This window comes from Zootoca vivipara, chromosome 2, assembly GCF_963506605.1.
Source record: "Zootoca vivipara chromosome 2, rZooViv1.1, whole genome shotgun sequence".
NCBI classification, from domain to species: Eukaryota; Metazoa; Chordata; class Lepidosauria; order Squamata; family Lacertidae; genus Zootoca; species Zootoca vivipara.
The window spans coordinates 48,881,642-49,458,357 of record NC_083277.1 but is presented as its reverse complement, the minus strand read 5'-3'; the positions used below and the strand labels follow the sequence as shown (position 1 = coordinate 49,458,357).

General features: G+C 41.5%; 2 protein-coding genes and 1 non-coding gene across 17 annotated transcripts; all 3 read left to right on the top strand.

The window, feature by feature from the left end:
* Window positions 1-21,854: 21,854 nt before the first annotated feature.
* On the top strand, window positions 21,855-125,333 carry IARS1 (isoleucyl-tRNA synthetase 1). Of its 2 annotated transcripts, none has more exons than XM_060271486.1 (35): window positions 21,855-21,874; window positions 37,674-37,751; window positions 41,890-42,015; window positions 42,397-42,553; window positions 43,735-43,854; window positions 44,349-44,431; window positions 50,404-50,521; window positions 54,047-54,194; window positions 58,068-58,155; window positions 59,764-59,824; window positions 61,285-61,380; window positions 64,141-64,263; window positions 65,243-65,334; window positions 68,665-68,763; window positions 76,640-76,766; window positions 78,440-78,513; window positions 79,609-79,803; window positions 83,648-83,734; window positions 84,913-84,996; window positions 90,872-91,019; window positions 95,240-95,360; window positions 95,852-95,943; window positions 96,540-96,617; window positions 97,355-97,476; window positions 101,827-101,929; window positions 102,114-102,197; window positions 104,691-104,865; window positions 105,554-105,666; window positions 106,586-106,681; window positions 107,973-108,149; window positions 110,966-111,077; window positions 112,680-112,805; window positions 117,102-117,242; window positions 118,082-118,234; window positions 124,632-125,333. In XM_060271486.1, exons 3-35 carry the CDS (start codon window positions 41,897-41,899, stop codon window positions 124,712-124,714), a joined length of 3,795 nt encoding a protein of 1,264 aa, XP_060127469.1. In that variant the 5' UTR covers window positions 21,855-21,874; window positions 37,674-37,751; window positions 41,890-41,896; the 3' UTR covers window positions 124,715-125,333. The 2 variants fall into 2 exon arrangements, with proteins under 2 accessions (XP_060127469.1, XP_034962097.1); XM_035106206.2 differs by lacking the exon at window positions 21,855-21,874 and adding an exon at window positions 34,065-34,160.
* On the top strand, window positions 38,729-38,862 carry LOC118081652 (small nucleolar RNA SNORA84). The gene has a single exon (XR_004692119.1). It is a non-coding gene; the product is annotated as a small nucleolar RNA SNORA84 (small nucleolar RNA).
* Window positions 125,334-155,431: 30,098 nt separating the features above from the next.
* Window positions 155,432-532,632, top strand: ATP2B2 (ATPase plasma membrane Ca2+ transporting 2). Of its 14 annotated transcripts, none has more exons than XM_060271474.1 (25): window positions 155,432-155,558; window positions 255,052-255,104; window positions 303,082-303,173; window positions 385,826-386,288; window positions 438,989-439,186; window positions 443,615-443,872; window positions 444,623-444,748; window positions 453,036-453,158; window positions 455,840-455,872; window positions 458,014-458,109; window positions 465,895-465,936; window positions 471,099-471,263; window positions 471,838-472,052; window positions 474,533-474,775; window positions 482,095-482,336; window positions 483,214-483,448; window positions 490,504-490,683; window positions 491,145-491,232; window positions 495,851-495,957; window positions 496,554-496,745; window positions 502,517-502,730; window positions 506,186-506,397; window positions 509,922-510,029; window positions 512,488-512,670; window positions 529,067-532,632. In XM_060271474.1, exons 4-25 carry the CDS (start codon window positions 386,090-386,092, stop codon window positions 529,376-529,378), a joined length of 3,771 nt encoding a protein of 1,256 aa, XP_060127457.1. In that variant the 5' UTR covers window positions 155,432-155,558; window positions 255,052-255,104; window positions 303,082-303,173; window positions 385,826-386,089; the 3' UTR covers window positions 529,379-532,632. The 14 variants fall into 14 exon arrangements, 13 of the variants coding, with proteins under 13 accessions (XP_060127457.1, XP_060127459.1, XP_060127458.1 ...); XM_060271483.1 differs by lacking the exons at window positions 155,432-155,558; window positions 255,052-255,104; window positions 303,082-303,173 and adding exons at window positions 371,306-371,449; window positions 520,615-520,786; window positions 525,171-525,226 and having other exon boundaries at window positions 529,067-529,202; XR_009557107.1 differs by lacking the exons at window positions 155,432-155,558; window positions 255,052-255,104; window positions 303,082-303,173 and adding exons at window positions 371,306-371,449; window positions 520,615-525,226 and having other exon boundaries at window positions 529,067-529,202.
* Window positions 532,633-576,716: the final 44,084 nt, after the last annotated feature.

The following is a 576,716-nucleotide window of genomic DNA, read 5'->3' as shown; positions in this document are numbered from 1 at the left end:
AAGGCTTCCCCTTGCAATAATAAAGTCTCTGTGGAGTGGAATTGTTCCCTGTAGCCTTGTTTGTAGAAAGCGGCAGTCAAGGAAGCTTCCTTCTCCAGGGCACATCTTGAAAGAGCTGATGCAGCAATGCAGTCTGAATATTTGTGGGTTTATCGATGGCTCAGAAGTATTGGGGCTAACATACTTAGGGAAACTGGTGATGATGAGCTACCCACCTCCTTGCTGCCTTTATAAAACTATGGGGGAAGGTGAATATTATCACTAAAGAAATGCCTGTTGCATATCAGTATTTATGACAACCTCCAGCCCAGTGGACTCTTCCCAAGACTCACTGCCCCCACTTTGTGCCTCTACAAATGCTTTTGCTGGACTGGAATGTGACTTTGAACTTTGACCACCTGTCTTGGAGAGCCGTGTGTGTAGAAAGCTACTGTACAAAGGTAAGGGTTGGATGGATACACACCATACCTTTAATGCACATCAGATGCCCATTTAAAGCACATGACTTCCCGACGAATCCTCACAGTTTTCCCCTCTCAAAGTTACAATTCTCTGCATCCTTAACAAACTACAGTTCCCAGGATTCTTTGGGGGAGGTTGTGTGCTTTAAATGGGCACCTGCTGTACTTTAAATGTGTGGTGTGGATCTGCCCTTAGTTAGCATTGTCACACGTTGTTGCTCTCCCACTTCATACCCTCCAACATCCCTCTGATCAACATCCTGCTAGTTTTTGGGTCCCAAGCTCTCGTGGGATCCATCTGACTCGCCCCAGAATACCGGACCAAAAGATGGGACACTCTGGGATCCAGTCTGAAGCTGGGATGGCTTCTGTAATTCTGGGGTGTCCCACTCATGTCGGGACAGTTGAGGGGTTTGGATTTTGCCCTGCCCACTTTTGCCTCTGACTCCACCCAGTATTGGCATGTGCCTCCCAGAAGTTTGCTCATGAGAGAATGAGGCATTCAGGCTACAAAAACATTCCCCACGTAAGGGAATGTTCTCTACTGGCTATAGCAGGGGTCAGCAAACTTTTTCAGCAGGGGGCCGGTCCACTGTCCCTCGGACCTTGTGGGGGGCCGGACTATATTTTGAAAAAAAAATATGAACGAATTCCTATGCCCCACAAATAACCCAGATATGCATTTTAAATAAAAGGACACATTCTACTCATGTAAAACACCAGGCAGGCCCCACAAATAACCTAGATATGCATTTTAAATAAAAGGACACATTCTACTCATGTAAAAACATGCTGATTCCCGGACTGTCTGCGGGCCAGATTGAGAAGGCAATTGGGCCATATCCGGCCCCCGGCCTTAGTTTGGGGACCCCTGGGCTATAGAGTGCTGCCCTAGAGGGACCTTTGGGCCAGCAACCCAGGCATACTCTTCTAATGTCCTTCTTTTAGACATGCTGGTCTTCAGTAGATGAATGCACTCTAAGAGTGTGCCTTTTTCACCTAATTATTCCTTGTAAGAGACCAGCTGCTAAACAAAACAGCAGAGCCTGTTGTTTTTGCAGAGGCTTTGCATTTCAAGGTTAAAAGACCTCCTGCTTCACAGGTCTGTTTGCATTTGTTTAAGGAAAGTCACCTGGCCAAGGGGTTTAAAGTGGCAGCATGCTGCTTGAGAATAAAACATTCAAGAAGCAAAATGTTGGGCTGTTTCTTTGCATTACTCAAAGCCTTTAAATAAACCCACCCAGCCATTTCCTGAACACCTCTGCTTGTGTCAGGCCTCCACGATTCTGTTCACTGTTCACAGACATTTGAGGGTTGTTTCTTACATTGTTAAATTATTTGAAAGTTCATGTTTTATGTTTTCAGTTGCTATCACACAGTAAGGAGCTTGTGAGTATAGCTTGAACCTGCCCTGGTGTTTCTGTATAACAGCAAAACACTGTTTTATCCTATCCCTTTTAGGTATCCATTCTCTTGCATATTGTATGGGAATAAAGCAAGACCGGCATAGTTGCGTAGTTGGGGCACCCAAATATTCAAATATTCATGCTGAGTTGATCCTCTCAACATAATGAGATTAGTTCCTAAGGTCATAAAATGGCTGAAAAATATTTAGTTCTTCATTTTCCTCCCTCATGGCTTGGATTTATAGACTACTTAAAACGAGACTGCATTTAAAATTTTAATATTGTATTTTAATCTGTATTTTAATTAATTGCTTTTTATGTTTTATTGTAATTTTATTGGTGTTAGCTGCCCTGAGCCCGGTTTTGACTGGGGAGGGCGGGGTATAAATAAAAATTTATTATTATTATTTATTAATAAGTGGTCTGTTGCTAAACCACTAGAGAAAAGTACAACCATAGTTCTCAGCATTTGCATACAGTGGTACCTCTGGTTACGAACTTGATTTGTTCCGGAGGTCCGTTTGTAACCCGAAACCATTCTTAACATGAGGTGCACTTTTTGCTAATGGTGCCTCCCGCTGCTGCCGCACCACAAGGGCGCAACCTCCGCTCGCATCCTGGGGCAAAGTTTGCAACAAGGGGCATCTACTTCTGGGTTAGCGGAGCTCGTAACCCGAAGCACTCGTAAGGAGGGCGGTCCATAGCATGAGGTTCCACTGTATATGAAAAGCAAGCTTTTTCATATATATTTTTTATGTAGACAAATTTTTCTTCCAATAAATATGTTCAGGATCATGCTAAGGGGTGGACTGTTAACTAAATAAATGTCAATGTAGCCTTTGTCCAAAGTCAAAGGCTGTGTCTTCCAATGAGTACAGGGACTTCATGACCAAATCAGTACCTTTTTGGGGAATCAATCAAATTCAAACCAAATCAGTACCTCTTTGGGGAATCAATCAGTCTTAATGTAAATCTAAGTGTGTAGAGCATGAAGTAGAGATGAATTTCCAAACATACCAACTTAATTTTAAAAAGCAAAATCATTACCTCAGTGTAGAATTACACAATTATAAATCTCTCAATAATTATCCCAGAGAAAAACTACACACACTTTGTATTATTTTTGGGATTCTTCATTCATAGTCCCTGTGCTCATTTCCTTTTTCTGATATCAATTGATACAACTTTCTACCAGTTCTGGGCATAAAAACATTACCTACAATCAATAAATTCACCACCACAGCTTCCATGGGGAAAAGTTTTGAGTTTTTGTTTCTTAAAAAGTGAGGGGAGAGCACAATGAATAGCTGCCACAATGGCATCCCATGAGCCACTGTGAGAAACGGATGCTGAAATAAACGGTTGTCTAGTCTGATGCAGCAGCGCTTGTCTTGCATGCCTTGTGGAAACACCTAGTTCATAAACAGATTATATTTACAAATATGTTAGGATTATGTTGATACTAGAAGCTGGAGTTAGCTCACCTAGTGGTTTAACGTTTTGTAAAATTTAATCTGCGTCAACTCAAGCGCATTTACCTTTAAAGTCTTTAATGCCTCATGTCACTAAAAGCACAAGGCCTTTGTCCTTCCAGCTCATAGAAATCGTTGGATCCTGTGTGCACTTTGAAAATTTTGACGGGGGCACTTGTGTTGGAACTAATTTGATTCAGGCTGTCTGGAAATGGTGTTGTCAGGTGTTAGGGCAGAAGTCCAGGAGGAGCAGAAGGAGCCCCTCCTCGAAATGTAGCAGGGTTGGTTTGCCACATTTTAAAGTAAGCGAAGTAACGTACATTACTATTTTCAGAATACCTTCCCAGCTCAAAAACAGTAAGTTCAGAGTTTTACATTGCCTGACTGCACCCCTGCTGTCTAGGAAAGTAGATATAGATAACCTTGTTCCGCTATGAATATCTTCCATTTGTAGTTTGCTTCCTTTCATGAAAATTACCCTGTAAACTTACATTGATGCATGCAATAGCTTTGTTATTATATTTTACAAAACCATGGAGTTCCTGAGAGCAGGAATAGCCCCGAAAAAGCTTTTGTACCATTTATCTAACTTTCCATATTAAAAACATTGTGAAAATCCTTTTTCTAAAACGTTTAGAAAAATATATTGAATTTGCCATAGCTCACCATTGCTATCTATTGTCACATTTGCATAATGCACTTTACAACACACTTTAAAGGTTTTATTTGCAGCTGTATAGCTTAGTCCATAATAATGTGCACCCTCCTTGGGAGGCCTGGAGGGTGGCAATTCAAGAAACCTTTTAAGTCAAGATCTTTCCCAATCATCATCCATACTGGAATTGCTTAAAACAAGTCTTTACTGTTTTGTCTCTTGTTTGCCACCCTGGGAGGAAGGACAGAATATAAACATAATAAATAAATAAGATTTATTTATTGCATGTTGTGGTAGGTAGAAAATTCCCCCAGAATGCCATGTTTCTGGGCAATGAAACTGTGGTGATAAATGCAGCCTTAGGATCCATGGAGGAAAGGAAGACTACAGGGAGGCGACCCAAAGCAGCCTCCCCAGGTGCCTCTCAATGGGGAGCCAGGCATGGAAGCAGCAAGCCTCGTTTAATCGGTAAATAGGGTTTGTAAACACAGTAGCCCAGTCAACTTTGGGGCTTTCCTGTGTGTCTATTCCATAGCTGCCAAGTTTTCCCTTTTCTCACGAGGAAGCCTATTCAGCATAAGGGAATTTCCCTTAAAATAAGGGATAACTTGGCAGCTATGGTCTATTCTACAAATTGCCCATCTTACTCCCTTACTCTTCCAAATTCTCTTCAGTTTTGGCCATCGTGTAATTCCCTCCTCACAAAACAGATGTACCATTAATTTTTCTTGGTTTAAGTATACCAACGGCAGCTTGCCCAGTTATTCTATTCTATTCTATTCATTTCATTTCATTTCATTTCATTTCATTTCATTTCATTTCATTTCATTTCATTTCATTTCATTTCAAATAATATTCTCACTCTTTTGGAAGATGGTAGCAGCACACAGCAGGGTGGGGCGGGCAAATCTAAGGAGGTGGTATGTATAAAGGCACATATGCCTGTGCCAGCTTTTTCAGTTTGAATGTTGGCAGCTGAGAAAGCTCAGCCTGGGAGATGGGTTGCCACCTGGCAGATTCACTAATTGCCTTATCACTGTTGCAAAGTTCAGGGCAGCTGCCAGTTCTGGCACTCAGAAACCCAGGAAATTCCGCCAGCTGGTGCCCGTCTGTAGGCTACACAGGAATCTGCCTTCTACTTCTTCCAGTCGAAACTTCTCTCTCAGTGTATTGCCTACACCAGGCATCCCCAAACTTCGGCCCTCCAGATGTTTTGGCCTACAGCTCCCATGATCCCTAGCTAACAGGACCAGTAGTTAGGGATGATAGGAATAGTAGTACAAAACATCTGGAGGGCCGAAGTTTGGGGATGCCTGGTTTAAAACATCTTTGCCAGCCCTACCTAAAAAAGCATGTGAGGGATTGAACCTGGGGCATGCTAACACTGAGCTGAGGCTCTTCATTCACCTTTTCCACTTATAGCTACCTGTTCCCCCCTCCCCTCACCACAGAGCAAGTGCTGACATCATTAATACTGTATATGGATGCTGGCCAGGTGGAAAACAGGCTGCTTCTTGCAGCAGCCAAACAGTTGCCCTATACTACCGTGTTTCTCCTAAAATAAGACGGTCCTCAAAAATAAGCCATGCCAGGCTTTTAATTAGTAGAATAAATATAAGACATCCCCCGAAAATAAGCCGGGGGTGGGAGCCGCTTTGGGGAGCGCAGCGCAGCGCGAAGAGCCTGGTGAGAGGCAGCTGCGGCTGCAGGTGAAGCCCGGGATCTGCGTGGGCGACTGGGGGCGAACGCACTGAGCGCTGCGGCGGTGGCGAAGAGGCGCCCGATCAGCCCGCTTCTCAGCTGATCGGGCGCCTCTTCGCTACCGCCGCAGCGCTCAGTGCGTTCACCCCCAGTCGCCCACGCAGATCCCGGGCTTCACCTGCAGCCGCAGCTGCCTCTCACCGGGCTCTTCGTGCTGCCGCTTCGGGGAGCACAGTGCAGCGCGAAGAGCACTCTTCTGGTGCTCTTGTGCGTGCGTGCGCGCGAGGGAGAAGTCCCCTTTTCCTTACCCAGGTGCAGCAGCAGGAGGTTACCCCCGCGAGGTGGGCAGTCTGTGCTCTGCACACACACACACACCGTTTCGCCTCGCTCCGTCTCTCCCCCCTCCGCAAAGACACCAAAAAAAAAAAAAAGACATCCCCTGAAAATAAGCCGTGGTGTGTTTTTTGGGAGGAAAAATAAATATAAGACGTGTCTTATTTTAGGAGAAACACGGTAGTCTCTTCAGCATACCGCCTGCAGCAGATCTGAGGGTGTTTTCCTGGAACAGAGTCAGAGCACAGTTATGTGCATGGGCATAGCTCTTGGGGGGGCAGGGGGCAGCTCCCCCCATCAACTAAAGTTGGTCCTGGCTCCCTTAACAAAAGTTCTGCCCACCCCCACCCCCAAATCCTGGCTACTCCCATGGTTATGTGAATTACATGCGATGCAAAGAAAGTGGATAGGGAGAAGTTTTCTCTTTCTCTCATAATACTAGAAGTCAGGGACAACCAAGGAATATGAATGTTGGAAGATTCAGGATAGGCAACATGCAGCAGCACCTAGTTAAGCTACGCAATTCACTCTCACAAGATGCAGCTTAGACAAATTCTTGGAGAATAAGGCTATCAATGGCTACTAGTCATGACAACTGCATGTATACCAGTTTATGAAGAGCAACAGTGGGAGAGATATCCTGATGTTGTAACTGAAATAGCAGCCTAAGCATAGCAATTTTCCATTATATGCTGCAGGTCCTAAAATGCTTAACTCACAGACAGCATCAGAAACCAGAAGTAACACCAACCTATATCTGAGTCATAATAATGGAAGGAAATGGAGTATAGCCAGGGCTGGAGGCTGAAAATGAGTGTAATGAGTGTTATGGAATAAAGCAAGAGTAAAAGAAGAATCAAGTTCACTGCATTTTGTGGGGTAGGGTGCCTAATTGCCATTTAAACACATCTGCTACGGTAATGAGAAACTATTAAACTTAACAGCAACACTTAATGAAGATGAGACAATTAGACAAGTGCAAAATGCCCCTTACCTTTATGGCAAATACTAAAGCATCACATCTACATTAGTTTGTTGCTTCTGTGGCAAAAGCCATAATGGATTAAATAGAAGAACAATTAAATGATAAAAAGTCCAGCTGGGAATATTGGATGAGTTCCTTTTCTCTCCCTCCCCCACCCCTTTTTCTCCCCTTTAACCTATACATTCATTATAGTTAGCATGTCGCAGGTTGCTAGGTTATGTGAGCACAGCTTGCCTGGTAAAAAGGTTTTTCATAATGCCTGCATGATTATTTGAATGAGAAGCACTTTCCATGAACAATGAGATTTTGCTAGGCTGAGTAATTTCCTGCTGTCATAAAGTTCTATATGCACTAAGCGGGTATATATAGACTCGGGTATTGGTGAGCCTAAGATACATAGAACTCCTGGCGAATTAGGGAGATCTGTCCCAATGTACTCTTGATATGGGTTGAGCTCCTATCAATCCATTTCGTCATCTGAAAAACCTCAAGAGAATCATTTTATAAAATATGGTGAACTCCTCTAGACCTCAGTAGCATAGGTGCCAAGTTCCAGAATGAAAAATCCAGGATCAGCAGTGCCGCGGTACCGGAAGTCGCTTCTACGCACTTGTGTAGAAGCGACTTCTGCCGCTGCGGACATTTTGGAAATGGGCACAGCGGCATTGGAAGTCGCTCCTACGCATGTCCAGAAGTGCGTAGAAGCAACTTCTGGCACCGCTCTGCCCATTTCCAAAATGTCCACAGTGCCAGAAGTCGCTTCCATGCATGTCCAGAAGTGCGTAGGAGCGACTTCTGGCGCTGCAGACATTTTGGAAATGGGCACAGTGGCATTGGGAGTCACTTCTACACATGTCCGGAAGTGCATATAAGCGACTTCCGGTTCCGGCGCGGCACCAGAAGAACATGGCCACCAGCAGGAGCTCCGTAATCCAGGGCAATACGGGGTATTTTGCCATTCAGGACACCTGCAGGAAACGGTAAGAAAATACGGGGGTTTCTCGGGGAAAATGGGGTACTTGGCAGCTATGCTCAGTAGACATCAATAGAAGTTAACATGTATTTCTCAGGGAGGCAATTTGCCAGTCTGTTTACAGAGACACTAAATTTAAATGGTAGTTGTTACATTTCTTTTACAGTCATCTCTATTTATTGTCCTGTAACTTCAGACGCATTTCAAAAGCACGTCATGCAGGGAGAGATATGTGCCAAATTGTAAAAATGTATTGAGTACTCATGGAAATATAATGTCACAATTATGCTTACATCCCCCTACATTTAGGGCCAATAAATACCAGTGCATGTCCTTGCATTCTCTTTATTCCTCTTCTTTTTCAGATGGCCTTCAACATTGGGACTATGGGCGTTTGTGAGGGAGAATGTAACCTTAACACAGTAGCTATGTAAATTGGTGCCACTGAAGCTGAATGCAACATTGTATTTTTGGTCTGCCTCCTTGGGTTTCACTGAATACAATGCACCCTTAAAAACAAAAACACATAGCTGAACTTAAAGAAGTGCAATAAGGATTCTTTTGTTGCTTATTTTCAATAAAACATTTTATGTCTGTGAAGTAACAGTACTTACATGTAATAAGGAATTATTATTAATTGCAAGTATTAGGAAAGTTTTCTGGGGTTTATTGTGGTCTCCACTGTTTATCTCCTGCTAGATCTTGTGGACGTCCAACGAAGCTGAACATTGAAAGATTCAGGAGAGACAAAAGAAAGCACTTCTGCGCAAAGCACATAGCTAAACTATAGAATTTGCTACCCCAGCATGTGATTATGGCCACCAACCTGGATGGCATTAAAAGAGAATTAAGCAAATCCACAAAGGATATGTCTATCAATGGCTACTAAGATGGCCAAGATACCAGGAATGCAGGTGGCACTGTGGTTTAAACCACTGAGCCTCTTGGGCTTGCCGATCAGAAGGTCGCCAGTTCAAATCCCTGTGACAGAGTGAGCTCCCATTGCTCTGTTCCAGCTCCTGCCAACCTTGCAGTTTGAAAGTACACCAGTGCAAGTAGATAAATAGGTACCGCTGCGACGGAAAGGTAAACAGCGTTTCTGTGCAGTCTGGTTTCTGTCACAGTGTTTTGTTGTGCCAGAAGTGGTTTAGTCATGCTGGCCACATGACCCGGAAAGCTGTCTGTGGACAAATGGCAGCTCCCTTGGTCTGAAAGCAAGATGAGTGCCGCAACCCCATAGTCGCCTTTGACTGGACTTAACCATCCAGGGGTCCTTTACCTTAAGATGGCTATGTTCTACCAGCACTGAGTACTAGTTGTTATAAATCACAAAGTGGAAAAGCACTGTTGCACTCAAGTTCTGCTTGTGAACTTCCCACATTTATTTACCTGGCCATGGTAAGCACAGAATGCTGGACTAGATGGGCCATTGGCAGACTCTTGTGTTCCTATATTACTTTGAAATTTTTAATATGCTCTGATGTTGGACTCAGTGTGCCACAAATCTGGACGTTACATTGTTTTGAATGTCATTTAATTTTGTGTGGGGCGAAGGTTTATTTTCCCAAGCCATTTAAATTTAAAAGGGCTTTTAAAAGCAGGACAGATTTGGCGGACAATTCTTGAGTGTGGTTTTACATCAGGTGTAAAAATCTGTGTGGTCAAAAATAGTTTGGTTCACTGAGTTCTGCATACTGCAGTAACTCCTGCAAAGTCATGGATCTCTAAAAATAGATGATGAGTTAAACTGTTCAGGGGGTCTGTGCAAAGCTACCAGACTGCCCTAGATGATGAAAGAGTAATACTCTGTTTCAAGCTGTGACCAATGCAAGCCGCTACATTTGGACATACCAGCTGAGCTCTTATCTACCTCACCTTTGCCATTTCAAAGCAAAAGACAGATATAAGGCTTGAGTGCTACTGTTGAAGATGGAGGCTTATTGGCTTTAAAGCTACAGTTATGTCAGAGCAGAATCAGTTGATTAAAGGTTGATTTCAATCATTTTTCAACACATGCTACAGAACAAAAGGCTTTACTTATTTATGTATACTAGGAATGTCTTCTACAAATGATGGTAGGTCACAATCAAAAAAATATTAAAAACCAACATCATAACATACCAATATAACACAATTTGATAAAAGTGCTTAAATCTACAGCAAAAACTGTGCATAAAAAGGCCCGGGCAATTGAAGAAATTGTAACCTGGTGCCAAAGAATCACAGTACATGAAGCATTATATATGCTATATACCGGTACTTCATTAATCGTGGACACCACTGATCTGTACTAAGACTGCACTGCGAATAATGTGGTATACCCTCAAAGTTTCTGTTTGCCTTGGAAAGGAAACAAGTATTTTCCCTCCTGAGGCATATAGCAGCTTGGGGGGTGGGGTGGGGGAACCAGTTCTAGTTTAGAAAACAACACAGGGTGGAAGGGTTAAACCACACTCCCCAGGCTGCAATCCTGCTTTAGACCGGAGGTCCTGTTGCTGCTAAAACCAACAGAGCAAAGCAAAACAAAAACATGGCCATGCACATAGCACATCATCTAGTTTTGTGCCGAAATCCTACTGTTTTATGTAAGTAACCCTTGAGAGAATAATCCAGAACTGGGAAGACCCTACAGAGCAGGCCTTGTCTCTGTGTACCTAGCCTTGGGAGGTCAGGAACCCAAGGAAGGGCTTTTGAAGATGGTCTAAATCACAGGTTCCCAAACTGCGGTCCATGTGCTTCACTCAGTGGTTCCACTATGATATCTGTGGATTTGTGGTTGAAAATGGAAGACAGCACATCCAATGTGCTGAATAGTCATTTTTTATTTTTTATTCTATTTTATTGCTTCTTTTATTCCATATTTTTCATTTTATTGCCATTTGGCTTTTATTGTCAGGAGCCAGCGTCTATGGGGACATGGAAAAGTGAGGCTCACATGTCTAGCTCTGTCTCTACCCTGCTTTTAGCCCTTAGGCATTCAGGCAAATGTCTGACTAAAGCTTGTGCATGGTAGAGTGCAGGATGCCCACATCCCCACACACCAGCTAGGGAATCTGACTGCAGCAACCTTCTGCACCATCTGAAGCTTCTGAATGAATGTAAAGGGCAGCCCCCTTAATTTTACAAGTCAGGTTGCATTAGTCAAACCTGGAATTTATGGAAGTGTGGATCAGTGTAATGTAGTCCAGCATGTCTAAGAGAGGAAAACAGTGATGGGGCTTCATATTCACCCTGGGAACCTACCTTGTGCCTTCTTCTGAGTTAGTTCATTGGCCTATCCAGCTCAATATTGTCTAATCAACACTGATCAGCAATAGCTGACCAGGTTGCAGGCAGGAGTCTTTCTCAGCCCTACCTGGAGAGGCTGGGGAAGGATAGAGCAGTGTTTCTCAACCAGTGTGCCTCCAGATGTTTTGGGACTACAACTCCCATCATCCCTAGCTAGCAAGACCAGTGGTCAGGAATGATGGGAGTTGTAGTCCCAAAATATCTGGAGGCACACTGGTTGAGAAACACTGGGATAGAGAACCATAGCTGCCAAGTTACCCCTTTTTTTAAGGGAAATTCCCTTATGCTGAATAGGCTTCCTCGTGAGAAAAGGGAAAACTTGGCAGCTATGTAGAGAACCTGTGGCTCTCCGAATGTTGTTGGACTTCAACTCCCATCAGCCCAGCTACCAATGGTCAGGTATGATGGAAACTGTAGCTCAACAACATCTGGAAGACTAGGTTAGTCACCCCTGCCCTACAACACATGTTGCTGACTTAATGCAATATATATAGTAGCCAGATGGGTGGGCTATAAATATTTAAAAACTATTATTATTATTATTATTATTATTATTATTATTATTATATATTTTGTTTCCTTTTTCTGAAGGGTCAAGGAAATCAGAATGACTTTATCAACTGCTGTTGGAATATTGGGGTGTAAATCACCAATATTCTTACTACTGCCACTGGCTTCGGTAAAGAAGACAGCAAACAATCGTAGGTGCTAATCTACGTTTATTCAGAGAGTGTGTGTTCAGCCATCACTCTCCAGTTCAGAAGAAAGTGAAAGTAGAAAGAGAACAAAGAACATCACATGACAGGAGATCAGGTTACAGCTTGAGCTCCTGTGTGGGAAAGTTACAGCAATCACATAAAGTAAACATTCATCCACATGCAGCATCTGTGCCATGCAGAGGATTTATGCTAACATCTCCCCTGAATCCTGAAATGGAAAAAGATGCAAATGTGAGAGCATCATTAAGAGAAGTGAACAGACAGTTGTCATAAACAAAGTAGGACTTTCCTGCTGTGGAACTCTCTGAGACTGGATTGACCAGCTTTGGCTTCCAGGGGACCAGAGCAGTTGCTCTGTTGACAGAAACAGTGTTGCGTTTGACAACCTGTTGTTGTGGCTTAGCCTGTGTGACTGCTGCCTGTTTTGGAGTTCTACGCACAGCTAAATTTGCAATTGCTGTGTTGGCAAACTCCTGAGAATACCTCTTGGGTCCTCTTCTAATCCTCTCAGACCTGCGTGAGAGGTGCAATTCCTGTTTGCTGTGATTCTCCCCTTCAGGACTTTTGGGAGAACTCATACCAATGGTAAACAGTGGATCTAGTGCTTCAAGCACTTTCTCATCATCTGATGAAGGTCTGTTAAAAACAGCATGAGTTCCTTTGTGTATGACTGTCTCCCCTGTGTCAGAGCTACTCGGGGTAGAGCCTTCAGCAAAGGAATCATTATCACTACCACTTGTGTCAGTGTAGGAAGCATCAAAATCATTGGCACCTATGGGAAATTCATCAAGAACATATGTTTCTTGTGGCGTAGGAGTGTGTTCTACCTCTTGAGTAAGAATCACCTCATTGGAAGAAGACAACATAACTCTGTATTGACCTTCCTCAAAACCCAATAGAATGCCTTGGACTGGCTTGCCCTCAAGCGAAGCCACCCACATTTTGGTTCCAAAAACCTTAGTGTTGCTCACATCAGGCTTTTGTTGGAACAGAATCTCATAAGGAGAACGCTTCTGTCCTTTAGGAACCTGTCTGAGCCACTGGTAAAGGAAAAATGAGATGCTTTCAGCCCACAGTTGTTCAGACAATCCTGAACTCAGCAGTTGCGCCTGCATGCCTGCTTCTAACTCAGTGTTAACCTTAACACATAAGCTTTTGTCCCAAGCTGCCTGGGTTTTGGCAAACTTGTGGTGAATGCCTTTGTCATCAAAAAAAGCTTGAAACTCCTGTGAAGTAAAAAGAGGAATGTCATTGGTTAACAAACATTCAATTTTACAACCATGTTTCAGTTCAACCTTAGCATGAAATTCAGAGAATTTCACAAGAGCCTGCTGAGGCTTTTGCAGAGGATAAAACCATGTATACTTAGAGAAGTGGTCAGTTATCAGAAGATAAAATTTTGCCTTGCCAAGGGACTCTGGCATAGGACCAAATACACCAGCAGAAACTATCTGGAAACAACGTGTTAGGCCTTTCTTGGTTGGTTGCTTCTGTGTCTGCTTAGGCTCCTCTGGACCTGTTAAACAATCATCAACAACAGTAAAACATGCATCACTTTTATCATAAGATAATCTGAAAAGGTTATCTTTGTCTCTGTGTCCCGTCAAAAGAACTTCTCCATCTTTAGAAATCACACAGGTGCCCCTGTGAAAACACAGCTCAAACCCCTTCTCATCAATTTGAGAAACACTGAAAAGGTTTTGCTTCAGCTCTGGAACAAGATACACATTACTGATACTCAAATTTAGAGATTTCAGAAAAATAGTTCCTTTTCCAATGGATTTCAAGGAATTGCCATCTGCCTGTGACACGATGGAGTCCAGCTTCTCAAAAGTCTGGAACAGTCTCTTGTCGTTGACCAGATGGTGCGAAGATCCCGAATCTATGATCAGATAAGACCCGTCGTCGTCTTGGTCATCAAGCTGAGTGAGCATTACAAGCATTTTGCGTGCAGTAGGGCCCTTGCTGCTGCCGCTGCTGCTGCTGCTGCCGCTACCGCCGCTGCCTCGCCCCTTAGGCCCAGAAGCCTGTTGTTGACTTCCTGAGTCCTTCTGGGGTCGTCTGCATGTCTTGGCTGTGTGCCCAGGAATATTGCATAACTGGCATCTGACCACAGTTTTAAGGGCTTGTGCAGTCTCTGCAGATACCCCAGGTGAGGGTGAGTAGCGCTCCCCGTTGGCCTCCGCCTGTGCGCGGGTCCTGTCCTCCTCATTAAGCAATGAAGCATAAATTCCTGCTGCAGTCATTTGCTGAGGGTCTTGAGCCCCCAGCTGGGCTGCAATAGCATTATAGGACTTGGGAAGGCTATTTAGCACTGTAAAGCAATAAATGTCGTCATCCAAATTGACGTTTCTGTCAACTAGCTCCTGGCGTAGTTGACGCATCTGATGCAAATGGGCTCTCAGGTCTCCTCCCTCCTTCAGACGCAAATTAATTAATCTCTGAAAGAATAATGTTGTTGATCCGGCGCGCAACCTCAGGTGCTCGTCCCGAAGATGAGTCCAAACATCATAAGCATTATCTAAGTTCCGAATATGAACCAGCTGTGATGGGTCCAAATGCAGAACTATTGTTGCCCTTGCCTGTGCGTTGCGATTCAACCACCTTTGGCCTGGCAAAACGGGCGGTGCGTTCTGAATCAACTCAATAAGTCCTTGCCGGATAAGAACACATTCCATTTTAACACTCCACGTTGCATAATTTGAGTCATTTAACAAAGGACACAAACTCTTGGGTGTTTGATCTGAATCCCCGGCTTTAGCCATCTTGCTTCTGTAAGCGTGCTGCTAGCTTCTGACTTCAAAGTACAAAGAAGCTGCAAATTAGGCTTTTGGCAGGCATCTGCAATTAAGCTGCCGCTTTAGAGGTTTTATTGCCGCTATAAATCAGTCCCGGTTACTCACTGCTCCGGTGATAAGGAACGCAGACTATCCGTGCTTTTCCTCCCCTGGAACGCAGGAACCGGTGACTCCCAGGCAGGCGAAATTCCTCAGGATCAGCTGCTGCAGATTGAGGCCTCCTTGCCAGTTTACGCTTTTCAGAGGTCCGAAGATCGGAACCAGAGCTCTGCCAGAACTCTGCTACCACTGTTGGAATATTGGGGTGTAAATCACCAATATTCTTACTACTGCCACTGGCTTCGGTAAAGAAGACAGCAAACAATCGTAGGTGCTAATCTACGTTTATTCAGAGAGTGTGTGTTCAGCCATCACTCTCCAGTTCAGAAGAAAGTGAAAGTAGAAAGAGAACAAAGAACATCACATGACAGGAGATCAGGTTACAGCTTGAGCTCCTGTGTGGGAAAGTTACAGCAATCACATAAAGTAAACATTCATCCACATGCAGCATCTGTGCCATGCAGAGGATTTATGCTAACAACTGCAGCTCCTTTCTGATAAAGCAGCTTTCTGCATAATTCATCCTTATTTTTCTCATATTTTAAGTAAACCTCCTGTACCTAGATCAGTTGAGTAAACCCAACCCATAAAATAAAAAGGAAACAATGAACTGTAGCATAGGTAGGTTAAAATGTGTAACTTTTGGAGGCAAACTGTTACTAAGGTAAAATAAAAAAATTCCTTCAGTAGCACCTTCAACTCCCATCAGCCCAATTTTTTTATTTTACTTCGATCCAGACCAACACGGCTACCTACCTGTAACTGTTACTAAGGTATATACATCTTTTAGACTTTGTGGGGGGGGGGGAGGATTTTGGTAGACCACAATGTTAATACAAAAATAGCAGCATCAAATATAAAACATTGTTCCAAGCAATAGTTTACACAATTAGCTGAAAGAATAACAGTCATAATCTCATTAGATGAATACCAGCAGATTGACATCTGATTGTTTTGGAGTTTTTTAAAAAAACTTTTGCAGCAAGCCTGGGAAATATTAAGGTGACGGGTAATAGGCAGCAGCATTGCTGAGCTGATAGCAGATTGTGCTACAGATTAAAACCATAGACAGCTGCATTTCCGACACTTGCCAAGGCCAGCCTTACCATGAGGCAAATTTTAGGAGCAGTTTGTGGTAATCTTTGCAATAGATGGTACATTTGCTGCTGTGGATTATCCTGTTGCACAAGACTGTGATCCTGATAATGGACAGTAACAATGACTGTTCCCCCACCCACCCAGGGCAAGTGTGAAGAAAGATCTCATCTGGTTAAGCAATGTGTTGAATAGCTACTTTTTAACTCTTGCTACTGTTGTGAGGCAGGGAAGCGGGAGTAAAATCCTGTCAATTTGTGTCAAGAGATTCTGGTCATATATTTTTGTGCTTTTATATTGCATATTGTGTTTTCCTATTGTAAACCATCCTGTGATCTTCGGATGAAGGGTGGTATAGAAATTCAATTAATTATTATTATTAATTATAATATTATAATTATATTGTACTACTAATAATACTTGGAGAGCAGAGGATAACAGGCAGTGATAGCAAGGACCCAGGAGGCTTCAGATAATGATAGTGGGGGTGGCTTTCTCAGGGGCAGAAGAAGGGGGATTCACACTGGGTGTCATCACTGGGGGGGTGACATTTGGTGCACCGCCCGCCTGTGACTCCCAAGCCTACTCGGAACCGACAGGGAAGGGGTGGAACTGCGCCGCCTTACTGGCGGCCTTCCTCCCTCCCCCTTCATTTTAACAGCTTGGGGGAGGCTTGGGAATCGCGGGCGTGCAGCGTCCTGTTGCCCCCTGCTTCTGGGGGGGGGAGCCTCCCGTGAGTTGTCAAAAGGAAGAGGGAAGGGAGGAAGGCTTCTGGCAAAGCAGCACGGCTCCCTCCCCCCCGCCCACCCAGGAAGCAGCCTGTCATGGTTGGCTCGCTCTGCCCCCATGGACATCTCGTCCTGCCCCCAGGATGCTCGCTCTGCCCCCATGGCCCCACCCCCGGGGGGCACAGCATGTGCGCCGCTCTGGGTGCCGGAGCAACTAGCTCTGCCACTGGCCTCTGTACAGGGGTGTGGGTCTGGGGAGCTGCTCAGCAATGCCTATCCCAGGGGTCAGCAGCCTTTTTCAGCCATTGGCCGGTCCACCGTCCCTCAGACCATGTGGTGGGCCAGACTATATTTGGGGGGGGGGGAAATATGAACGAATTCCTATGCTCTACAAATAACCCAGAGGTGCATTTTAAATTAAAGGGCACATTCTACTCATGTAAAAACACGCTGACCATCTGCGGGCCGGATCGAGAAGGCCTTAGGTTGGCCTTAGGTTGCCATTGGCCTTAGGTTGCCTATGCCTGGCCTATCCTAATGGTCATCCCGGGACCACTCTCAACAGGAAGTCATCATGTCACCATGCAGTCATGGTAAAAGAGGCAGGAAACATTAAATAAAACCCCCCAAAGGGGAACCAAAACAGAAGTCCCTATTTGTATGTTAACCCAATGTAGTTTGTGCAACAGGGAAGGGGTATGCTTAGGATCATTGGATTTAGATAACTGTGTTGAAAATGCTACACATTGTTTATGAAATTTATATTCCGCCCTTCTTCCCAAAGGAGCCTAGGGCAGCAAACACGAAAGTGATCTGACAACACAATGCAATTAAAAACCAAACCAAACAAAAGCATATTTTAAAATTTTAAAGATACCTAAACACACATGCCTCAAAAGTTGAAAAACCTAATTTCCTAATCTAAAGTCATTTAAATTATTGATTTAGCTATTACCCAGATCCCAACGGCTGCTGTTCTTAGCTTTTAAGAAACAGTAGGGAGAGTGACAGGCATGAACAGGTATAGGTGAAGCTCCTGCCCACACAAGGCTTCCCACAGGGCTGGCCCAGCATGTTTTGCTGCTGAGAGAAAACGGAAGGTGCCGCCTCCTCCCCTGCCACCTCTGCCACTGCCCCCAATAAAAAGGCGGGGGGAAAGAGGCAGGCTAGGGGTGGGGAAGCAATGGCATGGAGAAAGAAGAGGAGGAGGCAGGCGGTGAGGAGGGGGGAGTCAGCACCAGCAGGTTGGTGGTATTGGTGTTGGGGTGGGGGTGGCAAGCAGCACACCACTTGCGGACCTAGATTGGCTGCTTCTCCCAATGGTCCCATGCCTGCCACGCTGAGGCAACTGCTTCACCTTGCCTCATGGGTGGGCTGGCCCTGCTTCCTGAGCACAAATCTGAAATTCAAAGTGTTGTAGCATATAGCATACTTTTCTTTTTCTGTGTGAGAACTCAGGAAATCACAATAGTGTACAGGGCTTGCCGCAGAAATGTAAGGCCACTTCTGTTTAGGAGGGAACGGGTAAGTCAGTGGCACTTTGATCTTTATTTAATCATCCAGTTTGCAATCTGGTGGGTGTCCAAACAACAACTTCACAGTTCATTAAAAAAACTACAAAAGGGGGGCACAGGGATCTTACACAGCGCTATTACATTTATTTTTTTAAAAAAAACCCAAAAGTAGACTTTCACTGATAGCTGTCTACTCCAGTGAAATGTAAAGCACTGTAGTGCTATTGCATCTTGCTGCCATTTATGGCCTACATTTTGAGTGTGTTTTATTAGAAAACTGCTACCTCACAATGCTGTAACCTATTATGATAGTAAAGGGATGTGGGTGGATGTTTAACTCCTGCACTTCCAGGAGAGGAACAAGCAGCAACTAGTGTCCCAATGGACTGAACTCTTCACTAGGTAATCCTTGGTGGCTGCCTGAGACAGCAACTGCACTTCCCACAGCAAAAACAGGAATTTCACAACTAAGCTGCTAATGCTCAGCTGTGTGCTATACGACTACTTCTTTTATAAATATGTGACACATCTACAAAGTTTGCTCAGTTTATTTTGTGCTCTCCCCTTCCTCCATTGTATGGAACTTCTGTGGAACTGCATGGAATTTGCCTGAATCAAACCACGCACATTGCAAAAGGGAGTTATGGAAAAGCAGGGGGAACTCTGGCCATCACCCACATACATAAGGCAAAGTACTTTGCATATCTCTTAGGTGCACACTTCTTAAATGTTGGGAAAGTGGCAGCTTGCCAATCAGAATTAGATATACGCTGCCCACACTGCAAGGTATGTATAAAAAGGCTCAAGTTACACTGATACATGGCAATATCTTACATGCTATTGTGCTCAGGTGGAATAGGTCATGTAAACTAAAGTTTCAGAATCAATGGCTCCACTGTTACTTTCCCTGCTGCTTGTCAAACATTCTTGCTTGCCATGCAGGAAACCACACCAATGCCAGGAGAGCTCAGGGAATGCTTATAGACTGTTGTGCGCGCGCGCGAGAGAGAAGTGTGCTAATCTTTAGCAACACTTAGGACATTTTAAGTTTCCACCTTCCTGTCCTAACTCCAAGCTCCCAGAACTAGAAAACACCTCCTCTTGCACATTTTGGCAGGTGATGACCACTATTGCTCTTTTTTTCACTTCCAACTCCAGTTTACCAACTCTAGTTGCCCTGGTGACCAAAAAGTTTTCCATCAAGAGACTGAAAAATAAATAAATCAAGTAACCATACATTTTATTGGAAAATTATTCCCACCCCCCCTGCAACAAACAAGTAGTATTTGAAAGCACACTAAAAAAATAACAAGAGGTTTCTTAAAACCTGACACCTCTTCTCTGTGCAAGCAAGCTGCTACAACTTGGAAGGGTGGGAACTGGCTTGTAGGAACTGGATGTCTGTGATCTATTTATTCCTCTCTGCAGCACGTCCAAGTGTTCCCTACCTAGTACATGCTTCCTTGCTGATTATATGAGCAAACTGCTACAGAAGTTGATCTAAGAGATCTTGTTTCTCCCTCTAGTGTTCAAAGCTGGATCTTGGAGTGCCAGGTAATTTCCGTCCCTCCATTTTATCAACAGTGTTCATGGTGGGGAAAAATGGCTGAATGAGAATATTTCAGTTTTGAATTGTATTGCTTCTTCTTCATATTCCATATTCATATCCCATATTCACGGTGGGATATGGTGTGCACTTTCGTAAAGGTGGCTGTTTTCCTTTATTCTCTGCAGGCTCTCAAATCCCTCCCACCACCTTTGTTCCTCACTCTTGCCTACTGCCTTGTTGAGTCAGACGTAATGCTGGCTTACTTGTATTCCTTTTCTCACACTGTGCCACCAACATGCAAACCACACTTTGGGTGTCTCCTGTTGTAATGTTTAGCTTCTAAGAGGCAGCCAGTCAAGCTGGTCTATATACCTCTTTGCCACTTAAAAAAAAATTTAATAGTGGAGTGGGCACTTGTGCTACTTCCCTCCCATTATGACAGCCCAGTGATTTCATGATGTCTCTTATTTAAAGATCTGCCCATTATTCAGCACAGAACAGCAGAAAAATGAGTTTACCTAATTTTGGAACTGCCTGTTTCACAGAATGAGCACTGTAAGGCTTGCAGATCCCTTTCCCTCCTTCTGCAACACTGGCTCGGTCTTCCCCTCTCCCATTGCATCTTCCCACCTCCCACAGAGAAAGAGGTGGAAAAAACAACAAGAAGTCACTCATTTCCTTTTATTATAAAAAGTGTACTTCATTTACAGTCATAGAATTTTGCATATCAATTGGCCTGGCCCCATTTGACAAAAACGCAAAGGGGTAGCAGGGAAGTGTTTTGTTTTGTTTTTAAATGCCCCAATACAGAGCGTCTTTCTCTTTTAACTCCCTTCTCTATCCATCCCCCAAATTAACTGGGAGTTGAAGGCATGTGGGATGTAGCTGCATTCTTCCTGATTATGCCATCATAAAAAAATAATAATACACAAATGTTAGAGAACACAATGTGTCTTACATAAATGCTGTTATCCCTTTTGACCACATAAATTTTGTTCTTTGCATCTGAGCAGCTTCTCTGAGCATATTCCATAAAAATGACAAATTCAGCCAGAGCGCTAAAACAAATCTGGGTTTAGCTACCATATTCTTCCCCCTCCCCACCCCCAGTCAAAATCTAAGTTTTCCCTCCTCAGGGCCAGACAGACATATTTTGGCACCTGAAGTGAACCACAAAATGGTGCCCCCCACTTCCAGGGGAGAAGTGAGGGAACAGTAGGGGAATAAAGATCTACATCAGGATCCGCTGCCCCTGTGGATACTGCTGCTTGAGGGAATCGCCTCACCTTGCCTGGGGGGGGGGCTGGCACTGCCTCTCCCAATGATAATCTTTAATAATAATGGTGCGTCCAGAGGGTCTGGTTAACACCATTGACCAGAGTTGTTGAGTTGTTGCAGTTTCCTTGGGCAGATAATAAAAATGAGGATCCAATAGGATCTATGACAGATCGGAGTGTCACCACGCGGGGGAGAGATGGCTATTTGCCCACCTACATCAGGGGCAAGTGTGAGACACAAATTCAACAAATCCTACTATCTTCACAGGTTGCCACCTTAGCAAGTGTTTATCCACACACCTTTGTGGTAAGTTGTGTCTTGACCATTGGCACATTTTTGGGGGGACAGTCAAGTAAGAGATTGGGTAGTTTTCAATACACTGAAGCATACATTCATACCACCACAACCCACCCCAGCTACCCAGGCTGTGTGGCTCCCGAGATCTACTCGGACGAACGGCGATGAAAAAGAGAACGTAACGAGATTACATTCAGCCCGGGCACACCCCTAACTAAGAAAAGAAAAGAAAAGCCCAGCCAGGTTACGAGAAGCTGCTACAAAACTCGTGAAAGTCCCTTTCCATGAAGATCTCGCTCTCGATGACATCGTCCTCGGAGGGGAAGTACTGCAAGCTCTCCTCTTGCAGCGCGCCCTCCAGGGATCCTCCGAAGAAGCGCAGCCCGGGCGCCTGCGGCGGGAGGCCGTCGTCGTCGGGGGGCGGCAGCAGCGCCGTCGCCGACGGGGTCCGGGCGGGCGAGGGCGACCCGTCGGCGCTCGGGCAGTCCATGAGCGCCCCGCGCGCGTTCTCCAGCACGCCCAGGTACGAGTCCATGTCGAGCGGGTCCATCTCGCAGTCCGAGCCGCCGCTCTCGGTGCCCACCGAGTCCGAGCGGAGGTGCATGAGCTGGTACTTCTCGCGCATCAGGAACTGGTTGGTGTTGCGCGGCGCCCGCATGCCCGGCGCCCGCTTGCCCATCATGTTGACCGGGCGCAGAGACAGCAGCACCCGCGGCCGCGTGGGCCGGTAGCAGCGGGGCCAAACCTTGGCTTGCTGCTGCTGGTTGTAATAGTGCTGGCGTCCGTGCGCCCTCGAGGAACTGGGGTTCCTGCCCCGCCTCCGGTGGTGCCAGCTGGCCCTCCCGCGGCCGAAGACCCTCCGCGGCTGCCCCCTCTCCTTCAGCGGCTGCACGCGGGAGAACGCCCCTTCCGGCACCTCTTCGCCTCTCCTGGCCTGGGGGGGATCCCAGCAGCGGACCCCCTTGCCACACAGCAGCTCTTGCCTTCTCAGCATAGCCAAGGACACTCCTCTCGCATACTCCCGGGGCACCTGCCAAGCAACACCCCCGAAAGCAGCAGCCTTCTCGGGTCGATTTCTCGGGTCGATTTCTCCAGACGCCCTTCAAATCTCCAGATTTCCCCACACTGGGCTCTCCTCGCCTAGGTTCTACCTTTTTACAATCTGCTCCGTTTTTTTCTTGACCAGAGCCTTTTTGCAGCGCATAGCCCGGCCGAGAGGCTGCAGGCTGAGGGGCAGCTTGACCACCTCGAAGGCTATCTGCTGCTGCTCAGAGAGGGTGATCTCGCCCCGGAGCTGCTAGGTGGGTCCGGGGGTGTTTTGCTCAAGTCCAAGACCCCCTTTCTCTACAGGAAGTGGATTTTGGTGCCTGAGACGGTGGGGAAAGGAGAGGGGGGGTGAGGAGGAGTGAAGCGCCACTGGGCTGTGCCTACAAGTTCCGCTCAGCTCAAAGCGCTCAAAAAATAAAGCACATACCGAACTCTCCCTACTCGTTTCAGCCTCTGTGTGTTTGAACGCTTTGCCTCGCCCACTTAAATATATAGTTTGGAACAATCCAATGGCGGCCACTGTAGGGGGGTGAGCAGTTTCCCACAATTATCTACACAAATATTCCCACAAATATTTCCAGTCTTGAATGGAGGGAAACAAATAAAACGCAAAAATTAGACAATCTGAGGGGAGGAGGCAAGATGCTGCTGTGAAGTTCCTTTCCCCATTTTTTTTTGTTGGTGTTTGTGTAAGGGTGTATATCTATATCTATGTTGGATTGGTCCAAATCGCAAGGCAAGTCATTTTCTCCTGAGCTCTTATGCACAAACCGTACTTACGCTTGCGTTTTCTTCCGAGAGCCGCGTCTTCGAGGTCTCTTCCGTAAAGTGCTTAGCTGTCGGTAGAAGCGCGAGCGAGTGGGGTAGGCGCGTAAAATGGCTCAAAGTGGGTCGCTGAACCCGGCAAACGCGAAAGGAGTGTGGCGGCCCGAGAAAGTTCACGTCCGCATTTCGGCAGCGGACAGATAGAGCCGTCAGAATGCACAGTCTGCGTTTCCACGCCTAGGTCGGAAGGCTGCGAAGCGCATTTTCAGTGACATTCAAGGCTCGCATAATATACATATACAGTACTCAATTGCTTCTTAACTCTATTTCCCTGCTCAGTTTAACTCATTCTTGCATCTTAGCCTCATATCAATGGACCTCTCCACCACCCACCCAACCCCCATGTCAGCTGGCAGACGGTTCCGCCATCCTGTTTCCTTGCCAGGGCAGAGAAAATGGTGGACTGTGGACATATTTGTTTGGACGTTTCCACTTGCACCCCGATTTGGAAGCAAACCCCTTTTAGTTCAGCGGAGCTCACACGAAAACATGTTTAGGGATTGAGGGGAGACCGATCTGCTCTCTTTCCAGAAACATGAAGCAGCCCCGGCGGGGAAGCAGCTTCCTTCCACAGGTGCATCCTGCAATAAGTGCTTCCCTCACCAATGAGACATTTTCTCATAAACTGTCAGGCTAAGACTGCAAACCTATGCGCACTCGCTAGAAGCGAGGGTAAACCTCACTGAACACAACAAATAATCTGCGTAAACAAGACGCTGAGATTGGACGGCACGGGGTACATTTTCGGGGGCAGTTCAGTTTAAGAAAAGTGAGCAGAGCGGCTCTTCTATAATCGCTAAGGTCAAGTTAATGTTACTTTTTAAGAATGCGTGTTGTTCTTATTCTTAAAATGACTGCTATATAGTACAGTACTGTGTAGTAAATTCCTTGCAATGGCGGCGGGTGGCAACGAGAAGCCGTGGAAGATGGTGTAGCTGTAGTAGGAGGAAGAGGGATGGGTCAAACGTTTCCCTATTTACAAGAGTGCAGCAGCGCCAGAGCGAATCCAAGCGGGCGCGCGCGCAGCCAGCTCTTCAGGCCTTGTTTATAATCGTCACGTGGAGCAGTTCTTGCACCCACCCACCCCGAGAAGATGAGTAAACAAACGGAACTGTCTCACTAGGAGACTTCAAAAATAGGAGTTCATGCTTTGTTGTGTTCCTTTACTTATTTTCTAGCAGTTCAGCTTGGGTTTTTCAAAGGGGACTTATTTTATTTTTTTGCAGTTATTGCAGTGGGATGAGAGGGTCTTGATGATGATTTTTTTTAGATTCACTACTTTTTGCTGTGCACCTTGTTTCTTAATGGTAAATGACCACTTTAAAATCTTGGGCTTTGCAATTATGGAAAGCAGGAGGACCATAATACAGTAGCTGCAGGGGATAATGTGAGGATCTGGCTCACTATCCTAATTATTCAGCCCCCCCCCATTTCTTCTCTTTTTTAAAAGGACAACTATCCCATTACAAATTGATATATGGCAAAATGTTAAGTTTATATGCTACCCACTGGCTCTCAGCCAAACTCTAGTTGTCTTAAATGTGCCTTAGGACCCTTCCAGCTCTATAGCTGCTGGGGTTTTTTCCAGACTTATCCCCGCACTTCCACATGTCATTATCATTCCATTGCTATTCTGGAACACTGCATTCACCAAACCACTTTTAATTCAATTGCAAAAAGATCCGGCATTTGTAAAATATCCAAAATAGTTCTGAAATGTTTGCATTGCGTGGAGGTTTTGTGCAATTGCCCACATTCTGCATGGCTGATTGGTGTGTGTAGTTTGAGCAGCTCTGTTTTGCCCCTTCCCCTCCATCAGACTTTTTGCACAAGAAGTTATATGTAGCTCAGACAAAGACAGTGAACTGGAGAAGTTATTGCTGTCTGATCTCCTAATCTCTGTCACGAAAAGAATGCTGGAATAGCAAGGATTAAACCCCACACCCCATCCAAAGGACTATCAGTACCTTGTGCACATGCTCATAACTCATTTACTGGTTGGAGGGGCAAATACATTTACTTATAATTATCACGATTTGTAAGAGGTGGAATTTGTAAGAGGTGGATCCCCCAAATCTGTGGGTGCCAGATTTTACTTTCTAGATTCTTGGGTGCTGGGGTTTAATCAGAGCTTTGACAATTAAGGGGAGCTGACAGGCTGAGCTTGTTTTTCTGCAAGATAGAGAGGCAGAGGGAGATGATGGCCTTGCCATTACCCCATCATAAAAGCCATATAGAAGACAAAAGACCCTACAAGGGCAACATGAGTGTGATGTCACACAGGGGGGGGAAGTCCTTTTATGCAGAGGTTTTATGGCAAGGTGTTCTGGGAACAAGGAGGAGGAATGTAGGCAAAACTCCATGTGGCACTGGCTAGAGGAGGCTGCACTGTGAGACTGTAGGCTATGATTGGCTGCTACTTTGGCCCCAAGCTTGCTGAAGCTGTGAGAGGAGCAATGAGGGACACTCTCTGAACATAATTCTGCACCCCCTCCATTGAAGGCTTCAAGTGTAAATATGTATGAATAAACCATATTTCTAAGACTCTGCAGAATCCGCTGTGCCTTGGTTTTCCAACAGAAACCCAACCATGGGTGAGCGCCTGGAACCCCCTAGCATCCAGCAGAGATTGGCCATGGTGTGCAGCTATGGGCTGGATTCCAGTAACTGGCCTGCACAATGACTTCCATTAGTGTAATGGGACTTTCGCCCTCTCTTCCCTCCATGCCTCTGCACTCCCACCCCCAATACATTGTCTCAGGGGTGTGCTTGGGAGAACCCTCAGAACATGCAGGGGAATGAGAGGGGAGAGAGTTGGTCAGGCAAGCAGAAATTATTGTGCTTTCGGAAACTTTGGCATGATGTCAAATTTCTCCCTACATTTCCACAGGAGGCTCGATGAATGGATTTTGCTTCACATTCCAGAGTCTTGCTAGTTCTCATATTGATGGCAATAAAAGCATTTGTGTGTGTGTGTGTATGTAATACACTGCTCAGTTGGCTGAGCAATGGCAGGGGTGTTTGTAATGATGTATGATATATGGATATGGTTAATGTGATAAAATCCTATTCTTTGGCATTGGCTGGATTAGATAACTTCCTGATCTTCTCTTTTTCTCTTCCATGTGAATATTTCAAATAAAGTCACAGGGATAACTTATATCACCACAGGGAGTCCAAAATACATCCACCAGCTAAATAATTCTGAGAGGCCTCCTGTTGTTGTTCTTTAATCATTTAGTCGTGTCCGACTCTTCGTGACCCCATGGACCAGAGCACATAGGCAAACTCCAGCCCTCCAGACGTTTGGGACTACAATTCCCACCATCCCTAGCTAATAGGACCAGTGGTCAGGGATGATGGGAATTGTAGTCCCAAATATCTGGAGGGCCTGAGTTTGCCTATGCCTGGTTAAGACAGTACCCTTGAAATATTTTTTCATGTGAGGAAGAAGTGTTTTGCCTGAGGCAAAACAGAAGGCAGTGTCAGGGATATAACTCAAGACACCTTGAGTCACCACACTGGTTCACATTGCCACCTCATCCTGTTTCTTTACCTGATGAAGATTTACAAATATGAACTACAATACAAAGCATGACTTACTACAAATCAGCCACCATTGACTAAAAAAAATAAAAAAAGAAAGAACAATTTTCAGAGGAAAGGATCATCTGCTGAGAAGAGCCTGTCATTTGTCTAATCCAGGTATCCGCAACCTGCAGCCCTCCAGATGTTTTGGCCTACAACTCCCATGATCCCGAGCTAACAGGACCAGTGGTCAGGGATGATGGAAATTGTAGTCTAAAACATCTGGAGGGCCGAAGGTTGGGGATGCCTGGTCTAATCTGTGGAGTGGCAGTAGAAAATGAGAATCAGAATTATGTGGTGGTTTAGCATTTATTCAGATCTCTAATGAAAAGTATGTTTATTCATTTAGAATAAAAATGAGTCTGATGTACCAATTGCAATTAAATTAACCAAATGCTGTTGCTTATGGTACCAAAACAACCAGAGCCACATACATGGAACCACCAGCAGCTAGTTGATTGTAACCACCTTGTTTGCAGAAGTGCACAACATCTTTGGAAGAAACCCTCAGGAGGAGATTGAAATGGATCGTGGCTATTGATGTGTACACCACTTCCAAAATCAGTGGTGGGAGTACACTGGATGTAGAGTACATGGGAGTGTGTACACAGCCTTGGTGCAATCTGAATGTGGGTTCTTGAATGGGAATCAAAACCAGTCTCACCTTTTAATTTTCAATATTAACAATGGAGCACATAAGCACCTTTCTCAACATTACCCTCCAACCTACAAACAGGGTATAACAGTGAATTATACTGCAAGGCTGTTTGTAGACTACTCTCTGCAATGTGTAGATAAAAGGATTTCTGCCTTTCAAGCCTTTTTCATGTCCTCTTTCCAACAGTCCACACATTCACTTAGCAGTCATATTTATAAATCAAGTGTGGAAAAGCCAAGTGATGCACATAGCTGTGTACACCTAGATTTAGCCTGGGAAAGGCACTCACCATACTCATATCCCTGCTTAATTGTTTTGTAACCTCTGAGACAGACACCTGGCATTCAGCATTCCAGGGCTAAGCTTTGATGTCAGACCTGTAACTGCCATCTAAGCTATGAATAAACCATGTGTGCATTTTGTCACATGGAAAGTAGTGGGATGAGAAAAGGTGATGTCATTGCTTACCTTGTGAACATATATTTGGATGGACTTTGTAACAGCTGCAGATCAAGAGGTTTGCACTGAAACCTCATAGCCATTCCCTAAGGTCAGGATAGCCAGTGTGGCACCTTCCAGATGTTGCTGGTCTACAACTCTTGTCATTCCTGACCAGATTACCCATGCTGGCTGGGGCTGATGGGTGTTGGAGTCCACCATGGATACCCCTGTCTTAAGAAGTGTCTATGTTAAAAATGCTGGGAAGCTTTTGGGTCTTCAGACACCCTCCCAACACTGGTGGAGGAAGAGGAGTGTGTGGGGAGCACACTGCCCCCAGCACCGCGATCCCGGTGCGGTCCCAACGTGGCTGTCTGCCTGCCTGCACTGGGCGCTATGCCCTCACAGGCAGCATGCATGCCCCCAGGACATGTGCCACAACCCCGGGACGCGCACCAGCCTCGCCCCTGCCTGCTCTCTGCCCCCCCCCCCGGTGCCAGAGCATGAAGCTCCACCACTGCCTCCCAACCCACTCATTTTATCCTAAATATGCCAAGGGTACAATACACTCTCATAAACCTCAAACCTGCTATTTCCCCCTGCTCACTCTTTTCTTTCTTTTTTGCCTGGACAAAGAAAATTAAATTAAAATACACATTTAAATAGTGTTCTTGGAGGAAAGGCTGGGCTTAATTTGGGGCAAGATTCTATAGGGAAAACTGCTTCTTAATCTTAGAGTGGAGCCTGCAAAAATGTGAATAAAAAGGTGCATCTGAGCATGTTCAGAGAACCATTCATTGAGTAACCATAACCTGTGCCTAGTCTAAATACTCATGGCTGGCTTACCACATTTTAAAGTGAGTGAAACAGTGCACATTACCAACTACCGAGTTGGGAGCAAGGGCAATACAGTCTTGAGTCTAAGCCTCCTTAACTGCCCCACTGTATATACTCTGTATTACGCAGTTGGTCTTCCAGGACTAATTACTTGACATATATTCAGACTTTGGTATCTCCCTTTCAACAAATTAACCACTGGGAGTGTATTTTTCCATTAGACTTTACAATAGACTGCAAAGTCATAAGGCTTAACATTAATATTGCTCACAGTACTTGAGGCTTTAATGGAGGATGCAGAATCATCAGGCTCAGCTGATTTGGAGAAATTATCCTAGAATACCTTAGGAATTTAGGGAAACACTGTATTCATAATTGTCTGCCTTAGGGCTGCCTCATGTCACAGAAAGGCCCATATGATTCAGCTTGACTGCCTGAAGCAATGCATGTGTACTAAGCACTCTCCACCTATGCAGCTGTGACTTCCTAGTGCTGATTCTTGCAGCAGCAGAACATATTTCACCCACCATACAGGTAAGATCATGTTGCATCCAGAAACAGCTATGCTCATCTGCTAAGATTCTCCATGTAACAGTGTACCCAAACAAATATAATTTGTTTTAAAACATTTAATCTGTGGTGTTTGGCAACTTTCTTTGCTGCTATTATGATAATCATATTGGCCCACATTGCCCTGTCCCTCCACTGGGAGTCCCTTGGGACTGCATGCCTTCAGGAGAGTGGTGGTTGCTGCTTGTAGTCTGAAACACAGAATAACTCTAACTTAAACATACCTGTTTGACGTTTATGGTTTGCACAGAATGTGAATCCTAGTTTGGTGTCATCTGCAGATTTGATGAGCATCTCCTCAAGTTCTTCATCCAAGACATTTATAAAAAATGTTGAACGACAACAGGCCCAGGACAGAGCCCTGCGTCACCTCACTTGTCAACTTTTTTTACAGGTTGATGAGGAACCATTAGTGAGCACTCTTTGGGTTCGATTAGTTAATCAGCTGCAAATCCACCTAACAGCAGTGCCTTTTCTCTGGGGGTACTCAAGGTTATGCAATACTGGCATCTTCCCCCCCCCCCCAAAAAAATGTCAAAAGCACTTACTGTAACAACTTCATGGTGAGTTCTGACACCTTTTGTTCTAAAAAAAAAGCACTGCCTAACATTGTCCAGCCCATATTTTGTGTCCTTGAACTCTGATGGTTCTTCTTGCTTGTCTGGAAAGAAGACAGAGGGGTGTGTGTGCATAGCTGCCAAGTTATCCCTTTTTTACGGGGATTTTCCCTTATGCTGAATAGGCTTCCTCGCGAGAAAAGCGAAAACTTGGCAGCTATGTGTGTGTGTCTGTAGAAACTAGCCTATTACCGGTATGTAAGGGCACATTTACATTAATACTGTTCCACACACTTCTGCCTCTTGCTCCAGCCACCATTAGCATGTGACTCTTGCGAATCAGCCTCATATAACCAAATGTGAATCAGCCTCATATAACCAAATGCTTAATTCTAATGAATGCATAAAGCGGTTAAGACCATAGAGTAAGCTGTCCAGCCAGGCTTATCTAGGTCACACACTCTCACCTTGGGAGGTAGCATTACCAAACTGTTTGTTCTCTCTCTTCCACAATGTGAACCCTAACAGTAAGGAGGTCTACAATGCATGCTCTGAGCTTAGATTGCGTGGCTTAAGCAAGCCATCTTTGTGTTTGATACAATTAATTTAGAAAAATTTACCACTTTGGAACTAAACTAGATTTTGCTGCCTTCTTTTCTTGCTGCTGTGTAGAATAGCACATGAATCTGACATTTGAAAAGTTTGTAAGTAAACAATTTCTAACCTAGCAAATGTGTGGTCTCTTTCTATGCTAAGGGAAGTGTGGAACCTTGCAAGCAACATAGAAGGTCTGTTCTAACAGTCTATATTTCCACACTTTGCTGCATGTTTTGTGATTTTAAATATCTGCTGGGGCTCTCTCACAAAAAAATGTACTAACTCAAAACCTTGATCTAAGCATCCAGGGGATTATTCTATTTTACCATATCTAGGTAAAGGTAAAGGTAAAGGAACCCCTGACCATTACCGGTAGATCCAGTCGTGACTGACTCTGGGGTTGCGGCGCTCATCTTGCTCTATTGGCCGATGGAGCCGGCATACAGCTTCCAGGTCATGTGGCCAGCATGACTAAGCCACTTATGGCGAACCAGAGCGGTGCACGGAAATACTGTTTACCTTCCTGCTGCAGCAGTACCTATTTATCTACTTGCACTTTGATGTGCTTTCGAACTGCTAGGTTGGCAGGAGCTGGGACCGAGCAACGGGAGCTCACCCCGTTGTGGAGATTCGAACCGCCAACCTTCTGATTGACAAGCCCTAGGCTCAGTGGTTTAACCCACAGTGCCACCCACGTCCCTTTTTTTTTAAACCGTATCTAGTATTTGTCATATTAACCAAATACAAAAATCCAACAGCTCCCAGAATAAAATGTGGCCCTTTGGTTGAAAAATCTTCCTCACCCCTGGCCTATACAAATCATCAGTGCTTTTCACTAACTTTGAAATATTTATGAAAACAGATTTTTATAACTGAATCCAGAACTTGAATAAATATGAATATATGAAAAGTCCTTCTCAAGCAGATGTCTATAGGACTCTGTAACAGTGCAGTTCTGTACTGTATTGAATGACTACCCAGTGAGGGAAAATATTGCCCTCTAGTGGTCTTTCACTCAAAGTTGATTGGCATAGCATAAGGTACCAGGGTGTGTTTGATAGCATAGAGTGAAGCTGTAAATGTATGCATGTTTTAACTCTGTTTTATAGCTGCACTGTAAAATGCTTTACAAATCTCTGTGAGTGGAAATCTAGATGAGGTTCAGGAAGGCTTGATGTTAAGGGTTTGACAGAGATTACCTACAACCGAAATGCTTCTTATAAACTCATAAAACGTTAATTAAATAACTATGTTCTAAGGTTAATAAAATTCTTCTCTTTTGTGCCAAGAAGTATCGTCATTATTTTTCCAGCAAGGTATCAGGACTCACAGAAGTGGTAACTCATTAGAGGACAAAATTTACCTCAGGAAAGGAGGCAAAAGTCCGTGTCTTAGAGTGACACTGAGGAGGCTTAGAAAGATAACCTGAAGTGTCAACAAGTTGCCAGCGTGGAAAGGGGCAAACTTTTACAGTAAAGGGAATCAGGCCGAGAGGGACCCTTTACTGGCGACAGGAGGTTATTTTAACAAATAGCCTAGAGTTTGATACCAGGCCACGTGAGCTGGAGGGAGAGTCTCTTTACTTATAAACTCCCAAGAATAAAGTGGTTTATTTGGGAGGCGGCGGGAAAAGAGTGTGTGTGGCTTCACCTCTGGATTCCTGTGTCACATTTAGTAATAGAGAGGAGGACATTCGTCACACATGCCATCTCCAGACTATTGCATTTTGGTTTCGGTGTACGATCAGCCTCTTCATTTCCTTCTTGTTAAATGGCAGAAGAAATATTTTCATAACAAACCACAGGATTTTGTTGGAATTAAGATAACTACATCCTAGGTATGGAGGAATACTGAACCAGAAACAGAAAGGAGGCAATGTTTTTATTCTGCCCAATTAGCTGTTAAAGAACTAGGTGAATATTTTCAAACCATGTGGGACTCTCACTTCCAGAGGCAAGACTGATGGAACCAGATACCTTGAGGAGGTATGGTATGTTTGCACCTTTTAAAATTACTGTACTTTACTACTGACATTAATGTGAGGGGTAAACAACTGCACTTCTTACTCTCCCCTGAAATTATAGTAGTAACAGAAGCCATTGTACTATAGAGGGCAAAATTCTGGACCTTGATCCAAGATGACTTGTGTTCCTCATTTGTGAAGTGCACTTCACAGAAGCCTAACCCACCTGTCAGGTTTACTTTAAAGGTAAAGTTAGATAAACCAATCTTCTAAGGAATACTGGATTATTTTCATTTAAAATTGAAGAATTTATGGAGGGTGAGGTATGTAGTAGATACTGTTGTGCCTTTCTGCTTTGATATAGGCTGAGAAAAATAGTGCCACTCTTAATATTCCTTTGCATTAATTATGTCAATGCTGCTTTTGAAAGTAGACACTTTACCCCAAGGAGCTGCCAATGTGTTGTGAGCTTCAACTGTCACAATCCCCAACAAGTGGCATAGTTGGCTGGGGCTGCCCTTATAGTTGGCAACATTGTGCAGGGCACCACAATGCCTATTCTTCATTTACCCCAACTATTTTCCCCTAGGAAGGCAGAAATAGCTACACAATACTTTACCTGCTTTACCTCAGCAATTGTTCCCCAGAAAAACTAATGTACATAGTTCCAAAGTGGTTCACTCCCTTTTAGGCAGTATAGGGAAAGCAGCAGCGAACTCTGAAAGATAATATAGAAATAAGTACAGTAAACACTTAACACTGATGAAGCCTGAGCCAGAAGGATTGTTTCTTGATTACTTACAGCAACAAAATGCTGCCCGTGAACACACCCTAGATTACAAACAGGCCATGCTGGATTTCAAATTACATAAAAGACAAAACAGCAAATGAAACACATGTTGATGGAAATTTAATATCTGTGATAAAAAGAAAAGAAAAACTAATGTTTGTACATCTCTGCTTTTTTTTTTTGCCTATAGACAGCATCTGTTCTTCCATATAAATGACAAACTTAGTTGGTCTCTAAGGTGCTACTGGAAGGAATTTTTTTGTTTTTTGTTTTGACTACGTCAGACCAACACGGCTACTTACCTGAAACTAGTTCCTTCATAGTTACAGGTAGGTAGCCGTGTTGGTCTGAGTCGAAGCAAAATAAAAAAAATTCCTTCAGTAGCACCTTAAAGACCAACTAAATTTTTATTTTGGTATGAGCTTTCCTGTGCATGCACACGAAGGTATGCACACGAAAGCTCATACCAAAATAAAACTTAGTTGGTCTTTAAGGTGCTACTGAAGGAATTTTTTTATTTTGCTAGTTCCTTCATAGACATTCAAGGTCCTTCTTTTAGGCGCTTCCCACCCGAGAGTGAGCGCGGCAGGGCTTCGATCCACTCGCTCTCCGTCCGCCCTTCGCAGGCAGCGCAAGAGAACTCGCAAGCCAAGTAGGACGTGCGCGCCCTTCTACACTTTCTTATCTCTATTCTTCAGCCACTACGCGCCTCCCTTCCCCTTCCCCCGAAACCTCGGTCAGGATTTATGGTTGCCCGGAAACCATCTGGCCCAATGGGAGGCCGCCTTATTTACAGCCTGTGCACGGAGCGCCCTGAGAGGCTGTTGCGAGTGGGCGTGCCGCGCCTTGCTCTTGCCCCTCCTCCCCTCTAAACTTCCTGTCATGCTTTCCCTCAGGTTGCATCATTTCTAGCCGGTTGGCTGCTGGGCCTACAGCCGGGTGAGTCCGTTGAGCTGGAAGGGCAGGCGTGTTCGGGGGGGGGGGGGGAGCGGGGTGCGAAATGGGGCAGGTAGGGAAGAAGGGGGTTCATTCCTCGCACTTCCCGCCCTACCTGCCGCTGTTAGTGAGCCTGGCTCAGTGGCTCCCCGTCTCTCCCGGGATTGACAGCTGTGGGTGTGATTCTGCCGAGGGCGGGGAGCGAGTGAGAGTTTCTAAAAAAGCCCCCGATATTTTCTGCCTCAGGATACTTTGAGGATGGATTGAGCCCAATCTTGGGGAGTCACTATTTAATCTCATGTTTTAAGGGAGCAGCAAAAGAGGCTGATTCCCCATGTTGAAAGTATTGTAGTACCTAATCGTCAGCAAATTTGCCGAATAAACGCTGATGTACTTTTAAAAAGCTTTCGTCTTCTTGTGTTCCACACGTGGCTTAATTTTGCTTGTTCCTTAAATAAATGTTATGTTTTTAAACATCTTGATATTAAGGTTCAAAATGGAGCTCTTGGGCTTAAGCTGATCCTTGGCCTAAGCATTCATTCATTCATTGTGTGTGTGTGGCTCCTCCCTTTACCTGGGTTTATGAAGTTTAAAATGAACTTAAGGATGACTAGAAATGCTTTGCTCTCATTTCCCGTCTCCCCATGGTAGCTTTCCCTCAAGGGTTGCTTTGCATAGTCTCCTAACAAGAAGATACAAGAAGACAGGAGGAAAGAGATGGGTTCATATGTATGTGTCTATGAGAGTGAAGTGTATGTGGTGTAACAATTCACATTTATGTAGTTCTTCAGAGTCTTCAAAGCCCATTGCATATATCTTAGTAATAATTATAGCAATGCTGTTAAGAGAGAGTAATATAAATTTGATAGTTCAGGTGGAAGGAGAATGGGGCAGAGAGAGTGGGTTTTCAGATGCTTTTTAATGATCTCATATCATCTGTATGTGTAGACTTAAACCTGCTCTTTTAGCAATTACTTCCAGTCAATGAAAGGCTTGTCACCTCTATTAATTGAACCTTAAAAGTATAGCTATCTAGTAAAAGTAAAAAATATACTATAAACATAATCAAATGGTACTAGCAGCATGAAATATACTATACTTGGAAGCCTTACATTTGTACCAAAGCAAAAAATATTTTCTTGAGTATAGACACAAGGCTGACTTTATAGTAAATGAGCAAAACTACAGAGATTTACTATCCGGATGAAACAGGGAGGCAACAGAATTAATAAGTAGTTCATGTTTTTGTTTTTGTTGCCATTTTGTGAGACAACGGAGTATGCCTCCAGAGGTGAAATCAAACCATTGGAGAATCGCAGCACCTGCTGTGACTGCAGAGACCAGTAACTTGTAACTGCGGCCTCATGTGTTATTTCACAAGCCTGGGCAGTTAGTATGGAGGTCCCAAGCTGCCCAGATGACAAGACCCCCCCCCAGCCTACTGATGTGGTCCAAAGGAAAGCAGAACAATACATTTGGTATCTGCTTGACTGCAGGAGTTGCCAGAAGGAGGGTGTACAAGACAGTACAGTATTCAATCATCTTAGGGACTCCACTCTGGATTTGTGTAGTGTTTACTCCTTAGCCTCCCCCCCCCCAGATATCCCACAAGGGAGCGGAGGTTTAGGATCAGCGTTTTCCTTCTCCTAGATGGGCTACCTTACCAGGTTGATGAGCCCCATCTGCCCCTCACTTCACTCTACAGCACGTGCAGAAATCACTTTCTTGACCGTTGGACCCATTATTTGCCTCATCCACTCAATCCACCAGAGCCTGTCTTTACATGTAGGGGAAGTTCATAACTCACTGAGGGTTTGAGACCCATCAGCTACCCTCACCTGGTTTAGCCAACCAGTCAACACTATTTCCTGGGATGTGGCTGCTGTCGCATGCTGACAGCTTCTGGGAGCCACAGATGAGAGCTGAGTGCAGGGTGGGACTAATGGTTGACAAACTACCCCAGAAAGAGCATGCACAATGTGTCTCTCACCAAAGGTACTTCCCTCCCCTAACACCCCATACACCCCAGTTGATGTCTACTACTTAGCTTAAGGCCTTGAAAAGTTGTCCACACAACTGCCTACTTCTGACTAATAATCTGTTTGTAACTTGTGTGATAATTGCATCATGAGGGCAGAGCTTCAGCCAGGGAGACAATATGTGCATCTTGTTGGATATCTGTCTTTGTCTCCTGCATATGCTTTCAGGTATTTATTCCCTGGCAGTGTGGTTGTAACTTAGTAGAAAATTTGTCAATATTGAATTACAGTTGCATCACATTAATAGCCTGTCAGTATTTGTGTTAATCACCAACTCATCCCCTCCCCTTTCCTCCTCGGAATCCACTGCCTTGTACAGAGCATTTGATAGAGGGGTGGAGCCAGTCTTTTATTTTATGCTGAGATGGGGATCATGCAGAATCTGTGTCAGGGCCTTGCTGTATCTGCCTGTTCTGAAGTCCAGCAGAAATTGAGCAACCCCTTTCCCCAAGTTCCCAAGGACTTGGAAGAGTAGTATGGTTGGTCTCTTGGTGAAAGTCTGCTATTCCTCTGAATTATTTGCTATATACAGAGAAATCTGAGAGGAGGGGTCTTTTTGCCTCATCTTGAAGTGAGCAGCATGGGCTTACAGATGATTGAGATTTCTGGAGTCATGTTAGTGTGGATGGAATCTTGGTATTTCTTCATAGACTCTTTAGCTTATTAAATTCCTTCTGTTTCCGCATCAGCATGAAAGTGGGTGGTGGTACCAATGCTGTATGATGGAATTACATCATGCTGCTTTTGAGCAGATAAAACAGCTGGGGTTCCTCACTGTGCCTTTGATTTGGCTTCTGCTGCACCCCGACTTGTGAGCATCTCCACCAGGCTCTATTCCCAATTGCAAAACACTTCAAACTTCATCTTCATTCATCTGTTGCTTATTTTACAGCTATGTTGGCAGTACAATGATCACATTTAATAATGCAATCTTGCTGGCAATTGAAATACTTCCACAAGATCTCTCATTAAAACAAATATGATTTTGTGGAAATATGAGACATCCAAGAAGCTTTGCATTGTTTGTGCTGTTTCACATTTCACATTTTAGTGGAAAACCTAACAAGTTGTGTTTTGTTACTTTTTGGAGATGGATAAATGCCAGGAGGTGTTCCTAAATGTGTGTGCTTGGGATAGCTGTGGCTGCAGTGGATATCCTGTGATGCAGTTCTGAGGCATAGTTTAGTATGCCACCCATTCGTGAACATGTATGAAACTTTTAAATGTTTGGGCAGGTGGATTTAAAGAACATAGTGTACAAATAGAATTTTTCAGTTTTCAGATGTTAGCTGTTTTTGATGCTCCTCTCCTGGGCTTTTGTAGTCTATCCATGTAGTATGTATCTGGTATTTCTGACTTTTCTTTCTCCCTGCAGAAGTGTCCATAGGAATAGTTCCAGCTTTTGACAGATTCATTTGGTGAATCCTGCCTACAACTTAGAAATTACACTCATTCATAGCTTCTTTGTTTCCTGTAGGTTTGAAGGCCACTGTCCTGTTGATAGGAAACCTCATACCACATCCTTTCCCACTGGATGTTCTTCTCTTTAAAAGTAGTGAGTAACATAGCATTTTTTTAAAAAAGTTGAATTGCTTTATTATATACACAGATTCATTACTGCAAAATTCTGAGATGTGTATGTATATGCAGAGAGACTAAAAGAAATTTGACCTGATGGAACCTTCCCACTGACAAAGAAGTTTATAAGGTTGTTAAAAAGGAGCAATTTGGAATGATCATGCTTTACTGCTAAAAGATTGCTTGAAGATTAAAAAGTCCTTTTACATCAGATGAAACACTTTGTGGCATCATTATCTGTCAAAGATGTGAAAGTGGTTTAAAGTGATGTGAATCTGTGCCTTGGCTTTAGTTCTTCATCCTCCCCCCCCCACCCCCGAACCCTGCCCTGCCCATCAAAGAGTGCATATCTTAAATAACAATAGAACAATTAGAATCTTTTCTATGCACACATATTTGGGAATCAATTTATTTTTATTTGGTTGATAAATCATTTGCTTCTTTCTTTTCAATCTGAAGGCTTTCAGAATAACTTACAATTCTGAAAAAAGAGACAATGCACACACTTTTGTAAATCAAGAAAATCTTTAATAAATATTATTTTTAAAAAATGAAAAACAAAAAATAACTTACAATTAAAACATAACATCAGTAATAACATTAAGATAGCTGGATCATTTAAAAAAAACAAAGCTCCAATGAAATTCTTCTAAACAGATCTAAAACAATTGCCACTGAAAGGCCCAGGCAAATAAAAGAATTATTTACCGGGCAATGAAATTACATTATGGTTGGTGTCAGGCAAGCCTACCTGGGGAGCATTCTGCAGCTGGGGTGCTACAATAACTACCAACCATCTTCACTCATGACATCTGAGGAACTCTGAGAAGGGCCACCGTGGAGGTTGTTAGAACATGCTCAGATTCATGCAGGAGCCAGTGGGACTGACTTTGGAGGAATTCTGCACAAGGCTATGCTTTAAAAAGTAGCATGCTGCGGTATGCTTAAATATGTGCCCTGTGGTTGCTGGACACTGTTATCTCCATACAGTGCTTCAGTTAGTAGAAGAGGGCAAAAAATAATACTCTGACTTAACGCATGGAGTCTGATACTTTAGCAGCCTCCATAGCCCTGTCATTGTTACATTGTGTAGGTATTGTAAGCAGAATTCTTTCTAGCTTTATGAATGTTGAATATATAAAATTGCCTACTGGCAGGGTGGATAAAAATCAATGATTTTTTTTAAAATCAGATTTTAAAAATTTAAAATTGGATTCTTTTAAAATTTAAATTGGATTTGTAAAATACAGTCATACCTTGGGTTACAGACACTTCAGGTTGTGCGTTTTCGGGTTGCGCACCGCACCCGCAAGTACCGGAACGGGTTACTTCCGGGTTTCAGCGCTCGCATGCGCACAGAACTGCTAAATCACGCTTTGCGCATGCGCAGAAGTGCCAAATTGTAACACGGTGTGCGCCGCGGGTTGCGAACCTGCCTCCCGCACGGATCACGTTCGCAACTCGAGTGTCCACTGTAAAATGCTTTTGGAGGGAAAATCTTTCTAAAGAGAGTTTTCTATTTAAGTTACATTATACTGATAGTTCAAAGGCTATTCATCAGGAAATAAGGATTTGTTTTAAGTTTTTCATGTGTGCTGAAACTCAGTCTAAGTTTTTTTTTTTAAAATGACCGTTTAACCACATCGGTTAACAAACATGGATACATATGCTATAATGTTATTGTTTTAGTTACATAAATTGTTTAAATTGTTATTAAGGAAATTGTTATTTTTCTCCTTCCAATAAAGTACAGCAGAAAAGTTGTCCAAATATAAACAGTTAACTTATTAAACCTCACAATAATTATCTGTCTATGTATTTCTAATAGTATAACCAAATCAGTAATTTTTGATATAACTGTAAAAACTACTCTGAAAATTTATTATTCCAAAAACGAAACCTTCATCTGGTTGTAAATATTAAGATTATACCAGCCAGAATGAGTTTTTCTGTAAAGAAATGATTTAAATCAAGTGATTTAAATCGATTTGATTTCAATCAAATCCGCCCTGCCTACTGGAATATCTAATTTATTTTAAAAGGACAAATTCTAACCTGATCCAGTAAGCAGTGTAGGGACAAACCAAACAACTGCAACAGAGGGGCAGTAGATGGGGGCATATAGAGAGCTGCATTTAAATCTGTGCCTTGACTGTTCACATCATGTGTGCGTCTGCAAGGTTAGGATGACCTCTACTTTTTATTCTCTCAAGCTTGATAAATTACTTTGCTCATTAGACTTTTGTCAGATGTTGTCACATCCTTCACACCTTATGAGGTTCTAGTTACAGGTACGTAGCCGTGTTGGTCTGATGTAGTCGAAACAAAATAAAAACATTCCTTCCAGTATCCTTCTTTTATAGCTGAACCTTTTTCATTCCTTGTGCTGGATCGCTTTACAGAAAGAATAATTCCCCTCTCTCTTCTGTTTCCCCCTGAAGTTTAGTCTATTTTCATTTTACATTGGCACCGCAGATTTGTCTATTTTTTCCTGAGACCATTCTATTGGTCTATTTAAGTCTATTTTTATGTCTGTTATATTGTTTCCCCTATATTTTCGAGTGCCAAGTGTATTTAAATGGGTTGAATTGCGTTTGGAAATTTTACCGCTCTAGCGCCGTTCCGGACTTTGGGGCTTCTTGTTGGGAGGCGTTTGCTTCCTTGCGTCTGGGTCTCTCTGCTCTCCTGCCGCTGAGCTGAAGAACGCCGAGAGTCCCGTCCAATGTCGCTGGAAATTTTCAGCATAGGGTCACCCCCTCATCCTTTCTTGGGGTTACGCAGCCTTCACTGTCCCCCAAAAGCATCACCAAACAATTGCTTCAGTGCAGAGCTTGCGCTGTCACAGAGGCGGTAAAACCGGAAGTCCAAAAAATTCCTTCCAGTATCACCTTCGAGACCAACTAAGTTTGTCATTGGTCTGAGCTTTTCTGTGCATATCATGGTATCTGAAGAAATGTGCATGCACACGAAAGCTCATACCAATGACAAACTTAGTTGGTCTCTAAGGTGCCACTGGAATGAATTTTTATATTTTGTTTTGACCTTATGAGGTTGTAATCTTAAGTTTCCTTACTAAGGAATAAGTGAGTACAGTGAACACTGATTGAGTGAACATTGAACACAGTTGGTGGAATTCAGTGTTGTGTTAATCGTTCTGTTAGTGCAAACGTTTCTGCTTGCCAAATGGAACAGTCTTTCATCTCCTTCCCCCATGTGCTGTTCTGCAGGTTATTCTGACCATTCTCTGTGGATCTGCGGGAAATTTAAGAGTTGCTGGGGGGAGCCCCATTGTTCTAGTGGGAGTCCTTGTGCTGCCTTCCAATAATGCACTGGGTTAATTGAATCTGGCCCAGTGGCTGCATTCATACATAGCATTAAACTGTGGTTTCATTCTATGTGCACAAGCAGGAAGAAGCCCATGTTTCTTCTCCCTGCTCCTTCTGGGAGGGACGAAGGAAGACTTCAGTAGAGTTTAGTTTCACTTTCCATGAAATTTGGCTAACTGTTATGTACAAATCAAACATTGTGGTTTATAAAGCTGGCTGGTTTAACCAGAGTTTGTTTGATCTCTGGCTCATACATCACAAGAAACCAGGTTTCTTCAGAGGAAACTCAACTGCAACTTTAGTCTAGGCCCTGTAGGAGAAGCAGATGTTTAAGCCCAAGCTTATGTTCATGTAGCATTATGTGCCCACTGAATCAGTGGGACTTATTTCTGCTTCAACACTCATAGTATTGTCCTGCAAATAGCTCTTGGAGTCTGACAAATTACAAGTACAGAAAACTACTTTCAAATGACCTTTTGAATTCTTATCAAGGTACACGGAACTCCCCGTTTGCACAGAGCTTGCTTTCTGGATCAATGTGTGTGTTAGTGGTCACACATAAGCCTATTCCACTCCCGCCCTGTTACGCCCCCTTCTGGGGCCAAAAGCAGCAGGTGCGTCAGCGGTCACACGTGCCTTGGTCATTCTTTAGATGTGCTGGAATGTAGCTTTCCAATCCTGACTTCTCAACGAAGTTGCTATATGAAATGATACATAGGCATTACTGTGTAACATGGTCTCTGGGGGAAAAACTGGTCTTAGCTTTGTGTATTACCTTGTTTCATGTAGGAAAATCATGGTTCAGCAAGTGGCAGAAAACATAAACTTTCCACAGGAGGAAGAGAAAATATTGCAGCTTTGGGGCAAGCTTAATTGCTTTCAAGAATGCCTAAAACAGTCAAAAAATAGACCAAGGTAAGGTATATTTTCTAAGTTTGGTCTTCAATGTTCTTGCAAATGGGCAACAGCTTTTGGGTTTGTTTTTTTTTAAAGTTTGAGATGTATCAAACTTTGGAGAAAGATATATGTGTGTGCAGGGCAATAGCTGACTGATCATTTGACTCATGTAAAGAGTAAAAATATGCATACTTGCATAAAACAGTAGGAGAATCCATGGCATTTTGAAAACTTCTATAAATGATCTAGTTCACTGCTCACTTGACTTATGAAGTGTTCTAACTTAAGAACTATGGAAGATAAAGCTGTTTTTTCTTTTTCCTGTGTAAGAGAGATTTTTGTTTCTTAATGTGTCTGATTTATTTTCTTAATCTGTGTTTTTAATTTTTTTAAATAAAGGTTTACATTTTATGATGGACCTCCATTTGCCACAGGACTTCCTCATTATGGACACATACTTGCAGGAACCATTAAAGACATAGTAACTAGATTTGCTCATCAGAGTGGATTTCATGTGGACAGAAGATTTGGTTGGGATTGCCATGGTTTGCCAGTGGTACGTTGAATGTTTTCTCTTGTGTCTTCCCTAGATATAATTGTTAGTACTTCATTCCTAACCTTTTGCTGTCCTGATGGAGAACTCCATATGAGGTCCCCCCCCCCAATTCACAAAGGCTCATTTTTTACTTTGATATTGCTTCAGTCATAGATAGAATTCAAAAGACATGATTTTGATCATTGTTTTATTTGTTAGAAATAATAAAAATTCTCATTTTCTTTTTTATGAGCTTATTTTTTGAATTCCTTCATGAATAGTCTTCCTAACTTCTTAAATATGTCCTGTTCATTGATCAGGATTTCAGAGTGTTATCCTGGGATCGTGTATACCCAGGGGCGTAGGAAGGGGGGGTGGAGGGGGTGTGCCACCCTGGGGGGGTGACAAGATGGCCCTGCCTCTCCCCAGCTGTAGAGCAGCCGAGGGCACATGCAGTCTGTATGGGCGCAGCTCACGTGGCGTCCATATGGGTTGCCGTGCGTGCACAGTCTGCATGGGATGCTGCTCGTGTGGCAGCGTGTCCGGTTGCTGTGCAAGCGGCAGCAGCCTGTACGGACTGCTCATGTGCGGCATTCTATACAGTCGCCGCACATGCGCAGTCTGTATGGGATGCCGCTTGCACCGTGTCCGTACAGGATGCCGCACATGCACACTCTGTACGGGATGCCGTTTGCGCGGCAGCCTGTATGGTCACCGTGCAAGCAGCAGCCAGTACGGAGTGTGCATGTGTGGCATTCTGTACGGAGTGTGCACGTGCAGGATGCCGCACATGCGCAGTCCGTACGGGCTGCACTGCCCCGGGTGCTGGAGAGAGTTCCTCCTCCATTGTGTATACCATGGAGTTAATTTAAAATATCAGGCTCATGTTTAGTAAATTTGAATACTGGTAAGTGACTTATACTTAATATGTAAAAAGTAAATTACAATGCCAGGGCACAGCTGAGACCTGGTTTTTATTGGAACTTGCAATTCAGCATCATGGTCTTTTGGGTTGTGAAATCAAATATTGCTGACTTTGAAGCTATTCCTGCTGTGTGGGACTTCTGCACTAAGAGGAATTTTGCCTTATTGTTTGGCACAAAGCTATAGGCCAGATACCACAGATCCTCTTGGTTGACAAGGGCTTCTGTAATTACCGTAATACCAATGTAACCTATTCTGAGCACCATAATGCATTTCAGGAGTATGAAATTGATAAAACACTGGGCATCAAAGGACCAGAAGATGTTGCAAAAATAGGAATTGCAGAATACAACAAGAGTTGCAGAGGAATTGTGATGAGGTACTCCCAAGATTGGAAAGTAAGTGCAATACATATATATATTTACCCTCTTTCTCAAGAGCAATGGTTCCACAACATCAAACATGTTGGTATGCAGGTCCCCTTTCTTCCTCTTCATTTTGTATGCATGTGCTTATTTACTGGGATTTGAAAAACTAGGTATGGCTAAGAATTGAACTGTAGCCCCTCCCTCAATATTATATCACAAATTACGTATGAAATTCTTTTTTGTTTCCAAAGTGGTCCATGCAGTGTGGTGGGATGCTGTTCACAAAACACATATGTGAAGCCCTATTGGACACGCAGAACCTAATTGCATGATTTAAATCCTAGCTGTTAAAAAGAGATCTGCCAATCTCTCTTGATGGATATTCTTGTTTAAAATCTCTTTCTTAAGCAAGGTGTATATCTTTTAGCAATCAAGGAAGTAAAGGGTTGTGGCCATGAACTATAACTGTGAATAATTATAGGGTTCACTAAGCTGTTACTGAGTCAAAATTAATGTATTTGCAGATCAGTGTTACAAGGCTTGGACGGTGGATTGACTTTGACAATGACTATAAAACTTTATATCCAGAGTTCATGGAGACTGTGTGGTAAGTTTGCTTTGGGTTTCTCACCATTCAGCATGGCAAGAGCCATGAGCTCTGCCTCCCTTTCCACAGACTACCTTTCCTGACAGGCATTTTTCCAGTTGATTCAATTATTTGAGACTCCTGGCACCATGGAACAGAGTTTATTGTAATTAATGGCGGTCTGTAATATTTTTTTTAATGGCTTGTTGTTTTTACTGTTATGGAGGTATTTTTCAGTACTTGTAAACTGACTTGGGCACTTCTTAAATAGAAAGGCAGAAAGTAAGTTTTTTTAAAAAACAAGTATGTGTAGGTTTCATGCTGTATAGTTACTGAAATCTTGATTTTTGTTGAGATTGTCCTAGGCACTAGGAAACCAATTATGCTACAGGTCAGGTGCTGTGATTTTGCTGATCCTATGAAAAGACAGTGCCCTGCTTTACTGCACCAGGTGAATGAAGCACTGTCATTTGATATTGTGTAGCCTTTTGGAGGTACTGAAAAATGTGTACATGAGATTCTGCTTATTAGAGGCTGAACAATAAAGCAGTGTAAAAACAGCCCTGGTGTAGCAAAACATCTTTATGTGGTCTCTGTCACTGCTGGATAATGAGAACAGTATGAAAGTGAAGTAGAAATCTGAACTTTTTATGTGTTTCATGCAGTGTGTGTTACATTCCTTTATGACTTGTACTAGGATACTGTTGCAATTGACCTTGATTTTTTTCCTCTGTGAGTCCAGCAGTGTGTAAGCATTATCTCTTTCCAAAGTCTCAATCTAGTTCAGAGTTTTGCTTCCAATTATGACCAGTAGGTTGATGCTGGGAAGCTTAGAAACAAGCAGAGCTTGAAGGTGGCAACCTTTACTGGTTTGTAGTCTGCAGCATCTGATCTTTGGAAGCACACTGCCTCTGAACTTGGAGGTTGCATTTTACTGTTACGGCTAATGGTTCTGAACTTGCGCTTTGGTGGAAGAACTTCCTCCTCTGCCCCTCCTCTGCATCTTCACCCTCCGTGCACCTCTGTTCTACACACTTTATTTTCATATTAAATATGTTCATCTATCCCTGTTCTCCACACACACCCCGCCTGTCATTAGGTGCTTGAGTACCATCTGGGAAGAAGGTGGGCTAGACATAAATATATAATAATAAAGCCACTTCTGCCCTGAAGAGGAAGTGGAGTTGCGAGCAGTCACGACCTAGCCACACACGCAGGGGCTGGGTGCTCAGCCCCTGATTGCGATAGGTGGGATTGCCGCCCGCGTTGCCTGCAGGCCAGCCAATCCTGCTGGCCTGGGGGCGTGTCCTGCACTTCTTAAGCAGGGGCGCGGGGCGGGAATCCCCCTTTTTGTCCCGCTCACCAGCTGCATCGGTTTTCCCCACCCACCTACCCACCCTTTAGGTCTTCTCTCTTGACCTTGTTATGGACCTCAGTTGGTTGCAATTGAGGGGCCTGGTAGGAATTTTTTCCAATTGGCAGATTGGCACCAGCCATTTGGTTTTTTGCCTACCTCGTAGCAATACGTCACAACTCTTGGTTTGGCGGTTAGGCATTGGAATATTAATGTTGAAGTCAGGAGGAGGGGAGGTACTGCCATCACCTGCCCACAAAAATGGAGGGGTATCCGGTTAAAGGATTCTGGGGGTGTGGCCCTGTCCGAAGCCTATGGAGGTTAGGGCCTAAGGCATGCCCCTATCGGTGACCCTAGGGGGAGTTCCTTGTCAATGTGCACCACTGGGCTCCTTGGCTGGTGGTAAACCCTTCCCGGACTCCCAACACATGGGTTGGGGTTGGATATAGCCGGTTAGGGTCCAATGCCTAAGCCAATACCGTTCAACATCCGTAACCAATAAAGTTGTGGCCTTTTCTGCCCATTAAACTTAATTGATGTCTCATGTGTCATTATTTCCATGGAGGGGGGGGGGACACATTGGCACACAATAGCATTTTCAGTTAGAAGGTCCCCTTTAACCTACCCCACACAGCTACTTTGCAATTTCATCTTGAAATGAAAGGTGGTGTAAATTCTTTTTAATAATAATAAATAATCTGATCCATATTTGCTCCCTACACCTGTCGGGGACTGGCAGGGCTCCAAAGAGTGTGTAGTGGAAGCAGGGGACCAGGGGACTGACCCCGAGAGGGGGGAACTAGCAGTTTATGGGGTTTGATGCCATTTGCAAGGCAGAAGCCAGGGCAGGGGGAGGAAGGAGAGTCAGGGCAGCTGAGATGGAGGAAGGCATGCAGGATGTGGCGGAAGAAGCAGGGGGCTGTTCAGCTGACATATGGGTCAGTAGACTCCCCACCTTCCCCCTCCCTACTGTCTCCTAGAACCAGGAGGGGCTTGAAGCAGGAAGTGCAGCAACGACTTCCATGCAGGGGAGTCTCAGTTTGCAGGTGTGCAACCTGGCAGGGGAGGGTATATAAGCTGGAGGATGGGAGGGGTCTAACTTTTGATGCAACAGCTCCCCAGAGCTCAGATCTGTGGGGAACAGTTGCTTAGTGGCTAGAGGCTTGTGTGTGTGTGCGCACACACACATACAGAGCACCATGGGAGTTGCTGCAAGTGCTTCTTTTATCAATAAAGACTTAACTATCAGACATGAGTCTTCCCTAGCTGGAGTGGGCCTGGACAATACTGCATGTCTTTATTTCCACATTGTCCTCTGGGGCTCATTCCAAGTTTAGCACTTACCTTGTCTGCACAGGAGTGAGAAGCAACCATACTCATGTGTGGGAGAAAAAAATAAAAGGGAACATCCAGGAACATCAGTGTAGGGGATAACTAACCTGCTCCCTGCCCTGGTTACCCAAGTTGTTATTTCAAGCCTTCCACTATCAATACACAGCATAGCCCAATCCTAGATTCTTTTTCTTTATCATGCTAAAAAAACTGTTACATAATGCAGATGCCAGCTGTTCAAAGGTGGAAATGCCAAAAATAGAACTATGTATGCCTGATGGCTAGGCTTGCCTAAAGTAGTCTTGCTTTGCAGTGATTTTGAACACTAAAATTACTAAGCAAACTATGTAAATGGTTTTTAGATGATATATTAAGATAGCAGTCTCATTGGTCTTGTAATGCTCTCTCTAATATCTTCTTGAAGTTTTGGTTGAATTGTATCTTATTGCAGTAGGCAGCCTTTCACGTTTTTACTTGCCCATTCAACATGGAAAACGCCAGTCTGTCTCCCAGCCTTGCAGCTGCTGCTGATTAGTCCTAAATTTGTGCAGTGATTCCCACTTTCCCCCCAGCTCCGAGTTTGGGAGGAAGGTTGGCTATGCAAGGCCAACCAGGCAAGCTTGCCGCATTAGGATTAGGGTCTGAAAAAATTCTTCTGTTGTAAAGAGAATTGTACTGTATCTAGATAGCTGAAATTAATGTAAAGTATTAATAATCTGCCTACACTGATGGAGAAGGGACAATAATGCAGGACTACTATAACTGGAGGTATATGTGCCTGACATTTCCAGCAAGTTTCCTCGCTATGCTAGGTGCCTTAGTTTGTTTTCAGAGTTAATATGATGAACTATGACTAATAAGTGGAAAAAATATCTTTGGCAGGCTTGCTATGAAGCAGATCTCTATGATAGACACTTTTGAACTTCTGAAGGCAATAAGGCTTTAAAACAGATTAGTTACAATATAAAAATACTTGATATTTTTGTAACCTTATATCTGAGCTGAAGAGCCTTGCCTTCCACAAATGTCCCTGATTGTTTTCTCATGTAAACCATGTCACCTAGTCCACATATCCAGTAGTCCTGTACACCAAATGTTGGCTTGGGTCTCTTCACTGGGTTGCAGCCTGATGGTTAGAGCTGTTAGACGGTGGAGTCGATTCTCCTTCACTGGAGGTTTTTAAGCAGAGGTTGGATGGCAATCTGTAATGGATGCTTTAGTTGAGATTCCTACCTTGGTTGAACTCGATCCTCAGGTTCCCTTCCAACTCTACAATTCTATAGGAATTAAGAAAATGCTAAAGAATACCTACCCCTGCCAATTGCAATTCTCTAGTATATATCTAATATGCATTTCAAAAAGATTATTGAGTCTCTATAACAGGGTTGCAATTACTGATGCCTATTTTAATTCTGTGGCATGAAAATGTTCACAAATATAACAAGTAAATGAAATACTGAACCAGTTTGTACATAATGCTAAACCAAACAGTGGCTTAGCCTGTGTGGGTTCATGGAGAGGAACAGGAACACTGCTCTTCTGCTCCTTTTGCTGTTGTGCTACTTGGGGTTGACCCATTGTTTGGCGTAGCATGTTGTCCACATCTGGGCTTGTGATTTGTCTTACTCCAAGCAAATCAAGTACTGTAAAAAGGTTTGTTTTTTTGGTTTATGGCTTATGGTTTGTCTCGAGGAGACAAACTGGGGGTCTGTGATTTGGATAGCATGCTAAATTGAACCATGGCTTAGCTTTGGGTAGCTTGGCAGCAGGAGGACTGGGCAAGGAGTGCTCGGCTGTAGCCTCGTCTCTGGGATCCTGCCTTCTTGCAAGTTAGCACCAAGGCATGATTCAATTTAATAGTACATGACATGTGAGCCATTGCTGGATCACTTGAAAGTTATTAATTACATTTCCTCTCTGAAAGATAGACATCTTGTAAATTCAGCTTTTTCTTGTACTTGCACAATCGAACTGTCTCATTCTAATGGCAACACAAACATTTGTGAGCTATAAAAATGAAAGATGGTGCGGGAAAAGAAAGAACGCTTTTCCTGCACTTGGAAAAAATTCCACAAGAGGGAATCGTTGACTTGAATTTGGCTTAGCAGTTCAGTCATCTGGTGCTGCAGCTCCTGAATTTTGTGTGTGCATGACATTTATATCTATTTCCTCAGAGTGGATTTCCCCCTCTAGTAATAGTTACTAGTTTCTTTTTAAAATGTAGCAACTTCATATTTTAAAAAAGTATATTACTGTGTGTACTCTCATAAGAATACAGTATCAAACCAAAAGCTCATCTAGGCCAGAATTCTGTTCTTATAATAGCCAACCAGATCTCTATGGGAAGTTCACAAGCAGCATGTGAGCACAAGACACTCTCCTGTTTGTGTTCCCCAGCATCTGGGATTCATAGGTATACTGCTTCTGATACTGAAAGCCATTGTGACTAGTATACATTGGTGACCTAAATCCCCTTTAAAGCCATCCATGTTAGTGGCCATCACCACATTTTGTGGCATTAAATTCCACAGTTTTTAGCTATGCACTGTGTTAGGCCCAGCCCACCCATGAAGTGGGGTGAAGCTGCCACCTGGCATCAGTGCCAATTTCCACCAAAATGTTAGGCAATTTCAGTGATTTCTTGCCAAAAATCAGTTCTGATACTGGTACAGTACTGCTTCCCTGCTAGTGTCCGAGGCAGCAGGGTGGGTGGTGTAGCAGGACGCCAAAGTATTAAAGTCAGTATACCAAATGAGATCATGACAAGTTACAGGTTAGCCAGGATGAATCGTGAATAGGCTCCAGGGTTAATTAAGCAACTGCATTTTATAATTTATCCTAGGGTGACATAGCATCCTATAAACTCCCCTCCTGCCTTGTTAAGGGGGGACTTCTGATTGTAAGATGAGAATCGTTTCTGTCATGATTTCTCTAGATGCTTGCAACATCTGTATTGTTCGACCTTAGAAATCTTTACAGATGCTATAGCAACTTAAGATCGATAGCTTGAGTATTCATTGCTTTTTAAAAATTGTATTCCAATGTGCGGTTGCTGCTCTATATTCTGTGCTTTAGGCCTGGAAAGTACAACCTGCATGATAAGATACCGAAGGGCAAAATGCGTTAAAAAAGAAAAGAAATTATTTACAGTAAACTCACCAGGGAGGAAAGTATTTCTGGACAGAAGTTCTGTGCCTTCTTCCTACATGTGGTCAATTGACTTCTCTTACTATTATAATCTTTTTTTAAAAAACCAACTTGTTCTGTTTGTTTGCTTAAATAGCTATTCATTCATTCATTCATTTAGGTGGGTTTTCAAACAGCTTTATGACAAAGGACTGGTATACCGAGGAGTTAAAGTCATGCCTTTTTCAACAGCATGCAACACACCCCTTTCAAACTTCGAGTCTCACCAGAATTATAAGGTATGTAGGCTTGTTATGTTATTGTATTTCTTTTTTTAACTGCCAACCTGATCTAAAGTTGAATAAATATTTTAGATTCCTGTGCGGTGCTACTGTTACCACTGGACCAAGTGGCATAAGTCCATCTGCCACCCTACATATGTCCAGGATGCCAGAGGCCAGAGGCCTCCTAATGATTGTTAGTAGCAGCAGGCTATAGTGTGCTAGAAAGCATTGCTACAAATACCCGAAGCGGTATCCTGTAGCTGCTCTGATGCCCCCCGTGGCTCTGCAGCCTACCAGGTAGCATCTGAGTGGCTCAGCTCATTGCCATTCTTTTTGCACTCTGAGGAAGTTACAGAGTTAAAGCAAAGCAGTGGCAGGTAGCTTTAGGCTTCCATAAACACCCTGGCCTGGCCAAGCTGGCTGCCATGCCAACTATGCCTGAAATTGTGGTGGTGGTAAGGCTGGGCAGCAAGTGCAGGTATGAGAGTGAAGGGATAGATAACAACAAGAAGCATAGCTGCCAAGTTTTCCCTTTTCTCACGAGGAAGCCTATTCAGAATAAGGGAATTTCCCTTAAAAAAAGGGAGAACTTGGCAGCTATGACAAGAAGGCAGGCAAGGGTGCATATGTATGCAAAGGTTGGGGCAGCTACAACACCAAGGTTGGTGAGAGCAGCACCAGGGTTGGGAAGAGCTGCACAAGACAGTTTGCTTGGTGCTCCCTTAAATGTGGCACTGCCTGTGCTGCTCTGTCTCATATTTTTGGGTGGGTAGGCAAGTATGGGCCTAGGATCTGTTTAGCCTACAGTAATGTGCTCTGTGTGGGTTAAGGGAGCGGGTGGTGCTGTGGTCTAAACAACTGAGCCTCTTAGGTGGTTCAAATCTGGGAGAGGGGGTGAGCTCCCGTTGCTCTGTCCTAGCCAAGCTAGCCGTTCAAAAGCACGCCAGTTCAAGTAGGTAGATAGGTACTGCTGCGGCGGGAAGGTAAATGGCATTTCCATGCACTCTGGCTTCCATCACGGTCCTCTGTGTACTAGTAGTGGTTTAGTCATGTTGGCCACACAACCCAGAAAGCTGTCTGTGGACAAACACCAGCTTCCTTGGCCTGAAAAGCAAGATGAACGCCACACTCCATAGTCACTTTTGACTGAACTTAACCTTCCAGGGGTCCTTTACCTTTTTACCTTGTATTTGGGCTAATTTTGGTGACCGCTTGTACAGAACATTATAGCATCTTGCTCCAGTTGCATACTGGGCTCTTGCGAATTGTCCATTTGATCTGTACAGTCTTCAATAGATTCTTGTAGTACGTTGAGCATGATGTGGATTTTGTGCTATATTTCTGTGGCCTGAGGATGTGGAAACACTTTCCTCCAGGTGTCACTGACACCTGAGTTGGTGGATGGTGACCTTAAAGAGAGACTCTTTGGTAGTGGTATCCCTTCTGGAACATTTCCCAGACTTGTTTGCTGTCAACTGTATCATTTTCCAGCAAAGTCTTGTTTATTCTCACCGTTCTTTAAAGTTTTTTTTTAGTTTTGAGTGCGATCTTTTTAATCTGCCAGTTTATTGTTTGCTATAATGTTGGATTTTCATAGTAAGCCACTCTAAGAACTATTTGTTGACAAGTAGTATAAAAAATATCAACTTGAGCTGCTGCTTCTAACCCATATATTTTTTAACCTGCTTAGGGATCTGATAACTTTTTATTTTGCCAGCTTTTAGGGAATTAATGTTATTGGCACCATGTTTGTATGTGTGTGGAGTTGGAATTTTGAAGCTGCTGCTGTTTATATTTTGAATAGTTGCTTTTTTTTCTAAACGGCTGATTATTTTTAAATGTTAGCACCTACCTCCAAAATGTGATGTTTTTAGGATTTTGTAATGCTGTAACAAATCCTGAACCTGAAGGATAGTGTAGACTAAACAAAGTAAATCTGCAAAATGGTATTAATTTCTCTTCCAAATGTGAGCTTCTGAGTAAACATAGGAATTGAGAGTTCTCTGTTATACTCTACTGAATAAAATGTGTTATACTATCACTGGTTTTCCTGCAAAGTGTTCTGGAGTGTTTCAGTTTTTTGGAGTGTACACTGTCAGCTAACTTTTAAGAGAACAAAAAATAACCTTAGTGGTTCTTTTCTTTAAAAAGTCCCCCCCCCATTCTGTATGTGAATTCAAGAATTACAAAAACAAGTTATTTAACAACAAAAAAGAGTGATGTTCTTAAGCTTCCTGGGGTCCTCTGAAATGCGTATTAAACTGAACACAAAGTGCACAAATGGCTCTTCCCTTGTTCTAACACAAAGCTTGTATTCCTGAGAAGTAAGCTTATTTTAGAAGGCAGTGGAGAAAGAAAAATAGATCACCAATATTCTGCAGCTGAATATTGCATCCTGCAAATATTCATCCTGCAAGATGCCAATAAATGTTCAGTGAAAATTGCTCAACTATATTTAGTATTTGTTGAAACTGTGAAGGTGGCTGGCAGCATACAACATTGCTCAGAGACTGAACAGAATTGCTAGCAGTTATATAATAACCACGGGAAAAGCATGCTTGTGTCTTGGCTGCTGAGTGAGCTTCATGTTCACTGAGTGAACTCCCTCTGGAGTAATCCTTAGTTCTAACATAAATAGCGGCAAACACTAATGGAATTACCAGAGTTTACTCAGGGTGTGAAGAAGGAACCAGGGAGAGCTGGCAGTGCAAAAATTAATATTTTGCAAGGTCTTCTGATGCTGTACCTTTGAAGATGGCTATCCAGACTGTCAAAAGTGCTAGAAGAAATGGGAGGCAGGGGTGGAAGCTTCTCTAGCTTAACAGTTTTTAATCTGGGACTCAAACAAATCATTGACCCTCACTTTATCCTAACTCTTACCTGAGTCATGTGAGCCTGAACACTGTATAACTTGGCAAACAACTGAACAACGGAAATGAAAATGCTATAACAAACCAAGAGGGCATGGGGGCAGAGGGAGGCAGATGGGGATAGAATGTGCTGTTTTATTGTAATCATGTGAATACCCTAATAGATTATAGGTAAAAATACAGTACAGTGATCTTGGATTCAAGTCAACCCTAAACTCAAGACATGTAGAATTTGAAGCAGCTCCATACAGTTAACAAAAATAGTTGTTTAATTTGAAGCTACAAATTAGCTCCATGCCTATCTGGAGTGTACCTCTGCTGTACAATAGCCATATTGTTTGTATCTAGCTATATTGCTTGTTTTGGTTAACCTACCAGTAGGTAATGATGTTTTGCTTCCGATCTCCATTTAAATAGCTAATTACATAAAAATCTGAATAGGTTGTGTTTTTTTAAACGGGGCTATTTATTAACAATCTAGTAGCCTATGGAAAAGATTGTTTTAAGAAAGATACTTGTTGCTATAGCCTTTGATAAATGAGTCATGCTCTGTAATAAGTATTAAGAATATTGTTAGCCATAAAAGTTTGCTTTCATTATTTGCTCCTTTGTGCATATAAAGCTAAACGTTTTCCACGTTGCTTCTAACTTTTCTAATCCTGTATTTGAGGATGTCCAAGATCCTTCAGTCATTGTTACCTTTCCATTGGAAGAAGATGAAGGCATCTCTCTAGTTGCTTGGACGACAACCCCTTGGACTCTGCCGAGCAACCTGGCCCTCTGTGTCAACCCAGACTTGCAATATGTGAAGGTGGAAGGCAAGTGCAAAATATGCTATGCCGTACAATTAGTGCATTCTTTGAGTGGTTTCATGTGTATGCTTACTTGCAAGTATGTCCCAGTTGGTTCAGTGGGGCTTGATCCCAGGTGAGCATGCATAGGATTGTAGTCATGGTTTTGCAAACGACAACTTTTGTAACCAATCCATACAACATGTCTCTCCATTCTGTCCACTTGCATGTACTGCTGTATTCTAGAACAGCATGTACCTTGAGTTGACTTGCCTGGCAGCAGCAAGAGTTGTTTCCTTTAGTCAAATACGCAAGTGGCTTACTGCAAAGCTGATGTAACTTTTCACTTTCGTTCTGTCATCTTCATCAAAACAAAAAACCTGAAAGTAACTTCATGCTGTTGTCATAATAAATCTCAGGAAGGCAGCATAATGGGGAGAGTACAATGGTTACATAAAGTACTTCACTCCAAACTCCTGTAGCTTTTGTTTAATTTGTTATGATTTATCTAATTGGTTTGCCCTCTGATTTACCTACCCATGATGATTCAAGCTGCCTTCTAATGCTAAAAGGATAATTGGAAAATTTCCTTGTAAGGGAATCTCTGGTGCGTCTTCTGCTGAGTTCTGTGCTGCAGGCTAGGCCAATCCTCTTCCAATAAAGAGATCATTTCCAGTCACAGCTAACCATGGGGAGCAACAAGAATTGTGCAGCTTCTTTTCAAGCATGGGTTTCTCTTGGCCCACAAAATAAGCAAAAAAATATATGCCTGAGATGAACTCTGCACAATCAACAGCCATTATCTAACTTGGTACATCAGTTTACCTTGGGACTGAACCCTGTAATCTGTTTTCAGTGCCCAGGTTGTTCCCTGGAAAGCATGGATTAAGAATATGTTAGATGCTCTTGAGGAGATACAGAGTGTATTCCCCTCACCAGGGATGGGGAACCTCTGGCCCCATGGGGCTAATTAGGCCTGATACTGGTTTCAGTTCGCCCCACCAGGCTGTTTTCCCCAAACTGTGCCCATTGCCCCATACCTGACTTTGCTGATGCCAGGTGGAAGTGTGCCTGCCAAGAATCTAGAGCCTAAAGTTGCATGTACGTATGCATATCATGCAGAGCTGTATTGATTCCATCGCAGAGTTGCAAATGAAACATCCAGAGCTATCTCCTCAGCTCAGATGAAACAGTTTCTGAAATTAGTATCTCCCACTCTTTGTTGCTCATCACTTACGTCCTCTGCAGATTTGGTCTCAGTAGTAAATTGGGCCTGGCCCAATCACTCCCTAGAAATGTTGACTTGATGGTTCTCGAGTTCTAAAGCAATATTCTGAACAAAGCCATAATGGCCGAAAGATTTTCTTCCTTCCAAATTAGCACACATCCATTCTTCATTACTGCTACACTGCTTTGCTCAAGGCTTTTTGAAAGCCGTTGCAAGATTTTCTCAGTCTTGCGGCTCATTCAGATGTCTTAATCAGTGATCCACAAAGATGGGAGGAGTTTTATCTGTATGAAATATGGGGCTCATACCTTCTCCCTACAACTCTAGCAATTGTTTCATTAAAAAAAAGTGTTTCACAAAGTTTGTTTAAACATATAGCAATACTAAAAATATTTGATACAAAAGGAAAAGAAATGTTAGAAAAATACACAAACCAGCCTTGTAAATAAGCCCATAAAAGTTGCTAGTGTACATATTTTCAGGAGGACCTAAGAGTGCCACCCTCCTACAGCAGCTAACTGTATTTCTATATTAGGTGTAGAGGATGGGTTTTTACTCCTCCTTACAGCCTGCTTGGTTTCTCTGCTGCACACAGAGGAGGGATGGAACACTGCTGTGGTCTTCTGCCAGCCTCCTCCTTGCCTGCCTGCAATCCCTTGTTGCTCTAGTTACCAGGTGAATGCTGAAATACAAGGCTGATACAAATCTATATAACAAATTGCAAGATAGCAGTTGAAGGCATATTTTTCCCCAACTACATAAGGTCGTTAGAATCTTCCACTTAATTTTTTACCATTAAAATAATTCTAATTTTATTATTTCACATATCTTACCTGTCCCTCACGGAGCTAAGGCATTCATGGTTCTTCAACATTTTATCTTTGCAAGAGCTGCACAAGGAAGGTTCGGCTAAGAGTTTGAAATAGCTAAATCCTCAACTTCAGTTTGTAAATCAACAAGAATTATGTAAACATATTCATATTTTTGCAACAATTAATACTTGTATTCAGAGAAAAAAGGTTGCCTCTTATAAATCTGTATTTTGCCTTCCACACAACTCCCAGTTGTTTTAGGATAACTTTCTTGGGCACTCATAGCCAAAGTGTCCATCACGAAAAGTGCTTGGTAGCTTTCCTTCTCTCTATTGCAAAGGTCATTCATACACTTAATGATATTAACTTCTTTGTCCAAAGAAATATAACCCCCTAGGTGCCCTAATTGTAATATTTATGCATACTTCTGCTTTGCAACACAGCATGCATCCTGTTTTGGGGGAACCAGTAATAGAAGTGTGTCATAGAGAGATCTGGGGAGGAATTTTGCCGCTTCAACCTTTTCCCAGAATCTCTGGGTCTTGCTGTTGCCCAAGCATCAGAATCTGAGAAATATATTCAGTTCAGGGCCGTCTTTACCCGGGGGTGAAAGCGGTGGGGGGCACCCTGGCGCCAAATTCTGGGGGGTGCCAGATGGCTGGCAGACTTGCAGTTTCCCTCCCAAGCCTCTGTGAGGAATGTTCTCCCACAGCGGCATGGGAGAGAATTGTGCGCCTGCCAACCAGATGGCTGGCAGTGCGCAGCTCCCCCCCCCGCACTATAGGACAACCTCGTCTAATACATAAAAAAATATGGTAATTTGGGGGCACTGGGTGGATCTTTGCACCCCTGCAGCGCAAATGGTATAGGCCAGTGTTTCTCAACCTTTTTTGGGCAAAGGCACACTTGTTTCATGAAAAAAATCACGAGGCACACCACCATTAGAAAATGTTAAAAAAATTAACTCTGTGCCTATATTGACTATATATAAAGTAATTCTCCCACGGCACACCAGGCAACATCTCGCGGCACACTAGTGTGCCGCGGAACAGTGGTTGAGAAACACTGGTATAGGCGGCCCTAATTCAGTTATCGTTAGTTTGCTGTATGTTGGTTTTTGGAAGCAGAATTCCCATCCTCACAGTTGAACCTTTTTAGATTTTGGAAACTGAATATGGCCTTTGTATCCACAGAGCATCTTCGTCCTGGAAAAGCTTGCTCCTCTTATTAATCTTGTATTGTGAAAGTAGGCAATGCTTGCTGTCTATGAGGCAATGGATACAGAGGATGCTGCAAGACCAACAACCAGCTTGGGTTGTTGTCATGTTCAAAACTTTAGGCATGCCCTTCACATCAGAGTTTGGTGGCAGAGCTGGAGCATTGAGAGAAGCTTGGGGCAAGAACAGGGGGGCTTCAGGCAGATCAGAACTCAGTTTGGTTTGAAGGGAAGGGTCACGTCTTATTGGCTTGTGCTGTGCCGACAAATGTGCTTTAATACTTTCAATCATTTGTCTCATTTAAATAATTGAAAACTCTTTGAGAGAGCTGTGCTGGTGCGCTATATAAACTGACTGACCAGCTCACCTCACTGAAGGTTCTGCTTTTGAATGAACCACCAAGAAATGGGCCCTGGGTAGGGAGAGCTGGACTGTTGGTTTCAGATTCTAGCTGTACTGAATCTGAAAGTACAGATTTGGATTTTGGAAGTGATTTTTTTTTAAGTGTGTAATAGCATATGTCTTTATTTGGTATTTTAATTAGCAGAAATGAGCCTGGCATCTTTGTACTAATATTGTTTTTCATATATCTTTCTGTAAGAGTTCAGCAATTGAATATTAACATCCGTGGATTTCCCCCCAGATAAAAATACAGGGAAGATTTTCATTTTGATGGAAGCTCGACTGGCATCCCTGTACAAATCTGAAAGTGAATATGCAATTCTTGACAGGCAAGTAGATAAATTAGTACATACATTCTAAATTCCACATTCTATAAATAATTGCCTTGCAAGGTAAGAGAATAGAATAATTGTTGTTTTTTCTTAGTCTGATGCCAAAATATATGAAATTGCTTGTATGTATGGCAGTCTCTCAAAAGAGCTGGTATCGGCCACTGAAGATTGTATTGGATTTGAAGTTTCATCTGTAGTAAGCGGTGACTTTATTTTTATGCAGCTTTTTATTGATAATGTTAGAGTGTGAACTTGGTTTTGAAAAGTAGGGTTGCCCAAGTCTCAATCTGACTCAAACAATAGCATTCTGGATCTCCTTTATGGTCTTATTGGCATAATTGTTTTAAAATCAAGGCTCTTAAAGTGCCATCCACAAAACCATTGAAGTCACTGGCAAAGCTCCCATTTGTTTTAAAGAACTAGGATTGCACAATTTTGTGTCTGCCCCAGTTCAGTTAAGGCCATCAAATATAAAAAACCACACATCAAATGACCAACGATGATAGAATTTTGTTAAGAATTGCAACTGTCACAAACTCTGAAGAATACTTTCCTAAGAGTGTTCTTTTGTCATTCACTGCATTTCCTTGCTGCAATTTTCTCAAGCATCTACAAAGTGAAGCTGATTTCATTTTCCAGATAGAAAAACAAAGTCTTACCTGAAATGAATAGAACAGCAGAGCTTTATCACAGAATCATAGAGTTGGAAGGGATCCTGAGGGTCATCTAGTCCAACCCCCTTCCAGCCAGTTTATAGGAGGTTGAGGAATGCTTTGTCGGAGTGTAAACCACCACCACCCACGCAAAACTATGTACATTTGCAGCTTCTAGTCCATGAAAGCTTATACCACAATAAATTTGTTGGTTGTTAAGGTACCACAAAGCTTAGTTGTATTTGCTGCAACACAGAGACGTGGCTGTCTCTCTTTTAAAAAGTGTAGATGGGCCAAGTATTCCTATTCATCAGGTCCATTGGCTGAAGAGGCTTAGCTTCCAGTGCCTTGCTGCTGATGGAGAAAGGTTTAGCTAGCAAGGTGGGCACTTCACTGTGGCCCCTGTGGAAAACGCAGTAGGCTTAGCACTTCTGCCAGTAGAGTTCCTGTGAGCAGTAGCTCTGAAAAGGGCATTTGAGGATTGGATCCAAGGCCCATTCCTTTGAGGAGGCCTGTGAAGTGGGACCTCAGTTCTCACCAGCACAGAGCAGTTCCCAGCCACTGAAGCCAATGGGAAATTTTGAAGAAGAGATGTAGGAGGAAACGTCCAACATCCCTGTCTTCTGCTGCGTTGCCACAAACTGGTAGGACTTAGGAAGTGGTAGTAGATCTGCCACTTTGCACCCTCTAGGTCCCCTAGGCTTGATCAGTTAGTGTCTTTCTTGAAGTTCCAATAAGTTTTTATATCATTGTAACTTGCTGAAGGAGATTCTGTTGCCTGTTGCTTTGGTATTTATGCAGCACTTCCATGCAGTTTTATTTTTATGTATATTTTAATGTCTTATTATGTTGCATATGGCTCTTATGGCAGAAAAGCTGTTTATAAATATTGTACATAAACAAAACTTCTTAACTACTGCTAATTTTTTTTTGGGGGGGAAATGTGTTTCAGGTTTCCTGGTGTTACCCTTAAAGGGAAGAAATATAAACCTCTTTTCAAGTATTTTATCAAGGTGAGCAGTATGTGTCATTATTATTATTATTATTATTATTATTATTATTATTATTAATCTCCTACCTTTTTCCTGGGACTCAAGCTTACACAAATTAAAAGAACACAGATAAAATAAAGAAAATAGAAACATAAAATATAATAGTTAAAAAGTAATTAAATTCTAATAAAATTAAAACAATATAAAAACAAATCCTTTCAAATTTGATGTTTGAACTCCATAATTTTCTCAAATTGTGTTAGTATTGTTCAGGATTATAAAAAGTAATGGAAAAATAAACCCTTTTGATCCATGAAGAATCAATTTATGCAGATACGTTTGGGGAGGGAATGTGGGATCTTATGACCCAGTCTCTTAATTAATGAGACTCAAATTTACTGTGTTTTGCAACAGAACAGTGTTGTACTGGGAGTATCAGTCTTTGCCCAGGACTTCCCCTGATGGGACTCATTAGTTGAATCCCATCCAATAACTCTCGGCTTCATTAAGATACGAAGGTTGTAATCCTATACACATTTGCTTGGAAACAAGTTCCATTCAACTCTGCATAATTTACTTTTGAGTAGATATGTATAGGCTTGCAGTGTAAAATACATTTAGTGTTGCTTTATGTGCTTTGCTTCCCTTTGTGGAACAATAGAGGGCTGCGTCCAATTAATAATTGGAGCAGATCTATTGAAATCTGTGAGCAGTGACTAACTTAAGTTTATTGATTTCAGTGGAGCTACTCAGTTCAGAACAATCCATAGTGCACCATGACCGTCACCTTGACAGCTTTAGGACCTTTTTAATCATCCTGAGTCCTTACCACATTTTCCTCATGAATATTCCCATGCCTTGTTTGAGATGAAGGATCAGGGAAATTGTGGGTGTATCATATGCAAGTGTATGCATGCCACCTTTGCATGCCGGTTCTGTGTGCTGTGTCATGTGTGCATGCAAAGACCCACATTCCACCCTGACTAGAAAATGGCTATTTTTGATCTGAGTTGCATAACTGTCAAGTTCTCCCTTTTTTAAAGGGAAATTCCCTGATGCTGAATAGGCTTCCTCGCGAGAAAAGGGAAAACTTGACAGCTATGCTGAGCTGTCCCTCAGTTCTGGAGGGTGTCTCATAGAATAATAGAGTTGGAAGGTACCCTGAGGATCATCTAGTCCAAACCCATGGAATGCAAGAATATGCAGCTGTCCCTTATGGGGATCGAACCTGCAACCTTGGCATTGTCAGCGCCACACTCTAATCAACTGAGCTATCCAGAAAGTTTTTGTTTGGTATTCATGCTGCTGATTTTTCTCTATGTCAGTTTATGTAACTCATGTTTGTAGCAGTAGTTTTAATGAACAAATTCATATGTAACCATTACTAGAATGCTTGAACAATGTTTCTGGCTTGTCATATTTTCCATGCCAATGTTTTGTACATTTTTTTTAAAAAAAACCTCTTATCTCTTTTGTGCTAGTGCAAAGAAAATGGTGCTTTTACTATAGTGACTGACAACTATGTGAAGGAAGAAGAAGGTACTGGGGTTGTACATCAAGCTCCTTACTTTGGCGCTGTAAGTTTAAAGTCACTTATGTGCTTTTATGTCAAACATAAAATCTTGTCTTAACTCTTTTAATTGAGAAATTCAGATTCTTTTTTGATCCAGTAACTTGTCAGGAGCGCGCTACACACATATTTTAATGACAACGAGTACATTCTTGCTACCTACCAATTTCCATTTGCTCCTGACACAATACAGAAACAGCATCATAATTTGTATTGGAATTCTTTTGTGCAGTACATCTTTTTTGAAAAGAAGATAGCCTAATAGTAAGCATGTGTCCACTATATTTCAAAAATTAACTCTCAAGGGGACTGCTACCTTAGTTCAGCCATGGATTTTCTTAGCATATTGTCTGAATCTGGGCTCATGATTTAGCTCTCTTCAAACTTTTATAGCACACACAGACACGCAGCTTACTCATAGTTACTCCAAACTACTTTGACCAAGGTTTGTTTTATGGTTTATAGATTGCATTTTGTTTGGGAGAGTTAAACCACAAGCCTGGGCTTGGACAGTGTGTTAATCCAAACCATGGCTTAACTCAGCACAGCAGCAGAACAATAGCTGGGGCAGAACAAAGTGGCTGCATGTTCTTCTCTGCAAATCTGGATGGTACTGATCCATGGTTTGACGTAGTGCAATGTGCAAACCATGAGGGAGCATTCTATAAGCATTAAAAGGGGAAGAGAACATGCAAACCTGAGACTCATTCAATGCTAATTCACAGAATGCTGAACCCACGGTTTGCTCTCAACAGATGTCAACAAAAAGACACGTGTTGAAGCTCTCTAGAGTATCTGAGAACTTGAGATATTATTATTATTATTATTATTATTATTTGCAATTTCTCCAAGAATGGCAAAATGGTCAGGCAGTTTGATGTGATCATGGGCCCAGTGTGTGGGAAGCTGCCTCCTACCAAGTGAAATCATCTAGCTCTGTATTTTCTACAGTGCCTTGTAGTGGCTTTCCAGGGTTTCTGATGGAAGTCTTTCTTCCAGGCCTACCTGGAAATGCCTAGGATTGAACCTGGTACGGTCAAACCTCAGTTCCTGAACGGCTCCATTTTGGAACGTTTCTGCCCCTGAGTGCAAAACACCTAGAAGTAAATGCTCCGGTTTTCGAATGTTTTTTGGAAGTCGAACTTTTTTCGGAAGCTGAAAATCTGACATGGCTTCCGCTTGAGTGCAGGAAGCTCCTGCAACTAATTGGAAGCAGCGTCTTGGTTGTTGAATTTTTCGGAAGCCGAATGGGCTTCTGGAATGGATTACGTTCGACAACCGAGGTTTGACTGTACCTTCTGTGAGCAATCACATGCTGTACCATTGATCTACAACCCTGCCCTAGTCACCATTACCCCACACACCCAGTCCAAAACTTGGGAAACTGCAAATTAAGGTGACTAAATCTTGCAAGTCTTGGGACTGGCTCATATCATGTAAAATCTCTTTGATTACTCATTATTTCATTTGCAACTATATCTGCATTTGATTGAAAAGTGTTTGTCTCCTGACGTAGTGTGCCGAAATGTGGTGCTTCTTTCTGTGGTGTTTGATCATTTACACATGTGGGTAACCGGTTGATGCTGCAACCATGAAGTGAAAAACATGCGTGAATGAACTCATCATCAATGTGACAAGATACTTTATAACGCAAGAAGCAAAGTATTTCACAGTGTGAAGAAACAACTTATCAGGTTCCTGTTGAAGTTGGGGTATCTAGGCCAGCGTTTCTCAACCGCTGTTCCGCGGCACAGTAGTGTGCCGCGAGACGGGGGCTGGTGTGCCGCGGCGTGCGGCGACGAGAAGGGCGATTTGCTGCCTTGTCATGTGCCTGGCGGCTGCCATTACATAATACTGACCCACAAGAAAGGAAGCCGGAAAGGGAGGGCGCGCTCCGACGTTCGCACTCGCTTCCAGTCTAGTCCCGCGAGTGGCGAGCGCAGCACAGCGCTCCTTGGCCGGCCAGGCTAGAGCGCGAGAAGGCGGAGAGCAGGCCCGTTCCTCCCTGCGCACCCCAACCGCCGCCAGAGTTGGAAGGGACCATGCAGTAAGCGAGGCGGGCAGGAGAGGCGGCCCGGGATCAGGCCGAGCGGGCGCGGAGCGGAGGCGGCGTTGGCCATGGCCCTCCGGCGGCGGTTGGGGTGCGCAGGGAGGAACGGGCCTTCGCTGCGCCCGAAAAGTGGTGCCTCTGAGGGGAGGGAGGGAGGGAGGTCTGGCGGGGGAAGAGAAACACCCGGGACGCGCCTCTTTCCTCTCAAGGGGAGGGGTCTCCTGTGAGCCCCGCGTGGCACCCTCGTTCCCTCTTGGGTCGCGGAGTCGGGGCTCCTGCAAAGCTCCCCTCGACCCGAGGGCTTTTCATTCTGCCTTTTAGCAGCGCTGTAAGTGGCCCTGAGGCCTTTGGGCCTAATGCCGGAGTCTCCTTCCCCCCATTTCCCCCCTAACGCCTGAGAATGTTTGTACTGTGTGGCAAGGGAAAAAAAATTAAAAAGAGCCACCCAGGCTTTAAGTCAACAAAGGGCATTGACAAATGGCCTATATATAAAGAGAATTACTTTATATATAGTCAATATAGGCACAGAGTTAAATTTTTTAACTTTTTTAATGGTGGTGTGCCTCGTGATTTTTTTCATGGAACAAGTGTGCCGTGGCCCAAAAAAGGTTGAGAAACACTGATCTAGGCAATCCAGCAGAATTTTGAAATTCAGAATGCTGCCTTAAAAATCAAAAGACACACATTTGAATATTTAACTTTGTTTTTCTCACATAGGATGACTACAGAGTCTGTATGGATTTTAATATCATTCGAAAAGATTCAGTACCAGTTTGTCCTGTTGATGCCTCGGGGTGTTTCACAGCAGAAGCGACAGACTTTGCTGGACAATATGTGAAGGTTGGTTGTGAAGGAAGGAAGCTAGAAAAAACTCAGTGTCAAACAGTATTCAGAGACTGAAGAGATGTGTGGGCTTTGTTTCCTACTGCTGCTTTTTGCCATAAATGTTGTCAGTGGTATTGTTTGTGAAAATGGTGAAAAATCCAGATGAATCATTTCCACTCCAGCACTTCTTCATTCAGACCTTTGCTCTCACTTCTGTCTAAACAAGCTATAATCAGAAGCCTGGGTCTGTTCTTGGCTTACCACTCATGCTCTGTCAGGGGGAAGAAACAATGAGCCCAGTTTCAAACATCATAGCAAGTCAGTTTCTAGCTTGTTTCCTGGCAGCACAGCAGGAGTGTGAGAGGAGCAAAGTCAGCACTGTATTAGCTGCTCTTTCACATTAAACCATAATTTTATCTTTAACTATGGTTTTAAAAAACGTAAAGGACCCCTGACAGTTAAGTCCAGTTGCGGCCGACTCTGTGGTTGCGACGCTCATCTTGCTTTACTGGCCGAGGAAACCTACGTTTGTCCACAGACAGTTTTTCTGGGTCATGTGGCCAGCATGACTAAGCCACTTTTGGCAAATCAGAGCAGCGTATGGAAACACCATTTACCTTTCTGACACAGCAGTACCTATTTATCTACTTGCACTTTGACGTGCTTTCAAACTGTTAGGTTGGCAGGAGCTGGGACCAAGCAACGGGAGCTCACCCCGTTGCTGGGATTTGAACCGCCGACCTTCCAACCAGCAAGCCCTAGGCTCAGTGGTTTAGACCACAATGCCACCCGCGTCCCAACTATGGTTTAATATTACATAAAAACCAGCTCAGCATCTCCGCTAAATGTTAGATACATTATTAATCTCATGCTACATTGGAACTGGCTGTTAGCTTGTAACTTCTCTCTTTTTCTTTCCTGAAGCAACCACCCACCTGGATAAATTCTTTGTATGGGTTATCATTATTCTAAAATAATATTTTGCTTTACTCAGGATGCAGATAAGAACATCATCAGATTCCTAAAAGAACAAGGAAGACTGGTCCATACCAGCTCTTATAAGCACAGCTATCCTTTTTGTTGGAGGTACGGAGAAGAATTAACATACTATTTAAAGGAAGCATTTTGACTGGTAACTTATTTGTGAAAATTATGCCCTGTTTAGATTGTCTTTTATTTGCTAGACACTAAGACTAATCTATGCAGTTAAATCAGTTGTATTCAAAGCTCTCTTCGTATCTGTAAGTAGATCTCACCTCTGGCACAGTGTGTGTATAATTTCTCACAACTATCAGTGAAAGACTAACTATATGTCAAATTGGGCAGAGGCCGCTTTTTAGAATGGAAGCTGCCTTTGCCTACTTTCCCCTGAGTCACCCATGCCCACTGCAGTCTCCCTCTTTTACAGACCAGACGTTTGGCGAGGGTTCCACTCAGTGGGGAGGACGGAGGCAGGTACATACCTGCCAAGTTGCTGTCAGAGAAATAAGGGACCGGGCGGAAATAGCAGACTGGAAGTAGCGCTGCCGCCATTTTGGAACTGAACGGAGCATGCTCAGAAGTGACTTTTGATGCTGCTTTGCCCAGTTCCAAAATGGCCACCGCGCCAGAAGTCACACTGCCGCCATTTTGGAACTGGGCAGAGCAGCATCAAAAGTCGCTTCTGAGCATGCTCCACCCAGTTCCAAAATGGCCGCCGCGCCAGACTAAACCGGGAAAAAAATAATCCGTTTTTTCAGCTAGGAACAGCTGGAAAAACGGGGATTTCCCGGGGAAAACGGGAGACTTGGCAGCTATGGGCAGGTATTTCATTTTCCTCTTGTGCTTTTTTAATTGCACTGTATTGGATGCAACCCATAGTTACACCATTTATTCACTAATAACTGCAGAAGGTTCTCGTTTCAGTTGCCTGGCCACAGTTGTTCATGCCCTTATAATCTTGTGGCTGGACTGTCGTAATGTGCTCTATGTAGGTGCACTCTTGAAGATGGTTCAGAATATGAGTGTCTACAGGGCCAGGGGAGAAACAGTTGCCTTCGCTGAGTGAGCAAAAAATCCTGTTTCCTAGCTTTCATTTTGTTAAAAAAAAATGTTCTATAGCACTTATAGAACCTTAAATATGAGAAACTAGCTTCCTCCCCTCAGTATTTTACCTTCTCTCGCCCCTGCAAGAAAAAGATTCTGCAAATGCCCATGGTTCAGAAAGTGCATGCAATGCAAAAGTCAGCTGCAAAAGTTACCGTAAATAGTGTGTGTGCCAGTTTGTTCTCCCATTGCAGCAATTCTGCGAGAGCTACACTGGCTGCTGTTATAACTGGACTTTCGTCAATATTTCCAATGTTGGTATAGGTTTCAGAAAAATAAAAGTTCTGGCTCAGAGGAATTTAGCAGTGGGTGTATAAATATAAGCTGTGTTATATAGTTCAAACCAATTAAATCTCATGTATCAATTTATTTTGCCCTTTGAAATTGCAAAAAGAGTATGAAAATTCTTCCTGTGAAGTTATATACCTTTTAAAGCTAGTTTGAATTCATATTCAAGTGTAATCTGTCTATATTCTCTAAGACCTTTAAAAAGAAGAATTAATCAATCTTGTTGAATCTCCCTTATTCCCAAAATTCTATAATTGGCTAAGCCTGGGAGACATTTTTCATAGCAAAAGACTAGCTTTGTGTGTGTGCAGTCCTTTAAACTTCTAAACTTTTAGGGAGAGCTGTAGAAAGTGAAATAATTGCCCCAAACTGGTTTGGCATAGTAGTATTGTATCAATCACTTTTGCTCAGTTTTAATTCTGTTTTCCAGAATTAAATTTCCTGAACAGAGTGATATTTGTTAATAGCAAAATGTTTTGAGAGATAATGACAGTTGGTACATTGGGATCTGGCCCATATGTAATGCTTGCTTCCTGCAAACTATGGTTTGAATATTGGAAACATGCCTCTGGAGTGTATGTATATGCTCTTCCTTTTCCCTTCCATATCTAGCACACATTTTTCCTTTGTCAGCCCTAGCTGCAGTTTAGTATTTGTTCTACACTGCTAAAAACAAGGCTCTCTCTTAATCAGGCTATGCAATTCTTCATGCCCTGGTTTCAAATCCTGGTTATTATGGAACTCTGCTTAGCATTTGCAGGGAGCCAGTATTATGCCTGTACAAAGCAAGGGATAAATGATGAAACTAAGCTTCTTTACATATATAGCTTTGGTACTTTTGTTCTGTTTAGGATTTCAATATGCTGACAAGAGAGATTGCCAGCCTTCTTGAAAATAATTATCTTTAGATTACATAGAATTACATGTTTGGATTGAAAGGAGGCAGATAATATTTTCGCTTTTGTTGTATGGGGTTTCAAAAGCAAGTTGTCTCTCCTCTTCATTCAGTTTAGTATGCACTATACATTGAATTTAAATTCTTTCTTTGTGTTGAGAAATGCACTTTAGCTTTTCAGCAGCTTATGTCTGGACAGATTAGCAAATAGCCCATGGCATCTTAAAGTATTGCAGAGTCTGAATGCAGGCACAGTCCCTGTGTTGTCTTTAATATAAGAAGTTAATAGTGAAAACTGAGTTTAGGAACAGGAAGCTGCTTTATACCGGGTCGGAGAATTTCTTCATCTAGCCCAGTATTGTTTACAGCAGGCCTAGGCAAACTTGGTCCTCCAGATGTTTTGAGAATACAAGTCCCATCATCCCTGACCACTGGTCCTGTTAGCTAGGGATGATGGGAGTTGTAGTCCCAAAACATCTGGAGGGCCAGGTTTGCCTAGGAGGCCTGGTTTACAGGGACTGGCAGCAGCTCTGCAGGGTTTCAGGCAGGGTTCCTTTCCAAGGAACCCTGCCTGAAACCCTTTGCCAAGGATCCCAAAAGATCCCTAGTTCAATAACTAGGGATCTTTTGCACACAAAGCATGTTCTCTGCCACTGAGCTATGGCCCTTCTTCTTAAATGTATTATTGTATTAAACCTTTTAAATTTTATGTTTGTATGGGACAAAGGAAATCTTTCAGAAGCTTTAAGGAAGTGCATTTAAAGGAAGATGAATCTATACTTTCTATACTTTTGCAAGGTGTCCTCTATGATTCTCCTTGATGCATGATTCAGTAACTGTATTCTTAAGTTCCTTGCCAGGTGGGTTTTAAATAAAAGACTTCCCACTTCTTATGGACTAAATTGGAATCATCATGTATTCATGTACTCAGATAGCTTTCCTTTTCCCCTGGGTGATATATTGGAGTTCTATATTAGTTGCCATTTCAGTGAGACTCTGGAGGCAAGGGGCACAGTCACTCTGTGTGTGGAAATCAATGGGAATTTTGCTACTGAATTTTAGAGGGGTAACTTGTGAAGCTAGTGCAACAAGTATTGCAGCATAGCTAAAGAGTGTGCCTAATTTTCTTTTCATATCATTTATTTTAGGTCAGATACTCCTCTAATATACAAAGCTGTGCCAAGCTGGTTTGTCCGTGTGGAGCACATGGTGGAGAAGTTGCTGGAAAATAATGCCCAGTGCTACTGGTAATCTCCTCAGTTACCCTTTTACTTCATAGTTTCATTATTGTCTTGCAGCTTTTTCTCCCCCACTTCTATTTTAATAAGGAACTCTGTCGCTGTGTAGCTGGCATCCCCTACTCGAATTTAAGCTGGAAAAAGGTTTCTTGAGCTTAAGCCAGGCTTAAAGAAAGATTGCTGCAGTCGATCCCACTGAATTTAACCACAGTTTGTTTTTACCTATGGCTTAAGGTGATGTGTGAACTGATCCAGTAGCCAAGTACACTTGGACGGGAAGATTACTTTTAATTTCTCTGAGGACCATACTAGAAACTGCTGTTGCATCGAGTCCATTAGTATTGTTGCATGAAGCTGTTGATGTTCACATAGCTACTATCCATGCAGAATTCCTGTATCTTCTCTAATATTTGGTTGCCTGTTTTTCTAATGAGGTGTAGACGTTTGCCAGTAAAGTCTTGAGCTTTTCTGACACTTGCTTTGATTGAACAAGGAGTCTGAATTCCAACTATTGTGTCAGTAGATGGAGATCTCTTGCTCCAAATGCTGCTTCTTTCTTTTGATGTCTCTACCTATCGGCCAAGGGCATGTGTGTGCTGCCAGGTGAACTTGGCCTTTGGTCTTAGTCTTACTGGGCTTCAATTACAAGTCAATCTTTGGCAGCCCTTTTGTGTTGGAATAGTCTTTTCCACCTCTTCTACAACTCATGATGCAATGGAAATAAAGACGTGTACCATTTATCAAGGGTGACAGAAAGTAATGTATACAATTGGGCATTTTAACAAATAGATATTCTTGTAGTCTACAACTTACATAATGGGGTAAACATCTGTGAGTGTCAGAGCTCTCCTTTAAGATTTGGGAGCCTGATAAATATAGCATTTCAGGGGCAAATTGCTTTTTTGCTGTTATTGTTTCTTGGGAAAAGCTAAAAGAAAGAGTCTAAAATGTATGTGTTGGTTTCTCTACAATACTGTTAACATGAATAATGTTTTGTAGTCATATTCTTTTCATGGAAGCTAAATTTAAGTAGGGCCTTTATGTAAGTTTCCATAAATGCTTCCAGTGTGACTTTCTGGCTTGATGTAAGCAAATGCTTGGTTCACATTTTTATAAAGGCTCCATAGCAAGCAAGTGCAATCTTTGGTACTCAGTGCTGAGAGCTACTAATGACCTTACGGGAAAATAGTTGTAAGCTTGAAGTATTTGTCTTCTATGTTAATTGTTGTCTGCTGCAAGCTTTTACTGTCTTGAAAATATACACTGAAAATATGCAAATGACAGTGCATTATTCTGTGAAAGAAAATTATGTCTCTGTTGAAAAGGTGGCAATTGAGCTTTTAATTAACTGGCTTCTAGGGTTTCATTCTTACGGCAACCAACATTTCAATTTCCTTCCCCAAAATGGTGCACTCCAGATGTTATTGGACTCAAACTCTCCTTAGGAAATGCTCAGAGTCCAACAACATTGGGGAAGGCTGGTTTATAGTGCAGCCTTTTCATTTATTTTGGCTGTCTTTTGATTTCTGCTTATTCCTTTTAATACACATTTAAAGTCACAGAATAGGTGGTACAATGCTGATAGCCATACAAGCAATAGATTTGTGAGACGTGTACAAAGATTTAAGTTGCCTGCAGCTGGTTTTTTCCAAAAGAGCTTAATTAAATCCATGCATGTCGGAATGAAAGAGGAACCTATTCACCAGAAAGTTGTTGGTGTTTGTGAGGTTGGACAGAATTTTTAGCTGGGTTCTTTTGTCATCTTTGAAGGTGTCTTAGATTTTTGTCTGCTAGCCCTCAAGAGAGGAATGTCCAACGTAGGACAGTTTGGAATTTAGCTGTCATTATTAGTATGGTTAACGCATCTGTCTAATTGTTCGGATATCTTCATTATTCAAGCAGGTTAGTGATGCTAAACTCTCATCTTGATTTTGAATATCATAATTTTTAATATGAGCCCAAATAGCTAACAAAAAGAGCTTGGTGCTCAACATCTTTCCCCAGCAATCCTTGGCATTGTTTGGACAGTTTTGTTGATAGATTATTCCACCTTGCACACAGTATAAACAATGTTTTCTGGTATTGAGAGAGGACTAGATTCTGGTTTGATATTAGGCCCATTTCTTGCTATCAGGTTTTCAAAGCCCGTTTTAGTAGCCTGCTGAGCTGCTCTCTTTTGATGTTGAAGCTATATGATAAATTTGCATGTGTAGGTATCAGAGTACGGTGCTATGTTATATGTAAATGCTTTGGTTCAGTATTGGTACTTACTGAAAGTGTGCAAAAATGTCTGCAGATCTGTTTGATTTAGTGGCATGAAAAGGTCCAGTGATATTCTCTATTTTTCCCCAATGGGGTTGTAGAGGGATTTACAGAATTTTTAAACTAGGGATGATAAAAGAGGGAATGCCTTTATAGCATCCTTTGGAATTGGTATGATGCTTGTACTGCCTTTAGAATCCTTGCTGACTGCTAGGACTAGATTTCTCATAGGAATACTTTCTACTCCTTATAGGCACTGCTTCTGATGAACTAGATTAAATGTGGTTTGACTAATTTTATAACCTAATTGAATTTCTAATTTGTTTTTAATGAGAGAACTTAATACTAATGTATTTTGGAACTGGCATATTTTAAGAACCTAGCAACAGTTTATCTTAATTTTGACAAATGATCCTGCTGTATCTTCCAAGGAATGAATAAACAAAAGGAAGTGGTTGTAACTCATAATAAAACAGCATCGTGGTGCACTGTAAAACCTTTCTGGAGAAACCCTATTTTAAATGTGTCAATTTACTATCTAAAATCTGGAAGGTTTTGGAAGTGGGAGACATGTGGCAAATCAGAATACAGGACCAAAGATATCTGGTCACTTCACCTGTTTGTTTGTATCATGTGAAATGTCTAATACATCTACTGCAGGGATAGGGAACTCCAGATGTTGTTAGACTATAGCTCCCATCATCACTGACTGGGAGCGGCTGCCAAGACCATATAACACTGGTCTTGAAAGACCTACATTGGCTCCCAGTACGTTTCCGAGCACAAGTGTTGGTGCTGACCTTTAAAGCTCTAAAAGGCCTCTGCCCAGTATACCCAAAGGAGCATCTCCACCCCCATCGTTCAGCCTGGACACTGAGGTCCAGCGCTGAGGGCCTTCTGGTGGTTTCCTCACTGCAAGAAGTGAGGTTACAGGGAAACCCAGCCAGATGGGCAGGGTATAAATTATAAATTATTATTATTATTATATAACCAGACAGAGGGCCTTCTTGGTAGTGGCGCCCGCCCTGTGGAATGCCCTCCCATCAGATGTCAAGGAAATAAACAACTACCTGATTTTTAGAAGACATCTGAAGGCAGCCCTGGTTAGGGAAGTTTTTAACGTTTGAAGTTTTGCTCTGTTTTGAATGTTCCGTTGAAAGCCCAGAGTGGCTGGGGAAACCCAGCCAGAAGAGTGGGGTAGAAATAATAAATTGTTGTTGCTGTTGTTGTTATTTATATTTATTCACCATGCTGATTGGGGCTTATGGCAGTTGCAGTCTAACAACACCTGAAGGATTACAGGTTCCCTATCCTGGAGCAACTGCCATGAGCTCGATTGGTAATTAACTAGAAAATAAATAATAAAAATGGCTGCGTTCAGAAGTGCTCTGATCATCCCAAACTTGATCGTTGGGAATGAGCCACATGTGTGTGTATTCCCTCCTTCTTCTATATTCCTGGATTAATAGAACACTCTCTGGTTAATTTGGCAAACCAGTTTGGAAACTCATCAAAACTCGTTTTCACTTCCGGTCTACCGCCATTGCTGACCGGCAGGAGAAACTCGAGCTCCGAGATTCTCTGGCGCTGTGAGGGAGGTGGGAGCCGTGAGAGTGCCACGGACCCCCGAAAGAGCTCCAGATCGAGTGTTCTGGAGATGTGGGGACTCAGCTGCACCTTTTTCTGTCTCCTCCGCCCCCCAGTAAGCCCTATTAAGGGAGCCGAGAGCGGGCGGAGTGGAGACATGGTGCCTTGAATCAATCTGCTACCCTCGCAACGTGAAGCTCCAAGCCGGCAGCCTGTGGAACGGTGGATTTTTCCAGATTTAAAGGATTTGAAAACATTGGACACCATGAGAAAAGGAAAAGGATTTTAAAATTTCTAATTGAAAAGATTTGGACATGGGAGGAAATTAAAAGAGGAAGTCGATTTCCCCCATTGAGCGAATTGAGATGCAATTAATTTGCCCGAAGCCGGGAACTTGACAGTAAGTTTTTAATCACCAAAAATCGGACTTTAAACTTTCCCCCTAAGGCAGGGTAAAGGAGAGAAAGGTTGAATTTTGCAAAATCCCTGTAAGGGTCCTTTAATTTGGTCTGGGGAAAGTCCCCCTGGAAGCTGGAGTCGGGTCCCTGGAAGGATCAGCGAGCCGCCATTATGACATCACAATAGGATGGAATTTGTTTACCTCTTTGAGGCTGAAAACTGTCAACATTGAAGAAAGCGTAAAATATAAGGTTGGGAATAAGAAGTTTGACATGCTTTTTAAATAAATTGATATATGAGTTTTAAGATATGAAGAATAATTAAAAATGAGAGTTTGTAACCAGATTGGGCATAATTTCTGTTTCTGAAGATTGGAAATACGAACTGAGCCATTTCCTGCTGTAATCTGTGCTTTTCCCACGAAATTGGATGCGACCAGGATGTCAGTAGACACAACATCATCTGACTTTATTGACTTTCAAAAGGAACTTTTGGAATTGCTTTTGGATTTTAGGGATGAACTGTGTCATAATGTTATACAGATTAGAAAAATAAGACAGAACGGTGCAGAAAGTGAGAAAGGACTAATCTCAACAAAGTATGAAGAGAAGCAAGATGAACAATCATCAGCCATGGAAAATGTAATTGAATTTAAAGATGATGAGGAAGCTGCATGGAACATTGTTCCCCCAGTGAGAGGGGTGGGAACAGGACTCATGCTTGATTCAAAGAGCCTTCAAGGAAGAACCAGCATGGAATAATGCCCTCCCAGTGAGAGAGGGAGGACAGGACCCATGCTGGGGCCAGAACTTAAGGGGTATCAAAATTGAGACATGGCTGGGAAGTGGAAATGTAGTTGGATGGTATTGTGCAACAGCTGGGAAATTGGGGAGGCAGCAGGGGACGAAGAAGTGAGAGGGGTGGTCAGGTGGTGAAAGAGCAGGAGTGGGGTAAAGGAGTAATGATGGATGCTATTTTCTGACTGACCAAGATGGCCCACCACTGGAATGACCTATGGAACTGGCTGATTCATCTGGGAGACCCTGAGTCCAGGGGAGGGGAGGGGGGCTGAATTAGATTTAAGTGTTTAAATGTTACTATGATAAAAGAAATAATATTTGAATGTACAGTATGGAAAAATTTTGGGGTATAAATTTGAGGCTAAGGGGAGAAATAGAGGATAGTTGGATGGGAAAATAAATTTAGATTTGGATTAAGATAAATTACAGGTGGAACATAGTTGCATAGCTGCCAAGTTTTCCCTTTTCTCGCGAGGAAGCCTATTCAGCATAAGGGAAAATCCCTTTAAAAAAGGGATAACTTGGCAGCTATGCATAGTTGATGCATTGAAGAATATAAATAGTTGTGAGATAATAAAAAAATGTGATAGAATGATTTAAAATAATAAATGAAAATTGCTTAATTTGGAGTTAAAAAATGGATCCAGTGCGAGGGGAATCGAGGAAGTCTACAATGTTAATTAAAATGTTTGATTTGATCTGTTTTTCTTATATTTTTATTCCTGTTTTTAATGTGTTTTTTCCTTGTTTTTGTGAATTTTTGTAATTTGGAAAATCAATAAATATTATTTGGGGGAAAAACAACAACTCGTCTTCAAGCTGGATGTTGTGGTAAACAAAAACAGCAGGAAGGTGGGAGTGCTTTGAGGCATGGTTGAAAAGTACCACTGTGGGCTGTTTTATAAGTTCAGAAATGTAGAAAATGTAACTTCAGAATTAAAACAGGAACTTTTATTTCATGACTCAAGAAATTGTATGTATGGGATAGATATGTTTGGGGGAGGAGGCCAGTGATACAAGTTTGTGTCGGGTCTAAAAGACTGCGCTTGGGCCTTGAGCTGTACCCCCTCTCCCCTTGATTTAGAATAACGCAACTGTTCTGGGAGGCTGGTTAATTCATGTGTAAGGGTGACTTTGTTTATTTCATAGAGTCAACTAAATTTTTCATTCATTTTTTATATAATATTTGTGATGGTTAAATAACAAATGACCTTGTTCAATGTAGGCCATTGTGCAAAAGAATAACTTGCTTGAAGGAAAATCCATCATGTCTTATTAAAGTTGAGCGTTTGTAAAAGTGCACACTCAGATTTGAGGCCTAATTTAACTCTGTTATTGTATTAGTAAAATGTCTTGTCATTTTGATGAGGGACAAAAGGAACCTTTATCATCTCAATGCCTACTCAAAAGTAAGATTGCTAAACATCAGACACAATAAATAAGAGCACCACATTTTCTTTCTGTGCAGCCTTCCCTTGGTGCCTTTGCTGCAACAGGAAAAGGGAGGGGCGGGAAAAGGAAAGTCTTACCTGTGACTCTCTCTGTAGTAGCAAAGCTGGCAGGCCCACTGCAGGTTGGGATTGCTGTTGATGCAACTGTCACAGCAAGTCAGAGAGGCAAGTCTAGAGAGTGCAGGGTCAGCTTACCTCTGTTCTGCCTCACTTCAGCTCTTAGTAATAATGAAAAATGTTCCCAGATGCTCAGTTTTTCAATTAAAGGAAAAAGATGTAAGTGTGTCCATAAGTTACATTGCCTGCATTGTTGCACTTTTGGATCTCTTGTTAGCATCTATTCACAGTTTAAGTAGCTTTTATCTGTTTTAAGCTGCAGGTGCCACCTGCCAGCATCTTGTAGTTGAAAGCTATTGTAAAGGTTGCAAAGTTCATTTTCCACATTAGTGAATTGTTCAAATGCTCTTCTTTCATCTTAATTCAGTTTTCCACTTGTGCTTAGACTGGGTTCCTTTAGGTCAGCACAAAGTGTATAACTGTAATAAATTGAGGCTCTAGCACTTTCAGAGGCACTTAGATTCTTTCAAAGCAAGGAAATTCATGTGATTGGAAAGCTAAATTGCTGAGTTCTAAAAAAAAATTCCCCAATAGTTGTGCTGGAAATTTGACTTATACTTCCTGCAAACAAAAAGTAACTTAAAACCTCATAGAAAAGTCACAGAATGAGACCTATTGCCCAAATATTAAGCAGCAAGCACAAAACATACTCGCTTGGGTTTATATACAGTGACAGTCAGCAGAAGTCTTTTATGTATGTTTAAGGTGTTCATTTTGGGGGATAATTTAGAGAACAAGTTATTTCTTGGCATCCTATTATTGTGAGATAGCATGTGGGAAATATGAAACAAGGATGAAAGAGGTGCAAATGCCCAAGGTTGTGGAAGCCTGGGTTGTAGGATGATATAACAGCAACATGGTGTAAAGAACCTGAATCTCATATCTCTTCGGAAAGTGCATAGCAATTTGGTGAACCAAAGGGGGCACATGAAACAATCCTTTCCAAAACACTAGATCAGCATCTAAAATTATTTTGAGTGTAGGTAATATCTTGGTTCACATGTTACAGAAAAGCATGGTTTACTGCTACATGAGTGAGTCACAGTGACCTTCAGTCTCTTCTAGCAAACTACAAAATTGGAAATTGGAGAAAAGTGTGTTGACTTCTGGTCATTGTTGTGACCCTTTATTCATGACTAAATGACCCAGAGAAGAAAAAAAAGTACATACTATCAAAGTTATAATATTCCAACATAGGGTGCCCACATATGCCTAACAAGTTCTCTTGATTTTGTTTATTGTAAGTAGAATTTTCTTTTTAAAACTTAGGGTTCCTGACTTTGTGAGAGAGAAGCGTTTTGGAAATTGGTTGAGAGAGGCACGTGATTGGGCAATTTCACGAAATCGATACTGGGGGACGCCAATCCCATTGTGGGTCAGTGACGATTTTGAAGAGGTGAGTAAAAATAATTTAAGTCAAGATTGCTACATTTTATTTTGTTTACATGGGGTCACGAAGAGTCGGACACGACTAAACGACTAAACGACGACGATTTTGTTTACTATGATTGTGCTTAGAGTGCAATTGTAGATCAGCTCAATTAGAGAAAAGGTGTGATCCTCAATGGCTTAAGGCTTAAGGCTTCCATTGCCATTTGGGGCAGATTACTAATTGACTGCTTAGGTTGCTTTCCCCTGGCACTGCTAAAATGGAAGCATTGCTGGATTTTACTAATATTCAGAATGGTGACATGTCTTAATGATGCTCAGTTAGCTAGGCACCACAAAACTTGCAAAAAGTATATTGTGAATGAACACAGTAGGTATAAGACACTTCTCTGGGGTACATCTGTTTCTGGAATACATGCGATCCTGCTGTCATGGTAATTCTGGGAGACAGTTTTACTTTCTAGATTGCTAGTGTGTCAAAAGCATTAAATGATTCTTCCATCAATTTCTATAGCTTGTTTTTTTAAAGCATTTTTCCATATTTAGAGTTGGCATACTTATTTAAAACTTGCTAGTTAAAACTTTTTCCATCTTTTTTCCATTTGCTATTGTCAAAAACAATCAATCTGCTGATGAAATCCAATGGACACCTTTTTAAAAGTTCTGACTAGGGAAGGAAAAGTTTTGTTTGATTTCAAAATGCCTCCCATTTATAAGAATTTGTTTAATTGGTATTGCAATCCAAAAAGTAGTCTTAACACAAAAGAACCTTGGTCCCCAGAAGTAATGTAGGAGATAATAGAAGGGATCTAATGACCTCAAAATAACATTACAAATAATAAATGCGTGTTACAACTGGCACTATGAACGTTGTGATACAAAAGGACTGTCTGCCATTTTGTACTTGGGCTGAATACAGTTATTACTGTTTTAATCTTCTGTTTTGGATAACAGCAAAAACTAAAATTAGGTCTCTTGTTGCATTACTAAAACCTTAAGTAAAATCACAATTTGGTTTGAGGCCTTGCTCAGATGCCTGAGTTGCATTCGACTCCACCTAGTATAAGGAGTTGGTTGGGAAAGTTAAAATCCAAAAGGTTAAAGGGCTATTTAGTGGAGTCATGGGCAGGCGGAGATATCTGCTTGTTGACAGTCGTGAAGTTAAGGAGAAAATGTGTTGGTTTGGGTAGTTTGTTTGCCTCCATTTCTTCTTACAGTGCATGCCATTGCTTGTGCTGTCACAAGGTTAGCACCTGTGATATTTACAAACACATGGAATATGAAGTGATTCAGCTTTGTAAAAAACAATTTACAAATATTTCAAGCAGCTGCTGGGCTTCATAACAATCAATTAGTATATGAGGTTTAGAAATATAGTATCAACTGACTTTCCAGTTGCATGCTTCAACTATTTTCATTGACAAATCCTATTTGATATACAGTGGTACCTCGGGTTAAGAACTTCATTCGTTCCGGAGGTCTGTTCTTAACCTGAAACCGTTCTTAACTTGAGGTACCACTTTAGCTAATGGGGCCTCCTGCTGCCGCTGCACCGCTAGCGGGCGATTTCTGTTCTCATCCTGAAGCAAAGTTCTTAACCCGAGGTACTACTTCTGGATTAGCAGAGTCTGTAACCCGAGGTGTTTGTAACCCAAGGTACCTCTGTATTGGACTTAACAGGTGGTCTGTATTGGGTCTGTAGCAGAACTGGAAGAGCTGTCAGGAGTGAAAGTGACTGATCTCCACCGAGAAAGGTAAGTGATTGTAAGAAAAGCAAGCCAGAGTCTGTTGTAGCTCAGAAATAGCTCTGCTCATTTGTAGATGTTGAATCCATTTCAGAAATACAGCCCTGATTTTAGAGTCTAGAAACTGGTTGCTTGTCCAAACCAGAAAAGACTATCAGGCAATTCTCTGGAGATGGTCCTGCTGCTGTGCAACATCTTAAGTTACAGAATATCTTTTTTTTATACTTTCCCACCTTCTCAGTTCCCCCAACTCCTGAATGAGAGCAAATCCAAGAGTTTAATTTTCAACCTGGTGGGGAGACACTACCAACTAGCTTATGTCACAGTTTAGAGCAGGGATGGATAAATTGTGAATCTTTAAGATGTTGATTACCGTAATAGCCAGCATACCTAATAGACAGGGATGGTGAGTTACAATACAACTTTATCTGGAGAACCACAGGTTTCCCACCACTGGCTTACTGAGTTCAGTCTGGTTCCCTTCGGTTCAGTCTGGTTCCCCGTGTGTACCCATACACATAAGTTCTTGGGTTTCTCCCAACCCTTCGGTAGCTGCAGCTTAAGCAGAGATTGGCACAGGCTGGAGAGGCATCATTTTGGCCATTTATCTCTACAACCCCCACAAGAAACTCCTGTATAGTAACAGTTTATTAATGGAACCCCATAATATGTTGCTTTAGCTAAAAAATTCAGACTCTGGACTGATGTGGATTGTATAAGGTTCTTCTGCAAAAGCATTTCTGACGTGGTTTGAAATGCAGTGTTTTATTGGGAAGCATAGGCTATTTCTAGTGTTAGCTAGCTGGTTATCTGTTGACGATCATTCTTTGGAAACTGACCTGGAGAGATATGTGGGACATTAGGGTAGCTTTCAAAAATTTGTATTCGTTAGCAATAATTTAAGTATGTTGTATTTGTGCTAAATTAGTGAAACCCTTTCAGTTCTGAATTATTTTGGAAATTTTATGCAAGCAACTTGAATATGTTAGATATAGAAGTTTGGAATTGGCATCTGTTTCTGTAATTGTGTTCCTTAAGACTAATTTCCAACTTGTAGAGTGGAAATTCAGTGTCTAAACTGTTGCTTGATTATTTTCCCTTTAGCGTTGATCATATAACCATCCCCTCGCGCTGCGGCAAAGGTGTATTACATCGTGTTTCAGAAGTGTTTGACTGCTGGTTTGAGAGTGGGAGCATGCCTTATGCCCAAGTCCATTACCCATTTGAGAACAAAAGAGAATTTGAAGATGCGTTTCCTGCTGACTTCATTGCTGAAGGCATTGACCAAACTAGAGGATGGTAATTCTTTGTTATTAGTCTGTACAGGGTTTTACAACTTCACAGCACTGGGAAATCTGGATAACTTTAAAACAGTACTTGAAATATAATTTGGCTCATGTTTGTATAGTGAGCACTAAACTAACAAAGTTTCATAGACAGAGATTTGTAAAGAAAGAAAGTTGTTGTTGTTATTGAATGATTTCTGTGAAATGTGTGTTGGGACCCACTAGCGGGTCGCAGCCTGATCCAAGGTGGGTTGCAAACAGGAGCACTACTGCCATGCAGATATATGGTAAAAGATTAAGAAAAGGGTCCCCATATACATGTTTGGCTTAAAAGTGACTCCTGGGTCTGAAAGGGTTGAAGATACCTGCACTAGCTGATTGAATAGGTAGGTGGCTACAGAAGACCCAGAGAATTACATGGCGGTCTAACTCACTGCAATTCATGAATACAGTACCAGACAGAAAAGCTCAGAGAAATTTGCATTTGATTTTTGTTGTTGTTTAGTCGTTTAGTCCTGTCCGACTCTTCGTGACCCCATGGACCATAGCACGCCAGGCACTCCTGTCTTGCACTGCCTCCCGCAGTTTGGTCAAACTCATGTTCGTAGCTTCGAGAACACTGTCCAACCATCTCGTCCTCTGTCGTCCCCTTCTCCTAGTGCCCTCAATCTTTCCCAACATCAGGGTCTTTTCCAAGGATTCTTCTCTTCTCATGAGGTGGCCAAAGTATTGGAGCCTCAGCTTCACGATCTGTCCTTCCAGGGAGCACTCAGGGCTGATTTCCTTAAGAATGGATAGGTTTGATCTTCTAGCAGTCCATGGGACTCTCAAGAGTCTCCTCCAGCACCATAATTCAAAAGCATCAATTCTTCGACGATCAGCCTTCTTTATGGTCCAGCTCTCACTTCCATACATCACTACTGGGAAAACCATAGCTTTAACTATACGGACCTTTGTCGGCAAGGTGATGTCTCTGCTTTTTAAGATGCTGTCTAGGTTTGTCATCGCTTTTCTCCCAAGAAGCAGGCGTCTTTTAATTTCGTGACTGCTGTCACCATCTGCAGTGATCAAGGAGCCCAAGAAAGTAAAATCTCTCACTGCCTCCATTTCTTCCCCTTCTATTTGCCAGGAGGTGATGGGACCAGTGGCCATGATCTTGGTTTTTTTGATGTTGAGCTTCAGACCATATTTTGCGCTCTCCTCTTTCACCCTCATTAAAAGGTTCTTTAATTCCTCCTCGCTTTCTGCCATCAAGGTTGTGTCATCTGCATATCTGAGGTTGTTGATATTTCTTCCGGCAATCTTAATTCCGTCTTGGGATTCATCCAGTCCAGCCTTTCGCATGATGAATTCTGCATATAAGTTAAATAAGCAGGGAGACAATATACAACCTTGTCGTACTCCTTTCCCAATTTTGAACCAATCAGTTGTTCCATATCCAGTTCTAACTGTAGCTTCTTGTCCCACATAGAGATTTCTCAGGAGACAGATGAGGTGATCAGGCACTCCCATTTCTTTAAGAACTTGCCATAGTTTGCTGTGGTCGATTTGATTTTTAGGTAGCCATAGTTTGCTGTGGTCGATTTGATTTTTAGGTAGCCTCAAATCAAGGCCACTTTCAGGGCCACGTCTGCTTAGTTTCAGCAGTAGAACTGCATCGTATGCTTTCATAACCTTACACCCTCATTTTAGCTGATAAAAACAGTAAGGAAAAGCTGGAGTCTTTCAGTTGTTGATTTCGCTCACTGATGGTAAAGAGCCACGTGTCATTTCTTTTACTTTTGGATTTCCTTTTTCCAAAGATTGTATTTGGTTAGCTAGTTTGTTCTTAATGTCTGGATCTGTGCCCCCAGGACACCCACAACCATTACTTGATTACCAGAGTAGCGGAACTCTGGCGGTGGTGGGCATTCCAAAAAGAAACAGAACACAGAGAAGTATTTAGCAGAGATTTACTTACAGCTTATAGTTCATTGCCAGATCCCCAGCAAGGTACAACCTGGCTCCTGTTAGGGCAAAAATCTAGTTTCAACATAAAAAGTACACCACACAAATATAAAATGTAAAAAATGAAAGCAAAGAGAAGAAGTCAGTAGAAGAAATGAGAGTGAGAAACTGTGCACTGACTAGCAGATATACCCTCTCCAGTGGCATTGGCACTAAGGTAAGACTCAGCCTGTGCGCATGAAGCTGTGCTGTGAGAAGAATAGAAAGTTACAGATGCGCTAGAATATTCTAGCATGTTCCAGCTTTTACTGGCAACTTCTGTACACAGAGAAAACTTCACTCCATGACATGGAGTTAACTTTCCAGTGATGTAGATAACTTCCTTTAGGAACTATTATACATGGGAAAACAAAATTTAAATTTCTAACGAGCCTTGTAATCCCAGTGCAATTCTGTTCCTTTACTGAGTACAGTGGAACCTCGGTTTATGGCTACCTTTGTTTACGAAAACCTCTGTTTACGAACGCCGTAGACCCAGAAGTGTTTACATCCGGGTTCCACGGCGTTGGATGCGCAGACATGATCTGCGCAGTGCGCGCGCGCAGAAGCGCTCTATCGGCACTTCGCGCATGCGCAGAAGCATGCCTTCGGCGAGCAAATGCCTCGGCAAGCGAACGCCTCGGCGGAACGGATTGCGTTTGCAAACCAAGGTATCACTGTATTATAATCAAGTACCAAGTGAAAGATGAAGGTTTGTGTATATATATTTGTGTATACAGTGGTACCTCGGTTTATGAACACAATTGGTTCCGGAAGTCTGTTCATAAACTGAAGCGTTCATAAACTGAAGCGAACTTTCCCATTGAAAGTAATGGAAAGTGGATTAATCCGTTCCAGACGGTCCGCGGAGTAACCGTTCATAAACTGGAGCGAACTTTTCTATTGAAAGTAATGGAAAGTGGATTAATCTGTTCCAGACGGGTCCGCGAAGTACTTAAACTGAAGCGTTCATAAACTGAAACATGGGTGTAATTGGTTCCGGAAGTCTGTTCATAAACTGAAGCGTTCATAAACTGAAGCGAACTTTCCCATTAAAAGTAATGGAAAGTGAATTAATCCGTTCCAGATGGGTCCGCGGTGTTCATAAACTGAAAATTCATACACCGAGGTGTTCATAAACCGAGGTTCCACTGTACAGTGGTGCCTCGACTTACGAATTTAATCCGTTCCAAAGGCATCTTCGTAAGTCGAAAAATTTACAAGTTGAAAAAAGCCATTGGAAACACGATTTCCCATAGGAATGCATTGAAAACGGAAAAATTTGTAAGTCGAAGCAACCCTATCTAAAAATCCCTATCTAAAACCGCCGCGGGTTTTCCCGGATGTCGAGATGAATTACTCCCATTCGTAATTCAAAAAATTTGGTTGTCGAGTCGTTCGTAAGTCGAGGTACCACTGTATATATTTGTCACAGGCTCACACACCTCTACCCTGAAGTGACTGTAGGATTGTGTTAAGCAACATTTACAAATGTGATGTATACAATGTTACAGAGTCACATTATGAAAGGAAGGTTCTGCATCATTATGTCACTCAGTTTTCTTGAACGCAGGAATATTCCTTATGACACTGTAGCTTTGGAAGGAGGACTGTTTTGTATGATAATGTGGTTTGTTACAAGATTAGAAGCTAGCCATAGGGGGGAAATAATATGTGAAGATTTTCCAGAAGATTTGCATAATAAAATGACACTTTTGGATAACTATCACCATGTATTTCTTATTAATGTCCCCGGGGTTTGAAATCTGCTAAAAGGAGTCAATTAAAATGTGAAGGCATACAAGGGCTTGAAAGTCTGCTATTTTAGCATTAACCTAGAATCAGCTGCTAACTATCAATTTGTTTTTCAGGTTTTACACGTTGCTCGTGTTGTCCACAGCTCTTTTTGGGAAGCCCCCTTTCAAGAATGTAATTGTAAATGGCCTAGTTCTTGCCAGGCAAGTAATATTGTTAATACAGAATCTTGCTTTTTCCTGAGGTTCTGCTTGAAATGGAGTTCTAAGCTGCAAATAAAGAAGAGTAGTAGGGTTTGGGGCACTGTGTACTCCTGGCAATCACTTACAAAAGAAAGAACCGGGAAGTCGTGAAACCGTGGGAGGGAATTTTAAGCGAAACCTCACCCCCGCACTACCAACGGACACACTGGACTGCCCTAGATTGAGCCTAGCGATGGGAATCTTTACTGATCCCCACAGAGCAGTGTTATGAAAATAGTTTTTTGCCACCCACTACACCCCCGCAACATGGGTACGTTATCAGTTTCCCAAGACGGCAGCAGGGATGTTCCGTTGGTGGAGGAGTTGCACCCCTGAATAACAAAGGGGCGCTCGCGGTGATGCAGATGCAGAGCGGCAATTGAGTGTGGTTCCTAGCAGATGCTGAAAGAGGAAGCTGGAGCCGGTAGATGGCAGGAAGGCGCTGGGAACGCTGTGGAAGGCGAAATTAAGTGATTTGAGCTTGAAGAGTGATTTGCGCTCGAAGAGTGATTTGAGCTTGAAGAGGTGGCGATCCGAAGTCCTCAGCTGAAGAAGAAAGGAGGTGTCTTGATCCGACAAATTTAGGAAGCAGAATCAGGGCACGGCGCTGCCGCGGCTGCTTAAATGTGGCTAAACCCCACCTCCAAGCCAGCCCTGTTGGCTGGCTGAAGGGCACAGCAGCTGGGATAACTGATGGAGGGGGCCAAATACGCCCCCCTGCTAATGCGGGAACCGGCTCCCATTCACAACCCCTCCCCTCTGGTAGGAGGAGAGGTCTAAGCTGCAAATATTTCCGTGTAATCCTTCATTGAATAGCCAACCTTAGCTGAATGACAATCCCTTCCAAAATGATACAAGTATATATATCATTGGGAGTGGGTAGAATAAAGTAAAAAGCTCATTATCACCCAAGACATAAACATGGCTAGAAAAAAACTATGGTCGTTTCTCCACTTGTTCCATTGTTCTTCACTTTGCAATAAGGCTGTCGTGAAAGTAAATATAATCTGCTCTTGAGGGGACTGGCACTTTCTATCATAAAAATGGTAGACTGATTTTCCAAGAGTATTTGTATTAATTTTGAGAACTTTACCAGCAATGCATCCTTTGTCATAGTTTCCATCTTTACTCTTTTCTAGTGATGGGCAAAAGATGAGCAAAAGGAAGAAGAATTACCCAGATCCAGCAAACATTGTAAATTCTTATGGGGCTGATGCTCTAAGGTAGGATCCTGCTATTGTCCCTGCCCCCGTTTCTATTAATGTTTGTGGGTCCTCTGCTTAGGTATATCCAGTCAAAATTTGGCTTTTGCTACTTGCTTTGGCTGTTGCAGCTACTGCTGTTCATGCAGCAGCAATGTGTGTGTGTGCTTCTTAGAACTTTGTACAACTTTTAGAAAGACCAAAAGAAGGTAGATACAATTGCAGAACAACTGTATACATCTTGAACAAAAATACTTTTATAATATGCAAAAAGGGGGATGGAGTGCTGTGAGGCATCTCAATGGAATGGTGAAGTTGTCCAGATTGTAAAAGCTTCCCAAAAGCATTTGGTTCACCACTGGTATAAACAGAGTGCTAGACTGAATGAAGAATAATTAATTGTCCAGTACTGCAAGCGAAGTACAAGGCAGGCTACGCATCACCACCAGCTCCTTTTAATTTCCACATTGAAATATCTGTGTGGATGTGTGCAAAATCACCTTAAAAATACTGAAAAACATTATAGCAAGGACGATTGGGTTGGTGGTGTGAGACACTGGATAGCCTGAAACCTCATTAGGCTGGTTCATACGAGCTCACCAGCATGTTGTGTCTCCGGGGCTCCTGATTATACACGTGTGAGTGTCGTCTTGTGCATAGTCCTAAAGCCTGGGGATTGACTTTGTGGCAAATTGATTACATAGCTTAGGTGTCTATGTGTGGGAATTTTCATTCGTAGGCTGTGTATACCATCTCTAGGCTTTCCAGGTCTACACAGCATTATATGGTTAATTTCTTCCAGGAGTTGGTAGGCTCTAAACCAAATATATAGCTGATTGTATTCTGGGAGCCTTGAAGAACTTGAGCACTTTTTGGTGTGTATATGGTTTGAATTATTAGCTGTATTTGTTCACCTTAAATAACATTGTCTTTCTAAAATATATATCTGGCAAGATAAAATATTGTATGTCAGACTTGAGTAAATTTTATTTTCTTTACCTAAATGAAAATCCCCAGCTCTCAAGAGCATTCATTGCTGTCCTCATTTTCCCAGCAAGATAAATCTGTTTTTGCTTGCTGCCTGCCTGATATGTGTACACTAAAGTCTTATTTATACATACTCCCACACACAATGCAAAGTAGTGCTTGCTAGGTTCATTTAAGGAGAGAGCTCCAGTTCAGATGTCTGAACTTATTTGAAGTGCTTGATGTCAAGCACTTGTGTTCTGTTTATAGAATAAACTACGTACTTCTGACTTTCTCGTGGGTTTTTTCTTTTTTACTGAGCTAATTTAGCTTCTGTGGAAGAAGTTTTCCCCTTCTCCCATATGCAAATTTTGATTAAGTACTGCAGAAATATCCTCTGCAGCTTACTGATAAATGTGGTATTTTTGAACAGCTGCACATTTAAACTGCTTAAGGAAGTGAAGAACTCTAAATGAGAGTAACAAGTACTGAGTGAGTTTATTAGTGGCCTTCTTTTGTCTTTTGGTTCCTTGGCTTAAACTTTGCCTACTAGGGATGAGGAATCTGTGGTTCTCCAGGTGACATTGGACTACAGTTCACATCACCCCATCCATTGGGTGGGCCACCTGAGACTGATTAGAGTGGGAGTTCAACAGCATCCGAGGGTAACAGATTCCCTAGTCGTGGTCCCCATCCCAGTTCTCACATTATTGCTTTGCATGAAAAGTTATCACTTGGTGGGGCAATAAGAATGTAAGAGTTTTGCTCTGTTTGTTAGTCGCTGCTTCTACCCATCCTGCCGGTGAAGCAGTGCCAGCTCCTCCAAGGACCTCCAGGGATCTCCTGCTATTTTTCTCCCATCTGTTGCAGAGCGCAGCACCATGGCAGTGTGTGGTTGCTGAGTGCATGCTTGGACATGCGCTTTGAAAAACAGAGAAAGAAAGTGCAAGTAGTGAGAAGGCTTGGCATCCATTTGATCCCTTCAAGATCAGCCAAAGTTGAAGCCTTGCAAGTTTGTTTTGTGGTGCTCCCTGAACATTGGGGGCTTCAGAATTAGTATTGTAGTCTAATAGTAGTCTAAATTATGTCAAATAGATTAACCAAATGGGCAAAAAGGCTCAATTTTTATCAAGAATGACTGTATTGGCCTGAATATAAGCTGCATGTTCCCCCCAAATTCCGACCATGAAAAGTTAACATGTGGCTTATATTCACGACCTTACGGTATGCAGCCAAAAGCACATGGCAAACAGCGCCAGGAGTGTGGCAAAGTGGAGCCCGCCCAGCGTGTAGTTCCCCGTCCTCTCCCCCAAGGCCAGGAAGGGAGAGAGCGAGGAAGGGGAAAGGCCGCCGGCAACGCAGTGCAGCTCCCCCCCAGTATGCACCCAGGAGCAGCGAGGAAGGGAGCGGCTTATATTTGGGTATTTTTTTAATCCCTCCCCCTCCAATTTTAAAGCTCCAGCTTATATTCGGGGGTGCAGCTTAAATTAGCATTTGAAGGACTGACAAACTTCAGATGAACCAGTTTCATCAGATGAAACAATATTTGAAGCCATCAAAACACTAAATTATACCTCTGTTCCAGATGGCTCTACAGCAACTTACTATAAAACCTTTCCTTCTATTTTAGTCAAACCAGTTTAAAAGACAAAGAAAAACTGAAAAGCAGCAGATTGTGCCAGATTCATAGTAGGATGTCAGTGTTGTGGCAATTCTTAGAGGAAGAAAGAATTCATCTAGTTATTTCATACTGATCCATATATCTTTTAAACATTAAGATGTTCAATAATATATTAGCATGAAGGCTAAATTATTTTGTAAATAAATATCTAGCTCTTGATCAAACAGGCTATATACGGAAGCGGAAAATGCAATATAACATATGCAGTGTCTTACATGTCATAGATTACACATTAAGCAGTAACTGTGATACTGTTATTGGATGTGGAGAAGGCCTTTGATAATCTTCAGTGGCCCTTTCTGTTTAAACATTGAAATACTTTAATTTTGAAGTAACTTTTAGAACATGGCTACAGATGATTCAAATCAAAAGCAAAAATTTATACCACTGGAATTGTCTCATTGGCTTTTAATTTAACTAAAGTAACTAGGCAGGGTTGCCCTTAATTGCCACTTTCATTTGATTCAGCAATTGAACTATTAACAATTAAAATAAGAGAAAGCAATTTTTTTAAACATGTATGGAAAAATCAAACTATAATGTTATGAAATAGTTCTAACTTTAACCAACCCAGCAAAATCATTGGTAGGATTAGAAAACATTTTAGAAGGGGATGGACCCCTAGCCAGCTATGAACTGAATAAAACAAAAGCAGAAGTATAAATGTCCAAAAAAGGAGAGTCTAAAAAGCAAAATTGATTTTAATTGGCAAGAAAGCCAATAAGATAATTGGATATAGAAATAGCAAATTGAGCAAATACAAATCTATATACTAATAATTATGAGGTATTGTATAAAGTATTTGTTACGATTTCATTATAATGGGTAATGGATTCATACTCAAATTGAGCAAGAATCACAGTATTTTTCGCTCCATAGGACGCACCTGACCATAGGATGCACCTAGTTTTTAGAGGAGGAAAACAAGGGAAAAAATATTTTCCTTTCTTGAATCTTCCTAGGCATAGCAGCCAACTCCTAGAGGCCTAGGTGCCTTTGCCCCCCCAATTAAATATTTGAGGAAGCTTCTTTTGCAAAGGGGGCAAGCTCCATTTTTTTAAAGGATCAGCTCAAAGTTGTGCAGCTTTTTTGCAAATGGGAAAAGCCCCGTTTTTTGCGGGGGGGGGGGGTCAGCTCAGAGTTGTGCATCTTTTTGCAAAGGGGGAAAGCTCCATTTTTTAGGATCAGCTCAAAGTTGCTGAGTTTCCCTGCAAAGGGAAAAAAAATTCTGTTTTTATGGGGTTCAACTCACAGTTCTGCAACTTCTCTAGGAAAGGGACCCATTTCTACAGTTTCCAGACAGATAATCTAATCAGCCAGTCACATGTGTCCCCCTGCAGACAACATTTGAGGCCTAGGCAAGGGGCCATGAGGGGCTGGGAAGAGAGCTAGCTCTCTTATCTCTCTCCCCTATCTCTTGCAGTCAGCTGCTGAGCGGGTTCCTTTCTCTTTCCCTCTTGTTAGCCTTTAGCTCTTTCTTTCTTTTTTTAAAAAAACCACGATCTGCCTTTAGCCCCTGGGCATTCGGCTCCAGGGACCATGCATTTGCTCCATAAGACGCACAGAACCTCCTCTTACTTTTTAGGAGGAAAAAAGTGCATCTTATGGAATGAAAAATACGGTAATGCATGTATCCATACAATATTGTGGGGAAATATCAAGTATAGGTTGGTAAAGAGCAACCATTTAATACTCAATATTTTAAGAGTTTGAGATTGTTATAAAAGGCTATTTAACTCAAGCCTTTCCCCATTCAAATCTGTGCTTTACAACTGAAGTATAGATACAGTTAATGGTTTTGAAATTCAGAAAACTGACCATCTCCATTGGATTTAATGATTGGTATACTCTGAGATCAAAACAAAATTGAATGGGAAAAATCTCTTCGTTTGATTATTTTCAAGTTTGATATTTTTGGAGGATTATCTCTATAGTTGGAAAAATGAATTATGCACCTTAGCGGATATATACTTTCAAAAATATATATCCGGTAGCTGAAGTGTGACATGGAATCAGAACATGAAAAAGAGTACAAGGGACATAGGTAAAAATATTCCAGTGGATGTCTGGGAAGAATTGTGAAACAGTCTCTTGAAGCCCATTCTCTTAGAATACAGCTGTGGGGGGGGGGAACATTATAAAAATGTGTAGATGGTAAACAAAATAAGCAGCTATATTTTTGAAATCTCAGGGCAGAAAATGACAACTTTCATTACATGTGATAGGAAAATTAAGAAACAGCCTTGGCTTTGTTCAGTGTGGTGCAAGAGCAAAAAGGAGTAAAGTGCCTGCAAACTCCTCTTCAAAGAACTGCACACAGGGCCGTCTTAAGCACCTCTGGCGCTCTGGCGCCGTGGTGCGACGGATCCCTCCGGCGCCCCCCACCCCGTTTCCCAACGCGACGGGCAGGTGGGCTGGCACAGCGGGGCTGCCGAGGGCGGGGCTGCGCGGAAGAGTGGCCGGCGGGCGGGCAGGTGCAGCTGTGATGCGCCCCCCTGGCGGGCCAGCGCCATGGCGCCCTGCAACACCCAGCCTGGCCGTAGGGCTGGCCCTGACTGCACACTTGTAGTCCTGGCAAGCCATAGTTTGGCTTACCATATCATTTAAACTACCGGTAGGCCACTAACTACAAACCCTGTATCCCTGTTTAGGTAGTTTTAACCATATTCTTCAGCTTTGGCTGCAATCTTATGCATGCTTTTCTGGGAATAAGCCTAGTGGGACTTCTATCCATCTATGCATACATAGGGTTGCATTGTTAAAATACCAAGGCTGTTGTACATTATGCAGGGAAAAAATGGTTTGTCCAAAAGCCATCTTGTCATATGGAAATGTGAAATGATGGGTGATGGTAATTTGAGCACAGTTCTTTAGAAATGCTTGCTTCCTCAAGATCTATTCAGCAGCTTAATAGAGTAAGAAGAAATGACATAGAAAATATCCAGCTAAATTGCAACAAATGGAAATGCCTTTTTATGTAATTGCAGAATTTGGGGGGTGGGGTGGGGGTTACACCTCTGCTAATACTGCCAATTAGAATAGCCATTTGAGCAGTGTGAGTTGTATCTTAGCAACTTTTACAGATTTCCTGGCACTGAACAAAGTATTAGGACTTCAACATTATTTTGGGTCCTGGGTGGAGGATTGTTGATATTTAGTTTGTGTGTATTAAAAAGGGATCTGGTGTGTTTTCTTAAAAGCCATGTCGAAATTTTCATTACTCTGCTCTGCTTGTGTGTGCTGCTGTAGGCTGTACCTTATCAATTCTCCTGTTGTGAGAGCCGAAAACTTGAGATTTAAAGAAGAAGGTGTGAGAGATGTGCTGAAGGATGTCTTCTTGCCCTGGTACAATGCATATCGCTTTCTCATTCAGAACGTTGTCATTCTGCAACTTAAGGTACAAAGCTTTGCACTGCCGAAGAAAGTTGTTTCTCTGGTCATTACTGTATTATGCTTATCAATATGGGATCTCTAGTCACACAGCTTGCTTCCAACATATGTATTTATTCTTCATGATATCTGTCCTGCTCATCTGATCAAATGGGCTCTCAAGATGCCTCAGGCAACATGTGTTGGTGCAGTCGGTTGTGGTTGTAGTTTATCACTCTTGCATTTTGTTGGAGCCAGAGATATAGTGCTTATAGTGTCAGACCATCACTGGGAAGAACCACATTCAAATCCCTACTCTGCCATGAATATAATGTGCTGACCTTGAGTCAGTCACTATAATTCTTAATGCCATAATCTAGTTTATTTTAAATGTAATGGGGAAAACTATTTTTTTGGGGGGGGGGAGCATCGGCCTTGCACACAGAAGCTTCCAGGTTTAATACTTGGCATCTCCAGGTAGAGCTGCGAATGTCACCTGTCTGAAAATTTGGAGAACCATTTCCAGTCAATGTAGATACACAATTCTGACCTAAATAGACTAATGCTCTGATTTGGTATAAGGAAGCTTCCTGGTTTTCTGTGAAACTGAATTGTCTCTCAGCCCAACCTAACTTACATGATTCTTTTGGAGGACAAATATGAGCAGAGGTTCAGGAAGAGTTGTTTATACCATCCTGAGCTGCTTAGAAGCGGTTAAAAGTTTAAAAATGATAAAAAGGAGGGAGGGGAAGGAAACTCAAAACTCAAGTAGCCCGAGTCAGTGTTAATTATGCAGTTTGAGATTATAGTCGCAGACAAAAAATTGTAGGCTGCAATTTATGCCCATTTACCCCAGCATTATTCTAAGAATCTGATTTAGAGCTCACTTGTGTTGAGGAGTTGTTCAGTTTATTGGTGCACCAAGGGCTTCTGAAATGCTAATTTACAAGAGTAATAGTAAGTAAAGTTAGAAAATTCTGATGCCAGAAATTTCTGATTTGATGGCACTGAATGTCTTACTCTTTTTATGAAGACCAGTTTAGATTCCTAAACTGCTAGTTTAATGGCAGCCATTACTATTCTAGGTTGGGGGACAGTGCTCTCAGGAAAGCACAATGGGAATGGAACGGAATATTTGATAAACATTTATTTCCTCTTTCAAATGTGAAATGTTTAGGTTAAGAATGTATATTCTTCATTTAACATGTTCCAAAGTCTATAGTCCTAATTGACTAGAAAGATTTAATTTTATCCAGTGGGATTTAATAAATCTGTAAGCCTCCTGTAATATGTATTCTACATAAAAAGTGGTAAAAAAGTAATACATTATTTAGGATTGTGTTTCATTCGTTGGATTCCAAGAATAGTAATACAGTCATACCTCTGGACACAACACGGATTACGAACACGCCGAACCCGGAAGTTATGGAACGGGTTACTTCCGGGTTTGGCGGTTCGCGCATGCGCAGAAGCATCAAATGACACCATGCGCAGAAGTGCTGAATCTCGACCCACGCATGTGCAGAAGCACTGACGCCGGTTGCATTCTGCTCTGGATGTGAATGGGGCTCTGGAACGGATCCCGTTCACATCAAGAGGTACCACTGTATATCTCTTCTGTGACTGCATTATAGGATACATAAGACTGAATGATCTCTAGTCATTGATATCAGCTTATTTGAAGCAGTTCATAACTTTTACAAAGTGCACCTGGCAACCTGAGGGAAGACTTCTGGCTTGTCAGCATTGCAAATTTCAAAACTCTTCTGGTCAGTCAGTACTTAAATCTTAATCTGTTCTCACAGCAACTGTTTCTAAATGGTTGCCTTTCAAATAATTTACTTGAAGAGAGAACACGGGTCCTTTGAAGAGTGGTTCTTTGGTAAGGAAAGTCTCAACAGATCTTAGTGAATACACTCTGTTTCCGATGGGAAATTGATAACTTGAAGAGCTTATAATTACTCACCTCTCATGATACATGAGCTTTTCAAACCACCATGGAGCCCTTGCTATTAGAAGCAATAAAGGTAATGGAAATTGGTTTACATTTTTAGCAGTCACCTCTAAGGAGAGCTTTGGAGCTGCATAATTAATCAGCTATTTCTGAGGGTCCCCAGACACTGTTCCTAATACTGTTCTTCAAACTGCCCCAATATTTTACCATATATTCCGGCGTATAAGACGACCCCCAACTTTCCCAGGTAAAATATAGAGTTTGGGATATACTCGCCGTATAAGAAATACGACCCGGCGTATAAGACGACCCCCAACTTTTGAGAAGATTTTCCCGGGTTAAAAAGTAGTCTTATATGCAGGAATATACTGTACATACTCTGAAGTTAGTTTTGGTGCCACTGTATGTTTCTTGTGGTCTTCAGTTCCTGGGAGATGTATTTGCTGTCATAGGCCCTGAGTGGGGAGGGCTGGTTGAGCCAACAGAGACAAGAGGAGTTGCAGATAGATGATCTAGGAAGGAATCTAGTGAGCTAGGAAGGACTTTGCTCAGGTCAGGAGAACCCAAGGTAGAGGATACTAGAGAGCGTTCTAGTGGTGGTGGGTTTCCCTCGCCGTGCACCTACTTGAGGCATTAGCTCCTTTTTCTGAGTTGTAGGAAGCTTGTTCTGGCTTGTCCACTTAGCCTATCATGCCACTAACTCTGCCTCTGAAGTTGTCAGAAACCACACATAGTGCTGCCTGTCCCAGGGAGGTTGCTGCCTCACCTGTCCCCCTCCATTGCCTAGACCATGGAGATGCCAGCACAAGCATGAACAGATGGGGCAGGTTCAGCCTTCGCAGAGAAGTGCCAGGTTGCTTGCCCACTCTAAGGACCAGAACCGTTTGCTGCGCTAAGTTGTCCCCACCCTGTTCGCTGTCCTTTCAGTGGGGTATTATTGCTGGATCTGTGTCTTTGCTTGCTTGTGTAGTTGTGGGTAGCTCCTGCTTTGCCTTTGAACCACATTACCTCATTTTGTCTGTGCATCACACTGATGAAAGGTTTTGGTGGAAACCACAACCTGAGTTAAGAGTTCTTCATCAAATGGGAGCCAGGACATTTGCATAACTAAGTTGTGCTGGCAATTGCACAAATAGGAAGCTCTCCCCTCCCTTAAGTTATAGCAATGTGGCTCAACATTGTCCGAGTGTCTGTGGGTGGCTGTATATAGTATTAAGGTGAATGGTGCCATAAAGAGGGGCTCTGACCACTCCCTCATTTCATGCAAGGAGCAAGCAGTAAATCCTGGCAAATGTCTCTACATTGCATTTAACCTTTTAAGCTTGCTTTGAAATTACTGCCCGCTAAACTATTTATAAAATGTTATTATGTACCATAGTACTAAAGTGAAGTGCTTTGTACCCTGCTAATGGGAGCAAAGTCCAAATGAGAGGTCCACAAATGAGAACCCAGAAAGCAGCTATTTTTTGACTGAAGCACTTTTCAAATTATCCTACCTTATTAAAGGAATTGAAACTATCGCTATGTGATACACTTGCCAATAAATTTGAACTGATGGTATTATCCTGAAAACTACTACCCTCTCTGTGCAGCATGATAAGGTGAACAGACTCTCAGAGTGGCATTCACGCCAGATGGCTTTTTCACAGAAAGAGAATAAATCTGCAAATAGCTGCTGTGTTTGCCTGCATGAGAACATGTCTAATGAATGAATAACATTTGCAACTGACTTCTTGAATGACCCATGAACTGGAGGAGTTCTCTTTTCACTCAACATTGTTGCACAGTCAGAGGCATACTGGTTCAGTACTGGTCTGTACTACTGTAGTACACCAACTGGAATTGGAAGAATTTGGGTGTGATCCTGCAGCTGACATAAGTGCAGCTCTTCTGGTGAAGAGGAAAACCTTATGACAGGATGGCATTTATATCACCACAGTCCCTGGTAGGCATGCGGAAAGCTCAGCAGGCATGCTCAGCCTACTCGTTATGTTCTGCCAGATGTGTGAGCCAAGCAGAGTGTTCTGGGATGGTGAGGCTGTGGACTTGTAAGATGCTCAGCCACCGCACTCCCTTGACATGCCCCTAAACAGATCCCAAAACTACATCACCCTCTGAGCTGGCTTAGTTAATATCTTCCTTTTGCAGTAAATAGAAGGGGAAGTGTGAGGAGAAAACAAGGGGAAAGAAATAGAAAAAATGTTATGGTTACCCCAACCACAGATTCTTTCCCACCTCCACAACATATTGCTCTGGCTCAAGTTAAATCTCTTTTTCCACCTCCATATTCATAGGAAGATGGAAAGGAATTCCTTTACAATGAGAACACAGTTAAAGAAAGCAACAATATCATGGATAAATGGATTCTTTCCTTTGCACAGTCACTCATTCAGTTCTTCAAAGCAGAAATGGCAGGTGCGTATACTTCCTCAAATTTCAGGATTCTAATTACATTCATATTGGTGCTGCAATATTATACAGTAGAAATATACTGATTTCTCTATCCATGGTTTTATTTACTTTTTGTGGGTTGTTTGATGTGGATTCATTGAAATTACTGGGCCCTAGTTAGTTATGCCTATTCATTTCAATTCATCTACTTAGAGTAGGACTAACTTTCGATACAACCCAATGTTTGTTTATAGATTTGAACATTTTTGCTCTCTTAATATGAGTTTGAAACGACCGTAGGGTTTGAAAAAGGGTTTCTTAACTATGGATAACATGAATAAGGGACTCATAGTCAAATCCATTCTTTCTTTATAGTGATACATTTTTAATGTTGTTAAGGTATTGTCACAGGCTCCAGCTGGTTCTTATATCTTCCAGATTTTGATTAGAATAAGAGACTGAAGCCAAAAGGTTAATGGGACATTACATCTTGCTATTTCCCCCCTCACTTTCAGCCTACAGACTGTACACAGTAGTTCCCCGTCTCGTTAAGTTTGTAGACATTCTTACCAACTGGTATGTCAGAATGAATCGCAGGAGGTTAAAGGTATGTGACTTCTGTTTCCAGGGTGTATACATGAGAGGTGGAAGTGATTTGCTCCTGAGTTAATTCAGGTTCCCTTTAAAGCTGAGTACCTTCTTCATTACTGGGACGTGGGTGGCGCTGTGGGTTAAACCACAGAGCCTAGGGCTTGCCGATCAGAAGGTCGGCGGTTCGAATCCCTGCGGCGGGGTGAGCTCCCGTTGTTTGGTCCCAGCTCCTGCCAACCTAGCAGTTCGAAAGCATGTCAAAGTGCAAGTAGTTAAATAGGTACCGCTCTGGCGGGAAGGTAAACAACATTTCCGTGCGCTGCTCTGGTTTGCCAGAAGCAGCTTAGTCATGCTGGCCACATGACCTGGAAGCTGTACGCCGGCTCCCTCGGCCAGTAAAGCAAGATGAGCGGCGTAACCCCAGAGTCGTCCACTTTACCAGGGGTCCCTTTACCTTTACCCTCTTGATTTGTGTGTTGAAGATGGGCGGGGTATAAATAATAAATTATTATTATTATTATTATTATTATTATTATTATTATTATTATTTAATACCATTTTGTGTAATTCTTGGTCTAATCTCTCTTATGTCAATGACTACTTCTTGAGTAGGGTGAAAATGGAACAGATGACTGCATTATGGCCTTAGAAACCTTATTCAGCGTTCTTCACTCTATGTGCAGACTTATGGTAAGAATTAACTACTGTACAGTCATTCATCTGGGATGCGGGTGGCGCTGTGGTCTATACCACTGAGCCTCTTGGGCTTGCTGATAGGAAGGTCGGCAGCTCAAATCTGGGTGAGCTCCCGTTGCCCTGTCCTAGCTCCTGCCAACCTAGCAGTTTGAAAGCACATTGGTGTGAGTAGATAAATAGGTACTGCTGTGGTGGGAAGGTAAACATCCTTTCCGTGTGCTCTGGCTTCCATCACAGTGTTTTGTTGCACCAGGAATGGTTTAGTCATGCTGGCCACATGACCCAGAAAGCTGTCTGTGGACCAACACCGGCTCCCTCGCCTGAAGCGAAATGAGGTCCGCACCCAGTGCTAGATTTACATATAAGCTAAACAAGCTATAGCTTAGGGCTACACTCTCTTGGAGCCCCCCCCCCAAAAAAAATTTAAATGAAAAAAACTGGATGTACATTTCGAAAATATTAGATAAACAACAAATAAAATAAAACCTACATACAGCAACTATGATGTAAGTAATGGGCTCCGCCTGCTAGCCTGCTCCCTAAAATATCACATATAAAGGGCCCCATTACCTTCAGTAGCTTTGGCCCTCATCAAGCTTAAATCTGGCCCTGACCGCACCCCATAGTCGCCTTTGACCAGACTTAGCCGTCCAAGGGTAATTATACCGGTAATTCATTTATAATTACTTCAAAATATAGAATAGCCAAGTAATGAAAAATTGTCATTCCAGGCACCTTATACTCCATTTATCACTGAACTGATGTACCAGAATTTGAAGACACTTATTGATCCTGCCTGCATTCAGGAGAAGAACACAGATAGCATTCACTACCTCATGGTTCCTCAAGTTCGGTGAGCAACTCAGTCAATTGTAGTGGATGCCCAAGTTTAAGGTTTTATAGGTCAAAGCCAGCACTTTGAATTGGACTCTGAAACTAATTGGCAGCCAGATCAGTCAGTCCAGGATCTGTATAGTAAACTCAAACTGTCTTGTCCCAGTGAGTAACTTGGCTAGCAAATTGTGCACTAGCTGTAGTTTCTGAACCATCTTCCGAGGCAGCCCTCTCTTTTATGCTTTACCATAAGGCAAAATATTAGAGTTCTTAAAATATGTTTTTCCAAATCCAGTTGTAAAACTGCTGTAGAATTTGCAACTTTATTAAATACCCATACCTGATGCTGAATTGTAGACTAAAGAGGGTGGTCATAGGAAACTAGTTCTGATAAATACTGGAAAGGAGTAGATGAAAACATTTTACAAGGTGTAAGCAACAGCTAGGGAAAAGGTTTTAGTGATCAATACAATTGAAGGAAGCTGATCTGTTTTACTTTGCTTTTGTTTGAGGAAGAAAATGTGTTTATATATTGATTTTTTAATGTTCTGACCATTTGCAGTTTGCAGTTTAGCAGAAGCCCCAACATTTGTTTTCTGGCTATGGTTGGCAAATAGGTTTGGATATGCTTTGAATATTGTTTTCACCTGGGGGAGCTGTTTTTGGTATCACATTCAATTGCATTGTCATTAATCAAGAGAGCTAAAATCATTTTCTCTTGTGATACAATCCAAACAGTTTAGAGGTATATGAGTTAAATCTCTTCTATCAAAGCTGTGGATTTTACAGGGTATAAATGTTCTTTTGTTTGCAGCACAGAAGGTACATTGTCATTACAGATGCCCTTGAACTAGTATTTTGAAAGGCACATTAGAAAGATGTTCAGTTATTTATAGGAATCTAACTTAATTTTTTTTAGTCCCAGGTCCCTTGTTCTGTCCAATTAATGATGCCAAAGATAAATGTGATTTGTGAATTTAAATTACATTAAAAAATACTGCAAATTGACTTGCTTTGTTGGAGAGTTTATTTGTTTTTAATAGCTAGTCTCTAGTGAAGCAGTTTTTCCACCTCCCAAAAGCTTTGTAGTAATTACTGAGTCTGTTAACAGGGGTTGGTATACCATTTCCCCCTGTTTCCGTACTGTATGATGGACTTGCACATGATGGAAAGCAGTCAAACTACACATGTGCCATGGTTGTCAGGCTAAAGCAGGTCCTGTTAGCTAGGGATCATGGGAGTTGTAGGCCAAAACATATGTAGGGCCGCAGTTTGGGGATGCCTGGGCTAAAGGTTTAAATTTTATTTTGCTCTCTGGGCAGCTTTAAGTAGTTAAGTTTATCATTTTTACTGTCTCCATTGTTGAAATGAGAATGTGTCCAGTTTCCTGAATTCTCTTACAAACTAGCTGTTCAGTATTTGCTTGATGTGTGTACTGAGGGAATTTCAGTGTGTTTCTATCCTGCCTTACTCCACATAGTTTCAAGGCTTTAAGGTTAAATAATTTAATATAAAAACTATTAAAATATATTTTTAGTATAAAACAATAAGATGATGGATCCAACATAATTAAGCATCAGCATCAGTTAAGGCAAAGTGTTTTGTTTTGTTTTTTGTTTTATTAAAGATTTTCTTGATTTACAAAGATATATGCAATGTCTCTTGTAACAGTTTAACAAATCAGTTTCATTTGTTGAGACATTGGGAAGAAAAGGGGGAAAGGTAGATGGGGGAGAGATGGGTGGGGTCAGGTGACAATGTTTCTATTTTACTTAATATATGTAGGGTTTGTTGTCAGCGTTGGTTGTCCAGGTTCTGTTGTTCGTTTGTGTTCCTTTGGTGGTGAGAGAGGTTGGGGTTGGCCTAGGGTGTGGTGGTTCATTTGTGGTGTGGCTGTGGTGGTCTTTGTTTCGTGTGTGAGTGGGGTGGGTGGGATTTTGGATCAGGTTAGCCATATTGATTTGTATGCTGTTGGTGGGTTTTTGTCATTGTCTTGTTGGGCTGTGTATGTGATAAAAGGGAGCCATACCAGGGTGAAGCCGTCTTCTTCTATTTGTCCCCGTGTCAGTTTCATCTTATTGGTTAATTTTTCTAGTAAGGCTGTTTCCCATACTATTTGGTACCATTGGTCCATGCTTATTCCTGACAGGTCTTTCCAGTGTCTGGTTATGGTGCTTCTGGTTGCTGAGAGTAAGTGGGTTATGAGTTATTTGTGGTGTAATTGGGCATTATTATAATTATGTGGCAATGCTTCTTGCTTGCCATGATGGAGAGATGTGTGTGGATGTAGAAACCTCCTTTTGTAAGGCTATAATGTACAGTCATACCTCGGTTTAAGTACGCTTCAGTTTGAGTACTTTCAGTTTAAGTACTCTGCGGACCCGTCTGGAATGGATTAATCCAGTTTCCATTACTTTCAATGGGAAAGTTCGCTTCAGGTTAAGTACGCTTCAGGTTAAGTACAGACTTCCAGAACCAATTGTGTACTTAAACCGAGTTACCACTGTATTGCCTACTGTACAAAGGAAAGTGTTGCATCCATTGCACTGTATCACTTTTTTTGCCTCTGGCCCAATCCAGCACTGGCAGGAAGGCACTAGAAGGCTGGCTTTGAGGTGAGACTGCAGACTGCAGAATGTTCCTAACTCCTATCTTACACTTTAAACTTTGGGGGGAAAAGATTATCAAGCAAATGAAGATGGCTTTGTCATCTCACTGTGAATTCTGAAATAAGCCCTATAGGTACCAGCTGTTTTACAGAACTTTGCTTGGTTAGAATCTCATAATTCTGTTTCCTCTCCGGCTGTGTGGAATATACATCCAAACTTTTCTTTTAAGGCTCATCCATAATTTGTTTCGTTTGTGTGTGTAAGTCACTGTTCCAGTCTGCTTCTCATCTTCATTTTTGGATAGTTTTATTTGCTAGACAGATCAATAATTTTCTAATTTAAGTTATAGTTAATGAATGGAATAAGAGGCATTGGACCATCTCATAAATATGATGGATCCCCCCCCCCTATTGTGTGGCTGAGTGACCAATAAAAGCATTGATTGCCAATGAAAGGCTATTCATATTTCAGTGGTCGGGCTTAACCTCCAGAATTTTTACTGGTTGCAATTCCTTTTAATATTTAGCAACTTAGTTACTAAAATATTACTTACTTACCCTCCATGTGACATAAAGTTCTTTGTAATAATTAAAAAATAATAATTGAAATGCAAAATAAAACATAAAACCATTAAAAAGCGGGGGAGGGGGTGCTACATAAATAACGCAAACCATAACTTGCCACACACTGAAAATCCAAACAGATTAAAAAGGAAAACATAGTCACAAGGCCCAGATTTTACCAATTTCAAAGGCAATCTACCCTGGACAAGCTATTCCATAACTGGAGTGCCCGTACTAAAAGGGCCCTCTTCCTGATGACTGCCCACCTTGCTTCATTTGATGGGGCCACTCTGAGCAGGACTGCCAAAGAGTATCAAGCTTTGGGTAGATATATATGGCAGGAGAGGTGGTACCTATCTGTCTAGAGATTTAAAAATTAAAACTCGCAAGGAATTGGGAGCCCAGTGCCACTGACAAAACCCTCTTGTAATATGGCCCAGTCCTGGCTAATCATCTTGCAGCCCTGTTCTGGACAAGCTGCTATTTCTGAATTGCTTTTAACAAGAGCATCAGAAGCAAACTGGCAATAAAGTGATAAAACAACTATTAAGCTATGTCTTAAAAGCTTGAGATAATGAAAAAAATATATTCACTTAGCACCTAAAAGCTAATAAAGTAGAAGCTGCTGGTACAGTAGGGCAGAACCTTCCGCCTGACACCGACATCATTGCTGCTTACCAGAATGGGGGCAGGGCAGCAATGTAGGTCCCCTGGCAGGATCACTGGATTGGCACAGCTGCTGTGTTAGCAGAGCTCTAACCTCAGTACTGCTCACACTTTCCTGGTAAGTGGCAGCGATTACATTTAAAGGGGGGCAGCTCTGTGGCATCACTCCACCCCACCAGCTACTCCTAGTTTGTCCTAATAATTTAATGGAATGGGTTAGGCAGAAAGAGAATGTGACTTACTCTAGTTTACACTATAAGTTTCACGGCTGAGCAGGAAGATTTGAACCCAGTCTCCATAGTCCCAAGTCCATCACTCTATCCACCACGATGCACTGACTCTCAAATTGGCATTTGTGTTCGGTGCAATCTTTAAGATGGTCAAAAATGCTGTTTCTGGCAATTCTGCCATACAAGAGGGACCCAGCAAAGGGCTTTTTCTTTTCAGCCAGGTTTTAAAGATAGGTTATTATTTTTAAAGGGGTTAGTTTCATATGCAAATCAAGTTTTAATCCCCCCCTTTTGAATCTAGAGAGGATCTGATTGACAAAAATATAGAAAGTGCCGTTTCCCGAATGCAATCTGTTGTTGAGCTTGGACGGGTAATCAGAGACAGGAAAACCATTCCAGTAAAGGTAAGATGTTTTTTAATTTCTCTTACATCAATATCCCACAAGCACTTATTGGTTGTGACAGAGAAATGCATAGGTAAATCAATGAATTCCAGAAAATGAACTGTAAGGATATCTGTTAAATAGTCATTTTTCAATAGATCTTGGGTACCTTTTTCCAGACTGATGATGTTAAATTTAATTTCAGTATCCACTGAAAGAGGTGGTGGTTATTCATCAGGATCCTCAGGCGCTGGAAGATATCAAGTCCTTGGAAAAGTATATACTTGAGGTAAGATAGAAGAGCAGAAGGCATTGCTGCTAGAACTTAAGTTCTTATTGGTTTTGTTTCAGGTTGATGCCACGTTTTTTGCCTTGCAAGTCAGTCAGCATAACAGCACACCATGATCCAGCCTCCACAGGAGAGTGGCAGATGTGGAAATTGCCCTTGCAACTTTGTTGAGAACGTTTTTGCTTAAAATTAGGTGCTGCTTTGCCACCCTGGGCTCCTTGGTGGTGGGAATATAAATTCAGTCAAAATTAAAACAGAGTGGGTTGTATCCAACCGAGCTGCTCTGTTAGGCAAGGACTTCCACCCACTAGCGGAGGAAGGCGTGTGTGGTGGGTGCAGCCCGCCCTGGGTGTCACCCTGAGGGGGGTGACATTGCCGCCCTGCCCCCCTGGCAGCTGACATTGCCGCCCTGCCCCGCCTTGCCCCTGCTGGCAGCTAGCCCCTCCCCTGGGTGCCTGAGCAGCTAGTTCCTTCTCTGCTTCCACCTGCACAAGAGGACTGCTTCCCCATCTATTCTGGGGTTTTTCTCAATCATCCGAAGCAGATTTGGAGCGAGGAGTGGGAAGAAGAGAGGGAGGGAGAAGAAGAAGAAGAAGACCCATTTGACAGGTGGAAGTCCTTGTGTGTTGGGATGAGTTTGTTGGATATCTCTTTCACACACATACACATAAGTTATGACTCAGCCTTTGGATTTCATTTGACCCAGGACTACTCTTGTGAACTGCTTGATCTTGGCTTGGCTTTGGACTCCCCTTGTTATTGCTTAATGCTGTCATGTTTTGGCCTTGAGCCTGCAGTGGACTCTTGTGTGTTGTCTTACTCTAGTCAAGCTCAGGCACAGAGACCTAACTTAGTTGGAATAGGAGACAGTATCAAGATATATGTGTAGGTAGGGGTTAAGCAAACACATGCTTTCTTGAGAAAAAAAGATGTCATTACTGCGTACTCTTGAAGACTGCAAGGACCAAACTAAGCAGAGGATAAATTGTGACATCTGTATATTATGTCTTTGACCACATAGTTGACTTTGACCACATATTTTTCAGAGATAAATACTTCATGATCATTGATCATTCACAAAATCATGAAAAAGGATTGTCTTGCAGCCTGGGCCCTCCTAAACAGTCTCATTCCACTAAGGCTAAGCTAACGTCAAAAGGGCAGTTTTGGATTTTGCTGCAAAATAAGTTTTTTTAAAAAGCTGTTGATATGGATGTGGTGGCTTTCCTTGAGTTTCCCGGTGAAATGGGATGAGGTAGAGAACCTAAGTAACACTCCTGCTCTGTGGCTGCTTATGGGTGTCTGTGGACCTGCTTCCACTTTCGTCCCTTTGGAGTGTGGCTGATGGAAATGCAAGAGGAGCCACTTGCTTTTTGTGTAAAACCTTGTTGCTGTCAGCTGACATTCTTTTTGATTCTAATACCAATTGCGAAAGCACAATTCATTAAAGTGGAAGGAAGATTAGTATGTGGACTTTGCTGTTGAAAAAAAGAAGAGAGAGAAAGAAATGAGATGGAAAGAAAGCGCATAAAATGTTTTGATTGTTTTGTACTAGTAAATTGCTTTCAGCTAAGTGTTGCTTCAGAGGGCTGATAGTGAACTCTTCCGCTCTGGAAATTGAGCCAATTTTATCCTTTATCTATTTTAGAGATTAAAGTGTGGCTTGCCAGACAAAGTGACTCCTTGTGTGGTTTCGTGTATCAGATTCTTTGAGCTCAATGCCTCATAAAAGACATGAAACTCTTTATAATATTGTATGTACATTTGTTTGGCCAGACAAAAGGTCTCCCAGGCTTCCTAAGAACAAGAGCAACACAGCAGAAGTATGCTAGAAAAGTTTTCAGGTGCAAAATAGGAAAGGTGGTTTATTTTCAGACCATCTGCTGTTTGGTTTGTACAATTGTATTTAACATCAACATTGCATTAGATGGAATTAAACAGTAGATAGTTCTTAGTTGCTGAAAAGTGTTCACTATTTAGGAAAATATTAGTTTGGGGTTAGTTCAAGGAGGAAAAGAGGCCTGGCTTAATAGCAAGACAAAAGAGCAAAGGACAAGGGCTGAATGGAATAGGAGCGATCTCAAAGGTATTATGGGTTGTGGAGTGAGGAAACCTTGAGTTTAGTAGGACTGGGGTCTTTAGAAAGTGTAAGGTGGAAACTCCAGGGTAGGAATAGGTAAGGATGTTTGGATACTACTTTGGTGGGAGAACTTTTTCTTATTTAATTGCATGAATGGAGCTCTATTTAACTTGGTCTTCTGTATAGCAAAGTATTTTTGTATAGCATAACAATCTAAAATGACTTAATCACAGTACTGTTCAAACTTCAAGCGCACATACATCAAAATTGCAGGCAGCTGTTTTTTGTTTGTCCTACTCCGTGTAATATTTTGCCATTCAGCCTGTAAAATGGTTTGTTAATCATGACTTCAAGTGATGATTATTTTTTAAACTCCCCCCCCCCATTTTTTTACTTTTTTGGGAAATGTGCAGGAACTTAACGTCCGTCAAGTGACATTATCAACTGAGAAAGATAAATATGGAATCCGCCTAAGAGCAGAACCTGATCACATGGTGCTTGGGAAGCGTCTGAAAGGTGCCTTTAAATCTGTTATGGCTGCTGTGAAGGAATTGAAAAGTGAGCAGCTGGAAGAATTCCAGAAGACTGGTTAGTATCAGTGGAGTATGTGTAGTTTGTCAGAAAAGTGTGATGAGGTTGACCTTAGAAACTGACGCAAAATAATTTTTATTTTCAGGTATGCAAACCAATCCATTTAGTTGCTTGGGTTTCTTTTCTCGTCTAAAAGCAAAAAGGCAGAGATTTAAAAGCTATTTCTCTTGTTAGTATATTGTCAAATGTTTATAGGTTCCATAAACATATTGGAAAATAACTGCAAAGAGGAGAAAGGTTAAATCAATTCTGCAAAATGAGGAAATGTTCAGGAAAGCACTTAGTCAGGGGTCTAAACGTCTATAAAAGAATCCAAACTACCTTGAGTAGAAAGTGTTTTTTATAGTTCTCATATTTTGCTTTGAATGTTCTTTGGATGGTCTCAGAACCTGGAATACTTTGTTCCACTTATTCTGCCAGAGACTGAAGAGTTGGAAACTGAGGGAATTTTGACAGGCGGGAGACCCCATCCTTCTGTCAATTTCTGATAAACATCTGGCCCATGGAGCAAAAATGTTTGTTCTAAACACAAGAAAGTCAGAGAAATACATTGATATGGATGTTGTCATTCAAACAAAAGACAGAAAGCATCAGTCCATCGAAATTTTGACTAATTGCACATTTTTGAATGCTTGGAACGCTTGCTCAATATAAAAAAGGTAATTCTCTGGTTTAAATGAATCAGGCACCATTGTTGTAGAAGGACATGAACTGCATGAAGAAGATATCCGTCTGATGTACACCTTTAACCAGACTGAAGGAGGATCTGCCCAATTTGAAGCACATTCTGATTCTCAGGTATCGAATGTAGTGATTAGTGATGATGATGGGAAATCCAGATATTCATTTTGCTAGCACTAGTTGCTGTGGATCAGTGCCTCTGCAATATAGAACCTATACCACACCATTATGGCATATCTGCTCGAGATGGCAGGAAACAGTGATCCAAAGAGTTGCTTAGGCTCATGCAAGGATTTTGAACTAACTCAGGGGAATGTTTGACATAGAACAGTTGGCCTCTGTTCCATATCATAAATGGACATAATTGTATTATAGCAATTGCAGGAAGTGTAGAACTGAGCAGATAAATTGAAGAAGAGCAGAACAAAAAAATGGCTGGAATTTGGAGAAGGAGCTGTGTCATTGCAGCAATAGCTTAAATGAGGAGGAGTGCTTTGCAAGTCTAAGCAATGACATCCTCCATAACTGCAGGAAGTTAACTGTTGTTTTTTTCTGATCCTGTGGCTGGCTATTTCATTTTCAAGTTGCTATACTCAGCTAAAATCTAAAGACCTGCAGTTTGCTTAGCACCCCATCACTACCACCACAACATGTATTGTCACTACTGACATCAGGGCAAAAAGTTAAGAACACCATGCATGGGGTTGTCCTAGTGTGCCCCATTGTGCATGTCTCTAGCAGTGTATATATTGTAACAGTTCAAAAGAACAACACAGATTGAGTTAATAATAACTAGCTCTAACTTGTAAAACATAGTTTCTCTTGTCTCAATCCACATGAACATGTCCTTGATTGAAACAAAATTAAAAAATTCCTTCCAGTAGCACCTTAGAGACCAACTAAGTTTGTCATTGGTATGAGCTTTCATGTGCATGCACTACGGCAGACCAACACGGCTACCTATCTGTAACTGTCCATGATTGTTGTTATAAAACAAGGTACTGTATTTTTAGCATCTACTTTTATTTCTGGCTAGGTTTTGGTTCTCCTGGATGTTACTCCCGATCAGTCTATGGTCGATGAAGGTGTTGCACGTGAAGTAATAAATCGCATCCAGAAACTTCGAAAGAAGGTTAGTAAATTCGGGAAATGAAACACAAGAGCAGCCTCCCCTCCTGTAGTTTCGAACAACTGGTATTCAGAAGCATGCTGCCTCTGACCATGGAGACAGAGCACAGCTGTTGTGGCTAGAACACCTTCCCCACCATGAATTTGTCTAATCCTCTTTTAACGCCATCCAAGTTGATGGCCATCACTGCCTCGTGTGGAAGCAAATTCTATAGTTTAAATATGTGCTGTGTTATGAAGTACTATCTTTTGTCTGTCCGGAATCCTCTAGCATTCAGCTTCACTGAATGTCCACAAATTTTAGTGTTATGAGAGAGGGAGAAAAACATTTTTCTACCCACTTTGACTGATAGCTTGACCACTCACTGTTGGGCCTGGTGTCACTACCCACAATGCTTCTGTGGAGGAGTCTACCTTTTGGGGGATATCTGGCTTGTTGAATTCAAGGCTTTCTTTGACGTAGAGTGACACCACCTCCAGTCTGTTGTTCCCTGTCCTATAGAATTTAGATCCAGAGATACAGTCGTATCTCCATTCTCCATTCCATCAGATTTTTTTTATGTCGAGTATATGAATGTCATCCTCTAAAGACCAAACACTCCAGTTCATGCATCTTTACTTGGAGGCTTTCTGGCATTAGCGTATAAACACTTATAAACTGTGACTCTCTTCAAGTATATTTGGCAATTGTGTGTTGGCCTGCAGTGCTTTGGCCTCTCTCAGTTGTTAGCTGCACTCACAATGTCTAGTTTTATGCATGAAGAACAGATGGCTATAAAAGGAGACTAGAAAAGATTATTTAAAAAATGAGCGAGACATAGGTAATTGTGTGTGAAGGTGACTTCTCATTTTATTAAGATAACAAGAACTATAAATGCCATTGCTCAATCAACTGCAGGCTCCTCCAGAACAGAATTGTGTTCATTTGGTTAATATTTTAAAATCTGAGGACAGTATTTGTTAGTCAGTTCTACTTTTTGTTTGCATTCTTAAATATAAAAAGCAATTGCTCATTGCAGAATACCTTTATTTTTGTTTTTCTTGGTGAAATCTTTTTTATTTTGAAGAAAACTGTTTTGTAGAGTGCCATTGGACTTTGGCTAAGACAAACTAACATGTGATATGCAATTAGATGCTTTTCTGCTTGCCTGAATATTTGCTATGATTATGCTTGACTTTTTAAATGTGTGTTTTGTTCTGATTATACAAAAAAAACATTTTACTTTTTGGTTGCAAATACTTGGCTATAGATAATCTTTATTGCTCACTCAATGGGGTTGCTGATTTTGTTACAGCGCAATCTTGTTCCAACGGATGAGATTACAGTGTATTACCGTGCTCATCCAGAAGGTGATTATCTTGATACTGTTATTAAGGAACATACAGATTTCATTTTTGCAACAATAAAGGCTGCCTTGAAGCCATACCCAGTGCCTACCTCAAAGGAAGTGCTTATTCAAGAGAAAACCCAGGTAAGAATAAGCAAGAATTTCTTTGGAAAATATTCACCTCACCCCATTATCTGAATAATGCATTGCCTCACATTAAATGTTTATTGGACCAGACTCGGTATATCCGTTTCAGATGTTCATATTATATGACCAGCTTTAAGTTCAGGAAGTCACAGAAATCATCCAAGTGGTTTCAAAACTGGTCAGCATGGACTTACATAACCAGCACTAAAAACCCTCTTGGTTTTTTGCATTTCAGCTAATCATCTCTACCATACAAAATTAAAACTCAGAAATGCATGTTGTAGGTTACCTTTTTGATTGTATCTACTGATTTCAAGTAAAGCAAATTAATTCCAATGATGCTCAGGAGTCTCTTTTAATGCTGACCTTGATAGGCCTTAATCCACAGGGGTAGTATCTGTTGAAATGTTTCTTAAGAGCTACATTTCTGTGCTTATTGTAGCCACTGCCAACATAAAAAGTGCTTTCTCAACCTACCTTTCACTTTTTATCATGTGGATGTCACCTGTAAGCTGGGTATTTCACAGGAACACCATGTTTTGCAGATGGCTCCTTTATGTGGTCTAACTCCATCCTTCATGAAAGCAAAGTATTGTATAAATGTAGCAATATGTATTATTGGGCATAGGTTATGGCTTATAAATAGCAAATGCCAATTACATTACTCTTCAAAGTTAAGTCTTTTGCTGGGCCAGTGCACATGTTGGATATATTTTACTCACCTGAATATAGAGTGAATTCAACTGGGTAGCACAGTATAGAAGTGTGAAAAGACCATAGATTATTTTTTCTTTTACATCAAATAGTAGATTTTTAAAAAATAGAACAATGCATGTCTTGAAATTATTTGAAAGATAAAAGGTGGTCAGTGAAGTTGCCTATTTCTTTTAAGCTGCACAACGAACTTAAACTGCACAACATAACTGTTATTTTGTGTACCTTAAAGGATGTGGCTGGCGCTGTGGGTTAAACCACAGAGCCCTAGGGCTTGCCAATCAGAAGGTCGGCGGTTCGAATCCCCACAATTGGGTGAGCTTCCGTTGCTTGGTCCCTGCTCCTGCCAACCTAGCAGTTCGAAAGCACGCAGTGCAAGTAGACAAATAGGTACCGCTCCAGCGGGAAGGTAAACAAAGTTTCCGTGTGCTGCTCTGGTTCGCCAGAAGCGGCTTTGTCATGCTGGCCACATGACCTGGAAGCTGTACGCTGGCTCCCTTGGCCAATAAAGCGAGATGAGCGCCGCAACCCCAGAGTCGTCCGCAACTTGACCTAACGGTCAGGGGTCCCTTTACCTTTTAAAGGAGGTAGTCATTTACTTTTTTTGTAATCTATGAAGTTCCCTAACAGAAATGTAAATGTATTTGTCTATTGATATGACCTTGTAGAAAGCTAAGCAAAGCCCCCAGAATATAATTCCTGTATTACTTCATTAGCAAATAACTTGGAAACATATGAAAATAGTAGTGTATAGTCATTTAATAATTTGTTCATACAGTTAAAATGAGGCAAATCTGCAAAATGTTGGTGGCAGTCCCATTCATTGTGATGAATACAGTTTTAAATGTAATTTGGTGAGAATAATAGTTTAATGCAAGATACTGAGCAACAATGTGTGCAGTTCTGGGACAGCCTGAAAAAGCAAATTCTACGTTAATTTTACTGGTGTATGTACAGATGGCTGATCTAAATGGAATAGATGAGTCTTGCAATTTTTTCATATTTTCATTTTATCAGGTCAAAAGCTCTTTAGTTGCTTAGGCTAGAATACTGTTTCAGTTAAGCCTAAAAACCTTAGACCAGGCATAAGCAAACTCGCCCCTCCAGATGTTTTGGGACTACAACTCCCACCATCCCTGACCACTGGTCCTGTTAGCTAGGGATGATGGGAGTTGTAGTCCCAAAACGTTTGGAGGGCTGAATTTGCCTATGCCTGCCTTAAACAACCTACTACCTTCTGGAAAATAAAGCTATATATGAGAAAAGTAAAAAGTCGAAAGCAGTACCAAAACCTTGCTTTAGAACCAATACTGATGCAAATCAGGGTGCAATGAATATTAATGAAACCGCAAAAATCCAAGCAACTGCCTCATTTTTTAGTGACTTCCCCCTGTCCTTTCAGCCTCTCATACTCCATGTTGCTGAAGACAGGGTCCCCTGGCTATCTATGAGACTGTGAGGAAAATAAGGACAAGAAACCCTACTTGCATTTAATAATGGAATGTTACTTAAGGCATTTTACAGGTTTAAGTCTACAGGTTTCAGTCCTATGTGCACCCAGATAAATAAAAATATAACGTTTTGGGGGAAATGGGCCTTAACACTTGCATGGTAGCTGTGAAGGTTTTTGTGTGTGTGGCTTTGCACCCACACTTTCTTAGTATTCAGAATTCTTAATTCAGCTTTGAAATTTGACAGTTTCCTGGTGGCTAATGGGTAGTAACAATTGCCCCCTAGTGGCCAACATTAGCAGACCCAGAAATGGCATTTCATAATGTTACCTGCATGTGCTGCTGTGACTCCTTTCGGTCTTCCTCTGATTGGGGAAGAGGCTCTTTTCCTGCATTTAACCTTTCTGCAGGCTTAAAAGTTTATTTGCTGGCTTATAAATTGCAAATATTATATTTTTTAAGGTCACCAGGGCTGCCTCTGCTAACATACTGTATTGCAGTCTTTTATTATGAAGCAGCGTTAAATTACAACTATTGTCACTATCATCCCTGCAGCATTTCCAAGTTGTAATAATTCTGAGGGGAAATAGTTTGAGTGTCTCCTCTTAGAATATTAATTTTAAGAAAATGTAATGCTTGTTTATTTAGCTGAAGGGATCAGAACTGGAAATTACACTAGCCAAAGGTGCTCTGAATCATCGCATTGAGCCAGCATGTGCTTATGTCAATCTGAACATCTCTGTGAATGGGAAAGAGCAAGGTAGGAATTCCTTAAACTATTTCTGAAAGTTACTGTCATTTGTCTTCTTTGAAACTGCTGCATCAAAAATCAAAAACTGCTTTTAAAAAATGTTATGGCAAGGACCCAAAGGGTAGCTCACACAAAGGGTTTGAATATCCTTAATAAGACTTCTTCCTTTTGAAAGCTTGACCCCTGTGCCAGAACGCAAACGGCTTTTGGAAGCTGTTTCCATTTCTCATGTGCCTTGTTATGTGCAGTGGAGAGCAACCATTCAAGAAAAATCAGTTTCAACCTCCTTTGGCTCCATTGAATTAGTTTTACGTATGTTTTAATCCTGACAATTTTCTTTAAAAAAAATCAATTTAAATATTTTTAACAAAGTCAACCTTGAGAAATGTGTTTAGGCATCTTAATCATTTGAACCATTGTGTTTGGTTATTTAGTGTCAATTTTAAAGAAGGTTTTTGTTTTTTTAAACCTCTGATATAATTCCTGGATGAGATGAAAGAATTGTGCAATTCAAGTAACTTGCTAGGTAAATGTATTCACACAATAGGTGTGTATTCACAGCGGTGTGTGTGTGTGTCTTTTTCAACCTGAGAGCCTTGTACTTTTGTGGGGAGCCTCTGAGGGCCTCATGCCAAGGATGGGAGGCAATGATGGGTGCAGCAATGGATGTGACCTTTGCCTTTGTACATTAGCCTACATTCCAGCCAGGCAAAATCAGTTGAGGACGTACGGAGAAGGAATGGGAAGGGGAAATGGCCAAGGAGAGTCCCAAGAGCCACATTTGTTCCCTTGGCCTGCCCCCCCTTACAGTATAGGTCAGTGATGGCAAACCTATGACACGCGTGTCAGACGTGACACGCAGAGCCCTCACTGCTGGCACGCGCCCCATTGGCCCATTCACACTGTTGTTGTTGTCCCCCCCCCCATTTGTTCTCCCGCTCCTCCTCACGCTACAGCTTGTCTCCGCTGTTAAAACCTGGATTTTTTGTTGTTGCTGCTGGTAGCCAGAGATTGGTTTTTTAACCCTTTCTGTGCTGTTTTTTTCTGGCACTTTGGCAGACTATGATTGGGAGTAACAGCGTTCATTTTTTAACCCGTTCTGTGCTGGGTTTTTTGGCGCTTTGGCAGACTATGTCGGTGATGTGTGTTAGTTCCAGCGAAGGTACTATTCGTCATTTATTTCTGTTCTGTTTTCCCCCAAAAAAGCGCAGCAGCTTTGGGGCAGCCCCCCAAAAGCAAAGCAACTTTTGCACCCCCCCAAAAGCCTCCAAAACCTTGGTCAGCAGCTCCCCCCAAAAAGCTCAACAACTCTGGGCACTTTGTGATAAATAAGGGTTTTTTTGTTTGGTTTGGTTAAATAATTAGTTTTTGGTTTACAGTTATATATTACAATTATACATTTTTGTTATTTAAACTATAAATATCGTGAAATTATGGTTTTTTTCTTGAAGTGACACACCACCCGAGTTATGCTCAGGTTTTTTTTGGCTAATTTTGGCACACCAAGCTCAAAAGGTTGCCCATCACTGGTATAGGTGTAACAGTATTGACAACGAATTGATTAAACAAAATTGGTTTCTTACAATTGCTGCTTTGTGCTTCTCTTTCCAGCTGGTACAGTGTTGCTGGAAAATCCCAAAGGAGATAATACATTAGACTTCGCCAAACTTGTTAACACCATTTCATGCATTTTTGGTCTTGAAAATTCAAAGTTAGCGGTTTTCAATGGAAAAACAGGTGGGTAGTGGTTAAGTGTGATGAGGGCTCATGTGCAAGGAGCACACACTTCTCACGGTCTGTGTGTGTTTGCATGTTTTGGGGAAACTATTATTACTCCAGTTTTATAGCACAGGTGACACTTGCTTTAAAATTAAAATCTCCTTGGAAGTATGCCTAGTCTTGGACCTGTGTTTTACTTTACTTTTTGACAAGACGTTTATACACTGTTGAAACTGGTTATAAACAACTCCAGAATTGTATTTTAAAAAATCCTGCTGAAGGCTGCTTCTGTGGTAAATTCGCTCAATTTCAGATGGAATGTTCAGGAGTGTGCTTTTTGACTCCTTATTTGGCTACTTAAACCCAGAAGAACAAGGTGTGGTAGTATTTCAAACTCTGATATAGTTAGAACATATGTGGTTTGCATTCTAAAGCTGTCATAAAGCCATTTCTCTGCTGTAGCCACTTTGAAGTGTTTTGTCATACGGAGGTTTGAAGATCTCCAGACTTGTATATACAGAACAATTTTGTTAAAATACACTTTAGGTTTTAACTTGTTTTTTCTCTTAAACAGGTAGACAATAATTTTGACACATAAAACTTTCCAGTGACAAGAAACAGAACATGACTGTTGCAATAAAAAGATCTGAGTAAAAAAATTCACACTATGTTCATATTGTGTTGCGTCGCCATTGTTACCCTTTTAAAGTTTTTTTTTTATATAAAAAAAGAAACTGCTGATCCTATAGCAACACATGGAAAACACATAGACCCTATGGAGGTTTCCTGAGCCCCCTTGTTGCTGGTGTCCTAGCTGTCAACTTTTTCTTCTTCTTTTTTAAAAAGAATTTAAGAGAAATTGAATACGCCATAGCAAACAGTTTCATACTAGTACTTTGCTTAAAGGCTTTCATGCACATTTCAGAAACATGTTTTTGAGTATACTTTGCATAGCACATGAGTAGTGTCACACTTTACAGACGTTTTATACTGCTCACACATACTTATCTCATTGGTTTTGTTGGGTAGCTTTTACCATAGATATTAAGAAGAAGATGAAACAGCAGTTAGGGGTGAGCCTGAGTGAGGGGAGCTATTAACAAAACCTTTCTCCACTGTAAAAAGTGCTTTCCTTCTCAGTGACATATGTAGGTGGCTGCTTCTTGGCAAGCCCTTTATATTCTGATTGTGGTGGTAGAAATACTCATTGGGAGCCTGTTCTCACAAGCCTGATTGGCTGAAGCTTCCTCACCCTTCAGATTGGCCTTCTTCCTAGCAACGGTAATGATGCAACCAATCAGATTTGTCTATGTGATGAAAGCTCACAGTGAAAGCAGTGCCTAGTTGTGTTTTGGGGGAGATCTATTGATTGTGCAAAAACCTGCCCAATATTTAGTTTATCTCCCTACTATATAAAACTAAATTGTGGTCTACACCGGATGTTGGCAGTTTTAGCTTATACATATGCAATGTAAATATAGGGTTTAGGAAACAGAAGAGTTAATAGAATGATTCTACATTTTTTTCTGCTTTTGTGTTTAATATCCTAATGTTGTTAACAGAGAAAGCTATACATGAAAAAGATGAAACGGTCAGGTAACAGGAAAGCACTTTTCATTTTTTAAACTGTTAAAGTGATTTCTTGTTTGCCCGGATCATCTTGAGCTGTATTGTTCTCTCTGCTGTGTCAAGATGCATGGTGCCATTATCTTTGGAGTAAAAAACAAACCTGCACAAAGAGCAATGTGCTCATCAAGCCACAAAGCACAAAGCAATACAGCTGAATCTGCTGTGTCATCACTTAGTGATGAGGGTCATTGGGAAGGTTTATCTCTGGTCCACTCAGCATTTTGAACCAAATGTTCAGCTACAGCACCTTTACTGAATATTGAGCTCATGTTCCAAATTATGTATCTGCTTATGTGGTTTTGCTTGGCAGACAAAGAGAGGCAGACTAATTTGCATGTCTTAGAATGTGATTTTTCTAAATATAAAAGTATGGACAAATGAATTCTGCTCCACATAATTCCACACATGTATAGAAAGATTTTTTGTAACTCTTGACTTGCTTTAAAATGCAGCTCTGTAAGATTCTGTAACATCTCCCAATTGATATTTATTCAAATAAGTTGAAGATCTATTCAAGTGATCTGAACTTAAAATTATTCTTGCTGTATTATCCCTCATATATATGTATCTGAAGAAGTGTGCATGCACACGAAAGCTCATACCAAAATAAAAACTTAGTTGGTCTTTAAGGTGCTACTGAAGGAATTTTTTTATTTTACTTCGATCCAGACCAACACGGCTACCTACCTGTACCCTCATATATATGTGTGTGTGTGTGCATATGTATAAATATTAACAAGTTAATTTCAGAGTGTTTGGAAGACTTGTGATTTATGTTCACATAGGATGGCACCAGTTCATTGATACACCTTCTCTAAAATATCATAGGCACGAGAGGGCAAAAGGTGTGGGAATTGCTTTTTGAGTGGTTTGTATTGACAGATCCCCACCCCGATTTATGGCACCTTCACATAATGTGTAGATAATCTGAGTTGTGTAAATAATAATATGGCATTTCTTGCAGTTCATGGACTGATAATGATTGGGTGTGCCATCCTTATTTGCAGGTAAATTTATTCAAGCACTAGACCTTTAGTCTGATGCTGTCAGAATTTCCGCCTTCTGCAGATGAAAAAAAGCAAATAAATCCTTTTGTGCAATACTTCTTAATGCAATAAATGCATTCATAAATGTCTTCCCCATTGTTAGCAGTCTTCGTTGTCCTTCTAGACACCACACTTAAAAAAAAATCAAAAGGGGCAAAATAAGCAAGAGACTCCTTTGGGAGGAACGGCGGAAGATAACTTTAATAAATAAATAACTTTTAAAAAAATGGTTTCTAGAAGGATTTCAGGACAGCATGCATGGAGTCCCCCCTCGCAGAATCTTGTGTGATACGTTAGGCTCGACAGTAATGATAGACTTACATGGAAATCTTCGTTTTGTTTTAACCCACTTGAACAATTTGGTGTCCTCAGCAAACCCAACTACCTCACTGCTCACTCCTATTTCTAGATAAACTGTGAACAATTCTGAAAGCACAGGTCCTAATATGGATATTTGGAAAACTTCACTTTCTATACCCTCCATTAGAAGAACTGTCCATTTATTCCTACCCTCTGATTCCTGTTCCTTGTGCTATGGATCAGTAGCTCTTACCCATGACTTCCAGACTTACTCGGGTGTTTTGGGTGCGGTACTTTATCAAAAGCTTTTTGAAAGCCTTAACTGCACAGTTCCAATTGGATCACCTCTATCTATATGCTTATTGACCCTCTCACTAAGATTTTAGAATTCTTTCGAATGGAACTTCTCCTTGCAGAAATAGGATGCAACACTGAGAGTCTTGACACCCTAGTAACATAAGAATGGCCCAGACTTTGCAATGTAGGACGTCCTGAGCCAGGCACATCAATCCAGTCCAAAGATGCTTTCTAATCTTAATCTCTTTATGCCATATACATTGGGGCTGGCAAAACTGTGGCTTTGCGGACAACTGGGGCTGACATCAGCGAAGGAGGAAGCCACTCGGGCACCTGTGGTGTGGTGGCGCCCCCATGGGCGGGGCAAGGACAGGACGAGCCACCTGTCTCCTCCCACTAAGCCACCCTACAGCTGGCGGGGGAGGCAGCGGGTGGACCATCTGTGCAGCGTGGAGCTGGTGCGCTCCCAAGCCACTGCATCTCTCCCAGGAGAGACACATGACTCAGGCGCACTGCAGGCCCCGCAGTGAGTGCAGCCCGGCATTTTGTCACCACCCCCAGTGGTGACACCCGGGGCAGCCCGCACGCACTGCATCCCCCTTCCTCTGCCCCTGGCTGACATGAGGTGGAGTTCAACAACGCCTAATGTCTACTGCACTATAAATATTCCCCGCAAGTGAATACAAATAACCAGACAAAAATGTTTCCAGTTTAAGGAGGAGTATCTGTGAACTCCATACGCCCTGCCCAGGCTTATGCCCTGGAGAGGTCACTTTGGTGCTGCTAACACAGCAAAAGCAATACAGGAGGTAGCTGTTACAAGTTACTGGTATCTGCAGCCACAGCAGGTGCTGTGATTCTTCAGCAGTTTGACTTCACCCCCGGAGGCTCACTCCATTGTCTCTCGAGACAGATGGATGCCAACAATCTGTGAACTGCATCTGAAAGCAAACTTATTGTAAGCAGCTGACCAGTATCAAGTGACAACTGGGAGAGTTGTTGCATGTTGGTTTGCTTATAGCAGTCGGATTTCTCTTTTCAGAACTGAAAAACCAAACAGACTTGCTGAGTCTCAGTGGAAAGATGCTTCATGTAACTGCGGGGTCAGTGCCAGCCTTGAACAGTCTTGATGGCTTTCTCTGTCAGTATATCAATTTACAACTAGTGAATGCAAAACCACAAGGTAATTTTACTGATCATATGATACGAGATCAAATTATTTTTTGCAACTTAAATCTTGGGCCTCGTTTGAAATATAGCTAAAGGCATGGCTGCTTCCTGTTTCCAGTTGCTGTGGTTACATATGACCCCCATCACACGATTAAACAGGCACAGGTCATGGTCTTTCTGCCTCTTCCCCCAAAAGTAATACTATTAAGGTTTTGACATGCTGGAGTTTTGTTTTGTTTTTGTTTTTGAGGGAGGGAAGGTAAAGAACTGAAGTGATATTGCGGGGGAAGGCAACAGTAAGTTGGAGCCTGGGGTTTTCATAGAACATATGAAGACAAAACGAACTTATCTCTAGAGTTGAGAATAGAATTACCGTAACAAGACCAGCTCAAGGATATACTGGAAAGCAGCTGTTCTGGATGTGTGCAAAACAGACGCATTTACTCGACAATCCCATTACATGTACACTCATAAACTTCTCATGTCTTGAGCAAGTTCAGTTATAAACTTAATCTTGTTCTCACAAATTATGTAGATGTTGTACATTTATGCTAGACAAATTATATTGCCATATCATTGTAGTTTTAATAGAAAAGCATTGCAAGATCCTTTCTTAACACAGGGCAGCCAACTTCCAGCCTTGCTTGGGGTATGAATTATAAATGATAGTGCACCCCCATACAATCCCATGTGTTTAATGGGGTTTACTCCTGGTTAAGTGCACATGGGATTACAGCCTGAGGCTGGCATCAGATTTCTAGGAGGGTATAGGAGAAATGCATGCCTGTGGGACATAAGGAAAACTTTTGTTTCTTTTCGCTGCTGAGAATCATCATAACTTGTTTCCTGCAGAGTGTCTGAATGGATTGGTGGGAACTCTTTTAATGGAAAACCCGGTTGGTCAGAATGGACTCACATATCAAGGGCTTCTGCATGAAACGGGGAAAGTGTTTGGACTCAGAAGCAGACGGCTAAAATTGTTCCTGGATGAAGCGCTAACAGAAGGTAAGCAGAGGGAGTTGTCCTTATGCGACTCAGGTTTACATTGCTTCATGTTGTGATAAGTCTCATACTGCTCTTGGTGACTCTTGTTGTTTTAATAATTAAAAAAACATCCTAGATACTTTAATAAACAAAAATACCCCAGCATGGTAGAGAGAAGGCTCAGCTACAACCTTTTCCCATGATGTAAATGTCCAATGTGCACAGAAAGATTTTGTGCAGAGGAGCAGTCAGTCATGTGAGCCCCTGCTAGTGTTTCAAACAGTCCTGTCTTCACACATCTTTTGCATACATTGGCCTAGTTCTCATTGGGGTGATAAACCAATCTGTTAAAGCAGAGGTTTTCAACCTTTTTGAGTGCATGCGTCCCTTGACCAACTACAGTCTTTCTGCAGCTCCCCTGTGGGATACCTGGTAAAAACTTGTGTTGTTCTGTCATTCCCTGCAATCCTAACCATGCCTACTCATAAGTAAGCCCTACTGAATTCCCACCCCCAGCAAAGTACGGGGCTGGGGTTGGATCAAGTCACTTGGCCAAAGCAAGAAGTGACAAGGCCTTACCTATTAACTTGCCCACTGGTATCTCACCATTAAATGAAGTATTTAACAGAATCCCAGTTTGGAAAACTAGAACCTTAAAGCAGAGTTGCCACCACAACAGTTAGTTAAAACTAAGCACCAGCGATTGACCTGTTGGACATCCCTGATCTACATAATTAAAACAATAGCAAAGTAGTCATAAAAATAAATAAAACACATTAAAAACTATATAACCAAACTGAATCATAGAATCAAACAATTTACACATAAAAATACAAAAAAGGTTAATATCAGTAATATTTGAACAAAACTTTCCCCCAAATACCCCAGTCCTTGCTGGGCAGCAGCCACAGCAGCTGTCCTTATGAGGCCTGTCAGGCCTCTGTCTTAATCAAAACAAAATTAAGATCTGAAAATACAACAGGTGTCCCAGGCTCCCTTAAGGTTTGCAACCCTAGTGTTACTGTGACTGTTTTCTCAAATAAAGTGGTTACTGTATACTTATTTAAACACGTAAAAGCATCTGAAATTGAGACATTTTATCTCATTAAGCTTAAAGCATTTGAAAAAGGCATAAACAAAACACAGCAACTTGTGTAAATGGAAAATGAGGCAGTACTTGAAATCTTGATGACCTGAGAAAACGTGAGAGGAGTTGAATATTGCATTTTAATGCTAGAACAAAGTTGATTTTCATCTTCTGTCAGTGCAGAGCAGAAAAAAGTTATTACAGTAAATGTTCCATGAAGATTGTCTGACAATTATCTCAGTAAAATGACTGACTTGGTAAAATAACTGACAAACACTATGATGTATAGTAATTAGATATTGTCCACTTGAAATATGTGTAGATCTCATTCAAGAAAATACCCTATTCTTTTTTTTAAATTCTACTACTACTTGAGGAACTTTTGCTACAATTAAGCATGTCAGTTAACTCAATCAGGAACATGACGTGAACTTCTTTTAAAGTGTGCCGTACATTTAGTAACAAGCGCTTTAAAAAGCAAAATGCATTTGTCTAAACAGTAAGAGCTATTGATTTATCATATTGATGAGTGTGTGAATATTAAAATCTAGCATTAAATTGGCAGCGGTTATTTTGAGAATGCTGCCAGTGATCTTGTTTGCATAATGTGGTAAGCCAGACTGTGGCTTGGTTTTGTTCTTTGCTGGCAGCTCATTGTTAGGGAGGTGAGCCATGAACCTTCGTTTGGACTACATGCTAAGCCAAACCTTGGAATAAAAAAAGTTGGGGGGGGGGAGAGAGAGAAGCAAAGCAGTTGCAAGTCTGTCTGCAGGAATCTGCGTATTCATGCCATCATTTCGTTTGCAAACCCGGCCACTGTTAGATATTTATTCATTTACTTGAAGTCTCATGAAAAACATTTTGTAATGAACCATAATGTAGTCTTCAGAAACTTATGGACGTGTCTAGGGGAGAAATTGTTGTTGGCTTCAAGCAGGGTTTATGGATAAAATGGAATGGCAGAGCATTTTGAGTGATCCTTCGCAATGATGGCACAGATAGATGTTGGTAACAATCATAACAATCTCAGATTGTTTTTCCGATATACAGTATAAGATATGGTACTCTGCAGTCACAGAGAACCTGAGTCAGGGATGAGGTGTTGTCTTGCTCTATGTCAAGCTTTTCATGAAGTCAAGCAGCATGAATCTTCTTATTTCAGTTCCTGGCACAAACTAAGAGAGAAAGAAAGACTGTTGACACATCATGATGTATATGCATGCTCTGGGATTCTACTTTGTTAAATGTACAAGAGCTTCTGAATGCATAGGTTATGGGGTGGGGCCAGTAAGTGCAGTTTTGACCCGCTCTATCTTCACTGTACAGATGATGTTTGTTTGAACAGAGCATGTCATTTTGCTCCAAGCATTGAAGGAGGATGGACCAGTGAGTGAAATTCCTGCTGTTTGTGCCTTTCTCCAATGCCCAGCATGAAATGAGGCTTACCCCATCTCATCCCCTATGTTCTTTGCATATATTAGAAAATTCAAGGGACTTTGGTGCTAATTATAGCCAGTCTTTCATAGCATCATGTCTTTAGCATTTTTTCATAGCATCAGCAGTTTTGTAAACAGTTTGAGGTTTGACAGGAGATTTACAACAATTGCAGCATCATAGTTAATGAAAACAGCATATCTCTTGAAATTTGCATTGCAAAATAGGTTGGGGGGGAATCAGTTGTGTGTGAAATTCAGGCTCTTATCACAACTACATGGTTCCACTGATTTTATTATTTTATTTTTTCCCCAGTTTGTGCAGAGGCATAAATTGTCCAGTTCAACTGAGAGGCAATGGCGCCTTATCTACCGTACCCTGGCATAAGATTTGTTGTAAATTGATAAATATCTGCATACCAAATGAGTGAGATACGGACTTCTATAGGTGGAGAGGAGGGTGTGGGACAGCAAACATTTATCAGCTCAGGAATTTAAATGCTAATGGTATTCATGTGGCAGTCTGGTTATATGAATCTTCTATTATAGTCAGGTGGTGATTTCTAATCCTCTGAACATGATACTCCAGAGGCAGCTTTAAAAGATGATAAATCTTATCTGACACAAACGGTGCTTGGTAGGACACCACACTCTTATTTCTGGCATGAGGATAGCAAATAAATTTTTCAAAAACAGTGAGACTGCAGAAATTACAAAAAGAAAGTGGCGCCACTTGTTTCTAGGGCCCAAAAGAGAGAGAGGGATCTACCTGTTGGTCTAGTGCTGAGAAGGTCCAGGTTCTGACTTGTGGCCCTTATGAAGGCATGAACTCATGAAAAGGGATGAATGGAAGCTTGCCCCATACCTGGTAACAACATGAACATCTGTAGGAAGCTCTGGTGGTGCTGGAGGATTAGGTTTTCCTGTCTCTGGCATGCGAGTTGGATCTATATGCTGTGTTGGACCTAATATGCTCTTCACCACAGATAGCTTTGTATGCTGCTGTTATGATAACAAAAGAAGCTGAGTGATGTAATTTATCTGTTTATAGATGCTGTGTCTACCCAAGGTGACAGAACTCATTAAAGCATGGTGAAACCAATGTCAGGATGGCCAGCTTTACTTTATGACCAGAGCGAAATACAGTGGTACTATTACTTCCTTTGATCTAGAGTATAGCATCTAGATCAAGGGAAGTAATAGTACCACTGTATTCCACTCTGGTCAGACCTTACCTGGAATATTGTGTCCAGTTCTGGGCACCACAGTTCAAGAAGGATACTGACAAGCTGGAACGTGTCCAGAAGAAGGCAACCAAAATGGTCAAAGGCCTGGAAACAATGCCTTATGAGGAACAGCTTAGGGAGCTGGGTATGTTTAGCCTGGAGAAGAGAAGGTTAAGGGGTGATATGATAGCCATGTTCAAATATATAAAAGGATGTCATATAGAGGAGGGAGAAAGGTTGTTTTCTGCTGCTCCAGAGAAGCGGACACGGAGCAATGGATTCAAACTACAAGAAAGAAGATTCCACCTAAACATTAGAAAGAACTTCCTGACAGTAAGTGCTGTTTGACAGTGGAATTTGCTGCCAATGAGTGTGGTGGAATCTCCTTCTTTGGAGGTCTTTATGCGGAGGTTTGACAGCCATCTGTCAGGAATGCTTTGATGGTGTTTCCTGCTTGGCAGGGGGTTGGACTGGATGGCCCTTGTGGTCTCTTCCAACTCTATGATTCTATTCTATGATTCTATGAACATCTGTAGAAAGCTCTGGTGGTGCTGGAGGGCTAGGTTTTCCTGTCTCTGGCATGCGAGTTGGATCTATATGCTGTGTTGGACCTAATACACTCTTCCCCACAGATATCTTTCTGTGCTGCTCTTATGATAACAGAAGAAGCCGAGTGATGTAATTTATCTGTTTATAGATGCTGTGTCTACCCAGGGTGACAGAACTCATTAAAGCATGGTGAAACCAATGTCAGGATGGCCAGCTTTGCTTTATGAAGCAATTGTGCACATATTGCAATGCGAATCATTTGCGGCTATGATTTATTTGTTGCAGGCTTATTTTGCATACTGGCATATTGCTAACTACACTCTTTAAATAAGTAAATTCAGAGGCAGGTTTTATGCTTTTACCTTCTGTGTCTTTCAGTTCATTTTCTATCAGTTTCAGCTGGCCTGTTCTTTAGGGCTGGGCTATATCAGCTTTTCAACATCGCAGTGTATCACCAAGCCAAACATCACGGCCTGGTGATATATCACAGTGTTGAAAAAACAAGCTGCATTGGCCTCAGCCCACCCCCACTCCCAGCTGAGCATTTAAGTGCCCCTGCCCCCCAGTTGAGCGAGCCCCATGCCTCTCTGGTCAGGTATCGGGGCTCAGCTAGGGGAGCGGGAGCAGTTTAAAGAAGCCAAGGGAGGACTAAGCTGAATCAGCCCTGCAATACAGCTTGTTCCTCCCTCTGCGGTATGAGGGGTAGAGCGATGGTAGATTCACCTGGCAGTATATCGCAGGTGAAACAGTTGCTCCTCCTGAGTACCTCTGCTACCAGTAGCCCGATGTTGAAAGCCGCGCTGGTAGCAGAGGGACTTGGGAGTGGTGTCGGTTTCACCCACAATATACAGTCATACCTCATGTTACGTCCGCTGCAGGTTACGTCTTTTCAGGTTATGGACGCGCCGAACCTGGAAGTCCCGGAACGGGTTACTTCCAGGTTCAACGCATGCGCAGAAGCACTAAATAACACTTTGTGCATGTGCAGAAGCGCTGGATCATGTCACGCACGTGCACAGATGTGGTGCTTCAGGATGCGGCCTTTTCATGTTGAGAACGTGCCTCCAGAACGGACCCCGTTCGCTACCAGAGGTACCACTGTACCACCGGCTGAAGCTGCCATCAAGTTCTCTCAATACATTGCCTAAGCCTACTGTTATTTGAGTCACCACCTGAATTATTTCCATAACACAAATTGAAAAAACATTAAAACTTCAAGTATAATGTTTGAGGAAACAAGTGATATATTTGAAGTGGCATATTGTTTAGCTTTTTAAGAGGATTCCTAATTTTGATTTTTGGACTGCAAAATGGAGATGAGATTTAGCTTATAGATCTCTTCCTTAATTTTTCAGGTAAATGAGCAGCCTACTGCAAAATTTAGGTTGGGTCTTAAGCACACTGAGGTGCAACTCTACAGCTGGCCAAAGGCCAGATGAGGCTCCATAGGAAGTGCTGTGAGTGTCACACCTTCCATGAGGACTGGCAACATTGCCATGGAAAGTAACCACATCAGCCAGCCCATTTACTCCACATAAATCCTTCTATTCAGAGGTTACCAATGAGGGAAGCAGACTCAATGTTTCAGCTCATATGCCATTAAGGTGACACATATATCAGGCCTATAACTGATCCAGGTGGATGCACCTGTTCGCTGTCTGGGTTTACCAGTACATCTATCTTGTAGATTCCTGGTGACGCTTTCAAAGTAGCTTGATGTCAATGTTAAGATAAAAAGGACTTGCTGTGACCCAGGCATGTGTCTCTGACACCAGAGCAGAATTGGAAAGGTAGGGAACATTAATATAAAACCTGTTAAGGTACACATAGAAGTCCTCATTTTGATTTTGACACCTAACAAATAAATTGTAACTCTTGTTCTAGATGATTGCAAATCTAATTCCATATTTTTCTTCGATATGATCTTCGATATGATAAAGCTTCATTAAGAAAATAACTGTTGCTTTGTTGTATTACAAAAACCTGACTTTTTAAAATGTATGCTATATGAGATGGATTGTTTTTATGCCCTGTGTATGTTGCAACCCAGCCTGGCACCATTGGGTCATGAACGGTAGGATGCACAATTTTAAAATAATGTTCAATGTTCTCTTTTCTTTCAGAGATTACAAGGAATACCTCCATGAAAACTTTAAATACGAAGACGGTGTATGTTCATGCTGCACCAACAACAGCTGAATGTTGAACACTTAGGACTTCACGGAGAAATCTGAATAGCAATTGGGGTAGAATCCCCAAAGTGTTTAGGGTGATTTGAACAACAGGAGCACTACATGGAATGTGTTTCTATCAGTGCATGTGTAATATGCTGCTTTAGGTTAAAATACAGTGATTTATCATTATGTTACGAGATATTTAAAAGCTATGCAGAGTAATACCCATTCTCAAATGCTCAGAAGGATCTATGCCAGGCATCCCCAAACTTCGGCCCTCCAGATGTTTTTGACTACAATTCCCATCTTCCCCGACCACTGGTCCTGTTAGCTAGGGATCATGGGAGTTGTAGGCCAAAACATCTGGAGGGCCGCAGTTTGGGGATGCCTGATCTATGCAGTTGCCTGAAAGAAATTGAGATGAGTACCTCAGTATTGCTATTCTGTCTGTTCTTTATAGAGAGGCTATCTTCAGTTTTTCAAATGTTTCTGTTTCTGCATCATTCATACTATGCTATGTTGGCTTGGACCCTAATTAAATAAGAGTAACCTGATGTATTTTCAGTAATGCTGATAGGCTATTCATGAAGTATGTATTAACACACATTCTCTAATATCCATGATTTTGAACAATAAATTGCTTTATCTAGATGGCTGCATTACTTGATTTAATGGTTAACTAAAGAAAGACTTTGCTGGTCTTAAAGAGGAGTGTTGGATGGCCATGGATACCAAGACTGTAGCTAGGTAAATATTGTTTGGTTGGTTTTTTGTTTTGTTTTTTGCCAAGTAGGTTTGATAGAATTTAGTGTGCTTTGCTTTTGCTGATTTTTAAAAAATGCTTTCAGTTTGTGAATATTTCTTGGTTCTGAAGATGCCGGGGATTGGTGGTGGAACGACCATGCATGGTCAGAAGGAAAAGAGGGAGCAGACTTGGAGGAGGAGGTGGCAGAAGCTGAAGAGGCAACAGGGTTTATTGAGCAGGAAGAGGCTGGGGCAGAGAGCAGTCCAGGCTCAGAAGCAGAAGAGGAGGGGACCCAAGAGGCAGCTATGAGGCAGGCTGCTGAAGAAGCCAGGGAGTATCTCCCTCCTGCTGCAACCAGCTCACCTTCCCCCTGGTCTCCCATTACATGCAGAGAAATGGAGAGGGTGGAGCAATGAGATACAAGGTGCCAGAGCCATAGACTGTTGGGGAAGGAACCAGGGGAGGGGCCTTAGGGAGGGGTGGAAAAGCAAGGACCTCTAGTCCTTGCAGCTGCCTTATTGGGGGCAAGACCTACGGGGAAGAGTTGTTGTGATCACTAGGCCTGCACTGTTTTGGCAGCTTTGAATCAAGAATTCACTAACATTGGTGTGTGTGTTTTTATTGCTGATCTACTCCTGGTTCTGGCTCCTTACAGAGATCACCCTGCTAAGTGTTGCAGCAGGCTGGTGGGATGGGGCAGCTATGGTTGGAAAGTACACAGGGGTCTGCAATCTTGTCTGCTAACCCAATGAGTCTGATGGGCTGCAGCTGTGGATAGGAGTGGAGGCAGGTGGGGAGAATTTAAAGGAAGAGGGAGAGCTGGGGTTGGGGAAAACAGACAGGCAACAAGCAACACAGGAAGAGAAGCAACAAACTTGCCCTAGGCCTTTCCCCCCTCAAGCTAGTATGTTTCTTGGGTGGAGCATTGTTTGTCCAGTGTCCACCAGTGCAGATCAGCCTAGCCCAAAGGCTTTCAAGAGGAGGCTGGCAGCAACAAACAGGAAGGCCACTTCAGCGGGACAACAAATGGAAGGTATGTTTATTGCTTATTTAGCCACAGAGGACAACTACTCTCCTGTTACGCAGTCTGTTTACCTTGTTCTAAGGAGCTGAAGCTCCAGACTGGGTACAGTAGAAGCTCAGGCTGTTTGACTTACCCATTTGGGACTACAACTGGGAGAAGCATAGTTGAAGCCTGCGGAGAAGGCTCTTTAGCTTCAGGGAGGAGGATGTGGAGATATACTTAGATAAACTGTAGTGAGGGGATTTTTCTGCAAGCAGCCAAATTGTGGCTTTTTAAAGGCAACTATTAGATGAAATTAATTTTGTCATTGAAGATGGATCACTAGGTTGGAAACATTGTAGTCAATGAAAGGAGCGTGGAACAATTTGCAAGTATACAAATACTTTGAGAATTTAGCATGCAACTTCTCAAATATAAATAAGTATGTCAACAGTGGTTTGCTTTTCTGTGACATTAGATCTTGGATTAATGGCAAACTTATTTTGCTGTAAAAAGATAAAGGTACCCCTGACCAGGATTTTCACTTTTAGAAATACAATCAACCCTACATGCCTATAGACTGCCATTTTATTAACTTTGCAATTTAATAAACCCATGAACATGAAAGTGATAAGGTGTGGAACACATTTTAACTTTTTAAAAGAAAATTATTGCACACTATTTCTTTTTCTTCTTCTTTTTTAAAAGCTTCATTAGCCATACACATGCTATTAAAGATGAGGCAGAACTGTTGTACATTGAATATGGCTTCAAAGTAATGCTGGGTTGGAATTACCAGGGTTACCAGCGGCAAAAGATAATCCGTAACAAAACCCTTTACTGACTCAAAGTACATATGATGCTGCTTCTTGCCAAAAATAGACTTTACCCTGCAGAACAGAATACCTTAAATGGAGCATATCCTTCAATTTACATCCAGTATAAAATACATCCAAAACTGGCTCCCTAGATTTTTACCCGAGATAAGTATGCTCTGCATTGAAAAATAAACCCCCAAACATCTGTTTAATTTTATTCTCTGTGTCCACAGGTTTTTTATTATTATTCTGATGGCTTCAGTGAGAAGCACTATGCTAATGCTATATGAAACATTAGTTTACCCTGAGAGAAATATTCTTTCTGAATTTTGACATGTTGGAGGACAGGCTAGGGTAGAAGGAACCTGATGATGCTGAACAATCCCTTGCCATTCAGATTCTGGGTGTTATACTATAAATAGTGGTAGCATATAGTAGACCTGAAGTGGGGCCTCTACCCTTCCGGAGATGGGAGCAAGGAATGGGGATGTGTTCAAATAAATGTGAGTGCTATTCTCACTGTTCTTTTAACCTAGAAATCCCAACAGTACCCTTGGTCCTGTATACAAAATGTAAGCCACTTGGAGCCACCTCAAACACAGGAACCTGCTGCTTATTTTTCTCTCAATGTATATAAATACACTGGTTGTGATCATGGGGAAGAAAACTCACACATGTTCCCAATGACTAGGAAAAGTCCCTTCCCAAGGCTGCTAGAAGTTATATTTTCAAAAATGTGGAATCAGCCACCAGAGGGTTTTTGTTTTTGTTTTGTCCCAGAATACCCAAGTGTAAACCTGCATAGCATCTATGAGAGGATATTCAGAAAATTGGACCCATAATAATAAGCGATAATACTGTATATGTAATAATAATAATTTGCTCCTGGCAGATGTGGGCTATACATCTGAGCCATGGGGGACTGTGACTTCCCTAGAGACCCTGTGACTGAACAGGGATGTTTTGTGGGCATTAAACCCCCCCCAAAAAAACTAGGTTCTTGCTTCTTGCTTGAAGATCTTATGGATGAAAGGCAAGATGAAATATTTTAGATAAATACTGGAAGTTTGCTGACTTCTGCACCAGGTCCAGAACTGATGGCTATAGATCTGTGGTGGCTTGCGGAGATTACACCCATGTTCAAAGACTTAATTTTGAAGGCCCACTTGACAAGGCACAAGTGAATTTTGTGGGAAAGGATGAGTAGGATGCCAGAAGATCTCACCCACCCTTCTATCATAAATGCTTCGCTTTGGTGGGGGCGGGGCTGTAGCTAGGGCGTGGTGAGAGGCAAGGAGGGGGCGCAAAATCGGCTAAAAATATGTACATAAATATGTCTATAAATAAAAATATCGATTATTGCCTCATAAGAAAAGGGTTTAAATAGAGGATGAATTGAATGGGGGGAGGTGGGGTTGGAGGAGAGGCGGAAAGAAGAGCTAATTTGTCCATGACTAGGGGGTGCAATCTGGACAGTTCTGCCAGGGGCGCAAGATCACCTAGCTACGGCTCTGGGTGGGGGTGGGGATAGTGTGTGTGTGTGTGTGTGTGTATTCTGACTTGCTACAACCTTTTAAATGTCACCTGTTTCCTTATCATGCAGTGAATTTTGTATTCATATTATGTATGGGAGGCAAATGTTCCAACCTTCAGATGGAGCTGGAAGGTGCTTCTCCTCTCATTTCAGTTGCTATGCTAATTGAGAGCAATGCAAGGCTGAGAGGCTCTCATTTCAAGTGACAGTGCTGCACAAGGGCTCATCTTTCAAGGAAGCCAAAGGCTGTCTTTCTTGTCAAGAAGCATCTTCTGCTAGCAATCTGAAAGAGGCTCCATGGGTTAAGCTAAACTCACCCCATAGTTCACAGGTACAAACAGCTACAAAAGGAAACGTTTTAAGAAGCCATTCTGCTTGGGTCTGGGGCTGCTATGCTGAAAGATGCAACAAAGGAACCAGCTTCTCTTCTTTGTGCTGCTTTTTAGTAGCTAGTCACCCAAAGAAATGCCTTTTCTTCTCATGTGTCACACAAGTGCAGGGCACAACCACGTACCTGAGTTTCCCAATTAACATTTTACAAAGCAAGGGGGAAAATATTAACATGGATAAGTGTTGCAAGTCTACTGTTGCAAGGTTCAGCTGCTTCTGGGTCTGAAAGTAATGTAGACCATTTATTTCCACTCAGATGAGAGCTTATCCATTTCAAACCTCTGTGTGTTATCATGAAACTTATAAGAGGGAGAGGGGCTCAATAAGAACCAGCGCAATGACATTTTGCTAGACCAAATAGCTAATCCTATATAATATAGAATAGCAGACTCATGGTGTGGACCATTACATAGCCAAAATAGTACCATCCATGTACAAAAGAGATGTATCAGCAAGCCTAGGGGAACCCCAATATACAGGGAAATAATTTTTAAAGGGGAGAAGCCATGGCTGTTTAAAGTGGTATCTTAGCACTTTAAATGTATGGTGTGAATGTGGCTTAAGTAAGGACATTTGTTTCCAGTCCAAATTCATTCTCCCATATATACTGTTGTGGTTAGAGATCTCAGAGAAGACTCTACCTATACAGACAAATCAAGATCTTACAGCAAATGAAACTGATCTGCAGAAAACACAACTTGAAAAAAGAGACAATGCAGTATTTTTGTAAATTAAGAAATCTTCAATAAAATATTTTTTTAAAAAAAAGATTTCAACTTAAAATGTGAACCCTATTTTGAACTGGCATTTCCTCAAAGTTGCATTCTTATAGCTACATTAGAAGAAATACTAATAAATTACATTGGACATTTTTATTTCTTTTCCCATTTTTAGGTTTTCTTCCCTGCTTACTCCTTCCAGGAAAGAATACAATTATCTTATCTCCTGGGTTCTCCTGAAATGTGCCATAGCCTCCCCCCCCCTTCTCCTTAACTTAACCTACTTCTTATTTTTTGTCAGTGCCCTCCATGTGTTCACCTAGATTAGGACTGAAAATAGTTACTTGAACTGCCCTGAGATTCTTTAGGATTTATGTGCTTCAATTAACCTCCTCTCAAGAGGTGTGTGTTGTGTGAATCAGCTCTCTTGCCCCATTGCTGCCACTTCCATTTTGGACATGATTCTCTCTCTCTCTCTCTCTCTCTCTCTCCCTCTCCCTCCCCACCCTCCTCTCCCCGTTGCAGAAAATACTTCAAGCACCAGGCATGCCCTTGTTGTTGTAAGCGTTTTTTGCTTTCACTCCTGGCAGCAATCCCATGACCTTTTCTGTTCACTTTTTAACTGATGCAATAATACAGCATCCCATCCTTCTCATCTCATTGAAATATAAACTGCATCCAGCAGCCTGGCAGAGCTGAACTCTGCTGAACAAGCCCTTTGCTCCTGATGGAAGAGCGTTAGGCACTGAGAGAGGGCAGGGAGGAATGAAATAACTTTGGCTATTGGACCTCTGTGAATTATGCAGCATGAGGAAAGAAGTGGGGGCATGGCCCTCGGATGATGAGGTTGTTACAGGGGGCAGGGGAGAGACTGGTAGGGCATAGGCTCAATGAAAGGAGAGTTCCACGTGGTATGCCCACTCCATCCTCCTCTTTAAGCACCCAGATTTTAAACTTAGTCCTGATCTTGGGCTAAGAGGTCTGATAGTTGTAGCTCACCATGAAGTTGTTACAGTAAGTCACAGAGAGACACGGGGCAGCATTGAACAGATTGCCAGTTGAACAACAACCGTGTTTACAGAGTTGCAAAAAATGACAGCCTGCCTCCCCTGGTTCTGGTGCATGTCAAATAAAGGCACCGTCACCTCCCTCATTATCTTAGATTCAGGCAAATGGCTTGGGCAGCTCGGAAGGACCTTTGCACATTCTAGTACAAATTTCTCTTCAAACACATTTTTGTAAACAGTTTTAACTGATGTGCACATTTTTGCAAGCACAATTTATTGTTCTTATATTTTTGTGATTTACCACAAAGCATTTTGTCTGAAAGTGACTGACAATCTTAAAAAAAGCAAACAATACCAACATCAAAATTCATCAAAAGATTTTAAAAAACACTATTAACTAAAAATGCTCATCCTGCAATAATAAAAAAGATAAATGATGCCTGGATGGTTAAGTCCAGTCAAAGACGACTATAGGGTGCATTTTTGTATGTTATGTTCACTAGTATATTAATTTTTATGGGCACCTTCCCTAAATATATGCACATTTGTGAACATTTTTTGCTTGAAGAACTAGACTGCAAAATTCAGATAAATGTGAATTTCAGAGGAAGGTTGTGTTTGAATTCTCATATTGTTTTGGGAAGTGAAAGTTTGTTAGAGTCTCCATTAAATGCGAATTGAACTTAATTTCTCGACTGTAACATAAATTGAGCTGGACCCGGTCTGTTCCCTCTCTTTCAAGAAATGCCTCCCAAGAAATCTCCAATGATTACTAGAAAAGCTAGGGTATTGTGTGTTAATAATCCACTTTTTTGTATGCATTTACCTATATAGAGAAACTGAGGAGTGAACCAATAGGAAATCCATGTAAAATTATCTTCAAAGTGGACAAATAGGAGTCAGGCCTTCTGATTCCAGTCCTTCACCCTGCACCCAGGCTGAGTATTTGTGAAAGAGAACATTCAAATGAGCAAAGCAAACAAGGTGTTTATTAGTGTTTAAAATCCTGGAATAGTTAGGTGACTGATTTCTTCCACCCAGCCTTGTAAGTTACCTCTTATACTAAAATAGAATAGAAATACTACATTGTCACTGTACCATTTGTTTACAGTGAGATTAAATGAGCCCCCCCCCAATCTCTTAGTCCTTGTTACGCTCTGTGCTGTCGTAGGACCACCAACCCCGAACCTCAGCTGCAAAGTTGCTGTCTTATATTCAGCAGCCTCACGGCCCACGAGTAGAAACTGTTCTTTAACCTGTTGGTGCAGCTTATCATGCTTCTATATCTCCTGTCCGAGGGCAGGAGATTAAAAAGGTGCTGGCTAGGGCATGAATCATCCCTGAGATTGTAACACTTTCAAAGAAACTCAACTACTGGTATGCTGAGTTTTGTTTGCTGCTGTTCTATGTTTAATGACACTTGAGTTTCTTTGTAAGAGTTACTTGGTATAAGAGGTAGTGGTGTGTGTGTGTGTGTGTGTGAGAGAGAGAGAGAGGGAGAGGGAGAGAGAGAGAGATAAAGAAAGAAAGAAAAAGAAATATACACACACAGACTTTTCACAATGGCAGAGCAGAAAGAAAACCCACATACTTTTCATTTTGGATTCTTTTTATGTCATTAATTATATAGGTTAATGCTTAACACTGACAAAAAAGGCATTTAACGAGTTGTATGCTTTGGTGTAAAAATGGTCTAACTTTTTAAAAACTTCCTAACCTTTTTCTTATAAAATCATCACTTTTTGAAAAATGGAAAATAAAATAAAATGAATAAATAAGGAAACAACTTTAACACAGTGATCTATCTTTAGTGCTAATTTTATTCTTCAGCTGTGCTGTGACTGAAGAGGGTGCGCCTCCAGTTATCTTAGGTTTCTCTTCCATTAAAAATGTTTGCATAACCAATATAATTACAGTGTTTATGTAACTAGTGGGGGGAGGGGGGAAGAATCTCATTTTAGTGTGCTATGGTTGCAATTAATCTCAATCTTCCTCTGCCCAGGATCCTAATTAGGGGTCATGGGTTTCAGCAGAAGATAAGAATTGAAATTCCTTGAAGGTGTAATTAATGATCAAATAAAATAATATCTAGATACTTATTTCTATTAAGCTTCTGTTGTGGAGATAAGGGAATTCTGTAGAATGTGCCCTAGTTTTTTCACTTTCTTCTCAGTTTTCTCACTGGTTTAAATTACAGCAATAAAAATATTATACAAAGTAAGCTCTGGGATACCCTGTACTTATAACTTGTTCCATTTGATGGGACAGGACCACTGAACACCTGCATACAAGTATCTACAGAGCACAGTGGTACTTCGACTTACTAATGCCTTGACCTCCGACGTCCGCTAACCTGGAAGTATTTTTGCCACGCACACGGTCTGCACATGCGCAAAGTGCAAAATCGCGCTTTGCGCATGCACAAAATGGGTGCTTCGACTTACGAAGGATTCGACTTCCGAAGAACGCCACAGAACGGATCGTCTTCGTAAGTCGAGGTGCCACTGTACACATTTTTAGGCTAATAATTTCCATTGCATATTACAATGAGATTACAATATTACAATGAAAACACAATGAGAAATCACTTTCAGAGAAGGAGGACCTGGCTGCAACCTGTATTAAGCAACTATTGGTAAAGCTTAAATGCCCTTGTGAACAGCCAGTGTTAGTTATGCAATTGCCAATTATTACTGTATGCATTTAATTTCCTTCTCACCCAGTGGCAGATCTTGGGGTCTCAAATTTCAGTGGCACCCAAAATTCGGCGCCCACCCTACCTCTTGCCTTCCATTCTATATCATAGTTACTGTGTCTCTGCAGCATGCCCAGTGAGACCCAACCGATCGTGCTCTGCCTCTGTTCTCACCTCGCTGTCTATATACCCCCCAACACTTACGCCATTATAAAATTTGTTATCCTTTAAGGTGTGATTAAACGTTCCAGCTTTTGGGGAGGGAAGCAAAGAAAATGCATATAAAAGGAACGCATATCATTCACCAGCAAACAAGATCACCTGCACAGGTCTACTTGTCTGGCATAGAAGCCAATATGGCAGAAGAGGAAAGCAATCTAGCATAAGTGAGGAGTGGTGGCACCAGCACAAAGCAGGGAGTTGCTTTAGGGTGGTAAAATGCTTATTGTTTAGGTCACTGTGGAAAACCACCAGAGCAATGTCTGTTTTCACAGGGTGACAGAGGACAATCCTCTGCCCACGCTGCTTTAAAATTCCAGTTGATGGAAGTACGGCACCCTCAAAGGTTGCTGCTTCCATTTTCTTCTCCGCCGTATGATGTGATCTCACAGAACTAGCTAATGTTACAGTGTCAGTACTTCTCCTCCTCTCGGGTTGCTGTTGATGACCAGCGCTGCAGAAGGTAATTATCATGGGAAGAAATCTTTCCATTGTTCAGTGCTAGTTTTTCTTTCACCAATTGCATAATGCCGAGGATCAAATGGCCATTGCCATGACAGGCACTTGCATCTCTTCAACTGCTCCTCTTAACAAACTCCTCCCATATGATGCTCCTGGTTCCCAACCCAGTTCCCAACCAATATAGAGTATGCTGGACCGCAGTGCTACTTCTCTTAACACTTCATATATAGTATGAGGACCATCAGCAACTTAGGCTTTGTGCACACCATACATTCAAAGCAAAAGCAGCATCTATATCTGTATCTCCTTAATAAGCCATAGAATGTTGCCTCCACATTTTGCTTTGTGACTTTCTTTGCAGATGTATGGTTTATTTCCTTGGGCAAGGTGATTGAGCGGGTAGTTGCTGAACAACTCCAGGCACACCTGGAAGAAGCGGACCATTTGGATCCCTTCCAGTCAGGATTCAGGCCTCATCATGGGACTGAAACTGCCTTGGTCACACTGGTTAATGATCTCCGGCGGGCTAGGGACAAAGGTGAGAGCTGTTTCCTAGTTCTGCTGGATCTCTCAGCGGCCTTTGACACCATTGACCATAACATCCTTCTGGACTGTCTAGAGGGGCTGGGAGCTGGGGGCACTGTTATAAAGTGGTTCCGCTCCTTTCTCTGGGGTCATGTCCAGAAAGTGGTGTTGGGGGATGAGTGTTCAGACCCCTGGGCTCTCACTTGTGGGGTGCCTCAGGGGTCCGTCCTCTCTCCCATGCTTTTTAATATCTATATGAAGCTGCTGGGAGAGATCATCAGGGGGTTTGGGCTGGGTGTTCATCAGTATGCGGATGATACCCAGCTCTACCTCTCTTTCAAATTAGAACCAGTGAAGGTGGTGAAGGTCCTGTGTGAGTGCCTGGAGGCGGTTGGAGGGTGGATGGCGGTTAACAGATTGAGGTTGAATCCTGAAAAGACTGAAGTACTGTTTCTGGGGGACAGGAGGCGGGTGGGTGTGGGGGATTCCCTGGTCCTGAATGGGATAAGTTGCCCTGAGGGACCAGGTGCGCAGCCTGGGAGTCATTTTGGACTCACAGCTGTCCATGGAGGCGCAGGTTAATTCTGTGTCCAGGGCGTCTGTCTACCAGCTCCATCTGGTACACAGGCTGAGACCCCACCTGTCTACAGACTGTCTCACCAGAGTAGTGCATGCTCTGGTTATCTCCCGCTTGGACTACTGCAATGTGCTCTATGTGGGGCTACCCTTGAAGGTGACCCGGAAACTGCAATTAATCCAGAATGCTGCAGCCAGACTGGTGACCGGGAGCGGCCGCCGGGATCACATAACACCGGTCCTGAGAGATCTACATTGGCTCCCAGTACATTTCCGAGCACAATTCGAAGTGTTGGTGCTGACCTTTAAAGCCCTAAATGACCTCGGTCCTGTATACCTGAAGGAGCATCTCCACCCCCATCATTCAGCCCGGACACTGAGATTCAGCGCCGAGGGCCTTCTGGCGGTTCCCTCACTGCAAGAAGCAAAGCTCCAGGGAACCACCAGGCAGAGGGCCTTCTCAGTAGTGGCACCTGCCCTGTGGAACGCCCTCCCATCAGAGGTCAGAGAGATAAACAACTACCTGACATTTAGAAAATACCTAAAGACAGCCCTGTTTAGGGACGTTTTTAATCTGTGATATTTTAATGTATTTTAATGTGTGTTGGAAGCTGTGCAGAGGGGGGGGGGAGAGACCCAGCCAGCTGGGCAGGGTATAAATAATAAATTATTATTATTAATATTATTTATTAAAATGAAAGCTAAGAGTCTAGGTCTTCTAATGTGGGGGGCGGGGCTCAAGTGGGGAGGGAATGAATGTAAATATGAGCTAGATTTTTTTTTTTGAGGTTCAACTGTCAAACGGACTTAATTCACTTTCAGTTCACCCAGCAATTATGGGAACTGCTTACACGTGTCAGATTTCTTTAACTAGTTCAGTGCTATTCATTGAAATGGACTAGTTCATTCCAAGCACTCAATATGGTTGAAAGTCTTATTGATCAAATCCTGATGCTTGTATTTTGTTAGTATGATTGTACTCATGATTCCTTTGCACAAGTTTTTAATGCATTAGGTTTAATGCATTAGGCAAGACAAAACCAAACTAGAGTAGGGCAAATTAAAAATACAGATTTGTTAGGAAGATTTCCTCAAGTTTAACACAACTGAAGCAAGATTTTCCTTCTTGCTTGTGGATGAAGACTCAGAGAGATACTGCAGCATATTTACTAATACTCTTCCTCATTTTTCCACCTGCTCCTCCTGCGTAAATTGCTTGTGTGTTTTCCATTTTGGCAGTCTGTCCAGCTTGAGAAGCTGTTATTGTACTTCAAAAATGTATTTATTTTTATATACCAGTAGGCATTTCTATCCTGCCCTTGCAGTTTCTTAGGCACTACGTAGGGTAACTTACAACAAAGCAAGACTACAACATCATATAGAATAATGCATTCAAGAAAAATACACTAAAATGTAAACAAAGTTAGGAGCTGTGGGTTCAAGACCATGTTTTGAAAAAACACTGGTGCTCAGCAAGCAAAAGCCTTCCAAATTAAATACGTCTTTATCAGCTAGCAAAAGACAACAGGATGAGGTGTTTCACAATGTTGGTGCAGGCACTGAAAAGTCCCTGTCTCTTGACATTGTCGACTGCACATGCACCCTTGGTTTACCGTGTTACCATGATGAGAAGGCTGCAGTCACATGAATTACAATGAAGGTTATGCATTATACCGTAGTTGGAAAGTGATTTAATGATGTTTTACTTGGTTACTGCCCAGATTGGTAGCTTTCCAATTTCTTTGGGAGTTTCTATGAGTGTTTGTGACATCAATGATGGAGTGGCTAGAATAATAGGATTAGTTCTGAGGCCAAGTAGTAGCTTGTATTACTCCTCAAGCTGACATTTTAAAACATTAACTTGTGAATTTACAGCTTAAATACCTAACCCTGTTTCCAGTGCAGCCAAGTAGTACATCTCTTCTATTAATCAGAACATTCAAATTTTTTGCAGCTACCAGCTCTCTTCCCCCATCACAATTTTATTCTTTTCCATAAGAAAAAAACTCCAAAATCCATTGTTGAGTAATACCTTTATTGGGAGCAGCCAAAATGTTTCAAAAGTGTGAGAAGCTTTTGAGCTCTCTAGAACTTTTCATCATCAGTGTGAAGGGGATGAGGAAAAATGAAAAACAAAAAAAGTCAAAAAATAAGCTGATGTAGTAGCCATGAACATAGCTTGCAAAGGCCAAATCTGTGCTATACATTAAAAGCAGTATCATACCACTTCAAATATTTATAGTTTTCCCCAAAGAATCCTGAGAGTTGTTTGGAAACCCCAATGTCATGAGTCCCAAAGAAGCATTGTGAGGGGGCTGGTTGGGATGCTAGGAACTCTGAGGGATAAACTGCAGTACAGTCATACCTCGGGTTACGAACACCTTGGGTTACGAACTCTGCAAACCTGGAAGTATTTTCGCCACGCGTGTGTTCTGTGTATGCGCAGAAACAGTGTGTGTGTGGTTCGCGCATGCGCAAAGCGCGAAAACCGCGAAAATTGCACTTTGTGCATACGCAAAATGGCGCTTCGGGTTACGACCATTTCAGCTTACGAACTGCGTCCCGGAACAGATTGTGTTTGTAACCCGAGGTACCACTGTACCCAGAATTATTTGAGCGAGAGTATGTTCTGAATATGCTTTAAATGCATAATGTTTACACAGCCAAGAGTAAGTTGAGTTCAAAATTACAGAAGAAAATGGAGGGAACACAAGGCTGCTGTTTTTAATCCCCGTTCTTTGCAAAGAGAGGTCTGGAGGCTTTATCAATTATACTCAGGGCAACAGCAATGGTTGTCAGGAACGGTATGCATAGGGATCCCAGAAATCAGGTGTGTGTGGTGGGGGAGACTAGTAAAGTGGTTGGTTTATTAGCTTGGGTACTTTCAGGGAATACGAAATAAGTGGCAATTCTGTAAAATGGTCTGATTGAACAGCCATCACATTCAGCGCTACATCTGCATCTGGAGGGACATCTGCACGAACTAAACCTGCAGATACAAATTCATATCCTGTAAAAACTATATGTGGTTTTAGTTCCTTGGACTATTATCTACTCTGAGCCTTTGGGAAAGGGTCATATACAGCTGAAAATAAAGCAGATGAGTATGGGTATAGAGAAAATCACATCTGAACAGCAAACAGAATCCTAATTTTTTCAAGTTTTGATAGCCCGGATTTAATGTGTGTAATTTCTGTGGGTCATTTTGAGAGAAATCAGATAAAAACAAGGGTGGTGATTTGAGTATAGGATGGTGAGAGCTGAGGCTCTTGTTTATAAATGATTTCTACAGTACTGTTATATTTTTGTATAGCCATGTAACAGTGAGATTAAAGATTATCTGCCACTTCTTTTTTGCATTTTCTTGTTGAAAAACACCAGTACCACATCCTTTATCTTATCAAGTGTTCTGACACAGCTATTAATAAGTCTTCAGGGTTTCTTAAGGATCTGATTCTATTGTGCACCAAAGAAGTCACAAGCTTGCTGCTCGTTTTTCTTACTAGCATCTTCTTCCTCAGCACACTGAGTTGGATCCAGACTTAGGCTCCCACTGGTCAGAGCTTATCCTGAGTCGATGTTCCCACCAGCAGAGTGGAGAACCCTCTTGAACAGCACGGGAGGTGGCACTATAGACTGTTGAGGTAGTGGGAAATTGGCAGAAGTTGCCTTCTCCATCAGTGATGTGCGGATCATGGACTAGTGGAACTACGCTAGTTCCTTTAATGTTCCCAGCAGGACCTTTCCATGTATTTGCTTAGCCAGTGTCTCCAAGCTCTGTGTATGTGTGTGCATGCACACCCCTCTGTCTGTCTGTCTGTCTGTCTGTCTGTCTGTCTGTCTGTCTGTCTGTCTGTCTGTCTGTCTCTCTTCAAAAAGGCAGCAAAACTGCACAAGCCTGCAGAGCAACATACACGCATGAGCAGGAAACAGCTGCTTAAAGCAGAACTGCAGCCCCTTCTTCATTTTCTAAGGAAGAACAGTTGGAAACCCTGAAGTGCCCATGGGATGGGGGGGGGTGGAAGCCAAGATCCCTGCAACCTTAATATCTCAGTCCCTCCCTCCTCTCTTTCAGCCACGTGTGTGTGTGTGTGTGTGTGTGTGTGTGTTTTGAAAGCATGGTGTTTTAATAAAATAAACCCCCAACCCCAATCTGCCAGAACTTGAAGGATCAGCAGCTTCATGCAACAACCAATAACAACAGAATAATAGAAAGAGAGATGATGAAAGGGTGTGTGTGTTAAATTTTTTTATTTTATTTTTGGCGGGTGGGAATCCACCCTTCTACCCAGGGTTGTCTTTTTCAGAAAACACAGCCAAGCCAAACTTTTCTTCTTTATGCAAGCTGCTAGGATAGGAACTGGCAAATTGACTGTCCGGGGAAACTATAGACTCTCCTTCATTGAAGGTTTTTAGGGATCTGCCAGGGATGCTTGAGTGGAGATTCCTGCCTTGCAGGCAGTTGGACTAGATGACCCTTGGGATCATCAACTTTACATAACAGCCCTGTTTCCCAATGAAAAGGGGCAGTCAGCAGCATTCTGTAGAAAGAAAGGGCTGTTAAGTCTTCAGAAGGCAGAGCCTGGGTCAAGTCACCATATTCATAAGACTTCACCCTGATCCAGCTAGAGAGAGCAACACATGTAAATAATTTTCTAGACTTTAGAGTCTGATATGATATGGAGTGCATATCTACTTGTGGGGCCACCAGTGGCTGGTGTACTGGGACCTTCAATAATTTGTCAATTTGTTCGATTATTTAGAATAATATATCCCACTTTATACCCCAAACACTAGATTTGCACAATACAATCACATTCAAGCATTAGCATCAGGAACAGAAATAATGCTGTCGATATAGTACCAAGGTTACACAGCATTTCCTGTCCTTGTTCTTGGTCCTGCCTGGTTTCACCCTTTGATCACTAGGTAGCAACTCCTCTTAGAGAAGGGAATGAGACCTAGCAGACAGACATTGCTCAGCTCATGACGAAGGCAAGTCTTCCCTGGCTGGCAGCTGGCCGTTGCCAGGTTGAGAGTTCTGACAGAGGAGTTCGGTTCAAGATTTTTCTACACTTAAATAAGACACCTGCTAAGTACACTTTTGTTTAGGTAAACCAGATTTTTAGGAAGTTGGCATAGTTTATTATTTTAACTTTTTGAAAATTTTAAATTATTGTTGTTAATCCTTCTTGCTGATATTGTTTTTGTTTTACATTTTTTTGCAAACTGCTTTGAGGTTTTTTTTTACAATCAAGTGGTGGATAAATGGTGAAATAAATAAATAAAATAAAAAAATCTTCCCCTAAAGAAGTGTACTTTGTTAAAGATTCTGAGAGTTGTTAGAAGCCCCTATTTCCTTCAGAGACCTACTATCTTCAGAGTGGTTTAAGGGTCAATCCCTCTTCCTAGGGAAAATCTAAGACTTGTAAATCTGTGAGGGGAATATGGGTCTCCTAACAACTCTCAGAGCACTTAACTTCAGTCCCCAGGATTCTCTGCGGGAAGCCATGACTGCTTAAAGCTACTTTAAACGTATGGTGCAGATGGGGATTGGAGTCTGTGCTGATTCATAATACAGCAGTGAACAGACCAACAAAAGCCTTGCCAATATAATGTCCAAGTTCGAGACTTCCCATAGGCAACTGAGAGTTAGGAAGCCGGCCTAGACAAGTTTTTGGGCAGATAGAACAAGGCTCTTCTTAACAGAACAGTGTTTCGTTCTGTAACATTCACAATACAATTTCTCCAAAATGTACAGTACTTCTGCATTTGCCTGCGTGGGCAGAAGAGATCATCCTCTAAACAAAAATTCTAAAATTAGAATGTTTACATTTACAAACGCCTTAAAAAGATATGAATTGCATGACTTTGGGAGCATGAGATAGAACTGAGGCAACTTGTATTCATTAGTTGGTGGTGGTGGTATTTTTTTAAAACACACTGGCAAGGTGATTTCACATGATTTGGCTCCTTTTAATCAGCATATTACTTGTCTGCTGCCTGATGTTCCAACTCATTCATAATAATGGCTGCATGCCATGGCCAATCACTCTTCAGTGCATTGGCATAATTCTATGTGTGATGAGGGAAGGCATTGTACAGATGGAGCACAGGCAATATATTTTCTCTTACACGTTTCTCTCAGTTGGCCTTGGATCTTCATGTAGTGTGAGAAACCTGTTGGGAAGTAGGCTTGTTTGGCTCACAGCAGCCATTTTAGGAAGTCTGAGCTTTGATTAATTGGATTGCAGTGTCCTTCAACCCAGCTTTATATTTCCGCTCTAATAGCAGTTACTGAATTCTAATTGTCAAGGACTTTTTGTCTTGTCTTTCCTAGAAAGCCTGTCCACTGTTAATGATGGTTTAAGGTCTTGATTAATAATGCATAAGGTTATAACTGTCTAGGTGTATTGCCACCCTGGGTTTCTTTAGCAGGAAAAGGGGACTATAAAAATATGAATACATATAGATATATGTAGGGTGTTGACAATTAACAGCAGAATCCTCTTTTTTTATCTGCTAAAATAAGACTGACTGAGGTAAGCATGTACTGGATTGAAAGCTTAAATAACTTTGATGTAGAGATGAGGTAATTATGAGTCATCAATTTCTTTTAGTAAACGATTATGTATACTAGGGATGTTTGGGTTGTTAGTTTGGTCCCCACAAGCACTGGTGGAGGAAGAGGAGTGCGGGGGGGGGGGAAGCGCACCGCCCCCCGCAGAGCAATTCCAGTAGGGTGCCATCGCGGCTACTACCCACAAGTGCTAACACCACCATTTCAGTGTAAAAGTGAAAGTGTTCTTCTGTCCATTCTGTAGACTCTCCCAATTAATTCTTCATGCAGCTTCCAAAAGTTAAACTGTGTGTACGTAGTTAAACTGCCCTCTGGTGCTCTTTAGTCCATGATCCTGCCCATATTACTGAGGACGGAGAAAACCTTTCAGGGCAAGTGTCTTTATAAGCTGTGATTCTCTGAATTATTAAGTGTCTTTGCTTTGGGATGTGAAGAGAGAAAAAGTAGAGCATAGCACTCAATTCTGGGGTGTGAAAATTGGGACCCCCAAACATACCTGCCAAGTCCTGGATGGAAAAATCCGGGATCGGCAGCCCGCGACACCGGACGTTGTGTAGACGGTGGCGCCAGCGCTGGAAGTCGCTTCTACGCGTTTCCGGACACACGTAGAAGCGACTTCCGGCGTCGCCATTTTCTGGTGCCCATAGAAGGGCAAAGCGGCACCAGAAAAATGGCCGCCGTCAGAAGCGGATTTAAGGGAGAATAACGGGATAAAAACCTATACGGGAGACCGCCGGGAAACGGTAGGAAAAAAGGGGGTTTCCTGGCGAAAACAAATGTGGAATGGACCAATGGTCTGCATGGGATTGCAAGACTTTTGCACAAGACAGCTAGGAGAAAGAAAGTAAGGGCTCATAGTTTTTTCAAAACTGCAGAATACAGACAAGGTTTTTCACTGTTTTCACCTGTATACTATGGTATTGTCCCAAGAAGCTCAGGACTGCACACACTGGGCTACCCATTTAATTCTCTCATTCAGCAGTGAAGTAGGTCAGACTGCAATACTCTGTAAGTCTTGTGTTGCTTTCTTTGGTCCAATGAAGGCCTGTTACCTGTACATTTAAACCAAACTGTTACAGACTGAAAACACACACATCATATTTGCCACCATTCTTCCTTTGGTGGATAATAAGAACCTTGTTTCATAAAGTTTTATGGTGCCAGATTTGAATAGCGGTTTCTTCAGACCATACTTGTCCTATGCTATTTTTGTAAGGTCAACAAAAGTGCTTTGTACAATATGCTGCTGCCTTTAGTTTGCTTTGTCTCCATTTTAGGAGTGAAGAATTCAACTTCACACTGTTTTGAAGATCTCATTAGTGAAAAGTTTAAAGAGAAAACAGGGCAACGTTTTCACATACATCATGCCCTCTATACTGAGGAATCAGTAAGTTTGAGCTGTCAGCCACAGTATAATTTGATTTTTTTCCCTAATTCACATTCCACTGCAGTTATAATTAAAAAGAATATTAATCTGCACAAAGTACATGTACTTCAACACCCTTATTACTGCAGAACTTTGCAATAATTATGGAGTAACTTTAATCAGAAACTCTATGTTAATCCATGCTGGTGCAGCTCATTAAAATAATATGAACATGCAGTCTTTGAAAGTTCACAGTACATTTGTATTTGTGTTGATTTGTTCTCTTTGCAAAATGAAGCTGCTCTACCTTATCGGTACAATGCTGTCCTGTGCAATAAATAAACCGTTTTCCCCAATACGGTATCTGGCAAAGAGCTACACAGCTGGAGTCTGTTCCTTCCCTTTCTTGTCTTACATAACAGAGTGTACAAGTAGGTTCAGTTCCTCTGTTTGTTTCTGTCTTACAAAATTTATCTACCTACCTACCTATGAACAGGCTCCCCCAACACTTGTCTCATATCCCTGTATTTGATGCAAGAGAATTTGTTTTTAAAAACTCGCATTAAATGTTGAAAATTATGTTCTTTTTAACTTCTCTTCCCCCCCCCCCAATCCAAAATTAGATTTGAAGCTTAGAAAGTACATACCAAACTGGGGGGATAGATGGCTGCTACTTCAACAATCCTGGAAGCATTTCATAGGGAAAACCAACAAATGTAATCTGTGTGCCATAAATAATTCCTTACCAATTGTCCTCTGTAGAACCATACAGTGCAGATAGTTATGTTGGGAGAGACAGAAAAACCTGCAGATGTAATCAATCAGAATTTGGGCCAAAATATTATGAGCCATGTTTGCAAATCCTAGCAGTAGTTCTAAGCTACTGATTTTGAAATTAAGTTCAGTTTAAGGCCTTTTATATGATATGTAGACATCCAAGCTGAGTCCTTTCTCTGGCGTAGGATGGTGTAATTTTGACACCTCTCTGCCATTAGTAATAAATATCATGCATTGTGTGTAGTGATGCACTGCCACAAAATTCAGTAGAATCTAATGGTTTGCTGGTGAAGTAAGCGTATGCCCCTAACTGTGGTGCTTGAAAAATCAGTCCCTTTTCATTTGGAAACTATTACTTGAAAAATACTCTCTCAGGTTATCCCACCATCATATTATTTCCCTACTGCATAAGGAAAACAGACTTTCTTAGTCCACGAGGTCCACACCATGCATGCATCTATGCCACTCTATAAAACTGCTGAGCAAGTAAAAAAGCCACTGCTTCAGACATTTACTCCCTACTCATAGTCACCCATCCCACCCTCTGTTTCTGAAAGATTCTCCCATCATCAGTCAGGAAGGATCAAGAGAAGCAAGAGGACTAAATAAGATTTTAATTTGTGACTAAACTAATAACTCCTTAAAACCCCACAGACCATTTGCCCTTCGAGTTCTCTCCAATGCCTTGGAGAACATTTTTCAAAGTCCCTGATTGCTAGGAGCATCCTTGATTGGAACTAATGTTAAACTATCACTTTGTCCCTCATCACTTTTCCACCATTCCCAGTTTTCATTCTCTCTCTCTCTCTCTCTCTCTCTCTCTCTCTCTCTCTCTCTCTCTCTCTCACACACACACACACACACACACACACACACATATTGCTCCTGGCTGCTGGGAGGTGGGGCGGTAAAAATCCTCCAAACCTTTTCCTACTGAGTATTGGGGATGCATATCTTGTTGCCAACAGAACATTCTTGTTTTGCAATAGACATTTATTCTAGTCCCCTAAAGCCCCGTGAACCAGGCATGGGTGCCTATGAACCTGTCAGTCCTACATAGTTGATTTCATCTAGCTCACAGATCCCCATAAATTGCCTTATTTCATCTTCAGTGAATGCATGAGTGGCAGACTGGTATTGCACCCACTAGCCACACCCCTAAATACCAATGCAGTCAGTCCCCATGCCCGCAGCAGCTACAAATTCAGAGTCGAATTTCAGTCATGGAAATGTAAAGTTATTACAGTGTGGATCACTATGACCAAAGCTCTAAGTTATGGACATACTGGCTGAACTAGCTGAAGCTGGGAAAAGGTGCTCCATGTCACTGTGGCTATCAGGGCCCCTAGCGACAGCTGAGTCGAAGCAATACTTCCAACTTTCTTGGAGCCAAACTGGGTATGATCTAAATGGTATGAATACAATTACTGCATTTTTAAAAAAAATGTTAAGTAACAGTATTGGAAAGCCTGAGAAGCCATGCCCCCACAACATGATTAAAATACCTCCCAAACATGCCCCTTTGAAGTGGTAGGGAACAGAGCCTCCAGTTGCCTCCAGGGAGGGTGGGAGGCAATTGTGACTAAATTCTTTAGTCTGCATTTTCCACAATAAAATCGATGTTTTGAACCACTTTGGCATCCATAGCAGTAGCTGCAGCAACATCTAATTCTCCCAAAGGCAATCTGGGTTTCAGTAATAGTAATGTTCTTTTTTTAAAAATGTTGATTATGAGTTGCAAGATCATAATTTTTTAAGGAAAGCACTCCTGGTCAGAGGTTGAAAAAGCGACTGCTAATATTACATTAGCAGAGCTGTTTATTTGAATCATAACTTTGCTTCAGTATGAGTTAGATGCTTCCAGAGAAGCCTATTAACCTTCTCTTTTGGTCCCCTGGCACAATTCTGCCAAGGTTATTCCTTTACTTGCAGTCTTTTGTGAAATGAAATGTACTCTGTGCCCTGTTGCTGCCTTATCTTTTTCGGACATGAGGGATTCATTCTTGAGATACTTATTGGGAGCTTTTGTGTAATGGGGTTCAGTAGGAAACAGTGAGTTTAAAATAAAATGAGCATCTCCAGCAACTTTGCATTTGAAAAGCAATATAGTTGGAAAAGTTAGAGTCAAAAGCTATTGTTATACCAAGCTGAAGCATTGTCATCTTTAGCAAAGCAGCACGGGAACAAAGATACTACATTCTCCCTGGCTGCAGGCCAGTATTCCCCTGGTTTTGTATGGATGGAAATTGGAAGCATACCTTACTACTGCACCAGAAAACATTAGAAGTTCCCAGTCTCCTCCTATGTGCAGGCATCCTCTTAGCCATTGTGAAGTAGACCCGTTAATATTTTCATCAGCTTGCCTGTCCTCATCTTTGCCCAACCAATAAGAGATCAAGAATAAGTCATTGCTTTCTGGGCAATGGATGGTGTTTCTGGGATTCTCTGAGAATTAAAGGAGGATTACAGTGATAGTATGAGTTATATCAGGGAACCCCAGTGTGGTCTTGCTTCCTCCCTTAGGATATTGTTGCTGTCTTACATTGACAGAAAGAAGGACAAATATGGCATGGGGCCTCCTCTTTCCACTGGACATAGCCAGCTTCAACTCTTTTTGCAGAACACAGGGATCCCTTAGCACAGGGGTCAGCAAACTTTTTCAGCAGGCGGCTGGTTCACTGCCCTCAGGCCTTGTGGGGGGTCGGACTATGCTTTGAAAAAAACATATGAACGAATTCCTATGCCCCACAAATAACCCAGAGATGCATTTTAAATAAAAGGGCACATTCTACTCATGTAAAAACACCAGGCAGGCCCCCAAATAACCCAGAGATGTATTTTAAATAAAAGGGCACATTCTACTCATGTAGAAAAACGCTGATTCCTGGACTATCTGCGGGCTGGATTTAGAAGGCGATTGGGCCAGATCCGGCCCCTGGGCCTTAGTTTGCCTACTCATGGCTTAGCACATAGTTTGGGAATCACCTCTGCAATTGTAATTTCTATATAACATTTACTGGGGCAAAGATTTTGTCTTCATTGTTCTGATGCTTGTCCTATAAATGTTTGTCAAACCTGGTTACAGCTGCTTCCTTAATTGGTGCCTTCTAGAAAGAACATTGTCCCAAGCAAGGAAATGACTGTCATTTAGAATGTGTTGATTTATGTGTGTTCTCCTAGGATCAACTCTTAAGTGCCTTCAGTCTATTGAATCACATGTTCTGTAGCTGTTGCATATGGACCATTTCCTGAAATTAGATTATACCTCAAGCAGTATGTCTGCATCTGGGTAGTTAACAGTAGTTTAAAGAAGGGGACAGCATGGGTATTTTAATTGGATGGGGTATGTCGAAATACGTTATTTTACAAGTATGCTAATCATGTAGCAGCTTTGGTTTCCTTTATTAAAGTTAGTGTAGGTCAGATTCTCAGGTTTTCAAAGATGCATGTGCTTAGACCATACAGGAAAATTCAATCGGCCTTAGTTTATAACCTTTATACACACTTTCAAGAACACTGAGATCCAGTTCTGATCTCACTGTGAGAAGTGATGTTACAGGGAACCAGGCAGAGGGCCTTCTCAGCAGTGGCGCCCACCCTGTGGAACTCCCTCCCATCATATGTCAAGGAAATAAACAACTATTTGACTTTTAGAAGACATCTGAAGGCAGCCCTGTGTAGGGAAGTTTTTTAACGTTTGATGTTTTCTTGTGCTTTTAATAATTTATTGGGAACCACCCATAGTGGCTGGGGCAACCAAGTTGGATGGATGGTGTGTATACACACACACACACACACACACACACACACACACACACACACATTATTATTTGATGCAGACACCATGAGTTGATAAAACATTTTTCCCAAGGCCTATCAGGCCATTTGGACTCTCTGTAAACCACACTCCTCCCCAGGCTACAGTGTGGGTGGTTTTCCCACACAGGGTACCAAGCCGAGGTAGCACAAAACTGAGAAGATCTATAATTGAGAAGATCCATTTTGGGGCACAAAATTTTGGCCTCACTCATATTACCAAAGTTTGCCCCTGCCGGGATACTTTCACTACTCCTGCACTCTGCTTGACTGGAATGTATCCTTGAACTGTGATAACTCTGCTTGATTTCCTTGCCCCCTATGACCATTGATGCCACTAAAAGTTTTCCTGCTGGAGAATATGGCTCCCAGGCTGAAATGTTTCTACCTGCTTCCTATTTACTGATTTTTGGTAGAGTTTACCCTGTTCCCCAACAGCGTGGTTATTTCATAAAACTTACTTTAGTATTTTTTTCCATAAAGTAGAAACAATTTATTCATGCTGCTTAATACTTTGAACAGTCACCCTGAAGCATTTAGCAGAAAGTGCAGGCTTATTTGGTTGCTTGAAAATCTACTGCTGTATACTTGTAAAGCCAAAGGTTTTGTTCACGAACTTTGTGCACATTCATAAATTGTGCATAGCGGGGTTTTTTCCTTCTTCCCCAGAGTTGTGAATCAGTTCTGGAAAGCATAAAAACCTTCACCCTATGTTCATTTATTTCTTTGTACATGAAACTGGATAAAGGAGAAAGCAAATCTAGCTATGAGTGTCCAGTACATTTCTTTAAAAAGAAATAAATACGACTGCCTTTCTCTTGGGTTCAGTAGTATTTTGTGCCAGTTTTCTGTGTTGCAAATCATCAGAACAAGGATTGTTCTGGACTTTTCCACCTAGTGTGGCATTTCTATGTAACTTGTTTAAAAAAATATTCTTGCACAGCTCCTGAATCAGTGCTTTTTGGTGCAAGATCATCAACTTTTATGTCAGGTTTAACAAATTGTCTCAGCGTGAGGCTGCTTGCCAAGGAGGTGCCAGATTTATTTTAGAGAGAAATCAATCAGTAATTTTTAGTTCCTCTTATCTCTCTATCTGGGATCATTGCCCCAGCAAGGTCATCGGCTAGGTTACAATTTAGATTGTGTTGATGTTTTGGTTATACACCAGATGGCTGGTAAAGTCCACCTTACAGGTGTAAGTTGTAAGTTGCACTGATTCTGTTTCAAGGGCAGCAAGGGTCACACAGGGTGTGCTTATACCGTATACACTTGCTGCAGTGATAGTTGGCTCCAGATGTAGTGCCTTAGCCTTGCCTTGATGCTGAATCAGAGGTGATGCATAATGAGGGGAGAGTTCTATGAAATATTTTTCAGGATCCCGATACAAGCAAATAATCTAATAGTCAGACAACATGATTTTGTTTTTGTTAGTGAAAATATGTTTACAGAGTTTCTGCTCATTTCCCGCTGCAATCCTCAACCCCTACTAACAATAAAATATTAATGTAAGAAAAGAACAACGTGCACCTGATTGATTAATAGGTCAAATTATGAATATGTCTCAAAGATACTATACAGAAGCTACTAATTATGCTATATTTGCTAGATGATTAGTAAGGGGAGTCAAAATTTGTTCAGCGCACCATCACCAAAGAAGGGTGGAAACTTTAATGCAAAATTGTTCAGTATAGGAACGTTTTGCCAGAATAAATTTTAATATAATATACCTGAAACTGGATTTAGAATCAATATTTTCTAGGCTTCAGAGTGTTTACTGCTGGCTACTTGTGATGATTAATGATTTTAACTCTTCCCTTCTATTAATTTGGTGTGAGGAAATGCTTTCTTAAATAGTAGAGCTGCATGGATCTCTGATGTAGGAGGTGTATAATAAAAGCACCAGAGAGGTGTATAATAAAAGCACCAGAGAAGAGAGTCTATACCTTACAAGACTGAATGTTTCCACAGTTGTTGCCAGAAGGTGGGAGATAAGGCAAATGGTCCCCAGACGTAGCTTGACCCTATCCTGGACTTCTTTGGTTACTTGAAGGAAAGGCACATATTGCATACAAATTATAAATGAATCATAAACTGGAAAGAAAAATAAGCCTATGCCTGTTTGCTTGAAAGCTTACTTCAAAAAAAAATAATGTTCAGGATATGGGTATTAAAATAGCATGGTTCCACCAAATGCACTTTTGTCATTTGCGCACCCTTAATTTTTTTATTAGTTTTGTCACTTGAGATTCCCATGTCTTTCTTAGATGGATTTAGATGGGAGAGAATGAAAAAGAGCTGTGCTGGGAAATGAGGCCCCCACATTTCAACTTCTGAAAGTCTATTCTCTCCTTTCCCTTCACCTTCCTGATTGCACCAGATTCTTAGGGGGGGGGGGAAGAGGGCGGGAGAGATTGTAGACATAGGGACTAAGACATTGTGCTATAGCCTTGTTTAGGATCTCAAACCCTCTGCTAGATATATAATTTCCCACATGCAACCTCAGTATTGGTATGTAGATGTACAGAAATGTGCAGATGCATGGAAGGTGACCCAGAGACCTTCATGTTAATTGGTTGGGATCTACAGGGCTGCTATGTTGTGAACCAATTATTCCATGAAGACTCACAATCATTTTGGATGATATGTGATTCTGTAATTGAAAACATAAGAGGAGCCCAGCTGGATCCTTCTATGCCCATTATCCTGCTCTCACAGTAACCAAACAGATACCTGTGGGAAGCTCACAAGCAGGACATGAGTGCAACAACACCCCCCCCCTGTGTTTCCCAGCAATTCACATTCAGTTACATACTATCTCTGACACTGAAACATAGCCACTGAAAACCTTATCCTCCATTAGTCTAAACCAGGCATCCCCAAACTGCGGCCCTCCAGATGTTTTGGACTACGATTCCCATCTTCCCCGACCATTGGTCCTGTTAGCTAGGGATCATGGGAGTTGTAGGCCAAAACATCTGGAGGGCCACAATTTGGGGATGCCTGGTCTAAACCCATACTAAAACCATCTAATTTGAAGCCACATGCATCCCTCATAGTAAGTACAGTAGGGTTTAAAAATGGCTTTTGTATGTTTCATTCAGGCTTTACACTATTTCCCCCATACACATGATGACTGTGTAAGATGTGAGTTACCTGTATATCTCTATTATTACATTTTTTTTATAAATTAAAAGTGAAATTGCTCCAGCCCTTGATCATTGCTCTTAAAAATTTTTCCCCCCAGGTTTGCTATGTGCTTTTGAAGCAAGGCGACCAGAACTGTACGACCAGAACTATACGCAGTATTCCAAGTGCAGTCTCACCATATATTTGCATAATGACATTGGCAGTTTTATATTCAATCCCTTTCTTAATCATCCCCAACACAGTATTCACCCTTTTCACAGCTGCTTGACACTGGTCTAGCTGCATGTGTGGTATGACTTGGCATAAGGCAGTTTCCTATGTTCCCAAATTATTATGATTATTTGTTAATGGATTTATGTGACAAATTTGTATACTGCCTCCACCAAATGGTGTTATTTTATTACAGAAATAAATAAAAAGTAATATAAAAAGTTTTTTTTAAAATAGTATTAACCTGGCTGATGCAGTTCTTTACTACTGGAAATGCAGATCTCACAAATGAACATGCACTGGATACATGCTTGCACATTCTCCTGGTCTCTACTTGTCCTCCTTTGCAGCCATCAGGTAGAATCTGGGGCAAGGAAGCAGGGAGTGGGGAGAGGGAGAGGGAGAGGGGGAGAGAGAGAGAGAGAGAGAGAGAGAGAGAGAGATCCTCTATTCCTTTCCATTCACAAAGTTCCACCTGCATGACAAGATAGCACTGCCACCCTGATAGACCTATTAAATCTGTGATCAAACGATGACCTCCAAACCATCCTAAATATCTTCACAGAAGCTTATGAAAAGCTTGGCCTATCACTCAACATCCAAAAAACCAAAGTGATGCACCAACAAGCACAAAATAATCCCTCTGCAGTGCCACAAATCAAACTAAATGGTGTAACGTTGGAAAGTGTCAGTACACTTCTACCTGGGCAGTTATCTTTCCACAAGGGCCGACACTGATGCTGATATCCAGCATCACCTGAGCTCTGAGAGTGCAGCTTTCTCCTGAATGAAGCACAGAGTGTTTGAGGACTGAGACATTTGCAGGGAAACCAAAATGTTTCTTTACAAAGCTATTGTACTACCAACCTTACTGTAGACTTGTGAAACATGGACCACTTATAAACGCCATCTCCAACTCCTTGAAAGATTCCACTAACGTGTTTCTGAAAATTTAACTAATGCCAGTGTACTGGAAGAAGCAAAGATCACCAGTGTCAAAACAATGATTCTTCAACATCAACTTCGTTGGACTGGTCATGTTTGGATGCCTGATTATCGTCTTCCAAAGCAACTACTCTATTCTGAACTTAAAAATTAAAAGCGTAATGCTGGTGGTCAACAAAAGAAGTTTAAAGACTCTCTCAAGGCAAATCTTTAAAAATGTAGTATAAACACTAACAACTGGGAAACATTGGCCTGTGAGCGCTCCCATTGGAGAACAGCCTTTACCAAAGGAGTCATGGACTTTGAAGACGCTCGAACTCAGCACATTTCTCCCTTTCATTCTAAGAGGAAGGCATGTTTAGCAAACCGTCATTGTGATCATCTCCCACTCGGAAACCTATGTCCCCACTGTGGAAGGACGTGTGGCTCCAGAAATGGCCTCCACAGTCACTTACAGACTCACTGTTAAGACCGTGTTCATGGAAAACAATCTTACTTGGCTACAAGTGATCGCCAAAGAAGATTAAACCTGTGCCAGTCATGAATGACACATCATGGAGCTGTGCAATTATGCCTTCACCAGTTGACACATCTTATTAGCATTTTAACTGAGAGTATGGGGGGTGGAGACAGGGGGGAAATATTGGCGATCATTTCTTTTCCCAGGAAATGACAGGCTACTCACTATGGAATCATGACATACACTCATATCTAGAAACCCTGCCTTTCCTTGCTGGCTCCCCAAATGGAATGTGCAGCAGTAACTAGGTCAAGCAGGCCAGGATAATAATAGACATTGGTGAAGTTACAGCAACAAAAATTGTTTTCAGCATAAGATGCTTATTACTGTTCTTACTTCATATCTCTGTTTGGAAAGAAGATGGTTTTTAACAAAAAGCAAGCAGATTGATGGACAAACTACACCTAATGTTAACCACATAATGTGTTACATCCACAATTTGTTCCTGTGTATTACGGTACTAGAGGAAGCACTTACAAAGGGAAGATCAGGACCAGGGCTAGCGAATGGTATGCATGTTGGGGGGGGTAGCTTTTTCCTACCACACAATAAAAAGGTAAAGGTAAAGGGTCCCTGACAGTTAAGTCCAGTTGCAAACGACTCTGGGGTTGCGGCGCTCATCTTGCTCTACTGGCAGAGGGAGCCAACGTTTGTCCGCAGACAGTTTTTCCGGGTCATGTGGCCAGCATGACTAAGGCGCTTCTGGTGAAACCAGAGCAGCGCACGGAAATGCCATTTACCTTCCTGCCAGAGCGGTACCTATTTATCTACTTGTACTTTGACATGCTTTCGAACTGCTAGGTGGGCAGGAGCTGGGACAGAGCAACGGGAGCTCACCCCGTCGCGGGGATTTGAACCTCCGACCTTCTGATCGGCAAGCCCCTAGGCTCTGTGGTTTAGACCACAGCTACCACACAATGATCCCAATCAAAATGGTACCCCCAGCAGCTGCCCTGGAATGGAGGCTTACCTTCTGGAGCTAAAAGCAAATTTTGGGGGTCATGGTGTTTTTTGCTGGGACCGCGGTGTGGGTGGGTCCCACAAAAGGTTTATACTCCTCCTCCTCTCCATGCACTGTGGTACAGGTCCTGAGTGGCCCCCTTGCCACCACTGCTGCCGTTTACAGTTCTAAAAAATGATGCATACAGTGCCAAAATACATTTAACATCACTTGTACTTTAGCCCTAAGCTGCCGGTACAATTAGAAGTCAAACTGAAAAACCCAAAATCCTTTGCTTAAAATAATCATAATGGAGCTAACATAACAGAATGCATCAAATTCATAGATTCTTTAAATATCTCAGAGACACTGCCTATTCAACCCACTCTTTTAGTGCTTAATTTTTAAGATGATTTGTGCTGGAGATCCCTATAAATGTTTCCTCCTGTCATGGAAGTCACCATCCTTAATTGGTGAAAAATACACAGCACTGACAGTAAAACACTCTGCACAAGGTCTGGCACATGTTAAGCTGCCAAGTGTGATTTAGCAGTGTCTGATAGTATTTTTCTGTGACTAATAAGTCCTATATTCCTGCCTACTTTCACCAGTGTTAACTTATGGAATGTTTGCTCCTGCTTTTAACTGCCAGAGTCTTCAAGCAGTCACAAAATTTGGTCTCAAATACATTTTTAAAAATGACACATTTTAATTACTACTACGGTACGCTGAGCTCTAGGAATACTTTTCTCCCACCACCACTCCATGTTATCTACATAACAGTCTTGTGATGTAGGTTAGGCAGAGACCAAGGTCACCCAATGAACATCATAGCAGATCTGAATTGGAGTTTACCCAGTCCTGGATTGACCCTGTAACCACGACAACATACCGACTCTCAGTTGACCGGTTCTCACATTGCTAGTTACAAAGAAAGTAGCTACCGTAATTTGGGCTGATGTTATGGCCCTTGGGGTCACTGCATCCCCCAGCGACATGCAACATGCGGGAGTATCATGAGGCTTCATCTTGCTTTCCCCTTTTATCTGACTTGAGTTAAATGGATAGATGCTTGTGGTTCTGTATCAAGATGAATGCCTGCTCCTACATAAATCTTAGGAATAATGTTACAGCAATGTATGACCTGCCTTACTGCGTCCAAATAGTTGTGACATTTCTCCTGGGCATCCAATATTGCTAAGGGATGCTAGGGCCTAATATGTACCCTGAGAACTGCCTAAAAGCAGCACCCTGTGACTATTTCTCCCAGTCACAGGTGCTGCCTACGTTAACATGAGGGGATAGCGCTCCCTCTGTACATGCTCAGAGGAACCCTCGTTGCTACCTCGAAGCCTTGGGATTGTGTGCTGGGTGCTAAACTCCGGCGAGCCCTTGCTTGCGGCTTCTGTTTCCTCAACCACCTGCGCCACTTCCCGCCTCTCCTGGAGGAGGAGGCTGTCTCGGCGTTTCCCCCGAGGAGAGCGCGAGCCCGCTCGTTTCGCGGCAGGGTTCCCTTTCCCCTCCCTTCGTCCCGGCTTTTCCACACAGCCCAAGACTGGCAGGGGAATGCCAGAGCGCAGGAAGACGAGCGCGGCAGCAGGGGGAGAGCTTGGAGCAGCTGCAAAAGCGCCGCGCGCGCGGTTGGTGGAATCCCCGCGCGCTGCTGCTGCCGCTGCTGCCGCCGCTGCCGCTACTGCTGCCGCTGCTGCCGCTGCCTGTGAGGAAAAGAGAGGCTCCCTTTTATCCTCTCTGAGGTGACTTAGCAACAGCTGCTGCTGCAGCAGCAAGCATCCGCGCGCCCTCCCGCCTCAGCTAGTCAGCGCCAGCAGCGACGGCGGCTTGACTTCTGAGGCGCGCTTTCTCTCCTCAGTCGCCACCTCAGGTAAGACGAAGGGAACTTCCCGCGCTGCCTCTGTCTGTCCGTCACACTGTGAAGCATTCTTTCCTTTCTTTCTTTCTTTTTTAATGGTGTGCGTGCTTTCATTATGTTTGTGTGTTGTTCTCCAACGGGACCTCTTTCTCCAGCCTCCTACCCTCCTGTTGCAGGTGCTTCTGGCTGGTGGCTTCTTTTTGCCGCAGGTTTTTTCCCGCGCCCCCCCCCCAAAGGTGCTCCTGCCGGGCTTTGTCGTAAGGTGACCTTGAGCCGCTAGGTGGGCTTTTCAGGCGGTGGGGCCGGGATTCGCAGTGCGACTCTGGTGGGGTGGCCCGGCCAAGTGAAGGGCACAGGGGAAGGACTCTGGACCTGGTCTGGGGAGGCTGGAGAGGAGGCGAAGATGCCTGGGAAGGGCGCTCTGGACCAGCCTGCAGCCAGCATGTCCCGGGCTCTGCTGGGAAGCTGTTCTCTGGGAGACCCAGGCTGTCCTCCTCAGGATGCTGACCTGGGGGTGGGAGGTCCTCAGAAATCAATGGGGCTTGCTTCTGAATAAGCAGGAATAGGACTGAAGGGTGTAAACCTCTGAAGTCTAGGGATGGACGTGGGGAGATGTGGTTAAATTGATGCAACAAATTGTGTGCGTGTGTGTTTAAAGGAAAAAGCCAAGCGCCTCAGAACATGTTGCACAAGGAGAAATGGTAAGGGAGCTTACATGTCATTGGGCCACTAGAACAATATTCCACTGTGGAAACTCTGGAAGGGCAAGGATGCAATTCCCCTTGAGAAAATGCCTTTGGATGGATACACCAGCAGAGCTGTAGCTAATTCAAGGCTGCCCTTAATTTTATAAGCACCGACTGGGTTGATAATGGCAGGGTTCTTCTAGGGAAGGGATTTTCCAGATGGCAACATCTCCCCGGCCCGGTTTTTGAATGGATTGTTGTTACTTTAAGGCAATTTGTGAGCCTGGCAAATAAAGGCATTTCAGGAGCTTAACCTTAGTAGCTGATCAAGTGGCATTAGAGCAAAACAATTTAGAAATACGTATTTTTAAAGAGTCGTTAAGAGTTTTACAGGCTGCCATTCTTCGATGGGAGTAAGAGAAGCAAGCACACAGTTATTGCAGGCTGGGACTATCTCTTGCTCGCAAGGTCAAGAACAAAGTAAAACTTTGTCATGGAAACATAATGTTCTGTTCCCTGTTTCTCAGTGCAACTGTATGCAATAAATGAAGAATGTAAAAGTGGCTAATGAGGCATCAAAACAGCGTATTGCATTACAGCTTAGCTCACTTCTGCAGTAAGTAAACCCGGCACTGCCTTTCAGTGTGGTATAGTGGACCAAGGTGAGCTCCTTTCAAATCTCTCTATCCAGCCAGAAAACTCTTCAACTGACCTTTCTCTTTCTCTCATCTACCTCACAGGGTTGTTGTGAGGATAAAATTAATTCGAATTACTTGGAGGATGTGGGAATGGTTTTGTAAGCAATTTGTATGGAACTGTATTGTCTTGCATTGACAAATCAGTAACCAAATTGGAAATCCACACATTTCCTCACCTTTTCCAGTGGCACATCTTATTCTCTGTGACTCCGTGTTCAAAATACTGCTCTGCCAATAAAGGAATGTATTTTAATGGATATTGCACTTTGGAAAGAACTGTGATAATACTTGCCTTGTATAGAAAAATTGTAATAAAAGTGTACTTTTTAATTAGTAGTTGCAGAACTGGAACTGTTGTGTATCCTACCCCCCCCCCCCCCCCCGGTTATATGCATATAATGTATATTCTCATTTTGAGAAGTGAGTGGAGTGCATTTAGGCATTCCCCTCCTTAATGCAGTATCTGGTTTTCAATATATTCTATATCAATACTTAAAACTTTTATTTTAAAGCCCTGTATAAAGTACTCTTTACATGCAGTTTATTAAGGACTACATCTATGCTATCCATTATTTTTGAATTCTAGTAAAATACCTTGCTGGAACTAACACTCACTACCTGAGCTTCATTTTTCAAGGATAGTGTTCATTCAAGAATAATCTGTGGAAATGTGTACTTTTATATCAAACCTGGCCTAACTTCTCTAGGCTCTGTTGGAAGAATGTGGTATCTATGTGTAGAAGCACTACCAGTTCCATTTCCCCTCTAGCTACACAATGACTAGTCCTTTTGAAGGAAGGATAGCTGCTTTAGATGGTGACGGGAACATAGGAAGCTGCCTTATACTATGTCAGACCAATGGTCCAACTAGCTCAGTATTGTCTACAGTTACATAGGATCATAGAATTGTAGAGTTGGAAGGGAGGGACCCCGAGGGTCATCTCATCTAACTCACTGCAATGAAGGAATCTCAACTAGCTCCTGGATTTCAGCTGGGGTGTCTTTCCTAGTTCTACCTGGAGATGTCAGGAATTGAATCTGTGACCTACTTGCAAGGTAGATGCTCTACCACTGAGCTATGTCCTTTTCCTTCCCTGCTACATCCTGCCTAGGGAGAAAATGATGTCTAGAGATAGTTGGCCCCTCTTTCACTGAGCTGAAACAAGGCTGAACACAGACAATCAACTTATAACTTCTGATATATGGAGAAGTGTGCACATTTCCTAACTATATTTATAGCAGTACGGGCAACAATTATTATTTTTGAACTATTTGGTGGTTTCTATTGTTTCTGACTAGTTGTGTTCATCTCTTGCTATGATGTAAAGGTATTACATACATTTTGTCACTACATTCAATTTTGCTGTTAATGGATGTCTATGGTCTTAAAAGTTGTATGTATCATATTCTAATTCCTAAAGCATTATTTATAGACAGTTTTCTTTCTTATCCACAACTGGACATTGCTATTTTTTTATTAGTTGTGCCTCTTCTATGCACATGTGCTCACTATTCCAACAAGAGGAAGAAGAGAACCCCTCTCCTGCAAATTCCATTACATATTAAAACCAAGATTAATAATAGATTTACGTGCCCTTATTATAAAACAGAATAACTAATGGGACTTCATAGATCACAATATAGGGTTGTATCCAATGAAATAATTGCATTTGGGTGTGTTTGTGGAGAGGAGTGGACTAAGAGAGAAAGGCAAAGTTCTGTTGTGCTCTCAGAAGTTGTTACATGTCCACAGTTATTTAGTTATTTAGTATCCAAATATGCTAACACAGAAATAAAAGGTAACAAAACCAGAATATCTCACAAATGGTGTGTGTGTGTGTGTGTGTGTGTGTGTGTGTGAAGATACACAAAACTTGATATTGTGAAATTTGAAAAGAATGGAGAAAAGCAGGGAAGATTGCTTAAAACGCTCTTCTTTCCAGTCATGAAATTCTGTAGCCTGGAGGAATATCTTCAGTGTTGTTATTCATGGAGCACTAATACAGACCATCCAAACTTTACCAAAATTTAGAATGCATTGCAGAAAAATAATAATAATCACCTAACCTTTATCTTATTACCAATAACCAAGCATTTACATGGTAGAAAAATCCTATTACATGGTTAGCAGGTCCATTTATAGTCTCACCAAATATCTGTCCATTTCAAATTATGATGAATTTTCAAAATTTGAGATTCAGATTTTGTAAGTTGACATCAACATTCAACTCCTGAATTTCAGAATAAAAAATTGACACCAGTGTTCAAAATCTGCCTGTTCAATGAGTAAATGTCATGTATAAAGTTTACTAAATTACTTTGCAAGTCATCTATCATATTCTCTCACATATTGATCACAACTGCATGTCATATGTCAGGCAGTGTAAAATCTTGGCAACTACACGTTAGATACTGACAAATGTTAACTGTGACTGTAGGCCAGCTGTCAAACATTGCCAAAACTTACTTCTACATGTTAGATTTCTTTCAAATGTGATTGCTGGTGCCTGCTACCTAAAAGGATTGGACTAGAGTGCAGAAATCTTTAGGTGGGAAATGATGGTGTGGAATAATTGAAAACTGGAGAATATTTGCCACTGGAATTAATCAGAGGAGAACTTTGAAGTTTGTTTTTAAATGGTTTCCTCTCTGAATTTATGCAAGAGTTGTGCTGGTATTCACCTAACTTTTTCTGTCACAAGGATCACCACTTGTGTAATAAGGTTCCCCTCCTGCATCTCCTTCCCCCTGTACTCTCCCAAAATCTGCTGTGTAGGTTTGCGGGAATCCCAAGAACAGATTTAGGGAGCATGTGGGAGGGATGAGAGGGAGGAAAGTCTCACTGTGCTAGCAGTGACTGCTTAACTGACTGTAGCTTTGTAAGTGTTTACTGGAATCGAGTCTTTGCTAATGATTAATGATAAAAAGGCTTTTTTTGTATATTGTGCTTTAATGGCCATTAAAACATTGTTCATTAAAACTTTAAAGGCTTACTTCCATTTAATTCACATAGCTTTGAAATTATGATTGATATTATTATGCATTGATAGAAAATGGTTGTTTCTTCTGGAGCTGATATTCAGAATGTTAATATTTTATTTGAAGGCAAAGACTATTTCACATTCATAATTCACTCACTGCAAATAAGATGTTATTTTGCAATGAATCTCATTCTCAGCATGATTCATATGCCTTTTAATTATAGCAGTAACTCATAATCCCACCCAACAGAATTCGATGAAAAATAAAAATGGCAAAGCATTTTGCACATTAAAGGTGTTATGATCAATAAGTGATAATACTCTATTGTGTAGTGCTGAGAAATGTTCAGACATCATATTGATATTGCATTGGTGAAGCATCACCTGTGTAGTTGCATATATATTTCAGTTGACTGGCACAGTGTCACTTGACTCGGCTACTACTATCAGCTACATTAGCTACCATTAAAAAAGTGCACCAGAGCTGCACACAGTGCAACAGCATGGCACATATTTGGACAGAAAATGAATGGATAGGGGGCCAAGCCTGCAGACGGATCATTTGCATTCTAAAGTCATATTAGCTTTTATATGGCAAGCTTCATTGCCACAACCTTATATTGGGATTTCAAATTATAAGAAGCAGAACAACCCTTGTCATTGTATCTGTGTTGTGCGGTATGCCACATGAAGCAACACTTCAGTGAGTTTGGGATGCTCATCTCCACAGTGCTGCAAATATTTTATTGATTCATTTATGTTTTAGCCTACTGCATTTCAAGAGACTGGTGTGACCTGTCTTAGCAGGTCAGAACCCTTGAGAGCTCACCTGGCATATGACTAGGCAGGCAATTGCAGTTCATCAAGTGATAAAAATACAGGCCATCCCATAAGTTGGGAGACCTTCTATGAAAGGTTATGAAATATAAATGGGGAGGAAAACCACAGAACCTAGGGCAGCTCATAAGTTACAGAGCCAGACTGAACTCCTACGTCCATGTTATCAGCCCTTCTCCCTCATCTTAGTCTCTCCCTCCTCTCTGAGGAATCTTAGTATAGCAGTGTAGTCTGAGGTTTTGCAACCCGAGTTTCCTGTCCAGTTAAGTGTGATGACTGATGAGATGGAGATGGAAGTTATGGGTGGGTGGGGTCCAGGCACCCTGCCTGTGAGGTCTCTGCTAATGGGTTCTGAGGTGGTGTTGGAGACAGCCTTGGAGGTGGTGCCTGGTTTTTCTGACAGAAGTACATACCTACGAACACTTCTGAACTCTCTTGCATCCATCCTTTGATGAAGATGACATACGGTAGGACAATTGTTATACATTCCAACAGTGTAATGTAAATACATCAGCTGCAAAACCCCCCACAGTATTCCCCCCCTTTACTGCTATTGTTGGCAGTCATAATAAAGGTAAATGTTAATTAAAAACTCCCAAGCTTCACCCCTTCTAGATGGTTATGCTTCTGCAATTCATCTTCACTACTGTTTCATTGGAATAATAGTGGCAGCATGCAGGAACTCTAGACTACTTTTCAAGAATTCCAAACCATGGCTTCTTTCATGTGAATTCCCCATTACAGTAATCAACTATGTTCAACCCTACATAGCACTGTTCCTAAAATGTGCGTTAATAATTTAATGTTGTTGGTTTTTTGGCTTTGCTACTGGTATTAAATATAATTATGCAGCACTGGGAAATGGTTGGCGTACAAGTTCTGATGGTATTGTGGCTAGCTCTTGTATTAGGGCTCTCGTACCTTGATACAGGATGCTGCTTAATTAGTGCAGTTGAATGCAGAATAAACTCTTAAGATTGTGCAATCCAAGCTGTTGAATTAGAGACTGAATGGGTTGTTCTGTTTGTACAAGGACTTGCACAGTGTCTTATCCCTGCCACACACTCCCTGTTTTTGGGTTTCCCCCAGCCCTCTGGAGCAGATTTTTGGGGGGCTTCAGAGAATAAGGAAGTTCCATTGCCCAAGCGTAAACCTTTGCATGAGCAGAAGATTTTGTTGGATATAGCCTTATGTGATCTGCACTGCAGGATCTGTTTATGCATGCGACTTCTTATCTGACTAGGCATAAGTAAAGAATCCTGCTTCCACATTTATATAGCATCCCTAACTTGATGGAGCAACATTATAATCATTAGGGTTGTATGTGAGGGTAAAAAAAGAAGGATGGGGAACCGGTGGCTTTCTTGCTGCTGTTTGACTACAACTCTCATCATCTGTGATCCTTTGCCATTCTGGCTGGTGCTGATGCGAGTTGGAGTGCAGTTGCAACTGGAGGGTCACAGCTTTGCCATCTCTGGTTTTTCTCCATTGATGGAGTTCTCAAAATGTATTTAAAAAATGAATCCAATGATGCAGATAGCAGAAAATGATTTTGAGGGCACCGTTAGTGGATTTGTCAGCGTTGCTTATTTCCCGTAGAAGAAATAGTATCCTGTTGATTTTTGCCTGAACCTGTAATGTTCACCTCATATATTTTCCTTGAATGTTCACTGTTAACATTTATTGCTTCCAAGCTGAAATGATCATAAAACATTTCCAGAGAAGGACAGTTCCTTTGCTGTTCTCTCTTGACTCTTGTGATGGAACTTGCTCTCAGTTTAAACCAGGGGTCCCCAAACTAAGGCCCGGGGGCCGGATGCGGCCCAATCACCTTCTAAATCTGGCCCACGGACAGTCTGGGAATCAGCATGTTTTTACATGAGTAGAATGTGCCCTTTTATTTAAAATACATCTCTGGGTTATTTGTGGGGCCTGCCTGGTGTTTTTACATGAGTAGAATGTGTGCTTTTATTTAAAATGCATCTCTGGGTTATTTGTGGGGCATAGGAATTCGTTCATATTATTTTTTCAAAATATAGTCTGGCCCCCCACAAGGTGTGAGGGACAGTGGACCGGCCCCCTGCTGAAAAAGTTTGCTGACCCCTGGTTTAAACAGTATCAATAAAATATGTTCGCATTTAATGTTTTTAAAAAATATATACTGTACTGTACAGTAGTTGGTTCAATATTTTCATTTCTGTTTCAGAAATTTTCTGGCTTTGTTGCTGCAGCATTTTGTTTTGACATTTGTTATGTTCTGGGGGAATATAAGGGGCATTACAGTAAAACAGGGGTGATCAATGATCACATGATGCGACACAGGCACACTATTTAGGTGACAATGCCCACCAGTACAAAGTGGAAGAGCTTTTACATTGGTTCTTCTTCCATATGCTGTTAAAATAAGTAGTAGTGTTGGCAGAAAAATGTGAGCAGTAAAATGTGTATTACAAGTAAGACTTGCAGACTAGCGTGATTTGCAAACAACAACAACAACAACAACCAAACAAATGTGAGAAGATGCTTTTTCAAAGCAGTGTTTTGGACTGAGATCACTAAACAGATAAGACATGAGGAATTGCAGGAAAATGTCCAGAGCAGTCCTTTTTCATTAATGCTGCCCCAGTTGTGTCAATCTTTCTCTAGGGGAGCCACCAAAGTCACCTTGTTCACTTTCAGATGGCTTTTGATGGTGTTGGGGCCTCTTTTGTGTTGATTCTAATTATTTTGTGCACTGTTCTGAGCTCTCTAATTGGAAGAGCATGAGGAAATCCTTATGGATCTAGTGATGCCTGTCTAGGTTTCAGTTTCCTGCCTGTACCAGGAACTCAAAGGTTATTTTCATGGTGCTCGGAACTAGCATTAATAAAACAGCTTGTCATCTTAGTATGTGTGGTTACGGTATCACACCATTCCAATCTCCAAGCGGTGTGAGATTCCAGAGGTTTCAGGCGCTTACTCAGGGCTCATGTTTTCATTGGAATGAGGGACGGCGGAGACTGTGGGGGAACCCGGCCAGATGGGCGGGGTATAAATAATAAATTATTATTACCATTATCATCACCATCATCATCATCATCATCATCATCATCATCATCATTATTGATATATGATTTATTTGCACATATATGCAACATGAGCTTACGATGGAGGGGTTCACAGCATTAGCACCCCAAAGGGTTTTTGTTTTCCCCATAGCTGCAGCCTCGGTTTGCAGCAGAAATCTGGAAGAAATCTGTCTGCCAGCTGCCCAGCCTTACTTCTACCTTCTAGCCCAGACAACTCAACTCTGACCTTTGTCTGTCTAACTACAGTACCAGCCAGTTTGTCATTTGTTATCTGGCACAGAGTCACTTCCTTTGTTAACTTAATAGCCCATACTTAGAGAGTCAATGCCTCACCGGGAAACTAGCCTGGCTATTCCAAGAATTGAATCTGTGTTGGATCCAGGAATTAGAACAGAGCTCAGGCACACAGTCTACGACACCCCCCAACCCACATAACACTAGGCTGCTCTTTGTTGCTTAAGTTCCTTGTCAGTTCTTCACTACAGATCTCATACAAAGGGCTGTTGCTGAGAGGCTATATGTTGCAGTACCTTCAGGCTTTACCCCATATAAACACAGCTTGAGTAGCTGAAGTGCTGGAGCGCTTCCCGGCGTAGATAAGAATTAGGAGTAGGGAAGGAGAGTGCATAATGGGTCTAAACAAATGAGAGCAATTTGTCAATTGTTTCTGAATTGTGCCTCCTATTTTCATAAGTACATATCTCTTTCAAAGAAATCTGTTTAGGCACCATAGTGTGAGACATTTACCAAACCATGTGTATACCTTAGCAGTATCAGAAATGTATCATGGTTAGGACATGTTACTCTGTTCACAGCAACCCTCAATTATGAAATGAATAGAGTTGGTTTGATGAGACGGATGACAGAAATCAACTCAGTCCGTTAGCAGGCAAGCCCTGACTGAGGCCATTTCATTGCCGCCTTTCGGCAACGTTAAAAGATTAGCTTTGACTAGAGTCTGCACAATGCAAGCTGCATCAGGACAGCTTGTTATGCTAAGTTCATCGTTCTTCTGCTGTTCTAGTGATTAGACTCCAATCTCACTGTTCTTTCTATTTTTAAAATATAGAAGATGTATACTTCTATATTTTGAAAGTGTCAAAACACCATTTAGTGGCTTTTAAATTCTTGCCAGGAAACAAAATACCTCTAGACAGTAAATGCTTAGATAACATTTTTTTAAATTGCCATTTTGTTTATAGCAATATGTTCAAATGGAATAGATATTTGGATTAAATTTATTTTATAGATATGCTTAAAATGTTACAATTTTAATGTACGGTACTTAGATTAAAATATGACTGTGATAATGGTCAATAAAATTTCTTCTCTGTTCAAATAGGTCAGGGGTCAGCAAATTTTTTCAGCAGGGGGCTGGTCCACTGTCTCTCAGACCTTGTGGGGGGGGGCAGACTGTTGTTTTATTTTTTTTAAAAAGAACGAATTCCTATGCCCCACAAATAACCCAGAGATGCATTTTAAATAAAAGCACACATTCTACTCATGTAAAAACACCAGGCAGGCCCCACAAATAACCCAGTGATGCATTTTAAATAAAAGGACACATTCTATTCATGTAAAAACATGCTGATTCCCGGACCTTCCGCGGGCCGGATTGAGAAGGCGATTGGGCTGCATCTGGCCCCCGGGCCTTAGTTTGGGGACCCCCTGAAATAGGGCATAATTCGGCTGCAGTCCAAAATCTGGGACCTAATTAGCTACTTTATTTATTTTCTTTACTTTCACTGCAATTTACTCCTTTTATTTTCTTTTTCTCAATTATTTGAATTAAAAAGTTATTAAAAACAAGGTAAAAGCAGCAAACCAATGCAATAAAAACAATTCAACAATAAATAGATAGATAGCCACCCAGAGTGGTGGGGGAAACCCAGCCAGATGGGCGGGGTATAAATAAATAAATAAATAAATAAATAAATAATAGATAGTGTCAGGATTCTCCATACTTATCAGTAAACAGATATCAATATCAGAGGTATGGCATAACAAAAAAAAATTACTTGTTTTTGTCAAGGTCAAATGAACACCCTGGGATTCCACAACATAGAAGACCTTTGTTTCTAATTGCTAGTAATTTTGCATGATTTCCTTTGTCATTTCAAATGAATATGCAAACTAATCCATTATACTGTATATGATTTGTATAAATATAGAAGTATACAGATAAATAAAAAAGCAGTTCTCTTTAAACTGCAGTAGCTCAGTTTGGGGACAAAGCTGAGCCTGAATAAGGCCCCATCTTCTGCAAAATAATATTTTTTCGCTATTTAGCAGTGCTAGCCAGAAAAACTCAGCATAATATTCTGCAAATATTTGTATAACATTGTAAGTTACTGTTCATAGAATTATGTGCCCTCTTTATTTTTGTTTTACACAACCCAAGCCACATTGCAATATGAAGAACTTTAAAGTTTGGGGGCAGAATATTGGTGAAATGGCCTGCTTTCATACTGTTGGCATGAATGGAGGAGATAATCCTTCAATTTGAGGGGAAAAAATTGAAATTATGTGTGCTTGAAACTGGATTTTTGATGTGCAAAATCAGTGGTTGAGAAACCCCTAGAACATTTTAGCTACCAGGAGAGAGCTGTGCTTTTGAGTGAGCTACTGAGTATAATTAAGGTCCCAAAATAAGACTTTTAGAAAACACTCTCTCACACAAGCTAATTTTTGCATCCTTTAATAGCAGTCCTCTTTATCAGATCTCCAGCACAATTTTCTCTGGAATATAATTGAACTGATCTGGTCAAATTGTTTGGTTTAAATATAGCCTATAGCAATTCATGTAAAGCCAGCCAGCAAATATCTTTTTGGAGGAAAAATATCCTCCAACTCCAAGGCACAAAGGAAGGTTTTCTTTCTTTCTTTCTTTCTTTCTTTCTTTCTTTCTTTCTTTCTTTCTTTCTTTCTTTCTTTCTTTCTTTCTTTCTTTCTTTCTTGCCTTCCTGCCTTCCTGCCTTCCTGCCTTCCTGCCTTCCTGCCTTCTTGCCTGTTAAGAAGGTATATGTTTTATTTATATACCGTATCTAAAAATTTGCAATATGCTTCTTTTTATTTGGTAATGCAATGGTAAATAAGAACACAATGCATTATAGGCTTGGTTCAGACATAAGAAACCATGGTTTGACTCTATGAGGAAAAGCTTTGTGCTTGTGCACTTCTTTCTTCACATTTCAATTAACTGATTCCTCTTTAGTTAAGCTATATATTCATAAGGCAAGAGTCGGTTGCACCAGGGGCCAGTATTTGGAATTCTGTAAAAATGAGTTTTGCATTAGTATTAATTACAGGTAATGTGGGTTCATATAATGTATCAAACAGACCTAATGTTTTGTCTGCACTGCACCATAGCCTTTTGGTGGGGGGGAAGGGCACACAAGGGAAGGAATGGGGGGGGGTCCCATTGTGCAAAGACAGCGCTTGTTAGGTGAATCCCACCCAAAGTTTCTTTAAAAATTCTTAAGCCATTAAAGCAAAGCATTTCAGCACAACTGTGAGCATGTTCACTGAGAAGCCAGTCTCGATGTGTACAATGGGGTGTACTTGCATGTGTAAATGTGCATAGGATTTCATCCCTAACCCTAAGCAATGATGTAAGCAGAGTATAGATTGCACTCTTGATATGTTAGTGTCTGAGACTGGCTTGCAGCACAGGGTGTTACATAGCTTATTATGCATCAGCATCAGTCAGCTCATTCAGCACAATATTCCAGGTTTTAATGTTGATAATCACATTACACTGCATATACCTAAACTGATTGACCACTACTCCTTAGTGTATAGGGTGTGGGTGGGTGTATAAATTCAGTTATAAAGCTAACTGTAGCAGCTTCATATATTATGAGGTGGAAGCAAGTACATTATAAACTTACACTTTTACACTCTAATAATTTTTCCACCAGCCCACCTAGTGAAAGGAAAGTGAATAACAGGGGTTATTCACTTACATTTCCTCTGCTCTGTTCAGACATGGCCTGTGCTTTAAAGCTTCATGTCCAAGTGCTCCCCCCGTGCTTTCCCTGAAAAAGCCACTCTTTAAAGTTCATTTGGAGCAAACAGCAATCAGTGGAGAACCTGAATTGATGTTTGCTCCAGTTGAGCACCAAAGAGTGAATTTTTGTGAGGAAAGCTCTGGGACAAAAACTCCCACTTTTAAGCATGGACCTGTGCTTTCAAAGAGCAAGGCAAAAGGTACGTGTGGATAGTGCCACAGTAGGACGATAGTTTGTAATATTTGTATGTAATATTTATTTGGCCTCATTAGGCATTAGCTCCCTCTTTAGAAAAGGTGGTTTATTGTCCCCAAATACAGAAGTCTCCTCTGGGACAGCATTGTACTAGAGAGTCTTAAAAAAAGCCTTTTGAGGTTTCTAGAGATTTTGTGTACGTGCATCATTTGAATAGCTGTTTCATCAACAGTGTAAATTCAAATATTGAACAAAAATAGATACAAGGCTTATGAAATGGTAAATGAGTGGATGTCTAGTATGCTGCAAGGACTGACACAAGCCAAATGCATATTTATGTAGACTAAATCACACATAATTCAATGGAATTTACTCCCTAGTAACACAGTTACTATGCAGTAACCACCATTCAACACCACGAGATTTACTTCTTTTTGCATTTAGCAGATTACACTGTTTATTGTTTGATGAATCAGTTGTGTGAATTTGGCCTCTGAGCAGTTTGCAACAGGCCCAAATAGTGTGAGGAAATTCTGCATTGCAATCAAACTGCAGTTGTAGGAATTACATTCACTGCAGGCAGAGGGCAGGGCTGCCCTGGGCGGGAAGAAAGGGGGAGCATAGTGGAGCGCAATGAGTTTTTATTTCATTATATGTTTTTGAAAATGCTTTATGTGTCCATGTCTAATCTTGCCTCTTTCTAAAACTTATTTATTGGTATGTGTTTTTCTTTTTCTAAATCTATCAAAGAATAAAGTAAATTAAAAATGGGATTAAGTGGTTTTCTCAGGATGGTGGAGTGTGTGTGCCCTGTTCCCTGTTGGTGTAATGGTGATAGAAATGTCATGTGGTGGAGAAGGGGACAAAAAATGGTTGGTTGAGGAGGGTCAGTTGGGGGAAGTGAGAATTATCCCTATTTTCATCTCAGGAATTGTCCCTATTTTCATCTGGAGGGGCACGAGGCACATATATTCAATCCTGAACCTTTGGTTAATAGGTTCAATATTTTCAATAGGGAAGGTTTGTTTATAAACACAAAGACTAACTGAAGTAATTTTAGCATTCATGTTCAGAATTATATATATATTGTAAAATACTTCTTAATTTTTTTACCAATTGAAGTGCTGCATCTTTTAGCTTTGTGGAGTGAACAAAGTCAGAGACATTTCTAACCTAGAATCATAGAATCATAGAATCATAGAGTTGGAAGAGACCACAAGGGCCATCCAGTCCAACCCCCTGCCGAGCAGGAAACACCATCAAAGCATTCCTGACATATGCCTGTCAAGCCTCTGCTTAAAGACCTCCAAAGAAGGAGACTCCACCACACTACACTACACTACACCACACTATATATAGCATATGCAAGAAACAGGAGAGGGAGGTCCATACCCAAGGATTTCCCTCTTGTTAAGTGGCAATCAAAGTTTTTTGTTTTCATCACGGATGTGACCTTTGTGCACAAGCCTATTTTAGCCTTAATCGTTAAAGAAGAGGAATGTGTACAGAGTGCTAAATTGTCAAACATAGAGTATGGACAGCTTTAGCAAATGAAAATGTTTCCCTTTATAGAAAAAGTAATCATCAACGTTTTCTGAAAAGTCAAACTTCATTAGACACCAAGAATTGTCTGATTTAAAGGCTTAAGATTATCAAATAAACCATGCCTGATTTTTAAACAATGGGATATTAATATGAGAAAAGTCTTCATGTAAATCTGAATGAAAGAATTTCAAAGCTACTCCTAACTGATGAAGTTTTTTTTTAAAAAAAAGGAGGGGGAGAACCTCCGTTTGGATTTGAAGCAAACAAAAATGTTTTGGTGAAATAGGATTAGTTCTTAAATCTCAAGAAAGCTTGTGGAGTCATGCAAAATAGAAAAGAGAGGTTTAGCCTGCATAGAAACAGAATCACATGAGCAAAATATTCAGACTTTCATTCATGTGATGCTTGGTTGTTGTTGGCAACAAATCTTTAAGAGGAAAAGAAAAGTGCAGCAATTTTTTATAGCTCAGAGGTTCAGTTTGCTTGGCATTTTGTGGTGCATAAAATGTAATCATTGTCGGGTGGGTAAGGAAAGCTTAAAATGGTAAAAGTGAATTTGATTCAGTCTTGTCCTTTCTTTTTTAGAATACGTAGCCATTTTCATGAAAGCATGTAGCATCAGGCCATAAATATATCAATTACACAGAAAGGGAAGAACTTTAGGAATGGTCATGTAAAAAGATACGTTGCTAGGGGCACATATGAAAGTAGTTGAAAGTGTATAATAAAGGTATAGAGACCTTCCTGTGCATTAATGTCTATGGGGGAGGCCTTTCAAGAGGCACTGCAGCGATCTAAGATACACTTTGCAGCAACCTGATGGAGGATTTTTGTCATGGTACCTCAGTGGTAAATCTTCCTCCCATTTGTCAGTTTAAGACATACCTTTTCACTCAGGTGCTTACTGGATACTAGTCCCTGTGCCTGTCCGTTATTATTTTAGTTTTTCTGGTTGCAAAGTGTGATATATTTATTCCCGCTGTTCTATTATATATGTCTTGTTTTCACTTTTTATGTAACCTGCTCCAGGATTGCTACTGTAATGAAAAGTAGATAATAAATATATTAATGAATGAACAAATTAAATTAAATTGGATGCTAATTGAAAGGCTGCTCATACATGTACACTCCTCTTTGTTTGATTGAAAATAAATTATGGGTGTCCGGTCAAGCTCAAATTAAAAAAAAACCCCATTTATCTGCCACATTCTTTTATTTGGATTTTTATTGGTATCATTTGAAATCCATATAAACCACACTGGAATTAATTGCGACGGTGGGCAGAAAAAGGGGAGTTAAAGTAAATAAATTAAACTCTGGTTGGGATTAAGAAATGGGTCCTAAGGAATAGACCACCATAAAATTCTCCCCAAATCCCAGATGGGGACTGTGTGACGGCATCAATGCTTGAAGAAAGGCAGAGTGCTCCTAGAAATGAAGTGGGAACATTTCTCCTTTTTTGCTTACTGCCTTTGAGGTGTCTATATTGGCCTGTAAAGGTTCATCCCAATTTGCAGGACCATAATTAGGAGGAACTCCACCATATCCTCTGTGTGTGCCCCACCCCCACAACCGAGTCAAGGCCTGAAAGAGAGACTTTTCTTTGGTTTATTATTTTCCATAACTAGGTCTCTCTCTCTCTCCTTTCCTTTCTACTTGATTTGTGTTTTATTCTGTTTCCTATCTGGTTTATGTGTAGTTCTAAAGCTGTTCACGTAGCAGATTCAATATGTTTTCAGCCAAGGATTTCAGTTAAGATGATTAGTTGCTCCACTACAATGCTAGTGGACAAGATTAACACATGTGAATCACTATATGAAATAAGGCTTACGCATGTTCATTTTGGGCAAGTGTTAAACTACAAATTATATTCCAGAATGCAGCCTTCACTTTGTTTCCTCTCAGGATGGAGGATTACATCCAGGAGTGGAATTAAAACACACACACAGCTCTGCTTGGTATGTGAAAATTGCTTGTTATTGTGCTAACAGAAATAGGAATGCTCCATTGCTTAATATAAACTTTTTGAGAAACATTGAGAAACATTGGCCTTTACAAATAAATAAATAAATAAATAAATAAAAAATCCACAGTGAAACAAAATTTTTGAAATATAATTCGTGAAGCACTTCGTTTTCTGTTCATAAATACGGAACAATTCATAATGTTGGCGATTTTGAAAAGCTGTATCATTGAAAGCCAGAGTGGGTGACTTTTACGTTCTTCTAAAATACACAAACTAAAAATATATTGAGTTACATTTGCCTGTGCTTCTCTTGAAAAGTTTACTAAAGCAATGCTATTTTAGCAACAAATTTTCTAGACAATTAAAATTTGACACAAAATTTACTCTATTTATCAAATTTATTTATATCTTGCACTTCCTCCCAATGGTAAAGGTAAAGGGACCCCTGACCATTAGGTCCAGTCGTGACCGACTCTGGGGTTGTGGTGCTCATCTCGCATTATTGGCCGAGGGAGCCGGCATACAGCTTTCCAGGTCATGTGGCCAGCATGACAAAGCCGCTTCTGGCAAACCAGAGCAGCGCATGGAAACGCCGTTTACCTTCCCGCTTGGAGCGGTACCTATTTATCTACTTGCACTTTGACGTGCTTTCGAACTGCTAGGTTGGCAGGAGCTGGGACTGAGCAACGGGAGCTCACCCCGTCACAGGGATTTGAACTGCTGACCTTCTGATCAGCAAGCCCTAGGCTCTGTGGTTTAACCACAGCGCCACCTGCCTCTCTTCCCAATGCAGTAGAAAGAAAATAAAAACATTTAAAACTTAAAAACATATAAAAGAAATGAAACATAATAAAATATAATATTGTTGCATATCACCCCAATCTCCAAGTGGTGTGAGATTCCAGACCTTCCTCTTTTTCCAGGGCATTCTTGCAACACAGACACAGTTTTCCCACCACAGCAAACATGCAAAAACCACAAATCAACAGCATTATTTTTTAATAAAACATTGCCAAAACCTGTGGGAAGGATCCCTGCAGCAAATAAGTAAACACAAATCCCTGCCCACTCACTGGATAGGCATCAGTGGAGCATGAGATTGAATAATTGATATAAGGTGCTAATGTAGATTTTATAATCTCAGACAGTTTGCTGCCTCTGACAAAGTTAGACTGAGAGAAAAGAAACATAGGTTAGAAGCAAGCACTGTATAACAACTGGCCTCCTGACTCAATTAGTGGTCTACGCAAACCAGGGTCCTCTCTCCAACAGCAATGTGTGATAACAGTTTTCATGCACTAAAAAACTACGCAGAATTATTGCCCCCTCATTGGAACTTTCTAGTTGTTCAAATCCGCTGGGTTCTTCATGTTAGGATAGCATACATAAATAACACTTTCATTTTTTTTATATAAAAAATCTCTGTAGGAACCTACAACACATATTATCTAATAACTGTAAATATTTTGAGGCTAATAAATTATTGAATAAATTAACTGCTCCAACACCATTGGGGAATAAGGCTGTGAACCAAGAAATTAGAATATGCAGTGCCAGAGCTGGAAGCAATCTGCAGGTGTAGTTATAAAATATGCATGGCTTCTTGGCTCATTTCACAAGAATTAGCAATCATTAATATAATTACAGTTTTTAGGATGATAAAGACATTGGTTATGCTCAAGCCTGGGCCAACCACAGTGCTGTTGTTGTTTTTTTAACCCAAGAAACTAGAAAACAGTATTTGATAGTCACACTACTTTCGTTCAACTTGGTGATACCTCTAATAATACCCACACAAGTAATATATTCCCATATCTCTGCTTTGCCCACTATCCATTATTATTCCACAACCAGTGCTGCCAGATTTTCTTCTCCCTTCCTGTTCAACCCCCTTCATGGCACAGATACTTCCCATGAATTCTTTTTGCCATAGTTGCACATCAATGGATGAAAAAAATGGGGGGAAAGTAGACTTGTGTAAAACCAATTGCAGTGGAATGGAATAAACTGACAGGAGCCTATACACCACATCGCACACATTGGAGTGAACACTTTACTGGCAAAAACAGGATCTGCACAGGAGTGTCAGTTCTAGTGAGCACAGCAATTCGTGTCCAGCAGGTCTTGCCCCCATGAAGCAATTGCTGATACCCTGCCTCCCCACATCTGCCTAAGTCCCTTCTCCAAGGATTCCCCCCAGCAATCTGAGACTGCTGCGTGCCTGTGTGAAGCTAACTTCTCCGCCCTCTTCATGCCTTTCCTGGATCTGGGACACCAGGAGGGGGAAGGGGAGCTTGTCGCAGCAGGAGGGGGTAACACCCATGCCTCTTCACCAGCTGGACTCTTCCTTCTTCTTCTGTTTCTGCCTTTGATTCTGGACTTCTCTCTGCCACAGACTCCCTCTACTCACTAAGCCTTGTTACCCCTTAAGCTTCCAATACCTCCTCCTCTCAGTCTTCTTTTTCTTCTCCCTCTGACCAGTTGTTCCATCACCTGGCTCTACCCCTGGAGGTTCCCCAGCTAGTTTCTCCCGCCATTCCTCCCCATCCAACCAGACCATAACACATACAGTGGTACCTCAAGTTACGAACTTAATTCATTCCGGAGGTCCGTTCTTAACCTGAAACTGTTCTTAACTAGAGGCGTGCTTTCGCTAATGGCGCCTCTTGCCGCCGCTGCGCCGCCAGCACACAATTTCTGTTCTCATCCTGGGGCAAAGTTCTCAACTCGAGGTAACTCTTCCAGGTTAGCGGAGTTTGTAACCTGAGGCGTTTGTAACTAGAGGTACCATTGTACTAGCCAAAAGCATGAATGAACGCCAGCATGGATTGAGGAATGCTCATGCTTACTTAACCATGTCTTTTTCTGTTTTGAAGTGTTTAGAGGGATTTGCATATGGCTCCTAGGTGCTCTACAGCCAGGCAATTTACAGGACCATGTTTGCTCTGTTTCAGATATAGTCCTGTGTTGCTTGCCTGCTGACCACTCTCTGAACCATAATAAACATAAATCAGCTTTCAAAAGAAACATGCACCTACTTGTGGTTAGCAATAATGTTTAAAAATGATATTTTGTAATTTATAGGAAACACAAAATAAAGAACACCAAGTATTAAAAAAAGTAGGAAGCATAGACATGAGGCAGCTTTGTAAAAATACAGCCTTTATTTAAATTCCTTCCACAGCTTCCATATCTTTTATGGTCACATAGTGATACATCATGTAGGAGCTAGGCAAGGATTCCCACCCCAATAGTGTTGCCAGGTTTTTTTCTGGCAGAGCTCCAGTGCTGCATGTTGCCAGCTACATGTTTCTGGCATGAAGATGCAATGATGATAATTACTTTACCTGTTGAAATTCTGTCTTCTAAAGTGGGTAATGAAGCCCCAAAGTTCTAGTGTTTTTAAAGGAGCAACTCGCTACTCCATTTGACAGATGCGTACTTTCCCCTATATGTAGCTTCATATAACTTTTCAAAATATTCAGGATATTTTCAAAATATTCATTATATTACAATATTGTATTCCTTAAGGGTGCAGTTAGTTCTAAGGTAGTTTAAACATGCATCCAGTGCCCTGTTGGGCTCATCCTGGCAAGGCAGAAATGAAGGTGCTCTTGCATTCCTCTGTCCATTTTGCTAGTTTCTTCTTTTAAAATATTTAACAGGAGAGAAATAGATCAGCCCCTGAGCTGATCTAAGCACATCTCCTTGGTTTGGGGGCATTTGGGGCACTAGGATGACTTTGTACCCTGTACTGCTCCCTCTGACATCAGTTGGACCAAGGGCCTAGAAGTTGCTGTGGCAGCAGGGTGCTCTCCTGTGGCTCCTGGGATACTTCCATGGCCTATGGGGGTCACAGTTTATTGTTTTCGTTTGTTGCTATGTTATGCATTTTAATTTTTTTTTGTATTGTAAACCGCCCAGTGATCTTTGGATGAAGGGTGGTACAGAAATTTCAACAACAAGTATTGCATGAAGCTGTACTGTCTGTCCTGACTTCAAGCCAATCAGTTTCATTGGATGACCATGAGGTCTAGTATTTTGTATGTGAAAGAAAACACATCTACTTTCTTCACATAATTTGGCATCATTTATGAAATTCACCACTGCTCATCCTGAACGCCAGATGAACAACTTAAAAAGCTTTTTCTTAAGAGCAAAAAACATAAAACCAATATAGATATGAATGAGCATTGATAATAATAATTATTTTTTATTTATACCCTGCCCTCCCCAGTCAAAACCGGGCTCAGGGCAGCTCACACCAATAAAATTACAATAAAACATAAAAAGCAATTAATTAAAATACAGATTAAACTACAGTATTAAAACTTAAAATTTAAGTTTAAAATGCAGCCTGATTTTAATTTTACAGGAGACAGTTGCCAGCACCAGTTTATTAATACAAATGCACAGATTGGTTCCGTAGGATCTGCACCTTTCTGCCCCAGAAATAATGCTGGAGAGTTTACAGGAACACCTGCGCTGTTCTTTGTGGACAAGTGGCAGAGGGGCTCATTGACATAGTGGCAAGAACTGCCCATTGTAACCAGTGAATTCTGCAACATTGTCTAATGTCCGTCTCTTTGGTGGGAAGATGGATGGAAATGGTGTGTTGCACAGCATCTGTGACTGTGTGGGATTCACCATGAGTAGGAATTTTCCTTCTGTTCCCCTAAGAATTAATTCACAGTTCCAACTGAAGGACAGCAGGCAGGTTAGAAATGCCTTTTTTCCATTTTGGGAGAAGGAAGAGAGGAAATATTAGGGTACCTGCATTTTTGCCCAGCGAGACAGATAGCATATAGATGAGACTGATGTATCAAGGGGCAACAGGATTCTCAGTTATTCTTAGTTACTTGTGCTATGATGTCCTTTGAAGTCACCAGGTCCTGATTTACCATATGAAATTCAATGAGCACAGTCACCAACTGATACTGTATAGCAGGCATCCCCAAACTTCGGCCCTCCAGATGCTTTGGACTACAATTCCCATTATCCCTGACCACTGGTCCTGTTAGCTAGGGATCATGGGAGTTGTAGGCCAAAACATCTGGAGGGCCCGCAGTTTGGGGGTGCCTGCATACAGTACTGTGTATTGTGCAGGCAAGTAAGGGTTCATTCAGAAGGAAAGGTATCCTGAAAGGATTTATTGGTCAGTGGAGGATTGATGGAAATGTTTACCATTCAAACAACTGGGTTTTTAAAAATTGTTTTGCTTTTTTTGGTGCGGTGGGAATAGGGAACCTTGATTCAGTTTGGTTTTGCTGTGCTTAGTAGTTGCCACCAGGGGGTATTAGAGTTTAATGCAGTTTGAAATCTGAGATGAAGTACTGAAATTTTTCACAACGAATGATCCTAAACTTTTATCCCTTCTTGCTTTTGACTACAGTAAAGAGGGCCAGGTTCTTCTGGAATGTATATAGCTTCCATGTTGAAATGATAGCACTTTCAAACTCCTCTCCCATTCACATTTATACATATCACTTGATTTTTTAAATGACTCAATGCTTGATGAGTATAGCAGCAGGATGCACAAAACGACTTCATTGAAAGGTAGTGTTTGGAATGTGATGTATTTGATCTATGATGGCCATTTCATACATGAAAGCCAATTACTGATGCTGCAGACACGTAGCGAGTGATGAATGGACATTGGACTGGTGAACCAACCCTTTATCTGAATATTTCTTGGATGAATAGCCATTTCATATTTCAAAATCCTTATGAAAAGCATCATGCTGTTTTTGAATGATCATGTAAAAATAACTTATTTTTCTTATCTATGTTTGATGTAAGGCTGGAACAGAATCGGTCATAAAGCTTAGCCTTTGCAATGCTACTGCACCAGTTCTAGGCAGGCTTTGTGATGTGGGCCAAGTATAACAGACCAGTTCAGCTGCTGTTCAGAAAAGGATGTGAAAGTAATTACTTTCTGCCTCTAGTTGGACACACACACACACACACACACACACACGGCAGTAGTCTACCATTTTTTTTTCCTCATACAGCTGCAGGGTGGCGGGAGAGATTGAAAAACAACAACCAACTGTTGATTTTTATCCTATAAGATACTGCCCCTTCCAATTCTTTTGATGCTACATAAAATGAGGGGCAAAACAAGGAAATTAACAGAAAGGAACTGTAATGGGATAGAACAGGGGAACCTTTTTGAACCTGAGAGCTACATTCCAGCCTGGTGGTGTGCAACACCAGAAGCAAAAGTAGGCAGAGGAAAAATTTTTTTTTAAAACCTTTTTTTTTACTGTAGGTTACTTTTTACAGACATTCTCACAAGCCTATATCCTTCATCCAGGCAATCAAGAGGCATTATTAGAGTTCAAGGACACATTCCAGCCTGGCCAGAAACACTCAAGCATCCAAAGGAGGGTTATCTAGTCCAACCCTGTAATGCAGGAATCTCAGCTAAAGCATACATGACAGATGGCCCATGCAACCTCTGCTTAAAATCTTCCAAGGAAGGAGAGCCCACCACCTCTTCAGGGAGTCCGTTCCACTGTTCAATGGATCTTACCACCAGAAAGTTGTTCCTGGTGTTTAGTCAGAATCTCCTTTCTTGTGACTTGAATCTATAGGTTTGGGTCCTACCCTATGGAGCAGGAGAAAACAAGCTTGCTACCTACTTGGAAATAGGCTGTGATTCCTCAGCATTGTTCATACATACTGTATGTGCCAAACTTCTGCAGTATTCAATAGAAATGATATTAAAGTTATAATATTTAGTAATCTTGATGAAATGAAGGACATCTGACTTCATAATATTTTAAGGCAGGTGCATACAATAGTTTAAAAACTTATGACGATTGCGCATTTATTTTTGTCCATTTGCCATGCTTTATTTTTTTATGGTTTATGTGTTCATGCTGAGATCTTTAAAGCTGGCCATCAAATGGCAAACTAGGAACTGCTACCCTTAATCCTACCATAGTTTAAATCTTCCCAGAAATAAGTGTAGCACATTCATTAATGTCTTACCATACACTGCTTTATAACCTGCAGCTTTCAGTTCATTAATATGGAGAGAATGAATCCACACCAGAGAATAGCAGCGATTCTTATCTTCTGCTTAAAAGCATATGCCAGCAAAAATGAAATGAAGCTGTCATAAGCACAAACTTTAGTAGGTGTTATTCATCTGCATATAGGATAATACCTCTAAGTGTTTAAAAGATGTTTCTGGAAATGCAGAGTCAATTTGTCATGCAAATGAACTCATTAGGGAAGCTGTATTTATAGAATATTAGAAAAGGCAAACATCTTCCCTTACCTCAAAATGCTCCTTTGCACATAGAAGCATTTGCATAAAGGAATAATTTAACTAATTGGATTTACGTTTTTAGTATCCTAGATTTTGTACAACAAGATTTTAAATTCTGTATTGAAATTATATCATTTTCCCACTCCTTTGGTAAAAGTTTTCTGCTTTTGTGACTGTACCACACCATTGTATCTAAATACTGCCCTCCCAAAGTTCTGCCAAAGCAATGTTTTCCTTCTTAGAGAAGCACAGAGATGTTCATGTACCCACAGTAGTTTACAGAGATGCTGTTCAGAATTTCCTGCGGCAAAAAAAATTCTTCATTGTTGTATGGGAAGCTTCAAGTTGGTAGTTCAACAAAACTTTTGCATTCTGAAATGCAATAAACACTGAAAAAACCATGAATATGTAAACAAATAATGGGATGTCAAGAATAAACTGTTGACTACTTTAACAGAATAAGAAATGTTTCTCCCCCCCTCTATTATATCAAGTAAATATCAACATTTATTTAATTGCACTTTTGATGGAGCTAAAATGTATATTTTTTAAAAAATTAACATAAAATTTCCTGCATTGGGAAAAATGTGGAATCCTGCATTGCAGCGGGTTGGACTAGATAACCCTTGTGATCCCTTCCAACTCTATGATTCTTTGAAAAAAGTAGCATCTTTGTGGTTTGGAGTACAGCTCTAATAGCAGAATTCTCTTCAGGTCTACCCCAAAGTAATTACCACTGAATATGTTGAGGGTTACTATAGGAAATTATAGGATTGCAGCCTAACAGTATTGATTTTATTTGCATTCTGCAGAACACAGATTTCATGTGGAAACAAGACACAACCTGTAGATTTAACGTAATGCACATGTCTAATTAGAAAGGAAAAGGCAGGTTGCATTTTACATGAGCAGTATGGTACTTTGGGTGGGGGCGATGGGCAATGAAGGTTGTTTTATATCCTTTGTCTCCCATCTTTTCTGTATTATCTGAAAATAATACAGTTCTTTAAAATCTGTACTTGCCAATAAAGTCATTGATTTCAAACTGATTTGTTGCAAAATGAATTTTAGCCTAATTGCCCTTTCCTGTGTGCCTCATCACTTCTTACTGTCTCCCACAACAGCAGAAGTCCAACTGGTAATGTTGCATTACCAGGCAGGCTTACCTCCAGTTCATCATCAGCTTTCGATATTGCTGTATCGGCAAGGATTCGTGGCTTTTGATGCATTGCAGTGGTGTACTGTTCCAATAGGATATGGCTGTGGGAGAAAGAGGCAAAACTATTTATCTGTCTTTTGCTAAACAGTTCTTCCCCAGTTTCTGGATTCAATATTCTTCTTCAGCTGCTGTGTATTTTTACAGCTAAAGCAGGTTGATATGATGGATACTGCCGTGTTTCTCTGAAAATAAGACACCGTCTTATATTTATTTTTCCTTTTAAAAAAACCACAGTAGCTTATTTTCAGGGGATGTCTTATTTTTTTATTACGCGTCCAGCCTTCCCTCTTCCTTGGGGCCCTCCAGAATAGCGCCTATCACTATGTCTTATTTTTGGGGTATGGCTTATATTGCACAAATGCTTAGAAATCCTGTTATGGCTTATTTTATGGGTATGTCTTATTTTAGGAGAAACAGGGTATCTGACTATAATCAACTTTGAGGACCGGACGGGCAATTAATTGCTGAGGAACACTGATTGTTTAGGAATAAACAGTCTTTATATTCAACAGGAAAATCCATTATTTTTTTTTAAAAAAGTGTGATCAACCAGTTAATTGGTGTAGATGCAGATGATAAAGTGAAATTGCTTAGCAATGCAGCATTTCTGCCTTTTCACAAATAGCATTGGCCCATGAATGCACCTTGATATGAAGTGCATGGTGATGATGATTGGCAATATAATACTGTATATAAGCTCAAAGATCATCTTGTCATTTCAGCTAACAGTTATTTATTTTTTCAGGAATAAAACATTGTTTTATACTTAGCGCCTAACTTTAAATTGAGAAATAGTCGTTATATAAATTCTTTGTAGGTAAATACCATTGACAAGAGGTAAATAAGTTATCTTCAGTTGGAAATGTTGTTTTTATTTAGTCGTTTGGTCGTGTCCGACTCTTCGTGACCCCATGGACCAGAGCACGCCAGGCACTCCTGTCTTCCACTGCCTCCCGCAGTTTGGTCAAACTCATGTTCGTAGCTTCGAGAACACTGTCCAACCATCTGGACAGTTGGAAATATAATATATTTAATATCCCTATGTTTTGTTCTCTTTTTTTATTAACTAATTTGTGATTTTATCCTGTATTTTTATCTTGTGAGTTGCCCTAATATCTTCAGATGAAGGCCGGCAAATAAATTTAATAAAGATAAGATAAGATAAGATAAGATAAAAACAATTAGATTGAAGTCTAGTTTACAGCCATAATAGCTGGAATAGAAACCCAGCACAGCCAAGTTTAAATCCCATTGACTTCAGCAGTATACTTTCAAGAAAGCATGCTAGTTCTCCAACTTGTTCTTCTGACCTAATGTCGTGCATTCAATTAACATAATGTTTTGGAAAGAGCCATACAACCTGCTGGTGGTTAAGTTCATCAGGAGGAATGCAGCCTCTTGGAACCAGCACTCATAGAATCGGTTATCAGCAAATCATTGCCATATAAGTCCTTTATTTCTATGAGAAATGAGCCAGGAACTGACTGGATTTTTCAGTGTCATGATTATCTTCACCTGCTGTGAAATTTTTATATTATCCCATTAGTATGCTTGCTGTGAGAGGTACTACATCCTCCTTACCCTCTTTATGAATCAGGTTTCATAGTGAGATCATTGTACCTATGACAGACTAAGTAACTTTGTATGTATGTATGTGTGGATTAAAATGGTGTAATAGAGTGCTTTAAAATATTTTCAGGAAACAGTCATGATAATTGACCAAAATAGAGTATTCACCCAGCAAAAAAATCTGGTAGCTTCATCACATACCGGTAGTTCACAGCAGTCAGTGAGACTTTTATGAATAGTTACACATCAGGTTGGGGTAAAGGAGGGGAAGCCAATACGATTGCATCAGGATAATTTGGATTATAATTCCCATCCTCCCTAACAATTGGCCACACTGCCTGGAGTATATTGCCTACCCCTGTGTATAGAGTATAATCACATTCTTTACTAGACAAAATCATGTTTAGGCTATGATGAAAATATCATTGGCATTTGAAAACACAGTGTATGATTCATTTATCTGCTATATTGAGTTACTTGAAGATGTGAAATATGCAAATGTTTAATAATGCAGACCACTGATATTTAATTCCAAGGGACTTTCCCACATAGCAATTTGAATCTTGCAGCCATACGTAGCAGCCAGCACAGAAGGCTTGTCATATTTTGCTTCTATTAATAAATCAAATAGCCATAGGGGTTACAAACTGTCACATAATCATTTTGTGTTCTGCAAAAAGAAATTGATATGTATAATCTATGTTCAACCCAACATAATTTGTATACCTATCCAACAGAAAATCTTACTAAGCAGACTGTTTTATACAGGTTAGATGAAAATATTTTGAAGTATGTGCTCTCTCTCATGCTTTTACTTGTATCATTTTTGAATCAGTTTCAATGTTGAGACACTGGGAAGAAAGAGGGGAAACAGGTAAAAGAACACAAGCGAATAAAAAAGTATTTTAAATGCTGCTGCTGCTCTTAATTTGCTATCTGAATATTTGTTTTGTATTGTATTGTGATATATATTACATTACAGAAAGGCAGGGAATAGAATTTAGTCATTAATTTATTTTGACATATATACTCTTATCTTCCTGTTATAGAATCAAACTCAGGGTGGCTTACAAATAAAAATAGTAATCAGAGCAAATTGAAAAACAAACAGCAATAAAAAGGGCATAATATTTTTTTTAAACGCCTCAGCAAAAACAGACTAAACGTTGAAATAAAGAAATGAGGCAGGAGTGTTGTACCCAAATACTTAGGAGTGAAGTTGCATTGAACTCTGTGACGCTTTCTACACAGTATGCAAGCATAGTCTTGTACTGTAGAATCCCCATGTAATTATTTGACTTAGTTTTTGGTAGAAGTTCATTTTCCTGTGATGTGGTGAGCTATACTGTACAGTACACTTCTTGGTCAAACTAGATACATTGTGCATGTGAAGAGTCTACTGAATCTTTTTCTGCAATTAAATGTAACTATAGAGCTGCTTTAAATGTAACACTAAACTATACCATGGTTTAGTTTAGTGCATGCGACCGTGAGGGCTGCTGCAGCCCTCCTGAATTCTGCTGTTGCTGCAGCACTGTTGTGAGCAATGCCATGGTTTGGCTTAGTGTGTCATCTGAATATGAGCTCATGGTTGGCTTCCCAGACAAACCACGAGCTATGAACCTAAGAATAATGTGTAATGTGACGCATCATGTGATGCGCCCCCACAATGTGGGGGGCAAGCTGGTGCCCTTGCTTTCCAACACATGGGGGAAACGTATGTAAACATCTTTTACACAGATGGAAAAGCACATTTCAGGGACACTGTTGCTCTGATCCAAGTGAATTCCTGGGATGAAATATTGCCAGGTGTGTGTCCCACATTCCATGTCACGCAAAACTTTGACACCACACTGGAAAAAGTTAAATGTAGTGACATAGATTATGAGGAAAAATAATATCTAAATTTATCTTGCACAGTTTTGTCCTCTTCTCTTACAGTGTGAGTCAACATGTTTATGCAGAAATAACTTTTAAGCTTAAAGGTACAGTATAGTTATTATACACATTATTAGCTAATGTTTTCGCTAAAAGTCTCACAAATCATGGTTGCATCAAGGGACCCATATTATATCCCACTATTAATGTAATTACATCAAAATGCTTTCTTTGTGGAAATAGTTTGTGCTTATGCAGTGTACAGAAGATGGTAGACATCAACATGTTTCTTCTGAAATAAATAATGCTTATATCCTAGCAGTAATAAATAAAACCACCCACAAAGCTGTGACAAATGTGTTAAGTCTTTCAGGTGCCACAGGTCTCTTTGTTGATTTTCCTTCAATGGATAGGTAAAGTGGCTATCCATTTGGAATTTATCCTCAAAACATCTCAAGTGAGACCCTTAGCTTTCGCCATCCACTGAATAACAAAGAAGCATTTTATTTGCCCTTCCAAACTGCTGAATGTCCTCAGACTGGAATCATACCTATATGCACACCTAAAGTCAGTGCTGTTAAAATATAGTTTCCAGATGTCAAAGAAAGCTGGTGACTCCATGAAATTTTAACAAATGTGATACTTGAGAGGCTTTGTAGTTGGGAGCGATCATTTATCAGGCAATGCTTTCAGGCACGTGTTAAATTCTTCAGTAATTAAAAATTCACAGAGGTGAAAAGATACCTTGTAAATATTTTATTTTATTTTTATTTCTTTAAAACAATTTTGAAGGCATTCATATATCTCAAATAAGATTGTCAAACTTGGAAGAAACTGTGTGGGATCACTTTTTTTTTAAAGGTGATCTAACTTCTCTCCATCACCATAAAAAAAGGAAGAATTACACACTGGTGAATTGGTCTTTCAGCATATGTTTAAAAGTGAATATGTTTATACAGTACATTCTTCTATTAAGGTGCAGATCAAATGATAAACTAAAATGCCATGTGAATAGTAATTTGTGATTGTGTCCTTAACACAATATTTTCACTTTTTGGGAATGGTTGTGTGTGTGTGTGTGTGTGTGTGTGTGTGTGTGTATAAGTATAAGTCATAATTTCTTATAGAGTCCGAGAGACCTGTCAGTCAGTTTTAAAGAGCTGTGGTGCCACTTTACACTGAAATGACTCCCTAGGCTTCCCTTTACATCCATGAGAGAGACCTGCTACTGCACTGTATTTATGCTTAAGAGCCTGGGTATGTTCTTGCTGAGCTAAATAACTTTGGGTCCATTTGCTTGGTCAGTGACTCTTTGGGATTATTCACACTTATTACCTAGCAAAGTGTTAAAGATATAAAAGTTTAATGTGCATAAAATGTTATGTTGGAAAGCATTGTATTTAAAATCCTATGCAGAGAGGTTTGCATTAGGCAAGAGAGGTTTGTCTCTCGCATATGTGGCAAGGAGAGGGTTTTAGGCTAATTGATGACTCATCCCAGAAACCCAATCTTTCACAGCAGGAAGAGGAAACCTAAGAACTCAGTTTCTTAGTTATTCCTTGGAACCAGCAGCAGGAGAAGTTCAGCTTAGTGATCCTGAGCAAGCAAGATGCTTCCTTAGGAGCTCTCTCTCTCTGGGCCCAGAGAGAGGAAAGAATGGTATTAAGGACTAAAAAGAAGACTGGACAGTATCACTAGTTTGTTTAAGAGAAATGTGATACATTATATTTTTGCCAATGTTTATTTTGTAACTATTTTAAGACTGTTTCCCATAAAGCTTTGAAACTCATTCTTGTGGTGGACAGCAAATTCATTTCTGCTCTGCACAAGGTCCAGATCAGGGATTCCACTTGGCAGCAACACAAACACAAAGCAAACTCTAACAAAAGCCTCAAAAATCTCTTGGAGGTGTTCGGCATTTTGTAAACACGAAAGCCTATTTATAAATAACTCTAAGAACAACATTATGATTTTTGGCAAACACAGTCCTAGGTATAGAATCATAGAACCATAGAATTGTAGAGTTGGAAGGAACCCTGAGGACCATCTAGTCCAACCCCTGCAATGCAGGAATATGCAGCTGTCCCATATGGGGATTGAAATATACTCGGAGTCGAGAGTGAATTTCATGCTCTTTATTCAGCTCATAGTCATCAAGGAGAAGAAGAGAAGAATGGCTCTTTTCCCAAAACCATCTGCTTATATACATTATTTACACAATGGGCCTTGCGTGATTGGCTACTTCAGGGCTACACCTGTGGGCCAATCAGGTTGTGGATTGACTTCTGCCTGCAGCCTGATTGGCTGCTCCTACTGGCCAATCAGGTGCAGATTCACTTCTGCCAGCTGCCTGATTGGCTGCTCCTGCAGGCCAATCAGGTTGCGGATTCACTTCCACCTGGAGTTGGATTGGGTAGCTCCTGCGGACCAATCAGACTGCTGATTCTGAATCCTATTGTTCTAGGATTCAGCTCAGTACATAACAGGGATCAAACCTGCAACCTTGGCGTTATCAGCACCACACTCTAACCAACTGAGTATGGTGCTTAGATCAGCAAACCATAGAACAAACTCGCTCATTTGGATACCTAGGTGTACTCTTTAGTGAAACCTCTCGGAAGTGTGCTATGGAGGCAGTGGAAGACAAAGTACAGAAAACCATAGGGGCACTGATGAAGTTCTATTACAATGCTTGAAACTTCCCTAAATACATTTGGCAGCAAAGTGATTACACAAATGCTCTATGGTGTTGAAATCCAGGGCTTTGATTTGAACTCCATCAAAGTTTTGGAAACTGTGCAGAATTTTTATTTTTATTTTAAACCATGCTCTCTACCATCAGGAATATCAGCAGCTCTTCTTTGTACAGAATATGAGTTGCCAACAATTAAGGCAAAAGGGGGTTATGTTTGGTTAGAGCATATTTTAAAAATTGCTACTATGCCTATTGAGCAGTTCCCTGAGCTGTGCAATATGGAAGTGGTTGCTTTCCAAACCTAGAAAACAGCTTGTCAATAAGACTATTTTTATATTCCAGAAATGAGCTCTGTTTTAACCTTGAATAAGTGTCAACTAAGGGATTAGAATACAGAAGGGGCCTACAACTAATGAGAAACACCAATTTCCCCCTTGGTAACCACTCTTGAAAAAGGAGCATTTTATAACTAATTATCAACCAAAATCTCATCAGTTTGCTTAAGAAATGCCTTTATTGAGCTTTATTTCCAAATGATGCCTACTGAAGTCTTGGATGGCCGCTACAATACACAGACATAATTTTTTACCCCCTTATTGCTTAAATGGCCCAATTTATCTATGTATAATTATATGCAGTTTATGTTTTGGGTACTACAGTACTAGGTATATTAGGCAGAACATACCACTGACTCAAGCCAGGACCAGATAAAGACTTTAGAAACTATAGGCACTTAAAATATTTTGGTGTCTCCATATATATCTACAGTAATTTAAAATTTAAAAAATAATAAAGCATAAAATATTTTTTTATTTTTCAAAAGGAAACAAAACCTACAGAAAGAAGGAAAATAATGTTCATTTTTGTATATTTCCACTCTATAGTGTTTGTTTGTGTGTGTGTGTGTGTGTGAGAGAGAGAGAGAGAGAGAGTGAGAGAGATTCAGCTGCATCATATGTTCCATGGCAAATCTGGCAATGGAAAATTTGTGTGCTTATTTAGCTTAATGGTTAATCTATTCCTGATTTAAACCCAGAATTCCAGGCATCTTTTTCTTATCAACAGATAATGTAATTCAAGCTTTTCACATAAAACATGCTGCAAGTGCTAAATGTTGAGCTAATATTACTTTTATTTAATTGGATTTTGTTTCACAAAGTTAAACATTTTTTTATGTGCACTTTTGCTTGACCTTACATTTTCAAGACTAATTTTAATATATCTGCTACTTGACTATATTGGTTTAATTTTCAGGTCATAAAAACTGCACAGATGTATGATTTTAGGAATGGCTGAGCAAATGTATTTTTATTTTTAACCGTGTTCTGTGTGGCAGACTGAGCTGCAATACTTAGTGGCAACTGGTAAGCAGCAGGCAATGGGGAGGTCTATACAGCCAGTTGTTGCTGCCCTTGATCAATACCAAGTTCCTGTGATGCTACATCCCACATATGCTTGTATTGGCTGGTTTGGACAAGGGATAACATTTGCATCAGTGCAGTATGCTGTAGGCTGGTGTGCAGATGAAGTCTATTGTCTAGGTTTTCATTGCTCGTTGGTTAGGGGTAGAGGTTGGGAATTATGTGTGGGGAATGGAAAAGTGGCAGCAGTCCATTGTAACTTAGGTGCCAGAGTTTCTTGAGTAATGTGTGTGTGTGTCATTGCAAAAATAACCACGAGCCTTGTGGCATCTTAAAGACTAACAAATTTATTGTGCGCTTATTGAGGAGAAGGGATGCCCTTTATATTCCCAAAGGATATTAAATATGACAAATAGACTTATTAATGCAATAAAGTAAAGAGAGAGATACAATGCTCAGTAATCAACATTGCTGCTTACAGTAAATAATACACTTTAAAGCAGCATCTCATGGAAAGATGTCACCAAAGTTTGTAATTACTTGGTTCAGAATATGAATTTACCCAGATCATAAAGCACAGTTCTATGAATCTCCCTTGTCCCCTGGAGTCAGGTCTCACGCTGACAGATAGTAAACTGCAATTGTGGTTAAGCATAAGAGTGCTTAGTTTTAAGCAGAAATATAATGGGGCCAATAGTGTAGTCTTAGGTTTTGTTGCCACAAAACTCCAATCAGATGTACTACTGTAATTTGTATAGGACAGAGGTGTCAACAAATAAGCCAATCACGCTAGGATATCAGGATGGCAATCTAAACACTTGAAATGAGCTGAGCTAATAGATTCTGGACCACTGAAACCCCATTAGCCTGCAGGATGATGTTTTTATGATGCAGAACAGTCTTTGACTATTTCCCATGTTCTTTGAATTCACATCTATTTAAATTTCTTATCCTCTCTCTGTAATATGTAAACATCTTTCAGCTCCAAGGTTTACTGGAAAAGCTGTGTGATTTTAAACTCTCCTGTAATTGTACATTCACTGCAGCTAACAATACACTTTTTTTGCTTGCTGAGCCAGAGAGTTTGCTCATTCAACACTTTAACCATAAATTATAAAACCTTCAGGACAAAGCAACCTTAAAGGAACTTCAAACGCTTGATCAAAACACAGAACAGAGCTAGAAAGGCTGAAATGTATTTTTATAATAGGCTAACATTTCTTTGTCAATGCCATGACTCTACCTTTAATAAATACATCTGACAGGTTAAAAGGTATAAGAGCAGTTCTCAGATATATTCAATACTGTAGAATATTGTTATTCAGAACCAAAGTCCTAAGGGAGCATTAATGATTTTAATATGCAATACCAATTAATAAATACCCCGGTCATATTTTATTGTGGAAATGTGACTGAAATCTAGGCCATGTTTGGTATGAAGCTGCCTTATATGGAGTTCTGTCTTTGGTCTGTTTAGCATAGGAATATTGATCTGAATGTAGAATTCATATTGTGCTTCTTATAGTGATTCTATTTCATTGGGATATTCAAACCACTTCAATATTTCTGTTGAAATATGAAGCAGTATATAAAATAAACAAACAATGGCAGCAGCAGTCTCAGACTGATACCGAATCTGGGGTTTCCACCCTGCTACTGAGCTGCAACCTTTATCCTGACATACTTTGACCAAAACCACCTTTATAGCATTCAGAAAATCTTAGTGGTGAAATGGCACCAGTTCAATAAACTTTAAATTCACTTGGATACACATAGCTGTGTGGTGTTCTTTTCCATGTAGTTTTGAAATAAATTTAATTTAGTAATTAGAATTCACTTTCAAATCCAGTCATTTCTCCTGTGCTCATAGATTTTTCATTAGGATGGTAGACAGAGAGAATTTGGGCTCCAGTCCTATGCACATTTCTGCTCGGCTAAGCTGAATAGAACAGAATGGTTACAGGTAGGTAGCCGTGTTGGTCTGGGTCGAAGTAAAATAAAAAAATTCCTTCAGTAGCACCTTAAAGACCAACTATCTGAAGAAGTGTGCATGCACACGAAAGCTCATACCAAAATAAAAACTTAGAACAGAATGGGTTTACTTCCAAGTGAGCCTGCCTATGATTGTTGTGTGCAACAAATTTACATTTGATTAAATTACTGCTGGTGTAACATATAATTGCTATCTATCTATCTCATTCACCTAATGAGTCCCTTCAATGCAAGCCCTCAATGAGGGCTTCTGCTTGCACAATGTGGCTTTCCCTCCTCTCCTCTGCCACTCTACCTCTTGCATTCATCTTTCTTTCTTTCTTTCTGTTGTGACGTGGGGTTTGTGATTTCAGCTCTCTTGACATAACATGCTGGAGACAGTTCTCTAGTAACAGCTCTTTATTAAAGTGAACAAGACTGAAGACTGAGGAGAGGAAAGCTACATTTATAGGGACAGGGGACTAGCTAGGAAGGGATACATTTTGGAGGGAACAATATCAAGCAATCACAGTGCTGCCTTTTGGAGGAAACCAATAAGACAGAGGATCCAAATACAGCAGCTTAAATGAACCAATAGTAGCTGTACCCTCTGGAACCAAAAGGCAGTTACTTTATCCTAATGCAAATACAGACAATAATAATACAGATATAAAATCCTTTGTCTCAATACACAACACCCCTCCCCCCCTAGTGAGCACAGCAGACGTAATCCCTCAGGTACTGTGGGGTCCTACAACTTCTACCTGATCTCCTGACAACAGGTGTTGCAGGTTCTGGATTGGGTGTTACCTGTGGTGGAGGGGCTGCTATAGGGGTTTCGTCAGGAACAGATGGAGTCCCAGACACCTCAGGGTCCCCTACCTGTACCTCGTCATCCTGAGGACTAGCAGACCCTGGTTCATTTGCTGAAGCCCCTGGTGACTGCACCTCTGGGCCATCTTCACTCTGGTCTTGCAGCTGTGCGTCATTAGCCAGGGATGAATTATCTGACTCCTCCCTGCTGAGCGCCCGGCGCCTCAGCTGATCTATATGTCTCCTCCAAACTTGCCCATTTTCCAAGGTCACATAATAGGACACAGGTCCACTAGCCCGGGTGATCACACCGGCCACCCACCGCGGACCTCGTGAATAGTTCCTCACCCAGACCAGATCTTCAGGGGCGAGATACCTTGTTGTGTCAGTCTCAGCCTGGGGGGTTGCTCTTGAATTACGGTTTGGCATTTTATCTGGGTGGACATAATCCAGCACCGTTACCAGTCTTCTACCTAAGAGCAGCTCGGCTGGCGACTTGCCCGTCGCAGTACACGGCGTCGCATGCTGCAAAAATAACATTCGTGCAATGCGAGCCGACCAGTTACCCTCCATTAAGCGCGCAATGGATTCTTTGGCTGTTCGTACCATGCGCTCAGCCTGCCCATTGGAGGATGGGTGAAAGGGTGCGGATGTGACCCCTCTTATGAAGTTATCAGCCAAGAATGCCCTGAATTCTTGGGATACAAAAGCTGCCCCATTATCTGATACAATGGTCTCAGGTAACCCGTGGGTAGCAAACAGCTGCCTCAACACCTTGATTACGGCAGCTGATGCCATGCTAGGGACCATCGCCACTTCTAACCATTTGGAATATGCATCAACGATAACCAAAAAGACCTTCCCTTGGAATGGCCCAGCAAAATCTATGTGCAGCCGGCTCCAGGGAGTCCTGGACTGCTCCCACCAGTGGACTGGTGCTCTGGCCACTTCTGGCCGCACCTCTTGGCATGCCTTGCATGTTCGTACCCATTGTTCTATGTTCTGGTCCATTCCAGGCCACCACACATAACATCGGGCTAGCGACTTCATCCTGACCATTCCTGGGTGTCCCATGTGAAGCGTCTCAAGAACCCTGTTTCTCAGTGGTGCTGGGATGATCACCCTATCTCCCCATAGGAGACAACCCTTATGCATGGACAATTCGTGCTGCCTTGTCGCATAAGGCCTGAATTTTTCTTCATGCGGACCACCTGGCCACCCCCTCCCCACCCAAGTGAGCACACGGGAGAGAACAGCATCTTTCCTCGTTTTCTCAGTTATATCAGTAGCTGTTACAGGAGCCCCCGGAAGTGTTTCTAGCATCATAATGTGCTCCGCCGGAGCAGGATCCTCATTGCTCCCGCCAGGAAGGGGCAATCGACTCAGCGCATCAGCGTGGCACAACTGTTTCCCCGGCACATGGGTCAAGGTGTACTGGAACCCATTCAGGAATATTGACCAACGCAACATTCTGGGGGAGAGAATTTGTGGCGTTTGTTTGTTTGGGTTGAACAACCCTAACAGTGGTTTGTGGTCCGTTTCAATGGAGAAATGGCGACCGTACAAATAATCATAGAACTTTTTGATTCCTGACACAATTGCTAGTGCCTCTTTATCAATTTGAGCATAGTTGCGCTCCGTGGGTGACAACGTACGGGAATAGAAAGAGATGGGCTTTTCCGACCCATCCGGTTCCCTATGACTCAGCACAGCCCCCAGGCCGTATTGAGAGGCATCACATGCCAGGACCAGCGGCTTCGACTCATCATAATGAGCAAGGACGCTCCTGCTACTCAGCATTTCTCGCAAGGAGTCAAAAGCCTTCTGCTGCTCCCGCCCCCATCGCCACACAGTCTTTTTCTGCAAAAGTCTATGTAATGGTTCAGCTACCGAAGCTTTCTGGGGTAAGAATGAATGATAAAAGTTAATAAGTCCCAGGAATGACTGCAACTCCTTCTTGTTCTGTGGTCGTGGTGCCTCGATGATGGCCTTAATCTTAGCATCTGTGGGGTGGATGCCTGATGCATCAATTTTAAACCCCAAGAAATCCACAGTTGGCACCCCAAAACTGCATTTTTCTTTTTTCAGTTGCAACCCCACCTCCTTGAACTTGAGCAACACTGCACGGACACGCGCAACCAGTTCCTGTGGGTCTTTTCCAGCAATCAAAACGTCATCAAAAAATGGCAAGACCCCCGGCAGACCCCTTAACAGGCGTTCCATGAGCCCTTGAAAAATCCCTGGGGCCACACAAACTCCGAACTGTAATCTGTTAACTCTGAACGCCCCTTTATGTGTGACAATAGTCTGTGCTTCCGCTGATTGTGGGGTTACTGGCAGCTGTTGGTAAGCTTGTGCCAGGTCAATTTTGGTGAACACCTTGCCCCCAGCCAGTTTAGCCAACAGATGTGATACGACTGGAATGGGGTATGAGTTTCCCCTGAGTGCCTTATTGATAGTACATTTGTAATCTGCACATATCCTGACTTCCCCATTTGCTTTAAGGGGCGTGACGATTGGAGTCTCCCACTTAGCAGAGTCCACGGGTGAGAGAACTCCCTGCTTGACCAATTTATCCAGCTCTGCCTCGATCTTGGGTTGCAGTGCAAATGGCACTCGCCTTGGTTTGAGTCGGATTGGGGCCACCCCGGGGTCCAACTCAAAGTCAACTGGGGGCCCTTTATAACAACCCAGTTTTCCATTAAAGAGACCAGCAAATTCCTTGCATAATGCCTCGCTCATCTCAGGGCAGGTTTGGATTGAATTAAGCCCTGAGATACTCAGTCCCAGGGCGGGGAACCAGTCAGTGCCCAGGAGACTGGGGCGACTGCCCTTCGCAATCACCAGTTTGAGTACAGCCTGTTTGTCCCGGAACTGTACTCTCACGGCACACATTCCCATAACATGGATGCGGCCTGCTGAGTACGACTGCAAGGTTGCCGGGAAGGGCTCCAGAGGGGGCAACTTACCCCTGGGGAAGAATGTCTTCGCAGTCTGGTCCGACACGATGGTGAATGCAGATCCGGAGTCCACCTCCATGTCGCACTGCTGACCCTCAATCTTCACCTTGACGTGTGCCTTGCCTTGTGCTGGAAACTGCACGGCCCTCCCGTTGATCTCCGTTACGTAGTGGCAGTCCTTTAGAAAACGAAGTGCTGTGGGCGGTCTGCGATGCTCCAGTCTAGGTGCTCCTGTCGCTCCCGACGCCGCCGATCTACAGACCCTGGCGATGTGACCCGTCTTTCCGCACGTCCGGCACATAGCATCCCTGAAACGACAACTCTTCCGCTCATGGTTTCCGCCACAACCTGGGCAACTGCCTCGGCGATCTTTGTGCACTGTGCAGGCCTGACGCACCAACTCAACCCCACGGACTGGGCTCTGGCTCGGAGTAGCCTCTAGCTCGTCCATGGCATGCACAACTTCTATCTGTGGCTTAGTGGCCTTGCGACTGGCATCAAGCTCCTCTCTTTCATAATTCTCTGTGGCGGTGGCCTCCTTCAAGGCTGAAGCAAGGGTAACCTCTTCTTTAGCCACGATGCGTCTTCTGGCTTTCTTGCTGCTCAGACCACCAATAAACCGATCCAGGAGAGTCTCTTCCAGATTTTGGAAGCCGCAGTGCTGAGCGAGCTTCCGGAGTTCAGCCAGAAATGTGGATACAGACTCCCCAGCATGCTGCTGCCTCTTATGGAACTCCATCCGCCGGGCCATCTGGGTCTCAGTAGGCGCCAAGTGGCTTGTTAGGCAGGCAAGAATATCTTTGAGAGATGTCTCACTCAGCTTCGCTGGAGCAAGTAATGCCTTGGCCAGCTTGAAGGTCTCGGGCCCACAGTAGCTCAGGAATGTGGCCCTTCTTTTGCTGGCATCGGTGATCCCTTGAGCCACTGCAAAGAACTCGAAGCGTTCGACGTAGTCTTCCCATGTGTGGGGCTCTGATGGCTGGAAGGGCTCCAATACCCTTGGACTCTCCATTGTCCTAGCGGGCAGGGTCGTCTTCTCAGCTGGCCAGTGAGTCTTGTTCTAAGCTGCAATCCGGACTCTGAGGCAGGGCTGTGTTTAACCGCTCCTCAGCATTCCGGATCCCATCCTCGTCGCCAGTTGTTGTGACGTGGGGTTTGTGATTTCAGCTCTCTTGACATAACATGCTGGAGACAGTTCTCTAGTAACAGCTCTTTATTAAAGTGAACAAGACTGAAGACTGAGGAGAGGAAAGCTACATTTATAGGGACAGGGGACTAGCTAGGAAGGGATACATTTTGGAGGGAACAATATCAAGCAATCACAGTGCTGCCTTTTGGAGGAAACCAATAAGACAGAGGATCCAAATACAGCAGCTTAAATGAACCAATAGTAGCTGTACCCTCTGGAACCAAAAGGCAGTTACTTTATCCTAATGCAAATACAGACAATAATAATACAGATATAAAATCCTTTGTCTCAATACACAACACTTTCTTTCTTTCTTTCTTTCTTTCTTTCTTTCTTTCTTTCTTTCTTTCTTTCTTTCTTTCTTTCTTTCTTTCTTTTCCCCTGACAGGACTCAAGGCAGCTTACAGATAAAAACAAATATCACTAAAAACATAATAATAATAATTAAAAAACAATGGAACATTAATATAATTAAAACGATAATGCATGTATAAAATCTGTTTAAAACATAAAAATAATTAAAATAAAAACAGCATGGCACCTGCCCTTTCATTAAAAGCAGTCAATTTCCTAAGCTTCTTGGAACCAAAAGGTATTCACTTGCCAAAGGAAGGACAATAAGGAGGGAGACAGATGAGCTTCTCCAGGTAGAGAACTCCAGTGTTTGGGAGCAGCCACCAAGATGTGGAGTTAAATGTCAATGTGAACATACCCTTAGTGTTTGTCACCTATGGTGTCCCCTTTGAGACCAAAATACTGGATATAAATACTGTAATTAATTACAGTTAAAAATGGAACAAATTCTTTTTATGGCTGAGAATGAGCTAAAATGTTTCACTCTTCCTCTTTTGTTTACCTTTAGGAATGCTGCCTCTTAGCATTGCATAATAGCATTATTTTTTAATAACTGCAAAACAAAACCTCATCTAATTCTTTATAAAGTATAAGCAAGCCTATACTAGGCCTTAAGCTGCAATCCTCTACACACCCACCTGGGAGTAAGCACCATTGAAAATAATTATATTTCAGGGTACAGTACAGGGTACAGGGTTGCACTGTTAATTATTACTTTTCAAGACCGCTTTTAATCTTTATTCTTTAATCTAACAGGAGTCATATACCACTGGAACACTATTTTATACTGAACTTTCCTTAAAGGATCTTGGAAGATAATAAAAATTGCACAATTATATTATGAATCTTTCCCCAGAGTCTCTCTGATTTATTAATATCTAAATCCCTTGCCTATAATATTTTATATGGATCTTTGCTAGGCTTCAAGGTGGTAGTAATCTTATATAATTGTGAAATTTGTCCCCTTCCTTTCTTTTTCTTTCTCCTTATTAAGATATATAGTTTAACTCTTTCGTTAATTCCTGACAAAGTTCTTACATGGCAGCTGAAATTTTCTACTTTAAGCAACTTGCCAACTTTCCCTTTATAGATTGTTCTACTTTAATTGAGAGTACAGCTCCTTCTGGATACCAATCACTGGAAACATTCTGTTGTATTCAGGTCCCATTTGCAGACTTCCCACAGGCACCTGGAAGATGGGCCTTTCGCCAGACTCAACAGTTATTCTTATGTTCTTATGACCCCAGTAACAGGTACTTTAAGTAAACCTGTATTCTGCTTTTGCAGAATGTAGCCACCAGGAGGATGCATATAATATCAATTCTCAAATAACTGCTACTGGTTGACTATGTGTTACTAGATCCAGTTTAAGTGGTTGATGTTACAGACAAAGCACTAAACAACTCGGGACTTGAAAAAGTCACTTTTCCTTTGCCTGTTGGCCTGAACCCTGAGATCAGCAAGGAGATGCACCTCACTGTTCTGCTGATGGGTGCATGGGCGTACCCAGCATGGGGCAAGGGGGGCAGCTGCCCCCCTAGAAGCAGGGCAGCTGGAGAGGACAGGCAGGGACCCTGCCTGCTGTGCTCCGCCTCAACCTGCTTGGATGAAGCAAAACGGCAGCAGTGGCAGTGAAGCTGCCTCTGTTGAAAAAAACCTGGACCTGGACCTGGGCTAACTTCAGCCCACACTCCTTCAAGTCACAGCGAGCACAGCACAGAAAGTGCTGCCCCACAATGCTCTGCAGCACCTCATTTGTGGGCGAGGCAGGAGTGCAAGCGCGGGTGGCTCCGTGTGCTGCCTTGCAAACGGCCCCCTTTCCTCTGGGGGGGGCGTGGACATTGACCATGCCTCCTGGGGGGATCCTGGCCACGTCATTCCCAGCTAGCCAATCAGGTGGCTGGGGGGCATGGCTGGTGTGCCCCCCCTAGCTTTGATCCTGGGTACGCCCATGGATGGGTGTCACCCATCTGGTGCTATCATTAGGCTAACTAGGCAGCTGCTTAGGGCGCAGATCTCAGAAGGCCATAGAACTGAATTTTGGGAGCACAGTTTTAGACAGATTAGTTGTATCTTCTTTCTGATAATATTTTACTTTTATATTTTATTGCATACATTAGAATTGTTTTTTAAATGTATATATGAAATCATTAGACATTTTTGAAGTTTGTAGAACATCTAGCCCTTTTTGAACCTATGCTGAATGAACATTTATGCAGAGTTAAAGATCAAGAAACAATGGTTCACTACCTAGGAAAATCTCTCTCTCTCTCTCTCTCTCTCTCTCTCTCTCTCTCTCTCTCTCTCTCTCTCAACTCAGCCAAATACTACTCAATTATTATGGACTGCACATCTGATATTAGTCATATTGAACAAATGACAATGACTATGTTGTGCTGATGCAATCAAACTATCAGATAATGAGATGTCTGAGCCTGAGGTTATCATAAGAGAACATTTCATGGGATTTGTTCCACTAAAGGAGACTACAGATGTCTTTATGATAGAAACCCTTATTAGACAGCTTGAGCAAATGGAATTACATATTGAGAATCTTCGAGGTCAAGGTTATGATTGCAAACCATGTACAAAAGAGAGTCCATGTGCACCTGCAATGCACACTCTTTAAACTTGGTAGTCAATGATGTCACTAAGTGTTGTCTGTTTATTCAGTGTGATTCAACAGATCTGTAATTATTTCTCTACATTGACTGAGCATTGACAATTTTAAACTAGCCATATACAGTGGATTCTCGGGTTGCGAAGATGATCCATGCGGGAGGCATGTTTGCAACCTGCGTCTGCACACACGCGGGTCGCAATTCGGTGCTTCGGTGCATGCACGCGCATCGAAACCCGGAAGTGACCCGTTCCAGTTCTTCTGGTTTTGGTGCGGAGCGCAACCCAAAAAGAAGCAACCTGAAGCGGCTGTAACCCGAGGTATGACTGTATCAGACTTAGGCATAACCGTTAAACCATGGAGGTGGGAGAGCTAGATTGATGCTTTGAAACCACTGAGATCTATTGATGGTATATATGATGCTTTCTTAGAGATTTTTGATGACACAAGCCTAAACGGTTTATCTGGAAATACTTCCTGAATTGAAGCTAAGGCATTTGCTGATGAAAGTTTTATCCTGAGGTTTGCAGCATCCCTTGCTGCATGGTACAACATTCCTTTTGAAGTCAATCTTACAAGCAGGCTATTAGAAAATAAGGAAGCTGATTCAAATTCAGCTACATGCCAATTGCAAATAACCAAGAATTACCTTGTGGGCTGCAGGTATGATGAGGGTTTTTAACAAGTTTTGAGAGATCTATCTACTGAGATTGCAAAGGAGCTAGGAATACTACCAAACTTTGAGAAAGAGAATGGTAGGTTGAGTATGAGACTCAAGAAAAGGAACCGCAAGATCAAAACCTGAAATTTAAAGGAGGTTTCTAATATGCTGTTTTAGACGTGGTCATATAATCTGTTGAAGAAAGATTCCAGCAGCTGCAACAATATAATTCCCTGTTTGGTTTCCCACATAACACCGGTCTTGAAAGACCTACATTGGCTCCCAGTACGTTTCCAAGCACAATTCATCCCTAAATGGCATCCCTCACTGCGAGAAGTGAAGTTACAGGGAACCAGGCAGAGGGCCTTCTCGGTAGTGGCACCCATCCTGTGAACGCCCTCCCATCAGATGTCAAAGAGATAAACAACTATATGACATTTAGAAGACATCTGAAGGCAGCCCTGTTTAGGGAAGTTTTTAATGACTGATGTTTTAATGTATTTTTAATCTTTAGTTGGAAGCCACCCAGAGTGGCTGAGGAAACCCAGCCAGATGGGCAGGGTCAAAATAAATTATTATTATTATTATTACAGTATTAAAAAGGAAACTACTGCAATAATTTGGAATAATCATGACACACAATGAAAACAAAGATACTGATGCTGAAGATCTGTGTTGTGAACTTGTAGCAAGAAATATCAACAACCTCAGATATGGAGATGACACAACCTTGATGGCAGAAAGCGAGGAGGAATTAAAGAACCTTTTAATGAGGGTGAAAGAGGAGAGCGCAAAATATGGTCTGAAGCTCAACATCAAAAAAACCAAGATCATGGCCACTGGTCCCATCACCTCCTGGCAAATGGAAGGGGAAGAAATGGAGGCAGTGAGAGATTTTACTTTCTTGGGCTCCTTGATCACTGCAGATGGTGACAGCAGTCACGAAATTAAAAGACGCCTGCTTCTTGGGAGAAAAGCAATGACAAACCTAGACAGCATCTTAAAAAGCAGAGACATCACCTTGCCGACAAAGGTCCGTATAGTTAAAGCTATGGTTTTCCCAGTAGTGATGTATGGAAGTGAGAGCTGGACCATAAAGAAGGCTGATCGCCGAAGAATTGATGCTTTTGAATTATGGTGCTGGAGGAGACTCTTGAGAGTCCCATGGACTGCAAGAAGATCAAACCTATCCATTCTTAAGGAAATCAGCCCTGAGTGCTCCCTGGAAGGACAGATCGTGAAGCTGAGGCTCCAATACTTTGGCCACCTCATGAGAAGAGAAGAATCCTTGGAAAAGACCCTGATGTTGGGAAAGATTGAGGGCACTAGGAGAAGGGGACGACAGAGGACGAGATGGTTGGACAGTGTTCTCGAAGCTACGAACATGAGTTTGACCAAACTGCGGGAGGCAGTGCAAGACAGGAGTGCCTGGCGTGCTATGGTCCATGGGGTCACGAAGAGTCGGACACGACTAAACGACTAAACAACAACAACAACATGGGATAGGGCTTTCTCTTTGTGATACTCAAACTATGGAATTCCCTCCCCATGGAAGCATGGGTGATCTCAAGCTTCTGGTATCATGTAAAACACAACACAACACTGTTCACCTTGACTTTTGGAGGAGGTTGAGTGCTGAGTTTCTTTGAGCAATTATTGACTGCTGCTGAACTATGTAATGCTTTTTATTAAAAAATATTGGTCATTTATTGTTGTTGTTGTTGTTGTTGTTGTTGTTGTTGTTTGCATTATATTTTATTCATAGTATATTGTAACTTTGTAACTTTTTAAAATAATAGTTTTTAAATTACCCTGGAATCCTGAATGAAAGTTGGTTTAAGGTCATTGATGGCATATCACCTCCATGTAACACTATTATTCATCACTTGGGTCAGTGAGTGGACCATTCATATTTTGCCAATTGTCCCTGACAAGTCAAAGAAGCCAAGATTGAACAACTCTAAATCTTTTTCTTTTGTCCAACTGTTATAATTAAAGAACACGGGAACCTAGAATCAGCCAGTAGTAATCATAGTGATACAGACCACAACTGCCTATGGCTAGCCTAAGTTGTGATTTTGCTGTGCCTGGTTGGCATTGGTGAGCAGAATGAATATTATAGCTATAAGATGAATATTAGTTGAAAGAAACAACACTGATACTGAGATACATTACATTACAGAAAGTCAGCCCTGCAACCAAAGTATGGAAGGTTTGCCCTTCGCCCTACTTTTTAACCTCATGTTTTCCCCTACCAAATCTTTAGAAACACAGTATGGAGTAAAACTTCAAGGGTTTTTATTCTGAGAGTGGGGAAATGGCTATTATGTCAGAATAATAATCCTCAGTTACATGAATGTGAATCCCTCTGATTAAGTGTGTGAGTAAAGATTGAAGCTGTCCTATACTATACTGTAGCAGGCATATTTTATGTAGCCAAACAGAAGCGTAAAAAGCAGAAAGCACATCTCATAAATTACTTGAATTTTCATGTTATTTTGTAACTCTGGAAATAATAGACAGTTGCTTCCACAATAACTTTATTTCATCAGGCTGGTATGGTCACTCTTGTTATAGTGAATCTTTAAAAAATACCAAGACATTTTCTTAAATCAATGTTTCTGCACCATTAAATGTCTCTTGCAGGCATGTTACTTGATACAGAGAAATTATGGAGGGTGTTCTCTGCTATACTGTTCCCTATCCTTCTTCCGAGTTCCTCTTGCTGTATGTCCTAAATCCTACATTACTTTACAAGTTCAATTATCTCCTCAGCACTTTATATAAGTTCAGACTTTTGAGGCTGTAGGCAGGAAAGACACAAAGCCTGGATGTCCATATAAATTAAGAGAAAAGTATCCAAGTTGTGTAAGCTACATAGATCACTATAAATCACAGGATTTTAAAGCCGTGCTAAATTCTTAGGGAACTCATGTTATTGGGCCAACAGAATGAGAAGGTGAAAGCCATTCTGTTGCTCCTGTGCTAAGGAAGTTGAGGGATGAATCTGAGTAAAATCAAAGCAGTCTGTGAATTTTAAAAGGTACAGTATTTCGTATCCTTCTCATCTGCTCCAATTTGAGAGTTGGGTTCAATATTAACAATGCAACCCTATGCACAATTATGCATGAATGTCTCACTGAATTCAGTGGGATTTACTTCCAATTAAATATGCAAGTGATCAGGCTGTGAGTTTATTTGCATTTGTAGGATATCAATAGGAAATCGCATAAAAACATAGAAGATACAAGTATTTGTAAAACAGGAGGATGTGGCCATTCTGAAACAATATTTTATGCTCTTTCTCTAGACAATTATTAAACACCCGTGCCAAGACAAGCAAAGTGAGAACTGGTCACAAAAGAAATTGAATAGTGCTACTGTTACTGTTTGTCTTCAATTTATTTTATTGTATTTATTATTGTTGTTTAGTCGTTTAGTCGTGTCCGACTCTTCGTGACCCCATGGACCAGAGCACGCCAGGCACTCCTGTCTTCCACTGCCTCCCGCAGTTTGGTCAGACTCATGTTGGTAGCTTCAAGAACACTGTCCAACCACCTCGTCCTCTGTTGTCCCCTTCTCCTTGTGCCCTCCATCTTTCCCAACATCAGGGTCTTTTCCAGTCAGTCTTCTCTTCTCATGAGGTGGCCAAAGTATTGGAGCCTCAGCTTCATGACCTGTCCTTCCAGTGAGCACTCAGGGCTGATTTCCTTCAGAATGGATAGGTTTGATCTCAAGAGTCTCCTCCAGCACCATAATTCAAAAGCATCAATTCTTCGGTGATCAGCCAAAGAATTGATTATAATAAATAATGTATTTATTATTACATTTATATTATACCTTTCTCTAAGGAGCTCAAGGTGGCATATGTGGTTCGATCTAATTTCATTAAATAGAGCAAGGCTTATTAAACTGCCAAATTTTGAGTTTGGGTGGCATCATTAGTTATTTTGCTCCTTATGTTCAAAGGACTGTCATTGATACAAACCATGAGACATCTAGTTAATGCCAGCTGACGAGGTCTAGGGGGCGTGTGGAATTAAAAAGAACTCTTGCTCCCAACAATGAATCCCCAGGAAGGTGTACTCGCCGCTCCGCCTGAGTAGGAAGAAGCACATGTTGTGCTACGGAGCGGGTTGCCGGGGGCGGTGCTCCAGTGCCCGGATCCTCGGATCTGGGCACTGGAGCACCGCCCCCGGTAACCCGCTCCGTAGTGTGACGTGTGCGTCGTGACGCGCGACGGATGCCCCGCCCCCCAGCAGGGTGCCTTCTGGTTTGCCGCCCCGGGCAGCCAGAAGGCTAGCGACGCCGCTGGTTGGTGCTGACCTTTAAAGCCCAAAATGGTATCGGTCCAGTATACCTGAAGGAGCGTCTTCATTTTGCTCCAAAAGGTGCACATTACATTTGAGTAAATATGGTATATGACAGTATTTATGTCTTTATGACAGTATTTATGTATTTATGTAGCCAATGCAAGCTACACAGAACAAAATTACCCCAAATACAGATTCCTGGGATGTGTGGGATAAGGTAAACGTAAAGGGGCCCCTGATCATTAGGTCCAGTGTTTTTCACAAGTAGAAGCTGGCACCACAACCCAAAAGTGGCATCTCTCAGCAGACAAGAGGTGCAGTGCTTTGCACCTCTGGCCTGCTTGGTGTTAAAAATAATAGCTTCTTACCTAACTTCCTTCTTAGGCCTTCTCGGTGGTGGTGCCTGCCCTGTGGAACGCCCTCCCAACAGATGTCAAAAAGAAAAACAACTACCAGACTTTTAGAAGACATCTGAAGGCAGCCCTGTTTAGAGAAGCTTTTAATGTTTAATAGATTATTGTATTTTAATCTGTTGGAAGCCGCCCAGAGTGGCTTGGGGGGGGGGCAGCCAGATGGGCGGGGTATAAATAATAAATAATTATTTATTATTATTATTATTATTATTATTATTATTATTATTATTATTATTAGCTAACTCTTAATTACAGTGGTATTTTACAAATGGAGGGCTGATTTGGAACCAATGATACTGAGCTAGTCTGATGTCCAAGGTTAGTTCCAGGGGGTCCCAGGCAAAATGCACTTGTGCCCCCCCCAATACCCATGCCCCTGGTGGAACAGGAGATGGTTGAGAGAGAGCAAGCAGTGGCAGAACACATGGCATAAAGAGGAGCATCAACAGCTGCATGAAGGAGATGCTATTTTAATTCCCTTGATGCCCCTGATGTAGCATCTTTCCATAATTATATTATGCCAGATACATCAGGGAAGGATTAAGTAGACTTCTAAGTTGGTCTGTAGCCGTTTGGTGCTTTTTTCAGTAACGAGCAAAGAAGGAGAAACCCACTGCACCTTGTGCAGTTGCTGGCATTGGGCCCTTTTACAATATCCCCCCCCCACTTTCGCTAGGTGATGAGAAGAGTGCCAAGTGCTGCAGTAAGCAAACAAGGCATTCATTTAATCTCTCTACAATGTCACTTCATTGCAGAGCAATTTACGTTGCAGACATTGGGGGTGATTTAAACAGATGGCTCCCTTGCCTGTTGTAGTTTCTCAGATCTCTTAGCACCAAAGGATTGTGTCTGGGTGCATGGGCTCTCAAAGGGGCCCATTTTCCCCAGTGAATAATGCAGCATGCAACATCATCCTCATTGCAGCTTAGTACTGAGAGGAGTCCTGAGCAACTGTAGACAGCACTTTTGTTGCTGGGCACATTGGAGGCCCTGGACAGAGATGAAAATCATTGCAACTTTTGTCTGCCCAGCCCAGTGCACAGGTGGTGTACCTTGGCATTTATCTGACTAAGTCACATGCTGATACTGATGGCTCTTAGGCTTTAATGCATGGAACTTTTGTGTTCCAAATATGACTTGCATTGGGCAGCTGCACTGTATTTTCCAAAGCTCTTGCTCTTCAAGTCCATTGGTTGCTGCTACCCCAGTTTAGGATATAATGCAAACTCCTAGCTTCATAATCAATTATATCCACCAGGGTTGGAACTACATCCCCTTCCATTGGCTAAGTGGGTGGGGCCAGAGACAAAAGGAGGCAAAGCAGCAAGTGTAAATATTACTTTTGTACAGTAGGCTAATTTCTACACACAATCACAATGTTCTCCATCAGGTTGTTTCAGAGAAGAAGCCAGGCCAAAATAATTGCTTAACAGAGGAACAGCTTGTATATGAAGCCCTACACATACACTGCAAAAAATATAAATTTTACCCCCCTCCTCTCCCCCTCTCTTCTTCCTGACCTTATACTGTACTGTACTCAACACTAATGTCTCATAACAAATAACTGATCTGTAGTAAAGACTGCACAACTTTTAAAAAGAGACAAGGCATGTGCTTTTGTAAACCAAGACAATATTTAATAATAAAACAAACAAAAAAAAACACCCAAAAAACAGAGGAACAGCTAATGGAGGGTGTACAGCAGGCACCCCCAAACTTCGGCCCTCCAGATGTTTTGGACTACAATTCCCATCTTCCCTGACCACTGGTCCTGCTAGCTAGGGATCATGGGAGTTGTAGGCCAAATCATCTGGAGGGCCACAGTTTGGGGATGCCTGGTGTAAAGCAGGGCAGGTATAGGTGTGACACGGGGGAAGTCCTCAGGGCCAGATGGAGAGACCTGCATTTGGGTTCCCCATGTAAAGGATAATAAGCTGCTACGCTCGGTTGTTGGGCAACATTCAGCACCTTCTGAACAACATTCTGAATAATGTTGGGTTTCTGTTGGGCAGCATTCAACACCTAAACAACTTTCTGTATAATGTTGGGTTTCTGCTTAATTCTCCATAATTTGGATGTTAAAACGTGTCTTATTTATGGCTATTCTAATCATATTATATAATCAGGTCTGGGGACATAGCTATTACTATCATATCAAGTTACAGTCCACATATGCAGTATACTGAGGAGGAAATGACAGAATATTGTAAAGTGCTGTATAGACATATAATTAATTATCAAGAGGGAAGTGTTTGCATGAATATGCTTGTTTACCCCCTTAAATTGGTTTAACTTGGGGATTGGGGACCTAAGGTTCTCCAGATGTTACTTGACTAGATCCCTGACTGTGGGGTTAATTTGGATCCTAACAACATCTGGATGACCACTTGTTTAAGAATTAATTAATTAAAACAAAGTACATGCTTTAAGCTATCTTTTTTAGATGATTATAATTTTAATTAACTTCACGTACACATTCTTATTCCCCTGTCCTCTTTTCTGGCTTCTTAGAGGCCAGAGGAAGAGCAACTTGGTAAGTCAATTCCAGTAATAATACTAAAGGAAAATAACTTCAACTTTATAAAAAGGAAAATATGATCATTAGCATTATCCTTAGTGTCTTACATATCAACTTGTGAGTTTGCTGAAAATTCAGCCGTGGGAGCTGATAAGCTGTTCTGGCTATAAGCCAAGAAAGGGATCTCTCAAACATTTTTCCATCTGCCCCTACAGTAAGCTAAATCTGTACTAGATAAAGGACTTCGTTTCCCACAGATTGATTATTTTCATCCTTGGAGAGAAGCAGCCAAGTCCATTAATTATTCCTGTTTCCTAGGTCAGTGGAAAAATTGCAACAAGGAAAAATAATCTTTTTAAAAAAATATAATATTGCAATTTCTATTATTTTAGAGGTATGTATTGCTAAGATTGTGTCTATTTTGTTCCATTTATTCCTATTTAATCTAATCAGTGCTGTGTTTTAAAAGATTGGCATCATTTTATACCTTCCATCAATTGCTGACTTCAATCCTATATCCCAGGGATGGCTAAACTCTTTAACCCAAAACATTCACCACTAGCAAACTGTCTGGCAGTTTTGAATCCATGGGAGAATAACTTTTTCCAGGGGAAAAATAAAATAAAATAGAAATATATGTATAATTTGGTTTACCATAGAATTATCATCTCTGGTATATTAAAAGTACAGTTTATTCAGACAATGATTATGAATTGCATTTATTTTTTATTGTAACAATTGGAGCTGTAAACTGCTAAACTGTAAAGAACTAGCATCTCTTTGGTTTTGCATCTTTATCAGGAGTTTAATTATAGAAACATAATAGAAAAACAATTATTCATTCTGAAAATTATTTTTATCTTCTCCAGTCCTCCACATTGTCAGAAGGTCATGAAAATAGTTGAAAAAAGAGGGGAGGAACAAAACTGAATCAACACTACATGGAATTTAAGCAGTCTCTTTTCAGTTTCTGTTTCTTAATATTTGTTATATCAGCTCTATTATGTGTCTGCTGATTCTGCAATACATCAATGAACTTTTAGGGTTGTTGTTTTTTGCTGCTGTTACAGGGGCGTAGCCAGGATCAAAACTAGGGGGGGGGAAAAGCCATGGTCGTTCAGGGACGGGGCCAAGTCACGGGAGGGGCGGGGCCACAAAGTGGGAACGTGGGCCAGCGGGCCTGACGACATTGTGGCGGCGGCGGCAGCAGCGGCCACCTTGTGCTTCTGGGGCTGGCAGTGGTGGAGGCTACCCTGCTTGGCTGGAGAGGACGGGAGGGTCAGGCAGGTGAGAGGGGGTGGCAGGGCGGGCGAGGGTGAGGCAAGGCATGGCCGCAGTCACGACGGCTCCGAGGCGTTGCTGCATATCAGCATAATATTTCAACCATGTCGTGGGTTCAAGCCCCACCTTAGGAAAAAATTCCTGCATTGCAGGGGGTTGGACTAGATGATACTTGTGGTCCCTTCCGACTACAATTCTATGATTCTATTGATATATTACCATAGCATATGCATCATTCTGCTTTCTTGAATTGTCCTACTCCTAGGCATAGCAGCCAACTCCTAGAGGCCTTGGTGCCTCTCCTCCCCCAATTACTTGTAAATACTGTATTTGAAAGAGTCACCCCCCCATGTTGATGGGCTTTCTATGTGGGGCTTATCCACCCCCCCAGTATTTTATTAAGGATGGAAGAGGGAGGGAAGGAAGGAAGAAATAGAGAGAGGGATAACTCACATTTGTGGGTGCCTCTGGGTGATGCTATGATGCTGGAACTCTGCAGCAAGAGGAAGGAGCCTTGTAAGCAGCTTTCTCTCTGCTTGATTTACAGCAGGCATGTCCAACAGGTAGATTGTGATCTACCAGTAGATCACTGGATGTCTGTGGTAGATCACTGCTAGATCACTGGCACCCCTAAAAAAAGCTCACCCAAAATTTTCCTCCTCCCTAAAAAAAGCTGAACTATGACCTGAAGCCCTAAAAAAATAATGGGCCTCCCTCCCTCCTAAAAGAAGCTCAACAAGTTTGACCTAAACCCCCCAAAACAGGGCTTCCCTTCCTAAAAAAAAAACTCAACAGCTTTGACCTGAACCCCCCCCCAAAAGGGGGTAGATCACTCCCAGTTTTTAACTCTGTGAGTAGATCAGAGTCTCTTGGGAGGTGCCCCCCCTGATTTACAGTATGCAGATGCAGGAGGAGGGGCAGACTGGAACACCACTGCTTTTTATAAACATCACTGTGTCTATCAAAGCTACAGCCCCCCCTTTTCTTATTCACTTCTTTTTAGCCTTGCAGAGCCACCTTAGTCAAATTGAATCCTCTGCACCCTCATTAAATCACCAATAGAACTCTTAATGTGATCCCTGAATGTTCATTAACAACTCCCACTAAAGAACAATAGGGTGAAGTGGTGAGCTATAAATCTTGCCTGAAAGGGGATATCCATTGTCTTAACTGCTTAACTACCGGTAGCCACTTTGCTTTATTTATTTGATGTGTTTTTGTTACAGCTGTGTTCCCCCCCCCAGCAAGCGGAAACTGAGCTGCTCTCGCTAGCAAAGCCCTTTCCACTTAAGATTTTGGAGGGGAAAAGTGCTGGTTATGGTCTGTAAAATACATTAATTTTTTGCTTCTAGGGGGGCAGCTGCCCCGCTCTCTACGCCCATGTGCTCTTACACATGTGGAAGTCATTGTGCATCTTACTCTTATATGATCAAATTATCTATGGATCTTGGCAACCATGTTAACCACAGGATGTCACGTAATTTGAATACAAGTCTGATAACCAGATAGTATGAGTTTACATTTCATTTTATATTTCAAAAAGTGAACATCCGGATGCAAGAGTTGTTGAGCTTTTTAAAAGGAAATTCTACACTTCCATACATCCAGATTTTCATTGACATTACAGCATTTTCTGCCTGATGCCTGAATCCCAGCTATGTCCGGACGTATGACAATCCTATTATATAGTGAATTTCTTATAATAATCACCCAGTTAAAGATAATTTGACTGTTGTTGCACAAACATCTTTAATCAAAATGGTAAAAAATCCTTTATTAATATTTATTTATTCATTTAAGTCCTTTATGTGCCACCCAACATCCATAGATCTCTGTGCAGGTACCAATAAAACAGCATAAAACCAAGCAATACAGTACTGTACATAGTAAGAAGCTGTAAGATATAGTTATACAAATAATAAGAAAAAGGTTAAGATAAGTGAAATGAACTGTCAATATAGTTCATGAAGTTAGAAGCTTAAAAACAAAATACAGTACTGGTTCAAGAAACATCCATGAGCTATTTAAGCCATACACTTAGACACAGTAATGAATTTAATTATCCTTCAAGGTACTTTTAACTTAAATGTATATTATTCTGTTATAATTTGCCCCCACCATATTTTCCACAATCATCCTAAGTACACTTGAAAATAAGGCCCACTGATATCAATAGGATTTCAGATATACCGGTATGTATTTAGTATCTGGTGTGCCTCTATGCCTATCTCAGTATGAAATATTAAGAAACTCATAGGCATGACACGACAGGGCCTTTTTTATGGAGAAGAGTGAGATATTAAATAAATAAATAACTACACGTTCATTATAGCAGGAGAGTTACAATAGATTGAATCAAACAGCCCTCTTTGATCTGGATAAAATGGAGATTTCCGAGTCTCTCTCCTAGCTGAGTCCCCACTTGCATTCTTTGTTTCATTGAGAAAGGCTGAATGGGTAATTACGTAGTTGCCTCAGTGTTGAGGATCCATCAGAATAGGAGCTATGTGACTCCACTCCTTTTCTCTCTCTCCCCATCAACATTCCATTTTCAGTATGAATTTGGTCCCAGCTAAATGGGGGGAAACACATACGTATACATTTATGGAAATGCATTTGCTTGATCCTGTGCTTTTCCATAGATATTCATAACTGCGGCTGGGTACATCTCCAAGAGGAAACGTAAAATCTGTCCAGCTGGAATCTAAATTTCAGGAGCCTGTAATGAGAACGATAATATCTGCAGAGAAAATTTAGATGTGCAAATGACCGTCCTATGGATCCATATGACAGGCATCAGTTCTTAACAATGAATGAGAGCTGAGTAAATTGGCTTCAAAATACAACATTGCCATGTAATTTGTTTGTTTTGTATAGTTTTTGCCCAGTCTAACACTAATTAACATTTTACCTGGGAGGTTAAGGCTGCAATCCTACAGTCACTCACCTGGGAGTAAGTACCGTTGAACTCATGTATAGGATTGCACTGTATGTGTATCTGACCAATGCAAAGTAAAATTGGAAAAAAGAATGTTATATTGGTTTTTAATGATGCCCTGAAGTAATTCCGTTGTGCTTCTCATTATGAGAGTTTACAGAGGGAAGAAACACAGATGAGCAATCACATTATGAGTGCAAACAGCAAAGAATCCCGAGGGACCTTTCAGACTCTTAAGATGTATTGTCACATAAACTTTCATGGACTAGAGCCTTCCTTGTCAGTGGACTCCAGTCCATGAAAGCTTATGCTACAATAAATCTGCTAGTCTTTAAGGTGCCACAAGACTTCCCTGTGTTTGCTACAACCGACTAACATGGATACTCCTTTGAAATTCACATTATAAAAATATATTTTCAAAGGGTTAATTAGATTTATGTATTATTTCATAAATGTATATACTTGGTTTCAAAAATAAAATTCTTCCCAAGGCAGATTACAGACTATATATCAAAATAATACAGATGCAGTTAAAAATAATGTAAAACAGCAGAATCACTTTCACACAGTATTTTATGAATATTGTTAATACTGTACCATTGAACCCAGTGCAGTACAGCAGAATACAAGAACAGTCACCAGAACCAACCCACAATACCAGCCTGAGGTAGAATCAATTGCTACAGTAAAGGCCATGAGTTGCCTAACTCCCCACTTGCCTAGCACTTGAAATAATTCTTGATCACCTTTTATTTATTCATCCATCCAGTCATTTAACAAAATGTAGATATCATTTAATTGTAAGTTAATCTCTAGGCAGCTTATAACTATATAAAATAAGACATTAAAATTATCAGTGACTAAAACAGTTACAAACAGCTGTTTAAAAACATTCAAAAGATCAGCAGTAGCTAAAAGAGATAAAATGCACGTAACGTCTACATGCCTGGATAGCTTGCCTAAACAAAAGCATGTTAAGCAGGCAGGCACCAAAAATCATACAACAAGGGCACCTGCCTGATGCCAATACGCAAGGAGTTCCAAAATATACGTGGTGCTGTACTAAAGGATCTATTTCTTACAAGTGCAGAATGGATATTATGTGACACTTATTGCAACAGTGCCAGTTCTGCAAATCAAACCATCACATGGGCATATACTGTATGGGATAAGGCAATCCTGCAACTAAACGGGTCTCAAACTGTCAAGGTCTTTATATACTAACCTTGAACTTGGCCTGGTACCAAACCAGTACAGATCCCTCAGCACAGGTATTAGCTGCAGGCTGTGCTTCGGCATCCTGCATTAGCTTCAGCTTCTGGATTGCTCGCAAAGGAAGCTCCACATAGACTGCATTGCAGTAATCCAATATTGAAGTAACCAATGCCTGAACTACTACTGTGATCAATTTCTCCAAGTCCAGGAATGGATGTCTTGTCTGGTACACCCAACAGACCCTCCAACCACATCCTGAACCAGCACCAAGGGGGTGCATCACCATAGTCCTTATAGTCATCCTTATCTATACAAGTACCTGCTGAGAAGATTCACAAAAAGCGACTGTACCAAAAGGAATTATTGTGAAAACAATAAATATTTTTTGTCAAGGGGGTGGGGAGAGCAAAATTTTGGCCTGGTTCAGAGCATCCAGAGTTCGCCCCTGTCCTGAGCTCCGCCTTCATCCCCGATTCCCCTGCTTCTCTCTAGACCAGAGATGGCCAAACCTGGCCCTCCTGATGTTTCGGGACTACAACTCCCATCACCCCTGACCCCTGGTCCTGTTAGCTAGGGCTGATGGGGGTTGTAGTCCCAAAACAGCTGTAGGGCCAAGTTTGGCCAATGTTGCTCTAGACCCTCACTGGGTTAGTGGCTTCCTATTGAATTCCTTAATGTCAAGCACCCTTTAATTACTGTTGTGTAATCATGCTCAGTGGGACCCAGGTGGCGCTGTGGGTTAAACCACAGAGTCTAGGGCTTGCTGATCAGAAGGTCGGCGGTTCGAATCCCTGCAATGGGGTGAGCTCCTGTTGCTCGGTCCCAGCTCCTGCCCACCTAGCAGTTCAAAAGCACATCAAAGTGCAAGTAGATAAATAGGGACTGCTACGGCAAGAAGGTAAACGGCGTTTCCGTGTGCTGCTCTGATTCGCCAGAAGCAGCTTTGTCATGCTGGCCACATGACCCGGAAGCTGTCTGTGGACAAATGCCGGCTCCCTTGACCTATAGAGCGAGATGAGCGCCGCAACCCCAGAGTCGGACACGACTGGACCTGATGGTCAGGGGCCCCTTTACCTTTACCTTTAATCATGCTCAAGGTAGTAATTTTTCTCCCTTTTAAACATATGCATATGAGTGATGTGTGAGTTCTAAGATACGTTAGTCTTTGGGACTGTGGGCTTGGCTGTGGTAGTTCTTTAAGATTAATTAATGTTAAAGACAAGCATGTGATCTGTATGTGGTGGCAGAAGCTTCTTCCCTGTTGTTTCTTTTTGAAATATGCTTTATCTTCTTGCATTTTAAAGAATTTCACTTTTCTTTTAGATTCCTGTATGTTAGGTTTTCCCCCTTCTCATTTTACTTTTATTAGCTGTGCTGTTTTATTTTGAGCTTACCTGTTTGCTTTTGTCCCAAACTTTATGATTTTGTGTGCATTTCCAGTTATATTTTGAACTTGAGTAAAAATTTGTTTTACTCGTAGCACTGTTTTGGAAGCATGGTGCTTGTAGTATATAGCATCAAAATAATGTGACATGCTAACATTAAGAATGCTGAGTATGAGTAGTTGGTGAAATTCAACTCCATTAAAATCAATGAAGGCCTTGGCCTTGAAGTCAAAGAGAAATAGACTTTATCCTGTATCCCTTGGTTCGTTATATGGATAATACATTTAGATTCTGGGCGGAAGTAGAAGGGTACACGGTGTACTGATTTCTGTGTTTAGAAGAAAAACTTAAGGCAAAAAGGAAAATGTTTTCAGTTCTCTCTGCCTACACAGCCTTTAATTTTCATTAAAATTCAGTCAACTCTCTGTGCTTTATGATTTGTATAAATGACTGACTTTAATTTGACCTCCTGGAATGTGAATTGATTTCAGACATCAGTTAAATGCAAAAGATGTTATCATTACTGAAGTGTATGGGGAGTGGGAATTGACAAAGCATCACGACTGGAGAAACACACCTGCTTGAGCTCTAACCTAGCAAGCTGAGGTAGCAGTGGGCATGACAGGTCTCTCCCCCTTTGCCTTTATAGAGTGTTAAATGAAAATAACTGTAGTTACAGGGAGCTATCTATCTAACATGAAGACAGACATTTATTATCCCCCGAGTAATTATAACTCTGATCTGGGATATAATTTTAGCGGTAGAGTGTCCTGGATTTTAGATTAAATAGGTTTTTGTGTGAAGCTCCTCTTTCCCAGATTCTTCTTTCAGGGAGCCCTTGAAATGTTTGGCCTTCAGATCTAAATGTTTTAAGAATCATCATCACCTTGAGCGGGAGAAAGAGAGCTGCAGCCAAAAGCTGATATAGCAATACCAAAATGTAAGCACCGAAAAATTGATAGGGGTAGGTGTCTGGCAGAATTTGGGTGGCAGCAGCTAGGAAACTTTTATTAAGGGGTGTGTGTATAAAATCCCACCACAATGCTTGCATTTCAAGCAGTCACAGCTTGAAAATTCATGGATTCTTGTAAGTCTTGTTAGAAGAAGTATGCACAGTTCATGGGTCTCCAAGATGTAAGTAAGCAGTCTACTAGCTCATTTGTATGGGCTTGCCATATGTTTGACAAATTCTGTAGTCCATGGGAGGCAGTGAAATCAGAAGGGATTGTATTCAACTAGGTTTAACTCAGACCCACTGAAATTAATTGCCCTAAATTAGTAGTGGCTAGTAATCTAATGAGCCTACTCTGAGTAAGATTTACACTGAATGGAGCCCAACAATTACAAAAGGCTTTGATGGCGACACTATACATGTCTGATAATGGTCTGTATATTCAGATTGGTGGGTTATAAATTACAGGTGACCCCCTGTTTATGCGAGGGTTTCATTCCGAGGCACCCCATGCGATGATGAAATGGCGTATAATTGAAACGCATTGAAAGAACCGGCAAACATCCTGTTCGGCTCCGCTTACACACACAATGACCCGGAATGCAACCCCCACATAAATGGGGAGTTGACTTATTTTTAAAACAAGGAATACAAAATTAAAGGCTTCAATTTCTGGTTGCAGCATGACAAAATTAGGAAAATTAAAGCCATAGGTATACATGAAGTTTATAATGCAATATAGAGATACTCTCTTTGTGATACGGACTTTTTTTTTTTTTAGTGCTGTTAAATATTTCCTTTTACGTAAGGTAAATAAGAGCTGCTCATTCTCAGATATTCCTTTCATTTTTAGAATGGACAGAGCATATTAATCCTGCCACAATTTTGTGTCCAAGATGGAGTGAACATTGTTTTTAATTATAAATTGATTTTGGATTCTTCTGCCCAAACACTTTCAACATTTTAACAATAATATATGGAAGAAACCGCAAAAGGTTTGGTGTCCTCTAGCAGACCTTTCTGGTGGAAATAGGATTTATTGCTACCAAATGCTGAAAGAGCTTTGTGTTAATAGCAGACAGTGGAAGTATTATCACTTCGTTAAAATTTGACGGAATGAGCTATGGGTAGGCGTTAGAGGTGTTGATGGTGATTGTTCTTCTGTGAAGAATAAAGAGGATGGTGCATCTGACTGTAAAGCAATGGAATGAGAGATTACTCATTCCACTCACTCAGTAAAAAGTGCCCCTAACCCTCCCCCACCCTAAACCAGACTAGGTAGTCTGTAAGCGACTTTACACATTGCATTTTTAGATATTCCCTTATTGCAGGTAGAGAAATTCCACCATTCATTCATTCATTCATTCATTCTCTTTCTCACACACTTTACCCCAGGGGTAGGCAACCTAAGGCCCAGGGGCTGGATGCGGCCGAATCGCCTTCTCAATCCGGCCCGCAGACGGTCCGGGAATCGGCGTGTTTTTACATGAGTAGAATGTGTGCTTTTATTTAAAATGCATCTCTGGGTTATTTGTGGGGCATAGGAATTCTATTTTTTCTCCAAAATATAGTCAGGACCACCACATGATCTGAGGGACGGTGGACCGGCCCACAGCTGAAAAAGGTTGCTGACCCCTGCTTTACCCCCAGACATTGCCCACAGCACCCCCTTTCATTGAATCCAATTCCCTGGATACTTTGGGGGGGGGGTATGTGCTTTAAATGTGTGGTGGGTATACAGCCTTTATCTCAGGCTGTGTACCCACCATACATATTTGGGTTGGTGCTCAAATTCTTTATTAGTTCATATTCTTGGCATCCCACAAAAGTTTTGATGTTATAACCCCTATTTTCCTTGCTCTCACACAGTACCTTATTACTCTCCTCTTCCACTCTATAGTTGCTCTGAGGTATGAATTTACACTTGGCTGCAGCAGCTAGACTAGGTATCTTCAACCTTTTCAGATCCAGAAACCACTTTTAACCCAGACATGCATTTGGGGGCATATTTCTTAACCTTTTAGCACATATTTGCATGGTGGTAGTGCTCCTTCTGCGACCCACCTTGGATCAGGCCATGACCCACGACTGGGTCCCAACCTATCAGGTGAAGACCAGTGAGGTTGACTATATACTGGGATGCATTAAGCTCCCCACTTCTCACTAATGTGAAGTCATAATCTAGTTATATTATTTACAGCTCATGTGATTAAATTTAAGTTAAATCCGGCCTCACTTAATAAGCAGCAAAACATTTGCTTTGGGTTGGGCTGTATCTGTCTAATTTGCACCCTGCTGGCTGAATTGGAATTATAACAAAACATTTAAAAGATTGGCATATAAGTAGTATGATCACTCCTAGGTAATCAAAACAGCTGTAATCACAATGATACTTGGATATACAGAGTTGTGCTGATAAGCTATCAGATCAGCTGTTGTTCTTGATTAAATAAAAAACTGTAAAATGGGATTCCAAATGCTTTCCTTTAGCACAGTGTGTGTATTTGGTCACTGATTATTTGCAAGCAACATATCCTGGTGAAATATCAATTTAGAACAAGGCCTGTCATTCTAAGCTTTTATTGAAACTTTGAAATCTGTAATATATCTAAATTGCAGTCGATGTACATCGCTTCTAGCAAAGCATAATCCCTTCTGTGCTGTGGATTATATATAGGGTATGATTTAAGATCATACAAATTCTTACACTGGACCTAGAGTCATCTATGCATACAATTTTCCTTCTATATTGTTGATGAAAAGTTCTATGTCACCTTAAACCCAGTTCAAATACTCAGTTCATCACCTGAAAACCAGAAACTTACTTGGTAGACTTACAATAGCCATCATTTTTCATTCACAGTGTGTGATCTCTCCTTACCCCTGTCCCCGATCTGTCATATGGGTTAATAATACGTCCCTATTTTACTGTTGTTGTTGTTTAGTCGTTTAGTCGTGTCCGACTCTTCGTGACCCCATGGACCAGAGCACGCCAGGCACTCCTGTCTTGCACTGCCTCCCGCAGTTTGGTCAAACTCATGTTCGTAGCCTCGAGAACACTGTCCAACCATCTTGTCCTCTGACGTCCCCTATTTTACTATTGCAGGAATTATTGAGATAATGTATGTGAAGCTCTTGACACATCTGAAGGTCATTTTATTGCACTTTTTAAAAAATTGTATTTCACAGATATTGCTCCTTACGAGGATGCAGGTACAGCCTCAGGCAGCCCAGCTGCTTCCAGGGGAAGGAAGCCCCCACCACCACTACCCTTTTCTGGCCATGGGAGTAGAACTGGCTAGGGCTGGAGCAGGATCCCCCCCTGCAGCCACAGGGGTCTGGCTTAATAGACTACTGTACATTATAGTGTAAACAAAAGTTTTATTTGCACTGGAAAACCCAACATTTCATGTGACTTGCTTTATTGCAATATTCGCTTTATTGTGGTTGTCTGGACCTGAACCTGCAATATCTCCAAGGTATGCCTGTACTGGCTATTGAATGATATATCCTCAAACTCTACAACAGCAAAATCTGGGACACCAGCTTCCTTGATGTCATCTTCCTGTTTTTGCTTGTGAGAACATGGTGGCCATTTTGGAAGCCATGATTTCATGTTGTAATTTTCCACTGAAAAGGGGACCTTTTCTGGCATGGAACCCCAAAACATATATGTTGGGTTTCCAAGATTGTGGATTGTGTGTGTGTGTGTGTGTGTGTGTGTGTGTGTGTGTGTAAATCATGGTGCCCAAAATGGCCACCATTCTCTCACAAGAAAAAAATGTCCCATTTTGGGGGTATACTTGCAGGGTATGGAATGACCCTGCCAAAAGAATTATATGATACTAGTTGGCCCTGCCATGTGTTGCGGTGGCTCAGTTTGTTAAATGGAGCCTCAGAGTCCCACTTCAGACTCCCCTCACCTTCAGAGTCCCCCTGTTTTTCGTGTGTTATGTTTACATAGGCGCATCCCTGTGTCTCCCCCCACCTTGTTCTGTCCCTCCCCCCATCCCCCGGTTCATTCCTGTGATTGGGCCCACCCTGTCCCAACTTATGACCTACTCGCCCCCCACCTCCACCCAGGCAGGCCCCCACGTCCACTTGGCCTAGTATGGAAAGTGGCCTAGTCTGCAAAGCCGAGGCGAGATACTGTGGAGAGGGCGGGTTTCATCCCTGTGTCTTCCCCCATCCTGTTCTGACCTATTACCTATCCCTGCCCCCTATTCGGCCCCCCCACCCCCAGGCAGGCCCCTACCTCCACTTGGCCTAGTCTGGAAAGCGGCCTAGTCTGCTGCGGCCTATTCAGTCTGCTGGGCAATGTTGGGCCTTGTTGCTGCAAAAGGCCTGTTTTCAGTTGGTTGCTGTGGAATTTTGTGATGTCATCTGGTGGCGCGGCTTTGGAGGCAGCAGCGTGCAATCTGTCTTTCTATTGGATGCTGCTGGAGTCTTCAGACCTTCTGCTGGTGATGTCTTATTTGGGCGCCACTTTTTTGCATTTAATCATTATTTTAGGTGTGAAAGGTGTGGTATTTTGAAAAAAAAAGTATGCCAGATCCCTCCCTGATGGGTAAGGTACGCTTTGTCCTAATTTGATGCAATTTGGTTCAGCGGTTACAAAGCAAGGCTGTGACCTCCGCACACGCAGTGGGAACATTTATATGTATATATAGATTTTAACTTAGGGTTGTAATTGAGGAAGTTGTGTAAGACCCAGACAAAAGAAAGCACAGTTAATTTATTGAATCCACTGTCACAAAATGTGGTGTTGGCCATGAGTTTTGATCTTTTAAAGGGTTAGACTAATTCAAGTGGGTGGACAGATTTAACTTCATGGAAGATATAAAATGCAGTCCTATACACAAACCTAGAGGTTGGTCCCATTGACATGAATGGGCCTCATTTCTAAGCATGGTTAGCCATTAAAACTAAATGAACCCATTGTGTTCAGAGAATGTATTTCTGAGAATTAAGATGCTGTGGACATGTTGTTGTAAGAATAAATTAGACCAGAATCAGAAAGCACTTTCTATATGCTGAAAAAATGTATATAGAAAAGAAAAATATTGAATTTTAGAATCCTTCCCAGCACTTTGGTGCTCCTCTTTCTTTTCTTTATATAAAATTCAGAAGACATTATTGTTAAAGTCTTTTTAATATGAAATATAGTTTAGCCTGTAGGCAGATACTGTATCTTCTTCAGTACTATTTTTAAGTACTTTTATTTGAGCTCTCTTCTCTTTCACTCTCATAAAGAATATGAAACAGTATTCCCTGAAGGGACTCGGGTTTTTGTTTTGTTTTGTTTTGTCTTTTCATTAACCAGTTTAGTGCACTCAGTCTTTTAGCCTGACTATGTACCACACTTGGCTTGAGTAGCAGAGTTTTTGCTAGGCCTTCTGCCAGTGTCAGATAATATGTAACCCAAACTAAGACTGTTGAATGATTGCTTCCCACCGCCATTCCCAGTTTGTCATATGGCTCAAAATCTGGATCATTTACTGCTCTTTGCCAGCCTCAGAAGCACAAGAATCTAGTGTTCAATAGTATCAGATGTATCCTACTGTTAACAGCATTTAAACTACTTAACTAAGTGCTGATATTAAGTTGGCTTCCCTGCTGTGCTTCACTACTGACAGGCTTAGGAAAAAAAGTTTATTTTTAGAAAAGCAATTATTTTACTTTGAAAATGCATAGTGATGAATGAAGGGGAGAAATGTCTTTACTGGTCGCAGTGAAAGGAGAGTTACTGCAATTTTCACATATATGGTTTTTTTTCTTGCAGAAATGAAAAATAAAAATTGCAAATATATGGCAGGGGAGAAATTATATGCCCACTTATGTGAATAGGTACCATTGAATTCATTAAGATTTTCCTGTACAGGATTGGCCTGTACATTGTTTATCTTTTTTAAAAGTGTTTGATAGGTTAAGCTGATTTGTTTTCAGGATCACTACAAATTTATGTGAAATCCACATCAAGGGACTGCAGGGGCCTTCCAACTCTGCAAGTTTATGATTCTATAATGTATCTTGGAACTGTGCAATCACTAGTTTCACCAGAGAATTATGAAACAATACAGCATATTCTTACCCTAATGAAGAACACAGTATGGGTTCAAAATACTTTCAGATTACTATATAATAAATTTATATACACCTTCAGCCTTTTTATTTTCTTTATATCTGCTGACCTTTCGTGTGGCTTTTGTTCTTTTATGGCAGTACTCTCACTAAAAAGAGATTTGAAATCTTTCCGCAGGGCCTGCAAGAGGGAGCTGTTCTGCCTGGCATTTGGGCTGGACTCAGTCTAACCCCAGCTCTCTCTCTCTCTCTTTTTAAATGGAACCCCTCATATGGGATTTTGTATAAAAATTTTCCCTCAGCTCTTTTTGCTGGCCCATATAGGACCAGCATGGATAGTTGGCGCTGGTGAATATCTGACATTTTCTCCCCTTATGGCTTTGATCTATAGGCTACCACTAAAACAAGGCTGCATTTTAAGCTGCATTTTAAACTGTATTCTAACTTATATTTTAATCAACTGTTTTTTAAAAAAATGTTTTTACTGTATTTATATTTGGTGTTGGCCACCCTGAGCCCGGTCTTGGGTGGGGAGGGCGGTGTATAAATAATAATATTATTATTATTGTTGTTGTTGTTGTTATTATCATCGGTAGGTCTGGTGACAGTGGCGAACGGTGCCGCTTGGCTGCCCAGGGCGGCAAACGTGGAGGCATCCGCTGGGGGCAGGGCATCATGACGCATGCGTCGTGACATCACAACGCACACGTCAGGACGAATGGTGCATGCGCAGTCCGTCCAGGCTGACACTGCTGCTCCCGCGGCAACCTTACGATCCGCCGAGCAAGCGGCAACTTGTAAGGCTGCTGCGCGTGAATAGCGCGCGTAAGGCTGCCCCATCTGTGCTACTTTTCGCACGCCGCAGCCTTACGAGTTGCCGGTCGTACTGTGCACCACCCGTATGGAGTGTGCACGTGTAGGATGCTGCACATGCACAGTCAGTACGCACTGCCCTTAATGGGCTGCCGCGCATGGCGCAGCTAGCACAGACCACGTATGTCCGTACGGCGCAGGTGGGTGGAGGCGAGGGGCGGGGAGGGGCGCCCCAAGTGGAGCCCCCCCAGAGTGGAGCCTGGGGCGCCCTGCCCCCATCGCCCCGCTTGCTATGCTCCTGTCTGGTGATGGAACGTGAGCCGGTAACATCTGTTGAAAATAATTGTTTCTTGTGCCCTTTTGATCTGTTCATAAAATCAAATCAAAGGCTGGGCAGATAACCAGAGTTACTGCGTGAATTTGCTGCTTAGCAGTTTCTGGTTTCTACCTTGTTATTTGGTAATTGCTTATGGCCTATGGCAAAGTGTTCTGGACTTTAAAGTGAGAAGTTAGACTTTGAATACTGTATTTGCGACTCTGTTGTATGCAAACAACATCGAATGACTTATTACCACTTGGTAAACATTTTGTCTTTGTTGCCTTTTCAAGAAGTAAGGGGAATTTTGCCACATGTACAGGAACAGAAAAGGGTAAAATGAATGTCTCCACCCACCCTGATCTGAAGAAGTGTGCATGCATACCAAAATAAAAACTTAGTTGGTCTTTAAGGTGCTACTGAAGGAATTGTTTTATTTTGCTTCGACTCAGACCAACACGGCTACCTACCTGTAACTCCACCCAACCTTATTATTCTTTGATATGTGCCATCTCCTGGCTGGTGCATGAGAGAGTCCCAGATTAGACTGTCTTCCAGTAGCAGGATGGATTTAGATCTGGTGGTTCTTTGGCAGGCCCAGATCTTTTCCAACCCAAAGTACCTCATTTTGTGTCCCTCTGCAGACAACCTTAGGTGGTAACATTGCTACTACCGGTAGTAGTGTTGCCTGGTGTGCTTTCTGCAGCAGCAGTGAGGGCTTTCATGGTGGCAAGTAAGGGCTTCCTGCAAGTAAAGAGGGACATCTATTGGACGCTAAACCCCTCCAGAAGTGCAAACTGGGGGGCGGGGTTTAGGACTGCAGTCCTTGTCACACAAAGGTTTCATTGACATTAGCAGGTCATAAATTAGTCACAACTAAACAGACCTATTGACTTTTACTTGGATTTAAGTCAAGCTTCTCACCTTTTATGGAGAAAATCCAATCACCTTATTTCAATTCACTATTCTGTTGTAAAGTAAATTTATGTATGATTTTGAGACTTACCTGAACATTGAGCTGATTATCACCAAGTACTTGAAGAAAGACTCTAGGTCATTATCTCAGCTATAAAATAGATCTTTGATTTTTTTTTTAATTGACTCCCTTCTGCTCATGTTGCCTTTAGAAAGTACTTTGTACTGTACAGAATAGAAGGTTACATTAGAAAGCCCATCCGTTACCTTGGCAAGAATAGATTTCCTGTTGAGCTTAACAAATGTGAGCATTATATTGTTGCGAACAGTGCATTTGGTTGGAACGCTGAATGGATTGCTGTAATATCTGCATGTACGGAGTCAAACATTATGGGCCACTTTCTTTGTGAAGCAGTGACGAATCAAACTCTGATTTGCTTGCTTTTGTGAAGCTTGCTTTTTCAGAAGTGTATTGGGGACTGGGCCCTTCCATTAAAAACAAACACTTTGTCCAACCTTCTTTCTTTGCTTGCATTGGTTAATTTGGTTTATATTGACAAATAATCTTGTGGCACCTGGAAGCTTCTGGGAATTATTTTTATATGTGAGTACAGAAAACAAATGAAGGTGCTAGAAGTGTGGAACTTTTTATTCCAAAAGAGGGGAAAGATTTGAAATCAGGGGAGGTTGGTAGAAACACTGGTTAAGCTGCCTGACTTATTCAGGCTTCAAGGCAACATTTTATTTGATAGCAAATTTAGCTTCAAAATCTTTTCTCTCAAAACTTAGCAACTGTGTGTGATTTTTAAGACAAGGTACATATTACTAGTTGTATGAAGATTAAATAGATTATCTGAAGCTGTCAAAAAGATGAGTGATTTATGATATGCAAAGGATGGGGGCAATGTAATTAGCTTCCACTTAGCAGTACCAGGATAATAATAAAAAATATGTTGCTGCAGCATAAAAGGAAACTGCAATATATCCAGTTCAGTTATGAAAATTAGCTAAATGCCTTTGTGATAAAAATGCTTATATATAAAAGCAAAATGAGGAGTTATTTTTAATGCAAGCCTAATCTTTTTAGAGCTCAAGAAAGCAACGTTATTGGCTTCTAAGGAAAGTTATAATTATGGCTGCATTTATTGTAGACTTCAAGATGAATAGCACAACATTAAATGGTTTCAGGAGTCTTTTAAGTAGTCAACATGGAAATGCAAGCTTAAAAACTACTAATACACATTTTAATTTGCCAATAAGTTACTGAATGAAAGACATACTAGATATATTTTTAAAATGTTTACTAGTCTTTGTTTCCATATTTGAGTTTCTGTTTACACTAATAAAAATTAACTTGTAATAGAGAGATTCTGTCTATCAGGGTATTTCTGAAATGAACTGATTTACCTTTATGCTTTCCCTTCACTGTTCACATAAAATATCCTCAGGTGTAAAATATAGCAAACCTTTCAGTAAGTTGTCCCTCTTGGTTGTATTCAAGTCATATCTATTTATTGAAGGCATACCTATATTTTAATATCCAATAATGGAAAGGTCTGTAATCATGCATACTTTATGTTTTATTCAATAATCTTTTAAAAAACCGAAAAGAAAAAACAGCAAACAAATTTATTTTACAAGCTGTGACTCGAATTAACTTATCATCAGTGATGTAGGATTTTAGCATTTTGTGACCAATAGGAGGCTGCCCTCAAACTGACTTGATAATACAACATATACCGGTACATATCAGCTACCAGATAGATGGACATGTGAGCAACAGAACTATTAGTCATTTTTTTTAAAAAAAATGAATGTATCCACACATACATGCATAAACCAGCTTTGCTTGTTGAGATAAGGTTACAGATTTGTGCATGCATTTATTTCAAAGTCCCTCCCTTGATGTTGAGGGAACATTTCAAAAAGTTTGATCCACTAAAAATGTTCTGTCCTTTGCCTGAGGTGCTGCATTCACAACTCTCCCACTGTGAGTAACTAGATGATCTCTCCTACATCCCAGCAGTACTTTGCTCAAGTGCCAGTGTGTTATCTTTTCCCACTTAAAAGACCACATGCTTCAAAATAGTTCTATTTCTTTCTCCCACTAGACTAGACTATTTCTGAAACAAAATGGGTAATATGCCTCCAAGTTTTTTTCTAGGTCTCTATTTTCTGATTTATGGCGAGGAAGGAAAAGTTTTCTCATTCTATTTAGCCTTTTCTTTTGGAGAAAATATATTATCTAACCTTTATAATGAGTATTTATATATTACACATTAGGAAAACCCTAATTATTGTCAAGTTATGAGGAAAATGTTGATTTATACTAGAAAAATTTACCAATGAGCTGAAACTAACATGGGGACCAATAGAAGAAGATGACTTCACCCCAGTATGGCTCCCCTTTATCATATACACAGCCCAACAAGACAATGACAAAAATCCACCAGCAGCATACAAATCAATATGGCTAACCTGATCCAAAACACCCACCCACCCCACTCACACATGAAACAAAGAACAGCACAGCCAATCACAAATGAACAACCATATCCTAGACCAACCCCAACATCTCTCACCACCAAAGGAACACAAGCGAACAGCAGAGAACCTACACAAGCAACACTGACAATAAACCCAACATTTATTAAGCAAAATAGAAACATTGTCACCCGACACCACTCCCCACCCACCCTCCCTCATCTACCTCTTTCCCCTTTTTCTTCCCAATGCCTCAACAAATGAAACTGATTTGTAAAAATGTTATGAGAGACATTGCACATATCTTTGTAAACCAAGAAAACCTTTAATAAAAAAGAAAAAAGAAAAAAAATGTTGATTTCACTTTGTCTTAGTAGCTTTCCTGCGAGAGATCTGATGAGATTTGGTCTGGGTATTGAGAATTTTATGTCTTCCTCACAGAACTACATTTTTTTGGGTTTCAATGGTAGAGGGTGTAAGTTCTAAATGGGTGATCCGTCATTCACCTATAGCTAGGCCCTATATGCTTACCAGGGTGACCAGATATAAACATGCTGAAGAGAGGAGTTTCCTTTATTTAGCAGAGTTGATGGAGATATTTTCCTTTTACAATACAATAACTTTCAAAAGCCTGTTGTGATGATACATGTTTGCAGTCTCTTTCAAGATAAGTTAAACATCTTTCTTTGTGTTCCATGTTCTTTGAGAAGTCAGTGTTCCCTGTTAGCAGTGAGTGGACATAAAATAAACAAATAAGTCTAAAAATATATAGGCTTAGTTGATGTCAGCCTGTATCAGAATCAGAATTTTGCTGCAGAAAAGAAAAAGCCAAAGGCAGCAGCAATTACAATAATTAGAAATGCTGTTTTAGAATGTTGTTGTGCATTTGCTCTTAACTGCAACACTGCTGCTTTGATGGCATTGTTCAGTGAAACGTATGTCAGAGCTTCACAAGAATAAACATGGAAACAGACTGTCCGAGCTTGTGTTCACATTTTTACATTAGGTCTAACAATCTGGTTACTGGATTTTCACACTGTCCATTTCACTTTCCGACATCATAATCATCCTTAGGCATTTACAGCACTTCCACACTTTGTGTAACAAACATTTTTGCTGTGGGTACCCTGGTGGTTTTGGCAGCAACTGTATGGCATGCAGACATCTTTAAAATCCATTTTGTACCTATTGTGGAGCCCCAGTGACTCAAGGTTACTAAGCATTGTGCAGAGGTGTAAAGACATGTAATTTATGTAAAGCACATACAGTATAAGTAATCAGGCCCGTCCTAGCCATAGAGGCTAGTGGCGCGAAGAACCACAGCGCCGGGCACTGGAGGGCGCTGGAAGGGCGCCAAGTGAGCACAGGGTTCCGCGGATCTGGCCAGGACCACACTATCTAGTACTCTCAGAGGTGTGCTCACCCTCCCGCAACTTTTGCAACTTCAGGAGTCTGGTAAGTGGCCCCACAACATCACTGCTCCAAAACAAGGCTCCACTTACCACTCTTGGCCCCAGCAATGCTGATATTCTCACTTTGCACTGAGCACATTAAAAGGTCAGAGGCAGAGAGAACTCATAGTTTGAACCAGGCTTTTTTCCAAGTCAAGGAGGCCCACCAGGAGCATTTTGAACCAAGACCTCCCCAATCTGGGAGTTGGCTTCTGTGGTGGCACACTGGGAATTTCTTCCTCCTTGGTACTGTAGTGTCATCAGAGCATACCTTTCAACAATAGGAACGTCCAACCACACTCTCTAACATTTCTCCAATGAGAATAGGGACATCCTAAGGAAAGTGGGACATTCTGGGATCAAATCAGAAACTGGGACGGCTTCTGTAAATCCAAGACTGGCCCTGTAAAATAGGGGCACTTGGAGGGTCTGCAAGAACCAGCTTCATGTCTGAGGGGACTTTCAGTGGGCCCTGGTGGTATATTTGGTCACGGTGATAAACGGCAGGAGGAGAAACAGCAGCACTCTGAACAGCTTTGGCCAGATGGGTATAGCTGCTATTTTAATTTTCTACATACACCTAGGCCAATGATCTCTGGGAAATTATTATACAGGCTTTTAAGTGCATTGGGTTGCAACATTTTTTAAAGGGCCATGCTGTTTCTGCCTTTGGAAGGACTGACTGAGCCTCTTGTTCTCTATTTAAGTTGTTTATTTCTGTATAAAATGTTGGCTTTATTCTGAGTTGTTTTAGCTTCTGTTATTTTGTTGTTGCAACTGTACTACATCTTGAGGGTTCCTTATACACAGCAACACAGGATAAAATAAATAAATAAATAAATAAATAAATAAAGGAAATAAAAAACCCTCCAATTTTCTGAAGAGCTATTCTTGGTACGTTGCCCTACAGCAAGATTTTTTTTTTTTAAAAAAAGCTTGCTTTTAAAATGTTCCTTGTCACTAGTTTTCTATATGGACCTTTTATTTTTTTTAAAGTATTGTACATGTTCCAGTTCAGTAAGTTCAACTAAGTCTTTGCTGGCTTGCTTGTATCTCTTGAGAAGAAGTATGCTGTAATATGCATTTTAATGTTTAGCATTTCAAATGACATTTGTACCATGTTTCTTGTACACAGGTATTAAAAATTAGAAGTTGCTGGCTATGTTATATGCAGGATTCTCTAAAAACTTGGAAGTCTGCATGAATCCAAACAGATTCATTTTAATTATAGTCATGCAGAAGATTAGCCCTTTATTACAGGTCTTATGACTATACTTTGAAGAAAATTAACAGCTCAGAGTTGTCATTTCAAAACTAGAGTTTCAGAAAAGTTGCATAGTTCCCAAAGACCTAAAGTTGCTATTTTCAGAAAACTCTTGGCTGATTCCACTAAAACAACTAGCACAAAAGTCACCCAAGTTAAAAGTCATGCAAGTTAATAGTTGAACTATTTCTGTGTGAGAAATTAATTCAACTTTTTTGGGTCAATGATTTCTTTCATCTCTAGCTTAAATGAAAAGCAGGTTTTGAGGGCAAATTTGCTCTTAATCATTACTATTACCAGGAATGTGAAGGCGTTCGAAATATGTGAAATAAATGTAGTAGAAAACAGTAAAAATGGAGTAGCTTTCATACTCTCAGCAATATGTGTACAACTTCAGGTGTTTTTTACAAGCATCCAGAACCTCTTTCTTTTTGATCAGGTTTATAAAGTAGTGACGATCACCACAGGTATGGTATATGAACATGTCAGTTCCAAGTGGGTCACCTCTCTCTAATTGAAATGTTCTCAGTAGCAGGGTCAGCTGGTGATCAGCTACGGAGCACTATGACCCCAAGTAGTCTGTGTCACGTTGTAATACGTATCTGCTTGGTCTCTCTTGTTCTCTCTGCCTGTATGAAAAAGCCCTTAAATCAATTGCACAGAGCATGGTGCTGATAATGCCAAGGTTGCAGGTTTGATCCCCCTATGGGACAGCTGCATATTCCTACATTGCAGGGGGTTGGACTAGATGATCCTCGGGGTGCCTTCCAACTCTTCAATTCTATGATTCTACTCGGGTTTTCAGAATTTGAGAGCAGAACATTATATTTACATATAATCCAAATAGTATTTGTAATCCAATATATAATATTTTCATCGGTTATAGTACCAATATGTGGCCCTGCTCCTTCCAAGTTCCCTTTTCTGTTCTTACTCCCACTCTTCCAGATACTTTGCCTCCCTGAGATTACTCCAAGTTATAGCAAAGTGGTCTCCTGCCAAGCTTCGGTAGGAATTGCAAAGATCTGGGGTCTTTTTTATTTTGTTTTATTTTATTTTCCGATCTTTAGACCACCTTCACTCATAAAAAGTAGCCTTACCATTCATAAAAAAGAGAAAGAACTCCACTCCATTCATGAAGGCTCCACTTAAAGTTCAAAAGGGCAACAGTTCAGAATCCAACTCTTTATCGTATCCAATAATGAGATGGTTTGCTAGTATTTAGCTAAGTGCAGTTTAAAAAGTAACAAAAGTCTGATGTGTTTCCAAATATTCTTTGATCCCTTTCACAGGTCTGCGCTGCAGGATCTGTCTTTCAGAAGACGGAAGTTGACTTTCTTTTTAAATTCTAAGTCCAAATTGGTTGATTATAAAGTCAAAAAATCCCATTTCCCAACATCTCTGGTGGTTATTTCACATTTCATAATGATCAGGCTGGTCCTGCAGCTGGATATAAAGTCAACCTCCCTCCTGTGCTGTATGTCCAAACAATGGGGAAACCTGGACCCTTACTCCCCCACCAGAGGCCATCTTCAGGTTCTTTCCCTAGGGTCCATTGGGTGGGACCAAAGAGAGAATAGCTGTATTCCAGACCTACAGAAGGACTGTGCTCATTGTAGACAGTAACTTGGGAAATGATGGAAGCTGGCCTGTGAAGCAACAGACATGAAATAAATGCATCCTTGCAGCAGACCAGATGCACAGTGGTTTGACTCCTTAGTCAGATGTTGGCCCATACAGAATGCTCCTCTTTGGGAACATAGAATATGGGACACGCCACTTCCCCTAGGGCAGGCACAGGCAACCTTGGATCTCCAGATGTTTTGGAACTACAACTCCCATGATCCCTAGCTAACAGGGCCAGTGGTCAGGGATCATGGGAGTTGTAGTTCCAAAACATCTGGAGAGCCAAGGTTGCCTATGCCTGCCCTAGGGGAAGCCTATCAGATCCAGTTTGGATTTTCTTAATGTTAAAGAGCTTCAGCTGAAAAGAAATGTATCATCATTTTAATTATCATAGCAGATTATGGGGTAAGGCATACCTTAGGTAAGAGGGGGCTTTTGAGGAGGAGGGAGAGATGCCTGATAGTAGCTTCAAAGGCCCCAAAGCCTCTGAAGCCAGCATAAAACATTTCTGTTGTTCCTTGTAATGTTGTATTCATGAAGTGCTAATGATACAGCACTGGAGGAAAAAGCGATAAATTATTTTTTGTAAGTGTGGCATTAAATGTGAATTTCATACACCACAAATGAAATTAAACATGGCTGTAAAATAATTTCTTTCCATCATACCATCTGGTTATGACATATTTATTTATAGCTGTAATCTGGGTAATAACTTCTAGCAGACGCTAGTTCTGTTGCCAACTGCTCGTGAGCATATAAGGACTCAGCAAATGTAGAGTCTAGTCTGAGATAAGGAAAAGCAGTCAAACGTTTCCCGCACAGATATTGCTTGAATGCCAAGACATTTACTGAAATATATCTTGTCAGAGGGAAGTGTGGAGTTTTGCCCACAGCATGATGCTGCCCTCATGCCAGAATTAAATTTCTTTTTCTGTAGTAACTTGGCATTTCCAACATTGGATGGCTTGACCCAACAACTTTTCTGGTCACATTCTTCTTTAAGATCCACAAGGTCTTCCCAGGATGCTATAGGGATTGCTTTCTGTTGTAAACTATCATGACAGTATATCAAATAGGGTATTTTAGTCTGTGGATGGAATTTAAAATAGCTTTTACTGCAAGCTGCTGTAAGCTTAGCAGCATGCAAGCCCTGCAAGCATATGCTTCAGTGGTCCTTAAGATTCAGCCATTTTCACTGAGATTATTAGATTGTTGTAGTTGTCTAAATGGTAAAAACTAGTGTCAAATAGCAATGAAATGGAAAAAGAACAGACTGAAAATCAATTAAAGTTTAAATGCATGTAAACTAATTACAGTGCAGTGACCATTTACATCAGTAATAAATTGGTGACAACACAACTATAGGTAGAGTTAAATGACATTGAAAATACTACAGACTATGAAATTCCAATCAAAGCTTAAATGTATGTAAATTGAGCACAGTGGCCATTTACAACAGCAATACAAGGAGAACAGAAACTCCTTGTTACAACAGCTCCACTAGCTATCAGTCCATTTCTGCTGGTTATAACCTACAAAGCCCTAGACGGCTAGGGTCAGGCTATTTAAAGCTTTTGTATTAAGCAGGGATGCCTACACATGTATGCACATTTCAGGACAATGAAATGAATATGTGTGAAAGAGGTCGAGACTTGCTGCTCGTGTTTGCTGTCCACAGATTATAGCATCTGAAAAAGGCATTTTTATTTTGTCTACGGGCCATAGAATGAACCCAAACAGTCAAACATCTTGCTAATTAAGCATTATGCGTCATCTAGGGCATATGCTATTTGTATATCAATATTGTGGTTAAGCGCATTGTTAAGACCAAAAGCACTGAGCTGCCAACCATCTTGCTAGCTATAAAACAGATTCAGAAAAATTTGCCTGAAGCAATATTTTTAAAGTTCCTTAGTTAATTCAGATTTTATAGGGTTTCTGTAAAGGTGTCTGGGGTGGTATGATGCCACTGAATCCCTAATATTTGTAATAATTAAGTGAAGACAAATGTAAGGAGTTCAGTATAACACTTCGATAGAAAACATTCAAGTTCAGAAAATAATAACATGAAGGAACAGTGATAGTTTCTACTTCCCTGGCACAAAAAGGGTCTTTGTTCTCATGTCATAATAAAAATGACAGCATAAGATCTTTGGCTTGGGTGGGTTTGCAGATAAAAAAACAGGTGCTTCTGAAGTGCATTTTTCATAGCTTTGAAATGACTATAGGTATGAAATGTAATCAGGAACAGCTCTTCCTTTTTAACACCTACGGAATTTTTCAGCATCTGTGTTGCTAACACATTTCTGAAATCAAACACACTGGACAGACAAGTTTGGCTTATCACTTATGGAAACACATATAGCTAATTAAGTGATAAATAATGCTAGTAGCAAAACAATCAATTTGAAAACTCCAAATTGATCCAACAAATTCTTCCATTGCCTCACTGACAAATTCATTTCCCAGAAGGTGGAGGAAGCAACATGGAGATCATCTATCTTGGACCTGGTCCTTACCAACAGGGAGGAACTGATGGAGGAAGTGGAAGTACTGGGAACCTTGGGAAGAAGTGATCATATCCTCTTGGGTAACTACCGGCAATGCCACAGAAGACAGAATCAGGATTCAACACAATCATAACAGACTGGAGAAGTGGGCCAAACAAGCAAAATGAATTTCAATAGGGACAATTGGAAGAGTCTACACCAGGCATCCCCAAACTTGGGTCCTCCAGATGTTTTGGACTACAATTCCCATCTTCCCCGACCACTGGTCCTGTTAGCTAGGGATCATGGGAGTTGTAGGCCAAAACATCTGGAGGGCCGCAGTTTGGGGATGCCTGGTCTACACTTATGCCAGAATAACCTGCTGCACAAATATAAGATGGGAGACACCTGGTTTGCCAGTAGTACATTGGAAAAGGATCGGGTGGTCTTAGACCACAAGCTTAACATAACATGAGTCAATGGTGTGATGCAGCAGCAAAAAAGGCTAATGCTATTTTAGGCTGCATCAATAGAATTCTTGTTTGCTGATCAAAGAAAGTAGTTGTTGTTGTTTAGTCGTTTAGTCATGTCCAACTCTTTGTGACCCCATGGACCAGAATACACCAGGCATTCCTGTCTTCCACTGCCTCCCGCAGCTTGGTCAAACTCATGTTCGTAGCTTCGAGAACACTGTCCAACCATCTCGTCCTCTGTCGTCCCCTTCTCCTTGTGCCCTCAATCTTTCCAAACATCAGGGTCTTTTCCAGGGTGTCTTCTCTTCTCATGAAGTGGCCAAAGTATTGGAGCCTCAGCTTCACAATCTGTCCTTCCAGTGAGCACTCAGGGCTGATTTCCTTAAGAATGGATAGTTTTGATCTTCTTGCAGTCCATGGGACTCTCCAGAGTCTCCTCCAGCACCATAATTCGAAAGCATCAATTCTTCGGTGATCAGCCTTCTTTATGGTCCAGCTCTTACTTCCATATACCACTACAGGGAAAACCATAGCTTTAACTATACGGACCTTTGTCGGCAAGGTGATGTCTCTGCTTTTAAGATGCTGTCTACTGTGAGTAGTTCTGGGCACCACAATTTATGGAGGATATTAAGGAGGAGGACAAGTCGGCACGCTTACAGAGGAGTACAATCAAGATGAACAAGGGTCTGGAAACCAAGTCCTATAAGGAATGGTTCAGGGAGTTCAGTATGATTAGCTTGGATAAGAGGAGCCTGAGAGAAGATATCTAAAGGGCTGTCACCTGCATGACCTGAACCAATAAATTCAAGTTACGAGAAAGCAGATTCCAACCAAACACCAGGAATGACTTTCTGACAGTAAGAGCTGATCAACAATGGAATGAACTCCCCCGGAAGGTGGTGGACTCTCCTTCCTTGGAGGGTTTTAAGCAGAGGTTGGCTGGTCATCTGTCATGGATGCTTTAGTTGAGATTCCTGCATTGCAGGGGGTTGGACTAGATGACCCTGAGGATCCCTTCCAACTCTACAATTATATGAAACATTCTTATTTACACAAGAGACATTCCAGGCAGATTTATATACTTGCCCCATTAATTTCATTCTGAAATTTAAAATAAATTCTTAAGTTTATTTATTTATTTATTATATTAGTTACTTATCACTTATCAAGTCATAAGAAACTGGAGGATGGCTATGCTAAATTTTCACCTACAAAAACTGGGTAATAAGGAGAATTGGAGGGGGAGGGAAGTTTAGTTAAAAGCCCCTTATTGACATTTTAACATATTGTTAACTGTCTGTTTGCAAGTGATTCTACACCACTACACCACACTTGATAGTAATGTCATCACTAGCTATGTAATACCCAGCTGGTTAAAACTGCCTCAGGAGAAAGCCTCTGTTTAAAAAGAGGGAAATGGTTACTAGAATTACACATGGGCAATGCTTCCTCTATCAAACCCCTTGAAATTTATCCATCCCTGTTAAAAACAGCTGGACTTACCTTTATGCTGTGAAAGATAGCGATCCTATTGTTTTTGTGTGGTTTTGTATAAAATTAATTCAACTAAGCATTCTGATGGCAAAACTTATAAAAGGGACATTAGTTGAAAAATAGAAAATACCATATGATATAAAGCAGTAGGTGAAACCGCACTGCTTTTTTTTGTTGGTTTGTGTATATATGAGTATAAAGTTGGACTTTGGCATAATACATAATACACTGCCCCTAAAGCAGCTTTTAAATATTGAATACAACAGTCATTCATAAACCTAATTTTAGTGGGTGTACAAAGTGCCCACTTAAGAATCTAAATATATCCATAGCTGTTCTTTTGCTGTGTTATTGATGTAAGAGTGCACTTGTATTGATGTTGTATTATTCCATTTGCATTTCAGTGAATGCGGGGTGGGGGTGGGGTTGCACTCTTGTACTTACATCCCCCCACTCCACCCCATCACCTTGCAATTCACACTTTTTCGTATGCTGCTCACTCATTTCTTCAGTTAATATGGTCTTGCTGTATAATGTACACAAATAAGGCTGGTTATTTGCTGTTGGTTCAAAATAAAATCGATTGGAGGAGATAGGTGCCCTGTATTTTGCTATAAAAAGTCCACAAGCATAATTCTTAGACACTGCTTTCTAAGCAGCTCAGCAGCTGTAGTTGCAAGGAGTTTAATTTCCATCTTGCATGTATTCACACAGTATTGCTAATTTAGTTTTGGCTAAATGTTATTTCTAGCCCAGAGGCAGATTTAGAGCAGCATGACTGGTTCTGCCACACTGGGCGCTGAGCTAGGGGGTAATGCAGGGTGTTTCAACTATGATGTAATGAACTGAGCATAAAGGAAGGAGAGAGGTGGAGCGGGTGGGCAGGCGGCTGCCAAACCTTGGTCTCACATAGGTCGCGGTTCAAATTTGAAAGACCGAAGTCTTCCCCTGTCTAGCCCTGGTGGAGTTGTGAGTTCCATAAATGACAGAGACCTTTCACCACACATTAGTAATACCTATGAATGAGAATAGGCCGTTGAAGGTGATGAGTTTACCATCCAGTGAACTGTTTATGCATATCTGGGTTTTGTGTTTGCTTCTTGGAAGGGCTGATCATTAATCATATTCCTGTTCATACAAATTGTGGTGAGTCTGGTTTGAAAATATGTGACTCAATGATACTGCTTTGGTTGATACTCACAACTGTGGTTTTTGGTGGCTGTAACAGAAAGGCATTAAGTAGAATCTGCAACAAAATGTTGCAGCATAGGGGTCTTGCTGTTGTTGCTGTGGTGATCACAGAGGAAGAAGAAGAAGAAGAAGAAGAAGAAGAAGAAGAAGAAGAAGAAGAAGAAGAAGAAGAAGAAGAAGAAGAAAGTAATAGTAAAAGCGTGTCAACAAGTGGAACCTGTAACAAAATATTGTGGTGTAGGGCTCCAGTTTAATGATTCAGTCAGCTGCTCATGCTCTTCTCCAGAATACTCCATTCAGTCCCTCCTCACACTGAGTGTTCCCCACACTCCCAACAGTCAGCTAGCTTTACATTCTCACTGAGCTAGCTCAGTCTTCACTGAATTGCTTTGGAATTAACTTCTCCGCCTACTTATTTTTGTACTTAATCAAACCTTGAGATTTTTCTGAGTCTGCTGATATCTACTACCTGTGTGTGGATTGTGTCATTTGGTGCAAAAGCCCTTACCTCTGTAAAAAAATGAAAAGAGGGAAAGATCATAACAGCCACAGCTGGGGAGCAGGAAATCTTCACACCAAGGCTGTATCATAGTTAGGAAAGGCTGTGCTCTTCCATCTCTGCACCCTAGTGATGACAGCCCATAAAAAGATGGGTTTCTGCACAACTTCATGCTACCCAGTTACCCAGTTGCTCCCCACAGTACAGATAACTGCATGAAGGTCAGCAAAGTAAAGATGGGCACAGATTTTGCACAGAAGGCCATGCTATGTTATAAACACAAAAACATATGTAACTTCATAGTCATCATAAGAAGTGGATATTGTGTTCCATTATGTTGAACTTTGATTGTAGCCCCTCATTTAATTCAGAATGGGGACATTTAAATTGAATGTTGGAGAACCCTAAATTCATCATTGTAAAACTGTATATTCTGAACCAGCCCTGTTACTCTAATAATAATAATAATAATAATAATAATAATAATAATAATAATTGTACCCTGCCCATCCGGCTGGGTTTCCCCAGCCACTCTGGGCGGCTTCCAACAAAGATTAAAATACATTGAAATGTCACACTTCCCTAAACAGGGCTGCCTTCAGATGTTTTCTAAATGTCAGGTAGTTGTTTATCTCTTTGACATCTGATGGGAGGGCATTCCATAGGGCGGGCGCCACTACTGAGAAGGCCCTCTGCCTGGGTCCCTATAGCTTTGCTTCTCACAGCGAGGGAACTGCCAGAAGGCCCTCAGCGCTGAACCCCAGTGTCTGGGCAGAACGATGGGGGTGGATAGGCTCCTTCAGGTAATATTATTGGGAGTGTGGTTGTCTGCTGCCACCTGGCTTACATTACCCTCTCCAGTTTTTAAAATGTCTCCGAGGTGAAATGCCACAGTGGGATGGATTGCAGGAATTTGTAGTGAAAGGCATCAGCAAGCATGTGTAGCAGCAGTATGTCAGCAGTATGAACTTGCTGTGGCACTCCATATGTTGTTGGACTCCAACCATCATCAGCTCCAGCCATCATTGTCGTTGGTCAGGGATTATGAGAGTTGTAGTCCAGCACCATTTGGAGGGTCACCTCCTGGAATATATCCATCATCCAAAGTGCAAGGCTGCAGATGCAGTGAATTGAGGTAAGATGGAACACACAACCTGTGTTTTATAACCACTGGTTTTGTATACATGCTATGTTATGAATACAAAAAGCATCTTATGTAACCTCACAGTGAAGTGGGGTTGTGAGAGGGTAGATATAGTGTGCCATTGAATGAGCCATTGTGCTGATTCACTTTGCTGACAAAAGAGCAGTAATTCTGCCGGAGTTTCTTGCAAAATGTAATTCATCTTGAAAAAAGCTGCTTTCATTTTTCAGGGACTATTACCAGAACATTGTGCCTATTTCATGATAACTGCCTACAAATGCTTCACAAAAATATACAGTAATCTGGCAACTTATACAGGGGCTACGTTATGCGTATTGCACCTAAAGCCAAAATAGCATACAGTGGTACCTCGACTTACGAACGACTCAACAAACGAAATTTTCAACTTACGAATGGGGGTAATGGCTGCGCGCTTACGAATGTCTTGACATCTGAAAGAAAACCGCGGCGGTTTTAGATAGGGATTTTTCGACTTACAAATTTTTAGATAGGGTTGCTTCGACTTACGAATTTTTCCGTTTCCAATGCATTCCTATGGGAAATCGCATTTCCAATGGCATTTTTTGACTTATGAATTTTTCGACTTATGAAGGTGCCTTCGGAACAGATTAAATTCGTAAGTCGAGGCACCACTGTATAGTCAAAACCCATTGGGTTCAGTGGCAGGTGGGATTGCCAGTGTAATTTTTCCTGGAACCCAGGCCCCTTTCCACCTCCTTTTTAATGAGGGTGAAAGAGGAGAGCGCAAAATATGGTCTGAAGCTCAACATCAAAAAAAACTAAGATCATGGTCCCATCACCTCCTGGCAAATAGAAGGGGAAGAAATGGAGGCAGTGAGAGATTTTACTTTCTTGGGCTCCATGATCACTGCAGCTGGTGACAGCAGTCACAAAATTAAAAGACGCCTGCTTCTTGGGAGAAAAGCAATGACAAACCTAGACAGCATCTTAAAAAGCAGACACCTTGCGGACATAGGTCCATATAGTTAAAGCTATGGTTTTCCCAGTAGTGATGTATGGAAGTGAGAGCTGGACCATAAAGAAGGCTGATCGCCGAAGAATTGATGCTTTTGAATTATGGTGCTGGAGGAGACTCTTGAGAGTCCCATGGACTGCAAGAAGATCAAACCTATCCATTCTGAAGGAAATCAGCCCTGAGTGCTCACTGGAATGACAGATCGTGAAGCTGAGGCTCCAGTACTTTGGCCACCTCATGAGAAGAGAAGACTCCCTGGAAAAGACCCTGACATAGCTGCCAAGTTATCCCTTTTTTAAAGGGATTTTCCCTTATGCTGAATAGGCTTTCTCACGAGAAAAGGGAAAACTTGGCAGCTATGGACCCTGATGTTGGGAAAGATTGAGGGCACAAGGAGAAGGGAACAACAAAGGACGAGATGGTTGGACAGTGTTCTTGAAGCCACCAACATGAGTCTGATCAAACTGTGGGAGGCAGTGGAAGACAGGAGTGCCTGGTGTGCTCTGGTCCATGGGGTCACAAAGAGTCGGACGTGACTAAACAACTAAACAACACAACAGCAGCAGCAGCAGCAGCAGCAGCAGCAACAACAACAACATTACAGCCTTAATGGAGTACAGCATTCACACAGAATCATTAAAATATATAGAGGAGAAAATAAAGTTGCTCCGGAAGATGAATCAGCATTATTCTACTTCAGAGTCCATTGTACTAAGTGGAAAGTCTTTCTGCTTTAATAAACCTTGAATCAGGAAGTACATTTTAAATTATCATTAAATGTTCTGGTTCCCTTTCAATTATATTATTCTTTGTGGATGACATTGTTTGTCAGTTGGGTACTTGTAATGTGGAATGGCTTCTTCAGTTGCAGGATATCTTCATTTGCATAGACTTCATGTGTCTGTTTCAGTGAACAGATAAATCTGAGACTTGGGTCTGCCACTCTACTACTACAAGCCATTCAACTCCAAGGTAATAGAGGCTGGAACTAAACACAGGGTAGGGTACCATATCAATCATGCCTACTTGTGTGGCCCTTAAATAGCATTTTGGAGCTTGAGCGAAAATGGAGAGCCCATAACACAACATTGTTAAAACCAAAATAATTTTTGTCACTTGAATTTGATTACATTTTGAGAAGGGTATGCAGACAACTCCTTTATCAGCCAAACTTGAAATTGAAAATAAGAAACGTAATGGAAAACTCAGGAGAAGAGATGAGAAGCAGGTTTGTTCCATTAGCCTTGCTGAAAGGCCAGCTCTGTCAAGCCTCCTCTATTTCAGTTGTCACCTAGTAGCAACCATCCTAGCAGGCTGCCTCAGTGGGATAGATGAGAAGCAGGGCTGATTACATCAGTTCTGCTGAAAGACCAGCTCCACCAGGCATCTCCTGCCCGTAAACTGTTTCCAGCTCATTCCTATTTAACACGAAGAACTGGGACCAGAGTTTGCCTTTCCCCCTCTTTCCTTCCTGACCCTTGTGTGTCATGTTTTGGTTTTTTTTAGTTGGTTTTGAAAAAGTTGTTACCTACAGTTAGCATTTCCACAATTATATACATACTCAATAATAGTTTCTGTTATCTTGCAACATGCTGGGCATAAAAGTTAAACCCTTGTATTTCAAAGTGGATTCTCAGAATACTTAGTTGCTCATGGTAATCACGAACCAAATATTTGCATCTAGTTTTTGAATACCTGGATATGCAAAATAGTCACAATTTAGAGAGATATTCAGGGGTCATGATATTATATGCAGTTGAATCAATGAGAGTTAAGCATAAATAATTATTGTGCTTGAATAAACTGAACTGCTTGAGAAGATAATTTACATATATCTGTCAATTTATATTAAAAAATAAAAGACTAGATCATATATTGTGGGAGCGTATACCATGCATATTTTTGTATGTCTTGTATTTCAATTTTTATATGCTAAGGATTTCATGTATTGCCAGTTCTCTCCCCACCATCAGACCCACCAATGAACTTTTATTTGCTGTTAATCCCACTTTATGATTTGGAAGTTACCCTTCTTAGCACCTGATGTCACAATGTTCCCAACACCCACTGTTGGTAGCTTGGCAACCCACCCACAAGAGGCTTGTGATTCATTCTCAGGTCCTGACATACCATTTGAGAACTGCTGACATAATTCATGCATACAGCATTAAATGTGTACTTTATTGCCCTATTTGTCTGTAAAGGGCACATATTTCACTAGGGTGATTCTACTCTTGGGCAGCTTTTTAGCATGCCAAACTTTATGCAACTAATTTGCTGCAGAGTTAGTCTTGGCAAATAGGTCAGTAATTGAATTGCTGTAGAACAGTAGTGCTGTAGAACACTGCTGTAGAAGCCCAGTGAAAACTGAAGTTCCTTCTTGAGAGAGAGAAGCCAGAGATTTTATCAATGCAGAATGCATCACCGTTACCATATCTGCCTGAAAAGGTCTGCTCACCTAGGTTAATAACGTTTCACGATTGGGGGAAAGAAGCCCTTTGCTGGGATTTTGTTGTGCTATAATTTGCCCCCTAATTATTGCAACAGGAATTTAGGCTTTGATTATATGTTGTTGTTGTTGTTTAGTCGTTTAGACGTGTCCAACTCTTCGTGACCCCATGGACCATAGCAATGGTGAAGCATGAAGAATTGTGATTCTACATTAAGATCCATTGGCAACTTTAAAAATAAAAGTTATGTATTCACACGAAAGCTTTTCAAAGTCACATTGCTGATAGAGTTGAATTGTCTTGGAATATTTTATTAGGAATAGATAGGCCTTTATAGCTAGACTAGTGTCATTCAGCCCGTTAAGTAAATGGGCGCTAGCCGGGTGGGAACGGAGGGGAAGCCCTGGGACCGCGCAGGCGTCGCCTCCATCGAGCGCCTGAGGCCCACCGGCCCCTCCTCCGCCTCCTCCCGCTGTCCCGAGTGGTGACGGCCTCCTCTACCTCCCTGCTGCAGTGGAGTGACACCGGGCGGCGAGGCGGAAGAGTGAGGGGCGCCGCGCTTACCTGAGGCGTGCTGCGGGAGGCAGCGGCAGCGGCCTCTTCCTTCTCCTCAGGAGAAGGGAGGTGGAGGAGGCCATCGCCACTCGGGACAGCAGGAGGGGGCGGAGGAGGGGCCGGTCTCTGCGCTCCAAGTCTCTGCGTCCAATCCCTGTGTCCGTGGGGCACATGCGCAGTAGCGTGGACACAGGGACTGGACGCAGAGACATAGGGACTTTATTATATAGGATATACAGTAAGATATGATGTTTCTTTCCCCACCCCCAACAGTACAAGAAGCAATAAATTAATCAAGCCCAAGATTCTTATAACCTTGAAACTTCTGTTACAGGAATATATCAAACTAGGAAGCCAAAACTGTTTATTTTATACACTCATACTCAAACTTATAGATGTAGAAGGAAAGAAATAATAAACAAGAGAAAGGAAAACTGGTTTGGGATTAGGGGGCTTTTTGTAAAACAATTTTAGGATTGGAGCTCATGTTTTCAGTTATGTGTGGATGATATTTGTACTAGATGTTCCCTGCTCTGGCAAGTGAATGTGGTGATAACGAGGCTTTCAAGCTTGCGTATGACAGTTTAGCATACAGGAAGTCAGAGAATGAAGATGGAAGAAATAAAGCAGAGGGTGAATACTTTTTTTGATGGGGTTCTTCAAATGGTACTTTTTTTTTAAGGGTAATATTTATTTACAAGATTGTTTTGTTAAGGTTTTGTTAATACCTAAACATTGCATTTCAGCTGACTTAAGATATTTTGTTAAAGTTTAATGTGTTTTACAAATTGAACCTATGCAGTCAGAATTAATTAATTCATTGAGCTTTAATGGAGCTTGCTCCTGCGTAGGAAACTATGCATATGGGCATATGGACTGCAGACGGGCAATTCCTAATAAATAAATCCCTAATAGCTTTATGCTATTATCTACCATTCTTTGGTGTTTTGTATGTGCATTATTTATTTATAAAAATATTTATATACTGCTAGTCATAAAAATTTAAGAGCAGTTTAACAACATATATAAAACAGTTCAATAAAAACCATATAAATATGGAGATCAGCTGCTATGGAAATATGTATTCTTAATTGGCTGCATAAGCCTAACAGAAGAGGAGTTTTCAGCAGTTTTCAGTGTGTATGGATCTACACAGTTAAATGCATTTTGAGACTCCCCTTGACGGTATGGCTATGGGGGTTCTCACTTCACCGCTGGTCAGAAGTTAATTATTCTGTTCTATGCATACAGCAGGCTCACTAGATGACTCACACAGAGTTAGATCAATTGGTGACTTTCTGTTTACAGAAGGGCCTTGGATCCAGCTAGAGGCTTCCAGAAACAGAACAGCGAGAAAGCAGCTGCAGTCCTCCATCCCTGCTGCTATTGCATAAGATCCCCCAACCCCTGAGAACAGGGAATTTTAGGGTGAAGTCAGTTGTGCTAAGCTAAAACTATTTCTCTACACCTCAACACCTCAAACACAATTACTTAAGTCATGTGCCACTGACTTAAACCAACTGATGAAAAGATCAAGTACTCATCTGCCTGTATATTTGAATGGGAAGTATATAAAGCTTATATTTGTGGTTGAATATTTGCATAAAAAGGTAAAGGTAAAGGACCCCTGGCAGTTAAGTTCAACCGTGAACGACTCTGAGGTTGTGGCGCTCATCTCGCTTTGCTGACTGAGGGAGCCGACGTTTGTCCGCAGACAGTTTTTCCGGGTCATGTGGCCTAAGCTGCTTCTGCCAAAACCAGAGCAGCGCACGGAAACGCCGTTTACCTTCCCGCTGAGCAGTACCTATTTATCTACTTGTACCTTGATGTGCTTTAGAACTGCTAGGTTGGCAGGAGCTGGGACCGAGCAACGGGAGCTCACCCCGTTGCGGGGATTCGAACCGCCGACCTTCTAATCGGCAAGCCCTAGGCTCAGTGGTTTAGACCACAGCGCCACCCATGTCCCAATTGCATACTCATCATATAAAAATAAATTAATGATTAAAAGGGAAAAACTGTTGAAAGAAGAACTTAAAGACCTCTGGGCTCAAATGGTCAGGGATCCAACCACTATGATATATAAAGAAATACAAAAACGGAAATTTTAATTAAATAATATACTGTCTCAGCAAACAGAATTTTTGCTCACTTGTGAAGACTTTTGTTTATTTCAGAACCTCAGACTATATTGATGCAAATGTTAGACGCTTTTGGTAAAATATCAGGTTATTCTGTTATTTGGTCCAAATCAGAATTGATGCCAATACTGTAGGTCAAAATTTGTTTACAAACTCATTCAAGGAATATCAATTTTGGGTATGTTCCAAATGTATTAAATATCTAGGTATGTTAATACCAAGAGATATAACACAGTTAGTTACAGTTAATATGAATAAATTACTGTAATGAAAGAGGTTTCTTCATATATCGATAGGTGGGAGTCATTGAACCTTACCCTTTGGGGAAGGATGATTGCTCTCAAAATGAATACTATTCCCAGATTCATTTATATCCTGAGAGGCCTTCAGTTTTTATATCTGGATCATATTTTCAAAAGATAAACTCATGGTTTAGGAAATGCCTTTGGGGCTCAGCAACACCAAGAATATCTTTGCAGAGAATGCAACTACAAATTAAAGAAGGAGGTTTCAGAATACCAAATTTGGAATTATATCACTATTTATTATAAATATTAAAAAGTACTCATTTTGTCTCCAGATTTATTCCATTATTTATTATTGAGAAAGTGTTCTCACAAGATATTCAGTGTTCTTTTGTTACTTCAAAAAATCATATCCATACAAAAAAATATCTTGAGAAACAACATTAAGTTTAGTGCTGCCCCAGAAATATTCAAAACATATTTTTTTTAAATGGCCACATTTGAAGTTAAAAGATCAAACATATTTTATGGTTCTTCAGAATATCTTTCCTAAATTTATATTATCCAATTAAATTGTGAAAGCCAATAAAACATGAAAATGTTCAGAACAGTTTTTTTTATTTGCATATGCCCTTATTTTAGGTTTCACATACTGTTCCCTGAGCAATATCCAGATGTGTGTAGGATATAAATGCAAAGATTTTCACACCTTCTGATTTCTTCACAGGGAACCATCACTGTAAAGTTCCTCAGTTGAGCATTACTGAACTAAATATATTACATGTCAACATGACAACCTCCCCCTTCTGTATTGTTTGTGTGTAATTGCAGAATTCAAAGCTCAGTTTGAAATGAGGTACCTTAGTTTGTTAAAGTATATTCCGCATGCCAAATTACAATCCTGGTTTCATCTGGATTGGTTTGTAGACTTTAGTGAGAAGTGAAGAGGTGCAACCGAGGTCAGAATTCTTAATCTGCATATTTAAATATGTGTTAATAATGACAATAGTTTTATACTCTCATTTGGGTTTTTTCAAGCTCAGTAATGTCAGTCAACTATGATCTAGATGGCTTCAGTCAACAAAGGCTTTTAGATGCAGGAACAGGACTTGATGCTTCATCATTTTATATGAAGACAGAGCCAATGCTAACTCACAAGCCACATCCTGTTAAATAGTTGTGAAGTGTAGCCATAGTGCAACTAATAAAACACTGTATTTTTCACTCCATAGGGCGCACCTGACCATAGGATGGACCTAGTTTTTAGAGGAGGAAAACAAGACAAAAATATTTTGCTTTCTTGAATTGTCCTAGGCATAGCAGCCAACTCCTAGAGGCCTAGGTGCCTTTGCTCCCCCCATTAAATATTTGAGGAAGCTTCTTTTGCAAAGGGGAAAGGTCCATTTTTTAAGGATCAGCTCAAAGTTGTGCAGCTTTTTTGCAAATGGGAAAAGCCCCGTTTTTTGGGGGGGGGGGTCAGCTCAGAGTTGTGCATCTTTTTTGCAAAGGCGGAAAGCTCCATTTTTTAGGATCAGCTCAAAGTTGCTGAGTTTCCTTGCAAAGGGAAAAAATCCTGTTTTTATGGGGTTCAACTCACAGTTCTGCAACTTCTCTAGGAAAGGGACCCATTTCTACAGTTTCCAGACAGATAATCTAATCAGCCAGTCATAATGTCTCCCTCTGCAGACAAGGCAAGGGGCCAACAGGGGCCGGGAAGGGAGCTAGCTCTCTTATCTCCCTCCCCGATCTCTTGCAATCAGCTGCTGAGCGGGTTCCTTTCAACATGCTCATTCCCTCTTGTTAGCCTTTAGCTCTTTTTTTTTTAAAGGATGATCTGCCTTTAGCCCCTGGGCAATTCAGCTCCAAGGACCACGCATCGCTCCATAAGACACGCAGACATTTCCTCTTACTTTTCAGGAGGAAAAAATGCATCTTATGGAACGAAAAATACGGTAGTTCCAATATAAAGAAGGTTGTCACAAGTGACCTATTAAAATTAATGGGATTTCAGATATTTCCAGCTAACTTGTTCAATAGGCCTATGCAGACAATGTAGTCTTATATAGGTCTACTCAGAAATAAGCCCCATTGAGTTAAATACTAATTGAAAGTAAGTGTATTGCAGCCTGAACTGGAAGTAGCTTGAATCCTGAATGCCTACCCATCAGTGGAGGTATCACGTGAGCAAAGTTCCACTCACAAGTAACTCCTGCTGGCAGAGGAAATATGACCTTTATTGACTGCTCTTTCATGGTGTCTGCATGCTATGGAATGTTGTGGGGAAGCTTCAGGATAGTGGAGATTCCTCCCACAAGTAGGATTCTTCACTGGACTGAAAGCCTTGCATGAATGAAAGCTGCTGTTCTATTCATGGAATTGAGAGGAAGACAACATCTAAGTCAATTCCTTAGCTATATTTTCCCCCTAAGCCCCCTAAAATAATACTTTACATTTATATTTTGGATAGAAGAAAAATGATTTGTAGTATGGTGGAAAAAACTATGTTAATAAATACTCAGGAAGAGAGAGAGAGAGAGTGCCATTGGAAATTGGAGCATTAAACACAATAGATCAATGACAGTTGGTCACTGTGAATATTTCAATGACAGAGAAGAAAGATATCTGAGAAGCAGAAGTGCTCCACAACTCCTTGGGAAATGGTGATAGGTAAACTTCAAAAGGTTCTGATATCCATTTCAAGTCTTCAAAGTCTGGTGTTTGATAATCACAAAGGAGAGTGGTTATGTGAGAATTTTTGTTCTTCATGTGCCAGTAATCTTAGAGAATGTTTTCATGTAAAAATTCAGCAGTGGCTTCCCCCCGCTCCACTTTACCTGAAAACTCTGTTTGAATTTCTGGTATAGAAACTTCTCAACCTACAGTTTATTGGCCTTTTTGATTACCTTAACCTGTTTATCTTATTTATTTCAAACATTTATAAGCTGTGCTCGCATCTTTCTTGGATTCCAGAGAAGGGTACATAAACATTTAAATAACAATCCAAAATCAAAACTAACAATAAAAAACAACATTGAAAAGATCTGAGAAGTAATAAACTAAAAAGCTATTCAACCACCTCAACCAATGCATAATTTTTAAGAAACTGTTTTTGTTATCTGTTAGGCAGCAGACATACTTCTTAAAAACAAAGCAAAAAAACAAGCATTTTTAATTTCTCAATAAATTTTAAACTGAATTTTAATCTGCCATTGTCATGCTTAATGTTATTCTATTTATTGTTTTTCTTGTACTTTTGCAACATACATACATGTACTTTTAGCTTTTTAGTTTATCAAGCCTCTTAGATTAAATATATATATATACTTTCATGTTCTGGTCAGATGCTGCTTCCCACAGAGAAGGCAAGTCAGCAGGTCAGGACCACGGATAGCTCTGAATGAGCAGTTTGCTCCAACAGAAGTTGCAAGCAGTCTGAGGCCTTTTAAACCTCTGCCTCTAGATCAGGCATCCCCAAACTTCGGCCCTCCAGATGTTTTGGACGACAATTCCCATCATCCCTGACCACTGGTCCTCTTAGCTAGGGATCATGGGAGTTGTAGGCCAAAACAAGAGCGATTCAACAAGAACTTTATAATTTTCTTTACGGAGTACTTGAAGAAATAGGCTGTGTGAAATACTGTGATCTTTTGTGGCATTGCCTACTAAAGAGGGTTCTAACTCTGATTTATTATGGTTTTGGCAAGATACCAGCTTGTTAGAAGATCGGAAAGGATCAACAGAAGACAAATGCTGGAAGTATGCCAGTTTTGGAAAGGCAAAATTGAGAAGTTGTGGCGTAATGAGAATTGAGTCCTCGAAGGAGGGGCAATGTTGAAGAGGATTGATTGATTATAACATGAAGGAAAGGGACTGGGACTATCACTATCTACTTTTAGGTGCCAGGCAAAACTGCTTCTCTTTACTCAGTCTTTTGTTCCTTAATTTGGAAGGTTCTAGATATTTGTAGTTTCTTTCAGTGGATGAGATTGTTGTTGTTTAGTCGTTTAGTCATGTCTGACTCTTCGTGACACCATGGAGCAGAGCATGCCAGGCACTCCTGTGTCCCACTGCCTCCCGCAGTTTGGCTAAACTCATGTTGGTAACTTCGAGTGGATGGGATTAGACCTGCCTTTTGCATGAATAAATAATAATAATAATAATAATAATAATAATAATAATAATAATAATACTTGTTTCTGAAGTTTGACCTTCAAGATATAAAAAGGTAGCAGTCTGCAAATATATAGGTATTGTGCAACTACTGTTTTTGTTGTATATTGGTTTGCAGTGCTTTGTGATGAATAACAAACATCAGCAGTGCAGATTTAGAAAAGTTCTTGCCAAGACTATGCAGCAAATACTCTTGGCATCTTCTGCTGCAGAGATAGTATTAGCACTGAAAAGGAAAATAGCACAGATTGAAAAGCCAGTAAGCAGCCTTCATTAGAATTTTCTGACATTACATATAGATGAATAGTACAGAACTGATTGTTTGGTGAAACTTGTGCTTCAGAATTCTGAAACTAGAGTTCTTTTTTTTTTTTAAAAAAAAAAAACCTGATAAAGAAACATCTAACATGCTGAAGCTTGATTTTCGTTTTGATTAAAGTATGGTTTGGGGGTAAATCGAGGCATAATAGTAGGATCCCATGACCAATTAATGGGAACAAAGATCTAGCAGCACTTTTGACACCTTTAAAGGATATAGAATACAGTGAGTGAATGAATGAGCAAAATTGGTCAGGTGAAAAATGCAAGATGGCAGTCATAAATAATTATTTAAATTAATTTCCCCATCTCCTTTGCATTCAGTTATAATACAATGCTGGAAGTTACTATTGTCTATCGCTGCAACCCCTAGAAAATCACCAGCAAGTTCTTGTGGACATATCTTTAAATGTCATACTTGTCCATGAACATACTTGCCCATGCAGTTTGAGGCCATCCTGGTAGCTCATCCCATGGTCAGATTTATTGTTTCTGTAATCTGCAACTCCTGGTCAGTCCATGGAAAATCACTCATATAGCAGCCTAAAAATATGTTTGCTTCCCAGTGGTGAATAAAAGCATTAGTGATGTCAGTACTATAATCTGTGCATCCTCACAGCCATGGTATAGGAGGCCATGGGACATGGATGGTGCTGTGTTCTAAACCACTGAGCCTCTTGGGCTTGCCGGTCAGAAGGTCATCGGTTCAAATCTGTATGATGGTGGTGAGCTCCCGTTGCTCTGTCCCAGCTTCTGCCAACCTAACAGTTCAAAAGCACACCAGTGCAAGTAATTAAATAGGTAACGCTGCAGAGGGAAGGTAAACGGCATTTCTGTGTGCTCTGGCACTCGCCACAGTCCTCCATGCGCCAGAAGCAGTTTAGTCATGCTGGCCACATGGCCCAGAAAGCTGTCTGTGGACAAACGCTGGCTCCCTCAATCTGAAGTGAGATGAGCACCGTACCCCATAGTCTCCTTTGACTGGACTTAACTGTCCAGGGGTCCTTTGCCTTTGCCTTACATAGGAAGTCATTAAGTGCCACTCAGTCTTCTAGAACGTTTAGTGCCTAGACTAGCCCTGCTTCATCAGACATAATGTTATTCAATTGCTTAGAATTGTGTGTTGAGTAACTTCAACTGCTGAATTGTCATACTTTCATTTCTTTGGAAATACTCATGAAACCAAAGCATGTTGGGAAACTCGCTCTGAAGCATTTCCTTTATTGTGGCGGATTCTCTCTCACAACTTTTGCAACCAAAGTTTTTGTAAAAAAGGTTTGAGTCCTTGAGAAGACCTCTGCTCTTGATTCTGTCATTCAACTATAATGCACTGGGCGTGAACCTCTGGTAGTCATGTCATCTGACAGTATCATCACCCATCACTTTGAACTTGGTGACATAATGGTGAACGATATTAAGAACGAACCAGCAGTACAGAAACTCAGCAACTGAGAATCAACATCTTGTAGGTATAACCTGTGAACTTCCAGATGTTGTACTGCAACTCTCATCGGTTCCAGTCACCATGACTAATGGTCAGGGGTGATTAGAGCTGAAGTCCAATGTCATCTGGAGACCCATAGGTCCCCCACCTCTATAGACTTTAGGTGGACAGTATGTGTCTTGAATGCCTCACAAGCACACAGGCATCAGTTTGAACACCAGTGGGAATAAGAACATGAGAAGAACCTGCAAGAGCCCATCGAGTCCAGCATCTTATTCTCACAGTGGCCAGCCAGCTGCCTGTAGGAAACCCGCAAGCAGCACAAAAGCACTCTCCCTTCCTGTGATTTCCAGCAATTGGAATTCAGAAGCATTGCAGCCTCTGACTGGGGAGTCAGAGCACAGCCATCAGGGCTAGTAGGCCTCCCCAGCCCTCTCCTCCATGAATTTTCCTAATCCTGTTTTAAAGCCATCTAAAAGCTGTCACGATCCAGATTTGTGTTGCTGTGATCAGCATCAGGTACTGATTTTTGTCTCACAAACTTTGCAGCCAAATTTTTTGCAAGAAGGTTGGAGTCCTTGAGAAGGTCAATGTGATCCTCAGTTTCTCCCCATCCCCCACTCTGTACAATTTACTGCAGCTTCTTTCCACCTATGAAGGAAACACTGAAGTTTAATGAAGTTATACAATTTTTGGACCATTAACCACACCCTCTACTTCTGTTCCAGAGCATTTAGGAAACAGCCGGAGAACATTTGAACTCATAACCCATTGAATTTGATAAGTCTGAACAGTATTTACTTTTAGGGAAATTCTTAAACACATATAGCAACTTTTGCTTGTAAAAGCCAGTGTAATTAGAATTTCCTTGTTGCAACATTGATCCCAGAAAATGATATAATTTTATTAAACGAATATTCTTGAGTATGGGATTATGTGAACTTCTGAGTCTCACAGAACTATTTGTGCAGCAGACAACAATTTTGTCTTTATCCAGTTATTCCATTTTTTTTTAAATAAGAGGAATTTAAGCACTGTGTTTCACAAAGGATAGTGTATATCCTTCCACGTATATTGGGGTGGACAAGTGTCCATTATACATTATTTATTTACTTACTTAGCACATGTATATCTCACTGTTCCAATTAGTTGACTATTGAAGCTCAACACACACACACACACACACACACACACAGAGAGAGAGAGAGAAGACAGGCTTGAAAAAGCAACCCACCATATTAAGGAAGGTCTTTAGATCACGGGCAATGGATTATTTCCAGAGGTGAATGGCTACTGCTGCAGCATAATTTAATGGACAGAATGACTGCTTCAAAATACTATTTACTAGGTGCTATTTATTGTCAATTTTACAAAAACCTGCAGCTTTACTGGAACATTGGTCCTTAATTTAAGCATCATCCCTTATTTTTCTGGCTACCTATAATATATTCCAGCAATCTGTTGTACTTTTATCGTTAATTGCTACTGTTCATACAGTTACCAGAAACTAATTAAAAGGCAACAACTGATCTCATGTGAATATTATGTTGTTTAAAGCTGGCTTGTTCCATTAAATTAGGAGTAGCTCTTAGTGAGAAGAAATTGTTATATGAACATGAAACTTGGCACTGCTATCTTAGACATCAGAAGTACTATGTGGCAAGGCTAGCTTGCCGATAGGCGACTCATACTTCCAAAATGTTCCTTTATGGAATCTATTTTATTACTATGTCTGCCAAAGTATACTGAACCTTCTGTTAATTTTATTCCAACTGTAACAATGTACTCCAGACAGTAATTATCTTGATAATTTGTATGTTGTTGTTTTCTAAAAACTAATAAACAAATCCTTAAACAAAACAAAAGAAGAAATACTATTTATGAAAGTGGGAATTTAGTGATCATCTCAGTGATTTCAATATATATACAATTTAGCTTATTACCTAGGTCATATATTTATGACAAGCACTTTTTTGCATTCTGGAACAAAAATGAGAAGTATGAGATTTGACCCTGGCTAGACTATTTACAGACCTTTGTCGGCTAGACTATTTACAGACCTTTGTCAACAAAGGTCCGTATAGTTAAAGCTATGGTTTTCCCAGTAGTGATGTATGGAAGTGAGAGCTGGACCATAAAGAAGGCTGATCGCCGAAGAATTGATGCTTTTGAATTATGGTGCTGGAGGAGACTCTTGAGAGTCCCATGGACTGCAAGAAGATCAAACCTATCCATTCTGAAGGAAATCAGCCCTGAGTGCTCACTGGAAGGACAGATCGTGAAGCTGAGGCTCCAATACTTTGGCCACCTCATGAGAAGAGAAGAATCCTTGGAAAAGACCCTGATGTTGGGAAAGATTGAGGGCACTAGGAGAAGGGGACGACAGAGGACGAGATGGTTGGACAGTGTTCTTGAAGCTACGAACATGAGTTTGACCAAACTGCGGGAGGCAGTGCAAGACAGGAGTGCCTGGCGTGCTATGGTCCATGGGGTCACGAAGAGTCGGACACGACTAAACGACTAAACAACAACAACAACAACAATACTATTTACAAAGAGTTATATAGTATTTCTAACACCTATCACCTCATTATCTAACGTGCCAGATTTCCTTGCTTCTTACACAGAATTTTGCCTTAAGGCTGTCCACTTAGACTGTTGCTAACCAACGTTTTGGTTACTTTGTGTTTGTTCAACAGTGCCAGCTCATATTTCTGGATATATGTCCTCTTAGAGAGAAAGAGCTGTTTTTCCTAACAACTCCCTTGACTCATGTAATAGAATGAGGAAACTTGGCACTTACAGCTTTTCAAATTCATCACCTGATGAGATGTGACAGTAGATGTGCCATAGCCTCCGAGAGGCCTCTACTGGCAGCCCTTTTGACATATTGCAGTAACATGGCAGCTGTCAGCTTTGTTTTATAATGCTATAATTACTAATACTGGAATCCTAAACATTTTTATTAAAAGAATAGAAGTAAACACTTTCTATTAGGATCACACAGTGCTGAACAAAGCAGTACAGCCTCTTTAAAATGCAGCAACAACCAAACCCCGATGCAATAAATTCTTGATAATTAAAATGAGAATTCACTATGCAGGTTGCTCTTCCACTGCCATGGGAATGAAGATTGAGTGGGGTGGAAGGTGGGGGAGAAGGTAGGGCACAGCATCTCATGATAAAAGGTAAAGGTAAAGGACCCCCGGATGGTTAAGTCCAGTCAAAGGTGACAATGGGGTGTGGCGCTCATCTCGCTTTTCAGGCCAAGGAAGCCACAGACAGCTTTCTGGGTCATGGGGCCATCATAACTAAACCACTTCTGGTGCACTGGAACATGACTAAAGCCAGAGCATACAGAAATGCCATTACCTTCCTGCCTCAGCGGCACCTATTTATCTACTTGCACTGGTATGTTTTTGATTTGCTAGGTTGGCAGAAGCTGGGACAGAGCAATGGGGGCTCACCCCATAGCGTGGATCCGAACTACCGACCTTCCAATCAACAAGCCCAAGAGGACCAGTGGTTTGGAACACAGTGCCACCCACATCCCCAGCATCTCATGATCCTTAGAGTATTGGACAATTCCAAAAGCCTTTATGTGTCCTTCTATAGATAGCCCAGGCTTCCTGACCAGCAAGGCCCTAGAGCTAGCCAAAAATCAGAGAGTTTCCAGATTTTATGGTGAGGGACATTGTAATGATCCATTTCTTGATTGTAGCAAGGATCCCAGGAGACTCTGGTTGTAGGAAAGCCTAGCGCCAGGATCTCTACTTAATTTGTGGAACAGAGAAGATTGGGAACAGTACCTTTTCTCAATGCCCATATGGAAACAGAAGCACTGAAACATTCCTGTCTTTCTTTGCCTTTGAAAGCTCCAGGACTTGGTCCCTATTATTTATGTCCTGGTGCAGAGAGATACAACTGACATCTTGTTGAGGCCCACCAATTTTGGGTTTTGGCCCCACCCACTTTGCACTGTTCAGGCCCTACACATTTTTTTTGGGGGGGGGCTCCCCACCCCTACACAAAACAGCAGATTGAAAGTGAGCCAATGACTAAAAATCCATTAATCTATCAGCAATTAAAAGGGAGAGACCAAATACCACAAAAACCATAAAATGCCATTAAAAGACTGAGCGAACAGGATGGATTTCACTTGGCACCTTAAAAATGGTGAGGAGGGTGTTAGGTGGCCATTCTTAGGGAGGGATTTCATAACTTGGGCGCCACTACAGAGAAAGCCTTCCAACAGCAGATGATTCTCTTAAGATCTTAATTGATAGGAAGCTTCATTTGGGAGAAGGTAGTATTTCATGTGGAACTGTGATCACCAGAATTATCCACAAAATCTACCAATCCACGTGGTGAATGTTTACACAGTCACTTCTACAGTGGGAAGAGTTGCTACCAATCAGGCCCTTCCCATTTAGTAATTTTTAGCGTGGAACCATTACTAAGTTTCTTTATTAAGGGTACTGTATATGCAGATTCATTTCAAGAGTTTTAGAAGATTTTTTCAGAACATAATTTATTTTCTATTTGAAACATCAGAGCTGATAGAAATATTGTTCCAATATTGACTGTGTATATAGCAGGATTTTTCTATGCCTGCAAGATAATAAACAAAGCAAGTTATTTCCCATCCCCAGCTTGGAATTTGGATATGTATATTGGAGAAAGTTATTATCTTGGTAACAGCACCTTGAGTATATTTTAGGAATTATAAGTGCATTTATGCTTACAGATTTTTTTCCTTTGGCTGTTATAGAGCTAAAAAGAACTGAAATAACAAGGCAGCAGCATTTATCAGTAGGGCAGGATTTAATATTGTGCAATTGAAAAACTGAGATTGGAAACATTTTGTATCTCATATTCAAAAGTGTTTAAGGGGTTCTTAATGATTGTGGCTCTTTTAGTATTGAAAATAAATGACCTAACACAGTAATGCAAATGTTTGAATACAGTGTACAGTAGTTGTTTTAAAAATGGTCTAACTGAAGTAGCTTTCATAACGTTCCATGCACCTCATTTTAGCATTTTAGTATTTTACAGTCAGAACAAAAATATGTATTTTTTAAAAACAACAACAACAACAACAACACATTTAAAATAAGTTTAATAGGTAGTTTTCTATCTGAAAAGGATGAAGGCATGGCATTTATTCCAATAAACTCAAGGACACCCACATCCAAGCCAATAAAGACAGAAAAGAGGACTGGAAGATCTAAGGTCAAATTAAAATTCTCAAAAAGCAGAAATTGCAGAAAGCAGTTCTAACCATTAAAACTGGAGCGGACTGCAAAGGTTGGTGGTAAACTGGCAGATGTAAATTTCAGCTTAGAAGCAAGATGGGACAATCCTGGAAAGAACCAGCAGAATGGCCTTCTTATATGGCTCAAGACACTCTTAGCAAATATGTGTGTTTGTTCCCCACAGCTGTCCTGAGCTGAGAACATATTTCCTTGTAAAATAAAAAAATTCCTTCAGTAGCACCTTAAAGACCAACTAAGTTTTTATTTTGGTATGAGCTTTCGTGTGCATGCACACTTCTTCAGATACATATTTCCTTGTAGACACTCAAATTTACATACTGTAAACAACACTGGGACATTCACATATGCGCTGCTGCTTGTTTAAGAATTTGTGAAGAATATTTGAAGTGTTAAGGATCTATCATCTGTCCAGGTGCTCACAGTGCTATGCAGGTGAGGGCCTCTGGCAGATGTCAACTCATCAGGGCTGCTGGCAGAGGCATGACTTGTCATTGTTCTGTATGATGTAGGAATCAGGCTTTAGTTGCTGGCACATACCCTTTGGAACTCCTTTCTGTTATGTATCAGACAGACACTATCTATATTCACTGGCAGAGGAAGAAGAGCCCCCAGCAGCGCGATCCCGGTGGGGTGTCATCGCGGCTGCCCCCCCCCCCGTGCTGGGCATCATGCTCCCACAGATGGTGTGCCACACCCCCAGGACATGTGCCAGCCCCGTCCCTGCCTGCTCTCCACCCCCTGGTGCCGGAGCATGAAGCTCCACCACTGTCTCTACTGCCTTTCTGCTGTCTATTGAAGACCTTCCTTTTTCAACAAGCCTTCAACAAGTTCTCTCTCTCTCTCCCTCCCTCCCCCTCCCCCCCTCTCTCCTATTATTTTACCTAACACTGAACAGAGAAGGTAGAAATAAGCTTTTGGTTTGTCGGTCCTCCATTTCAGTATAATCAGTCTTCCTCTGCTCTAAATCTCCAATCAGCGATTATTCCTTCTGCTCCCATAATCAGGCTATTTGTGTGCTGATCATTTGTCTCTACAGCAACTCACTATCATATTGCAATGCACTGCTGCTATTTTGAAATGGTGCCCAAATCATCATATTCATAGTTTATCTTTGAGGTGTTATGCTGTAACTTTACTTGGAATTATGTAAATCCACACAGTCAGCAAAACCACCTGAAAAAGGAAATCAATAAGTTTGGTTTTCTCTTGCAAGGTGTCTGACCACCGACATGTGCCTAATTATTCATGCTTTCTGCCAACTGTTATTAGGTGCTGAAAGGCATTCTGAATGTCTGCAACAAAAGGTTTAAATGGTCTAATCTTAACAACTGAAGCGCAACAAATTTTCACTGGCTATTTTTTTAAAATGACAACAACAACATTTTGGATTAACTCAGTTTCGATTAAATGTTAATTGAAACCAGAAAACAAACTGAAATAGCAGTAACCTTCCAATGCTTTGGAAACAGGCTGTATTGTATTGTACAGGTAGTGACTCTTGCAAACCTATGTCCTTTTAAAAGTGAAGTACTGTGGTATACAGTAACAGCTCTAGGTAATGCTGCACAAGGCAGCCCTGTTTAGGGAAGCTTTTAATGTTTAATAAATTATTGTATTTTAATACTTCTGTTGGAAGCCGCCCAGACTGGCTGGGGAAACCCAGCCAGATGGGCAGGATATAAATAATAAACTATTATTATTATTATTAAGCAGTATTTTACATCCGCAGTGAGACTCCCCCCCCCCAAAAAAATGCACTCCCAAATTTGCTCCAGAGGATCCCCTAACTCAATCTTGTATTCCTTATGAGATGAGAAAGAATAGGATAGAGTGAAATCCAGAAACACTCAGTGTGAGGTAGATTTCCCAAATACTGGGGTTGGGCGAAGCTCATGATATTCAAGATTTCAGTATCTGTGCTCTGTAATTGGAAAAAATATTTCTAGATCTTTGACCTAGATACATCTGAAGGCTGTTCTTGTTACTGCTGCTGCTTCCAATATGTTTCCTGAATTTCCTTTGCTATGAAACTTGCAGTGTTAAAATAGCAATTTGTCATTATCAGAGACTACAACTTGTTTGTTTATACTTTACTTTAGGACCTGCATACCATTGTATGAATACAAGGCAACCATTGGATTACATGCTTATGGTAAGTTTTCTATTTATTCAGCATGTTTCATGGTCTTGATGTCATTGCTTACATTCATTAACTATGCTCATTATGCTCATTGAGTGCAGTTTATCATTTAAATAATCCCTCGAAACCACTTGAAGAATATCTGAGACGGATACTTCCCAGCTTAAGTACATCCAATTAAGTATATCTTGGTGCTTTTTTTGGCTGTAGTACCATATATTTGGAATGCCATTGCCAAAGAGGAGCTTCTCTGTTGCCACCTTGGATATGTTTTTCTGTCCTTTTGTTGTTTTAATTGCTTTGAATGTTGCATTCTATTGCATTATTTTCATCCTGTTAGCTCATGCTGAACAACCAATTTAATTAATAAAAAAGTTATTCTATTTTTTTTTTTAAAAATATTTTTATTAATTTTCCAATTAAAACCAATTATATCACATTCAATATTTCAAATTATACACATATATATATCAATCAGACCGAATGTTATGCCAAATCAAATAAAAAAGTTATTCTAGTATTGTTGCAATGTTCAAGTTCAAAAACATATTAAATGTGCATTATTAGTATGCTGATATCATAAACTGCCTTGACATGGGAGTGGGGCCCTATGCACACAAAGGAGTCTCATAGGCTTAATAGAGCTGTTTACTACCCCTCCCCCATGCTTGCACACAGGTAACTCTGCTTTATCTCTCTCCCCCACCTTTGTGAATGCAATGAAGCAGTGCAAAGGATCATTAAGGGGAACAAGGGATCAGGGGGGCACTTCCACGTGGCAGCTTACTGTGGACAGTGCTGCTAAAGAATGCAAATTTCATGTCGTGTTTACATGACATTGCCTTCATCAAAAATGTTGATGCCCAATATTCTTTTCCCCCCATGCGATTCCAATTTACCATTTCTGTGCAAAATCCAATAACTAAAAAACTGAAACCATGTGGAAGTGGTAAGTCCAGATTAAACAGGGAATAAAAGTATGAAATCATGATTATCATTATTATATTCACAAGATGTCAATTGCAAAGAAGTGTGGTGCCAGCATATGATGAAATTGTACAATGGAGGCATGAGATGCACTTTGGTGGGGAGGTAATTCCACAACGTAGGGGCTGCTATGGAGAATGCCCTGTCCCAGGTCACTAGCCCAGAACCTCTGAGGGTGGTGGAACTACCAAGAGGGCTCCGAAGGGTGTAGCGTGGTTAGCTAGTGCCCGGGGCATGCATACACTGGGGGGGTAGGCTGCAGAGGGTGAACGGAGCATGATATGAATCTGTATCTGGTTAAATTAATTACTGGCGTAGGAGAGACTGAACACCTTTTAACAGCTGCTGTGCCCTTTTCAATAAATGGGCATAGCATTTATACTTAATATTGCAGGTTATATAGACACATGCAGTCTCTCTCTGTGTGTATGTGTGTGTGTTAAAAAATTAAATCAGTAACCCTTTTAAAAATCAATGAAGACACTGAAAACAATTTAAAATCACACACACACACACACACACACACACACACAGAGAGAGAGAGAGAAAGAAAGAAAGAAAGAAAGAGAGGCAACACACAACTCACACCCTACAAAAGCCTCTGAAGATTGCCCCAACAGCCGGTTAGCGGTCAAAGCCCTGCCTTAAAAAACAAATATTTGCATTAACAAAAGCAAAGCAGAGAAAGGGTCACCTTAGTTTCCTGTGATAATAATAATAATAATAATAATAATAATAATAATAATAATAATATATTATTTATACCCCGCCCATCTGGCTGGGTTTCCCTAGCCACTCTGGGCGGCTTACAACAGAAAAATGAAATAAAATAATCTATTAAACATTAAAAGCCTCCCTAAACAGGGCTGCCTTCAGATGTCTTCTAAAAATCTGGTAGCTGTTTTTTTCTTTGACATCTGATGGGAGGGCGTTCCACAGGGCAGGCGCCACCACCGAGAAGGCCCTCTGCCTGGTTCCCTGCAACTTGGCTTCTCGCAGGGAGGGAACCGCCAGAAGGCCCTCGGTACTGGACCTCAGTGTCCGGGCAGAACGATGGGGGTGGAGACGCTCCTTCAGGTATGCTGGACCGAGGTCATTTAGGGCTTTAAAGGTCAGCACCAACACTCTGAACACTGTGAAAGGGAGTTCCACAATCTGGGGCAGCCACTATGCTCAGTGTCCTCACCAGATGTGCCTTTGGAGGTGGTGGGACCAAAGCCCACCTGAAGATCTCAAAGTCTGGGTAGGCTCATATAGCCTGGACCCAAATTGTCAAATAGCCAAATCTTCAGATATTCAAATAGCCTGGACCTGAGCCATATAAGGCTTTATATATCATAATCAGCACTTTGATTTCTGCCCAGAAAGGGACCAGTAGCCAGTGGAGCTGTTGTAATAAAGAGCTGCTCTCCCAGTAACCAGCTCCAGTCAGCAATTTGTTCATTCATTGCAAGCATTTCAGCTTGCCAGATGGAATGATTCCCCATCTCCTCCCCCTTATGTGCTATTCTGGGCTTTTTTTGGGGGGGTGCAGAGTGGGTATGCAGTGGAAGGTGAGGCGGGAAAACCCCATTGTGCTAGTGGAAGTCCTGTGTGGGCTTCTACTAATGGGCCTTGTTAGTTGCATTTGGCCCATGGCTTTTACTGGAAGATGCACAGCGGACAAGCAGAAATTCATTTGCCATATAAATTGTGAGTTGACTTTTGGCATCTAAGAATAAAACAATATTGTGCCCTTTATCACATTGAATAATTGGACTGCTGCAATGTCATTTTCTTTCCTTTATTGGTGTGATGAATTTGTACCAGAGTGATGGTCAGGAATAGCAACCCTTTATATCCTAGTCATTAACCTCTTTCTGTGAAGATTGTAGACAGTAAACAGCTTTTCCTGGATGACAGGATAAGGATTGCTAGGATTGGGGAGGGGCAAGAGGAAGGCCAAGGTTTTAAGGCCAGCTGTGATCTTTTAATCTTCTTCACTGGTTCACTTTAAGTTCAGTCAGCCATTGGAAACTCCACATGAGACTGTCAGGGTAATTAATAGACTTATTTAGTGAAATTCCTTGATGTACTTTCCACCGGCCCATTTAGGTAGGAAGACACAAAAACCGAATCACATCATTTCCATTAGCAGCTAGAGGCAGTAATATTATAACAAAAAAAATTACACTAGGTTATGCTTTATTTATATGTCCCAAAGGGCCCCCAAAGGGATGAAAAGCTTATTAATACAAAATAAATATGCACTAAAAGCACAATAAACAAAACAAAACAAAACAATCAGAACAATATAAATGAGTAAAGTCATAAAATGGCCAATAACCATGCAGCTTTCTATTAGGAATGCCAGTTAATCCTTTGGAAAAGAAACAGAAAAGACACACACCACAAATCAAGCCACACTTATTGTGTACACACTCCCCTCTTGTCGGTCACCTGGCAGGCACAGGTTCCACCAACAGGTTCTTACCCTGGGACAGAAACAACTCTTCTCTCCCACTGCAGCCAACCATTTGTGGAAGTGCATGCCTTCTGAGAAAATAATATACTATTTAAAGTTAGGTTGTTGGAGATGAAGGGAATTTCTTGGGTTTGTTTGATATGTTGATTCCATGACTAGATTCCAGCTAAAGTGGACCAAGGTGGGAGAAGCAGCAAGTCCTCAGAGGGAAGCCAGGAGATGGAAGAAGATTGTTCAGCTAGGCACTCTCAGTTCATAAAAGAGTTTAGAAAGAAGGAGAGAAACAGGTTTTCAGAATTAGAGCCAGTGCTTTGTTTCTTAAAAAAAAAAGTGTTTAGGGACACTCTTATTTTCTTACTCATATTGAAATACTGCCCCTCAATGAGGCCAAACTTAGATTCACAAAATGTTTAGGGGTATGTGTACCCTTGCGTTCCCCCAGAAAAAAAAGCACTGATAAGAGCTATAAATAGCAAGCAATGAGAACAAAGGATAACAGAAAGGAATTAAAAATGGATTCTTCATGAACGACAAGAGGAAAATGTTAACATGCCACCATCTGCTCCAACCTGGTGCCCTTTAGATGTAGTTCAACAACAATTCAGAGAGCCCTAGCTGATCAGGCCTCTGTGAAAGGTCAACCAGGTCCATACAATTAGTTTTACTCAGTTTTTGCTATATAAAAATGGTGGCATTCTCAATATTTTTCTTATGCAGGTCATTTTTGGGATGTAAGAAGGAAGAGGCAATAATGCTGCCAGCTTAATTCATGCTTGTCCTCTTCATTTCCAAGACTGGAATGCAGAACCAAATAAACTTTACTAGGCTATTCTTCAGACTGAGACTGAAGGGATAATTCATTTTATCTTGCCAATTTGTCTGTAATAGTTTTTAAAAGGAGAAAAAAAATTCAAATAAAAAGCAGTATTAGGTGCTTGGCAAAGAAAACGCTATTTTGCTCAAAGGCAATTCTAAACCAGAGAATTAGTTTTCTGCATAATCAGATCACAATAGTTGAAAGCATTGTTCTCCTCCTCATTACATCCCACAAATTATGATGCCAAGGACACATGCTCCCACAACTGAGTCATTTCAGGGGAGTTCCAGTGGCTGAGATCCAACAAAACATGGTGGTGCGGAAGCAGATCGCACTCAAGGTTGTAGGTTTCTTACAAATTTCTACTGTGGCTGTTCTTCAGTGTTGAAGAGACAACATTGCAAAATGCAAAGTATGCATGGGCATAGCTTTGTTGGCTTCTAGAAATTACCAATCATATGTGGCTGCACATATAAATTCTAACCAAATACATGTGTGTATTTACTGTTCACTATGGGTAGTGGTGTTTTTTGAAAACTCAGCAAATTATTGTTTTTCAACATTTTCAATCAGTGGATAGAAACTTAGAATGTTTTTTTTTTGGATTTTTAAAAAACTGGGAGCATATTTACCAAAAGTTAGGTAGGTCAGTAAGGTAAATTGATACCACTAAACAAGAACCTCCAAGAATTGTGTGATATCCCCCAAATTAGGGGCATACTTCTGGTCTGTGTTTTATGTGTTCCAGTCCAGGTTTTACATAAAGCTCAAGAGCTCTGGAGACCAGCTTGAAGTAGCTGAAGTAAAAGACTTCTGGTGAGCATTTTCTCATGTCTAATACAGTGATACCTTTAGTTACAAATGCCTCAGGTTACAAACTCCGCTAACCTGGAAGAGTTACCTCGAGTTAAGAACTTTGCCCCAGGATGAAAACGGAAATCGTGTGCTGGCGGCGCAGTGGCAGCAAGAGGCCCCATTAGCGAAAGCACGCCTCTAGTTAAGAACAGTTTCAGGTTAAGAACGGACCTCCGGAACAAATTCAGTTTGTAAGTAGTGGTACCACTGTATGTGTTTGAGAAAGGGCTGCCATATGCCTGGAATTTCTTGGACATTACTGGGATTTCAAAGGCGGAATTGACATCTGGGGGGAATTTCCAAAAGGTGATGCTTTGTCCTGGATCTTAGGCAAGTCAATTGAAAAAAGCCCAACAACTTTCGGGATGTCATGGTTTTTACTTTTTGAACTTTAGCAACCCTAGTTTGAGATTGTTCAGATTAAAGTGGTTTGGACACCGTATTTCATGTAAAGAATGCAAAACCTCCAATAATGTTGGGAATTTTTTATTTATAATTAAATATGACCAACATTTGTGATGTGAGCTTCAATACAGTTCAACACAAATTTGTATGATCTTTCTTTTCTTTTTTAAACCAGTAACTAAGGTTACTTGCCCCTTCAAAAATCCCAAACATTAAAGGAAACCAAACAGTAATAACATCCCCTTCTCTATCACAGGATACAGTAATGTACCATTAATTATCAAAGCCTAGTAGATAACCAGTTGCAAGAGAGGTGGTTCTGATAAAAGACACCACTTTATTATGGGTTTATAGTCTGTTCTCTGAGAGTACAGCAGCAACAACTATGAATACCAAACTGGATGGCTCTGAAAGGAAATAAAAGTATTAGTTAGCATTTTAACATCTCATTAATTTTAATAGATTTGTTATTTTCAAAACTTGACCAGGTGTTATAATTCATCTTCTGAATTATGATTTATGGAATTAGTAGATTCTCATTATCCGAAGTCATTTCCTTTACTTTTAATTTGCTGTAATGTAATTTCAATTAGATTTAGTCTTGAAAAACTGACTGCAATTTATGTGTCTGATGTAGGAAAACAATAAAACATACTTCCCCTCCATAATACAACAATTAAGGCTTGCCATTGTTTCATGACTTGGCTTAAAACTAGACACAGAGGCATAGCAAGCCCAGGTGGTACCCGGTGCGGAATTTTTTTTTGTCACCCCCCCACGGCTCTGGCTCTGGTGAAAACTGAAAAACATGAATTGCAAAAAAAACTAGAGCTTACAGAACAAAATTGACTTCAGATATGAAATCAGCATTGAAAGAACATATAAGAACAGTTGAAAAATCTCATGCAACAGAAAAAAAATGTTCCCCAGTGGGGGGCGCCGAGTATCACCCCCCCTCCAGGGTGGCACCTGGGGCGACCCGCCCCATCTCTCCCCTTGCTACGTCACTGACTAGACATGTTCCACAGGATCACTATTTTGTTAGGGTTATCTTAAAGTTATTGTTGTTGTTGTTGTTGTTGTTGTTGTTGTTGTTGTTGTTGTTGTTATTATTATTATTATTATTATTATTATTATTATTATTTTGTTGTTAATTTTACTATTACATGTTTAAATCACCCTTCATCTGTTTAGATCCCAGGTGGTTTATAAAACAATGAAATAAATGCAAGCATATCACAAAACAAATAATAAAACTTATTGGGGCAGAGTCTACTAAATAGTTGTGCTAGCAGGAGCCATTACAGTGAGTGCTGCTAGTGTGACAGGGCTCCCCCCCCCAATGACTCCACCCCAAATTGGCTCATGAAGGTTAGGAGTACTCCGAGAACAGTGTGCAGAGGGAGGGGAGATGGTGCAGTGCACTGATGGAATTCCACCCAATCAAACCATATAAAATAACCTACAGTCATAACCAGTATCAGCACAGCAGGGACAGCATACTGGTTGTTGCCCTCCAGCAAACCTTAAACTCTCAAAGGCCTGAAGGAAAAGATGCTTGAGGAATATAAGGCTTGAGATTGTTTTCCAGTCAACTGGATTCTGCAGTCTGTATGCAGATATGTAGAACAGCAAAACACTGAAGCAACGACCAATATTGCACAAGCAAAACCAACCAACAGCAGTTTGACTCTTGTTTTAATTTGACTGTAGACAAACTTGGGCTTCTCCTTAGCAGCTTTCCACAAAGCTATTGCCATACTTCTGCTGCAACATCCATGCAGTTTCATCCAGGGCCGGCTCTAAGGCAAGGCTGGGTGGCGCAATGTGCCAGGGTGCCGGACCGCCAGGGGGGCGCCACGTGCTGCGCCCGCCAGACAGCCGCACTGCGAAATGGGGTGGGGCGCTGGAGGGATCTTCGCACCACGGTGCCAGGGCACCAGATACGCTTAAGACGGCCCTGGTTTCATCAGAAGCAATATGTATACTTGGACAGCGCAGTGCTGTTTGTGGCAAGGCAGAGGATAGGCTTCATGCGGTACCTGTCCCTGGGACTTATATGGACACCACCACGCTCTACCACTCACACAAAATGCAGGGAGCTGCCTCACACCTTTTGGCAATAACTGTGATAATAATTAATCATGCATTTCCTGATTTTTTGGTAAAGGATAAGAGATGGTTGTGTACCTGTGCTGATTTGAACATACAAAGTATATTGTAAAGGTTGGGATATCTCTTCTGATTTCCTCCCAGTGCAAATACCAGTGTTAGAAGAGAAATTTTCCCTAGATGTTCAGGGGAATGGAAAGGGTAAAAATTCCCATACCTACTACAGTGATTTTGATCATTATTTGTCTCCAGCTGATACTGTTTCCATTTATTTTAAAATATGTATTAAATACAAAGTTGTATTTAAAGTTTCAAAGTTGCATTTAATATCATGTGTGCTTCCCACCCACCCCCTCCCAATGTTGTGACTCTACCTCCTATCAGCCCCAGAGAAATTGATTGGAATGATATGCCATTCATGAAATAGCAATTACACAAATGACTTTTAAAAAGAAAATAACAAGCATAGGGGTCCAGTCTGAATTTGTATCCCTTTGCGGTCACACTCTGGTTCAGCTCTCTGTGCTTGCTTTCTGCTTTTAAAAAATTATTCACACAACAATGTCTAGTTTACTTAGTCTCTTAAGTTAAGAAAGTGGTCAAAACCAGTGTGAACAATCTAAAAGTCTTCTATGGCAACCACAATGGGAATATGAATGGCATTCTATTTATATGCAAAGTAGGAATTCAACATAGAAAGAGAGTTTTCTGAATGTGACACACTGCATATGTATTATGAATGTATATGAAAGCAAGATGAAAGAGTTACTGGAGCATTATAGAATTAATACCTACTTTATTTAGAAAAATAAATGGCAGCTTGTCAGAATGTTAACCAGATAGTTAGGACCATATGGTCCCTTCAGATCTCACAGTATAGAGGAATCTTAACAGGCCACATGCCATGGAGAAACATTGTGGGAGGGAAGCAAGGTCAGGTGAGCAGATGGGAAGCTAGAAAATCTGTGAGGTGACCCCCAACTGCTTATGTCTCAGTTTCTCCACTTTGTCTACAGAATAGCTAAGCAACACAGGGAGAAGAGAGTTTTTTAAGGCACATATCCCCTTTAGGCATCTACTTAAAAGGGTTTAACCTGTTTTTAGAACAAGATTTTTTTCTCCTTTACTTGACTGATGAACAAATTTATTTAGAAATAACTTTTCTGTGCACCCCAAGGCTGACGTGGCCTCCAGCCTTCAACTTCTGGAACATTGCAACCTAGTTATTTCTGTAGATCCTTTGAATTATCAATAATAATATTGTTACCCCCATCTTTGAGCAATAAGAGATTCCAAGGGTCCCATGCCTACTCAGGGTTTGGTTTCCTTGGAATGAAGTTCAGCAGGGACTGTGGTGTCTTAAATATATATGGTTTTTATGTACTCATATATACAACCTGAATCTAGGACTGAGGAACCCCAGCATTAACGCCTCAACAGATCTTGCTTCTCCCTCAACCACAGCCTTGCAGACAAGACAAGAGACAAAAATTTGGCACCTCCTGCCTCCCACCTTATGTTCTGCTCAATTCACTACACCATAGTTGTGGCATCCTGTAGCACCCCCAGACTCAGCGCCCGGTGCTGATCTATGCAATCCATACAAGAGCCTTATACAATGAGGGATGCATTTGCAGTCCTCATGCCTCAACTTCATTCCCCCACTGTGGGTGTGCCTGTTGATTGTTTGTGAGTTAGTGGTATGTAATGTAGTCATTAAGTCAACATGCCTCTGCTCCATATAGTTGCAGTGGATCTCAAAGGTGAGGTATGTAGTATGAAACACCTGAGGTCAGCACAACAAAGCTTTGCTGTACAGTACATGCCTCAAGCTGTTCAGTGTCATCTACGTTATTACTTCTGTTATATGACAGACTCTGCAAATGATCCCCTTTACTCCCCGACATCCTGCCTTAAGCCCCCCCCCATGAAGTAAGAAATCAACCAATTCAGTTTTCAGTTGTCTTCTTTCTCTGTCATTTGTTCTCAAGTACTTCTAGGCCATTTTACTGTTATAAACATAAAACCTCTTTTTCCTTCTATGTGCCAACTGAATTGTAATGTAACATTGACAATAATACTACTGCACAAATACAGTGCCAATTACAATGAATGTTATAGTACTATACAGGTCACTCAATAGATATTCAGAAGCTAATAGCTAATTTGCTTTACTGCTGTCATAAAAACAACAACCACATATCAGTAAAACAGCACAAAATATGTAGGCAATTCTAAAACTAAAATTCCTTTAATAAATAAAGCTGTGAGAGACAGATTAGATGATTAATGTATGAACATAGCTCCCACTGATATTCATGGGAGCTGCTTTGCACTGCCTGATATATGTTTACAAATACTTTTTATGGCACTCTAATGAAAGCTTAGCTAAGTTTGATAATAAGTAAATTCCATTATTTCATAAGCCATTGACATTTGAGCTTATTTAGAACACAGGTGGGTAAAGTTTAGCATTTTACTATTTGTCTTTAGTAAGCAGGATAAATAAACAGATTAAGTTCTAGATTTAATGAGGTAATTACAGTTTCCCCCTTGCCGTATATCAGGTAGGAGAGAAACTCATTCAGAAAGAATGAAAACACACTTCCACCTCAATCTAAGTTTGATTCCCAGGAGCCCTGTATTTGTTCTTTTTCATTTTCTCACTGATGGACACAATACTTCTATTGGGCTGGTCACTGGTGTCATTTTCATGTCACGGTAAACAAAACTATGGCTTACCAGAATTGCATGAACATGCTAGCTCCTGGAGAGCAGCTCATACCCACTTTACTCTTCAAACAGTATGGCAAGGCAGCAAGGCCAAGGTTTGGCTTAGCCTGCATCAAACATGGGGTTGGTCTCTCTTCTCTGTAACCACAGGACTTCAAGGATTAAACTGTTCATGTTTGTATGGAATTAGATCCCACTGTTAGCACTAGTCCTGTGGTAGTGTCCAGAGTACCAACTAGTTGGGTTTCAATTGTTGTGGCCTAAGGATGTGGGATGCGGGTGGTGCTGTGGGTTAAACCACAGAACCTAGGGCTTGCCAATCAGAAGGTCGGCGGTTCGAATGCCCACGACGGGGTGAGCTCCCGTTGCTCGGTCCCAGCTCCTGCCAACCTAGCAGTTCGAAAGCACGTCAAAATGCAAGTAGATAAATAGGTACCGCTACAGCAGGAAGGTAAACGGCGTTTCCATATGCTGCTCTGGTTCGCCAGAAGTGGCTTTGTCATGCTGGCCACATGACCTGGAAGCTGTACGTCGGCTCCCTTTACCTTTAACTTTAAGGATGTGGAGAAGTTGCTTGAAGGAGTTTGGCATATCACATGGATTTTTGACCCTTGTCCTTCTTGGCTAATAAAAACTAGCCAAACGGAAGTGATTGGGCAAGGCCAGGCTGTGGTTAATGCCTTGTTGTGGTGATTGAGAAAGTGCTAGCAGCCTAAATGAGGTGTCATTATGCTCCTTCCTTGAAAGGATCCTGTGGACTCAGAAGTGTCAGGCCAGCTGCAGATGTCACCTTTTGTTTCAAGGTGGTCCAGAAGGTGGTCATACTTGAAGGAAATGGATAATGTGGACCAATTTCAATCTGGCTTGAGCCCTGGTTTTGACACTGAAACTGCCTTGCTCCCCCTAATCAATGACATTTGACAGGAAAGAGGCAGGGGGAGTGCAACCCTGTTAATTCTCTTTGGTCTCTCAGTAGCATTAAATATCATGCTCTCCTCCTGGAGCACTTAGTTGCCCATGCACTGAACTCTGATGGTGAAATTCAAGGCCCCGTTCTCCTTTCTTACAGGTTTTTCTCTTCAAACAGAACAGTCTTTTACCCTCAGAAGATTCTGCCAAATAGTGAGGACTGTTCTCTGCCAGCCCCACAAATAGAGGACTGTTCTGCATAAAGCAGGTCACATGACTACCATAACAGTTATAGCCACTGTGAGTCAGTATGTATAAGTGAACTGGACAGAAGTACAGCTGTTCCAGGATTCATTGCAAGTGGTTTGTCAAGAGGGTAGGAATACCCCCTTTACTTTCTTCAAACAGCATAGAGGGGCCCTCAACTTTCGAGCAACACTCCCCTGTCCAATTTCATAGTACAGTATGCAAAATTAGTTTACTGTCTTCTTTGTTAATAAAAATCAATAGATTAAACTAAACAGTTCGTTCTTTAGTTGTATGTATATACAACATTTTTCATTTGTATGACTAGGAAGGAGATATTCTAATGATTTGAATGCATGGGCTATCTAGCCTTGTCTGAAAAATGCAAAGCTACCTAAAACATTATGGATTTCCCTATAAGCTTCACTCTGCACTACTACTACCATATGAAAGTTTTAGCTTACAGAGGCCAGAGCAATGTACTATGCGATGTTTCTTGTAGTAGTATTGTGAAAGACTGCGGCGGGGGCTCATAGCATTGTAAAGCTATTCCTAGAATAAAGCATCTTACACTGACATATAGAAGATTATAGGTTCTTTTGTAAGGCTGAGGAGTATAAGAACAATTTGAAAGAAGCCTGGGATATATTAAATTTAAAATTCCTTCTGCTGGGAAAGATCTTGGGAATTACAGTTGATAAAGCCCTGACCTACAATTGACAAAGCTCTGAGCCAGAGAAAATGGAGAGATCTTGCTGAGGTTTTATAGGCCTGTCCTATGTTTCTTTTCCCCAAAATTTATTCAGCAGTGAGAAGTTGGTCATTCTATCAAAGCTGCACACATTTATGCCTGTGTCCTACTTTTTATTTTATATAAAATATCCACAGGCAACTTCTCTATTAAATCAATACTCAAAACAGCTTTCAATAAAATCAATAACGATAATTGTGACTTACACAGAGGGGATCAATAACATTTAAGTAGGATGAAATTAACAGTTAATAAACAACAATGATAAAATTACATTTTTTATTTAAAAGATTTTGAGATCGCCTTACATGACAATGTAGGCAAAATCAAAACACAATTCAAATAAGAGGTCATCAGCTAAAACACAAATTATAAATAACAAATTTGTGATCACAATTTGTTTTTAAACTGTTTTTCATGTTGTTGTCATCTGTTCTGTTGTTGGGACCTTAGAGTGAAGGGCGGACAACAAATTAAATTAATAAAAATAATAATCACCACCACCAGTGGACAACATCTACAGTGTAATAAAATCTTTAAAACAATGTATAAAGGTAAAGGGACCCCTGACCATTAGGTCCAGTCGTGACTGACTCTGGGGTTGCGGCGCTCATCTCGCATTATTGGCCGAGGGAGCCGGCATACAGCTTCCAGGTCGTGTGGCTAGCATGACAAAGCCGCTTCTGGCGAACCAGAGCAGCACACGGAAACGCCGTTTACCTTTCCTGCTGTAGCGGTACCTATTTATCTACTTGGCGAACCAGAGCAGCAGAATGGCAGTGTCTGCAGCCAGCAATGGAGGAGAAGTAGTGCTGCTTGGAATATTATGGCCAGTCCCCTAAAAAAGCAAAACAAAAAAGATGGCTTCCAGCAACTAGCATTCAGAAGCATTACTGCCTTCAAGTGCGGAGGCAGAGCATACTCACCAGAGCAAGTAGCCATCAATAGCCCTCTCTTCCATGAGTTTACCTCAGTTGATGGCCATCACTGCCTCCTGTGTGAACGAGTTCCATTGTTTAACTATGTGCTGTGTGTAGAAGTACTTTCTTTATCTGTTCTGAATCTTCTGAGAACTTTCAGTTGAAGCCCACAGTAGTGAAAGGGGTGGTGCTTTTCTTTTAGCCTCCCCAGGCATTCCTGCATCAGATTGGAAAACTAGCTGGGATGGGGAATTGTTGGAAGAAAATCAGCATGGGCAGGGACTTCATTTGCTTAATATTTTCTCACAACTATTTAGTATTCCTTAGTAACCCAGCAACTCATTTTTTTTACAGTGCATTGCTAGGAGATTTTTATCAACTAAATAATTCTCATTTGTGCTTTACCACCATCACTGTCTTCTTTTCATCTCTTAATCTTTCCACACTTGCAAAAGTCATATTCGTCTTCTGAGGATGTATTGCTTGAGCACTGTCACCAGCCACCTATAAAAATCTATTGAGGACACATGGAGTTTGAGGAACTGATTCCCAAATGGTTGGCAAGCCAGTTCTCAATCTGATCACGGATTTCCAAGCTGTTCTCCAAACAATAAGTTTACTCATTTCAAACCATTTATCGATCTCATCTAGCTCACACTTGTCTACTGAAAGGAAGAGGAACATTTTCTTCCAGAGGGTCACTTTCTCTTGGAGGTAATGTGACAGGGGGCTGGTGGTGTGGGTCCACTGATTCCAGGGCAAGCAGTTGGCATGGGGAGAATGATGATGATTTATTTGGTGCCATTCACCCTAATGCCCCACAAAAATTAAATATACAAGTTACAATCCCAAGAACAAGGTGGGTCCCAAAAATATATTAGTGTTACTGTACTGAGCGCCTGGCACCAGCCCTGGATGCATATATAACTGTGTAATCAGTATTAGAAGTTTCCATTCCACCTTCAGTTGCAGACATGGGATTCTTGTGTGTCACATGTCTGTTTACATTCCAGCACTGTTTGCTGGAACAAACGGAACTTGTGTTTTGTTGTTGCTGCTTTTGCTTTTCTCTCTCTCTCAGAAGAGACGGCAAGGAGAGAGACGACATGTTTGTTCTGATTTATGATTAATAAATCCGTAGTTCCTAGTATGTCTTCACAAGCTTCAAGCCTCTTTTTTTGTGTTTGCTCTGCTAAGTAAATTGTGCCCATGTCCGCAGACTTGGGCCACTGATTTATGTTGCACCAGAGGTTGAGGGATCTTCCAGCGTGCCGGCTGGAAGAAGATGATCCAGCTGGGGGCTAGCCAGCTAGCCGTTCTACCCCCCCGATGCCGACAAACAGGACCACCATCATGAGCTGTTACACACATGAGCTGATCCAGAGGTTTACTTAAACCTCTGCAATCGGTTTACTTTGCTGTGTTAGCATTTGCCTACATGTAATTGCAAGATTGGATGTTAACTGAGGATGTTGTCCCTTTGAAAAGCCACTTGTGTGTTTCTCCTTGTCCTGCTATAGGCAGCATTTTTCTTTTAATGTTAAGCAACTTGGAAAATATAATGGCCTCTCTGCATCAGAAAAGAGCATGAAAAACAGAATTAATTAAATCATTTAAAATCTTTAGCTGTGACACACTGGTTAATAAACAAATAAAATGAAGTTGATTTTTTTGCCCCTTTAAATGTGTGTTCCATTATTTCTATTCAGACAGAAGGGAATACGATAGATTGCTGTTCTGTTTTCCATTTTAATTACATTGCACGAGGTACCACTCTTTTCCTAACATCCTTAGATGTAAATTGTTCATTCTTCTGACTAATGTGTCCAGAATGGAACGGAGTGCTACCTTTACAGAAATGAGGACAGAGACAGAAGCCAGGCAGGAGCAAAGTGGGTCACTGCAGAGGAGAAATAAGATGAGGGTGCATCAATCCCTGAATGCCAGGAGACAATTATTAAAGTACTCTCTGTAGGTGAAGGATGGGAAGTAAACAAAGCATGCACCACGCTCTCCAAATAACGGCAAGGTATATTGCTCTTATACATGTTCATTGTTCTAATAACAAGGAGGAGAAAGCTTGGGTAGAGCTTGATGAATGCATGGTAGCTGGTCAGCCAACCACCCCTACTGTCAGACAGTCAGCAGCCATGCACTTTTGCAACACATCATGCCAACATGCTCTCTGCTTCTTGTGTATTGGCTGCTCCCAGTAAGGGACAGAATTCCTCTTTCACCAGAGATGGCTCTGCAGCAATTTCCAGTAACAAACAGTTCACTGGCTGCCCTGATACAATGACATTTTATTTATGTATTTACATTTACAGTTTATCCTACCCAAAGGATCTAATCTCTCACTAACAACACATCTTTACCTTTTTTATCCCCTCCCCAGTCTGAAGGAAGGCTACCCTTCCCCTCAAATATAAGAAACAGAGGGTGAAAGGCTGAGTAACTCAAGGCCCCTAATAAGTCCCCAGGTTTTGGGGTGGCTAAATGGAAGAATAAAATAAAACACTGCAGGCATATAATGGTACCAGTCATTCTGATAGTTATTGTGCTAACAGCCATTGTGCAGTCCATGATGCCTCCACCATTGTGTGATGGTCAAAGTGAACATAGAGCTCATACAGAAGGTAGCTGAGAACAAGGAGGGAAAGAAATCTGGGATATAAGAAAAGCATTTGAGAATGAGAGACTGACAGCAAAATTACATATATCACTACTCAGGCATGAGTCCCATTACGTTCAATGAGGCTTACTCCCAGGAAAGGAGGAATGGCATTTCAGCCTTAAACAATGGAACAAACCACCTCGGGCAATGGAATCTCCACACATCTCAATTGTGATGATCATTTATTTGTTTATTCTTTCAAATATTATACAGTACTGCTTCTCATCAGAACAGATCACAAAGTGGTTTACAAAAATTGATCACACGCATCAACACATTGGGAAGAATCCATTGCAATTTAGCACAAAGTGCTATTATACAATATTAGATATTTTTAAAATGTCTATATGAATTGTTCTACTTTTGTTTATGTGACTAACAGAAAATATTCATTGTGTACTCAGCATGAAATAAAAAAGAATAGGTACATTTTCTTCTTGAAGTAGTACCTTCATGGGATTATAATGTCATATTCCTTGATAATACATAAGTGCTTACACTCCTACACATTCTTCCACAGAAATGTAAATTGAGTGAGTCACATTAAAATTACAAAGCCTCAAGGGATTTGAAATATTATTTCTTATTATGCAGCAAAAATAATTTGATTTTACATTCCAGAACTTTAAAATCATAATGAAGATTAAAAACAATGGAACCAGGTGTTGTGATATAATTTTGGTAAGCATGATTACCAAATAGCCCATATAAAATGTATAGTAAGGAAAGCCATTAAACAATTTAATTCTAAATTATTACATCTAACTCAATAGCTGCACCAATTAAAAAAATACAACATGTACAATTCCTATACAGTTTATTATAATATTTGAGTTTAGCCACACTTTGTATGTTGTAGCTGGAATTCTGAGGGCAAAAGGAATTCTGAGGGCAGGTAAAAAACAAAAAAATTCCTTCAGTAGCACCTTAAAGACCAACTAAGTTTTTATTTTGGTATGAGCTTTCGTGTGCATGCACACTTCTTCAGATACAGTGAAATGGAAGTTTCCAGGCACTTATGTAGAGAAGGGGTGGGGAGGGGTGGGGATGGGGAGGGGGGATCACTCAGAAGGGTGGTGGAAGTGGGTGATTGACTGACTGATAGCTGTTGATGACCGCAAACGACTGCAAATGGTTTTGCATGAAAAAGCAAGGGTTGAGATGGCTGAAGATCGCTTATCATGTATAATGAGATAAGAACCCGATATCTCTGTTCAAACCAGGTCCCTCCATGGTTTTGAGCTTGGTGATAAGTTGCAATTCAGCAACTTCTCTTTCCAGTCTATTTCTGAAATTCTTTTGTAGTAAGACAGCTACTTTGAGATCTTGTATAGAATGTCCTGGGAGATTGAAGTGTTCTCCTACTGGTTTTTCTGTCTTCTGGTTCCTGATGTCAGATTTATGTCCATTTATCCTTTGGCGTAGGGTTTGGCCTGTTTGTCCAATATAGAGAGCTGAAGGGCACTGTTGGCATTTGATGGCATACACAATGTTAGAGGATGAGCAATTAAATAGTCCTGAGATGGTATGTTGGATGTTGTTGGGGCCAGTAATGGTGTTGTCTGGGTGTATGTGGCAGCAAAGTTGGCATCTGGGTTTATTGCAGGCTCTGGTACCAGTGTCCATGTTAAGTCTGGTGGTTGTATTATTGTGGGTGAGGAGTTGTTTAAGATTGGGTGGCTGTCTGTAGGCAATGAAAGGTCTTCCTCCCAGAGCTTGAGAAAGGGAGCGGTCATTGTCCAGGAGAGGCTGTAGATCTCTGATGATGCGTTGTACTGTTTTAGCTTGGGAGCTGTATGTGATGACTAGTGGTGTTCTGTTATTTTCTTTTTTGGGTCTGTCTTGCAGCAGGTTCTCTCTAGGTATCTGTCTGGCTCTGTTGATCTGTTGTTTAACTTCATCAGGTGGATATTTTAGTTCTAAAAAGGTTTGCTGTAGATCTCTTAGGTGAGATTCTCTGTCTGTAGAGTTGGAACAGATGCGGTTGTAACGTAAGGCCTGGCTGTATACGATGGATTGTTTGGTATGTTTGGGATGGTAGCTAGAAGCATGTAGATATGTTTGTCGGTCAGTTGGTTTTCTGTATAAGGTGGTGTCTATACGTCCATCCTGTATTTTTATAGTAGTGTCCAAAAAATGTATTTCTTGCATAGATTGGTTCATTGTTAGGTTGATGGTGGGGTGAAAGTCATTGAATGTCTGGTGGAAGGTTTCCAGGGTCTGTTGTCCATGTGTCCAGATAATAAAAATATCGTCAATGTATCGCAGGTACAGGAGAGGTTTGAGTGGGTAGGAGTTAAGGAAACGTTGTTCTAAATCTGCCATGAAGATGTTGGCATACTGTGGGGCCATGCGGGTGCCCATGGCTGTGCCGCTGATCTGGAGGAACAGGTCATCACCAAATTTGAAGTGGTTGTGGGTAAGGACAAAGTGGCAGAGTTTGGTAGCAAAGTCCGCTGTGGTTTTATCTGAAATGGTGTTCCTTATGGCTTGTAAACCATCATTGTGTGGGATGTTGGTATATAAAGATTCCACATCCACAAGAAAAACAAACCATTTACCACTCTCAACTGGAGTTACTGAAGAACCAGAAAAATAAAAAACTCTGCAAACTTTCCAACCTACAGGCCACCAATCAAAACAAGATCAACAACATTGTCAATCTTTCACAGCAAACACTCAGCCCAGCTGAGGAATCCGTCCTTTCACAGGGGCTATCATTCTGCCCTGCCAAATCCCAACACATGATTCAGTTCTGCGGGGACCTGGAAGCATTTTTCCGCCGCTTACGCCTGAAGGAGTATTTTCATCACACCCAAGAACAAGACAAAGTAGAACAAACTACATCCCCACAACACAACACCTCTCAACTTACTGGGGAACAACCATCACCCTCCAAACGCATCAATGAACAGAACATTGACCACCAACTACCACCGAAAAGAAGTTACACAAAAAGGGACTCCACGTGGACCCCTCCTGATGGACGCAATACCACACTAGATCTGTACATCGAATGCTTCTGCCACAGAATCCAAACGGATGTGACCAGAAAACAGCATCACCTACAACAAAATCTAAACCATGCTGAAAGGAGAGCCATAGAAAATCTCAGGAACAACCCAGACATTATAATTAAGGAGGCAGACAAGGGTGGAGCTGTCGTCATCATGAACAAAACTGATTACATCCAGGAGGCCCACAGACAACTTTCCAATACTGCCTTTTACATGAAATTGGACTCAGACCCCACACAAGCATACAAAAAAGAACTGAACAAGATTGTCAAGGAGCTACCCCTACACATCCAAGAACAGATCCTCACAAACACACCAGCGGAACCTAGGCCAGGAACTTTCTATCTTCTACCAAAAATACACAAACCAGGAAATCCAGGACGCCCCATCATCTCAGGTATTGGCACCATTACAGTGGGTGTTTCCGGCTATATGGACTCTGTTCTGAAACCATATGCTATCAGTGCTCCCAGCTACGTACGTGACACCACAGATTTTCTGAGGAAAATACAATCTTTGAACAATCTTCCTAACAATACTATACTAGCCACTATGGATGTGGAACAAACATATCTACATGCTTCTAGCTACCATCCCAAACATACCAAACAATCCATCGTATACAGCCAGGCCCTACGTTACAACCGCATCTGTTCCAACTCTACAGACAGAGAATCTCACCTAAGAGATCTACAGCAAACCTTTTTCTGTTCATTGATGAGCTCTGCTGATTACTGCAAGTAACTGTATGCAATTGCAAGGGTGCCAACTTGAATAAAATATTGGAGGGGGCAGGTAAGCCCCAGCCTGCATAATCAATCACATGACACAGTGCTCACACACTATTTGAATGGCAATGCCCATCAACTCAGGGGGGGGGGCTGCCCCCTCAAACATTTTATTGTGATGGCTGAAGCCCCCACAGCCCCTAGGAGTTGGCTCAGATGATTGTATATACTGTATGGCTATCTCTGAATACTGTGTGAAAACAGGAGCTTGTCCAGAGTATAGGTACTAGCTTGCTAATTGGGACTGAGCACTGGGATCAGATCTTGCTATGACCTGATCACTTCTGCTGGTCCTTGGTCTGTTTCATGTGTGTGTGTTTGTGTGTTTGTTTGTTTGGGTGTGTGTAATGGCTTACTTTTGAAGTTTTGTACAGCTTAGGACAGGAGATCCTGTCTCAACATTCGCTTGTCCATTTGTTAATATCATCTTTGGAGGCCCCCACTCTGGTTGCTGCCACCGTGGCTGGTGAGGCTGATGTTTAGTTTGTAGGTTTTTGTAGCAGTTTACAGAAGAAAAGAAAGACAAAAGTCAATCTTGCATACTGTACATATACATGTGCACTGTACATCTCTCCCCCTACGAATAGAACAAAAATGCATTATGTATTTGTGTGTTCAGACCCAGAGACCTCCCTGCTAAATAAATTCACACTTGACTCAAATTTTGGTTTGGTGTTTGGCAGAATTTAGGCCACAACTTTATTGATTACAGAAAGTGAGTGGTTGCATAGGCTCTGGTTTGACTACAGGCCCGGCTCTAGGGGTAGTCTCGGTGGCGCGGGGCGCCAGGGCGCCAGGCTGGCAGGAGGGCGCTGCGCCCCTGCCCACTAGGGCGCGGGCACGGAGCAATCTCCACGCCAGGGCGCCAGGGCGCCCGACCAGCTTGAGACGGCCCTGCTTGACTAGCTCCCTGCACCCTTGCAGGTAGTGCTGACCCAGGTAGTGCTGACTCAGGGTGAACACCTGGATACGCAGAAAGCCGGGAACAGACTATGTCCGCCACCCAGGTGTCCCCCTGGACTCAGGCATGGGCACAACCCCCTCTCAGGGGTTGACCAAACCATTTGAGTCCCTGGATTCCTTTAACGGAATACCCTTCACATAGGGATGGCAAGAGCGTTCTCCCATCCCTATCACCTGAACCACTGCCTATCCGCAACCTTACAAGTTGTGATGATTTGCTACGTGGCAGGTGAAACCCAAATGGCAACAGCCAATCAGCCATGTGGGGAAAATTCCTGCCATGCCCCTGTCCCAATGACAGATGACACACGACAGCATAGCAAGGTCAAGCACAAAATTCCTAAAAGTAGGGAGAGGTGGGTGGGTGTTCCAAATGCACGCGCCAAAAGATGAAGCTCTGGGTCACGTGCATGGGTATATATAGGTCCCTCGATCCATTTGGACTGCGCCCCATTGGCCAGATTGAACCCAACATCAAGGGACCTACCAATCAAGTGTTGTGGCTAACCAACCTTACCCACCCACAACACAGGAGATCGTTCTCCAGGTCTCACCACAACACGTGCCTTCTTTGAGGGAGAACACGATTTAAAAAAGCAAAAATGAATGATACTGCCCCAGAGGGGCTGGGGCAACCCAGTCTGATGGGCAGGGTACAATTATTATTAATATTATTCATTTTTTAAATTCATTTTTTTCATTGCAAGTTTACACACAAAGTGTATTCTTAAGGGCTTCTTGTGTGGTATATTAATTTGAATAACAATACAGTTTCCCATATTTTACTTTTTTATTCAGGTGGTGCAAATGAGTGATATAGTCTGATGTTAGACAGGGCCTTCTCAGGTAGAAATTCTATCCCCTGGGGAGGTTCATTTTTATTTCCCTATTCCTTTAAAACAAATTTAATCCCTGTTCAAATTTGATTTATTACTGCTTTTCATCTGCTGTTTTTATTTGTTGTATTTTAAATTTGTTGAGTTTCTTTTTATTGGTTTTTATCTCATCCAATGCCTCTGAAGCGTTGTGGCCTTGGGGTGGGAGCAGGATTTCAGGGATGTTTCCCGAGGACAGTTTCCAGATTGCTTCATGCCACTCTGGTAACAATACAGAGTTATTTTGAGGTATTCTGACACATTTTCTCCACAGAAACGTCTGATTCAAAGGGAGAGCTCAGAAAAAAATCCATCTACCATATGCATATTTGCAAGGCCAGACAAAGAAACGCTTCCACCTGCCCTTGGATTAGTGCTGAGCCTTCAATACAGCCTATTCCTTTTTACAGATAACATTTTTTTACTCTAAAGTCTACTAGTAGCTTATTATTTGCAGATGTTATTGAGTGTCTCAGAAAGCACCAGACTTTCCTGCTGACCCATCATTTTTATTCCTGGCTGCCGTCTTTCTCCAGTCCTAGGACTACCCCCCTCCCCCTACTGCCCCCAGTCAGAAGGGACATATGTTTTTGCCCCTCGTGTCCACTTCTTCAGCCTGTTTAAATTTTAAACTGTATTGTTCTTCTTTTATTTCTCAGTTGTTCTAAGCCTCTAAGGACCACTTCAGATGATAGTGCCACTTCGGAAGACTACCAAAGAATACTTTTAATATTATGTCATAGGTGGCGAATAATAGGTTTTTGTTGCTGAAATAAATGGAGGAATGGTCTCCCCACCACCACCACCAGCCATCAGCAACATGCTGATGCAGAACTGTTGCAGGCTGGGACAAAATCTGTGGCAAGACAAACCTAATAGTCCCTATATGGAGGAGGCTTTTAGTGAACCCATGTCAGGCCCATGTGGGGGGAGTGGGGCAGCCAGGTACACTTGGCCTGGGCATTTGAGGAGTATGTTGGCCAGCCCCGTCCCCACAAGGGCCTAGCAGGTCCCGTCCCCCAAGTTTATAACTTTATTCTAACAAGATTCCCATGCTTGCCGGGCCCAAGGAAAAGGGCCCTAATGTTTTCAGCCTTCAGAGGATGCCAACTCACCCAGAGGGCTTGCTCAACAGACAGATCAGTGTGGAAAGGATTTCTTGAAAGAAGAAAGCTTGAAACCACCGTCTTACAGTTTGTTGAACTGCACAGTGAGACTCATCATAAATGAGCATATATGTAACTGCTATTTTAGTTGTAGTTTGGTACATGTTAGGTGGAAACCACTGTAATAAAATAAGACACACAATGCCATGGTGATTTATTTTATGTAAAACATTTCTGCACTGCCTCTCATTAAAGCAGATTCAATAAATTATTTAATGCCTAATATAATACACTCAAACACTAAGATTAGCAACCATAATGAAAGACAACAGATAAAAAGTAGAATACCAAGCAATTGTACAAATTAAAATGCCTGGGTAAAGAAAAAGATCTTAACTTTGACCAAAATGGTTGTAAAGTAGGTGCCAGATCTATCACTTTAAGGAGTGTATTCCAGAGACACCACTGAGAAATCCCTTTCCAGGGCTGGCCTGCTGATAAGGTGCTCCCAGGGTCGGCATTGCCATAGCTGTATGCCCACTGTTTGCCACTGCCAGGTGCTCACTGCCTCCTCCTGCTCCTCTGCCACTGTGGCTGCATCTCATGCTACAGCCATGCCCCCTGCCATGGCCTGCCTGATGCTATGATTCTGCCTCTACCTAGAGTCAGCCTGAGGAAGCCCTGGTACAATGGCAGCGGAGGCTGAGGGTGGCCACAGCAGGGAGGCACAGCCGCAGTGGCAGAGGAGCAGGTGGAGTTGGCAAGCAGCTCGCTAGTGGTGGCAATGAGGAGCAGCAAACGTCCCAGGCCAGCCCTGCCTCTTTCAATAAGAAAGGCATTTGAAGAAATGCCTCAGCAGAAGATCTTAATAATTACTTCCAACACTTACTTTCTCATCTGTCAGGGGATTGTTACGGCTACTCCCGAGTAAAGACGCTCCAGTCCGTTCTGTCTTTAAGGGTTTTATTGTGCATACTATTTACAGTGCAGAGATAGCAGAAAACATGACCTCCTAGTCACTCGCAGAATCCGGCAATGGCGCCCTTCTGCTCCGGGGCCAGCATAATAGCTCGGGGACCTCGGAAGTCCACCCCCTAAACCTGTGTTTGGGCACGCGCCTCAATTTGGGCGCCGGAAGCGGCTGTGTTCCCTCTTCCACTTGTTGGCTAGGGCAGTGCAGGGGCTCTGATAACTCACTGAGCCTTCCCTCCTCCATTCGGCTCCACTCCTCATTCCCCCCGCCTGACCCGCTGCTCTCTCTCTCGCTGGGCAAAGTGCTGGTCAGGATGATGGGGGGATGCTCCCTGTAGGGAGTCCCCCTGACATCATCCTAAACTTTTATTTGTGTCATTTCAAGTGGGATCATCTTATGTTCAACATCTTAGGAAAAGGTGTCTGAGGGAGCACAGGGAAGGGCTTAGGCTGGATTTTGTACTGTATATAAAATCCATAGTCTAATAGTACATTCCTACTAGTGCACAATGATTTTCTGGCATGGCAAGCATTTAGAGTACACGAAGTCAAAACCAAGTAGAACTGAGCCAAAATTTATTGAAATACATTTTTCTAAGAAACAAAAGAAGGCCATTTTACAGATTATATCCACCCTTTTTGTGTGCTAGCCATGATCCCCCCATCACCTCAGTGGCGTAGCAAGGTCAGGTGGTACCCAGTGCGAAAAATTTCTTGTCGTTGCCCCCATTGAAATTATTAAAAGAAGGAAAAATTGTGAGCATAAGCATTTAAAACCCTTTTTCGCAATGGGATTTTCTTATTTTAAAAACACATATTTTTGCCATTTTATCACTCCTCTCAGTGATGACATCTGGGGCAGCCCGCACCCACCGTGCCCCCCTTCCTACGCCACTGCATCACCTCACAGTGCATTCAAAACCACTAGGTTCAGACTTATTCAGAGCCAGGCTGCCAACATAGTTATTGAAAAGAGACAGGAAAAAAGTGCAGAGGCTCACACTCCTGGGCTGGATCTACACTTATTTGTAAAAATGCTTAAAAAACCCATAATATAGCAATCAATGCAATTTTACATTGACGACGGATGCTGCTCTACAGCGCCCTCTCATGTTATATTTTTAACATTTTAATTGACCAGTATCGATTAGTCCCAAGAAACCCTTGGACAGAAATTTGGTGTAATTGGTTCTCCCCTCCCCAGTTTTTCTGCCCACAAGTAAGGTGGAGAATTTTGATAAGCTCTAAAATCAGATACTCTTTGCTGGAAATTTGTTTGTCTCACCATGTTAGCTACTCTATTTCCAACTCTTCTAGCAAAGCAGCAAACTGATTATTTTTCACAAATAGGAATGGAACTTCTCCAGCAGGAAAAAATAAAAACGAGATTTTCTATTTTCTACTGACTGGTTTTAAGCTGCAGGACAAAGCTAAAAATAGATGTTTTTCTTGCTCCTGTAATATTTGCCACATTGGAAATGAACATGGCTGATACATAAAAATAGAAAACAATATACTGTATTCATAATTTTTCCATGTGGTTTTTGTTTGCTCTGCCACAATGAGAATGGCTGAATGGAAGAATAAAATAAGACACCACAGGCGTATAATGGTACCAGTCATTCTTTTTTTTGCTTTTCAAGATAAGGATACCCTAGTAGGGTTGCCAGACTCAATAGTGGACAGGACTTCTGTGCCTTTAATTGCCCTTCTCTCTTTTGAGTCTGGAAACCTTAAAGAGAAACCAGCAGACCCTTTGTTTAATTTCCAAGCAAAGGGTCTGCTGGTTTCTCTTTAAGGTTTCCAGACTCAAAAGAGAGCAGGGCAATTAAAGGCACAGAAGTCCTGCCCACTGTTGAGTCTGGCAACACTATGCCCTAGTTGTGGTAAGCACTAGTTTCCAAGGATCCTGCTTGGATGCCTGAGAAGTTTCAGTAATAGTCATTTCCTGGATGGACCACAGGGACTGATAGAGTGGTGGTGCCATCTTGTATCGTAAAAAAGTAAAGGTAAAGGACCCCTGTATGGTTAAGTCCAGTCAAAGGCAACTATGGGGTGTGGCGCTCATCTCAATTTCAGGCTGAGGGAGCCAGCGTTTGTCCATAGACAGCTTTCCGGGTCATGTGGCCAGCATGACTAAACCGCTTCTGCCGCAACAGGACACCGCCATGAGTGCCATCCCGCATGGAAATGCTGTTTACCTTTACACTGCAGTGGTACCTATTTATCATCTTGCACTGGTATGTTTTTGAACTGCTAAGTTGGCAGGAGCTGGCTGTTGCGCAGATTCGAACCGCTGACCTTCTGATTGGCAAACCCAAGAGGCTCAGTGGTTTAGACCACAGCGCCACCCACCTCCCATTTTGTATGAGGTGTATGTGATGATTTGGGGGAGGGGGAGTTCTGTGGCATGTCCTCTCCACCATGAATTCATTGACTTGTTCTATGTGTTCATGTGGTATGTGGGCATCATTTTTGGCATCAGTGGACACAGTTATTGTTTCCAAATTTACTGGGGGCATGTCTGCCATTTTTATATATCACCTGCTATCTCTTTCCTTTTTCTTGCCTGGCATAATGTGAGAATATGATTGCTCTGACCATTACATTGAAGTTCTTGTGGGCCTTTTCCCTTATGCTCAATGATAAGTCAAGCTAACTTTAAGCTTATTTCTTCCTAGATTAATTTAATGGTGTTTAGAATCCATCTTCATCAGTGTTAATTCTCCATACTAACGTTCCGCCTTCCTGCTTGGTTCAAAGAAAATACATCTTTCTTTTTTTCATTTTGAAGTATTAAATATTAATGTGAGTCTTTCTGTCAGAGTCTGTCTGGGAATTATATCAATTTCAGCTGCCACAATTTTACATTCCAATGAGTTCTGTGCTAATGAGAAATTAAGAGGCTTTAAAAATGAGAATTTATATCAACCAAGTAATTCCTTTTCAATATTTCAGGAGTTTGTGAAACATACACAAATCAAAGTAACACATTTTTTAATTGCCAGCGAGTTATTTCTTTGGATATTGTCCTTGTTGTAAATTTTATGTCAAATTCAAGGGTTTTCATAACACATTTAGGGTCCATTCTTGTATTCAGGAATAGTGTGGTGGCTGCTTTTCCATTCTTCCATGACCTGCTTGCTGTTATTTTTATGCTGGAGGATATAACATGTCAACGATCATATGGGAGGAGTAAATGATGCCACATCAGCACACCCTAGAGTTATGAAAAGTTGTGGTATTTTGGCCTTTCCCACATGACCACTCTGATTTTGAATGACAAATGGGGGGAGGCATGGGGATCACAAAAAACCTCTCAGGGAATCATATGTGGGCCATAGCCTGTGGGTTAGCGATGCCTGCTACACACATAGCATCCTAATGGGTCATATGGGCTGTTTCAAGGGCACTCTCTTCAAGAATCACTGCATGATAACCAAGACATGCAGTCCAAATTGGTTAGAAATTTGCCATGGGTTTGTTGGTGATTTTGGCTAAAGTAATGTCTAGGCTCGCTCTGTGATTGTGGCCCACTATGTGGGACCCAGGTGGCGCTGTGGTTAAACCACTGAGCCTAGGGCTTGCTGATCAGAAGGTCAGCGGTTCGAATCCCTGTGACGGGGTGAGCTCCCGTTGCTTGGTCCCAGCTCCTGCCAACCTAGCAGTTCGAAAGCACGTCAAAATGCAAGTAGATAAATAGGAACGGCTACAGCGGGAAGGTAAATGGCGTTTCCATGTGCTGCTCTGGTTTGCCAGAAGCGGCTTTGTCATGCTGGCCACATGACCTGGAAGCTATACGCCGGCTCCCTCGGCCAATAATGCGAGATGAGCGCGCAACCCCAGAGTCGGTCATGACTGGACCTAATGGTCAGGGGTCCCTTTACCTTTACCTTTACCTATGTATACTATATATAGCATTTTGTAAAACATTTCCAGTCAATGTGGTTCCTAATTTAAAAGATGACTGTGCATGCAATTATACACTTATTTTTACACTTTCCTTAGTGGTGTCCTGTGATAAACAAACCTTATCACAAAAGCCACATCCAAAATTTTGCCTAGTCTGTCCAAAATACCTCATGCAGTATTGCTCATTTCACAATCCAGGCCTATTCCTTTTAAAGGTATAATTTGATTTTGAACCTCAGAATGTAAGAAGAGCTTGCTGGATCAGGCCAATGGCCCATCTAGTCCAGCATCCTCTTCTCACAGTGGCCAACCAGAAGAATGCCTGTGGTAAACCCACAAGCAGGATTTGAGTACATGAACTTTCTCCCCTCCTTTGGTTTCCAACACTGTTATTCAAAAGTATCAGCCCTCCATGATTTTGTGTGAACATAAATGTGCAAATATGTAAACTTAATTAGGATGTAGCTACTGCATGTCTGCCTATACTGGTAGTAGTGCATGCTGGGAAGCTGTTGCCATAGAATCCCTGACCTCAGAGACAACCGCAAATCAATTACATTACTGGTTTACTTCCCCACTATTTTTTGAAAGCTGTTGCACAGGTATTTTTTTAATTTATTTTTTATTTTGTCTACCACCCTATACCATAGATCTGAGGGGGGTTCACAACACTGTGATTCTGGACTTGTAGTAATATAGTACAGTTTAGTAAAAAAAAAAAAAAAAGGTAAAGGACCCCTGACAGTTAAGTCCAGTCATGAACAACTCTGGGGTTGCGGTGCTCATCTCGCTTTACTGGCCGAGGGAGCCGACGTTTGTCCTCAGACAGCTTCCAGGTCATGTGGCCAGCATGACTAAGCTGCTTCTGGTGAACCAGAGCAGTGCACGGAAACACCGTTTACCTTCCCGCTGGAGCGGTACCTATTTATCTACTTGCACTTTGACGAGCTTTCAAATTGCTAGGTTAGCAGGAGCTGGGACTGAGCAACGGGAGCTCACCCTATTGCGGGGATTCAAACCGCCGACCTTCCAATTGGTAAGCCCTAGGCTCTGTGGTCTAGACCACAGTACCCCTGGTTTAGTACTACATGGATAAACCTGAAAAAGCCCTAGTAAAATGTGCTGCTATAGTGTTAATGTTTGAAGCAGAGATTCTAGATTAAGACAAACTATGGTAAATTTCATGGCAAGCCAACATCAAACCATTGATGATGAAGTTGGCTTGTTAAAGTAGTAATTCCCTGTTTGAAACCAGGATCTTTTGTTGAAATGGGACCTTGAGCTGGGGTTCTTGGTAGAAATCCTCCATTGTGTTTCTCGTCTTCTTCACCACCTAGAGGCAGCTGCTGATATAAGCACACTCTCCACTCAACTGATGCCTCAGCACCTGAGCTGCATGAAAACATACCACATAGCTGATAGCTGTAGAATTTCTGTACTGTTCTGTATAGTTATTGGGATAACTGTAGTGAACATATCAACTTTTCTGTGTGGACCATCTTAGCATCTGTAGACAAGAATTCTTTCTCTAACTCTGACTAGCCTAGACTTGCATGATCTATGGTGATATCACTGTAGAGTGGTAAATAATAATAATAAAAAAGCAAGAGTGCTAGTTCACTGAGCAGAGAAATCGCTTCTGACAGCTGGAATATGCATTAAACCTGAGGCATTTCCACCAAATAATACTGTGATATTGATGTTGTAAGTACTGATGGAGAATGCAATGTGATGATGAACTGCTTCATGTTGCCTTAGGCTTAACTCATAAAAATACTAAATTTAATTATCTTTAGTGTGACCTCAACACACACACAGACACACACACACACACACACACACACACACACTCACAGTTTGTACATCTGTACAGTGGAACCTCGGTTTATGAACACCTCGGTTTACGAATTTTCAGTTTACGAACGTCGCGGACCCATCTGGAACGGATTAATTCTCTTTCCATTACTTTCAATGGGAAAGTTCGCTTCAGTTTATGAACGATTCAGTTTATGAACAGACTTCTGGAACCAATTACACCCATGCTTTGGGTTAAGTACGCTTCAGGTTGAGTACTCCGCGGACCTGTCTGGAATGGATTAATCCACTTTCCATTACTTTCAATGGGAAAGTTCGCTACAGTTTATGAACGCTTCAGTTTAAGTACTCTGCGGACCGTCTGGAACAAATTAATCCACTTTCTATTACTTTCAATGGGGAAGTTCGCTTCAGTTTATGAACGCTTCAGTTTATGAACAGACTTCCGGAACCAATTGTGTTCATAAACCGAGGTACCACTGTATATGTTAAAACCTCATCTCTCGCTCCCCAAACCACAACAGCTAGTATACAGTTGCCATATTTCAAAAAGTGAAAAGCTGAACACAAAGGTTGTTGATCTTTAGGTAAAGGTAAAGGTACCCCTGACCATTAGGTCCAGACAACTCTGGGGTTGCGGCGCTCATCTCACGTTATTGGCCGAGGGAGCAGTCGTACAGCTTCCAGGTCATGTGGCCAGCATGACAAAGCCGCTTCTGACGAACCAGAGCAGCACACGGAAACGCCGTTTATCTTCCCTCTGTAGCGGTACCTATTTATCTACTTGCACTTGACGTGCTTTCAAACTGCTAGGTAGGTAGGAACTGGGACCGAACAACGGAAGCTCCCCCCGTTGCAGGGATTCAAACTGCCAACCTTCCAATCAGCAAGCCCTAGGCTCTGTGGTTTAGACCACAGCACCACCTGTGTCCCTGTTGTTGATCTATAGTTTTGCCCAAAATCTACACTTCTGACATGGGTTGCCATACGTCCAGATTTTCCCGGACATTCAAGCGAATCACGACTATATCTGGGAAATTGCTGACATATGGCAACCCTTAAATACAACATAGCTCTGATCTCCCCCAATCATTCAAGCTTCTTGGACATCATCTTTCTGTAAAGACTCCAGTAACATAATGTATTAAGCAATACTGGTTAGTAGGGCAGCACAAGTAGGGTGGCTCTGGGTTACCTGTCTTCTCAGTGCTGAGAAGCATTGTCAAATACCAAGAGGAAGATGGGAAGGGACAAGACTGTAGGTATCTTGGCATGGTTTGTGCACAGTCCTGGGAATATTGATCAGTTCTGCTGCTGCATCTGTACCGTGCTGAGCTCCCCACACCTCCTTCTTCAATAACTGGCAACAGTGCTGAGCATTGAGAGCCAGGTGAGCAACACCACCCTACCTGTGTTGCTTCACCACCCACTACTAAATATAGGACAGTTTGGTCCAGATTCAATATTGATTGAAATTTTATGTTTTTTTATGCCACTTGCCACCTCCATAGTAGAGATTTACAAAGGCTCCATGGGGTACTAGTGCTGCCAGTGACAGCTCACTTGGACTCAGACTGGGAATGTATTAAATTAAACCAGCTTAGAATCATAGAATCATAGAATCGTAGAGTTGGAAGAGACCACAAGGGCCATCCAGTCCAACCCTCTGCCGAGCAGGTAGCACAATCAAAGCATTCTTGACATATGCCTGTCAAGCCTCTGCTTAAAGATCTCCAAAGAAGGAGACTCCACCACACTCCTTGGTAGTAAATTCCACTGCCAAACAGCTCTTACTGTCAGGAAGTTCTTCCTAATGTTTAGGTGGAATCTTCTTTCTTGTAGTTTGAATCCATTGCTCCGTGTCCTCTTCTCTGGAGCAGCAGAAAACAACCTTTCTCCCTCCTCTATATGACATCCCTTTATATATTTGAACATGGCTATCATATCACCCCTTAACCTTCTCTACTCCAGGCTAAACATACCCAGCTCCCTAAGCCGTTCCTCATAAGGCATCATTTCCAGGCCTTTGACCATTTTGGTTGCCCTCTTCAGGACACGTTCCAGCTTGTCAGTATCCTTTTTGAACTGTGGTGCCCAGAACTGGACACAGTACTCCAGGTGAGGTCTGACCAGAGCAGAATACAGTGGTACTATTACTTCCCTTGATCTTCCCTTGATCTATCCCAGCTTACAGTGGATAGATGTTCCTCTAGAAGCTGCCTCCATGTAAGTGATCTGTAGAGGACCAAATGGGTGCTACAGCTGTAAGCCAGCCTTTGACAGTAAGCTGGCTCCATGGATGGACATCCTAGCCCTAGGACAGTGGTTGCCAAACTTGGCCCTTCAACTGTTTTGGGACTACAATTCCCATAATATCTGACCACTGGTCCTGTTAGCTAGGGATTATGGTAGTCCCAAAACAGCTGGAGGGCCGAGTTTAGCCACCACTGCCCTAGGGCGTTTAGTTCCCCGTCTAAATATTTTCTTCCTGTGAATGATTAACATCTGTAAAGAGCAATATAAGATATACTGTCTCAAGAGTTGCAGAACAATAGAAAATCACACCCACATACAAACTCACAGGGGACTCTCTTATAAAATTTTGACATTATCTATACTGGGATGATAAAGTATAGGACTATGTTCTGCCTTCTGCTTCATTAAGACTAGTGTTAAGGTATTTAATGTTTAACAAAGTTGAAATATTATGGTTTCCCCACTGTGTGTGTGTGAGTTGTGTGAAACCACTTATTTTGCTTAATATTTTTGAAAAACCTTTTAATGTTTTAAATAAATTAAGAAAACCAAGCATTACAGAGAAAAGTGACTTTTATGAAAAGGTGGACATGTTTGGCATTGCTCATGTATTTAAAGTATATTTAGTAACCTGTGATACATAAATGTCACTCGAAGGACTACTAATACACACACACATTCACATTCATGATAAAGATTGTGAATAGTATTTTCTATTATAATTTAGAGTGTTTGCTAAATACAGTGGCACATGGAACAACAGGGAGGAAGGTGCATATTATGTAGGCCTATTATGAAATAAAACAGATGATGCACTCTCTAGGGAAGGTAATTAAAATGACAATGAAGTGGTAAGCTGATCCATGGGAACTGAACTACGAAACCTAATAAAATGTGTATCAATCATTTTCAATCAGTCATTTTATTCGTATGCTGCCTTTCAAAAGTTAAAACCATGCTCAAACATACAAACATAACAAAGTCATAATGAACAAAACCACAAAATGTACACAACCAAATTGAACAATTTTCACATAAATCATAAGATCCAAAATAGAGATGCAAAAAATTAACATCCTAAACAACACCAACAACAGGCACCCCCCACAACAAACCCCATAAACAATACCTCAGCCCAATATTCTTTTCAGCAGTCTCAACTTTTGTATCTGGAGTCAGAGCAGCAGAATCCAGACCAGAAATATTTGCTCCCCCCCCTCACTAAATAACAAATTGCCCATATTTCAGACTTCAGGGAAAGCAGAGTTGTAGTTTCATTGACTTACATATGGGTCAGCTGTGACCAGCACTTTCTTTAAGAATGTCACCCATCTCCCATTGAAACTCCTACTGAAGACCCTTAATAAGTGGAAGATATATTGGTTGTTGAGATGTACTTGCTAACAATGCTCAGAGCAATAATGCAGTAGTCATAACTGCTACATAAAGTAGGCACTTCTATCCCAGGAGACAGCTCCTTCTTTTAGCCTATAATTTTCAGTGGACCACACATACAGTTTTAAACTACAGTAGAGGACTAGCTTGGTGTGACACAAGATAATTTAGGAAAGAAGGCAGTGTACAGTTTCAGGCCCATTAACAGCAAAGTCTCAGAATGGTAATTCAAGCTTCCACAGTAAGATCTCTTTCCTGCAATTTTACCTGCCTGATGCAGGAACCACACTCTTCAGCTGCTAATGCATCAAACAATGCAGCAGCTGTGCTTAGTATCTTAGTTTTTGAACATGAAATTATGATGTGAATTAAAGGGGGGGTATCACACTTCCTGCCAAAGCTAGAAGCCAAGTCTGAATCTAAACTTTTAACTTTAATTTTATGGTTGACATTTAGGCAGTGGAAATCTGATAAGCTGCTGTAAGAAACACCCTGCTGAATACCTTGCTAGTATGAATATTTCAGACCTAAGAACTAGAGAAGCGATTTGCGTGAAATAAACCACCATATCCTTGCATCCATATTTTTCATACCATCTATCCTATCTTCTCCCCATCACCACTTCACCCTCATTCTGGGGAACAGCACTAACCCGTGTTTTCAAGCTGCCCCCTTCCCCCTAAGTCCTCATATCATAGTCCATTTCCTTCAACAACAACAACAACAATTTATTATTTATACCCCGCCCATTTGGCTGGGTTTCCCCAGCCACTCTGGGCAGCTTCCAACAGAAGTATTAAACTACAATAATTTATTAAACATTAAAAGCTTCCCTAAACAGGGCTGCCTTCAGATGTCCTCTAAAAGTCTGGTAGTTGTTTTTCTCTTTGACATCTGGTGGGAGGGGGTTCCACAGGGTGGGTTTCACTACTGAGAAGGCCCTATGCCTGGTTCCCTGTAACTTGGCTTCTCGCAGCGAGGGAACCGCTAGAAGGCCCTCAGCACTGGACCTCAGTGTCTGGGCAGAACGATGGAGGTGGAGATGCTCCTTCAGGTATACTGGACCGAGGCCGTTTAGGGCTTTAAAGGGTCAGCACCAACACTTTGAATTGTGCTCGGAAACGTACTGGGAGCCAATGCAGGTCCTTCAAGACCGGTGTTATGTGGTCTCGGCGGCTGCTCCCAGTCACCAGTCTAGCTGCCGCATTCTGGATTAGTTGTCGTTTCCGGGTCACCTTCAAAGGAAGCCCCACATAGAGCGCATTGCAGTAGTCCAAGCGAGAGATAACTAGAGCATGCACCACTCTGGTGAGACAGTCAGCGGGCAGGTAGGGTTTCAGCCTGCGTACCAGATGGAGCTGATAAACAGCTGCCCTGGATACAGAATTGACCTGCGCCTCCATGGACAGCTGTGAGTCCAAAATGACTCCCAGGCTGCACATGTGGTCCTTCAGGGGCACAGTTACCCCATTCAGAACCAGGGAGTCCCCCACACCTGCCCGCCTCCTGTCCCCCACAAACAGTACTTCTGTCTTGTCAGGATTCAACTTCAATCTGTTAGCCGCCATCCAACCTCCAACCGCCTCCGGACACTCACACAGGACCTTCACTGCCTTCACTGGTTCTGATTTGAAAGAGAGGTAGAGCTGGGTATCATCTGCATACTGATGAACACCCAGCCCAAACCCCCTGATGATCTATCCCAGCGGCTGCATGTAGATGTTAAAAAGCATGGGGGAGAGGACAGAACCCTGAGGCACCCCACAAGTGAGAGCCCAGGAGTCTGAACACTCATCCCCCCCACCACTTTCTGAACACGGCCCAGGAGGAAGGAGCGGAACCACTGTATGACAGTGCCACTGGCTCCCAACCCCTCTAGACGGTCCAGAAGGATGTTATGGTTGATGGTGTCAAAACTGCTGAGAGATCCAGCAGAACTAGGAAACAGCTCTCACCTTTGTCCCAGCCCGCCGGAGATCATCGACCAGTGCGACCAAGGCAGTTTCAGTGCGACCAAGGCAGTTTCAAGAAGGTTCCCCAATTCTCATTATCTCCCCTCTCCTCTCCTTAAGCAAAGAGTGAAGTTAAGAATTCCCCCACCCAAGTCTGATCTGGGACCCAACAAAGTCTTCTGCTGCTCTTTTTCTATGTTTTTCTGTATGTATTATTGTTTCTTTATGGCTGTGGATATTTCAAGAAGTATGAATGCCCCAAACATTGAATTAGCAGCACCAACATGTCTGGATTGTTTTTGTTGTTGTTTTAAGCACAACAGCAGAGGATTAAGCTTCATTTACGGGTTTTTTTAAAGCCTGTGTTCTGCTTCAGCAAAAAAGATAAACACCCAGGATTCTTCGGTACTCTGCAGATAGCATTCTAGACAACCTCAGATTATAGGGCCAAATGCAGAAGACTGTAAGGTCTATTAGAATAATCACCAGAAAGAAAGGCTGGTGTGAAGCTGCAAAGGTTTTGTTCAAGGAAGATTCACACCACCTGGCCACCTCTTATTTATTTCAAGGTTAGAAAAGGACAACCTCATGCTCTCCCCAAAAGGAATTATGGAGGTGGGCCATGGCAGTACAGAAAGTTAAGCCCTTGGTCCTTACTGTCAGTATTTCCAATTAAGGACCACTGATTCCTTACATCTCCAAAACATCGCCTCTGAGAGGGAACATGTACTGCTACATTTATGACATAGCTAGGATTGCACAGAGATGCCATTTTGTATTAATCCTGAATCAGCTCACCCACTGTTGAATCCTATGTCCCCTTACAGACTGTAAGTCTGGCAGCTGCTTGTGTTCTCTATCAGAAGTGCTGTGGGTTAAACCACAGAGCCTAGGGCTTGCTGATCAGAAGGGCAGCGGTTCGAATCCCCGCAACGGGGTGAGCTACCGTTGTTTGGTCCCAGCTCCTGCCCGCCTAGCAGTTTGAAAGCACATCAAAAGTGCAAGTAGATAAATAGGGGGGAAGGTAAACGGTGTTTCTGTGTGCTGCTCTGGTTCACCAGAAGCGGTTTTGTCATGCTGGCCACATGACCTGGAAGCTGTACGCCGGCTCCCTCAGCCAATAATGTGAGATGAGCGCCGCAACCCCAGAGTCAGTCACGACTGGACCTAATGGTCAGGGGTCCCTTTACCTTTACTTTTAATGAACATGTGTATATTCAAGTTGTTCATCAACCAAATTCAAAGGCTCTAGAGCAGGCATCCCCAAACTGCGGCCCTCCAGATGTTTTGGCCTACAACTCCCATGATCCCTAGCTAACAGGACCGTTGGTCAGGGATGATGGGAATTGTAGTCCTAAACATCTGGAGGGCCGAAGTTTGGGGATGCCTGCTCTAGAGCTACTCTGAAATTCAAACCAATATAGTTTTGCCTGCTTTTAAAACAGAAGTTTTAGGAGTGTCAAACTATTTCACAGTTCATCTACTAATCAACACTAAGAGTTGGTGAAAACAGGCATGTCTTGATTATAGATCCACCTACCCTCAAGTGTCAGGACCTTTCTGAGAACACCTAACAAATCTCAGCATGGCAGAGGCACTTACAATCTTTTGTGTGTCATAGGCTAAATTAATCACTGCTAAATTAATTTCTACGCATGCTGTAGAGGGAAGTAAGGGGCAGATGGGGCTCGTCTACCTGAGAAGGTAACCCATCTCGGAGAAGGAAAACTCTGATTCTAACTTCTGCTGCTTTATGGGATATCATCTGCAGAAGAAAAGGCTAAGGAATATACTGTCATGAACTGGCAGGATTTCGGGGAGGAGGAAAAGGAGGAAGAGGATCCTGGTGAGGGGTGCAGCTGGGAGTGGGTCACAACGCAGCAAGCTGGGGATGGGGAAGGGGAGGTTGTTGTAGACAATACTCATGGGGTGACAGAGGATGATGAGGGGGCAGGGGCTAGTGCGCAGAAGCCGAGCAGTGGGACCCTTCGCCAGAGCAAGAGAAGCCCCCAACCCCATGAACATGGTGGGTCCTAAGACGTAGGGAACAGCAGGCGGGGCACTCCAGGAAGCAGAGGCAGGCCAGAGCCTGCAGCCTAGTTCACTAGCTGGCCATGTGGGGAAGGAGGCATGTGATTCCTCAGCTGGGGCAAACTGAGAGCAGGTGAGGGTCACTTGCCTCATCAAGCCCAAATGCTGCAATCAGCAGGCACAGTATAAGAAGGTAGCCGAGCTGGTGTACTGTGTCTGCTCAACTGCCCATGTTGGTGGACCTTGCCTGGGATTCTCCTTGGACCTTCACGAGTTTCTACTTTGAGATTGACTGCTGAGCTACTATCTTGGCTTGCTTGGACTGAGCCTGGACGGCATTTCCTGATCTTTGGACTTGGCTTATGTGGATTGGCTTCTGGACTTGGCGCACTCTCTGCCAGGTAGGCCAGGGGATCAGGACATAATCCCTACACAAATACAGAGTGGAGTCCTGTACTCCTTGTATGCCTCCTTCTGGCAACTCCTGCAGCCAAGCTGGTGCCAGATGTATTGCTCTCATTTCCTTTGGACCACAGGGATGGGAGGTCTTCTCATTTGGGCTACCCAGGACCTTCCAACAGTCTGCCCATGTTTGTGCCCCAAGGAGGTCACTTCAGTGCTGCTTATGCAGTGGTTTGACTTCACCCCCAGAGGCACACTTCATTGTCTCTCAAGACAGACAGATGCCAACAAAAATGTCTCGGCATCTGGCCATGAGATTTCATACACAATCCTGTTTCTTTTTCTTTTTTCATTATGTTGTATAATGTTTTCTGTTTCTTCTTCCAAGCACCTTTTCTATCTTGGGGATTGAAGCTGAAATCCTATAGTTTGGTTTGGCATGGGTTTTGGAGAAGGGTGGAGAGGAGTCACATTCTGCTCTGCAGCATTGCTGATTCAAATCTGATGGAAAGTATCATAAATTAAAATTGGGTGATTTGGACTCTTAAGGATTTTGTCGTCATGTTTGCTTTTTATTCTAAAGGGCCATGAAAACAAGAGCAAATAGCCCGTGTCACCATGGCTTCTCCTTGCTAGGCTAAGTGTTTTAGAAAGCTTTCTTATACATTAGTACTTGGGTGGTTTTTTGTTTGTTTGTTTGGGCACGAAACTCATTTTTTCAGTCTGATGTCAGTTCAGGGTAAACTACAGAAGGACAAATAAGTTATTTTTAAAGCCTTCAGGAACTAAGCATTCAGTTGGATGACTTCAGTTAATTTGGGAGAGAAAAGTACATTTTCTATTTTTATTCCTTCAAGTTTGCATGATATTTCAGAAGTCACAGAGGGAAAAAGCCAGTGTTCTTATTCATGGAATCCTACAATGTTCTTTTAGTGACTGCTATTAATACTCTCTGTAATTCGTTTCCCCCCTCCCTTGCAGATAAGTTTGCATTAGAAGACCAGATTTGAGTTGGCACGGTAATAATGGGCCTATTCAGTTGTTAAGGGAAAAGAGCTTGTTATCAAGCGCTAAACTGTTGCTAGAGCCTTTGATTTATTTGTTAATCTTTGGTAGTAAATACTTGTCCTAGTTCAGCAAAATGCTTATGAAGTAAATATGTTTCATGTTTGGTCATTTACAACCAGTAAATTGAAATTTAACCCGGTATTATATGAATAATTTATTATTTTTATTATCTGTAGTGCTTGTGTGTGTGTGAGAGATTGTGCTTACTAGTACAGAGTACCATCACTTCTTTTCTGGCTGCCCTTGGCAACCATTTTGTTCTGGCACCTGAGGCAATTTTATCAATATGAGTACCAGCACTTTATTTTCTATTTTCTACCATATAAATCACTATTCAACTGATATTTATCAAAACAACAGGAAGAGAGAACCATGCTACATTGTTAATTAATTTTGCCTGCTCTTTCATTTTCTATTAAACTGTAAAATACTTATATGTTGTTGAAGCAACATTATTGATAGGGTGTTGAGGTGATACGAAAGCTTTTCTAAAATAATGAATTGCACACAACATCGCAGTGACTTGTACCTTTATTTGCTTTACCAGAATTAAAATTTGAGATGTAGCCTGGAAAAGAAAAAGGTGTATTATGATGGAAACTGGAAAGAAGACTGATTCTAAAATAAGGAACAAGGGCAGGGCAGTTCTCAATACTGTTTTGTTTTCTCTCAAAATATGCTTATGTGTACATTTTCCTAGTTGGGCTATTTCAATTTTACTTGTTACAATAATCATTTTAAATATCCTTGTACATTTTTTCCTCTGTAGTGTAAGTAATATTGAAATTAATATTGATTCCATCATTTCACACATATTTATTATTGTGCAGATGCAATTGCTTAACCATGGTTAGCTCCTTCTTCCGCCTCAAGTGCTAATTTTCCGAAACCTTCCCTGCCAATTCTTAGTCATGACAAAACAATATGACAAAACTTTTTGCACCATTTCATTTCTGGCAGCCACATTCATTTCATTTTCCATTTGTTACTGTCTTTTTCAACTATTCGGCCTGATAATGGGACTAAGACTGTTTTAGTGACTGGTAGACAATATTTGTCTAGAACAGCCTTCCCCAATCCAGTGGCCTCCAGATACTATTGGACAATAACTCCTATCATCCCTGATGATTGGCCATGCTGGCTTGGCCTGTGGAGAGTTGCAGTCTAAAACATCTGGAGGATGCCAGGTTATTCAAGTCTCCTCTGGATATTGGCAAAGGCAATATCCCTGTTGATTCCCTTGAACTGCTCAGTGACCTATATTTGAGAAAGTTACATTGAGAAGCATGACTCTAGGGACAACTTTTCACTCATGAAATACTGGATCAAATAATGGACTGGCTCTGAAATACGTTAGTAGTCCAAAGATATGCTGTATCATTGGTATATGAGGTCAAGAGCAAAGACATTTAAAGACCTTGCTTTGGAGGTAAGGTTAAAGTAACTATCAAGTTCCAGATTGGTAAAGATGCCCAGGATATTGATATTAGTAAATACACTAGCAAGGTGTAGCTTGATGTGCTATTTATACCAAAGGTGAATTTACCCTGCATTCATATAATACATTTTTGTGCTGATTTTATCTGTCCTGTAGGGACAACAAATAACCTGAAGTATATAAATAAAATTAACAGTTTTTTAAATTAAATGGCAGGGTCTTGATGCATATGGACTGGTTAACCTTTAAGAAAAAGGAAAGAGAAGTGAATACAACAGATGGCTGTTTCTGACTATTGACTTAGTAAAGGTAAAGGGACCCCCCCCAAAAAATGCAGAGCAGTGTAGGTAAAGGGACCCCTGACCATTAGGTCCAGTCATGACCGACTCTGGGGTTGTGGTGCTCATCTCGCGTTATTGGCCGAGGGAGCCGGCGTACAGCTTCCAGGTCATGTGGCCAGCATGAGAAAGCCGCTTCTGGTGAACCAGAGCAGCACATGGAAACGCTGTTTACCTTCCCGCTGTAGCGGTACCTATTTATCTACTTGCACTTTGACGTGCTTTCGAACTGCTAGGTTGGCAGGAGCTGGGACCGAGCAATGGGAGCTCACCCTGTCGCGGGGATTTGGACTGCTGACCTTCTGATCGGCAAGCCCTAGGCTCAGTGGTTTAACCCACAGCGCCACCTGCATCAGTGTTATAATTTAACAGGCTTTTCAATACAAAGGGGAGTTTACAAAGAGTCAAAATAGAATGAGAATACATTATTTCAGGGAAATTCATAAAAACGGCAGAAAAATAGAGGCCGTAAAACTCTGTGATAAAAACTCATTGGATGGTAAAAAGCCAGGAAAATAAAAAAGGGTTTTACTTGATGCCAAAAAGGCATTAAAGCAAGCACCTGGCAAGAGTCTCCTGGGAGAGAGTTCCTAATGATATAATCATTTAGTGAGTTGGTCAACTGTATCATTCTGCAAAGCAATGAGAAGAATTTTAACCACTCTCCTGCTTCCCCAGATGCCTGAACAGTAGCAGGAGCATAAAGATTACTAGAATACAAAGTAGTTGCATGTATAGCTCTACTTAGGTTAAAACAAAAATTAAAAAAAATCCTTCCAGTAGAACCTTAGAGACCAACTAAGTTTGTCATAGGTATGAACTTTCATGTGCATGCATACTTAGGTTACCACTTGGTACATGGACAGCTGTAGTAATCTCAGCATTCCTATGCTGAAATGGTAGTGTGTGGGTGGTGGTCAGCCATTTAAAGAGCGTTGGGGAACCTGTGAACCTCTAGAAGTTGCAGGATTAAAACTCCCATCCTCCCAGATCATTGGCCATGCTGACAGGGGTTGATAGGCAGCTACAGTCCAAAGACACCATTGGCTTCCTATCCTTGCCCTAAAGCAATAAATCTACACAATATTTCTGACATGGGGTGGAAGCTTCACACAGGCAATATATAACAAATTCTCTGAATACTTACATAATCATATCCCTCTGAGCAATTTGCAATAGCAAGGGCAGAGCTCTCTGGAGAAAAGAACATCATTTTCCCAAATACAATACAGTATTCTATACATTGAATATTTTGAATTGCAGCTCAGTTCTGCTCTTTTGAAGAAGAAGAAAATATATTCGCCAAACAGGTTATAATAGTGCCCCCATCTTGCGGATGCAGGTTAAGTGTGCACTGTACAGAAATAATTTACATGCATTGAGGATTGATGGCCACCAGGAACACACTTTCTGCACAGTGCATACTTTCCCCCACAATGTGGGGGCACTATTAAACCCTGCAGGAGGATTGTTTAGAAAGTTTCCACTTCACCTACCATATTTTTGTCCTTTATGCAAGGGACGCCACCACTTTCTGCTGTAGTGGTTACAGTGGAATAATTACTAGCACAACAGAATCACAATACCACTCTGTACTTTAATTCGGTATACCCACAGCAGCAGCATGTTTTTGTACAGTATTCCATTAGTTCAAATATCCTTATCCAGCAGTTGTAAGGCTGTAAGTTGAAAATACAATCATACATAAACGTTGCAGGTCTTACATAGATAAGGAGTGCCACACTCTTTCAGTTGTTCCACCATCACAAGCATTTCAGTTTGCACAGTGGAATGATCATAGAGTTGTAGAGTTGGAAGTGACCCCCAAGGGTCATCTAGTCTAACCCCTTGCAATGCAGGAGTCTCAGCTAAAGCATCCATGACAGATGACCAGCCAACCTCTGCTTAAAACCCTCCAAGGAAGGAGAGCCCACAATCTCCCGAGGGAGTCTGTCAGCTCTTTCTGATGTTTAATCGGAGTCTCCTTTCTTGTATTTTGAAGCCATTGGTGATCTCCTCTCTCTTCTCCCCACACACTGTTTTGGGTTTTTTCCAGAGCCTGCAGAGCCAATTTGGGGGGACTTGGGATGCACAGGGGGAGGAGAAGGGGAAAGCCCCATTGCATAAGCACGGTTCATTGCACCGGCTCCCTCTAGAGCCCCTGCTCAACTGCATCCAGCGCATAGTGCTTTAAACACTGTACACAATTACCTTGGTAATTCTTACAGCCCTGTAAAGTAGGTCAGTGTTACCATTCTTAGATTATGATGTGGGGTTAGATGAGTTTGGAGGGAAAAATCTGCTGTAAGCATGGGGGCAGTGATGGCTGCATGCATTTTAAACTAATGCAAAGAATAAATAATTCAAAATTCAAATGTCACTGTGAATGCCATTACTTGAATGTGCTTCTAATCTTTATTTAATCTTTATTTTTACAATCTTGCCACCTTGTGGTGTGCTTTGGCAATGAAAGTTTGATTTAAATTCCCTTTTAAACTTGATGCATTTTATAATGCAATATGCAAATGACAGGAATAGTCCGTGGAACATACTGAGAAATCTGATCATGAAGAGTGTGATTTAGTTTTCTCTGCTCTGCCTTTAGCATATTGTATTTTTGGAGTAGTAAATAAAATCCTGTTAACTTTTTTTTTTAAAACATACTTTTTATTAATTTTACAAAATACAAAAAACAAAACAAAAAACGGTACATACATAAACACCTTTTCCACCTCCTTCCTACCCACCCACATGGGTCCTCCCCTGCCACAGAAGTATCCCATGTATGTGAACAGTCAGAGATGGTCCATTTTATGCTTGGATTTCTGTCCTCCTCCCCCTCCCCTGACCCCAAAGCCCCCCCCTGCCACCAGGGAGCTCCAGCAAACCAGGGCAGTACGCAGGAGGCCATCCATCCAACCATCTATTGTCATACCAAAAAAAGAGAAAAATAGAAATAGGAAAAAAGAGAAAAAAGAAAGGGCAAAAAAAGAGAAAAAAACAATACAAAACAGAAATTTTTTTCTTACATTCATAATTGTAAAACCATATTTTGTGGGCTTCCCCACCCACCCCTTCCCCGGTTTTCATCCCTTTTTTATCATCTGCAACAGTTTCTTACTTTATAAAAATACACCTTTGTATCTTATACAACTTATAAATCAATTGTTAACATTTTCATCTAATATTCAAATCACTGAAAAATCAAACTCCCATTTTATCTTCCCGTGCCTAATTTTTACTCCCTCTATAAGCCTCCATATTTTCACATTTTTCCAAAATCCATTCACTTTTAAAACTATAACTATTCTCAATTTAACCTTACATCCCCGATTACCGGCTCCACCCCCCCAATCCAGCAAATTCCATAATCAGCAGACCAGTTATAAACCTGTTAATCCATCCTTATAATCACAACATCACTTTCCCTTCACCCCACCCCCTGTTTACAGTCTTTTGCCATCCAGGCCACCATACAGGACCCCTGAATTTCTTCTCTTCTCTGCATATTTTTTCCTTCTTCCCTGTGGGCGTTCTGGAGTTCCAGTAATACCAATCGTGCCCCCCTCAAAGGCAGGGCACTCCATCCAACTTTTTGTAGAGTAAAGTCATCATTTTTTCGTGGTGTGCTTCATTTTGTGTTGAATCATCACAGTCCTCATCTTCATCTTTTCCTTCCAAATCACAGTCACCATCATTGTCATTCTCACATTCATCTTTTTCAGTGTCAAAAGCTTCATCTTCTAAAAAATCATATTCTGCCATCACCATCTGAAATTGTTGCTGTAACTCTCGTGTCTCCTCTTGACATAGTTCTATTCTTGTTTCCCACATTAAGGTCAAAACAGACCGCTGGAACTCAGGGGAACACTTTTTTGTTGACATAGTTCAATCCTGCCAAGGTCAAAACTTGTCACGTGGGGTGGAATATGATCACAGTTTATTTTCTCGACTCCATTTTAACAAACTGGCTGCATTCTTCAAGTCTTATTAACAATAAAGTTCGAACTCACATTTCACAAACATTTAAACCAAAAAAGAAATTCCACAAAGTCCAGAAATACAAAGTGAAATAAAAATTGACTTATAAATCCTGATCAACTCACTGGGTTGTCTGGGCTGCCGGCTCCCGAGGAAAAGAAAGGTTTTTCTTAGTCTTTACCTCTTGCTGCAGGGCACTCACAACCACAGTCTCTCTCCCCTTTCACCCTGCATCAAAGGGGAGATTCTCTTTGATGCCTTTGAGGGATCCTTTTGAATTGCAAATCTTCTGTTTACGGCTTCGGGTTTCTATTTACTGTCTCTTTTGTTGCCGTGGGGGGGGGGTGGTGGCTTCCTCTTTTCTCCCCTCTCTCCCAGATCCAAATTGTTTTATAATCCAAATCGTGAGGTTACTTACAATCTTGTTTCCAATCGTTTTATTTTCGGAAGAATCCAGCGCTCTCCGCCTTCGGCTTGAAGCTTCTCCCTGCTAGAATAACGTTGCCGCTCAAAATGGCCCCCACGACTTCTACCCTCCTCGCTCCGGAGCTCTTATTAGAGCTAGCCGAAGGGTTGGGGAGTCCGGATTGGGGCTGTGCCGAGCAAATTTGCCCCCGGGACGCCCTTCCCGAGGTTCTAAGGGGCGCAGCGTCGCTCTCGCTGCCCTCCCCACTCCTAGCAGGGACGGGCCGTCTCGGAGACGAGACGAAACCCCGCCGATCGGCGCTGGCGCTGAACCCGGAAGCCCCAAAATCCTGTTAACTTTTAATTTCCTAAAACAAAATACTGTTGCGTGACGCCAATCTTTGAGCAGCATGAAATTCCAGGAGTTCCATGCGTTTACCTAGGTTCTGTATTTTCTTTTGGGAATGAGGCACAGCAGAGACAGTGGTGTCTTTATGATATATGGTTTATTTACACATATATACAACCTGAGGCTACAATGGAGGGGGGCACAGCATCAACACCCCAAGAGGGTCTTGCTTTTCCCATGGCTGCAGTCTTGGATTCAACAAGAAATCAACCACCGTGCTCTGACCCTCTGTCCAGCTTTTGCCTTTAACAGCCTGCAGCCTCCCCCCCCCTTCTAGGTCACATCATGGCCAACCCCAAAACTCCAAATCAAACTCTAACTTTGTCTTCTACCTCCAAGTTGGAGGAGCAGCCCCACCCATTTGCTGTCTGGCCCAGAGTCTTCTCTCCCTGGAATTCCTAATGGCTCTTTACTTTTCCTTTGTTGACTCATCTTCCAGGCAATTACCTCATGAGGAAGCTGGCCTGGCTTATATTTTGACCATTGCTGGATCCAGGGGTTTGGGAGGCTTGATTAAATTCTAACACTTACTGGGTCCAGGAATTTAGAAGTGTATTGTACCCACAAACTCAAAACAATACTAAAATACCAAAACTAAGTAATAAAATGAATCCTTTCTCCTTGTTGATGGGACCATGTTTATTTGAGGCCATTTAAAATCTATACTTTCTAGTGAATGTTCACTCCCTCCACCATATGCTCGAAAGAGCCAGCAACTGATCTGTGGAAAATTGCAGTATGGATGAACACACAACAACAGGGGCTTTGTTTCTAGCTTGGGCTTCGTTTGCAGCATGAATATCACAGCACCCTGGTATATGATGATGTCATTGCCATGCTCCAGGGCTTTTTATTTCAAATGTGAAATGAAATTCTTAGACTCACTGAGAATGAAGATTAGATCAATCAGGCTAGACTAAGTAAACCTAGAAAATAAAAATGCTAACTAAATGAAAATGAATGAAAAGCTGTTTTGCACACAATGGCAACCCAAGCACAGAAGTGTCCTGTATGCTGTACTTTCTAAGAGCAGACAGAAGATACCAGTAGGATAAGTCATTGTCCTCACCCCTTTCCCCACTTCCATTTCTGATGGAAAGTAGAGTCAGCAGAGAGATTGTTGGACACTTTGATTAGAACGTGTCTGAATGAAAGTGTACAGCATCACACAAGAGAGCTTTGGGTGGGAGGAAAGAGGTGTTCTTCTTCTTTTGTTATCTTTGCTGTTGTATCATGCAATATGATATAAATTCCATTGTCTCTTGAGCACGGTGGAATCTGCTAATTGATGGAGAAAATAGACACTGATTAATGGGCAATTGGCAGCAGCCAAAAAATATCCGCCCCAAAGCATCTGGAAGTTACACCCATCTGCAAGGGGGCCTGATTGAATTTGCTGAGAAAAACTGGATTTTGCTGTGCTCGGACCTGTTAGATTAAAGGAGGATGCACTATTGGAACTACTACTGTTTGTACTTAAAATTTATTGCCAACTATATGCTGGGCGCTGCTGCACAGAATATGGCGCTGGCCCAGAGGGTATAACCCAGTACAGTACTGTTTTGTGTGTTTGCTTCTGTTCCCCAGCAGTAGTTCCCCAATCGGTAAAACATATTTATTTTGATCTAGATTATTATTATTATTATTATTATTATTATTATTATTATTATTTAATTGCTGCTCGTTTTCTTAATCACTACTCAAGTTTTAACTGGTGCTGTTGAAATTTAAGGGGGCATTTTATACACCACTTCAAAGGGGCAATTACACCTTTAAAAATGGCACACAAATCAGGAAATAAAACAACATTATACATCGTTTTGTCAGTTTGAATTAAATGTTGCTAATTCGCTTTAAAGCATTGTGTTGGGGGCATGCTGCTCAAAAGTCCCTGGGGTGTTCCTGACCAGAGTTCCCGACTCTGACCACTGCCAGACAAGTCAGCAGTGGCTCGCTTCCTATTACATGCACTCCTTTGTTCGTGGCTTGCCATTATGGTTTGTTTCGGAGAGAAACAGTGACGGCCAGTGAGGCGGCATGGGGTAGGGCACTGTTGCCCCGCACACTGCATTGGGAAGCTATGAGTGCCCCATCTGTTCTGCCTCACCAGCTGCTAGTGGGGCGGGGGGGGGGGGGACAAACCATGAGTACTGATGTGCTGTAATGACATGGTAGCCTCTGGTTTGTTTCTTCTTCTGCAGGGGAAAGGAGGGAGCAGGGGCGAAGCAACTAATAAACACTTTAGCAGTGAAGCGTTGTGTGCAAACTGGGCCTATAATCTTCACATGTAAGATAATTCTATAATTCTATCAGATTTCTGAAAGAGAGCCAGCAGGCTGAATATCCCAAGCCTTGGGACAGGAGAAGTGTGAAATGCCCTATACTAACTTTGCAAGCAGGTTTGATGCTTCAGATAAGAGATTGAAATGGACCTGAAACTGGAGCCAGTGAAATGGTGGCATCAAGTCAGATGTTCTGCATCACTACCAGCAAAGAGGAGGAGGAGACTCAGCACTGTTATTTGATAGAAGACTCACATCTCCTATAACATCCAAAATGTTTTAGCCTCTTTTCATGCTGTTTATGTCGTGTAAATATTAATGCAAACAATGTGGGAGTGGGAGTGAAATCAAATGCACATTCTAGATGATGGCATTACTGTACAATCTGATGAGAGTAAGCAAAAACTGATTTTTACATGTGAAATTCAAATATTTTTTATACGGAGGGGGGAGACTTAAATGTCTTAGGAAGCATACCTGCTATAAAAGCTCAGTGAGATTATACAATGTTCAATGGGCAAGACTGCACATTTTCTTGCATGTAAGGTATAACTGAGACATTAGGAGAACCCTTCATGAATCTATAACCATACATATATCATTAGAATCTTATAAATTCCGATCTGATATCATATTCTCCTACTTCACTTGTGTCCTTTATAGCTTGTCATCTTGAATCTTTCTGTTGTTTTTTTTCTCCTCTCTCCCCAGTTGCGACATCAAGATTGATTAACCCTAGAAGAAGCTGGTGATGTGACTCCAGTTCCAGTTTATCAACTCATTTCTAAGGTTAAATCAGCACTGTGAGTTTTGTATGATGTTCTCAAAGCATTCTAAATAATCTTAAGCTTATCTATTAAGCTTAAATAATCAAGTTTCATTGATAGTGAAAAGAAGCCAGTCAGGCAAATGAAAATGGGTGTTTCATTATAATCCTGAAAATATTTGGGAGGAATGGAACACAGCAGTGTGGCAGTTGTTCCATAAATATAGAATCATAGAATTGTAGAGTTGGGAAAGACCCCAAGGGCCAAACAGTCCAACCCCCTGCAATGCAGGAATCTCAGCTAAAGCATCCACGACAGCCATCCAAACTCTGCTTAAAAACCTCCAAGGAAGGAGAGTTTGCAACCTCCCGAGGGAGACCGTTTCACGAGCATTTCAGCTTGCCAAATTGAGTGGCCCACTTTATCTCACCCTGTGTGCTTTTCTGGAGATTCTTCTGACCCCACCCCAAACCAATGAGGAGGCATATGGGGATAGGAGTGGGGAAAGCCCCTTTGTGCTAGTGAATGTCCTTGCATGTGTTTAGACTAGTGGGACCTGTTAACTGAATCCAGGGCCGTCTCAAGCACGTCGTGCGCCCTGGCACGGAGATCGCTCCGGCGCCCCCGCCCCGCTCCGTTTCTTGTCGTGGCTGGTGGGCGGGCGCAGCGCGCAGCATGGTTTCCGCGCGGCTCTGCTGCACGGCGCCCCCCTACCGGGCTGGCACCCTGCCGCCCCGCGCCACCCAGACTACCCCTAGAGCCGGCCCTGACTGAATCCGGCTAAGAACCTCCCTCTTTCTGAGAACGCCGTTCTGTTCTATATTATGAAAAGACTGACACTGTAGGGCTATAGATGTTCAGTTAGAAACTAATAGTGCCATCCTATACACCTATAAGGGCGGCACTGCGGGTTAAACCACAGAGCCTAGGGCTAGCCAATCTGAAGGTCGGCGGTTCGAATCCCCGTGATGGAGTGAGCTCCCGTTGCTCAGTCCCTGCTCCTGCCAACCTAGCAGTTCAAAAGCACGAAGTGCAAGTAGATAAATAGGTATTGCTCCGGTGGGAAGGTAAACAGTGTTTCCGTGCGCTGCTCTGGTTCGCCAATAGTGGCTTAGTCATGCTGGCCACAAGACCTGGAAGGTGTACGCCAGCTCCCACGGCCAGAAAAGCGAGATGAGCGCTGCAACCCCAGAGTTGTCCACGACTAGACCTAATGGTCAGGGGTCCCTTTACCTTTTATACATGTCTACTCAGAAGTAAGTCAATTGCCTTTCGTGGGGCTTATTCCTAGAAAACTAGCTGTCACAGATGGGGTGTTGGCTACTCCCGAGTAAGCACTCCACACATCCTCTGGATTTTCATAGTTTTATTGTGCATGCTATATACAGTGGTGAGATGTCTCAAATCATGTCTGCTCTGCATGGGGCAGAAGCCCACAATGGCGTCTCGTGGGCTCTGACCCCCCTTTTAAGACTCCAAACGCCCCTCCTCCTTGCTCTATGGGTCCTCCGTGGTCCCAAACCAGGCTCCTGAGGTGCCGTTCTCTCTCCTCCCTCCTTTCCAGCCCCTGCTGAAGCTAGCTCCTCCCCTGCTTCCCTGCTACCAACCTGGAGCTGAGCCACCAGGACTCTGCAGAGCCCTGGACCCGTCTTAACCCTTCCTGTTCCTGATTTGAACTCCCAGACTTGCTGCTGCTCTCCCATCTGGTGGAAGTAAGCAGAGTGGGCTGCTCTCTGCAAGCCCTCTCTCTTACATCCACCCCCCCTCCAGGCTCCCCCCCCCTTTCTGAGGCCTGGTTTGCCTGGTCTGATGTCTGTAAAGAGGGCTGGAAGCCTGACAGGTCTTCCTCCTCTGTAGTGTGTGTAAAATCCTGTTCCCCGTCGGTGCTGGGTGGCTGGTCCGTGTAGTTCCTTCCGTTGTCATCCTCCTCCTCCCTCTGGAAAATTGCTTCCGATTCCCGGAGGGCTCCTTGGGTCTGCGTCTCCCCTGCTCCCCACCTGGGATCGCCCTCCCCCTCTGTGTTCCCTGTGCTACTGACGTGTGGTGGTTTGGGTCTGTGGGAGAAAGGAGCGTGCAGTTCCAGTGTGCGGTCCTCCCCTTGCATGGTGTGCGTGGTTGCCTCCGCGTTTTGGGAAGCAGGAGTGCCCTGCCTGGCCATCAGACATTTTAACCCCCCCTCCCCCCACCGGGAGCCCGGGCTCGCTGTGGCACTGTAGACCTCCTCCTCTTCCTTTCTTTCTGGACCCTCTTGGCTGCCTTCTCCCTCCACCCTTCTATCTAGTGTCTTTTGTGTGATTTCCTCCCCCTCCCTCCTGTCAGCGTCTTGTGTTGGATGTGTGTCACGTCCTCTGAACCTTGGGCTTTCCCTAAAGTGTGAGAGCAAAGACCTGTGACCCACGGGATGGACCTTTCTCGCTGTAGGTGCTTCCCCCCTGAAGGTGACAGGGTTGATCTGTGTCAGAACCTTGAAGGGCCCCAGCCTTCTGGGTGCCAGCTTCTTCCCCCTTCCCCCCATGGGAAGGCCTTCTGACCACAGCCAGACCCTGTCCCCTCCGTGGAAGACCTTCTCCAGTCCCCTGTGATGGTCTGCCCCCTCCTTGTAAGCCTCATTGCCCCTTGCCACGTCTCCATCCAGTTGTTGGTGTACTGTCTCCCTCCTCTCACCCCATGCCTCAATAGGTGGTCCCCCAATCTCCCCCTCCCCCTGCTCTGGGAAGGCTCTGGGGTTTCGCCCAAGACTGGCCTTACTGGGTGTGAGCCTCGTGAAGACATGTACTGCATGCCCCTCCGTGGGGTTGTCATGATATTGCTTGAGAATCTTCCCTCTGAGGGAGTCCTGGGGCATATACCGGGCATCATTGCTAAAGAGTAACCCCTCTTTCTCGGCAAGCCCTTCCCCTGCCCCCTTTTTCTCCCTCAAGTCCCTCCGTATGTTCTGGGTAAAAGTGTCCTCTTTGGTGAGTTGGCTCAGTTTCTCTTCCTGCATCCCCGCCTCTGCGTCGTTCCATCCGCCTGGGGAGCTGATGTGGTGCGATCCTGAGGATTCTCCTTCTTTCCTGCAGTGCTCCTTGCCGTCTGCATCTCCAAAGGTGAGATCTCCCCGGCGCTGGCTGCCCACAGGTTCATTGTCCATTAAGTCCAAAGCTAGCACTTCTGCGTGCTTGTTCACTGTCATCTTCCGAGAGGGGGTCTGTTGCGTGACCTCACCCTCCTGCAATTCCCGGCCGCCTACGGTCAAGACGCTCATGGGCAGCTCCCTTGGGAAAATGGGAATCTGATCCTGCTTAGCCAAGTGCACCGATAGGAAATCGTTGCTGCTGCCCCTGCGGAGAAGCCCGACTGTCTCCTGGGTCTGGCCTCTTGGCAGCTGCAGACTCACTTCCATCTCTTTGTCGTGCTGTGGGGTGTTACAGGAGGGCTCAGTTGTTGGTGCTCTGCCTGGCCCCTCCCCTCCTGATCTGGCATCCAGGCTTGTGTCTGTGCCTGCCTGCTCTCGCCATTCCTTCCTCTGGGGGCAGTGTTCCACCCAGTGGCTGGGTGCATTGTAAAGGCATCTCCCGCCTTTCTCTTCCCTCTGTTTTCCCGCGTCAGCGTTTGAAAGTACCCGCGCGCGGGCTTTGTCCCTCTGCATCACATCTGGCTGGAGGGGGCTGTGCTGTGCTGCAGCTGCCTCCCCGGGACTGTATGGGAACTTGTGGCCGCTGCCTTTCCCCTCCGTCTGTCCCCTCTGCCCGGACTCGCCTCTCAGCCTCCTGCACTTCCACGCCACCATGCCTCTCAGTCTTAGAGCCAGCTTGTGCTGAGGGTCGCCCTACAAAGTGCTGGCCCGTCCCGAGTGTCCTCTCTGCTTGTCCAGCCTCCGCTCCTCTGGCTTGGCTGTGTTCCGAGCTGCTCGGTTCACTAAGCTTGGCTTCCCCTGTGCCCGGGTGCCTACCTGGTGCTTGAGCCGTTCCATAGTTGCAGGGTGCTGGCAACTCATGCCAATCCTCCCTCGGCATCTCTCTCTTCTGCTTTAGATGCTGCCAACTTCATGCCGGCTGCTACATTTGCAGCCCTCTTCCCTCGGGGTAGCCATCAAGAGATTGTGGGCTTGCTGTCACAGATGGGGTGTTGGCTACTCCCGAGTAAGCACTCCACACATCCTCTGGATTTTCATAGTTTTATTGTGCATGCTATATACAGTGGTGAGATGTCTCAAATCATGTCTGCTCTGCATGGGGCAGAAGCCCACAATGGCGTCTCGTGGGCTCTGACCCCCCTTTTAAGACTCCAAACGCCCCTCCTCCTTGCTCTATGGGTCCTCCGTGGTCCCAAACCAGGCTCCTGAGGTGCCGTTCTCTCTCCTCCCTCCTTTCCAGCCCCTGCTGAAGCTAGCTCCTCCCCTGCTTCCCTGCTACCAACCTGGAGCTGAGCCACCAGGACTCTGCAGAGCCCTGGACCCGTCTTAACCCTTCCTGTTCCTGATTTGAACTCCCAGACTTGCTGCTGCTCTCCCATCTGGTGGAAGTAAGCAGAGTGGGCTGCTCTCTGCAAGCCCTCTCTCTTACACTAGGTATAGGATTTTTTTGCAGCTGAACAGCACATATGAATTCATAAGAAAGTCACATTTAATTTAGTGAGGCTTACTCCCAGATCATGGGATTGCAGCAAGAAAGCTTCATTGAACTCAGTGGCAGTTTTCAATATACATGCATAGGACCATGTTATAAAAGAAGCACATTTTAACACTTGATACTAGAATTGCATTGATAGTGAATTATTCAAGGGAATATAAAATTAGTAGTTGACCTGTCTGCAGTATCCTTCATGGCAGGAATCATTTTCTGGTGTTCTGATTGCACCCCCTCCCCAAACAGACTTTAGATTATTTGCTTTACACATTCAAACTCATTTTCAAAGTATTTTGTATGTGCATTTGAATCTTATTCATTCATATAAGATGCAGATATTATCTAAATGTTATTTTAAATGGAAATGTGTGTTGTGTTCTAGTGATGTACTGTTACTTTCGACAACATGAGCTAAAAGACCACGTTACCTGCAATTCTCAAACCAACTCACAATGATTTAAAACATATTTCATTAGAGTAAGTGTATTCCTTGAATTGCATGCCCTTAGCTATTAAAGTAAGAATATAGTCTTATTGTCTGAAATGACACTGGATCCCCAAAAATTCAGGTTTTCAGAATGTGGGATAAGTAGGAGTGTTACAGTGAACTCCCATGGATGATACACAAGAATGGTACTGTAGTTATTTCTCCACAGTCCTTATTGCAGAGGCACTTAAGGTTTAATAATTACTTGCATAGAGGACAGTATGATGCATTTTTATATCTCCCATAAGTTTCTTTTAAATTCTATAGGCAGCAGCAGTTCCCAATATTTTATATGTCTAGATGATGGCCTATATCTTATCAATTTAAAACAGAAGACATTTTTATATGGTCTGTGCCAACCATTTTATTATAATTATTAATTCATTGCATCGTAAGTATGGCCACTCAATCATTCCTATTGCACTGCATTAATAAATTAATGTTACACTAATTTGTATTTTGGTGTGTGGTGTATATTGAAGAGAGACAAAAATGTGATCTTTTCTTGAAAGTGAGATCTTGCTAATACTTAAGTAATCAGACATTTAAATGCCTGTCTTTGGGAGATTAAAACACTGAAATACTGATCCTATAGATCTTTGCAATAGTCACATAGCACAGAGTTCATCCACACTTCTGGTTGAGCGCTGCACCATAAACTCTTGGTACAGGTATGAGAGGTTTCTCTTTTGTCCCACCACTTTCCCTGGGAAAATCTGCTGTTTATGATGCTAGCTACATTGAGTTACCGAAAACTCATGCACAAAAATTATTGCCCTGTGAAATGATGTGTTTATTTTCCTTCTCTAGACTTCCCTAATCTCTGCAATGCAAAAAAGAATTAGATTTGCCAGATGTCTGTGCTTCACTCATATAGGGCATTGTATTATTTTTCAAATAGTGAAAAGTTAATGGGGCCAGCAACTGTTGCCAGTTTGAACCTTGCAGTAGGGCAGCCTATAATGCTATGCCATGCCATGTCATTTCAATACTGGTAGAAGTCATCAAACTTCACATTTGTTAGCTATTAAAATATATGAATTACCACAATACAATAGCACTCCCAGATTCCAGATTGTGTCCATGCCTGCATTTGTATAGCCTCTGTTTTTCTTCCATCCCACATTGTTCATCTGATATTTTTGACATGATTGCCATTTTCACACCACAGCTACGGTAGGTGTCACTTACTTTCTTTTTGAGCCTCATTGCTGTGGAACTGTTCACCTTGCTATTACTCTGAAAGCCTCAGGGAAACAGCAGCTTTCTTGTAGGAGACGTGTGATTCACAACAGAAAAGGCTTTTTCCTGTCAATCCATCTTGAGCTAGTACTGAAATGAAAACAAAATCAATGACACGCACCTTGGTATATGCAACTAACTACTACTCCCTTATTAAAACCACGTTGGCTATGCATATAATTGCATCTATTGCAGAATGGCGTAATTGTTGGCTAGCTGTGATCATGTAATGTGACTTCGTACAGGGCACTTACTTACGGTCTTATGTTCCGAATACTGTAACTGATTTTAACTTGTTATTTTTCTAATTGCGGTAGTGTGATTGAGCATGCCTCTGTGACCCACCTGAAATTCAGTTGTGTTTGCATCTGAGAGATTGTCCCGCTTTTTACAAAGTACCATATGCCTCAGCTCTGTGGAGCTACATGGCAGGAGACAAGATGCATTACTGCTCCATAATTGCATAAGCCAGATGAGAGCTTCTATCCTCAGCTGGGCTCCCAAGCATATTGGAGCAATCCTCATTTACTTTCTTCAGTAGTCCCACAGAACAACTCTTCCCCCCCTAAGGCATCAACACTTTTACCACATGCATAAACCAGAGGAACAAGAAAACAGATGGAACCCCTACATAGCTGTTTTCTCCCCCAGTTCATCCTCAGCCATCCTGCTGCTTCCTGCGGGCTACTGGACAACAGCACATCTTGTATAGTGGTTGATTTAATGGGCTCATCTCTGCTGTTTCTGTCCACATGCCTTTCATCTCTCAGCCCTCCTTCCCTTGCTTCTTCCTGCCTCCCTTTGCCTTAATATCCCAGCCAAATATAATGAATACACTGCTCACCTTAGTATTTGCCTTCACATTTTGTGCTACAGAGAACAAATCATAGCATATAAGGTAGCAAGCTGGTAGAAGGCAGAGGCATCTCTCCCTATTCCTTCCAGAATCATGGCACAGAGATGCTGCTAGGGGGCTGCAGAAAGGACAGAAATGGGGGTGGGGAGATTGTGCACACAAGTCAAAGCTTGTGAGACAAGCTAGGGAATTAGCTACCTTAGTATTGAATGTGCAGCTGCATGTTGGCAACTAATTTGTTTTTATTCTTAGGTGGGTTTATGAAATTTCCTGAACCATAAAGAAAGAAGCGGTTCAGAACTACTGGTACTTCCTTCTTTCTGCATTAATGTATCAATATAATCATAGCGTTATTCAGAGCCTTCTTTCACCTGTACTGTACACATGTTTGCCTTTTGCTCACCATGAGCCAAAGCTTGCAGTCCTTTATTTCATAAGATCTTATTCAAGCTTTTACATCATACAATAAGATCAAAGAAACTACTGTAGTCTAAGCAGAAACAATATGGAACGAAAAAAGAAAATATAGAGTCCTTTCTCAAATGTAGCTCTTAACCTTTGTCACACACAGAAAGTGGTGGATCCTCCCAGCTCTCACCTGGGAGCTTTCCTTTCTTCTCCCAGCCTCTCGCCCTGGGAGAGATTTGCTTCCCTGCTTTTCATTCAGGGTCCTTCTACCAACCAACCACTACCTTCATGTGTGTGTAATCCTTGGGCCCTGGTAACAGACCAGAAGACGCCAAATAAAAAAAGAAAATAGAAAGAAGAAAGAAAAATAAATAGGACTTCCAATTTTCTGTCAGTTACATAAAAGAAATTATTAAAAACATTCACTCTTGGGTATTCTAATTTCTGTCAAGCAGTATTTCCCCAATTTTCAGACCAAAAATGTCTCAAATTCATTCATTTTCCATTTCACACAAAAAGTCCAAAAGGGATTCTCTAATTATTATCATTAATAAATGTCAGCAATGTTTTTTGTCTAATCAAACATTATCAACTTTGCCTCCAATAACTTCAACAACCATTCTTCCAGTATTAAACAATAATAAATCTTTCCATCTTTGCCCATATAAGCCAGTACAGAAATCCATATATGCATTCAAGGGTTATTATTACTGACCCCCATGTATCCCAATCAGTCAAAAAGTAAGGGTAGCTGTGTTGACCCATGAGAATAATTCCAAAGTCCACATTAGCGACTGCAGTGTTAAGCGGTTTGAAAATTTCTGAAATAAATAACACAAGCAAAGCATAACTGGGAAAACCTTTAAGTGGAGAAAGCCAAATTATTTCCCTGCCTTGGACCCTATTGTCTCATTGAAAAGGAAGCAAAATTAATTTCTGCCTGGGGATAGCTAAACAGTTTGAGCCACCTATGGCTCCAGGTTTGCCAAGGAAGAGCAATATGAGATGCAACAAGCCTTACAAAACATGCCTTATTATACAAGCACCTGGTGATAAAACAGCGCAATTAAGTTTTCATTATCAAAGAAATCGAAATACTAGTACTGAGATTTCACTGCTAGCCAATATTCTCATGATGCCCTTATTCAAGGAGAAAACAAGGAAGTACTTTAAAGGAAATGTTAATACTGTGTTGAAAAGGTTCCACACCTGAGAAGCAAATATAAATACAGTGCAGGAGGTGCTTTCTGAATAGAGTACAGTACATGGTTTTTCAGTGTGAAATGCCATAGTGTAAAAAGGATGTGTCAGATCTTGATTTGGGTTACCCTGTCAGATATGAAACAACTTTTCTCTTTGCCCTTGATTGTGTTGCTAAAAGGTAAACGCAATCAAAGGTAAAGCACACATAGTGGCATGGGGTGAAAGAATCCCTTGAAATGGCATTGTGCTTCTGTGGATGCAAAGAATATATGTATTTTCCCTCCTTTCCTTCAAATATTTTATTTCCTCACTGGTAGAAGTTGTCTCCAGCATCATTCTTGATTTGAGATTATTATTTTTTGCTTCATTAGTTCTAGGATAAGAATAAGAAGTCTCTTTCAAGGTGAGGCAAAGCCACTACAGGCGGGTCACTGTTGCTTATCGAGAAGGGTGAAAGGCGGGCCAGGACAGCAGTTAAATGCACTGCAAAATAAGGATGGATCAGTGCATTTCTCGTCCATTTCAGTTTTCACATTCCAAAATCCATTCCATACTTTGAAATAAGAAAAGTTGAAAATCTTTTGATCCAGTGGGAGACATCCACTAAGGGAAGAGGAAAAGAGATTTTTTTGTGTGTGTGGATTCCCCTCCCTGCAACCCCCAGCACCCCAATAATCTGTTTTGAGGGACCCCAACTATGCAGAACAGATCCAAAATAGGTGTAGGGGAAAAGGGACATCAGCAAAAGTCACTTCCCCCACTCCTCTTTTGGGGATGCATCTACTGGACCAACAGTGCTTGGTGGACTAATTGGAGCTCACCATATTTATGCCTAGTTCTGTAGATGTACAGTAATTGTATCGTTAAGCCATAAGTAAAGTAATATTGGCAATGGCCCTGAAGGTTCCAATAATGCACATAGTGTGTAGAAAGCACACAATTTTGGGGCCCTAGAGTCCTAATCTTATAAATACCCTCTATAGTGTGCTTTCTACACACTCTGTGATCCTGGAAACATGTATGGTTCAGGAATACAAATATTATGTACTCAGAACAAAAGTTGCTCTTTTGACTTTTGTAAGGGTTATGATAGCTATTTGGGCATATTAACTGTTTCTAAATATTGGCTGTGCTATACGCTATGTTTAATTACTCTCCTTCTGCCATATTGGATGGCTGTTTTGTGGGTACTCCATATAACCAATGGTTCCCCCCGTGTGGGACTAGAGCAATAAAAACATACCGGTAAATGCATTTTCTCTCCCCCCCCCCCAGTCAGTCATTTTCTTTGAAGACATGAATAATTCTGAAGATGAAATGTGGTGTTTTTAATCCCATTAGCTATTAAGAAATATTTCCATCTGGAAAAGACCATATCTTGATAGGTTTAATATGAATGTTTTTATATGGATTTAACACTTACCAATATTGTGTTTACTGCTGTGCAGTTGTTTACATGTTTCTGAAGCAACTGATGCACACATTTTTCTCTGTGTTATGTAGTTGCTCTTTTAATTTTTTCACATTTATTTTTTGTTTGTATACTCGCATTATATGCTGCTGCTCATTTAACCATGTTTCTGTAGCTCTTGGATCTATATACTGTAATGGAAAACAAGCTGAAGCAACTGTGTTAAGATGTCATCATATATTGCTAGTTTGGAATGAGAATTAGAGCTTGACCTCATTGATCACCTACCTCCCTGTAACTTCACTTACAATGCTGGCACTTACCCCAAATTCAGATTAGCTAATTGGGATTTCTATACCTATACTAGGGACACGGGTGGCGCTGTGGGTTAAACCACAGAGCCTAGGGCTTGCCGATCAGAAGGTCGGCAGTTCAAATCCCCGCGACGGGGTGAGCTCCCATTGCTCGGTCCCAGCTCCTGCCAACCTAGTAGCTTGAAAGCAAGTCAAAGTGCAAGTAGATAAATAGGTACTGCTCCAAGCGGGAAGGTAAATGGCGTTTCCGTGTGCTGCTCAGGTTCGCCAGAAGTGGCTTTGTCATGCTGGCCACAAGACTGGAAGCTGTACGCCGGCACACTCGGCCAATAACGCGCCACAACCCCACAGTCGGTCACAACTGGACCTAATGGTCAGGGGTCCCTTTACCTTTACCTTTATACCTATACTAAAGTCAAGATGCATTTGCCACCACCTGGAGACTTAACCTGTGTAGACAACATCAAGGAGAGTCCCAGCTCTCTGCTTCTGTGCATCTGAAACCTCCGGGATCTAACAAGTAGTCAAAACGCTGCTTTGGTTGAACTTGGTAGGCCTGTCTACCTAGCAATTGCTTGACTTGCTGGGCCCTGCAAGGAAACAGTCTGAATTGCCCCCTAATAACTAATAACTATTATAAATATTAATAAAAGTTGTGCCTCTGAGGGATCCACGGGGCTTTGGATTCAACATCTCCTAAGCCACTGATTTCTTACTTATACATGCCCCTTTTCACAGCTTTTGCACAGGCTATTGCTATGAGGAAGACTGCTGGAAGTTGCTTTCCATGCTGCTGGATTCAGCAGGTGCCTTCACAGCAGTGGAAGATTATCCCCCACATTATCCTAATGGCGTTTCCGTGTGCACAGGTTAGGTCGGTCTTCATTAAAACCTGAAAGGACAAGAGTTCCAAAGTCATTTCCCTGTGACCTGTTTATTGAAAGTGCATCCTGCCTTGTTTGCAGAAGGTTTGTGAGGAAGTCATGCAATGTCCATGTTTGATGAAGCATTTGTTCTGATTTGTGAGGTTATGCAACACCATGCCCATCCATGGTTATCTCACACATTTCCATCCATTTCCCTGTCACTTTCCTTACTTCCTTACTTCAAAAAGTTCAGGAGCTTTCTGGAAGTGGGTTTGTAACAGAAGAGCACCAAATCCACTTTAATTGCACAACCTGAATTTGCTGGTATGCAACTGAATCCCGACTGGAAAATTGCAGCAATTTGAAAGCAGCCTAACTACTACCGGTATTAATCATTCTGTACCTGATTTTCTGAAGTGGGAAAAGTGAGCAGTGGGGAGATACAAAATGTAAAAAATGGAATAATTTCTCTCTTGGTATGCTTTTCAGTATGCTGCAGATATCAAAGAAAAAAACGAAAAAAGGAAGGTTAAAAAAGACTGCTGTAAAAAAGAAGGTAGAGACAGAGAAAGTGAGGTACTATGATTTCACTCATCTCACTGGAAGAATAACCATTCTTTCCTATTTTCTGTGTTTAGATTGGTGCCTAGCAAAATGGATGTTTTACTAGGTTCCTGTCAAATTTCCTCTTTAGTACCTCATTAACCAACAAATGCTTTTGAATATCAAGTCACAGGGGTAGTGTTCCTGATGCCCAGCAGCTTCAGTAATTGCAGTTGCTGTACAGTGACTTTACAACTGCAGTGTAGCAGCAGTGGTACTTTCCATTGTTGAATTGTGATGCCCTTTAAAGGGTATCTGTAGGGCTAATAAGATACTAATACTAACAAGGAAAAATATTGCCTCTGTTTCTTAGGGCATTGTCTTGATGAATTGATTGGGGAAGGTTTGCTCATCTTTCAAGACCTTAATTTAAAATTTCAAGTTCAAATTTAATATCGGCTTATTTGCAAAAAACATAGTCCATATTCATTTTCTATTTATGAAAACATATCACTCAGGATGGCTTGCAATATTTAACATTACTGCATTATGAAGTTGTTCCAAAATGATAGAGTTGAGGCTAATGTTGAAGACATACATAGAAAGGATAGGGAACCATTTAAAAAGATGTGACCCAAAGTAACAAATAAAGTAAAACAAAAAACAAAAAAACCTGCTGGTGAATTCTAGCTGTGCAGAAACTTGGTGGCCCTCACCATTGATTCTGTCTCCAGCTAAAAAGAATGATCATAGCTGCTTTGGAATCTGGATCTGACAGCAACAGTAAGGCTATTGAAAGTGAAATAATGACCTTTAACGTTGACAATTATACTACTGGCACCATTTGTTAGATCATCTGTTTATTGACTAAGCAACTGAAAAGTAAATATACTATTAAAAATCTCTCTGTTCAAGAACACTGTGAGTGACACCATCTTTGTGTTTTCTGTGCATCAGATGCCATTATAATGACAGTCACAAGGAAGTAATGACCACAGTGTTTGTTTATATTTCCTATATGACACATAAGATTTCCGTAGCAACTTACATTGTTGCTTTACTTACCAAACTTCATCCATTCTGCTAAGAGATACTAACTTGGCTTCACTAGCTGATGTATTTCCTCAGGTTCTGGAGTGCAGCAGGTATCTCCAATTCCAGGATAATATGGTACTATACATAAGAGAGGGGGGACTTAATGGATGTTTTGTTCCTGGGTTTACAGAACTTGGGAAGACAGCTAACAAAGAAATAAATCTATAAATGCAAATGTTAAAAAAATAAAATTCACAACGCAGTATGGAAAATGACAAAACAGGAATGTGCTGCATCTTCTCAAGAATAACTAAACAGAAAATAGTCAATAACACCCATAAACTACTTTCATATACAACAAACACAATATGTAAATTATTTTAGCTTACACCAGGGGGTCAGCAAACTTTTTCAACAGGGGGGCAGTCCACTTTCCCTCAGACCTTGTGGGGGGCCGGACTATATTTTGGAGAGAAAAAATGAACGAATTCCTATGCCCCACCGATAACCCAGAGATACATTTTAAATAAAAGGACACATTCTACTCATGTAAAAACATGCTGATTCCCGGACCATCCACGGGCCGGATTTAGAAGGTGATTGGGCCACATCTGGCCCCCGGGCCTTAGTTTGGGGACCCCTGGCTTACACACTGTTTTAGCATTCACAAAAGAGCAGAATCTGAGGGGGGGGGGTATAATTAAAAAAACCTGCTTGGAGTGTTTTCGCCATTGGAGTTACATTTAAGTATATATTATTTATTTAGTATTGTACTATAATATTTATCATATATTTAGTTAGCAAGCAAAATACTTTTGTTTGTTTAAATGTGATTTTAGTCTACCCTTCCTTGATAACAAGCCCAAGGCAGGGTACAATAAAGTAGAGTAAAACATAAAACAATCCAACAATATAAGTGTCAGGGTAGATGAAATACTATACCAGAACAGGGATAATAAAGCAGCCAACCATATGAGAAAACAGATGTATTTGCAGCTGACAAGAAAAACTCAGTACAGTATCTGAGGGGAGGGCATTCCACAGTCATGGTGCAACAGCAGAGAAGGCCCTTTTATAGAAGAAGAAGAAGAAGAAGAAGAAGAAGAAGAAGAAGAAGAAGAAGAAGAAGAAGAAGAAGAAGAAGAAGAAGAAGAGGAGGAGGAGGAGGAGGAGGAGGAGGAGGAGGAGGAGGAGGAGGAGGAGTTTTGATTTGATATCCTGCTTTATCACTACCCGAAGGAGTCTCAAAGCAGCTAACAATCTCCTTTCCCCTCCTCCCCCACAACAGACACCCTGTGAGGTGGGTGGGGCTGAGAGACTTCAGAGAAGTGTGACTAGCCCAAGGTCACCCAGCAGCTGTATGTGGAGGAGCGGAGATGCGAACCCGGTTCCCCAGATTACAAGTCTACCGCTCTTAACCACTACACCACACTGGCTATAGGTCACCACAATGGCATAACTACCATGAGGACCTCCCCTGCATGTCTCAACTCTGGGCTGTTTAGGTCCAAGTTGTTTAGAACTTAATATGCTATTAGAAGCACCTTGAATTAATATACTATTAGAAGCAACTTGACAGCCATTGTAACTCTGTCAGGGCAACTGTTATATGGTTTGATAACTGCTCAACAACTGAGCAACTGAAGATTTGGGACCATTTTCAAGGGCAGCCCATTAAAGTACTTTATGCGAGTTCACCAGTACACATGGGTGTAGTGGCTAGGCTATTCCTTTCCAGGAACTGCTGTAGCCTGAGAACAAGTTGGCGTTTGAAAGGCATTCCTGGCAAGCAAGGCATCTTTCACCCCCAGTGACAGTGATGGATCTATGAGCATCCACAGACTATGAACCTGCTCTTCCAAAGGGATTGCATGCATGACCAAAACAAGGATTTCCACCTAATTCCTAGACCCACAAGGTCTCTGTCTTGTCAGGATTCAGTTTCAGCTTATTGTCCCTCATCCAGTCCACCGCAGCATCCAAGCACTTTAGAAGACATCTAAAGGCAGCCCTGATTAGGGAAGTTTTTAATGACTGATGTTTTAATGCATTTTTAATATTTTGTTGGAAGCCACCCAGAGTGGCAGGGGAAATCCAGCCAGATGGGCGGGGTATAAATAATAAGTAGTAGTAGTAGTAGTAGTAGTAGTAGTTTTCCAGAACTCACACAGCCTCACTTAATTCCAGTGTCCAGGAAAAAAATAGAGCTGATGTCAGCATGTTGCAGTGGCCTGGGTGGTGTGGCAGAGCCATGGAAAGCACCCTCTAACACAGGCATCACCATAGGAGCCAACTCCTAGGAGCTGTGGGGGCTTCAGCCTCCCCCAATAAAATATTTGAGGGGGCCAGACCTCCCCAAAGTTGATGGACATTGCCATTCAAATGGTGTACATGCACTGTCTCATGTGATCTATTATGTGGGGCAGGGCATACCTCCCTCCCCAACGTTTTGTTCAAGTTGGCACTCCTGGGCATCACTGTAGCTCATCATAATGGGGCTGGGATGAGGCAGGGCAGTGGCAACATTGGGTCTGCCCTGACACTTGAGCCACTGTTGTATTGATGGCACTGAGCTCCAAAAATTAAGGTAAAGGTAAAGGGACCCCTGACCATTAGGTCCAGTCGCGACTGACTGTGGGGTTGCAACGTTCACCTCACGTTATTGGCCGAGGGAGCCGGCGTACGGCTTCCAGGTCATGTGGCCAGCATGACAAAGCTGCTTCTGGCGAACCAGAGCAGCACATGGAAATGCCGTTTACCTTCCCGCTGTAGCGGTACCTATTTATCTATCGGTACTTGCACTTTGACGTGCTTTTGAACTGCTAGGTGGGCAGGAGCTGGGACCGAGCAACCGGAGCTCACCCCGTCGAGGGGATTCGAACCGCCGACCTTCTGATCGGCAAGCCCTATGCTCTGTGGTTTAACCCACAGCGCCACCAGCGTCAAATGTTGTATCCTTGGCAACAAATGCAGATCGGATCCAAACAAAACAAACAATGATTTCAATGAGAGAGAGTGCTTAACTCTTCAGTAGATAAGAACGGGACTTAACAACATTTAATATTGGTTGAATTGTGTTCTTTTTCATTTTAACAAAGTCATTACTCATCCTGATGGCAACCGCAATAAAAAATATATGGGTTTTTCTTATAGTTTGTGAAATGGTTCACAATTGGTTCTAGCTGTAGTGTATAAACAGCAGCTTATGGGGAAGTTTTCCCAGCACATCTGGGTTGTGTGCTAGAAAAATAGGTGACCAGTGTCCATGTATTGTGCTCAACACTAAAACAATTCTAATTGAATTAAGTGCTTGGAAATGGAGATAACTGCAGGGCCGTTTAGTGAGGGCAGCGTGAAACTTTACTCTCACTTCAGCTTTAAGGGTAACGCCTGATCACATCATGTAGAGAGATGCATTAGTGGTCACTGTATAATCTCAGCAATATGACCAATTGCTGAAGGGATGAATTGTTCTAAAGAACTAGTACACAGAAATAAAGCCAATAGGTGATGTGTTGGTCTGCAGTACAATCTTCCTGCTGTGATAAAGGGTTACAGTATTTGATACCAACAGCTCTCACAGTCACCGTCCATGAAAGAAGGTTTATTCCCTCCAGCTGCAATGTTTGCAACTGATATTATTCAGGAATTAGGAAGGGGAATTGTTTTTTCTAGCTGCTGGGGGGGGGAGTATTTTTCAAATCTAATTACTGTGTTTATAGATATGCTTAATGATCAAATAATTTGTTGAAACTGCAATAGACACAATTAACAAACATGATCTTATTGCACCATATTTATTTGAGACTTACAAATATATCCTACTTCCTAGCCAAAAAGGTAAGCCAGCTTGCAATAAAATAGGACAAAATATGTACAAAATAACAAAGCAAGAACAAATATCAACAACCACAAAAGCATACAAACAATCTTCTCAATACTCGAGTAAAACAGCCAAGACCACAAAAGCCTTATTTAAAGTGGTTTTTTTGGGTGTGGGTGTGTGTAATTGTGTTGCTTGCAATCCTATTGGGTTTCCTTTTTTAATTACAAGCGTGGCTGGGATGATTATTTTTACTGGGACTGCAGCAGATAGGGAGGTTGGGGTTATCTTTTTCTCTAAACCCCCCACCTTTACAAAAATGGACTGCTGACCCTCAGAGTCCCTTCCAACTACAATTCTACGATTCTATACCCTCCCTGTAGTGCTGCAGTTAGAAAAAAACTCCCATCTGTCACAACTGAAGCTCCCCCCCCCCAATAACCCTGCCATGCCTTTTGTGTGTGCGTATTTTTAACAAGATTGTGGTGGGATAAGAAACAGCTAAACTTTCCCTTGCAGTGTGGTCCCAATAAAAAAATTGCCGCTAAAATTGTAATTAAAGGGGGTGGGGAATCCATGTGGTTGCAAGTGAGGCCTTTAGTGCCACACCTAAATACAGGGAAGCAGGGAACCCACTGAAGATTCTCTTAGCAAAGTGTTCCAATGAGCAGGCAATGGAGAAGGTGGAGTCCCCTGTGTTTTGGCCTCTCCTACTGATCTGAAGACATAAGCATGGAGGAGGACACATTCCTCCTGATATCCATGAATATTAAAGGGGGGCACTCATTCAACCACAGCTGAGAGGTGGTGGAAATAATACACATTTGGCATTATAGAAGAAGAAGAGTTTGGATTTGATATCCCGCTTTATCACTACCCGAAGGAGTCTCAAAGCGGCTAACAATCTCCTTTCCCTTCCTCCCCCACAACAAACACTCTGTGAGGTGAGTAGGGCTGAGTGAGAGACTTCAGAGAAGTGTGACTAGCCCAAGGTCACCCAGCAGCTGCATGTGGAGGAGTGGAGATGCGAACCCGCTTCACCAGATTACGAGTCTATCACTCTTAACCACTACACCACACTGGCTATAGAGAAAGGTATAAAACAGAAGGGGGAGGCCAATAGGGCCTGCTTACACTCTTCCTGGTAAGGTAAACAAGTCACGTCCCCCAAACTGTCCAATAATTGCTTCTACCACACCATCTATAAACCTTTACAACCCCCTGCTGGGGTAGTCTGGAAAGTCAATGCAATTCCAAGGCAGCCAGATCCCTTTCAGTTTTCTTGGGAAGGAGAGCTAGTCCCTGGCTCCTTGTCTCTCCTAGAAATTAGAGCAACCTGCTTTTCTCTGTCAACCTCAGTCCAGTGTCTCTGAAGCATGAACCAAGTGGCTTAGGCTTGGGGTGGGTGTGTTCACACTAATCCTGTGTGTTGGTAACAATGCAGAGACACATCTGTTCAATTATATATCATTTATTAAGAATAAGGAAGGCAATGGCTGTAACAAAGGGAGAGAGCAGAATACTCACAAAACAAAAGGTACTCTTTAGCTGGAGTCTACCTTATCCTGAACTAGTTGTTTACTAGTCTCTGCTAGATCTCTTCATGAGCAACACAGCATAGATGGTCAGTTGCTGGCTTGCTGCCCACATAGGGTTGAGTGACAGCTGGCACTTTGTCAGCCATTCAGAGCACGGGTCAAATAGAGGGCAAGAGAGCATGGTTTTCTCCACAGGGTGCAGAACAACCTGTATGAAATACCACAAATGTCACACATTCAAGTCTTAACACATATGAAAACCAGGCATCTAGCAGTTCCTCCTTAATGGTTTGAGATGTACTAACCTACAAAGAATGAATACTTCTATAAATCTTTCTGAATGTTTCTAAACATCTAGAGCAGGGGTCAGCAAACTTTTTCAGCAGAGGGCCGGTCCACTGTCCCTCAGACCATGTGGTGGGCCGCCCTATATTTTTTTTGGGGGGGGGGAATGAACGAATTCCTATGCTCCACAAATAACCCAGTGCTGCATTTTAAATAAAAGCACACATTCTACTCATGTAAAAACATGCTGATTCCCAGACCATACTCGGGCCAGATTTAGAAGGCGATTGGGTCGGATCCGGCCCCCAGGCCTTAGTTTGCCTACCCATGATCTAGAGTAGGCATTCCCAAACTTCGGCCCTCCAGATGTTTTGGACTACAATTCCCATCTTCCCCGACCACTGGTCCTGTTAGCTAGGGATCATGGGAGTTGTAGGCCAAAGCATCTGGAGGGCCGCAGTTTGGGGATGCCTGATCTAGAGCTATAGCCCATTGGTAGAACAGGCTGATACTATACTTTTTAAAATATACCGGGCATACCGTAATCATATACTTTCCCTAGTATCTATTTACACACTTATTTACATACAGTATAGGTAGATTCATTTTTTAGACTGTCAATATTTGCAGTATGTTCCAAACTTCCAAGTAGAAGGTATATATATAAAAAGAAAAAGGTGTAAGAGAGCATTTTATGTAAAATACTCAAGATCAATAATACTTACTTTACATAATACCTTTCAGTGCTGTGTCATCTGTTTAATATACATTAATAGATTATATGTATCCAGTACTGAATGCCACTCCCCCCCAAACATTGGGTTGTACTCTATTCCCATTAAGCAGTGATCCAGCTGCTATATTTCATACTGTCATTATTAGTGGCATGCTGCCCTCTGTACTGGTTCCTTGCCAGGACAGCATTTCAAATGTTCAGTGATAGCCCCTTCCATATATTCTTTGCATGTGAATGGTAGGGTACAGTATCGTGGCAGGCTTTGTTCTCAAAATTCTGAGAGGAGCACTGTTTGTACAACAGCAGCAACCATGTAGAGAGGCAGAGCTCTACAACCAGGCTGCTGGTGTTGTTGCAGGGATGGGGAAAAGCAGTAGCAAGAATTGTGCCCCACGGGCTCAATGGCAAGGCTAGTCTGGGGCTCCCACTGGATTGCTTGCCCAGCCCAAACCCTGAAGCCTTTCGTATCAAAGCATTTGAGGCTACTTACTCATGTTATAAGGGACGCAGGTGGCGCTGTGCGTTAAACCACAGAGCCTAGGGCTTGCCGATCAGAAGGTCGGCGGTTCGAATCCCCGCGACGGGGTGAGATCCCATTGCTAGGTCCCTGCTCCTGCCAACCTATCATCTTGAAAGCACGTCATAGTGCAAGTAGATAAATAGGTGCCGCTACAGCGGGAAGGTAAACAGCGTTTCCGTGTGCTGCTCTGTTTCGCCAGAAGCGGCTTTGTCATGCTGGCACATGACCTGGAAGTTGTACGCTGGCTCCCTTGGCCAATAATGCAAGATGAGGCCGTAACCCCAGAGTCGGTCACGCCTGGACCTAATGGTCAGGGGTCCCTTTACCTTTACCTTACTCATGTTATAAGACTCTTAGGATATGCCAGAAGAAAACCCAGGACATATGCTCTCCCCGGGACTATGTGATTGCATCCTTAAACAATCAGATCTGCAAGTTATAGATGTTTGTATAGAGAACAATGAGGGCTAAACTAAGCTTTTAAGCACAACCAGAATGAAATCACAGTGAAATGTTAAGCAAAATAATAACTTAATGAGGCAATCCAACCACTATGTCAAAAACTATTATTAATGTCCTTTTGTTTGTTGAACAATACAGAATTTTAAGCCCTTGTTCTACAATTAATATTATATAATCATGAAATATAAGTTTCTCAGGAAGAGCCCCACCCTCAGCCCCATTTCCAATATTTCATAGAACTAAAATCCTAATGAGGCCTGGACTGGAAGAATATGTTGCAAAACCTAAATTCTAATGAGATGTTTAAATTGAATAACTGTGAAGAATGGCAGTATTCTATAATAATGATAATGTTATAGTACCAACATGTTTTTTATTGTTTAATTTCAGAATGTTCTCCGGAATTTTTAAAACTGGGGCAATCACTGTGAGTAGGGATGGAATCTTCAGAAATTATTGATGTTTACCTTAACCACCCGAATTATTTCTAATTCTTTTCTCACTCCTTCCTCTCAGTGATAAGTAAGTCCACTGCTGGTTCTACTAAAAATACAATTCTCACATAGCATATACATTCTTATTCACATCATTATATGAATAATATTATATGAATATTATTAGGAAACACTCCAGGTTTCCTAAAGTAACTGGCACACAACGGGCACACATCATGTATGTCTTAGTGCCTCAGAAATAGAGTGCAGCATAAGGCTTGGCTCCTCTAACCCCAACTGTGAGCTCCACAAGGTAATTTTCAGCAGTTCACAGAGGTTTGTTAGAGTGCTGGACATTTAGTTTTCCTTTTGGAATAAAGTCTATTAAAACCCATTAAGCCGGTAAAAGCATTTTGAAAACCCTTATTTTCCATATCTCATGGGCTATAATGCGTGCCTTCCATGCTTGGAAGACAGCAATGGCAATCAAGGGGAACAAATAAAACAAATCATGTCAATTATAAGGCCAAATTATATGCTCAGTTGGAAGCTCAGAAACATAGGCACCTAAAAGGTAATGAAGGCCCTGGGCCAGTTTCCACAGGGTGGCAGTTCCAAGCCTGGCGTGCCATAACAGAGAAGACCCTCTCTCTGCTTGCTTGACTTCACATGACGGGGGAATCCAGAGAAGGGCTTCTGTTGTAAATATTAGGTGATGGGTAGATTGATAAGGGTGCTGTTTTAGGTATGCTGGTCCCCAGCCATTGAGGTGCACCCTCCAAACCCTGGGAGCCAGCATGGTGTAGTGGTTAAGAGCGGTGGACTCGTAATCTGGTGAACTGGGTTTGCTTCCCCGCTCCTCCACATGCAGCTGCTGAAGTCTCTCAGCCTCACTCACCTCACAAGAGTGTTTGTTGTGGGGGAGGAAGGGAAAGGAGATCGTTAGCCACTTTGAGGCTCCGTAAGGGGAATGACACAGGTGGCACTGAGGGTTAAACCACAGAGCCTAGGGCTTGCTGATCAGAAGGTTGGTGGTTTGAATCCCTGCGATGGGGTGAGCTCCTGTTGCTCGGTCCCAGCTCTTGCCAACCTAGCAGTTTGAAAGCACATCAAAGTGCAAGTAGATAAATAGGTACCACTCCAAGCGGGAAGGTAAACGGCGTTTCTGTGTGCTGCTCTGGTTCGCCAGAAGTGGCTTTGTCATGCTGGCCACATGACCTGAAAGCTGTATGCCCGCTCCCTCGGCCAATAATGCGAGATGAGTGCCGCAACCCCAGAGTCGGTCACAACTGGGCCTAATGGTCATGGGTCCCTTTACCTTTAAGGGGAATGAAAGGCTGGATATCAAGTCCAAACTCCTCCTCCTCCTCCTCCTCCTCCTCCTCCTCCTCCTCCTCCTCCTCTTCTTCCTCCTCCTCCTCCTCCTCCTCCTCCTCCTCCTCCTCCTCCTCCTCCTCCTCCTCTTTCATGCAAAGTCTTGAACCACCTGCAGGGATAGGAAACCAATGTCCTTAACTAAGGGATTGCTTTGACAAAGTGAGTAACTGGGACAAGGCAGTTCTGCTTACCTGAGCTCTGGCTATTGTTATTGCTATGGCATACTGTGAGGGCAAGGCAGCAGTGAGGTTGGTGTGGTGCAAATGCAGCAGCTGGAGTGCCAGATTGGCTTGGGCTCACAGCAATGGCTGTGATGGAAGGTCAACTAGGCAGCACTGCCCTGCCCTGCCAACTGTTGCTGACTGGTCTGTGGTTGACAAGAGCTTTAGGGTTCTTTTAAGAAATACACGGTTGCACCCTTGTTGACTGCTCTTCCTGTGATCAGAAACAAGTTGGATAAGTGGAGCAAACTCTGGGCCCTGAGCACTGTATAACTTTTTTTAAACAACAACTGCAAATGGTTGCACTGGATAGGGTCAGGAAGAGAACTGGAGGAATAGAAGCAGAAGTGTAAGTCAGGTACACAAGACCATTTAGAATGTAGCTAGTTGAGTGGTGGCATGAAGAAGAGAAAATCTTTAGAGAATGTGAGGGAGCCACCTCAAGCAGTTGCTTTCATAGTTTTAATTATTGTGAAGGGAGCAAAACATAGGACAGCACTTGGAAGTGCTATGCCAGTGGTCATTGTGTCACAAGTAAATGGTTTTGGAGTGAGGAGAGAGAGAGAGAGAGAATAAAAGAAATGAATAGAATGGTGGAGTGGGAAGGGAGGATTATATGACTTTTATTTCAATGCCTACCCTTTCATTGAACTGAGGGGAGGGAGACGTACCTGATGTAAAGGGGTGCTTATTCAGTGTGTTAAGTCATGCTCAGGTTACCGAGAGTACATTCAAATGACAAGCAGTTGCATTCAGGCTACTTCTTTTGATGGAATGTTTGCCTGTAAAGGCCCACCATGTACTGAAAACCTACAAACTGGATGGCCATTGTGTGACCGCTCGGTCATTTGAATCTACCCTGGGTATGTGCAGTGAACTCTGAACTGTACTGGCCTCTTTGCTAGCTAAGAAAACAGGTGCTTACTTAAACTTCTGCATTTATGTGATCACTAAATGCTAGATGAAACAGAAGTGTTTCAAGAGCAATGGTAGCCGTGACCTCTTTTCCTTTCCTCGATTAGTCCAGGATAGTGAGTAAGATTAGAGATTGGCTCTAGAAGACCCTGATTCAGTCAACTTAGCCATTGGTTACGAAGAGATTTTATTCTCTCATTCTTCTCATCCATAAAAATGGTACAACATTATTGCACTTGTGGTATATAATAAGGGTGTGCACTGACCACAAGACTTAGTTTAGACCCTGGTTTGGTACTTTGGAAAACAGCCCATCTCAGTCTTAGGCATGCTTTGACTTGAGGAATCCTGACAGGTTTCAGAAAGCAAATTTCTAGCAAGTGCAGCAATGATAGCTTGGGGTTCCACATGTCTTGTGTCCTCTTCACTATTGAGAAATTTTAAAATGGGTATTAAGAAAAACAAAAAATGTAGATGAAACTTTAGGGGTATGCAAAAAACAACAACAACCAACGACCCCACTTTCTCTCTTCTAGTATTTTGGGGGCAATTGGTCTGAAAGTTGGAGACATGAGATAAGTGCTAGGCATGAGAAATCTGCCAAATTTCAGACAAAAATTCACTGGGACTTTGTGCTAGGTACCTTTAAGGTTAATTTTGAGGTGGGAAGAATTAAAAGGGATTCACTTTCAAGGTAAAACAATTTTCTGTGATTACATACTTCCCCTGCCACCCTTTCTGCTTTGGTGTTTGCTCTCCCTTCCCTCATCACTCCACAATGGCATTATTCTTTCTATGTTACACTTAGAGACAATTGTTTCCCTTTTGGCAGTCACTTGTCTGCAGCATTTTTGGGATGTCTGGATACTCAACTTGATTTTGATTTTTCCACCTTGTATACATTCACTTCACCTCTGACCAGCCAAAACTCCCTTCAGTGTATCCTGTTGGGGTTTGTGAGTTGAGATTCATTCATATGTAACCATACCATATACAGTGGAACCTCTGTTTATGAACACCTCGGTTTATGAATTTTCAGTTTATGAACGCCGCGGACCCATCTGGAACGGATTAATTCACTTTCCATTACTTTTAATGGGAAAGTTCGCTTCAGTTTATGAACGCTTCAGTTTATGAACAGACTTCCGAAACCAATTATACCCATGTTTCAGTTTATGAACGCTTCAGTTTAAGTACTTCGCGGACCCGTCTGGAACGGATTAATCCACTTTCCATTACTTTCAATGGAAAAGTTCGCTTCAATTTATGAACGGTTACTCCGCGGACCGTCTGGAACGGATTAATCCACTTTCCATTACTTTCAATGGGAAAGTTCGCTTCAGTTTATGAACGCTTCAGTTTATGAACAGACTTCCGGAACCAATTGTGTTCATAAACCGAGGTACCACTGTATTATTCTTAGTAGAAGTACTAGAAGTGGAAGTGGTAGCAGTAGTGGCAACACTAGCAGACTGATTAACTCCTTGTCTGCGTTAACAAATGGAGAATAAACCCACCTACACACTCTGAGCGAATTAAAGAGAATTAAAATGCCAGTGCCTCAATATAAATGATTGCATAAACGTACCATGTATAAATTCAGAACATATTTTGTTGTGATGTTCCAAAATCCATTGTATTGTTATCTAGGTCCTTGTAGCATATTGTTTAAGTGGCTGATAAGATAATTTAGTACAAGAGCTTTTGTAGGTGGGCATTCCTTTCCTATCCTCATAGTCACAAGTTTGCTTTGGCCCTCTCAAGGTTATGTGAAAATCCAGATTTTTTGCCTCCCTCTTGTGCTTTAATCTGCTCAAGAAAATGTCATGGTTGCCTATTCATGAATGTTTGCACCTGGAATGCAAGTACAGATTGCTACTGGGACAGCAGAGTGGTCTGGCCAGAAATGTTTCTCCAATTTCCACAAGTGTCAGATAATAGAGAAAAGATAAAATAATACTTTGCTTTAACAAGAAGATTGCATTACCTTTTCATTTGCCAACCTGCTTCTGTAGATGGGAATGTGAGTGCTTATCTTCCACGAATGAATCCAGCCTTGAAAATAATTTTTGTTTGTTTATCATCTTACAAGTTATTGGGATCTTAAGTTGCTGTTAGCATTTTATGCGCTCATGCCATTTTAGAGGAGTGTCCTTGCTGCTTATTTTTAGTCAGCTCTATAGTTTGACTTAATGAGGCATTAATAACTAATGAATGTGAGTAAACAAACAAGCTGCTTATGATTTCAAGTCCATTTAATGGGCCTTGCTTTGTACCTTGGTGCCTTTCTTATTGGCCTTCTATCTGGTAGTCCAAACCTAGGAGATGCAGCATTAGCAATGTGACTTAAAAGATTTTCTGGCAGTTGGGTCCCAGCACTGCAGCCACTGCTTACCACTTCCTCATAATAGTTTTGAGACCCAGCTGATATGGCGACATACATCATCATTGTTGTGCTTCCCTGTAGTTCAGTCTACAGCAGTTGTGCTTTTTCTGACTCTCATGGATGGGGACTGAAGCAGGGAGGGGCATTTTTTAGAGTGTCCCACCACAATCTGACATATCAGCTACAGTGAGTAATGGCCCCAAAGGGGCTTGTACAGAGATGCTCTTCAGTTCCTATCAGTATATTTGTGAAGTTAGATTATTAATCTTTTGCTCCACTGTGTGTACTTTTCTAGCTCCTAACTTCCAATATACGCTGATAGGATTAGAGGTAGTGGTTTCTAACCAGGTAAGAAAACTTGGAATCATAGTGGGCTTAGTGTGCATTGCACAACTGTGAAAAATGCAAATTTCAGGAAAGGGGTAGAAAATTAAATTGCTAGTATCCCGATGCCATTATGCAAAATTGTGGTAAAGCCAAACTCAGAATGCTGTGTACGTTTATGGCTCCCATATCGCAAAAACTATATTGCAAAGCTGGAAAAGGTGCAGAAAATATCAACTAAGCTAATCCAGGGGCTGGAGAATCTTCTCTGGAGTATATTGCCAACCTTTGAAGTTTTTGTTTGTTCTAAGAAAAAGGGAGGACATGATAGAGGTTTAGGAAATTATGTACTGTACTACATGGAGAAAGCAGGTAGACGTCTGCCCCCCTCCCCCAATAATACTGGAACTTGGGGTCATTCAGTTAAGCTAATCAACAAAAGAATCAGGAAAGTACTTCTTCTCAAAGCACGTAATTAATTTATGGAATTTGTTGCCATAAGATGTGGTGATGACCTCTGCCTTAGGTGGATTTACAAGGGGATGAGACCAATTCATGGAGGATGAGACAATCAGTGGCTACTAGTCATTATGGCTATATGAACCAGGTCCTTAAGCAAAAGAGTCAAACCCTGGCCTTTCCTTGTCTTTCTCACTGGGTGGCCCACCCAACTTAACTACTGCCACCACCTAGCAGCTTTTGAGTTTCTCCAGAATGCTTGTTCCATCTCTGTACCTCACTGTAAGGAGACTCCCTTCCTTAGAGTGAGACAAATAGCGGAGGTGGAGGTGGAAAGACCAACAGTGCTAAACATTTAGGAAGTATGGATGGGTGGGACAGTGGAGAGGAGAAACAACAAGGAGGAGGAAAGGAGTGGTACAATTGCCAACCTTTATGTTTCCTAAACTGTCTTGAGATGGTTGGAGAAAAGGAAAGACAGAAATGCATGGAGAAGAAAAGGAGGGACCCACACACGTCTTTCTCATATTTTCTCTGCTCCCAGAAGAACATAATAAGAGCCCTGCTGTATCAGACCAGCAGCCTCACAGCAGCCAATTGCTATGGGAAGTCTGCTGGCAGAACATGAGCACAATAGCGCTGTCTCTTGTGGTCCTTCAGGCACCATAGAAGGAAGCTGCTTGAGATGTCCTGGGAGATGAGAAAAAATCAGATGGAGACAGGGATATTTAACCTCCTGCTTTTTCCATTTATTGAGCTGAGAAGTAAGAGAAGGTGTCTGCCATTCCATCCCATCCCCAATATGCTTTAGAAAGCATGGAGATGAAGGAGATAGTGGGATAAGGAAAAGGGAACTTGGATGCTCTTTCAGGCCGCTTGGGAAAGTAGCTTGACCTGACATTATCTATGTAAAGGGGCCATAGAAAAAGCTAACTTTTCACCAGGTATTCAACTTCCCAAGTCACTATCCACTGGGGGCAGATTCCCTGTTAAAGTTCATCCAACAAAAATCCTACTGATTTGTGCCCATCAGCCCAATGAAAGATGAAACAAAATGAGATGTTAATTCAAGTGTAAACCTACATTTCTTTTCTTGTAGCTCTAAGGAGGTCAATACTTAGCTTGACAGGTATCTATAGTGTCTTGCCCTTATATGCATTTTTGTTTAGCCAGTTTCTCAAGGAGACTTTCATAGACTTTGCCTGGTGGTATTAAACATTCTATCCTGCAGCAAACAGAATCTTTCTAATTTTTATGATTGCTGCATCCTTGGGTAGCAGCCTGTCAGACAGTGCAGTTCATTCTGGGTTTTGGCGGCAGATCAAAAAATGTGTCTGAAGAGTTTTTAAGTTATGAACCTTAAAGGAAGTCACAAAGTGAACTTGAGCATTCCATTGCTGCAAAAACAACAGCAGCTATGCATCTGGAATAAATAGTCTATGGTTGAACTTCACAACAAATTATGTCAGATTCTTACTTCAGAAGACATGCCTTGATGGGATTGTGTTTGGTAATGTTAGCTGGCCCCTGTTACCCAGGTGACAGTGTGATGACTCACAGCATTAGAATGAAGATAATAGAGACACTGCCAGTGGCACATAGCACTGGGAGATCCCCCCCCCAACTGATGAGGCTAGCAACAAGGTTAATAGCTTGATCATCACATTGTGTGGCAAGTTGCATTGGAGGCCCTACTCTAAATGAGGACTGGGAATTCTGGTGTGGAAACAGCTATCCCAGAATGTCACTTCAGTAATTAATTTAAGTGCTACAAAAATTATCATGTTTTTATGCTGTACGGTGTATCAATTCAAGACTTAATGGATTTCCTGTATTGTTTGTGCTCTCTAGCTGTGCTTTGCTGAGTTGGTTGCTGTCACTGCATAGCAGTATCCAATAGTTAAAATAAATAAAAACAAATTGAGCATCTCATTCCAAGGGAGTGCCCCAGACCCATTGACTCACCACTTGGAATATGAATGCTGGGCACTATATTGAAATAAGGGCACTATATTGAAATAATCAGTAAAACAAAGTTTCAGAAGCTTTAAACACACACAGAGATAGACCATTTGTCAAATGTCTCCGCCAAAAAGGTCTTTTTCATATTCTTATTTTCTTTTTAGGAGAGAGCAATGGATGGTGTTATTTAATGCCCGTCATTAATTACCCTTAGAATATTGCAAGAAAGTGTTTATGCAACAGATTTTGCAACTCTGATGCAGCATAAACATTGGACCCTGGCAGGAGACTCTTGGTGCAACAACAGTTGCAGCCTAGCACAGCAGCTGAGGTGGCAACTGACAGTTACAATTCCTGAGCTTACTCAGGACGTCCTTTCACTCTGCAAACTTTATCCTATCTATTTTATTTCAGTCTAAGACATTGATCTACAGGCTGAGCACTATCACTCGCACAGTTAGAATTGGGTGTTTTCTTAGCAGGCGATAGCCTGCACAGTATGGTTAAAATGTAATACAATGTCACTGCATATGATGTCATGTTAAACATGTGTTCCCTGAGTGTTCTATTTATAAATGCAGCTTTTGTTCTTTTTTTAAAACAACAACAAAACCTTTATTTACAGACTTTCCCCTATTTTCTAACTGATTGGCAAAGGTGTGATATTCCTTCATCAGAGATGTTAGGTTTTTTTTTTTTAAGCTTCCATTTTGGTGCACTGCAGTGCAGACTTTGGTTTAACTGGCTGAATTGATATTCTGAGCAGCAAGTAAGCAAGGATGACAGAGCATCCGTACAGCTACTCCTATTAGTGCTCAGGGAGGTGTGCTTGGTTGCAATTGCATGCTCCATCCAAGATGCAGCCCAGTCACGAAGCACTGCTGTCACTAAGATAATCTAGAAAAGCTTCCAACTTGAAACATAGTCAATATTTCACATGCTTAAAGGCACAGGGTTTCTTGCATTATTTGCCTGTTTCAAAACTTGGATGCATGGCTTCATGCCTCGACTCTGACCCTAAGAACGTTATGGGGCCTAAAATTATCTGAAATTTAAATATGTCACTGCCAGAAATTTGTAGAATTTGCTTATACCATCAGTTCATGTAAAATGAAGTATTTACATCCAGTACACTGTTGCACTATTTGGGCAAAGAAGAAATTACCACTTTCCCTACTCAAAAACATTGCTCTCACTCCCCACAAATTCTTCAGTTTTAATAATTCTAGCTGTAAATTGAAATGCCTGTGTGGAAATGCACTGCAACAAAAAGAAGCACAGAAAACAAATAACTTACCAGTAAGCAAAAAGGTGTCTATTTAATTTGAGGGGGGGGGGAGAGATTTGCATTTTGGAGAAGTGCATTGCATCTTCCTTCATTCCCCATTTCACAAAAGTCTGTGCTTTACAGGGATTGAAATAAATATTAGTACTGAACATTTAAATCTAGGACAGTGTTCTATTTTGCTTCATAGGTTAATGTACTGATTAAAATGTCCTGCTTACCTACTTCTCGTTATTGCAAATCTTTCCTTTAAAAAGAAAGGGGAGCAATAATGTACTTTAATGTACTCATGTCTTGTAGACAAAATCATGCTACATTTGCCTCAGAGATTGGAAACATGTTGCCTGTGCATGTGTGCACACGCGTGTGCAAAATCATGGTGCTCTATTTACAGAATGCTGCTTTTGTAAATGCTTCCACCGATTTTCCCATTAGTAAAATGAGTTTACAACTGAAATGCGAAATTTTGATCAGGTCTGCAAATGATTAGTAGGGGGAAAAACAACCCACACCAAATCCTGGTTAACCTTAGAGACAGAAATCAAGAGTCTCTGCAGTCTGGATATCCCTTCCGTAGAGATGCAGTAGTGAGCAGGCTTCTCCCCTTCCTCTCCGCTCCACCAACACACATTCCCTCCCCCCCCCCTCCCGCTTTCTCCAGTGATAGTGATAGAACTTGACAGTCCTTGTCCTTGAAGGTTTCTCCCATAAGTGGCATATTCCTGGTAGTTTGCCATCTTCCGTTTTTGTCATTATCCCAAGGGAAGCATTAAAACCACAAACAACAACATGGTGGTTCAGTCCATTTTCTTTGCAAGAAAAAGCCTTCCTTTCCGTGCCACCGTTGCTGTTTGCCCTCCTCCTCCGGCTGTCTGCGACGGCAAGCTATAAACATTCCCTGGGCTTTGCTCTCTCCTTCAGCAAGATGCTCGGTCGGAAATATCCGCTCCTTCCCCCCACCTGCTCGGTCTGGATGGTACAGTCTGCAGAGGGACTCCTGTAATGTAGCTCAGTTTGTCAATCCCTTACAGATGCCGAACAGTGATTACTCCGCTGTATAATTGAAATCATTTTGGATTTGTGATGATAGCTTAACCAAGTAAGTAGAAGCTTCCCAATCATACTAGCTAATTTTTTTATTCCTTTCAAGGAGGTATTCCCCTTTCTATTTTGAGATTGTTTATTTGGCAATTTGCATCCCGACCCGCGGAGGCAGAAGCTGATGGGGGGAAATGGTGTGCAGATTTGGAGGACTGAGTGATGCATTAGATTTTAGTTCACGTCCTTGTGTCTCTGGGAAGGTAATGCAACTTCTATATAAAATATTATAATAGGAGGGGTGGGGGAAACTACACTGCATAAAGCGACTACTGCAGTGAGAGGCAAACGATGTGACAGTACTTGCAGTTTCTTTCTAAAAGTCTAAAAAGTAATGATTTTTGTATAAGCCAGTTTTTAAACAAAGTCCTGAGGAAAATGTGTGTGTGAGATATTCTTTCTGTTGCTGTTGTTTAAAAAAACAGATTGGGGCTTGTTTGATTTACAGTGTAGAAGATTTGCCAGATAGAGCTTTTCAATTATAACTTTAACCAGTGAAAAAGCAGCATTGTATAAAGGCATGTATATGTTTTAACAGGGTGTAAGACTGGAATGACTTTATTATGCATTTGCTGTATAGTTTCAAACTCAGGGTAATGTTGACCTACACAATTATTCCATCTTTGCAACTTAGAATGTACTGCTGTGCATGAAGCCAGGGGATTTTCTTATCTTTTAAATAAGTGGGACATCACATTTCTTGAATAAAACTATTTGCCTTGATACTATAAATAGTTCAGAATATTTAAAATGGTGCATGGTAAATCTTTGCCTGTTTCAGGCACAGTTATTGATTTAACAAACATCACAGAATGCAGGAGGCTTTCCCCCATTATGTAAAGAGAGATCCTAATCATCTGATCTCTAGTTTAAGACAAGGCACATCATCTGTCTGTTTTGTACCAGGCAGCAGTCAGTCCATCTCTTTTGTAGACTTTGATTTATGTCCTATGCAAAGTTAGCCAGTTGTGTTACACTGCACATTGTCACCTTTGACTCAATGAGATGGTTCTTTTGGTTGGTCCTGGAACCACTGAGTAGCTAGCAGCTAATGCTTTCACCTTCAAAAAGATAGGAAATGAAGCTTGTCTTTAAAACAATTTTAAAAAATCCCGGGGGTGGGAAGCAGTGTTTGCAATAACACTGCATTCCTTCATGCATAGCAAGCACATGTATAAATTAAAAGACTGTAGGACAGCTGGAGCTTATATTCATTTGACCTTTTGATTACATGCCTTTACTTATGATATTAAAGGCTAAAGTCATCATTATAGTGATTAGGGTGCTGAAAGATACTGGGAATACTTGTATACAGACAAACTGTGCCTTTCCTTCTAGAAGGGATGTGTATAATAATGAATAAGTGCAGGGAGAGAGAGACTGTGCATAATCTAAGAATGGCTCATCCTGTCTGTAACAAACAGAGAGTTTATAGCTCTGCTTTGAAATATCTACATTTTTCTGTTGCTGGTGGTTTCTGGGGCCAGTGTTTCATTTGGGAAAGGTCACCCATAAGCATGATTATTAGCTCTCCTACTTTGCATGTAAATAACTAGTCGACTTGGGTTTCCAGCAGGTATTTGATCACATTAGACTTTCACTTTGTTCACCTGCCTTTCAGTTTGGTCTGAATGGCTACCTCCAAAGAGAGTGTTGCATATTTGCCCTGAAGTGCTGGTAAAAATGAGCAGGGTTTGCAAATAGCACAAGAACCTGGGGGTTCATGGGAGGTTATTCATAGTAATGCAGCATCATTATATTTTCTTTGTGCCTGTATTCCTGTGGAGAATTGATTTTGACCAGCACATCACAGTTAAATATACTTACATTTCCACAGGAGAAATGCTCAGTCCTCCCCACCCCACCTTCAAAAATGAAGGGGGGGAAAGAAGAAGAAGGTTGGCATCTTCTGTAGTTGATGCACATATAAAAAGGCTCCATGTGTTCATATTGATGCAGTATTTGAGGGTGGCTTTATTTTCCCCTCCACTAGAACTGTAGCATAAGAAAGCATAAGAAGATGAAAGGCACTGTGCTTTTTGGAACACTTGCAGGAAAACGATTTTAGAAGAACATTTGTATTTCTAGCAAACCATTCAGAAATTTTATTTCTGAACGCCCCCAGTTACCTAGCAAATACTGTTGGAGACTGCTGTATATGCTGTGACACTGTTCAGCTAAATTGTGCTAGGATTTATTTCTCCTAAATAATAAAAAACCTCTTCAGTCATGCTCACCTCTTTTGCCAGGTCCTTTTCCAAAAGCTGATAAAGCATTTTCCTCATTTCTGCCAGATTTGTCCTTATAATTGCACATGGCTCTTTTGTCTAGGTAGAGCTATAATTATTTCAAATTCTGATGGGACATTATTAAGAAGATATGACCTTGTAAGTACAAGCCAACCTTGTTGGCTTATTACACTGCAGTAAAACACTAGGACCTGATATTATGTATTTTGTTAAATTGGATAGTGATACATGTTACCAAATCTGAAATAAATTTGCCCATGCCCAGCCTTTTAACAGTGCTCAGAGACAAGATGCCAACTGACAGTGGTACCTTGCAGTGAAAGTTGCATAATCTCCTCTTTTATCTCCAACTGGCAAGAAATGCCTTCTTAGGCAATGGACCTATGCTTCTCAGATTTCCTTTTAAGAATAGGCAAACATGTTAATTGCCACTGTATCTATGCCAAGATGCTGAAAAGAAAAATACTTGTTACTAAATTCATTTAAAATAAAAACTTGGGAAAACTTCAGAAAACCAAGCTTGCAGTCCTGTGCAAGTCTGCTTCGGAGTAAATCTTATTGAACACATTGGGGCTTCTTTCTGAGTAAACTAGTTAAGGATTGGTTTGTATGGTTGCAATCCTATGACTATTAAATAAAAGCAAGTCATGCTGTAATTCTTCTAGATCATTTGCAAATTTATGCTTAGCTTTACATAGTCATAGACAGTGTATTTTGAGATTGTAATAGATTTCTTTCTCTCTCTCTTTTTAGAACACACTTGCAACCCAATCCAACACATGCAATGTTTAATTTGGAATCTCGAGTTCAAAAATATTTGCATAGCATTGCTCGCTTACTGTAAAGTGAAAATCTACCTTTCAGGTTTCAATAGCTTAAAAGTGGGGTGTCAGCATTCCTGATACTATAATAGTGTGCTGGTGATGAATGCAAGGGTGCATGATGTGTGAGGTCTTCATTTGGTGTAGCATAATGGCTAAGAACATGAGTTTGACCAAACTGCGGGAGGCAGTGCAAGACAGGAGTGCCTGGCGTGCTATGGTCCATGGGGTCACGAAGGGTCGGACACGACTGAACGACTAAACAACAACAACAATGGCTAAGAAACTGAGATGGGGAAGAGTCTCTGGTTCTAGTCTCACTTCTGCTGTGAATTCACTAGGTGGCCTTAGCAAGCCACTGTTCTCTCAGTCTCTCCCTTTTTTGCAATTTGGGAATGATAATACTTAACCTTCTCTACAGGACTGTTGTAAAGATTACTAAGAGAATATTTTAAAAAGCATTTTGGTTATCTGAAATTTCTATTTGATAATTATTACTGCATCTGTTGCTGAGGGTTTTTTGTTTTTGTTTTTTGGTAATGTAATCAGTAAGAAAGACCTTAGCAGCGCTACCTAAGATATAATATACATGCCACATTTTTATTTGCAATACTTATTGTAAAATCAAGTCACTTTTTCATTATTCAAATGGAATTCTACATATGTTCTATGTATAATTGAATTGTGCCCAGAACTTAAGAAAGAATATTGAGCTTTTCACAACTGCTCTTTAAGAATACCTGGTACAGCGTTAAGTTGTACTCCATAGCATATAGGAAGGTAAACATTCTGTGGATGCAGTGGGGTAAACGTTTTGTAGCCTTATTTAGAAAATAAATTCCACATTCATGAGTTAAACCTTTAAACAGTGGTGGAGAATGTGTTTTTTGCTTGAGGACCACATTCTTTCATAGAGAACCTACTGAGGCTGTATGTCAGTTAACCACCCCCCTCTGCATCCCCCCCTCTCTCACATATACCTATTCAAACGCATACACACACATACATACATGTACCCTTCTCCATCTACACCCTTGTCCATCCATGCCATGCTCTAGTTCTGAACAATTCTTACAAGTTCGATTGTGAATTGTACTACAAACCATGCAAAAACAGAATATATTCTCAACAACAGTAGACACAGCAAATCTCTTGCTTTACACATGCTGTCCCTTGCTTTGCCTTTGCAAGGAAACAATTAATGCACAGGTGTCTATCACGTTCTTCAGTGTGGGAATAAACCATGCTTGTTAAGCATTCTGGGCTGCACTTACGTAATGGCATTTCAAAAAAAGCTGGTGTGGTGCAGTGGCTCGAATCTTGTATTTAGGCCACAGACACAGAAACAAATTCCTGCTCAGCCATCAAGCTCACTAACCACATTTGGATATTCTGTTAAACTATAATTTAGTGTGACAAAAATTAGCAATGTGCAAGTCTTGGGCTTGCACAATCCCTCCCTCCTCTGGAAGAGCTGCACAGAGTTCAGAAGCCGACTGCAGCTTAACAAAAAACATACACACACCTGTGGTCAATGTTTTGTTTGGAACAAGCCACCCTGAAACCAGTGAAACATATTGGGCCGGATTCAACTGAGTAGTTGTGCAGGGGCTCTACTATCACAGTCAGATTTCCCCATTCCTCCCCTTGTGTCCCCAAATCAGTTTTAAAGGGGGAGTGGTCAGGAGGCTCTCTAGAACTGCATAGGGTGGGGAGAGAGGGGAGAGCAGAAATGCCCGTGGTCATGGAATGTTCATGTTAGGGTGATGTTGAATTGCAACCTTTGTGTCTGCTATTCCCAACGAGACTGCACCATTGGGCACTGTGAAACTGTCACCTGATTTTCAGTCCCTTTCTTAATAATATCTAAGAGGGAATTTGCCTTCCCCACTATGACACTTTTCATTGAACTGCCCACCCTGGCGCCAAGAGCTCTTCCAGTTTAGTCTTTCCTGGTTAGTCACATTCAGTTCAGGTCACACCAGTGGGGCGTGGTAGGTGCAGCTGGATAGAACCTTACCAGGTACTTTGCTCTGTATCTGGACAATTTAATGTTGTCTTTAAAAAGGATATTCAGCAACTGGTATCAGCCCTGCTACATGACTACCCATTCCAGGTACTGGCACTGTCAGTTTCTTGCGGCTGCCCCTTGTCATCTACCACTGGTAGCGTTTTCAGGGGCCCTGGGTTGTACGACTCTGGATTCAGACTCCAAGGTCCAACCTCAAGAGAGCCACTGGCACTCGGAGTGAAGCCCAGCAGCCTCACAAGCTAATGGGGTTTGGGGATGGACTTCTGTGGCTAGCCACATTAGTTTCATAAGGGTGGTGGCTTCGCTCTTTTGCCTATGGCTCTGAAGTGAGAACTACGCTTGTAAATGCCCTTCCTTCCCTATCTGAGGCCAGCAGGGGTGTGTGAGACTGAATGAGAACCCTAATTGGATTTTCATCTGCTTTGACTTTGCCCCAAGTGGGGGCAAATATGGCTGACCAAAGGGGCCTCCCTGAAGGTATATATGAAATTAGTAATAATAAAAAAATTGATTTTATTATTTATACCCTGCTCTTCTGGTTGGGTTTCCTTAGCCACTCTGGGTGGCTTACAGTACATATAAAAAAACAGTAAATGCTCCCAGTCTGCCATTTTATTGCCCATTCACACTGTTTGGACAAGTCGTTTTGCAATCCCCCTCATTTTCACAATCCTGAATAATTTGGTTTCATTTGCAAGCTTGGCTACCTCATTCATTTCCTGTATAGCACAATACAGTTTCTAACTCTAAACTGTAATGGTGTGATGCTGGGCATAGGCAGAGGCATATAATTAATAATATTTATATGAGTTAAACTTAGCAGGGTCCAAGTCATGATCTGGTACTGTAGCAGACCGGATTTTGGCAATCCACACTACTATTTGTGAAGTTCGTCTTTTTAGGAAGGGTACATGAGAAAATGTTGGCTTCACTCAGCACCTCACTACATTTGGCATAGGTTCTGAAGCTAGAGACTCGCCATCTTCATTTTTAGAAAGTTCTTTTCCTACACTATACAGAATTAGAAAGCTACTGTTTCCAGCAAGGGATTCCAATTCATTTAAAGATGTTCAATCCTCTAAAATGTCGGGAGGAAGCATTAGCTTGTGGAACTACAAAAGTCAAACTTGGAAGCCACTGCTGTTGTCCTTACTTAAGAGGGCTTTCATTTCATACTGCATGTTTACTACATTTCTTTCCCCCACTAGAATTATAATGATTGATTCTGCGTGTTCTAAAAATATCCCTATTGATGGGCTGATGGCAGCACACATTTTCAGTGCTTGAAGCTTTCACATTAGATTCTCAATGAAACAAAATGTTTTACATTCTGTCCTTTAAGAATTAGAAGAAACGCTGCCAAAGGCAATCAACTATAGCTTACTATGCTGTGCACATAGCTTGTGTCTATGCTAAATGCTTCCAATATGGTAGCATTCTGTTAAGATCAAATATTGCACATGCACTGTGCCTCTTCGTAAGTGTTGTGCAGGTGACTGTAGATGATCTAACAAGGCTGATCAGAAAGGTGTTAAGAGATTAGTCAAAGAATTAGGAAGTCAGAATAAATACAGAATTGTAGGAAATGACGTGTGGCATTCAATTTTTGTTCAAATGCATGAAAATGTTTAACATAATACCAACCTGGCTCCCAATGAATGAATTGTATTAGTAGTATGCTAAAGTTAGCCTTAAGTAACCAAGGGTTGGATCCAGACTTAAATTAACTGCACTTAGTTTCCATTAAAATCAATATGATAAGAACCATTGATTTTAATGGGAACCAAGTGCAATTAATGTAATGCTTCAGATGAAGAAAACACCGACAGCCCAAGGAAGTGCTACAAGGGTTCTTCTAGCTAGGTTAGCTCTAAGATTTTTTGGAATGTATGTTGATCATTGGCCCTCTGACTGTGACTCCCTTCATTGCACCCATCCCAACTGCAGCATTGCCACAAGGAGTGGAGCTTGACTTCCATACTTCTGCTAGTCTGGTTTGTGTCTATAGGTTAAAAAGAATATGAAAAATATGCTGCTAAGCTTTCTGCAGTGCTATATCTACAATGAAATCAGGGACCATATGACTTCACAAAAGGCTCCATTGGTGACCACACATGGTGCCTGAATTGGATGAGTACCTAGTGGCACTGAAGCATGACTTTCTTACGCTCTTTTTAGGCATATCTCCACTGATGGGCTAAATTATTTGGTCTCATGCTCCACTGCTCCCTCTAGGTAGCTTCCATTAGGAACTGGGGGATTGCCTCGGAGGCAATTTCAGGAGCCTCCAGGATTCTGTCCAATTTCCAGGCAGTGACACTCTTCCCACCAGCTGCCTACAGGCACCCTCCCATCAGAATGATTTCCTACCATGAATGGCAGAGGTAGGAGTACTACTGGAGAAAGTTAACTATGGCTCTCCTGCTGGCAGCCCTAAAAGGTGTGGGGTCCTGTTGGGCAAGTGAAACTCTTTGTGCTGACGGATACTGTCCAAAGGTTCTCCCTTTGCTCAGGTTTTGTGGCCATTTTTTTTTTTTTTTTGGTCTTAGTACTCCTTTTGGAAGTAATGCTCCAATGTTAGTTGTCCTGAAGATCCTTTTACATACACTGTTGCAGTAAATAAATGCTTCTTTGGTCTCTGAAATCTGTGTGTGATCCAAACCAGGTAGTCTAACTATACTTCTGACACCTTATCTACCAGCTCTGGCACAGATTCCCAGCAAAGTTTTAAAATGCTGCAAAGCTTATGATTTATTTTTGCCAACCTAGCAAGGGTCCTCTTGGCAAGGGAAAAGCAAGTTGTCCTAAGGCGTTCTGTACAGATGGTGTATTTGCCTCTGTTCTGTGAATTTCAAAACTGTAGATTTTTTTCTTAACATTAGATGGAGGAGGAGTATTTTCATTACAATTCTTAGATAGCCGATTGCAATTTGGGCCATGATGTTTGAGTACTACTTCTCTTAAAACATTTGCTCCTCCACCAGTTTTAACAATGAGCTTTGTGCCTCCCTGAATGTACCAAACAAATGTTGTAGTAACTTCACATTTGAGAGACACTGATTATTTACAACTTCAGATAGTGAAAGTTCATCAGCTTTACCGACCACAGAAGGAGAAGCATTGCCCTTTTAATAGAAAAATAAAAAACTGGTGATGACAAATTTCAGCTGTTCTGCTTCTGTCCCCACATAATCCATATTATCAGACGATTCTAATAATGGAAATAACTTATTTTCCAGCAATATCTGAAAGAAGATGCTGCTGTTTTTGGAGGGGTGGGGCAATAGGTTCCTTTGAAGAGCCAGCTTGCATGTAACCTCTTTTCCACACGTGGAACATTTAATATAGCTCCTTTTCATCATTTCATCTTCTGATAAAGGCCAAGGCTTCCTAGTACAGGCAAAGAGGAGGAGCAGGGCTGTCTTAAGCATATGCGGCACCAGGGTGCAAAGATCTGCCCATCACCCACCCTCCCAGGTTTCCCAGTCCCAGGCATGCAGGAAGGCGGAGCCGGCCGGCCGCCTCAACGTCTCGCTGGCTCGGTCGCCTCTGAACTCACAGCGCAGAGCTGCCCGCAGCAGAAGAGCCAGCCGTGGCACTCTGACTGACAGATGGGCTCTTCCCCGTACTCAACTCTCGGACCCGGACTCTTGGCCTGATCCCCCTAAGAGCCCAGCACCTGGGTGCCCAGCACCACTAGCGCCTATGGGTAAGACAGCCCTGAGGTGGAGACAAGCTCTTTAGCTCTTCCTGGTCAGCTCACATCTAAGGCGCATAGCTGTCAAGTTTTCCCTTTTCAGCATAAGGGAATTTCCCTTTAAAAAAGGGAGAACTTGCCAGCTATGCTAAGGCTTGTGCCTCTGGCAAGGTGCTCAGCTTTTAAATTTACCAGGAAGGGAGGGAGCAGTCTCAATGCACTTGACATTGAACATAGGCACAAGCATGGATTAGAAATTCAACATTCCTTTAATTTCAAAATCTGAAGATAAGGAGAACAATGCATTATAAACTGGACACTCCGCTCCATACAGTGCAGCATCCTTTCATCTTTTCTTCATTCTGAACTTCCCAACAATACATTTCATTGGTGATCCTTAGCTCTAGAATTATTAGAGAAGAAGAAACATACTTTTAGCTTCCCACGCCATTCACAGTTTCATAAATCTCTGCAACATTTCCCCCCACAAGCAATCTTTATCCTAAAATAGTAATAATAATAAATCATAAGTGCTTTAGCATTTCCTTGCAGAAAAGGTGCTCTAAGCCCTTGATATTTTTGGTTGCCATTTTCTGAGTCTTTCTAGGGTCATGGCATCATTTCTGAGATGGAATGACCAGGATTTTATTCCATGTGCATGGAGGCATTACACTTCAGTACCGTTATCTTGTTTTCAGTCCCTTATTTTCAGTCCTTATAATCTAAAACTGATTTTAGGTTGCTGAATTTTTGTGGTTTCGATGGCCATACATGTTTCATTCTGGGTGTTCAATTTTTGGCCACTGGAAGGTGTCAGGATAAGGCCTACGAGTAGGACCCTAACAGAGACACATGCCCGGCTTGCATGTTCTTCCCCTCCTGGGTGATTGTTCGGGAGCTTCATAAGCATTCTCAAGCCCGAACATCACAGCAGCTGGATGGAAGCAGAATAATTGTTTTGTTTAATGGTGCAATACAGAAAATTCTATATTATTATGATTCATCAATGTCTGTATTTATCCAATTTTTATCATACCCAGATTTATATATATTGGTGTTATTTTTTTCCTACTGAGATATGACGATTTGTAGGCATTTGTTTACTGTAAGTGAGGCATATTAAAACTATTGCTTTAAAAAGAAATTTTGAAGAAACACTATACTATAATTCATTTAGAGTGCTGACCAAGCAAACAATCATGATCAAGTGAATTTTCATCTCTCAATGCTTATGACTATCTTATTCAGTTAATAGCCTGTCTCTTGTTATCTTTCAGTTAGATAAATTAAACAATTGAATGATAATATCCTACAGTGGCTTTTTAGATTTGCTTTTAACGAGTCATAATGTATTCCAAAGCAAGGTTGCTAGAGAGTATTAAATGTTATATTGGGATTATATCAGTCTTTTAAACAAATCATCTAAAGTTACCAGCCTACCTCCCACATATCTCTGCCTTAGTCCTTAGAGGTACCAAGGTGCAGCTAGTCACATAAAAGATCTGGGATTAGTTTAATACCCAGTGAATGAGGAGTCAAATTAGACTGGGAAAATAGGGTGATATTCAACTATGCCTTACTCAGAGTAGAGCCATTTAAATTTATAAGCATGACTAAGGAGTCATCCATACTTCCGCTTGTCCCATGCCTAGAAAGCACAGGTCTGAGCAATTTCCCCTTTGTCCTGCTCCTTTCCAAGGGAAAACCTGCTCTTCAGTACTAAATCAGAGCAAACATCAATCTGGAGAGAACCTAAATACCATAGCTGTTTGCTTTGACTGAGTATGAAAGAGTGGCTTGGGGGAAAGCCAGCAGGACAAGAGGAAGGGTGAATGAGTCCAAAGATTAGGCCCATTAATTTCAGAAGTTCTTCTATGAGTAAAGCAGGGGTGGTATTTCATTTTAGTACTCTAGATTTTGGGTACTGTTGTTATTTTTGGGCTACCTTTGAAGGTGACCTGGAAACTACAATTACCGATAATCCAGAATGTGGCAGCTAGATTGGTGACTGGGAGTGGCTGCTGAGACCACATAACACCTGTCCTTGAAAGACCTACATTGACTCCCAGTACGTTTCCGAGCACAATTCAAAGTTTTGGTGCTGACCTTTAAAGCCCTAAATGGCTTTGGTCAAGTATACCTGAAGGAGCATCTCGACCCCCATTGTTCAGCCCGCACACTGGGGTCCACCTCCAAGGGCCTTCTGGCGGTTCCCTCACTACGAGAAGTGAGGTTACAGGGAACCAGGCAGAGGGCCTTCTTGGTAGTGGCGTCCGCCCTGTGGAACGCCCTCCCATCAGATGTCAAAGAGAAAAACAAATATTTAACTAGAATACATCTGAAGGCAGCCCTGTTTGGGGAAGTTTTTAATATTTGATGTTTTATCGTGTTTTTAATATTCTGTTGGGAGCCGCCCAGAGTGGCTGGGGAAACCCAGCCAGATGGGCGGGGTATAAATAAATTATTATTATTATTATATTTATTATTGTTATATTTATTTAGTTGCCAGCACTATGCAAGGATGGGGGAGAAACCAACATTCTTAAGTGCCATTGATTTCTAAGGTGGTAAAGAGGTGCAGTCTGCTTCTGCTGCTTCTTTTTCCACTGCATTGCCTTTTAAACAAAACAAGTGTTCATACCAGGAGAGGAGATGAACATGGAGAATAATGCTTAGAAAAGGCCCAGATTTCAATTACCCTAAACAGATAATAGGTTTCCAGTAGGGAAAGCACTCATCCAAACCATAACCTGAAGAACATTTCACAGCTTTGGCTGCAGGTACTGCTCATAGAAGTCTTTAATAGTTCCTCTGTGATCACCTCTCTCTCTCTCTCTCTCTCTCTCTCTCTCTCTCTCTCTCTCTCTCTCTCTCTCTCTCTCTCTCTCTCTCTCTCATTCACCAGTCTTCCTTCCTGGCTGGCTAGGTTCCTAATGGTTTCCACCTGGACTACTGTATTAAAGTAAAATAGCCTTCTTTGCAGCCATAAGAGTCTTCTCAGCTAGCTCTGTTCTTCCACAGCTCCCCCAAATAGATTAAATCACAGATAAGCAGCTATACATGAAAACAATGTTGCAGCAGAAATATCACAATCTTCATAAAGTATTCACACCTTTCACAAAACAAGACAACTAGTGTAACTCCCAAAAAGGTATCTGAGATTTTAATTTCCCGTTCCTAGAGTTCAGGTATTTCTGTGCTGGTGATATGTGATGGACATTTCTCCATTGTTCACAAACATGTTTTTGTGCCCAGGTAATATAGTTCTTGGCAATGTTACAACATGCCACGTAGAGAGTCCTGTGTGCACTGCGTAATTTTGGAAGCTTTTATTCAGCTGCTGCACTTTCATACAACTTCGTAAGACCTTATACAGTCGTACCTCTTGTTATGAATGCTGCGGGTTGCGTACGACACGGGATACATATGCATCGAACCCGGAAGTACCGGAACAGATTACTTCCGGGTTCGGCGGTTCGCGCATGCACAGACGCGGCGAATGACATCATGCGCACGCCAGAAGCGCTGAATCGCACTGCGCACATGCGCAGATGCGGCACTTCATGTTGCGTACTGCTCATGTTGTGTACAGGGCTCTGGAATGGATCCCGTATGCAACATGAGGTACCACTGTATTCAGACAGTGGACATTCCCAGTGCTACCTGGAGATTGACATTAGGGCCTTGTGCATGCAAACCAGATGCCATACCCACTGCGCTATGGTGCTCCTCCTTATGTTCAGACCACCTTCAAAAGTGGTCTCTGAATCCAGCACGAGGAAGTCAGTAAAATAAATTGGGCAGGTTATAGCTTGTGAACAGTATTCTCTGGAATTTAATCTTGATCTTCCACGAAATAAAGTTTGAGCTCAACTTTCTTCTCACAGCTTTATCCTTGTATTCCCAGTTATCAGGCTGGAATCCGTGTAGAATGTGACTCCGCTGAATGGCAGGAAGAGCCACACTTTGTAACTTGGATAAAAGACTTATAGAATTGTAGAACTGTAGAGTTGGAAGGGACCCTGAGGATCATCTAGTCCAACCCCCTGTAATGCAGGAATATGCAGCTGGGATCAAATCTGCAACCTTTGTGTTAGCAGCACCACACTCTAACCAACTGAGGTGCGTGTCTCCCTTTGTCAGCCAGCAATGACAAGAGCTTGGCAGCATCTGCTCCTGGCAGCTGCCCGCCTTGTTCTGTTCAGAGGGCTGGAAGGTGGTCACAGTTTGCATCCCTTAGCCAGTGTATCCTAAAGACCATACTTACCCATGCTTGGAAGAAGCTCATTGGTAGAGCATCTGCTTTGCAAGCAGTTCAGTTTTCAGGTAAGGCTGGGAATGTCCCTTCCCTGTCTGAACCCCTGGAGAGCTGCTGCCAGTCAGTGTTGACAATACCAGGTTAGTAGGCAGCTTCCAATGTTTTTCATGTTGGAGCTATGCAGCCTGCAGCTCCATCCTTAAGACTCTTGCATGTTGAGCAGGGTCACACTTGAATGCTGTCAAATTCGAGGATAATTTTCAAGCACAGCTTTGACACTTCTGTGTAAACAGGATTAATGCTGTATAAAGGTACTAAGGGTTTAATATGGAACTGTCAAAAATAGTTACAGGAAATGTTGATGCAGACAATGCACATATTTGTACAAGCCTGTGTGTGTAACCAATAACAGGATCTGAATACAGTGGTACCTCAGTTTATGAGCACAATTGGTTCTGGAAGTCTGTTCATAAACTGAAGCGTTCATAAACTGAAGCGAACTTTCCCATTGAAAGTAATGGAAAGTGGATTAATCTGTTCCAGACGTCTATGGAGTACTTAAACTGAAGTGTTCATAAACTGAAGCAAGCTTTCCCATTGAAAGTAATGGAAAGTGGATTAATCCGTTCCAGACGGGTCCGCAGAGTACTCAACCTGAAGCATACTTAACTCGAAGCATGGGTGTAATTGGTTCCGGAAGTCTGTTCATAAACTGAAGCATTCATAAACTGAAGCGAACTTTCCCATTGAAAGTAATGGAAAGTGAATTAATCCGTTCCAGATGGGTCAGCGGCGTTCGTAAACCGAAAATTCATAAACCGAGCTTCAGGTTTGAGAGGGCCTTAAGCAAGAGATAACTGCAGCACTGTGTGATCAGTACCAGGGAAGTTGGAACTGCCATTTTAATTTGCCACATTTCTCCAGAGTCATCAAGGGCGCTGTGGAAAATTAAAACGGTGGCTCCCAGATGCTGTCACTCAGTGGGATGAGCAGGACCCCAGAAATCTGGTAGCTAACCTGCATGGGCATAGCCAGGATTTTTGTTACGGGGGCAGGGCTTTGTTAAGGGGGGGGGCAGAACTGACATGATTGGTCTGTTAGTTAAATATTTCTATTGTTGATCTGGGGGGCAAGTCGCAGGGATTCGAACCGCTGACCTTCTGATCAGCAAGCCCTAGGCCCTCTGGTTTAACCCACAGCACCACCTAAAGGAGAGCAAATTATAATATCATAATATACTTCAAAGAAAGGGGTGTTGTTAGGAATAGTTTCAGCTTCAATATTTATTAAGTTTATGAAATCCCAAAAAGGATCACTGTAATAGTTTCCCCAATTATCTGTGTGAACCAGATGCCTTGTATTAGACCCCAAAGATATTACATGCTTGTATCCAGTGTTATCCATGTGTAAACAGAATGGCCTGTCATTTACTTCTTTGGTGCTTTTGGGCTTGGCCCCAAGATGGCAGAATCCAGAGGAAGAAGAGCAATCAGAGGAGGAGGCAGGAATAGATGGGAGTCCTTTCCTCCCTCTTCCTTTTCCAGATTCTGTTTGACTAGTGTAGAGATGGGACTTCCAGCTCCCTCCCCTCCTGACGGAAAGAGAGCATGGAGCCTCAGCCTGGGGTGGCCAAGCTGGATTGGGGGGAGGAGGGCAGGTTTAGTGCTCTCTTCTGGGAATAGTTGCCACTTCAGGAGACACAGCCACATAAATACAGCATCTGTTTGCAGACTAAGCACTCATGCAGCAAGAAAACTTGTTAGAACAATTTATCAGCTTTCATGCTGTCTTGAACTTCTTGTAGCTGACCCCAAACTTGTGCGTCTTGACCTCTTTTCCTGGACCAGGCCCATCCCAGCCAACCTTTCACTCTGGACCTGAATGGTTCTTTTCCTGCTGCTGAGTCGGTATCATTACACTGTCTCTGTGAAGATCCTTTCCCTATTTACAAGCAAGAGCTTTCCACTTGCACAATGGGACCACTTTCTTTTTCCACTTGAAGCCCCCTATATGATGTCACGCTCTTATCTGGATGGTTGGGGGACCCCCTGGAGCAGATTTTGTGGCTGTGAGGTAAGCTAAACAGGGGAAAGGAAGGTGAAGTACCAATACATGAATAGAAATATGCTTGTGCAATGTTGGGTTCCACTCTTGATCTTCCCCACACCATGTACCACATCAGCATGAACCACACCAGCACATATTTTTCTGGTATTATTCACTGTGAATTGAAAGCTGGCTTATACTGTGCCAAGTTATTAGTCCACAAAGTCCATTGATTCTTCTCTGATTCAGCAGATCTGCAAGGTTTTTCATAGTTCTGCTACCTGATTTACTTTTAGCTTGAAGATACCAGATACAAAGAATGAGATAATGTGCTCTGCTATATCTAATGACCTCTTTTTAATAGTGTATGGCAGTTGATTTAAGTTATGTTATCAGATATCACATTTGGGAGTATCTGGGTGGTTATTAGTCCATCCCTTACCATTCTGTGTAAATCAAGAGAGCAAATGCCACAGGATACTTTTAAAGCAGGAAATTGCAGGGACTTTGCTGTGGAACTTTGTGGCCAAGTTGAAGAGCAGACTTTTGAGACTAAGGTCAAAAAACCTTTTTTAGTCTGTTAGAGATCAGGCGTACAGCTGGAAAATGCTTACAAGAATATTCTGAAGCTTTTGATCATATGCTGCAGGAATCCCCAGTAGGGGATTTCTACAGGGAGAAATATTAATTGCAGCCCTAAGGAAAATGTGTAATAAGCCATCTCTGCTGAATAGAGAAAGTGCTTCAAAGGCATTTCTAAAATGAAATGCTACAGGAGGGGTGCGTGTGTGGGAACTCTCATTCCCTGGGGACAGGGTTAGATATATGGCATCAAGTGGACTTAGAAACCTTTGCCAAAGCTTGTCTTCCTTCCCAGACTATTGCAGCACTTTGAATTTTCCCTAAACATTTTGTTATTTCTCTCTCTCTCTCTTTAAACAGGAGTGTTTAAATGGTAGATTTATAGCACACAGACATACTATTTAAGAAGAATTAACACGTCAATAATAAATTCATGTTTTACTATTAAGGCAATAATGAGTTGCTAGTAACCATCACCCTCCCTCAAATGCTGAGAATATTATGCTTTTGGTGCTTCTTAAAAACTGTTTCATATATGGCTTTTTGGTACCCATTAGTGCTGTGCTTGTTGGACTTCAGTTAATTATGGATGCTGCTTTTTATTAATTAGTCATTAATCTTTATTTAATGTGTTGCTTTAAATTAATCTGTATTTTAGTTGTTGTAAGCCACTTGAATATTCTTGAATTGTGAGTGGTGTATACCGTAAATGGTTTATACCGTATAAATTAATAATATACAGTAAATGCTAATTTAGGCTAGATTTATTAGAATTAGATTTATTTGAATCGTTTCCAAAAGGATACTTTCTAGGTTTGTCACTGTCATTTCAAACCAAAAAGAGAATGATTTCAGTACTTGCAAAAATAAATTGTGGAAGTATATATTGTGGAAGTATATATGTACTATTATTGTACGCTGCTTATTTCCTGTGAACAGTTGAGCACTAAAGTATTTCTAGAAAATGTGGTGTATAAATAAATTGATTATGACTATATAAAATACAATGGATTGATAGGAAATTCTCAAGATACTGTTGCCAGTTTCACATATACTGTAACACTAAACCATAGTTTATCATTATAATTTTTACTTATTTCCTACCTGTCCTCCTAACTAGAGCACAGGGTAGCTAAAAATACTGTACAGAACAACACAACCATAAACAGCAATACAGTGTTGTTAAAAAGTCACATCCAAATATAAAACAGAATAAAATTGTGTTGTATTCTAAACCCACCTCATCCCAAAGCTGTAGATTACAGGTATCAAGTCAGAGGTACCCTGAATCAGTATATCTGCCACTTGGAAAGCAAAACATTATTGTCCTTTGAGAGTGGCTGTCTGCCATAATCCCCACAAAAATTAACCCTGGGCAGCAAAGCAGTCCATCTACTTAAGTCAAAAAAGATGACAGAAGGTGCAAAACAGGCTATGAGGGAGGGAAACATGACTAGAGCCCCCTTGGTGTGCCATTGGAAAGTCTCTTCAGATGCAGAGCAGGGCCAAAATGCTTTAAATAAAGTAAAAAATAGCTACCGTAGCTAGATAAATAAACATCTGCTGGCACTATCCCCACTGTGAGAAGCTTTCCCATCCATGTTGGTCATGCATTGAAGGTGGATGTCTACAGCAGGAGACATTTACAAGGGCTCCTTGCTATAGACATCAGTGTTCATGCATGAATGTTGGCAGGGCCAGGGAAGGCCTGCAGCATCAGGCTATGTGTCCAGCAGTGTGGCTCTTTTGCCCCTTTAATTCCATGTACTGTAGTCATTTCACAAGACTAACATGTGATGGCACCTTAGAAGAAGGCCTATTCTGAAAAACTGCCAAGCAGCTGATCTTTGCTTGGTCAGGTCAGACAACTGAACACCGCAAAGGAACCTGGTAGGGTTCATCATCAACAACAACCCAGGGACTTTGCTGCCATAATTCCTTCATCTGGCCTACTGAGATTAATGGTGAATTTTCTTTCTTTTTATTCATTATGCAGAAAAGTCAGTTTTTTAATATGTGATCATGTCACTATCCACCCTGCTGGCAGGCACAGATGCAGCAATATTTCAATACATTTGAAACAGCACCACCTCACTAAAAAGCAGTAGCTGATTCATGGTGGCATGGTATTCACAAATCTGTTACCAGAAAGGGTGAAATTGCTGAGGAACAACCCTTTTCTCTTCTTACTGAGGAGTCATGCTTTCAAAGAAATGAAAACTAAGACTGTGTGTGTTGGATGAATGTGAAAATCTACCCTTGCCTGATAAATCTTGGCTCAAGTCCCTTTGTGGCTTCAGTTCCTAACACTGACGTATTCATTATGTATAAAAATAGGATAGCAGGCGCCCCTGCGTCTTCGGTATATGATGCTACTCTAGCAGTGACACCTATGAAGATCATGATATATGAACTCTTTTAAAAATAGATCTACCTGCGTATAGTTTTCCCCTTCTTGGTAACAACCAATACAATGTTTTAATGTAAACGCAGACTCCCAGGATTTGGCCTTTTAAGTAGAATAACTTGAATGGTCAGCAGTGACATCAAAGCTTTATAAGGATTGTAATGCTATAAAATTGAGTTAATTCCCCTTCCTCTATATTTCATTTGAACAAGCAGCCATAATGTCTGCCAGTACAGGAGACCATTTTTTTTAGCACCCACACCCCTGTTTGTCTTTATTAGTCTGTGAACACTCAAAGACAGCTTGCGAGTATGGAAAGCAATTTGGTCTCTGTTGGATTTATGCTGAGAGTGTAGTCTGGTAAAAGCGAAAAGCATATTGATTTGTGGCCTTGGACTGACGTAACATTTTGTATCCCACTTGTTGATAGGGGGCATTACATACTTTTGAAAAGCTGTTCTTGATTGTTCCTTGACAAGCTGGCTTTATTACCAGCACCAATCAGGTCCACTGTCAGCACCAATTAGCTGGTTGGTGCTGACAGCACAATTTCAAAGAGACCCATTGACATCTTCAGCATCTTTGAAAAGAAGATAAGGTAACAACAGTAGGCGAGGACTATTGCCCTCATGTCCAGCTTGCAGGCTTCCCATAGACTGATATGGGAACCAGGATGCTGGCCTAGATAGCCCTTTGGTTTTATCCAGTAAGACTCTTATATTCCTATGACTGGCCCAGTCTATTGATGCTAGCTGTTGGGTCATGTCTTCCTCATCCATCATCATCATCAATTTATTTAGTTTCTATTCCACCCTATAGTGAAGGCGCCAGGTGAACTTACCTGGGGAGAGCATTCCATAGACGGGGAGCCACTGCAGAGAAGGCCCGTTCTTGTGTTGCCACCCTCCTGACCTCTCAAGGAGAAGGCACACGAAGGAGGGCCTCAGAAGATGATCTCAGGGTCTGGGTAGGTTCATATGGAAAGAGGTGGTCCTTGAGGTACTGTGGTCCTGAGCCATTTAAAGCCTTATAGGTGAAAACCAGCACTTCAATTTGGGCCCGGAAACTAATTGGTAGTCAGTACATTTGGACCAGGATCGGTGTAATATGCTCAAACCGTCTTGCTCCGGTGAGCAACCTGGCTGCTGAATTCTTCACCAGCTGAAGTTTCCGAATCGTCTTCAGAGGCAGCCTTATGTATAACGCATTGCAGTAATCTAACCTTGAGGTTACCAGAGCATAGACAACAGTAGTTAGGCTATCCCTGTCCAGATAAGGGCGTAGCTGAGCCACCAGCTGAAACTGATGGAAGGCATTCTGAGCCACTGAGGCCACCTGAGCCTCAAGCGACAGCAAAGGATCCAGGAGTACTCCCAAGCTACAAAGCTGCTCATTCAGGGGCAGCGTAACCCCATCAAGAGCAGGCGACCTCCCAGCCATCTGGTCTGAGGAACCACCCACTAACAGTGCCTCAGTCTTATCTGGATTGATCTTCACTTTGTTGGCCCTCATCCAGTCCATTACTGAGGCAAGACACTGGTCTAGCATGTCCACTGCCGCACCTGCAGATGTCAAGAAGTAGAGCTGTGTGTCATCAGCATACTGCTGACAACACACTCTGAACCTCTGGATAACCCCACCTAGCAGTTTCATGTAGATGTTAAACAACAGGGGGGAGGGTAGAATTGAGCCCTGCAGAACCCCACATTGGAGGTTCCATGGGGCTGAAAAGCACTCCCCAAGTAACACCATGTTTTGGACAGGATCAAGTCAGCAGTAAATCACACTGAGCAAGTTGGAGTTAATTCTTTATTAGCAAAAACAGATTCTGCACAGGCCTAATGAGCCTAGCAACTCATCTCCGGTAGGTCTTGCCCCGATGAAGCAGTTGCTGAGACTAAAGGTACCCACCTCCTCACAGCTGCATGGTTTCCCCCAATCAATCTGAAACTCCATCCTGCATAAAGCTAACTTCTTTGCCTGCTTCAAGCCTCTCCTGGTTCTGGGAGACCAGGAGGAGTGCAGCTTGTCTAGCAAAACAGTGGACAGCAGAAGGGAGTGGACACCCATGCCTCTTCGCCAGCCGGATTAATCTCTACTATCCTGCTTCAGCTTCTGCCTCTGATTCTGGACTTCTTTCTGCAACATACTCTCCCCGCTCACTAAGCCCTGTTACCTCTCAAACGTATTTCACCTCCTCCTCCCAGTCTTCTTCCTCTTTTTCCTCCAACCACACATTGTTGGCCCACCACTCTGCAGGCTCTGAGCCTTCTTCCCTTGTGGGTTCCCCAACTGGTTCCTCCCACCGATCCTCTGCGCCCAACCAGTCCATGGCAGTTTCACGTTGTTCCTTGGTTTGAATCTTGGTCTGACCCTCTCAGGTCTGATCCTCTGTCACAGCTTCTGACTCTTGATTTCCAGGTCCAGGTTCCCCTCCCACTTCCCATGACTCAACTCTGAACTGGAAGGGAGGACTCCTCTTTTTGCTCTTCAGGATTGTCTCTCCATGTGTTGTCTCAGGAAAAGAAGCACACCTGCCAACGTGAACCACACCACTGCTGGTCACAACCACCATCTTATGCAGGACCTATGACTTCTTGAGCTTGTGACTAATGACAGCCTCCTACCCTTGCCCCCCTCCAGCCCTGTTGGAAAAATCACCAGCTTTTAATTAATACACACTTTATTTAGAGAGGAAAGCCACTAAAGGGCGAAGTGACCTTCCTGAGTTGTCTGTTTCATCTTATTTTTCACGTTTCCTCCTTGCCTCTGCTGCAACATTTTGCTGATCCAGTAAAGGATCCAGTTTTTTGGGCAAGACCAGTAGTACCCCCACATTACTCTGTGTCACTCTCCTCTCCTCTTCATACTCCATCCTACTCTTGCTCGCTAAGTAAGAAGTGGTTTAGCAAGAAGCTATGAATCATAGCTGATGCTTTTTCTTCACTGACCTTTCCCGTAAGATTTCTTTGAGACAGGAATCCTTTCTCCAATCTTAAATGATGAATGGGCACTCAAATATTGGACCAGCTGTAAGAGTCTGTGCAGCTGAAAGGTTAACAGTCAAATCGGATAGTGAGCAAATAGCCTTGTATGTGTCAGAATTTCATTTTGACAGAATGCAGTGTACATTCTTCTCACAGAAGAAACAAAAGAGTTGCCTGAGAACAGGATTGATATTCCAATAATAACTGCTACGTAGGAAAATAAGAAGAAGAATGTAAATTATTGTGTTACATTTTAATCTTAGATTATATGCTGTTATTAGCAGAGGAGCCATCTTTTTAAACCCAAGTTTGGCCTCCCAAGCATGTGACCTGTATGCACCTGAAAGGTTAAGTAACTGAATATTCATTATTCTTGTATAGGGATTCGAATAGGTGGAGGCTTTGTCATTCCATGGATCTCAGTGCTCTGCCCATCCTGCTTTTGCAATCACTTCTTATTTGTTAGAAGCACCTGTAATATATTAGATTTTGTTTTAATAAAATGTACAGATCCTTAGGCACAGGCCCACAATCTAGGTAGCAGAAACTTTAGCCACTTAATTTAGATTGAGTCTGAGGAACTCATCAGATTCTGTATTCCCAAAAGCTATATCACTTAACAAAACAGTGTGAATTAATAAGTACATTTTCACAACATGCTAAGCTAAGCCATACCTTCGCTTAGCCAGACCATGCAAATGAACAATTTCCCGGAGGAGAGCTCACAGCCAATTTGCACCTCCCTGGCTGTGTTGCTAAGCCAATGTTTGGTTTAATGCATTGCCCAAAGTGGGACTCGTGGTTACCTTCTGTACTCATTAACCACAAGTATTGTTAAAGATAGAATATCCAAGTATGTAGAAGAACAAGCCTTACTGAAGCAGAGTTTGCCTGGCTTCTGCAAGAGCAAGTCCTATCTCATGAACCTAATTAGAGTTCTTTGAGAGTGTCGACAAGTATATAGATAGAGGTGATCCAGTTGACATAGTGTACTTGGACTTCTAAAAAGCTTTTGGCAAAGTTCCTCAGGAAGGACTCCAGGGTAAGCTTAGCAGTCAAGGAAAAAAAGAGAAGCCCTCTTGTGGATCCCAAATTGGTTAAGCTGCAAGAAGCAAAGAGTAGGAATAAATGGACAGTTCTCTGAATTGAGACATGTAGAAAGTGGAGCCTCCCAAGGTTCGGTATTGGGTCCATTGAGGTGTTATTTAGTATGCAGAGAAGTCTAATAATACTTTGCTTTGAACTCAGAAACTGGAACAGTATTGCCTTATTATGCAGTTCCTACTACTGCAAAACATGCAGTGCAGATGGAAACAAATTCTATAATTGTCTACAATGTTAAGTTTCAGATCAGTCAATTGAACCATTTTGTAATTATAAAACATAGACTCTCCTCCACACAAATTCTCATTATAGGGGTGGAATGTGATTCAGCCAACTTACTCTTAAGATAGGGCCATGAGTGTAACCCTAAAATATAAAGTTACATGCCTCCACTTTTTATGTACCCGAGCAGATATTTTATTTTAGTATTTTGTTTCATCTTTGGGAGTGAATTGTGATATGAGATCCTTTTTCTGTTTCCTTGTTTTCTGAGGAGAGCTAATAATGTTTGCTATTGTTCAACTATTCTGTTTCTTGGGGGTGATATAGAAATTTAATCTGTAGATAGAAGAAAGAGGCTGTGAGAATTAAGATAAATATATTTGGCAGCAAGTTTTGGTTCAATGACCTTTAAAAAAATAACTCTGTGCTTGTAGTTTTGGTGGTTAAAGTGGTACTGGCATGCAAATCTTATCCCTTTCTGTCTCCCAAACAGCTTGATAATATAATTCAGACAATATTTTACCAGGTTAGCCATATCATTCAGATTGTGGGCCATTTTCAATGTTGGCTGTACCATTTATTTGAGTGTGAAGGGATAATGATATTGTACCCTATTGCAACATACCCGCACCCGAATGTCAGGGAGAAATAGCCTGGCAGAAAATGTAAGAAAAGTCCTGCTGGATGAAACCAAATGCACATCTTTTTTCACATTTATGTATTCATTTTCTCCACTTTCGATGCCCATTAAAAATACCTACATGTTACATGTTATACAATACTTAAAAGTAACAAGATACAAGTAGCAAGATACAAACAACAACATATTAAGACATAAGATCCAAGCCAGCACATCCCACCCCAATTACAAATCACAGCTAAAATGCAATATAAAGCACAAGATCTCAGAACAACAGCTACTAGCAAGAATGCATACACCAAAGCCACCAACCATAAAACATAATCTTAAAAACCTGGGACAACATACTGCATACAAATCTTAGATTAGTGGACTGGGTGGGCCACCCCCAAGAAAAGCTCCATCCCATGGCCACCCTACACATTTCTTATTGAGGGGAGCTCAGAGAAGTATGGCACACTGCAACAAGACATAAAGGAAACAGGCTTCCACCAAACATGGAGAGTCCATTTATATACAGGCTTCTCCATTAAAAGCCTTCTCTAAGATTTGTTGTTTTGTTTAATGTGGTTGGACTTCTGATTATAAATAAAGCATTTCATTTTTAAAATAATCAACTTGGAGGACTTGTAGACTACAAACTCAGGAGCTGTGTTCTTCTGCTCGGTTACCAAGATTTGCTAACAAGTTCCAGCCAGTTCTAACAACATTTGCTCTCCAGTTCTTAAAGAGACAACAAATTATTCCCATGCATGATCTGCAGTTTTTCCATGTGCAAGGAGATCCTCCACTTGCCCAGGAGCACTGTTCAAGTGGGACAGACAAGTGAAAGCTTTATCACATTGTTTTACTGGTCCTGGATGGAGGTGCCCTAGAATAGGGTAACAGGTCAGAATGTGATCAAACAGACTTTTGGCCCTCTTCTACCCATCTGTCATGTTTATCTGGGGTGAGAGAGACCAAGTCTGTTCACTGCACCGTCTACATCAAGCCTTCCCCTGCTCCATCTCATTGTCCATTGATTCATTGGGTGGGTTATCTATGAGGATGAGTACCACTCAGTCCATCTTCCCATCACACCCATCTTACGCTGTTTTAAGAGCTCCCCACATAACCAAACTCTAGAAACGTTATAAAGATTATATGCAAAGTTTCATTTTCAATACTTCCCATGGAAAAGGGGTTAGTATATGTTCTAGTTTGGTAGAACTTGTGTTATAAAAGTTTTTAAAAGTCACATATAAAAGGATGAACTGTGAAAGGCATACTGGAGGCATTTAAGCCTTCAAGCGTCACCTACTTCATTACTGGTACTCTTCCATAGTCTAATCCTAAACAGCTTGCATGTTAGAGAAGTTTTGTATTGTTTAAACTGGTTGAATAGTTTAAAGCAAACAGATGAGAGCTAAGCCCCCACCCCCACTCCCCACTCCCCACTTCCTGGTAATGGCAACATAAACTAAAGAAATTGCTTTTCAAAACTTTTATTTATGTTGATGCTAGCAGTCGGTGTAAAATGCTAAGATTAAAAATATGCTGTTATATCTCCAGTAATTTAGTCAATTCTTCCAGTTAATGCAACCATAACAACGGTCATTGGGACATCTTTTTGCAAATATGATTTCATGGTACACGTGTTGTTTTCCTATTAGGAATATATGTTTTCAGTTCAGCATGAAGGATTAGTTGGGCTTTGGCAGTTCTTCTCTGAGCTTGACATTGATATCGTAATAAGCTTAAATGGCTCATTCCTGGCCAACCCTCTTTATAAGGTAAACCACCTGGTCAGAGTTGTCAGCTAGGTAAATTGCCTCTTAGACACATCTAGGAAGCGTCCCTAGATGACTAACATACACTTTGGGAAATGGTCATATCCACAGATTGTGGATTGAGAAACTGGTACCTATGGCTTATATTCCTTGAATGCTTAAAAATCCTGCTATGGCTTATTTTATGGGTATGTCTTAAAATATGAGAAACAGGGTATATTAAAGCTGAGAGCTAAGGAAGAGTTCTGCATTTGAATCTGTATACTTACTGATGGGATTATGTTCATTTCAGTTCCTGTAACCTAAATCAATGTCTAAATCAGTTTTGAAAATGGTATTAAAATCCTAAAGCACTTGCAAGACAATATGAATGCTACCCTCTCTGTGAACATGGTTTTTGCAGTATTCTGGGGCAAGAATTCTTTGTGGATAAAGGGATATCCAAGCTACATTTGCAAATTAAAGGTAGCTCATGCACTGGCAGTTGATAGCATGGAAACTAGTTATACCCTGTAAACGGATTTACACCAAACAATCCCCACCCCTCACAGTCAGTTAGATTTACATCCAGAAGAAAAACAATGGGTGGAATTCAGTGTAGCATACTTAAAAGGACACTTATTCTGGCTAAAGCCAAAACTATGTGTGTCGAACCTGTTTTGCCACCTAAATTATTTTGCCAGTTTTTCAATATACATTTGACAATATTTTTTTTCAACCTGCCAGGTGAACCTTAATCTGCCGTTTCTAATACTTTGTTCTGCATGAAACTTGGCTGTGGTGCAGATAATAGACCAAAGTGCTTTCAGAAGGTACAACATATTCTTTACCTCCATGAATAACAACTAAGCCTTAGTCTGAGTAATAGGAATGAATTCAGTCGGAGAGCCTCTGTTGTGGTCATTCACAAGGCTGCTGTGTTGGCACCTGTTATTCTTTGTCCTCCTTTCGATCTTTCTCGGACTTCCAGGAGAAATAGGATATGACTTCAGCAATTGGCATGCTTAAGAAAGAGAGGACACAGCAAGCCTTTTGCATGTCCTTGATTCTGTTTGGGAAATTGGCTGCAAAACAGCTCAGAGCAAATGATCAGCAGCTGGAGCATATGGATGGACCAGGATGCACAGAAGGTATTTGTGAGGAAGTGAGAGAGAAAGAGAGGTGCCATCCATGTGCTCTGCCAATACGCATGCCTCACCATACCCTTCTGAGTGAGGGGTGTGGGGAGAAAAGACTACTTTGATGCCACACTTACCTCTTCACTTGCAAGGGAATTCTTTGTCCAGTGACAACCTGTCCTTCTCCATGCAACTAGACTGCAATACTGCAAGGCAAAAATGTTTATGAATGCTCAACGGTGGCAACTGTTTTTTTTTTAATATATTTTTATTAATTTTCCAATTAAAACCAATTATATCACATTCATTATTTCAAATTATACACATATATATCAATCAAACCGAATGTTATGCCAAATCATCTAAAAAATTTTTTTGGGTTCCCATGCTTCAAGAAATTGGGGGTTCCTCGCAACCGTCCACTGCCGTCTTTTTTCTAAAGTTCAAATCGTCTCTCCGAGTTCAAAATAATCCAGATCTTTCCCTTACAGTCACATAGATGTTTTCCACTTTCAACCAATTGTTTCCCAGCTGCTGAGATAAATATCAAACAAGGTTTCACAAATGTTCTTTCTCCTGTGTGGGTTAATCAGTCCAGCCTCCCCATAAATCTTCTTGGTCTGGAGCTCCCTGTTGCGTCGTCAACACGAAGCAGCGCCATCTTAAAAAACTCAAATCACTTTCGTTTTCTCTCATAACCATGTAGATAACGATCTTTGTAAAATTTACAGCTTTTCCAGGCAGAAGACCCAAACATCAAACCATAGACTCTTGGTAAATTAATGGATCTCCTTGCCCTATAGCTGAACTTAGCTTCAGGTCGCTGCTCCAATTCAAAGTGCGTCACAGCTCATAAATCCTCCGAACGCGTCCAGGCACTCCTTCCGTCCAACTAGAGGGGGGCTTTTCTCGTCGGCAACTCCACATCTTTAAAAAATATGCTCAGTAACAACAGTTTATAAAGTTCAACTCACACAGTCTTTTGCTTCTCTTTCACTCCAAACAAGCCAGGACATCGCGTCTGGGAAGGTACGAAGTGACTCATATGAAGAAAAAAAAAACTCACTTCCCATATCGCTCCGTCCCCATCAATCCTTCTTCCAGATGAAATACAGCCTTTGACTCCTCTCCCTCAGCAGCATAAATTTCTCAGCAGTAAACAGCGCTTCTTCCCCTCCTTCTGAAGTATGTCCATAGATTTAAGCCTAATTATCTTCTTTAACTATGGAAATCCCCGCCATGCAGATTAGCGTCCGGGAGTCCTGGCCTTCGTAAGTGCTCAGCCCAAGCTCCCCCCACTCCAAAAACAGTCGGAGTGGGTCTGGGGGCATCGCGGGCCAGCGGCCCCTCTCCGTAACCCCCGGAGAGGGTAGGGGGTTGCCATTTACTCCCCTAGCAACCGCCAAATTCCTTACGAAGGTCAGAGGGATGGAAAACAGGTCCGCCATTCCTGCCGGCGGAAACCGGAACCCAACGGTGGCAACTGTTGAAGTGGAGTGCCTGATCTTTGCTAACTGTGTGCAGGGATGTGTGCTTAGCATGTATTTTTTAGGACACTACTCCCTTCTGTTGGGAAGGAAGAATGTTACCACACAAGACACAGTATTCACATGTAACAAATTGAGTCAGAAGGAGACATGGGAGACAGTTGTGGCCATAGATATTTATAGCATGGACCACCCCTTGTGCGCATGACCAAGTTATTTTGTGCAATGTGCCATTTCTCCATAGGTGCCATCCTCAGAGTTCTCAGTTTGGTGCATGGCATGAGGTTAGATTGATCTAGCTCTATGCTAAGTCCTCTGTCATCTGAGTTACTGGCTCGCTATATCCTATGCACCTTGTAGGAATGTTTTGCAGGGGGCTGTCATCATGGAGAGCATGTGATTTTGGGTAGTAGTGAACTAAGTTTTACTCAGAGTACACCCATTGAAATTAATGAACGTGATTAAGTTAGGTCCATTGGGCAGGATTCAACTAATCTGCTGTATCTGTAGAATGGAGTCTGCTCACACAATGGAACTTTCCCCCTCTGCTCCTACACCCCTTAAATCTGGTCTGGAGGGTTGGGTGAACCCCTAAAACAGGTTTAGGGTATGCATGGGAGGAAGGCACGTTGAAAGTCCTGTTGCACAGGTGGACCTCATTCCCACCCCTCTTAGCATTATGTTTTACTCAGAGTAGACCCATTGGGTAGTATTAAAGTATGTTTTATTCAGAATAGACCAACTGAAATGAATGGGCCTAACTTAGTAATATCCATTAATTTCAATGGGCCTACAGTGAGTATAACTTTGTTTAATATCACCCAGTAGGTCTGCCTTGAGTAAAAGTTGAATACAACCTTTTGTATTTGTTTTCTACTCTTCATTGAATTCAGTGGGAGGAAAATTGCTTGCACCAGCTCTGTCACTAATATTAAATTTCATTATCAATACCATCAATGGGGGTGTGATATAGTGGGCTTTTCTGTCATATGCTATAGACCCTCCACTGGCTCCCTTAATTATAGAATTGTGCTATGAATTTGCTTTATACACCTGCTTTTACCCTGAATGTAAGTTTTATTTTCAAGTAATAATTAATGTTCAGGTCTTTCTTAGCAGGATTTGCATGGTGGCATTTATCATCTCCCCTAAATCAAAAGCTCCATCCCCTGTACCAATATCAGTGTGAAGGAGAAGGTTTAATCCCTCTCTTTGCCAAGGCCAAGGTCGCAGCCTGGATCCAGGCCCTCTAGGGATCTTTTTTTTTTTGTAAAAGTGAGTTGAAGTTACAAAACTCTCATGTTGCATCTAGTTTGGTTCTTAACCCATCTGCATCTGGCAGGTGTAAAGTTCTTTAAAGTCTCTTGACCATATTTGGGTTAATTAAATCTACATCAAATCTTCTTTTGTCCACTAAATTACATTCTGTCTTAAAGCATTCAAACATGGAAAACTACAGCAACTCATTAGCACGCTTAAAACCATGGAGCCACCTGGAATGAACAAAGATATAGGATTCTTATCTCATTATACATGATCCAAGCTTTCCTTAGTACCTCAGCCCTTGCTCCCCCCCCCCCGCTAGACCAATTGCAGTCATTAACAGTCGTTAACAGTCATCAACAGGTTTACCACTCCTATCAGCCCATCACCCATTCCCATCACCCCCACCCTCTGAATATACATAAGGGTCTGGTGGATTCTGTTTCAGTGTATCTGATGAAGTGTGCATGCACACGAAAGCTCATACCAAAATAAAACCTTAGTTGGTCTTTAAGGTGCTACTGAAGGAATTTTTTTAATACAGTTTCACAGTTATGATACCCATATATTTAAGCTTATAGACACTTGATGCCTTTGGCAAGCCTGCCCTCTCCATGTTTATTATCACACTGCACCTTGGGAACTGTAGTTTGTGTAGGGTGGTGAAGGCAGCATGTTGTGTTGGCAACAGTAATGCTTTGTGCCCTGCATACATTATGTTTCATCGTGCATAGTTCAATAATTGTTAATCCATGTTGTCCAACATGCAGCAACATGTAAATGATTATTGTACTAGCATTGCGTGTTGCAAATCACATGATTAAGAATGCCTACGGTTTTCAAACACTGAATTGTGGCCAAGAATTAGTTTGTTTATGCAAGCAGCACGGTATTATTTTGTAAATTGGAGATCCATTAGAAAGGTCCACATAGCCTCACAGTGTTCAGCAACAGTTTAATTGAGAGCAAAGTTTAGTCTTAAATAAACTGCATACCTGCAGAGCAGCTGCCTTCAGGTACTGTATGTGGCTGACTGAATGCTGATCACGTGGGCCATGCATGCACACTATCCCATTTAACATTCTAAACTAGAGGAGAACTTCCAGGAAAAAGGGCACTCAATTCATAATACAGTTAAGCTTTACTGTATAACCAAATTAATGCACCTTATTAGGTACAGTGGTACCTCGTGTTACAAACGCTTCAGGTTACAAATGCTTCAGGTTACAAACTCCGCTAACCCAGAAATAGTACCTCAGGTTAAGAACTTTGCTTCAGGATGAGAACAGAAATCGTGCTCTGGTGGCGCGGCGGCAGCAGCAGGAGGCCCCATTAGCTAAAGTGGTGCTTCAGGTTAAGAACAGTTTCAGGTTAAGAACGGACCTCCGGAAGGAATTAAGTTCTTAACCAGAGGTACCACTGTAATTACAAACCTTGGCTACCTCACTCATTTAGATTCCCCACACAGAAGAACTTTGCATTTATTGTATAAACTGATAATCTGATAAAGAGGGTGAGGTAGATTTGCTTTTGAGTGAAATATAGGCTAGCTTGCTTCCTTACCGAGCTATTTTAATGTTTTCCCAAGCATTCATTGTTCGTAAGTACAGGGGACTTGCGTTTGAATTGACTCTGCACTTTGCGTACTTTTGAAGGCCACAATGCAATTTTGGCTTAGATTAACCTCAATCTGTATTCACTGCTTAAGCTTGACCTTTGAGGACTGTTTTCCATGACATATTGTACATGTGCATGCACACTTTCTGTGTCAATCAATGGATATGGTTCTTTTACTGAGGCAGAAGACAAAGCTGGTATCTGAGAGATCCTTATCTTTATGGAATATATCCTGATAATTGCTGGACCTCCTATAGTCAATCCAGTTATTTGCTTCTTTTCAGCCATTTCTGTAAGCCTATTTAAGCTGGAGCAGGAGCACATCAAGGTAAGGCATTCAGTTTGTACTAGGACCCAAATATATTTTAGATTGTAATTGCGCATTTATCATTTGTGTATTGCAATGCTAAGGAATAGACATTTACAGCAGCTGCCAGTAACACATGAAGCTGCTCTTCCTCTTACCTTTGAATGGTTCTGCAGCACATGGAAAAATAAGTGGGCAGCTGTTGAACTGTTGCCAGGCACATACTGTGTGCAAGACAACTCTTCTACCCCTATCCTTTAGATATGCCTTCTTACTATCAGAACAGAGCATAATGACATGTTGGAGAATCGCATGGCATAATGCAAAGGGTAGCTTAATGCAAGGGCTGAAGTAGATGATCTTGAGATAGTTTTAAAGTCTTAAGACCAGGAAGGGGACCCTTTGACCCTCCAGATGCTATTGGAATCCAATTAATATTAATTCCAACTAGCATAGCCAAAGGTTGGAGGTGATCGGAGTTGGAATCCAGCAACATCTGGAGGGACACCACAACCATCTTAAGGTGCCCTTTCAATTTCATTGTCATATTGTGCACACACATATATCCCTGGTGTATATGCACACATATCAATTATCCTAATTTCCAATACATGCTTTGTGTATTAGAGTTTTCTATCAAATGTGTATCCCATGTATATCAAATTCTTATGTTGCTTGACACAACTGCTAGTGCCAGTCCCAAAAAGCCTGTTGACTGATCTAAAACAGCCACTGAAACCTTTTCAGGGAGGATTTTGATTGAAATTCATAGCCTGCAATTGATAATCCAAATTGCAAGAAGGGAATTCCTTTTCAGTAACTGATACCATTAAAAAAAATAGTGCCCATTTTTATTAGGCTTCATGGTAAGTACTTGCACATCACAATTTTTGTGCCTCCTGTGTCAGTTGCTTTACATAACATTAAGAATAAGGATCTATTTTTAAATCACAAAAGCTCCTGAATTTATGTATACAATTAGCAACTTTTTAATGCTAATTTTGGGTTACTAATTAATTATAATGTAGAAAATGTGTTTTTTTCTTCCTCTGAGGAGTCCTTAAATCATGGATCTTATAAGAAAAATACTGCCTCAGTTTTAATTCTACTAATGTTTATAGGAACTGTGACTATATTTAATAAGCTTTCTAAAACTGTTGGATAGTACAGATGGTAAATTCTGTATTAAAATGGAATTCAATAGCTTGTTTCACTGATAGCTGGCTTTCGTACTGTGACAGTGAAAAATATAGTACAATCCATTAAAACATAATTACTTTTGTTGGGATAATTTTAATATAATGAAACTGCTGCCCTGGAAACCATTTCACTTTTGAAGGTCATAATCCTAAAGAGTCACGTGAATGTTTAATGCATACACCTGATTCCCCCCCCCCACATAAATCCTTCCACATGTTCTTTACATTTAGCAGAATTCAACATATAATCTGAGGGTTAGACGCAAATATCCCCCCACCAGTGGAAATAGCACATGTTCAAGCAGCTATGAGGGTCTTCACATCAAGTTACTAAACTGTTTTGGATCTAGTGATGACATTCTCTGCCTCCCAAGACTGTTGCTGGATGACTAGAGCTCACTAAGCTTCCCCCCTCCCCCAATTCCAATCAAGAAAGCAGGGCCGTCTTGAGCAGATCGCGCGCCCTGGTGCTGAGGGGCGGAGATCTCTCCGCCGCCCGCCCCGCCCTCGCAGGGCGCAATTGGTTTCCGCGCACCACCGGGGGTCTATGTAGAGCCGGCCCTGCAAGAAAGGATATATATATACATACCGAGAGAGAAAGAGAGGTGTCCTCTTTCGGATGCAGTGACATTGAGTGGATTGCTAGCACCTGGGGCCATATGGAGGTGTAGGGTGTGAGGGAGGGAAATGAATGGAGTATGCATGCACATTCAACTACCTAATAGCATCTGCGTCACCCAGATCACAGTCTCAGAGATAAAAAGAAGAAGAAGAGTTGTTCCGTTGTCTAGAGAGGTCACTTCATGGTTCACATGGAGAAGCTGCTTTCAATAGAGCCCAGCAACAGAAGTGTGTGCAGCCATATTGAGGCGCCCCCTCCTCCATATTTTTTTCAAGTTGGCACCCTTGATTTCTCACCAAAGGTGCTTATTTTTTATGTTCCACATTTTATTTTAGTTTATTCATTGTTTTTCTGAGTCACCCCATAGCTTCATCATATTGGTTGTAAGCAACAATGGGCATTTGTATATAATGGATATACCGTAGGTCCTTTAAATAACAACTCCCACTCACAACTTATCTCACTATACTAGCATGGTCCAACACACAGCGAAGTGTCATTATGCCCACTAATTTTCAAGCTAGGCCCTATGGTTATATCCAAGGTGCTTATTTTTTCTGTTCCAAATATATTTTAGGGTATATTGTCATTCTGACTCCAGAAAGTCACCAATTGTTATATTCAAATTGGGAAATAAATACAGTAAATGGACAAAAGTACAAAGGATCACTAATGTTTAGGGGTATCCTTACCCCTGCATCCCCCTACAACTCCCACTCACAACTTATCTCACTATACTAGCATGGTCCAACACACAGCTAAGTGTCATTATGCCCACTAATTTCAGCAAGCCTATGGTTATATCCAGTGCTTTTTTCCTTAAAAAAATGTTTAGGGGTAATTTCATTCTGACTCCAGAAAATCACAATTTTATAGTTCAAATTGGGGAAAATAAATACAGTAAATGGACAAAAGTACAAAGATTCACAAAATGTTTAGGGGTATGCTTACCCCTGCATCCCCCCAGAAAAGTACTGGTTATATCTATGTGTACTGTGTCCTTAATGCTCTAAGAAAGTTTACTGTTGAATGAATAATAGCTTATCCTTGCATGTTTCAAGTTACTACTTCTTTTAAAGTACACTTCTGTTCAGAGGTCAAGGCTTTTACAAGCTTACCCTGTCCTTGCATATATCCTGCTTCTTCACTCACTTTTTAATTCTCTCATGTCCCTCCCACAAGCATGCCAGAACTCCATGTGGAGATCAGACACCACCCTGGGAAATCCTGTCCTGTGTATGAAAATGTATGTCACCCTGCCCCTTCCAACAGAGCTATATGTATATGTCTGGCAAGTAAGGCTGAATCAAAACAAAATATGAACAGTAACATAAATAAATAAACATTTAAAATATCTTAATAATCTCTGCACATTATTTATCCAGCATTATTCAAACTAGCAAACCCACCAACAATCCAGCAAAACATAGCAGGACATCAGGTAACCACCAGAACTCAGACCACACTGCGATATCAACAGCTAGACTGCAGTTAATTGCTATAAACTGTGGCAAATTTTTAAGCCCTGTTTGAAAGTGTGCAGGGATGGAGGACTTCCTGATCTGACATGGGATCATTTCCCCACAACTGTGGGGCCATTCTTGAAAATGCCCTGGCCCGTGAGCCTGCCATCCTTTGTTGCCGGGTACCTCAACATGGCTTCAGAAGTGGATCTTAAGGTGCAAGTAGGCTGATATGGGATACCGGCAGCCCCATAAGTAACATGGCCCCAAGCCATCTGGGGCTTTAAATGGCAGCATCAGAAGCACTTTAAATTGGTCTCAGAAACCAGTGGAAACCAGTTCATCTGGTGCAATCTTGGTGCAGTAGGCTATGCTTACCTGCTCCGAATGTAGATTCATTTCATTTTCCAAACTGTCTTTACAGGCAGTCTTTCCATTACATATGATTTTGGAAAGTGATTAATAATAACCAAAGTAATGGTTCGAGCCCCATTCCCGCATTGCAGGAGGTTGAACTAGATGACTCCCAAGATCCCCTCCCCCACCTCTACAATTCTATTATTTTATAAGTCTCCTTGGGGAAACAAATGATTACAGCAAATACCCTGATCTGAGGAAATAGTGAAAGCAATTGCTTTGTAGCATTCCTGAACAGGAAACCATACAAACACCAAACCAAAGTCAATGTTGTTTATCTTTCTTTATAACATTCTCAAATCAGCCTGGTGACAAGAAACTAGGAATACTGTACCACACAGCTATTCTGAAAAGCATCTTTTCCCCACCCCACCCGATGAAAGCTGCACACAAATCTTGTAGACCACAGGACCGTAAAATTGTTTTCTTAGGAACTCACATGCTATAAGGGACCTAATACCATACAGTGCAAATAATTGTTTGTTGAGACATAGCTAAAGGAGTAGTGTTCATCAGCTGGATTAGACTTTGCCTTGACCTATGTTGGCTGTGCCTGTGGCTCTCTAGTCTCTTACCCCAATTCCCAGCCCTCGATCACTGTGTCTCCTATACTGGTTTACCAACAGCCAGAAAGTCCCTTACAGCCCAAAAAAAGCCTTTCCTTTGAGTTGGGAGCTTCACTCGTGCAGGCTAGTTCTGGCTGACTTCCGACCCCTTCTCTCCATTGCCGCTACCACACTTCCTGGCTTTTTCTGAGGGCCCCTTGACCCTCAAAAAAGCCGTTTCTTCTGCAGAAAGCTGCAATGTGAGGAGGAAATATCCCTTGCATAAGCATTCTTGATCTCATGCTGCATTGAATAAGTTGATAGCATGCCTTGGTGCTCTGAATACACTCCTGTAGTTTACCTCATTGGATCAAAACACTGCAAGATTTTTATTTTCCCTGCGGGGAAGGTTATATGTTGGCATGTTAACCACATCATATGTCACTTAAAAAAAATCAGTTTGAGACTCTCTTCTTTGACATTTTGGTGCTGCCTATTTGTTCTACCTGCTCTTAAGGAGGTCCAAAACACCAAGCTGTTCTCCTGTAATAAATGTCAGTGTGTGAGAATGTTTGTGAAAGTATGTGAGAGAGCATGTTTTCCTGCAGTTCTGTAAGAACTAAGAAAACTTTTTTTTATATTTAATCAGTCTCCCTGTCTATAATGGAAATGCATAATAGTGTTTGCTGTTAAACCTTTGGCCCTGGTGAAACATTTTGTTGATCCAAATTAATGTTTCATAATTTCCTGGTGAATGGGGCAGTGTTAGGAAACATAAATCCTGCCATATCTGGACTAAACAAGCTGTCCATAACTGCATCACCGGGTGTAAATGTATGGGCCATGTGTACTGGGCATAACGTATGGTACCCAGGGGTGAACGAAGGCACCGTGACACCCGGGGCGGCAAAGGGCTATGTATGGCGCATGTGCGGCATCACTACCTACAGAGCATGCACCGTACGTAGCGACGCCGCACATGCACTGTACATAGTGGTTTGTTGGCGCCGCCACTCCAGCGCTGTACAGACAGTGCTGGGATCCTCTGCTCGTGGCTGCAGCCGCGAATGGAGGATCCTCTGTTTGCGGCTATAGCGGAGACGGAGGGATCCCACCGCCATCTGTACGGTGCTCGAGCGGCACCGCTAGCAAACCGCTATGTACAGCACATGTGCAGCATGGTTACGTACAGCGCATGCATGTGACGCCGCACATGTGCTGTACATAGTGGTTAGCTGGCGGCGGCGTTCGATCCTCCACATGTGGCTGCGGTGGTGCGATGGATGTTCACGCCACCGTGAGCCCCTGCGGGCTGCCTTCTTGTCACCCCTCCAGACATGGCACCAGGGTGCACTGCCCCCCACCCCTCATGCGACGCCACTGATGGTGCATCTGCAAAACATTTTATTCTAGAATCAATGGAGACCAAATACTTGTATATTCTACCTAGTCCACACACGGTCTAGATCTATCTCATTTTTTTTGCTTCTTCAGAAACTGGTTTCATTCTGATAAAAGCATAGGCAAACTAATCAAGGGCAGGTTTTTCAAATGCATATCAAGTTACCACACCCACACCCACCCTTGTGGGCAGCAGGACCTAGAATCAATCTAAATGGAAGGTACCATGTTGAGGATGAACATGAAGGATTCTGGATTTTGGTGCTACAAGCAGGTTAGTGTGTGTGTGGCCCAAGACGATGTCTAATATCCGAAAAGACACATAGGCACATACATGCAAAGCACTTAATGTGCCTGGGGAAGCAACTGATTTCTCTGTCAGTTGCAGCCCCACACTGAATGGCAATACAGAGGAGCTAGCAGACTTACAAAGTAGGTTTCGTGGGCTGAAAATAGGAAGCCCTTCTTGAAAACTCCAGCATACATGTGGTCTTCTAGACTAGATACTAATCCTTGCTACATAAAATGCTCTGTTTAAATAATCATGTGGTCTCTCTCTCTCTCTCTCCTTTCCATTCCACCAGTGAAACATATATTCCCCCCCTCCAACGTTAAGAAGCTTTAAAAAGGTTTCTTGGCAGACTCAATACTTTTGCTATATGTGATGAGGATGAAAGGATGGAGTCAGTGGCACTTTTCCTAAGGAGGATCTAGACTGCTTTGAGATGCTTAAAGTAGCATCTGCTAAATCTTCCTAACTTGCTTTCTACTTCATGATACCCTTCAGAATTAGAACTGGGCCTTTTGACCTTTGCAGCCTGAATTCATAGAGGCCATCAGCCACAGTAGAGAGTCTGCATTCCTTGTATAATCCATTTAGCTTATTGTGCACCCTAGAGTGGTCCATTGTTTCCTGCAGAGGGTCCTTCAGAGAAGCAAGTATTGAATACTGGAAAAAGAATTGTGAAATGTTTGGAGTTGACAGACCAGGATTGCTTTTTTATCTTTGAGATTTACTGTTAGCCTAAAACAACTCACCCAGACTTGGCCAGTTCCTCACTATGCATATTACATCAGGAAACCCCTTTGTTCTTTTGTAGCATGACTGCTTCACTGGCTACCTTTTGTTCCCAGGGTAGTGTACAGTTAAAGAAATTGAAGAAGGGGTGGAGATCAAACACACCCTTTCTAAATAAGTAAGGCGTGCTTCATCATCACACAGATGGTATTGTTGCCTTTGGAAGGTTTAAGGGAAGAAGGTAAGACTGTTGTGACTGTTTAAATAGTCTCACATGTTGCTTGCCTGCTTAATCCAATTTCTGCAATTTGTTGGTCCACTTGGTGGCCACCTTCTCACTTTTTTGATTTCTGCAGTGTTTAATGCACAGATTTCATTGCTTCATGAGGAAATGAAGTATGGGTGGTATGCTTAAGAAAACCCTATGATTTCTGACCAGAACTCTTTTTCCACTGTAAAGAACATCAACAGAGCAAGGGAAGGACAATTGCATTTTGAGTTGCTTTAAGGTGCTAGTGGTTGCGTGTGCTTATGTGAGTGCTTTCAAGAAGGTAAATGATTTACCCAGTGCTGCCTATTCTAGAAAAATAGGTGCCAGAACTCACCATGAGTGCCTCCCTTCTTCTTTTAGAATGGCAATGGCGACCACCTGAGAGGTGCTAGAACTGAGTTCCGGTAAGTTCTGGCTGAAAAAAAGTGCTGGATTTACCTCTTGAGCCAGTAAGGGAGGGAACCTATTTTTTAAAAAATATTCAGTTCTATTAGTCAGTGTTAAAGAATGAATTATACATCAGAAGGGTTACCATGCATTGATTATATGTGTGTGTGTTGTGTTATTAATCAATATTTGGCAAAATATTGTACTTCCATATACCCAAGTGATTGATGATTTAATGGCTCTGATAGTAATCTAAGAATGGAAATAGTAAAAAGTGCAATAAATTGGAACCCGCAGTTTAAAAAACTCTAAAAACCAGTATTTGGGGGAATGAAATATTTGAGTGATGGAAACGTAAAATAACCTTAATTTTCTTCAAACCTTAGAGTCACAGGTCTATTTTGTATAGTTTCATTCTGGCCATTCAAATCCAGGTTGTTGATTACTTGTATGTAACATAACAGTTGCTAGAGAATGTGAGTTTCTAAATAGCTATGCCATGCCAGAACTGCTACAAAATGTTCTTGTTCAGCTACCCAGCAACCCATTCTCTCCTGCAGGATACTATAAGCTGTTAAGGGTTCAAGAAGCACCAATTTTCCTTCTTTGCACTTCACAGAGCCTGACTGAGCAGAGAGTGGAAAGGCCACTAATACTGAACCCTGAAAACAAGCATCTAGATACATCCTAACTTGGTACATAACTGCCAGTCAAGGATCTGACTGCTTGAAGTACTGCTTCCCCACCCCCATGAATCTGCCTCAAAACTTCATTAAGCAGAAATCCTGCTTCAAGGCTCCCTGTCATCTGAGGTTAGGCATTGTGGGGGAAGGAGGGAAGGAGAGGGAGGGGTGGAAGAGTGTCCTCTCAGGTGTGGCAGCCGGAATTACGGTATGCCCTTTCCAATAAACTCACCTAGTGGGTGCCAACTTTGTTGTGTTTTTGGCACCTAGCAAGGATTTCTATATTTGCACAAGCTTCCCAGTCTGTTTTAGAACTGGTTATAGTGTTGTCTTTATAGCTATCTTAATAGATTCTGTTCCTGAGTGCTTTTAAGGGAGTTTTTGAAAACTGTATTTTTATCTTAAATTGTTGCATATGCAGGGAGTCTTTTTCTGAGGCCAGCCTATAAATAAACTTATATTGCAACCTTGTACAAGTCCCATTGCATTCAGGTGAGTATAGGATTGCAGCCTAAATAAAAAAAAGTAATAAAAGAACGAGAGTTTCAGTCTCTTTGAATACACTGTATGCTGCTATTGCCTTAATACCTCACATCCAAGTCCAAGTGACGTTGTCCTTAGGATTCAGTTCTCAAGTCTCTACAGGCTTAGGAATTTCATGAATGTGAAACCTCATTTTCCTCTCTGTTGAGGTTTCAGTGATTTCCACATGTTGTCATTAGAATAAGTACCTTAGGAAATTTTCGGAACGTAAAGGCAATTAATAGGCTAGAGCAACAGACTAGAAGCAAAGCTCACAGAATTGCTGCTCCAATGACAAAGCTTGAAGAGGGTAGTGCTGTAAAATACAATGAGGGATATTCTCAGCTATTTCTGTCTTATGGTTATCAGAGCAAGCTAGAAAGTCACCAGCAGTAAGAATTACTGCAGTAGTTATGGGCAGGGCCAGCTCCAGTTCCATGTCCCTCTGGCAAAGTGCTGCCACACCTATGGTGGACAGTCCTTGAAATTGGTACTACTCTGGAGGGAAGCCAACAGAATTTTCTGGGGCTGGTACACTGTGGATTGGACCTCCTGACCCACTTGCAAAAGAGGGCACAGATGTCCATATCATTTGGATATGCTATGTTGTTATACAGTGGTACCTCGGTTTAAGTACACAATTGGTTTCAGAAGTCTGCACTTAACCTGAAGCGTACTTAACCTGAAGCGAACTTTCCCATTGAAAGCAATGGAAAGTGGATTAATCCGTTCCAGACAGGTCTGCGGAGTACTCAACCTGAAGCGTACTTAACCCGAGGTATGGCCAATAAAGCGAGATGAGCGCCGCAACCCCAGAGTCGTCCGCGACTGGACCTAATGGTCAGGGGTCCCTTTACCTTATAAGCATGCACAGGACTGCAGCATTTGCATTTGTTTTCATTCCTTTTTATAGTAACATGCCAGAACCATGTAAACTCCTAATCCCCGCCCCTCATAAAACAAATACAAACACAAGGTTCATTTGCACTAATTAGCATTGATCTGTACCATCTAATCAACAGGCAGAGCAGTCCTAATGAGGGGCCAGGGACAACTGGAGCTGTACAGCCACCATTTAATTGAAAGCTCTGATGGCTCTTTCTGATCAGGGCAGGTGGGTGTTTTGGAATTTGCTGTTTGGTCTTTTGCTGAGTCAGTTCCAGGCTGGCACACCAGCAGTGTTCCAGATCAGGTCCCTATCCAGAAGCTGGAACAACATCAGATGCAGCAGATCTGTGGTCAGCCCTATGCTGCCCCGGCCGCCCCTGCCTGTTTGGGTAGAGATTGGGTCTCTGCAACAGTGGAGCCCCACCAATCAACAACACTGTGTCTGCTAGTGGAGGCCAGTGAGCAGGAGCAATGCTGCTTCTAACCCCTCCCCACAACCATCAATATTAAGAGGGTTGGTGGTGTTTAGGGTTGCAGCCTAAGTATTTAGTCAAGGGTGGGGAGCCTGCCTCCCATATGTTGTTGCATTAGAATTCCTATCAGCCCCAGTGAGTGTGGCTAATGGGAATTGTAGTCCAGCAACATCTGGAGGATGAAAAACTCCCCACTCCTGCTTTAGTTGATTCATTTACAGTTCAAAGCTTGTAGTCCTAATATTTATGATTGGGGGGGGGGGACATAAAAGAGAGATTGCTCTCTCTCTCTCTCTCTCTCTCTGTATGTATATGTATGTATGTATGTATGTATGTATGTGTGTGTGTGTATATATATATATATATATATATATATATACACATACACATACATACAAATAAAAGCTGAATTTTGGAAACATTCACATTAAACAAAACGGTCAAATTAATTCTGAGTAATAATAATAATAAAAAGAGATGCACAACAGCAAAACATCAATAAATGGGTAGGAAAACATGCCACAGCTACAAAAACAGAACATCTGCTATATTCTGTATATGTTAAGCCTGTGAGGGATTAGGGTTGCATAGAAAATACACAGTGTAAAAATGACAGAAACACTCTGACATTCCTGAAAACACTGTCAGTGTCCACCAATCAAGGACTGTGCTTGCAATGATGCCCACATGCTTCCCATCTAAAGGTAGTAGCCTCCAGGGCCAATAAGGAAAATGAAAGTATTTAGGAGTGTGGATTAATCCCTCAGGGAAAGAGCTTTCCCCAGCATTTTCCCCTGCTCTGGTTTAAATGAATGCTTAGAGTTCTATTAACTTTAGTGAGGACCTTGAACTTTAAGGTTTAATATGGGGGGGGGATAATTCTCTCATGGATGAAGAGACACCAATGTTGTCTTCTATGGGGTTGATTCAGTATGTAAAGTTAAGGCAAAAAAGAGACTTTTACTAATCAACAGCATCTCCAGGTATAACCGTCACCTTTTATCTCAGATCCTCTTATTTCCTTTTGTCTTGATTCATAAAGAAGGGTGAGCATGTGAAGTGTGTAAGGAGAGCAGGGTGGGCTTGGGCAAAAGAGGACCCTTTGGCTATATTTCAGCTTGGGAGATATCAGCTGAGAAGTGAGAGAGTGGAGTGTCCTTGGATTAGGAGCCAGGCTGAAGCAGTATTTGAAAAAAACAGATTAATAGGAAATAAAACGCAATGAACAATGTTTATTTATTTATTACTGAAATGGAGTTAGGAGTAATGGCCTAGTGCAGGCATCCCCAAACTTCGGCCCTCCAGATGTTTTGGACTACAATTCCCAACATCCCTGACCACTGGTCCTGTTAGCTAGGGATCATGGGAGTTGTAGGCCAAAACATCTGGAGGGCCGCAGTTTGGGGATGCCTGGCCTAGTGTTTCCTCTCACTTGGGCATCAACTGAGTGCTATGATTTCTCTGTGCTCACAATTGAGTTTCTTACTGGTTCCTTCAAGGGCAAGGGCAGTGTAAATCACCATTCTCAAACCAATTAGTGTTGTTTGCCAGTGAGAAACATTACCTACCTGAACTGCCTTGCTATAGAAAGTTTGAAGTCTCCAGAGCTATAGTCCATTGAGCCATGTGAATAATTCCACATACAGATGAACTTCTGCAGGCATTTCCAAAAAACTGTTGATTTGACAACAATATGCCATTGCCAAATAGTCACTGAGAACTGTGTGCTGGAAATATCAATTGGCATTGGCTTGCTTTTGCTTTTTATTTATTAGATTTCTTACATACCTTTCATGATAGGACCCCAGTGTGGGTTAGAACAATGTAAAAATGCAGTGTTAAAATCAGAACAACCAAGAATCGGAAAGAGGGGTGTCTTCAGCCAACAAATAAAGTTATACGGTGAAGGTGGCAGGGGCACCACCATGGGGAGGGCATTCCACAGCTTAGTGGATGCTACAGAGAATACCTTCTCCTGGGTCTCCATCCCCAAAACTCCGAGGGTGACAAAACTACTTTGCCACACAAGTGGGTCTGTAGGGTAGAAGGTGATCTTTCAAATATTGAAATGTATTATTGATATAGTTAAAAAATGGAGAGGGGACCTCAAATAAGGTACAAGGAGGCAGGGGCATGCATTGTTTGCATTGTTTGCAGCACCTGGAAGGCTCAGAAGAGAGGCCTTATATATTGCACCCTCCAAGACTACACCCTAACCCTAGCAGCAAAGGAGTTCCAGGGATTGTTTACTCATGAGAAGACCCTTATTCATGAGCCATGGGGAGACCATTGGTGTGAGCACTGCCGCTCTTTGGCCTGAGCCTTTTGGTGCTGGGTGTTCTCAAGGACACCTGCTCCTTGACAGCTCCAATAGCTTTTCAGCATGTCTCCTGCTGAGGGGACCCCTCCAAGGGATCCCCATCACCAGTTCTAGGGCCCCCCTGACTGCTTCTCAGGATCCTTGACCTGTGGAGTGTCCGGTTCATCATCTAAGGCCCCAGTGCCTGGCACCAGGTCAATACAGGGCATGAGCCCCCCAAAATAGTCAAAAGATTGGGAAAACGGGGGAACAGTTTAAACAATATTGCTTACTTTAACTTGTCAGTTAACTTTTCAGTTATAGGAAAAATAAAGGACACCTAGTATATTTGCAGTATTTCATGCGAGCTGATGTGGCATAGTGCTTTTTATATGAGGCTAGAACTATGAAGACCCAAATCCCCAACCCCAGCAATAAAACTCACAGTGACATCTCAAGATTTTTGTGAGGGTAAAATGTGAGTTATAAATTATGAGGAAACTGTGGATGAAAGGTGAAGTAAGGAATGCAGTAAGCTTAAGCAGTTCATTATCAAGTGTATGACATGGCTAGCACTCCTGAGATAATTCATTCTCGCAATGTGTGTAGAATAGTTCACCCAGTGAGCTTCTTTACTGGCAGGAAATAGGATGAAGGAATTACTCTCCTTTTTTTAAAAAAAAAAAAAATTGCTCATTTTGTGGGCTCATTCTGCTCGGTGTTCCACTCCGCTTGGATTTTGGTTGAACTAGGAAAAAATATGCAATTCAAGAGCATGTATAGCTTTTCCACAGCTCTCATTTAATTTGTAGCTTTCTGTTACTAGTAGCAAAATGGAGACTAAGAAATTACAGAGATACAAAGTAATCCTGAGGTGATGGTAAGTAACATTCCTTTGGTGCAATGTTTTACTGACGTGCATGTCCACTCCTTAATATTGGTAAGGAACATACAAATAGGATTTTGATTTAGCTGCAGATACAATCAAATCAAGATTACCTTTGGTATTTTATCAGGGCACATGGGCGAATATCAGCAAAACGCTGCACAGGAAAAAAAAATCTTGGAGCCAATGCACTTAGTAACATCATCTGTTACTAAATTTGATTGGCTGAGTGCAAGCGGAAGCAATGATGAATGAGGGCGCTGAAAATTATTCCAACTCAGCACCTTTCCTTGGGACAAAATACAAATTAGGATGTTGGCGCCTGGCAGTTTATTGTGCCACATGTCCAGGAGGAGTAGGCACTCCTAGATACTTGAGGCATCCAGTTGTTTTTATAATTATTTTATAAATTATATGCATTCTGGGGATCTTTGGAATCTTTATGGAGTATTGTTTCTCTTTTCTATAGTGGTATATGAAACCATTACCCTGAAAAAGCAGTGGGAAATTGCTTTCCACTTGTTTGAGTACCCCTAGAAAAAAACCACTGCTTATACCATACAAAGAGATTAATCAAAGGTATCCAGTACCAGCATTTTTTTTCTCTAGAAGAAAAGCACTGAGTATAAGGAAGAGCAAATGGCTACTTTTATCCACTCCTGTGGCTTCTGCATTATCTGCCGTTTGCTCCACTTTTTAGATGAATGCGGTTTCTGTGAATTTCTAAACACACAATAATATTTGTTTTGCAGCAGGAATTTCTGCCTTCTGTGAACTGGTTAGTTGCTTGGATTAATTACAGCCTTTCCAATTTAAACAACAATTTAAGATCTTGAAGTCAACAAGGGTTCCCTGGTACAGTTCGCTGGTCCATAGTTTGCTTTTAAATTAAATTTAATATCAGGTTAGGTGGAGAAAGACAAAAATAGAATTAAGCACAATTATTTTTGTGACACTGCTTTTTTTTTTTACTGAGATGAATGGAAGTTGAGGATCAGAACACTGAGGTAGGACCAGTATAATTTGATTCTAAAGTAGTTCAAATCAGTTTTTAGCTTAAATTATACACTGCCATAGAAGATGGCAGCAGGATCTAAGGAAGTTTATGTTTCAGACTAAGCCCATTCCTTCCCAGATTAATCTCTGATGCTGCCATTTTCAGCCCCTCCAATGGCAAAATTACTCTACTATGGAGCTATACCAACAGAATATTCTACTTGTTGGAATCAAGACCCAAGTTTGGGGCAAGTACTGTTTTGTTGAGAGAACCTCAGCAGATATTTAACATTACAAAACATGCAGCAAAGCAAAGCATGGAAATATAGCCTGTAAAACCTTTAAAATATTCCCTCTCCAGTGACTCCCCAAATATCCAGTTTTAAAAGCTCCTTCCAAGTTTTCCCATTTTCCCAGCACAGAGATAGACTGTACATTTGGTAAGTCATAAAGTGGTTTACTTACAAAACCCTTTAAAGGTCAAATTCATGCTTTTCCATACAGCAATCCGAAAAGTTGCATAGGCAGTCAAAATGTTGGTTAGTTACAGAAGGTAAATGTTTCTAAACTATTCGCAGAGGGGAAAAAATGCTACATTAGACTCCATTCTTGTCTGAAACAAAAGAGGCTGGTTAAAGCTACGTTCTGAGCTTCTTACAAACTGAAGTCCACATGGAGAGAGAGAGATAACAAAGGCTAGAGCTAGACCATTTGCCCCCTCAATTAGGACCAATGCTGGTTTGAGTGGGAAATGCATCAAAATGCAGCATTTTATAAGAAATAGCAGGATAGTTGCATGATAAATATGGGTTGTAGCTAATGTAACACATTAGAGGTCAGAGAGATAAACAACTACCTGACATTTAGAAAATACCTAAAGGCAGCCCTGTTTAGGGCAGTTTTTAATCTGTGATATTTGATGTATTTTAATGTTTGTTGGAAGCCGCCCAGAGTGGCAGGGGAAGCCCAGCCAGATGGGCGGGGTATAAATAAATAATTATGATTATGATTATGATTATGATTATGATTATGATTATGATTATGATTATGATTATGATTATTTGCTTCCAAAACCAAAGGTGAGAGGTGAGAGTGCACTGGGTGCAGAGTAAACTGGAGCATGCACACAGGATCAATCTCTCTGTTCCTCCGGCTAGATTGATATTGTAAAGCTGTTTCTCAGTCTCCACCCTAGCAAATAGGTGTGACCTTCATTCCAATACAGTGGTACCTCTGTTTATGGACGGAATCTGTTCTGGAGGTCCGGCCGTATCCTGAAAAGTCCGTAACTGGAAGTGCCCTTCTGTGCATGCATGCGGTGCGCAGATCGCTTCTGCGCATGTGTGCGTGGCGAAACCTGGAAGTATATACTTCCGGGTTTGCTGCGTTCACAACCCGAAGATTACGTATCCAGAGGGATACGTAACCCGAGGTACCACTGTATCTAGAAACACCAACTGATCTTGATTGCCCACTAATTAGCATTAATTGCAAGGCATCGATGACAGAAATCCCTCAGTTGTTCTTTGTGATGTCTGTGCTGTTGATTTCAAGTGGGGAAATAATGCTTTGTTACAAAAGTGAAACAACATTAATAGATAAAACCAGAGTGTTTTAAAACACTGTCATGCCACCCATGCAGTACACACATACAGGATCAGAAATAGTGCTCAGAAGCCATGAATGTGAGAAGCTTAAGGGTATCTGGACCCATGCGTGTCATGAAGCCTAGGGCCTGACAGTAGTGAGTGATTGCTGCCTGCACCACAGGAGCTGATAAAGGGCACTCAAGCAGGCTGCAAATTTGGGGATGCAGTGGTGTATGGCTGGGTGTGTCCACATTGCAGTGAGTTCATTGGCTCCATTTGTGGGTAGCATGTGGCTGCTGCAGTCCCTGATTGTATTTTCTGCTTCTACTTCACTCCTGCTCTGAGCACTGCTAAAATGGCATATGTATGTAATTTTTTGTTCCATTGTTCATACTATTGTGTTATGGCCATTAATATGGATGGAACAAACATTGTTTTTGATTGTAATCTTGCTATGCCTATATCCTAAAGAACTGATCCCCCTGATTATTTGGCCCCTAAACACCCAATGCACACTTGTTACATGCACTTAAATCTCATGGATGTTAAGCAAACATAGTTTGTTGACTGGTAAAGGAAAATAAAAGAAGAAGCTCTTTGGTTGTTTCATAATAACATTTGAGTTGAGTCATATTTTCCATGATTCTTATTCTGCAACATTGGTAAAAGGCAGCCTTATCTCTCCTTTCCAAGATAGTTTCATCCTAGTGACAATGTACTGTAGACGTCCTTGGAAATATCTACAGACTTACAAGGGTGATTTTTTCTTTTGATAAGGGAAGTTCAGAACAGCTTGTTGAGCATGAAAACATCAACAGCTGACTTCTATCACATCAGGCTATTTGTCTATTTAGCCCCATATTGTCTGCTTTGACTGGCAGTGGCTCTCCAAAATCTCTTTATTTTAATTGGAGGTGTGTTATTGCTAGTGTGTACTGTTTGTAGGCAATTGGCAGCCCAGTACTTTTTGAATGGTGCAAGAAAGAATAGTGGTGGTGTTAAAGTTATGTTAGTGGCTGTTCCAGGTTAGGGTTGCAGGTTAAATGATCGTAATATAGTCGTACCTCCGCTTACGTATCCCTCCGGTTACATAAACTTCGGGATACATAAGCAGCAAACCCAGAAGTATATCTCTGGGTTTTTGCCATGTGCGCATGTGCAGAAGTGCTCTGCCACCAGACGTACGCGTGCAGAAGCAGTCTCTCCGGTTGCAAAAACCTCGGGATCCGGCCAGACCTCCAGAACGAATCTCGTCCACAACTGGAGGTACCACTGTATAAGGCCAAGCTGTGAAGGCAGTCAGCAATATGTAACAATGGAGCTTAGAGATTGCAAAGTGATCCTTCGAATGTTACAAACATGTTACCATTTTCATCTGTGAAATGTTCTAAATATGTGCCTATTGGGAGGCTGTCATGACTTTGGATCACTTTACTTAAGGAAGCTCTTTGTTGGAGTTTGGTAAATATATTGCAGTGGGGGGCAAAAATAGTTTGGTAAGACTGCTGGGTTACAGGATAAAGACCAGGGCCATAAAATTTCACCAATGTGCAATTACATATTTTCAAAATCTATTTTTTTTAATAAAAGCAAAATCCAGTTCAACAGCATATCAGTTTTTGAAGCAAGCAAAAATTGGTCTGATCTTTCTTGTTTATATCAATATTGTCTAAATATTGAGAGTTCAACATTAGGGTAGAGTTGCTGGACCTACTTAATTTTCTTCTTTGCATAAGCAGAGGCTTGACAGGCATATGTCAAGAATGCTTTGATGGTGTTTCCTGCTCGGCAGGGGGTTGGACTGGATGGCCCTTGTGGTCTCTTCCAACTCTATGATTCTATGATTCTAAAATGCATCATCATCTAAGTGAAGTCTGCTGCAAACTGTGACAAAGCAATTTGTGGCAAAAGAAGAAATAATGATAAGAAATCATTATTTGCTGTACTCTTAATAGAGCTTTAGTGGCCTCTGTTGAGATTGGAGGTCATTTAGTTGACACTGTGGAAATACATAACGACAGACTCCTTTTGTCAAAGAACTTTCTTCTAAATTGGATACAGAAAGAAGGAGAGAAGCAGGAAACCCAATTTTTTTGATATGGACCAGGATAATAATGACAGTGATACCTCACTTCTTCATATATTTATTCACATATTTAGAATCTCAAATAGTTTGCTCTTTCTTTGGATCCTAGCCCACACATGCAGGCATCAACATGCTCACATTCCAAATCCAAACAGGAACTTAATTAGGCAAGTGAAATGTAAATTGAGGGAGGATAATTCATATTTCCACTTTTAAAATGTATTCTAGAATGTCACTACTCCAAGTGTGGAGTCTTTGGGAGCTTCTGATTCCTTGATTCATATTCCCGGCCTTTTATGAAGCAATTGTGCTAATCACTGAGTAAGAGTCTGAGGGCAGTGTTTGTTTCAGTTACAGCAAACTGCTAGGCTGCTTGGCAGACTTCCTGGCCTTTTCATAAAAGAGATTTCAGGATCGAATGAAAGTTGCATATCTTGTTCCATGGGATTATAGAGCTGCATTATCAGTGGATAATGGTAGTCATGCTCTGCGCTTTCTGCATTTTATGATCTGCCTTCCAGAAATACTAGATATGCTATTTCCCAGGGGGTTGTGCCATTAAGTGAATCCCCTAGCCATTGGATGAACATTAATAAGAGGTATGCAGTCCCACGAGTAGGCTATCTGCTGCTTTTTTGTTGGTTAATATTTAATTGAAGGTCAAATAAAATATTAAACAGGCAAATTATTTTGTTGGATGTGAGAAAACAGTATCATTGGCTGACATTGGCTGACAAAAACGACTCAGTGATATTTACAAGAGCTGGAACAAATATTCATACATGGTGATGGAAGTGTGAACCGAACACGCACAGTACGCATCACTATCCTGTTGAAAAACATTATGTGAGAAATGTAGATGCATCTCTAATTCTCTGTATGACAATTCAACATTAATGGTATTAAGGAAAAGCAACTGGTGTACAGTATTTACATAAAGCACTCATTACCCAAATTTCAACTGATAGTTACTTCAAAGAATGTAGTGGTACATCACTTTTTCACAGACCCTTTTCTAGGGATGTGTAAATCTTATCATATAAGGATATTTTCCTATGTAAGCTGAAGGGATATGCTGTGAAGGAAGAATCTAAAGCTGAAGCTCTATTTCTGTGGTAATATGAAATATGTGACTATACCAGATGAAATATTTGTCTGGAACTGGAAAATTCATCAATCAAGTTGAATGAATATTCAAAAATATTCCTGTGTTTTTAGTGTTATATGTCGAATTCCCATGAGATACTAATCTTTTTTAGGCTCAGAGACTTCCTGTGATCCCATCCAGTCTGACATACATTTTCATGCTAACAGACCTGTCTACAAGTATAAATATTGAGGATCAAATTTAATATCATGCAGGAGATCTGGGATGAGGATCAGTGTTGCGGTTTCATTAAAAAGAAAGTATCACATGAGGCTGCAAATTTGGTCAGAGAAGCTGCATTTGTGGAGGATATGTCAAACCCTTGCCCCTCTGTGCCACTCCCCCAGTTTGCCTGTTGTACTTATAACAGAGGTCACCAACGTTGTGTCTGTGGGCAATAGGGCACCACTGAGGTCTTCCATTCATGCCAGCAAAGCCTCTGAGCTCCTTTCCTCACTGCCCCTTGGTCATGAGGTGGTGAGGGTGGTTACCTTGAAAAGTACATATATCAATAGCTGAAGGAAGACTCATGCTCTTTCCCACTTCTTTCAAGGCTTAGGTGAAGTCTACTGGATCTGACTTTTTCCCTGAACCCATGGAAAAGTGAAGTGCGTATGTGTGTGCAAGTGTACATGCTTCCCCCCTTGATGTCTCCTGATATGTGTGGGGGTTGGTCCAGGAAAGGGGAAAAGAAGTGACAAGAGGGGGTGGTATCCACTGCACTCATGAAAAATTCAAATGTCACCTAAAAAAGGTTGGCAATCCCTGACTGGTACATTTTCCCATTGTGGCAAATAGCAGCTTTGGTGGTGAGGGGTGCTTTGGAGTGGGGAACTGGCAAAAAAAGAGGACAGTTCCCCATCCCATCAGTAACACTTCCCCATTCAGATTAACTGCATTGAAGTTTTTTGTGTTTTTTTTTTTAATGCTGGAGTCTCTTTCCTACTTTATGTCCAGTTGAGTCCTTAAGTGCTTCCCCATCTGTTTTGATTACTTTTTAATGTTACAGTGGGAAGTGGGAAGTGAAATATATTAATTACAAAAACTATGAGATAATGCAACCAGAAGAGGAAAACACTTTTGCAATGACATCTGGGTTTGGATTAAATGAAATAATTGATAAAGTGATATATTTAATGAAGTGATGAGCAATCTGTGTTCCCACGCAGTCTGACATGCAGTCTGTTGAGCCAGTGAAACTCCCACAGACATCCATTGCTCTGGACCAGGAAAGTAATAACAACTGCAGAAATTCTCCTGTGTGTTTCACACATCCTTAGATTCCTTCTATAAGAGGAATGAATGCATGTAGCTTCTAAAAGGTGTCATATTAGGGTTAGAAAATGTCTTTTTTCAGCTGTGCAGAACAGCAAAAAATATTTTCAAAGGTTTGAGTGTATTGAACTATGGACAGGCACTAACCCACTTAACGAAAACAAAACCCTTTAATCTTAGCTAAATTCTCTGTGGTGAAGTATAAGAGCTAGCTTCAGCATTTTGTCCAGAGCTCATTAGTATATGTGTCTGAGAAAGAGAATTTTAAAATATGTTAAATAACTGCTTTTCCTCACAGATAATCTCTGTATATAGCTCTGTGGCAGCTATTGCACATTAAAGTCCCTTGAAGGTAGGTGTGTTTGCCTGTTTGGAGTTCTGCAAAGGAGTATTCAGCTCTCACGTAAGGGTATCAAATGTGCTGCTGAATCAGATAACAGGTGGTGCTGAAGGAGAGCAACTTTCCCCATTTGTATGACACAGAGGACTTGCTGTTTAGTCTAAGCACTCAAGTGTTTTTTTATCTTCCTCATGTTTGTGTTTATCTTCGAAGCTGCAAAGCTCAATTTATTTAAATGTATTCCAGATTGGAAATGAAAATGCCCTGTTTTCAATTTCACTTTCCTTGAACTGAAAAACAGTTTCTATAATGGATGAAAGCATAAGTAATAGTTCTCAATTAATTTTTATTACTTCATAGGGTGTGTGTGTGTGTGTGTGTGTGTGTGTGTGTGTGTGTGTGTATTCTTGTCAGATGAAAGTTTGACAGAGCAGTGTGAACAAGAGCCCCTACCAGAGGCACATCTAGGCTGTTGGGCTAATGGCATACTTATTAATATTCATGAGGCATCTCATTTAGCTTGTGCGCTCGGGATTTGATTAAAGTAAGGACTGCCGCTATTGCTGCTGGAGCTGGAAAGAGCCTTGTGGGTGACACAGCTAGTTCTGTGTAGCTGGCTAATACTGTAATTTTGCGAAATCTTTACAGGGCTGTTGTAAAGCCTTCTGTGTGACGGGCTTCTGTTTTTAAGCCCCATTTCATAGGTTTGTGATGGAATAAATTTCAGTGCATCTTGCTCAGTTTTCTAACGTGTGCTCTGTATTTATTTCTTAAGGTCTGAAGGAAGAGATGATCATGTAGATGCCAACAGCCTGGGTGCAGCATAATGGGAAACGGTGAATGGGGTGGAACTGGTCTGCAACCTTGAAAGCAGCCATTCTGTGGACAGAGACACATCAGTCATTCCTCGCTTTCTCAACTGTTCTTACTGGCGGCATAAAGTGGATTCGTTCTACTGTTTAGGCCAGAACTTGAGTTTCCACCCTTGCAAATTTTCGAGCTGCATACAACGCAGTGTGGAGCAATACCATCCGCAACAATGGGTGACATGACAAATAGCGATTTTTATTCAAAGAACCAAAGAAATGAGGCCAATCATGCAGGAGAATTTGGGTGCACGCTTCTGGATCTGCGCTCCCTCATGGAACTTCGAGGAACAGAAGCAGTAGTAAAAATTAAAGAGACATATGGGGACACTGAGGGCCTCTGCAGACACTTGAAAACATCGCCAATAGAAGGTAGGCAATGATATAGTTTTATTTTCCCACTAGAGCCAGAGGTTCAGGGCTTTTTTGTGTGCATTGCTGTGATCCTTCTTTCGCAAACCAGGTTTCTGTCATACATTTTATTTTGCATGCTGCAGAGAGGAGCTGACGACAAATATAGCCACTCTTAAAGCTTGCGTTGTGTGAGAGTCCAAAAATAGTGCTGCTCTTATAAAGTTGTTAAATATGCTAACTTGATTTTTAAAGCAGAATTATTTTTAGAGAAATGCTTGAGAAAAATCCTTGAAGAGATTCCATTAAATTCTCTGCTAGGTCATACATGTAATCCTGCTCAGTGTATCCATGTGAATGGCATTATTTTTCATATTATTCTTGCTATTCTCCAGTATTTATACCTTCTGTTCATGTATGCCATCTCTGTTTATGTATACGAATTTGCTTTGGATGCTTGAAACATTGACCTGTAGTCTGTGCCACAGTTTGACGGACAGTCACATAAAATTTTCCCCCTTTAAGCACCTTTGGACACTTTATTCATAGTGCCCCATTTTAGTGCATCACACAAAACATTTTTCTTCTGTGTTGGGAAAGTTGCTTATAGTAATGTAAAAGACAACAAATCAGGAAAGCAGAAGTACCAAGATTTATCTCCATTTAGATTCTGATCCTAAATTTGTTTGCTTAATAGTCCACGTCTCTGTTGCTGTCATTGTATTATGTGATGTTAGGTTAGTGGAACTGTTGGCAATGGCCATTTATCCTAGCAAGAGTTGGGACCAGGAACTTGCAGCCCTAATTTTAGGTAAAATTTATTCTGCATAGGTGTATGTGAGGTTACACTTTTGGAGCAGATCAAGAAATGAGGCCAGAAGTGCATGAATCAAAACATTTTGCTTTATGGGCTTGCTAGCTTGTAGTTCATTCTGAAGTGTTGATAAGAACAATGTGCTATTTGAAATAAACATGGGAGTCTTTATTAAAAGAGAAACCAGGCCACATGTTTAAATACTTTTTCTTATACTTTGAAGTAACTATCATTCTGCATATTCTCATATTAGAGGAAGTATGGGTTAGAGGAAATGTTGGTTGTACTGTAGGAAACCAGGGTCTGTTTTAAAATACCTTGCTAGACAAACCTTTTAGCTATTAAATTGTCATGAATTAATACGCTTTCAAATGAGGTCCTTGTTTTAACCTCAGAACAATATAAATATATTAAGCAGAGGGGGAAATAGACCTTCTATACAAGACACGTTTCTTTGGACATTTTGTTTAAGCTGTTGAAAATATGTAATATTATATCATGAAATGTACAGTATCTAGATGTAGATTTAGTGTGCATTGGGCATGGTCTTGTATGCTCTGTGAGAACACTTAAATATAGCAATATATTTGAGACATTTAAGACCAAACTCTTGGGATGTGTACTGTACAATCTATAGTTCCATTTTTCAGTTGCATAACCTTGTTGAGAACACAGTACATAGTTTAGCTTCAGAAGGATTCTATATTGCATTATTTACGGAAGAGGCAACGATGGAGAAATCTAATCCTGCTTAGCAGAACAGGCTATTCAATTCCATTTAGTCTGCAATACAAAGTAGTTCAAAAGTAATCTGTATTTAAGGTACGAGTACCAAATTCCATGTGTGCTATGAATGATGGAAAGGAGTGAAGACTGGCAATTCCACAAGGGATTCAGAATTTAGCCTCAGAGGCTGATGCCTTCCATCTTGTCAATTAGCCAATGTGAGAGCAAAAGTTATACCTGGCCATAGTACTAGGAAAGGACATATCAAAGGCTGAAGTATACATAATACTGAAATATATGTTTGGCAGGATTTCTAATAGGCTGGAATAGTGCCGCCTAGACTACAAATACTATATAGAATGAAGGTTAATAATTGTGCAATATTTTTATAGCATTAAGATACAGAAGTAGACACAGTGTAGCTTCACATAATGAAGAATGAAAATATGACAAGCAATAAGAGTAAAAATCTGATTGCATGAAAACAGCTATACTGTACTGTACTTTTGCTTCTATAGTTCAGGAGACATGGGCAGTAAATGTTGGTGTGACCCCTGCAGGGGTTGAAATACAAGCAAGTACTGTAGTAGTTACCAGCTGTCTGTTGAAGCAAGAGTAAAAACAAGATCCAACAGGGAAAGGTACTCAGCTTTAAAGCAATATGTTTTTAATGTGAACGGGATGGGGAAAGATTTGGGTGAAAGAATCAACAGAAGTTTGGATTACATTATCTGTGATTTCTTCCTACTCTATTATTTGGAATTTTTCATTGAGTTAATGTACCGGGGGGCATGGAATCCCTCAACTGTTTATGTGATCCCTAGACTTGGCATGTGATCTGTTGACTTGCCTTGTGACATGTTTTGTGGAAACTGTTGAGATACAAAAGGTGCCCACTATCTGTACTTTCGGGAAACAATTGAATACATTCTTGTTTCAACCAGTTTTTCCTGCTGGATGAAAGGTTTTTGCCTTAGGTGCTCATTTTGCACTGTTTTAAAACGTACCTTCAGCTTTTTTTTGTATTATTTTTAAAAAACCTTATTTTTACCTGTAATGTTTGTAAATTGCCTTCAAGTAAACAAAAAAACAAATAAATACATAATGTCCATCACTTTTTTCTCTAAACAGCAAATATAAACATAGTAGAATTCTCTTACTTGGTATATGTTTGTTTCAGTGATATTCTTTTACAATATGTGGCTTGATAATGCTATTAGGAAGACACAGTGGTAGCTGTTCCGTCATCTAATGGTCAGATTTTCTTTCAAGAAAAAATGTGCTGATTTCAGTGGTAAAAACATTGAAGTCCCAAGAAGAAGCAAGAACTGTCATTCATGGGGCTGCACTCCCCTGGAATGAGACTCTCCATAGCTTAAGAGTACTCCTTGGTCCAACATTGACAATGGAGGCTTAGGTGGCCTTGATGGCTAGTAGTGCCTATACCCAGGTACAACCTATTTTCAACAGAGATGACTTTGCATTACTGTACTGCATAGTTGGTAACTTCCGGATTGGATTGTTGCAAACTGCTCTACATGGGAGTTCACTAGAAGGATTCACAATCCAAAATGCAGTATGTGGCTTGATAATGCTATTAGGAAGACCCAGTTGTAGCTGTTCCCACATCTATAGGTCAGGTTTTCTTTCAAGAAAAAAATGTGCTGGTTTCAGTGGTGAAAACATTGAAGTCACAAGAAGAGGCTCACTGGGTGACTTTGGGTCGGCCAGTATCTCTAGTGCAGCCTATGTCCTATGGCTGAAGTCAGAATAAAATGGGAAGAACACAGGATCTCCTTGGAGCAGGCATGAGATACATATGTAATAATTACAAACGACCTCTTGCTCTGCCCTCTTTGTGAGATAGGAGTGGTTGGGAGACCCACAAGGAGAATTGCCACCACTATGTTAAGTACCTTAAATCTGGGCATACGCAGGGCAGTCTCGAGCAGGTTGGGCGCCCTGGTGCTGAGGGGCGGAGATCGCTCCGGCGCCCCCGCCCTCACAGGGCGCAGCATGGTTTCCGCATGGCTTTGCCGCGCAGTGCCCTGCCTACCGGCCCGACGCCCTAGTGCACTGCGCCACCGGGAGTCTACCTAGAGCCGGCCCTGGGCACACAGAAATAAATATTTATGGCATTTAAATGGGGAAGGAGAAGACCTGAGTCTGCTCATTTCTAATAATCAAGTAGCAATAGACAGAGCAGCCAGATAAGGGTGAGATCAGCTTCAGGTTTCTAATTCAAGAGACTTTTTTTTACCTTGATTCCTTTACTAAACTATGAGATACGAGAAACTGCATAAAAGACAATAAACAAGTTACTGGATAAACAGAGACACAATTATGAATAAAGTGTCTGTAGCAAGCTAAATCTTCATGTAAGTAATATCCTGAGTGCAGTTATTAAACCTTATAGGATAAGAGCTGATGACACAGCCTTATCTTTTATGCAGGGTTCCCACTGTGGATGAGAGGTATAGAGTAGCCTTTGTTTCAGCTTGTGGCTCTTCGCTACCCATACATCAAAGATGAGCCAGGAGAGAGGCAAGTGGATAGATCCTGAGTGGATACACCAAGTGGCTCCTGCCAAATACATCATGTGTATTTGTGTGTGAACTGAAATCTGACAAATCTAACAAATGCAAAATCATTTAACTGTAACTGAGAAACACTGGCACTGCACTGGCAAAGTGCTTTCAGCTTCACTAATTGATACAACTTGAAAGTAAAACATATTTTACTTGCCTAAATAATTTCCTTTGCAATTGTGTGGATGAAGATCCCACTGAGGAAATAACAAGCTTACCCCACTGCTGTTTAAAAATTATTGGGTTAGCCTCTGTTTCTCTTTTAAGTGTACCCTAGTGAAAATGAGTTTACATCAGTGTTTTGAATGCTGCCTAGGTGAAAATGAACATATCAAAAAAGGTCATAGTCTTTTCCTGAACCATTTCAATTTACTGCTTCCTTGAAGCGCAAGTATTTGATGAACTAATTAGACAAGACAAGTTATGGACCATTGCTGTGTGAACTTTTCAAGTAAGTTAGCTTTGAAAAGCCTAGTTGTGATTTTTAGAGATAATATAATACACGGGCCCTCAAAACAAGTACCTTGAAATGTCGCTAACAGTGGTTCCCTGGTGACAGTGAAATCTATTAGCAATTCAAAAATGCAATTTTGATTGCATAGAAAGAAGTTCGCTCTTACCTTACTGCAAGGAATGAATGCTGTTTTCACCCACTAGGGTCTTCAATAAGGAAATGCAGCTGTAGGCATTCCTTATAAATCTTAATTCAGCAGGTTCAACTGGAGGTTTTTGGTTTGTTTGTTTTTTGAAGATCCTTTCAGCACCAGAGTCTCCTGGGAGGCTGGAATCTCTCCCCACTGGTTTCTGAATACTGCCCTTTCTGATGTCAGATTTGTGTCGATTTATTCTGTTGCATAGCGACTGGCCAGTTTGCTTCACTTAGAATGCCCATAGGTGTTGCTGGCAGATGATAGCATATTGTCAGGTTATAAAAGGAGCAGGTGATTGAAACCTTAATGTTGTGACTGACATTATTAGGTAATTATTTTGCCTAATCATACATGGGGAGAAGGTGGGCATCAGGGCTTGGATTTAATCCCTGGGTTTGTTTCTCTCTTACGCTGTTTGCTGTTGCTGTTGAGCAGCTTTTTTAGGTTAGGAAGCTGTCTGTAAGCAATGACCTCCAAAGGCCTGTGAGAGGGAGGCATCATGGTCCAGACTGAGCTATAGATCATTTATGATATGTTGTGGTTTAAACTGAGAGCTACAGATGTCAACAGGTGGTGTTCTGTCACTCTCTTCAGAGACAGTTCGTAGTAGATTGTTCCTAAGTATCAATATGACCTTGTTGATTTGCTTGACATGGTTTCAAACTAGCTAAGGGGTGAGGTAGATTTTACTGTGTTGCTGTCAGAGTTGGGTCACAGGCAGCGTGTTAAGATGAAGCAGGAGACAAGGGTGGGGCATGGAACTGAAAGCCAGAGGTCAGGACCAAAGAACAACAAAAGGATACAGAAACACATCATAGCTCAGGAAGGCCATGGTGTTGAGTCAAGGCTTAATGAGAATGGGAAATCTTTGCATACTCCTGCTTTTCCAAGATGATCCAGTCGTCAGCCTGCATGAGTAGAATCAGTCCAGAACCTGAGGGTTCTTCACTGTCCAAGTAAAAGGTTCATTTCATGTTGTAAAAAGGTAAAGATAAAGGACCCCTGACAGTTAAGTCCAGTCATGAACGACTCTGGGGTTGCGGCGCTCATCTCGCTTTACTGGCAGCCCTGTTCAGGGAAGTTTTTAATGTGTGACATTTTAATGTATTTTAATTTTTTGTTGGAAGCCGCCCAGAGTGGCTGGGGAAACCCAGCCAGATGGGTGGGGTACAAATAATAAAGAATGTATTATTATTATTAGCCGAGGGAGCCAACATTTGTCTGCAGACAGTTTTTCTGGGTCATGTGGCCAGCATGACTAAGCCGCTTCTGGCAAAACCAGAGCAGCACACGGAAACACCATTTACCTTCCCGCCGGAGCAGTACATATTTATCTACTTGCACTTTTGACATGCTTTCGAACTGCTAGGTTGGCAGGAGCTGGGACCGAGCAACGGGAGGTCACCCCGTTGTGGGGATTCGAACTGCTGACCTTCCAATCGGCTAGCCCTAGGCTCAGTGGTTTAGACCACAGATGCACACAAATTCAAAGACTTACCAGTGTAAGTTCTGACAGTTCTTAGCAGATGCAAGTACATTCTGAGGCAAGTAAGTTCCTTGTTTTTCTGAAATGCAAATATTCTTTCAAAAGGTATTAAAGCATGCACCGTATGAATGAATGGGCAGGCATAAGATCCCCTCCCCTCGCAAAAAAAAAAGATGATAAAAATTGGAACTGAACTACACATTGTGTGCTTATCTTTGTCATGTCACACTTCCATTTTTTCCTTCGGTCTTCTTTGCTGGTCACATTGTAAAACTATCCCTAAATTGCACATGGAACACTACTTTGGAGGCAATTTAAACATAAAATATATAGGCTCAGCTTTTATTTTTGCTGTATTAGGTCATATACTAATGTGGTTTTGAAAGAAATGTTCCCAGGAGGGAAAAACCCTGAAATGTGAAAAGGGAGGGACTAGCAAGTGTCCTTGTCTTGTTACAAGATTCAGAATGCATGTCACCAGCAAGCCACACAGAGATAACAAAAAAACTAGCAGGATCAGCAAAGTCAGTGAAGTAAGTCCTTGGATCTCTTTCCTTTAATACCATTCTCTCTCTCTTTCAGTTTTAGAAGAATAGTGCTAATTCAGCCATAGTCACAGATATAATAATTTAATAATAATTAATAATGTTATTATTTATATGCCACCCATCTGACTAGGTTATCCCAGCCACTTTGGGTGGCTTCTAGCATAATAGAAAAATACCATAAAACATTAAACATTAAAAACGTCCCTATGCAGGACTGCCTTTGGATGTCTTCTAAAACTTGTACAGTGGTACTCGACTTACGAATGACTCGACAACCGAATTTTTCAACTTACGAATGGGGGTAATGGCTGCGCGCTTACGAATGTCTTGAGATCCGGAAAAAACCCGCGGCGGTTTTAGATAGGGATTTTTCGACTTACGAATTTTTAGAAAGGGTTGCTTCGACTTACAAATTTTTACGTTTCCAGTACATTCCTATGAGAAATCGCGTTTCCAATGGCATTTTTCGACTTATGAATTTTTCGACTTATGAAGGTGCCTTCGGAACGGATTAAATTCATAAGTTGAGGCACCACTTCTTCTTGACATCTGATGGGAGGGTGTTCCACAGGGCTGTTACCAGTCTAGTTGCTGCATTCTGGATTAGTTGTAGCTTCCAAGTTACCTTCTAAGGTAGCCCCACGTAGAGCGCATTGCAGTAATCCAAGCAGGAGATAACTACAGCATGCACCACTCAGGTGAAACAGTGTGCAATCAGGTAGGGTTTCAGCTGGCGTACCAGATGGAGCTGGTAGACAGCTGCCCAGAACTAAGAATTAACCTGTGCCTCCATGGACAGCTGTGAGTGCAAAATGACCCACAGGCTGTGCACCTGGTCCTTCAGGGACACAGTTACCCCATTCAGGACTGGCCTGCCCCCTGTCACCCAGAAACAATGCTTCTGTCTTTTTGGGATTCAACCTCAATCCATTAACCTATGTTATGTAATCCACTCATCTATGGTATGAACAGGCCCAAATAAGCATCCTAACAAAATAATGTGGGAAAGATAATTTAACTTGTAACTGTTTGTGTACTGTGGCAGGGGTGGGGAACACTATTTGGACTGAGAGCCACATTGTCCAAGCGGAAGGCTGTCAGTTGCAGCATTCCACTTGTGGAGTGGGCCAGACTTCAAAGTGTGTGGGGTAAGTCATGCTCACAATTGCACACCCTTAACACAGAGAAACACATGCAATCACCATGCAATTGCATACACATTTATTGGTATTTTACTCAGTTCCTTAATAAGTGAACATAAAGTCTCTCTCTCTCTCTCTCTCTCTCTCTCTCTCTCTCTCTCTCTCTCTCTCTCTCTCTCTCTCTCTTGTGTGTGTGTGTGTGTGTGTGTGTGTGTGTGTGTGTGTGAAGGAACACATGGAACCAGGTTCAGACATAAATAAAAAGTTTCCTTTGTAACTTGACAGAGTGAAACTTCACAGCTCAATGCACAGAAATCATTTATTTGCTTTCATTTTACCTAATACATTTTCCCAGAAAAGTTGCAGGGAATGCACAATATACTGAGTTGTTTCATGTGCTTTGGTTTCCATGCACACCTTGGACATTGACAATGGAGTACGGAGACACCTTGTTCTTTTGTTAATTCTTTATTAACTTACCAAGTTCTCCAGGTAAAACAAACATATTCTGTGACAGTTGACCTGTTCTTTGAATTCATTATGTACATTTGAAGCTGACGAAGGCACAATGTGCCTTGCTATCTAGCTCAGACAAAAATCGTTCTACATAGTTAAAGGAGCATTGAACTGAAGAATTAAAGCACACACAACAATTGTGTTGTTGAGTAAGGCTGCAGTCTTAAAGCTCACTTACTTGGGAGTACACCCCACTAAACTTCGTGGGAAATACTACTAAGTAGACATGTATAGGATCACATTGTAAATGTGTTTTGAAAGAAAGGGCAATCCATTTCCCAAGAGCTACAGTGCATCCAATAGGATAAGAGCTCTTAAGGAACAGTCTTTGGCACACTGTGTGGCTGGTGCCTAATCTCTCATCAATCTGAACTAGGTGAATATCTCTTTTATTATTATTTTCTCAGTCCTTTTATTTTAGCTTGAAGTTATTATCTGCTACTTGGCCTTTTATGCTGCATTAAATTTTGCTACATATTTTATTGTCACTGAATTTAAATTTGTTTTGATTCCACATTATAAGCCAGGCATCCCCAAACTTGGGCCCTCCAGATGTTTTGGACTACAATTCCCATCATCCCTGACCACTGGTCCTGTTAGCTAGGGATCATGGGAGTTGTAGGCCAAAACATCTGGAGGGCCGCAGTTTGGGGATGCCTGTTATAAGCCATCCCAAAAACTATGTGATAGGGTGACCTATTAATATTGAAAAATAAATAAGAACTAAGAATAAATAAGAACTAAGGGGCTGATGGGCCCAACTGAGGAAAATCAGATTTGGCATGTTTCACTTTCTCTTTTATAAAAGACTCTGTTCAAGATAGTCCTTGGTATACAGTATTTCACAATTGGCAAGGAAGGATATATTCCCAAATAGCAATGCTTCTGTGTTACCACCACCCCATTTAATTTCGTAGGAGAGATGATGCTCTCTGAGCATGAATGAAACTTCAGGTGTTGCTAAACTGCTCTACTCAGTATGAATTTATTAATATGTGTGTAGATGTTCATAAAGAATCACACACTGGACATACCAAAGCTATAGTAATTAAATGCTATCCAAATGCATGCCTACCATTATACTATACAATCACATTTGGATAAAACATTGTTTTAAGGGAAATGTGCAATGTGCCCTATTAAATTTTGGCAGAGTAGTGCATTGACTTTAATAGGTTTGTATACAAAGAGATTGGCTGTCGTCCCTGCCCCACCCCCTTTGAATGATCTATTCATGCTTTTTCCTCATCATGAGTCTGGAATGTCCTGTTTACCTGTGAAATATCAGGTGGCAGAGCATAAAACACAAAGTGTCTTATCTAGTATTAAAATGGCCTGCTTTTAGTGGATTACAAAGCAGTCACATAGTTCCAATTCACAGGCTTCCATTTACACAATTGTGATTAATACTGCAATAAAAAAGGGGCAAACAGATCTTTGCAATAACACCAATGACATATGAATATTAAACAGCCGTTTTTTGAGACGCACGATTTCTCAGCTTCATCCTCAAATCTTTAAAGTGATTTGCATGCAGTAATATCAGCAAGTGTCTGAAATGATTAAAAATAGCTTTTCCTAGTGTGGGTAACTGTTTTTAGCATTAGCAACAGACAGAGGTCTCTTAAGGGCAAGTAGGAGGTTTCCCCCCCCCCTCCAAACATCAATGTTATTTTTAATTCCTGATGTTAATCCTGTTCAACAGTGACATCAGCGTGTGGCATGTTTTGTCATGAGATGCTGGCAGTTCTGCACATTGTCCCAGTTTTACAGAAGTACCGCTGCTTTTGCTATCAATGTGATTAACTGCTTAAAATGATTGAAAACACAAATCTATTTCTGTTTGTTGTTCAATAGCAGCAACATATGTATTGTACTTGCACTTTTCAGCTGTTTTTCCCTTAAATACATTCCATGTTTAGCAGCTGCTACAGTTGAAATACGTAATGAACTAATGAGAAGAAGATAGTTTGCTAATGAAATGGTTAAAAAATGTGGCTATAGCATTATTAAATTCTCGGCTTCTGGTAAATGTCTTTGGGCAAGTCTTGTTGGCCATAGTGACCACTTTTTCTGTATTAGACCTGAATTGTGACATGAGGATAAGCATTTGAGGCCAGGGTGTGCACTCATGCTCTTTAAGTTCTGAATGCCCTGTCTTCTTCCCTTTGCACTCAAAATTAGAAGAGAGAAAAAATGGAACGAGGGCAAGCCATACTCAAGATCCATATTTTCCTGGGTTTTTGTATTGTTGGTTAGAAACCTCCTTCATCCTGTGCTCCCATTCCCCATGAGTGTCTCACTGAAATTCTGAGTATTACAGAAAGGGAAAAGTTGGCTCCTCAGAAAGGAAATGAGTTTTATAATGAGCTAAAGGTAAATGTAAAGGTCCAGTTGTGGACAACTCTGGGGTTGCGGCGCTCATCTTGCTTTATTGGCCAAGGGAGCCGGCGTACAGCATCTTTGCCCAAATGTAGAAGCTCTGGTACTCTCTTCAGAGAATCAGAAGCGTCTCTCCTTATGAATCACCTAGCAGATCTGGTAGGCAAGAGGTTCCCTGAGAAAACCACCTCATCAGGAATATTCTCTACATCCAGGAGGGCAAGGCAGAAGATAGAATGATCTGAAGCAGATTGGCAAGGATTTATGGTTCCCACTTATTTCACAGGAGCAGCAAAATGACCCTCCACACACAAACACTCTAAATTACACCTCTGAAACTAAGAAAACTTGAAGTAACAAGGAGTGGATTTGTGTGTGGAAGGACCATGAGATCAGTTCAGTTCTGAAAACTGAAACAAATTCCTAGGCTCAGAATTCCTTTTGCACCAGGCTCTGGTTGGTGTGTTCTAGCAAAAAACAAAGTACCGTATTTTTCCGTGTGTAAGACTAGGTTTTTCCCTTTAAAATAATGTCAAAAATTAGGGGGTGTCTTATACACGAATACATCATCCCCCATTTTCTTAAATCTGAGTACCCCAAAATAGGGGGCGTCTTATACATGGGGGCGTCTTATAGATGGAAGAATACGATATATCCTGTATACAAATACATTTGCATAGAGCATACCATCACATAGCAGTCCTAAATATTTAATCAAAGCCCTGTAATTGTGTCTCTGCTATGGAATAGTGCCACCCATTGTGGGTGAGGCATGCTGGTATGAAAGGCACAGGAAGCAGCTACAAGGGAGTGACAAATGTTATTCTCAAATTCATGTAATGCTCATCTAAGTGGGTAGATAGAGATATACACACCCTACGTACAGAGAGAAGATACCTATATATCATATTTATTCAAAGTTTCCCTGTCTTGACAATGTGAGACCAGAAATCCAAACAATGCAAAAGGTAGCCAAGGTGTGTCACATTACTAATGAACCCTAAGTCTGATCCAGCCAGTGTGGAGGGTGACTCATTCCTGACTAGCAGTCCCTGGTGTTGAATATGCCTTGCAATATCAATAGTGCAAACAGACACTTAAAGAGGGACAATTTCTTTCTGTAGTGAACTAGTCATTCCTAGGGTTTCAGTTTCCCACTGAAAATTGCTAATGAATTTGTACACTGCAACTTCATCCAGCTTTCCTTCGATGAAGCTGCTGGGTATGAGTTCCTTAGCATGGATCCTGGAGATTTCCTTAGAGCCTCTGCAGATGTTTTTCAATGTGCTGAAAGTCCAGTTCTACTATCTGATGCCCCCTCATAGCTGTGCACATCTATCACATGCCTTGGATATTTCGCTTGCAGTTGTGAGGCCTGTAACTTTGGTATTGAAAGCTGAGAATGTGATTTAATTTTGCTGTATTGATCAGGTACTTACTAGAGTGTCTTGGATCCAGGGAACCCTGATTTTACATGCAGCACAAAACTCTGCTTGTCTGCCATGTTATATACTGCAGTTTACAGTGACTAATACTTTGCTGTCATCTCTGAATCTTGACAAATTTCAGTTCTTTGGCAAATAATGGTTTAGCATATAAGGCATGTGGCTGATGCGCTGAGGTAGGTTTTTGTTTGAATTGCATGTGCTTGTCTGAGTCCTGATAGATAAACATAGGAAGGAAAATTTGTGCTAATTAAGGAGTGAATTGTTTTTAGTTTAACTTTTAAAAGAAGTATTTCCAAAGGGCAAAATTATTCACCTAGAAAGGCTGGTTTAGAACTCCTCAACATTAAGTCATTTTAATGCACACAGATGATTTTTTTAAATAGACATTTTTATTGTTAGACTTAGATTGGGATAAATGTTTGCAGTCTGGTAGACTAATGAACCTTAGTTCTAGTTGCAAAGCCATTTAAACAGTATCAACTTCCGATGAAAACAAGGAACAACCCAGCAAAACATTCAGCTTTTTTGAGTCCCAATGATTTCATTGGCAGAGTTAAGCAGAATTAAAATCATCCCATTTAAATCAGTGGGACTTGTGCAGGATAGCAATTGCAGTTTGTAATAGATTTATGTGGTAGTTTTCTGTTGAAAACTTATTGACACCTTCAACAACTCATAAGGGTTCTGGTATTTATATTAGATACAGATTGTTTCTTTGTTCCACCAGTTTTCATGTATTTTGCCGTCTACTGCTTGCCACTGTCTTCTTTCATGAATAGACATGGGTGTAAAACAGGGATGGAGAACCTTTGACCCTTCAGATGTTGTTGGACTACAACACCTATCATGCATGGCTGGGGCTGATGGGAATTGGAGTCCACAGGTACATTCATCTGGTATAAAAGAGCAAGTCCGTCATGAAAGGGGTACTTAGTCAGGCAACTTTGTTGGTAGTCCATCCAGTGAGAAAGAAACCAAGCTGATTGTCAAGGGGTGTCTTACAACCACGTTATACTTGTAAGCATCTAGATGTGCCATTGTAATTCTTAAATTATAAAACCCAACATTGGAAAACAGGACTTAAATGGTTATGTTACTAAAGTTACAGAATTTTTTTCATCTGGCCACACCACATTAATATGAGAAGAGGTTGATGGCAATGTAGGTTGTAGGGGACATCAATTAATTCAGTAATCATAGTGGCAAATACACCATCTGTGATGCATCATTTATGTGAAATCTACTAGTGTTCATTGACATTCCATTTCTTCTGACAAATGTCTCATGAGGGGAGGAAATGGACAAACTCTGCTTGGGGCACCATTATCAGGGTTCCTTTCATTTCTAGTTCTGAATTATCTAGATGTTAATTTGGTTTAGAGTCTGATTATCTGAGACATGTGGACACTCTCTACTTACTATTTGATTTGCCATGCACAACTTGCTACCCACTGGTGAGAATCTACTTTGCAGTTTAGCTTTTCAGGTAAAAATCACATATTCAGTGGACTTGGTCACACATTGCCCAAAATACATATTTTCTGCAGCATTATTATTATATTTATATGCTGCCTTCCCCCCCCCCCATGGTGGAACACAAGGAGAACATGCATGTGGTTGGCCACTATGAATGAGAACAGGATTGCTGAACCACATAAGCCTTTGGTCTGATCCAACCGGGCTTGTGAAATATTTGCCTGTGAGCCTCAGTCAGTATGTTGGCATAGTTAATTCTGTGAAACATTAAGGAAAATAACTGGTCGACGTCCTGTGGAAAACCAGAGATGCATTTTGTCTGTAGTGGGTGATATTCATTGACTAACACAAGCATTTTTCAGATGGGGTCATGCCTGCTTACAGTTCTTTACCTGCAACCTCCCGTATGTAGATTTGGTGGAAGGCATGAAATAACCTACCGGTATGTGCATACTCTGTAGTCTCTGTACAGAGGCAATAACTTTTGCATAGCCAAGGTCTCTGTGTTGCCTGTCTGCGTAAGAGAGATGCCTAAATTTTAAAACAAACTCCTGCCCTGGGTGTGGTTCCCTCCTTAGTTAACTGAGAACTAACTGGAGCCTTAGTCTTGCACATCTGCTGTGTGGAGTTGCTGTTCTGTTCTGAATAAATACAACTACTGAAGTTATCCTGGCTCCTGCTTCTTCTTAGGGGACATTATATGGGACATTATAGCATGGATAGAGCATTTGCACACACAGGGGTGTGTACTCTCTTTCACATCTACTACTGAATGTGCATATACAGGACACAATTCCACTTCCCCTGTATGTACTTTCCAATGAATCTGTGGACAGCTCAAAATAACCCTAGTTAAAATTCTATGGCCTGTCTTATTTTATGAATTCAGATAGTTACAATCAGTGCTACTCAATAAAATGCCCTCAACATTCTTCCTGCAGAAAATTGACATTTTTTAAAGCAGCAGTTAATTAAAGTGAGCTTGCAAACTGCTCCAGAACATTCAGTGGGGAATATCTAATGTATTTCCCATCTGTATAAATAAGTCAAGTGAGCTACAATGAATTTATTATTTTCTGAAATTTATATTGTTGAGGCTGAGCTGGGAAATATTAGCAAGCAAGTATTTTGTTATAGGCAAATGATTTGCAGTTATCTAGCACTGGGCAGAACATAACACCTACATAATCATTTTTTTTTCTGATTAAGCATAGATAGCAGTGCTTTTAGTTTATTTTCATAATGTATTTGTGTAATCACTGAAATTCCTGGGAAAATCCAGACATACGTATGGTAATAACTTTTGTGTCTGGATTTTCACTTTTTGAAATATGGCATTCCTACCTGGAACACAACTTCTCTGTCTTCTGCTATGTATTATACGTATTTTCTAAGGATCTCAGGTTGTCTTACTTTATCTTCACAACAATCATGTGAGTTGGGCTTATTTTATTCACACAGACACCTGCCTCTCTTCATTTTAAAAAAGGACTCCCAAGTTAAGCTGAAAGATGACATGCCCAGCTTCATGGCTGAGCAGGGATGTGAAATTTGATGTTTTGTCCAACATGACTCTCACATTAAGCTTCATATTATTTCAGATGAAATGACATCAGTGCTGAGCTGTTTTTAAATTAATATCAACAATTTTAGGTTCCCTACAATCCAAAGAGTAGCATCCATTTTTGAAAAGTGTTGCTTCCACTTAATTAAAGAGCTGTTACATGGGTGCATTCAAATAAATAATTCTTCTTCTTTTTGTCCTTACTGCAATGCCTCTATTTTCACAACAGCTGTGAGGCTGAGCAGTAGCAGTATCCCCACTTTGTATTTTTAATTCAGTAGAATGGAGAGTTAGCCAGGGACCTGGTTGTGGGCATGCATAGATTCTATGTCAGAGCCAGTAATTTAACTTGACTCTTTTAAATTCTAGTATACAACTTTTAACACAAAAACAATACCAAAGGTTGCTTATCTGATTTGGTACCATGTTTCTTGGTTTGGTACAGGGTTTCACAACTTTAGTGTAAAGGCTTAAGAGGGGAGCAGAGAAAGGGACTAGCACAACTGCAAAGCACTGTTCTGTGAAGGAGGAGGGGGAACAGCATCCTCTTCCATTTCTTTGTGGAAACTTGTGTGGGTCTTTTTGATTGGTTTGAGTAGCTGAAGCCTCTGCGAAGCTCAGCTGGTTATAGCTGACAGAGGAGGCATGGCGCGAAGTCTCACAACATTGCCAGTTGTCATGAATCTGCAACATTTCTCCCCTCTATGTTATGCACGTCAATGCATTGTACAAACAATACAGCTTTTATTGAAGTCCTGTAAATGTCATTGCATATAGTTGGATGACTTGCAGTGCATGAATTAAGTGTCTCATTATGGTACTATGCATATGCTTTTGAACTTCAAAGTATTTGGAGCGAAATGTTTAATACTGTATAGCATGCTGTACTAGCACAGGCTTCTATTAGAGAAATGAACCCACCTCTGGCTGCTTGTGGTGAATGACACCATCTTAACCTGTGCCTGTGTGATCCCAGCTTTCTTCCCTCATTTCTGCACCTGCTGAGATACCAGGGAACAGAAATTGAGGAAAGAAAGGATAGTGGAGGGTCTCGGTGTGACTGTTGCAGAGGAAAATGGAGTAAGTAGCTGGAAACTCTAGAAATTGTGAAGGAGGAAATGCTTTTACTGATCTTTTCCCAGTTTATTAATGCAGGCGTTGGCATTTGACACTGGAAGTGGCTGCCTTATATTGGAACGCTTGTCGCGTGTTTGGTCTCTCACCTGCTTCCTTCTAAGATAACAGTTGCTACTTCTTTAATGCTTCAAACGCAGGAATTTTGATAACAAGCAACTTCTCAAAAACCAATGGATGAAAAACTCTTCTGTTCTCAGGAACGGTTTCCCACCTTACAGCTGAAGTGAAAAGAAATGGCAGAGCACTCAAATACTTAGGAGTGTCAACTATCCATTATTTATGGGACAATGGACATCATCACAAACAACAGTGGTGTGCTGGTATTGCAAGGACGTTACTCTAGTGATGTAGTTAGGTGTGGCAGTATAAATGTTTAGGATAACAGAATAAACAATGCAAGGAGGGTGCTGCAGCCCAAGATAGAAAAGAGATGGTCAGAGAACGCCTAGCTACCTTAAATGAATTCAAATCTCCAGGGTCTGAAGAGCTGCACCCAAGGGTACTGAATGAGTTTGTGGATGTAATCTCGGCCTCTGTCTATAGAGAATTCTTGGAGAACAGATGAGGTCCCTGCATATTGGAAGTGGGCAAATGATGTCCACATATCCACATATCTAGTATGCAGGCTGAGACCCTACCTGTCCGCGGACTGTCTCGCCAGAGTTATCTGCTCTAGTAATCTCTCGCTTGGACTACTGCAATGCGCTCTACGTGGGGCTACCTTTGAAGGTGACCCAGAAACTACAATTAATCCAGAATGCGGCAGCTAGACTGGTGACTGGGAACAGCCGCCGAGACCACATAACACCGGTCTTGAAACACCTGCATTGGCTCCCAGTACGTTTCCGAGCACAATTCAAAGTGTTGGTGCCGACCTTTAAAGCCCTAAATGGCCTCGGTCCAGTATACCTGAAGGAGCGTCTCCATCTTCATCGCTCTGCAGTTCCCTCGCTGCGAGAAGCCAAGTTACAGGGAACCAGGCAGAGGGCCTTCTCGGTAGTGGCACCCACCCTGTGGAACGCCCTCCCACCAGATGTCAAAAAGAAAAATAACTACCAGACTTTTAGAGGACAACTGAAGGCAGCCCTGTTTAGGGAGGCTTTTAATGTTTAATCAATTGTTTTATTTTATTTTTCTGTTGGAAGCCACCCAGAGTGGCTGGGGAAACCCAGCCAGATGGGCGGGGTATAAATAATGAATTATTATTAATTATTATTATTCAGAAAAGGAGAAATAGAAGACCCGGGTATATACTGACCAGAGAATTTGACAGTGATACCAGGAAAGGTCCTAGAACAGATAATTAAACACTGAGTCTGAGAGCATTTAGAAAAGGATGCTGTGGTTACTAAGACCCAGCATGGGTTTCTCAAAAACAAGTGATTCCAGACAAATCTCATTTCTGTTTTCTATAAAATTACAAGTTTGGTGGCCCAGGGGAATGCTGTGGATATACCCTGTTTCTCCGAAAATAAGACGTAGCCATAAAATAAGACATCCCCTGAAAATAAGCCATTATTTGTTTTTTTGAGGAAAAATAAATATAAGACAGTGTCTTATTTTTGGAGAAACACAGGTAGTACATCTTGATTTGAGTAAGGCTTTTGACACGAATTTCTTGTGGAGAAGCTGATAAAATGTGGTCTGGGTGAGGTTACTGTTAGGTGGATTTGTAGCTGGTTGACTGACCCAACCCAAAGCATACTCACAAATGGTTCCTCATCCTAGAAAAAAGAGACAAGCGGACTTCTGGATTGAGCGCCGGCCATAGCGGTCGGAGCTCTGCGAGCTCTGTGGACCTCGGCGAGTCAAAGGTGGGGGGGGAAAGCGCTCCAGCGCAGCGAACGCCTGGAAAAAAAAACCCAGGTCGAGCTTTCTGGGGGCATAGTTGTCCGGCTGAGCGTAAAGCTGCTCCCCCCTTCCTGGCAAGGCTCTGTTTAGAGCCCCCAAGAGCGAGGGGGTTGAAGCGGCAGAGCATTTCGGACTCAGAACGTTACCTTTGAGAGCGCAAAGCTGCAGGACTGCAAGGATTGAGCGCTCAATTTCTTCCAAAGAAAATTGCTAAAAGCACTGTACCATGAGTACTGAATTATTTGGTCTAATTTGGGGGGGGGGAGAGAATTTGACCATGGGAGGGATTTAAAGCGGAAGTCGGTCCCTACCCACTGAGAGACTTGGGAAGCAAGGACAAGCACTGAAGCCAGGAACATTTTCTTTTAAAAGTGAGAACTTCCAAAGATCTGACTTTGAGCTTCCCCCCAGAAGCAGGGGAAGGGGGAAAGAAATTTAAGTGGATTTTAAAGCCCTGCAAAAGTGCTGAATTTGATTTCAAAGTAACACCCCGGTTCAATGCTGCGGAAAAGCATTGTGACGTCACATTGAGAGGATATTTTCAACTTCAGCTCCCTATCCAGCTGCAAAAAAACTTTTGATTCTGAGTTGGAGAGAAGCCTCCTCCCCCATTTCCTGTTTTTTGCTTGTCACGACCTTCAAACCAGAGAGATGGAAGACAAATGATTTTTACCAGGCTATGTTGAACTTAATGGTGCAAAACAGACAGGAAATGAAGACATGTATTTATGAAATGCAGAAATTGAAGGAAAGTGAAGAATTCATAATTAGGGTTAAGAGATAATAAAATGTATATAAATATGATAGAATAAATTGCTAAAGAGGATTGGAAAGGAAATCAGATAGGGGGATATGGGGAAGTCCACATAACAATGATAAAAATTGAATTTATATTAGATTGGTATTTTCGTTGGTTTGTTTCGTGTTATTTTGTATTGTTGTGTTGGGTATTGTCGTGTTTGTTTTTGTAATCAATTCTGTAAAATCAATTAAAAATATTTTAAAAGAGAGAGAGAAGCGGGGTGCCACAGAGTTCTGTCCTAGGCCTGTTGTTGTTCAACATCTTTATAAATGACTTGTATGAAGGAATAGAAGGGATACTCATCAAATTGGCAGGTGACACCAAAATGGATGGGGTAGCTAGTTCCACAGAAGACAGAATCAGGATTCAATATCTCCTTAATAGATTGGAAAACTGGGTCCAAACTAACAAAATTAATTTCAACAGGGACAAATGTTTGGTTCTACACTTAGGCAGGAAGAACCAGCTGCACCAATATCTACCAATATCATCTTCTTCTTCTTCTTCTTCTTCTTCTTCTTCTTCTTCTTCTTCTTCTTAATTTCAGATCTCTAACATTCTATAAGTATTAGGACGTGGGTGGCCCTGTGATCTAAACCACTGAACCTCTTGGGGTTGCCGATCAGAAGGTCAGTGGTTCAAATCCCCATGATGGAGTGTCCCATTGCTCTGTCCCAGCTCCTGCCAACCTAGCAGTTTGAAAGCCAGTGCAAGTAGATAAATAGGTACGACTGTGGTAAAAAGGTAAATGGTGTTTCCATGCACTCTGGCTTCTGTCACGGTGTTCCGTTGCACCATAAGTGGTTCAGTCATGCTGGCCACATCACTCGGAAAGCTGTCTGTGGACAAAATGTCAGCTCCCTCAGCCTGAAACCTTTGACTGGACTTAACCGTCCAGGGGTCCTTTACCTTTACCTTTCTGTAAGTATTGTGAAAATCAAAGGTCCCATTCTGTTCTGAAGCAAGATGGAAAATCCAATTTTCACTAAAAGTGCCAGTCGTTAAATTTTGCTGACAAGAACTTCATCATTTTCATAGCAAGGATGTTTAGCAGATCCACGTACACGATAGATGATGATCATCATCAAACAAAAAAATGTTCTGCCCAGCACTTGCCTTGCTGCTGACAGTCGGGAAATAACTTGACTATCAATATAATATCCAGATCCATTTTCTATCCATTGCTTTTGTTCAAGAAGAGGAAGTTGATAAATTCTCCTCATTGTCAGTGCAAATCTGCAGTCAACTGAAATTCTGAGTGATAAATTATAGATGAGTGTACCTGAGGGGGCTGAGATGACTGCTATCAGATCTGTGTGATGTTAGACTTTGAAAGGGATGCCTGGAGAAAAGGAAGTCTTTAATAATTAACAAACCTGTATACGGGGATGGGGAGGCAGCCTTGGCCTACATACTGCAAGCATTTTCCTTTATGTCAAAAAGGCAGTAGGCAGTGTATGGTAATTGCAAGTCACACACGCCAGAGGAGGCTGGAGTGCTCTTGTGTAAATACTCAAGCATTGTTTTGTACTCTCTTCTGATATGAGGGAGCTGCACTCCACGCTAGCTTTTCCTCCGCTATGAAGAGGTACAGTTCATGTGAGGTGAAGGATGAATTGAGTAGCTTCACTAGACCCCAAGGCTCGTGTTTTATTGGTGTTATATTATTCTACGGCACATTACATTAATGCTGGAATGATCCTTTGACCCGAGTCACTATTTTGATATGCCTGTCTGGGAAGGATCACAATGTGCTCTTCCCATTGCTAGTATAAAAATCTCCGAGGTAGCTACGCGTGTCAATCATGTTGTTACATTCATCTGAGCTTTTAGAATGTACTTGAGATTGTTTGTTGCAAAATGACAAGCATTATTTTACACAAAATATAGAGCATGACTGGTGATGAAAATGAGCAGCCAAATAAAAAACTTTCACTCAAATTTTTGTTGTTGGACTGACAGTATAATCTGCCTAAAGTGAAATGCAGTTAATTTCTGGTATGTGTGGGTGGGTGGGTGGGGGTCCCGTAAGCAGAATGATTCACAGATTGCAGGGTGAGAGTTTATTAGAATGTGCTTCAAGTTCTGTAGTTTCAGGCTCTTTTTGTGCCTACAAGCCTTGCTGGGTCTTTACAGAGGTCTAAAGGCACAACAGTGTCATAAACACTTGGCATCTCTTTGAGCAGTCAGCAAAAGATTTGGTCTTTGTGATGTGGATCAGGTCCATCTTGCCACCTCTCTGGATTATCCTGAGAATGAGGGTGCACATATAGAAACATACAGAAACTACATATGAAAAAGAGAGCTGTAACAGTGCCGTTCCACTTGCCTTTGACGCTGCTCATGTCTTGGTCTAAACCAGAGACCAGTGAATAAACCCCAGCTTGATCATGAGCTTTCCAATACTTATCCCTCCTGTGATCCTCCAAATTCTCTTACCTGGTAGCTGTTGGGCGGTTGCTGCAGCTGCTTGAAACTCTTCTAGCACCAGTGCTGATATTTCTCCTTCCCACCCTACTTCTGCTACTGAAGCAGCAGTTCGGGTTTGTAGTTGATGTGGGGAAAGGAGGAAGGAGTTGCAGCTTGGAATTAAATGTGAGCCACAGAAAAACTCAGGAGTCATTTTGAAGATGGGGCTAATATTCCGAGCCAAGGAATTATAGATCTCGCTGAGGTCTCCATTCTAAACCAAATGTTATGGAGGACTATGCACTTGTTCTCACTGTGTATTTGTCCCACAGCAGGTGCGGAACAAATAACTGAAAGCTCCTACATACATCCAGAGCTGGCACAGTGATTAGGTGGGGTGACACTGGTGCCCCGCCTGCCATGCACCAATCTTGCCCGAAATCTTATGCAGTGCATGAGATCTCGCCCAAGATAAGCCAAGATGTTGCCTTAAATTTGCACCAGTGCCAGTGCTGCTTCTCCATAGGTAGCATGAGTGGCAGCAGCTGGGCCAGAGCAGCACTTCCTGTTTCATCTCAAGCAGCGAAATGGGACATGCTGCTAATGGCTACATCCCATCTCCCTGATAAATAGTTTTCTGAGTTGGGTACATAGAAAAATTCAATCATGTGTGCCTCTTCCTGCAACCAGAAGTGGACAGACCAGACAAAGGTGAGAACTAGGCCTTTGATTCACGTAGACCTTGGTTTTGACTTCTGTATCAGTATGGTAAAAAAATTATGCTGGAAAACAATGGACGGGGTTGTTTTTCCTACAGATTCTGTTCTTCTGCAGATGATATATGATTTTGAATTACTTGGGCAAGGTGAAATTGCTCTTTAGGCTTTTACATTGCATTTTGCTCATCAGTTTTTATTCCTCCAGTTCCACATACACAGCAGTGTTCTTATATTTCACATTCTGATGAATGCTCAGTTACTGATTCCCATAATAGCATACCTGCTAGGGAAGGACATCTTCTTAATCATTATATTTAGTTGGATGGGGAGAAGGTGTTTAAAAATAAAAGATCATTACCTATGTAGAAAATGGTCCCACAAAATTGCTGGTAAAGCCTTATGCTAATATAGGGTTTATATAAATTGATAGTCTACAATATTCTGAAAAGTAGTAGTAGTTTGATCACAATTTGCTATGTAGATTGTGGAAATTAGATTTTTTTTAAAAAATAATAATTATAACAGCAGGTCAATTGCAGGTTAGCTTGGCTATGGATATGTTAAGTATTCTGAACATTTCTATGGAATTCTGTACCAGAAGGCTGTAGTTGGATGCAGAGTCTTCTAGAATCATTTGGTAGGCAGCTGGAAAAAGCTTATACTATTGGGCACCCAGCTCTTGGTAGAGATTTTCACTGGTCTATATAGTATAACACCCACCCACACACACACACACACACAATAATTAGCTGAGACTTTCCTTCACTTTGTTTTCTGTGGGTTGCTTTTATCTGAACTTTTATATTGTTGAAGTTTACTGCTGAAACCCATTCTAAAAATTTAATGTCTATTGAAATGTTTGTCATTGAAGTTTTCATGATTTTTCAGGGGAAGGTAGAATTCACCCCAATGCTGAGGGGGGCAAACCCTTCCAGCAAATTTCGAAGGAGGAGAGGGGGCAGATCCGCCCTCCAAGGATTGTGCTACTGCTGCTGCAGGAGGAGGTGATACATTCCTTGGAGGCTGGAACTGCTGCCCCTGCAGATTCTGCTGCCTGGGGCAGTGATCTCTCCTTGCCTCATGGGTAGGCTGGCCCTGTGAAAGGGTATTATCTGGTGGTGCAATTTTCAGCAAGCACAAGTTAAAACATTTTAGTATTCATTTAGAAGTAGATGTGCTTCAGCTCTCTAGATCAATAAGGGTTGGTATGAACAAACTCTTAAGGATCTAGTTACAATATGATTTTTTCTGGAATAACAGGGTTATTGCATTCAGCATCAGTTCTACTCAGAGTAGAGCCACTGAAATTAATGGAGGGGACTAATATAGGTCCATTACGCCCAGTGTGTCTACTCTGAATTCAACTGGCTGGATAAAGAAAGCCCACAATTTTCAAACCCCTGATTTGTTGACGAATAAGGGTGAACCGAGACGCGGGTGGCACTATGGTCTAAGCCACAGAGCCTAGGGCTTGCCGATCAGAAGGTTGGTGGTTCAAATCCTTGCGATGGGGTGAGCTCCTGTTGCTTGGTCCCTGCTCCTGCCCATATAGCAGTTCGAAAGCACGTCAAGTGCAAGTAGATACCGGTAGGTACCGCTACAGCGGGAAGGTAAATGGCGTTTCTGTGCACTGCTCTGGTTCGACAGAAGTGGCTTTGTCATGCTGGCCACATGACCTGGAAGCTGTCTGTGGACAAACGCTGGCTCCCTCGGCCTATAGAGCGAGATGAGCATCACAACCCCAGAGTCGTCTGCGACTGGACCTAATGGTCAGGGGTTCCTTCACCTTTACCTTTAAGGGTGAACCAGTTATTGAAGCAAATTGTTTATATATTCAATACATAGGAACATAGGAAGCTGCCGTATACTGAGCCAGACCATTGGTCCATCTAGCTTGGTGTTGTTTATACCTGACTGGCAGCAGCTGTCCGGGGTTTCAAGAAGGGGACATATACCACCCCAACCTCGAGATGCTGCAGACTGAACTTGGAGACTTTTAAAGATGTTCCATTGCTGAGTTACAGCCCTTCCTCAAATATATATTTATCCTATAAGAAGCTGTGGTATTGCACTCAGTGTAACCAGCCCCTTAACATCTTAACAACCCCATGAGGGAGGTTAATGAGAAGTAGTGGACTGACCCAGCATCAGCTCTATGGCTGTGGAGGGATTTGAACCGAAGCCTCTTTTAGCCAGACATCCTAACTGCTGCGTAATGCTGAGAGAGTAAATAAGACCTTGCAAAAAAGAAAATAAAAGAAATAGCAGGCTTTGATGCATCCCTCTGCTGTCTCAGAATAAAGGAATATGCAAAAACTAGCCAGTGCTGCCAACTTTGACAGATACAGCTTATTGTTCCAACGTATGGTGATCGACTGTGATTGACATAAAAGAATAAACAAGGGAATGTGGCTAAATCATCCTAGATTATTCCCCCCCCCTTTTTTATACACTTGGGGTTATTATTTCAAGACACAGCGTTGCTCTTACTGTTCAGCGAAGCTCCCGGTTAAGAACCCAGCAAATTAATCCAAGAAATTTCACTTCTCCTTCTTTATTAAAAGATGTAATTTGTAAAGATAATCAAATAGCAAAGGAAGTTAATGCAGGGCTGATGACTTAACAATTCTCCTCCCACTTTACAGAATAGCCTTTTATTTAATTAAGACTCTCCAGGAGGCTGACACTTTCCTCTTGCTGAGAAAACAGCTGTGCAGCAAAGATGAATCCTCCCAAGAGCTAAATGTATCTATAACTGCTGTGAATCTAGACAGAACAGTGGCAAAGATTCCCTTTGTATTGCTAAGAAAGCAGCCTGATTACCTTTGTAGCAATTTTCTCACAGCATTGAAATTTTTATTTTAATTGCTGCTCTTTCCTTAAAGATGTTTTAACACATTGTTGGTTGTTGTTGTTGTTGTTGTTGTTGTTGTTGTTGTTGTTGTTGTTGTTGTTGTTGTTTTAAAGCATATAATACCCCGTTCAGGCTGTGTTGACATAGGTGTTCCTGGGGATATTTGGTTCAAAAGGGGGTGAAAACTACTTATGTGCTAGTTACAATGTGGACAAAACAAAATGCCTTCTAGCATTTTTTTAAAAAGTACCCATCATGGAATTTTCTCATTTTGTTAACAAATGTAAAGTATTGCAGGATTGATGCTAAATGAAACAAGGATAGGATTAGATTCAGAACACCCTTATATTAAAGGAGGTTCCTAGTTTCTAAACGTCCTTCACTGTGCACTGGACCCCAGCATCTCTATGGCATAGAATCAAAGTTGGAAGGAGCAAAAGAACATCTACTTCAATGCTTACCTTGAAGACAGGGTGATCCATTCACCGGATATTTCTACCCTAAACGTACAACAGCATGCCTACCATAAATGGAGAGAATCTCCATATAGCAAAAAGCGCCATGCAATGCAAACAATTAAACCAAATCCCATGCTACATCTCTACCCCCATCCCCAAATCACTACCTAATGATTCTTTCATGATTCAGAGAACACCATAGATTTTTTAAAAAATCCTGTTTTCTAAAGCATTTCTGCCTATGATCTGGCAGCCATAATAGCAGAACTGCATTTAATGTACAAAAAGGTTTGTAGAACTGAATTTCTGAAAGTTGCAATCATTATTTATGTCATTTATATATTTCCTATATACTGGAATCCCCTGGATGGTCTGCAGACTCTATTAGAAATATAAAATACAATACAAAATTCACCGGTAAGTGATTAAGAATACTTAAGCGATTAAGAACACCTATGCTCCCCAAGGAACAGATCAATAATCCCCCAGCACTGTCTAAAGCCCGACTGAAATGTTTCTAGAGCAGAGGTTCCCAAACCACCCACTTTTCAGGGGGGGGGGGAAGTCAGCGCCCTCCTGGGCGCAGCCCTATCCACTTCAGGGCCAGAGCCACAGCCCGCCTGCCATTGGCCAAATAGATGGGCAAGCTGTGATCCACTTCCTAGGCCTGGGTGAAGCTAACAAGGGTTCACCCAAGACCGGGAAAACCCCTTACCTCCAGCACGACTGCCAGATCCATAGGAGGCATTGTCACCATCCTGCAACAGCACCCCACCTGGCGATCAGAATAATTAATAACAGAGGAAACATGTACAAACGGTTTTTCAGAATTTTCTCCTCTTCTTTATGCTTCTACTGCCCCCTTATTTTTATTCAGTGCCCACCCACCCCAATTGTATCTGAACCTACTAACACACACCCCTGGATCATTCCAGTGTTCCCCAGGAGGCAGTATCACCCACTTGGGGAAACACTGATCTAGACAATCGGTATCATACAGGAATACCTGCAACATGCTAGCATCCAAAATGTTTTAGAATTTTTGCCATAGTGAAGTTGTAACTTACAGTTTAAAGTTTGAAAGCTAAGGTAATATTTACAGGTTGTCACTGAATTCCTTGATATTCAGTGTATTACAAGAACACAAGAGACAGTTGTATATAATACTTAGCATTTGTGGATTCAAAATTGACATTCTCCTCAGGCATTTATGCAAGATTTCTGCAAATAACTGCTTAGATGAATTATCAGCTTGTGTTAGCAGTGCAAGGAAGTGGTTTACAGTGGTACCTCGGTTTATGAACACAATTGGTTCCGGAAGTCTGTTCATAAACTGAAGCGTTCATAAACTGAAGCGAACTTTCCCATTGAAAGTAATGGAAAGTGGATTAATCCGTTCCAGACGGTCCGCAGAGTAACCGTTCATAAACTGAAGTGAACTTTCCCATTGAAAGTAATGGAAAGTGGATTAATCCGTTCCAGATGGGTCCGCAGAGTACTTAAACTGAAGCGTTCATAAACTGAAACATGGGTGTAATTGGTTCCGGAAGTCTGTTCATAAACTGAAGCGTTCATAAACTGAAGCGAACTTTCCCATTAAAAGTAATGGAAAGTGAATTAATCCGTTCCAGATGGGTCCGCGGCGTTCATAAACCGAAAATTCATAAACCGAGGTGTTCATAAACCGAGGTTCCACTGTAGTTCAAAAGCTGGCATTTGTAATTATGAAGATTAACCTAGCAGCATCCTATTATATACTCTTCATAATTAATATGCATTCTCCTGCATTTTATTAAATTATAATCAGTGGCGTAGTAATGGGGGGGCAGGGGGCGCGTTGCCCCGGGTGGCAGGCTGGGCAGGGGGCAGCAGGCTGGACCACCTCTGACGGTCGCCACCATAGAGGAGAAGCCCCAATGTTCTGGCTGCAGGGGCGTAGCCATCTGCCAGGCAGCACTGCGGCAAACCCCGCGAGCAGAGCTGTCTTTCCTACTGGGCGCCGTTCCCTCGGGGCGCCCCAGCGAGTGGGGGAGCTGCGTGGAGCAAGCGCCCCTCACTGCCCACGTGGAGGTGAGGCTGGGGTGTGCTGCAGAAAGAGCTCTGGCGGCTTCCGAGCCCGGCTCCTCCACGGTGTCTCCTCCGTGCCGGAGCCGCCCTCCGCTGGCAGCGCAACCCTCACCCGCCTCCACGATAACCCTGAAGAAAACCAGGCAGCGGGTGAGCAGGACCAGCCCCTGCAGAGCCAGCGCAAACTGGCTGTGAGGAGAACCACCTCGAGCGCGGTAAGGGCGGGTGGAGGGAGAGCCAGAGGGAGAGGGGGAGGCCTGCCGGATGCCACTGCTGCCTGCTGTGTTGCCGCGTCGCCGCGTCGTATCCCTCCTGCATGGGCATGCATCGTGCATCATGACGCATGCATCGTGTGTCATGACGCATGTGTCGTGATGGGGTTTGCCGCCCCGGGCAGTCAGGCGGCTAGCTACGCTGCTGATTATAATGCATTCTAATTTATACAAGTTATGGGATAGGTACATGGTAGATAAAGCAATTTTTCCTAGTGTTTATGTAATTGCCATCTAATCATTAGTTTTCCATTTATTGCAGAAAAAGTGCCATGAAATCATGTTACATATTTCTATTTTTGTATTAGGTACCAATTGTAATATGCCCCAAATTATGTAAAATTATGTGCAACCCATAACTATTATTGTTTAGTCACATACTTTTTGAGGAGGAACAGAACTGTACATCCTGTGCTCTGCTTAAAACATTTGGGAGTATTTTTTGAAAAAATTGTTATTACTTCAAAGATAATGATTTATTTATAGAGAAGTCTTTTAGATCTGCAGTAAGATGCTGAATTTTTAAAGCAGGGTATGTGTCAGAAGCTAAATAATTAAGCTCAGTGCCACTTCAGCATTTTATTTAAAATATTAAATATTGTATAAGCTATTTTTCCCAAAATAAATCAAACATTTACACTGAGACTGGATTCATCCAGAAAATTCATGAATTAATATTATACAACTGGTCTGGAACCCAAAAGTATAGCGGATAGAGATTTGTAATGGAAACTAGAAGTACTGAGTTCATATTCCACTTAGCCATTGTGTAAACTTGAGCAAGATGCTGGTTGTCACCCAATGTGCCTTCTGTAAAATGGGAACAACCGGAGTTTCTTGGGTGGCTGTGAGGTAGCAATAGCTGGCAAGTAATAGCAGCTGCTTCCCTTGATTTGCAACCAGGCAAGAGGTTCTATGTCTTTATTGGTGACCACCAGAAAGAAAGGGTGTCTTGAAATGCACCTTATAAAATCGACTTGAATAGCATATACATGACAGATGATGCTTCCACTTTTAAACTTTTATCTGCTAATAAAAATATAATAAACAAACCAAGATCCAATTCAAACTCTTCTTCTGAAAGTGTAATACCCAGATTAGATTGGGACCTGAATAATAATTTGAATATGAATAACATAGAGTGCATTTGAAACAGACTATCCAGAGTGTGAGGATGCGGTGCTATTTGTCGTTGGGTGAGGAAGACAGGAGTGCCTGGCGTGCTATGGTCCATGGGGTCACGAAGAGTCGGACACGACTAAACGACTAAACAACAACAACAAGAGGAAAGCTTATATAATTATTTTTCTTTGAAATTTCTCTGGATTGTTATGAACTACATGTTTCTGCTCAGAGAACTGTGGGATAAATTCAACCTCATATAACCAACATGATTAATGAATGCATGAAGGGTTTAAGAACATAGAGTAAGCTGACCTGCCAGGCTTAGCTAGATCACACACCCTCACCTTGGGAGGAAGTGTTACCAAACTCTTTGTTCTCCCTCTTTCCACCATGTGAACCCAATCAGTATGCATTATATTCATTCATTTATACATACATACATACATACATACATACATACATACATACATACATACCCCGCCCATCTGGCTGGGTTTTCCCAGTCACTCTGGGCAGCTCCCAATAGAATATTAAAAACACAATAAAACATCTAACATTAAAAACTTTTCTAAACAGGGCTGCCTTCAGATGTCTTCTAAAAGTCAGATAGTTGTTTATTTCCTTGACATGTGGTGGGAGGGCGTTCCACAGGGCAGACACCACTACCAAGAAGGCCCTCTGCCTGGTTCCTTGTAACTTCGCTTCTCGCAATGAGGGAACTGCCAGAAGGCCCTCGGCGCTGGACCTCAGTGTCTGTGCTGAACAATAGGGGTGGAGACGCTCCTTCAGGTAGGGCTGCCATATGTCTGGGTTTTCCCGGACATATCTGGGATTTGTCCATTGAAAATAGCGTCTGGGCAGAATTTCCAAAAATCATGAAAATGTCCAGGAAAACCTGAACATATGGCAACCCATGTCAGAAGTGTTGATTATTTTTGGGCGAATTTCATTAAAAATTGCTTTTTTAAAAAAAATATGACAACCCTACTTCAGGTATTCAGGACCAAATCCAGGTATACAGGACCAAATCCATTTAGGGCTTTAAAGATCAGCACCAACACTTTGAGTGGTGTTTGGAGAGCCAAAGTAGACAGGGGCGTACCCAGGTTCAAAACTGGGGGGGGGGGGAGCCATGGAAATGGCGAATGAAACCAAAATTTTAAAAAATAATAATATATAATTATAGCAGTGCTTTATTATGGTAGTTATTACAATTATTTGCTTGAATTTTTTTAAAAAAATTATTCTAGTTACATGTCTTATACTAATATCATTGTTCTTGGGTTTGAAGAAAACTTGTTCAAAGCTTTCATTTCAATCCAGTCCTGATTTTCCTCATCAAACACAACCCAGTCAGTCTGTCCTCTCCCATTGTACTTCTGAGCCAGGTCTTTACCCTTTAAAATTTAATTTTCTACATAAATTTCTTAACTTACCTTTTTGGAACCAGTTTCTTATATCCATTTAGGCAGCCTCGATGTCTTCTAAATGTAAATAAGAAGGTAAACTAATAGCGGGTGGCTCAGTTTAGTGACGCAGAGCTCACTAGACCCCTCTAGAAGATTCCCTCTTCTCTCTGCTAGAGCCTGCTAGAGACCTCTCCCTCCCTTGAATCCCAATGGCTGGCTGACATAGATTCCTCTACCAGTCGCTGTGGTAGCAACTGATTCAGTGTGGTAAGCAACTGATTATTTGCCATCACCCTACCTAATTTTGTTTCGTTTCATCACTTTATAACCATTTTTTAAAAAATTGCTTCTGGGGGGGGCAGCTGCCCCCCTGCCCCTTGCTGGGTACGCCCATGAAAGTAGATCTTTTAGGAATGGTATATGGTCCCAGTGGCCGCTCCCAATCACCAGTCTTGCAGCCACATTCTGGATTAGTTTTAGTTTCCAAGTTACTTTCAAAGGCAGCCCCACGTGTAAAACATTGCAGTACTCCAAGTGGGAGATAACCAGAGCATGTACTGCTCTGGCATGACAGTGTGCAGGATGTCTAAGATGATTCAAGCTTAGACTGTGTGACTTAACCAAGCCATCTTTGTGTTTCTATACAAATAATGTGAAACTCTCACCATTCTGAAACTTAGTTATGCTGCCTGTCTTTTATTGTTGTTGTATGGGAAAGCACATGAATCTGACCTTTGAAGAGCTTTAAGTAAACAAAAAAATTAACTTGCCAAATGTGTGGTCTCTTTCTATGCTAAGGGAAGTGGGTAATTTTGGAAGCAACTTAGAAGGGGGTATATTATAGGTCTAACAGCCTATATTTCCACACTTTACTTTGCTGCATATTTTGTGATTTTAAATCTCTGCTGTGGTTTTCTCACCTAAGAGTACTTGTCCCAAACCTGGATCTAGACATCCAGGGAATTCTCCTTTCTATTTTACCATTGCATATTTATTCATTTATTTGGTTGCATACACACAATGCATTTAAAGCACATTACTTTCCCCCAAAGAATCTTGAGAATTGTAGGTTGTTAAGTGTGCTGGGATTTGTAGCTCTGTGGAGGATAAACAGCATTTCCTAAAATTCTTTGGGGGAAAGTAATGAGCTTTAAATGTGTGGTGTCTACACAGCCTAGACTTTTTAAAGATTGCTACACATGCACAATTTACCTTTGCTTCAGCTTTTTATCCTGCCATGTTTTTCCCTATCTAGGCCATTGAAATAATGCACACAATAATTTTGAGAATATGTTATGCACATGAGCACATCACTACGCACATTTGAATTTGTATTTATAAGTGCTTAATATGCTCTTTCACAATCCTTTGAAATCTTCTGTTAGGAAGGAGTATATGCAAAAAGTGCTTGTTGTTGTTTTTGTATTGCTGCTGTTGTTTTTAAAAAAGAGTAACTGAGACCTTAATGTTTCTCAAATCCAAAAGTTGTTGACACTAGAAGCACTTCCACTATATCTACAGAACAGAGAGAGCCATTAAACTCCACTAATAGGTGGGCAATATGACTACTGTGACCCTTGCTTAACAGATCTGAACCAGAGTGCAGCTCTAGTTACTTGTAAAAATTGCTTCTGACCAGAAAGCCTTTTGCAGTGCTCCTTATCTCTGCAAATTTTGGAGCTCTGAACGTTCTCTTTGTCAATTTGTCCATTTCCATTTGGTTGGAAAACATACAACGTTCTGCCTTTAATTTCTTAGAGCCTGTTTTCCTAAAGCCAAAAATCCACATGCTATAATTATAGCTGGCCCTTGTAATTTTATGAACCACCAAAAGGCAATACAGTATTTGAGTCGTATGACATGCCCAGAAATTATTCAAGTGAACAATACCCATAAAAGGTGATAAATACTAAATAATGCTTTTGGAAAGCGCATGTTACTCAGTGATTGGACTGCGGTACAGGTCACCTTGACCCTGGCTGCCAAGGTAGATCGTTGGTTTTTTTAAATGCATGTCTGAAATTTCCCTTAGAGTGGAAATTAACACTATCCTTGACTCCACAAATAGTCACAGATAGATCTTTGCATTATTAGCATGTTACTACTTCTATGGTTTCCTTTGGATGGATGAAATTACAACTGCTTACGCATATTAAGCTGTTGATAGTAAGAGGAATGACTTTTGCTTTCATGGGAGCAGTTTTTGAAAAGGAACAGTTAAATTCTGTTGTTGGTCCTTCAATAAATACTGGCAAGCCAGGTACCCCTGTTTATGCAGCTGGCTATTCCTGCCTAAGTGGAGAACTTTACATTTTCTTTTAAGAACTTAGGGATTTATGAATAGGGCGTGTCATTTAAGGACGATTTTTTTTTTTAAATTTGCTCAATGAGGGGTTCTAAAAATATGTTAGTGCACATGAGGAATCCAAATCTGCAATTATTTTTATGATTGGATGATGTTTAGCTTGGTAAATTGAGATCTGTTTGAAATACATTTAAAAAAAGCCGAAAACTCGCATTTTGAAGCGAAGTTAATGTTTTAGTCATTTTATACAAGCGAAAATATAAAGAAATTTTGTTTCCAGCTGTAACAACATATCATTACTTTATCTTAGGCATCCCCAAACTGCAGCCCTCCAGATGTTTTGCCTACAACTCCCATGATCCCTAGCTAACAGGACCAATGATCAGGGATGATGGGGATTGTAGTCCAGAACATCTGGAGGGCCGAAGTTTGGGGATGCCTGCTTTATCTTATAACGCCCTATTATAGTGAAAAAAGAAAAATAAATTAACAATTTCAAGGTCTGGTGTCACATGATCATGTATCTGCTGAGGGCCCACATCTGAGTAGGAGAGCCACTGGCAGAAGCCCCCTGGACCATGCTCTTCAAAAGAAGTGTACACTGTTAAAATTTGATTCCTGTAGAATCTAAAGGCCTGCTCTTGACCCTCACAAAGATGGTGTCAGACTTAGAGAAACCATATTCCATGCAGGTCAAGACTTCTGTTCATTTAATGGTTCTGAAGCAGGAGAATATATAGTATTCCCATCCTTCCATCACTGTGATAGAAGGGTTACCATAATGCTTTTTATGCATGCTACTATTGAAGGAACTAAAATCTTGTCTTTCTTAAAATGTGGCAATCCTTATCTTAAGATTGGGTGCCTGCCCAACAGCCTTAATCCTACACTATCAGAATGCTGTTTTTGCACCCCCAATTTATCCAATAAGGAAAGACCGTCACTCGACTGAACTTTGGTAGCTCTACTTTACAGTGTATTTTTAACACCTCCAAGTAGTTTATCCAGTCCTCTGCATAGACTTCCTTATCGTGTTTATCATCATAGCTATTCTTCAAAGAAAACATGCTTTTCTCCTTCATGGGAATAAAATTCTGTTTGCAAAGGGTGGGAGTGAGCAACAAAAGGACACAATTCTCTGCTGAATATAGTGTGTGTGTATATATATATATATATATATATATATATATATAGAGAGAGAGAGAGAGAGAGAGAGAGAGAGAGAGAGAATATAGTATAGTATAGTATAATAAAATGATGTTGGTGGGTGAGGATCCCAGCTCCTTTGATGACCACACAATTGTTCTGGTACCAGAGATGCTCTGTAACATATACAAGCAAGACCCCAGCCCCCAGTCTCCAATGCAACACAGAAGACAATTGCTAGGGCTGGTTAGATGTCCTCATGCCACCCCATTCTGTCTATCTCAGATAGATGAGAAATCTACTTGTCAGAGCATTTCGGCTTTGAAACCCCAACGACCTCAGTGGGTGGACTGTTGGAAGAAAGCAAAAAAGATATCACATACTGTTGTATAATATTAATATTAATAGTACAGATAACTACAATACATATATAAGAGAACTACAATACAGTGGTACCCCACAAGACGAATGCCTCATGCAATGAAAAACTCTCAAGATGAAAGCGTTTTGCGTTGCGCGAAGCGACTCGCAAGACAAAGTTTCCTATGACCGCGCTTCGCAAGACAAATAGGAATGCATTAACTAAATGGGTAGACCGGGTAAACCGGCAAAATTTTAAACCATGCTTTGCAAGACGAGTTTTTTGCTATATGAAGCAACTTGCAGAACAAATTAATTTCATCTTGCAAGGTACCACTGTATCTTGTAATCAATTTTAGACACTTATCAATATCTGTTTTCATCAAAATTGGGGAATAGCCTATATGTTTATAAATGACAGGAAAATTTAAAAAATGTTAAAAAGTAGGAACTTTTCACATAGAGATTTACCAAGCAAGACCTCAATATTTACAAGGAACCAAAATATATTTTAAATTACCTTATCATACCACAACTTTTTAACACCCCTCAAATCAGGATTTTTAAAGATGAAAAATTCAACACGCCCTATTTATGAATGTATGGATGTTCTTCCCTTTTTATTATTTTCCTGTTTTTTTATTTTGTGTGTGTCTGTAATTTGTTAGTAAGAAATGGAACTATTTGTAAAATGTAAGAAAACTAATAAAAAGCATTAAAAAAAAATAGAACTTTACATTTGTCCCTATTGAAATTCATTTTGTTATGTAGTTTTGGCCCAGTTCTCCAATTTGTTAAGGTCATCTTGAACTCTGATTCTGTCTTCTGTGACATTGGCTATCCCTCCCAGTTTGGTGTCATCTGCAAATTTGATGAGCATCCCCTCCATATTTTCATCCAAGTTGTTTATGCTGTATGATTAATTCTGTGTTGTTCTGCTTAGTTGACTGAGGGCCATATGAATGCTGGAAAACGGTGACTCATTGTTGTAAAGAGTCTTTTTAAGGACAAATCAAGGGCATGAGAAGGTGCCTGATAAATTTAAGACCCCAGGCAGCTCCTGGACCATTTAAAAACTATTCAGTTTCAGTGTTAAGGAGTTTCAAAAGGAAAAGATAGATTGATACAGCATGTTGAAATTAGCTTTACTGTATCTGTTCTGCTTTTAAAGCTGCCTTCTGTGATATTGTCCCCAAATGTGTTTTTATAATATACAGGAAGCTGCTGGCTGAGTATTTTGGGTTGGATTCAGAGTAGCCCTTCTATGAACGGAGGGGGCATCCTTCCATTTGCGGAAGGGATACGCTGGGTCTGAAACTGAGTCAGGGGATCCAGCAGAAGCTACAGAAAGGAAAAGGAAAAGATGACTTTCGCCAATTTTCTTTTCCCCTTGCATCCTTCTATATAGCTTCCTATACTGTTTCAGAGCAGATTTCTGAAGGACTACAGTGGGAAGGGAAAATTGGCAGAAGTGAGAAATCATCTTTCCCTCCTTATGTGTGTGAGAGAGATTCCATGGGTGGAATTCTACTCTCGGGATCTCTGGACCAGATCTCATCTCTACATATTAAAATGAATACTGTTAATAAAATGTATAAATTCAATTGGAGTGGTTCTTGAGGAGGTTGTACTTCCCCTAGAGAATCAAGTTCGTAAGTTGGGGTTGTTCATCCTATTATTATTAATTCATCTCCACTGAATCCAAATAGTTTTCTGGACCAATTCAAAGCGCTCTTGTTCTGACTTCTAAAGCTTTCATGACTTCAGACTGCAGCTTGTGTGGCTATATGCCCTCCTTCCCCAGAATAAAGACTCATGACACCAGGTTTAAGATTTAATTAATTGGGTGGTTAAGGCCACAACTTTATTAAATATGCATGTAGAGCGGAATTGGCTTAGGCGTTGGAACCTACCAGACTATATCTGACTCCAACCCGTGTGTTGAAGTCTGTGAGAAGTTAACCACCAGAAAGGAGCCCCGCGACGTAGATCTACTAGAGCTCCTCCTGTGGCCACCGATGGGGCGTGCCTTACGGCCCAGGCAACTCCAGGCTCAGGACCAAGCCTCGCCCCCGGAATCCTTTAACGGAATTACCTCTCCAAGATAGGGCAGCTGATGACGTACTTGCCCCTCCTCCAACTGATTGTTATGCAAATTTCCAACGCCTAACCGCCTAACCTAAGTTGTGACGACATGCTACGAGGTAGGCGAAAAACCCATCATGGCTAACCCAGTATGGGAAAAATCCTACCCAGCCCCCTGGCCAGCCAGGGCAACCAACTGACGTCCATAGCAGCGTCCCCTTGCCTCTTATTAAGGGGTGGGCGGGCGGGTGAACCGTTCGCTCCGGCGAACAGCGAAGGAAGAGGGAGCTTTCCCGCCTGCGGAGGCCTTTAAACGGCGTGGCCCCGCCCCCCCGGCCTCATTGGCCGGTCGGGGTGTGACGCAGGCGGGAGCGCACCATCGCGCAGGGGCTGAACTCTCAGCCCCTACGCGATGGTACAGTCGGGCAGCCCACAACCCCACCTCCGGCGCACGCGCGGAAGTGGCTTTGTGTGGCTATATGCCCTCCTTCCCCAGAATAAAGACTCATGACACCAGGTTTAAGATTTAATTAATTGGGTGGTTAAGGCCACAACTTTATTAAATATGCATGTAGAGCGGAATTGGCTTAGGCGTTGGAACCTACCAGACTATATCTGACTCCAACCCGTGTGTTGAAGTCTGTGAGAAGTTAACCACCAGAAAGGAGCCCCGCGACGTAGATCTACTAGAGCTCCTCCTGTGGCCACCGATGGGGCGTGCCTTACGGCCCAGGCAACTCCAGGCTCAGGACCAAGCCTCGCCCCCGGAATCCTTTAACGGAATTACCTCTCCAAGATAGGGCAGCTGATGACGTACTTGCCCCTCCTCCAACTGATTGTTATGCAAATTTCCAACGCCTAACCGCCACTCGAGCCCCCCCTGGCTCGCCGCCAATCCGCTCACATGTAGTACCCTCTTGCCAACTTGTGGGTATAACTCAAACATTATTTAATTATTTAATATTATAACGTTATTAAGGGGGGCTGTGGTCCTAATCCCTTATTCGCCTAGTTATGCACACTAACATGTAGCCAATCGTGGATTCCCGTAATTATGTTTCCGAGCCAGATATCATTCCCCATAGGCGACAGATGTACACCGTCATGACGATACAGGGCTGCTTCACTCTGTCTTAGGCTTGGGTGCGAGACTACTCGGCCATTCAAGGACAACACTCTGCGGATCACAAAAGAATTCAAGCGCCGCCTAGTCCTGTTCATAGCGATCGGGCAACGTCCATCGCGCCAAACGCGCCTCTCAAGCAGGGATGACCAAAGCAGCGTCATCCCCGGGCAGGAATCCAGTAGGGTGTCAAAATCACTGAATATTTTCAGCTTCAAGTCCACTGCGTTACGGTAGGCAAGGTCGTTCTCCCCTAGCTGCAGCACCAACAGGTCAGGGTAGCCTAGTGAAGCAGCCCGGCCTTCGAGGGTCGGTAACAGCTCGTTCCACTTCATGCCTCTCTTTGCAATCCAAGACACTCTGACGGATGCTGGGAGGCCCAGCCCGTGCCCCAGGCCCACCTCAATCGCCCTTTCGCGGGCCCAGTGAACTACGCTGTGCCCGGCTATCCAAACGCGCACTATCTGGCCACCTGGAAAACAAAGAATGACAACCTGGGATCAGCTGTAAGCTACGTACGAATGTACCTTTTGTATGCGTTTGATTTCCACCTTCCCAGGTCCTGAATCCTCTCGGAAGAAAGGCCCAGGTGCATGGCTGAAGTAGCTGCACCAATCCTGAAGGAGTGGGGCGAGAATTCGGTGGGGTTATGCCCGCAAGAGGCGATGGCCTTGCGCAGGACCCTGGTGAACTGCTGGCGGGTAAGCCTGGCCTTGTCCGGGTGAATAAGGAAGGGGCCTGGGCCCGCCGGGCGCAGGTGAAGGAACCTCCTGGTATCTTTTACTGGACACGGGCCCACGGCCCCTGTCGCAGGGAGGCGTACCACGGCACCCTTTCCCTTCTGGTCGGTCTTTGAACGTCGGATGTGTACTAGAACCTGGGTGTCGGACAGTGACACATCCCCTATTAAAATACCCCGCGTGACACCGTCTGATTGGTCCTCGCAGACCACCTCCCCTACTCTGAGCGCCCCAAAGTAGGCCATCGAAAACGCAGCTGAAAATAAGCGCGCCTCGAATTTCGACCAGCAAAGGGTTCGCAATTGCTTGTGTATCTGAACCAACATGTCAAACGTGATAGGCCGCCTGTTGTCACTGGCTGGAGGCTGGAGCCGATGCCAGCCCTCCATAGCCCTGCGCAAGTGGAAGTTATCGCACGGGTCTATGAAATAAAGTGATTTTGAGAAGAATGTTATGGCTGCTGTGTGGATTTGGAGGGTCTTAGCGGCTCGCCCCAGATTCCTCAAATGCACTATGTATTGCATAACCTCTTCCTGGGAAGGCGGACCAGGAGTAGGACCCGTGGTTCCTTTCTGCCTAAACTTATTGAAATCTGACCAAGCCCGCTTATAAGAGTTAAGGGTAGAGGGGGCAACCGACGCAAATACTCCCTTCAGAATTTCGCGCTCCCAAGGTTCCATAGGTGTTCCGGGAACGGCTCTGGCCACAGGCATGCCTCTGGTGCCAAGGAGCGGAAGCGGTCCATCTGGAAGCGAGACAAAGCATCTGCGATATTATTATTAAGCCCAGGCACAAATTTGGCTGAGAAATGCATGTTGAATTTCAAGCTTAGTAGGACAAAATGGCGTAAGAGGGATGACACTCTCGGAGATCTTGATGATTGGCGAGCGAGGACGCTGACCACCGCTTGGTTGTCGGTTCTGAAGCAGACTCGTCGATCCCTGAATTCCCCGGACCATAGGTGCACTGCTACCACTATAGGGAAGAACTCTAAGAATGCTAAGTCGCGTGTAATGTCTGTACCCTGCCAGCTGGTCGGCCAACGCTGCGCACACCATTTACCTTTGAAATAGACTCCAAAACCCAAAGAACCGGACGCGTCCGACTGTACCTGAAAATCGGAATGCAGAACCAAGCTGTCCTGCCATAGGGATACCCCATTATAATTTTCTAGAAATGTAAGCCAGGACTCCAGGTCAGCCTTAACGCCCCGAGGGAGTCGCTTCCGGTGGAAGGGTTTTGTTAAACCGGCCGTAAGTCTGGCTAATCGCAGGCAGAAGGGGCGGCCTGGCGATATTACTTTGCACGCGAAATTCAGGTGACCCAGGAGAGATTGGATTTGTCTAAGGGTAAGTTTTTTACAGGGGATGAGCTGTCTAATAGTCTCCCTAAGGCCCTTAATTTTGTCCGCAGGCAAACGAGACGTTTGCTCCACTGTATCTAATTCAATGCCTAAATAAGTTAAACGTGCGACGGGCCCTTCAGTTTTATCTGCTGCCAACGGCACCCCCAGCTCGTAAGCAAGGGCCGAGAATGCTTGCATAAGGCCTGCACACTCCGGGCTATTTGCCCTAGCCACGAAGAGAAAGTCATCCAAATAATGCGAGACTCCAGACAGGCCAGTTTTAAAGCGCAGGGCCCAATCCAGGAACGTGCTAAAGGCCTCAAATGCAGAGCATGCCACGGAGCAACCCATAGGCATGGCTTTGTCGATGAAATATGCCCCGTCGAACCGAAATCCCAGCCATCTGAAGTCCTGCGGGTGGACAGGCAGGAGGCGAAATGCTGATTCGATGTCACACTTTGCCAACAAGGCACCCTTACCAAACTGCCTTACAAGCTTCACTGCCTGGTCAAAGGAAGCATATTTCACCGTGCAAAGCTCCGGGGGTATGCCATCATTTACGGATCTGCCCTTCGGATGAGAGAGATTATGAATGAGCCTGAATTCGCCTGGCGCTTTTTTAGGGACTATACCCAAAGGGGAAATGTGGAGTTCGGGTATGGGTGGTACTGCAAAAGGACCCGCCACCCGACCAGCAGTAATCTCCTTGCTGATTTTCTTAATCGCTATGTCGGGTCTTTCCCTAACAGATTTCTGATTGGGGGGGTTGCACGAAAGGGGTGGGCTTTTTACTGGGATTCTAAAACCGGAGGAGAACCCCTCCCAGAGGTAGTTAGCCGCCTTCCTATTGGGATAGAGATCTAAAAGGAGTTTTAGGGGGCCGAGCTTTATAGGGGAGAAAGCCAGGGTGAGTGATGTATTAGAACCGATTACTGCCTGTTCCCTGGGGGGCGCCACTTGTGTGTCTGGGGCCCTGGTGTGAATTGCCTCGCCCGCCGCGAAAGGACTGCCTCCCTTTGAAACATGACACTCCAGGGTGCTGTCCCAGACATTTTTCACATTCATGCGTATATTTGCAATTGGGCCGCTGACAGATGCCCTTATTATATTCCCAGCAGACCCTGCGGCGCGGGTCCCTCCTGGGTTCAAACCTGCCTAACTTAGGGGGATCCGTCTGCTTCCTTTCCACGTATGGGACCACGTGGTTACTCCAAAAATGCTGGTTGCGCTGATCCCATCTGGTCTTAGGATTCTGAGACGCGTTCCTACGAAAGTCTTCATCGTAGTTTAAAGCCGCCGCCTCCCCAGCCATCTTATTTGCCAACCTAACGTCAGCTACATAAGCCCACAAGTGCAAGGCCCTCTTGGGGTATGCCGCTGAGATGACCGCCGCCCAGATGTGGATACCATCTAGCCAGTTTTCAAACGTACGGTCGGCGCGGGGGGTCTTATATCTGCGCCTACCGTAGTTCTTCATCTTTTCGCCCTTTCCCAATGTTTGCGACAAAGGCAAAAGGGTGAAAATGTCAACAAAATCCCCGTTCAAAATCTTTTCCCTCTTTTTATTTGACAAGTGCGAACCCAAGAAAATGTCGGTGTCAGAATTGGTGGCATATTTTGAATCTGGCACTAAGGCGCCATCCCTCCATTCTAGAGTCCCTTTAAAACCCTTGCGATGGGCGCTCGATCTCCGCCTATGTATCCAAAGAGGAAGGCCCGACTGGTCCTCCGCAATCCCCCAATAATCCTCCATCGGGATGTCGCCATCCGATTCGGAGGTCGTACCTGAATCGTCCGAGTCGTCCTTGCTCCTCTTGCGCTTGTCGGTCTTCTTCTTGGCTTTCCCTCCTTGACGCTCTCCCTCGATCCTTGGCTCGTTCTCGGTACCTCCTCCCGGTCTGGAAGTACCCTCGTCCCCGGACGTATCGGAATCCCTGGTCCCCTGCTGAACCAGGGCTTGCCCAAGCTGGTCCGCCCGGTGACCTGCCGACGACTGAGTGGATGAACCTGCAGAATGAGACCCCTCCCCCTGCCCTTGGGAGTTGGAGGCATTAGCGTGCGCCTTCTGCCTTCGTGTCCGCGGGGCTTGGCTTACGTTGCTACCCCGGTCTGAACTAGAGGTGGAAAACAGAGAAGCAGAGGTACATGGCAAATCGCTTTCCGTTAAACCGGTGTCAAGGATGAAATCCTGTGACTCACCTGGCTCTTCCTGCAACTCGCGAGGATCCTCCTGAGTGGCGGCAACCGTGGGCGCAAGCGTTTTTGCAATGGCCGCCAGCTGCTTGCACACGTCCAGCTGAGTTTTTTGCAGCGTGGAGACCGCTCGTACCAGGGCCTCCGTCTTGTCCTGGGCCGCAGGGCTCTTGGAAGGGGCCTTACCCTGTGCACGCTTGGGAGCCATTCTCGGAAAGGTGCTGAGCCTAAGTTTCCTGCTCTGTCCTAAATGTGCTTGTGTGTCCGTGTGCGTGTATGCGTGTGCGTGTGCGTGTATGTGTGTATGTGTCTTATTTATTTTTATTTTTATTATTATTATTATTTTATATATATATATATGTATATATGTTTAAGATTGTGTGTGCGTGCGTGCGTGTATTGATATATCTATCTATATCTATATCTATATCTATATATATATATGTAGAGATATGTCTATATATCGTTATTTAATATAACGTTGTCCCATACAGGGAATGAACCTGCAACCTTGATGTTATCAGCACCAAGCTCTAACCAACTGAGCTATCCCGGCTGATCAACCTATTAAGTATTTAATATTATATGTGTTTAATATTATATATATTTAGTAATATACTAGATGGTACTAATATTTCCAATTTGAATGCTGCTAAATAATCTGAATACCGCAATTAATTAAATAAAAGCTGCGCAATTAATTATGTGAGCATACACCAGTACCGGGAGTAAAGAAGATTGGAGAAGTAAATAAGTTCCCAAACAAATACCGGAGCCACAGACAATTAGAATGAAATTCAGAGCCGTGCCAATTAATCAATTATTCCAAGAGGGAATTGTGCCGAAGTAGCTAAAATAAATCGCTGCCCACTATATCCTAAGGGTAAACAGAAACCACACTCCAGAAAGACCGCCGGGTAAAGAAACCTCCTAAAGGCTTCTCAAGCGTTCTGCGTCTCACTCCCTTCTGTATTAATTATTTATTATCCCTCTTAATATAATATAGAGTCGCGCTAATACTGATTCCAGCTGCGCAAAATTCCGGCCTATTTTAAAGCTTAGATGGCCACCACGACTGTTTTCACAAAAGTTCCCCACTCAAAATGGCGTCGGTTGTGAGGCTGTCGCTTGCAACAAGCCACACTCAAAATGGCTACCGTACCACTCAAAATGGCGCTGGAACACAGCCACCCGCTAATAACCACTGCACCACTCAAAATGGCGCCGGCCACGTGGTTTTAAGGATTCACAAAATGGCGGCGTCCTTGCCCACAACCAAGATGGCGCTGATGGAACCCCAGTGCCCTCACCGCTATAGACCAAACACACACCGCTAAGCTTGCACTCGCACAACAAGAAGCTATCAATCACGCAGGGAAATCGCTACCCAGAGCACCCACCAGGACCCTGTGCCCCACGTACTTGGGGGGGGGGCAAGCTAATCAATAAGACCAAAGTAGCGTGATCATTGCCGGCAAGGCAGCAAACTCACCAGACCGCCCGTATGAGACCAGAGAACTTCGCGTTGACGATCTGTAGCAGTGAGGCAGCCGCCTCAGCCCTGCAGGCTCTGCCTATCCGCCTCGAGCGGCGGGAAGAGTAGGCACTGTGTGGAGGCAGCCGCCTCCGCCCGAGACTCCAAACAATGGGCGCCGTGCACCGCCGCGCGGGGAAACAGCTGACCGGCGGGCCAACGGCAGGCGGGCGATCCTCGCAGCTGTGGCGTGCTTCCCAAAGGGGCACCGGAGGAGAAACCCGGATGCAAAGCTGGCCGCACAGCTGACTGGCGCTAGCAGCTGACTGGCGGGTCCCCGCCGCTGCTCCAAACTGCCCCGGCGAAGAAATTAAGCGTGCCTCACTCCCCGTCGACGATCGCAAACCAGCCTGCAAACACACTGCCCGAGTAAAAGGATTCAAACAACGAGAAAACGCAAAAGGAATTAGTGAACCGTTCGCTCCGGCGAACAGCGAAGGAAGAGGGAGCTTTCCCGCCTGCGGAGGCCTTTAAACGGCGTGGCCCCGCCCCCCCGGCCTCATTGGCCGGTCGGGGTGTGACGCAGGCGGGAGCGCACCATCGCGCAGGGGCTGAACTCTCAGCCCCTACGCGATGGTACAGTCGGGCAGCCCACAACCCCACCTCCGGCGCACGCGCGGAAGTGGCTATCTCTTCCAGCATGTACTTGGGCTTTTCTGAATTGATAAGGATGATTTCTCAGCTTTCTCGCCCACTTCAAAATAAGTAGCTTTGTTTCTGCTATATTGCACAGATTTTATTTTATTTGCTTTTTTCTGCTACCCTGTCTATCCAGTACTGTATACCTGTACTTAGGTGATCAATGGAGGCCCTTCACCAAACACTCTAACAAGGAGAAATAGCCTTCTCAGCAGTGGCCCCTCTTGATAGACTCCTGAATTTTGCAGGCCTTTGGACTCTATTCTTCTAATCTCTTTAGTATTATGCTATCTTTTAATGTTGTTGTGGAACTTGTTTGGCTTGTGTTAATTGCTGATTGTCCTGATTTTAAGACATCTTCTCCGATTTAAAGTGATTTAGTGGAAGTGCTGATATGAAGTGAAGGACACAAGTCAGGGAGTTGTTGCAGGTGAGCTGTGCGTAAGCAAGCTGATTGCTAGCTCGGCAGGAGCTCCTTTTATTAGCACAATACGCACATGTGTAGGAAGAGTCTGACCTTTAGCACTTTTACATCATGAGCTGACACATATGTTTCCTCTGATATTTGCGAGACCTGCTCCACCATGTCATGTTCCTAACAAGTGGGAGGCGAGCCATGCTTCTCCAAAGGGAGGCAAAAGGTCATAGACAGGACATGGCAGACTACTGAGAAAGCCAAAGGTGAGACCAAGGCTGTTCAAACAGCTGCGGCTTGCCTGGTGGCGGAGGTGTGCCTCACGCCCAAAGGTCAAGCTGTGGCTTGCCGGGCGGAGGTGTGCCTCATGCCCGGTGATCAAACCGCGGTCGATCTGGGCGGAGGTGTGCCTCACGCCCGGTAGTCATTCTTCACTGATATATAGATATACTTATATCTTGTAGATCTTCTGATTTTAAACTGTTTTTATAGTTTTTGCATGTCAACCAAAAGAACAGTTGTAATTGAAAGGTGTGTGTGGTTATATAGATATAAAATTGGGGCTGGATTCAACTAACCTGTTCCACTAGCAGAAACCAGTGCAAGGACTGCTAGTGCAACGGGACTCCTCCATTTTCCTACCCCTACCTCCATACCTGGAGGGTTGAGATAAATGCCAGAACAGCACACAGGAGAGGAGGGAGATTGTTCCATCGGGGAACAGAAATGCTTCCAGTGAGGGGACAACCAGCACCATGCTGCATTCCACACGGAATATCAAAGGTCCAAATATGGCAATGGTGAACACATACTATAGGGTTGCTATACGTCCAGATTTTCCTGGACATGTCCTCTTTTTTGGGGGTGTGTGTGTGTAAAATCTGGGTCCAGGGGGATTTTTTAAAACTTGGCAAAATGTCCAGGTCAACCTTGGCAGGCCAACCTTGGCGGTGGAGACAGGAGCCTTGTGGCCCTCGTCTTCTTCTCCTTCGGCCAGCAGAGGAAGGAGGACGCTGCCATTGAGAAGCATGTTGGCCAGCGGGGCACGCCTGGGTGAGCGGGGTGCTTTGCAGCTCTGTGGCACACATTGGAAGCCCTGTGCCGGGCTGCAGAAGCGGAGGCACCCGCCCTACATCCCCGCTGCTCTTCCACCACTGGGGCATTTGCTCAGCACCTTGTACTGGCACCACAGGTCTACCTCTGGACTCTCCGGGTCCAAGCCTGAGGCACCGCAATTGAGAGGCTACTCCCTCTGCATGCCGCCAAGACTCCCCAAGCCGTTGGGGCGCCTCCCAGCTGCGGTGCCTGGCCCAGATTGAGCAGCTGCAGAAGCATGGCTGGCACCAGGGCATGAAGGAGCAGGAGCAGCGTGGGGAAAGGGCTTTCTTGGCCAGGATCTGGCATGCTCTAGTGCAATGTTTCCCAACCTTTGGTCTCTAGCTGTTTTTGGACTACATTTCCCGCCACCCCTGACCACTGGTGTTGCTAGCTAGGGATGATGGGAGTTGTAGTCCAAAAACAGCTGGAGACCCAAGGTTGGGAAACACTGCTCTAGTGGGACTTGGGTGTGTGGGGAAGCCCTGGCTGGTGGCAGGCCAAGGTGAGACTCTGGCAGCCTTGGCTTTCCCCATTTCCTGGGCAAATGACAAGGTGCAGTAAACCCTAATTTTAGGGTCTTGGCTGCAGCCCTAGGACACTCCTTCAGGGGGCAGTGAGGCACAAATCCCCAGCAAGTTCCAAGCCCCCCTCCCATGGCCCCCCTGGCAGTCTGTGAAGGCAGGTGAGGGAAGCAGTGGTTGCGCCACCAGAGAGAGCAAACCCACCACCAGAAAGCTGTGACTGTGAGCCAAGACCCACAAGGGACAGGAGAGGGTCCTGAACCACAGCTGCTGCATCGATCCCCAGGCAGCTAAGCCTCAGGAGCCTGTTGCTGTGGATTGGACCTCCCCCCCCCCAGTCCTATTGATGAATAATTTGTTTTGTTTTGCATTGGGTTGCTTGGATTGGTCCTTATTATTATTATTATTATTATTATTATTATTATTATTATTATTTGGTGGGCGAGTGCAGAGGAGTCTGAACATGGCAGGGGAAGCCTGAGACAATGAGGGCTTCCCTTTAGGATGCTCCCCTAGCCCTAAGGAACAGCTCCGACCTCTGGATGTGGCAATAACCATCATTATCCTTATTTTAATGAATTAAATTAAATTTAAAAAACCTCCCCCCCTCCTTTTTTGGTTTGTTTTTGCATTTTTACTCATCTCTCTCCCCCCTCCTTTTCTCTCGGGGGCAGGGAATCCCCTTCTTCCTTTAACTATATCGCCCCCTCTTTTATTTTTATTTTTTTACTTTCATTAACATGTTTAGTTTCCATTATTAAACATTTCCACACACGTTTTAGCTTTTCCTGCACCCACAGTATTACGATTTTTTCTTCCTCCCTGCTCCTCCCCCTGCTGGCCCACCAACAAATGAGTCTTGGCAAATCTGTCCTCTTTTTTATTTTTGCTCTTCAAAATATGGTAACCCTAACATACTGTATGTGTCACTATCATACGTGATTGTAGACACATACCTTTAAACACCTGGGGACACTTGTGTGGGAAGATCCTGCTTCCAGTTCCAGAGCTGCTTTGACTTGCCTACTGAAGCAGAGCACACCAAATGTGAGGTGAGATTTAATTAAAATTTGAAGATGCTGTAAGTTTATTAATAGTAGTGATTATGTATGCACTCTTGCAGTTGGTTACACACACACACACACACACACACACACACACACACACACACACATCATTGAGTTCAATGAAATACCAAGAACTACCAGAAACCAGTGTGGCTCAAAGGTGAACAAGAATTTATTGTGTGTACATTGCTGCCCTATTCAATCTGGAGAAGATATGAATATGCAAAGCAGAGCACATAATGGATTTCCATCTTTTGTTGGAATTGCTAGGAAGGGCTTGTGGGCAGGGGGACTTCATTCACCAGCGCTGGAACAAGGGCATATCCATAATATTCAGTAAAGGTTTCTGAAAGAATTATTATTCAGATGTTGGTTTTCTCTTTGTAGATGAAGCAGAGTTAAGAATGGAGGGCTGCATTAATCTAAAAAAAATGTTTATCCTTCAGTGACACTGAGGCTGTAAATGGATAATGGCAGTTCAGGTTAAGAGGCTCTGATACTGTATCTTTCGGCTCAGAAGCAGCATTAGATACAGAATGCTGCATTGCAGCCACATATTTAATTTGGGGTGTGTTTTTAGGGTGTTTTAGTTTTTTCTTATTAAAAGCAGAGAATACTAAAGTGAGTGTAGCATATGAGAAAAGGGGACGAGAGAAAAAGAATATGGCAAAGAAAGAAATCTGACAAAGAAACGAAAAAGAAATACTGGCCAATACATGCAGGCAACACTAGAATATGGAGGAAAGGGGGGAATTCCAAATGCTACAGACAGAAGCAAGGCAAATCTTGTGGTTGCTTCATACCCCTAATGCACATACATATAAATTGTAGTATTGAGAGGGATCCCAGGGGTCATCTAGTCTCCTGCAATACAGGAATCATGTCAGATGGCCATCCAACCTCTTCTTAAAAACCTCCAAGGGAGATCCACCACCTCCTAAGGGAGATTGTTCCACAGTCAAACAGCTCTTACTGTCAGAAAGTTCTTCTGGATGTTTAGCCAGAATCTCATTTCTTGAGTAAACCAAATGGATTCAAATTACAAGTGGGTTGCCATAGGATTCTGTCCAGGGCCTGTTGTTGTTCAATGTCTTTATAAGTGACATAGATGAAGGTATTTTTTTTGGGGGGGGTTGCTCATCAGATCTGCAGCAAATTAGCCAATGCCGCAGAAGACAGAATCAGGATTCAAGATTACCTTAACAGACTGGAGAACTGGGGCCAAACTAACAAAATGAATTACACTAGGGACAAATGCAAGGTTATATACTTAGGCAGGAAAAACCAGCTGCACAAATGCCAGTTGTACACACAACAAGGATCTAGGGGTCTTAGTAGACCACCAGCTTAATATGAGTCGCCGATGTGATGCAGCAGCAACAAACACTATGCTACTTCAACAGAAGTATAGTGTCCCAACTGAGGAAAGTAGTAGTTCTGCTCTATTCTGCCTAGATCAGACCACCCCTTGGATGTTTACTTCTGATGTCTAGCAAGAGAGATGTGTTCCTATCCTGACAGCCCACTGGGCAGGCCCAAGTAGGAAGGGAATGGGGAAGGGAAGGGAAGGGAAGGGAGGGGAGGGGAGGGGAGGGGAGGGGAGGGGAGGGGAGGGAGGGAGGGAGGGAGGGAGGGAGGAAGGAAGGAAGGAAGGAAGGAAGGAAGGAAGGAAGGAAGGAAGGAAGGAAGGAAGGAAGGAAGGAAGGAAGGGGTGCAGATAAGGAGGTGACAGAAAGAGAAAAGGTGAGGAGGGAAAATGTTGACCCCATACATTTTGATTCTGGTCTTGCCCACTGTTGACTTTGGCTCTACTTGCTGTTGGTAAATAGCTCCCAATAGATTACCCTGAGGAATGAAGCCCTTTGACGGAAGAAATGTTGCCCACCCCGAACATGAAGCAACACTTCAGATCCCACCATGATTTCGTCATCTTTTCCCTGCCATTATGTTATATTTCACCTTAATGCCTAGCAATCAGTTTAATAGGCTTTTAATTCAGTTGTTGGATTAAATATCTGTGAATTCTTCTGGCCACTACATCAGCATTGTAGGATCGGTGAGATCATTCTGCTTTGTGTTGGGTTGCCTTCAGTTTAAGACTGAAACATATACCGTGTTTCTCCAAAAATAAGACACCGTCTTATATTTATTTTTCCTCAAAAAAAACCCACGGTGGCTTATTTTCAGGGGAATGTCTTTTTTTTATTAAGTATGGTACAGTTTAACCCACAAGGTTAAACTGCCTATCACTATGGCTTATTTTGGGGGTATGGCTTATTTTCGGAGAAACACGATATGTGTGTGTGTGTGTGTGTAATCCCTCAGTTATGCTTTGGAAAAAGAAATCCACACACATCATTTTGAAGGCATTTTCCTAAACAGCTTTTAAAACATGCTGTAGCTACTAGCAGCTGGTCTTGTAAGTGTATTTCCATTTGGGTGGGGTGGGAGTCAATGACCAATTCAGAATTCCTTAAAGTATACACTTTAGCATCTCACGAAATTGTGTTGTTTGTGTTACCCCAAACTGTTGCTGTGGAGTTGTTTATGCCAGGTTTTCCATACAGCATCAAGGACTATTCAACTGATGGCTTTTTAAATGCACTGTACAGTAAACTGTTCAGTAGCTGGAGGGAGTGACAGAATAATTAATTATATTATGTCTTTTGCTTCTGTAGGGGAGAGAGAGAGAGAGAGATTGAAAAAAAATAAGAGCAATGCTGAAATGTATTGCTCCAGTGAAGCCCCTGGCTTACGCATCAAAGACATGAGTGAATTTAGTACACTATGCAGCACTGCAGGGAGCAGTTTAAATCATTCGAAGTAATCATAATATTTCATCCTCCCACATAATTTCAAAACAGATTACAAAATAAAACTGTGCTGATGCTAGTAAGCCTTTATAAAATACTTGCCATGCAAGAACTACCCCCCTTTAAAAGTATTTGGCAAATGAGTGATACAGGATTAAAAATAGATATACTGTAATTAAAAATAGAAACACTGTTGTGTGTTATATAGAGTGTCTGATAATGCCCATGAAACTTTTATTTGGCAGATGGTACTAAATACATAGCATTTATCTGTCTGTCTATCTATCCACCCACCCACTCAAGGGACCCAGGACAGTGCATATATCTATATCTATCTATCTACCTGGGGACCCAGGTGGTGCTGTGGGTTAAACCACAGAGTCTAGGGCTTGCTGATCAGAAGGTTGGCAGTTCGAATCCCTGCAACGGGGTGAGCTCCCGTTGCTCGGTCCCAGCTCCTGCCCACCTAGCAGTTCAAAAGTACATCAAAGTGCAAGTAGATAAATGGGGACCGCTCCGGCGGGAAGGTAAACGGCGTTTCCGTGCGCTGCTCTGGTTCGCCAGAAGCAGCTTTGTCATGCCACATGACCCGGAAGCTGTCTGCGGACAAACACCAGCTCCCTCGGCCCATAGAGCGAGATGAGCACCCCAGAGTCAGACACAACTGGACCTGATGGTCAGGGGCCCCTTTACCTTTATCTATCTATCTATCTATCTATCTATCTATCTATCTATCTATCTATCATCTATCTAATCTATCATCTATCTCAACCAATCTTATGACAGCAGCTTTGTGAGATAGTTCAGGTTGAGTGATAATAACTGGCCCAAAGTGAGCCTCATGGTTGCGTGGGGGATTCAAACATGGGGATTCCCTGGCTCAGGTCTAGTCTGACACTCAAACCACCACCACATACTGCATTGTTGTTTTTTGTGTATCTGGTGAATTGTCAAAATTTGCCAAGACTACAGTAGAGTGGCCAATGCTCTTGATCGTGATAGCTATACAAAATATTGACCCTAAGTATTATTGTTCCAAATTGTGTTCAGCCTGAAATAATTCTGAATTCAAGCACCCCTTTTTTAATTACTAAGAGTGCCTTTCGAGTTGTATGGCATTTTTCAGGTGGTGAAGGTGTCAATGCAGGCTTGTGAAGGAGAGAAGTGTGTTGTCCATTCAGCTGCTGGAAACTTCAGAAGGGCCAACTTGCCTTGGGTGTTGAGCAGTCTAAAGATAAAGCTCTCTCCTTACCTTACCTTTATCCCATGCCCTGGGATAAAACAAAATGAAAAAGACCTGGTGAAATGTGTTGTGTGTGTGTACGTGTGCGCATGCTATGTATTTCTGCAGTTGTTGTAAATGTATGTATGGTACATGCATTTTTTTTATATAAAAAAACCCATACAAAAGAAATTCAAACTCCAAGCTCATATGTACTTCCGACAGTGCTAGTCTTATTGTACAGAGTGGTAGAATCAGAAAATGGTGCTAAAATGTATCCTTCCCAGATACGAGCTTATTCCCTGTTTCCTGCCACATGCTCTTCCCCATTTAATAACCCATTGCTGCTCAAATCTTTCACGTTTCTGCCTTTTATGTTTTCTCTGCTCTGCACAGTATCCCATGTCACATAGTGCTAGTTTTAGTTACAGGTAGGTAGCGTGTTGGTCTGCCGTAGTAAAAAAAAAAATTAAAAAAAATCCTTCCAGTAGCACCTTAGAGACCAACTAAGTTTGTCATTGGTATTAGCTTTCGTGTGCATGCACACTTCTTCAGACAAACTTAGTTGGTCTCTAAGGTGCTATTGGAAGGATTTTTTTTTATTTTGTTAGTGCTAGTTTTGCATGAGATTGTAAGCATACCATTTCGCACAGCCTGGGGATGTTTTGACCAGTGGAATTGAAGATAGTTAATTATGGGACAGATTCCCAGTTCAGATTAAGCCATGAAATAACTGAATCTCAATGGATGCAAATGTATCAGTTTCTTATCTGTAAATGGGAGAATAATAGCATCTAAAATATGCAATATGTGGCATAGCTGCCAAGTTTTCCCTTTTCTCACGAGGAAGCCTATTCAGCATAAGGGAATTTCCCTTTAAAAAAAGGGATAACTTGGCAGCTATGAATATGTGGGGATTAATAAACTAGAGAGTACATACAGTTTTCCAGGTTTAAAAAGTGTTGCGTAATGCTAAATAGAAAATAAGAGCTAGCATCTGATGTTGGCTATTACTAGTGAAAAGCATTTCCACTTGTACAAGGTTTGGTACACAATTTTTGCCAGTCCTTTATTTCTACTCTGCTACTCAAATTGCTGTTCCTGAGTATAGGCTATTGCATGGAGGGCAGCAATTGGTATGGAGAGTCAGTAAAAAAATGTGTATCTCACCTTGCAGAAGTTTTTTTTCTGCTAACCTAAATCCACCATTGGATGTGGCTCAAGGTTAGTTATTTCATCCAATATTATTTTCTGTGGCTTTCTCTCCTTTGCTATTGAGCCTTATACAGGGACTTTTGAATTATTTACATGCCACTAATTTGTTCAATTAATCTATTTTGTTGTTGTTTCTCTTCTTCCCAGTATTCTGCGTGATCACTAGATGAATGATACCCTTCTCTGTAAATTCCCTTTAGAAAATTAATTTTCTCTTTCAGTGTAATGAAAAGTTGCTAAGGAACTGTATTCCTAAAACAGTTCTCTAAATATATAAAACTCTCTGTAATACATTAGCAGAATCTGATCTTGCCAAAAGAGACTAGCAAAAGCAGAAGTCTAATAAGCCAAAAATGCTGTAATGAAAATCTGAAGTTGTACTTTGAAAATGCAGTTTATGTGGGTGTTAACATACTTGGCAGTCACTTTTAAACCATTTTGTTTCATTTATTTATAGGATTGCCTGGCACTGCTGCTGACTTAGATAAAAGAAAGCTAATTTTTGGGAAAAACTTTATACCTCCAAAGAAGCCAAAAACTTTCTTACAGTTAGTCTGGGAAGCATTACAGGATGTGACTCTTATCATTTTGGAAATAGCAGCCATCATATCTCTTGGGCTCTCATTTTACCATCCACCTGGAGAGGAAAATGAAGGTAAAACTATTTTCTTTACTAATACTCACTTGGGTTAACTGCTTTTGATTATGCCACTTTTATTTCATTTCATCTAAACATTTAATATGTAGAAAATTATTTTAGCGTATGTACAGTCCTTGAATTTTCTCTCAGTTTTTAACAACTATGCAGAATTCAAACTCAGAAGGCAGTCCACATGCACATGTGCACATCTCTAGGCATTATCCTCCCTAGATTACATGCCCACAATTGTTTAATTTCCTGTTCTCTATGCAATCCTATGCAATTCCTTGAGTCATAGTATTGAGGCAGCAATTCATAGGGCCAGGAACTAGATTTGGAGTGTTGGTGCATTGTGCAATTCACACTTGTGTTGGGACCGGCCTGCTGCTAGTGCCCTGTACCGGCAGCTGGCACTTAATCGTTACTGGGCATGGTACAGGTTTGTCACAGGTGTGTGCTGCTTGTGCATTGAATTGTATGAGCAGAAGTACTGTTTGGGTTGGCAGAACTGGATCATTCTGTGCTGAGTTACAGCAACTGGTGTTTCCTAAGAAGATACAATTGGTGGAAAGCAGATGCATTATGCAATATGAAATTGTGTATAGCCTGGCCAATGCAATCTATTTTGGAACTACACATTGTCTGTAAGGATCATCCATCATGCTGTGCCTTGGGGAAGGTGGATCCTTATGTGCCATATTACTCCACTTTTTTCGTTATAGTGATGATACTATTCAAGTGGGGGGGAAATGTTGTACACAACTATCTCTGGAGGTGGCCCATTAAGTTTCAATTTCTATTTTTAAAAGCTACCCCTAAATTTATATTGTTCTTTCATTTCCTTGCTGTCATCTCCTTCCCCTAAGGCAACACTTTTCAGTGAACTATTAATGTTGTAGGGATTGTGGAGGTAATGACTAGCACATCACATACTACTATCCAGGGAAGAGCATTTATCTAGACATCTTTCTTCCCAAACTGACCTGTGTTCATTGAAAAGTTCATTACTTTTTGCTTTGCTTCTATGTATGTGTAACTGCCTGCTGCTCATATAGGTTTGTGGAAACCACAACAACCTGCTGATATATGTGGTGCTATCCAGCTATGGCCCAGGAAATTTTATCAGGAAACAGTTAAACAAAATTTGTGCTAAATATACCCATACATATTTAAGTTTATTAATCCTGCCCAGTCAAAAGTTTTAGTGCAGTTAAAAATATTTTAAAGCAATTAATGTTCAATTCCATCCCCATCCAGGGACAACATGTATGTACTCAGTCAATTCAGCAGTCCTGCCAGAGAGCATTTTGTTTGTGTTTTGCACAGGAATACAATGCTAGTTAGTGGGAAATGGCTTAGGTTTGGAAGGCTAAGTTTCAGTCTTTTAATTCTACCCCAAATTTTAATTTATCAACATCTTGTCAGTCCCCCCATGGAGATGATTGCAAGTTCAATGGGGCTTACTTCCTGGTAAGTGGGTATAGGATAGCACCTGGATTAATACACTGTGCTTAAGGACAGGGAGCCTCCCCAATGTGAGAAAGGCACCTGAAAACAGGGAGACCAGGGCAGAACTGGCCCACAAACTGCCTGGGATGAGACCTGCTGCAGCCAAACTATTCCCCCAGCACAGGGTTTCACCATCATCAGGAGGCTCATTCATAAGTGGACTGCTGTAGGGCAATTGTGGCATGCAAAGCAGATAAAAGTGCAGACAGTGGACAGCCTTCCCTCCCTATTAGCTTACCAATTTGAGTTGATAGGCCTCTAGATAATTAAATAGAAATTGTGGCCCATTAGGCACCAACCACTGCAAGACACTTCCTTACTGACTGCAATTGCCTGCTGAAGCCTGAATGCAAGACTTAACTGTGCTGCAATGAATGACAATGCTGCCCTCTGCTTATGAGGAAATTTGGATCTAACACATCACTGCACAATTAGGGACAATATCCAGTGTGGTGTATCTAGAGCTTATTTGATGTAACTGCTAGTACAGAATGAGTCCAGTAAGAAGAGTTTTTATGCGGAGGCTGTATGCACAAGATGTGATAGTTTGAAGATCAATAGCTTTAATGGCCTTGCTTTTATTAGGGCTGAGTGGATGCAGTTTGAATATTCGTTCAGTTCTGTACCTGTGCTGAAGCAGCCCATTTGCAAAAGCGATGACATATGTGCTCCTCCTACTCTCCCTTTGGTGCTGTTGCTGCTGATGGGGCGTAGCATCAGCTGCAGAAACTGGGTTGAGCTTCAGCATGTTTGAAGTTCAGTTGCTGTACCATGTTGGTGTACAGTGTACTTTGACTTCCTTGTGCATTCTAGATGTGCTGTGGAATCTTTTGTTGAGATAGAATAATAGATATAGTGACACTTCCTGCCTTCAGAGTATTTCTGATTTTCTGCCACAGCAAGATTTTTCATTCCTTTTTACATTTGTCAAGCACTAGTGGTCTACTTATTTCTTTTGTCACTTTTGTCAATGATAGCTGATACATCACCAAGTGGGAAAGTGTGTATGAGAAAGAGCTCTGCCAGTGTTTATTCTTAGGCATGTAAGCGCAGGTCAGGTTAAAAGCCAAGCCAGTGAAGGGAAGTGTAAGATCAGCTTCCTTTTCTTAAAGGATTTCCCATTTTGAAGCAATTGTCCAGTTTATTTGAATATCCTCTTTTGGGGGGGGGTAGTTTATCAGTTTGGAATGTGCTTTTGTTCTGCATGCTGCGAGGCAAAGTCAAGTGATTCTTAATAGGTGTGTGTGTGTGTACACACACACAGTGGAATAGCCATAGCTGATCCTGTAACGTGAAATCTAACTTGAAAGCAGTTCTTACAGATTCAATGTGAAATTAATCCTGGCATTAACTCTCCCTGAAATTATAGCATAATATCCACCATTGAACAATTTGGTTCATTCATGCTAACATTGCTTTACAGCATATTTAGGATTTGCTAAAATATCAGTGTTGGAACACTTGCAGATAATATCATGCAAATTCATCATGACAGCCCTCATAGCTCAGCCACAAAGGAAAGTACATATATGCTGACAGCAGTGTTTATCATCACCTCCAAAGAGCGGCAAGCATAGCATGATAACCAATTCATTAGGACCGGCTGCTGGTCATAGAACAATGAGCTGGCAAAGTATGGCGTGTTGTATAGCATGTTGGTGTATAAGCCTAGGTTCAAGACATGTGGCATGACCTCAGTCCTACATGGAGGAGCAAACTCCATTCAGCAATTCAGTGGTGCTTACTTCTGGCTGCATAAGTTTAAGTTGTAAAACACACTGTTTTGACAAAAATAACTTCATCAGCTGAAATACAACCTTCAACATTTAATGAGAATACAAAGTAATATTGCAAAGGTGTGCTACTGTTTAAACTGCTAGCTTTAACAGGAGTTTCAGGAAAGGAAAGAGACATCTGAGAACTGCTTGATTATTTCCCTCATTCTCTCACATCTTCTGTACTAATCTGCTAATTTTAAATTTTATTCATTTGCCAGACCAAGGAAGGTTGTTCAGTTATCTTGACACTACAGCAGATGGCATTACCATTTCTACTCTGGAAAAAGGGTCCTGCGAATCTCCCGTTCCTGCTCCACTACACCCATGACTTGCATGAAGTTATATATAACCCTATGAACGTACCCTTTAAGTTACAACCATCTGTAGGGGATTCAAATTTCATAGTTAAATTTTGACAGGAAATACCAATATCCTCACTGCAAGTTGCATAGCTCACAGTCCAGTCACAATAGGGTTGTATGTTGGAGAGTTCACCTCCTTCCAAAGTAGTACATTCCACTGTCAAACAGCTCTTCCTATCCGAAAGTCTCTTAATGTTTAGTTGGAATCTCATTTCCTGCAATTTGGATCTATTGGTTCAGGTTCTACATGAAATATGTGTGATTCACAAGCTATTTGGTCTTATTTAATGCAAACTTTCATTGCCAAAAGCAACATTATCATCTGAGAAAAAATAATTATTTTTAAGTTTTGGGGAAAATTATCTTGGTTTTTCGTTTTACCTATTGTGTCCTCTTGCATTATTATTTTTTTGCAGAAAATAAGCAACAAGTGGAGTACTGAATAAGTATCTTCCATACGTAAATACCATGTATTTGTTTATGCAGTTGTATGCCAACAGCTTTTGCTTGTGTGGTAGTACACAACCTAATTTCACTGATATGTGTGTTCTGATTTCTTGTGTGAGAACTTACAAAAGAAACATGGATTAAATGTGACACACACACACACACACACACACACACACACACGTTAAAACAAATTAAAAATGTAATTAAGAAACCATTTCCTCCTCCTCCTCCTCCTCCTCCTCCTCCTCCTCCTCCTCCTCCTCCTCCTCCTCCTTTCCTTTCCTTTCCTTTCCTTTCCTTTCTTTTTTGAAGTGACCTGTTTTTGCTATGTTTTGTCTCTCAAGCCTGTGCTACTGCATCAGGAGGAGCTGAAGATGAAGGAGAGGCAGAAGCTGGTTGGATTGAAGGTGCTGCCATTCTGCTCTCTGTTATTTGTGTGGTACTTGTCACTGCCTTTAATGACTGGAGCAAAGAGAAGCAATTCCGTGGGCTTCAAAGTCGTATTGAGCAAGAACAGAAGTTCACTGTGGTCCGGGGTGGACAAGTTATTCAAATCCCAGTAGCAGAGATAGTAGTTGGCGACGTTGCACAGATAAAATATGGTAAGTTTCCTTGCATATATGACTGGATACGTGCAAGCATATGACTGGGTACCCAGCGTTCCTTTATGACTTGCTGAAGAACAAAGGAGCTGGCAGTACAAATCAGCCCCAACCTTGTGCCAGGCTGAGAGGGGTTGACTTGGACAGAAGTGCCCCACTTCCTAGTTCTGCTGGCCTCCTACTGCCTCCCAACATGATCTTCCACCACTGCAGGTCTACAGATGCAGCAGTGTGTCCTGCTGCATCATGCAGCCAGTGAGCAGTGAGGCTGTGCGTCGTGCTCTGAGACCCAAAGCCCTTCTCGTTCCGGCAACCTGCCTTCACAGTGATGAACCAGATACCTATGGAAAGCACAATAGCACTTCCCCTGCTTGTGCTCTCCACAACTGGTGTTCAGAAGCATTCACAGCTTTCATGGCTAGTAGCCAATGATAGTCTTGTCCTCCATGAATTTGGCTCACTCCCCTTTAAACTGTACAAGTTGTTGACCATTGCTGCATCTTGTGGTAGCGGATTCCATAGTGAAATTGTGCGCTGCCTGAAGAAGCAAACTGGAAGCTCATCAATATAGTGGTGTCTAAGGAAGGTCAGGAGAGACTGCCCTTGTAGAGAGAAAAATGTAGTGTGTGAAAAGGATTAAATGTGACACACTTGAGGATTAGTATTTTGATTACGGAAATGTTTTTGAAGGTTCACACAGTAACCTTACTAAATCCACTTTATTTTTCCTTAACTTGATTTTACTGATAGGTGACCTTCTACCTGCTGATGGGGTGTATATTCAAGGAAATGACCTTAAGATTGATGAAAGCTCTTTAACTGGAGAATCAGATCAAGTCCGCAAATCTGTTGACAAAGATCCAATGCTGCTTTCGGGTGAGTTTTGCACTTTCAGTGAGCTGTTGCTGATTGAGAATATGGAATGTTGCTTTTGTGGCGGCGGTGTTTTAAATTCTCCATTAATTTTTCCTCACTTGGAAATACAGGATGTTAACCTTTCCCAGTAATCTACAAGCTATTCGTTTGTTTATTGCCGAACTAAGCAGGAACCTGAACCTATAGTGAGCATTTCTGTTTTACTAAACTACAGTGAAATGATGTGGCATGACCATGACTTAAACTCAGATAATCAGTATGACATAGTGGTTAGAGTACTGGACTAGAACTGGGGAGACTCAGGTTCAAACTCCCATTCTCTCATTAAGTTCACCTGATGACATTGAACGGGAGACTTTTTCTTTCTCAGCCTAACCTACTTCACAAGGTCGTTGAGGATAACATAAGAAAGAAAGAACAGTGTTCACCTTAGAAGAAAGGCATGCTTTTCTAACTGTTAATTTTCTTCCAGTGGTATAACTCTATGTGGTCCCCCGAGTCCCACCCCCACAATGATTGATTGTTTTGGGGTGTTATTTAAAACCCCTTTGTGAGGCGCTCCCCTTCCCTTTTAAGAAGGGAGGCCATTTCTTGTAAGCAAGTGGGCAGCAGCAGTGGTGGCTGGGTGCTGGTGGTGCTGGTGAAGTCTGCCAACTCTGCACCTCCTGCTGCTCACTTAAAGGAAAAGGAAAAGGGCTTTAATTTTCGCTCACCATCTGATGAGATGATGGAGAGATTAAATCCTGCTGCCTAGGCTGCATGGTCCTATTCTCTGTTGGGAACAGTGCCGCACAGGCAGTGCAGGATTAAACCCTGCTCTCCTGCCCATCAGCTGATGATACTAGCAGGTGAGCATGGGTTAGGGGAAACAGACTGCCTGTGAGCTGGAGAATCCAGGCCCTTGATCTATAGGCATGCATTTCAAATCTGCCAGTCATTTTGAGGCCAGCATGGTTTGCCCTGCGATCCTCTGCCCAGAAATAATATAGGTTGTTACCACCCTATGTGATTAATTCCCCTCCCTCAACTAATAGGAGCAGGTTGCATCATGGCTCAGAGTCATCCAGGGGCCCATTTTGATCACATGTCAAGCTGGGATGAGTTTAGGTGATTGCGACATGAGCCTGGTTTTGAAAACTGTTCCTGTTAGTTGAGGAAGGGGGAGATAGCCTTTTGTCAATCCACTCTCAAGTTGGCCTCTTCTGTGGTGCACTGACATCTCCGGTGCAATGACGTGCTTTGTAAATAGTGCCTGCTTGTTTAAAACAAGGTGAAGAGAAAATCCTAAGTATGGAGTACTTTAAAATGCTGAGCACTGGCTCAGCATGCCATACAGAATGCCAATGCTAAAAGAAAACACTGTGAGATTTTTCAGGGTAAGTAGGATAGCAAATGCTAGCAGAGCGAAGATTTGTAGGGCCTAACAGTATTGCTTAATTATTTTGCACCTTTATCTTTGCGCATGACATTTGACATAGTGCATTGAATCCCAGCACAGAGGTCAATCCAGAAACAGAAAATAGGAAAACCTGAGCAAACTAGCTGCCATTCAGTTTCATCACCTATTCAGTCTGAAGATTTATTTTCTGTTTTTTTACTTAAATTCCCAGTGCCCACTGAGTATGCATGCCCAGCACATTCCCTGTTGTAGAATGTACCCATATGAAAGTTTAAGTTTATTTTAGAAGTACCCTGACCATTTTGTTACATTGGGCAGACAGCAGTTATGGGCCAAGCATCATTTCGATATGTTTGGGTCCTACAGTAGCCACTTACACATAGGCAAAAACAAAGAGGAAATGCATTACTGGAAAAGAAAAGAAACTTCACAGCCGCTCCTCTACATTCTTATGGTTCTTAATCTTCAAACCAGGCTTGGACTCCTATAAAGTAGGGCACATGGCTACCCTATGGCCTGTCAGGTTGATTATACTGCATTTAGCTGTTCTAAATAATGCTTTCCTGCACCTTTCCAATTCTGAGTTTTGGAACGGAGTGCTCTCCTTGAATTACAACAGCATTGCTTTGGCTTCAAGTCTTACTATCACAGTTACTTCTTCCAATTTAGCATTGCTTGCTTGCCATCTGTGCCTTCACACTACTTGTGTTTGTGGTAATTCTGTTCTCATTAGAATTAATGTTTTGGCTGCTACGTATTTTGGAGTGCCAAATAGGACAGAGTACTGCTAAATGTATTGGGATTTTCTGTTTCCAGCACATTGTTTTCAGATTGACTTTTTAAGAGAGAAAGACAGTTAGTTCTCTTCTTTGTTCTTCTTCTGGATCTGCAAGTTCAAGTCACTGGTGCCCCCCCCCTTGCTGGAAGTTAACCAAAAGCATAAGCTTCCAAACCCGTCTTCTGACTGCATTGGAGAAGAGGAAAAATGGGAGCCACATCATACTTCACTGTGGTTTAGCGTGAAATGTGGTCAATTTATGCTTATAATATTGAAAGTTTTATATTACAGTACATATTGTGGTTGCTTTTGGTCTAACCATCCCCTTTTTAATATAATATCCAAATGCAATTATAATTGAAACTATATAAGACCAATAAAATCCAAGGGAGACCTTCCTTGAGCCTGCACCTATTACTGATGTTATACTGATCAGACAACATAAATTGGGAATTTACTGTTGTTTATTAAAGCTACCTCTTTCTTTTTCTTTTTTAATACCAGAAGCATTGAGTAATACTAGGTTTGGTGTCTTGTTTTCTGGTTCTTGGGCTGTGTGCGCACCAGAGCTTTAATGTGCATGTGAAGTGCACAGATCTGATTTTTTCTCCATATGCACTTTTGTGGATGTTCTTCCACATGTGCATGTGAACCCTTTCAATTGAGCTCTATCTCAAAGGTGCCTTGTCAGCATATGCTTACCTGTGATATGTGACCACTTAAAAAAATAAAGAGCGATACAAGTTTTCTGATATACCCTACTTCCGCAAAACAGTGTATGAATACATTAAAAACACACGTGTGTTGCTCCTGGCCCCAGCAGCAGTGCACTGAGGGCCACCCAACTAATGGAAGTAGGGACATGAGGATAGATAGCACCCACACACATAAACAACAGCAGCAGCAACAAAAACCCAACTACCAACACTAAATGCACTTCAGAATGTCCACAGTGGGGTAACAAGCAATTTCATGTTGGATTCTTTTTTTCTTTTCTGCATTATCCACACATTGGGAAAATTCACATAAAACCAGGGGGAGGGGGGAGTGTGAGTTACCACTTGGATAAGATAAGATAAGATATAAGATAGGATAAGATAAGATATAAGATAGGATAAGATAAGATATAAGATAAGATAAGATATAAGATATCTTTATTGTCATTGTCCCCTTGTGGGAACAACGAAATTACTCGGTTGCTACATCCACTCAGATAAAGCATTCCGCATAATCCAAAATTACAAAACCTAATTAAAAACAGTAAATATAATACAAAATAACAAGTAAAATAAGATGACTTCAAAGTCCAGGCTTTCCATTTAAGGCCAAAATCGCTCTAGAGAAGAAACTGTTCCTGAGACGGCTCGCTCTTGCCTGCATTGTTAATAATGAGGACAGTGCTATGCAGATGACATGAAGAGCATGCACACATGATACATTTAATCATTTTTAAACTGCCACATGCAGCTGGGAGGAGTTGCGGTACGTGTGTGTGGGGGGGGGGAGCGTCAAGTAGAGATAAGGGTCATGTGCACCTCCTGTCTACTGCTTCTGCCTTGCAAATTGCTCCATTCCAGTTACAGGTAGGTAGCCGTGTTGGTCTGCCGTAGTAGAAACAAAAGAAAAATTTCTTCCAGTAGCACCTTAGAGACCAACTAAGTTTGTTATTGGTATGAGCTTTCGTGTGCATGCACACTTCTTCATGATCCTGAAGCTCATACCAATAACAAACTTAGTTGGTCTCTAAGGTGCTACTGGAAGAATTTTTTTAAATTTTGTTTCTGCTCCATTCCAGCATTCTTCTGCTTTGGCAACCAAATGCATAGTTTTGGTCTCAGAAATGGCTAGCTGGTCGCTTAGTTTTAAGACAACTTAGGAGTTGTACAGTGAATGCACACCAGAATATAGCACGAGCCTGAAAAAACCTGAAATAAATGATATTAGTTCGTTGAGAAGCAAAGAAACGCTGGTGGTCATTGTGCTTTATTAGTTTATAAATAAATAAATAAATAAATAAATAAATAAATGCAGCTATATTAAGGAATCAGGTCAGTCACTGCCTGGAGAAAAACAACTCAAATTCACTCTTGGTTCTCTGGCAGTAAATGTTCCAGTACGGGTTTCTTGCTAAACAGAAAGAGCAAGCTTCCAACCTAAGAGGCCCTGTGCTCTTTTGATTTCACTGAACACACAGATGTTTGCTTGAATTTGTCCTCACTTTTGAATGTTTTTTTCAGCTGCTTCATTGCATTGACAAGGTTACTTATTTCTTTCATTTGCATAACTGAACCACGATCTGCTTATATCTGCAGGTAGAACATCTGTGTTTGCATACTATCGTGGCAAGTTTTAGTTCCACGGGAATAACAAAGGTTTATCTTTTTTTCCATTTACACGCTCCTAACCTCTCCATTTTTTGCAAGTTTTGTTATGGAGGTTGTCAGGGCGGCGCTTTCTGCTTTGCCACTTGGGGTGAAACAGGAAGTGCCACCGTGTCTGCTGCTGCAGACATACCTGCTCCTGCCACTGCCCTCCATACTGCCTGCCCTGCTGCTACCACTGGCAGAGAACATTTTGGGTAAGGTCTCGGTGATTTCAGCAAGACCTTGGCCAAATTCATTGAGATCTCACCTGAAATCGTCACTGATGTTGGTGCCCCTTTTCTGCCACTGGTGGATGCAGCAGAGTAGGTGGAGCACCCACAGGGGTGCAGCCTCAGGGGCTTCCTCTGCTGGAGACAGAAGCCTCATCCCACCTAATGCCTGTGCCGGCCCTGAAGATTGTGGTTTTCCCTTCTATTTTAGGCTCACTATAAGCTAAATGTGAGGGAAATGTCTCAGAGATGGCATTTTTTGTTTTTGTTTAGTTTAGTAGTTTTATATCCCAATAGGAACCTAACTTTAAACAAAAATAATCTAGCTAAACCAGAAGCAGGTGTGCAATAGTATGGAACATAGTTGTCACACAAAACAGTTGGTTTTAGATGATCCTGGGAGGGGACAGTCTAGCTGAGACAGGAGGTGACGTCTGATGAAGTCTCTGCCTGTCGTCTTCTTCTCTCTGCCAAAGTCAGTGGTGGTTTATCATATGCCCTACAAGAATTGAAAAAAAAAGTGATGCACAGCAGCCTAGAGAAAGTGCTTGATCTGGGATCAGGACCCTTTACTGGAAAATACGGGCTCACAGGCTGAAGACAGAGAGAGAGAGAGAGGGGGGGGGAGGGAGGGAGGGAGGGAGGGAGAGAAATAGTTGATGCAAAAGGTGAAATTAAAAAACTCACACAATAGCATGTGGAAATAGATTTTCTACTTACAAAAATAAGGATATACTTATTTAGTTATGGAAATGAAATAAATTAATGCAATGAAACCACCATGAATATACATAAAATGTGTGGATGAATTCAAGCAAGTATTAGCTTCAAAGATATAATGGCTGCCCAGGTGTTTGAGAGAAGCTATCAGAAGAATCAGATTGCATTTCAGTTTTTTAAGATTGGATGATAACAGTGGCATAAAAAGCCATCATGAAAAGTATCCGTGGCACCATATGTCTGAAAGCAAAGACAAAGAACCCCCTTTTTTTCTTCACTGAGTTTTGTATGGTAATGAAATTATAAAAGTGACATACTAGGAAAAGGGCCCGAAGGGTGATTTTTAGATAGGAGCAGCAATGATAAGGGGAAGCAATTAAATTATGCATAATTGACAGAAGTGAGAACCGTATTTATAGTGAGAAGTGCAAGATGACAATAGCAGACGGACGGGGGAAAGTTCATTCCCTAACATTTTTGGACACTATGAAAGTTAAAGAGAAAAGAGAATTGTAGACAAGTTAGAGAGACCTGACTAACACACCTGAACCTATCAGGGAGAGTGTGTCATACAACAAAAGCTAAGCTCATGCATGTGCAACCAAAATTTGTATTTTAAAAAGTTTGATTTAAAAAAGTCTGCCCTGTCCTCCACTGCAGTAAAGAACACAGTTTATATTATGCATTCCTTTAAAGGTTTGTAAGAATAATATTCAGATTTTACATGTGGGAGGTATACTGTCTTGTGGAAACACACTGGGGATGGTTCAGTTGTCGAATCAAGTAGGCCTACAGTATGGTTTGAAGGAGCAGCTGGGAGCCTCAGGAACCACAAGCATTGGTATTAGACCCCTCTGATTCAGACTAGCATTCCATGTCTCAGTGCAGTGGAGTAGCTTTTAATGAAGAGGAGTAAAAGAAATTGAATTCGCAGGCCCAATACAATATTAATGAATTATATCCATTAAAAATGTACAGCCCACTTTAGTGCCGTTTAAATTGCATACTATATCTGAAATTACCTACGCATGCTTTAAGGCAGGAGATAATATCAGAAAACATCTCAATATCTTTTGAAAAACAGAGTCAGTACAAAAGCTTTGCCATTAGCTTAAATTAAACAAGGGGGGTAGAAAATTACAATGAAAATGTGCACTACTCAGACAGGTCCAATGGATTTACCAAGAAATAAGTCTTACTCCGTTTAGAGGGATTTGCTTTTAGGTGGGAGTCTAGTGGATTAGAGCCAGAATTGCACAATCTGATGGATATAGATGTGAGCTGATCCTGATCCTTGGGACTAGGAAAAAAATTCTGAGTGAAAACAGAGGATCCCATTTTGCAAAATGTTTTTTACTCCAACAAAAGTATGAAAGTATGGGCTCATCCACAGTTCTGCTTGCGCTGTGCCTAGCAAGCATGGGTTTAAGTGGTTTTCAGCTTCTCCCACACTTTCTACGCACAGGTCCAAGCGGTGACTTTGTCTTGCCAATTTCCCCCAGAAAACCCACTCTTCAGGGCTAAATTGGAACAAATGGCAATCTGTAGAAAACCCGATACCTTTTTGTTCAGATTCAGCGTTAAGATTGGGGTTCCCCAGGGGAATGGATAAGCCCCAAGCACAGATTGTGTGACAGCCAGGGAAGGAAACGGTTCCCAACATTGCCAAGGCTTCTGTCTGGGTAATCCTCTCTGCCTCGCCCTGCTATGAGATGTGATGAAACTGGTCTTGCAGTGAAGTCCACGAAGAGAGGCACCCTTCCCCCCACCTCATCGTCAAGGCTACCAGATAATGCTCCCTGTCTTCCTGGACTGCACTGTGAAGGCAATTCCATTACATCTTCTAATAAGCTCTGTCAATTCAGTGAACATATCTGTGCTTGGGCAAGGCAATTTGGTAATGCTCTTTCCTACGCTTTGCTGCAGGGACAAGAAAAATGCCCTCACAGTGCAGCATGGGATGTCAGTTCCAGTCATTTGCTTTGATTCCTTCTTCTCTCCTACGAAGACAATGCTTTAGTGTTAGATGAAATGTTCTGGTTTTGCTGATCTTATATTTTACATTTTCATTTATAGTGGTACCTCTACTTACGAATTTAATGCGTTCTGAACGCACATTTGTAAGTCGAAAAAAATTGTAAGTCGAATCCCATAGGAATGCATTGGGAGAAAAAATTCGTAAGTCGAAGCAACCCTATCTAAAAATTCGTAAGTAGAAAAAATCCTATCTAAACCGCATCCAAGATGGCGGGCGGAGCTCCGTTCGTAAGGAGAAACATTCATAAGTAGAGTTATTCGTAAGTAGAGGTACCACTGTACTCTTTTATCTTGGGCTTACTTGGACTTGTATAACACTTGTCTAATAGCCCTGTAATCATTACCTTCATATTCATAGCTGCCAAGTTATCCCTTTTTTTAAGGGATTTTCCCTTATGCTGAATAGGCTTCCTCGCGAGAAAAGGGAAAACTTGGCAGCTATGCATATTGCAAATGTGGGACTGTGGGTGAGAGGTTGTTACTTGGCCACTTCCTGGGTTCATTTTAGCCACTGCACCAGCTCTTAATATGAAACTTTAGGTCACAATTCACTACAGAATGGAGAATGTTTAAAGCTCATTGACTTCTCTGGTCTTAAACAAAATTGATTCTGGATTGGATTGTCACCTTAGATTGAAACCTGATAATATCACAGGGACAGGGTTGGTGTTGTTTTTGTTTTTTAAAAGTATCATAGTATATTGTGCAGCATTACCTCCCAAAGCAGAAAGTATTAATATCTATATTTTAATTTTTTTAGGTACACATGTCATGGAAGGTTCTGGAAGAATGGTTGTTACTGCTGTGGGAGTTAATTCTCAAACAGGGATCATCTTTACTCTGCTAGGCGCTGGTGAAGACGAGGAGAAGAAAGATAAGAAAGGTGCAAATTTGATCACATCAAATTTCCTCAATATCTGTTTTTATTACATAAGACTGATACACAAACCAACTCCACAGCATTTATTTCTGATTTAGTCCCATCACTTTGGGGGGCAGGACCTATGACAGTCACAACTTTCACCTGCTAGATGTGTACCAAAGTATTATTTTGAACATCATATTTTGTATGTAAAATGTGAGAAGGGAAAAGTAAAAATCCGGGCTCACCTATGTTCCACACAATTTCAAGCTGAGTTTTGTGTTATATATCTCAAAGTAATTGAGTGCTGTAGTTTAAAAAAAGAAGTAAATTACTACTTTCATCATTTCTATCCTCACATTTGAGATCTAATTTAAATTGTTGTAGTCTTGGATTTTATGTTTCGATTTAACGTCAGAATTTTAAATTATGCCATATTTTATCGTGCACAGTTAGTATTTTCCTTGATGTTAGCATACAACTAACATTCATTCAGCTTTTGTTAATTTAGTAACTGGTACCATTCCAATTATCTGTCTAGTGCCTTCTACTTTTGTAGTAGATGGGGACTTATCTTTCTAAACACGATCTAAATGTTGGATCTAAACAGTCTATTCTCTGGATATAAGATGTTTCCACTTATAGAAGGGGAGCTTCCATGAGCAGAACTCTTTTCTTATGAATGGAAGCCCATTCCATTAACAGAACAGAGTATTTTGATCCAACCCATGCCTATAAGTAGGCTGAACTGAGATGGTCTCCTTTGTAGAATATTTCTTGGAAAGAAAGCCACATATGTTTCATGGGAAGTTATGTGAAGATCACTCTTCTATTTCCAGATTCAGGCAGCCTTAATGAAAATGAAAGCTAAAAGAAGTTCCTAAATTATATGTTTTGGAGAAAATAATAATAGGGATCTGTTCAAGTTTATTTTCCCCATAAATCTTCACTGCAACTGATTGATTATTGATTATTTAATTCAATTCAATTCCTGCATTCCTTATTTAAACAATTTCTTTCTTTCTTTTATCAAACCATGCATCATTGATATAAGAATTGTTAACAAGCAAATTTTTGATAAACTTGTACACACTTAACCTTTTCACAAAAATAATGTGTGCCCAGGGTCCTTATACTTTTGTCAGACGGTCTTATATCCATAGCTGCCAAGTTATCCCTTTTTTACAGGGATTTTCCCTTATGCTGAATAGGCTTCCTCGCGAGAAAAGCGAAAACTTGGCAGCTATGCTTATATCTAGTTAAACTGCAGTCCATGTGGTTATGATCCAGAGCAAAGTTGACCACGTCTGTGACAGCCACCCTTTGCACCATTGCAGGTCAAGTTAGAGTCTTATGTGAGTGCAACTAAAAATAAGGGAAATATATTGGATGTGTGCAATCTTCTTCATGAACACAGTTTTCTTACACTCCTAAATCAGAAAGGGCATTTTTTTTTCTCCCCAGATGTATATCAGATCTGTGCAGAAGCTTTAGTACGACAAGCAATGACAATAAATCCTATTGATTTCAGTATGTCTGTATGGTAGGCGTACTTCTAGAGTTCATTTGTTTACTATTTGACTAGGTCAGTCTAAACTAGGACAAAGTGAAATACAATTGCCAATAAAGTGTAGGCAGTTATATTTGGTGTACAGAATATTCAATGTAGTTTTTGCAGTATTCCCTACACTTACAGTATACTCTGAACACAAGGTTTACTCAGTATACATTATCTCTGTGTAGACTAATACCGTGTTTCTCATATTATAAGACATGTCTTATATTTATTTTTTCCTCAAAAAAACACACTATGGCTTATTTTCAAGGGATGTCTTATTTGTTTCCTCCTCCTGCCGCGGCCAGCATTGCTGCTGCGCCTATCACTATGTCTTATTTTCGGGTATGGCTTATATTCCTTGAATGCTTAAAAATCCTGCTATGGCTTATTTTATGGGTATGTCTTAAAATATGAGAAACAGGGTAGTGTTACATTACATATAAAGCTAATATGATAAACAGGGATTAAAATGTGTTTTCTCAGAAAACAATGGCTGGTGATTGAAGGCTTTATAGCTAATATATTTTAAACAAGATTTGTGTAAGACACACTAGTAATTTTCACATAGCCTGCCACAGTCTACAGCCTGGGCCTGCTTTTCTGTGACAAGATCCTATGTAATTCTCCCCAATGTTTCTTCATTTAGTGTTTATTCTTCCTTGTCTTGTATTTTATTTTTTTTAAAGAGGCAGTCTGTCAGTCTACGCCACCAACTGAGAGATAGGTGAAAAAGAGAGAGTCATATTTGTCATATAACTTCCACAAAACATCATTACACATCCAATAAAACACTTAACAAAATGCTTTCAAGACTCATTCTTCAGTCATTCAAGTAAGCCTCCAGTGATGTAATGATCACGCTGCATGGAATGCCAGTCTTCCAAGCACTGTTCCTGTGAACACACTCTTTGTTTAAACAGAGCTTGTGGATGATTCTGGCATGAGCCCCACTGAAATGAGCAGTGTTTGTACAGCAACAGTGCTCATTAGATTATGTCCCTATTTTCTAAGCTCAAACATACATCCATTGTTATGTATGCTTGCAGCTTTCTGAAAGCCTACCAATCAGATGTGTTTGCATTTCAGTTTTCTCTAGATGTATGCATTTCTTCCTCGTTAACATTTTGTAAAAATCGTCATACAGGTGTGAAACGGGAGAATGGACATCAGCCTCCAGGTAGAGTAAGAAACCTACCATATCAGAGGAAACGCTGAGGCTTTAACTGGGACTTTCCCAAAAATGAGGGTGCGGAAAAGGCCTGAGTGAATAGTCAAGAAAACTTGTCTTCACTACATGATTGGAATCTAAAAGGAAATTTCAATTGGAGTTTCTTTTTACCCATTTTTATGTGGCTGTTTCCTAAACGAATTACTTCAGAAAAGTTCATTTAAAATATAGACTTTTGAAACCTCATTTTAAAATGGAAGCCATGATTTTAAAATTTTCACTTACATAGTAATACAAAATGGCTCAGCTAGTGGGCAAGTTTGACTCCAGTGGGCAGGCTGAAGTGCTAGGCAGGCAGAGGAACTCTTGAAGAGTTCAAAGAGGCCTCACTGAACTTGGGGCCTACTTTGTCTCCTGGAATCTCCATTCATTGGACCATTAGGTTTATTAGGGCAGGGGCAGGGTAGACACAAAGCTAAACATATAATAAGCGCTGCTGGATTAGACCACATGCATATCTAGCCCAGCATCTTGTTTCCCACAGTGGCCAGCCAGATTCCTCTGCAAATTCCATAAGCAGCGCAAAAGGAAAAAGCTTTCTAGTGTTGTTCCCAATAATTTCAGAGGCATGCTGTTTCTGCTCCTGGAGGTAACATACAGTCATTGTGGTTAGCAGCCATTGTTAATCCCTTTGGATTTTAAAGCTATCTAAAGCTAGTGGCTGAGTCGCCATATGCTGTGGCAGTGGATTCCATAAATTAACTCTGTGCTGGATGAAGAAGTACTTCCTTTTGTCTGCCTTTAATCTGTTGTCAATCAACTTTATTGGATGACCCCAAGCTATAGCACTGATGCAATACTTGTTCTCAGTTAATGATATGGTTGGCTGACCTCCGCAAGCCCTGCAAGGGGACATCCAGACAGACCAGAAAAGGAAGCAGCTTGGCTCCTAGTGAGCCTCATCCCCACACTTGTAGTCGTCCCCCCCCCAAATGTTAAAATGGGAATTAGGGGGCTCTGCTTGATGATGAGCCTCCTGCCAGCTTGTGTGTTTAGCACATGCCCGACTTCATTGACCTCTAGAGTTCCATGGTACCACCTTAACTTTAAACATCTAGTACTAGAAAAGCAAATCTAAGATCAGACAATTTATTTATCTAAATAGCATGTTGGCCCAAGGCATTATTTATGTGACACTGAAAATGAACCACTGAATATTTGAAGCCAAAATTGTTGCTGGAAACATTTGTACAGTTTCAGATTATTTATTCACTGCAGATTATTCACTCAGCTCTAGCACAGCTAAATTCCAATCAATGCAAAATCTGCTGGGAACTTTTGCTTCCTCCTGATGTGAAGGAACTTCTTGCCTGACCTATTCCCCCACACACACTCCCCGCCACCACCCCTTGTTTGAAAGGGAAACTGCTGACATTTTAGAACTGTGATTGACTTGATTTGATTTTCTGCCATCATTCAATGCACAATGAAAAACAGAATTGGTAATAAAATTGCTTAGCAAATCTTGAATGGAATATATATACAAACAAAGAGAAAGAGCCAAATATGGCTAGTGATTGTACTCTTGGGTTTCCCAAAATCTCCTTTGAATGTAACACTGGAAAATGTGCCTTATTATTTTTTAAACGAACGAAGGATTTAAATAGAATACCTTTTAGATGCATAGATAAATAAAGTTCTAGTAAATGTAGTTATTTATGGATGTCCTGAGAAATGCAGGTGCTTAAAAAATACTTAATTTTTTTCTTACACTTCAAATTAAAAACTATTATTATTACTATTATTTTAAAAAATGAGGCATCTTAAGAATGTCTGTGTGGAGGAGCAGAGGAATTAGAAGTACTATGTGAGGTCAGTTTCTCACCAACTCTGTTAACTCTGTTAAATGTCTTTCATATTTACTTTTATAATATTCCATGTATGAGTTTTTGTTCCCCACTCTTGTGACATTCTTGTAATAACATCCATTTTTAGACATTATGTTGCTTACTTTAAAACAACTCTGTTTTGGAGAGAGAGAAAAAAAAATGAAGCCACATTAGTCCATAAATGTTATCCTTTCTGTCATGTGAATTTGTTCATATTATTATGATTTATTCTTTTTTTTCCTTTTATGCATTATTACTCAGTAGATTCTTCCCATACCTCCTTCCATCCTCCTTCAACTACAGATGGGGCAGCAGGTGCAAATGCCACTGATAATGCAAATGCCAGCTTAGTCAATGGTACGTTAAGAACACCTAGCTTGGTTTTTTTTATGGATTTCTCTCCTTAACTCTATAAGCTTCCCTCCTTCTCTTATGAACGGCACAGATGTTGTATGTGCATGTGAATATTACCCTGTGAGAGCTCCTATTGTATTGCAGCTTATAAGAGATGCCACAAAATCCCACTGGGTCTTAGCTAGCCAAAATCTTTGCTTCTCACTGATGCAACAATGGGACGTGAACAAGTAGGAATCAAGAAATCTTTTATTGCTGATTCAAACTATTAAAAACAAACTACTGCAGCAAGGATCTGCTAAATCCACATTTCCTCACAAGGTTTTCAGTGTAAAGCTCTTGTTTCCATGCTTTCCGATGTCTATTTGAAAGAGAGCATGATTTTGTTTTTCATTCTACTGTTCCAGTGTGGCGCTCTCATAAGCATTCATAGTCTCAACATAGCTTTGGGAAAACAATCCTGCTGGGGTCAGGAATCTGGCTTAAACACTACCAGTAGCATTGTAGTGCTTCATTGTGCGTTCCCACAACCTTTTGACTCAGCACTGAGCTAAGTATTTACTGTAGGCAATGATAGTAGATAGCAAACTATTGCTGTGTACTACCGTGCATGTGCTTGGATATGGTTTCATACATTTTCTTCCTTTCTTTCAACAAATACAACTTCACCTTTGCAATTCTGAATGTGACTTTGGCCAGCTTCTTGACTCCATTTCTTAGCATGCCCATACAATAAACTGCTTTATAATAATATAAATTTATAGTAAGTATGAATGGGTGTATTTTATCTCAAGCTTGGATAGAACAGTTGCTTTCTTTCTAAACTTATTATAATATCTTTGTTTGATTACATTGTTGTGCTTTTAGCATCTAAGTAGTAATGAATTATTTATGATACCACTAAATAGTAACCAAAGCATGGATGTTATACAGTGTTTATTAATCCTATTTGTAATTGGATACACTTCATGTCCTGTACAAAGTTTTAAAAAATGAATGTTAAATGTGTTTTCTGGAGCCCCCAAAGCAGGAAATCCTAAAGATCATAAATGAGGAATTTGTGGTCCTCAGGATGTTGTGGGAGTCCAACTCCCATCAGTCCAACTAGCATGACAAATTGTCAGGATTGATGGGAATTGTAGTACAATGTGTTATCGGAAAACAAGTCTAGACCCTCTTAAGTAACATAACTAATTTCATAGTTGTCCTGTTCCTGGTAAAAATATGAATACAATACCATCTTAATAAATTTGAACATGTTATAATTTCATTCTTTCTGCTGCTAAATCATATTGGAAACAAAGCCTTCTGAAACTTGCAAAATCACACTCTTGATGTGATCACAAATCATGCCTTAGGGAGCTGTGAATACTTGCTGTACAACAAAATCAATCTGTTTAGCTCAGCATGGGACAGTATATGAGAGATGGAGGCTGAAATTGATAGCATCGTCATGTTAGGCTCATCTGCAAAAGTTTCTGGACAGACAAATGAATGCAACCTTCATAAGGAGACTTTGACAGTATATTAAGAAAGGGCCTGTTGTATGTGTAGGTAGCCTGGCTCTGATACAGAAGCATATTTAGCGTATGTCCTACATTTTAAAGAGAACTATTACTTATAATGGGGTAGCCACTATAGTGCCTGGCATGTACTTTAGCTCTCTTTTAAAATTTAATGTACGTATTTTACTTTATTTAACAAAATGTATATACTGCTTGATTGGAACAAGTTCTCTAAGCAGATTACAAAAGTATAAAACAAAACATTAACATTCTTGATTAGAAACAGATAACAGCAGCTATTTAAAAACATTCAAATGATAATTAAGAGAGAGAGAGAGCATGTATAAACATTCTACAGACCTAGAAAGGCTTGTCCCATGGTGGCCATGAGTTGTGTGGAATAATACAAAATTAGAGAGACAACCTCTCTGGAGAACCTTATGCTTATCATGGGAAGTCAGCTATATTTTGCTCCATTTGCTGATAGTGGAGATCACACACACACACACACACACACACACACACACACACACACACACACCCTTACCCCTTTAGTAACAAGAAGCATTTCTCAATACCAGGGAAAATAGTGGACACACCACACTCTTTCTCATGTCACAGAAATTGCTTAGAATGTACCTGTACATTTTGCCCCATAACATTTTTTCAAGCAGAGCTAAAGACTTACTTTTTAAAAATGCAAACGCAGAGTTTGGGATGTTAGGATCTCTTACTCACAAGTAGGACCCTGGTATTTCCGATGGATTTTTGAAATGTTAATAGCAGCTGATTGAAATGTCCCACCAGAACCACTATTTGCCTTCCAAAACCAAACATGCACCCACCCCACAGGGCAAGTAGCTGCTTGGGGGGCACATTTCAAGCAGGAAAACAGCATGGAAGTAATAGAACAAGTCTTCCTTTGTGCTAGAGTTCCAATCTAAACTGAGTCCCTCTCTCCAACACAACTGTCATTAACATTAAAAATGCTAAATGATCCAGCTCATGGATCTCTTGGATCATACCCAGTTGACCCTTGCAATATGGAAACATTTGCTGGTGCTGCCAGCATTGCATTCTGCAAGGTCTCAGTGTGTGCTGGGGAAGTGGTAGCAATTACCTGAGTCAAGCTAGGCTGTACCAGAAGAGTCATCCAAAGCCTTAAGAAGGCTGACAAAGGCCTTCCATTCCCATTGGCCTTCCTTTCCCACTCCGACCCCAGCCCCCCAGCCCCAAAGTGCTGCCTGCATCTTTAAAGAACCATATATATGTGGTTGTGGAGCAGGAAAAGCTATAGGAAAATAAATCCCAAGGAACTATTTTGGAAGAACCATGTCCTTGGGTTAGAATTCCTTCCAGTAGCACCTTAGAGACCAACTAAGTTTGTTATTGGTATGATCTTTCGTGTGCATGCACGATTTCTGTTTCAGTGTATCTGAAGAAGTGTGCATGCACACGAAAGCTCAAACCAATGACAAACTTAGTTAGTCTCTAAGGTGCTACTGGAAGGAAGTTTTTTATTTTGTTTCGACTTGGGTTAGAATGATATAGAAAGGGGTACTGAAGGCGCTCTCCCCTGAGTTGGTGACTTGTGACTCAACTGATTTTGAGTCTTCACATGACAGTCAGCTCTCTACACCACTGCCTAATTTGGGGGCTGGAATGTATGTGAGTGAGCGAATGCATAAATGAGTGTATCATATTTGTGTTTATCTGTGGATGCATCTGAGTATATCAGAAAGTGTGGGTAGGTGCCTACCACTTGTATGTTGCCCCTGGAAGGTCAACCATAAGGAAATGGGGTCCTCAGGCTGAGAAAGTTCCCTACCCTGGTTTAAAGGGTAGTATACTCCCTTAGACATTTTAGTACAGTAGTGGGTTTAAGAAAGACCTTTGAATTCCCAATGAATAGGTTTCAAAATGATCAGAGCAGATATTTTGGGAGAGATGGAGGGCATGGGGAAGTTGGGAAGTGCCCTGTTGCACAAGCATAAGTCCTTGCAGGGCTTCCTCTGATGGAACATGTTAGATGAATCCTGCCCTAGACCAACAACAAGACTTAACTTACCTATAGTTCCAAAAAACTGCTAAATACCGTAGTCATGTGTCATTATTTAATGAAATCTACGTATTGTATCAGGAATATTATATTAACATCTGCTAGAAATATAGGTCTGGTGTGAGACTCCTTCCATGTCTCCCCGTGCTTCCGAGGTTGCTCTTCCCAATTTTAGATTATTACCCATCTCGCAGCTGAGTCCACAGTCCACCAATATCATCATCTCAGTTGCTAATCTGAAATGGCTTCTGCCTCACTGCAGTTATGCTTGAGGAAAAAGCCTTCCATTTGTTCAGAAGGCTTTTTTGAAGCCTAATTGTTGCAGGAGTGGGCAAGATCTTCCTGATGACTGCTGCTGGGTTAACTTTCCCTCCAACTGCATTCTTCAATAACCATTATGTTTATGTCTGCACATATATGTGTAGTTGTGGTAAGTATGTATGTATTCTGCTCCAATAGTTTCCATAGACCCCCCCCCCCAATGAGCTCAAAAAATCTGGAGACCCCTGGTCCTGGTTATTGTATAATTCTGTCATGTCTGTCATCCTTTGGTATATGCTTATTATACATTTTACAATGGAGTATTGGGCTAGAAGACAAAGTAACATACTCCCTAATAGTAATTTCCGCAGTTTAGTAATATAGTATATGTGTACAAATCACACTGTCTAGTGGAAATACATAATTTTACCTCTCAAGAGAGGCAATTTATCCAGTATTTCTGCATCTCTAAAAATGCTTCATTGCTGAGACTTTCCTTGTCACATCCCTTTTATTTATCTCTGTGATATATTAACATGCAACTGCTATCCCATCCCATAGACACCTGTCAACTGGCTTCAATATTTCTCTGTGTATATTTGGTGATTTTTTTTTGTTTTAAAGCAAGTATTGTATCTAGCAGCAGCTTTCTCCAGACAGAAACTTTAAAAGTGAACATTTGGTACTGTAATTTTAACATTACATGAAAACATTCAGTACAGAGGAAAATAAATGAAAATATATTTCTTATTCTATTAATTCATTTAAGGAGAAAAATGCAGAGAATATGTTTTTAATTTTTTAAAAAAGCCCTCCTAAGCCACCTTTGCGGTAATCCCACCTGTGATGCTATGCATGCAGAACACTGCTTCTCCATGTGTATTCCCGGCAGGATGGAAAACGGTGTGCATAAGTGGCACATGTGGTTCACAGCTGGGACTATACATGCAGAACTCTATTATACAAGGTTAAAATTCCTGTTTCCAGCTCTTCAGGAAGGCCTGTAGAAGCCTGAATTCATTCTTTCATTTTTCCTGCTGAACTGCTGAGTTCACATTTTATGGAGAACATGATAGCTCCATAGAAATGTACCCCCCCACACACACTTTTTGGCACACTGCAGCACTATTGCACTCCATGTTATGAGCATGGAACGTGGAAATTGCAGTTTGGCGAATCTAGTAGTAATGTATAAAAACACTTTACAGTGGTACCTCAGGTTAAGTACTTAATTGGTTCTGGAAGTCCGTACTTATCCTGAAGCATACTTAACCTGAAGCGAACTTTCCCACTGAAAGTAATGGAAAGTGGATTAATCCATTCCAGAGGGGTCTGTGAAGTACTTAAATGGAAAGTACTCAATCTGAAGCGTACTGAACCCGAGGTATGACTGTAAAAGAAAAAAAATAGTACGTGCAAATTTAAAATAACCCTTGTTTTCAAAATAATCATGCTGCTCTGCATTAGTGGAATTTATTATTTTATTTTACTTTGAAATTACCTAGTCACTTTGTTTAGCAAATATTTATTAGCTTCAGGTGAGGAAATAACAGCAAGTAGATTTGTAATTGCAATTGGGACATGTAGGATCATTTATGGACCCGGGTGGCGCTGTGGGTTAAACCACAGAGCCTAGGGCTTGATGGTCAGAAGGTCGGCGGTTCGAATCCCCATGATGGGATGAGCTCCCATTGTTCGGTCCCTGCTCCTGCCAACCTAGCATTTCGAAAGCACGTCAAAGTGCAAGTAGATAAATAGGTACCGCTACAGCGGGAAGGTAAACGGCGTTTCCTTGTGCTGCTCTGGTTCACCAGAAGCGGCTTAGTCATGCTGGCCACATGACGTGGAAGCTGTACGCCGTCTCCCTCGGCCAATAGAGCGAGATGAGCGCCGCAACCCCAGAGTCAGTCACGACTGAACCTAATGGTCAGGGGTCCCTTTACCTTTACCTAGGATCATTTATAAACATTGCCAGTCTTACGCTTGTAACCTTTATGCAAATGTTGGAAAGATTGTTCTCCAAAATTAATTTTACATAATACATTTTGGAGAACAATCTTTCCAACATCAGTATAGTTCCCTGGCTGAAAGGCCTGTGTGTGCACAGCAAACCTGTACATATCTGCACCTTGCCATATCCATTCCTTCCAGTATATTTACCTGAAAATGAATGCACATGCAGATCTACTTCCTCCCTTAAAATAAATAGGGAATGATTTCCGAGAGGGTGAACATTCTATATACACAGCATTCTGTGGCGAGATCACTGGTTGGGTTGGGGGTGATTTTAACTGAATTTTATTTATTTTTTGCAGGAAATGTCAACTACTCTGAATGTCTCTAGTTCCTTGAAATTGGAATTCTAAGGATTAATTTAATCAGGAATTTTAAATTATAATTACATCTTCCAAATTTTAAAATCAGAATGCAGTGTTTATTTCTATATTCTGGTTATAATATTAGCAACCATGGACTCTTATTGATTTAAGCAGTCTTGATTTGTCAAAAGTACATATTGGATTTTTACAGTGTAATAGATTGTACAAGATAAGTCTTCAGTTCCCATCCCAGATCACCTATTTTATTATTTTATAATGTGATACATATAGCTAACGAGTAGCATTTTTTAAGCATACTAATTATACTTTTGAAAATTGTACTGTTAGAACAGTCAGCTTATGCCAGTCTGAAATAACACCTAGATTTCTGGAGCATTATAGGGTAAGCTCCTGGGAATGCCTTATCATTTATTAAGCCCAGATCTGTGGTTTTCCAACACTGTGCTTTGGAAACCTGGGGTTTGTTGAAAGTTTAGCAGGGGTTCCCCAGTGAAAATATTGGCAATGCCAGGCAAGCTTACCGTACTTAAACGACTGCTTGCCCACCAGTCTTTCCCTTTCCAAAGTGGAGATACCAAGTTTGGGGATGGGAAAACACAAGGCTGCACTGCACCTGGAAATTCCCCAGGTGTAGACGAAATATGTGAATGTTAGCACTCAAAGAGGAACTATTGGCAGCTGCCCATGTCCCCCAAGAGAAAAAATTCCTTGAGCAACAGGGGATGGTGTTAGTTTCTTCAAAGATGAGAAAGGCCACGGGGCCTGTCTTCTTTCTCCCATGAGTATATTGAAAGTGCAGAAGATTCTGCCAATGTAGAGCCACTAGCAGTATCTATTTCTCCTGGGAATAAAGGGGTTTGAACTAGAAGTCCCATGACAGCACCTTGGGACTTCTTGTTCATGAGACCTGTGATCCTGGTAGAAAAGAGACATTTGCAATGTCACCAAGCTGGCAGACACTGGAGGAGCAGCAGAGGCTTTCCCCATCTTTGCGAGGAGTCATTGTCTGCCGCCGCCACCACCCCACCGTATGTTTTCTCTCATTGGAAATGGGGTAGCAGGCTGCAATGGTAGTGCCCGGGGTGTGTGTGTGTGCTGTGTCTGTCTTGACTGCTCTTTTTATTTGTATGAGCAGATCAGACAAGCCTGCCAAGTGTCCTGTGTCAACTTTAGAACATGCCCCAGAAACCTTTGCAACACAGTTTAAGTAAGTTTCTATATCAAGCAGGTCTATGTCGAAAGTATTTCCTGACAGAAGAATGCAGAATCCAAAACACTGGGTTAGATACAGTAATTTTCAAATTATTGCTTTAGGCTTTGTAGTATAAAAACAATTACAGTACTCCTGCTCCGAAGTGTTTATGACTTTCTATTATTACTGCAACAGAGGAGGCCTTGGTGGTAAAATGATAAACTTGGTTGCAAATTTTTGTTCAGGAAGCTCATTCATGCATATAAATACATCATAAAAATTTGCATTAAATTTTATTTAAACATGCTCATAACGGTTGTTGTTGTTTTTTGGCCCTTTTTATTTAAATCCCCCTTTGTCTTGTGTTCTGTCTGTGCGTACTGATTGTTTACTGTCTGTTTTTGTTTGTTTGTTACAATTTTTATCACATAGGCAAAATGCAGGATGGGAATATGGAGAACAACCAGAATAAAGGTAACCTTCTTTTATATTAAGGAGGATTTAAAACATGTACTTTAATTTAGTTCTGCAAGTATGGTATCAGGAATATCAAACCCTCCCACCCCAAAAAAGTACCTCAACAGCAAACTTTTAATTTTTTTATTCCTATGACAAAAACAACACTGTAAACAGTCCAGCCTTTTTCCTGCCTCCTTTAAGCCTTCATGTTGGAATAACAAACCATGGGATGCTGATAGATTCCAACAAGTTGGAGTTGTCATATCCATCTTACCAGGATGCTTCAGTCAACTGCATCATCATGAAAGCTTCATGGAGCTATGCTCACACAACCTCTCTTTTCTAGTGCTGCTTCTGCTTTTTCACTTCTGCACTCTGCTCCTTAGTGATATTCTGTGGTTATTACTGTGAAATGCTCACATAGGGAGTCCTGTCCGTGCCACCTTGAAGGTATTCTGTGCCAGTGCTAATATCAAGTTGTGCATAAAGAAGGATTTGCAACTTGTGGCTTAGAGAAAATTAGTGTATTGGACTTTTAACCAAGTTAGGCTGAAATCCTGCAGTGCTATGTGTGAATGCAGGGGAGCATGTACCCAGACAGAGGTTGTACTCACTGCATAGCTAAAGAGCAATACATTTTTCAGACGGGCATCAGGTTGCATCTGTGTAAAAGTGGTTGCAGAAGAAACTTCAAAAGCACTGCCAGGGCACATGTGGTTCTTCACCACATAAACACATAACCCTTGTAAGATTTCAGCTAGTTGTCAAGCAGTGTGTTTCATCTTTTTTAAACAACAATATTTTGATTTTTAAAACAAATAGTATTTATTTCCTGTGCAAATTATTTAAGTATATATTCCCTGTGTAAATTAAAAACCAGAATTCTCAAAAGGTATTTTCTTTGGTGAATAATATCGTATCTATTTTTCCAATATAACATTTGCTGTCTACATTTGTCTAACAGCAGTTTTTTGACATGTTTTTCTTTGCAGAATGAATATAACTGGTATAGAACAGTTGAACACATTTGTTTTTCTAAACTACTGTACCTAAGATAGATGAATAACGAAAAAGATAAAGCCCATAAAAATACATTTTGTAGTTCCTCTTAGGAATTTCAAAATACTGGAAATAACACATACAGTCCTACTTGGTGCTAAGCTAAATTGATTATGTCTAACTATTCTTGATAGATCTTCTAAGCAGTGTACACCATAATATACTATGAGTAGTGGAAAATTTCTCCTGAACAACACCATTAAATTTATGTAAGGCCATAGTTGTGCTTTTGCACATCTCCCTTCAGTTTCAGCTGGGATTGCACAAGGGAAGTTTGTACTATATTGTCCCCTGTTGTTGTTTAGTCGTTTAATCGTGTCCAACTCTTCGTGACCCCATGGACCATAGCACGCCAGGCACTCCTGTCTTCCACTGCCTCCCGCAGTTTGGTCAAACTCATGTTCGTAGCTTCGAGAACACTGTCCAACCATCTCGTCCTCTGTCGTCCCCTTCTCCTAGTGCCCTCCATCTTTCCCAACATCAAGGTCTTTTCCAAGGATTCTTCTCTTCTCATGAGGTGGCCAAAGTATTGGAGCCTCAGCTTCACAATCTGTCCTTCCAGTGAGCACTCAGGGCTGATTTCCTTAAGAATTGTGCCCTACAGCATTTTTATTATTGCATCAAATTTAATAAGCAGTATGTGAGACAGACACACAGGGATGACGAAGCAATTATAGTGCAACTTACAGCTACCGGATTTCCTAACCATCTGAACACTTGCCTTTGCTTTTCCTCATATTTCTTCATGTTTTCAGTTTTAATTATACTGGGGGGGAATGATTGGGGTTTTTTGCTACTTCAAATGCAATTGTAATTTTTAAAACCGCATATATTTTTGAGAGTGGTTTAGAGCATTAGAAGACTTTGAATAGGTTCTCAGTTGTGGTAGTTAACATGTTCTCTGTATAGTTGGTATTTTAGTACTTGATGTTTATCTAAATTTACAAGATGGCAAGAGGCTTTGCTTCCTTTTAACTTAAAGAGAAAATCTTCACACTGATCTTCAGTGTCTAGCTGGAGTGCTCCTAGAAATAACTATGGAAGGATGTTGTGCTATAACATCTTCCAATGCTCTCCCTCTTCAAAGCTTAGTTCTTCATAATGTTAGGTAAGCGTCACCCTCCCAAAAGATTTCAGCAACATTTCCCCACCCCCTGGTAGTGGTGGAAAGATAATCGCCTCTTCCACAGTGTCTCTGTGTTTCCCTGAGTGTGTGAGAGAAGAGCTTTGCAAAATTGGTAGGCAGGGCTCAGCACAATACCTTTTTATAGGCATTTTTTCTCCTTAAAAATCACTCTCGGGGGGGGGGGGGAATGGCTTTAAAGATGGCTGAGGCAGAGGGAAGAATTTGGCTTCTTGCACTCATTCAGTAGGGATGCGATGCAATACACATTTCTGCATGCAGTTCTGCTGTCATGTCTAGGCTGACTCCTGGGCTAAGTAAACTGAACAAAAAATCAGTATCTTAAATCTATTCAAGAACTTTTGTTCCAAGATTTACCTTGGAAAAACTCTACCACCCTGGAACATATGCTAGTATAAAAATGGTAGATGGAGAAGGAGTAAAGCACCGCTTTCCCCTTCATTTCTCTGCTCAAAATTGCACTTCCAAAGGCTGCTTTCCTCTTTAAAGAAATGGAGGGAACCTCTCAGGGCTTGGTTAAATGTGTGGTGTACAGTTGTGTCCCCTTGCAAAATGAAGGCTAACGGTTGTTAGAGAAAGGTACACGTTTCTCTCCAGACGATTTATTTAAAGTGAGCTTCACTGCTCTACAGGAAGATAGGAGGTAATTTTTTTCCCCATATACTGAATTCTTTGTAAAAACATACTGCAGTTGTGAGACATTTGACTTCTTCAAGTGTTATAAAATTAAAATGAAGGTGGAACCTTGAATCTGTGTACACTACCATCACCACCCTCTCTAGCTCTGACCTTGCCCCATTCAGTAGCAAGGTATGCAGTGAACCTGTAAGTCTGTTTGCTTCAACACACATACACATACCTGATAGTCTAATCCCTTATACTAATCACTGCACTCTGCAGGTGAGGGCCTCCTGTAGATATCGTTCCACACAATATAGGAATCCGACCTTTAGCATTCTAGCATTCTCTTTTGGGCATCTATGGAATGGCCACTTACCTGGAAATCCTGGGGAAGCTGTGGTTTGCAGTCACAGCATGGCTGCTACCCAGCCCAGAACCATTGTACTTCCATGGATTGTAGGGACACCTGTTGTGGGGACAACACTCAACCCAGGGTCAACCCAGACCTCTCATCAGCCATGAGGTGAGCTGGTTGACGCCAGATTCACACCCATTGCCTTACTTAAATTTGTAATCAGTAAAAGGCATAGCTGCCAAGTACCCCGTTTTCCCTGGGAAACCCCCATATTTTCTTACCGTTTCCCGCAGGTGTTCCAAATGGCAAAATACCCCGTACTCCCCCGAATTACAGAGCTCCTGCCGGCGGCCATGTTCTTCTGGTGCCGCGCCGGCACCGGAAGTCGCTTCTACGCACTTCCGGACATGCGAAGAAGCAACTTCCGATGCCGCTGTGCCCATTTCCATAATGTCTGCAGCGCCAGAAGTTGCTTCTACGCATGTCCAGAAGTGCATAGAAGTGACTTCTGGCGCTGCGGACGTTTTGGAAATGGGCACAGCAGCATCGGGAGTTGCTTCCACGCAGATCCGGAAGTGCGTAGAAGCGACTTCCGGTGCCGCGGCGCTGATGACCCCGGATTTTTCAATCCAGAACTTGGCACCTATGGTAAAAGGTGTGGCCTACTTCATCTCAACTATCGGTGTCATGTGTATTCCTCATTGGTCTGCCACCGGCTAGGTTGCATGTTTCTATGCCTGGGCACACAAAGACTTTCCTCTTTCAACAAACCTTTTAAGTAGAGATCTTTTCTAGTCTGCAGCTGTATTCGAATTGTTTTTAGATGTTTTAATTGTTTTTTTGCTTGTGTCTTTGCAGCCCTGGACTCCCTTGGGAGAAAAGATGGCATATAAATTATTATTATTAATAGTAATAATAATAATAATAATTCAAGAGTTCTCGCTAATAGTGTAGGGTTCTCTGTTATGGGGAAGCTTGTTAGTAGGGATGAAAGGATCTGTAAATTTATTTCAGTTCTCATCTTTATAATCTTGAATTCAGTTTTCCACATTTCTGCAGCAAGTGAATTTTAAAAACAACAGATCACCATGAAAAGCCTTCAGTTTTTTCTGCATTTTTCCTAATTAACTCAATTTGTATACAGTTTTGACTAATGTCCACATTTTTGCAAGCAGTCTCTCCTAATATAATGCCATTTTGTATGTTTTTTTTTCACTCCTAATATATGTGTTTTTATAAGCATTATTTGGCGGGAGAAATGTATCACAAAATTCAGATAGGTGCAAATTTTGAAGGATGGCTGTGTTCTCATATTGTTTTGGAAAGTGTGAGCTTGATAAATTATGCTTTAAATGCAAACTGAATAAAATTCTTCTCCCATCCCTACTTGTATAGCATGCTGCCAGCAGACTTAGAAGTAATCTTCAGACCTTGCCTCTGAATAAAGGAGGTGGAGTAGGTGACGCTGGCAGTTTAATTATATAATTCTGAAGAGGCTTCTGGTGTAAAAAAAAAAGTTAGATAGTTGATTATATAGGTCATAAATCTATTATTCATATCCAGGTCTCATGAAACCACTTTTTGCTAAAGTAAAACAGGTCTGAGTCTGGTAAGTACCTTGGAAGGGGGATGACCTGAGACCCCATGTAGGCCACTTTGGGTCAAACAACAGAATAATAGTGTGATATAAATGCAAGAAAAACTTTTCAAAAAGAACTTAAAAGTGGAAAAACTGCTATAAAACCAACAAGCTTTCATTCTAGAGAAGAGGAGGCAGAAGGAGACCTTTGTGTATGATTTCTAAAGTGCTTTGTAAATTGAAGGCTGGGAAATGGTTAGACGCTTATAATCTTATCAAAATAACCTGGGATGTCAACTGTTCTAAGGAAAGCAGTGGTGCAGAAGCTAACACTGAATGCCACATATCTCATTTTCTAAATTAGACATTTGAAATAACACTACAGTTCTTAAATAATTTTTCCCCTTCTGCACTGTTAGCCAAACAGCAGGATGGTGCTGCTGCAATGGAGATGCAGCCGCTGAAGAGTGCTGAAGGCGGAGATGGAGATGATAAAGACAAGAGGAAAGCTAACATGCATAAGAAAGAAAAATCTGTTCTTCAAGGGAAGCTGACTAAATTGGCTGTCCAGATAGGGAAAGCAGGTATGGTGTCCATTGGATGGGGTAGCCTATTGCGATGAGGAATGTACTAGAGAGTTTTGACTAATTGCCAGCCAGATCTGTGCATGTTAGATAAAAGCCATTTCCCAAAGCCATTCCCTTTGTCACCTTTTTTTTTTTGCACATGGAACTCGATTAGTACTCTGTGGTTTTGCACTCCACACTCAAGGCACTCAAAGCAATTGTAGTATTAAACACATTTCTTTGGAACCCAGACTGAGACTCCGTGGGGTTCTGCTCATTCTCTGTAGTGATAAGAGTCCACTGCAATTCTCCCAAGCTTTAGCTGAGCTCAAGATCTCGAAATATTACATAGGACGCTGCCTTATGCAGAGTCAGATAAGTAATTTTGATGGGCTGCATGTGTGTGTGATTCTGGATCACATCTCCAGGCTTCATAGTTAAGCTGTCAGACACAATAATGATTAAACTGAGATTTTAACACAGAAAAATGTTGTAGCAGGATGCCTTAAATAAAAATATATTTTTCACAGGATTTCAACCACCACCACCACTTGCTATAGTAATAGTTAACTTTTTTGTTTGTTTGTTTCAGGTTTGGTGATGTCTGCCATCACCGTCATCATCTTAGTATTATACTTCACTGTTGAAAACTTCGTAGTCAGCAAGAAGCCGTGGCTGCCTGAATGCACACCTATCTATGTTCAGTATTTTGTTAAGTTCTTCATAATTGGTGTTACTGTGCTTGTAGTTGCTGTTCCGGAAGGACTTCCACTTGCTGTTACTATTTCCCTCGCATACTCTGTAAAGGTAAGCAACAGTCTTGAAACCAAGAGGGGAAAAAACAATCATTTTGCATAGTTATTTAATTTGTTCATAGACCACTTAAAATTGTTTTACTGTTTGGTAAGGTAAACAGGACTGCATGTCAGTGTAATTTTAAAAGTTTTTCAGAATGCTTGTCTTCAGATCAAAAGTGTAGCTGAAGAAGAGAAGAGAAGAGAATGAATAGAATAGAATAGAATAGAATAGAATAGAATAGAATAGAATAGAATAGAATAATGTTGACGTTGTGCACAGTAGAATATTTCTCTAGAGAAACTTCCCTCACTACTGTGGAACTAATAGTTCAAACAATAACATGGGTGGGCTTTACTTAGGGGGATCTCTTTAAAGAAGTGAATGAAGCAATTAGACTTGGATGAAGAGACATGGATTCCCACTTAAACTGAAGCACCTCAGGTGTCATTGTGCCATTGTGTTCGGCCATTTTGCAGTTGGGGGGGGGATACTTATGCTAGAATAGATCAATTTACAGTGGTAGGCTTTCAATATGCATGAATAACATAATCCAGTAAATAATGCAAATGCATTTGAATGGGAACCCAAACACCAAAGCAGAGTCTGAATTACAATTCACAATGAACTTAATTGCCTTAGGACAGCAGATCTCAGTACTGTGTGATTAGGGTCTCCTGTGCTAGTTTGTATGGAGGTAAGTACGGGACTGGTACTCATTGTGGTGAAATGTAATAGAGTTTACTGCAGGCACCCCCAAACTTCGGCCCTCCAGATGTTTTGGACTACAATTCCCATCTTCCCCGACTACTGGTCCTGTTAGCTAGGGATCATGGGAGTTGTAGGCCAAAACATCTGGAGGGCCGCAGTTTGGGGATGCCTGGTTTACTGTCTTTCTTTTTCCTCGAAGAGGATATTTTCAGGGTGTTAGTAGGCACTTATTGTTGTAACATTAATTCCTGTTTTCCCCCAAACTACTACTATTACTTCTTCTTCGATAAATTGCAATTACCACATCCTCTCTTTATCTGCTCCCTTAACATGCTTGCTTATCACCTTGCATTACTTTAACCTAGTAAAGCCCTCAATTACAGATGGCAAAATATCTGTACCAATATTAGAAAACTGAGTGCTGAGTCATTGCATTAGAGGTTCATGTGCAATGCACATCTTCCTCCTCTCATCCTCAATTTGCTTACACAGGCCAAAGAACACTCAGATGTGCACAGTATTTATCATTTGATATTCAGCTTTGAGGTCTCTTAATGTTCCCTTAAGTCTTTCCCCCAATGATGCTTCTGAATTTCCTTTCAAAGTTAGTGTTTTAGTGGTTCCCTCTCCCCTTTTCCTGGATTGTGGAGCGGTACCCATGCATAGGTTTTTTTTGCCATTTTTCCTGGCTTGGATTTCCAGAATTTATAAAGACTGCTGTCTATACTGATGGCTTCCTGCCACCACAATGCTTAATACCATTCTTAGTAGCTTTAATATTCTGGCTTTTTAATAGCAGTTCTGAAACATTGTGTTTATATAAACTAAGAACAAAACTAATACAATCTCAACAACGACATATAGACAAACAAAAAAGGCTGGTAAAGGGAGGAAGGCATAGAGAGCAGCGAGAGCTACCATAAACATTCATAATAGAATGTTTAGCTTAACATGTGTGTTTCTCTGAGTTCCATTCCTGCCTTTCTCCTCCCCCCCCCTTGCAAATGTTTCCATTACAAGTAAGGATCAGTGTTTGGGTGGAGAGCTCCACTGAAGTCTAAAACTAACACCAGAACCTTTCCATTACAAGAAATGTAAATGCAGTGGTGTAGAGACAACTGTATGGTGAAAAGCATACAAAGCAAACAGAAATGACTGGTTTTTTTAAAAAAAATGTGCACGATCACTCATGCACGCAGCTTACCTAAATGGAAAAGAATAATGGAAATGGAAGAAATGGAAAGTTCAGCAAGAGCAAACTGTACATGCACTGTTACCAAAATTAATTATAGAAATCCTTAATGTAAAATTGGAAGATAAGTAGAGTGGAACACAGGACTGAGCCATCTGTAGAATTACAAAATGGAATGAAAGAAATATGTCCACTCCTACTTTGGTCTAATGCTGTGTGTGTGTGTGTGTGTGTGTGTGTGTGTGTGTGTGTGTCTTTCAAATGAATTTCAGTATTTTTGTACTGATGTTTGAAAACTGTAGCCAGATTATATTGTTCTTGTTCAGCTGATTGTCTCATGTGCCTAAAAACCCCACCATTAAAATGTTGGCAGATATTAAGTCACATTAATCCCTCATATACAGGAATTTTGTAAAAATGCATTTTGTGTATCTGAAATTACTACTGTATCTATGTTCTACAAGTGCAAATGGGATTTTGAGGAAAAATTAATCCATCTGCACTACTCAAAAATGCTTATGCATTTAATTGGCATAAGGGATTTTCAACCTGTTTACCAAATAGGCTTTATTTTTTTCTTCTTTTCCAGAAAATGATGAAAGATAACAATCTGGTCCGTCATTTGGATGCGTGTGAGACGATGGGTAATGCTACAGCCATCTGCTCTGATAAAACAGGGACATTAACCACCAACCGGATGACAGTAGTACAAGCGTACGTTGGAGATGCCCATTACAAAGAGATCCCCGACCCAGATACCATTCCAGCCAAAATTCTGGATGTGCTGGTTAATGCAATTGCCATCAACAGCGCTTACACTTCAAAAGTTCTGGTAGGTAGGCTTTGATTTCAGACACTAAAAAGACATTTGGGGAATCTCTGTCGATACTTAGAATTCTCTTTCCACTGTGATAAAAATGCTGTTGTGTGAATGTTTGGCCAAAGTAAGAAGAACTTGAAAAATCTACATCTATATGTGTTGTGGTTTTAAAATAAATGTTTCGAAAACTATTCTGTTTTGTAACTTACATGTGCCATGACAAATTTTCATGAAGTTGATATTTTTAGGTAAGAAGTGGGCTTCCAAAGAATGTCAAAAGGCCCCCAAAGTCTATTAACTTATCTTTCACATTTTTTTGTCCCTGTAGACAGCGCAGATCACTATTGCATAATTCAAGCAAGTCAGGGGCCATATAGTAATAAATAATGATAATAATGATGAGGATGACATTTGCACAGTACTTTCCACTGTTCAAAGTGTGTCTCATGGACTACTTACTTGTAATCCTAACAACTAAATCAGTATTATTATCCTTCTTATTGCAGATAAGGGGATTGAGGCTAAGATAAAATGGCTTACTTTACGCTGGCTAGTAAATATGATCACACACACACACACACAAAATATCCATCTATCCAGACAAGCAAGATGCATTTTCACAGTTCAGGAACACATATCCAGTCAGACAAAAAGCACTCAACAATGGCATGGAACGGGGAAGGTGAAAGGTGTGTTCTAAGGAGTGGGTGTGGCCTAATCAGAGTCCCAAGGGTTGTACAGAAATAGCTGCAGGGCTGCATCAAATCCCTACCCCCTGATTTAGATGAATAATGATCATACTGTTTTTGTATTACATTTTGCTTAAAGAGGAATAAGTTGGAACTATTTATTTGTTGTGTGGATGGAAAAAGAGTTTCAAGAAGAATCTGTAGCTGAGAGTTCTGTTTAGCCCTTTCCTTATCCACTTCTCAACAAATGCCCCTCTGACTATTTAAATAAAAAACTCCAGCCAGATTTCAAGACCAAATTTATGCACATATTAAAAAGCCTATGGAAGAACTGGTGGGTTGAAGAGGAGATAAGCAACGTTCCCTCTCACCCACCAATTCTCCCCTACTAATGTCTTCTGTGAGTCTACATTTGCATTGCTTCAGTATTTGGGAAGTGATATTTGCATAAATAATATCAAATTCTACCCTAAGAGTCACTGATAAGAATGGAGTGGGGAAAGCCTTTGTAGTATTAAAATTGCAGCCTGGACATTAAGAAAAGCACAAGGAACTACAGTGCCATTGATAACTGTTCTTTATGTGTGTGTTTTCAAGGACAACTGTAAGAGAAGTGGCATGTATTTCTCTTCAGACTAATAGTTTTGAATATATATGTACCTTTTTTTTAATAAAAATTACTCTCCTGTTATCTGAATCCTGAGCACTGTGAAACTTTGAAGGCATTATATCTAGAAATGTCTATACTGTATTTTATTTTGTTTCTACTTAATGTAGCTTTGACTTGCTATTGGGCCTCTGGGAAGCGCATGTAATTCAATAAATTTTAGGCCTATTTATAATCTTACTACAGTAGTAGAGTTTCTTATAGGCTCCTGCTTTCTTTGTCCTGCAGACATATATACATGTGAGCTGTAGACTAGGCTATTTAGTGACTGATGTGTAACATAACTACTATTGAAACATATCATATTATTTCAAGGTGCCGGTGAAGACAATCAAAACATCTGAATAGCATCTCCTTTTGTCTACAGGTAGAGGTCAAATCACTATGATAAAAAGGGAAGAACAACCCAGTTTCCCACACTGCCTTTGCCTGTTTAGCTTGCTTTCTCTTCTGCAGCTATTCTTGGAAACTAACAAGCCAGTTTACAGTAGCAAACAGACTTCCTTTTCCTCCCTTGCCCTGGGCATAGAAGGAGGTGGTTGAGAAGGCAGGCTAAGTAAGCTTCAATATTACTTAAGCAGTCACAGTATGGTATACTGCAGCATCTGCAGCCCACTGATGCCTAAAAAACATCTGTAAGCCCCTCCCAAGTAAATTCCATGCTTGCTAATTTCCCACTTCAGTTTCTCTAGTGATATTTAACAAAATTTGCATACCACTTGACTGTCAATAAAATGCATAAGCAGTTAAAAAAATTAATAAAGCAAACATTAAGGGCTGAATAAAACTAATCTGTTCCACAAGCAGAGGTCAGTACAATGAATCCTGCTACTGTAATGGGACTTTTCCCAGTGTCTCCATTGGTCACACAAGATTTAATTACATTTTGCTTCAAATACAAAAAGTATAAAAAAATATTAATAGTGTTGTTTTCTCATCTACTCGAAGAGTCAATCTAGGCTATTGGGTATAAAATGATACCATACTATTCAGGGCTTGCAAGTAGGTATGTGGAGAGCCAATCGTCTGTACTATTTGCCCATGATCTAAATAGAATTTTCAAATGCCCTGCTTTGCTGGATTTGTGACTGGGTGAAGACATCAGCTAATTGGGCTTCATCAGTGGCATCTAGTGAGATGTATAGTTTGTTAAATGTGCTGGCAATTGTACCTCTGAGGGAGGATAAAGCCTTATAGTTGTAAGGATTTTTTAAGGGTTGTATGTGTTTGCAGTAAATGTATATATTATTTGTAGGACTAAGCTGTGTGTATATGTGTGAGGATGAGAGCAATATATTTACTTAGGGATATGAAATATTAGTTGTTTTACAACACTGAACTAAACAAAGATTTAAGTTTTAAAAATGAATAGTGGATTATTGTATATTTAGGCAAATGAGAGAAGTTATCACAGTTATCGCGAGTTCAACAGCCTGATTGCACAACTTCATTGTCTCACATAACTCTTCTGATCAGGATTTATGGTTAGGACAGTTTTCTGAACAATTATTTTCAAAAATTCCAGGTAACTTTGTTTTTACATTATATCATGTTTCAGCCTCAGTTTAATTCCATATTTCTTTTCATTTTAAAAAAATGTAAGTTTATTTGGCACCGGCAAATACTTGGTTACAAAGACTCTATTTTAATTTGAATGGTGTATACAAATAATAATAATAAACACTTTGATTGTTGAGCACTTTAGACACAGGGCAGTCAGCCACCATAGCAGTCTGGTACAGCTGATACTCAGCCTGCAAGAAAAGATTTATGGTATGATTAGCAGAAATTGCAGGTGGAAAGAAAATAATAGCTTTCATTATAGCAGAGTTAAATTTCTTTTATTTCTTTGCTTTAATTTTGAGAGTTAATAAACATGAAACAGCCTAAAATAATTTCATTTTAAAGTGTAAAGCAGATTCATTCTCACTACAGATTGCAGACAGTAGTCTGCAAGGAAACTGGCTTGGCAATCAGATGGTTTGTGCTAAAACATTCCAGGAGAGGCAATGTCACTGCCAATTCTCACCACCGTATGCTTTATTTTATTACACCATGGTGAGATTGTGGGATCTGCAGCTGTTCTAGCAGGTCTCAGAGAATTTAAGACCTCTTCTGAAAATTATTGTCTTTTCTTATTTATACTTACATTTACTCATGTACACTCAAAACAATGAGTATCTTTTATTAAAACTTACTTTAAACCACAGCAGAAATGCCTGTCCCAATTGGGGAGGACAAGCCTGCATAGAGGAAATATGTTGGTGGATGCAAACAATTTATTTAGATTATGGGCTGGATCTAGACACATCAAAAAAGCATTTCAGAAAAATGCATTGTAAACCTCAAAGTGCAAAATCACGTTGCAAAAGACAGAACTCCACAGCGCCGTCTGGTGTCACAGAATTATAACACATATAAAATGCTTTTTCTTTACTAACTGCCTCTCCTGGTATGCCCCGTGGAGGACCTTACAGTCCGCAAACAATAATATCTTGGAGGTCCCGGGCCTCAAGGAAGTTAAACTGGCCTCAACCAGGGCCAAGGCCTTTTCAGCTTTGGCCCTAGCCTGGTGGAACGCTCTATCACAGGAAACCAGGGCCCTACGGGACTTGATATCCTTCCACAGGGCCTGCAAGATGGAGCTGTTCTGCCTGGCCTTTGGTCCGGGCCCAGTTTGACCCCCCCTCTATGGGACCCTATAAGTTACCTCTTTGGCGCTTTTATCAGCTCATATGGGACCAACATGGATGAATACTTGAGGTTCCCGACCCCTATGGTTGTAATTTCATGGACAGTCATTTAATTTTATCCTGATTCTAATTTTTAAGCTGTATTTTAATCAATTGTTTGATTGTGTTTAAATGTATTTGACATTTGATGTTTGCCGCCCTGAGCCCGGTCTTGGCCAGGGAGGGTGGGGTATAAATAAAAAATTACTTACTTAGTTACTTACTAAAGTAGCTGAGTCCCTAGTCTTGGGGTCACACTTTTTATTCTTTTGTTAAGAAGTTACAGTTCTAAAATACTTTTAGAAATTATTTGTCATGATGGTTAAAACATATTATCAGAGGAAAATACATTTATTTTGAGTGAATTTTAAAGCCTTTATTAAGTTGCTGAAGAGCAGGAAAGGCGATTAATATGAGGCACCGTTGCCAAGGTACTCAGTGTGTACAAAATTCCAAGATGATCACATCGAGGGTTTTGTTATGTTTTCTTGAATACAATTTACTTCCTTGTATTGTTGTACATTACCTTGATATCTTTACGGTACAAGGTGAATGAATGAATCAATAATAACCCTACTAATGCTCGTTATTATCCTCAGATGGAGAGCTCAGACAAGAAATAATGGCTTTCCTCAAATCCAGTGTCTCCACCCATAACTATAATAGGGTTTCAACAGAGAACTTCAGAGAACAGTTCAAAGCTCATGTTTTTAACAACTACAGTAGATCAGCTCTCTTCCATTCTGTTAACATTAAGGATCACTGTTAAATAGAATTGCAATAGAAGTAACATGTTATCTTTTAACATGTTATCTTCTGGATGTGCATATCTTGGTGCAAAATTGTTTTTTTATTTGATTTTTAAAATTATTTTCTTGGCCGCTTTGCATTCTGTAAGGAAAGGGAGAGGGTGAAATGTCTTTATTTATTTGAACTCATGTGGTAAGTTAAGATTTTCAGAGTAAGACCCAGGTGGCAAGTTACACATACCTTGCTCTTACCTTTTTTCATTTTCAATGGGCTGCAGAAGCCTACAGTTTGGAGCACAAAACTGGAGTGGGGGACAGACTGCTCTTTACTACACAATGCCTGCACGGTGGAAAGCAGCATCCGGGAAAATTTTGAATAGAAAGTCTGCCTGAGAGGAAAGGTTAGGCAGCTGACCTGGCCCTCTACAAGCGCTCCAATCAAGATTTCAGACTGCAGCTGCTTTGCGTGTTTAGACCTTTAAACCTCCCCCCTTAAATAAATTCAGACAAGACTCAAATTTTGGTTTGGTTTTTGGCAGAATTTAGGCCACAACTTTATTGATTATAGAAAGTGAGTAGTTGCATAGGCTCTGGTTCGACTGGCTCCCTGCACCGTTGCAGGTAGCGCTGACTCAGGGGACCAGCATAGATCAGTCTAGGGTGACATGCTATGTCCACCACCCAGATGTCCCCCTGGACTCAGGCACGGACACAACCCCCTCACAGGGTTGACCAAACCATTGAGTCCCTGGATTCTTTTAACAGAATACCCTTCACATAGGGATGGCGAGAGCGTTCCCCCATCCCTATCACCTGAACCAAAGCCTATCCGCAACCTTACAAGTTGTGACAATTTGCTACACGGCAAGCGAAACCCAAGTGGCACCAGCCAATCAGCCAAGTGGGGGAAATTCCTGCCGTGCCCCTGTCCCAATGACAGACGACACACGACAGCATAACAAGGTCAAGCGTGCAAGCCCTAAAAGTAGTGAGAGGTGGGCGGGTGTTCCGATGCACTGACCAAAAGAGGAAGCTCTGAGTCATGTGCATGGGCATATATAGGTCCCTTGATCGGTTTGGCTAGCATCCCATTGGCCTGATTAAACCCAGCATCAAGGGACCTACCAATATGTGGATGTAGCCTATCTTGATTTCAGCAAGGCCTTTGACAAGGTGCCCCATGATATTCTTGTAAAGAAGCTGGTAAAATGCGGGCTAGACAATGCTACCATTCAGTGGATTTGTAACTGACTGACTCATCAATGGCTCCTCCTCATCCTGGAGAGTAGTGACTAGTGGGGTGCCATAGGGTTCTGTCTTGGGCCCAGTCTTATTCAACATCTTTATCAATGACTTGGATGATGGGCTTAAGGACATCCTGAGCAAATTTGCAGATGACACCAAATTGGGAGGGGTGGCTAATACCCCAGAGGACAGGATCACACTTCAAAATGACCTTAACAGATTAGACAACTGGGCCAAAGCAAACAAGATGAATTTTAACAAGGAGAAATGTAAAGTACTACACTTTGGCAGAAAAATATATGAAAGGCACGAATACAGAATGGGAGACACCTGGCTTGAGAGCAGTACATGTGAAAAGGATCTAGGAGTCTTGGTAGACCACAAACTTGACATGAGTCAACAGTGTGATGCAGCAGCTAAAAAAGCCAATGCGGTTCTGGGCTGCATCAATAGGAGTATAGCATCTAGATCAAGGAAAGTAATAGTACCACTGTATTCTGCTCTGGTCAGACCTCACCTGGAGTACTGTGTCCAGTTCTGGGCACCACAGTTCAAGAAGGATACTGACAAGCTGGAACGTGTCCAGAAGAGGGCAACCCAAATGGTCAAAGACCTGGAAACGATGCCTGATGAGGAATGGCTTAGGGAGCTGGGTATGGTTAGCCTGGAGAAGAGAAGGTTAAGGGGTGATATGATAGCCATGTTCAAATATATAAAAAGGGGGTCATATAGAGGAGGGAGAAAGGTTGTTTTCTGCTGCTCCAGAGAAGCGGACACGGAGCAATGGATTCAAACTACAAGAAAGAAGATTCCACCTAAACATTAGGAAGAACTTCCTGATAGTAAGAGCTGTTCGGCAGTGGAATTTGCTACCAAGGAGTGAGGTGGAGTCTCCTTCTTTGGAGGTCTTTAAGCAGAGGCTTGACAGGCATATGTCAAGAATGCTTTGATGGTGTTTCCTGCTTGGCAGGGGGTTGGACTGGATGGCCCTCGTGGTCTCTTCCAACTCTATGATTCTATGATTCTGTGAATAGGGTGTTGTGGCTATCCAATCATACCCACCCACAACACAGGGTTCAGTTGCCAGGTTGCACTGCAACACGTGCCCTCTTTGAGGGCGGACATGATTTACTAAAAAATAAGAAAGGGAAATATTAGAGGGAAAGCTGCACATGCATAGTGTGTAAGATCTTTATGTTGTAGGGACATGAATGAAAGTTTGAAATCCCAATTCTTTCTTTCTCCTTAGCCACCAGACAAGGATGGTGGTCTACCTCGCCAGGTTGGCAACAAGACAGAGTGTGGATTGCTGGGGTTTGTCTTGGACCTAAAGCAGGATTACCAGCCTGCCCGGAATCAAATGCCTGAAGAGAAGCTCTACAAAGTATACACATTTAACTCTGTGAGAAAATCAATGAGTACTGTCATCAAAATGCCAGATGAAAGTTTCCGAATGTACAGCAAAGGAGCTTCTGAAATTGTCCTAAAGAAGTATGTACTTAATATTTGCTTTGAACAAGTCACTAAATTTGGGTATGCGCGCGATCCAGCTCTCATTATTTGGTTAGTTTAAATCTTACCAACACAGATTGACAAATGCACACACAGAGACCATAAATGTACAGCTAGACAATGGAACATGTTTTTACATTATCAAGTGCTCTCCTATGAGACACTATGTATTAGGTGATTCCTAAATAGGTCCCATGGAAATGAATGGGAGCTAAGGAAGAGCACTACTTCGTATGCATAGCTGCCATTCATTTAAGTGAGATGTAGAAGAAATTCCTGGAAGACATGGCACATGTCCTTTTGTCTTATTTACCACAAAGAGGTAAATTGTTATTTTTCTGCTTTCTGGAAAAAGTTTAGATTAAAAATGTCGGCTTTGGATTATTTTAAGAATAACAGCAGCACATTTCAAAGTGTGTAATATTATTTATCATGAATGTATGAGATGCACAATAGTTCTCACTGTTACTAATTGACTTACTATGAGTGGCTAGCTAAGTCTGGTTCAGGACTTGTTAAACTTAAATTCAGTTCTTCTAGGTTCAAGACCAATGATTTTTAAACACCGAACCCCCTCACATTATTCAGACTACCTTTGTTATGCATTCAAGGCGGCTTCTCCGTCTTTGTTCCAACATTTATTAATTTTTTGCCAACAAAGAGATGTTACAATTCATTATTTCCGCTGATAGATCTAACTAGAATTCCATCACCCATTTGGCTTAGGAAGGTACCAATAAATTTGCTATTTATTCAAATTAACGCTATATCTCAGGCATGTTGAAAACTTTATTCTTTGTTGCCTAGTAAATTTTTCCTTAACTGTAGAATTGCTGCTGGTATCCTTTCCTTCCAGGTGTTCTAAGATTCTTAATGCAGCTGGCGAGCCTCGCATCTTCAGACCTCGTGATCGGGATGAGATGGTAAAGAAAGTGATTGAACCTATGGCCTGTGATGGATTGAGAACTATCTGTGTTGCTTACCGAGACTTCCCCGGCAGCCCTGAACCAGACTGGGAGGATGAAAACGACATTCTATCTGACCTGACCTGCATTTGTGTGGTTGGCATAGAAGACCCTGTAAGACCAGAGGTATGCTAACCTTAAGCCCTGATCCTAAACCATACTCATTTGAAGTAAGTTCCATGAACTAATAATAGTAATTTCCAAATAGGTTTTAGGTGTAGAATGTTAAAGCACTCACATTATTATTATTATTATTATTATTATTATTATTATTATTATTTTAAAAATATGCTTCCTACAGTTCAGTTTTTGAAAGCAATTCTTTGTACTGCAGTGTGGCCAAAAGTACACCATGTTGTATCAAGAGGCCCATTCATGCAACATTCCCACCTCCCTTTTTTGCTTCCATTCATTGTACATACCCATTTTATTTCTGAGGTGTGGGGAACCCTGTGGAATGATGGTCAGTGTGCTGTTGAGGACTGCAGCTAGTATGAGGAAGAAGGAATTGGTAGGTAGAAATAGGTCCAAGCAAGTCTGCACATAGAGATGTTTCTTTTTAAAACACACAAACACGTATTTTAGCACGTTTGAGAGTAGTACTAGAAGACTCATGCTTTGATGCATTATTTATATATTGTTGCACGCCACCCCAATCTCCAAGTGGTGTGAGATTCCAGAGGTTCCAGGTGCTTCCCCAGGGTTCATGTTTCCTTTTGGAAATGCGGCACAGCAGAGACTGTGGTGTCTTAATGATATATGGTTTATTTACACACATATACAACCTAAGTCTACAGTTCACAGCCTTAACACCCCAAGAGGGATTTGTTTCTCCCATAGCCATAGCCTTAGCCTTGGATTCAAGCAGAGATCCACGATGGCTCTCTCTCTCTGCTTGCTGCTCTTCCTCCAGGTCACATCCCTGTCTCCAAACCTCTCAGCTCTCAACCCTCAACTGATAACAATATGTTCATTTGGGGAGCTTGTTTATTACAAGACATGAATGGGTACACTTGCTATGATGGTTTTTGACATCATTACTGATAATGTATTAACAAACAGTAGGTGGTTATAAAAGGGCTACATGACTTGTTTTCCATTCCATTATGTTTCTGGTATAGCTAGATGAAATGTCTCCCACTGCAAACAGGATTCGGCTCATTCACTAAATGGCTTGTTCACTGGGTGAAATGTTGCATGGCAGTTTGAAATAAAAATATTGGTTTTTAAATTGATAACTTTTAAAAAGAATTATGGAGGTCCTAATTTCATCCTCCCAACGGTTTAGTTGCTTCAAGATGTGTTCAAAATGGCACTTCAGCAAGCTAATTCAGTACTGTTTACCACAGTATCCTCCTGGACCATTTCTGTCAGTTGCTGTTTTGCAGTCTTTCCACCCCTACTTACAGGGCTGGGTTCAAAGAATAGCATTGGTTTTTATGTCTCCACCTTCTGGTAGCTGTGCTGTGGGATGCCAAAGAGCACTATTTTGTTCCCAATGCTATTTAGTATTGATACAAAACTGCTGGAAGCAGTTGTTAGAAGATTTGCTCTCCAAACGTCAGCACGCTAATGACACCCAACTCTATCTTGTCATTACAGTCTGAATCAGGAAACACTGTGATTGTTCTTAATTGGTCCCTGGATGCACTGCTAAGCTGCAGATTGGTAAAATGGAGACTCTCTGTGTGAGTGTCCCCCTGGGATTTTACCAGTTCTGGATAGGGTTGCACTGACTCTGAAGGAAGCCTTTTGAATTTTGGGGTACTGATAGATCCATCTTTGTTACTGGAGGCCTAGGTAACCACCATGGTGAGGAGCACCTATGTGGAGAAATCACATTTTGCCATTTGTTTATAGGGACAAAGTTTGTTTTATATGAAGGTAATATAAGGGTTCATGTTAAATTGGCAGCTGACCGTTGGCTATTAATTACATAAGACTGGACTGGTAAAAGCTAGGTACTTTTTATACTGACTGAGAGGATTATAAAAGTGAACTTTGGATTGGCTTGATGGATAGAAATTCTTGGACAGGAAAAGTGATCTGATGAGGGGACGACGACATTTTTTTGCTACTTAAACCTCATTGGTTGAAGTGTAGGCTGATTAGAGCATCAATAGGCGAGTGTTGGGAGTATTGGGAGAGTATTGGGAGAGTGTGTGACTGAAGGAAACTGCTGAGAAGGAGGAGGAGGCAGAAAGAAGAAGGCTGGAGTCTGGAGCAGAAGGAAAAGGAAAAGCAGTATGGGCAAGAGGCTTATTGAGGCTAGGGGGAGCCTAGTAGTATAGTCTGCCTCAAAAGAGCTAAATCACTGGCTTAAGCTGAAGATTAACAGAAAGGCTATCTAAGGTCACTGAGCAGTGAGGAAGACATCAATAGGGAGCTTCTGGGTTTGACCAGAGAGGTAACTGTTAGAAAGCCTGGCTCATAAGACAATAAGCAGTCGTCCTCAGTACTTGGTGGCAGTGAAAGTTGGCTGACTGGGCAAGAGGCACTAAGAGAAATTGGCATAGAAATTAAATAGGGTTAGGAATTATGCGTTACAAATCAGTCCCTGACCCATAATGTTGGATGCTGTTATTACTAGGTTTTTTTATTCTTATCTGTATTTTTATTATACTGCTTTAGTGTTATTATGCTTGTGTTTTTGCACACTGCTTAGAGATTTTAGAAACAGACATAGGCAGACAGGCAGACAGCTTAGTTTTCTGAAAGTATACATGCAGCTTCGACGTGAAAACCAAGATGGTGTTTAAAAACAGCCTGTGCATTCTCTAGAAATGGGTCTATGTGTTGTGACAATGGAATACAAAAGTAGTCCTTTGGATAGTGAAATAAAATAGTTGTAAGACATCAGTCGTAAAAAAAAAAAGCAATGTGGTAGTTGTCACATGAAACACAGTTGTGTGGGTAGCAGCCACTTCATACGCCCGATCACTCCTAACAAGCAGCTCCCATTGTAGCTCTGGTGATTTTCACTTTGTGATAATCTCACAGCCTGCTTTATTTATTTTTGGAGCAGTGTGGTTAAAATCATTAGAACTGTGTAGGAATTGTCTGAGTTAAAAGACCTGCAGTTATGTTTGGTAGAAAACATGCATGAATAAGACAAAAAATAACAAAAATATTTCTTACTGCTGCTGAATGTCAGTACTGCCACCTGCTACATTCTCTTCCTTCTTCAGCAGGGGGATACTTTATTAAGTAGCTATTAAGTAAGTCCTAGAATCTAGGACAGCAATGGGGAACTCCCAGCACACAGATCTAGATAGGGGTCCGAATTTGGCTCACGGCGCCATTTCCCTCAAACTATGTCCCCCTTTCCCGCACCTGGAGCAAGTAAAGACATGGTGCAAAGGAACTACCAGAAGTTTAAAGTGTGCTGCTGATTATTCCTTGCTAAGTGGGGCTTGCTGACAGCTGCGTGATGGTGACAGTGTGCCTTCAGTGACAACAAGCCCTTGAGAAGTTGTCACTAGGCATCATAATGACATCAGGTGATTTGCAGGTGGGTGGCACCACCTATCTGTCAAAAATGCCCCACAGCAAACATTTGTTCAACCCGTCATTGCCTTGATGATGCAATCTGACTGGAAGGGGACACTTACTTCTTTTCCTCTGTGCAGTACTCCTTTTCTTATCGGAATGGCCCCTCTGAGCTGCTTTTTACCCTACGGGGCAAAATGATGCAGGTAGTCATTCTGATCCAAATTGCAACTTTCTGAAGAGAACAAACCCTATTTTGAATTTTAGTAGGGATATTTCTGGAGATTTCACACCTGGTACCACATGGCCCTGGGCATGATTTCCTTTCTTTACAGCTTAAGAGGTAACCACATTTGTTTGGATAGTGGGAAGGTGATTCTCATCTTTTTTAAATTAAACAATAAAATATTATGTCCGTTTGTTGCACATGGGCACCCAGAGCTGATATTTAGAAAGTCAGGGGGGAACATTACTAAGTCAAATTAATTATGTGAGTGATTGAGACCAACTGAAAGCTGGGAAGAATTTTGGGTAGACATTTTTTTTGTGTGGTAGAACTTTGGCTGTTTCTTTCCTAGCAGGCCTCATGTGAAAATGCCTCATTTTCCCCCAGCGGTAAAATGGCTGTATTCTTAAGACCTGACAATGCACTTTGGTCTTCCATATAGCATTTCCAACAGTATCTAAAAATGTGGCAAAGAAACTGATCTGTAAAAATGTTATGAGAGACATTGCACATATTTCTGTAAACCAAGAAAATCCTTAATTTAAAAAAAGTGCAATCTTATACAGAGTTACTCAGAAGCAAGCCCCATTGATTTGCCTCCAGGTACTGTATATAGACCCAGGTGGCGCTGTGGTTAAACCACTGAGCCTAGGGCTTGCTGATCAGAAGGTCAGCGGTTCGAATCCCTGTGACGGGGTGAGCTCCCGTTGCTCAGTCTCAGCTCCTGCCAACCTAGCAGTTCGAAAGCACATCAAAATGCAAGTAGATAAATAGGAACCGCTCCAGCGGGAAGGTAAACGGCATTTCCATGTGCTGCTCTGGTTTGCCAGAAGCGGCTTTGTCATGCTGGCCACATGACCTGGAAGCTGTACGCCGGCTCCCTCGGCCAATAATGCGAGATGAGCACACAATCCCAGAGTCGGTCACGACTGGACCTAATGGTCAGGGGTCCCTTTACCTTTACCTTACTGTATATAGAAGGGTATAGAATCTTTTTTCACACCGAAGGTCACATTACCCTGTGGAAAGCCTTCCAGGGGCTGCATGCCAGTGGTGGGTGGTTCCAGAGGCAAAAGTGGGCAGAACAACTGATGTCATTGTTACCTTTGTTTATTTATCTGTTTTAAAAATGCTCTGCTTAAAATATTAAAAATCTCTAAGTAGTTTACAGTAAGTTTACCCTATGAAACACCATTTAATAAAATTGCCTTTAAAACGTGATTTAAAAAACAGGATAGAAACATAACTCTACATCACAAATAAAACTGTGCTGTGCGCAAAGCAAATGCAAAGAGGTAAGCAACAGAGTGCAGGAAAACTTGGGTAATTTTTTGAAAACAGTTATTGAAAGGTGATTATTGTTTCTGCCTTACAAATTACCTGAGGGAAGACACCTCAAGAATAATCTTCTGGTCATTGAATAACCAGTAGGGTCTCCTTGGGAGATGTTAAAGAACAGATTGGTCTGTACTGGGAGAAGCAATCTGCAATGTGTCCTGGCTCCAAGTTGCTTAGGGCTTCAAATTTCAACAACAAAACCTTGAATTAGGCTTGGTAGGTAATAGGGAGCCAATGCAGACCTTTCAACACTGGTGTAATATGTACAGTAGGCTATATTTCAGATACACAGAAGATGGAGGTTTCTGCATACTCTGTCATTCCACTCCTCCCCACCTGTCTCTCCATCTAAGCAAGCAAGAGGCACTATCATAGTTAAAGATCACATTTGCGTGTTCAGACCCAGAAACCTCCCCCCTAAATAAATTCACACATGACTCAAATTTTGGTTTGGTGTTTGGCAGAATTTAGGCCACAACTTTATTGATTACAGAAAGTGAGTAGTTGCCTGGGCTCTGGTTCAACTAGCTCCCTGCACCCTTGCAGTCGTAAAAAAAAAAAAAAGCAATGTGGTAGTTGTCACATGAAACACAGTTGTGTGGGTGGCAGCCACTTCATACAAAGGGGAAGCACTCCAACCCCTTGATCATTTTTGTTTGCCTTCTACTGAATCTTTTCATACATTAACTTTTAAAGAAAATATATCATAACAATATCCTAACCTCAGCCTTATCATGTTATGTCATATGCCATGGTTGTTAGCCACTTTGAGGACTTACACATGGGTGAAAAGGTTCTAATAAATAACTATAGTGTGGTGCCTCACACTACATGTTAATGAAAATTCATGCTAATGTCCTATTTCTTACCTGGTTGTTCTCAAGATTGTATCACAAGTGTATCAGTCCTAAATCTGATTATGCACGGACTGCACTTCCTTTACCAGTCATTAATTTCCACCCACACTTCTTGAATGTGAGCACCGATACCATTACACCCATGTTGTGAAAGTACCACAACTTCCTTAAGCTGTTCCACTGGTACTTATTTATTTATTACATTTATGTTTATTTCACCTCTAGTACACTCTTCCTTTATGTAGTTTGAAACCGCTTACGTAGGGCTTCCAAGCAGTCTGCCATCCGCCTATTGATTACGTTGAGCTTTAGCAATATATCTGTGCTTTCAGGACATAATGCTGATTTTCAAGTATAAATTCTCCTTGAGTGATCTTTTGTAGGCCTATAACTTATTCATAATGACTTTAGTATTGGCAAGGGATTTTTTAAAAAAATGTAAGCCACTGAATAGAGGATAGAGAACATGCATTCCCATTGCCTTTTCTCCCTGGTGCTATTATTGGAATAGTTGAGCTCGGATAATCTGGTAAGGCGGTGCTGAATTTGCATTTGCTGGTTTAAAATCGTGAGATGTAACATATACATCTACTGTTAGGTGTTGTTAGGATAGTATTCCATTATGAACCTTTCAGAATTTTATTTTCAATTCATCCTAGCTACATAAGAGGCTTTCAGTCCCTTTTGGGAATTTTTCATTAGGTTTCTAGTTGTTTCTAATCCCTATAAAAGAGTTGCATGACCACCTAAACCAATAGCAGGAATACAGTGTATTCTGCAAGCAGTAACTTATTAGGAGTGGCCATTTCATAAGCAGGGAGCTGTGGCAAAGTGTTGGGAGGACAAACCTATGTGTGCCAAATATCCCCTAAGCCGGCCTACTGCCCTATAATTAGTATTAAAGTACGATGGAACTGTCAGTTTGGTCAGTTTCAATACATGTAATTATATTTTGCTATTCTACTTCATCAGGAAAACATCTTGGGCAGTCATAACAGGTTGGATTTGAACATTAAGTTAATAATGATTTCAAATTTCTCTCTGGTATAAGTTGTTGTAGGAAGAAATGGTCTTACTTGTGTTGCCTACATCCCCATCATGCTTCTTTTGGGGAAGTTAGAAAACCAATCTCTTTTGGTCTCACAGTACTCTTGCTGCTATTTTTAGTGTTTAATAATAATACAGTAAGTTCTAAAATATTATAATACAAATCTGATCAGCTTGTTTTTGATTACACACACCCCCCCCCCATTTTCATCTCACTGTTTTAGGTCCCAGAAGCCATAAGAAAGTGTCAGCGAGCAGGAATTACAGTCCGTATGGTCACAGGGGACAACATCAATACAGCTCGTGCTATTGCAATAAAGTGTGGGATAATTCACCCTGGAGAAGATTTCCTCTGCATCGAGGGGAAAGAGTTTAACCGAAGGATCCGAAATGAGAAAGGAGATGTAAGCCATGGCAGGACAAAACATACAATATTCTATAAAATAGTTACAAAATGGTGGATAATGAAACCTGTTGTATTTGTCTTGTGCTGTGTTGATCCTCACGTTCTTCCTTTTTTCTGAATGGGAGAGATGGTACTCTTTAATATTGCTTGTTCCAATGCACTTGCCAAAAGAGGAAGCTCTGGGTCACGTGCATGGGTATTTATAGGTCCCTTGATCTGTTTAGGCTGCGTCCCATTGGCCTGATTGCACCCTGGATCAAGGGACCTACCAATTGGGTGTTGTGACTGTCAATCATACCCACCCACAACACAGGGTTTGGTTGCCAGGTCTCACTGCAACATGTGCCCTCTTTGAGGGAGGACCTGATTTAACCTTAAAGTGACATTTATTCTAAAGGGTACATGGTGGTGGAAAGGTTTCTGAAAGACTGACAAATGTATCATCCTTCTTTCTTTCAGATTGAACAGGAACGCATTGACAAGATCTGGCCAAAACTTCGTGTCCTTGCTCGTTCATCTCCCACTGATAAGCACACTTTAGTCAAAGGTGAATGCAAGTTTACCCATATACATACAGCACCACTGATGTGTGTGTGTGTGTGTGTGCGCGCACACACACACCCTATATAATTCTGTATATTTAGTTGTTTCAAACTGTTTTTAATATTGTGTTTCCATATTAATGTTGTGTTTTAATTGTAACCCACCCTAAGACCTAGAGAGAAGGGTGGGTAACAAATTGTAATAGTAGTAGTAATAAAATATATCACTACAGTCTCGTACATATCAATACACTTTGTTTAAAAGTCAATGCAACATTAACTCTTTTGATAAGAATTTCCTTTAACCTTTTAGTCTTACTCACCAACTAAAATGAAGGTAAAGGAGGTTAACTGCATAGCTGGTGTTCTTTTCCTCTTCCTCACGTCTCTCAATTCCTCGCTCCCTTCCTTTGTTGTCTTTCCCACAGCTGACCTGCCTTATTGCTTATGTTGCTTTGTAAAGTGCACCATACATTGATAGTGTTCTATAAATTAATGATAATCATAGTACTGGCACTACCAGTAATAAGTGTGGCTTTCTCATTTCTCTGTGCAACCAGGGAGCAAGCTGTCTGCTGTAAAATGATCCTTGTGAAGATACGCAGATGAATGTTCCTAGAAGCCCAACATTTAAATGTCAGAAATCCAATTAAAGTGTTTGTGCCCGCAGCATCTCTCAGGATTAGACTAGGTAGTCTTGTAGTCAACTTAAAACAAAATGTATTCTAAAGCAACGTAAATAAACTTTCTGGGATTGCTCATTCGGATATTATAGACTGGGAGTAAAATGAATTATTCTGTAGACACAGTCAACAAAGTTGAGGCACTGTAAAAGCTTGAATAATAACAGGGTTGTTTACATGTGCAGGATATGAATCTGACAGAAATAAAGCAGCCCTGAATGTCCTATATAACGACAGTTAGAGCTGCAGTGAGGACACCAAACAAGGAGCGGGATTTATTTGGGGGGGGGTTGTGCATGGGTGTAGACAGGGGGGGGCAAATTATTGTATTTTACAGACCATAACCAGCACTTTCCCCCTCCAAAAACTGAAGTGGAAAGGGCTTTGCTTTAGCAAGAGCAGCTCTCCACTTGCTGGGGGCGGGGGGGGGGGCGGGGGCGGGGCAGGAACACAGCTGTAACAAAAACACATCAAATAAATAAAGCATAGTGGCTACCAGTACTTAAGCAGTTAAGACAAGGGAGAAGAATATCCCTTCAGGCAAGGTTCACCCTATTCACCCTATTGTTCTTCAGTGGGAGTTGTTAATGAGCATTCAGGGATCGCATTAACAGTTCTTTTGGCGATTTAATGAGGGTGCAGAGGATTCAATTTGACTAAGGTGGCCCTGCAAGGCTAAAAGGAAGTGAATAAGAAAGGGGGGGGGGGCTGTAGCTTTGATAGACACAGTGATGTTTATAAAAAGCAGTGGTGTTCCAGTCTGCCCCTCCTTCTGCATCTGTATACTGTAAATCAGGGGTGGCCACCTCCCAAGAGACTCTGATCTACTCACAGAGTTAAAAACTGGGAGTGAGCTACCCCCTTTTTGGGGGTTCAGGTCAAAGCTGTTGAGTTTTTTTTAAGGAAGGGAAGCCCTGTTTGGGGGGTTTAGGTCAAACTTGTTGAGCTTCTTTTAGGAGGGAGGGAGGCCCATTTTTGATTAGGGCTTCAGGTCATAGTTCAGCTTTTTTTAGGGAGGATGAAAATTTTGGGTGAGCTTTTTTAGGGGTGCCAGTGATCTAGCAGTGATCTACCACAGACATCCAGTGATCTACTGGTAGATCACAATCTACCTGTTGGACGTGCCTGCTGTAAATCAAGCAGAGAGAAAGCTGCTTACAAGGCTCCTGTACAGGTGTACCAGTATCTTCCTCTTGCTGCACAGTTCTAGCATCACAGCGTCACCCAGAGGCACCCACAAATATGAGTTATCCCTCTCTCTATTTCTTCCTTCCTTTCCTCCCTCTTCCATCCTCAATAAAATACTGGGGGGGGGGCAGATAAGCCCCACATAGAAAACCCATCAACATGGGGGGGATGACTCTTTAAAATACAGTATTTACCAGTAATTGGGGGGGGGGAGGCACCTAGGCCTCTAGGAGTTGGCTGCTATGCCTAGGACAATTCAAGAAAGCAGAATGATGCATATGCTATGGTAATATATCAATAGAATCATGGAATTGTAGTCAGAAGGGACCACAAGGGTCATCTAGTCCAACCCCCTGCAATGCAGGAATTTCCCCCCAATGTGGGGTTTGAACCCACAACATGGTTGAAATATTATGCTGATATGCAGCAACGCCTCGGAGTGATCATGACTGCGGCCCTGTCTTGCCTCGCCCTCGCCCGCCCTGCCACCCCCTCTCCCCTGCTTGACCCTCCCGTCCTCTTGCTGCAGAGTTCTAGCATCACAGCATCACCCAGAGGCACCCACAAATATGAGTTATCCCTCTCTCTATTCTTCCTTCCTTCCCTCCCTCTTCCATCCTTAATAAAATACTGGGGGGGGCAGATAAGCCCCACATAGAAAGCCCATCAACATGGGGGGTGACTCTTTCAAATACGGTATTTACCAGTAATTTGGGGGGGGAGAGATGCACCTAGGCCTCTAGGAGTTGGCTGCTATGCCTAGCAGTAGGACAATTCAAGAAAGCATCTAGTCCAACCCCCTGCAATGCAGGAATTTTTTCCTAAGGTGGGGCTTGAACCCACGACATGGTTGAAATATTATGCTGATATGCAGCAACGCCTCGGAGCCGTCGTGACTGCGGCCGTGCCTTACCTCGCCCTCTCCCGCCCTGCCACCCCCTCTCGCCTGCCCGACCCTCCCGTCCTCTCCAGCCAAGCAGGGTAGCCGCCGACGCTGCCAGCCCCAGAAGCACAAGGTGGCCGCTGCCGCCACAATGTCGTCAGGCCAGCTGGCCCTGTAGCCCCGCCCACGTTCCCACTTTGTGGCCCCGCCCCTGATCGACCATTGCTTGCCCCCCCCCTAGTTTTGATCCTGGCTACGCCCCTGGGGTTGTATGTGTTAAATAGCCACTGTAGTAGAAGAAGAACTTTTCTTTGCTTGGTAGGATTTTTAGCTTCTGCATATCTGCAGTACCTTCAAAGTTAATATGAAATTATTTGAAACATTAACTAGTTTTGACTGAATGTGTGTTTTCCTGCTGTTTGAAAGACAAACCAGGGTCTCAGCTTTGATGCATAAGAAGTACTCTAGAGCTGAAAAAATTATAAGATACAAAGCAACCCTTCTTATATATTGAACATTTAATGATACACAGTTGCCAGAAGGGCAGCACATTTAGCATAATATAAAGTCTCCTTCATTTAATATTAATGGTGTTAACTTTTCATTCCTCTTTTAGGAGTAAAATGGCCTGCTTACCATATTTAATTAATTAAATATTGAAAATGGTATCTTGGCTCAAAAGTATGTTTAAAGCAGTGTTTAGTATTTTCTGTTAGATGGATACATTTGTAATTTGTTTGAACATCCTCAAAATCCGAATAAATCTGTATGAGTTTTGACCTCAATATAGCCTCCAACTAAATGTTCACATATAAACAGCAGTTAGGTTTTTATGAACTTTGTATTACCTGGATCAGTGGAGTGCTTAATGGACCCCTCAATAAATGCTAAGCTCAAATGGTAGATATGAGCACTTCAGGAATGAACATCTTTCTTTGAATGCTTATTACACCATCACCATAACAACAGTTTAATGTTACATGCTGTGAAATCATGCTGGTGGTGTCAGGCATTTGAAACCTATTAATACTCAGAGTTTAAGGACTGGACTGTTAAAAAAACTAAACTCTGAATAATTCTTTTTTTTCATATAACCTTCATTGTCCTGTAATTGTAACAATTCATTTAGCCATTTGTTATGCAATGGCTTTTCATGTATATAAGGGGGTGGGGGTGGGGGTGGGGGGGCCTTCAGGTCTGGTGGCTAGACATGAGCTCTGATAATGCCTCTTGCATGCCTAGATGGAGGATAGAGAATGATGTCTGAGCATGTATAGAAACTGGCCTACTATACAAATGTAAATTTACAGTCATTGCTCCACCCATGCTTGCCTCTAGACCTGCCTGCCACTGGCATGTGACCCTGGAAGGTTGCCCATAAGGGAATGTGGTGCTCCAGCCGAAAAGGGTTTCCAATTCAATATAAATAATAACTTTGGAAAACTACTTCTGCCCTCACAGTAGCAATGTGTGTGTCCTAGAAATGAGATTAACATTTAGCTTCAGCTGTGGGTTCTATAAGTGCCATCAGTTCTTAGAAGCTGGGAAAGAAAAGAGAGCAAAGATGAATTGAGAAGACAAAGCTTAATAAGGGAGGAGAAAGAAGAAATAGGGTAGCACATTGAGCTGTGTGTGAAAAGGATGCTATAGGAGATGTATGATGTAGTTAAATCAAATAGATTGGTATGCTGGAACATGTGGATTGATATACACAATTTTTAGGATTGTCAAAGTTTGTCCACCTCTGAAGATGCTTCTTCCCATATGAGCATGCAGATTACAGCATCAGACTGTAATTTTTTTTAAAAAAATCCACCATACTTTCATGCAACCACACAGTTTCTTAAAATTCATTGCAATATTTTACAGGTATTATTGACAGCACTCAAGTGGAGCAGAGGCAGGTTGTAGCGGTGACTGGTGATGGAACTAATGATGGACCGGCACTTAAGAAAGCTGATGTTGGCTTTGCAATGGTACATTTAAGAACATGCTCCTTTTCAGGACTGCCCAGAATATTCAATAGTTTCAATTTTGGGGATGAAGTAGTACATTCAGTAGTGGGGTGTGTGTGTTAAACTATTCCCTGGAACTCCCTCTAATGATAAATATAGTCACCATTTTATGAGACTGTTCACACCCAATCTGCTGCTCCTTTGGTACCATCATTTCCCTGGGAGTAGGCTTGTAGGCAATCTCAGTCAATTGATGTATTGATGTTACTTCAGGTGAATTGATTGTGTTAAGTATGCCCATTGACAGTGTGAGGTCAAATTCTTGTATTGAGATCTAACTGAATTTTAGGTTTGCCATATTATGAACTGCTATTGAAACAATTTCCAAATCAGTTCAATAGCTATCCAGCATATAAACTGCTATTGAGGAAAACAAGTCTAAATTCTCCTAAAGTTTTGACCAGGCTAACCAGTTTAATGGTTCTTTGGCTCCGGGCTACTATTTTATTTATTAACAGTCAATTTAAGTTACCTCTCTTCTGAAAGTGTTATTCCTTATTGAAACACTGTTTCTCATTCTAGTAAGTTATTCTTGATATGTCTTCTACATTTTTCAGGGTATTGCAGGAACTGATGTCGCAAAGGAAGCCTCAGATATTATCCTGACCGACGATAACTTTAGTAGCATTGTGAAAGCTGTAATGTGGGGTCGTAATGTCTATGACAGTATTTCCAAGTTCCTGCAGTTCCAGCTCACAGTAAATGTGGTGGCCGTGATCGTTGCTTTCACTGGAGCTTGCATTACCCAGGTAAGGTTGAATTAAAGTAAATGACTAAAGTAGTCTTCTTCTTCTTCTCTCCATGTTTCACAAGCATATAGTAAGGTTGGTAGTACAATAGCTTTGTAAACAAGCATTTTGGTTTCCCTGTGAATGTCCCGGTCCCAGACCTTAAGATCTTCATCTGAGGCACTTGTCTGGAGACCTTGCCAAAGAGAATGTTGCAGGTGGCTTATTGGAAGAGGGCCTTTTCAGTGATGGCACAATGGTCATGCAATATTGTCCCCAGAAAGGCTCGCCTCGCCTTGTACCTTCATTGTTTCGTTTGTTTTTTGGCACCATGTTTTACCTTTTCATTTCCCCAGGTTTAACTATAGTAATCTTAAAAAAAAACTTTTAGTGGTTACGTATATTTATTGAAGTTTTAAGATCTTGTTGACTTTCCAAAGTTATTAAGAGTTTTGCTGGAAACCTATTTTGTGCCAGTTTAATTCTGTGGTGCTCTTATGATTTTATAGGTGTATTTGAAGTTTTTAACATTTATTATAAGCTTGCCAGGGAACTTTTTTGCCATTGGGCAGCCTAAAAATATAGTTAATTGAAAAAATAAATAAATAAATAAATAAATAAATAATAAATGGAATTCCATTTCAAATGATGATGCAGTCACTGCATTCAGTAAGCTGTTATGGATTTTATCCAATTCTATTCCATTCATTTATGCAGACTGCATTTACTCAAATCTGATCCTGTCTTAGAGCAACGAATAGCTTAAATGATGCCATACATGAGGACTCTTACCCAAGTTCATAGAAGCACCCTTATAGGGCAATTTTTATATGTTGTGCTACTGCAGGCAGTAACCCATGTTGACTGCTTGTTGGGGCTGAGAACATGGACCCAGGTCCAGAACAGTTTGTACCTCACAGGCAGCAAACATTATGTTTTCTGTTGATTGCTAACCAAATATCAGTGCTCTTTTGGAACTGCTAGTTCACCCAGTTACTTTAATATACCTAAAAATAATAAAAACAAACACGTCAGCACTTCATAATCTAGAGGTACAAAGGTGTGCTCATACCTGTTTATTTCACCAAAAGCGAGTAAAATAGCAATCACAAAACACCAGTTGTATTAAGTAACTGTTTATATTATTTGTTCTCATTGCACATATTGTCTACATTGTAAGAAGTCTGAGGAAATACAGCAACATGGTTTTTTAAAAGTAATATATACAGGGCTATTTTCTGGCTGGAACTCACCGGAACTCAAGTTCTGGCATCTCTTGGGTGGGTGCCATTGCCATTATAAGAGAACAAGGTGAGTTCCGGCACCTCTTTTTATAGGAAAAATAGCACTTCATATATAGAGATATATAGATAGAGAGAGAATCAAATATGGAAGTGTGATATTAAACAGAGTGTGGCACCTCTGTGAATGCAGTGCAGATATACACATAGCACATACTGTTCACTCTGGTACAACAGGAAAATTCAGCCTCCGTGAGCAAAATCATGAATAAGTCATAGGTATACTGCAAAGAATAAGTTTACCTTGTCATCATGATATGGCCAAGTGAAACCCGAGGCTGCCTCTATTAGATGCCACAAAGGTGAAACTCCTCCCAAATTACTCTTCTAAATTTTTCAAGGTGTTCAAAGGTTATAACTATTTATTTCTTCATGGATCTTGGGCTCAATTGCAGACCTGTGGTTCCTCTGAGCAGTGAAAACTCAAGCTGTTGCTGTTCACTGTAGCAGGGATGGTCAGAGCAAGGGGAGGGAGGACTGCTCACCTAGTTAGTTCATGTCATTTCCCACTCTTTAGTATTTCTTTTTCCTACACAAAAGAGAGATGTAGAATCAGGAAAGCACAGTGAACCAGTGAAAACATTTCATTTTAATTAGACCTTGGGATAGAAATATTTAAAAGAAATCAAAGGATTGCATGTCCTTGCCTCTGCCCTTTTGAAAATTCTAAGGCATATTGATAAAATGTTTTGTTTTAAGTATTTAAGAAACTTTAACACAGTTCTTCCCTCCATGAGTGCAGCTAAGAATGCAGTGGCAGGGATCAGCATGGAGCTCAATGGAGCCCTCTTTCCTTTTCCCCTAATCATGACTGCATGTGCACTTCAGTGCATCACTCATTACTACAAATGGGAGGACGATGCATTCCTCCCATATATGCACCCAGACAACTCTCTCCTCCCTAGGGCTCTGGAATATTTACTTTGCAAGCTAGGAACTTATCGGGAGGGGCAGAAAAGAGAGTTCTGTTGAACCCATTTCTAATCAATCACTTGTTTATGAAGCTTTGCCCTTTCTCTGTGTGTCTGGGAAGTGTTTTTGAGGAAGAGAATCCGTATATTTATTGGAAGAACCAGTAGGGTAGTTAACAAACCACAATTACCTTTTGCTGCTTTGTGTGTAGGAGAGGCAAACTTTTCTTGATAGTTGTGTGTCGTTCATTCATTTATTGAAAACTAAAAATTGACTGTCACAAAATGATTGTGGTTTTCTTTGTTCAGCTAAAATCTAAAATAAACTTTGCAAAGATATTTAAAATGGTAGAATATAATAGAACTATTAGAAATATATATACTCCTATGTGGCTATGTGTACACATACTACTACTGCAATTATATTTTCAGCTAAGTGTGCATAACCCCTACTGTTATGTGTTTTAATTTGCAATTTCATAACTTTGTTGTTATGGTCCTTGGAAGTTTAATATAGAATATATATGCTGGGTTAAATAAATAAGTAAATAAATGTATGTTTAAAAATAACAATAATGTTCCTGATATGTCATATTGTAATTTTCACCTGAGTAACAGTATAATGTTAACATGAAATATGTAGGGGTGATATTTCATGATGAATTGTGATGTACAGATTTGTGTTTCATGTAAAATATCTGGGATCTTTTTACAAAAAGTTACCCTTTTTTATTTAGATCCTTGCTAATACCTTCCAAGGTTACAAAGAAAAGAACCAGTGAAATAAATGTTTTAGGTGGATCACTTCTTAAACACATTTCTACATAAATTCAAAGTCCACATAATTGTTTTAATTTCCATTTGCTTCTGCCTTTGAAATGCATAAAATCATATTTTTTAAAGAAAATATTCTGCAATGTAGCTGAATGACTCATCTTTAAAATTATTCTAAACCTGAGCTCAGATGCACATTTTCCTTAGCTTGCAAAGAATTAATCAGAAATAAGAAAGAGCTGCAGTGGAAATTTCATTCCACCAAGTGCCAAAATTAATGTGTGTTTAATGCTTAGGCTGGGGTTTAGAATAAGCTTTTACACTTGACTGAACTGTGCAGCGCAGTAGATGATAGATAATTATTGGAGGCACCTTAGCAACATGGAATGATTGGCACTGTGAAATGGTGAGAATGAGCTGCTGCCAAAAGTGATGGCTGCCAATTGCACATGTGTAATTTAGAGGATGGATCAAAGTGAGAAATTTGCTTTTCATTATACACTGGAGTTCCCTTGGGTTTCTGCTGCCACTTTCACAACAGAGACCTTTTTATAGCAACAAATATAGCTTCAGATGATAGGAGAGCAGGATGGAGGGACAGGCACTTTAATTTCACACCATTTGTAAAAAGAAGATTTTTCTCCCCTTGGTGCACATATGATCCCTTTGAAAGATTGTATGCATGTCAAGTTGCTCACCGAAGGAGTAAATGAGTTTGGCCTTTTGCCAATCAGGGGAGGGGCAAATGGTTCACCAGGGCATAAATAGAGACCTCCAAGCTTATTTATGCAATTGATAATCTCTTCAGATATCTCAGCTTTCATTTTTCAAGTATTTATCCACGGTACAGAAAACTTTTGAAATTATAACCATTATACCACAAAAAATGCTTCTGTATTACTGCTACAAGCATATGTTCTGAGTTTTTTAGTTAGCATAATGAATTTATTGCTTCTGGTGACCAGAGCAAGCTATCACAAGGATGCTCAGCTCGTACACATCAGTGTGGAAGAACAATGGCATAGTTTGCCCTAGTGCAGTTACAGAAACATTTTGTTCTGGCAAGTAGGGCAAAACTAGGCAGCAGAAAATACATTGTAGTGGGACGAGCTCAGAACTGGACCTGTTGCCTAGTATCAATACAGTGGTATCTCAGGTTACAAACACTTCAGGTTACAAACACTTCAGGTTACAAACTCCGCTAACCCAGAAATAGTACCTCAGGTTAAGAACTTTGCTTCAGGATGAGAACAGAAATCGTGCTCCGGTGGTGTGGCGGCAGCAGGAGGCCCCATTAGCTAAAGTGATACCTCAGGTTAAGAACAGTTTCAGGTTAAGAACGGACCTCCGGAACGAATTAAGTTCTTAACTAGAGGTACCACTGTACAACAAGCTGTGAATTGCTTTAAGATAGTTCTATCCTAGGCACTCTAAAAGTGACAGATATTGTTACAGTTGAACTCTACAGCTGCAATTCTATAAATACTTGGCAGTCAGTGCCGTATGATCACATTTGAATAGTCATGCATAGGATTGTGCTGTACGGCACTTTATCTCAAGCAGCAGCACAAGTCTGATTATATTGAATATTGTGATTGATTTTAATGTATTTTTCACAAACCAAATTAATTTTCACTTTTTTAAAATTTAAAAAACATATGATAGAATAGTTTGTTTTAAGTTTCATAGAAACATGAATTAACCATTCCAATTAATATAAAAAAATAAAAGCCCATGTTCTTCCTCACTAGAGTTTATAATACCACTTTACCCATAGTTCTCTAGTGAGGAAAGATGTTGAGAAGGAACCATTATCCAAAAGAAAGCCTATTTAATAATAATTTATTTTGGTTTTGGGATCTGAATTTGTTTGTTTTTAACGGGCAATTTCGAAGCATGATTTGACTCCAAGCATATCCCTACTGGATTCAGTGAGCAGATAGCTCCTTCTAGTGGTTGTTTATGTAGTCTTCGGAACAAATACCTAACAAACCATATAATCCTTGACCAGACTGATGTGACATCTTGATTTACCATTAATTTGTAAAATTAACATAACTCAAATGGTGCTTCCTGAAAGGTTACTGGCTCTATTACTCCACTATTGTTTAAGGATTTCCAATCTTCACTCGCTGAAATGTTTGCTTGTGGTGTGTATTGTATTCATATCTATTTTAAGGGTTTAGCATTTAAATTACCGTATTTTCTGGCATATAAAATGACTTTTTAATCCAGGAAAATTTTCTCAAAAGTCGGGGATCGTCTTATACGCTGGGTTGTCTTATATGCAGCCGCAGAAGTGATTTCTGGCGCTGCGGACATTTTGGAAATGGGCAGCACGGCACTGGAAATCGCTTCTGCGTATGTCCAGATGTGATTTTGGGCTTCCTGACATGCACAGAAGCGATTTCTGGCACTGCGGACATTTTGGAAATGGGCAGCGCAGGCATGTCCGGCCCATGAACGATAGTAGGAAGAGGGGTAGTCTTATACAGCGAATATATCCCAAACTCTATATTTTAACTGGAAAAGTTGGGGGTCGTCTTATAGGTTTATGTCTGTACAGAACATTTGGAAAATGGGCTTTGCATGCTGGAGGCCAGGATTCAAACACCTGCTCACTGCTGAAATTTGACTTTCTCAGCCAAATCCATCTCACAGAGTTGTTGGGAGAATACAAAAATGAAATTAGAATAGTTTTGACCTTCTTGCAAGGGAAGGTTTTGCAGAAACATTTAAGACCAACAAGTACATATACTGATATGGCAAAGATACTGACAGTTCCTTCTATAATTTCTCTCTTAAGGACTCTCCTTTAAAAGCTGTACAGATGCTATGGGTCAATCTGATTATGGACACCTTTGCCTCTCTTGCTTTGGCTACGGAACCTCCTACAGAGTCGTTGCTGCTAAGGAAACCATATGGCCGAAACAAGCCTCTTATCTCCCGTACTATGATGAAGAACATTTTGGGCCATGCTGTGTACCAGCTCACTCTCATTTTTACCCTCCTTTTTGTTGGTAAGATTATCTAGTCTTTTTATTGCTAACTTTAACAAACTGTGGTAGAACTACAAAATTGTATTGCTTTGGGTTTCAAACATGCTTTCCATGCCTTTTTTGATCTGTAGATGTGACACAACATGTTTCCAAGAACACAGACTAGCTCAGTGATCCAATCTACAGAGCTACTCTAGTGGCTTGTATACATGGAAGACAATATTTTGGGATCAAATTGGCTGCAACTTTATTAACTATAGATGTCAGAATGTTCTGGTATAGGCGTTGGGTGTGTAGCCTGAATCAACCAACCTATTTGCTGGAAGATTATTCCATCAGGTTTAGGATTATTCCTGGGTTTAGGATCACCCTATGACATGCATCAGTTCTGGGCAATCCACCCAGAATGCCTTTTGGTGTTTTTTTTTAATGGCAGCCCCTGTCTGGGCATTCAGACAGAAGCCTTCACCCCAGACACTTTTAATGGGGTACCCTGATACTTCAACTGAGGAGATGGAGGTGTGTTCTGATTCACCTCCTCTGCCACACTGACCCAACCTTTTTTAAAATTTATTTTGCCAACAAGCTCTGTCTATTGCTATGAGGTAGGCAAGATCTCCCGACAGGCCCAATTTTCTGCAGGGAAATTCCTCCCTGGCCCTGAATATGGCAACCATATAATTCCGTAGCAAGGTCTTGTGCTCATGCTGATTGTGTTCTGCAGGAATTGCCAAACATTAGGGTGGGTGGGAGGGGCGTCTGTTGCCGACAGTGCTTAAGAATACTCCCCAAGTAACACTCTAGGAATGACCATCCAAGTAGGACCTGAGCCACCACAAATATTATTGTGCATTATGTCCTCTACTGGAAATATAAAATGTGGTATGAACAAATCTGTGGTTGCCATGGACGTATGGCAGCCCTAGCAAATCTACACTCTCAGTGTGTTGGGGTTTTTTCTGGAGTTGTAGCAGTAAATTCTATAAATTATGGATTGTATTCAAGTAACTTGGATCCAATTAACTCAGTTTGAAATTAACTGAAATGAGCTTAACTTAGGAATGTTAACTTTAATGGGTCTACTCTGAGTAGGACTAGCATTGGATACAATACTTCCCACTGCATTTCTTAAACTTTCTGTCTGTTAATTTCATTCTCTCAGGTTTTAGGGTCAAACTACATGTGTCACTAAATAGTTAATTGAAGCCCATGATTCGGTTTCTGTGTCTTTTTTAAACTAATAGCAAATAGGAAACGGGTGCCCTAGATCAGAACCATGGTGCAGAGGGAAATAATTAATCCTTTTCCCCATACTTTTTTTTTGCTGAAAATTCATTCCCAACAAGCCCTCTCTTTACCCACTAAAAGCAGCAAATAGCAGCTTAGGGAGCAAATAAGAATGTGAGGAAAGAGAGGAAATATTCAAGGTGAAAGGGTTAATCCTCTCCAGGTTGTGGTGCTGATTCATATAATTTCACTGTGGCTGCTGATCATAAATAAATACCATAAATAAAAATTGAAGAAGGGGATCCCAATACCATGATTCAAATACATGTTTAGTGTACCCTGCAGTTTGCCTTTTAGTATTATCTGCACACCATGCATAATTTTATGAACTGTTATCAAGTTCTTCCCTTGTGTTACTTTTTGAGCTAAAATTAACAAATGCTTTTGTTTTGCTACAATTCATTAATTATAATAAATAACATTTCATCTAGTTAATAGTCAGATGCTACCCCAAAAAATAGTGATCCGGATGTGGACCTCAGTGTAATACTTTTGTCAGAGTTTGTGCTTCTTGTTCTCTTCATTTGGGCAACACTTCTACCTGCTATTCTTGCCTTATATAGCTCTTTTGCTTCTGCTCATAAACTACATTGACATCTTCTTGGATTTGTTGGTACTTTCCTGAACTATCTTGGACTGTGGTATAAATTCCAGCTGAGATTCTATTATTGTAATTTTAAATCACCTCTGAACATCCTGGAAGGAATTGACCCTTTTGGTTCTCCCTTTTAACTTCCTTTTAATGAATTACTTCATTTTGAAAAGTTTCCTCTTTTAAAGCACCCCTGTTGCATAGTCTAGGTAACTATCCCCTTCAGTGTATGTTAAATTTTGTAGCACAAAAGTAACTGTTCCAAATTACTTCATCAACAGTCACATCAGGTTCTGAACACCACTCAGTATTGCTTCCCTTCCAAATGGTTTTATTGCTGATTTTTTTCAAGACATATTCACTTCATAGCTGCCAAGTTTTCCCTTTTCTCGCGAGGAAGCCTATTCAGCATAAGGGAAAATCCCTTAAAATAAGGGATAACTTGGCATGATTCACTTATTGCATCAATGATTCACTTATTGCATCAAGAAGTTTTGCCTTGTCAGGTCTTGAATATTCATTTATCCAGTCAATGTGAGAGTAGCTGAAGTCACATGTTATTACAAGACTGTCTCCCTGATTTATTTTTCCATCTCAACATCATTCTCGGTGTTTTGGTTTGAATGGATGATAAATATGACTATGTCTTGAATACCAGGACTTTTGGTCCTAGTATTTTCATTTCTGTGAGTTCCATGGAGGAGTTTATTACAATCATTTTATCTCACTTGCAACACCATACATAATATTCCTTTGCTTGTTTTTTCTATGGAGTTTGTATACAGAAATTTACTTTATCGTACTGCTTTGCTTCATGCTACCAGGATTCAAACATGGCTATTATATTTATTATCTTATTAGCACTCTAGCTCCCCAATTCTGGCTTGAAGGCTTCTAGTATTAGCATATAAATACCTATGCATTTATTCCTTTCCAGGTGACCTTTCTGTGCACATTTCCCCCTGTGAACCTTCAGCATCTTTAAACAGATGTCATGGTCTTCTGTATTCTATTGCCAAGTTCTATTCTATTCCCATTTAGATTATCTGGAACATTTACAACTTAATTCCTGAGCAATGAATCATCTTGAACTGGATGCTCCCCAATTCCTTTCAGCTTTCCTCCAGAATTGAGTTTAAAATCTGTTTTGCAAGCTTTTTGATATAAATCATTGGCAGTTTGGTTCCACTGCAGTTCAAGGAGAAGCCTGTCTCATTTGTACAGTATTGGCTCGCTCCATAATGTTCCCCAGTACCTAATAAATTTAAGTCCTTCTTTGAACACCAGCATTTCATTCATTCAACGAGACCCCTCAACTCTGAATGTCTAGCTGGCTCTCTGTGCAAAACAGATGGCATTTCTAAATATGCAGCCTTGGAGGTCTTGGACCTCAGCAGACTTCAGTAGCAAATAGAAATGTAAAGTTTCATGACAGGTTATTTACTGTTACTGTTGCTGTCATTGCTGCTATTATTGCTGCTATCTTGCTGACATGGTGATGTGATTGTTGTATGGTACACTGAACTGAAACCTAATTTGCCCGCAATGTTTTTTTTAGATTTTGTTCATTTATTTTTTGTTTCCTCCTTATAATCAGGTGAAAAAATGTTCGAGATTGACAGTGGCAGGAATGCACCACTCCACTCTCCGCCTTCTGAGCACTACACCATCATCTTCAATACCTTTGTTATGATGCAGCTATTCAATGAAATCAACGCACGCAAAATCCATGGTGAAAGGAATGTTTTTGATGGCATCTTTAGAAACCCTATATTTTGCACTATTGTACTGGGCACATTTGTTGTGCAGGTAATCATTATACAGTGTTAACGCAGCAAAATATTGTTTGCACGTTCCACTGTAAACTCTTCACCCTCTTCTCACGAGATTCTTTGAAAATCCAAAGGCATGTTAGGTACAAATAAACTGCTGATTTATCCACCATTAAGATAGATGTTATGATTTTTCTCCTGTTGTTTGTTTCCTGATTGTCTCAGTTCAATCCTCCCTTATTTTTATCCTGCAATCTATTTATTGCTTTCTGTCAAGGCTTCATCTGTTATGTCTTTTCCTTTCATGTGTTTCTATTATGGAGATATATTCATTTTGCTCTTCTTCCCCTTCTAAAATCCAAGAGCCATATTATGTGAAGGAAGATAAGAAGAAGCAAAGGAGCTGGAATATATTCCTTTTGAAATTCTTGTCATTGGCCTAGCAGTACTAAAATGTGTCTGGTTATTTTTGAGAGAGCACAATACAAAGTATATTAATAAGTAATCTTGAAATATAATAAATCTCACGATGACAGACTTCATTCGGTAGAGAAAAAGCTTCTTCACAATCTTTTTCAAATATCTTACACTTTAAATTTAACAGCCAGTCTTGGCTACTCTGCTGCCTTGTGATAGCAAAAGCAGTATTTCTGAAATAGTCTGCCTTGGATTAAATGCGAGCGTAGGTCAGTGGAGTGATTCTACCTGCCACAGGAGTAAGGAGGATTGGAAGCTGAACTGTTTTGATAGGCTATGACTGGGGTGGCGGGGATGACCCTGGAGATGAACTCAATTGAAACTTAGCATGTACCTAAATGAAATGTAACAAGTAATTAATAACATTTGAGAGAATATTGAATAAATCTACTTAACATGTCACAACTACTTTAGGTAGGTAAATATGAACAGAAGTTAGAACACTGGTGAAGCAGTGCTGCTGTTACAACTATCATAGAACATACATGAGATTCCTTTTTTCCCCTTGGGGAGCTTCAAGCTCAGTGTTATATTTTGTATGGTAGCACTGGGGCTGGCTCAGCCATTAGGCAAACTGGAGCAGCAGCCCTATGAGCACCCCACTGGTGGTCCACAAGGGGTGCCAATATCTGCTGAAATCACACAGAATCTCGCAAACACACAATAGCTCATGCAATTTAGGCATGTTAGGTGTAAATTGAGTGAGATCTCGCCTGGAATTGGTTCCAATGTGGGCACTACTTCTCCGCCTGGAGCAGAGGGGGCAGGGCAGGCTGACAGCAACAGATATAAGATAAGATATAAGATATCTTTATTTACAGGCATGGAACTTTCCGTTTCGATCTCCCTAGGCAGCTGAGTGGTGGGAATATTCAAGCTATGTTGGTTCTTCCAACATGAATGTTTTTGAAATTCAATTGAGGAATTCAGTTTTCCCAGTTCCCTCCTACTTGCAATAAAAATAAATAAAAACTCTGTATAATGTCGGGCTGACAAACAAGCTGCATTGCTTTCCCCTGATGTTTAGTTTTCTGTGTGCAGGGACCAAGCTACACCTGTAACCTGACCTTGCAATCCCACAAAGAAGTTTGCATATTAGGACAATAAGGAATGGTTCACAAGTCTCTGAAGTTGACCAGCAGCTGAGGTGGGAGCCAGGATAGGGTCCCCACAGAGCTGTCTATGGAGAGTGGAGTCAGTGTTACCAATGCAGAGCCATTTGCCCTTTCCCCAGGTGTCCGCTGGTCCATCTGTGATGTGAGGTCAGCTGTCCTTCCCAATTTTCTCTTAGGCTTTGAGAGCTTTGTCCCAGGTGCTGTTTCCACACCTTCATATGACAAACTGCTGCAAGTCTCCCTACTGACTGAAACTCCCCTTTACCTCACAGTTCATTGCTTCCTTGGGAGCATTTTACTTTTAAACCTGCATTCATTTATTTTGCTGCCACCTTCTTGACATTAGATTCCCTCTACTGGCAAAGTGAGTGATGCCGTGCTGGGAGTATACTCAGTGGTAAACCTGAGTTTGCTTCTGTTAAATGGCTCTATCCCTGCTGCAGTCTATCCTCTGCTCTTTCTTATCAACAAATCATTTGCTATTTTGTTCAAGAAGATCGACCAGTTCCACCTATCCTCTCATGCTCTCTCCTTTCCCTTGTAATAAGACTCTTAAGTTGCTTTCTTGGCTATTTATCCTGTTCTTCACCCCTTCCAGGCTAGATTTTGCTCTTTTCACTCCACTGAAGGTTATCAGGTTTTAAAATATTCTTCATACCATTGTGAGGCGTCTTCGTCAACGTGATCCTTCTTCACTTCTCTGCTGCTGTTGATCATACCATCTCCTTTACTTTCTTTCCTCTGGACTTCCCTCATATTTTTCTCTTCTTATTCCCATTCAATATTTCTAATTCATCCTTTGCTGTGTTATCATTCATCCTTTTCTACTCTGGTCACTGTTTGTTCTTTTGACTTTTTCTTCTACCATTGCATTGAGTACTATCATCCATATTATTCTTCCTTGGTGTTATCTGTTCCTATAGTCTGTGTCTGCAGTAGTCAATCCAGAATCTCACCATAAAATGAATCAGCCTAATTGCTCTGAATATGCCACCATCTACCGAAGTCTATGTATTAGGACACTGTCACATTTGGTGAATATCAAAGTTTGGGCCTTCCATTTAAGGCTCTCTCCACCTTTCTACTCTTCCCTCCCAACTTTTTGTTTAACTGTTATCCGAACAGGATTAAGTGCTGATTTTCCTGTCCCTTCTTCTTTTTCACAGGCTGATCAACCACTTTTATGATTGTATCCCATTTCCCTTTTCCATGCTGCTCTCTATGTCAAGAACAACTTCCCCAAACTTCTTTATTCTGCAAAGAATTTGTTGAATCACTGTACATACTCACACAAATCTGCACCACCTTTCCTGTTCTCCTTCCCAAATCCTCACTTTACAACTTTATCAATCTCCATTATCTCCCGGTATCAATATTTTGCGCTTATAGCATGTGCTTTCAATTTTCGGAGCCATGTTTATTATTTGATTTGTGTGTTCAGCTCAGAATAGCAGTTCCTATGCTGTCTAAAGAAAAGAAATTATCGTAGTAGTTGGAGTATGTTCAAAAGCTATAATAGGTAAATATGGTTGGGCTTTATATAGCACTTATTCTGACAAGATCCCTCAGCAGTTATACACAAAATTGTACAGCATATATGAGAATGATGATAGGTACATTTCAGCCTCAATCCAGCAAAATTTAGTCATGACGAAGTCTCATCAGCATCGCTGGGGGTTTAAATTAGTTGTGACTAACTTGCACCGATGCTTTCAATGGCTCTTAGTCATGACTAACTTTACCTGAAGTGCAGGGCCCTCCTGTATATGTGGAGAGTTTCATTTAATCATGACTCATATTTTGTCTGTCACCCTCTTGCAAGAGGGTAAAATAATTAATGATAACATTCACACCTGGAAAGAAAGCTTGTAGAAAAGCATCAGAACAAAAAACTTCATCTCTCTGTCCTTCCCCCCTTCTTCGATTAGTAATTGCACCTTTTATTTTTCTTTCTGCTTTCCCCTTGCAGATAGTAATTGTACAGTTTGGTGGCAAACCTTTTAGCTGTTCCCCTTTGGAGCTTGACCAGTGGATGTGGTGTGTGTTTATTGGATTAGGTGAACTTGTATGGGGTCAGGTAAGGACTACTTATTTTATATAATTACAAAGAAAATCACACATTTTATAGTAAGGCTGCAATCCTATCTACACTTACCTGGGGAATCCCACTCAGGGCTGTCTTAAGCATATGCGGTGCCAGGGTGCAAAGATCCGCCCAGCGCCCCGTCCCCCAGGTTGACCAGTCCTAGGTGTGCAGGAGGGCGGAGCCGGCCAGCTGCCTCAGCTTATCACTGGCTCGGTCGCCCCCGAACTCGCGTCACAGAAGAGCCCGCTGCAGCGCTCCGACCAATGGACAAGCTCTTCCCCAGACTCAACTCTTGGGCCCCGGACTCTCGGCCTGGCACCCCTAGCGCCTATGGGTAAGACGGCCCTGATCCCACTTAAGACAGTGGTGCTTACTTCTGAAGACACATGTGGAAGGATTGTGGTGTAAACAATTTTATTCGTATATTGAAGGTGGGTGTTGCAAATGACTTGACTAGTATTATTATTATTATTTTAAATGCACTGACATTTTTCACTGACATTAAATGAAATTCAGTAAAGCATGTAAATGCTTCACATTCTTCTAGGGTTTGAAATATACAAGAAGGCCGCACTCTGAATCCCTTTGTGGTTGTGAGATTCACATTGCCGCCTATGGTTGATGGACTCTTATTTTATTTTATTATTTCATCCCACCCTTCCTCAAATATGCTTGGGCAGCATACACAGACTCCTCCCATTTTGTCCTCACAACAACCCTGTGAGGTAGGAGAGGTTGAGAGTGTGTGTCAGGCCCACAGTAAACTACATAATCAGGAAGTAAGTCTCCACAGTTTAAGCCTAATAGTCTAATAACCACAAAACCTTGGTTCTTGAATGGCACAGGACTCTTTCATCACCCACAGCAAACAGTAAGAAAACCCTGTTTTGGCAGAAATTCAAATTTTCTGAATTTCAACCAAGGTTAGTTGTTTCATTTATATTACTATTTCTGGTCAAATACTTTCAAATGATACATAGTTGTTTGGAGCAGCCGCTATCAGGTCCTGATAATTAACGTACTGATTGAAACTTGCAACTGTGCTGGAAAGCTAATATTTTCTAATATCTTTCATATATTATCCACTGCTAACTAATATATGCAAACTGTATCCTAAAATGCCCTCACCAGAAAAGGCTGACAGGGACATGAGTTCCAAGAAAGGCAGAGAAGTTCACCCTGTAATTAGAACATGTACAGTAAAGACAAAACACTTTAAAGCAAATGAGCCAGAATTCTAATGCAGAAGTCCATTATTTTAGGTACTTACACTTTCGAATTCCCCTCCCCCTTGAAATTATGGTTGCAGTTTTCCTCTTACTCTTTGAAACCAATGTTGAGAATCTCAGTCAAGCTGGAAAGTTTGAAAACATAGGAGCTTCTCTACACCAGCTTCCTCTTCCCCACACTGGTCAACCAGATCCCCGGGGGCAGGACATGGGGGCTTGGCCACACAGGGTGAAGGATGACATATTTTCCATGCCCCAAGGCCTTTTTTCAGATGTGCCCTTTGGGTCAGCACAGGGATTGCACAATTTCCTGGAGCCCTAAAATCAGTCTCTTGGAGTTCATGCCCAGTCTAATGTGTAATTTATTTTAAATGTGCCCACAAAACAGCCTGTTGAGGCTGAATGTTCACTGGCATGTTATACGTTACAACTCAGAGAACCACTTCTGTGGATAATATTATTTGATTTCTCCCTGTTCCAATATTTTACCATCCAAGAAAAAGTGATGACATAAGGATGTAATGCCAGCTACATCTTCATGGACAGATCATCTGTAAAAAGTTTCTCTTATCTACACACCCCTCCAGGTCTCTGCATGGAGATTTCTAGACTCTCCTGTGCCTAGCCAAAAAGCTGGCAGGAGGATAAGTGCCTAATGCCATGAGCAGATTCCATTGGCTCATATTAGTTGGGTTGGAATGAGGGTTCTATAGAACGGTTTCCAGTCTATGCCAGTTTTGCAAGTTTTCATTCAGGTTGGTTCCATCCTGTTTCCATATTAAACTGCAATTTTTGATTTAAAAAAAAAATCCAGACAAATTTCACACAAAATACCCATGTCATGTTTCCCTCTGAGCTCTTTGATTCAGACCAGGAGGAGGAGACACCTGAGGATGAGCACGTAGAAGGAAAGAGGGGTGAAGCCATGCTGGAGCACTCAAGACAAAGCCCCTATCTGCCCCTCCCCAGTTCATCTGGAACTACTGATGAGGCAGTAGCCCCAGGACCTGCTCCTTCCCTGCCTGTTGAGATTGCTTCATAAGATGTAGAGTAGTACTTCATCCATCAAAGATCTTTGGGCTGATGTGAATTCCTTGCCAAATGACAATATATATTTTGTTTGTCCTCGATTAAACTTGTAGTTTGTCTAATACAGACAAGATTTTCACATACTCTCTACAAACGGTGCTCATTGGCATAATTCTAAAACTTACTTTCAGATCATTGCAACTATCCCAACGAGTAGGCTAAAATTTTTAAAGGAGGCAGGAGGTCTTACATTTAAAGAAGAGTCGCCCCAAGAGGAGATGAATGAAGATGTAGAAGAAATTGACCACGCAGAAAGAGAACTTCGGCGTGGGCAAATCCTCTGGTTCCGGGGGCTCAATAGAATACAGACCCAGGTATGTTGTGCTACAAGGTTGGGGATATATTCTCCCCAAAGCTGCTTTACATTTAGACAAAATAATTATATGCGCTTAGTCCATATTGCAAAGCTCTATGTAGTTCTGATATGAGCAGCAACTGTTATTGTATTCATGTGACAGGGAATGCTTTGCATATTCAAACCACAGTGCTGAGATGTAGACCTCCACAGGTGAATCAAAGCTTCTATGTATTACTGAGTGGGACAACATCAAGTGGGCTGCAGCCCTGTTGCTTGGAGGCAGGAAAACATCACTCCCTTTTCCTGTCTTGCCTGAAGCAGACCTGTAACTTGTTTGTGCTTTTCTGGCCTGGTTTAATTGTTTAGAAATGTGAGTCTTGAGTGTTGGATGAGCGTGTGAATGGTATGCCTCTATCTCTGTGTTTGTTCTAGTGTTTCTGTGGGTGTATTCAAAGCTTTTGTAGTTTCTTATCCCTCTGTGTGTTTGGCTGTTAGTCCTCTTCTGTCTGTTGTGGTGTGACCATTGCTCCCCTGTAAACATCCCCCCCAATCAATTATTCACCTATTCCAAGTCAATTTCCCCATTTATTAATTGAAAATTTGGATTCAGCCTTCCCACAATGGATGGTAAATTATTCAAAAACAATTGATTAGTTATAAAATTAATTCTGATTGGCCCACAAATTAATTTTAAAGCCTTAGCGCAGGCAAGAAATGTTTAACTCATTAACTTACTGAACCAGAGTTGGTGCATTCTTCTTGCTGCCTCTTGCAATAAAATGCCTAAAGTTTTATAGAAGAGCTCTGTTGAGTCCTCAAGTGAGTTAAATATCCCATTGTAGTGATTATGCTGGCCAGCCTTCAGGCAAAAGGAGGATTACAGCTCATTTGGTGTTGTCCTAGTGGCCCCTATACTCTTCAGGTGTGGACAGTAGTCCCCCTTCACCAGTGTCTCTGGGCTTGGAGAGAGAATAGAAACTATAAAGCACAGAAGGAATGTTTCCTTAACCTACAAGTCATATACAAGTAAACTACTGTAGTAAAATCTGAAAGAAATATGTGCAAGCTTGCAATATAAACAGCATACTTAGCTCTGCAACTTTGAATTACACCTGGAAGCTACTGTGATGCATCAAACATTTCTGTGTTGCACTATCTCTGTTATAAGCCTTCATTAAAAAATAGGATAATCTTGTATTGTTTCCTAGGAGTTTTGCATGAGTCTTTTTTAAACTAATGAATCCTTTGTTTTGCACCATTAAAAAATGATATTTGAACACACACACACACACACATCTGTGATAAACTTGAAATAGGTTTAACCTTGTTCTTTATCTTGTCAGCAAAACCTTGAGAGCTAGAAGCTAAAAGTTTTTTTCCATATGTAGTTGTATTACAGCATTTATTTTTAATTAGAGAAGTTGGGCATGGCACCAGGATCCTACCTTTTTCTGCTTGTAAAAAAAAAGTAATTGTTTTACTATAATATGAGGAAAAGGCTATGCATGATAAATATTTCCAAGTCAGTAGAAGAAAAAGATGGAAGCAGATTTATTAAAATTTGCAACAAAATCTCTTTACTAAAAATGTTTATATCATGTGGGTTTCTTTTTTCTGCTCTCTGAATAGGGGTGTTTGTCACTGCAGTAAAGTGTGAAGGTAGTACTAAAAATAGTCAGTTTCTGGAAGGACTATTTTAGTCAAAGCTTTGAAAAGATGTGCTCCCTATAATGCAAGAAAGAAAATGAAAATACTGCTTTGTAAGGTCAAGGCACTTCGGGGGTAAAATTAATCCATTTTGGAAGGTTTATTTTTACAATCAGATTTAAAAAGCAATGTGGTTCTATTAAAGCAAATGCTAGTTAATTTTCTAAAGCAGATGATGTATTTTTAGGAGGGGCTGTGATTTTTTTTAGTGCAAGAGAAAAATTTCTATTATCCCGTTTGATTTTTGTAAAGTTTGGTCCTCATTGTAGAAATAAAAAAGAATGGAAAGAAGTGGTGGGATTGGGTGAATGGGGGTAGACCATAGAGCTGGATAAATTTACATTTTTCACTGTGTAAATAATTAAATGAAGATCTGCTCACTTGGGTTAGAGTAGTGATTTGGGATTACTCTCTGAGAGAGTAAAATAATTAATTATATGTCCAAGTGGAGGGGCTATTATCAGCCCTAAGTTATCCTCTAAATGTGAATTATTTTCTTCCTGATGGCTGTAGGAGGAGTATTGTCTGTTGACATTTCTGTCAGGATGTCTTTCTGGTTGTGGTGAGTGTAAACAACAAAGAGCAAATACTGCTCTTAGTTCCTCTTGTAGATTGAGAAATATCCTTTAGTTCTATATACTTTTATCTTCATGATCCATGGAAAATTCTTGTTGTTTACTGTTTAAACCAAAATAAACAATAATGATGTTTTCTTGCTAACCAACACTGTTCACTTTCCTTTCTGCCTAGAAGTAGATGTATTGTGAAAGGCTTTGCTGGTACGTTCCCTGCCAGTTGGAGTCTGTGACTGCCCCGCTCCATGCCTCCATCATGTGCTCATTTGACATCAACAAGCCATTAATTCAGAAAGAGTTTTGGGAGCAGCTCCAATATATCCACCGAGGGGTTCCCATGATGTTTGGGGAGTTCAGATTAGTAAAAGAATTACTGCTGGGCAGTTACTCTCAAGATGGTGCATCTGGATGCCCCAGTTCAGATAAGCAGAACACCCAAATGAATTAGTACACCTCTACTGCATTTTACAGGAAAGAATCAAACAAAGGATTTATGTGAAGAGTAGGTTGATAAGCTTCCTCGTGAATGGAGGATTGATAGAAATCCTCCAGTGCATTATATACTTCTGGAGAGGGTGATTGGAGCACCTTTTTTCAACTCTTTGATTTTTTCACTCAGTTTGTGCATCTAGTGTGTATCAACTGGCCACTTATTCCCCAACTGTCCCCCTTCTATGGGGGAAGATGGAACTGATTTACATCAAGCTGGAGTCTCTGTTCTCTCCCTCTTCTTTGTACCTTTACAGAAGAGAAAATAAAGGAGTCCTGCACATCAATATTCAGACCCCTTTTTTCCTCCTGTCTTGCATTATAGGAATGGAAATGACAACACCACCACCTTATCTCAACACATTCCCAGGAAATTCTCTCTCTCTCTCTCTCTCTCTCTCTCTCTCTCTCTCTCTCTCTCTCTCTCACACACACACACACACACACACACACACACACACACTTTGAATAGGATGAGACAAAAACAGGAGAAGTGGGTTAAAGCTAAAATCTGTGACAGATCTCGCGCTTGGATTTTATTTGTTCATCTGTTTAAACTTTGTAAACAGCAGCCTCTGTTATATTCCAGTTTGAATAACAATATTGTTAGCTAAGAGATTAGATCATGACTGAGTTCAGATGTAATGAGAAACCATGTTTTCCTGCAATGTGAAAACTTTACTTGAGTGCCTTGGGTTGTGTGCTTTCTCCTCTTCATATCAGACTTAGAAATCTGATTTGTTTAAATGATGGCTAGTGAAAACAAGACAAGGTTTGATTCTGGCTTGTCCTTACAATCTACAGTTGCTCAAATTTGGATAGAACTGCTTTTAGTTTAAAAGTAAAAGTGGATGCTCTCAGTCTTTGCCTCTGGCACACAAAAGAAGTAAAGGAGGAGCACACAAACCCAAGGCTCATATAGTGAGAAACCATAGTTTCATGTTGCATCAGAATCAGCCTTTTATACCAGCTTTTTCTATATCTACATATGGAACAAATTAGTAATTGGTTACAGGTAGGTAGCCGTGTTGGTCTGGATCGAAGTAAAAAAAAAAAAAGGAATTTTTTTTAAATTAGTAATTATAAGGCACAAACTAGAAGACAGGAGGGGAAAAACTTCAGATTACTCAATTTTCTTGCCTATTTGGCAAGATTGATTTATCAAGTTGCCATATTAGAGTAATAAACTGCAACTTTCATCACCAAAGTAGTCTTAAATGGAATTTTAAGAATTTAGTGTAATAGCTGAAGGGGAGGGGGGAAATTAAGTTTTCTCTTTTGAAGAGGTACAAGGGCTTTTAGCAAAATTCTACTCATGCAGGTTACTACTATAATATAAATGAATATAATATCCAGTTTCCTTTAAAATGTTTCCTAGTTTGACCAGTTTTTTCTTCTTCAACATAGAACAGGTGATACCTTTTTATATTATCTCTACTGCTTTCACACAGAAGGCAAACTTTAAACTTGCTCTGCCTTCAGAATACCCATTGTTAGGCTTTCTAACAGATGTTTTCCACTAATTATTCAGCAAGTTGGGATGTTTAGGTACAAATACATCTGTGAAATCTTAGTGCTGTTGTGGACAGTAAATACTGATCTTTCCATATTTACTTGAAAAGAGGACAGACCTCTTTTACAATTTGATTGAAGAGAATGTAAAATTGATTGACTGGATTTTCACAATGGCACATACATGGTAGTCTCTTAACAGGGACTCTAGAAAGCTTGCTGAATTGTCCCTGTTGGAGCGTGCTTCAGATTGCATTAGAATATTTCAAGCCAGAATTTGTATTCAATTCTACTTAAAAGGATTAATTTAGTCAAGTAAGTATCGCTTAATATTAAGAATGCAATTTATTGTAGTCAAAATATATTCTTAGTGAATGCTGTTCAGTAATTTATGAGCCTTTGCCAAATTTGCCAAAGAGACACTGTGGCCTGTTAGGTAATGAAGAATCTGGGCCCAAAGCTATAGTACTCAAAGCAGTTCACAGAAAACAGTCTAAATACCATAATGGTACAAAGAAACTATAGCACATAATAAAAGATACATTATCACTCCAAGATAACACGTCAAAAAGTAAGCCTAAATCTTATCAATAGGTCAATTAACAATATTTAATACCTTCACATCCCAGGATAGCCCCACGCTAATGGCATTAGTTCAGGACAGCAGGCATCCGTATTAAAGACTCAGCCATTGGAGATTAATAACTACATTTCTCAAGGTTTCTGATGTCCAAGAGAAGACCATTTCAGGATTCAAAGTGTCAGGGAAGAAAATTGGAAAGCCTCCAATTTTTCATTATTTATTTATTTAAAATATACATACTCCACTTTTCACCTGATCTGGGTCTCAAAGCGATTTTCAGAGAATAATACTTGCAATTTTAAAAATTTTAAACAATGCTGTATGCTTGCTGGTGTGACTCCATCAAGGCTTTGGATTTGTGGTTTATTCACTTTCAGTTGTCCCTTCCTTGACCAGATAGAATTGTTATGCCCAGGATATAACAGTTCATGGTGGTCTACCAAATGAAATACAGCATGGCTTCTCCAGAACCATGTGCCAGATCATGTGACAACCTGCCCTATAATAAGAAAAATTTGGGATGAATTCACATACGGTAGCTACATGTCTAAAGGAGCTTTGACTTGTGTTTCTTGAACAGAAACTTAAATGCTGAATGGCAAAGTTCTTTTGAAATGGAAGGGAGTTTTTAAAGAAGATTAAGATAAAGCAGTAGGTTTGTGGCGTGGGAATGGCTATTTACTGTTGAGTTGAAGTTTGAAATAATAGAAGTTTAAAAATGTACTGGGCATGCCTTAAAGGACATATCCGCGTCCAGACACTACATAGATTCCAGCCCCACTCTACTTCTGCTTTAAAAGTTATTTATGTTGCTCCAGAATGTGGATGTGGAGGAATCCAGTTTTAATAGATAGCTTTGATGTTCTGCTTTCTGCTACGGTATGTGTGGATCTCCCTGACTGCTTCTTAGTGACAATCACAAATGTCCCAAATAAGGTGCTCACATAGGTGAACATCACACCTTAAATGTTCATGAACAGGATTGGGGCAAAGACAGCTCTGCGCAGTCTTCTGAAAGCAAGGCTCTGCTTGCCCTGATCCCATGAGCCTAACATTTCCTATGAGCTCAAAGATGAACAAACATAGCTTTGAGCAGGTGTGCAAAAGAAAGGTGTTTCAGCCCCTGTTAAAGCATCAAATGCGACATTCATACTAATACTAGGTATCTTTGTGATACCTTGATCGGCATTTTGTGATCCATTTGTGTCTTATTGAGATGTATGTACACATATTCATCCTAAGGTGTTCTGATGTAACACCTAGTCTAAAAATTGTGCTTTCCGTTATATTACAACTGTTTTTGGCTGGAGAATTTGCAGTAGGCACAGTGTGTGTGTCCACTTCACTACCATAACCCTTAATGGTAATCACAAGTGTGTGTGTGTGTGTGTAATTGTATATTTCCCAAAATGTCTGTGACAAAATATTTATGAGAAGAAATGTATCAGCTAGAGATGGGTGACCTACCCATGGCTTGTGTTGTAATGATTCAGAAATAAGCTAAGCCGTTTCCCCTAAAATCAGGAAATGATTCTGCTTCTTTTCAGTACATTCTGAATTTGGATGGGTCTTAGAATCCCAGATCTCTGGCTGTCAAATGACCGCTTCATACAGCCAGGTCAGCTCTGTCCAGACTGTGAGAAGATGTTGAGGTTAACTGCCTCCCAGAAGGGAAAAGCTAGGCTTGGAGTAAGAGGATCATTTCCAGTAGTCAGCGTATCCCCTGTCTAGCCTGTTTAAAGGTTGTGGGGCAAAAATTGCTTGTGGTGGGGAGCCTGTTTCTTGACCCAAGGGTCTTCTGCAGAGAGTGGATTTCCTCTCCACCCCCTGCAGCCTCTTTGATATAATTGTGTAATATCATCCCTAAGTATTTTAATTGAAGCAGAAGAGTATGTCAGGGATATTATTATTATTTTGGCCAGGTTTGCATTATGAACCCTTGAAGCCTAACTTAGCCTGTCGAGCTTTGCTTTCATATCTAATACATCTAATATTCATATTTGTTTTCCTAGCAACATAATGTGTAGCAGTATAATAATACCTAACATTTGTATAGCACTTTCAAATGTTCAAAGTGCTATATGTGTTATTTATCTGGTTGTAATCTTTACAACAGACCTTTCAGGTAAGTCAGTGTTATCCTCCATGGGGCAATCGAGGCTGAGAAGGAATGGCTTGAGTAAGGTACCCAGTGTGTTCAGGGCAAAGGTGATATGAAAACAAGAGACTTCCTGATTCATACGCTGCCCTGCCATGATGAGGTCCTGTGTGGCAGGTGCCTCAGAAGAAAGATCCTGGGTAACGTTGGGTAAAAACGATATTTTCAACCTGGGTGGATGCAATTTGGATCATCTACTTGGCTCCAAAATGTACAGGTGTACCCAATACAAGGAATTAATATATTATTTGTAGATGGAAAGCTATTTTACTGTGCAACTTTCATAATCAGAATCATTGTTGGTGAATGATGAAAAAAGAATGAGGCAATTTTAATGTGGTTCAAGTTCATATGAAGTCTTAGGTTTACCTTTCCTTTTGACTATTATGAATCCAAAATGGTCAGAAAAGTGGTTCATATGGCATTTATTATTCAGTACTATTATTTCAGGCTGCAATCCTATACACACTTATCAGGGACTAAGCTCAATTGAACTGAATAGTGCTTTTCTCTGAATAGACACGCATAGGTATAATTTATTTTTTTAATGAGATTGGATGTGTCTCCTACTTTTTGAAGAAAATCTACATGGTAATAGATACAAGGGTAATGAATATCTGCAGATGAACTCCATAGTAACCTCTGAAATTAATTTATTATTAAAGCCCAATAATAACACAAATGTGTGCTTAACAGTTTTTCTTCTAACTACCATGAAATGAGTTGGCAAACTGTCAGTTGTGCTGCCTAACGTTGTTCTGTACAGAACCTGCCTGTCTATTCTAAATTTTAAAAGGGGCTTATTTTATTCTGACCTTGAAAATGGAAGCACTATTTGTATGAGCAGCTGAACTTGACTAGAAAATATTTTTCCTGTGGGTTGCAAAGCTCTGTCCGTTCGTCAAGCAACTTGTCTCATTCTTTCCTCCATTACAGATCGAAGTAGTCAATACTTTCAAGAGTGGCACTTCCTTTCAGGGGGCTCTCAGGAGACAATCCTCCGTCACAAGCCAGAACCAGGATGTAACCAATATTTCTAGCCCTAGCCACGTTTCGTTATCCAATGCTCTTTCCTCTCCTACCAGCACAACTGCTGCGGCGGCTGGGCGTGAGTGTGTATTCTTAATGCATCTGATTACAGAGATGCCAACTTATCTAGCAGTCATTCAAGACTGGGCCATTCAAGATTATGTCCCTTTCCCACCTCTTATATTCCAGAATAAGTCATATAGTTGAAATACTGGCACACCACAGTGGGACTCTTCCTTACAGGTCTCCGTTTTCAGAAATAGGGTGTGCCTCTATAAAGCTACCTCCTATGGAATGAATACCAATTTCTTTTTAAATGAAAATATCTCTATAGGATAAATCTCCTCTGAACAGTTCACATGTTCACATTTCTTCTTAGATTGTAAACTGCATCTCCTGTTGCCTCATCTTTCCAAGGCTGCTTTGCTTTATAAAATATTGGACTATATTTTATGAAGACAACACTTGAAAACACATAAAACAGGAATCTTCTCACACATGCTCCGAGATAGTAAATTGTTCTATTAAATCTATTATCACGCCCATTTCTTTAATACTGTTATCTATGCAGTTCACTACTGAATACTTCCGGTTGTAACCAGTGTTGTGCCTCCACTAACGGAAGACTTGGAAGACTCTTTGGTCCAGTGCAGGCTTTTATCGGTGGAACAGGGAAGGAGACTATTTTTGCCAACTTACTTCCCACCCCTGCAACCCCCCCCCCAAACAACGACACTGTTCCAAAGTTCCCCAAACCCCCTGCAGGGAGGAGGGTGAACATAAACTTAATTCTCCTTTCTGAGGATGAAAGCTATTGTTAGATCAAAGAGCCTTCCATCTTTGGATACAATCCTATTCAAATAAATAGCAAACATTATACCCTGTAAAAAAAAACCTATAAATAATCAACAACCAAATTAAGATGTAAAGAATTTCCTATGTGTGCACCATCCCTAAATGTATTCCATCAGTGAAGAGTAACGTAATAGATGCTAAATATTTAGGTTTGGTAACTATTAGGATTTAATTAGAACTTGTTCGTTATAACTGGGATGTGTTCTAAGACAGTCTCAGTGTGCATTATAACCAAGTAATGTAAGGGGTTTGAGGTGTTTAATTAGTTTTTATGTGTAAACACTTTCTATCAAACCTTGAGAATGTAATCAAGATTCATGTGTATTGGAAGATGTGTGTGTGGACCTACTTCTGAACACCAGCAATTAGTATCTGAAGAGTTAATTAACCTAGGTAAACATCCTAAGTGTATATCAGCCTTTAATCCTAGTCAATCAACTAGTACTGATGAAGTCAAACAAACTCCTTTGTTAGGTGAGCCTGGGGGAATTAACCATTAGTACTTCAGCGCATCAAAAGTTCTAGCCATTAGAATGTGAATGAGTAAGGCGGCAAATAAATTAGTAGAAATAATAATATAATAAATAATTTCATTATTTATATTCCATCCATCTGAATGGGTTGCCCCAGTCACTCTGGGCAGCTCCCAACAAAATATTAAAAACACAATAAAACATAAACCATTAAAAGATGGTACAAGGAAGCAGACAAGGAATTACCGGTATGCTTGCATGTGCCCTGGAGACCAAGATAGCCTGCTGATCAAAAAGGAGGCTGGTGATTCTGCCGTAAGGATAAGGTGGCGTTTTGAGGTACTGCTGCTGTGCAGTCCTCCATCAAAGGCTAAATGTTGTATATATGTGTAAAATAAACCATATATCTTAAAACACTACAGCCTCTCCTGTGTCTGAACTCCCAACGGAAACACGGTCCTGGGTCACCCCCCAGGGGGCCCTGGAATCTTGCTACCGCTCAGCAAATATTGGGGTGGCATGTAACACTGGTGTCAGAAGTGGGTTCACATACACACAATCCAGTACACATGGATCTTGATCACATTTTCAAGGTCTGATACAGGCTTTACACATAAACACGAATTAAACATTTCAAACCCATTACAGCATCATAATCATTATTTTATTTAAATCTGTTTATTATTATTTTTATTATTATTATTTGACCTACCTTTATCCTGACAGAGACTTTCAGCAACACACATTAAAAGCAATAAAAACCTAAAAACAGAGCTACACAGGCAGAACCTACAGCTCTCACCCACTAAAGGAAGCCACAATGCCACCCTTCAAATTAAGCCAAAAGAACAGGTAAAGAGAAAAGTATTTGCCTGGCACCTAAAATATATAGAAAGATAATAATAACTTTATTATTTGTCCCCTACCCATCTGACTGGGTTGCCCCAGTCATTCTGGGCGACTTCCAACATATATAATAGCATAATAAAACATTCTACATTAAAAGACTTTCCTATACAGGGTGTGCCTCTGTGGGAGAGTTTCCACAAGTGGGCAACCACTGATAATATTAATTTGGTAAATATGTGCCTTTAACAAAACTACTAGAGTTACAATAAGATTGCTTCCCTTGCCAGCTATTGCTTTCACATTATCTGTGGTAACTGAACAAGTATAAAACTTGCATGCATAGTCACATGAAAGTTGTTATCCCATGGTTATTATTTTTCTGCAATTGCATTTAACTACATTTTTAAACCACTTAAACATTTATAAAGAGTTTTGAGGCAAAAAAGAAATAGTTATGTATGCATGTTAGAACCTTTGACTGTTTTTTTTAACCAGATTGCACTAAAAAATATTGGGCAAGACTCAAATTCACACCACCACGTGCAGCTTCACTTTTCCTTTCTCTGCTTTTCTGCAGCGCCAGCCCCATTCTTCTCGGGGGGGGGGGGCGTCTGCAACTCTCTGGCTAGAAGGAGAGAAAGGATAAGTCCTGTTTGTGTGAACAGAAGTCTGTCATGCAAGTGGGCTGCTGTAGTTGAATATCAGCAAACCATTCTATGCAACTAGCTGGTCATATGTTCCAGTAACTTTAAAAAGCGTGCAGGAACCAGTATATAGGATATGAAACCCAAAGAACTGCATACACCATCCTTCCATGCTACTGCCACTGCGACTGATACTCCTGCTGTAGCTGGCATTGGAAGCTAACTCTACTTGCAGACTCGGAGCATGTAAAAATTGCACATTTTTCTTCCACCTGTCATTTAATCTCCTTTATCCTTCTCTTCTAACTTATTAAAAGATAACTTGCTGCTGCTTTAGTTTTAAAATTTTAGCTAAGAGGTATCACTATATATATATTGTAACGCTACATTTTCAAAATTAGATTTGGAGTCCCATTTCCTGTAAAATATTTTGGTTAGGTTGTTGGTTGTGCAAAGCCATACCAATGTGTGATATTATAAGCTGAACATTGCAGTGACGTTGTTTTGGGGGGTTGGAGAGGCTTTAAACATATTGCTAATTTTGAACTCCATTAGCTAAGATGCAGGGTTTTTTGTTTTAAAAACAATCTTCCACCACGGAGAAAAAGGAGAGAGCTTTTACTTCTCTTGATAGTCCTTCTAGCATTAAAAAGAAGACAATAACATTATGGGACACTGACCCACAGACCCTCTACGCTTTGTATCTCTCATCCCAGTAGTATTTTCCTCCCCCACTTTATTTTCTTTTTGGAAGGAGGAAAGGGGTTTTGGAAGTGAGCATAAATGCTATTGATGTACATTTACACACACCAAGTTTCCGTATGCTCTGGCTTCCATCACAGTGTCCCATTATGCCAGAAGCGTTTTAGACATTCTGGCCACATGACCCGGAAAGCTGTCTGTGGATGAACGCCAGCTCCCTTGGCTTGAAAGCAGAGTTGAGCACCACACCCCATAGTTGATTTTGACTAGACTTAACTGTCCAGGGGTCCTTTACCACACCAAGCAAAGCACTGAGTTAGTGAGTCTGTGAGTGGACCCCATCCTATCACTAAGTAATGCACAATTCATTGTTTCCCATGAAATTCTAGCAAACAGTGATTATATAATCTGCATTGTTTTTTCATTCTTTTTGAAATATGTTGAGAGTGGAAGGATTATTTTTCTATACTAATGGCACTTGTCTGAACTACTACTTCCATATGATGCTCATGCCATTGCTGTGGTGTATTGGCTTGAAAATGTGCCCCCAGATGTTGCTGTAGCTTTAAATACAGCACCTACACAGTGATGCCAGTTCATGAAAACACCCTGTGTACATTACTGTACTCTCGAAGTCCTCTTGCTGATGTGCAATTGAGGGTGAAATGGCCCTGAATATTTTCAGTGCTCTGAACTTATTTCAAAATGAAGAGAAATCTGACTACAGTTAAGTCAACATAAGACTTGCCTTTGCACAACCACATCCTTAACTAAAAATAGAAGCAGTTAAACCTAAGAGTTGGCATCTCTTGGCAAAACGGACTTCATGTTTACATTTATAAACTAACCTCCTTACTGTCCTTTCAATAAAATTGCAATATTTACTTTTGTAGTGCCCAACTCTCTACTTTCTGAATATTAAATGTGTTTGTTTTCCCAGAGGGCTAGAGATCACTGGACAAAAGGGTTCAGCAGGAGAGAGTGAAATAAAAAGAGGTTGTGAGTCTTTAACCTTGAGCCTGACAATGAATGTGAACCAAACTCAAGATACTTGGCTTATATGAAGCCAGGTAAACATTCGAGTATAAGCCCATATGCTACCTACTGTAGTACATCTGAAAACTGGTCCTGCATAATTAAATGGCATTGTACTTAGGAGTGATATTCTATCAGGGTGGTGTTTTGTTCTTCAATGGAGGTAAAAATCTGCAGTATCTAAAAATGTATTTACTTATCTTTTCTTTGCTGGATGCAAATATCTATGTCTCACTTTCAGTGTGGGGCAAAATTGAAGCACTTTTTATTACAGCAGCAGAGAAGAAAGAAGTGGAAACTTAAAAGCCATGTCAAAATGTCCTGAAGTGTTGTCCTTAACCCCACCCGTAATCCCGTGTTAAGAGCAATTCATTTTTTCCTGTTGTCTCCATTCCTGTGAGAAAAGAGAGCTGTACATCATCGTCTATCATCTCTTGGCATTGTCCGTTTCATGAACACTGTCCATTACATGATCGCCATGTAGTCAATATCTATTTCTGGTATGTCCCCACATGTACATGGAAAGCAAGCACACATACAATCTTATATGAGTGTCATTAAAACCTGCCTATATAATGAAATAGCCCGAAAGGCTACATCTTTAATCCTTGCAACTCTCAGTTTAGTGATCTAATTAAACTATATAGCATTTTCTTCCTTTTAATATAACTTCAGGAGACCCTAATTATAAAGTGACCCTCCAGATATTGTTAGATATTGTTAGATATGGCTGTATCATAAGCCCCAGCCAGCATGGCCAATGATCAAAGGCATAGTTCAGCATGCAACAGAATTTTGTGATTTACCCTTCCTTAGAAGGACTCCTGGAGAATCACTAAACCTCCCCACCCCCATCCCACCCAGCTCACAAAGGAGTTTAGAAGTATGGCACTAGCACATAAAATATTTTTCCTAATGTGTCCTTCTTTTAAAAGTTCTCAGGTCAGAATCCCAAATTATTCGGAAACAGGCTAGGTTCATGCTGATGCCTATAAGTATCTTCTACTTGAAGAGATTGTTGATCATAGTGATTTAGGCAACGCATATTACTTCTGAGGAGAAGTACTGCTTTGGTAAATTGCCTTATAACAAAGTCATGCCATTGCTCCAGTTCAGGGGTCGGCAAGGTTTACCCTGCCTGGGCCAGTTCACACCAGCAGAGATCCCTTTGTTGGCTGGATTGCGAGCGGTGTCTGCGTCTGCACAGACGCAATTTCCGGCGTCTGCGCAGACACGATTTTCAGTGTCTGCGTAGTCGCGATTTCTGGTGCTGCAAAAAGACAGTGCGCGGGGACTCGCCAAGTGGGCGGCTCGGTTCGGAGGCAGCTCATAGGCCATTTAAACGACCCCCGTGAGTCGCTTGTGGCCCATGGGCCTTAGGTTGCCAGCTCCCTGACTGGCAGTGGCTCCCCAGTTATAAAACATTATAAAAAACATTATATATGCAAGATATATACATATGCTTGTTCCAATCCTGTATTTTTTATTTATTTTTAAGTTGTATATCCCACCCCTTGTTGCAAACCCCCAGGGTAGGTGACAAATGCAAAGATAAAATATCAGAATATCATGTCACAGTCCATAATGTCAGATTCTAAACGGGAAGGTTCCAGAGAGTGAATCACTGTTGCCTTACTATCACTATCCTGGAATGGCTGAGCTGGTGAACTAGTCAGAGCTGGAAATCAGCCCTCTGTGCCACCGAAGCCACCTGGGCCTGCAGGGGCAAGATAGAACAGGCTTCCTACCCACAGGAGTTGTGTATCTCATTCTGCCACATGAGGCAAAAGGGAAAGGCAATCCCCACCACCACCACTGCCCTCCTGCTGCTGAAGCTTCCCTAACTGGGGTATTCAGTGGTGCTCTTGAAGCAGCAGCAACAATGGTGGGTTCCATTAAGATTTGGGCAAGATCTCACAGTATTGTCAATCGAGCATTTCCATATGCTGTGGATCATAACTGGCACACATTATTTATTTACTATAGTAATAAATAATTCCCCTCTATGACATTGACAGATTACAGCATAGAATGATAAAATGCAATTTAAAGACACAAGACCTCCAGCACAAAGAATAATAAAAGTCATGGTTCAGAACCAAGCATGTGCCATGTTGGATATGTGTAATCTGTACTCAGAAGGTACATGAGACTACCGCTTTGCAAAAGCTAAGGTGGTTTGTGTATGGGTGGTTGAGGCATCCATGCCAGATTGTTTTTTCATGATGGAAGAACGGTGGGGTGCAAATGTCAGAAAACAAATAAAACACTCAAACATTTCTAAAAGGCCCCAGAGATTAAAAATTCTTCACCCGTTTTCAGGCGAGCATCCCTTGCTCAATACATTTGCCATTAGTTCCTCATTCAGATTAGCATTAATACCTCACTCATAATTAGGAGAAAAATAAAAAGCTCAACAACTCTAGAATTCATTTATAGTCATAATACATTTCCCAACAATTCACATACTTGCCATTCTGTTTTTTCCTTGCTAATTCTTTCCTTCAAGAAATCCTGTCTTTTCTCACTAATAACATAGTAGAAGCCTCTGCTTAGGCAAGAGCCCACCAGGCAAGCCACTTCTGGAAGGAATCTAGAATGCTCTCCTGTTTCTGGTCACGGAGAACTATTTGTCCTTTGCTGACTCAGCAATGCATCCTGCTCTTCCTGCAGCTCAGTGCAGGCATAATTAATTGGTGGGCCATCCGAACATTACTTCTATTAAGCACCTGGCTTTCCCATGTTCTTATGGCTTAGTGATGGAAAGGCAAGAAAATATCTTGGCATAACTAAATGAACATCAAGTACTGCAGATGAGGCATAAAAATGTACCACCTTATGCACTTAACTTTATGCATGATGTTCATAAGTGAGACACAGAAAATGAAGGCATCGGACTTTTGTAATTCAATTATGTGAAACCCAATAATCACTATATAATCTGCTAGTCTTAATTGTTTATTAATAAGTTATTTTAAAAACAAATGGCTAGAACAGTGGGTCTATACTCGAGTGTTTACCTCACATATGCATGAAGAAAAAAATAAAAGTTGTATCAACAATTACATGTTCACATTATCCAGGCTTCCAAGTGTAGTTGTTGTGTGCCAGTTAGCTGTGTTTATGTGATTACTGTGACTTTTTCCTGTATAGCATGTTTTTGCCTAAGTATTTTGTCTGCTTGGCTTTGTGTGTGCGTGTGTGTGCGTGCTTTCGGCTGCTTCATTTAGATCTTGCTTTTTTCAAAAACCTATGCTCTGTTCTTACATTTGGCTCCTATGTTTGTCTCTCATACCTATCCATCCATCCAACTGTGTCTATGTTTTGTGCTTTCTCGTTTGAGACATACACTTTGTTTTGTGTTGGGGTTTTTTTTCCCTATATAAATGAAACTTTTTAAAGAATAAATTAAAAGCTTTCTTAATTATTCACTGCAAACTATCAACATGCATGGTTCTACATTTGCATTTGAATTAACATGGCTTGTCTTTTACTAGGGAAATATCACATGAGTGGATGTTTGCTTTCTTTAACCAATGCTTTCCATCAGTTCTGGGAACAGTTCTGATGGCTTTAATCTCATATGGTTTTAACATTGCAGTTGATTCAGACACCTAAAATGCACAAACCTGAGCCACTTGTTTATGCATTTAGCATCCAGAGACTATGGACTACAGCTGCCTGCTCTGCCCTAACCATATGCCACATTTTTTCACCAAAACAAAAAAATCTAAATCATAATGAGATGTTTTGAAAAAGCAGTTACCACTGACATCTTTTCTATCTTTTCCCTCCTCTCAGATCCGCGTCGTGAAGGCATTCCGTAGCTCTCTCTATGAAGGGTTAGAAAAACCAGAATCTAGAACCTCCATTCACAACTTTATGACTCATCCTGAATTTAGGATAGAAGATTCCCAGCCCCATATCCCTCTCATTGACGACACAGAACTAGAAGAAGACCCTGCACTCAAGCAAAACCCAAGTCCACCGTCTTCACTGAACAAGAACAATAGTGCTATTGACAGTGGAATAAACCTTACAACTGATACAAGTAAATCAGCTACCTCTTCTAGTCCAGGAAGCCCGATCCATAGCCTGGAGACATCACTTTAGCTGAAAATGTCACTGCAAAAATATTAATATAAATATATACATAGAGAGATATGTATAAACAATGCTGGCTGAGAAGCTGTTTGAACTCCTGTTCACTTTGAGAGAGGGGGGGACAGAACGAACCACTGATCATGATGGTTTTGGGGGATTTACATATGGCTGATTTACATATTCCCCTCTTGCTCCCCCCCTACAGAAACAAACAAAAACAATGCCCTCCTGCATGAATGTACTACCCACTTCCAACCTTCCCTTCTTTTTATTCCTTAAGCAGGAAATGCAGGGGACTTCTTTGAGGCTATTTATCCAATTCACTGGTCTGTGAGTTTTTTTTTTTAAATGCTTGTGTGGCATGGACTCAGTTGTATAGATTAATTTAAATATTTTTTTTGAAGTTGCAACGCTTAACTTGCACAGTAGATTTGCACCAGTTGGACAGAGGAACCTAAAATAAGCATTTATGAGACTATATATAGAAATATATAAATATATACATAATATAATTATATATGTGTATATATCCATATATATATTTATATCTATATACAGATGTAGATATAGATATATATAAAGTTTCTTTGTTGGCATGTTGCCTTTTTCTGCTCAAATTGCTATATTTTAACTTATTTATGTCCTAAAAATAAAGAATGTAATTTGTTTACAGAACTGTAGATAATATCCTTAACTATTTGTAGGATTAAGACAGCACTTCCTGCCGAGATAATATTCAAATAGCTCAATTCAATGAAAATTTCTGTAATATGGCACCCTGGATGTTTTATTACAACTGTGATCAGATTTTTGCCTGATAGGTTTTTCTTTTTTTGTTTGTTAAATAATGTAGATATTGCTAGCAAATAACAAAAGAAGCCAAAATATAATATATTGGATGTAGCATTGTGATCCTATATAGAGGGTGATGAAACAGAAAGGCTTCCTTTGTTTTAAATACACATTTAAATGATCAGGTTTTTTGCTCTCTCTTTTTTAATGAATTATTTGACCTTATTTTGATGCAATACTTAATGATGAGGCCATTTCATTATTTAAGTGTATGGCAATGGCTTCTTAAACATATTTTTTTTAAAAGATTATAATAAACCTCAGTGGAGTTTCTGAATATCAGTTCAAAAATAAGTTATATTTGGCTTTGTATGAAGATCAAACTAATGTTGAAATACTGTGTGCTGGATTCTATTCCATTAGAAATGTAGTCATTTATTTCTTGAAAAATATGGGCTGTTGGCATTTTGGATGAGAACCACTATGGTTTGTTGCTTTCACATTTAAAAAGAAAAATAATATCATTTTCTGCACTATGTAGACCTGAATGAAACTTTATGAAGTGTATACTGAAATGTGCTTTGTGTGATTATTTTTAAACCAAGCTTGTCTTCCTATAGTCACAAAAGTATATTATAGCAAATCCACTAATGTTATTTTTCCCTTGTAGTGTGCTTTCTACACTGAAAGCCATTGTAAACAACTGCAATATTCTGGGTGAGATTTCTTTTTTTTCTTCAAGATGGTAACAGCCCTGGTAATTTAAAAGCTTATATAATTGCTATGTCAACCACTTGAATGCAAAGCACTTTGTGGGTCACAGATTTTTCATAAATGACTTTTGTATTTAATACAAGGTTTGCTTCAAGACTTTTCAGCATATGATCTTTTCCATAAACTTGTACAGTGCAAAAGACATTTTGATTAATATGATCAATTATGCCAGAAGAGTTCGGGGGAAAGCCCTTTAAATCAGCTTGAAAACTTTATATGTTGTTATATTGCCTGCTGTTTTAAAGTTGTCTAATAAGGTGGAACAACTGTAGTCGAAAGAACTATTGCAAGACAGAAACTCTTCAGACAAGATGAGATTCCTGGCCAACTACAGTTTCAGATGACTAATGTTTTGAGGGCATATCAGAACTATTTTGCCAGGTAAAGTTCTAACCACTTTGAATTGCCAGCTTCCGGACTTTCGTAATAAGCTTTTAATGTCTTTTGGCTCTACATAATTCACTCTGATCCAAACGTCTGGCTGAACAGCAAACCTTCCCAGGCTTACACAACCCTCTTCTCAACAGACAGTGTTACCTGCTTCTTAAATCTCAAAGCTGGCATGACAGTCCAGTTGACCAGCTTATTCTTAAAATCAAACTGACTGACAGGTAGGCAGGGTTTATCCCTGGATTGTAAATAACAGCAACTAACTTTTGTGTAACACTGAGGTTCTATGATCTCCTTGGGATACTATATTTGAAATACAATAAAGTCTATTTACAGGGGAAAGCATGTAGCTCTGGGCTGAAGAAACTACAAAATTGTTGGCACTGGAATATTTTGCTCCCTAACATCTTAATATTGATGATTTGCCTTTTATTTCAAGCTTGATTTTCATCAGATACTTTTTTGATTTTCATTTCATTTTCTGTGTGTGCGCATTGTAATACGATTCTTAATAACTAGTAGGGTACTATTTGAGACTTGAAAAACTGTTAAAAAGAAACCAATATTTCATTCTGTACATATATAGTTTAAAAAGAAAGAAAAAGACAATATATATTAACATATATATTAACTGTGATGCATAGGAAACTTCGGATTCTGTCATCAGAAACCATGCTCTCTCTCTCATATATATATGAGATAAACAGACTTTTTTGGGGGGCAGATGAGCTCATAGCCTTTCAACTACAAGCTTTGCACCTTGTTCCCTTTCTTAATTGCTTGGTCTCTCTGTGATGGGAAGAATGGATCAAAAAACCAAAATGGTCTATATGTTGAAATTCACTGCAATACATAAAATGCTTGCTCTCTGCGTACTGTACCTAAAAGCATGAGATTTGTGGAAAAAATACAGCAGTACATTTGGCAATTCATCCCACTAGGGGTCATTATTCCTATATGTTTATTCATCTGTTTTTATGAATTTTTTAAATCTAGACAATAATTGTAAATAAAGAACTTACTGTCTCTGTTCATTTAATACTATGCAAAAGGTTATGCTTTCTATTGTTATTCCTACAGTGTGATGCTGGAATGTTTGTGGTTTCAAAAACAAAAAAACAAAAACAAAAAACACAACAGTAAAATTATGTGATGTAAATTATTTTATAGTTTGAAACAAAATGATAACGTTTTACTCTTGCTGCTTACTGCCTAATAGCTATCTCCTGGCAGGAGCACAAGTGGAAATTGAAAAAAAAGTAATAAATTCACAAAGCAGCATGAACAATAAAAGTCTGAATATAACATCCTTCTTTATTTCCACTGTCAGTTGAAACAACACATGTATTTTTCAATGCACTTAATACCAGACACTTATAAATGATAGCTATGCTCTGTCTTTGCAGTTGGAGGCAATATCCTTCTGAATATCAGCTGCTGGAAACCTCTGGAAGGGAGCACTTCTGTGCTCAGGTCGAGCTTACTGGTCTCTGATAGGCAACTGGTTGGCCATTGTTATAGCAGGATGCAGGACTAGATGGGACAAAGTCCGGATCCAGCAGGCTCTTCTAACATTCTTATAAATATTTTGGAGCACTGAAGAATTTGGGGGCAATGTTCTCTTGGGAGCTGCTTGCTGATCAGTTGTGGTTCACTAAGTTGAAGGCTAGCCCCCTTAAAGAGGAAGTGATCTCTGCTAGGAAGTCATAAGCCTCTCCCTGATATTTCTGAGTGTGAATAGAGACAACTATACCACTTCTGTAGTTGGTAAGCATGTCTGACCAATTTAGCTTCATCATCAGTATCCTGCCAAATAGTAATGAGGGTACCACACAACAGATCCAGCTGCGTGATAGATTCATTTTCTATAATCACCTTTTGTATCATATTTCTGTGTGCAACTTTTCATTATTTAGGCTGCCTCTTCCTCCCTCTTAAAAAAAACAGCAATGATGAGGCACATGACAATACAAAAACATCTGAGGTTTCTTTTCTATTAAAAAAGAAAGATGAGACTTGTTACCACTTACCAAGTATTACTGCAGAGAGCACGTAAGTTACTCCTTCAAGGATAGTTCCATATTTGCAGCCGCCTTGACAGAATCAGGAGAGGGTAAGTGCATTCTACTCATTAAAACAGAGGAGGCTGCCTTCATCAATGCTCAAGTTAAACAGAGTTGCAAAAGCTTTTTGATTCCTTCATGTTCCCACTGCAATAACATTAAAGTACATAATGAGCTCGTGCGTAGCCCTGACTCCTCCCTTTCCATTTTATTTTTTAATGTTTAGCAAGCCTTATCAGTGGAGATAGTTTCAGAGACTCGTGAAAAACAGCAATAATCTCTGAACTGAAGGGCCACTTTGTCAGCACTGTATCATGAGTATGGAGGCTTTGGTTTCACTATTCGCCCAGAGTGAAAATGTTAGAGCAGCTCACACAGAGAAATTTAAATGGATCATTTAAAAAAAGAAAACAGTAGTACGAGTTGTCATTTTCCCATGCCTCATTTTGGGGTTGATAGAGTGAAACCAACTGAACTTCTATATGAAGAAGTCTAAGCCAATGGTTTTGTATGGGGTCGGTTGCATTATTTTGTCAGGAAGATGCCATTGAAGTAATTCTTTGCAAATATTGGCTTTCTGAATGGGGCACCACAGCTGTGTGTCGAATAAGCAGCAGCAATGCCAGGGATGTTAATGCTAGACGGAAATGATGGAACCAGTGTGGGATATAATTTAACTCAGCTATTACTATTTTCTGCATTGGTTATAAGTGACTTGGTCCCCTGCTTCTTGCTTTTTCTCAAAGCATGAAGAATATAATCAGTTTGACATAAAAACTTGTCCTAGAGAGACAATGGAAGGACATATTTCAAGGTTTGACATATAAGTTACCATATGCCCATATAAAAATGTATATTTAAATCATTGCCCTATGTTTCCCATTTCAGTAGCAACTTACCTTCTACTGTTATAAGAACCATCAAGTAATATTTGATTCCCTTAAATGTAAACCTTGAGTGCCTGCATTTAATTTATACTGCTGTTTGGTGCAACATAGATGTATTTTAAAATAGTTTAACTATTGTACTTGATAATACTTTGTTAAACCATCAATTTAATTTATTTAATCTCATTTAAATCACCAAATACAAAATATCAGATTCAAAAAAGCAATTGGTAACAAGTTAAAGTGACAATTTGAGTTCAGATTCGCATTAGTAGATCATTGCACTTCACCAGAAATTCATGTGGTTTGAGTGCTCAGTCCAGCTATACTCAAAGTTTAAACACACCTAATATTCTGAATTAGCCCAGATCCATGAATGCTCACAAGGAGGAAAATATATGCTGTTAGGCCTGTTACACCCACTCCTGAGGGGACGTTGCTACAGTACAATATATATGGCATTTAAACTACACCACAAATAATTTTAAAAAGGCTCTGGTGGCAATGTTTGACCACACTGGTTTAATGGAGCCATACTTGAGTTTCTGTGCCACATGATTAATGGCAGGAGGTTGTTGGTCAATGTGTTGACTCCGGTTGTTTGGGCATGGCAGACACAATGCATCCTGACATGGGGTTTAGACTGCCTGGAGGGTGCATTTTGTCATGATTCAAGGACAAGCAGGCTGCTAGCCGTTCTTGTCTTTGAAGGAGGACTACCTTCCTTACCACCCTTTTGCAGACAGCTTCTCTCCTCCACTGATTGGGCATGGTTGTTACAAGGTCTATCTTTTCCTATATTTTGTGTGTTCTGATGGTCCTTTGTTAGGCTGGAAGTTTTATGTTGATGAAGTATATTATATTATTCCTTTTGTTTTTTGCAGTTTGTTACAGCTTGGGCAGATATACAGTACAGGATCTTGGGATTTGGACACTGGCCTTTGACACAGGTAATTAGGCTTGCTAGTATGTATCTGAAACTGAACTGGGTCATTGGGATAGCATCACTGCAACAGGTTTTTTTTTGGGGGGTGCATGGGTCAAACAGTGCTAATTTAGGGATGCATGATGTGAGTCTGTATATTTCTGTGGAGTTTTCTTTGCTTACCTGTGCTTTTGGGTATCTATGGCGATGCTGTGGAGTGTCTCAAATAGCCCTGTATTTACAAATCATTTATGCACATGCAGGGTTATTTCCTCCGCCCACCTCCACGCCGAAAAGCAGTGTGCAAACTGTTATGAGTTACAGTGGTCAGAACATGTCCCGTGGTTGGCATTTTATACAGTATCTGCAAATGTATGTGAAATATTGGAAGCTACGTTACAGTTCTATCTTTTTTATATTTTGCTGCCTTGCCTTAATGCATGAATACATTAATAATTTGAGGAAGGACTGACCTAGAAAGTAACAGCTACAGAGGCTCAAAATCATTCGTTTGCTTCTTCATGTCTATATACATCCTAACCCAGCTCCACTCCTGCAGAGTTACATTACACACCACTTGTTGCAGTACTTGTGAAATTAATGGGCATTTGACTGTGTGTTGTAATTCATGTCCCATTAATGCAATGCTGACAGACACTTGCACAAAGGGGCACATATAGTACCAGTATGCTTCTCCTCTTCACCTAGTTTATGCAAGAGTCTGCACATCCAGCTACCAATTACTAAATCTAGCAGATTATCACAGCAATCCTAATACTGATATTTTGCCCTTAAAACAGTCTTCCCCAACCTTGTGTTTTCAGATGTTGTTGGACTACAATCCCCATCACCCATAGCCAACATGACCACTGGTAAGAGATGGTTCTTTCCCCCACAATCTCTAGACTCACAATTGGGAAAGATTGATTTAAGGAAAGCATTGCTAATACAGGTGCAATGAGATGGCCAGTCTAGATCATTGGTTTCAGTGGGCTCAAGTACATTCAGTAATAATGTGTTGCATTGTAGCTTGTGAGTTTTAGCCCAAATGGAAACTAATCATTTTACCTATTTTTCCAAGCCCTAACCATGTAATTGCCTACAGAGAAGAAGAATGCCAAGAAGTTAAACAGTTGGTTTGCATTCTCTGGATCTTCCGGCCTCCGGATTACTGTTGTTCAAGTATGTCTGTCAATAAGATGTCGATGCGATGTGCCTAATTCTCGCACTGGTTCATTTGGAGTGTTGCAAGCTCATCAAATAAAGTTGTGCCTTTTTCTAACCCAAAATGGTTTCAGAGTTTCTTTTCGTTTTCTGGTTGTTCTTTTTTGGGGGGGTGGGGTGCCTCTGCAATGCCCCGTTAGTTGTGCATGTTCCATACATATGTGTACAAGGGCTTTCTGGGTCAGGGCCACTGATGTGATTCCCACTGATTTCAATTGGATTTTTATATATACTGTATTGTGTTTAGAATTTATATTTAAAACTGGAAAGTTATTTTTGTTTTTTAAAATTAAACTCACAAGTTTTATACATTTTAAGCTCATGTTTTATACATTTTAAGCTTGAAGCTACGAACATGAGTTTGACCAAACTGCGGGAATCAGTGGAAGACAGGAGTGCCTGGCGTGCTCTGGTCCATGGGGTCACGAAGAGTCAGACACGACTAAACGACTAAACAACAACAAACAACAAGCTCATGTATAAAAGTTTGCAAAATGTTTACAATATGACAGTGTTTTTGAAGTAGGATAGAAAACCATTTTTGATCAAGTCAGATTTCTAGAGGTGGCTATTTCACATGAAGTTAGAAAACTGCTATACAGGAAGTTGCCGTTAAGGATTCTGCTTGAGACAAAATTGCTGCTTTATGTTTTCCTGTAAATCAATGAATAAATTTCTAGGTGTAGAACACAATCCAGTGTATAACTTGCAGGCACATAGTTTTTGCATGAACCCAACTCCTAGCATGGTTGTGTGTAGGAGCATAGGAAACAGCTTTATAACAAGTCAGAACAGCAGTCTATCTAATTCAGTGGTGATGGACAGCAGCTCTCCAGGATTTGAGACCAGCTGTCTCTCCCACCTCTGCCTGGAATTGCCTGGTATGTGTGTGTCAATGGGAAATTCCATATTCAGAGCAGTGGGTGTTGGAGAGGAAGGGAAGAAGTGGCGATGGATTGAATCATCCTTCTAGATCAGGAATTGGGAACCCCCAGTGTATGGGCCAGTTGCTGACCCATAATTTCATAATCCTGCTGAGTTCCCTCCCACCAATCAGTCATTCAGTGGGGAGCAGTTGAAAGGAAAAGGGACTCTCAGGTTGTGTGAAGTGTGCAATTGCAGCTCCTTCCTCTGTAAGAAAATTTGTGGCAAGAAGCTCAAACAGGGGGAAACAGTGTCTCAGCGGAGCGGATAGGTAGGTTTATAGAATCATAGAATCATAGAGTTGGAAGAGACCACAAGGGCCATCCAGTCCAACCCCCTGCCAAGCAGGGGGTTTCTCTACATATATCCAAAAGTTGTCAATGCATTCTGCAGCTGTGTGCATGGAATTTTCAGAATTCAATTGCATTTTGATATTTTGAATAACTGTAAGAGAAGGCTTACAGTGTGGCACAGCGAGGATAATTGTGTTAGTAAAATATTACATTTAAAACCCCTTTTTAAAGGGGGAAAAAGAGAACTGGTGTAAATCAGATGTGCAGCTTGACATGGATTAGATACTGTAATTGACAGGCAATAATTTGGGTTGGGGTATTTTTAGGGGGTTTGTTGTGAGTTTCTGTTACTGCCCTAATTGTTTAAAATGTTTTAGATTGTTTTAAACTGCTTTTAACATGGGTGTTTTTAAATTTGGGTGGGTTTTTTTTTTGCTTTTTGTTTTAATGGGAATGTAAAGATGAGAAGAGAGGAGCTGGGAAGAGCAGGGGTGACCCCAGTCGTAGTAGTTCTGGGCAAGAGGAGGTATGATGTGGAAGGTGTGGCAGGCCAGGTGAGGGACACATGGCAAAGGCAGGCAGTGACTGTGCTGTGTGCCGTATGCCAGCCTCACCATTCATCTGATGAATTGCAGTTGTCCTATCAGTCAGTGCTGATTCTGCAGCTGCTGTTGCTGAATGCCAGGTCGCTCCAAGTAAGACCTCCCTCGTCCATTATTTGATTATGAATGAGGCCAATCTAATCTGTATCACCGAGACCTGGGTGGGTGAGCAGGGTAGAGTTGGTCTCAACCAGCTGTGCCCATCTGAGTATTTGGTGCAGCATCAGGGCAGACTTAAAGGTTGGAGAGGGGAAGCTTCTCAGTCTGGTATGCCAGGGCAGGGGATCTAGAGAGTGTGTTCCCTGGCATTGAACAATTGGGACAGATTAAGCATTCTGCTGGTTCACTACATGCCTTGCTCTTAGCACGTTTCTCCCTTGCGTCCTGAGATCGAGTTTCTTCAAAGCCCATGGTAAAGGCTGTTCTCCAACTGGAGCACTCACAGGCCAGTGTTTCCCAGTTGTCAGTGTTTATACTACATTTTTAAAGATTTGCCTTGAGACAGTCTTTAAACCTTTTTTGTTGACCACCAGCATTACACTTTCCATTTTTAAGTTCAGAATAGAGTAGTTGCTTTGGAAGACGATCATCAGGCATCCACACAACATGACCAGTCCAACGAAGTTAATGTTGAAGAATCATTGCTTCACCACTGGTGATCTTTGCTTCTTCCAGTACACTGATATTAGTTCGCCTGTCTTACCAAGTGATGTGTAGAAATTTTCAGAGACACCGTTGATGGAATTTTTCGAGCAGTTGGAGATGGCGTTTATAAGTGGTCCATGTTTCACAAGCATATAGTAAGGTTGGTAGTACAATAGCTTTGTAAACAAGCACTTTGGTTTCCCTGCGAATGCCCCAGTCCTCAAACACTCTGCACTTCAATCGGGAGAAAGCCGCACTCGCAGAGCTCAGGCAATGCTAGATTTCAGCATCAATGTTGGCGCTTGTGGAAAGGTAGGAGAAGTGATTGACATTTTCCAACTTTACACCACTGAGTTGGATTTCTGGTGCTGCAGAGGGGTTATTTTGCACTTGTTGGTGCAGCACTTTGATTTTTTGGAAGTTGAGTGATAGGCCAAGCACTGTTAGTGGGTGGTTCCCTAGACTGGGTGGGAGGGAGATCACCTCGGTTACACTCCCTCTGAAGGAATGAGCTTGGGGGCACTTCTGAATGCTTTGCTGTCACTTCAGTTTCAGGTGGCCTCAGTGGCATGAAGTGTCTTCCATCAGCTTCGGCTGGTAGCCCTGCTGCACACCTACCTAAGCAAGGATAGCCTAACTTCTGTCGTCTACTCTGGTAACCTCTAGGTTAGATTACTGCAACACGTTATACATAGGGCTGCCACTGAAGACAGTTCAGAAACTTCCGCTGGTGCTGACTTTGGTGGCCAGGTTGCTCACTAGGGCAAGACGGTTTGTGTATTTTACACCGATTCTGGTCCAACTGCACTTGCTGTCAATTAATTTCTGGACCCAATTCAAAGTGCTGGTTTAGACTTATAAAGCCTCTAACAGTTTAGGACCACAACACCTCAAGGACTGACTGCTTCTCCCAGTCTGAACTGACCTGGATCCTGCAATCATCATCGGAGGTCCTTCTTCATGTTTGAGCTCTGGGTGTGAAACAAACCTCCTTGTTCTCCAGTTCAAGGAGCAAACAAGCCTCTGGTCAGCTGGCAAGTGGAGCACCTGATAACCAGAGATCCCAGAGTAAATGTGGATCCTGTAATTTCCCCCACTCTATGCCACGAAAGTCCCACCACTCTTTAGTATTCTGAGAGCAATGAATCAAATGGTGGTATAACTGGGAAGCATTAATCCCAACTTGATTTTAAAATACCTTTTCCATAGGTATTAGCAGGATGTATTGCTTACTAATTTAAAAATTCATCATTCTGTAGTTAATCTGACAGGAAGAGTGAATTAGCACAATAGGAAACAGTTTGACAGCTCATTATAAACTAAACATGCTTCATTTTCAGCATCTTTTCAGATTTCTGGACATCTGCCAGCCTGTTCATCCACTTGTAAAAGCAAAGTTACATGTACCAATTTCATTTTCCCCCTTTCTGCACGCTGACAAAATCTTGACATTTTAGTTTTCAAGTTGCTTTTCTTCTCAGCATACACACCTAAAACGATAGGTAGCATTTAATTATCCCCTTCTTCAACAACTGACAGCTGTTTTGCATGGTACATTTTGCATGTGACGACAGCACCTATCCTACCCATGGATGCCTGAGAGAAATCCTTTTATGCTGATTTCATTCATCATGTGCAACTTCCTTTGCCTTTTCTAAAAACTTGGAAGTAAAAGCATCAATATTCTACCAATAAGCATTTGTATCGCTACATTTTGTGCATGCTCAGAGCTCTTGCTTGCTTGCCTAGATTCCTGTTGCCCATCTGCCATGGCTATAGCTCCACTTGTCCAGTTGCATACAGCTACTCTTTTTATTTTTAAGTAATCACTTTCGTAGAGATGGACCTTGAAAAATGAATTCATTCATGCAAGTCCACAACTTATGTTCCTAAGATATGTTTTGGTCAATCCAGCTTGTTTTTCATGATTACTTTCGAAATTGGGTGTTCTGGCAAAAATAACTCTACATATGGAAGTTCTTTGAGTGGATTTTGGATCATCTACAGCCATAGATATATGAAGTCTTAACAATTTGTAAGCACACAATGGGATATAAAACAATGGCAAAAATCAGGCTGGTACTTGGGGCTATGGCAGGAAGGCCAGTGTAAGCATAAGCCAACGCTATGATCATTCATGCAATGGTAGCTGGTGGAACACCATCATGCTAATTTTTTTAAAAAAACTTTTTTGGTGGTTATAGAGCAGGGAGACCCAACTTTTCATACCAAGTGGGCTGCAAAAGTACTTTGACACTGAACCCTCCAGAGGGGGGAAGTGAGGCAAAAATTTGACACACATACCATAGCCCTCGTGCCACCTTCCCAAAGCTGGGTAAGTGAAGCATTGGCCTTTGAGAAGAAGGCATGAGGGTTCTGACAGGGTCCTAGAGCCCTCTTTCCTCCTTCCTAAAGCCCAGCACCTCATCCACCTTTGGGAAGGTGGCATAAGGACTGATGGGGTAGGGGGTGTCCAATGCTGCTGAAGGTCACAAAAAGGCTTCAGGGACCACCGTCAGATGTTGTTTTGGAAACCTTGGACAGCATCTCAATGAACTTTTCCTGAAGCTTAGGATCTAGGCAATATTACCACCAACCAATGTTTGATCTCAGGAATTAATAGCCATTGTAAGACACCCCACCTCATGACTGATGTAAACATCAACAGAATCAGTAAGTTTCTGTGCGTAAGGCGCTTGAGTTTGGTCCCTGAAACCTCCAGTTTGCTGAGGTTTAAGGAGCAGTATGGAGCTGCTTGCAAATGACTTTCAAAGAGCAGTGTCAGGCTGCTTTAAAGCCTCTTGTAAACCACCCCGCACTGCTCTTTAAACCTGCTTTGAAAGCCCTTTGAAAGCAGCCCTGTGCTGTGTTTTGAAGTCCCAATAACCAAGGCCTCAAAGTGCGGCATCACCTGACATCACTATGACAATAGATGATTGACAGGTAGGCAGTCCTTCCTACCTGTCAAATTTGGCCCACCATGATTGAGTAGATTAAAATCTGTCTCACTGGGCAGAAAGCATCCCCCATGGCTGATTTGCAAGTATTCAAACAAAGCATATTGGAAGCAAATCAACTTCTAAAGTAGACACTGAAATTGCTAATCTTGTATCAGATACCTAGAGCCTTATTTGCAGCCCTATCTGATTCTATCAGCTGCATTTATCCTAGTCCAACTAAAACCTCTCTTTCTGTCTTGCCAAAATGCAACATAAATCTAACATATTAAATTGTTTATGGCTGCTGGAACACATTTATGTCCCTTTTGCAAACTGATGCGTGTGGGAGGCTGAAGTAACAAACTCATTTTGTTAAGCCGCTGATCACCAAGTAAGTTTGTCTGATAAAGCCAAAGAGATGGGTCTAAATAATGCAGGCAGAAACAAAAAAGGGACAGCACTCTTTTTAGTGCATATACAGGGTTCAGAAGAATGACCCATATGTGAGTGAAGCATATTTAAAGAATACAAATACATGTGCCCACATTCCCAGTAATCCTAATTGGGAATCTCAAAGAGTTGTCTTTGCAATAGCCCTGTGATGTAGGTTAAGGTGGGAGATTGTGACTCATTCAAGGCCACATAATGTTCTTTATAAAAGTGTCTAGCTGGGCTTCCCACATGCAAGCTTAACACAGGTCACAATTGAAGTGTTTTGGCAGTGCCATTGTAGGTTGCAGAAGAGAAGTAGATCTTGGACGTTAAAGCCAATTTCTCTTTTTACCACTGCTTTTTCACTAGGTAAGGAATATGCCTACATGCATATTTGGTGTTTCATTCTTGCTAAAAAAAAATTAAAAAGAGAGAATTATGCTACAATTTAGGTTAATCTGTCTAACTGGAAATCATCTTCTTTGAAAACAGTTACATGCATCCCTTTATAAACTATTTTGAAAACTGACATTCCTCAAGCTATTTCCAGTTGAACATTACAATGAAATAGTTTTCCTGCTACAGCTGAGAAGAAGAAGAAGAAGAAGAAGAAGAAGAAGAAGAAGAAGAAGAAGAAGAAGAAGAGTTTGGATTTGATATCCCGCTTTATCACTACCCGAAGGAGTCTCAAAGCGGCTAACAATCTCCTTTCCCCTCCTCCCCCACAACAGACACCCTGTGAGGTGGGTGGGGCTGAGAGACTTCAAAGAAGTGTGACTAGCCCAAGGTCACCCAGCAGCTGCATGTGGAGGAGCGGAGACACGAACCCAGTTCCCCAGATTACGAGTCTACCACTCTTAACCACTACACCACTACACCACAGATGTCATTTGCTTATTCTATTCCCAGTGTTGAAAAACATCACCAAAGATTGCCAGCTTCAGTCCACAAAGATCCAGTATACAAATTTCCAGGAAATCAAAATAGTGACTGGCGTAGTTTGGCCACCCCAGCTCAGGCCCTGTGCAAGGCTACTTTTTTTCACCAAGGGAAGCACTGCTTTTACATCACTTCTCATGCACACACAATTAAAGCACAGTGCCTCTTCTGCAAATTCCAAGAGGTATTACACACACAGCACACTTAAGAAATGCCACTTAAAATGCTACTCAACAAAAAGAAAAGAAAAATGGTACTGGAAGCTATGAGAGGGTCAAACTACATGTTACACCACTACATAGCTGTCAAGTTCTCCCTTTTTTAAGGGAAATTCCCTTGTGCTGAATAGGCTTCCTAGCGAGAAAAGGGAAAACTTGACAGCTATGCACCACTACTGCATGTAACATAACCTCTTCTCTTCAGTCATCCTTGGGAGCAGGCAATCTTCTGTGGAGAAGGAGTGGGAAAGGAAATGCTGGACCTTTCTTCCACCCACTGCAAAACTCCCCTCATCCAACCACTTCATCTCCTGCCTACTGGGGGTAATACAGGGAAGGAGAGGGTGGAAAACTCTTGCACCGGCAGAAGTTCTTACGAGCAGAAGCTTCTGCTAGCTCAGGCACAGGCAAACTCGGCCCTCCAGATGTTTTGGGACTACAACTCCCATCATCTCTGACCACTGGTCCTGTTAGCTAGGGATGATGGGAGTTGTAGTCCCAAAGCATCTGGAGGGGCTGAGTTTGCCTATGCCTGTGCTAGCTGGACCAGTTAGTTGAATCCACAGTAATAACATAATAAGATGCAAGATAGACAACAGTCCAGAGTGATGAATTCACAGCAAAGGGCCATGCACATTACAATGGAAATCCGACTTTAAAAAAGAAACGAAGATTAAGGAAAACAAGCTGAACAGAATAAAAATGTTTGAACGGAAGAGGAACATAGAAAGCATCTAAGATTCATCTGAAACTCCACACTACTTCATAATACCCTGTGTTTGTGACATACGGTGCTGCCTCCATTTTGCTTCCAAGAAAAGTAGCGTTATTTGCCATGGTGTCTGCTATGGTGATGTTTTATGTTATGTAATTAATTACATTATTATATTATCATTACATTATTCTACACCATTCATTTCAATGCAGAGAAAACACAATGTAAATTTGGGGGCAGGGGTTCATCAATTATGTATTGTTATATATCATTTGAGGACTGAATACAACAACAGCAGATACCAGTTGTACTGGATTAATTTCTGTTCCAGACAAGGGATGAATAAGTGAATATTGGCAATTTCTAGTCCTGCTTTGGTCAGAATTCTCCAACATTCCTATCCATCACAAGCAGCAAAATAAGGAAGGATGAAACTAAAGAAAATGACAGTCCAGTCGGCCATTGATGAAATTTCTATCACTGCAAGTGTTATAAGAGCTGCTAGTTAAAGAAATGATCTATTTTCAAAGTTGGTTCTGCCACCACTTACAATCAGGCTTCCTGATTCTTGTTTGATTTCTCTTGCACCAAGAGAATATTCCCAAAAATCCAGACCTACTTTTGCAGGTCATGAACAAGGCTGTGAAAATGAAGCAGCAAAAGTGGGGGGGGGCATTTTTGAGGGGGTCGCAGCACTATGAAGCAGGACACGGGTGGCACTGTGGGTTAAACCACAGAATCTAGGGCTTGCTGATCAGAAGGTCGGCGGTTCGAATCCCCGTGACGGGGTGAGCTCCCGTTGTTCAGTCCCAGCTCCTGCCAACCTAGCAGTTCGAAAGCACATCAAAGTGCAAGTAGATAAATAGGGACCGCTCCGGCGGGAAGGTAAACGGCGTTTCCGTGCGCTGCTCTGGTTTCACCAGAAGCTGCTTAGTCATGCTGGCCACATGACCCAGAAGCTGTACGCCGGCTCCCTTGGCTTATAGAGCGAGATGAGCACCGCAACCCCAGAGTCGTCCGCGGCTGGACCCTGGTGAAGGGTCCCTTTACCTTACCAGCACTATGAAGAACAGGATCCCTGCTATTCTTACTTGGATCCAAAGTGCTTTACCCATAGAAGTGTAAACAAAATATAAAAAAATTCCTTCCAGTAGCACCTTAGAGACCAACTAAGTTTGTCATGTGGGACCCAGGTGGCGCTGTGGGTTAAACCACAGAGTCTAGGGCTTGCTGATCAGAAGGACGGCGGTTCGAATCCCTGCAACAGGGTGAGCTCCTGTTGCTTGGTCCCAGCTCCTGCCCACCTAGCAGTTCGAAAGCACATCAAAGTGCAAGTAGATAAACAGGGACCACTCTGGCGGGAAGGTAAACGGCGTTTCCGTGCGCTGCTCTGGTTCGCCAGAAGCAGCTTTGTCATGCTGGCCACATGACCCGGAAGCTGTCTGCGGACAAACGCCGGCTCCCTCGGCTTATAGAGCGAGATGAGCGCCACAACCCCAGAGTCAGACACGACTGGACCTGATGGTCAGGGGCCCCTTTACCTTTAAGTCTGTCATAGGTATGAGCTTTCGTGTGCATGCACACTTCTTCAGATACCATAGAAGTGTGACACTCCATCCCCATGGCTCAATTCAGCAGCACACACCTTTTGAAATACGATTGGGCATTGTCAAAGCTGACAATTCCCACCATCTGGCAGATTGACTCACACAGATTTCAATTAAATTAAAAAACAAAAAACCTTTTTCTTAAAGAAGAACTCACTTAAAGACCAGCACTGTTATTCACACCAAAGTCATGTTCATTTCAGGTATTTATAGTGGCTTTATTGTGTAGGATGTCATTTAGACAGAGATCCACAGATAGTTGTTGGCATACATTCACCATTAAAAATAATATCTGAAGAAGTGTGCATGCACACGAAAGCTCATACCAATGACAAATTTAGTTGATCTCTAAGGGGCTACTGGAGGGAATTTTTTTTATTTTTTATTTTGTTTCCATTAAAAATAAATAAATCCTTAGCACAACTCAGTGCACTCCACCCAAGGCCAATAGGTCTCCTTGCTTGGTGGTGTGTATAAATCATTATTATTTATACCAGGCATCCCCAAACTCGGCCCTCCAGCTGTTTTGGGACTACAATTCCCACCATCCCTGACCACTGGTCCTGTTAACTAGGGATGATGGGAGTTGTAGTCCCAAAACATCTGGAGGGCCGAATTTGGGGGTGCCTGGTATAAATAATAAGGTTGTCATAGTTGTCATCTTTGGGCTCTGATCAGTCATCAGAAGAAATGAGTATGCAGTGTTTCTTTTTGGATTGAGACCAGAGGGGAGAGCCTGCACATTGATCACACATCTGCATGTAACTTTCCCTTATAGAAAGTTACAGGTGTTCTCGCTACTCCACTGTGAGAGGGAACATCATACTGTTGATCTGTGCATTTTAATTGTGTCTCTCTGGGTTGAGTATCTTTAAATTTAACAAAAGGGGTTTTGTTTTGTTTTGTTTCCTATTCTAAGTTCTTATTAACAGATCACTCTTTACTAGTTTGGTAAATGTGCAGTTATCTGTTAAGACACTTTCAGGCAACAAACAGAATCTCAGATGTTTACTTTGCATCCATATTTCAAGCACCTCCCCATTTTATGCATAGAAACCTTCCCAGTGTGCATTCCAAGTCTAGGGGTACTGCACATGTTTAGGATAAGAAGAAATTTAAGTCACGGTGGTAACAGCCTCTTTAAAAAATGGACATGAAACAGATCCTTTGTAAGAAGGATTGGTTCATTTAAAACTGAGGTTTGTTCTAACAGCTTGAAAAGAAAACATTTATCTTTGAAACCTGTATATGCTGTTGCTATTTCAGTGCTTGAATTAACCACATAGTGTCACCCTAGACCATCTAAACCAGTCTTGTGTAGACATTGCAGTTTTGTAATTCAATACTACAGTCCCATGAAGCTCTTCTACTTCATAATGAACAGCACAACCCAACCAGGTCAACTCAGAAGTAAATCCTGTTAAGTTCAGATAAGTGGGGTTAGGACTGTAGCCTAAATTGTAGTTTTGGCAAAAGACTTGATGGAGCATGATAAAATACGGTAAGCTTTGGAGATTTCCTGAAACAGTGGTTGACTGATTCTAACTTGAAATTTACTGTTTGGGAGAGCCCAAGGGTGGGAGGGGTGAGTTACAGTTGGGGAATCACTTAGTTGCTTCCTAAAGCTATAGTGCAATTGCCCTATGATGCTACTTTCTTGTATTGGGGACTAGATGAGCAGGAAGTTGTTATTCTTATTCTTAGACTTCTTACTCAAAGATTCCCAAGCAAGTTACAACACATTTAAAAACAAGAATAAATACAACATACTATTCATAAATTCATACATATTCATATACAATTCATATATATAGCTATTGATAGATATACTACCCCACCCCCCAAAAGAAACCTTTACAGAAAGCTTTATCATCAACTCAGTCCACCAAAAGCCTGGGGTGAAGTGTTAGTCACCAAATAGATGCCAGTGAATGTGTCAAGCAGACCTCCTCCTGGGAAGAACTTTCGACAGACGGCTCACCTCCTTGCCAACACATGCTGAGCTTCCCTCAGGTAAAGGTAAAGGGACCCCTGACCATTAGGTCCAGTCGTGACCGACTCTGGGGTTGCGCGCTCATCTCGCATTATTGGCTGAGGGAGCCGGCGTATAGCTTCCAGGTCATGGTGGCCAGCATGACAAAGCTGCTTCTGGCAAACCAGAGCAGCACATGGAAACTCCGTTTACCTTCCCGCTGTAGCGTTTCCTATTTATCTACTTGCATTTTGACATGCTTTCAAACTGCTAGGTTGGCAGGAGCAGGGACCGAGCAATGGGAGCTCACCCCGTCACACGGATTCGAACCGCTGACCTTCTGATCAGCAAGCCCTAGGCTCAGTGGTTTAACCACAGCGCCACCTGGGTCCCTGAGCTTCCCTCAGAGGAAGATCTAAAGGTTCATATCAGTAGGTTCATATCAAGAGTGGTGGTCCAGAAGATATTGGGATCCTGAGCCATAAGGCCAACACCAGTACTTTGAATTGGGTTCAGATGTATATAGGCAGCCAGTGAATCTGTAGCAGATTTGGTGTTTTATTATCGGGTTGCCTCAAACCTATCAACAGTTTGACAACCCCATTCTGCACTAATTTAAGGTTCTGCACTAATTATCAGAAGAATACTGCCTGCCAGCCAGGTATCATATAGTCCAGGGGTCAGCAAACTTTTTCAGCAGTCCCTCAGACCTTGTGGGGGGCCGGACTATATTTTGGAAAAATAAAAGGACACATTTTACTCATGTAAAAACATGCTTATTTCTAGACCATCCACGGGCCAGATTTAGAAGGTGATTGGGCTGGATCTGGCCACTGGGCCTTAGTTTGCCTACCTATGATATAGTCAATGTGACCATGACATGATGCTTCATAGCCAATCAGACAGGGCCGGCTCTAGGTAGAGTCCCGGTGGTGTGGGGCGTCAGGGCGCCGGGCTGGTAGGCTGGGCGCTGTGTGGGAAATCCGCGCGGAAGCCATGCTGCCCCCTGTGAGGGCGGGGGCGCCGGAGCGATCTCCGCCCCTCAGCATCAGGGCACGCGACCTGCTCGAGACTGCCCTGCAATCAGATTTAGCTAAATCAGAATATCACCGAGGGCAAATGAAGCCAATTAAGAGTGACAGCAATGTTTCTCGGACCAGTACTTTCCTTTACTCTGAATTGGCACATACTTTTGTTCTCCTTTAGGACAAAAATGGCTAAAAGGTGGGAGCTTTGGAATGCTGTGAAATGTTATCACAAAAGCAGGGGTTTATAGTGTAATCAAACAAACCCTGAAATGAGCATATTTAGACAGATTAAAGACTTCTCCAAGCTGAAGCAGGCCTTTGAGTTACTACAAACTTCATGAGGGGCCTCCTGAAAACTTGTGAGCAATTTAGACTTTGGGAGGCAGATTTTGTAGCTTCAAAAATTGAAACATTTATCCCCAGGCCACTGTGAGAACAGGATACTGAACTAGATCAGAAACTTAATACCGTATGTTATTACTTCCACCTTTTCTTGTCTTATCAGCTACACACACACGCACACGCACACACACACACACACACAAACACACCCCTTCTAGCCTTGCTCAGGCCCCCTCCTCTCTGAAATGGAATCTGGAATCACAAAAGAATGTGGTTGTTCCGGAGACACTTTACTAGTAGATCTGTGACTCTTCACCACTTCCTGGGACTTTTAAAACCCATTTTTACTGTGTCTGGAATCTTTTCTGCCAGTCCAGGGGTAGTACATTATCTTCATTTACAGAAACAAAATAAAAAAATTCCTTCCAGTAGCACCTTAGAAACCACTAAGTTTGTTATCTCTGATGGTTGTGTTCCTGAAGATCAACAATAAGAGCATAGCCACCTTAATCACCACTACATTGTGTTTGTGGAAGTGGACTGTTAAGACAGAAAGATAGTATGTATGAGCATCCTTCCAACAAGGAACCTATGAAGCTACATACAGTGGAACCTCGGTTTATGAACACCTCGGTTTATGAATTTTCGGTTTATGAACGCCGCAGACCCATCTGGAACGGATTAATTCACTTTCCATTACTTTTAATGGGAAAGTTCGCTTCAGTTTATGAACGCTTCAGTTTATGAACAGACTTCCGGAACCAATTACACCCATGTTTCAGTTTATGAACGCTTCAGTTTAAGTACTCCGCGGACCCGTCTGGAACGGATTAATCCACTTTCCATTACTTTCAATGGGAAAGTTCGCTTCAGTTTATGAACGGTTACTCTGCGGACCGTCTGGAACGGATTAATCCACTTTCCATTACTTTCAATGGGAAAGTTCGCTTCAGTTTATGAACGCTTCAGTTTATGAACAGACTTCCGGAACCAATTGTGTTCATAAACCGAGGTACCACTGTACACTCTTTCCAAAAGCAAGGTTTTTCTTGCTCCTAAGGCTGTATTCTAACATGTATAAACCCCTGGAACAAAACACTTGGCAAAATTAATGATACAATAACTCCACTGCTTCTTTGTCCTTCTGTGAATAATTTAGAATTATTTTGGATTGGCATAATGCATTTGAATAGCACCTTTTTGTTCCTCAGAACTGTAGTCTTGCACTGCGTGCTGAAGGTGACCCAATTTCAGTACTTTTCCTAAAACCGAAATAACTCCAGGGGCTAAGTCACCTTTAAGGTAACAGTCACCAAGGTGATTTTTTGTGACAGCTAGACTTTCTCAATCTTCTCTTTGAAGACAGTTTCATTTTCCACCTTAAAAATTTATCACCATTGCTGTAAGTCCCATTCCATTTGCAAGGTGAAGGTAAGGCTTGGACCAAGTTTCTGTAAGCTGCAACCAGCCACACACAGCACATCGGAAGAGAACCTTGCACACATGGAATCTGGTTACACAAGCACATCCTGTATTCCAGGGAAGATATGATAACAGATAATTAAAGAACTCACACATCCAAAAGGAGCAACTCTTTCATCTGCAAATTGATATGATTGCTGTGACAAGGATGCCTTCTAGTGTCATGAAAATAACTCTTCAAAATAACTTTTCAGCTGCACCTAGTAGTTCAGCCTATGAGATGCTCTGCTGAGAACGTAGCTCCTAGCCGGACTTCTGGCTTGCTGTTTCTTTAGAATCATAGACTCATAGAACTGTAGATTTGGAAGGGACCACACAGGTAATTGAGTCCAACCCCCTGCAACACAGGATTTTATTTTATTTTTACTCAAGGAGGGGCTTGAACCCATGAGCTTGAGATTAAGAGTCTCATGCTCTGTTGATTGAGCCAGTGCTTTTTTTTCTTAAAAAATGTTTAGGGGTGCTCTCCTTTTCCTACTCATATTAAAATACTGCCCCTCAATGAGCTTCCTAATATCTGCTTGTCAGGGACACAACTGTACCATGCAAGGGGTATTGGGGCACTTGGTGGTTATAGAGAGGGACTGGGTGTCCTCGTGTCCCTTGAGTGGCTTTTTATGGATAATTTAAAAATAAAATTAAAAAATTCCTAAGTTTGTCATTGGTATGAGCTTTCGTGTGCATGCACACTTCTTCAGATATACTGAAACAGAAGTTACCAGACCCTTAAATATAGTGGGAGGGTGGGGAGGGGTATTACTCAGAAGGGTGGTGGGAATGGGTGATTGGCTGGTAGGTGTGGTAAACCTTAACAGTCATCAACAGTTGTCATACCAATGACAAACTTAGTTGGTCTCTAAGGTGCTACTGGAAGGAATTTTTCTATTTTATTTTTATTTTGTTTTGACAGCAGACCAACACGGCTACCTACCTGTAAGATGGATAATTTGAAAGAGAGGTGTGGGTGACATTTCGTTAGCATAATAACACAAATCATTACATTTGCCGCTGCAGCTTATGCCAATCCATATTATTGGGATGAGAAATGGCAAGAGTATGATCTGCTCTTGCAACTATTCTTGAAAGAAGCCATTAAAAGTAAAAAGTGAAGGCCCAGTGGCTCATGAACCATGCTTATTGGTCCCTTAGAGTCTCTCAGGGAACAAAAAGCCTGTTAAATATAGAGGGTGGCTCAATTCAACTAAATTGCCCACAGCAGCCAACACAAGGGAACACCCGATTTCCATTGTACTCACAATTCCAGAGGGGCTGAGTTTGCACGTTGCCTCTTGCCCCAGCCGAAAGACTGTGGGAAAGGGGTCAGGAAGGACTTTGTGCAAGTCTTCCTGACAACTGTGAGGGGAGAGGGGGAGGGGACAGCTCAGACTTTGAGAGCTGCTTGTTTAACTTTATTGAGCAACTGAGGCTTGTGAATGTGCAAGGATTAGAAATGAGTAGCTCAAGGTTACAGGCTTTCTGTCTTTGTTTCAGATAATACCATTCTGATATATCTTATCAGGACTCTCTTTTTGTCACACTATACAGCTACTGAATATCTTGCTACTACAGCTGCAGAGGCTTAGATCTATTGGCAACTGCCTGTATTGTGTTCAGCTGCATATAAGGAGGCAATGAAAAGATCAGTCTTGATATGATGATACTACATAAAATCTGTACATTTATTTATTTTAATTTTACAAAAGCTACCCTCAATCCCCCAAGTCTCTTGTTTTGGCATAGGACAGTGTGTACTTAGCATCACACTTGTTGCCTTGGAAACTGGAAATCACATGATGTGTGCTGCTACTGGAGCATGCTCAGTGAATGAATAAACAAGGCCAATTTTTCTTCCTTTGCTTTAAAGGCTCTTTGAGACTTCCTGTTGTCAGCTACAGCTGTAAGGAATGCTTAATTTGCATCGTGTCGAGAAGCACGGGGCAAACGCTCTGGCAGCGTCTAGGATTGTGGCTGCTTAAACCTAAATTAATGTAGAACAAAACAATTCACACTCCACTGCTGTGGGAAAGTTCAGACTCCCAGCACGGAGACTTTCCAAGATGTCCACTCAAGGAAATTCTTCCATTAAGGGGGGAGGGGAAAATAGCCAGTAAAAAATCTCTGTAGGAAGCTTCCCTCAGTCTGAACACAAAGAAGACCTAGGGTCACTTTGAACCCTACTGGTGCTTGTTACATCTTATCATTAGGTGTTTTGTTTTATTTTGTTCTTAAACATAAAGATCTTTTTAAGGGGGGGGAGAATATACAAAAAACTCTTCCCAGCTTTCCTTTTTAAAGTTGGCCCAACATCCTTTCTTCCTTTCTTCTCCCTCCTGTCCCGCCCCCTCACCCTTTTTTAAAAGGAGGTTAGCTAATTCTTCTGTTGAAGGCTGTAGTGCTGTACTTTCTTCCCATTTGCATGTGGATGTGTGCCTAGAATTCCTGAGCAGCCCCTCCGCAGACACTTGCTACTTTGTGGAGCTTGCAGCATGGGGATATTCAAGCCCAGACCCAATCTGGTTTTGTTGTTTTTCCCCAAAGAATAAGATCTCTGTTGGAGTTGACTTGAATCATTCTGCTTCCTTGGTGTTAAATTGAGGACATCCTATAGAAAGAGTCAGTGCTGGAAGTTTTGTTTCCCCTTAAAGGGTTGTTTCTCATTACAATGGCATTGCCCCTTGAATCTCTGGGATGGTGGGTCTTTAAGAAATCAAATGTTTAATAATTGCTGTAATGAGATCACCAAGTTTAGTTTCTACTACTATTCCTAGTGGAAGTAAGTAGCTATCCCCCTGCTTTTCTTTTTACAACTTAAGGGAATGCTTTTCACATGTTCATCTCTTACACATCGGCTGAAAGTCAAAGCAAAACAAAAAGCAACAAACTAAAACCTACAGATGAGGGTTTTCCAAGCCTTTGTTATATGGAGAAATTACAAGGAGAAATTCAATTTTGGTTGCATTTTAAGAAATGGGCAAAAAATCACAGTAGTGAAAATAGCATACAAAAAGCATATTAGGAAAATTTGCTTTCAAAAAGTGTATATAAAATTGCACTAAAATACTGACAGGTTTTCATAAAGATGTTTAAAATTAAAATCATGACTTACTGTAGAATTGTAGAAAATTGAATTTAAGTTTGGAAAAATGAAAAATGAGAAAACCAAACTTAACAGATTTGTCCACCCCCACTTTCTTGCTATCTCAAGGCCACCCTTGGCTTAACACAATGTGAATTTGATTTCAATTAATCAATGTCCTTGATGAGAGGAAGGAGTACCAGGGAGAAGGTATTCAATTGCACCCATCCTTGGATAAGAGAATTGGGTGAGAGATAGCAACCTGAATAAGAGCCGGATTGCTGTTGGATGCTGTGTTGTGTGTACTGGTGGATATGTATGAGATGAAGGAGAAGAACAGGATTAGTGACAATGAATGAGTAGTAGGCATTGTATTATTTGTGTAGATGTAAGGAAGAATTTGAGTGTGGGGTATATGTATTAGTGGGATAAGCGTTGTATTTTGTGAATCAGGATATGTCTTGGCAGGACTTACTTTGTGAAACCTTTATTAGGCATTACAAATATAGGCCATCATAAAACATCCATATATAATTTTTAAAAAATATATACACAAAAACAGTGTCTTGGCAGAAGAGATGTTTTGAAATGTGCTACAATATTTTTGTTTTTCTGTGATTTTATTGTTTTATTACATTGCTTGTACTGTAGTTCCTTAGTTTCATTGTTTGTTATATGCCTATTGTATTTGCTATTTTGTAAACTGTGTAAAGACTCTCTTAAGTACAGACGTACCTCGGAAGTCGAACTGAGTCCATTTGACCAAGGCCTGGTTCCCGATTGCGCAGGCATGCCAGAAACAATAGCGGCAGCCACACCGGATGTTCGGCTTCCAAAAAAACGTTCGAAAACTGGAACACTCACTTCTGGTTTTCAATCGTTCGGCAGCTGGAACATTTGACTCCCAAGGCGTTTGGGACCAGAGGTACAACTGTATTAAATTATATATACACATATTAAATAAATATCCTTTATACCAAAAACACGGATTGTTGTTATCTAATTCTCTGCACTCCCAGCAAAGGTCTCTTACTGAAAATTGGCCAAATCATTAAATACTACTCACATAGAGTCCTACTGGGTTTTTGGCAGAGGTTGGATGGCCCCATCCCAGGGAAAAGGGGGGTCAACTGAATTTATATGGGTTTGGAAGGGTCTTGATGTTGATGAAAGGAGAGAGAATCAAGGGAAAGGAGATCAAATTTGGGAAGATTTTTGATTACTTGAGCAGTAAGTAAACGGAAGGGTTGTGAATATCTGCAAAGCAAATTAATCATGAGCGGAGTAAATCAGCTGAAGAGATGGATGTGAACAGGGTTGATAATAAGTGTGGGATATTAAACAGGTTGCCACCTCTAAAATGGCTGTTATGCTACATCTTATCTGGGGGCTGGGAAACCCACCACTACCTTATATGCATTTGATTATTTGGGGCAACTCACTTTTCCCTCTGGTCTACATGCCTGTTAGAAACAGTGGCCAGCCAAATGTGGTGTAGCGATGAGAGAGACAAAATCAGACTACAAAGATTTTAAATCCTTGCTCATCCATGAAGCTTACTAGGTGACTATGAGCTAGTCACTACCTTGTAGCCTAACCCACATCAGAAAGTTGTCTTGAGGCAGATAAAATGAGTAAGAGACAACCATACTGCAGCCGAGAGAGAGAGCAGCTTGCCTGAGGCTGTCTGGTAAGCACATAATTCTCTTCAGGTGTTTAAACATAACATCAGATACACTTCTCCTGTGATAATCAGAACACAAATCTGTTTTAAAGTATTCTTAAAATGTCGACCACTTCAAAGTCAATTTTGCCAAAAGCAGCAGACAAGCGTGTAAAATAAACAAATAATATCTACTGTATGTATATTTCAAGATTTCTTGATTGAAGTCTCCTATATTCTGGTGCAGCATATCTGGTATCATTTAATAGTAAAGTTTTAGAAACAATATGTATTTCTTCAGCAGGCTTCAGCAAAACACTGGGCTTTATGTGCACTGGCTTAGACTGACAACCACTAGAATGAAAGACACAGAGATTCAGTGAGAATAATTACTTGAATGCTGCCATATCATTCGCTCTTTTCCAATCCAGCAGGATTTGTGAAGACAGAGAGCTCTTTTGGCTTAACTATAGCACAAATAATAAGCTTGTACAGTATTGTGGTTCTCCAGCAGGCCGGCCACATAACCCTATAATTGTGGTTTTGCAGGCAGTGATATAAGTTGCAGGTGCTAAAAAAAATAATCTTACAGCAGTATCCAATATTTGGCCAACAGGAAAAAACCTCCAACACTGTCCCAGCTGTCACTACAAAGCACTTCTTTGCAAGGAAAAGTGGTACGGGATTCACTAATCTTACAGTAAATGGCTTCTGGGGTATAGCATCAAGTGCCAGCTTTGCACTGAATAGGTGAGGGAGATCACCAGTGTAGCTATCAATGTTGCTTGTGACTGGTGCACTGTTTCAAGGGTTAGATCCCAACACAAGTGGAAAAGCCTCCACATTTGTGATCTTATGAGCAGCATAGGATGCTATTTATCTTATGTTGAAACTACTTATTCATCTGGTCCTCTATGGTTTTTAGCTATTTGGCAGGATTTGCTGTTTTCTCGGTAGTCTTAATGTCTCCAAACTCTTCTGGCAACTGAACAGACTTTTACGTTTTTCTCCCTTTCCCCCCTCTAAAGAAACTAGCCAGTTCCTCTCTTTTAAAAGTGCATTGTTTAGGCATTTTGTTCTTTCAAACTCTTAGAAATCACTTCCTACAAAGACTTTTTTCTGGTTTTTAATTCAGCTGGAAAGAATGGTCTCTATTAAAAACGTCAACAAATACAGGGGAAGAACAAATTAGAATAGTAGGGGAAGTAGAATGTTTTGCAACAACTCCAAATGGATTGGCTCCTGAACTTTCTCCCGGAATACTTATCTCTATGTTACCTTGTGTGTTTCTGTGTTAATCTAATGGTTATAAAACTGCTGCAAGTTGTTACTTTTCATTAATATTTTAGTTGCTTAGTAGTCCAGTTATTCTGTTACTCCACTGTATTATCAAGATATATTAAACCTACCAGGCATCTGTGATGGACCAGGACAAAAAAATGGCCTTAGTGTTAGAAGCACACCAAGACAACTTCAGGCTGTAAGCTATAAACCAAATTATTTTTTCCGTAATGTCATGATTTCTGTAAGCATAAGTATGTGTCTAATAAAAAAAACTACCCTATAAATTCTTGAAAATACTTTATCTGCATCAGACCTCTGTTCCAGAGCTTCTGGTGTCTGGAGCAGGGAATTCTATCCTTCCCACCAACTTCTAAGTTGAAGAGCATGTCTTGGATTCAGCTATTCTGTGACTTGCAAACCTACCCGCAGAAGTACTTTTGCAATGGTGTTCTCAAACCATTTTTTAAAATTCGTGACCTGCCTATGAACCCAGAAACTTTGAGGACTGCTGGCTTAAAGTATCATAGATTTTAAAGAGAGACCACAAAACCTCAGATTCATGGAGGAGTGTGGCAGGGATAGGCAGGGCTCAGAAAATGTGTGGCAGAGGTTGGGGTACCAAGGGAGTGATCCAGGAGAGTGATCCAGCCAGTGGATCCAGGGCAGGAGGAGGAGGAAGGGGCAGGGCAGTCCGAGACGGAAGGAGGCATACACAATGTGGTGAAGGAAGAGACTGTTGAGGCAAGGGATGGCCAAGTGGGCTTACCACCACTCCCCACCTTGTTGTCTTCTAGAACCAAGAGGGGACTTGAATAGGAAAAAGCAGTGATGCATAGCTTCAGGTTGTGCCCACCCCCCATCAGATGAGGTTACATAAGCTGAGGGATGGGGCATGGTCCTTCTGTTGCTGTAACTGCTCCACAGGACACAAATCTGGGAACAGCTGCCTTGAGGCTAGGTGTGTGTGTGTGTGTGTGTGTGTGTGTGTGTGTGTGTGTGTGTGTGTGTAGCACTGTAGGAGCTGTAAATGCTTCTTTGGCAATAAAGACTTAACTATCAGATGTGTGTCTTCCTTGGCTGGACAGAGAGACTGCTAAATCCATTGCTTCTCCCACCAGAATTGCTCCATCTCTTAGGAGGGATGATGATGGCCTAGAATTAGCCGCTTCATCAACTCCTCCCCTTAACTTGCAATTCTTACAATAGTGGCAGGAGAATAAGCTATGCTGCAACATCTCCTACACCATTGAGGTAACATGAATTAAACTACAGGAATCTCAGAATTCTAACTACTACTCAGTTTTCCAGATAGTATGACTGATTTTCTTCCTACATTTATATTTCCCCTACGAAATAACACCTGATTTATCTCTCTTTGAGTTAACAGATATCAGCCGTAGAGGAAAAATTAAGTGACAATGATTGGCAGGGAATATCTTTTGGTATATTTCTATTATTAGATTTCAGGATATAGCATGCGGTTACTATTCTCATAAAGCAGCAGTGCATTATTTCCAAAATTTACTTAGGGATATGTGGCTTCAGTTTTTGCTCCTAGTGCAGGAAATCTGCAGGAAATTTTATGAAATGATAACTTTTGGTACCCCAATTTATATCCCATCATCCATTCATCCTGAGTTTATTCTTCTCCAAAATGTCTTGCAATGGCTGCCTCATCTTTTAGAATTTTTCTTTTGAAGCAATATTACAGCTAATGGTTGCAAAATTTCAAGGTATATAATATTTTTTTTAAAGCAATATATTCTAAAGAAGACAGTTTTTGCATGTTGTTACTCTGGTAATGTCAAATGCGGCAGGCATGTGAACCTTATATCCCATTAATTGAGGCTACACAGAGGTAGGAGAATACCCCTTATTTGCTTCCAATGCCACATAAGAGAACAGGCCTGAAAAATGTTTCAGAGAGAAAAAAATGAATTAAATATAAGGACTGATAGCACTGAGGGCAGTAGATCATGCATTATAAAGAAGGAAAAGAAATTGGAAAGATGACTAATGCTTTATGTGCACTGCTGATTTACAAATGTGACTGCTCCATTGCAGCTGGCAGCCTGCAATACTAAACAGATGCTATAGACTTGTGTTGTCCTGTTAGGAAGCACCCCAATGGAATTCCTAACAGGGCATATCATAATGCTTTGTATGATGTTAAAACAAGTGGCATAGAATTAGGAAAATATATACATATCATGTTTTCCCTCTAAGAAATACTGATGGAATATCCACACAATGTGCATATCCTCCTATGTCATTGGTTTAAAGAGCACATAAAGCATTATACCTATCATTTGGAACTCCCATGTTATTAGCACAAGTCTGCTCTTCAGTACCTATTCCTCATTGTGTTGGGCACCTATTTTTCTTAAACAAGTTCCATATACCGGTAGGCAAAATAATTTACTGTTACTAGTAGATAATTTCAACTCTGACTGATAACAGCCCATTTCTACTGCCCCTCATACTTCTTCATTTCTTAAAGGCTCTGAGAACCAGGAAAACAATAAAATGAGTTGCATAACTAGCTAGGAGGTTATTTTAAGAACAGCGTGTATTCCCTGACTGCACTGACTAAATGCAGGAGTTAGTACATAATTCAGTATCTAAGACTGCAATCCTATACAGACCCACCAAGTAAGCCAGATTGGATAGAAGAGAGCTTACTTCTGGTAAACAGAAGTGGTTGAAGGGTAGATCAGTGCCCTGCATTGTTCATCCCCTCTCTTCCTAAAGGAAAAGCTCTGTGCATTATGAAAACTTGTGTTTATATTCAAATTCATATTTGCATTTTGTTTCTCATCCAGATAGATAATAATGGAATAAAAGTACAGTATGAACTTCTATAAACAGGCATCAGTTCCAGCAGGAACTTTGGGGAGGGGGGGGGAGAAGATTTCATAGAATCACAATTGAAAGAGATCCCGAGAATCTTCCAGTCCAAACCTTTGCAATGCAGGAATATGCAGCTGTCCCATACGGGGATTGAACCTGCAACCATGGTGATATTAGCACCACACTCTAACCAACTGAGCTATCCAGGCATCTAATTTTGCCCAACAAGTACTTCATCAATCTTCTGCTGCTAATGACATGGTCATAAATCACAGTACAGTGGTACCTCGGTTTATGAACACAATTGGTTCCGGAAGTCTGTTCATAAACTGAAGCATTCATAAACTGAAGTGAACTTTCCCATTGAAAGTAATGGAAAGTGGATTAATCCATTCCAGACGGGTCCGCGGAGTACTCAACCTGAAGCGTACTTAACCCGAAGCATGGGTGTCATTGGTTCTGGAAGTCTGTTCATAAACTGAAGCGTTCAAAAACTGAAGCGAACTTTCCCATTGAAAGTAATGGAAAGTGAATTAATTCGTTCCAGATGGGTCCGCGGCATTCATAAACCGAAAATTCATAAACCGAGGTGTTCATAAACCGAGGTTCCACTGTATCTGATACAATCTAAACTTCACAGTGTTAGCTAATTTTAGCTGTTTAGTTTTACTTGTGATGTTGCTGGATCGGCTTGTTTATGAAAGTGGACATGTGGATGAGCCTTTGGTTGACTCTGACATTGGTTCTGGCTCCAGCTACTGTTTGTCTCACTGTTGTCTACACTACCAGTCTTTCCCAGCAGTACCTGGAGTCACCAGGTATTGAACCTGGCAGCTTGTACATGCAACTCATGTGCTCTACCATTTACAAAGATGAATGTCTATCAGGCGTGCATGTTGAGCATGCCGCTTTATGGTAGTGAGACACGGGCAACTTACACCCGCTAGGAGCGGCACCTCAGTGCAGGACCGGATTTAGGTTTGATGAGGCCCTAAGCTACTGAAGGTAATGGGGCACTTTATACGTCCAGCTGTCCTTTGTCAACAACAAATTGTCGCTGTTTTTTGTGTTGAATATATATATATATATATATATATATATATATATATATATATATATATATATATGGGCCTAATATACGCCGCAATATATGGTAGGTATCTAAAGCCATTTGCTGTTTGTAGGTTTTATTGTATTTGTTTTTTATCTTATATTTTGGAAATATGTACATCCAGGTTTTTTTTTCCTTTAATTTTTTTGGGGGGGCCCGAAGAAAGTGAGGCCCTAAGCTATAGCTGGTTTAGCTTATATGTAAATCCGTCACTGCCTCAGTGCCTTCCACATGCACTGCATCAGGAAGATTTTGGACATCACAGAGTCTCAAATAAAGCTGTGCTTCCCAAAGGCCACATTCCCACTCCTGTCTCAGCGACATCTACACTGGCTTGTAGATGGCAGGATCTCCAAGAACATGCTCTATAGGGAGCTGGCTTTAGACACCAGGCCCACTGGCACACCAACTCTGCATTACAAAGGTGTCTGCAAATGTCACATGAAGGCTGGCAACATCAACCCCGCCAATGGTAATCCCTAGTAGATGACTGCAGCTCTTGGAGACTGTCAGGTCATGTATCCACAGCAGTGACCAGAGGAAGAATGATCGCTTGGAGGAGGACAGAGGAGAAATGCTGTGGGCACCTTCATCTGCCTCAGCAGCAAGAAAACATGTCTCTCCTGTGCTGCAACCTTCCAACAGCTTGACCACCCCCAAAGGCACACTCTTCCATTGCCTCCTGAGACAGACGGATCCCAACCAACCATATAGCTACAGATTTACCCCTCAAATCTCATAAGACCTTGCGGCAATCCACACCAAAGGACTTGAGGTGGCAATGCATTAAAGATGACTCTCTTCCTCCATCCCAGCAAATCCTTCCCTCCCTCCACAGTCTTTGCTTATGGCCAGTGCTATTTTTCTAGAAAAAGAGGTACCAGGACTCACCATGGGCGCCTCCCTTGTTCTCTTAGAATGGCAATAGTGCCCACCTAAAAGGTGCCGGAACTGAGTTCTGGTGAGTTCCGGCTGAGAAAAAGCCCTGCTTATGGCAGAGCAGTTAACCACGTGAGTCTCCCACTGCAGTGTAAAGTGACACACCCCAGGAACAGCTATTGTCAAACTGCCGACAGAACACAACTACCATCTTCCAAGTTCTGTTACTTGCAAAGTGTGATAATCATAGCAGAAACCTGCCTGTTTGGGAATATTGGAGAGGTTGTACATGTTGGGCAATGAGTACTCTCTGTACTGAAGCTCAGCACACAAAGCTGCATGCATAGCAGTGTGCCTACCCATAGAGTGTAGGGAATATTAATGACTTTGAGTGAGTTTCCCGGCTTACACCACATGATTCCGTTTAGCTCCACAATATTATGTTGGTTTCTATTTTTATAAGCAATTCCCATGGTGATGTCATAGCATCTTTGGTGGTCCATATTTCTTGTCTAGCTTATACTGATACTTTTATCTTCCCGGAAAGGTCAAACAGTTAATGAACTTTTTAAAAGGAATATCCAATCCTTTTCTATCTAGATACTTGGCTCTGGCAAAAGAAGCCTGCTGTGCCAAACACCGATTCTGTTGCCATTGCTTTCCTGCTGAGAAGCCCATTTTCTAGATAATAAAGTCAGCACTCAAGTGCAGAAAGGGAAGAAAAGCTTGAGAATGAAAAGGTTTATAAGAAGGGAGTGAGGGGGACGTTAAACACCAGCACGTTGCTAGTCATTTCTCATGCAGTTACTACCATTCTATTCTCGCTTTTAGTATTCCAGTGAACTGTTTTCAAGGCAAAGCAGAAGGGATGTGATCTGTTTTTTACAGCTGTTAAAGAACAGTTACGTCTGACATATAATTGTACCAAACAAAATATTTGCATACAAGTGGATTTTCCAGGATGACCAAGCTGTGACAACAGAAACTCAAGAGTTTAACAGCTAGGGAACTGCAGGGTTTTATTTATCTTTCAAAAGGCCTGTGGTCCTTCAGATATTGTTGAACTTCAACTCCAATCATCTCTGACTATCAGCCATAATGGATGGAGCTGATGGGAGTTGGAGCCCAACACCTGGAGAGCCCCACCCCTAGTTGAAACTGAGACATGGTATCAGTGAGGGAATAAATGTTTTGTAAAACAATGTATTGACCTTTGTTTTATGAAAATATGAAGCTGACTTTTTCAACTGTTCCATCTAAATGTAGAATCACAGAGTTGGAAAAGACCATAAGGATCATCTAGTCCAACTTGCTGCAATGCAGGAATCTTTTGCCCAACATGGGGCTCAAACCCATGACTCTGAAATTAAAAATCACATGCTCTACCAACTGGCAGCACTGTCTACTCCAAATGTCTGTGGCTGTTCAAGTTCTCAGATAAAGGCCTTACAGAATGTTTGGGCAATCAGTCTGGATGATATCTATGGGTCCCTTCTAAACCTGTGTATGTAAGGGAAACCTCAACTGGTCAGAATAGTCTCTTTGTAAGGTAATGGTCTTAGCTAGCCAGTTAAGTGCTCTGAGCAGCATCTCAAAGAGTGAGCAAAGCTGCCGAATGACAACTAAGTGATAGCACTCTCCAGGAAAGGGGTAAGCCACTCAGAGATCGGGGTGTGCACAACATAGTTGTTTATTTCCCAATTTAACTCAATGACTAGACCTACAAAGGTCTAGGTTGCATTTTCCAATGCAAAAGTCTTATTTGGCCCCAAACTGAAATACACATTTCCAAAGTGGTTCGGCCTAAATCAACTTGCTTTCTGAAAGCTGGATCTTATCTTTGGTGCATACCCCCAAATAGATTATATTGCCTCCCAGAAATGTCCTTCTGAATTTTGCACAGGACAATCTCCATGCAAAATTTATTTATTTAGATATTTATATGTCGTCATACAAAACTGAATTTTCTCAAGATGGAAAACAGTTACTATAATATAAATAGTAACTGTAACTGTATACCAGTACATTTAAAACAAGTATCTTTCAAAATCATTCAACTTAAGCAGCAGCATACAACCATTTCCAGCCAGACCAGTACAAAGTAATATTTTGGTATTAAATAGAGAGAAACTATAGTTTAAAACCCAACACCATTTCAATAAACATCAGCTGAATATCCATATGTTAACTGCAGCCAGAGCCACAATAGCCCGATTTTGGAAGGATCTAGCCTGAGAAGACATTTCTTACTGGTACATGAAAGTATGAGACTTAGCCCTACTAGAAAAAAATAACAACATAAACAGAGCCTCTGGAAGTAAATGAAAAAAAGAAAAAAGGCAAGGACAAATTTCTTTCTGCTTGGTATGATGTTACTGATGCAGAACACAACAAATTGCCCCACCCTACCCCCGGCCTCTAAATGGTTGTGAATAATACAATAAAGTCGGAAAACACACAGCGCTTCACAAACGAAGGTTTGTTGGAAATGCAGTACATCCTACTGGAAAATAAGGGGTATCCATGTCCGGTGTTTTTATTTTTATAGACTGGTTACAATTTCTATCATACCAAAAGTCTGCAATGTATTATGGTTGCCCTGGTCCCCTTTTTGTCTCTGCTTCAATATTTCATAATTGTTTTCTGTAATGCACAGTTTTGTATTTTGAAAAGACACCCACTTAAAAGCAGATAGGTAGGGATCCAGACAGGGATCCTTTAGGAGGGTGCTCTCTGGGGCAACCCTTTCACTTGTGCCCACCAACCTAACTGCCCTTCACGGCAGGCTTGTGAGCAGGAATTCCTGACATTCAAAAACCAGTGGGAGAATATTTCACTCTCACTGGACATGCAGTTGCTAAGCGGAAGGTTGTCATGAACTGGCAGAACAATGGGGAGGAGGGAGAAGATCCTGGCAATGGTAATAATAATAATAATAATAATAATAATAATAATAATAATAATAATAAATTTTTATTTGTATCCCGCCCTCCCCGGATAAAGCCGGGCAGCTAACAACTAGTAAAAATAGCACCATGTACATAAAATCACGCAGCCAATTAATTAAAATATATTCTAAAATCAATTCAGAATCAAATTAATGGCAATCCTTGGGCTAGAGTTCTATGAGGATTACAGAAGGAGGGGGGGGAGGGTCAGACTGTGCCTTGGCCAAAGGCCTGGCGAAACAGCTCCATCTTGCAGGCCCTGCGGAAAGATGTCAAGTCCTTCAGGGCCCTAGTCTCTTGTGACAGAGCGTTCCACCAGATTGGAGCCACGGCCGAAAAAGCCCAGGCTCTGGTCGAGGCCAGCCTAACCTCCCCGTGGCCCGGGATCTCCAAGATGTTTTTATTTGACGACCATAAGGTCCTCCATGGGACATACCAGGAGAGGCGGTCCCGTCGGTATGAGGGTCCTAGGCCATATAGGGCTTTAAAAGTTAAAACCAGCACCTTAAACCTGATCCTATACTCCAGTGCAGCTGGTATAGCACCGGGTGAATGTGATCCCACAGCGAGGACCCCGTAATGAATCTCGCCACAGCATTCAGCACCCGCTGGAGTTTCTGGGTCAGTCTCAAGGACAGCCCCACGTAGAATGAGTTATAGCTGGGACTAGGGCACACCAGGGCAAGCTGGGGATAGGGAAGGAGGAAGTACTCACGGGGTGATGAAGGATGATGAGGGAATAGTGGTCAGTGCACACGAGCCAGAGAAGCAGGACCCATGGTAAGAGCCAGAGCAGTCCCTGTCTCCACAAACACAGCAGGCTCTGAGGAGTAGGGAACAGTAGAAGGGGCTAATGCAGGCTAAAGCAGGCTAAGAGGCTAAAGCAGGCAAGGGCCAGGTGGGGCTCACCAGCTCTGGAAGGAGGCATGTGATTCCTTAGAACAAGTGAGGGTCACATGCCTAATCAAGCCCAGATGCTGTAATCAGCAGGCACATTATAAGAAGGAAAGCAGATCTGAGATGCTGTGTTTACTTGGATATTCCAGGGAGTTCTTTGGGATTGATCTCCAGGTGCCCTGACCCCTAGACTGACTGCAAAGCTGGGAACTTGGCCTGATTTTGGACTTGCTGCCAGGTACCCAGTGGTTCAGGACAAAGGTAGCCATGCTTGAGAAACTCCAACATGAAGCTTACCAATAAAGGCAATACTTTTGCCCCTACTTGGATAAATAATATATTTCCACCCCACTATAGGCGTTAATTTACTTACAATGCTAGGATGTTTGTGTAATCCATTGCTGCTATTGTGAATGCTTATTGTGGTTTAATAGAATTGTCATAGGCCCTAGTTTTTCAGTTTACATTTCTCTTCTATACCCATGTATTGGCTGCCAAATAAAAATTAAACTTCATGTGTCTGATGTGGACTTAGATACTTTAAAAGAAAATCAGCGTCAGGACCATAACTCAGTGGTAGACCACATGCTTTGCATTCAGAAGTTCCCAGCTCAGTCACTGAGATCCACAAGTAGGACTGAGAAAGTCCGTGTTTGAAATTCTGGTGAGCTGAAGTCAATCGATGTGGGGAACAATATTCAGCTAGATAACCCAATGGTCTGACTCAGTTTAAAGCTGCTTCCTATTATTATGTCATTAAAAAAATTAGTGCCACCACAAAACTCATCTGTTTTTGTTGAAGGGAAGCAGTTAAAAGTAGTGGCACACATAACAATTTCATGCATATTACTTTTTGAGAACCTGGAGCAAGCAAAGTGTAAGGACAGGCACTTATTTTTAGTCAGTTCATTGTTTTTGTGTCTAAGAGTCAATTCAAATAGTTAGCAGCTGCAAAGAAGCTTTAAATCTAACTGAGGCATGGTGGACACGGTATCAGTGGTGTAGGAAGGTCTGCCCCAGGTGTCATCACTGAGGGGGTGAGAAAATGGCAAAAATGAGTTTTTAAAATAAAAAGGGGGGGGCTCATGAAACTTTTTACTTCAGTCAATAAATGCAACAAATGCAGTTGGCACTGGGTGCCACACCGCAGGGGCCAGCACTTACCGTGGCGCCTGCAGCGTGCCCAAGCCACACATCTCTCCTGGGAGTGACGTGGTGGCTTGGGCACCTGCAGGCTCCGCACTGCCTGAAATGGCAGCGTGGGGCTTGCATCTGCCCACCACCTCTCCCTCACCCACCCTACAGCTGAGGGGGAGGTGGTGGAAAGGCTTTGTGCAGTGCGCCCTGCCCTGGATCGTTCCTCCCCCAGGTGTAGGGATGCCCTGGGCACTTACGCTGCCCTGGGCACCCAAGCGGCTAGCTACGCCGTTGGATGGTATGTCAGGTGCAGTGAACTACAGTACATAACCAGCTCAGCAGATGGACTAGACTTTGGCTTTTTAGCATCCTGCACAAGTGCCAAAGTAGACCATTGCAAGTAGGGCACTTGGGTTCATATAAGATTCATTTGAAAGCAGGGACAGCCTGATCAGGAAGCATTTCTCCTCTTCCTAGAGTTTAATCCATGTGTATCATTAAAAATGAATTCCAATTCAGAGCAGATTGGTGGCTTTGCTTCTGCTATGAATATGTGAGAAGCCACCCCATACCCTGTGTAACATGCACCAAAGTGAGGGTTCATGGAGCTGCCTGGATCTGTCCCAGCAATGCTTGTCAATGTATTAAGTCCCTCCTCACATTGTGACCAAATAGTTATTGTGAGAGAATCAGGCTGTCAATTCATATTTTCTCACAATACATTTTACCAGCATTAATGCAGTACTCACAATAATGCAACATTTTTACAGTATTAAAATATTCTTTCAAAATATTAGTACTCCATGCTAATTGTGGCTTTTCCAATAGATTATACATCTTGGCTGCTTTATACATACTGCATTTTGTGTATATATTGGTAAATGTATCTAAAACAACAACAACAACAACAACCGGTATGTTTTCACATATTGGACAAACAATTCATGTACAGTATCCTCTACAGAAAGTATTGTTATGATGTGCCAATAGATGGCAGTCTTGAGACTTATTTTGCTCCTTACTCTGTAACCCTAACATTATATAATACAGAAATCTTAACATTAATTTTGTGTTTAAGTAGTTTGTGCCTGGGATTAAGTCAGGGAGGAAATAAATTCAAAAGCTAACAGCTAGTTTAGTGCAAGCCACACAGGTATTCCAATTCCTAGAAGCAGCAGACGTCTGTGCTAAAGCAAAACTGATTCCACCAGACTAATAAAATACAACATGGCAGCTGGTGAGACAAAGAAAGAAAACCATAACAAATTATGGTTATGTGTTTAACATAACAGGTCACAGAAATGGTACTTGAGGTGACTGTTATGTGACTCCAATCTTGTGGATAGGTCCTTTAGTTCTGTCTTGTCTTTCAATCTATTTAACACCTACATGAAACCTCTAAGGGAGTTTGTTTGCCTGTGGATTTTCAGTTAGGTATCAATATGTAAGCAATACCTAGATCTCACTTTTCCCCACCTACCCTCTCTTTTTTCTAATACTAAGCAAGCTGCATAGGTTCTGAATAGTTACAGTATATGGTTGCCATAATAGACTAGAAATGGACTAATAAAAGGGTGAGCCATTTAAGGACTGTCCCTTCTTCCAGTCCTGGGGAGATTGATAGTCATGTTTGCTATCCCTTGAACATGAAGATGCTGCTGGTTAACTACAGATGGAGAGATAATAAGACCGTGGCAATCAAGGACTTGGTTGTGGTTGCTAAACTGATCTGGCAAATGTCAGAGCAGGAGTTGGGAATTGGATCAGGCTGGAGGGGTGGATACATACATAGCTGCCCAGCCTCCGTAGGCCATTCTGACAGGTGGGTGGGACTACCCACTTGTCAGTCACCCGATATCAGTTGAGTCAAAGTTCAAGCACTAAAATAAGAGATGTGACTCTGCTGCTGCCTTTTACCATGAAACTACCAGTCCAGGGACAGGATGGCAACATTGATAGCATGGGAGTACTCATGGACCTGGCCTTGTGGTGTTTGCTATAGCAATCTAGCCCAGGTGGTGCAATGGGTCAGTGTGTGTGGCTGTTAACCAGAAGGTTGGTGATTCAAGCCTACCCAGGGTATAGCTGTGGGCAGGATTCCTGCATTGCAGAGGGTTGGACTAGATGATCAAATGGGTCCTTTCCAACTCACAATTCTGTTACTCTGTTAAGAAGTGCTTTTTCAGCTGATGTGCCAACTGCACCCATTCCTGGTACAGCCAGACCTTGCCCATCACCTTAGATGAATTGTATCTTGATTACATTATTGTAATGTGTTCTGTGTAAGAGCTACCACTTGAAACTGCCTGCTGTTGTTGTTCTTTAGTCGTTTAGTCGTGTCTGACTCTTCGTGACCCCATGGACCAGAGAACGCCAGGCACTCCTGTCTTGCACTGCCTCCCGCAGTTTTGTCAAACTCATGTTCGTAGCTTCAAGAACACTGTCCAACCATCTCGTCCCCTTCTCCTAGTGCCCTCAATCTTTCCCAACACCAGGGTCTTTTCCAGGGAGTCTTCTCTTCTCATGAGGTGGCCAAAGTATTGGAGCCTCAGCTTCACGATCTGTCCTTCCAGTGAGCACACAGGGCTGATTTCCTTCAGAACGGATAGGTTTGATTCTTCTTGCAGTCCATGGGACTCTCCAGAGTCTCCTCCAGCACCACAATTCAAAAGCATCAATTCTTCAGTGATCAGCCTTCTTTATGGTCCAGCTCTCACTTCCATACATCACTACCGGGAAAACCATAGCTTTAACTATACGGACCTTTGTCAGCAAGGTGATGTCTCTGCTTTTTAAGATGCTGTCTAGGTTTGTCATTGCTTTTCTCCCAAGAAGCAGGCGTCTTTTAATTTCGTGACTGCTGTCACCATCTGCAGTGATCAAGGAGCCCAAGAAGGTAAAATCTCTCACTGCCTCCATTTCTTCCCCTTCTATTTGCCAGGAGGTGATGGGACCAGTGGCCATGATCTTGGTTTTTTTGATGTTGAGCTTCAGACCATGATTTGCGCTTTCCTCTTTCACCCTCATTAAAAGGTTCTTTAATTCCTCCTCACTTTCTGCCATTAAGGTTGTGTCATCTGCATATCTGAGGTTGTTGATATTTCTTCTGGCAATCTTAATTACGGCTTGGGATTTATCTAGTCCAGCCTTTCGCATGATGAATTCTGCATATAAGCAGGGAGACAATATACAACCTTGTCGTACTCCTTTCCTGTAGCTTCTTGTCCCACATAGAGATTTCTCAGGAGACAGATGAGGTGATCAGGCACTCCCATTTATTTAAGAACTTGCCATAGTTTGCTGTGGATGATACAGTCAAAGGCTTTTGCATAGTCAATGAAGCAGAAGTAGACGTTTTTCTGGAACTCTAGCTTTCTCCATAATCCAGCGCATGTTTGCTATTTGGTCTCTGGTTCCTCTGCCCCTTCGAAATCCAGCTTGCACTTCTGGGAGTTCTCGGTCCATATACTGCCTAAACCTGCCTTGTAGAATTTTAAGCATAACCTTGCTAGCGTTTGAAATGAGTGCAATTGTGCGGTAGTTGGAGCATTCTTTGGCACTGCCCTTCTTTGGAATTGGGATGTAGACTGATCTTCTCCAATCCTCTGGCCATTGCTGAGTTTTCCAAACTTGCTGGCATATTGGGTGTAGCACCTTAACAGCATCATCTTTTAAAATTTTAAATAGTTCAGCAGGAATATCATCACTTCCACTGGCCTTATTATTAGCAGTGCTTTCTAAGGCCCATTTGACTTCACTCTCCAAGATGTCTTACTCAAGGTCAGCAACCACACTACCTGAGGTGTACGAGACCTCCATATCTTTCTGGTATAATTCCTCTGTGTATTCTTGCCACCTCTTCTTTATGTCTTCTGCTTCTGTTAGGTCCTTACCACTTTTGTCCTTTATTATGGTAATCTTTGTACGAAATGTTCCTTTCATATCTCCAACTGCTTGCTACCTTTTACATTTTAAAGCTGAATAGAATGAAACAAGAAGCTTGGGGTACTCTTTGGGCATCATATCCGTCTAATTTCAGGGAGATTGGTCCTCACTAGAGAAGCATTTAAGAAGGAGTAGATAGCCAATAAAACTTCACACAATTTTTATAAAAAAGCATATTAGTCTTGATCAGAACAAAAACAAAAGTACTGGTTCATACAGTGCATATTTACTACATGTTTTATATATATATACCTTTACCTTTATTTACTACATCTCTGATTCATGCAATTTATTGTCTGATACTTGTGGCAGCCTTTTTTTAAAAAAAATATTCTCCCTCTGGGGTCAGGGGTGGAGCATGTGGTTTGTATTCTAAGAGTCTAGTTTCAATCCCTGGCACCTCCAGTTAAAAGGATTATTTACATGGAATCATAGAATCTTAGAGTTGGAAGAGACCCCAAGGGTCATCTAGTTTAACCCCTGCAAGGCAGGAATCTCAGCTAAAGCATCCACAACTGAAGGCCATCCAATCCTCTGCTTTAAAACTTCCAAGGAAGGAGAGTCCACCACCTCTCATGGGAGTCTGTTCCACTGTTGAACAGCTCTTACTGTCAAAAATGTTTTTCCGAATGTTTAGTCAGAATCTCCTTTCTTGTTAATCTTTATTATAAGGAGGTGTACATAGCTCCCCACTCCATTTTATCCTCACACCAACCCTGTGTGAGATAGATGAGAGGCAATGACTGGCCCAAGGTCAACCAGTTTTGTGGCTGAGTTGGGATTCTGCCCTGCCCCCAACCACATTTACATGCTTGTATCTATATATATAAAAATGTAGGCATTGCGCACGTGGATGAAACGGCCTTTCTCCATAACCGCTGAACTGAATTGAAACAAATTAGGGCAAACCGTACCTTGCACATCAGGGAGGGATCTGGTGTAAAAATTTTTTCCAGAAAACCACACCTTTCACACCTAAAATAATGATTAAACACAAAAAGTGGCACCCAAATTAGACGTCACCGCCAGAAGCTCTGAAGACTCCAGCAGCTGCGCTACTATATGACATCACAAAATTCCACAGCAACCAACTGAAAACTGTCCTTTTGCAGCAACAAGGCCCAGCTTTTTCAATAGGCCGCAGCATTGCCAAGCAGGGAAAAACCAAACAGAATAGGGCCTTTCACAATGGGAGGGGCACAGGGATGAGGCACAACAAAGGGAGGGGGGAAACACATAGCCATGGGGGGGAGGACCCTGAGTCAGCCAAAGTAGTGGGGGGTGGGTTGGGACAGAGTAGGCCGACCACTAAACCGGCCATTCCACCTCCAAAGCCCAAGCCCAAAGCCTCTCCCGGCAGCTGCATTAATAAACGCCTGGCAGCATTAGGCAGTCGTTCATCATTTTCCCTAACATGCACTTGGGGGAACGGCGAGGGGTTTTTGCTTTTTAATTTAGTGGGTGTTGTGTCACATGCAAGGCTACGGCAGCCATTTTAAGTAAGGGCAGCCGTGCCCCTTTTAACCTAGGCTTTATACTATGACTGATTGCCAGCCTCTGCATCTTTTTAAAAAAACAACAACCATGCACTTTCTCTCCCCAGTTTAAGTCCTCAAACCAACACCACATCCTACTTTCAAAACACCTACTCCAAAAGTAGAAAATCCAAACAACCAAAACAAACCAACAAACAAACCACAAAACACACAACAACGCCCAAATCATACAATACCCACCAAAATAAATGACAACCACAAAATAAAATAAAACAATAGTAACTTCTGCTTCTCATGTTCTAATTTAAATTTAAATTTAAATTTAAATTTAAATTTAAATTTAAATTTAAATTTAAATTTAAATTTAAATTTATATATATATATATATATATATATATATATATATATATATATATATATATATATGTTCACGATGTGTGTGCAGTAGCCAATGTATGGAGAAACAGGGGGAGGGGCCAACACTCCCCGGAAACAACAGAGGGCTCAGACAGGGGGGGAGGAGGGGGCTCTATAGCTCATGGGTCGGGACATAGTGGGGCCAGTCACAGGGTGGGGGCAGTCAGAGGGATGAACCAGGGGGGGAGGAGGGGGCAGGATAAGTCATGTGTCTGGACAGAGTAGGGGAAATCACAGGAAAGAACCACAGCAACGCGTGGCTGGGCCAGCTAGGTAAAGGTAAAGGTAAAGGGACCCCTAACCATTAGGTCCAGTCGTGACCGACTCTGGGGTTGCGCGCTCATCTCGCATTATTGGCCGAGGGAGCCGACGTATAGCTTCCAGGTCATGTGGCCAGCATGACAAAGCTGCTTCTGGCAAACCAGAGCAGCACATGGAAACGCCGTTTACCTTCCCGCTGTAGCGGTTCCTATTTATCTACTTGCATTTTGACGTGCTTTCGAACTGCTAGGTTGGCAGGAGCTGGGACCAAGCAACGGGAGCTCACCCCGTCACAGGGATTCGAACCGCCGACCTTCTGATCAGCAAGCCCTAGGCTCAGTGGTTTAACCACAGCGCCACCTGGGACTCATACTGCTCATGAGAGTCCTACAAGACCACTGTTGGATACAGAATATCACTTTGCTGGTCAGATCCACTAAGTCGTATATTATTTTTAATTTTGTCATTTTTTCATTAAACATATTCAAATTGCATGCTAACCTTTAAAACTTTTGCAAGATGGCTGTGTCCAGCTGCATGGACATGTTCCAGTGTTTCTATTTGTAGATTATGATCAATACAGGAACAACACTGTAGAAATATTTAATGATGAAAAAAAATTGTGAGAATTATCTTGACAACAAATAATTTTCATTACAATTCTCAAAGCATATTGTAATAGCATGTGCCAAACTCAACAGGAGCCTATCTTTTCAGGCCATAAATGTTGCCAGCAAATCTGTCCATTGTGTGCTATCACTGCTTGGCAGCTCAAGAAGACTCCATCAATTGCTAGAAAACTAGGACACCAAATTGAACACCCGTGCCTGCTATTATTCTCCTGTATACATGAATGTGTGGGTATGGAAATCTGTGCCAGTAGCATACTAGTTTGCTGAACCCACTGTTTCTATTTCATCTGATGGGGTAGAGCTAGGTAATTTCAAAATGCCATCTGAGGTTGTAGGCTGGAGACAAGACAATTGTTTGAAAGGGAGATGGAAGTAGTTTGATGGAGGCATTATGCAGATGTATTCCTTTTGTCCAATCTGTCATAACCTGGGAATCTTTTTTTAAATAATATTTTTATTTATTTTCACAATAAACAAAATCATTACATTAAAGAAAAAGAGAAAAATAAAACATTTAAAACAACTGTATACACACTTGTGGATTTAATATTAAGTGTGTATAACCTGGGAATCTTGAAGTGTGCATAAGAGGACTATGATGAGATCTAGCTGTTTCCTTGAAAGGAGAAGCACCAACATCTTATTAGTGGCTCTGTGACAAGAAAACAATTCTCCTACCAGGGTTTTGAGTTCTGGCACCTCTCAGATGGCCATTGTTATTATAAGAGAACAAGGGTGAGTCCTGAACCCTTTTTCTAGTAAAATAGCACTTTCTCCCACCACCCTCAGACTCTGATAACATGTACCATACAACACCTCTGACTCCCCAGCCTTGCAAAAGTCAAAGTATACAAATAACATGAAGGCCTTTTAATTAGTCAACCAGAGCCCACCACACTTCAAGTCTTGCCAAGGTCCTGTTCTTGCCTCATCTCAATTTGGGCTTGACTTGTTTAGAAACAAGGTTTGTCTAGGCTTAGAAATAACATGCAAATCTGACAAAGATTTCTTCAGATAGGACAGTGGGATGTGTGTACTACATACAGGCAATACTCTTTCTTTCAAACTTCAATTCTTTGTGGGTTGGAAATGTATAACTGATACTTTGGAGAATCATTTTGTTTGCTTTACCATGCTGCAAAACAAAATATGATTGTTATTGTGCTAAAGGTCTCTTTGCTAGCTTTCCTGTGTTGTTCCTCTAGTCCGAGCAACTCTTGTATGTGCACTTTCATTTACTTGCAAAAGAATACTTGGGTAATTTTCTACAAACAAACTGATTTTCCTGTATTTGTGTGATCCACTGTGTCTCAAACAGCAATTCTATGCTGGGTATTAGACATAATTCTATTATACTCTCACAAAAAATTTTTATCATAGCTTTAATTGTGATACCTGTATTACATACAGCACACTTACAGTGAAATTCAGTTTATGGGCCGAGTAGGGAGCAAAGGTTGCCTGCAGGTAGATTGCCCTAACTCGTGCTTGAGCTTCACCTTATTTTTCTGCTATTGTGGAACAACCATCATATCTTTGCCCAGTAGGCTATGCCTACTACAGTTTGCTCTGAGATTGAAATGAACCCAATGAATTCCTCATGTACAAAGGCATTCCCCTCACTTTCTTCCACAAATCTTACACCTAGAGAGAGTTGCTGTATGCAAGAAATATCTGCTGTTTCATCTGCTAAAACTGATAAATTTGTGGAAGCATCAGTCTTCACAAAAATATCCTCTCTTGAAATTCGGCCACACAACTTGATTAACTTGCTTTGTGTTCTTGCAGAGGGGTACTTAGCATTGCCTGCCCAAGTTTCCAGGGTTTTTTTTTTTTAAAATACACCATCCCTTTACTCAACATGAAACTGTAAAAGGTCTGTCATGTTACCTGTGGTACTGGTCTTACCCTAAAGAGAAGTAATGGTCTAAAGAACAATGCTATGTGGCGCACAATACACAAGAGTTGATTGTATACAGTACAGTGTCTGTTTATTTTCTTATTTAGCTCTTACATATGAACTTATTAAATTGCTGTTCAATTGGCACATTTGCTATTCAGTTGGCACATGTGTCCCATATTCCTTGGACTACTAGCTGGGGAAATAAAATGCAATAATGACATATTATTGTTGTTTAGTCGTTTAGTCATGTCCGACTCTTCGTGACCCCATGGACCAGAGCACGCCAGGCACTCCTGTCTTCCACTGCCTCCCACAGTTTGGTCAAACTCATGTTTGTAGCTTCAAGAACACTGTCCAGCCATCTCGTCCTCTTTCGTCTCCTTCTCTGGATAGGCTTGATCTTCTTGCGGTCCATGACATATGACATATAGGTCCTTTCAAAACAGCAATGAATGCCAACCAATGAGACTGTTTAGAAAGCCATGCATGGCAAAACACTATTGGACCCATACTATGATGCTTGAATCCATAACTTTCTGTAGGGGGTCTAGGATTGTGAAAACCACTCTAAAGCACTGGATACAGGATTTGCTTTTTGGTAGTTCCCTATATCCAGCTTTTTCTTATTCAGGTTGTACAGTGCTAATAGTTGCCTCAGTATTTTCATTTGGGATGTAATAATAATAATAATAATAATAATAATAATAATAATAATAATAATAATAAATTTATTATTTATACCCCACCCATCTGGATGGGTTTCCCCAGCCACTCTGGACGGCTTCCAACAGAAAAATAAAATACAGTAATCTATTAAACATTAAAAGCCTCCCTAAACAGGGCTGCCTTCAGATGTCTTCTAAAAATCTGGTAGCTGTTTTTCTCTTTGACATCTGATGGGAGGGTGTTCCACAGGGCGGGCGCCACTACCAAGAAGGCCCTCTGCCTGGTTCCCTGCAACTTGGCTTCTCGCAATGAGGGAACCGCCAGAAGGCCCTCGGTGCTGGACCTCAGTGTCCGGGCAGAACAATGGGGGTGGAGACGTTCCTTCAGGTATACTGGACCGAGGCCATTTAGGGCTTTAAAGGTCAGCACCAACACTTTGAATTGTGCTCGGAAACGTACTGGGAGCCAATGTAGATCTTTCGAGACCGGTGTTATGTGGTCTTGGCAGCCGCTCCAGTCACCAGTCTAGCTGCCGTATTCTGGATTAGTTGTAGTTTCCGGGTCACCTTCAAAGGTAGCCCCACGTAGAGCGCATTGCAGTAGTCCAAGCGGGAGATAACCAGAGCATGCACCACTCTGGCGAGACAGTCTGTAGGCAGGTAGGGTCTCAGCCTGTGTACCAGATGGAGCTGATAGACAGCTGCCCTGGACACAGAATTGACTTGCGCCTCCATGGACAGCTGTGAGTCCAAAATGACTCCTAGGCTGCACACCTGGTCCTTCAGGCACACAGTTACCCTATTCAGGACCAGGGAGGCCTCCACACCTGCCCGCCTCCTATCCCCCACAAACAGTACTTCTGTCTTGTCAGGATTCAACCTCAATCTGTTAGCCACTATCCATCCTCCAACTGCCTCCAGGCACTCACACAGGACCTTCACTGCCTTCACTGGTTCTGATGCCCTGCCCCTACCAGTACCTCAATATTT

Coding starts and splice junctions, on each gene's coding strand:
- IARS1 (XM_060271486.1), top strand. CDS start 41,897: ATGGTTCAGCAAGTGGCAGAAAACATAAACTTTCCACAGGAGGAAGAG. Junction 54,195..58,067: donor GCAATATGTGAAGGTGGAAG/GCAAGTGCAAAA, acceptor ATTTCCCCCCAG/ATAAAAATACAGGGAAGATT. Junction 95,944..96,539: donor TGAATCGCAGGAGGTTAAAG/GTATGTGACTTC, acceptor CTTCTTGAGTAG/GGTGAAAATGGAACAGATGA.
- ATP2B2 (XM_060271485.1), top strand. CDS start 386,090: ATGGGTGACATGACAAATAGCGATTTTTATTCAAAGAACCAAAGAAAT. Junction 474,776..482,094: donor CTTACACTTCAAAAGTTCTG/GTAGGTAGGCTT, acceptor CTTTCTCCTTAG/CCACCAGACAAGGATGGTGG. Junction 502,731..506,185: donor TTTTACCCTCCTTTTTGTTG/GTAAGATTATCT, acceptor CCTTATAATCAG/GTGAAAAAATGTTCGAGATT.